General features: G+C 39.0%; 1 protein-coding gene, 1 long non-coding RNA gene and 1 other non-coding gene across 12 annotated transcripts; 1 reads left to right on the forward strand and 2 right to left on the reverse strand.

Moving 5' to 3' along the window:
- Window positions 1-18,710: 18,710 nt before the first annotated feature.
- LOC141424234 (uncharacterized) lies at window positions 18,711-21,488 on the reverse strand. Its single transcript, XR_012449246.1, has 2 exons — window positions 21,209-21,488; window positions 18,711-18,916 (listed from the first exon to the last, which is right to left on the reverse strand). It is a non-coding gene; the product is annotated as an uncharacterized lncRNA (long non-coding RNA).
- Window positions 19,002-19,071, reverse strand: LOC141424557 (small nucleolar RNA SNORD123). Its single transcript, XR_012449457.1, has one exon. It is a non-coding gene; the product is annotated as a small nucleolar RNA SNORD123 (small nucleolar RNA).
- Window positions 21,489-21,722: 234 nt separating the features above from the next.
- Sema5a (semaphorin 5A) lies at window positions 21,723-457,709 on the forward strand. 10 transcript variants are annotated; one of them, XM_074077743.1, is made up of 25 exons: window positions 21,723-22,168; window positions 123,159-123,256; window positions 147,734-147,790; window positions 174,223-174,424; window positions 216,273-216,372; window positions 236,535-236,580; window positions 295,843-295,905; window positions 304,318-304,416; window positions 306,026-306,239; window positions 321,544-321,829; window positions 326,260-326,395; window positions 332,102-332,306; window positions 363,591-363,798; window positions 374,592-374,709; window positions 383,795-383,976; window positions 387,020-387,163; window positions 394,391-394,408; window positions 394,635-394,782; window positions 427,265-427,490; window positions 431,169-431,387; window positions 438,644-438,814; window positions 440,455-440,610; window positions 442,362-442,409; window positions 447,644-447,855; window positions 450,640-457,709. In XM_074077743.1, the coding sequence occupies exons 4-25, from the start codon at window positions 174,301-174,303 to the stop codon at window positions 450,757-450,759; spliced, it is 3,243 nt and encodes a 1,080-aa protein (XP_073933844.1). In that variant the 5' UTR covers window positions 21,723-22,168; window positions 123,159-123,256; window positions 147,734-147,790; window positions 174,223-174,300; the 3' UTR covers window positions 450,760-457,709. The 10 variants fall into 10 exon arrangements, with proteins under 10 accessions (XP_073933844.1, XP_073933840.1, XP_073933848.1 ...); XM_074077746.1 differs by lacking the exon at window positions 21,723-22,168 and adding an exon at window positions 22,190-22,505; XM_074077744.1 differs by lacking the exon at window positions 21,723-22,168 and adding an exon at window positions 22,190-22,432.
- Window positions 457,710-576,716: the final 119,007 nt, after the last annotated feature.

Here is a 576,716-nt window from a genome sequence, read left to right on the forward strand (position 1 = left end):
GCACTATTAATGGTATTGATTTCAGTCTCCTCTTGAACATGCATGTTCTCTCTCTCATTTAAAAAATTTTTTTATTATCACATTGTTGTTGTATTGGGGGTACATTGTGACATTTACAAAAGTGCTTACAATATATCTTAGTTAAATTTACCCCTTCCATCATTCTCCTTTATCCCTCCTTTCCCTATTCTTAGAATAGTTTCAATAGTCTCATTTTTCCATTTTTATGTGTATTTCCACCAAATTCAATCTCCTACATCTTTCCTTACATCCCCCCCTTCCACTGATACCAACCTCATAAAGAACCTATTTTACCTTCTTGAAGTTTGTTTTTTTTTTTAAAGAAATTTTTGTTTATTTAAGATATCTATACAGAGAGTTTCACTGTGATATTTCCATGGAGATATGTATTATATCCCAAATTGGTTCATTCTCTCCTGAGTGTGTTCTCTTGAATTTCAGGCTGACACAATTCCTCAGCTTCCTGCATGAGGAATACTTTACACAATAACATTCACAATAAGGCTGTTATTTCCTAAACCAAGGCAGGATAACTAGAGTAAAATAACAGGGAAATTAGAAAATATATAAAAAATTAAGCCAAGTTCAGGAGCTGAGAAATAACCAGGAAATAAGACTGAAAAATCACTAGAACAGGAAGAAAATGAATATACAGACTTGTATTCCTTCCATCACCTTTCCTTCTATTGTAGATGATAAATGAGATACACTGCCCCTCGAGGGGCAATTGGGTCCAGGAATTCAAAAATGCCCAGCTTTTGCAATGCTGTGACTGGGAAGAATACCTTAAAAAGGATTATAAAGAACAGACTCCCTTATTCCTAGACACTTTGTCTCCAGACTTGAGTGATAGTATCAAAACAGGATAATTGGGAAGTCACTAGGTAACCATACATCCAGAACTGGGTGACCATGTCTAAACTGGAAACCCCCATCTCTTAGAGGACATAAATACCCCTGGTCTAAGACTACCCTTTGAGTTCTGCTCCCTCCATCTGAAAGCTGGTGAAAAGGTGTGGCTAGCTTATTCTCCCTTTCCTTAGACCCTGCTTTGTCTTCTTCCGCTAAATGAATCTTTGCTGCCCTGCCACCTGGCATGGCCCCTTTGTGGATTTCTTCAAAATTCATTTCATCATTAATCCAAGATGAGGTGGGTGGGGAATGTGGTGGGCTTAGAAAATTGAGTAGAGACTTCCTTTCTTCTATCATAGAAATATTTTCTTTTCCCAGTATTCTTCCAGAGACAGAACCAAGCTTAAAAGCAACAAATTTTATCAGGAGGAGGATAAACACATTAAATAGTAATTACCTAACCCATTTGCTAATTATTGCCCAAGAACTGCTAAAAGCTTCCTGCTTTTGTTTCCAGATTAATTTTTTTCCCTTGTACTTTGAGAACTCCAGGAAAAATTGAGAAGCATAGTTGTTCCAATCCAACATGAAATATGCATGTCAAAATTGGATTTTGCATTTCTACATGATTTCTAGTCATCTATAGCTTTTGACATTTTAAATCCAATTATATTTGAAAATATTTCAGAACTCAATCAATTTATTAAATTTTGTGAAAGTTTTTTTTTTATCCCTTTTCATTCTCACTATTTTAAATTGAAGTCAGGAGAAAATTGTGTGTGTATAATTTTATATATATGTATAAGTAATATTAATGTCAGTATTTCAACCTGACCCCTCTAAGCTGATGGCTTAGATTGATTGCCGCAAAAGTATTATTCTATTTAAAAAGATCAATCAATTTATGTTCACAAGGAATCATTGCTCAGGGTTGATGTAGCTCTTACCCAGCACCACTGCCAGCATAGGGCAGCAAGGTAACTGTAGTTTTTAATGAATCAGGAAAAAGAATTTTCTGTTTAGATGGGGTAACTCAAGAACAATGAAACAGGCTTAAACCAGATGAAAGTATTTTGTACAGAAGTAAAGCAAATGTTAGATATTAGCAGTCTGATCTGGTTTAACCTAGTATGGATAAGATGTTCAGTAGAAGGAGTGATGAAGTAGCTATCCAGCAGAACACCCTGGGGAGATATTCTAGACAAAGGACAAAGTCAAACAGGAGAAATAGAAAAGAATGAGAAATGCAAGAGTCCTCACTAAAGGGAACAACTGAAGGAATGCCACAACTATTAGTGAGGTTCCTCCAGGCCTAAAGCTAACTCAGTCAGTCTCTGAGAGTCCTCTTCAGCAGTGACCATGAGGGACCAGCCTTAGTTAGGGGAGCACAGAGTGGGAAGAGGAAGGCTTCCATCCCTTGAACATCAGAGATAATGGGAGTAAAACTCTTAGGTAACAGAAACGCAGTTGGTTATAACCATAACAAGGCAGGTATTGTTCTTTCTGCTCAGCACAAAGTTAGCACATACTCAATGTGAAGAATTTGAAAATAGAGAAACAATTAACGTTATCATCACTCTCTATATACACAGAGTTGTCTTCCAGTGCACAATTTCATTTATATGTAACTATTCATATATATAAAATTAGGATTGAATGCTTTATACATTGTTTTGTCACATGTGGTATTCACCTGTGTTGTCACATAATATCTTATAAGTATTTTTTACAATTTTGTCATGAACAGTTTTCCATGTGTTGAAGTAGGCAGGGAGAAGAGATTAAGATTTAAGTGGTTCCATTATAGTGGTAAGTGAAACTTCTCTTATGAGATGTTTATGTTACTTCAATGTTTTTTTTTTTTTTTTTTTTTTTACTGTGAATGAAGGCATCACAGTGTCTCTGTCCCTAATTTTTGGAAACCTCTATCATTATTTCTTTAAATTGACTTTGGCTAAAATGGCATGTACATTTTAAAAGCTCATGCTAGCTATTTCTCTTCATCACATTTGCCCACTGGTCAGACAAATAGAAGGCAAAACTGTGTATTTGATGATCTTTGTCAATTTGGTAGGTGAAAATATTGCATGGTTGTTTTTTTCTAAGCAAAGTTAAGTTATATGTTTGACATCTATTTCATTTCTTCATGAGGTGTCCTTCATTCATCTCTTATTTGGGATTTTCTTTCTTTTCAGCACTCCGTATGTTTAGCATGGTCCACGTGGTCCATATCTTGGCACTGTGAAGTATAATTATGGGAACTCAGTGGCCCAAAGATCAATTGCTGGGAATTAACTCACTACAAAGCATCCTCTCTACGTTGCTTCTGGGAGTCCCCAAAGGAGTTCTTCACACAGTTAGTGAGCTGCCCTGCCCCTACTGCCTGGCTTCCTCTGTCTATCTTTGTCTAGCTCCCACTTGCCCATATCTGCTGTCAGGACACAATACTGGGAAGCTACATTGCTGCCACCAGGGACAAGAAATACTCTGACAGAGTCACTTGTTTTTGCTTGGTCAAGAAAACAGTGGTACTCATCCCATAAACTCTACAAGGCATACCCTTAAGTATAAGAATTTTCCAGACTTCCTGGAAAGGGAATGTGCTCTTTTCTATAATTTCCCATCCTCTGTGACTCCTTAGACTTAGAATCACCAATCTTAGTATTCATAAGTCTCATGAAGTCTATCGTGAACAGTCCTTCAACCTTCTGATCTCTTGTCTAAAACACAACAGCACAAATTTAGCCTTCTTTCTCTGGCCTATGTGCTATACATGCTCCCAATTCATTTCATATTCACTGGATACAAGTGTATCAGAGGGTAAAAATTCATTACTGAGATTAGCATGAAAGAGTGAGCAACTCAGGAAAGGGAGGTCTATAGACTTACTTACCATGCTAGTATCATTTTGGATATAAGAAAATGCAGATGAGACATAATTCAGTATGGATGCCCATTGGAAGATGTGGAACAATCAATGACAGTATAAGATTGCCCTAAAAGTTAAGGTACTAAGCTTCCTAGGAATTTATTTTTGGCAATTTCACTAATATTCTAGATAAGGTTGTTTATAATTATGTAGCATAATTTGGTACCTGGAAGCAAAATGTTGCATGTTGTGTGCGGAGAATTCAACTGGCCACATTGATGTCATTGGTTTAGATGAAGCATTTGGACAGTGGGCAGCAAAGGCACAGATTAAGGTGTGTAGAAAGCAGGTGGTCCTTGTTATAGAGAGACAAAGCATTTGATGGCATTATTATTGGAATTCCCAAAGGAACTCCAGTAATAACACGTGCCATGACCAACATCAGGGGAAATGATCACAACACTGAGAATGTTGGTGTGTTCTGGCTCATATTTGATGCTTTGAGAAAAGTTCTTATAGGAAGGCAGGTTAAATCAGAGTCAGACAGAAATCAAGAAAGAAATGGAAAGGAGAAGATCTCTGTTAGGTTAGGTTCTCTCTGAATGAACTTAAGGGACATTCAGTTAGTTTGAGCTAATGGGGAGTCTTTTGGGACTTTGCAACTTTAATAAAATCAAACCCTAACTTGAACATAAACAATGGTAAGAGGGGATGTAGAGAAAACCATGAGGACAGGGGAGAAGCTCCCACTTTTCAAATGACATTTTGTAAAGACAACCAATAATTTGAGACAAGAGTTACTGATCACAGAATAGAATGCACTATAAAAATTTGCTAAATAAACTTAACAAACATACATATATATGATTAATTTTAGACCATATTCTATTTGGTTCCATGACCATGGGTGAAACGTTTGAGCAGATTTGGCTATGGAAATAATTTCTTACCTGGTCCACTTTGGATTTTCCTATACCTTCACATTCAATGAAATGTCATCAATGTGTCTCTGATTCCAAATCTAGGTTCTTGTCTAGTTCGTTGATTTACACAAAATCATTGTATCAGCATTTTTAACTAATTGCAAATTCATATTTCTTATTTCTTATCTTCTAAAATCCTTGTTTTCCTGTTTCTCTAGCTTTGTAGATGACAGATTGTGAGTTTTAGCCTCATAATCATGTTAGCCAATTCTTGTAATAAATCTAAATGCCTACATACAAAGACACAGACACAGACACACACACACGCACACACACACCTCATTTCTTTGGAGAAATTTGATTAATGCATATTGTAAAGTAGTTGGTGAAAATAAGTAAGTTAATTGGTGTAGGGAAATATCACAATGAAATGTTATAATTAATATACACTAATAAAAAAGAAAATATGAATAAAAATAAGTAACCATATCATTGTTTCTAAGGGTAGTTTAGATATGCCATTCACTGGAAAGTCTCTTCTATCTAATACGCTTTGTTGTATGTAGCCTTTAGTATATTGAGGTATGATCCTTATATTCCTAGGTTATTCAGAGCTTTTGTCATGAAGGGATATTGCATTTTGTGAAAGGCTTTTTCTATATCTATTGAAATGATCCTGCAGTTTTGTTCTTGACTCTTTTTATATGCTACATTATGTTTATTGAGTTGCATATGTTAAACCATCCTTGCATTTCTGGAATGAAACCACCTTCACCATAGCATGACCTTTTTAGTGCATTGTTAATTTGGTTTCAAGTGAATAGGTTGATAATTTTCTTTTATTTGTTGTCTCCTTATCTATTTTTGATATCAGGTCAATATTGGCTTTGTAGAATCAGCTTGGTAGCACTCTTTACCTTTCTATTTTATGGAATAGTTGGAGGCGCATCGTTAGTTCTTTTCTAAAGGTCTGGTAGAATTCAGCAGGGAATATGTCAAGTCGAGAGTTTTCTTTGTTACTACCTATTCATCTGATAGGGGATTAATATCCAGAATGAGAGTATTTCTTTCCTTCCAAGACAACTATTCGTTACACTTCTCAAGAGAGTTTCCACTAACTCAAGAGGACTTTTAGCAATGGACAGAGAACAGAAACAAAAACAGACAAAAACCAAACCCAGTCAAAACAAAATAATAACAACCACACCAATGATTCACTGGGCTTTCAGGTTTAAATAGCAGTTGCATGCTATGTTTTTGAGGACACTGTGTTGCCAAAGAAGCTGCATGGAAAGCCTGCAGGAGTATTTGGTTGCTGACTTCTGCAGTGAGGAGTGTGGTAAAGCCACACATGTCCAGATGGAACTAAAAAAATAATGGACCAATGGGCCACCCCCTTGGTCCATGGGAGACCATGGAAATCAGTTGACAAGGATCTCCTTCTAGAGAGCTTTGCCAGGGGCTTCCTGACTGAGGGAGAAAGTTGCTGACTCTGCCCTGGGATGGGACCCCTCAGAAGGATTTATCACCAGTATACCATAGCTGTTTGTCCTCCCCTGGGAGAGTTTTTTTTTTTTTTTAATTGCTGTGCTAGGGATTTAACCCAGGTCCTTGCATATGGTAGGCAAGCACCCTATCACTTGAGTCATGCCTCCACCCTGCCCCCCTTGGTAATTGAAGTTTCTATTGCTACTCTACATTTGCTTTGATGGTAGACTTCTTACACCTGGTAGAGAACACTGTGTGTCATGTGGAGACCATGAGCCTGATGGTGAAAGCATTAGCCACGTGACATATGGGACTCATCTTCCTTGGGCAGGATGGATTAGTTCTTTATGTGAGAGAAAATGTTGGCACAGATATTGAGATGGTCAGAAGGTCAACGAAGCCTGAAATCTCTAGCTGGCCAAAGGATCACTGATTCTTCCAAGGTATTGAATGGAATATAAGATATTTAGTGGGGTACATGAATACCCAGAATCTAAGTCTGACCATATAACTTACATTTTGGCTAAGGAAATATGTGTACAATTTCTAGAGAGCATCTGTAAGGGTAAGAATATGTACTTCCTTTCTCCTTTCTCCTTTCCCTTCCATCCTGGCTGGAATTCTCTAGTTAATCATGTTGGTCTATGAAGATGAGGAAACCCACAAGAAGTGACAAAGCCACAGATGGAATTTGAGAATAATTCTTAAATGACAACATCTTTGGCTTTCTATCTGTCTGCCTCTCTCTTTCTCTGTCTCCTGCCACCATCCCCACTTCCACATTGGAAGGTAAAACAGTGCGAGATAAATTAGAGCCCCTTGGGGAAGGCATGGGTGAGGTTAGTGGACAATGCAGTGGGAAGACTAGTTTATGTGCCAAGAGACTTGGTATCAGATGTAGCTGTGATCCAACTGGCTCTGTAAACTCAGGAAGGACACACAGTCACCCCAGCCTCAGTGTCCTCATTTGTATGATGAGGTTGAGGATCAAAAATCTTCAGAATCCTTCTAGCTCTCAAATCCTATCTTAACATTAACAAAATAATATTAATTTTTCAGTTTCATAATCTGCAATTATACATTCTCGTCTCCAACTCCATCTGCTTGCTGAACTCAGGAATGTAAGCCATTAAACTTGGAATAAAAGCACTCAGAAGTTAAGTTTGCTTTTTTTTTATGAAATAAAATTAAAGCGCCAGGAGTGTTTTGTCAGTTCAAATTAACATTTGGACACAGGAAAGCCCTGATGTGTGTGCAGGGGCAGGCAGCAAGAGGTCTTTTCACTCTACTGCTGGGCTCACTTTTTTCTCAGAATTAGGAAAAAAGGAAAGTCATGCTTTGAAACAAATGAGATTTTCTTTTTCTAGTCCAAAATTGTTTGGAGAATATTTTAATTTCCCACCCATTTTTCTAAATAAAGTGAACCACAGGTGTCTGCTGCCCCTATGGTTCTGTCATGGCACTGAGATTTTCAAGTAGCCAGTTCTGGGCTGGCTGTTTACTTGGAGGAGGAATCAGCTCAAGCAGGGGTTCTCTGATCGAGTTATTTCTAGATGTATCCAGGCTTCTAATTCCAACCATGTAACTTTAAGATCTGTGTTTTCCTGGGCTGGCAATGTCTTCTGTGAAATCCTATAACATCTCTATGGAACAATATCTTGATGGGCAAGGGTTTCTTTCATAAAATCATAACTCAGGGTAGGCTACATTTAATGTGACTTGAAAAAAACCTCAGGGTTGTCTTACAATGTAGATTTTCCTTAGATGTGTGAACTGGGAAAGATGAGTTGCTTGTATAATGCAAATGAGTTCCCTACACTGGGTAATGTCATCCTCTAAGTTAGAGCAATTTACCCAAATCCTTAGTTTTTTTTGTCACATTTTAAAACAGTTGGAAACAATCTAACAGCAATATAGTCATTCATTTTGTTTTCATTCTACAAGCAAACCTTTCACTAGATAATGAGTTAAGAATATTAACAAAACCAAATAAGGACTGGCGGAGTGGCTCAAGTGTAGAGGACCTGCCTAGCAAGCATGAGGCCCTGACTTCAAACCCCAGTGCTGCCAAAAATATAAAATAAATAAATAAATAAAAATAAAAAACAATAAATCATTGTTAAAAAAAAAAACCCAAAACAATAACAAAAACCAAATGAGGTCTCTGTCCATTTGGGCACTGATTTTCCCCAAAGCCAAATTCCCGTGCCTGACCATGAAGACTGTAAGGGCAAGGAGGAGACAGTGATTCAGGCAGAGGAATGGCAAGACTTTCCATTACTGCTTCCTGTCTTTTCAGAGATAATATACAGGCTGCATAGGGTAATGTCTGTGGGTCATGGTCCTCCAAAAGTGGTCCCTGGACCTGCAGCACCAGCATTTTCTGGAGACAGAAGGTTTTGGATAAAGACAGAAAATTTGGGGTCCCACACTCAGCCCATCAACTCAGAAACACCCATCTGATTCTCACAAGCCCTCCCCATGACTTTAAAGTGTGCTCTAGTTTGAGTTTGAGACCCACTGGTCTAGAGTTAGGATTGGCACGCTATGACCTGGAGCAAAATCTGCAGTTTTCACAAATAAATTGTGATTGGAACACAATTCATTTACATATTGTATAGAGTTGCAACAGAGACCATCTGATTCACAATGCCTGAAGTATTTGCTCTCTGGCCTTGACGGGAAACAACTGACAGCCCTGACCTCATGCAGAGGAGGAGGAGGTGAGAAGCCAGCCTCTGAATGCTGCAGTGCTCCAGTGTATGCCACCTAGGTGTGTAATCATGGGGGAATTACTCAGCCTGTCAGTGTTGCCATGTATTCATCCACAGTGTGACAACAAAACTTCTGATCACAGTCAGTGAACGTGAGAGGTCAACAGGTTAAGATAGTAAAACTTTTATAAACAGAGCCTGGCATGGGAAGTACTCCATGCATTAGATGTCAGTATATGAAAGACACTTTGAGCCAGGAAAGGTGGCACACACCTGTAACCCCAGCACTTGGGAGGTAGAGGCAGCTTGAGTCCAAGCCTAGCCTGGGCTACATAGTAAGACCTTGTTTTAAGAATAAAACAGAACAAAATGACACTTTTTAAGACACTCAACTGGGATGGCCACGGGCCTCCTGTCTCTATAACTTCATTGGTGCTGTCACCTGCCATATGTGGATGAATCTTACATTGTAACCCCACACCCCAGGAGGCTCTAGGGAAGGAAGTGGAGGACAATCTGGCTCACTCAGAAATTACAGTGATGTTCAATGTGGTAGAGGATGGATGTAAAGCAGAATTTTCTGGGAGCAAAGAACCTATAAGCCATTTCCTCGTCTGTTCAACGTCCTGACAGAATTCTGTGGGGTAAGTGGAATGACAGCATTTCCTAGTGACTGGTGAAGCTGAACTAAATATTACTTTAGTTCTTAAGCTGGCACGGTCAGCTGGAGGAACTGGGGACTTGGGATATGTGAAGTTTGAACAATAGCATGCTTTGGTGCTGCTCAGTGGGCCTCTCACTCATAACCCATAGAAGGTCCTTTGGCCCTCCCACAAAGCTGTGAAAGATTATCCCAGCAGAGAAAAACAGAGGTGTGTGGGGGGAGAAGGGGGAATGGAGAACTGTTATAAATAGAGTCCCTAAAGAAATAAATTTGACGATAAACTTTTGCAGAGGATATTACTGATAAGCAAAATACTTATCAATAGAAGTTGATAAAAGTTGATAGTTTAGGCTGGAGGCATGACTGAAGTGGTAGAGCACCTGCCTAGTAAGTTTGAGACCTTGAGTTCAAATCCCAGTACCACCAAAAAAAAAAGTTGATAGTTTAGTGAATCTTTGAGCAAGATAAGAAAATAGTAAGAATTTCTTGTGATTATGTAAGGCTTTTAACAGACTGCATGTCTCTCAGCACTGCCTGGCTGAGATGAGTTGCTGTACAGGACCCTGAGAACAAGAATTCCAAAAACTTAGCAAGAGAGAAGGAAATACTGTTGGGCTCTGTTGGGTTAGTTCTTCCTTAGGACTATGCACACTTTAGAGACGGAAGATTCTGTACCGACAATCAGAAGTTAGTCGTTGCTTACAACCTGTGTGTCAGACCCTCCTTGGAGCTTCTGTGACATCAGAGGTCCAGCCCCAATGTTCTGGAGACTCTGGTTCACTAGGTGCAGGGCAGCCTTGGCTTGTGTTTGTTGAAAAATTTCCCAGATATTTCTGATCAGTCATTCTGGTTAATGTTTATCACCATTTCCTCTGACTGGAGATTAACACGGAATTCCATGCAAGCTTATTAAAGTTTGCTATGCTGAAACTTGTACAGAAAGTTTGGCACAATGGAAAGAGTATGGAGTTAGGAGTTGGAACCTAACTACTTCTGAGTTCCTCTGGCTATAAGTTTCTGATTGACTTGACAGAGGTCTGTTCTCTTTGAACCACATGTTCAAATTCTAAAATGGTTTTGCTCATGGCTGTTGGCTGTTGACATTACTGCATCACTTTGTCTCTTGGAGACTTCAACACTGATACACAGCTAAGATGCTGGCCTATGTTCTGAGACTCATTTGTCCTTACCTTTAAAATCATCAACTCTTCCTTTTCGCTCCCATTGCCATGGACCCAACTGGGGCATGAGGCTCCCATTGCAACAATTCCTACATCTCATCTAGTCCTCCAATCCACTGACACCATCATCAATTCATCTAGTCCTCGAATCTATTGACACCATCATCAATTTTGTTCCTGTGCCCTCCTGAGTTAGCTCATGTTGCATGACCATCTCTAAAGTCACTTGCTGGGCTGGGAATGATGGTGAATACCTGTAATCCCAGCTGAAGGTGGAGGTAGGAAGATCTTAGTCCAAGGCTCACCCTATGCAGAAGTGTGAGGCTTGGCCTGAAAACTTGAACTGAAGAAAAGGAGCTAGTTATATGGATGAAGTAGCAGTGTGCTTGCTGATGGCCTAGCAAGTGCAAAGGCCTGAGTAGTTCAAATCCCACTACCACCACCAAAAATAAATTATTTCCTGCAAACTTCTTCAGCATTCCTGCTCCTCTGTTATCTCTGGGTTGGGTTCCATCATCTGCTTTATCTGCTTAGGCTGTTGAAAGGTGCTGGAGAAAATCCCACAAGGATGTGAATGGGGTTCAGTTTGAGCTGATGTCCAGAAGCCTTGCTGACCATTCAGTGTAGCATACAGATTCTAGAGTGCCTCCTCAGTCAGCTTATTTTCCTGATTTCCAATATATTGGTTGTATAGTTTCTCTTTTAACAGTCATACCCACTCCCTGCTCCCCAAGCAAACCAGGCCTCCATCTGTACCAACAAAGAGTCCATTCCTGTCTGTGCCTGGTCTCCCTCTGTTCCTTTCTTTTATGACAATTCTAGGAGGGCCCTGCTCTCTCCAGACACAAACCCAGTGCCTCTTATCTTTCCAAGGCCTTTGTGCTGGGATTATCTTATTTCTCTGCAACACAGAGAATCTCACCCTGTCCGTGGAGGTCTTTCAATCAACACACAAACACGCTTCAAATGACCCACTTTTAAAAATAGTCCTCTGTGTTCATGTCCCTCCAGCTGCTCCCAGTTTCTTTGTTTCTTTTGAGGACAAAACTACTTTAATGAGCTTCCTTTGCTTACTGTCTGCATTTTCTTATTTCCCATTAACTCCCTTTATTGAATTATGAAATCTTTTGAGCATACAGAAAAGGATAATAATCTAATGAGCACCCACCACCTCTGTTTGATCTTTATTTTTCAATATTTGCTTCGTATCTTATTTCTTTTTTTAGTGGGAAAAACAGGATCGCAGATAAAGTGTATCTCTCCACAATCTGCCTTCTGCCCTCCTTCCCCAGAGATGAAACCATGAATCTATATTCATTTTATATTTATCATTTCTGGGCTATTTGACTATTGTGTATGTATCTATAAATTATATGAATAGGGTATTTTGGTTTAAATATTTTCTATAAACTGGCAATAGTGCCTACTGGATGTATTATGGAATGTGCCTTTAGGACACTGCAAGAGTAACCAAAAGTGCCTTCCTAAAGTGATTGCAAGTTATACCTTCAAAGTTCCTCTTGCCAATATTTAATAATAGTTCCTATTGCCAACTTTTCCATTGTTGCCAATCTGATTGATATGAAGCAGTGCCTCCTTGTTCAGTCAAATTTTCATGGTATTAGGAGAGTTGAGTGAAGCTTATGCTTGTTGGCCATTGAGCTTCTTGGTACATTTGAGCATTTTTCTTTTGTTTCTTTCTTTTCCAATGGATTGGTAGGAGTATGAGAATACACTCTGCCCAGCTACTATCTTTTGTTATTTGTATGCACTGAAAATTTCCCTGGGCCATGGCCTGCTTTTAAGCTGTATGTCGTTATATGGAAGTTCTAAACTCTAATGTGTTTTGGTGTATTGATTTTTTTCTTTTATGGCTGGTCTTTGTATCTTATTTTAAGAACTTCTTTCCTACAGAGGTCATATACGTGTTTTCCTAAGTGTTTTAATGTCCTGTTTCTCACTTTTGCTTTAATCTACTTTGAAGGTACTTCTATGAATAGTTTGGGGGAAGTATCCGATTCAACGTTTGTACATTTGGATAGTCGATGGTCTTAGAACCACTATTGAGTCCCTCCTGTCCTCAGCGAGTCACACGTCAGCTCTGTTACATGTCTATGTGTGTCTGCTCATGGGCTGTCTGTTATTTTGTTCTCTTTGTCTATTCCTGAACCAGTATCTCAAAGTCTTACTTCCTATAGCTTTATACAGAATATTGATATGGCTTCTACTTCTTTAACCATTCATGGAATTTTGTTCTGACTTTGTTTACAAATTTTAGTATCTTCTTAAGTTCTATAAAAAGGTGGCTGAGATTTTGATTGGCTCTGTACTGCATTAAAGAATAAACTTGGGGAGCACTTGAGGTTCTCTATACTGAATTATTCTGTACAACAATTTATTTAGGCTGTACTTGGGATCTTTAAATTTAGTTTTGTAAGTTGTCATGAAAAAGAACTTTCAGAACTTTTTTTTGTTCTGAACGTGGATCTGTTGATTTTCCTAAGTATTTTTATTGAAGATCGTTATGTTACTTTTATGAAATAAAAGTTCATTTTCTCTTTTCAATCACAGCTTCAGTGTTGAAAGAGAAGTATCCACAGGAGAGATGGGTGTCTCAATCTTCTCTTTGAATCGAATGCTTCCAAGTTTTCACCATAAGTGTCAAGTTATTGTTGATTTTTTTGTAGTCTATCAAATTAGGTAAATTCCCTTCTGTTACCAGTCAGTTAAGAGATACTTTAAATGATAAATGTATGTTTAATTTTAACAAAGCATATTCTGTGGCTGTTGAATGATGTTTTTCTTCTTTAATCTCTTGATTAGGTGATGTACATTAGCATATGTTTTTAAATTATAAAACATACTTGAACTTTTGAGTCTTGCCTAAGATTTTTTTATTCACTGAACATCTTTCATAAAATAAGCACTAATTATTCATTAACTATTTCTGAGAAGACCATATATGCCTGCTTCTTTCCCTGTTGTACTTGGCACTTACGGGTCAGTTCTTTCACAGTTGCACATTTATTTGGTTCTCATACTTCTTCAGTTTTCTAAAGCTAATTTTTTTCTAGGAAGTTACATATATTGCCAGAAGTTTTTCTGTTTTACTGATACAGCTTTGGTATTGTTGATTCTTTCTGTTGTATCCTTAGAGTATGTATCATTAATATGTGATATTAACTACAGTACTTCCTTTGCTCTGTTCTGACTTGAGTTGGACATTTGGCTTGGTACTGCAGTTATTTCTCAATGTAAGTACATCAGGCTAAATTTCTCTATGAACATTTCTTTCGCTGCAATACGTAGGGTTTACACATGGTATTCTCAACTGATCAGGATGTTGGAAGAAACTGGAGTAAAAGCTGTCCTCATTCCAAAGTAGCAAAGAACTGACTGAATTGTATCTGTGTCCTAGTGCTTTGTGGAAGACCAAATTTAAGGACAACAAAGTAGGATATTTGGCAGAAGAAATCTCTAAACAAATTGCTCGGGGTGCTATATTGCTTTTCTTGATGGTTTATGGTAAAATGCGAGAAGAGAGAAAAATTAAAGATGGAATTTATAATTCAAAGGGAAGCAGAACTTAAAGATTTAGAAATTCCACAGACAGGCCAGGCTGTAAAGAATAAAAAGACCTGTTTAAGAGAAATGCTAAGACTGTGGCCTAGAGAATTTTGATAAGGAGATTAGTATGGCTAAGAGGAAGCCAGACATTGTTTGTCAAGAGAAGAGAATGACTCCGAAGGTATTTCAGAGATTTTTGCAGCTGCTCCACCCGTAACAGAATCAGAGTGCCAGGACCTTGGGGGCAGAGGAAGTCAAGGGACAAGACCAGAGCATCATGGGACCAGAGAGCTGCTTGCTCCAGTCTTCCTGTCTGCATTTCAGCACAGTACTCCTTGGCTGCCCCAGTTGTGGCTCAGGTAGATCCTGATGCAGCTTGGGATGCAATAAGTGATAAACCTTGGCAGCATTTCTGAACTGCCAGTTCAGCAGGTGCACAGAGAACATGGACTGTAGTGGCCTGGTGACCTCCATCCAGATTTCCAAGCAGGTGCTCTACCACTTGAGCCACACTTCTAGTCCTTCATCTACATTTCAAAGGATGCCTCAGAGAGCCTTGGGCCCAGGCAGAGAATTGCCATAGGCAAAGAACTACTGCAGATCCATCAGGGCAAAGCTCAGTGGAGCTGTGGGGCAGGGTGACCCCCTAAGACTCCAAACTAGCCTGGGAGAGCTGTAGACCGTGCGCTGCAACTCTGAGCAATGCAGTGTTGACTGTGCCCAGCTAAACTATGGAGTAACACTGCCAAGAGCCTCAGGGACCTGACCCCTGCCCCAGTGTGTATGGAAGTCAGATTACTTTCAAGCCTCAGGACCTAACTTTGTTTGCCTTTCTGGGTTTTGTCCTGTCACCCCTTTCTTCTGGTTTATTTGGAATGAGAATCTTTATTTTACACCTGTACCACCTTTGTCTTTTGGAACCATAAAACTTTTTTGACTTCACAGGTTCACAGTCAGAGGGAGAATTTGCCTCATGATGACTTGCCCTTGAGTCTCACCTACACCTGATGTAGTTGATACTTAGGTGAGATTTTTGACTTAGACTTTAAGGTTGACTGTGGGACAAGTTAAGACTTTGGGCACAACCAGGATGGAACTAATGTATTTTGTGAGTGAGAAGATTATGGATTTTGAGAGACTGAGGCAGACAGCTATAGTTTGAATGTTTGTGTCCCATCTAAAATTTCTGTTGAAACTTAATCTTTAGTAGAACAATATTAAGAGGAATGGCTGTAGGTGAGAAGACCATGAAGGCTCTGTCCTTATGGGTTATAGCAACATGAAATGGACTAAGATGGTAATTTTTACTATTTTTTGTAATTACTTTTACTACCCTTGATATTTTATTTGGAATTAAAGTCCAAAGTTAGTCAGTAGAAATGCTCTACTCTCTTCTCATCTCCCCACCTTTCTTCTTGGTTTCTCTTCATCCTTCAACTGTCAGTTCAAATGCCCCAATAATGACTCTCCTGACTCCCAGAAGTCACTGTACTTACCAGGGCTTGGCCATTGTCTGTCATTGTACTTACAAGGGCTTATAATTATGGAGCTATGGGACCCATATTGGATACCCACCTTCCGTGGTAGACCGTAACTTTGAAAAGGGAGGGATTGCTGCTGTTGTTCTTTTAATATGCAGCAATTCAGGGTTCAGATAGGGGCTTGTATTAGTCAGCTTTTGTTGTCACTGTGACCATACCCGAGGAAGGATTTATTTTGGCCACAGTTTCAAGGGTTTCAATCCATCATAGTGAGGAGGACACAGTGGAGGAGCAGCTCACATCATGGCAGCCAGGAAGCAGAGAGAATGCCTGCACTTGTAAGCTTCTTTCTTCTTTCCCTTTTATTCTACAAGCCTAATGTATGATGCTGCACACATTCAGGGCAGGTGTTCCTCTCTTAAATAATCCTCTCTGGAAATTTCCTAACAGAAACACCAAGCAAGAAGTGTGCTGTATACTTCTCAATCCAATCAAACTGACAAGATTAACCACCACAGGGCTTCCAGTCATCAACATTTTGGTTCCTTTTTCACTAATATCCTTGGCTCCTGGCTTAAATCCTCAAGGTAACCTAAGAGTATAAGATGGCTCCTGGAATTTCAGTTATCACATCAATTTCCAGGCAGAAATCCAGATACAGGAGATAAGGGCAAGAATGATCATGTGTTGTATTAAATCTTTTAATGGAATCCCACTCATTTTACAACTTTTTAGCCATAACTAGATTTCCTGGCCTCATCTAGCTGAAGAAAGTGTTGTTTTTTGTTTTTGTTTTGAAGCCAAGTAGTTTGCAATTCAAATAAAATCAGGTCTGTGTTATAAAGGATGATGTGTGTGTTGGTGGTTGGGGGGAAGATGAGGCCCTTTCAGGAATAATCACTGGAGACAAAGAGACCTGCTAGAGGATGTGTTAGTATTTTGGGTGAGAGCAGCTGACATGCTGAATTAAGGCAGCAATAATGGGAGATTTGACACAGGGGCTATAGGGCCCTTGACAGTCCTTCTTCCTACTGATTTGCTTGAGAAGACATTTTTACCTATTGGTTTAATTTCATAAATATTCTTTTCATTAAATTCAAGATCATTATGAGTAAATTTCCCCATTAAATGATGAAATGAACTAAGCTAGAGTTACCAGAGCTTCTAAATATAAGCAGGCTCTGTATTATTTTTAAAAATATATTTCAAAAGGTACTTATTTTCCTTCAAAGTTCTGTTTTCAAAGACAGAGGCATATAGAGGATATTGATTAATAAGTATAAGGTACATCTTCTAAAAATAAGTGCATTCTTTGCTTATAGATACTCAAGATATACACGAGTCTCCATGTCAGAAAATCACACTCTGGAAACCATACGGGTGCTTCATCTCCATGCCACAAACCATCTGCATTTCCTGTAGGCATTCCAAAAATCTTTTAAACTTAGCATATTTTTTCCTCTCTTCATACCATACTTATAAAAGACAACTGGAGCTGTTTTGAGGACACCAATTTTATCTTAGAGAATTTGGGTTGCTAGAAAATATATCTAGAAATCTAACAAAAAGATAAGAAAAACACTTTTACATTTCTAGAGTATTTTGAATTTCTGGATTATAGAGCTTGAAGTAAAATATAATGCCCCACTGAAAGTTTGAAGAATCACTATAGAAAATAATTACTGTCCCCCTCCGATTCCAGAGTGGGCCTGTCTTGCTGAATTCATACTCTGGTTGTGGATTCCTTGAGTGACTTATTTCTGTGGCCCATGGACTTAACCAGGCTGCTTGCATCTGGCTGTGAGGTAGAAGAATTTTGTTCGCACCTTTGAGGAAAGAATTTGAGAGAGGTTACAGATGAGAACTCATCTGGAATGGGTGAAGGCATGTCACTGTGTCAACCTACACAGAACGATCAGTGACAAAACACACCAGCATGTTCCTCTGACTAACCCTGAGAAGCATGACAATGCAGAGAGGGGACAATGATGGAGTTTCCAGTGTACAACTGGGCAGAGTGGAATAGTCTGGACCTTAAGGACCAGGAACTGAGTCTTTTTTTTTTTTTTAATATATCTTTTTTGCTTTTATTGTTTTGTTTAAAATAACATTCTAAACAAAACACATAGTATTCCAGGAAAAACAAAACAGAATAACCTAAAAGAGGCAAAGAACAATGAGGAACTGAGTCATGTATCCTGGCCATGCGTGCCCATTCTCCCATGGTGCCATGACTACTCTCTTTCTGAGTCCCTGGGCTACTCTTTTTAAAATAATGCTGGTCTTCAGGCCAGGCATGCATGCTGCATCAAGATGATAATACCAGGTACTTGGGAGGTGAAGGGAGGAGGATTGCCAACTGAGGTCAGTCCTGGGCAAAAGCATGAGAACTCTCTGAAAAAATAGCTAAAGCAAAAAGAAATGGAAGTGTTGCTCAAGTGTGAGGCCCTGAGTTAAAAAAAACTCCAGTACTGCCAAAAAAAAAAGAGAAAATCTAGGAGTTCATAATTCTGCCAAGGGCGTGGTCTCTACAGAAGGAAGAGTGAGGGTTTCTTGGGGATAAATCTCACAAGACTGGAGTAGGGGCTGAAAGTTCCCTGAAATCTCCCCACTTCAAGATTTTTCACCAGCCAACACTTTGGGGAACATCATAGCATCACCCATGACCAGAGTCATGGGTCTTCCAAATAATTTAAAGTGCACGAATGAAAACCAGCTCTGGACAATCTTACTAAGACATCAAACCACTTCTTTGTGCCAGTAAGTAACAGTGTTAAACAACTGATGGGACCCAATATGACAATATAGCAGATTTTTTTTCTTCATTGCCACGGATCTGAAAGAAGGAAACTAGGGGTGAAAAGAGAAAGCTCATGGATGAGAGGAGCAATGCCTGTCTAGCTTATTTGTAGGAAAATCCAGTTAAGGTGTAAATGGCAAGAGGCTGATGTTTGGTCTAAGGGTTTTTATGGTTTTAGTACAATCTTATTACATCTTAAGGACTACAGGTATCAGGCTTCCTTGAAGGTCCCCTGTGGCAAGGTCCCCCCTGGCACACAGAAGCATCTTCACCTGTCCCAGGTAATGCTGTCTTCAGCCCCTCCCTGCTCCTCTTCTCTTGGATGGTGGTTCAGCCACGTAGCTGAAATTCAAGCACTAAGTAGGGAAGTAAAGACAAGACAAAATCAGTTAATTAGTTCAGAGACACAGCAAGTGCTTAATATTTCCGAATATAAATTTAGGTGAATCAGGAAATGGATGGCGTTTTTCAAGTCACATGAATCAGCGCCCCAAAATTCATCATTTCCACCACGTGTTTCATCTGTTCTCTCATTCCTGTACATTGTATGCATGGCTCACCTGAAGCACTTTCAGGAGAACAATATTTTTATTTGAAGAGGACCAAACATTTTTGTTTAAAAATGATCACCAGTGGCTTAATGTAGGTAGCTTTTTAGTGAGCAAGACTTTTGTAAGGGGAGAAAAACAAGAAATTTCAGTAGTAAAAGGAATTACCTCTGAATACTTTAAAAGAAATTTTACTTGCTCAGTAAACTTTCTCCAGGTCACAGGCAAAATTATCCTTGATTTAGGGTCATTTCACTTTAAACAAAGAATGCACTCTAAATGGTAATTTGGTTTCTTTCCTCACTTATTAGCAACTTGTTTGTAATTCATTTTATATATATATTAAACAGATATATATATGTGTGTGTGTGTGTTTAACAATTGTTCAGTGCAGACAACAGCAAAATTGAACTCTAGCTCCCTTCCTCAGATACAGAGACTTACAGAGTTAAATGTTATGTTATGAGCTGCCTGGATTATGGTGTAGAAAGCCTTTTCTTACCTCGACATGCCAAGTGGCTTTTTAAAAAAATATTTTTATTAAAATGTTTTTAAGTGTTAACTGCTTTCAACTGTACCATTCTCAGGCAAAGACCAGGAGTAGCTAAATACATCTGAGTCCTAATTTCTGTCTTTTTTTTTTTTTTTTTTTTTCACTCTGTGTATCTCTACAGGTCCATCTGAGGGCTGCAGAGTTCAACTGTAACGCAGAGGTCCTTCCTGCTGCTTCCACCCGGCAGTCAGGCAAGAGGGTGGCCAGCCTCCTTCTCATGAGAGGCTCTTCAGGCTTCTGTGCCACGTAGGCAAGGCAAGAAAAGCAGAATGTCTGGAGTAGAGCCAGTCCCTCACCCTGCCCAAGCACAGGAGGAAGAAGTGTTAAACTTTTCATTCAAGTCCCAGAAGCCAGCAGCTGTCACACACGTGGTTAGAAGCCCACCCATAAGTGGGGAGGAATACTTTCTAAGGGCTACTGCAAGCTACAACACTTCCTCCGGATGTCTTAAAGGAAATCCGAATGAGGCCTCAAGTGCCCTAGGTAGCCTCATCACCAGTTTCAGAAACTGGGACTTTTGGGGGTACAATGGGATTCTTCCATGGGCGCCTTTAGAATAGTTTCACTTAATTTTTTTATTTAAAAACCGACAGGACATTAAGATGAATGGATGGCAGTATGTATTTCTGTTGTCCTACTCTTGGATTTCCGTCATCATCTGTGAGCTGTGACATCCTCTAGATGGTAATCAGTCCTTGTGTGTGGGTGGGCTCCATGGAACCATTGTGGACTCTGAGGACCACCTACAACGTGCCAAGACCGCGGAAACCTTTGTATAAACGCGGGCCATAGAGGCATCCTTATGGCCCTGCGGTTAACAGGGAGCATTCCAGCACTGCCTCAAGCAAAGTCACCTTAAAGCCACCCTGGGAGGCGCAGGTGGAGAAAGAAAGCACAGACAGTGTCCCTCATCCCCACCAGGACAGAAAGGGTCATATGTGGCCATTCAGGGCCGGAACCCCAAGGTTTACAGCTCTTTTATGTGAATGGCTATAACTTTACCGTTCGCCCTTCTCAGTTTTGAACCCAGTGAAGCTAACAACCCCCAACCCCGTTAGAAGCAGCGCAGTTGTAACAACGTTATCAAACCACAGGAGTCTTCAAAAAGTACTTTACTTGCTTTCCTATTATAAACTTTTTGCCCAAATGCTTACTCAGTAAGGCCCCAAAATCCTGCAAAAGTGCGACATGAAATATTTGCCCAGGACGGACGACTTGACTTTGTTCATATGGGCCTAAGTCTCCTAATGCCCAGAGTGGCTACTTGGGGACCTTTTGATGGGCTTCCCTGGTTTGGCAAATGACTGCATTTTCCTTCTGACTTAATCCCCCTGAAACCGGCCTGAACTAGCTGGAAGCCTCTTTCCCCCAAATCACTTCTCTAAGAACCCGCCGGAACTCTCCCAGTCCTCTTTGAGGAGTTTACTGCTCAGCACGCGTGAGGATGTCACAGAAGAACAAAATCACTGACTCCGAGTCCGGGAGGACCCGACTGCCCCTGCCCACCCGCTCTACAGGCCGGATCCGGCCAAAGGACGCGCACGTACCTGGAGCCTAGGCCTGCAGGGCGGCCGCGCCACGTCTCGGGTCTCGGCCTGCGCAGCCTCCGGCCCTTTATACTGCCCACCCCCCAATGTAGCCACGTCTGAGCAGCCGGACCGGGGGCGGGGGAGCTACAGAAGGTCTACACGAAGCGCGGGAGGGAGTCCCCGAAAAGTCAACGCTCGGGCGAACTTGCACTTGGGAGGCAGGAGTGGGGCTCCTGGGGTGCAGTGGGGCGCCCCTGGCCCGGAGGGACGGGGGAGGCGGGGGGGCTCCCATCCCGGGAAGGGGCGGAGCCAGAGGAGGGGTCTGGGGAGGTCAGGCGCGGGGTGGGGCTCTCGGGTTTCACTCCGGGAGGGAGGGGGGAGGAGGCGCGGCGGGGGCGGGGCGGGGCGGGGGCGGGGCGAGTCGGCCCCGCGCTCCCCTCCCGGCGCTCCCGGCCCGCGCACCCAGCGCGGCTCTACTCGCTGGGAAGGCGGCGCCGGCGGTGGCTGCTCTAGCCGCGCCTGCTCCCGCGCGCTGCCCTCTCGCCCCGGGTGGGCTCCGCAGCCCCTCGCCGGCCGCGGTCCTTGCAGCGCGGCGGCCCCAGCTCCCACGTCCCTCGGGGGCGCCCGGCACGTGCGGCCCATCTTGGGGCGCCCCCTTCTCCCACCCTGCGCTCCTCCACGGAGCAAGTACAGGCACCCAAGTTTGCCATCTCTTCCGTAACCCCTGCTGGGTGCGAGCCTGCCCACGCGCCCCCTCCCTCCTACCCCCCGGCCGCCCGCCCTGGGGACTCAGCGCGTCTGGCGACCGAGCGATTCCCCAGCTGGGTGCGCAGCGAGTAGGGGGCGGCTCTGGGGAAGTGACAGGAGGCAGTGGTGGCTGCTGCCTCGATTTCCCTCGCCAGGCACTGAAGACGACTCTCGGAGCCGCTGGGCCCCCGGGCGCTGCATGACTGGCACAAGGAGCGCGCCCCGCACCTGGTGAGCTAGCTTCCCGCCCGGTCCCCTTGTGGCCTTGGTTTGAGACTGTTTGCGCGTCTGGCCCGGAAGGCGGGGCGGCAGAGATCGGCTAGTGCGTGGTGTAGCTCTAGGGTAGGGTCGATCTGTAGGCACCTGGGCGGAGACAGCCTGGTAGCTGCGCGTGCGGGAATAGGACCACCATCAGTGCGGGGGCGTCCACACTTGAGCTAGTGCACGGGCTGGAAGTTTGTGTCCTCGCCTTTGCCGAGATCCGAGCGAGCAGAGGTAAGGAGCGGGAGTGTCCGGTGGGCGACCGGGCCGTGGCCGAGACTGGACCCCTGCTCAGTACCCCTGAAAGGTACGCAGTGGAGGACTGTGCGCGCACACGGCGCGCAGCTAGTCTCGCATTGTTGGGAGTCGGGGGCTGCGCGGCCGGGGCACCGCAGTCCCGGAGCCGCTACCTCAAGGCCCCGCAGACTTGGGCAGGTTTTCCTGCGGTGCGCGCGAGAAACCGGGAGACAGTGGGACTTGGGTTCAACTCCGCCGAGCTCTTTGATTAATGATGGAGACTAAGTGGGAGACGAAAGTGGGGAATGAGCCTGCCAAGCCCCTTTCCTCTGGTGGATTTCACATACCCTGGCTTAGGGTTTCGGAGCTGAAGGTAGATACAGGTTCCGGAGGGAACTGGTCCTTCAAAGATGTTCAGGGCCAAAGATGAACTGTGGCCGAGAAGTGATCCCCCGGGATCGCCCCTCCTACTCCTCGTGGTGCCCAGTGCATGGCCTAACACAATCAGATCCGGATTCCCGGGGCTTTGGCGGGAAGCGCGTTCACCTCATTTTTTTTTTTTTTTAATTTTTTGTCGCTTTGTACCTGGATGAGGTTGCCCAGAGTTGGGATTTAACTTTCCTGCGTCTACGGCGTCCCGGGGATACCCGGTAGGGGGCGCTGAGAGCGAGCTCTCCAAGCCGGCCAGAAGATGCTACATACAGCCAGTTGTTTTGCTTTGACCTGGGTGAGTGGGTGGGGGTCCCAGGCAGCAAACAGCAGGACCAGGCAGGTCTTGCAGTAATTTCATAGCAAGGGAGGAGGGAAGAGGGAGTCGAACTGTTTTACCGTAGCGAACTTGCAATCTTGGTAGGAGAAGGCACAGAAACTGAATACAAGTCGTTTAACTAGAAAGAGCTCTTTCAGAGACAAATGTATTCTTCCAGCCCACACACACATCTGTCTTTCTTCTTGTGACTATTGTATTTATCCAGAAAGAAATCAAAATTGGTTGAAGATAGTTACATTAATACAGACGCGAAATTCTGCTTTTTAAGAGCACGTTAGAGCACTAGGAGTTACAAATGTTTGTTACAAACGTTTGTTGCAGCTAACTGTTAAGAAAACAATTGTATGTTCCATCTTACCCAGAAAATCCCTATCATAATGACTAAGTTTGGGAACAGCATATGTGTTATTAATTATAGAGAGAGTCTTTCATAAGGAGACAGAAAGACAAAACCAGCCTTTAAAAGGAAAGAGTGTTCGATACGTAATTAGAATTGTTGAATTAATTGCTAATTAATGCCATTTTCATTACTTAAGAGATGGTGAAGTTTATTAGGCACTGAGCAACCAGTTCAGAACTTTAGTTAAAGCAGTTAATACCTTAAGTTAACTGTGTAACTGAAGTAACTTTTATCCATGCCTGTTTCCTTCCCCCAAAAAACCCATGAGTTTATTCCCTCCTTCCCCCCTCAAATTCCTTGATGCATGTTTATTTTACACGGAACAGCAGTACAAAATGTAATTGTTTGGTTCACTTGGAGCACAGATTTCTGCTTCCTTGAGTTTCTTTCTTGTAAAAACTTTGGACATAGAGGCCCATCCTGGGTGCTGCCTACTGTCACTCTTTTTCTACTCATGGAACTGAGGAGTTGATGAACTGGTATCTACTTTTATATGCTTTTAGCAAACGCATACTTTTCTTAACTGGGAGAAGATGGATGGTGCTAATCATTTTATGCCTTTTAAGAATTGCACTAACTTATTTAGTTGTTTTAATGGCTAACAGCTGCAAGATCCTTGCTGAGAGCAGGCTTTGGTCTCCTGGGTGGGAAAGCTGTGTCTGTCCAAAGGAAGTTTTTGAGATGTTCAGAATCTGGAAAGAAAGAAACCTGAGTCCTTCACTGCTGTTTCCCTTTCAAATGATTTCTTCATCGTGTCTGGAGAGAATGAAATAGACAGAGCAGAAGCCTTTAAAACTTGTTGAAGATGAGTCTAAAATGAACATAAGCACATTCTTGCAAGTTTTGCATATCTTTAGAGGGCTTCATGGACCATCTGAAGTACCGCCCATAGATTTGCTGTAGGAAATTTTGCTCCAGGTCCACTTCAGCCTCTTGCTGGAGGAAAACATTAAAACCAACAAACTTTTCTCTGTGTTGAGTGATTATTGCTCAAAATAGATGCCAGTTCCTTGGAGACTGTGTCAGATGCTCCTGTGTCAGAGAGCTAGCCCTCTGAACCTTTTTGTAGTTTTAGTTCAGTTAGTGATTATTTTTAAGATTCTAGATGTCAGTGTTATCACAAAATCATTGAAACTGAGGCTTTGTCTCTAATACACATACAGGAAGATGGAGGAGGGGAGAGCAGACCTTTGCTAATGTCTAGCCAAAGACATAAAGGCATTCCATTGGGTAACCAAGTCATCATGACCTCCAGAGTTCACAAAGATTGGAAACTAATCCCAAGGAAGAGGTTTGGATTACAAATCATATGCTGTGCAAGACAGAACTAATTAATTAGTTTATAATAAATTCCAGGCAAGTAATCCATTTCTGCAGTAGTAGATGTACAACTGTTGAGAAAAGCATTACTATAATCAATATGAAATCCTCTATAATTCTTGATTCTAAAATTATGCCAGATTTATATGGTAAAATGCTTCTGAAATTGTTGCTATAGTTACCCAAATTGCTTGTATAATTATCATACCAAGATGACAACCTGTTTTATTTAGTGTTCAATAACATTTAAAATATAAATTACAGTGTCTAATAAACTGAGTTACAACCAAGTTCAAATTGTGTACTGCCCAATCTTTTCGCAGATTTACATAGAGAAGTGGAACTGTTTTTGTGAATCCTCAGGGGAGTGCATGTAGTGCTGTGTAAGTTGTTTATACTGTTTTGACAACATAGTCCTGTTGATGACAACATAGACATTTTCACATGTGCACCCAGGAACCTTTCTAAATTGAGATGCAGAAGTCTGGTTGAAAATTACTGGTTTTTATAACTCTGCTGCCTTGCAAAAATGTGCTGGTGTAGTCAGGGGCCAATCTACTGTTCTGCAAATTGGTAGCATCATGGAGACCAGTGCAACAGGTGAGGGAGTTTGAAGAAGCAGCTGTTGGTATGTTTGGGAAATATATTTCACTTATTCTTTTGATGAATTTTTCAGGTACTGACCATCTAGATACAAAATCAATTTCTGATAGTGAAGAAAGGAGAAAAATAATTACTGCAAACTAGAATGCATATAAAATTTTCACTTTCTACGAGCCTACCCCAAACTTACTTGATTCAGAATTTAAGGCAAACAGAGCAAAGCAAAGGAAAAACTTGAAGATACTAGATAATAAGTAATTTATTTTAACATACTGATGCTGACATAATTAATCTTTACCTTCTGAAAGATCTTAGAACTCAGGAAACCTGGCTCTCCATTTCATGGGGTATTTTGAAATCAGGCAACATCAAAGACAAGTTGTACTTCACCTGGGGCAAGACATTTAAAATAGGGTTAATGCAGCAGCAGTGGGCTCAAACAACCAAACACTCTCCCAAGTGAATGACTGTCATCTTTTTTCTCTTTCTTCTGTTTTGTACAAGATTAATGGTTTGACAATAGCAAAGATTACTTGTTGCCACTTTTGATACTTTATTTCTCTTTTCTAACTTTTAAAGCATACTGCCCTATATTTACCATTGCGTGTGCTTTTTTCCACATGTACTAAATTGGTTTCCTGATTATCATTGAGTTTAAAAATCTTTTAAAATAATAGGTTTTGTATTTAGAGGATGAGTTTCTTTCACCTTTGATCACAAACCCATGAATCTTTTATCTTCCAATCCTTTATTCATATTTGCTACTGTTTTTCTGTGGAATTGGCTGACCTAGAGCTCATGCCCAAAGATGAGGAAGTGTACAGTGGAACAATTTTATTTTATGTTGCATTTTTATGTACATTTGAGAGTAAACCTCATTACTGTAATAAGTAATTCAATTACAGATATGTATGATAAATAACCAGGCAGAAGATGCTATCAGAAGCCAAGTCTATTGGAGAAATAATACTGGGTTTGCTGAAATGTGAGATACATAAGTTATAGGCAGGTGACAACTAGGATTGCACAAGGACAACTTGTTCACAGGCAGTAGAGCTTTTTTCATTCAGTTCAAGTTCACCCAACATTTGGCAGGGAAATTCAATGTACCCATGGAAAGAAAAACAAAGAAAATAAAAGTAATTTTACTAAGCATCTTCCTGTGATTTGTCTGCAAAATCAGAAGATGGCTAGTGCTCCACTAAAACTTCTCAGTCACAGGAGAGATGTGTTCCTCACAAATTGATTCTAAATACAGTTCCACATAAAGAACTTCCCTTTCTGTAAAAACAAACAAACAAACAAAAAAATGAAAAAACTGGAGCTCCAGTCATATTTGGGAGAGGGCTCCTCAAACTGTTCTCAGCCACCAAGGTTGCAGAAAATGCATTGGAGACTAGGGACATTAATGGTTGGTCATACTGAAATCAAAGGGATTTAGAAACACACTGGTTTCTGTAATTACTTTTACAGAACTAAGATTTAGATTTTTGGTGAAACTTTACCAATTGTAAAGCTGAGAACATTGTAACTGGTGGCACAAAGAAAAAAAAATTCTGTGGATGTTAAACTTTTTTTGTTCAGCAGATATAATTAAGCCATTGTTCATGCTTGTTGACATATAAGTGCAAACTAAATAAGGATTTATTTCTAAGGTGCCTTGTCATTTAAATCCTGTGAGTTCCAGCTGTATATTTGACTTTGTAAGTTAGGATTATAAGAAAGCTGGATGGAAGAATTACCAGAAGCCCTTGGTTTGGTAGAAATGCTTCCCAGCCTTGAATTAGGGGCAGTGGAAAGGCCCCCAGCCTTGAATTAGGGGCTCATTGGTAACAGGGGTCCTGAAAGAATGGCTCACCACTGGGCTGGAGAGATGAGATGGATTCATGGCCAGAGAGGCTGGCAGCTGGAAATGGATGTCGTGGATGGAAGTAGGGACAGCAGTGTCATTTTCCCTGTGTGACAAGTAAAAGCTCTGTCAGTGAAGACCCTTCATGAAGTGGCTGGACCATCAGAAGGACTTGAAAGTGGCCAAGATCCATTAGTGGTTTTCAAGTCTTGCACAACCTGCCCTTAAGATCATGGCAGTTGGAGGCCACATGGGAAGTGAGGGAGGACTTCCCTGCAACAGTGGCCAAGAGTTAGCTTCCCAAGCAGGGCCTGAGACAGGACAATGCAAAACATTATTAGGACAAGGTTATGATATGGAAAACTGGATGAGGAATGGCAAGAGGTCCATGGATTTGGAGTATGCATGATTGGTTGCTTGCCCAGCATAGGTCTATCACTTGACTCATTTCTGCTGCTTATGTTCAGGGTGAGACCTGCAGCCTGGGATCTGCAGTGGAGATGGAGGTGGGGGAAGAATGTGCTCATAAGGCTGGAAATAGGGAGAGTCATGTATGATCATCTCTGGCTACTGTTCCTCTTTTCCAGACACCTGGATTTGGCATATTCTCTCCTTCTACTTGGAATATTTTCCCTCCATTTTTCTGGATGGCTCACTGCCTCCTGGTCTGCCTGCCTTGAGGTCTTTACTCATCAGAAAGTTGATATCAAATAGCACAGTGTAAAACAGCATCCCCTCCCCAACTTTCCTCTTCTCTTACTCTTTTTTTTTTCTTACATTACATCTTGCACCATCCCACTTGTATTTATTTCTTGAAGTCTTTCATCAACACAGAGCGTAGACTTAGGAAACAGATGAGGCAGTGTTGTTCACAGCTGTGACCCCAACGTACTATGGCAGTGCCTGGCACACATGAGGTTCTCAGGCTGCCTTTAAATACTATATATGTATATACATGTATATGTACACACACACACACACACACACACACACACACACACACAAACCAGACACATACAGACTGCGCTAGAGTGTCCTCCATACAACAAGACTCTTTCTGGCTTAAACAAGACTTTGCAGCCAAGCATGGATGCGGAGCACCATTTGTATTCATGTGGAGAAAAGTGTTTCAAATACCTGCATACTGATTTATTAGCAGTCTTGAAACACAAATGCATTTGAAAGCTGGGGGAAGGGGTCTATGTACTTCATATATTCTAATGCAGGCCTATTTGCACAACATGTAGATGCTTGGTAAATGAATTGATGACCTTGCTTGACTTGGAAATTAGCATAAACCATTTGTATTAAAACAAATAAAAATTCGAAATATAGGGATGTTGTTTATGTATTTCAAACAGCTTCCTGCGCACACATAAAAATTCCAGGGAACAAATTGTATCCTCATTACATGTTTTCATACATTGCAGATTTTATCTAGTCTGGAATATTTTAGAAATATGGCAGTCCTTCTTATTTCATTTCTGAGATCAGGTCAATAACCCTTGTCACTGAGTTGGATTTATAGATTTAATAAACTGAACAGGTAAATGGATAAACAAAACATGGTGTTGCCATATAATACTGTTCAGCAGTAAAATGAATGAGTTCTTGATGAATGCTGTACATCCAGAAGTGTGAACCTCAAAACATGATGCTAAGAAAAAGAAGCCAGCTACAAAAGACCATGCATTGTATGAGTCCACTCATAGAGATGTCCGGGAAAAGGCAAATCCATGAAGATGGAAAGCAGATAAGTGGTTGCCTGGGGCTAGCAGTGGGAACTGGAAGTGAGGCAAATGAACAGGCCTGATCTTTTGGGGAAGATGGGAACATCTAAAATTAGATTGTGGAGGTGGTCTCATGACTGTAAATTTAGTAAACATCCCTGAATTGTACACTTACAGTGAGTAAATTTTATGGCATATAGCTTATATTGCAATAAAGCTGTTGAAAACAAGGGAAATCTGGGACATAATCTCTAAACTTACAGTAAATTAAACCGCCAGTGGTCTAAATGCAAATCCTGCTACATCTACTAGGACTTCTGTTCTGTGTTTCCATTATTTTTACAAAGCTGATACCAAGTCGAGTAGTCGTTCTTTGATGTGAGGCACTTCCTTCCTGGGAAGTCAGTCAGAGCTGTGGTCTGTGTTACCAACACAAGCAAACTCAGGTTGTTTCCGGATGAGACCACAGAACCACATTAAATCCATCAATTAAAGTAATCAGCCATCCTGGCTATACAGGATTGGTAGGTCCTGACTCCCACTCTTGTTAGTATATACTTTTTTCCTGCCAGTTCTGTGGTTTATAGGTATAGCTCAGGGTGTGTGTGTGTGTATCTTTGACAACACAAACTAATTCAAGATCTGCAACTCCCAGGGTAAAGCTGTTTTCCTCCCATGGGGGTTGCAAATTAGCACAAAACATTTGTATTAAAAGAAAAAGAAATTGAAATTTAGGGATGTTGTTTATTTCAAACAACTTCCCACGTGCACATTTGGGGTCAAATTCACAACACTTACTTCTGCACCCTTTCTTGGCAGGGCATTTGCTTCAGCTGATCAGGCAGTAACTTCTAACAGACAGACCCCAGTGGCAGAATGCAAGATTTTACCCTTTCCTTCCTTCCCTCCCCTCCTTCCTTTTCTCTCTCTCTTTTACTTTTTTTGGGGGGACTTTGTTGCCCAGGCTGGTCTCAAGATCTTTTTGTCTCATCCTTCTGAGTAACTGTGACTGCAGGTGAAACACCACCACGCTGGCTACAATTGCAGGTTTTAGCACCCCTCTTTAGAAAGAGAAAAATTATAAAATCATTTCTAGCTCTTTGTGTTCTGTTTTGGCACATTTTGCAGTTAAAGTGTAAAGCTAAAAATAGGTTGTGGGTAGAGACACATAGGAATTGCCTGTAATTTCCTTGATCTTCGGTTGTCATCTCTCAGTGGAAATGAGTGAAATGAGTGTCTTTAGCTCCCCTCTCTTGTTTATTGCAACTTCCATCTGTTTACTGCCCTAAAATCCTCTCTGCCTCCTGCCATGGGCTTGCTCAGCTCTCCTGTGGGCACCTTGCTTTCCCCACACCAGTTGGCTTCCACATGGTGACTTTCTGTGGGAGTGTTTACTTTGGCACCAACAGCCCCGGCTCCAGAAACTCTTCATGGCTGTGGGGATCTGGCCAAGGCCAGCTGGCCTTCTGAGCTCACAGGCTCACTCTATTAGTAAGAAAGTATTTTGATCCAGCTCTGTAATGTTACTGGCAAGCATCTTCACAACACCTCGTTTCTTCAGTCCTTGTAGTTGTAGGGAAAATATTGAGATTGACAGTTTCAAATCCTTGAGCAATAGTTTCATTGACTTCTTAGAGTACAATTTCTGAGTGGCTCATTCTGAATTTGCCTCCTCCCAAACAAGCAACCTCACTTCGAAGCAAATTAAGAGTAACATTAATAAAATGACCATGTTTTTCTACCACTAATCCTAAATTACTGCTGTGGTGACTGGTAGGGAGTTATTTATGAGATTGCGTTAATATTTGCTTCTACTTATTAGATGGAAAAGGACTGGTGACATTTTAATCTTTTTTCCTGTTTTTGATGATTTCAGTTGGCCAATAAGATACTGTTGTCATTAGCTCCCATTTTTCTTCTTTGGTTTTGTTTTCTTTCATTTCCAATGAGCTAATGTTCTCCAGATTCTCAAAGGTAACTGGTTAGACATTCTGTTACGCAGACTGACCGGTGACATGATTAGAGAGAATTCCATGTCACCGGGACAGATGCTTAATTTTGAAGTAGAAACAATAAGAAAATTTGTATTTTTCTCTTGTTTTAAAATGTCTAGAGTCATTGTTGATCTGTGTTGGGTCTGATAGCTTGAGTCGATGATAATTAACAAACACTGGAATTACGTACAGAATAATGTGCTAGACCATTACTTTTGATGATTTTTTATGTTTTTTTTAGCAATTTGCTTTTCTGAAAAGCATCCAAATGTTCACATCAAGTATTGATTTTGGACACTCTAAGATGTACAGGATCTTAACTTTATTCTGGCAGGCTAGAACATAGGGAAAGACCTTGGATGTCATTTCACAGCCTGAATGTGTTCATTCCCTTTTATCTGTGGGGACCTCCTTTCCTCCTGCCCTTGTTCTGAAGTTTAAAATTGGAGTATATTTACTGATGTGTCAGTAAAGGAAAAAGTTTTAAGTTTGAACTAAAAGTTAAAGGTAAACTATTCATTTAAGTTTAACATTTCCAGGCTGTAAATATAAAAGAAGAGTCACCATGTTTTCCAGAGCAGGGGTTCAGTTCCCACATGATAATTTGTGTACAAGTCAAGGTGACCACATGTCTGAAATGAAAAGATTTCTAGATGCTCTTTTTCTTGTCCTTTTTAACAGGGCTGTGCCCCAAATATCCTTTAATGACTTTTTCCCACCAAAAAGGTTTATTCCAAGCTATCTTCCTTGTCCACGTGTAAAGGGGTTGCCAGGGTTTATGCCCTGTGTCAGACCTTGACTGGCATTTGTATTATCTGGTTCCTTTGTTGTTGGTCTGTCAGGGAGCAGGATTGACATGTTTCTTTGCTGATAATCTCGTCTTGGGCTGCATTGTGTTGGCTCAGGTACCAGAATTCATCTGAGTCAGTTATGAGTATGGCAGGAATGCAATGGCCACTCAGTCACATTTGTGTCGTGCTTGCTGTGAGCTTGAGCTGGGAAGGGCATGCATCTGTTTGTGGGTGGATCTCTCCTCACTTCCACAGTGTGGTGGAGACTCTCCCCATTCTTCAGTCCTGTGTTCTGGTGGAAGAGAGCTGAGCCACAGGGCTGTGCTTCATCCTCCTCTCCTCCTTGAGTCACTCTCACTTCCTTTGCCCCAGTCACATCTCAGAGGCGGTGGACAGGTGAAAGGCCTTGAACCCAGATGATTGAGTTCAAAGTACTTCCTACTCCTCCTGTCTACCTCATTTCTTTCTTTCTTCTTCTTTTTCAATGCACACATTAAACCAGTGTTTTGTTAACACTTACTACACCCAAGAGTGCCAGTGTGCATGTAAATTGTGCAGTGGTCATTGGGGTGGGCTGGGGAGTGGAGGTGCAGAGGTCTGTGGGGAGGAAGCTAAATAGAACCAGGCAATTCTAGGCAGTGTATTTTGGTTGTTGCAGTTTCCGAGCTGACTCCAAAGTTAGGACTGGTGCCAAATTTACTTTCCGTTTGCCAGCAGTGATGGAATTTCTAGGTTCCATCACCAGCTTGTGAAAAGAAATCATTCAGGAAGCTGCAAGCTAGCAATAAGAATCGCAAAGATTCATTCACTTGAAAATTTATGTCTGCAAATGTTATTTAACTTTGAGCCATTTCTCCAGCCCACCTGCTGAGTTTCCATCTTCTGAAGGTTTGTTTTGGTACAGAGGAAAGCCAGTAAAGGGATTACAGTGTGGATCTTACGGGACACATGTGAGAGGTGGGGACAGTAGAAAGGCTTTTCCAGGTTCCATATCTCACTTGGATCTCACTGATCCATGTGCAGACAGGACCCTTTCTAGAACTTTGCCAAGTAAATGTGTATTGGCACATTTTCTATTACTGTAATGAAATACTCAAGGCTGGGTAACTTTAGAAAGAAAAGTTCACTTAGTTCATGGTTCTGGAGGTTAAAAGGCATGGTACTGGCATAACTTGACTCTGGTGAGGCTCTCTTGGTGGATGGCAACCCAATGGCTAGAGTGATGTCCTGGTGAGACAGGAAGCTAGTTATAACTTTGCACAAGGCTCCATGTCTTGAGGGTTCCATCACCTCAACACCACCACTCTGAGGGCCAAGCTTCCAGCATCAACCTTTCAGGGACAAACTATATACAAATCATAGCAAAACACAAGTGCTTGGACTTCACTGTGTCTGGCATATTGGGAGGGTGTTTGGGGTTAGCATGAGAGAGAGGCATGGGAAGGAAAAGGTCTCCCCAAAATAGACATGGCCACACTAAACTCCAGAGAGCCTTGGTTCCATTTAGTCTTGATTTGTTTCCAGGCTGAAGTCCAGGTTGACCTCTCTGTCTTCCTCTTGCTTCTGAGGCAGCAGCCATTTTTGCAAAAGTGACCCCCCAGCCCTGATCCTTTTCATCCTTGTCCTTTCTGATCCTGGGGTCTACTGAAAGCCAGGAAGCAGTACTATCCAATTTGACACTGAGGTGTGGAATGTTGGTGACTTCCTCTCAGAATGGGCTCCATTGTGGCCCTTACGCTGAGGTTACAAGTTCACCCCCAATCTGTAATCAAGAGTCCCTTTTAATTAGTGCTGGTAATATATGCACTTTAAAGCAGTTTTAGATTTGCTAGTAAGTGCCTTTCAATGGCCTTTTAATTTTTTTTTCTAATTAAAAGTATATATTTTAGAATTGGCTTTTGGACACAAACTTCCTGCCTTGAGGTTGTTGAAGAAGGCCCTAAGTGGGAAGAATAAAGGTCAGGATTGGAGGCATGGCAGAAACATCATTAAGACACACACAAAGGCCACAATTAGTGAAGTGCTCCTGTTGGGGACTCATGGGAGGTCCTCAGGGCCAAGTGGCCTTTGTGGATTCTTCTTTAATTGGACTTTTGAATGAATGCAGAGTTGGCTACTGGGTTTAATTAAGCCTGCAGGGCTAAATTTAGGAAAACAAATCAAAAGCATGTTAGGGAAGGCTGCTCTCCAAACGTCTACAGGAGTGCTATGTTTGTCTTTGTTTCTCTTCAGTGTGGGTCTGTGTGTCTCTTCAGCACAACCATTGGGACTGATCCACGGTTTTGTCAGCCATTTGACCTGATAATTACAATATAACTCAAATATGTTATAGTTTATGTCACATATTTAAAAAAAAATCCAGTATGAAGGGGGCATCAGTGTCAGCAAAATCTACCTTTTGTGTCTTTCTGATACATGGGAAGAAAAAATGTAGATGAGTCCATATAAAAGAATTTAGCGTATTCTTAAGAACTGAAAGAAAGCTAAAGAAGTTTATATAGAGACATAATTAGAAGCACACATGAAACTTATAAAATATACGTGTTTGAAATGCTTTGCTCTTCTGAGCAATTGGGAGTTGGTTAGCTGTTTCCTTTGCCCATATTAACTTCCAAATGATTAATTAGATTTATTTAATTGAATGCTTCACATTTCAGTGTTGGAAACCCAAAAAGTATTATGAAATAGTATGAATTGTTTCACAGTTAATATTTTAGAAGGCTGTCTTATCTAAAATATACAATATGGCCTGCTTATAATTAGAGATAAGACATTAAATCCTCTATTTATAATTTACTATTTAACCTTTAGTCCTAAAGTGAAAAAAAAATTTAAAAAAACCTTATGGACAACCTTAGAAATTCCACATTACAAAATTCCACTCCTTTCCTGCATTCCAGAGGAGCAAGCCAGTTCTGTAACTAGAAGCACGACTCTGTTGATGTAGTACGTTGACATGTTCAGAAGGACAGCTGTGCTATTTTTATTGTGTTCAAATGTGTCCTGTGGTGGATGAGTTCCAATGATCCAAAATTAGTGATAGTATTTTGGACACCAAGGTATCAAGGACTCCACAAATCAGTATGCTTAGCATCTTTGAACTGTCAACCTAAATCCAACACTAGGATTGATGGCTGTGGTCAAATAATACATTACTCTCTGGAGAAAACAAAAGGTTAATCTCTAATTGTGAATAAAGATCCCAGAAGCTTTGGAAGTAGGAGCCGGCCACAGTAAGCACTGCATAAGACTGGGAGCATGTTTAAGCTACAAGAAGATGCAAGTCTGTTGGTGTGAGGTCTATTAAATACCCAACAAGGACATCTTATTGTATTAGTAGGGAGCATAAAGAACAGCTGAGATCTGTTTTCCTCTTCTTTTTTGTTTATGTGAAAAAAAGGTCAAAGGAGAAGGGTGCTGGACCTCCAGTGAAGAAAGGGCTTGGTTGTCACAGTGGCCTTTCATCTGTGGGAGAACAAGGGGGAATACAGTTACCCTCCATGAAAAGGTCTGTGATTCCACATGCTGCCCTTAATTGTCTCAGAGACAAATGACCATTTCTCTTTGAAAGCATCATGGTTACATGTCCAGAGAAATGCATCATCACCTTATACACACACAGGTGCCCTCTGCAATGTCCATTCATTCCTGTTTTTCCCCTAAGGGTTTTTTGTTTGCCTGTAAAGTAATCCATAGCTTACAAAAGGATGGGCTAATTTAATAGCTTTATTCTGACAAATGCTTTGTGTTAATTTAAATTGGCATGGCAGACAGGGTAGATTTGAATCAAAGGAAGGGAAATGCATTTGATTGAGTTTTGTGTCTGATTTATTGGGTGATATCTGATTTCCTAGTTGATATAACCATTCCTTGGAATCCCAGAGTCTAGAGGACACTATTGAGGCTGTCCACTTCTCTTTGCATCCAGACAGGCCTTTTCTAAACCTTCAGAGGTGATCTATTGAGTTCTTAAAGAGATGCTTATTTTGGGGTGCCATTATCACTAGGACAATTGACTTGCTTTTATTGTAATATAGCTCTAGTGAAGGCACCAAGGAAACAGGGCAATTGTTCTAACAGGAAGTGCTTACCAGGTACTTGCTCTGGATCCATCCCAATGCCCGGCTCTGGAATGACAGAGCAGAGGCCTGAGATGGTTTTTACTCTCTCCATACCCATTTCCTAGCTGGTGTCTGTGGTTCTGGCATGGATTCTGCTTTCCCCTGGTGTTCTTCAAGAATCTGAACTGATACTCCAGTTCCCTAGGAATCTCAGGCCAGGGTTATGGTGATAGAAAGAGGGAGAAGGAATTGGGCATGGGAACAGGGAAGGACAAAAGTCTTCAACAACTTCATGCTTGGTGGAGCTCCCTTACTGCTGAGGCTAAAGGGAGCTCCAGAAGTTTGGAGGGACCCCAGCTGGCAGACACACAGAGGTGGTACCTGCCCAGGCCTCCTGGGAGGACCTTCCAGTTCAGGGTCTCTGAAATAGTCTTTGGCATTTTGTTAGCATCCATGTTAGAGAGCAAAAGTAGTCAGGATATGGTGTCTGTAGACGTAGTTCACCAGCAGAGGTGGCCTAGAACCAGAAATGGCTTCAAGGTTAATAAATAAATCTTGATAGGATTTGTTTTTGGGATCACAGAGAAGTTTGGAGCCTGTCACCTCTCTGTGACATTGCTCTTTGGGGAGAGGGAGAGGGCATGGGGCCCCTTTTTGGTCAGAGTGCTGGGTCTCAAAGGGCCCCAAATGTGCATTTTGTTTCCTGTGGCTTTCTGGGGACAGGCCCATTTAATTTACTTTTGATGCAGAATGTTCTTTTGCAGTGTCTAATTCACTTTGCAGTCAAGATTAGGGCGAGGAAGATGGCCTTTCCAGAAATGGAAGAGCCTCAGGATATAAAAATGAAAATAGATGCTGGAGCAGTGTGAGACAACTAAGCTGCTTAAAACTCACTTCTGCGGACACTCCTGCTGAGGACAGCCCACCCATGCCCTCACTTCATGTCCAGCTCTTTAGCATGGAGTCTGGGTTTACTAGACTGTTCCTCTTCAAAGTGAGTCCAGTGTGTTGGTCAAGATTCCCTACTTGCACTCTGCACTTTGGAGAAGGATCATTTCTGTCTTTTCCAAGCCTTCCTTATGTGTATCCCACATGCTGCTTCTGAGTTTATGATCAGTGGGACGCATGACATTAGAATGCCTTGGAGCATTTCAGCTCAAGTTGTGGGCAAAGGCAGTGGAACCGCCATTTCTCAAAAGAATGAGCGGACTCCCACTGGTTTTCCCTTTTACGAAAACCTGAAAGAGAAACACTTATTTGGAATAAATTTTGGAAATTACTTTTACAATAAAGAAGGAGGTATTACAAAGGAATAGTGTGTGTGTGTGTGTGTGTGTGTGTGCGCACGCGCAGGTCAGATTGTTGTTTTAGACTTGAGTTTATCAATTATGTATGTTTTTCTTTTGGGTTGTTTAGTTTGGATACACATATTTTTGTTGTAATTATCCATCAAATTATGTGCAGTCATCAAGACTCTACGTGTAAAGATATGCATGTCTAAATGGGAATATCTGAACTCTCATCATCACCAGCAGCCGTGTGTGAACCTTATGTTTTCTTTTTAACACGTGATCTCTCCCTTTGAAGTATAATTCGACACACCAAAGGATTACTGCCTTTGCTTGTGATACACATCTCTGGAAATGGTCAGATCTAAGAAGGCTTGAGAAGACAAAGATCAAGAACAGCAAGGGGAATTAGGAACAAGTGCCTTGTCCTAACAAAAGCCCTGTGTACCTCTCCATGGCTTCCCAGCTCTCTCTTGTGCTTTGCTCTGTCTTCAGAGGTGGTGCTAACTCTGAGCCTTGTTAGATACGAGCTATTGAGTATATCTGGGTGTGATGCTTTCTGGATTTTATGGTGCTTAGATTTCAGATGACCATTCAGAAGGCTACTCTTAGTCCATTTTCTGTTGCTATAGCAGAGCCCCTGCAACTGGATTATTCATAGATGGAAGAGGTTTATTCTGGCTCATCATTCTTAAAGTCCAAGAGCCTGGTGCTGGGATGTGCTATTTCTGCTGAGGCCTCCTTGTGATTCAACGGAAGGTAGAACAAAGAAGGGAGAGAAGGGACATAGGGTACCAGATAGAGCATAACAACCTGTTCTCATGGAGAACAGTAATCCCTCTTAAAAACCTCCATATGCCCTACCACCTTTCACTACGGTTACATTGGCAATTAAATTTTGCCATGAATGTTAGTGTGGGCAAGTCACACCCAAACCATAATACTGCAGTGGTGAATGATGCAAAGGAGACCAAAAGAAAGGAAGGTCTGGATATTCAGTTAGTGAGAAGAGACTTAGTAATCGTTCAGGCTACCAAAAGGATTTTTGTGCTGTAACCCTCTCCTGACCCTTCAACTTCTTGTTGAAGACCTCTAAACAGAATGAATGAGTAGTAGGAAGCTAAGTTCAGACTTAGAAAAGAAAACATAAGGTTCAAATGTAGTCATGGAATTTTATAAGGGTTATGTTCTTAGGAGGAGGGCAGTATTTGAAGGTATATTATATATTATAGTTTATAGGGTGAAAAAAAAATTCTGGGCCTCAGTTCAGTAAATATCTTAGTATTGTTGGCAGAAGCCTAGAGGTCAGTGTCAGAAATATTCCTGGAATAAAGGGTCTCCAAGTTTTATTTTGTTTTAATTGAAATGTGTTAGTAAGTTCGGTTCTGTAGCTCAGTATGAAATCAAGGTCACATTTCATGCCCTGAAGTTGTTGGAGAGGGGCTGTGTGGTACGCAGAGGGTGACTGGATAGGAGTAGGGCGTGCTGGCAACTTTCCAGGAAGGCAGGCTGCCCACCAGGGTGGCCAACTGGGATCCTGACCTCTTAGAAAGGTGTCGACAAGCCTGGAAGCCAGGAAGAAGACTGTGGGGCTTTTGCTCCAGGAATGTAGGATAGAAATGGTGTGAGACAGAGTTGGCAGGCTGAGGTGGGCAGCCATTCACACCCAAGGCCTGGCTACCATCCCTGGAGCACACGGCCATTGTAGACGGTGGTTCCTGAGATCAGGATGTAGCTGACAGCTGGCTGTGTTTTCAAAACTGGAACCAGTGACTTTGGTAATAACCAGAACCATCTGGACAGTGCTACAACAAGCTCAAAACTTGGTGGATTTTCCATAAGCTACAAATCCTGAAACTAAAATGGTCATATCCTAAGAACTATGAAACCCTAAAAGCTCACTAGACCTTGAGAGCTAGATTCTCCCAAAGTCCCCTGTAGACTCCTGCTTTCCAGGTGAAATTGCTTTTCTACTTTGGAACGTATGCAAGTATGTAGTCCCCTTATTTCCAGCTCAGGGCCTTCTTATTTTTTCCACTTTTCTAAAAAAGAAAAAGTGTAATCAATAAACTTGTTTGTTTCAGGGATCTCTTGCTATGCAGAGAATTATCCCATAGCTTAGTGACTTCAAACTCTAATTTGTCAATGTGCCTCACATTGAATAGTCTGGGCTCAACTGGGTGGTTCCTTGGTTCTCCTGCAGCTGCAGTCACATGGTGATGGGGGCTGGAGGCTTCAGGGCCCCTAAGAGCTAGATACATGAGTGACTTCATTCACACATCCCATGCTAAGCTGACCCACTATATGGCCTCTGTCCTCTGCACGAAGACATGGGCTTCAAGACACGGGGAAATGGAAGTTTCCAGTTCCAGGCCATTTAAAGGCCATGCCCAGAAACTGGCACAGGGCCACTTCTGCTGTATTCTGCCGGCCAGGGATATTCTAGGGCTTTCTCACAGTCACAGGGTTGGAGAATTCAAGTGCTCCCTGATTGGGGAGAGGCCAGCAGGCCGGGGGGGAGGGAACACATGGGCAGGGAGGCTATGTGGAGGCCATCTGTGGAAAACACCATCTGCTGCACCATTCCTCACTGTGCTGTTCAGGGTGTAGGAACTGACAAGATAAAAGTGTAATCTCTTGCTTAAGTCAGTCATTGCCTCCTTCATTTCTATGAAGACAGGATTTGGGAGATAACACATGGGCTCTTAAGCATATTCAACATGCAAATTACAAAATGGATGATTCTTTTCATAACGATGGACATTTTACTCCATGAAGAGTAGTTGTAGGATTTTTTTTTTTAAATAACAGGGTCTTGTAGACCTTATTAGTATAATGGTAAGGCAATATAAATATAGTATTTGAGAGAGTGAATTTTGTTGTTGTATTTGTAGCTCAGTTCTGCTACTCACTAGCTATCAGAACTTGAGGAATGTACTCAATCTTGGTATACCTCACTTTCCTCAACTAAAACATGATCCCAGGAGTTCTTAGCTAACAAAAAGGTGTTCATACATGCTCACACATTAGTGTCTTCCACAGGGAGCACGCTATAATGTTAGCAGCTCTGTTGTGATGAGTCAATGAATAAGAATTCTTGTTTCAAATTGATGTGGGGTTTGAAGTTTTTCTGTACTCAAAAGCACTTTGCACAATGCGGTTGGATTGCCTCCTCTGTATGTTGCCTGCACAGGGATACCCACACCGAGAGGTGAAGAAAAGTAGCAAAATTTGCTAAAAATAAAACCAGGGCTGGGAAGTGGTGCCCCACTTAACATAAGAACAAATTTTTCTTTGTGTTAGAGAAAGGGCAGGTTATGGTTTCTTATCTCTTTCTGCTGAGTGTCTTCTGCTTGCCCTGCAAGATCCTCTAAAGCCTTCCCAGGTGCTGGAGTAAATCCAAGACTTGTTACCCTCTGCTTCTGGTTGACTTCCTCTCCTGGGAGCTGTAGAGAGAATGAGAGGGAGTAGTGCCCTGAGGGGAGCCTCCAAAAGCCAGCCGAATCCTTCTTTCTAAGGCCTCAGCTCCCTCAGGACCTGGTAAATGTTTCCTCTTCTAGCTTGGTCAGGTCTTCAGATGGCAGCTGAACCCTCTGTCACCAGCCCTGACTCTCTCCTATTCCCTGGGCTTCCCACCACTTATCAACACTACTGGGATTACATTTTTCTCACCCAACCACCTGCAGTGTGCCATCTTTCCCCGATGGACCCTGACAGAAACTGCATTCCCAGATGACTATTGTTAACATTAGTGCTCCATGGGTTTCATGAAAGTCCATCCTGCGAGCAAAAAGGAAGAATGAGAGAAGTTAAAAACTCCAGTGTCTTTTACTAATGTGTGTCAGGAGGTGGAGGCGCCATCCTTCAGTCACTGACAACCTACCTTAATAGGTAGCTGTCTCAGGTGTTAAGTTGTCATCCAGAGCATAGGAGAGGGAAAAGCAGATGAGGCTGTGAGTGCAGAAGCCAGGACCGAAATCTTGGCCTCTGACTGCTCCTTGCACAGAGGAGGGCTGGCCTCAAGTAAGGAAGGAACCAAGGACCAGAACCTCCGGTGTGAAACCACGTCACCCCAGGGCTTCTTGGGACCTTCAGCCCATGATGGTTCTCAAGTTCACTGCTGAGAAGACCACAGGAAGAAACTGCAGGGTAACAAGGGCCAACAATATTTTCATAAGAGAATTGGGAGCAATTGTGTTGCTTCCTAACCAGGATAATTCTAATTTTGCAAGCTGAGGTCTTTATCAGGCCCTGGTTAGCTAGGTTATATAATCAAAGGTACTTGTGAATTAGTTTTGATAAAATCAGTAAACTCTATTGCCTGGGGCAGCCGTCACAAATGTGGTCTAAGATAGATTTAATCTCACATATATAAACATGCAAATGTCTATTTAGATACTGGTTTGTACATTCATATCCAACTTGGCTTTCTGGTTAATCCTAAACTTAGATATTTATTGCCCCTTTTTAATATGCTTTTGGATAATTGAAGTGATGGATAATTTGGTCCCCTTTTATCCATTTGGACTCAGGCAAATTCTTTTCTACCTTTCAGCTTTTATTCCTGGGAAGCATTTGGTAGCAGAACTTTCCTGCTTAATGTGTAACACAAGCTTTATACCAGGTCGTGTTTCAAATGGGATGTGTGGCTCATTAATGAAGGACAAAAGGCTTTTTTGATTACTTTTTTGTTTGAATCTAACCTAAAGAGGTTCCAGATTTGTCCATATTTCTTTAAAATATAAGTATTGCAATCATTAGTTATTCTTCACGTTACAACCCTGCAAAAGGCCACAAGCATAGAGATTCCAAATAAAACAAGTTTTGCTCTAGACTGAGTTACTTCAAATCTATCAGAAATTAATCTTCCTAATAGACCACGTCAATCCTGCTGCTGTCCATCCCTCTACTGATTCATGCTTAAAGAAGAAAAGAGGCCATACCTGTCTATTGCCAAGGAATTCTGAGCTTTCTGAAATTTCCTCAGACTTTTCTGGTTCATGCAAGGATCTCAGGAGGGAGAGGGCCTGGAATACCAGGAACTCCTGACACTTGGAGCAGAGGAGGCATGCATAACCATTGTCAATCTTTGCCATCCACTGAAACCTCCTTGTGTCTTCTGGATTCAGCATGACCTGTTGCTTTGCATCACATCCTGCCCTCTTTCTCAAGTCCCAGATCAACTTTGAGCTCTCAGAGGTGACTAACAACTCGATTTACACCAGCCTCACTCCTCCTAAATTTCTGTTGTCTTAGTATTGCTGCCAGGCATTTGATATAAATATTAGGTTAAACCAGGAATGTTGTAGGCTTCAAGGGTCATATGATCTCTGTCATGACCACTCAGTTCTGTTCTTGTACCATGAAAGCAGCCATTGGCAGTATGCAGATGTGTGGGTGTGGCTGTGTTCCAATAAAATTTTATTCACACATATAGGCCAAGGGCCATCTCTGGCTCACTGGCCATAGTTTTCCACTATGACAAAGTTGTTTTTGTAGCTCAAAATGGTCAACTATTGGGAATTTCATATAAATCACACTAATACTTTGTTACCTTGTTTTACATCTCATTACTGCTAGAAATGTATGCCATGTCTACCTCTGACACATCTCAGTCTTCCTGCTCCCTTTCTGTTTTGTTAGCTTGTCTTTAGCCTCCCATGGTGCGTAAGTCAAAGTGTCTAATGATTTGGGCATCTATAACATGTATGTTTATAGCTCATGGCTGACATGTAAAACCCTGAACTCAAATCCCTCCACAGGAAGAAAACTTTCAGTTCATTAAGTATTTGCTAAGTTACACAAGAAGGCATTCATGTATATTTATTTGTAATTACATTAGTAATAATTGAGAATTTGCTAAGTTCTTATACTCTAACTAAGTTTATTTTCACTCTTTTGTTACGGTCATTATTATTGTCTATGTTTTTCCCCTAAAGCTACCATAACAAATTGTCACACAATTGGTGCTTTTAAGCATCTGAGATTGATTCTCTCTTAGTTTTGGAGCCCAGAAGTCCAAAATCAAGGTACTGACAAGTTGGTTCCTTCTGGAAAAAGCCTCTGATAGCTCTCTTCCTGGGCTCTCTCTGGGCTTCTGCTGTTGTCAGCAGTCCTTGGTGTTCCCTGGCTTGTAGAAGCATCACTGCGAGGTCTGTCTCAGTGGTCACAGGGAGTTCTCTCTTTTTGTGGCTTATGTCTTCACATGGCCCTGTAAGGACACCAGCAATTGGATTAAGTCCCATCTCAATCCACTGTGACATCAATGACCTCATCTTAATTTAACTAATTACAGCTGCCAAACTCCTGTTTCCAAATAGCGTAATATTCTGAGGATCTGAGTGGACATGAACTGCTGGGGACATCATTCCAGTCCATATTCCGTCTAAGGCAGTGAATCACAGTGCCTGCAGCTGAAGGAGGCACATACTGGCATTTTGATGCAAGCTGCAATAGGTAAACAGAGTCACTTAACTTGGATTGCATTTGTTTTGATTTTTGAGATTTTGTAAATAATTTTACACAATGTAGAATAGTTTTTATGACCTGAAAAACACTACAAAGATTTTTCACTTTAAATGTTACAGTGTTTACAAGGCTCATGAGTGTCATTAAGTCTATCATTTAAGATACTGAAACCACCCCTTCTAAGAAAGATGATACTGCTAAGATAGTACTGGAGCTTGTATCTCTCATGGGACTGTGACAAGATTCTGGAAATGAAGGAGATATGTAATCATTTGAAAAAGGCAACTGTAACCAATGTGCTTTCTGTTCAGTTTTTTCTGGAGCCACCTGGTTCTCTTTGGGGACCCAGTTTGGTCATTACTCAGCTTTCCATTTCTTGATTTCATTTTTTCTTGATTGGACACATTAGTGCCCATTTTATTTAAATAATGGTGGATCTCTTCAGCTGATATTAAACTCTTATTAGCTATGTAAGTCAAATCACTTACTAATTGGTTTATCTTATTTTAAAAACCTCAAAATATGCATGTGCACAGTTTGGAAAAGGAAATTGGTCCCCAAGAAAGTGTTTAAATAATATTACATGTGACTCAACGAAAGAAAGCTGCATCTGTCATGTCAGTATGTAAAAGGCTGTGTGGATTTAATTTCAGTTGAAAGCCAACTTGGTTAAGAATGGACATGAGTTTCAACAGTTAAAGTACAAAGGGGAGACACAAAAGCCTAAGGCTTTTGTGCAAGAACAAATTCGGGAAATTTCAGCTTCCATTAAATATTATTAATTCCATAATTAACATTGACCTCACAGTCTTGGTTGAACTTTTAAGTTTAAAATTATTCATTTTAGATGGTGTGGAATTAGAAATATTCAGGAGCCTTTATTTGTCCTTGCTGTCTTTGTCCTCTCTCATTTTCTCTTTGGCACAGCCTGGCTGTTCCAGTGATATGAGATCACTTATTACATTAGCCCATCTTGTCTTTCCCCATGGAAGTTGTCAGCTTCCTTTTCTGAATAATCTCTGAGTGTTGATGGTTTGGGTTGCAGAGTGGCAAAGGAGGGAAGAAGTGAAGTCTGTTAAGAAGGTTCTTACCATCCAGATGAAGGCATCCTCCACAGACAGCTGCCTGGGACTCTGTTCTCGATACTAGGTTAATCTTGGTCCTTAGGAAACAGGAAGAGCCCCTTGAGGTACCTGGACCCACAGAGACCATTGATGAGGAGCCTGGGGACAAGCATGGCAGTGGCTGGCACTCTGACCTTGTCTTCTCCTCAGATCTGTGACCTGGGTGGACACCAAGCACCCTCCCTGGCACAATCTGTCTCCCTGGAGACAGGAGGGCGTTGTGTACACTCTAGACATGACACATTATAGGTGAAGGGAGTCTCACCAAAAAGGAAAGGAAGTAGTTTAGTCAAAGAGGTCTCTCCGGCCGGAGTAAAAGGCTGTTGATGGGAAAGGAAATTTCCCTTGTAATTTGTGTCCCTAGGGGAAAAAGCTAGGATCAATGGGGGAAAACATAATGATTTAGAGCCCTAAGGAAATGGAATGGCTGGCTTTGAAGGCTCAAGTAGAATTGACAAACCACTTAGCAGGAATACCCTGACTGGCATTAAATCCTGAATAATTAATCTGTACAATTGTTTCACATTCATGTTTTTTGTTTTTCAAATATGATTTTGCTCTAGAATTATTATTTCTAGTCAGAGGAACTTTTTAACAAAATAAACTTTCAAAAACATTTTGTTGTAATTTTAGATGCATAGCTACGTGGCCTGTCCACCATGTTCTCACGTCCCCTGGGTAAAACCTTATGTTAGTATGGTTCATTTGTCACAACTAATGAGAAAACACTAATGCTTTATTATTAATGAAATCAATACTTTATTCAACATCCTCAGTTTTTGTCTGATATACTTTTTCTGTTCTAGGACCTCATCTAAGACAACATGTATCATTTAGTCATTATGTGTTCATAGGTTCCTCTTAGCTATGACAGTTTCTCAGACTAACCTTGTTTTTCATGATCTTGACAATTTTGAGGACTGGCCAGGGGCTTGCAGCATATTCCACAGATGGGTTTTTCTGAGGCTTTTCTCATGGCTAGATTGGACTTACAGTTTTAAGAGGTAAACAGAAGTAAAATGGCCTCGTTATCACATATCAAGGGTCCTTGCTATCTGTCAACATGGCTTTTCACTGATACTGTTGAATTTGAACACCTGGCTTAGGTAGGCATTACATATACCTCTGCTCTCAGCCCCTGCCCCTCCTTCTCTATCCTTTGCTTCCCAATCCTTTTTGGCTCCAGTGTTGGACTTGCTCCAGTGTTGTTCTCCTTTGGTGTCCTTTCTCAGCTACCTCCTTCTACTTTGTCTTCTCACCCCTTTGTGCTGCTGATTTCTGGCTTCTTGAATAATTCATCTATTTGGTGGTTGTTTCCTCTGGAGCCTGGGTCCTAGGAAGACAGAGACTTTGCTCTGTTCTCTGTATGCTCAGTCCCTACAACAATGCCTGGTATGTGGTAGGTACTCAAAAGACGTCAAACGAATGACTTTTGGGAAAGAAGGTGGCTCATTTAGAGCATGGTTTTCTTCCTCTGAGGCTATAATGTGTGTGTGGGGAGAGGGTATCTAAGGCTGATGCTAGGCTCTTCTGAGGGGCTTTCCTGAGGAGCTATAGAGGAACCTGCATCACACAGCTCTTTTGGCCATCTTTCCTCACAGACACACATGTAGAATTGTGTGGGGTCTAGTGACAGTCTGCTTTTCCTCTAGCACCTTTCTTCAGAAAGGTCAAAACTTGTAGTTATGTTAAGTATCATGATGCTATTTGCAGAAGCACATTGTCTACGAGAATTAAAATGGGTATCATTTAGGAAAATGCATCAGAGCCAATGGGAAACTGTTACAGCAAAAGAAAGAGGGTGACCAAGGGTAGAAAGAATGGACTAAAGTGCAAGCTGATTGACACGCCTCAGAAAGCAGTCTGAGCTGGCCAGAGCACGGTCTTAGTTGTCTTGGCTTGTGCTGCGTTTAGCACTTAACTGTGTGGATGTTGTAATAGTTTACAGTGCTTGGTTTCATGTTTTTGGCTTCCGTACATGCATGGTGATTGGAAACATATCTGAGGAATTTTTCCTTCTACTCAGACAGTGTGCTCAGTGGCAGGCCCATAAAAGACTTCCTTCAGCATTAATTACATGGTTAGAGAAAATAAATGAGCAAATTAGAGAATTAGCAGCAAATTAAAATAAAGCTGGAATGGACATGGCACTAGCTCAGATTATTTTTTGCATTTTGGTAATGCAATGCTTCTTTTTGCTCTGTGAGCCCAGAGATGGATAATGAAAAGCTTAGCAACCTTCTCTTTTAACACTACACAAGAGAACAGTATTAAACTTAATATTAAAAAGTTAATATCTATAGATATTACTTTGGTCAGTCCTTTAACAGTACACTGTGTGTAATGCCAACATTTAATTTTAGAAAGGTTTTTAGGATTCTATTTAGATTTTTATTGAAAGTGGGATACTCACTGTACAAAAAGTCACCACTAGAAAGTGACTTCATGTAACATAGGCTCTTATTTCCACACTCTATCAGTACACAGTGACTCAGTGATATTAATGGTGGTGACATGTTTTACAGAGAATGAAAGAAACCCCATGCAAACATGCAAAATAAGAGAAAAAAACAGATATGCCAGGAAGAGAGGAGCTCAAGATCATATTTAAGGCTTTATATGCCCGAGTTCTTAATTTAGCCCTGATAGTGGTAGTTCAAGTAGCAGATATCCCCAAATGAGCCTTCATTTATTAAATTTTAAAAACATTTTCTGTCCTAATGTGAAATGAAAATAAAACAGACAAAAAAGCATGTCATTTTGACTAAAGCAGTATCATTGAGACTCAAATTTTAAATAATTTTTTTACTCCATTTTCTTGTGATTCAGTATCTTCCCTGTTTTCTTTTTTTAAATAAAATAGTCATTTTCTCCCTTTGAGCTTCTAGTAAACATCAAGCAGTGCCTGAGCTTGTGTGAAAAAGAGTAACAAGTGATCTGAGAGCAAGGGAGAGGCAGCATAGACAGGGAGGAAGGGTATGGGGAGAATCTACACAGGTTCCTGGGGGAATTGGCTTATGCAGTGGAGATGGATGGAAACCTGGCAGTGAGTAGCTCGGCCTCATCACTAGAAGTCTTCCTGCTTTATTTTCTCTGCAAATAACCTGCAAATTTATATTGATCATTACACAGGAAATCTAGAGGACAAGCTGAGTAAACATAATTGCTAGAATCCAAGAGGTCATTCTTCTTCCCTAGGTATAAACTAAATAGTTTGAAAATTACATCAGTTCACTTCAAAAGAACATGCCTTTCACCTGAGAGGTTACCTAACTCAAAGAAGCCCCCAACTTTATCTTTTGCGTATGTGAAAATATAGGTGGAGATTGAGTCACAGCTAAATAACTGAATTATAAAAACATAATTGAACAATGCCACAGCAAATTATATGGTCCTTGATGTGCCTAGATAACCCGTTTCTGGGACTATTTTCTGCAGACTTAGCTACTCCTGGGAAATGATTTGCCCATGGTTAGTTGTTTTTCAAGTGAAATAGAATTATCCAGCCCTTTGTATATGGCAAGTCGTTGTTGAAGTTTTATCTGGTTTCCACGGTTCCTGCTGCTTTTTCTTGGAAGGGACAGCAAATGGTTCTTTTCACATATGATGCAAATCATTGCTTCTTTTGGCCTTTCTCACCTGTTGGTACCAGAAACCATGAGCAGAAGGGGAAAAATCCTTTAGGTTAGTGTGCTGCTTTTTGGGGTTCTAAATCTGGAAAATAAGTTGCTTTGGAAACAGATAACCAGATTGGAGGGAGTCGGCTCATGGCTTAGATTCTTTGATGACATTTCACGATGTCAAATAACTGCATGCAGAAATGAGCAAATGATTTAGTAAGAGAAAAGAGTCCCATCACCAGTTCATCTGTAAAGCACCCTGGGTGCAACTGATGCAGAAGTGATGTTTTCTGGGGGTCCCTACCTCTGTACCAAGGAGCATGACTGAATTTCTAGCATATTGTTTGGGGGAAAATAAGGAATAACAATCACACAATTCAGGGAATTTCAGATTTTAAACCAACACTGAACCATTTCTTCTTCCTGACTTTCATGTCAGTTGCTCTTCAGGAGCAACATCTGAGCACTGGCAGCATCTTCTGGGTGGCTGCTACCCAGGTACTGTTGGAGAGCTGAGCTGCAGCACCCTTGGGACCAGCCGGGCTGTGCCACTGCTTATCTGTCCTTGTCAGCAGCTGTAAGCTCTTCTGTTTGTGCAGTTCTTAGACAATCTGGGTTAAATTGAAATCACAGCACACTCTCCTAGGTTGTCTGCTAAACTCTCTGTTGCCTTAGCCATATTAGACATGCATTTTTTGTGTTTGTTTCGTGGAACTCAATCAGAGCTTCCACACACTCTAAATGTCATGTAAGCTGACCTCTAGCAACGTCTTCCTGCATTCCTAACTTTCAGTTGTGTGATGGACAAGTGGGTTTTGGAGGTCAGAGGTCCCACAGCACATGAGTCTGTGTATCCCACATGATTAAAACTTACTTAGGTGTCTTCCTCCCTTTAGAAGTAGGGGACAGAAAGGAGGCTGATACAGGTGAGGAGGGACTCCATTTTGAGGGGTCCACGGGAGAAGGGATGCTTCCAGCTTCATAGCTGCCATGCTGGGACTTTAAGGATAAACCCATATTAGTGAGGGATAGATGTGTGTGTGTGGGTGTGTGTGTCATATAAAATAAAAAATTGGCTTATCATAGGGGCCAGGAAGGCCTATATATAGCTGTTTGCAGCCTAGAGAACCAGGCAAGTGGGTTGTGCAATTCATCTGGAGTCTGAAAGTCCAAGAACCAGAAGAGCCCAGGTCCAAGGGCAGGAGAAGATGGTTACTCCAACTCAGCAGAGAGAATTCCTCCTTTTTGTTTTATCTGGGCCCTCAGCAGATTGGATGATGGGTAGTTCTGTTTAACTTAGTCTCCCGTGTCAAATGGTAATCTTTTCCATAAATACTCATCCAGTAATTAACCAATTACTTGTAAATATAGGCTGATGTTTAATTAGCAAACCTTTGTGTTTTCAACAGGCTCTAAGGAAACATGCTCTACTTGGAACCAATTTCTATTTAGAGTTTGGCTACTGTTATAAATGTGTATTTGAAATTGGAAGAAAAACATTTTTAATCTTTCTATATCTTTGCATAATGGAGTCAGAGGATTCCATCCCATAATTTATTATCCAGAAGTTTCACGATCCTTGAGGATAAGTTTGAGTAGACTCTGTACTAACCAAAAATTTAAAAAAATTGGTCTGTTTGAAGGACTCTTAGAAAGCCTAATTTCCTTTGCAAAGGTGATTAGGAAACAATTCTAGAAACTGATATTAAGATAAACTTGTGCTAGCTGTGGAGCAGTATAGTGGCCTTCAAAGATACCCTAATTCCCGGAATCTGAGAATGCTACCTTATGTGGCAAGAGGAATTCTGCAGACCTGATTAAGTTAGGAGGATTGAGGTAGGAGAATATCCTGGATTATTCTATTGGCTCTAAATGTAATCACAGGACTCTTTGTAAGTGGGAGGTGGACAAAGACTTGCCAGAGGAGAAGGCAGGGTGAAGAAGGAGCAGAAAGAGTTTTGAAGATGCTCTGCTCCTGGCCTTGAGGATGGGAGGAAAGACAAGAGCCAAGGGACCCAAAGATGCAGTTCTGGATGTTGAAAAGACAAGCAAGCAGATTCCGCTCTTGCCCTGAGGAGGGAGTGTGGCCCTGCCAAAGTCTTACTTTCATCCTGAGAAAAAACATTTCAGATTTATGACCTCTATAAGTGTAAGAGAATAAATCTGATTTGTTTTAAACCACCAAATTTATGCTAATATGTCACAGTGTTAATTTGTTACGTAGAAAACTAATGTACCACTGCACTATACAACTAGTAAGCTTTTGGCCTATGGGTGTTGAGTTTTTGGAAATTAATATTCAAATGTATAATGAGTCTGTGTGAAACTGTAATAGCTACAATGTCGAATAAGGGGAGAGCTAAAATGCAAAAAACATTCTGCAGTTGACTTTGGAGTATAGATTGTTTGGAAAAGCTTCAGAGGTCCAGAGTATCAGTCTTACTTCAGTTTCTTGGGATTTGACGACACAGCTCTGTATTGTACCATCTGCTTTGTGCAAGGAACTGCTACGGCCAATATCGGACAATCAATGATCGTAAATTTTTCTGAGGCTGTTATGGTCTTCCCCTTCCAGGCCTCCTCATCTTCCCTCTTTCTTCTTTCTAAACACGAATGTTTCCAGTTGGCTACAGTTTCTTAAAGACTACTCTATAGGTTGTACATATTTTCTGATTTAATGAAAACTTATATGACATTCTGGAAAGAAGTAAAGAATGTTTGTCTTTTTAAGATATTTGATGCATTCTGGGGAGTTGAAGCCTTTTTGGATGCAATGTAATGACAGAATTCTCTGGACAATTATTTCTCACTCTAAGGATACAAAAGTCTTCCAGCATAATAATGTTACAAGAGTGAATTGTTTAAACCCTTTAGAGTTACCAGGGCACACTGCAACCCACATGACTATGTGAACTTAAAAAAAAAATTCTTGACATGGGAGATTTACTTGTCCTAACACATTTTTGTAGAAGAATTCACATCAACAGCATTGAACTTATTTTAATCCTCACTTGGAATATTTTTCCTTCTCTTTTCCACGAAATAAGGCAGAGCATTTTTACTCCTTGAATTTGGCTTCATTTTTTTCTTCGTTTTCATTAATGCTTTTCTTGCTTTGGCACACACCACTGTTTGGTGCAAAACATTCTAGGAAAAAAATGCTTAATTACTGGAAAACTTTGACTGGAATTCAGGAAGAACATTCATTGAACATATTTGTTCAGGTTAAGTTTATATGACTTTTTTAAATTAGATAAAATAATTTGCAGCTCAACCAAATTGGTGCTTTCATTGAAAGGATTTGGCTGTCAGAGGGAGAGAGATGCTGTCTAAGGCTTCCTTTAATTTAAAATGCCTTAAAAGGAAAAGCAGGAGCACAACAGAGCTTCTGATGGCATGGGACCAGGTTCTTCTTGAGATCTTTCCAGAATATTCCACACAGTGCGGCAGAATCGAACCTGAACGTGGACTTTTAAAACCATTCTATGTGCATAAAGAGATAGCTCATCTATGAAAAACACCTAATTAAAAAACAGGAAACGAGAGAAGAATAATACTGGATTATGAATTAGAAGAGCAGGATTTTTGCTCTTGTATTCATCATTTTCTTCCAACATTGTTTCAATCAAGTCCCTCCCATGGCCTGGGCTTCAATTTCTTCGTTGCTTCCCACTCAGAGGAGGATCTAAAGATTAGGAATATGGAAACACTTAGTAAAAAATGTTATGAAAAGGAAGTACTTTATTATGCAGTCATACTGATCATTGCTGAAGTTACAGAATGGCATATTTGCTGCTTCTTGCTTACTCTTTGTGCAGGGTGAAGAAGAATAAGTTCTGTGGAAAAAAGGAGAAGATCTGGGGCTCGTTCAACTCCTTTCTGTTCCAGAAGCCGCAATTGTGACTTATTTTAACTTACGATGCCAGACCCCTATGACTAATGGATCCCTTTTGACTTCATTCATCACCAAACTGTGAAGGAGGTGTCCAAGATTCTTTTTTAAACTGATTAAGAGAGAACAAGACGTATGTGCAAATTGGACCTGAATGGAGGGGAAACCACACTTTGCCACAATGGTACTGTTTGCATTGGTGTTGCATAGCTATTATTTTTCATCATTTCCCCTCAATCCATTTGCCTCCTGGTTATTAATGGTGATTTAGGGTTGTTGGTAGTTTTACTAAGGACAAGACACTGAGCAGATCAGACTGGAAGGATTTTTAACTATTTTCTGTAAATAAAACAAAGTTAACAATTTTTCCCATAGCTCAGACATGAGACTCTTTTTCTAACTAAAAATGCTAACTCCTTGTAAAGATAAATAAATACATATATACATACACATATATATTTGTATATGTATAAATATGTATATATGAAGGAGCACAGTTACAAAGGACTTGAAAATTCATGCATCTAAAGAGTTTTACTTACTTTCCCATAGTTTATATTTACTAGTCCAGAAATAAAACATTATCTGTGAATCATATGAGATTGCTCTTTTTAGGTCAATACCTGTTAACAAGATTTTAATGTTTGAACTCACATGAACTATCTCAATTAAGCAACGAACATTTCTGTTATTGTACTGTTCTGTCTACTGCAGGGCCTTGTTCTTCTATAATCCTTAGTGACCCTTTAGGAAGGAATGAATGGCTTAGTAAGCAAACAGAAGATTGAATGAGTGAGACTTCTGGGCCAAGCATTGTGCTGGATGCCCTGGGTGCCCTAATGGCATGATCTTTTTCTTTTAGTGCTCTTTCCTGTCATCGAGCCCTTAGGATCTTACATCATCATTGTCCTCCCCTGGTCATGCTGACTGAGATACCCTATTGCTGTCCTCACACAAAGGCTGTGGCTTATTCCTTTGCATTGAGTTCCTTCCTCCCTCTTATCACTATTTGAAATAATGTGCTTTCTTGTTACTGTTATTTTTTTCTGTCTCCCCCAGCAATATTCATGGTCAAAGGCGTGCTGTTTTGCTCAGTAATGTCAAACCAGTTTCTAGAAGAGTGAGTAGTAGATGCTAGATGTCATAGTTTGGATCTTATATGTCTCCCCAGATTTCATGTGTTTAATGCTTGTGCTCTTGAAGGGGATTTTGGGGTCCTGTCTCCTTTTTCTCTCCCTTTGCTTCCTGGCCACCATAAGGTCAGTTGCTTTCTCTGTCATGTGCTCCTTCCATGACGTATTTTGCTGCCATAGATCCAGGGACATGAGGCTAGCAAACATGGACTTTGATACCTCTGAAACCATCAGCCAAAAGAAACCTTTCCTCCTTACAAGTTGATCATCTTAGGTGTTTTGTTACAGTATCTGGGAGATGACCAAAATATGAGGTTCTGAATCTATATCTATATATTTATCTAAATCTATCTGTATATCTTACAGGTAGTACTAGAATTTGAACTCAGGGCCTTGCACTTGCTAGGCAGGCACTCTACCACTTAAGCCATGCCCCCAATACTTTTTGCTTCTTAGGTATTTTTTAAATAGGGTCTTATGTTTATGCCTTAACTGGCTTGAACCACTATCCTATTTTTGCTTCCTGAGGAGTTAGAATGACAGACGCACACCACCAGACCCAGTTTTACTGGGTGAAAGGGGATTTCATGAACTTTTCTGCTGAGGCTGGCTTCAAACTGCCATCTTCCTGATCTCCACCTGATGAGTAACTAGGATTACAGGCATGAGCCATGGCATCTCGCTTTGAATAAATATTTCTTGAATGAATGAATCATTCAAAGAGAAATGACCTAGAGAGAAATAAGCAGGTTTGCCTCTGATCTTATCCATAAATTAAACTTTAAAATTTTGAAGGTTTCTGTAGGATTTATAATGTTGGAATGATAAAACTTTGGCTCTATGTGAATAGGTTAGTACCATAGAATAGCAGAGATCCTGGAGCATTTGAACCCAGGATTCATTATTTTACAGTTTTATGTTGACTATCTACTAAGTGGTAGGCAAGGGGTACCTAGTATAATGTAGGAGCAATGGGAAAGTGGGCTTGGGGATCCCACTTTCCCATCCTGTAGCTCATGTCCTCAGCCCCAGTGGTTGCCTGCTTTACCCCCACTCTGCCCTCAAAGTAGTACCAGGCTCTGCCTTTTATCCACCCCTACTTATACACTCTGCTTGCTCAGAATTGGTTAATGGTTGTAGGTTACTTGGCCTCTCTTTTCATTCTGGACACTGATTTGTCAAACACTCAGTTTTAACTGTTAGACCTGAAACCCTCTGATAAGCATTTCCAGTGTTGCCACACTATAAGTCTCTTCCTCATTTCAAATTCACTCTTCATTCATCATATATGTTTTCCCATTTACTATGTAATAGGCATGAAGTGAGAGACAAGACAGACATGGCAGAAAACCTCATGGATCTTCCATTGTGCCTGAGAAGACGGGTCATTGACAAGTTACTTCAGTGAATTGGGAGGAGGCTTGTGGAAGGGAAAATAGACACGGCTGCAGAGCACCTGGAAGAGGGAGGTGGCATTCAGGGGCATCCAGGGAAGTTTGAACAAATAAGGGCCATTTTTGGACATCTGAGAAGGGAGAAGGTTTAGAAGGCTGCTCCTGGTGGAGGGAGGTGCTTACTGTAAAGTGGGAGACTCGAGGGTACTCAGAGCAGGATTGGGGAACATTTTGTCTGACTGGTGTCCATCCCATAGTGAATGGCATCCATCAGTGTCAATCTTCCCAACCACTCTTTCTACATCTTGGAAAATGAATTGGCAAAAGGCAAGATCAGATGCAGGGAGAGTGATTGAGGAGCCTCTTCTCTGTTTATCCCTGCTGCAATGACTGGTGCTTATTAGAGTGGTGGTAGGGTCAGGAAAGGGAAAGAGGTCCATTTTGTAGGCTCAATGTGTAGGATCTGGTGACTTCTGGATGTGGTGGGGGATGAGGCTTCATGATGAAGAGTGAGTTGATGCTCATTGGTCTTTAACTTGATCCTTAGAGGAATGGGCACTGTGGTCTCCAAGGTGAGAACAGTGGGGAAGTATATTAGTGGCTGGAGGTCACGAGGCGATGAATTCAGACCTCTTAAGACTCAGTGACTCATCTTTCTCAAGTTGCTCTGAGCCTTATAATCATGTTCTAGAAACTCCACCTTGTGCTCTATTCCTGAAGTTTCTATTTGTGCTAGGAGAGCCATCCCTAGTGGATAGTTTTCGGGTGGAATATGAGTTTTGTCTGGGTCCACTTGGCATTTGTAGATTTCTTCCCTACTGGACTGCCTGAGAAGTTTCCCAAAGATTTTATAGGAGATTGCATTATATATGGAATCCTAGAAATAGCGAAAGACTTCAGAGAATATCCTCTAAAGAGTAATAAGCATTTAGAGCCACACTGTGTAAAGACATGGAAAACCAAGTTTGGCAAGAGAGTGGATTTACTCTCACAGAAGGTGATTAAGGCCTTTGTGGGAAAAGCAAGATTTGGCATTCAGAAAAACTAAACAGGGAGTCTTACCATGCCAGATGTCATTTTTTTCTAAGACTGTAACATCCTCTCTCTGAGGAACTTGTTAACATGGAAATCTGCACCAAATATTCTGGGATGGCTAACCTGAAATCGACTTGAAGATAATGAAGGCAGAAACCTGTAACTTTTGGGCAAAGGTGAGAATGCAGTTTCTGCCTTCATGTGAACTCAAGTACTCCTTTATTACATCAATAAAACACGATTAAACCTAACTGTGATGGTACTGACCCATGTAATTAACTGAAATTATTTTATTCCTAGTTAAATAGCAAGTAGGTTACCTTCCTAATTTCATTTTTTTTCTGTGAAGAATAAATACTGTTCTATGATGAACTGGCATCCATTCAATTTTATTATTGGTTATAGCAAACGTAAGCTTTCAACAAGTACTCAATAATTATTTAATTTTAAAAGTAACTTTGGTACAAGCTTATGCTTGTGGGTATCTTTGAGAGAGTCACTGTGGTCCTAGGATGGCAGCTGGAAGGGGTCATGACTTCAGTCAGCATGAACATGACCTCATGGAAATTGATCATGATTGTATTTCAGGACCTAATAACTGGGGTGTCCCATTCTGGAAGTTCACCCTTGGCTTTGACTTTTAAAAGACATTGTTTAGATTGATTCCATCACCTCTTCTCACATGTTCATTTGGCACTTTTGTATATAACTATTAGTGGCACAGCAAAGCCACATTGAGCTTCCCACCATTGTCATCCTCTTACTCCTTGTTTCGATGTTGCGAGAGAGTCAGGATCTTTCTTTCTGACCCTATCCCAGAGGTTTACACTAAGTTTCACATTAAATATGACTTCCTCTTGGAATGAGATCTCTTGGCAGCAGTCTTTCTAACAACTGAACTGTTTAAGACTTTATCATTATTTGCCATCCAAACTAAAAGGTTTCAAAAAGTACCCATTTTATTAACAATTTGTTTAAATAATTTGGAAGTCATGCTGAACATTAGAGCTGTTTAAGAGCCTGTTGGAAGCTTAAGTATACATTAAGACATTTTATAGTAGCTAAATGTAGATATGAACAAAGCAAGAGATTAGGTAATTTTAGTAGCTCCTCTCCAGTGGTTTGAAGTTAAAACAATATGTGTGATCTTCTTAATAGTGTGTCCCCATTATAGCTAAGGTCGAATTAAACTTCTACAACTAAATTGGCCCTTGTCTAAAGCTCAATCAATCTTCAAATGATCCTAAGCCTGAATTGTCTGGTTCCTTCTGTTACTTTATCTGTCTGCAGCCACTGTGTAAATTATTCTGGTTCCATGTGTTAGTTTAATTATGTTTGAACGTTTCACATGAGGTTGAAGATGGTAGTCCAGGGCACATCTTTCCTCAGTCTTTCTGGGTTTATTTTGGGCACATTTCACCAGACTTTGTTTTTGGTGAATATGGGCAATAGCTGCTTGAGTGACAGTACATCTTCCAGGGCAAATTCCTATTGCTCACTTTGAGACTGTTCTTAATATTGATCACTGAAATTATAAGCCAGGAAGTCACAACAGTGAAGAAGCACCATGCCGCTGCTGGAGATAAATCACTGACTGAGATCAGCAGGCTGGTCTTCCTCTGGGGAAAAGCTGTTGGTAGAGGTGTTTTGGTTGCACGTCTAGGCTCTGCTTCATCAGAGTCCTTAGGTCTCAAGGACTGGGTGATTTGTGGCTGGGCACTGTGACTCTGGCTGCTCTTCATTCTGGAAAAGGGAGATTAAGCATCTCTCCTGTAAGTACTTCAGAGAAGTTAGATGGACTAGAGGAGGTTTAGCAACCTCTATCAAGTAATCACCAAGAGTTCTGATTGACAGTTTGTGAACCTAGCCCCAAGGGACATAAAGGGCTGCAATTTAGCAGATTATTTCTTGTTCCCAAAGCAGTGACGTGGTATCTGAGATCACCCACTGGCAATTAGTAAAAATAACTGATGAAATGTGGGTGTGGGTTGAAAGTTTGAGTCATAGACATGTGAAGCAGGATTTTAAAAAAAAATATACTAAATGGATTTCCTTGTTGGATAAACCAATAGTAAATGTTCTTTCTGTTGAAAGTGAAATGCTCTTGTCTTTTGCCCTCCATCAACTAATAAAAAGTGTGCTAGATCCAGATAGGAAGAGGAAACTGGGCATCACCACCTTAGTCACCTTGATGTGAAGTCTGTTAATCATTATTGTGATGACACTAGATGTTCCCAGCAACTTTTCCTTTCAATTATTGTATCTTCTGCCCAAATGGAAAATAACTAGCATTCAATTCAGGATTCTGGATTTTGTTTCAGTTTTTGGTCAGGAGAATGACTAGGTGAGGAGTTTCTATTTCAGTCAAAAATATGGGTGTGGAACTGTTAGCAATGATTGGACATCTGTTGTGCCGGGAATAGGGTCTATGGAAGCGGGGCAGTGGAAACCTTTGCAGGTGGTGACAGCTTGAAAAATGAGGACATGATAGAAGAGGAACTGAACAAATTGCCTCTCATCATTCAGTTGACATCGTGGTGTGGTCCACTGACATCATCAGAATCAATATGACCACCATGTTCTGGGGCAGAGAGCCACATGACCTGGCCTTGGTTTCTTTGTTGCCCTTGGTCACTGATTTCCTTCCTTGCATCTGTCCTCCAGCCACACCCACAGATGTGATCCTCCTTGAGCTGCCATGACCTTGACACTTAAGCTTCCAGCTGCTGAGTGGCCTCCCTGGAGCCTTCCTTTCTGGAGGGGTTTTTCCTCAACGTTGTTTCCTTTTGAGCATTTGGTCGGCCATTCTGTTCCCTCACCATGCTCTGCCCTCCACAGCACTTAACTTTCACCTGCCCTTACATTACAAAGCTTTGTACTTACTGCTTATTCTCTGCCCCCTCACATGAATGAATGCATTGCTGGAGAGTGAGGACTTCTTCCTGCTCTCTCTTGCTTCCTGGGAGCTGGCAGCAATCAACAGATACTCCTATTTGTTAAATACTTTAATGGAAAGATTTCAGGTTGTACTTTGTGGAAACTACATTTATAAAAATAAACATTTGTGTTTTCTTGATTTTTATAACATTAGATAAGAGGTTATCATTTATAATCTGTAAATAGTGGAAAAATCTTTAATAACCGTGAATGGGAACAGTTAATGCCAGCTGTCACGTATTGAGTCCTTTCTCTGTGCCAAGCATAATTCTGGATACTTAATGTCTTAAATGATGGCTTTTAAGGAAATTCATGACCTTTATGTTTGTCCCATCACAACAGTTTATAGTGTGCCTGGTCTTTGTGGCAATGATCTCTTCTATCCTTAGGGACAAGAGTGATGTCATTTTAAGAGTGGCCCTGCTGGGCTGGCCTTTATACATCACCAGGTGTCCAGTATTCAAAGTGTTCACCTAGAAAATTTTGAACATGCACAATTTTAGGATGATATTAAATACATCTGAATTTCTAACCATCCAAGGTTAGCGCCGGCATCCCGGCCTTCTACTCAGTAGTGTGTACTAGTGGAATGGACTTAGTACTGTAGCCTCAAGCCCCCATCGGTCTCTGACATCCACTTGGTAAGAGACCCTGGGGGCGCTTTTGGCTTCCTGCTAGTGGACCCACTCACTTCTGCCTTTTTCTGATGGTCCATTTTTATGTGGGGGGAAAAAAAAGACTGAAAGTGTTTTCTTGGGGGAGTGGCGATCATAAATGCTATTCTTATACTCACACCATTGGGCAAATGGGTGGGAGGGTTTGCAGTGTGTTTTGAACCCACTCTGTCTTGTTTCTTTTTATTTATGTAAGTACTGAAGAGGTTACAGGCTCTGTGTCCTTTTTCTGATGGCTTCATTCCAATTGTTTGTGTCTTGTCCACACTGTCATTATTACACATGTACTATACACTATGCACAGTGCAAAATTATCAAGTGAATGTCTTCGCCAGAAAAAAATTGTGAGATACTGGTTGTTTCAGGTCTAGGGTTCTAATGTCCATTTGGGGAAGAGCCCAGGAAACCAAAGGACAGAACAAGATCAACTGGCCCTGACATTTCCCAGCTTTGCTTGGCCTCCCTCTCTCCCTCTTTTCTCTGTCTGGATTCCCTCCAGTTAGAACCCTTGAAGAAAGGGTATTTAATATACAGAGTAGCCTCTGTTTTTGATGCAGGCCTCTTGTCTGTTGGATTTCAAAGGCTGGTTGCTTTCCCTGAAGTTTAGGACCGCAATCTGAGGGCCTCCCATCAGAGCTGTGCTCTCTGGTTTCTTTGGATTGGGCCTTGTGCCAAGTGCAGCATGTGTTTTCTTGGGCAGGAGTAGACTGGTGACACTTGAGGAAGCTTATGGAAACTGTAAGCCTGAGACACAGGACGTTTAGAGATACCTACCCTGCCTGAAAATGGCTCTAGGCCAGCTCCATCTCTGGCATGCTGGATATGTCAGTCTTGCTGTGGTATCAGTTACTCCTAATCATATGCACGCAAATCATGGCTGGCAAGGCCAGTCATTCTTACCCTGGCCCAAGTTGAGCCTCTGATGTGCACATATACTAATGGGATGTTTCCTCAAATATAAGGACGGATGGGGCCATGTTGCAAATAGATGGCTGCTTCTTTCTGCTTTTATGTAAATTCCAACTGTGCATGGAAATTATTCCTATCCTGCACTGTAACTGATGTAAAGCAATGAAGTCTACCCTGAAGGAAAAATAATCCCCATTGAATATAGGTATGTGTTGTTTTCTTCAGGTTCACCTTTTGCCTTAATACTGCCCTTTTTATTAAAACTATATTTAGGGACAAATAAAAAGTTGATTCAGCGTGCTCATTATGAGATATTTGTCCATTTCAGTTTCTTTGGTAACTTTGATCATGTTAAATTTTGTCCTTATTCCATGAATAAAAAACATGTATTTATCTCAATTCTATCTTATGTTTTGTAACTATCAAAGAGCAATCTATATATTGAACAAGTTACACTTTTTTTTATGTAGATTACTGGAAGGTTTTATTTCTCATTTTGTAATAGTTGAGAAAATGTTTAGCCGTGTATGCCTGAAAACTCAGATTATGGGGGATTAGCCAAGAAAGACCTGTGCACTTACCATGCAACCAATTGTATGTGCAGAGCCCTTGGGAGGACCTTTTGAACTCAGGTTCCTTTTTGCTGTGTCGTCTTGGTTTGTGGCTTTTGTATTTATGCTTGGCTGTTAGAAGGTGAAAGCCAGGTGCTCCAGTTTCAGACTGTATTCCAGCAGGAAGAGAAGAAGGGAAGCAGACAAGGGAGCATGAAAAGAGGAAGATACTACTTGCATGTAGGAAATCCCTTAGGGAGATCCTCCCTTAGGAAGAAGGGGCACTGAATAGATACTGGCTTCCACTCTGGGCTTCTGAAGTTTCCAAAATTGCTGACTTAGCTTTTGGATGGTTTCCTTTGCGCACTTTGTGTTCTTTTAAAAAAATCTTTGCAAAAGAAAAAACTCAGAATATATGTACGCTTGTATATGTAGACTTAAAATCGTATGTTACACATGCACACATACATATGTGTGTATTTACATACCAGTAGACATAGGTATGTTTTGATATTGTCTTTGGAGTAAAGATAATTTATTGGCAACTTAGATTCTTTTTTTTAGCCTTATACATTTTAAAAACATGTAAACATCCATAGATTTCAGTTTTCTGTGTTGTGTCAAAATTCTAACATGAGGCTAGAGATTAAGTTGTGTTAGCGACTATTTCAACACAGGCAGATGAAACTGCTGATGCAGTTTTGATTCAAATATGTGTTAATTGTTGATTTTTTTTCCCCATGGTTTTATAAAAACTTAACTATCAAGAAAATCATTGTAAGACATTCTAGTCCCATGTTGTGACCATTATTAAATCAGCATCTAGTTTTCTTCTTTTTTTCTTCCCACAAAGGCAGGAATGCTTTCACTAGGGTATTAATTTAGTTTGATCGTCAGTACTTTAGCTTCTGAAGATATTGCTGAAATGTTCTCATGGAATAGAGGCCCAGGTTAGAAGGGATATGTTAACCAGCTCTAGGAAAACTGGGACTGCTCTGGAGGGAGCAAGAGTGCTTGGAACTCCACTGTAAACATTTCCTTCTCCTGAGACAAATGCAGTGTGGACAGGGTCCAGATGCAGACCACAGCCTGAAGCTCTGCCAGCGTCCGCACACTTCTTAGTGTTAGTATGCCGCCTAAATTGCATGGACTACATTTGGCCTAAGAGGTCTTTTGTTGTTTATCTGCAGTGAAGACTGAATTGGAGGTCCTGTGTTTTATCTGGTACCCTTTCCTCTTGGTACCTCAGGGTGGGCCATCTTGTTTTATTGGTGTGGGGCAGCTCAGTGCAGTTCCTGGTAATGGAAAGGAAGGATGCCTGCATCAATTGGGAGAAAATGAGTGTCTTGCTGATATTATAAGGCAGGTTTTGATTATAAATGTGCATGTCAAGAGTTAATGTGTTGAAAACCATTGGAAGGTTTATTTTGCCAGACTGCTCTTCATTGTGTCTTATGAGCAGTTTTCTTGTCAGAGGCCCCATGGGGATGACATCCACCCCAAGTTCATGATCAATATGTGGTGAGTTTACAGACGAGTGAGTCTGAACCATGTGCAGTATTTAATGATGCATTATAATAACATACTATGAACCGAGGATTGATCAAAACTTTATAAACTAGTGCTGAATTGACCTAGGGATTTCCACCAGACTCTGTGTGGTGGGCCTGTTGACAAAAACTCATCCTTCAGAACTGCACTGCCATTTGTTCTAATTGCATATATTGTGCTGTAGGGTGATGCAGAAGTTATTAAAATATGAGTAGCAGATGGATGCTTGCGAATAGAGCTTCCCATGCCATGTATTTCCTTATTATTGTTTTCTGTTCATTTATAATCACTTCTATGAGATAAAACTTTCTTTTAAAGGGCAGTACTGGCTTCACACTGTGTTTTCTTCATTTTCCCCATGGCTTCTTTTCTCTGTACTGCAGTTTCTTCCTGTTACATCACTGTGGAATGGAAGAGTTTCTGTGCCCTGCAATCCACGTGCAGTTTGTTTTTGTTAGGAGAGGCTGGAAGGTAATCATATGCAGCCAGGTTGTTGACACTGAGGGTAATGGAGATGTTTTGTGTTTTGATGACTGTGGTTGCTCTTTATCTGCTGTGACTATCATTTCCTTACCTTTGGTGGTAACAAAAAATAAAATACATGAAAGAACCAAAGAGCCCATTGAGTGATGAAGTTGATTGCCAAGCTTCACTGCTCCTGCATCTGCTTGTTCATGGAGCCCGTTATTTGTAAGCCATTGTTGGAGAAAGGGCATGTTTCTGACTTCAAACAGATTGCAACTTAATGGAGAGGAAGACATATCCAATAGGTAGGTCAGCAAGGTATTCCTCTTGTTCCCTAGGGAGAAAGACTTCTCTGTGCTGTTACCGATAGCCTAATTCCTATGATCTGGAAATGAATTTATCACAAATACACTTAATATTCATATTCATTCCCTACTTTTTCTTGATTGCCTTTTTTTTTTTTTTAGTCAGTTCTGGGGCTTGAATTTGAGGTTTCCTGCATGCTAAGAAGGTGCTCTACTACTTGAGCCCCACCTCTCGCCCTTTTCTCACTGATTACTTTTAAGATAGATTCTTGCTTTTTGCCCAGGTCAGACTGGACTGGGATTCTCCTATTTTATGCTTCCTCCTGTAGCTAGGATGGTAGGAACATATTACCACTTCCCACTTTTTTTCTGTTGAAATGGTGTCTGCAAACTTACTTTGCTCAGGCTGACCTGGAACCACAAACTTCCAGATCTCAGCCACCTATGTAACTGGGATGACAGACATGTTCCCCCACACCCAACCATTGGTTGAGATAAGGTCTCATGACCTTTTTTCTCGAGGCTGACCTCAAACTGATATCCTTCCAATCTCAGCCTCCCAGATAGCTAAGATTATAGGTATGATCCACTGGTGCCTGCTTTGATCGCTTTTTTAATGTGGGAAAATTGACTTAAGGCAAGGGTAGAAAGAAAATAAAGAAAAGACACAAAGTTATTTGATATTTTCCCTTAAAATCATTTTTCAAATGTCCCATAAACGTATATGAAGTTTTAAGAAAATAAAGTATTGGATTCCTGTGGAATTTTGCAGGGCCGTGTCATGTCATTTTAGGACCCAATAATCCCAGCTTCCATGGTCCACCAGTTGGCACCACTAAAGCATTTTCCTCACCCCAGGGATTCACGGCACCTTACCGTGTGGGTATTTATACTTCTGCTTTGAATTGAGTCATTTAGTTGTGGGATTATCATAATTGCAGCATGCATATATTTTCAGTACGTTCCTATTGCTTGCAGTAACCAATATATTTGTTTGATAGAGTGAATCCTATAATTGTTAATTGCATACACAGAGCAAATAAAATAAATACAAATGAAAACACGTGCTAACCATTCCAAACCAAGTCCAGTCCAAACCCTCCTCAAAATGCCTTATTATGTTCGTTGTTCAACTGTGACTCTAAGTATTCAGTCTCAAGTCATAATGGTCACAGGCAAGACAAGGTTAGTGGGTCAGAGTTGGTGACGGAAGTCCTGGTATGACGTACCCATGAGAAACAAGAATCTACTGAGAACATGTGCTGATGAGTTGTGAAATGAGTCTAATTTATCCTTCCACACTGTTTTGCTCCCTGCTGCTGTACTGTGGTTGGGGAAATGGACTCATGGACTCATAATGGCAGATCCTCAGGGGCAAAGCACTCCCAAGTAGAATCAGAATATAGTCTGAATGAGTTGAAAAATATCTACAGCCATACATGATGGTATGTGCCTATAAGTCCTGCACTCATGAGGCTGAGGCAGGAGGATCGAAAGGTCAAGGTCAAGGACAGATCCTTTCTCAAAAAAAAACAATAACACATAAATAAAAAGAACACTTACAACTTTGTATGAGCATCGTAACTTCCAAAATTTGCATGAAAGTTTCTAAAGTGTATTCTTGAACTAAAATATAACTATTGTAAAATTTTGCATAATTTTCTCCAGTGAGCTAGATGGATGGTGAATGTTTTCCTTACAGAGGCATCACTGTGTTTTAGACTTTATGCTCATTTATGATAATGATACTTTTAAATATATTATCATGAATGTTATTCCAGAAACTCTCTTGTACTGTATGTAACAAATGCATGCTTGAGCATGGGCCCAGAATTTGTACTCTGTGGACAGTGATTGCATACAATTTCAGGAATGGTTTCTCAAGACTAGATGAATGGATAAGGTATTTCATCAGGGTTGATTTCATATTCCCAGTTGTTAGATGTGTTGGATGATACAAGGAACTTAGCAAAATTCAAGCCTGTTTTCAGAGCAACTACCAACTACTAGGTTCTGAAAGTAAACAGGAGCCCAGCGCTGAGGCCAAAACCAGGCAAAAGCAGTACCTTCAAACTAGTGAGGCCTTCACCTCTGTCTCATCCCAGCCTCTCCTTCTATCTCTCATCCTCATTCTGCAAGGCAGGAATGCTATTTGCTGAATCAGAGACTTAATCCAAAGCAAGTCAAATTTCTCCTTCACCCAGTTTCCTGCAGATATCTGCCTGAATCTTGACCATGTCCCTTGCTGTTGAGGAAAGGCTAATACATAAGAAAGATCACTCTAGCCTACAAGGAAGACAGAAAGATAGGAGCACAAGGGGGGAGGCAAACCAGCAGCTTACCAACGCACAGGACTTTCTTGACTCAGGGTGGATACAGAGCCCCTTAGGCAGCTACTGGTGTCCACCTTGCTCTAGAGAGAGGGAGTGAGAGTCTGAGATCCTATGTCTCATGGCTAGTGGCCAAGGAGTGCCCTGCAGACTCTTCCCCTACCCCACCTCATCCCCTTGGTGCTCTTAGTCTGTGGAAAAGAAGCAGCTCCCAGGAGCATGGCAAGGCCTTTAGTCACTGGAACACATCTACTTAAAATGCCTTTGAACCTGTGCATTCCTGAGCTGATTAGGAATGGTGGTGGAAGGAAGCCATGCCAGTGTCCACCTGCAGCCCTTGTCTTTCTCTGGCTCCTTCCTCTCCTGTGTGAGGAATTTGGCACAGAGATGTAGGGGAGCCTTTGGCTCCCATACACAAGTCAATGGTATATCTCCTGGGATAGTACAGTACTGAAAACATAGTCCTCCTCAACTGTAGTAGCTATATATCAACTGAAAAAAACATTATCTATAGGAACAATCAATAGAAATAAGTTAAGGACACAACAGTTATTTACAATTATATAACATCTTAAATGAAAACTAATGGCTACTTTCATCTGGGATTTAAACATACTCTGGGGATTTTGTATTCTTTTATGAGATGGCCAGTGAGGTGTGGGAGAGACTCAGGAGACACAGTTGATTATTTTCACAGGTTCTACAAATTGGAGGAATGGCCATCCATTCAGGGTGACAAGGGAAAGAGTCCAGGTGGTCAGGAGGCAGAGGACAGGAGTGAGGAAGATCAGGTTTCCATGGGAACAGGACTTGTGAGTTTGAATAATGTGGCAGGCTGTGGACTATAGGATAGGCACTGGTTGCCTGGTTCTGGGATGATTAAGGCAAAGGAACATCATCTCCTGGAATATGGGACCACCTAGAAGAGGTGAGACTCGGGATTAGTTTGCATATCACACAAGTGCTCCTGCTCTGGACCTTTGTTATTTTAAAGAAATGACTAGCCCAGGGAGGGGCAGTCTCCTTCAGCCAGAAAGGTTTGTAAGATGTCAAAAACATCTGCAAATAAAATATATTTACCAGACACCCAAGGTTAGAAGGATGACAAGGATGACTTCTTGCTGTTTCATATCCCATGTCTGTAAAATGAGGACATCAGGCCGTTTTGAAAGAGGAGCCTTCACCTGTGACATGCTCAGATGCCTAATATCTTAAAGAGCTGCTGCCTGTGTGTTTGCGAGCAGTCTTTGTGGGGCACCCTTTTCCAGAGTGTGCTGGGACACTGAGCATCAAGTCTCAGATATCTGGAGGTGTGCCCAGTTGTTTGAGATGCATAAGAAAACAAGTGCCTGAAGCTCTGGCTAGTTCCCACCATTGCAACCATAGTTATCTCTGTTCCAGCAAGTGTATCTAGACATGGACTCTGTATTTGAAAGTATCATAGGAAGGCAGCAGGCATAAAAAGGACTATGCAGAACTTGTTCTTAGGAAGTAAAAAGATGTGTATAATTTTTGGAGCAACATGAACAATGATGACACTTTCCTTGAGAAGTCATCAATGTTAGATACTTACATATAGTCGGCTACCCTTGTAAGCTCTTCATTCTTCATCAGCCATGGAAGCGGATTGTCTCCATATCATTGTGGCTTCAGTAGCTTCCAAGTGTTTCCATGTTAAGTGTCATGTCCCTGTAAGTATCCAGTGCTGTCAACTAAAGGGTTGACAACAGGCTTTCCTATTTAGTAAGGTGTTGAATTTGGAAGACAATATCAGAATAACCAATTTTAAAAGACAGATTTTGGATTCATATGCAGGTCTATTTTAAGGACTTTTTGTTCATACTAAAACACAGATGAACAGTGATTATCTCAAATGGTCTGTTCTGAGCTTTGAGGCTCTTGGCAGTTAATATCAGATTGTAAGAATCGTTTTATGGTCTTTTACAATATCCCCATAGACTTATCTATAGATTATGGAACATTAAATATAAAAAATCAAAAAACGTGAATAATCAAAGCAGTTCTTACAAAGTGCCAGCCTTCTTTAGGTAATGATTGAGTGTTTCAGGGCCAGTGATTTTTCTTCGCTGAGAAACTGGTAACTACTTAGACACAGCACCAGTTAGATCCCAGCAAGTCTGAATTTCAAATTTCAACCCTGTCGCTTTCTAGCTGGGTTAAATTGGGCATATTTTCTGTCCCCCAAAATGGATGTAGTAGTAATTCTTTCTGCTTCATTCACTGTAGTTCTAATATCAGTGGTAGCTTCTTCTAAATAGTGTTGTGGCTTTTATAGACTGCCTAGGTAGAAGTTTCTAATGCTTCCTTATGAAATAAACTTCTTCTATAGTATATATCCTTAAGCTTCATCTAAAATGCATTTTGTCAGGATATGAAATTATATATTCTTCATTAACTGGCCTTATTCAAATGTTCATTCGTGAAATACTGAGTGCCTACTAAGTACCAGGTGTGACAACTGTCTTTGTCCTCATGAAGCTTACATTGTAGTGTGTGTGGGAAGGAGATTTGATTAGTAATGAGCAGATGAACGGATATTTTGCCTAAGAGGTAGAAACACATTCTAGAAGAAAACTGAGCAGGCCAAGTTAGGACTTCTTCCTCTCCCCTTTCTAAGGCTACCGGTACCCTTTGTTCTAAATTGTCCTTCCATTGAGATGAAAGCTGGCAGAGAGTTGGAAAAAAACATTTAATTAAATAAATTGTGAGTATTTTCAGTAGGACATAGCATTTCCATTGATTAGGTTGAGAGTAATCACATTTTATATTCATCTTTAAAGGATTTATCAGGTTTTAATATTTGGCAAGTTTAGGACCATTAAGGAAGTCTGATCTCATAATTCTCCTTTCTTTTAGATAATGAGTAAAATAATGGTGCTGGTATGGTCTTCATATCCAGTTTACTTTCAACACAATGATATATTTGTTTTTATTAAGTAAAAATAGTTTGGAAATAATCTTACAGATCTTACTTACATATTTTCCCTCTACCAAATTTGGTATGGTTTAAAATCTGGGAAAATTTGCATTCTGACAAGATGTTGATTAGGTGGCATGATTAGGAAGGAAGTGACACGTCTGGGTTGGGGTTAGGCTAGATAGTCCCCACTTTGGGAAAATGCAGCCATCAGAGCCTGTGTGGTGAATGCTTGTGCTGGCCAGGTTCCCAGGCTCCTGAACAGCTGAGCATTAACCAGAGCAACCACCTGCTCTTACCCCTTCATTCTCTTCTAAGGACTCTTATAGGCAGGGCTCTTAGAGGAACTGTGTGGATTAGCATTACTTGGGTGAGCAAGGAAATGCCAGAGATGAAGGCCAAGGACCCTGTCTAATGTTCTCTGTTGAAACTGCTAGAAATTCTTGGAAAGCTCCAACAGCTTTTGAAGACAATCACTTAAAAGACCAGCAAGTCTCATTCTACATCAAAGTTTCTTCCTCTGAACTGGACAGATTCCTCTGGTATTAAAAAAAATTATGCTTCACCCATGTTTATTGCAGCGTTAGTCACAATAGCTAAGCCATGGAAACAGCCAAGATGCCCCACTACGGATGAATGGATTAAGAAAATGTGTTATTTATACACAATGGAATTTTACTCAGCCACAAAGAAGAATGAAATTTTGTCATTTGCAGGTAAATGCATGAAACTGGAGAACATTATCTTAAGTGAAATTAGCCAGGCTCAGAAGGTCAAAAGCTGCATGTTTTCTCCAATATGTGGAATATAAATCTAATACAATTAGAGCAATACTATGAAAAACAGGTCACACTAAGGGAGGTGTCACATAGGAGAGAGGGAGGCTAAAAGAAGGAAGTTAAGGTGAACATGGTTGATGTACTTTCTATACAAGAATGAATATAAAGTTTTTAAACTTGTTGAAGCCACTGTAAGAAGGGGACTAAGGTAGAAAGAAGAAAAATAGAGGAGATGACCCAATTCGGGTTATTATATATATATATATATATATATATATATATATATATATATGGAAATGTCACAAGGAAACTCCTTGTGTAGCTATCTTAAACAAATGAAAATGTAATTTTTTTTTCATTTACAAATATCAGAGAACAGGAAGGTAGAACATGTCCTGTCTTGGGGTTGGGGGATGGGGGGGGTTGGTACCAGTGGGAGGGGGAGGAGGTGGGGAAAAGGAGTGGGAGGATGAATATGGTGCAAATACTTTGTACACATGTATGTAAATGGAAAAATGAGACCTGCTGAAATTATTCCAGGAATGGGGGAAGGAGGGAATAAAGGAGAATGATGGAGGGGGTGAATTCCAGTATGATGTATTTGATACATTGTAAGAACTTTTGTAAATGCCACAATGTACCTCCATCCAGCAAAACAATAAAAAAAGAAAGAAAAAAAATGGCGCTTTTATGTGTAAACTGGCACACTTGTGAAGAATACATCTAAAACTAGTTTTACAGCAGTAGCATTTGGTTTGAAAACCAAGAGTGTTTTTGAAACACCCACGTTATTTCACTTTTAAGTGTCAGTAGGAACGGGTCAAGTTCCAAGTGAACCTCATATAGAATGAAGTCCCCTGTTTTTGTCTACTACTGACTTACCATTTTTAACCATATTTCATCTGTATATGTTTTGCTGTGCCCAGAAGCAAGAAATAATTTTTTGCTCTCAGCAGATCAAATTCCTTATGCATAGAAATAATTCTGTTTTCATCCCCATTTTTAAACTCTTTTAAATAATTTTACATCTCTTAGCAAACATTGAATGTTAAAACTACTGATTTCAGGAAAAAGTACTGCTTCAAGCACGTTAGACACGCAAATATATTTCAGTTTATTTTAGTGGCTGGAGAAATGGTCTGGGTTAGAATGTGCCCGTTAGGGCCACACACGGATGTGAGGCCAGTACACTAGTCTTTTACTTAGTTACTGTGAACAGAATAGCGTGATTAATGAATGCAGTCACTAATTCTGCCAAATAATGAAGGGTTTGAGATGTTACCCCACTTGAAAGCTTATCCATTAGCTTGCCACCAGTTTCATGGATGCTGGCAGAAGACCCAAGATTCTTGGGCCAGCGATAAAAAATTTTATCACTCACAGTACAGCAAAGAGCATGATCTTGATGCTTGCATAGACTCTCATTGTCTCCCACATGCCCAGGGGGACACAGGTGAATAGTGTACATGGACTGGATTTGTGTGATAGTGAAAGGAAGACCCCCAGTCTCAAGAAATCCAAATATTTTACAATGGCTTCAGATAAACTCACCCAATGTCTGCCCCAGACTAAGGCATTATCTTTATTATCTTGATCAGTAAACAAATCTGCCCTTTGCATTGGAGGAGACTCCATATCTGTCTTCTAAAACTATTTGCCTCAAAAATATCTTTGAAAGGACAGGCAAAAGCTGTGGGCTCTGCTTACTGTGGTACACTCTCGGAAAATTCCTACTAATACATCTCTTGGAAGCTTAAAGATTTGTGACTTCATCTCATTTTGCCCCAATCCAACTGATTATTCCAACATAACTTTTACAAGTTGCTTTTTTCTATTCTTTCCACATCATTCACCATTCTCATTTTGTCCAAACACTGCACATATTCAGCGTTTATTTTTTATTCACACCAGTTGATGTATTTGTCTGATTTCCCTATTAGGCCGTACATATCCCAGGGACATTTATGTCGCGTATGTAGCACCTGGTTTACTACTTAGCAGGCTCACATGAATAAATGTTTGTTGAATGAACTGATGAATAAACGTACTCTTGATTTTTATTAGCAAAAAGAAAAAGATGGAGTATCACCATTAATTATATTATTAATTCAATGGATAAAGGAGGAGTATTAGCAGAAACCTATTCTAAAATTCTTGCAAATATATTTCAGTTTTAAATCTTTCTTTGGACCTTGGAAGGTTTAATCCTTTTAAGCTCATCTGATACTCGTTCTGTAAAATGGTTCCACCCGTCCCCTGAGCCTTCTTCCAGTTGGTGGTTGTGGCCAGCAGGAGGCACTGAGTAAGAAGGAGCTGCCATTAGGCAGTTTTTTATAACCATTGAGCTAATCCAACATTGCAAAGGCAAACAGGTTCCATGCCATTTCTGCAGTGGCTTGCATGTCTGTGGTCCCTAGGTGAGCTGGGCCATGACTAAGTGTTTTCTTCTCATTCATGAGTCATTTGCCTCTGTACTTTACATTTCAAATGCATTTCCCCTCCTTTTTCTCTATGAATAAATTCTCAGCTAAAGCCACATGTAAATACTCAGAAACAAGTCCTTGCAATATGAATATATACTGTATAGCTCTTGAACTGGCATGTTGGAAATTTTTATTAAGGAGTAATTACAACATCTCAATTATCAAGCATATCTTCACCCATTCACTGAAGAGCAGAGAGAATATATTCAGAAATTAAAACTAAGACAATTGTATTTAAAGTTTATTTCCTAGTTATTTCCTGGAGGATAGACAGTTCCATTGGGAGGTGGGAATAAACTCAAAAAAGACTAATTGTCCATTACCACCAATCACATTTAATGTAAAAATAAAAAGTTTGCTTTGTTAAGAATTACTTAAAAATTCGTGATTATCTTTATAATATCTGGGCTTGCATGGTCCCCCGGTCCTTTCTTCACCTTCACAAAGATATATCCTGTTGAGTATTCTTGTCTCACTGTGGCAACATGGGTGGGCTGGTGTTTCAGCCATGTAAACTCCCTTGCTGTTTAGTTCAATCTTGTTCCTTCATGTCCAGTGTTTACTCCAGGGCCTGACACTTCGTAGGGATTCAGTTATTCAGGAAATATATATTAATGATAGGATATACAGATTCTATTTCTAGTACTACAGTTTTTACTGCAAAGGATATAGTCTTGTTTTGAGGGTTTGTGAAATTAAAGACAAAAGAGCTGCCTGTAAGAGTCAGCTTCTTCCCCTCAGAGTATTTCTGATTTCAACTCATTTCAGCTTTCCTGTGAGCAGGCTTTGCTTTGCAGGTAGCTCCTTGTGTGATGTCATCCAGAAACTCCTATTCTTGGCCATGCCCACCTGCTGACTCCCAGCATTGGAAATTTAATCCCTAATTATGTCTAACTCATGTAGCTGGGACCTCAGTATGTTCCAAGTATGGCTCAAAGTCTCCTGCCTTAGAAGGTATGCAGATTTTTTATTATACTTAAAATTATGACAACTGCAAAGTAGGAAAAAAAGAATTTAAAATAACCTATGCTTACCGTAGTGAAGTGGATTCACGCACATATTTACCAATATTGTGGTTTTTTTCCCCTGGAATTCTCAGTTTTAACTTCAGAATGGATATTCTAATGTATGTGGTCAGTGTTAAGGAATTTTACAATAAAAATTGCCAAAGGGTACATTTATCTTTTCTTAGAAAGACCCTTGTATATTTTAGCCAGATATTTTGGAAAGCATATATATTTTTTGTATGGGAATCAATGGCACTAATAGATGCTGGTTTATAGGACAAAATACTTGCTAGGGTGCTATCTCTTACCTACTATTAAATTTAATCTGTGGTATTTATTAGTTACTGACTGCGAACTGAAATGTGTTTTCTCGCCTTTCACAAAGACTTGTGTTTTCTCGCCTAAAAATGGCAATAATGATTCTGAACAGAAGTTAAAGTTAGGAAGATCAAGGGCGTCTTCCAAAGTCTAAAGTGCTATACAAACATTAGGTTGATGCAGAAGCCTTCTCTGGGGACTTGCCAAGGTAGATCAGAAGGCTTTCTACCTGCCTCAGGTGAGCAGCCAGGTTGGAGAACCACTTGCCTAGGGTTATTACTGTGTCCTGAACAGATTCTGTGTTCTTCAAGTGTCTAATCTTTGTCAATTCACCTGAAAGCAGAGAGATCATATGCAGAAGTAGAAGCAGATCTTCTTTGTTCAGTATATACCTTGCCAATTTTAGAGTGGATTTGAAATTGCCTCAAAATTCCACTTCTATGATTTTCTTGAGTTTGAGATTAAAATTGGCTTTGTTGTGTCCTTTTTGTCTCTCCTTCCACCCCCCTAAATAAACACCTTGATGTCAGAGTCTACATCCTGAATTTGTGTTACTTACCATTATTCCCATAACAACTGGCTGATTTTGCAAAATAAAAGAGCACTATGGATAGTTGTTGATTTAGCTTCATTTTATTTGAAAGAGATAATTAAGCTCAGTCTTTATGGACAATATTTGAAAGTGCAGACTCAGAAAAGAACATGTTCCATTCTTAAAAAAAGTGTATTTTTAAAAATTAACTACACAGAGGTTTAGTATTTGTCATCTGCTAGAAATAGATTCTGCTTGTAAAGGTTATGGTAACCTTATATCTGTTGCATTGAACCTGGACATTTTAAGAGATGAAATCAAACAGATAATTTGTGCTAGAAAACACTCTTTCAAAAATTTCCATTTCTGTAAAGGTCAGTTCTGAGTGTGTGTCACTTATATAATGTTGGCATCTTGTAGATATTGCATCACAGATCTCATACACTTGGCTTTCTTCATCCACAGGTTCCTTATCCTCATATCCAACCAACTGCAGATAGAAAATTTTGGGAATGAAGTTGCATCTGTGCTAAACAGACACAGTCTGCTTTTTTCTTATCATTGTTCTTCAGACAATATACTGTGGTAACTATTTGTGCAGTATTGATAATTGCATTGCGTATTGTAAGTAATATAAAGGTGATTTAAAGCATAAAGCACATATGTGCAGGTTCTGTGCAAATACCATGCCTTGTTATTTAAAGGACTTAAGCATGTGCAGATTTTGGCATCCAGAGGGGTCTTGGAACCAACCCTTTCCTCCCCCAGATCCCGAAGGACTATTGTATTTGCTTCCTGCGAGTCATGGGCACTACAGTATGGTAAAAGTTACCTTTGGGATGTAGCACACATTTCTAAGGAGAGGAAATACAATGCCAACTTTGCATATTTGCAGTCAGGAGGAAAATAACTTTAATCCCATTATCAAGGGCTGTCAGACCCTAATTAGGTTTTTCTTTTCTTTTTCCCTTGTTCCATGGCTTTCAATTCTGTTTTATAAATAGAAAGTCTGTACTGACATTCTCCCCATAGAAATAATAAGTTAATTATTAATAATTAATGTTACCAGGGCACCGTTCTTGAGGAGTCTTGCAATGATCAAACAGAGTGTGTGGGGGGAAGACAGAGGAAGCCATTTTGAAAAAGATGCAAGTTTACGAGATGCTGTCACTTTGTGAACACACATGAATGTGTGGTGGTGCTAAAAGTATTACCTTTAATGTTATGTATATTTATTGTATATATTTGTCAGTAGGCCTTATTTTTTATAGCAATTTTAGGTCCATAAAACAGTTGAGGAGAAGGTGTAGAAATCTTTCATGTACCCCTTCCTGTAGGTACATCTTCTCTTGTTATCAATGCCCTCCACCCCTCCACAGAGAGGTGCATTTGTTACAATTGATTAACTTTCATGGACGCACAATCGTTATCACCCAGGTCCATGGTTATATTAGGATTCACTTTTTAAAAAAATTAAAAAAAAATTGTTTCCCCCCACCCCTTTCCCCCCTCCCTTCCCCCACTTCCCTTCCCCCTTACCCCCGACTCCCCCTCTAATTTTCATTAGAATATATTCCTTGTATAGGGGGAATCATTGGGACATTTCTGGATAGCCTTATATAATACATTGGCTAGATCTCCCCCAACATTTTCCCATGTAACCCCTCCTCACCCCACTCAAAGCAATTGCAATTCTATTTTGCAATTCTATTTTGTAAATGTATATAAAGTCCACCAACCACATTCCCTCACCTCATCTCCTCCATTCACCCTTCCTCTCCCACAAGTACCTGCCCCCCACATTGTACCTACTTTATGGTCCTGTCTTTCATTATTAATTCCTAAGTTAGTGTTCATTGGTGTTTCTTAGTGTATCCCTGCTGTGAGTCTACTTCACTTTGGTCAGTTCAACCTCTTCCATTTACTCTCCCTTACCCCTTCCCTCCCACATCCATTATTCAACAGCTTTTAGTACATGTTGTTGTATCCATTTATTTTCAAACCCTGTGATTTCACTCTTCCTTATGACTGAATAAAACTCCATTTTGTACACACACACACACACACACACACACACACACACACACACACACAAAACCACATTTTCTTAATTCATTCGTCAGCAGTGGGGCATCTTGGCTGTTTCCATAGCTTGGCTATTGTGAACAGTGCTGCAATGAACATGGGTGTGCAAGTGCCTCTATCATATCCTGACTTAATGTTCCTTCATGTATGTATCCAGGAGCAGTACCACTGGATCATATGGCAGTTCTATTTTTAGCTTTTTGAGGAGTCTCCATACTGCTTTCTATAATGGTTGTACTGATTTACATTCCCACCAGCAGTGTATAAAGTTTCTATTTCACTGTATCCTTGCCAGCATTTATTGTTACTTTTGCTTTTGAAGATAGCCATTCTGACTGGTGAGAGATGAAATCCTAGGTAGTTTTGATCTGCATTTCTTTCAGGATTCACTCTTGGTACTGCACATGCTGTGGTTTTAGAGGAATGTTTAATGACATTTATCCATCATTGTAGTACTATACAGAATAGTTTCACTGCCCTAAAGAATCCTCCGTGCTCCATCTTTTTATCTCTGCTCACCACTCTATGGCTGACAGTCATTAATCATTTTATTGTTTCCATGGTTTTGCCTTTTTCTAGAATGTCATATAGCTGGAATCACATAGTATGCAACCTTTTTAGATTGGCTTCTTTCACCTATGGATATGCACTTAAGGTCATGTCATGTTTTTTCAGATCTTTTTTTTTTGTGTTGAATAATATTCCATTATCTGGATGGAGTACATTTTTTTCCTTTCTATTTCACCTTTATTTTGGTGGTGGCACTTAGTTTATCTGATTGAAACAGAGCATTAAAACGATCATAGAAACTTAAACCTGACTTTAATCAGGGATTTCCTGGTTCTGTTACTACCTTCAGTGTTTCACCTGCATTCACATGTGTTCCAGTCTTCAAATTGTATGTGCAATGGAATTATACAGATGTAAGATAGCTTCAGAGCTATTGATGTGGGCTTTGTAGCTGGTGTGAGTAGAGTTTGGGGGCAGGCTTGGGGTTGAGATACACATGGACTCCAGCTCTCAGGTGAGGTGTTATAGGGGAAACTGAGGCACAGGAACATGTGTGAAACAAGTACAGCTCTTTCTGTGCAGATTGAACCTGAGGCCATTGTGAGTGAAATGCTCGTCATGTCTCATAGATATTTATAAAGGATGACTTGTCACTGTGTGGTGGTGGCTCCTTATTTCTATCCTGTTGAATTGACAGTGGGTTTGGACAACTCTGGCTTATAAACCACTCCATGGGGCTGGAAACGGAGACGAGGCAGAGTCTGTTGTAACCTCTGTATTTATCCAGAAGATGGAGAGGAAAGGCAGGCTGGGGGCACAGTGTAGGCAATATCAACATTGGCTGTAGACCAGCTGCCTCTCAGCAGGTCTGAGACAGAATTTGAGAAAAAGAAGCTGAGTTTAAGGCTTGCATGATGTGCGTGGTTCCTGTCAGGGACACTGTCCTCAGGCCAGGGCCCCTTAGGCCTCTCTGAGTAGATTTGCTCCAAGACACTGCATGGGGAGCGAGGGCAGAGGGCTCGTTGTCAGGGTGAGGTTGGGATCAGGCGTGAGCACAGGAGCTGTGCATACTGGTGATTTTGAGAGTTGCATGTGACCCTCCACACCAGCCCCTGTGAGCACAGTAGCTGGACACTGGCCTAAAAGGGAATGTACACATTATTTATTGTATATGTATATTAACAAGTACCTTCAGTATCTCATGAAACAGAATACTGGTGGTCAAAGCATAATTTTTGTATAAAAATCATTTTAAAAAGTTCTTTTTCTAATACTGAGAAAAATAAATAATGGATCATACAAGAGAAGAAAATGATCTGTTTTTATTTTTTTCACTCTTATTCCTAAAAGTCTGATGCCTTTCATGAATTCAAATTGGGGCCTTTTCAAATGTTCTTAAACTGTAAACATGGCTTTTTTTTTTTTTCTGTAAATGAGCATATGAAAGTGGGCAATCTGATTTGTTAAGTGAATTTATTTTGAAGAAATCTGCTCAGACATTTTATGTACTTTTGATTGCTTTACCTATACACAGTGTCAGCAATGAATTCAATTTGTTTGGGGAGCAGAGGAGCCTCACTTCTATTTCTAGTTATAAATGGCTGATACATTAATTTCAAATAGTCTGTCAGTTGGCCCACTTATATATCTTTTCCAGGATCACATAGCAAAGAAAAAGACATTGCCACCAACAGCCTGGAGCCACAGGTATATGGGGATAAGGGACTACTAATGAAAATTCAACATCGCATAGCTAAAAAGTAGAAATTTTGAGTAGTACTTGAAAACAGTGCACTTAAAGCAAATACTTGGGCAGCCTATTAGATAGAAATTTGCACTTTGAAGGGCAATGTTAGAAATAACATTAGTGTGCAGTTTCTGATAGCCATTCCCATTCTGAGCTGCTCCTAGCCTCTGCGGAGCCCCACTTCAAGAACACTTCCGGTTTTTAAGTGGTAAATGCTTATCAGTTTCTAAAATTCTCTTTAAATCTTTTTGACCATGCTATTTGAAGAGTGATTTTCAACATTTCTGATGCTTGCAGTGAATACTGGATATTTGGAATATCCAAATGTAATTCATAGTGTCTGGCACATAACATCCAAGCATGGCAGAACACACTTGTCACCAATTCTGTGAGCTCCCTGGGCTCTTCCTCACCTTGTGTTTTGAGAGCAGCGTGTGACCCTCCACGCCAGGACGGGTTCCAAAGGTACATGTTTTATGGGATGCTGACAGTTTGTTCTCTTTTGTGCAGTTTTACTTAGAAACTTTTGTACTCCAAGCCTAGCTTAGCATGTTATTTCCTAATCATTCTGAACACAGGTTCAGAATGTACAGTTTGTTCTCTTTTGAATGATTTTGATTAGAACTCAAGAAATCCATGGGTGGCTCAATTCTGCCTTCCATTCTAGCTTCTTCCATTTGGGCCAAAGCTCATGAAAGATGCTGTTTGGATGCAATGACTGTGTGTTACCTGCTTGTACGGATGTCAGCAAAGCATCCCAGAAAATAGCATGTCAGCCTAGCCTGGGTTTTCATGTTGTTTAAATAGACCTGGTAATTGTGAAAATGTTGACCAATTTTCTCTTGGCACAAACCCCAAAGTAAATAACAATCAGAAAGGCAAACCAATCACACCAACAAACCATGGGCCTTTCAAAGATGAAATTGTGAGAACAAGACTCTACCGACTTAAAATAAAAAGAACACAGAAAACAGTTCTTATTAAAATTCAACTCAGAAAGGAACTTGATGGATGTCTAAAATTCTTGTTTCCACAATCCTTTTAAATGTCTTTTTCTTTTCAGAAAAACCCCACATGGGGACTTTTATTTTATTCTAGAACATTTTATTCTAGAACATAATAAGTAAATAATGTTGTAAGTAACTAATTGTGATCCAAGGACACACAAACCCTCTGTTAGTGGACAGACCACATCGATTTAGGAATTGATTAACTTGAAAACAAAGCCTTATAGGTGAGTGGTAGTCATATGCCCCACATAGATACCGATATTCAACAGATATGGGGCTGAAATTAGTCATTGATTTTCCTGACCTGAGGGCAGTAATATGTTCACTGGCAGAAAGTAGAAGAAGATGACATTAGAACACAAAAATGCCAAAATGAGGGTATGGAGTTCTTTCACAGGAAGTGTACCAGCACAAAGCAATATATTTTGCATCTGGAATCATTTTCTAAGTGTTACTTACACATCATGAAAGATGTAAGATGTCCAGTGGTGTGGTCTAGGAGTGGGGTCACTCTGCTTTCATCCCATTTCAAGTGCACATGGACTTACTGACTTGAACAGACTTTGCCTTTCCAAGGAAAGATGAAGCAGTGGGTGACCCAAGGGGAAACTTGAGAAGCCAAAGTGGGGACTGAGCAGCCTTCCAGGAGTGCATTTTGCTATCCTCTGCAGCTCCTGCACCACCTATGATGGCAGAGTATATTGTCCAGCTATGAGAATAGCCTGGGACCACCAAGTTCTTCCCACTGAGAGTGGAAAAGAATCAGGTGGTTCATTCTCTCACTCTGGTTTCATGATGTATTGAAGGTTATAATAATACAGTTTAATAAAAATGAGATAAAATATGTATTTTTTTGCCACCTAAAACATAAGACAATGATTATAGGTATTAGAAGACATGAGTTTAGTACTTTTAATATTCTATTAACCAGTAATAGTTTGTTAATATCTAAAAACATGATGGGATCCCATTCATCATGGCAGTAAAAATACAAAGTAAGAGAATGTGTGGGACCCATATAGAGAAGACATAAAATTCTAGTGTGCCCTACAAATGACAGGAAGTGGAGGTGTGTCCCATGGGTTTCAGCAGTTGCATACCTTGTCTTAAACTCAGTGTGACATACACTGGACTTTATTCTCTTTATCCACATGTGGAATTATTATCTAATTCTCCTTGTCAACCAGAAAAGAACCCTTCTGTCCCCCACATTGTACTTTCCCATGGCCTTCCACCTTCTGGCTTATTGACCTCCAAGGTCAGTGGCTGTGTGACCCTGTGGAAGCAGAATTCCATGCGTGGTGTGGTGCCCAAGCCCATCCTCACCTAATTCTGTCAACTTGGCCATGGTTTTCTTTCCCTGGACTTCAATTTCCCAATCTGTGAAATGAAAAATAGTAAATACTTTTTAGAGTAATTGTGAAGATTGGGTTTGCAAACACAGAGAAAGTTTAGACCTACACCTGCTGCAAGTAGTACCCTAATAAATGTTAGCTTGTTTCCTCCAGGGGGTTAAATTCCAGATTTTCACTAATTGTTTGATTTCTAGTTAACAGTTTCTTAGGCTCAAATAAAAGTTTTATTGGCTTATGTGTTTACCAGTGTGTGTTATATACTCTCCCTCCCACTTCTTGCTATTGTCTTGTTTTGCTTATATATGTTCTCCAGTAGTTTTTTCAGACACAATCTATGGTTTGCAAACTCTAGGAATTCTTGTGTATCTGAAAATTGAGTTGAGCACTAGATTGTGGAATAAAGTGTTCTAGATTCAGACTCAATATAACTTTTCCTTTGAAATTTTGGAAAGATGACTCCTATCTTTTAGCATCCCGTATCACCAATAAAACGTGTGATGAGCATTACTGTTCTTTGAAGGTTATGTTTTCTTGCTTTCTTTCTCCACCCTTTTAGATAGTGTTTTAGATTTTTTCATCACCTTGCTATAGAATTTTGTCACTATGTGTAGGTTGATTCAGGCATTCTTCCTATCCTGTTGTGCTCCAAATTCTAGTTTTTCTGTTTTTTCTTTGTGTATTTCCTCCCATCCATTATCTTTGTTTTTCCTCTCTGACCATTTGTCTAGTAGATTTACACATCCCTCCTGGCTTCTTGTCTTCCATCTTTCACTTAGTCAGCTTGACATTTGTGTTCATTATGTAATTTAACCCATAGAGTTATATTTCTATTTAATTGGTAATAATGTTATTTTGTGGTTCAATCCATATTTTTCTCCATTGCAATCTGTTCTCTTTCCTTTATACAACACGGTGCCTTAAATCTCTAAAGATGTTAAGTCCACTGCTTTTAGAATCCAATAGTTTATGCTTGAACTCTTTTCCCTCAAATGTTAGCTCTTTGGTGTTATTGTACTTTGATGTTGACTTTCCTGCAATTCATGACATTGACATCATCTGGAGAGTCTGTGTTCTACCTGTGGTACAGTTTTGCTATCCCTAGAGTTGGAGTTCATTGACTGAGAATGATGGAGTAGGTTCTTGTTTCCTCCTGAGTGTCAGTAGTCACTTTGGGCCCCTCCCTGCCTTTTTAGCCCAAGTGCTCACACAGGTGGCTCCATCCAGGTAGACGTGCTCCTGCTGCTGGATATAAGGTGGGCGTGGCAGGCATCCTTGTCAGTGGCCTTGAATTGGTTCTTTCATGAATCTCCACAGTGACATTGGTCTGGCTCATTGCTTCTGCTGCCTCTGAACTTGCAGCATTCTGGAGGCACTACGACATTTGCCAGCAGCCCTTTTCATTCCTGTCTGAGACTAGAGTTTTTCTGCTAATGTGAGCTGGTCTCTGTCTGTCTTTCAAGGATTCCTCAAGATTCCTGACACACCTGGCCCTTTCTCTTAGTTTTCTAGGACGTCCACAAATCCTTTTTTTTTCAACACACCTGTCCTTCCTCCTTTCCAGGGCCTGTGAATAAAAAAGCAGGTCACGTGTTTAGATAATCTTTGTGGTTGCTCCCTGGAGCAGATATCAGTACTAGCAAAGCATCCACACAGGTACCCCCTTGCCAGACAAATTACAGCATCATCGGTTAAATTTATAATTCTAATAAACAATAAATAATTGTATTAGTATAAATCTGATTTGTATTTATGCTAAAAAACCCTTTTCTCTGAATTTATGTTTAACCTAAAAAACCTGTTCATCTAAAACTCATTCATTTGCAAGTCCTGCATTTCTATTTGCTATAAATCTTGTAGCTGTTCCCAGGGCCATCTGTGAAACAGGTACTACATTGACTCCAGACGCCTTTGTGTGGCGGTTCTCCAAGGCATCCATTGGTGTCATGCACCTGAGAACTAGATCAAATGGAATTATAGTTCAACAGATACTGTTGAACTGTATCAGTCAGTCTCTTCCTAGTAGTGCAGCTTCAAAGTTGACCATATGAACAGCCTAAATAATATTGAACTATGAATGAATTTTTAATGATAAATGTACTGATATGTCATGATAAATAAACTTCAAATATGCTGCTCCCATAAAGTTTACTGAGTTATTTCTGGTACTTTGCTTGAAATGTAAAATAATTCTCCCATAGCATTATTAAAACATGTTCCTTAATTGCACTTGTAGCATTTCCACTTAGTGTCATTAACTTCAAAGATGTTGAATATTGCCTGTGATAGCTATGGCACTATTTGCTTACCGCCTCTTGGTGCCATGCTAAATAAGAACCAGCATGTTAAAATAAAGAGAGCACATAGGAGTTTTTATATTGTTCTGACTGTGGGAGGACGGTGAAGTAACGGTAGCAGCTAGTTATTGTTGTTCTGTTTGTCAAAGGATTGATTGTAAGAACTATAAACACAGCTTTTGCTTTTCTTTAACTGAGGAAGAAGGAACATACCCTTTGCCTTAGTTTTTGAGAAGTTCTTTAAAGGTTGCTTACCTTTTCAAGGTTTCATGTTGGAAATCTACTCCTTTTTATTTCACAAAATCTCTGGTTATAATGATTCCTTTTGTCCTTTCTTGGTTATTGTCAGATGGTAGGGTCTCATTTGGTGCTTCCTGAGGTCCTTGCCTTAGAGGATTTGATTCTGTAAATAAGGAATTATCTCCCAGGAGTTGTCAGGTTTGGAGTTATAATACTTCCTTTTGTTTAAGCAGTTTGGAGACGCTGTCTGTATCAGGCAAAAAAGAAGCAATTGACCTTTATATTATCTATATTGTTAATTGATTTAAAATGAGGCATGGTGATTGCACCCGTGTATGGGGTACAGGATAATTCGATACGTGTGTAATGTGTCATGATCAAATCAGGGCAAGTAGCATTTCCAAATCCATCAGTGTTTACCATTGACTTGGGAACACTCAGATTCCTCTTCTAGTTCTCTGTAACATTTACAATACACCATAGGGACTATGCTTACCACGCTGAGCTGTAGAACTTATTCCTTCTAACTGTATTTTGGTGCCTGTTAATGGACCTCCCTTTACACTCTACCCCCCCACCATACTCTTCCTAGCCACTAGTGAGCACTTTTCTAGCCTCTACTTCTGTGACACTAACTTTTTTAGCTTCCATGTGTGAATGAGCTCATATGGAACTTGACGTTCTGTGCCTGGCTTGTTTCACTTAACAGAAGATCCTCCAGGTCCATTGCTGCAAATGACTGGATTTTCATCTTATTTATGGCTGAATGATATTCCATTGCATATGTGTACCACATTTTCTTAATCCAATTATCAGTTGATGGACAACTCAGTTGATTCCATATCTTGGCTATTGTGAATAGTGCTGCAATAAGCATGAGCTTTCTGGTATCTTTTTGGTATGTTGATTACATTTCCTGTGAGCATGTACTCACAAGTGGGAGAGCTGGATCATAAGGTAGTAGTTTACTAATTCTTTGTCTACTCCCTTCAAAAAATGCTATATTTTTCCTCATCTCAAGGCCTTGCAGTTTTTTTATACTGCACTCATATTTTAAGGTATTTCAATTTTTTGATTTTATTTACTTTTCTCAGTAAGTTAGAATGTGTAATTCAAGGGCGTGGCTGGCACATACCAGGGCAAGGGATAATCAGAAAATAAAAGAGAAGTAGAATTCAGAATTTGCATTGCAGTTTTCAGCTAACTTTAAATGATTTGTCACTCATTCCTGGTGTCTGTACATTGTTTTTGTCATGTTTCACTTGTTTTTGATATATAATATCACATCTTTATGGGCAATGCAGAGCTTTTTATGTGCTCAGAGCTGGTGAAGGCTTTTGCTATGAGTGGTATTTTTCTGTGCTTGGGTTCATTTGTCTCTTCCTGGTAGCTCTACAATTTGATATGTCATTCTTTTACTCTTAAACATGATTGGAATGTTATTGGAGTTACTAGGTGTTTTAGGAGGATAGATCTAGAAATGTTCCTCTAACTGTGCAATTAACAGAGAAAGAGGAAGGGGAAAGAGAGTGAGAGGTAGAGAGAGAGAAGAAAGAGAGTGACTCAGACTAGGAAAAAGAGCTGAAGAGATGTGGAGAACTCAGAAAAGAGTGAGAACACAGTGGGAAAGAAAAGGAAAAGATAGAATTGCTTCTTATCCTTTGAACTAAGATCAAGTGTAGTAAAGGAAATAGAGAGAGGAAGGGCAAAGGGAGAGTAGAGAGAGTTTGAGAAGAGGTTGACGATCCTGTCGATAAATGGCTTTTCATCATATTCAAATGCTTCTGCATCTGACTTAATGACATGATAATTCCATATAGTATTTATCATAATAAGGTCACAACAGTGGGAAAATTGAGCAATCCTTTGGGGTTTGGATTTAAATTTCCGTAGGCTTTTTATGAATTTTTTTATTGCTAAAAATTTCATAAAGACCAGGAGATTTATGAAATGAGCTCCATTCAGTTCCCTAGAATAGATGATCAGAAAAGCCTGCTGTATCAAAATGAAATCCTCTTATAGAGCAGCCCCCTGACACAGGGAGGGGTCCCCGGGTCCCCACTCATTCCTTTTCCATCCCACTTCCTTTGTTAGAAGTACTTTATGGTTGAATGTTTTCTCCTCTGTGGTGGGAGCTCAGTTGTACACATCTCTTCCTAGTTCCACATTCACCTACATCCCTCTGGGAGCTTGAAGAAAGCCATGTGGGAATATTTACACCACAGAACTTGGCAGGCTACAAGTCAGGGCTCTCTCTCTTCATTCCCAGAGATCTGATTACTGAGCTTTAACTAGCACGTCCCAGATTGCCCCTTACCCACTTTCCATGACCTGTGTCCACAAGTTACAGATGCTCATAAGAGGCTGTCCTTGTTGACCTCTAGGGATACCCACTCTAGGGAATGTCTTGTGGTTTTGTTTGTTTTTTCTCTCCTCAATCAACATTTTAAATGAATTTTTAAATTTTTAAAAATTGTGCTGGGGGTACACTGTGACATTTATGAAAGTTCTTACAATATATCACAGTTGAACTCACCCCCTCCATCACTCTCCTTTATCCTCCCTCTCCCCATTCCTGGAATAGTTTAAACAGGTCTCATTTTTCCATATACATACATGTGTATACAGTATTTGCACTTTATTCACCCTCCTACACCCTCTTTCCACATCTTTCCCCCTCCCACTGGTATCCACCCCCCAAAACAGGACCTGTTCTGCCTTCCTGTTCTCCGTTTTTGTGGAAAACAAAAAAGAAATTTTGTTTGTTTAAGATAGCTATACAGGAAATTTTCTTGTGGCATTTCCATGTAATATGTATTATAACCTAATTGGTTCATCCCATCTATTTTTCTCCTTTCCACCTTAGTCCCCTTCTTATGATTTCAACAGATTTAAAAATTCTATTTTCATTATTGTATAGGAAGTACATTAACCATATTCACCTCCTTCACTTCCTTCTTTTACCCTCCCCCTCTCATTAGTGATCTCCCTGTAGTGTGACATGTTTTTCATTATATTGCTATATTTGTATTGGGTCTATATTCCACATATGAGAGAATGTGGACTTTGGCTCTCTGAACCTGGTTAATTTCACTTAAGATCATGTTCTCCAGTTCTATCCATTTACCTGCAAATGACAAAATTTCATTCTTCCTTGTGGCTGAGTAAAATTCCATTGTGTATAGATATCACATTTTCTTAATCCATTCGTCAGTAGTGGGGCATCTTGGCTGTTTCCATAGCTTGGCTATTGTGAATAGTGCTGCAATAAACATAGGTGTGCAGGTGCCTTTATTGTAACCTGACCTACATTCATTCAGTATATCCCTAGGAGTGGGATTGCTGAGTCATATGGCAGTTCTATTTTTAGTTTTTGAGGAGCCTCAGTATTTGTTTTTCTTTGTTCAGTCAACATTTATTTGCCCCAAATTCCTGTAATCTTCTGCTTTGCCTTATGAGATCCTCAATTCCCCTGATTAAAGACCACATTATTTTGCTGAATTCCTAAAACACCTGTGTGTCACAGGTATTCTGGCTCTTCTGGAGTTTTTGGAGTAGAATAAAACCATAATTTAAATGGACAGAATGTCAGGCATTGTTTAGTGCTGTTTGCAGCAGGTTAATCAGAATCCTGCTCTGTACTCTACTAGCTTTGTCGAACAATTAAAAGTAGTAAAAGGGCTGGGGGTATAGCTCAGGGATAGAGCACACGCCTGGCAGGCATGAAGCCCAGTGAGAGAGAGAGAGAGAGAGAGAGAGAGGAGAGAGGAGAGAGGAGAAGGGGGAGGAATAGGAGGAAGAAGAAGAAGAGAAGAGGAGGGGGATGGGAGGGAGTAGGTTTGGAAACAATTTTAGGGTTCAGTGAAATATCGTGGGGACCTGATAGTCTATGTTTTCTTTACAGAACCAGCCATTTAATTTCAGTGAAACAAACATCATTTGGAGAAGTGATTTCCATGTTATGCTCCATCAAGGGTATGTGTCTGATCCAGGTCTCCAGTAGATATGTATGTGGATTAGACTTCTTTCTTCCTGTGGTAGATCTGTGCCCCGGGTTTAAATGATGGGAACAAATGACTGACACAGTCCGTCTCATTGGATGTTTGCCCATGGTCTTTCACTGAGCTCCAGGTTTCTAGGTGTCTGGCTGTTTTTAGCCTTAGAGCTTACAGGCACCTCTTCCAACTATTATAAAATTTGGCCTCTCAACAAATGAGTGGAACCCAAAAAAAGAAGGAGAAAAAGAAAAGGAGAAGTGAAATACAGTCTAGAAATGGAAGAGCTAAGGCTCTAAGTGATTCAGAAAAAAAAAATCTCTATTAGCTTAGGCAGCAATTCCTAAAATCTTTTTTGTGGTACCCTTCCACCCCTCCAGTTTAGCCATCACAGTCTATAGGGCTCCCTGTTGACAACCAGAGGGTGACAGGGATGCATTCCATCAAAATAAACACCAAGTGGGTTCAAGTCAGGGATCTACAGAAATTTCCAAACTCTAACTTGTGAGCAAAGTCTAAAGGGAATACTCTTGCATTTGCTACCAGATGTGTGTTGTGTATGTCATCACCCAGCTGTTGTTGGTTGTGAGAGGGTTGTTCATCGATGGCAGTAGTACACTGTGCTTGTTCATGTGTCAGTGGCTCTAAATTTTAACTGGTCTGGGCCTGGGTCAAGGAGAGAAGATGAAAAAGGAGAGAAGCTGTGAAGACCACTGCCTAAGGTCTAATTTACAGGCCTCTCCACACATCCATCTGCTCCAGGCCGGGCCTATGAGTTATGAGATTGCTGCTCTCACAAGCCCGTTTTTCCCACCTCCACAGGCTTGAGGACCACTTGTTCTGCACATCTTACAGCTGAAGGCAATAAGAACAGATTTGCGATGTACTGTTTTTCTGATTAATTGAAGAATACACATGGCTTATTCATACTCCCCAAAGCACGGTTGCCACCAAAAACGAATCTAATTGGCTAAATAAATAACTCTAAGGTTTTGTGCCTGCAAGCCTTTCCTTTATTGAATTATTAATGCTGTGCCCCCTGCAGATCAGCAGTGGCTAATGACTGGTTTTCCTCAGGCGGTTAATATTCTCCAATCAGTTGTAAATTGTCCGGATGACTTACTTCTTCACTAACTTATAGCTTGTATTATTGGCTTGGCTTTTAAAACACATCTTTGGATTCAAAACCATCATAAATATTAAGTTATTTCTGGCATTGTATTTTTTTTTTTACACCAGACATAAAATATATTTGGCTGTCTTCCAATAGTCTAAACTAGTGGTTGTTAACTGTGGGTCATTTTGCCCAAGGGACATTTGGTAATGTCAAGAGACAGTTTTGTCACAACTTGTGGGTGGGTTTGCTATGGGTCACTAAGGATCAGGGATGCTTATAAGTATCCTATAGTGTAAAGGATAATCCTCTAAAACAGAATTGTCTGGTTCCAAATGTCAGTAATGCTGTGGCTGAGAACCCTGGTTTAGACAGATTCTAAAGGAGAGAGAACAATGATACTCATCAGAGAGCTCCTTGGGTGAGCATTTCTTTCAATCTTTCATTCCAGCAGCATTTCTGAGTGCCTGTTATGCACTGTGCTGGTGGCAAATGTAACAGTGTGCGTGATCACCAACATCTTCATCCCCGGGCATCTCTTGGGGCACCATCTGGTGAGGTGGCACTAGTGAGGAAGTAGCCATCCCCAGGTGCCTTCCAATCAAGTGCTGCTCAAGGCAAATAGAGGCCATGGAAGTGTTTTGAATTTGACATAATGACATTATTTTGGGAATGGGACCCTGTGTAAACATGCAGTTCACATACATTCATATATACCTTAAAAACATAGCTTGAAGGTAATTTTTTTTGTCATGAAGTCTTTATTTTCTAATTTTTAAAACATTTTTATTAGCATATGATAGTTACTGGGAGTTTCATTGTGACATTTCCATATTCATCCATATTCATCCTCCTCTACCCTCTCCATTTACCCTCTCTCTCCCGCTACTACCTTTCTCTTAGCATGACCTATTTCACATTCCCGTTGAAGGTAATCTCATACATACATATATATATATACACACACATATATATGTATGTACAGATACACATATGTATACATATACATGTGATATATATGTGTGTGTATATGTATAGCTATATATACACATACACCTAGGTTTTGACTGACACATTAGGTCCAGTCCATGTGGAGTGTTTCCATGTGTGGCATCATGCTGTTGCTCAAAAAGTTCTGTAGCATTGTGGATTTTTGGGTTATGGATACTCATCCTATACCTTGAGAGGGATTTTATACCATACCGTGAATGAACCATCACATACTGCCACCAATAACCAGCTCCATTTTTGATTTGTGTTAATGTGCAGGACAATTGACAAAGGTTTTTCTAACCACAAAACATACTTAGAGTGTTGATGTTATACATAAAGAGACCGAGACTCAGAAATGGTAAGTCATGTTTCTGTTCCATTGTCCATGGCCCAGGTGTGTCCTCTATTCCTGATTGCAGGAGCTATGCTTTTTCTAACGATAATGGGTATTTTTATTGGGCCTTATTAAAAGTTATGGCAGAGAATGATGGAGAAGTTTATCAACTGAAGTGATATATATGCATTTAAAAATAACAAGGCATATTTTGCAGAAGTTGGGTAATGTTAGTGATGAGTTGGGCCAATTTGGCTGGAGAGGTAGAAGCTGGGTGATCTGGGCTCTGTGTGAGTGGGAGGAGTCCTGATCCCAAAAAGCCTTCTGCTCAGATGGAGACTTCCCTCCCCTCTTGATGCCTGGCACAGCATCACTCTCCATTAGCTTTTATCAAGAAGTACAAAAGGCAGCTAACAGTAGGAAAAGTCATTCAGCCTTACTCATAGTTATAGAAATGTAAGCTATGGATTGTTTTTTACCTGTCAGATTGGCAAAGATTAAAAATTTTTAGAAAAGATATAATTGCTAGTGTGGGGAAGGGTTGATGTCTTATAACAGCCATTTTGTGGTTCAGGAAGTCTCTATCAAATTAATTGACCTGGTGATTTACTTCTAGGATTTGTTCTGTACTTTTGTACACCTAATTATGCAATGGTAGATGTTCATTTCCTTAAAAAAATTTAATAGTGGAAAAATCCTAAATGTCCACAAGTAGGGATATGGTTAGATAAAGTGAAGAATAGCACATGGCCTTTACAAAGAATGGGTTCTTTATTTTTGCAAACATGGAAACATATTGATGATATATTGAATAAATGAAGTGTGTTAGAGAACAGTGTCTGTGGTGTAACATCTCCTTTTGTGTGCATTTTGGCTATAAATACATGGGGATGTCTAAGAGAGCATATACTAGTCTATTCTGATTGATTACCTCTGGCAAGTGAGTTGGATTGGGGTGACAGAACAAAATTGTATTAGTGAGTTTGTCTAAGGGGCTGAGGAGGCTATAGGAGCTGGGAGAGAAAAAGAAAGTGTTAGAGAATGAAAAATAGTGAAACAACCTATCTATATATGAATAGAATATAATGCACTGTGCAGTAAACTGATGAATATTAGGGGGGCATGGTGACAGAGAATGAGTAAGTAATGGAGGGGGGTAATTTGATAAAAGCATGATATATACACATCTGAAGTATCATGGAAAAACTCCCTTAGATTATTAATATATTCTTATTTTAAAAAATGAAGGGCAGGAAGGAAAAAATAAATCTTTTCTGGGGATGGGTACCAGTGGGAGGGTTGGGCACAAGAATGGGGTAATGAGGATGTATATGCTGGATGTATTTTGTATCCATGTATGAAAATAAAAAAAATGAAGCCTGTGGAAATTGTTATAGAAGAGGGGAATGGGGGAAGAGGAGAGTGATTGCGGGGGTAAATCCAACTAAGATATATTTTAAACACTTACACAAATATCACAATATACAACTATGTCATAAAGTAGACCCAAATTATTATATTATAAAATCATCAAGTAGGCCCAAATTATTATATTATAAAATCATCAAGTAGGCCCAATGGCGCATGAGTGTCTTGAGCAAGGAGTTTAAGGGAGGAGCAGCAGGCATGGGCCAGGAGGCAGGCTGCCATGGGAGTTGTGGAAAGTCTTACTGCATTACCTCCATTGCAGAGTGGAAGGAGCAATTCCTACCCTAGTGATGGAAGCAGTTCCAGGATGGTGTGCAAAATCTAACTGATTTTGTTGAGGTGGAAGAAGATGAATTCTGTAGCACCTTGCACACAGTTGGTATTCCTTGCCTTATTTCTTAGTAACTGGATAAATCTTTGAAGGCTGTTTCTGGTGAAACACTAGATTTCCTAAAAATTGAAAAGAAATGTGCTTCTCGGGTGTGCGCATTTACTCCTTGTTTTTTCTTCAAGCCAGATTCCTGTTTCCTGGTGGGAAGGTTATGTCCTTCTTTTTAATTCTTGTCTGTCACAGCTGGTGTCCCCAAGTGAATGTCTGGTTCCTCCCCTGGAACCTTGCTAACCTAACAGATGTTTTGATGTATCCTTGGCTTCAGACTTAGCCCAACTCTTCAGGCTGTGTGCAAACTTGGCCTTAGCCAGGGATGCAGGGCAGCCTTTCTTGGGTTGCTCTGAGGTCTTTTCCACTCATTGACTTGTTTGGTCTTTGTGATTCAACCCTGAGGGAACAAGTCCTTCTCCTTGGGGAAATCTTCTTTCTCTTAGCATCCACAGTGTTGATCAGTGCGTCCTTCTCCAAAGTCCCTACCATGCTTCTAATCTTAAAATTCTTCGGCATTGTTTTTTTTGAGGACAAGTGTCTATGATATGTATCTTTCATGCTCTGTAACAAAGCATGGCCAATTGTGGGCAATAACCATTTAATTTCTGCTTGTTGAATGACCTTGCTTTTCACTAGCACTTTGGACTCTGTGTGTCACTAAGGAGCTTCTCACCCTGGTGATCCTGTCTTTCGATTGCTGATTCTTAGCTGTGCTCTTCCAGCTTCTAGCACCTGGAGTCTTACACTGCTAATCTGCCCTCTTTCCCAACTCACTAGAGCGCATCGATCCTTAGTACTCGATTTCCCAGTTCCCTTGCGCTGAGGCTGGCATGTTCCTTCCCTGCCAGCTTCCAGGTTGGGCTTTTACCAGCTCCTCAGGCCCCAAGCTTGTCTCCCTGGGTTGTGTCTTTCTTCCTTGAATCCTCTTCTCAATTCCCTCCCTCTCCTTATCCTCTGCTTCTCCTTCCTCTTCCTCTCTACTCTTCTTCCTAGTTAATATTCTGAGTCCTTGCTTTGACCGCAATTTCAGGTACAATTTTTAAATCCTGCCTGCTTTCTTTCTTGGACTGGACTTTGTCTTGGCAGGCCTGTCCGTCCCCTATTAACTGCCTCTGGAGAGACAACCCAGAGACACAGTACCAGCTATTTTTCTGGGCTTCACTGGGCTTATTGTTTTTTATGTAGCCCCCATTTTTGCTACTGATTTCCATATTCAGCCAATAGGTTGCATTAAATTAAATCCATGTAATTAACCAGTGAAACTATCACTTGCAAACCCCTTTACGTCCTTTTTTATTGTTATTTTAAATAAGTTACATGACTAGATGCTCTGGTGACTCCTTTCCTTGTTGACTTTTATCATTGTTTGGTATTTCAGAAATAGACAAAAGACAAGAAGAAAAGAGAATAACTTAAAAGAGAGAGCAAAGAAGTAGCCACCAATTAAGACATGATGAAATGAATAATGCTGTTTAACTAACATGAATATTATAGTCATTAAAAATCCTGCTTTTACAGGAGTTCCCATTACATGCTTGGAACTATATCCTATAGAAATCAAACATCTATTCCATATGATTTTCTGTAATATATATATTTATACACATATATCTCTAAAAATAATTATGAATTCATTAGGTAAGGGAGAAATACACCAAAATGATAATGATGATTATGTCTTGGTGGTGGAGTATGAATGATTTCTTTCCTTTTTTAATAGTCTTCTAAACTTTATACTTGCATATAAGCAGTTTACACAGTGAAGGAAAGTGAACCTACAAATGCATCGAGGAAATATCTGGGTGTCAACAAAAACTGTTATGCAGCTCTCCTGGACTGCTTCCCCATGCCTTTCCACCCTATTAACCCCTAGGGAGTGGCTGTTTAATCTCTTTGACTGTTGTCCCCAACTGAGCTGAGGATTTGTTTGTGACTGTGTTGCTCTACCCTGCCATGTCCTTTAGCACAAGGCAGGAAGTTTTCATTGCATACCTTATTCTCACAACTCAATTGATTTCCAGAGCTCCCAACACTTAAGGAGTGCCATAAAAGAACAAAAATCAAAACAGAAGGTCTTCCAGAGCACTAGATGAAGTGCTTTCTATGCTCCAAAGTGTCAAGAGGTGGAAAGAAGAAAAACAGAAGCAAAAATAAAACCAGGCGCTGCCAAGCTTTTACAGAAAAAGTGGAGAAAAATTTCCTATAGGGTGGATGCCTTTAGAAAACACGGGGCTGGCTGTGTGTATTTTGAGAGACAAATATGTAAGGTAAAAATTAAACAATGCATAGTCTTGTTCTTCATTATTAGCATTGTAACTGACATTTTAAAGGGCATTCAGTCATTTTATTAACAGGTGCATATCGTTTCTTTTTGTCTACTTTTCTGAATTCTTCCAGCAAAATTGAAAATAAAAACATACCTGAAAGCAGTTAATTTTGAGTAAATGAGTTTGCTTGAGATGGTATCAGTCAGTCAGTTATTTAATGAATCATGTTAAAGCAGTTACATTTATACTTACTGGTTGAGAAGACCACTAATAACAGCAGCTATTTAACATAATAAACATCAGCTTAGTTTATGATGCCTGTTTTGGATATTTAAAAAAGCCTCTCTTGCTAATCAAAGCAATGACTAGCTACTTTGGCAACCATCTTTTTGAATTTTCCAGAGGAAATGAAAGAATCCTGGTGTCATATTGGTATGCAAGGATTTCTAGTCTTTCTGGGACTCTGGATAGGTGGGAAGTAGCCACAGCGCTCTTTCCCTAGTTGTCTAAGTCAGTGATGGAGCCCCAGGAAGGTGAGGTGAGGCTGCCAGGCAGGGGAAAGTGTGCTCTGCAGCTGCCCCTGGCTGGTTTCTGTCCAGGTGCTCAGCTGGGCAATACTGCAGGGAGACCCATAGGCAGGGTCCTGCAGCAACCAAGAAACCAGGCTCGTCCTTTCAGAGCTCACCGCTTGCTCTTCTCAAGGCACTCATATGAACCTTCCCGTGGACTCACATGTGGTGTTAGGGGCCCTTTGGGAACTCGGGGCCCCTGATCCCTAAGTCGGAGTCAGCGCATTGAGCCCCAGCTTTATCCAAGAAGAAAGCACAGTCAGGTTCAACAGTTTTCCTGTCAGTTTTCCAGTGTCTTTCTCCTTGTCCACCTACTGTAATCAAGAATGTCCTCATCCTAATGTAATTACTGTTTAGATTAAAAAGAAAACAAACAAACAAACAAAACTGAGGATCTTTTTTTCCTATTCTGCTGAACTAGATCACTTCAGTCCTGATGGGGTAACAACCAACCTCTAAATCGTCGTAGTTTCAAACTACAGATGTCTACATTTAGGTTGCATTTGGGGTTGCCAGAGGCACTGCTTGGGGAGAGGGTCCTTACTCTGGTGGCAGGCTGATTTCTTGGATCACTGTCACTTGGAGTTTCTTGGAAGATGTCAAGAGTCTAGTGCATTTCTACTTGCGTATCATTGTGCACAGACAACCCTCAGCCAAGGCCACGTTCAAAGAGGTGAGAAGCAAGGAAGAAGAGTGAACAGAGCATGTGATGATCTTAGTAACTGTAACTTTGTGTGTGTGTGTGCGCACACCTTGTGTGACCTGCAGTGTTGGCCTTTCCTTTGCATATGCAACTTTGTCTCCTTTGCTTCTCACATCAGGGAGGGACTACCTGGGATGACCCTGGTTTTACACAACCCACTCACAAAGGTTTGAAAGTGCTCAAGCTGCACAATAGCACTGAGAGTTATATGTGGAATCTAGTTTTGTCTGTTTTCCTAGAGTCAAAGCTCTAGACCATTGCTGGATGTTGCTGCATGATTCTCTTATGGCAGACATTGTAAGGACAGGGCTTTGCCACTCCTCAAACTTCTGTCATCATGTGTGTGGGTGATGCAGCCGGGGGAGATGTCCTAGCCTCACAGGGATAGGTTACTGGGTGTGGAAGCTAGATTACATTTTACTTCCCTCTGAGTCAAATACCTATGCTACATCCTTATTTCCTTGTTTGAAATAGTGGTGGTTCTCGAACACGCCTATCTGCAGAGCTGTCAGGTAATGAGGATTCACTACACTCAGACATTGGCAACCCCTGAGTACACACTGTCTCCTTTAACTCACTCACCTCCAGGTCACAAAGGAGGACTGGTGGCTGCTCAGAGTCACGTACTTGGTAAATAAGTTGCAGAGTCAGGACTAAACGCCATATTTGTCTGGCTCAAAGCTCGCCCTCTCAACCATCTGTGCCTCAGGATTTAAATTAAAGTACTACACATACTCCAGGTCCTTACCAAGTGCTTTTAGTGCAGGCCTGTGAGAGTTTGCTGCAGAATGAATTCTGCTTTAGATCTTGCATTTGAAGACTTGTCTTCCTTTGAAAATATAGAGAGGATGAAGAGTTCCCGAACAAAAGAAGCTATGTTCTCCCTGCTCAGAGTTCCCAGCACTTTGAGATTGCCGTTTAGATTGCAGTGGGATGGAGCAGACACCATAGCCCTGGTGTCCTGGCCCCGGCCAACTCCATGAACCATGATCTCAAGTAACTGAGAAGGTCTTTCTGAGCCTCATTTTTCTCAAATGTGAAGTGAAGGCACCTTCCTTGCAAGGTGTTTTACATGAGTTGTTCTTAGTAATTGCTGCCATGGGTTGAATGTGGGTGGTGTCCCCCAAAGACCCATGTGCTGGAGGCTTGATCCCCAGGGTGACACTATTGAGAGGTGCTGTGGACCTTTGGGAGATGGGGCCTAGTGGTCATTGAGAGCATACAATTGAAAATGATTCTGTCTAACTAATATTGATGCTTCTCTCCCTAAATTTCTTCAAGCATTTTGTTATAGTAATATGAATCAGACTAACATAATTGCTAATGGATGACCTTTTTTACGGAAAATGTTAGCTTTTTATATTTTCTGGAAGGCCTCGACTACCCTCCCAAAGTAAATGATCAATCTAACTAAAGTTTATGCTTCTTTTAAACACTGCTTTCTAACCAATTGCTACTCTTAAGCCCCATCAGTTTAGAAAATTTGAAGGGAATAGAAAATTTTCTTCTTAAAGCACGTGAAAGTAGAAATTGATAGAATATTCTGAAAAACAATGTGATGTATGTATGAAAAACTTTAAATATGCATGAATCCATTGATTCAGTGATTCATCTTCTATGAAATTGTCCTAAGGAAATAGGATGATTTATGAGAGAGGATGTCTGTCTGGTATGACATCCACCAAACTATCCAGTCGCTTGAGGTTGGCTAGGTACATACATACCACCATTGGACGGATTTATTATGCTGCCATTTAAACTAGATTTTTGAATGCTATTCAAGGATTTGGTACAAATGGAGTAACTCAAATCTTATATAGTAGAAATATCTCCACATTCTTAAAAACCTACAGGTAGGTCATGCTTCCAGGTGTAACTGAAATCACTCACAATTCTTTATGAAGTAATGGTTTTCTTCTATTTTCTTTTTACTTTGTTGTATAATTCCCCAGTTTTTGTAACATAAAGATTCAGAAAATATTGCAATTTACCTAAAGGAGCATTATACACACACACAGACACACAGACACACAGACACACACACACACACACACACACACACACACACACACACACACACAGGAGTGATTACCTAAACTTTCAGGTGGCTTTGAGAAGGTGTAGAAGGTAGGAGAAGCCATCAGGGAGGTGCCCTGGTGAGGCTGGTCCATCTGAGATTTGTCAGAATCAAAATAGGTAGAAGGGGATTATCTACCTGTTTGTTTACCTGACTGGCTGGGGTAAGGATTAGACTTTGCTAGTCAAAGGGCTTTGAAGTTATTAATGCTTTGGATGGTGTTATTACTAATAAACTTGTAAAACTTTCATCTGCAGCGTTCCCCTATTTGTAGCTCTTAGTAATTCCTCCGGAGGGACCAGCCACCAGCAGGCAGGATGCCAGACCCAGGCTCTGCCAGGACAGGCTGAGGCCCGCCTAGACCCCGCCACCCACCTAAGCTCCCACCTCCAGGCACAGGGCTGCTGCTGCCTGCCCCAGCATGACTCTGACTGAGTGGTTCCTGGGCTTATTTACCATATTCTGTCAAGACGGAAAGCCACCCATGCTTACTGCTCTCTTGTCCATGCCAGGAAACACACTTTTTCCAGGTAGGCCCACTTGGCTGGCTGCGGAGTTCCTCAGTGTGGCATAGTGAAGCAGAACCTTGAAGTTTTTGGCATCTGGATCCTTTTGCTTCTGAGATACGAAGAACTAAAACTTTGTCTCTGGGGGAAGAAAATTGATTTGACAATCATTCATGAGGATTCCTTTTTCTCTTCTCCTTAGGTCCTCACTAAGAGTAATGAAAGCCATCTCTGCATTGTTATTTCCAGACTCATTGTCCCTTCCCTCATGTCTGCCCACGCCCGTGACAAATAGAGACACATTCATCTCAAAATGCAGTCTCCCCCTTGGCCATAACTTTGAAGAGTATCTTAGAAAAGATGTTTTGGGAGTGGAAGCCAATTATTTAATGCTGAATAGGAAGAGGAAGAATAAGAAAAATCAACCAACTGTGCATATGAAACCTACCCTAGATCATTAGCTCTGAAATATTTATGATCATCATTGAAAATAATAACTGAACAGTAATATAAGAGTAAATTGTATTTATTTAATGACTCTTTGGTAATTGAATTTCCTTATCTTTGTCTACAAACATACTACCTAGTTTCCCAAGCTAGAAATTTGAAAATCATTTTTGATCTCTACTCCTTCTCTAAGTTAGCTGCCAAATTCTACTTCATAGGTATCCCCACCTTCTTTTGCATCCTTTTCAAGCACATTGACAGTGTGAGACTATGTCCCCCAGCCTGGTAGCCTGTTGGATCCTGTTACTTAAAGGAGGATGGGCTTAGCTCTGTTTCCCCATGATGTCCCCACTGGTTCCCAGATACTCAGATCCTTGTACCCTCAATTTCTGACCTTGAGTTAAAGTAAGAAAGAGACTTCTATTTTGAACAGTCCTTCAGTAGAATCAAAGAAAAATGATACCAAGTGTGTCAAAGAGGTGTGTGGAAGACTTTATTCAAGACTATTGCAATAGGGAAGAGAGACCAGCTTTAGCTGTGTGGGAACAAAATGCAGGAGGGCTTGTAGGCATTGACAAGGGCTATTGGAAAAGGATTGGAGGATGCTAGGGTGGGGATTGGTCAATGTGATTAGAACATCTGGGTTTGCTAATTGATGATTATCAAAGGTCTTCTCCTGTGCCTTCCACTGAGACTGGAGACAGGGGCCACGGTAGCTTCTTTGAGGATGAAATTTCACACAGGTGTCACACAGGTCTTTGAAGATGATAGAAGTGGGTTGTAAAACTGGTAAGAGATTATTGGGATTTATGTCTTAAAGGGGCAGAGGATAAGTTTTCTCAAGTAAATGCTCAAAGAAAAGTTAAGGATCCTTGCATCAGGAAGACACCTATCAAAATTTCAGTTAAGCTGAGAGAAATGTTAAGGCTATCTTTTTCATCACCTAGCATCAATTTAACTTGCAGTATTTCTCTGAATTTTCTGCTAGGGTCCTGTGTATTTGAGCCTCCTCAGCTTCTCACTGATGTTCTGTTATAGCTCTCTCACTTCAAGGCTGGGCACATTTCTCTACTTTGCTTTGAGAACCTGTTCAGATGTCATCTTGTCACTTGAGGGGGTGCCTAATTCATTTACCCTAGGAAGCAAAACGATGTAATGTAATGACATGACTGTGTGGCTGCAAGCCGTGGACAGCCACTGAGCTTATTAACTATATTATATCTTGGCATATTGTGGGTACTCAAAAACACTTAAAAAAAAAGAAGTGAACGTATTTCTCTCAACTGTTTCAAGATTAATCCATGGAGTCGCTTTTGGAGAAACAGAGGTCTTGGGAGAATCATTCTATTTTCTATAAGGCTCTGATTTTAACCTGAAAATTAAAGTAATTTACATGTCATGTAAATCACCTGGTGGTTATAACTTTTAATACCAAGATTCTGAGGCTCATTCCTGTAGATCCTGATTTGGCAGGTCTAGGATGGGCCAGCAATTCTGCATGTTGGCACTGTCTTAATAGTTCTGATGGAAGCCAGTAATCAGAACTAATAGACCTTGTGTCATCCAGCTTTATAGCTTTTTCTGGATTACTGGAACTGGAGCTTCTGAAACTGGACATGTCTAGGAATTCCTGGCAAACACACACAAACATCAACCTGGACAAAAACAGATGGTCACACAGGACAGATGCTGCCACCACCCATCATGGAGGGATGCAGACTGAGGGGTGGGATCTGCCGCTAGCATCAACTTTAAAGGAGACTTGGAGTCTGGAAAGACTAATAGTCTTGATCCAGGGCCAGGTGAGCACAGAGCTGGTGCTTACCTGTGAGTACTGAGAGCATTTTCTCAACTGTTCTCCTGGCTTTCATTCAAAGCAGGCAGTGGTGCTTCAGCACCAGGCCTAAGCTTCTGCAGCTGAACTGCACCCAAGCCTTTGAACCTTGCTCCCCTGATTGAGGCTTCAGAGCTTCAGATGCACTGGTGCACTCCATTTTAACTCTATTTTACTAGAAGTGCAAGAGAAGACGCTTAGAGCTTTAAAAATATAATTAATTTGGCTTTTTAAAATGTGAAAATGTTATTAAAAGCATTTTTTAAATGATTGAAAAGGAGTATGCAAGAATAGCAAGCAATCCAGAGTAGAAAAGTGTAAATACTGAGTCTTCTCTAGAGTGAGACACTATTAACAGTGCCTTTTGTTACTTTGCAGAAATTTCCAAAGCAGGTGGGATCCTGCACCGAGAGGGAGCACAGACGCTGCTCGGGCTCCTGCTCTTTTCATATAGCCGCTTCCCAGGGTCTGAGTTTTCAAGGTGTTCTATTATGTGTGCCTAGCACAGTAGCTTTTAGGCAGGGCAGTTTTGCCTCCTGACGACATTTGGCAATGTTACCATGATTCAGGGTGGGGAGGATGCTATTGGCTTGTAGAGGATAGCCTCCAGGGGTGTCGCCAAAAATAAACATCCTGTAATGCACAGGATGGCCCCAAACAGAAAATTTCCTGGGCCTGAATAATCGGAGTTGTGCTGAGGTTGAGAAAACTTGGTACAGCGTCATGGATTTTAAAAGACTCCGGTGGATTTTGTCTTTAGAGTGTAGCTTACCAGCCAGCAAGAACAACAATATGGCATTCTGCTAATGCCACACAGGGATGGGGAACACTCCTTTCCAGCCAGGGCAGGGTGAGGAACACGGTGCAGTCAAGGTTAGACTTTGCCTCCTGTAGGCTTAGGAGCGCTTCTGTGGTCTCATCACCTGCTGGTAGAATGGCAAGTACACGTCCCGTTTCCACTGACAGCTTCCTTGGAAAAGGGAGTGAGTTGCCCTGGGGTGGAGCAGAGCTGCGTTGGCAGTGGTGGCCTTGGTGGCTCGGGGCACCTGCTGAGCCTATAATTTTGCAGCAAAATAAGAGTATCCATTTTTAGCTCCAGAGGGTTTTTTGTTTTATTTTGTTTTTATGGTTTGCATTCTTTCTGCTTCATTTTTGTACCAACTCCACTATGTTTACTTCAGGCCCAGGCTAAAAGATCCTTTCTTTATACATTGATTGCAGCTAAGTTTAGAGAAACCAAGAATGAACTCTCTAGGAAAATAAAACTCTTAGTTATTAATATTATTCCAGCTCCTGCCCTATTGACTCCTTTTAGTAGTTAGGTGCTACCATGAACAATACATCGGGTTTTCTTTCTTGATCTAGAGCTACTTTTAAACGCTGTTTATCCCAGAGCCCTGCCTCCCTCCTTTAGGTTGTGTCAGTGGACTTTAGTGGTAGTTCTTTACTTCACACTTGAGAATCCCTTCTTGGATTTATTTGACTACGTCTGTCTCAAAGAAAAGTTTCTAGCTCAGAATAATTGAGTTTTGCCACAGCACCAGCCTTCTTGAGCACTGAGATGTGGATGCTTACTTATTTTTAAGTGATTGTGGGATAAACTCACAGAACGTCTCATCCAGGTTTACAGGAGTGCCCAGCTAGAGGCTAGGAGAAAGCCTGTGGGTGGAAGCTGCCATTTCAGCCTTCTTTCCTTAAGCCAACATTGTAGTAACAGAGCACCCATCATAACCATGGCAATGTACAGGGCAAAAATAAAGACATTGCATTGTCATCTTTTGTCCCTGCCTTTCTGGATAGGGAGGCTAACTTAAAGATTATAGGACAGAGTGGAAGTTCCTTCCTAGGTACACATAATGGTAACTGTACTAAATCTTCCGTGTGTGCTTTCTCCATCACTTCTGCGCTGGAAATCTCTGTGCTAAATGATGTGTGTGACAAGTCTCTGGCAAGGGAAACACAACATTTCCATGAGTGATGCAAGTTACGTTGAGACTATCTGTAACCGAATTTCTTTGCCTTTTGGGGTTAAGTCCAGAGAGAAGTCATAGGATACCTGCTAAGCAAGATTTAGGTAAATTTAAGACAGCAAAGTCAGGGAAAATTTGGCAGTTTGTTCTTTATAAAAACAGCAAAAGAGATAATAGATTAGCCAAATTTAAATCTCAAAGTGCCAAGCAAGTTGAAATATTTCAAAACATAATGATAAAGGATATAGTTTCTTCTTTGTAAGGAAGTACGTAACTTTTATGTATGCATTTTCATTTGAGTTTATTGTACACTACTATTAACCAAAGAAGAGTGTATTTTATAAGACATAGAGTACTTAATGTAAACTTGAAATATTTAGTTTAGTTTCCAATTGATAAACAAATCAAAATGAGAAAAAATTTTTTTTCTCTCTTTCCTACCTCCCAAAAAGTGAAGATGTACTCAATAGCATTTCGCTTTTAGTGTAGAGGAACATTTCCATACTTGGGCATTTTGGGATATTGTTATTTGATATCTAAAATAGAATCCTTAATAATCACATTGAAACAATGTATTTAAAAATATCATTTGCATCAAAATTAACTCATTAGTGTACTTTTCCTTTAAGATATTTAATTGTCACGTGGTAATTATACATACTTATGCAGGAGCATATGATATTTTAATGCATATATCCAATGTACAATAACCAGATCATGGTAATTGACATATTTATCACTTCAAACATTTATCTTTCCATTGTATTGGAACATTCAAAACCTGCTCTACTAGTTACATAGACATGCTTTTAATAAATACTATAACATTTACATAGACTGTTTCAGGTTTTGGGAGCACCATATATTTGTGCTGAAGTAGACTGTTACATCTTTGTTTAATATATTGTGTTTTGTTAAAAGTATTTAGTTCTGTGTAAAAATTTAAAGTCTACATTCATGGTAACACTAACACGTGCACCTGGGAATTCATTGACAGTTTTTCTAACCCTGAGCTGCTAACATTCCACACTTAGCAATACCTTGTTCACACCTGGCCAAACAACCAGATTCTTCATTTATATTATTGATAAAATCAAGTTAAGTCTCGGGTAGTTTATATGAACTATTGGAATTTTGAGGGTAAAGTTTGACAATAACAATGTTGCACTGTATAATCATTACAAAGTGAACTCTCTGGCTAGGAAGTAGTAATCCAATGCTCATGTTTTTATCTTTGCTTTGCTTACTTTATTAAGACTTTGCTATCCTTAGAACCTCTGAAGAGTCATGAATAGCTAGCTATCTGCAATGCTTGATTTTGTGTTGTAAATTAGAAATGATCTTTTTAAATTGGGCATTAAAAGTGCATTTTGTAGTTTACAATAAAAGAGTTCAGTTGAATAAACTATTATATAGACTTATTTTCAATGAAATTACCTGTTTTACCCTATACTTAACAGTTTGAGATTTAATTATCTGTTTCAGATAGCTATTAATATATAACAATATTACAACAAATATAATGGCTTAAATGAATACATACTCATCTCACCATTTCTGTGAGCTGGACATCTGGACATGGCTTTCCTTCATTCCCTAGAAGCTGCCATAGTTCCGTGTCATGTGGATCTCCAATGTTAGAATCTAGTCAAGGAGAGAAAGACGTGGGCAAGGACATATGTAATCTTCTGTGATCACACATGCATTCCATCTTTATGGTGTCCTATTGGTAGAAGCAGTCGCAGGTATAAACTGCTTCCCAGAGGGATTGTGCAAGGGCATGAACACAAGGAGGGAGGTGTAGTGGGAGTCCCCTTCAATTCTGTCTGAACCACGATAGGTCATCAAAGCCTTTCCAGGAGACATTTCTAATTCTGAAAGCAAACAATATGATTATAGGCAGATTAAGAAAAAAAAAGTAAAATTGGATATTAACTAATAACCTTGTTTGCTATCTGTATCATATAATATACACAATTGCCCCTGTCATTAATAAAATTCTTTCTGTTCTGCATATTCTTGTGAAAATGGGTCAGATTCACAGATGAACCTTCTAAGACTACTTCAATCTGATTTCCTCCAACATAGCTCACTTCTCACTGAAGTGGAAAGTCTTCTGTATGGCTTTGGAGAGTGTCATCCTTAATACATATCTGATTGAAAAATGAGTACATCTTTGAGACTTTCTGCCCAGGAGCCTCTCAGCTTCCGACGTTTGCCCCCTAGTTGTCATTAGGTCTCCCTAATGTTGACACTTACACCTACTCTGGAGTTCGCACTGTCATTCACAGCTTCCCATGATACTTATCACAGCAAACTGTCTTGAAAGACTGAAACGCAGCTTCAGCAGTCTTTTCTCACCCTCCCTTGGCACTGCAGGCTGTGGATTCTTCATGCGTTCCAGAGCAGTTTGTAAAGCCTCCTGTGGCTTGATGTGCAGCTTTCATGTAAGCTGCGTGTACATGCTAGACCACGTGTGCCTGCCATGTACCTCTCATTAACGAGTTTATTACTGATGTGCCTTCATTGTAGAGCTGCTAAAGATGTGAGGAAAAGGTGTTGTTAGTAAGTGGCTTAGTTTCAGATTTATTCTTTCTACATGTCCTGAAATCTTGAGAAGATCACAAGAATGGTCAGAAGTTCACAGACTTGGAGATTCCGAACAAAAGTGCAATCACTAAGGAAAAATGAGCTCCTCTGTCATCAGGTTCTTTGTGCCTTTACGCTTTCTGACACATAACTGCTCTGCTCTATCCTCAAATAAAAGAAGTGCTGATTTTTAGAGAATTAATTTTCTTTCCTTTTGTGCTTCACTTTATTCTGTGTTTCTTTTAAAACATGTGACCCGAAAAGGCATTAAGTTGATGTTTTTAATTTTTTTTTCTAGAGAAGTTGCCAAGAGATTAAAAAAAAAATGACCCTAATAGGTATAGAATGAGTCTTTGCAGTTGCAAAATACAGAAGAAATAAAAAACTCCCAGATAACTCGATTTTCTAGAGCTGAAATGGGCATGAAAGACATTAGCTTGGTTGCCCCCCTGTGGTGCTATTGAAAGACAGTGAAACCTTAAGAGGTGGGGCCTAATGGGAGGAAGTTAGGTATGGGAAGCATGCTACTGTAGGGGATTTTGTGACCCTGGACCCTTCATGTCTTTCTTTCATTGCTTGTCAGCTGACATGAGGTGAATGGGCCCCCTTATTTATGTGCATCTCCTATAATGTACTATGCTAACACAGTCCTAAAGGCAATGGGCCAAATGGTCATGAAATCACCATGAGTCAAAATAAATCTGTTCTCCTTACGAACTGTTGATCTCAGGTATCTATCACAGTAACAGAAAGCTGGCTAACACACTAACCATCTCATTTTTTCATATTAAGCAATTATGCTCAGAGAGCTGGATATGGGCACCAGCTCATAGAGTGGTTTCCTCCAACTGTCTTGGCCCTCACCTCTGAGTGTCAAAAACGGTTCTGTTAGGATGACAATAATATTAAAGTCTTATTGAACCCAAACTTTGAGGCAGAATTTTGAGACTTGAATATTTACCTGGTTGCTGTTATTCTTTTTCTACAAAAGAAGAAACTCAAAAAAGTTAACAAGTAAAGCAAAACATGTCTGTACTGCATAGGTAGACCATGCAATAGCTTTTGAACTCAGGTCATGGTGCCATTTTGACTTTTTTGTGGTGTTTTTGAGAGGTCTTCCTTGATAGGAGGGAGTGCATTGTAGCTTGACTCCCTCAGAGCTATTATGGATGGATGGCATGTTCCTTTTTAAGAATCTTGGGAAATTCTGGGCCATAGTTTGTACATTTTAGCAATTGAATTTGGAAGCAATATGTTTTTAGCACAAACAGAGAGACCAGTTATTTCCCCAAAGCTCTGAGATAGGTACATATTTAGGCTAGGGTAGATTTATAACATTTGGGAATATTAAAAATCTAGAAGCCTTCAGTATCCTGGGGGCTTTGAGGAAGGAAGTATTCATGGGGAGATGAAAGGCAGTTTAGTTCCTTTGTAGAACAGTCTGAGCAGGGCAGGGTCTTGCTGAAGAGCTCTGTTTGATGCTGTTCTCTTTAGGTAAGGGAGGCCCTCGTGTTGTCATTTAAACACCTCTCTTAGTAGCACTTTCCAGTGGTTTTTAAAAATGAAGTCTGATGAGATCCAGTACTTCTTGAAGTTTCCCCAGTGCGGGGTGCCCTGCCTACTGGCCTTGAATTACAGTGTTTATTTTTAAAAGCTTTTGTGGTTTGAGCCGTCTGCCTTTGTTATTGCAGCTGACAGACTGACTCAGACCTCCCTTTTCTCCTCCAGCTCCTTTGTGGTTTTGGGGTCCAGTGTGGCTGTGTGAGGAGTGGGCTGAAAGGACCACAGACACATCTGGTTTCTGTTAGCTCCAAAGTCACAGGTGTCCTTCATTTTGCTATGTCTACTCAATAAGAAACATCCATTCCACTCTCCCCCATGTCTGCCTGCCCCTCCTTGAATTTTCTTGGAGGTTAAGGTTTTTGGTTTTCTTGTGGTGCTGTTTTGTTCTCTGCTTCTAAGTGACCTTTCCACTTCTTTCACTAAACCCTGATTCTCACCTGCGGCCAGAGCTGGATGCATGTCTGTTCAGAGCAATTATTGGCAGCCAGTTTTGGAAGAGACATTAAGCTTCCTAAGAAGGCAGTGTATGACTGCCACACAGTCATTCCCTCCCTGACTGGACGAGGGATAAAACAGCTCTTTGTCCAGCTACATAGCAAGGGGCTCCTGCCCGCTGAAAGATGAAGCTGGTGACTGGAGGTTCTGCAGGAAACACAGAAGGAATATTCTCATTAGGATTAGGTCCCATCTAAGTCCTGAAGCCACGGACCTGTCCCTGCTGGCACCAGCGCAGACTCAAGTCTGTGTAAGTGCCTCCTCCACACTGTCCACACCCTTCTGATTGCTTTCTCCTGTGTGTGCCTGGTGCATTTGAGGAACTCAGACAATGTGGCTCCTGCTGACCCAGTCTTGCCTTCTGGAAGGAAGGGCCCTTTATAAGTTTTAGTCAGATTATCAGCTATTTCTCTGCTTTTTCAGTACAACATTTCAGTGGGCTCAGCTTCCTTCCCTATTGGTATGGATCTGTTTAAAGCTTTTGGTTAACTTACATATGCACACATCTGGTGTTTGTAGAGATCAAGTGATTTTTAGAGCCAGGTTTGGCTGAAAACCCAAATGGAATACTCATTTAAAAATCACAATTTCTTATTACAGGGTTACTTGGTCCTACTTTGAAACCCCTTTCCACTTCCATCTTGTGCATAATAGCACACTGCCTCCCAGTTTTTTTAAGAAATGAGTAGTGATATGAAAACTACCTGGAAACTCCCAAAGAAGTGCCTTTAGTTTGCAGTAATCACAGCTTGGGGACTGGGCCCATCTCATGCTGGATGGATGAAAATGCTGGTGTCTGATTCCTCTCCATAACATTTGAGTTTGATTTATCATTTATAAATTTACTTGAGGCTACTAAGGTTTATTTTTTGTGATCATAATAGAAACCACTCTTCTTGAATCTGGAGAGTGACACGCACATTCCTCTGCTAGCGTGTTTTCTTTTTCTGAAGACACGTGTGAACTCTTTCTCTTACTTTGGCTCAGTTTCTTTGACTATTGGAAATGTGAAACAGTTGACAAGTGGAGAAGTTGTTCAAGGCTTTTGTCATGAAGGGAGGAGAGTTGTTTAAAAAGAAGTCAGTTCCGTCCTAGCAGGTAGTGGTTATAGCTCCTACGATTATAGCACAGGGGAGACGTGGCTGGAGAAGAGCTTGAGGCAACCAGGAAGCAATAAAGCAAGGGCTTGGATCTTTCTACTCTTTGACATTTATGAATTACTTTGCTGTTTGTTTTCTTTTGCCTTTTTAATGTTAAATATCTCAGTGTACTAAAGTGGTTCAATTAAATTAAGATATGACATTCCTGGGCTGGAAGAAAACAGCACTCACTGTTCTGTATTGGTTTCCTATTTTCTGCTTTCTGCATTGCGTGTCGAGAACACCTTTCTGATTTAATACATAACAGATGGGGCCATGAAAGACCTGTGTTGGTGTTTGGAGGTTCAAGTTACTACTAGCCTCGATCATCAGGAATATATTATCACCAGTATAAATGAGACCTAGTCAGTTCTTTGGTTAAAATCATCCTTTTAAATCCAGAGAACAAAAATCCTTCATTATCTGATGAAAATGTGAGGATCTGGTTCCCGTGATGGAACGAGAGCAGTTGGGATCCCTGTGTGCTAATGCTGGGGACTCTAATTTACTGATGACTGGCTAGCAGACATGCCTGATGCCTGTTAATTTTCTAGATTTTGGTTTCTGAGGGGCCTCATTTTCACTCCAGGATTACTTCAGAAATGTCTGTGTCCACGATGGTTTGTGCTAGACAGTTAAGCACAGGGGCTCCCCCAGCTCACACTTAGCTAGATGAGTTTTGGGGTCCTCTGAAGCAAGGGGCTACAGTTTGGTCTCTGGAATGTGTCAGTAGCTGTGTCTTTTGAGTTTCTGTTGCTGATCCTTGATGTCTCTCTGGCCAGTCTTCTGTGTGATCTCCCTCTACTGGCATGGGCCTGGAGTCCTCCTTCATCAAGCTTCTGATGCTCTGCACGGAGGTGAGGAACAGTTGTGATTCTTCATCTGTTGCTCAGGCCCTTTTGCACGTACAGTCCTTCCTTGTTATCTCATAAAGTCACTGCAAATACTGAGTTAGCAGATACTGATCTTTTGCTTCTAGCTGGAATACATGGTTAGGTTGGTCCCAAAATTTTTATCAGTTGATCATTAAATAACCTTATTTTACAGATGTCCTTATTAAAAGACACTTTACTTAACATATAGTATTGCTTCATGAACATTGAACTTCTGGCCAATATAATTGATATCTGAACAAAGCTTATCTAACACATGGCTTTTCTCAGTAACGTAAGGAACGTCATAGCCTTAGGTACACCAGACAGCATGTCAGCACTATGCTTGGAGTCTTTTTAAACAGAAGAATCACAAGAAAAAGGACAAAAGGGCAACAAAGTGGCACTAAGTAGATTTCATGGCACTGGTTTGTTGTATGAGAGCTGAGACAGGAGGCAGATGGACCACAGCTGGGATGTGTGTGTCCAAAGACCCAAAGCTTTCACCAGTCAGTACTTGTCCATGAATCACTGGGAAGTGCTTCAAGCAATATTGATTTTGAGGTTATAAATAAATGTCATGTAGCAGGTGAATTTGTAATTATGGAATATGTGAATAAGGAATAACTGTGTTTTCCTTTCCTTAATGATAGTCTAGAATTATGAGAATTCATTTTTGTGGTACCAGGATTTGAACTCAGAGCCTTGCACTTGCTCAGCGGGCACTCTACTACTTGAGCTGTGTCCTCAACCTTTTTCACTTTAGTTATTTTTTTGAATACGGGCTCGTGTTTTTGCATAAGCTGGTCTGTATTATGACCCTCATATTTACACCACCTGTGTAGCTGGGATGAGAAACACACATCACAACATCAAAGTTATTGTTTGAGCGGGATTCTTGCTAATGTTTTGCCCAGGATGGCCTTAAATTGTGATACTCCCAAGCTCCGCTTCCCTAGTAGCTGGGATTATAAAAGCCACTGTGCCAAGTCTCATGGGACTCCTTTTCTACTCTGAATCCCTGAGATGTGCAGTAAGTGTTTCGCCTTAAGCTAACCACTACAGTTTTCTGTCCGTAACAGCACCCTGGGTGATCACAGTAACTCTGGTGGAAGATCATTGACTCATTTGACTGACTTCTCTCTGAAACAGTTCTCAGGATTTTCGTTCTCTCTGGATAATGAATTAACCCCCTTCTCAGCTTTAACAAGAGCTTTCCTGCCTCTTCTGTGGTGTCATTGTACTTTCTGACCTGGAGGAGAGCAGCAATTTTTATAGCTTCTGAAATAAGTAACACCTTCAATAGCAGGCTGAGTGAGGAAACCAGAGTCACTCTTACTTTGCAGTTTAACACTGCACCTCCAGTGTCTCTTTCAAAATTTTTGCTTAGAGGGAGTGCAGCTAGAAGAAAGCGAAGTTAAAAGAATGCTGAAAGAAAGTTTTGTTTGGTCTGGGTTAAAGGATGCAGCCTGATTTTTGGAAACTCAGCATGACTTTTATTTTAGATTGGCCTTGAAACTTCCTTCCAAAGCAGGTGCCAGCCTCCCTGCTCTGGTGGGAGCAATCAGGGGTCTGGGTCACATGATCTGAGATGAGTTTTGCTTGGAGGGAGTATATTTTCAAGTGCAATGGAAGGCCGTCTGTGATTGGACAGCAGCTTTCCCAGCCATGACTTCTGTAGGTGAGCAAGGACAGCCTTGGAATTCCAGTGCAGGACCCAGCTCTGGGAAGCCAGTGTTCCTTGACCAACCCATGTCTGTCAAAGCAAATTGGAACAGAGGAGAAGGGGACTCCCTCTGGTGATTTCAGCTAGAATGAAGATGTCTTCAGAGTAGTGACAGTTTCCAGAGTGATTGTCCTTGGGGGAACAAAGCATTGTCTTGTGACTTCTCTGTCCTTGCTTTCTTTAAAGGTCTGTCATAGCTGTAGGAGACATGCAGTCCAATCCTGAGCTAAAACTGACAAGTGGCAAAATGCCGATGGAGAAGGCAAAGGAAGCGGGTGAAAGAAGAGTCTGTCTATTCACAGAGTTTATCATGTGATGGATGAGAGGCAGGGTTAACCCATTTCCTTCCTTATTAGTCTTTTCCTCCTCTTCTACTGGATGGTTCAGGTAGCGCCATCTTCATTACTTGCTGTTCACACCATGCTGTACAGATGTGCCTTGTCTGCTCAGGAACACGAATGGTATGCTACCTCTGGCCAAGCAAGGAAAGACAGAAAGGAGATCGACATTGCCCCAGGTTCTCAGCAGAGGGGACTCAGGAACCCTGGGCCATGTCTGACACTATCCGCTGAGTTTTAGGGTGGCTATGTTTAATTGCATTCTTTTCAGCTGCTGGTGAAAGACCCTGATACAGTCCATATTTGAAGGAGTAGGAGGTAGTCTATCTGTAAATGGCAAAATACAGTATTATTGCATTAACTTAGGGTTTGGTAGTTTACCTTAGGAGTCTTTGAGATAAGCAGTTGTCACCAAAATTTTATGCCACTTTTCTGACATATCTCTTTTACAATACTTAAAAATGGGGCATGACTTAACTAACTGTCAGTCAATAATGAAACATACCCCTTCTTCACAGAGCAGTGGAGAGCAAGACTTTTTGTTACGTGGGTAGATGTGCCATCTGCCTCCCCTCCACAACGCTCTTGACTTTCCATCTGAATGAGGGGTTTTGTTTATTGTGTAATTTCCCCAGTGTTTGCAGCTAGGATGGTCCATGATTAGATAGTTTCTCTCCTGGGATGTGTGAGGAGAGATAGACAGATTTTATATTAGCACTCTGCTGAGTCGCTGGGTATCTGCTGGTTGGAGAGAGATGGATGAGAAACAGAACATGACAAAAGCGTTGTAGTTTAACACTTGAGTTTATATGGCTTGAAAAAAAATCCCAAAGCAAGGACAGGTCCTTGAACCGCTATAGTTGACTTTTCCTTGCATGTCAGTGTTTTACCCTCTTCCCCAGAGTGATTCCAGTCTCTCTTTAAAGCTTTAGCTTCCATTATTAAGCTCATTACACATGAGGAGTACTATTACTTTTGTAAAGTTGTAAAAAAAATGGTTGAGATGAGAATTAGAAGTGTGAACCAACCAAGAAGAAAACAGTAAAGTCAAGATTAAGATACACATTTGAAGTCAAGCACGAAATGGCGCCAAGATTACATTATGTCTTGGTGCTTAAAATGCTTGTAAGTTTTTCTTTCTTTCTTTTGGTTTGACAAATCATAAACTTTGTATCCCTTGTAGTCAGAACACATAAGCATTTTCTAAAACTGTGTGTAAAGTTGAAAAACAGACAGTGAGATGGGACTTCCTTTGAGATTTTTTTTTTTTTTTTGTGGCTGACTGGTATAAAGTGTGGGACACAGAGCCAGCAAGGGTTGGCTGCATTCAGGACAGTGTGTGACAGTGTCTGAAAACCATGATTATAGACAGAATGAGGTTTTTCTTCATCAGTGAACACTATACAACACTCCTGTGTCACTGAATGTTCTTTATTCAGAAACTGGAATAATTTTTATTCAATAGCCAGCTTGTTATCTATGAAAAATGGACTTGCTGAGGGAATTACCAGTATAGGCAAGAGGATTTTCAAAGATAATGTTTATGTTACTAGAGAAGTATATTTTTCTGCTGGTCTGGCCACTAGGTCACCCTTGTTCTCACGGTGGGCAGTGTCCACACGGGAACCCTCTGTCCCTGGAGATACTTCTGTCAGAGAATGGCTCTCAAGAGCCATGGAGGCAGCCCCAAGGGAACCTGGAGAAGGACCCCTTTAACTGCCGATCAGCTTAGTGGATGAGAAGAAGCAGGATATTAGTGTGTGTGGAGTTGGAATTTCACTCTGGTGTGAACAGAAAGAACAGCCCAACATATAAAGAAAGGGGGTCTGGACCTGATAAAAAGCACAGATTGTCTTTGATGCTGGAAAGTCTTCTAAGGAGGGGTGACAAGGGGTTTTTCTTTTGGGAAAAGATAGGATCAAGGCAAACTCAGAGCCTCAAGGTCAGTAGGTGCAACTTTTTCACCTGTAAGAAGGTTGATGGTGCCTGGCATATGTCCAGCTTTTACCCGAACTCCTACCTGTGCTGGAATGTTCTGGACATGCATGAGGATTGGACAAACTCTCAAATCCCCCAGATTACTTTGATCTGTGTTTCTGGATGATTTTGACTAATGGAAGAAGGTCAGGGTTAGGATCAGATAATAGGAAGCCAAAGTGGAAAAAGAGATCTAGAGGTACCTTTAAGGGGTGTCCTGGTCTGTGAGTATTTACACATACCATGAGATGAACATGTGGCATTCTTATCACACCATGATTGAAAATGCTTACTTACTTATGCCTGGCCTCATGGATCCAAAGGTGACCAAAGCAAGGTGCCTGTCCTTGACAGGGAGGCAGAAAGGGAGCCCTGGAGTGTGAAATGAGCTAACAGACAAGCAGACACTGGTGCCACTGCAATTGCCTCACACAGAGATGCAGTGGACATGTGAGCAGGAAGGGCTGGTAGCTCAAGCTCTAAGATAAGGACAAGAAAGGCAGAGTTCTGGAGTGAGATTCATAAATGAACATCACAGGTACCATAGGAAAGGGGTTGCTCTCTCAGTGGGCTATCAAATAAAGGAGCTAACACCTTCTTGTTAAACCTGTGGGCAGGTTTAACTTTCTATCCTCAGGAGAAGGGAGGAGTTCCTTCTGGACAGCTTAGAAAGCGGCAACACACCTCACCCTGCTGACGGGATGGGAGAAGGTGAGGGGTCACTCTCATGAGCAGTCTGCCTCATGTCAGGCGACCTCCCGAGCACTGTCAGTGGAAAACCTTAAACATGGCTCTGTGAAACATGGTTTGTGCTTCCAGCTGGCCTTGTTTCCTTCCCATTTAGTTCACTGGAGTGGGCTTTATTTGAATGTGCACATTAGGGATTACCTGTGTCTCCTCTGGTAGTTGGTAAATTTAGCAATTTACTGGGATTATTTATGGTTCCACTTCCAAGTTGGGTTCACAGTATAGCTCAACCAGGTTGGGCAAAGGGATGAAGGAGAAGGAGACATTGTTAAATAAAGCTCTTGGGATTATTTTTTTAAATAGACCTATAGCGATTGTACATATTTATGGGGTATGATGTTGTATGTCCACGTATGTATGCAATAAGTAATGGTCAAATCAGGGTAGCTAGCATATGCGATGCACCATTTCTCTGTGTTGAGAAGATTTAAAATCCTCTCTTCTAGCTGCTTTGAAATGTACAATAAATGCCTGTTAACTATAACTACCTACTCTGCTATGAAACACTAGAGGTTAAATTGTCCTATTTAAGTGCATGTTGGTCCCTGGCAACCAGTTAGTTTCTATCCTGCACTCCTTCCCAGCCTTTGGTAACTGCTATTCTATACTTTGCTTCCACAAGATCTGATTTTATTGCATCCACATATGAGAATAACTGATATTTGTCTTTCTTATTTCACTTAAAATAATGTCCTCCAGTTACATCCATGTTGCCAAAAATGACAGGTGCTCACTCTTTTTTATGGTTGAATAATGTTCCAGGCTATATGTACTCCATTTATTTATCTATTGATCAGCTGATACACGCTGAAGTTGTTTCTGTTTCTTAGCTATTGTGAAAAGTGCTTCAATGGATGTGGGCGTGTAGATGTCTCTTCAACATACTGATTTCCTTCCTTCTGGATATATATTCCAGCACTGAGACTGCTGTATTATGTGGTGTTTCTAGTTTTAGTTTTTTGAGGAACCTCCATACTGTTTTCTATGATGGTTGTACCTGGGCTGAATTTTTAATGCCACGGTTTACAAATAAAACCAGAAGAAATATCTTGACTCACATAAAGGAACATCCTGTGCTGGTAAGTTTTCATTGAGACCCACAGCCTTCTGGTTTCATTCAGGGTGTGTGCTTTGCTCAGAAGCTCCAGGACAGAGGCTCCACGATGGGCAGAGTAGCATCCTGCCCTGATCGAAGGCCGCTGACACCATTGCTTCAGCGAAGCTCTGCTGCCTCTTCATTTGGGAGGACAGTACAATTCATGCAGAAATGGATGACATGACTCATTGTCAAATGTAAAGAAAAAATCAGACCAATCTTTTTATTCCCCGCATGTACAAGCACTCTAAACCCAGAAGCATTTATGGGAAGGTAAGGTACCACTGGCCCATTGCATGGTAGCCTAGTTCTTATTTTTATCACTAGTTTATATTGAGAGATGACAAACAGACCAGAAATGGATTTTTGGTTATGTAAGACACCCAGGGATTCATGTAGTGTTAAGTCCTCCGTAGAACATGAAGCAAATGTTTAGGTGGAGTGACTCATGTCCCCGGGCATCTTGTCTGCATGCTATAATGAGAAAATGAGATACATTTTCGTTCCTCAGGCCTTGGTGCCCACCTTTGATGAGGAATGATCTAACAGATCATTGGGACTGATGAGAAGGATTTAAAAGTCTTATTTACCATGTCTGTGGAGAGAGGAATATTCTTAAGGGACTTCATAGCATTAGCAGGCTTAAGCCAGAAAGTAACACCATAGTTTGTCTTGTAAGGCATAGCACAATTTGCTTGGCTCAGATCAACATATTCCGTGTTAAACAGTAGCATCTGGGTTTATACATAGGAAATAAATGAAGTTGCGGATAACCTACAGTGGACTCAGGCCAATACAGAGTCTGAATTTCCTTGTGTGGGTTTATACTGTCTTTAATTTACTGAGTTTTCATTTCTTTTTACTGATTTTGGAGCAAGAACCTTCTAAAAAACTGCTACTTGTTCTTTTTTTAGGAAAATGTTTTTCTAAATGATTTATCTGGTTGCTATTTTACTCACAGTTCATTGGGAATTTCACAGCCAGCCAACTTTCCAGGGATAAATAAACCCCGCTCCTCCTTCATACTCTAGCAGCAGACTTCTGTCTGCCTTAGCCCAACTTTGTTCTGAGACTTTGGTGCCATTTGTGGGTCTACTCTGTGGCAGAGGTCTCCTTTACTCTATACCATAACCAGTGGGCAGATAAGAAGGTAGGCCTAGGCCCTTGCTTTCTGCTTCAACAGAGGTAGTTAAGTCACAATATTGGTTAAGTTTTTTTCAGAGTTAAATCTTGAAGTTAGAATTATACCATAAGCTTAGATTGATAGTTAAATATTGAATTTCCTTTGTGTAGGCAAGCCACTGCTCACAGGATGATTCTGGTTGAATGTGTTGTTCTGAATCAGTAGAAATCCAGAGATGACAGTTTAAAAGGGCATCCACCACCCTTCTCTTTCTGGGTACTGAGATGCTAGTTCACAAAGGATGGATCAATTTAGCTGTCAAAAGGAAAGCTAAGAGGCCAATTGCCCATGCAAATTAACCACTTGCGGCGGGGGTGGGGGGGGGGTGCTACATGAAAAGGAAGCTTGTGCTTTGAAAGTTTGAAAGTTTGGTACCTGGTGACTGAAATAAGAAATGTTTACTGTTCTGAAAACTTGATGTCCTCTGAAAGCTGAGTTTGACATTTTCTGATTTTGAGCAGTTAGTTGCTCAGTTATTGGCAACTTGTTTGCACTATTAAAGAAGTCATATTTGCTCCCTGTTCCCCCGACCCGCACTGTGCTCCCATGTCTCTTTGCAGCTCAGAATCCATACATTGTTCCATTGGGAGCAGTGAAATAGGAAGCGTTTTTCCCCAGCTTTATTACAGTAGTGTGTCTGTTCCAGGGTCAGCAATTGCTACCAGCTCTGAGTACTTGCCAAAGGATAATGTGCACAAAGACTAAATGGAAAACAATTGGATTTCTTTCTTCTTAAATGTTGTTAAGATTAGTCAGTGCCCCAAGAAATGAAATCTCCAGTTCTGTCCTGTGGGTTGTCAGCTGTGTTTGTTTCTGAACTTCTGCATGTCACAGTGAATCCTATCCAGTGGAGAGGGAGGTCTCAAGCTGGACGTAGGAGTGAGGGCCCCAGGAATGAATCCTATCTCTCTTCCCTATGCATCTTACTGTAGGAATACAGAAGGGCCCTGATTTACCTCTGCTGATCTCAGGGCCAGATGGTTGCATCACTACACTTAATGACACCTTGGCATGGTGGCTTGTGTCCTTACATGGGACACATGAGATATAGGACAATGAGGTGTGTTTTGAGCTATGAAGAGGCATTGGAATGGAGGGAACGGGGTGCGGGGGGGGGGGCAGAGGAGCGAACATGACTTCTTTATTAAACCACACAAATTGCCAAAAAACCAAGCAACTGCTCAAACCAGAGATTTACAAAATCAGCTCTCTGAGATTTCAGGAGGCCTCAGACATCTTTGGCCTTCAGGCGCTCCTGGCTCTGCTCTAAGACATCCCAGAGAATCAATGCTGGGACATCTCAATGTCAGATGCCTGTTTTAAAGGCAAGTGAGCAAATGCTAGGCAGATTTTAAAAAATTAAGTGTTCTTGATCAATACCTGAAGTTATTTCTAGAGATCACAATTAGCCGGCTACTATTGAGGTCATTTCTGATTTTGGGGAAAGTTCTTTCAGAGGATGACTGCCTTGAGGGCAGAGACCTTTCATATACTCTGGTGCTCTGTATGTCCTTGACCTCATCCTGTGCTGGGGTGGGATGCAGGGAAGTGTCTGATTGCACGTGTACACCGATGTGGACAGTAAGGCAAAACATTTACTTGCTTTTTGGGATATAATATCCTCATATTGTTACAACTCTCAGGACTTAACATTTTTTAACCCTGCACATTTGTTGTTCACACATTTTTGTGTACAATTTCTGGCTTCCTAAAGCCTCTGCTGTTTGTACTGATGTATTTTATGGGAACATTCTATCATTCAGATGATAGTTGTGAGTTCAGAGCTTGGCTGGGGAGCTGCACAGATGTGGTGTGCTGGCCAGTATAGGCAAGCTAGGGGCAGAGCCTTTAGGAAACCCATAAAAGATGGACCCACTCCATTAAGTCCTTTGTAACTGCTTTTCACAATGTCAAATAATATCCAACATGTAGATGGTGATATTGAACGGATCAAGGGACCTATCTTTACAAAAAAATACTCTCTCATCTGAATCCTGACCCGTCTTGAGTGCTAAAGTGGTTAGCAGTCTTGTAATTGGGAGACCAAAATGAACACACTGTATGGACCAGCCTCTGACCCCAGCTGGCATTGACACGCAGGGAGGGTTGGCCATTCCTCAGAACACATTTGGGATAGCATAGTCCAGCTGCCACATTTACTGAATAATTTCTTTATCACTTCAAGCTTTATGTGCATTTGGCTTTTGATTTTCAACTTTTTCTCTTGAATGTTGTAATATTGCTTGGGAATGGGGGCAGCAGGCAGCAAATGTTGTGCCTAAGAGAGGGAGAGGCAAAGAGGTAGCCTTCTGCCCTCTTGCTGGAGCCCAGCTTGCCTGCATTTGTTTACTTGTGTTGTTAAAAGAGAGCTAATACATATCTTGAGGACTATGGTTAATAAAATTGGATGAAATTTGGGATTTTTGTCAAACCTATAAATTTTAGCTGCTCTTGTCAGTAAAAAAAGGTGAGATGATAAATTTACCCTCCTAGAGCAACCATTTCACCATTTCTTTGTATTGCATTATGCCATATTGTAAACTTCAGATATGCACAATGAAATTTATTTTACAAAGTAAGCAATGAAAGTATGTGATATTAAAGAGAAAAGGCCATGTCATTTCTGATCATCTGATTTTCTCTGTCTGCTGCTTCTGATCCATGTGTCTTTCCTGTACTTCCTCTCCTCCCATGTTTCTGCCATTTTGCTCTCTCCACCCCTCTGTCATTTTTGCTTCAAAACCTCTTTTTTGGTTCCTGTTGCCAGTACTTACCTTTACTTTCTTGAAAGGCTGATGACAGCATAATTCTTTTTTTTTTCTTTCTATGTTTTTATTGTTGTGCTGGGGGTACATTTACAAAAATTCTTACAATATATCAAATACACCCTTTTTACCATAAGCACCCATTGTTGGTTTCTCCATGTGCTGTCTGGTGGGACACACCTGTTTGAAGAGAAGTGTTGACCTCCTGCAGGCCTGGACAGTGACAGGAAGGGGAGCAGTACATACTTTTCTTCATAGCGTGCCTACCTCTGGCTGCTGCATTCTTCAGATTGTTGCTATTATACCAGTGTCAATAGACTCATACGCCACCAGAAGTATTGTCCTTTACTCACTTTGTGTTTTAATTCTAGGGAGAAAAAGAGGATCCTCATTATTTACATTGCTGTAAAACTCAAGGACATTCATTTCTGACTTAGTACATGCTGAATTTCCAGCCTGATGTTTCTATACAGATAATGTTTTGCAAAAATGGACTGTGATTTTTAGTCTTTAATTGACAGTATTTAACAAAATCTATTTCAGATAGTTAATGCATACCCAGGAAGGTGGAATATTTTCTCTGTGAATAATTCCAAAGTGAGATGCCATTTGTGGTTCCTGGGCCTCAGATGTTGAGTTTCAGACCCCAAACAGCATTCTGAACCATGGGGGGCCTCCTGGCTGTTTTCAGTAAAGCCTGTACTGACCCCTCTAAATATTGCCTGTGTTCTCCACGACATTTAGACACTTAGCTTGAGCTTCAACTCTTCCTTTCTTCCATGTATTCTTCATTTCTATCCAGTCGTGGAATCCCAGCCATCCTTTTACATGTGATATCTTTGATCTTTCCTTTTCTGGCACATTCCTGCACTGGCTCACAGCATCCTGGAAAACAAACTCATCAGGTAGGATATTCCAGGTGTTTACAGTTTACCTCTCAGGAGCTGGTTAAGGACAGACCTTCCTGTGGGTTGTGAAAGGTATATCCTTTCATGGACATTTCACAGTGCACTTACTCCAGTGGCAGTTTCTGGCCCTATTTCTCTCCCTTCTTGCCTATTCTGTCCTCTGCAGAGCTGCCATATTGACTCTTTTAATCTCCACTCTCATCCTGATGTTTCCTTGAACCCCAGTGACTCTGCCTTCCTTTGGATGAAGTCCCATCTCTTTCTCCTGTTGATATTCTCCCAATCTGTGTGTCTTCTCCTTTCTGCATCTATTGCCTAGAGTGGCTTTTTTGAGCCTTCCATCCATTTGGCCACAGGTGGCTTCTTGGTAGACACTGGTACACATGCCCCTGCTTGGCATTGCTCTGCTGTCTGTGCACACCTGAGGCCACCCACAGCTTGATCTTTAGCTTCTCTCTAGGAATCTCTTCTCTCATTTACTTCCTTGTTTTCCTCTGCAGATTTGAGCAGGAGGACAGCTTTCTGTCTGTGGTTCTCACGTCTCTGTAGTTCCACCTTAGGAGAGTTGCTTTGTTTCACCTGTCCCCATTCATTCTGCATTCCTAAAACCTTCTAACTCAAGTGGCCCCATGGAGGGGTTTCCATCAGTTCACCCATCCCCAGTGGTTGGTACCAGACACTCATACTCAAACTCAGTATGCTGCAGCCAAAATGGCTCTTCATTGTGTCTGATGATGACTTTCCAGTGTTCCTGCCTAATCTGCCATTTGTGTCACCTGTAATGCACCCACTCAAGCATACTTCATCACATCTTTTGATACATTATCTCCTGTCTCCCACTCATCCATGAAAGCCCACATCACATATAACTTTTGTTGAGAAGTTTTCCTTTACTCTTCTACTTGAAAGTAACTTCTCTTCCCACTGGTTTCATAGTGCTTACTGTATTATGTAGCAGAAATCCATACAGTGTCTTGTATGATTTCTTGAGAGCATAATTGGTTCATGCTTTATAGTCTAACAATACACCAGGCATGGCCGTGAGGGTATTCTGTGCATGGTGGTTAACTGACTAATGATGGTATCTGTAGATTAAAATTCACAGTCACTAGCAAACTTCTTGCAAGTTAGAAAACTCTGTCCCAGCAGCTTACAGGCTTCCTGAGCTAGTATCTGTTGGGGTTTCTTTACTCCACTAGACTTTATGAGACCAGGTGGTCTGTCCATTTTCATTTGATTCCAGCGTAATTTTTACTGTTGAAACATTGCTAAGTTAAGATATTTCTTGGCCTGAAATCTTAATTTATTTCATGCATCTGCAGAGTAAAGGTTGCTGTTCAATTGACCTTTGGTTTCCACAAGGGTATTTAAATCTACATCTTACCTCATTCTGAATAGGGTGGCCAGGTTCGAGAAGACTGAATATTTTAGCAGAAAGACATTTGCTGATGGGAACTTAATAGATTATAATTGATGTTTAAATTTTATTTAGGCATTTCTATTCAGACACTTTTTAAGAGCCCATGTAGGTGGTTATGGGGGTAAAACTTCTGGGAAACTTTGATTATTTACAAATTAAAAATGTGTTCTGGTGATAGTTCTGTGTGTTTATTTGTGGTGGCAGGTTTTTTGATTTTTTTCCCCCAAACCAGAACACTAATTGAGAATTATGATATTGAGGATTTGGAGGATGTTTGAACCATGAAGATATTATGGAAGTGAGTCAAATAGGAAAACATAGATGTTAATAAAACTTACGGTGGGCCTCTGAGACTTTGTAGCTTCTTTCCCTTAGACTTCCTTCTGAGTTTTCTAGACAGTCTGTCAGTGCTCTGATTTATGCATCTATGTGTTTATGACCTCACTGCGCACAAGCTCAGAGGCAGGCTGGGCTTCTGGGTCAGAGGAACTGTCATCTGTTCTTTTAGCTCGGCTCCTGTTCAACTCCTCTGCCTTGCTATTGTGGTTTCTGCACCTGAGTCCATCATCCATAGTGGTCATGGCTGTGCCATTGAACAGTGTATTTCCTTCAATGTGCAGGACCTGCTCAAAAGCATGCTGACACTCAGGAGTAGAAGGTCCTGATGCTTCTTGCATGGTGTCGTGCACAGGCTGGCTAACATCCTTTTTACTTTTGGAGTAAACATGAATACAGTTAGAACACTTTAGGATTGTGCCTGAAACCTGCTGCGAGATGGACTTCCCTTTCAGACTTCAGGTTCTGAAGGGAATTGCCTTTTCCCCAAGTCAGGCAAATTCTGTCCCTTGACTGTGGGCTTTTCCCAAGGTATGGACTGGGGTTTGAAGTCTGAAGTCAATCTGGCTGTCTAGGTTATGACTGTTCCCCCATGATACACAGGGATGTTCTCTTCCTAGAGTGTCTGCTCTCTGCTGCTGTCACTGATTCTGAATTCTCAAAGTTTGTTTGTATTTTTGGACCTTGTCTCCAAAAATTGCCTATTCTGCAGGCATTCAGATGTCCTGCATGGGTCCAATCAGCTGATCTCTGGCTTCACTAGGATCCATTAGCCCTGTTTATAATTTAATTCTGAAATGTGGTGGCCTAACAGACTTTACCAGGTATCCATGGTAGAAACAAGCGAATCTGCCCAAGTTTATTACTAAAATTTCAATTATGATCTAGACAAACACAAGGAAATTTTGATTGTAATTGTTGTAAAACAGATTTTAAGACTCGAGAGACAATTCATGTATTCAAACATACTGTCTAATAAGACAATTCTAATTAACATTTTTTGTTGCCACACCCAAAGGAGATTTATTGGCCTTGTGAAAAACAAAATTGGTCACTCTGAGGAATTTTTCCCAGACTGAGTATGCCTCCTTACCTTGGGGAGAGCTTGCTGACTCTGGTCTTGGCCATAAAGGTTTGCATCTGTACTTTGTCCTTTCCAAAGGATGATGTCACAGGCTTTTGAAGACTCAACTGAGACCTTAGGATTCATGATGTTGTATAGCATTGAGTGCATCTGGCTGCCAGGGTGTCTTATCTTTGTGATGGGCACTTTCAAATGAGCTGCCTTGGCTCATCCCCCCTCCTTCCCCAAAACCTCACCATAGGCACTTTCTGGAAGTCAGCAACCTCATAGAGAGGCCATGTCACTTTGTCATAGTTCTCTGGCTTCTGAACCTGAGGGCCTTCACAATGGCATTTCAACAGATATAACATTTTATAATTTCCAGCTGCAGTAATTCTGGTTATTTTCTGGAGGTCGATGGCCTTTCAATCATTACTCAAGTGTACCACATGGAACTCATTGCCTGCAGGAATAGCCAGAATGTTCTGGGAAGGTCTCCCCTTTTTCTCTTCATCATTCTCAGCTGCTCCCTGAATGTGTAGGAGAAGGTGGATGAAATGAGTGTGCTTCACATGTATGGCAGCCAGAGCTGCTGACTAGGAAGAGTAGAAAGAAAGAAACTAGATGAACAAGGGGAATAGAAAAACCATGAGCCCAGATGTGCAGTGTTGGAGGTAGCCGGCATCCTTCAGAGATTACAGATGTGTTCCCTGCATGGATAAGAGGTGTAGAGTCAGCCATCTCTTCATGTCCTGGCATATATGTGGGCACCATAGTCTTTGCATCCATTACAAAATCACATTTTCCTGATTTTATAAATTAAATTAGATGAGAAGATCAAACAGGTTTTCTGGATTTTGGTGAAGTGAATTATTTTGTGATTTAAAATTGCATTTCTTATAAGCTCTCATAATTGTGCACCAAACAAATTAATGTATAGATAAAAATATTAACACAAATTTGGGTATCAGTCTAAAATACTGTCTTTGTCTTCTTTTTGAAATACATTACTTTAGGCACCGTATGTTTAAAAAATGGGATGATAAGCCATTATAAAATGGGAACATTTTTATTCAGACTGCTTAAAGTAATTGCAATGAGTTTGAAATAATTGTCTTTTTGGATGTTTTGTGGGATTTCTTTGGGTGTTTTGTTGAATAGCATTAAATTTTTATTTATCCTTTTCTAAAGAAAGAGACCCATTGCTGTACATGCTCTTAATTTAAGGGTTGCATATTGATGATCACCAAGCTGTCCTGTGTCACTTGGCTATATGTCTGACATTGCTGAAGTGGTGTGTGATGGCTGTGTGAGGCATTAACTTTCTAGAATTGATAATCAATGACTGTAAAAATAAAGTAACAGGTTTCTCTCTCTTTCTCTCTCTTCTTGAAGGATTGGTGTGTGCAAATTTGACTTGAGTGTCCATGTGGCTGAAGAGTTTAGTGTGATTCATGATTGAGGGCACAAAACCTCTGCCCTATCTCTCCTTGGTAAGTAAGATCAAGTTAAAAACAGGAAGTTATGAAAACAAAAATGCCATAGGTTTAGATGTCACTGTGATTAAAAATGGCAATGAGTGAGTGTGTAAGCTTTCAGAAAGAGAATTCTTTAAGGCAGAATTATTTGTGGCTGACCCGTCTGTGAAGTCACTGGGGAACCTCAAAGAGTAAAAAGGGCAATGGTCACTCATGGCACATCCTGGCTGCAGTGAGATTGGGTGCTGGGTTTCAGTTTTGTCTCCCCTGCAGTTACTTCTGTGCTCCAACCTGGGTTATTTTGTGGTGCGTACCACTGTCTTCTCACTTTTCTGTCCTAGAAACTTCTGTGGTGCCATGTACATTCTTGGAAAGGTCCGAAGTCCTCAGTGATCCTCAGGCCACAACTCCTCATATTGTCCTGATTCTTCTGGCCCTTGAGAATTAACTGATTTTTCTCGTTAAGTAAATTACCACCTCACTACGGATAGGATTTAAATGCTTTCCAACTCACACAGTGTCTTGGTAATGACAGGTGATCCCAAGATATGCTCTGTGCAGTTAATGGCCATCCAAGCTTGGACCGTGTTCTTCTACTCTGAAGGTGACTAGTGGATTTTAGTGTTGGGCTGGCGACCTGTCTATGTGCTTGGCTGAGACTGGACGTGCTGTCCAGTCAATATGTTTCATGGGACAAATTGATGATCTACATTTTATTTTCTTCAGCCCACATAGGTTCAGTCTCACATGGTGTCTGAACTCTGACTTATCTTAGCATCAGGGCTTGGGAGGGTCAGGGAAATTTTAGTCTGTTCTGTAAGCAGAACTTGAGAGCTGGGAGGAGTGATAGAGACCACATGGAGCCTGTGTTGGCTTGTTTTGGATGTGCAGTGTCCACAACATGACAAACTATTAGCTACTGTAGGTTTTTACGGTGTACCAGTCCTTGTGCAGTTATGTGTGTTCGATCCTCATACCAACCTTTTGATTAGGTGCTATTATGATCCCTATTGTAAAGATGAGGAAACTGAGGCCCGGAGAATTCAAGTAATCTCCCCAGTAGTCAGAAACAGATCTGAGATCCTAATCTAGGCTCTTAACCCTAACTGCCTCCCAGGATTGGGCATGCCTGCTTAGAATAAAGACAGATGTGTCCTATTTTTATTGAAAGAAAAGTGTACGATAAAATTTGAGAAATCAGTTTTTAAGCAGCAATCAAAATCAGGAATTGCCAAACCTTTTCTGAAAAGGGTGAAGTAACTATTTTAGAATCTTTCAGGTATAGAGTTTTTGGCACATCAATTCAGCACTGCCATTGTAGCATAAGAGCGACCACAGACAATAGGTAAATGAATGCGTGTGGCTGTTTTCCAATAAAACTCTATTTGCAGAGACAGCTGTCACAATGCATTTGGGCCACTTGCTGTGGTTTGCTGAGGCTCATTCTGTAAGATTCTTGCAGTGCTCAAACATGTCATCATCATGTAGAAGGTGACAGTGTACCAATGACCAGTGAGGTTGTTAACAAAATTTAGCTTTGCTGCATGGAATTGAATCATAAAGGAAGTTTAATGAAGTCTACTGAAACTGCAGAAACCACCTTTAGGAATAACTGCATTAGGCTCCATTGCTTCACATACTCTCTGTGTCCCAAGTTAGTGTAAGTCCTACTTTGCTCAAAGCAGAACCTGACAAACTATCCTCTTGGTGCATTTTGTTACACCCAGAATGTATAACTTATTATGACATAAGTTCATCTAGCATTTCCTACTTTGGTCTTCATATAGTTTCTAAATGGGACATTTTTATTGTGTACTTTTTGCATACTTCTACTTACACACGTGGGCAAACATACAGTTCTCTTGTGTTGTCTGATGTATGTTAAACAAAAAATTTCTGGTATTAAATATACCTCTTTTTATGAGAGCAATGACAGGTGTTTACAGGAGTCCAGTTTGAACAGGTGTGGCATATTTATACAATGCAATAACATATGTGTGAGGTGTGTGTTTTTCATTATGTATTTTAGGTTTTTTTTTACATTTAAAAGGGTGCTGCTCTAACATCCCAGGCTATATTTCACTCTCTGTCCTATATTTGTTATCACCTAGCAAAGATGGGCAAAGAAAATTGAAAGGCCAATTAGTTTGTGTTTCTTTGGGGAGTTTAAGCAGGGAACTATGCTATTTATTCATTCATTCATTTATTTATGGAAATAAATAACTGAAACAAGCCCATAAGCCTGAACTGATGGAGAACACTTAGAGCCCATGCCTTTGTCAAGGAGTCACTTGTTCCTTAACACGTGTTCCATGCACAACAGAAACATTCTTCACTTAAATACCATGGTATAAACATACAATCCTCACTATAAAAGTAGGGAAAGCCAGCTATGGTATCTTATTAAGTGGGAAAAGTAAACTGAAGAATAGTGTGTTTAACAGAGTCCTTTTCATCTTAAAAATATATTCAATTACATAGAATCATTACATACAAATGTACTGCATAATGTTCCCAAGAATATATAGTACTATATACAGAATTGTAAATGGATTATCTCTGGAATTGAGGGGGTTTGTGTTTTACTAGTCACATGTTTAATAACTAACATTTTTGGGATAATTACCTGTTTTCCCTATGTGTATAAGTAGGACTATGTATAAAAATGCAAAATAAAAAATGTCCCATTTAGAAATTATATGAACATCAATGTAGGAAATGTCATCTAAACTTATTTTAAAAGTGAGTTGCACATTGTAGGTTATTTATTTATTTTTACAATTAGAAAAATGAAAAAATGGTTTAATATGTGTAGTGAATGCTCAGTGTGCAAAAGTAGGAGAAAATTCACCAATAATGGCCACACCAGAGGTACTTTTACTGGTGTTTAAAGTGGTCTTCTATAGTATGTTCTTGATAAGCAATTTATATAAGCAAAATAATTAGACATAAATTTTTGATTTCCACTCTTCACTTGTTACAGTATCCATGCTTCTTTATATTGTAGCAAATTGTTCCTAAACGTCATTTTAACACATGCATAATGTTCCATCGTGTAAGGGCATCATTTTGTAATTTACTGCTCCTCTTTTGCCAGACATGTGTTATTTCCAGTTAACAAAATTCATAGCTCTTGTTGGAATGGCATAAAAAGTAGAGTTGGTATTTACCTCCCACAGCTGGACCCAGTCCTTCTTTCTAGCTTTTTAGCTTTTCCTTTGTGAAAAGGACAGTTGGTGCATAAAGTCATGCATCATAAACAATAGCAATAATTATCATAATGCTTTCTTTTAATTAAGGGTTATTTCATTAGGACAGAATGACTGCGATTGGTTTGCTATTTCAAACCGTAATGCCAATTAGCTTTGTAAAAGTGTTCTCCATATTTATACCTCATGAATAATGTTAGAGCGATTGTTTTGGTGCAACCTGACTCTCGTCATTAATTTTTTTGTCAATGTGATTATATTCATTCCTTTTTCTATATTTCTTTGTTTACTCATCGTGTTATTTCATTGAAAATTTTAGGGGATAATTAGGCACTACTCCAAGAATGGGGTGTAGAACAAATGTGAGTAGGATTATTTTATACTGTTTAGTTATTGAGACTCAACATTTTTTAAAACAGATTTTAGGACTTGATTTACACAGCTACTAACTTTTTTATTGTTCAATTCATTCTTTTTTATTATTTATATTTTTATTATCATACATTAAATGTTTTTTATACTGCTTTTGTTCATTAACTTTGTCCTCTTAGTGAAATTTATTTTAGTTATGCTAAATTTTTCCCTTATAATTTCATCAGTCAGTGCTCAGAAATTTAATAGAAATTTTCCTTTATTTTCAGATTTTAATTTAAGGAAGTGTTATTTTAAAAATATATATTGCCTTTCTGATTGGTATAATTTTCTCTCTTCTTCCTCACTAACAAAAATCAACCCTCAATTTTAGTTTAATGAGGATGTTTAGACAATCAAAATACTTGTGTGAATGAGATCCAAGCTACACATTCTTCATCCAACATTAGAGACCTCATTTACTGCTGGACAACTGAAATCGTTCATTCTTACAATGCCTCTTGGCTAGGGAAAAGGCAACTTCTGTCCTTTGAGATGTTCTAAGGCCCTCACCTATACTTTTACAAGCATATCTTACTGGGTTTTATTTAGTAGAACTTTAACTATTAAGCAGAACATCATTAAGCTGTTGTAATAGTTCTGTGCTTCTTGTGTCATTTTTATTTCTAAATTTTGGTGTTTACTCTTAATGTTTATGTGATAATTAGGAACAACCAAGGTGAGCCTGATCATTATCAGATGTATCAATCAGTATCCTTGTTTTTTGATTTTTGAGCACTCATCCTGTAATGGTAATTTGTGATATATTGGGAATAATGGTTTGATAAGTTTATAATTTGTGAAAGAGTGGATCTAGAACTCTCTTTCTGAGTTGCACATAAACCTGGCTGTGGACCAAAGCACTCAGTCTTTACTTTCCTTGGTATTTACATTTCTTGGCAATAAAATAAGAAAGTGAAGTAGATAAAGTGAAATAAGTAATGTGATAGAGACTTGGGAGTCATAAAATAGATAATGATGCATTTAAATCAAACTGAATTTTTGGACAAATAGATTAACTATGAAAAATAAAGTGTTTACTGAATTGCTGACACTATTTCTTTGGTGTGATTACCCCAGTAGGAATTTTCTTTTGTTATATTCGAAATACAGTTCTGTGTGTATTACCGGCACAAGGTACATTACTTGCTTACACAGCTGAGTGGTTGTATTTTAGGGCAAAGATTTAACCTGTCACTGTTAATAATGTACTTCTCATTATTCCTGTCCCTTTGTGAGCTGATCTAGAAGGGCCCATGCAGGCCTGATCTGTTTTGTCATGTTCATTGCATTCTGTAACCAAAGTTCACTGACAGGAGAATTGTCTGCTTCTATTGTCTATGGCAGAATGCATAGGAATTCCCATTATGGAACTCGGGGAAGCCTGCTTCCCCCTCTGTTCTTTTCTGTTGGGATTTTGGCCCTTTTCCTCCTTTGTTTAGGTGACTGTCTGCCAAGTGAGCTGTCGTCCTGGAGGTCATCAGCTTTATGGCTTTTATAAATATTTGTGAATCACAGATGTGTAGCAGAGTACACAATCCATTTTCCTGCCTGATTCCCTGCTCAAGTCAGGCTGGGAGTGGCGTGCCTGTGCCATTCTCAGACACCCATTAGAGGGGCACATGTGTGTGGGGTGTGTTGCTGGGATTTGAAGATTTACATGTGCATGCAGGGACACTGCCTTCTTGATTAAACCGTGTGTAGGATCCTTTGGCAGAACTTCCTTGAAGGCATAAAAAGTGACCCTGTGTTTGGATGTTTGCATTTCACAGGCCTTGGGGGTTTTCCTGCATCATCTCCACATCACAGTCTTGGACAGGCCTCTCAGCTGCAGGGTTATAGACCTAAACAGATCATGCTTATCTAGTGCTTTCATGTGAACATTTCATGTGGCTTTCCTGTGTGTTTGTGTCTCTTTTGGCTTCCCAGGGCACAAAAGGATCAGTCATCTTACTTCATTTGCTTTTGTTTAAAGACTATACAGTGACCACTATTGGTTAAACCAAAGCCAGAAAAGCAAAGGTTGGAAAGATGGTTGGGAGATTCTGGGAAGTAGATACCACTGTATTTTCATATAACTGTGTCCAGGAATAGTGAACGGCTCTTGTATTCCAGTGTTGAGCAATAACCTCTAAGGCCTTTGCCATGGCTCAGATTTTCTTTTTAAATGCATCCGTTGGGGTGACTTCCCTACTCACAGCCCTGAGGCTCCATATCTGTTGAGAACTGTTTCTTCCCCTTCCATTGCAAGACATTTCCTTGATACAGGCATGGTGTGAAGATGAGTCACCTCGGTCTGGTGACCACACTGATTAATTCTGTCTGGGGCCTATGACCCAAGCCTGGTCAAGCTGTATCTGTATCTTTGCTCTTGTAGTTCTTAAGCACTACTTTCCTTCACTTCCTGTGTCAACAGTTTTCGTTTTTCCCTCTGTGTGGTATTGGTCTAGTGAGAATGGAGACATCCTCCATCCTAAGAAAAAATTGACCTGTGAATCCTAATTTCCCATATATCTACAACCTACTTCTCTCTTTTTCTTTGTTAAAAAAAAGCTCCTTAAACACACTTCCCTGTGTGTGCTGTCCTCAATTCCTGTCTCTTTACTTCCAGGGAGCCCATTGTCATCACTCTGCACTCTGCACACCTTGATCAAGGTCACTGATTCCTGCCCTGTTGCTAAAACTGGCAATTGATGCTTGCTTAATCAACAGAGTATTTAACATCTATCCTTCTGTCCTCTGTAGAGCCCCCCATTTCATCAAAGGCAAGTCCATTTTCTCCAGTTGCTAAGAACCACACAGTTGGGATAAACTTGGTTCTTCTTTTTCTGTATCATACCACATCTAAGCCACCAACAAATCTTGTTTCCTATTTTTTTAGGCTGTATCCTAAATCTTGCCACTTCTCTGCACCCTCCCTGCTGCCTCCCTAGTCTAAGCTCCCAGCAAATTGGTCTCAGTGACTTAGTCATCTTTTGCTCTCCTTGCCTCTGCCTTTGTGCCTCCCAGTGACAAGAGTGACTGCTCAGAATCACCCAGTAGCTTCCTTCTTATTCAGATGGAAGGCCAGCATCCTTACAGGCTATGTAAGGCACCTGCTCCTTCTTCATCCTCCTCATCTTTTTTCCCAATCACTGCCACCAACTACATTGGAACCAGTTTATCTATCTCCAGTGTGGAATCAACTACATTGATTCCTTCCTGTAGTTGTAGCGCTCAGTGCCTGTATATCCCTGAGGATTACTTCTCCTGGTTCACATTTACACAGCTTCTCAGAGGACATTCCTGAGAAAGCAATTAATATTGAACCCCTGTAATATTTTGCATTTTCCTTCTCTGCTTTATTATTTTTTCTCAAAGCACTTAGCCATATCTGACAGATTAGATATATTCTGCTCTCCCTCCAGTGTAAGTGCCTCTGCAGCAGGACTTTTTTCATATTTTGATTGCTCACTGCTCCATCCCTAGGTGTAGAGAAGTAACTACCTAAGACATAATAGGTTGGCCATAATTATTTGTTTAGTGGATGGATTGATAAAGTTACAAATAAATGATAGGCAAATCTTTTGAGATTTTCCAAGCAGGGTGGGTAAAGCCCTATTTTCCACTTGGTCACACAGCTGTTATCTTGGGTACAACACTTTGGGACATTTTCCCCAATATTTGCTTGCTCTCTAACTATTAGTCACATGTCTCCTCCTCCATGGAACTTTCTCATCTTAGTCCAAGACCAGATGGATTAAGTTGTACCTCGTGTCACTGACCTCATTGCAAATTCATGCAGTGGGAATTTAAAGTTATATTCATTGTAGCATTTGGTGTATACATGTATTCCTTCTTCCTCAGACTGCAAGATCTGAAGTTCAACTTTCAACATTCGTCACTCTGACATATACTCTTTGTGTGTGTGTATGTTATTTCATGAAGTGATTCAGAATGAAACCTTGTAAAGTACAGCTTCTCTAATTGTCAACAGAGTGTGGTGGATTGTGTTCCTTCTGTTTGTGCTACATCTGAGTTAAGATGTTTGTCACATGATTTTATAATAATAATTAAATAATTAGATTTTCTGTAGACATTATAGACTTTCTTCATATTGTCCAGCTGGGGCCATTCTCTTTACTGCTTTTCCAAATACTCTTTTCTGTTTCCCAGCACAAATGACCACCATCCACATTCACATCAAAGACAGAAAAGCGTGTGTGATTGTCTGAGGTTTTGTGTAGTCCAGTCGGCAACCCTTCTCCCTCAGCCTCCCAGTTGCTGGGATTATGGGCATGTACAAAATACCCAGCTTGTCTCTGAAGTTTGCAGAAGGTGAGGTATAAAATATGCATACACCAAAAGTAACATTCCTAGCACTTAATATTTCCTAAATTAAGTGCTTGGACTACTGTCAGTGTCACAGTAGAACACCATCAGTACATCTCCAAGGAGTGCATCTTATAAATGTAACAGTAGCACAGCATGGCATGACTTTCACCATGGGATAAGCCAAGCTCAGAACTCTGAAATTATATTTTCTGTAACATGGATCTGAGTACTCATGACCCAGAGCAGCACTGATAGGTAACACACACAGGGAGCATGTTCTGGTCACTAGGATAGGTGACACAGTTGAAAATACATACATACTTGTATATATATATATATATATATATATATATGTATGTATGTATTATAGAGTTGATATAGTCAAATACACACACATATATAGATTCATTTTCTCAACAGCCATACTGAGCTAATCTTAATATTTTATCCCCAATTTATAGATGAATGAACCAGAGACACTCCCAGGTTACCTGGACAGCTGAGCCCAGTAGATATTATTAAACTTCACTAATCTTTTAAGTTTTCAAAGACACCCCCCTCCAAGAGAACTCCATTGGGAGAATATTATGGGAAAATTACAAGCTATTAAAGTCCATTTATTTTAAATATTATTGCAAAATGAACCAGATATAGACTTCTACAAATAGAATCTTGGTTTCATTTCATTGAGTTAGCAAATATTTTGAGGGCTGGAACTCACCCTTACTGTGTAATTTTCTTGCGGAAAACTCAAGATTGGTGGTTTATGTCAAACAAAATCCCTCACAGACAAACATCTGTGTAAACAAATGGTGCCTCTGACCCATCTCTTCCTGGATATGGGGAGTCACCAAGAACGAACAGGCATCCCAATTAATGTCTGATTCAAAATCATGTTTCTATTACTGGTTAAACCACTAACTACTTCTCTTGAAAATTCACAATAAGAAATAATCTGCGTTCTCCTCCCTCTCTAATCAGATGTTTGAGCACACAATGTAAGTGAGAGTGCTTTAGGCAAAGGGGATCTACTAGTAAACAGTACTCACAGGCTCTACTCTCTCACAGAGCATATATTTTTGGCAGGATTAGACCATAAACAATAATTACATTCACAATAAATAGGTAAAGCATCTTACCTTAGTAAGTATGAGCAAAGAATTCACATGGTCTTGCATGATGGTGAATAGGAGGCAACTCTGGATCAGCTTGTGAAGGAGGCAATGGCTTGAATTGACATGAAAGAGGGAAGAAGAGTTAGAGGGTGGTGGGCTTTGTAAGCCAGGACATGAAAGTTTTCATGTTTACTTTGGGATTTGAGAATTCTTAAGAGAAGCAGTAGTGGGATCTTTTCAGGGTTAGCTGACACATTCAGTTTGTTATTTCAGTTTTCATGGTCATTGTTGGGAGAATGTATTTCAGAGTAGCAAGAGGGGAAGCAGGCAGACCAGTTAGAGGGCTATTGCAGGTGACTGAGAAAGGCATGATAATAGTGTTGTTGGAGATGGAGGGAAGTCTGTGGCTTTGAAATTTTTGGTACTCTGATGGATTGGGCATTGTGGGTGTGGTAAATTGACTTCAATTAATACATGGTGGACCATTTGCTGAGTCAGACAGAGAAGCCTAGGAAAGGTAGAGATTTTAGAAGGAAAAAATAAAGATTCTCCTAGGGCCCATGGTAGTTTTTGGTTTGAATCTTTCATTTCTCATTCAGGTAGAGACACTAGGCAGTTTGAGTCTGGGCAATTGGGGAAGGATGGACACTAGAGATAGATATGTGGGGAGCAGTTTCCCTCACCTAGGAGAGACTGTAGAGAGGACAAGGGACCTTACACAGAACTGTAGGCATCTACAATTGATTAGGGTACTGGCATCTGCTGGAATATTTTATTTGACAAAGTAGTGCTCTGATACATCAGAAGTGATCTTAAGAGTGACAGAAAATTCCCAAAGGTAATTCTTCTCTTGAGAGATTTCATTCAACATCTTAGCAACAAAATTCTCCACTGTTATGAAATGCCATTCTGGTTACAGAGAATAAGGTCAGACTCTTACAATGAAGTATTGATGTGAGTTCCTTTCAGCATTTATTTTGCTTTTTTCTCTAATCAGCAGTTCATGCTCCTGTTGTTCTCAAAAGCAGACTCATCCCAATCGAGTCTTGGGAAGGTACTGGGCATGCTAAGACATGAGATTTCATGATATTTCTAGTTTTCCTTGTTATCAGATTGCTACTCTCTGACATTAAAAATTTGCCCTACTGTTTCCTCATGGTGCACCGCCCTTTTAATTGTAATAATCATGTTTTTTCAAGGGATGTTGGTGTGCTGAAATTTCAGTGTTTGAGAGGCCTGCTGATTATTGATGTCAGTATGGGTATGTTCTCAGAATCACTCTGGAAGCATGCATACTTATGAATTTTTATGAAGATTTGTGATGAGATGTACCAGAGGCTGAGACATGATGTCTCTAGAATGCAGGCCAGAGAGCTACTTGATGTTTGACTCTTCGCAAGGACTTCAGTTAACGCCAGTTGCATTGTTAACACCTTTTATAAGAATATCAATCCTGGGAAGCTGTGTTGCCAGAGTTTTATCAGCAGCATAGAACTTTGATTTTCTATCAAACAGAAATGCATTTATCCCATTAATGTAAATTTGTAGGCTCACGTTTCTCCTAGTTAGTGAAAAGAAGGTGTGGTGCTGTCCACTGAGTTTCCCCGAGGCAGATCTATTTTACCATGAACCAGGGATTGGGCTGTATGTTGAGGAATAATGGGATGGCAACTTCCAGAATCCACAATAAGGACATTAGGGAAGGGCTGAACGTAATTTGTAAGGTACAGTGATCAATATAGTCTCTTTCACAAATGGTGCTGATATGCAGAAACATGAAACTAGACCCTATTTCTCACTATTTACAAAAATAAAGAACTAAATGCAAGATATGAAATGGTGAAACTACTAGAAGAAAATCAATAGTGGATATTGGTGTAGGCAATGATTTATTTTGGATAAGACCCCAAAAGTAAAGACAACTGAAGGAAAAATAGACAAATGAGATTATATCAAAGCAAGAGGCTTTTGCACAGCAAAGGAAACAGTTGACAACATGGAGAAACACCTAGAGAATAAGATAAAATACTTGCAAAGTATTCATTTGACAAAAGATTAATATTCAGAATATATAAGGGACTCATAAAACACAACAACAGCAACAAAAATCAAACAATCTGATTTAAAAATGGGCAAATGATCTGAATAGAAATTTCTTAAAAAATGGTATGTAGATGGCAAAGAGGTATATGAAAAATGCTCAACACCCCTAATAATATCTTAAAGTTGTAATAAGGTGCCATCTTACCCCAGTCAAATAGCATTGTCATGGGAGCAAAAATAATAAGTGCTGGTGAGGATATGGAGAAAAATGAGGTCTATATCCTGTTAGTGGGAATGTAAATTTGAACAGCCACTAGGGAGTCTAGAATGTTTGTTCTTCAAACAACTAAAAATAGAACCAACATATCATGCAGCAATCCCACTCTTAATTTGTAGCCAATAGAAATGTGATCAGTTTATCAAAAAGATACCTGTAGATCATGTTTATTGCAACACTGTTTTTAATTGCCAAGATATGGAATCATTTGAGGTGTCCAGTGGCAGATGGATGTATTAAGAAACTGTGGTGTAAAATAAAAGTCACATTATTCAGCTATCAAGAGAATAAAAACCTGTTATTTGTGACAAAATTTGTGACGCATAAGGCATTGTGTTAAATTAAATAAGCCAAGCTCAGAAATACAAACACGGTTCTCATTCACGTGTAGAATCCAAGAAACTCGATCCAGAAAAAGAGAGTAGAATAGCGATTACAAGCTAGGGAAGGTAGGGGGAAAGGAGATAAGGAGAGGTCAGATAACATTCCAAAATACTGTTAGGTAGCAGCAACACCTTCTAGTGTTCTACTGCATGCAGGGGGATTCATGTTTACAGACTTACATATTTTCTAAAGAACAAGAAAAGAGGAGTTTGAGACTCTAGATACATACTAAAATGATAAATGTGTGAGAAGATGAAAATACTGATCATTCTGATTTGATCATTATACATTGCATGCATAAATTGAATTTTAGCACAGTAACCCATAATGTGTATAATTACTCTGTGTCAGCTAAAAAGAATTAATCAAATAGATGAAAAAATGATAGACGAACTGAGGAATAAAATGGATGGTGAAGGAATGTTATTTTGTTCAGAGGAACATTTTGTTGTTAAATGCCACTACAGAACATAGTTTATAAGTAATCTGAGAGATCTCATTTTAAAAGTTCTTGTTCTTTTTACACATTGAGAGTCACCTCAGGATGAAAGCAGATGAGTGGTGTTCCACCTGCATTTCCAAAGTATATGTTTTTTCTTCACTGCCTCTACTTAGATCTCAGATAATGCGTTCTTAAGTGAAAGATGTGAAGTTCACTGAGGGCAGTACAAGATAAAGATGCAGGCTGCCACACCTGACCAGGGTTGTGAGTAATAGCTTGCATGCTGTCTGTGAGACCCAGACAATGAATCACCAGTGCTACAGCTTTGTACTATGACTTTACAGTTGATTCATGCTCCAGAATGGGTCAGGGAGGGAAAAGGGGAATCTAGTTATACTTTCCAAGATTAATTTTATTCTACTATCTTTGGATTAGGTACTCCTTAGAACAGCTTCTTCACTGTTAATACCAATAATAGTTTGATAAAAATTGAACAAGATAAAAATAGCAACAGTAACAACGCAGAAAGATACTGAGGCGGATCAAATAAAATGATAAATGCATTTCTTTTTCCACCTAACTGAAAGCCTCAGAGTTTATCACTTGCAAAATCCTGGGAGATGGCAGTGCTGAATAATGTAATGAAAATGTAAGAGGCTGGTTGTCTGGTAGATTACATCCCATCATTAGCCTTTAAGTTAGTGACCTCTAAAGTGGAGAGAGCCACATAACATTTTTAAAGAAAAATATCAGTTCTTATATTTGGCTACAGTCAAATATATATACTCTAGTATATATGCTCCTTTTTCAAGATTCCTGACTCTCCTGAGGCTGGAGATAATTTCTGAGTTAAAAATACCATACAGGGTCTATTTTTATGTTCTGGTCAAAGAATTCATCCTGTAGAGAGCACAGAGACGTGTTTGTAACTGAAAACTCCTAATCCAAATGGTTTGCGCAGATTGAAGGATTAAAGAGAGCAACACATCAATAACACCTACATCAAAGGATGAGAACAGCTATGAGCTAGGGAGGGCTGAGACAGCATTGGGGCTAGTGTGAAGCATTCATTCTTCTGCATGTCCTTTTATTTGTACTAGATTTTTTTCCAAGTTTATGTTGCATTGGAGCTTTAAAAATCTTTAGTTTTAGCAGTTGCAGAATGGGAAAAAAATTTTTTTTGGTTGATTCTCCCACATTTTTGGCATCCTAGAAGTTAGAATGTGATTTCATTGTCACTAACAACAGCGACAACAACAAAAAGAATACTACAGAAAAAGTTAATAGTTTCACAAATCCAGTGGGCATCAGATAGAGGTCATATTTTTAATGTATATGGTAGACATAATATTAATATTTCTAATATACAAGTGATTAAAATGTCAAAGAGCTCATAAATTAATGGGAATAGATAGGAATAGAAAATTCACGTAAGAGTAAACTCTGATGTCCAATAAGTTGATGAAATCATGGTTTGTTCCCCACTGTTTGGACAAAACAAATGAGATATTCTTCCAACAACCTCCCCTCTCCCCTAAAAGAAAGGATGCATTGACTGCTGGGAAGAATGTTACCATAGTGACCCACCCATAACTGGTGGTTATTTGAATTGCTTAGTTTTGGAAGTTTGACCAGCCTTATTCAAATGTATAGACTCTCCCACCTGGGAGTAAAATAATATTGGGCATGTAGATTATACAAATAAAAATACTGGTATGTAGCATGTGAGAGAATATTGATCAGAAAACTATAAACACCAGTACACATGTGTAAGGGAATTAGCCTACATTGAAGTTTATAGAGCATTGTTTTCAGTACTTCTTCCTTCCACCCACCCAATCTACCACATGCATAAAATGCATATCAAGAAATTATAGATTTATATCAAGGAGATTTTAAGAATGTCTCACGTGTGATGTAACCACTTAAAGATTATTTTAAACCACTCCTCACTTGGGGAGATTTTCATCATATTATGTGAAAGGTAGATCCTATTTTATAGTGCTCAAAGATGTCATTCCCCAAGTCTATAAGCCATGTTTATATGTGATTACTTGAACTTGGATAAAGATGTAGAAGGGTGTTCACTAAACTGAAACACTGGTCTCATGGGTAGGGGGAGAAATAAGTTGAAAGAAATGACTGTGAAATAGGTTGTGAGCCTGCAAATGCATGAAGATTGGGAAACCCGGGGCCATGGTTTCTAACCTTGTTGTTTGGACAGAGCAGAAGCCTGTTACAACTGAAGTTATCAGAGAGCCTTTCTGTTCCTTTCAAGGGCTTGAAATACTTCTACAAGGGATTTGGATTCTCCTCCAGCCCCTAACTGTTGTGCCTTACATCACGAATTATATTTCTAACAACACTCATTCTCCCTTGAAAGTTCCTTCGCAGACCAGCAGTCACCAGTGGGGGATTAGAACCCCTTAGGCATGGTCTTTGGTATTTGATATAAGATATTAAATAGTCCCCTTCTCTCCAGCACAGGAGCAACCCTAGACAAGTCAGGAATGCTTCCTGTGTCATATTTTCTTCTTCTGTGAGTACAGCTATTAGAACTCTCTTGTGCATTATGGTGGTGACAAATACTATAATTAAGGTAAATTGTAATGGTGAATGCCTAACTTTTTACTCAAGGGTGTTGTAAACAGAAAGATTGAATATAACACAGCCCCCAGCACTCCTTTGTTGGCAGGTGCTACTGCTATCAGTTACAAAGTGGAGGTTCCCAAGTTTTTGTAGATTTTCTGGCATAGTTTTTGAGATTCTCCTGTGATTTGCTCATGGCTCATGGTGAAGCACTACATGTGAACATGTCCCAGAAAGTAATACAAGGGAGGACTCTGGGTTGGCCCTACAAAAAGGACCCTTACATGATTTGAGGTGTTCCTGGAACCAAAATTGCCACCAGGTACCCAATAGAGCAGATGCTAAAGCTGGTGGTTGGGCTGCAGATGCACCAACAGGGCTTTTGGGATGCATATTAATGAATGTCCACTCCAGGCATAACTTTTGTCTCTGTGACATCATGGACAAACTACAGTTGTTCTTAGTTTGCCCTTCTTTTACCTGAACAGTCTTTGCCAGTTATGTGTTAATTTAGTTGATCTTTACCATATCTTGTCATACACTGATTCCTGAGAAAAAATTGAAATGCTTTGTAGATGAATAAACAGAAGTAATTCAGGTGTTATTCATAAAATTATTAAATCCTCTGTGCACTGTGTAAGCATTCAGGGCTCTGGAAAAAAGGCAAAACCTCCTATTCTGTCTCTGCTGTGAGCACTTGCCAAGGTCTTCCATGATTCCTTAGGGTACCGGTGTGATTGCACTGTGACAGAGCACTCTCTGTGTGTGCATGTTGAAAATCTGCACTTATGAGATGCTATAGCTGAGTAGTCAGCATACAGTGATTGTCCTCGACTTGTCCTCTCGGAACCTGAGGTTAGAAATAGTTTTCCCTTACTGAGCATGACTGTTGAACATGACTGGACACATTTCCTCTGCCTCTGACCTTCCTTCTGAACTGAGGCACACACCCTGACCAAGACATGCTCTGTTTGTCTTCCCTTTGTCCTAAATGCTCACAGCGCTCCTTTCTTGTCTAAGCCCTTCTTAGCACTGACAGTTGTCTCTGGGAACTTTCTACATGCTTTTCCTTTTTGCCCTTTACCATTGGAGAACACAAGTTGAAGATGGTCATCCTCAAACCAGGAGTGGGTCCTCACCGGCAGGAACCTGCCTCTGTCTTGAATTTAGACATTCCATGTTCCAGAATTGTAAGAAATGAATTTGTTGTTTCATCATTCAATCTATGGTAATTTGTCACTTACTGTGACAAGAGGGATCTAATAAGTGTTATTGTGAAATTGTCAGACAGAATGGCTGATAGGCAAGGGATGTGCAAACCCCAAGATCTGTGGTGATAAAGACAAGGCAAAGCACAGACGTGAAGGGGAAAGTGTCTTTAGAGAAAAGAAAGTATGGGAATCAGGTGAAGTGAAACTTCTTTATCATTCTTGTTCCCTGTAGTTTTGCAAACTACCAGAAGTAATGGTTGGTTCCGTCTTTGCAAATTGCAGGTTGAGCTAGGGAATAACTGGAAACTAGTCCATTTCCAATCAAATAATGTGGGTAGGTGAAAGATGCACAAACTGGGATCTATTTAAGGCCGAAAAATGTAGGTTTATGTAAGAATTTTGTAAAAACGTATTAGCAAAGTAGATGATGTGACTAAGTAGAAATGGTAAGTCTGTTCTGCATATAAAATCCAGTGGGATCACATTTAATTACAAGTTATGACATATAATGTTAAAGATACTCTTTGAAAAATAATTGCCCAAGAGCTATATCCACCATTTTATATTTATTCTAGTGAAACTTATGGGTAAAATGTAAAAGCAGCAGAATCTTAAAATAATACAGTAGAGGATTCAAATGCTTGCTATAAATTGCCCCTCTTATTTTGTTCAGAGCAGAATAAAGAAAGTATATTATAGGATATAAAGATGGTTAGAAAGCTGTTCAGTGACTGTATCAGGCTTCTTATTTTACTAGCTATGAAAAGTTTCAGTGCTAAGAGATTCTGGTATTACTAATTCTTTTTCTCCATGTAGGGCATAATGCTATTTAAATTGCTCTTTTTTAGTGTAGAGTTTCTAATCTTGCAATATTGACATTTTGGATTAGATCATCTCTTGGGGGGTGGGTTTTCTGTGCATTATACTTTCTCCATCAGCATTCCTGTACTCACTAGAAACTGGTAGCAGCCCCAGGTGTGACAGCCAAGATTGTCGCCAGGCATTGTGAAATATTCCTGGGGAAAGGTTGTAAAATCACCTCTTGTTTTGAACTACTAGTCTAAATGTACCTTACTAAATTAAAAGTATGTGGAAATATAAGCCATGAAGACATCGAGTGTACTTGAATAGCCATAAATCTGTGAAGGCTAGGTCTCGGACTTGACGTACTGCAATTCTGATGTTGCCTTTGGCAGTATTCTTGTCCCTACCTGGATAGCTTGCACGCAGGGCACGGATCAGAGCGCTGTGGTTGAAGTGACAGAAGTGGGTCCCAGCTCTCCCTTCTTTGGAGCCTCATCTCCCCTGGAGCTCTCTTCTGGGAAGTGTGTGGCCTGCCTGTTGCTGAGTGATAACTTTGAGGTCCCTCTATAGTTGTCAGTGGTCAGAAAAGGATTAGCAAGGATATAGGGCAAAGGACACTTAGATCCTTTTGGTGTGACTAAAAATTGTGTAGCCACTATGGAAATCAGTATGGAGGTTACTCAAAAAACTAAAAATACCATATGATCCTGCTATATTACCCCTGGGCAAGACCCAAAGGAGTTTAAGTCTTCATACAATATAGATGCCTGCACACCCCTGTTTATTGCAGCACTATTCACAATAGCCAAGCTATGAAATAAGCTGAGCTGCCCATCAGCTGATGAATGGATAAACACAATGGGGTGTTATTCAACCATAAAGAACATGAAGTCATATTGTTTGCAGGTAAATGGATGGAGCTGGAGATCATCATGGTAAGTGAAATAAGCCAAACTGAGAAAAACAAACATCACATATTCTCTTTTACACAAGGAATCTAGACCAAAAAAAAATGACATGAGTGTCAAATGAGATCTGTTTGTGGAGGGGAGCCAATTAAAGGAAGATGTAAAAGAACAGGGAGATGGGGGGGGGTGATTACGTACCAAGTACTTTATGTGTATGTATGAGAAGAGAATAATGAAACCTGTTAAAATTGATTTAAAAAGTGTATTGGAGGTGCAGGGTAGGCAGCCTGCCTCATGCCTGCAATCCCAGCAAATTGGTAGGTAGAGATTAGGAGGATTACTGTTTGAGTAGAGCCCAGGCAAAATGTTAGCCTCATCTCAAAAGCAAGTTGGGTGTGGTGGTGCACATTTGTAATTCTAACTAAGCAGGGCAGATTTAGGTACACTACTGTGAGGCCATCTCCAAGCAAAATATGTAAGAATCTACCTGCAAAATAAATGAAAACCAAAAATTATGGGGACATGGCTCAAGGGTAGAATTCCTGTCAAGCAAACTCAGGGCCCTGAGTTGAAACCCAGGACCACCAGAAAATGGAGTGGGGCAAGAAAGAGCAATGGAGAGGATGACTTTGATCAAAGTACACTGGATGCATGTGTGGAAATGGCACAATGAAACCCCTTTGTACTGTTAATATATGCTAATAAAAAAAAGAAAGATGTTAGTCTGGAGTGTGCACTGCCCCCACTAACCTCTGTCTTTCTGAGCCCCCCCATTCCCAACACTTTCCTCTCATTTATGTACTAATAGGTTTCAGAATGAGAGGAACAAGTGAAATCCAGTCCCTTAATAAAATTGGACAGATTAGAGAGCATCTCTAGAACAGCTTGTAAAGTAAATTTATGACCTGATAGCCCACTAACTTCATTTCACTTGCCTCCCTTATTTTTCCTAATGTCTTTCCCAAAGCATGAGATGGAATGCAAAGTGTGTAGTTGAAACAATAGCGCAAAAGGGCTTTTTGATGTTACTTCTGAAACCCATGGCATTTATTGAGTTGAGTAAGTGCAACTTCAAGCTGCCTTTGTTTGTATTTTTTTATAATTTTCATTATTCATATGTGCATACAATGCTTGGGTCATTTGTCCCCCCTGCCCCCACCCCCTCTCTTACCACCCACTCTGCCCCCTCCCTCTCCCCCCCACCCCCTCAATACCCAGCAGAAACTATTTTGCCCTTATCTCTAATTTTGTTGAAGAGAGAGTATAAGCAATAATAGGAAGGAACCAGGGTTTTTGCTGGTTGAGATAAGGATAGCTATACAGGGCATTGACTCACATTGATTTCCTGTGCGTGTGTGTTACCTTCTGGGTTAATTCTTTTTGATCTAACCTTTTCTGTAGTTCCTGGTCCCCTTTTCCTATTGGCCTCAGTTGCTTTTAAGGTATCTGTTCAAGCTGCCTTTGAAAGGACACTTTTTTTATTTCCTCCTCAGTGGTTTCAACTATGTCCCAAAGAGCAAAGGTGCCCAACAATGGAGATTTTCACAGTCTGAATCTTCTAGCTAAATCAGAGACCTGGTGCCAGTGTTAACACTGCAGAACATTCTGTGACCTTGGGAAACTCTTTGAAACACAGCGAGGCGATAAGGGAGTGAGTGAGTTATGATATGCAGGCAGTCATCATTTTGCCTTGATAGGTGTTCAGCAGGTCTTCTATTGCATATATTTTCTGTTTTATTTAAAGGAAAATTCCACTCAATTTGCCTAGACTAACCATCTGGAAATACTTTTCCTTTTTATTGCCTTTTGACGCTTTGCCAGCTGAAAGGAAAAAAAAGGTAGAGGAAAGAAAATTATAAAAGCAACAATTAAAGGAGAGTACAAATTTTCAACTATTTGTCCTCTGGTATTTGACAAAGTGTTGGACTCCTGTCATTCCTCTGGCTATTCATTTTACATCTTTGAAGTCCAACACATCTTACACATGTCTGTGTTTGGTGAGCACAGTTGCTTTATTAGGTAGGAGAACTCTTTCTTCCAACTGAGGAGCCTCAGTTGCTGAGCAGTTGAATTGCTGAGGATTGCACAAAGCTTCTATATTGGCCAAAGCTTTCTTACTGCCTGACATTGAACTTTGCTTAAAAATGCTGTCTCTGGCAGAAATTTTTGATAAGAGGTGTCTTATCATTTGATACATACAACTCTTTGATTAATTTGAGTTGAATGTCTATCCAACCTGTCTCATGGTGGTCAGATCTTTCTTTTCCTTTGTATCAGTAGACTGAACTTTGGGAGTTAGTGGGTCACACAAAAACTTTGTGCTATCCATGAAATGGTGTAGCATTTGTAGAGCAGCTTCTATAAAAGGTGTAATATTTATAGCATATGTGCTTCTTGCATACCCCATCCACCCAGCTTTTCACGTGTCATTTCCGTCAGTCACATGGGGTAGAGGACTCTGGGTCCCGTCTAGTAGGTACAGCTGAAATACAGGAGTTTCCTCATTTTCTCAAGGGAGACTCATGATGTGGGAATTCCTTGCCCTGTCTGCTGACTCCAAAGCCCAAACTGCGATACTGGGGAAAACAGCAAATGCTTTTTTTTGTCTCTTGGTTGTGTGATACCTATGGTTGATTTTTTTTTTTCTTAATTTGTAGATCTGATAGGTTTTGCTAAGGTTTTGGATGAGCTTCTTGTATTTGTGAGATTTCTGCTGAAGAACATTGCCAGTGTTTAAATGTTGTGATTGGCAGAAAGCAGAATCATCAATCCAGCCAGTGTCTCCTAAACATTTGAAAACGGATATACTTCCATCTGGTAATATTTATGCAGAATCCCTGATAGTTAGAGCACTGAATATAGATCTCTGTCATCAAATCTAATCAAATGGACACCCCTTTCATTTTATGTTCATTTAGTGAAACTGAATTGAATAGGCATCAGGATAAAGAGCCAGAGAAAAACTGTCATCACAGATGAAAGCAATTTTTTTCTTACATATAGTTGAATTGCTAGATCTCAAATGCAGCCTAGTAGTTTTCCATATCTTATGGTTCATTTATTGGAAATAAAATTAGTTTTGTTCAGTGGTATCCTTTCAAGTCTCAAGTATTATTAAAGTGAAATATGATGATTACAATAGTGTCTATTTAAGCATTTAATATGCGTCTTCCTAAACTAATTACGTAATAAATTTTCATTTCACAGTGACGAAAGATTTGGGTATTCTTTTAGCTCTCACCCTTTTAAGCAAGAAAGACAGTAGATAAGAAGATAGATCAGATCCTCTGGGTTAAAAAGAGCTTAGGGAACTTTCTCAAATTTTCTGATGAGTTTTGTTGATCTTATGGAGGTTTTACACACCTACTTTGCTATATACTTACATTCAGTGGAATTCACTTAAAAAGAGAAGAGATAAACTTTGTGAATGCTAGGCTGCTGGGGAATCTCAGAATACAGGAAAATTTCAGAAACATGGAACTGTTATTATTAGTATTATTGCTGTGAAATCTGACTTTTCTTCAGCTATGGAGGTCTTGTGTTTCCCTATGTAATGAAACACTGTGAAATAATATCTGCTGTCCTTTGTCCTCCGTGTCCTGTCACTGTGGACACTCAGGAGGATAAACATACATAGTAATTTAATTTTTGCAATTTGTGCAGTGACTTCAAGCATTCATTCTCATCCTGTCTTCTATCCTGTCCTCTTCTGCCCACTTCAGCCACATACACTTGCAGGCCTTAACACTCTTCCCATTTCAAACTATTTTAAGAGCTACGTGCCTTCTCTTATGAATTCCCAGGGTAGTGTACCAGAAGGCTTTGCTCCTGTATGTCAGTGGATTCCAGCCTCCATGTGAGTCCTTGCTCCGCCCTGCACAATTTTGCTAAAGCACTGAAAATCTTGCCTAAGTCTGAAGAATCTGTATTTCCTTCTTATTGTTCTCATCCTAACTTCCTTATGGCCAGTTAACCTCATATATATCTAGTGTTGACTTTTGAGTTTTCCATCATAGGTAATACATGTCTAAGTAATTCCCTTCCTACTTCTCCAGAACATCCTCTGACAATTTCAAAAAGTTTTTGCTCACTGTCCTGACACTGGAAACTTATTTCCCATTTCCTTGGAGACCCGTCCAAAGTTCCCAAAGTCTCCTTCACTCTCAATTTCTAAGAGCCCAAAACCAGGTCATGTGATCTTGAATCCCATTGCTGGGATTGCAGATTTTGCTTCACCTCTAGCCAACAGTCATTCTGCATGCATTTCATGAAGTGGGTTATCTGAAATGGTGGAGGAGAGACACCAGAGACTGGTGATGGATGGAAATAGGAGTGTTTTGCTATGGAAATGTGGTCTCTTTCTAGGAGAAAGTAATAAAAATGGGGACTGTTTGGTGTAGAAAAAATAATATAAAGGAATATAAAGTAAAGGAATCACAGTAAAAGCAATTCATACTGTTTTATTTGTATGTATCTCCTGATCTGAAATTCTGAAGAATATTATGTTAATCAACGTAGCCATTCCAAGGATCTTTGTGTGTAGCCTTGCAAGGAAGGGTAGGATAATCTAGGAAGTGGCAGGTTTATATTTTGTTTTCATAGAAGTAGTTTTATTTGCTTAATTAGAACAAGCAGAAGAAGGCAGGGGTGAAGGATACGGGCACTTGAAATTCTCGCAGTGTTGGTTTTCTGCCCATTGTTTACTGGGATATCTCTTAGAGGAGACAGAATCTTTCATTTCATGGAACGCTTTCATGGATTTAATGAAAGTTCTTGTACTGATTGTCACAATATTTTTTGGCCTTAGCTATACTCAGTTTGTCTTCATGTAATTTATAAGTGGTGATATTTTCTAATCACCAGCTTGCTTAATGTGAATTTTTCTTCCCTCCTTCTTCCATCCCTTGCTTTTGGTAACTCACCAATGCCGTTTAATTCATTGGACTGGGGTTGAACCATCTTCTTGTCGGTGAGTGGGTTGTGGTAGAGCTGTTATGTGACTGTTAGTCTATGGGTGACGTGAGAGAAGCACTCAGCCTATGCTGTAAGGTACTGTGTGAATCTCAGGTGTGAAGCTAGGGACCTGCTTTTGCTTCTATTTCAGATATCTCAAAGTTACTAGGATAGGGGCTGAATGTATTACCCTTGCAGTGGCTGAATGCAGAGGACAACCATAGTACGAAGTATAGAGTACTTACACAAAAACATGCCACATTTTGTCTGTGTTAGCACCATGGCTGAGCAATGTTGTCCAATTAAGAAGAGTTATTAAACCTTGAGCCCCTCATGATAATCTGCAGAACAGCAGAGAACATGCTAAAGGCATGTCATTTGCTTTCTGCTTTTCCACTGAGCTGCCATCTGACCCTATTTCTTTTACTGGAGCTGAAATAACTGGCTTAGTATGCATGGAGGTTGAGAGTAATTTTTGGAGTAGCGCTGTAAGCTATTTTATTTATGGTTTCACAGTGTACATAGTTTTTCAAATTATCACAGGATGAAATGAGAAATGCCTTTATGAAAAAAAGTCCAGATGGAAATTGTCATTTGCTATAACTCAAGAATAAATCTAGTGAGTTGGTAGAGAACACTCTGTAGTGGAAATTCAGGCATCTTGTATGTCTTTTTTCTTTACTTGTAGATTGTTTTATTAACTTATTTATAATCTGCAAAAAGGGTAGGCTGGATCCTTTGTAAGATTACAGACAAATGAAATGAAAATTTCGATCCTGGGGAGATTGACTGCTGAATGCCCAGGGAAATCAGGCAGTACAGTGGCCCTGGGAACACATTACAAAATGCTTTGCAAAGGCAAATAAAGGAAGCACTTGTATCTTAGTTCCTGTGCAGCACAAAAGAAAATTTATTAGTTATATTACTTTTCAAAAAAATAAAATCTGAGTATATTATTGTTACTATTAATTTTTGCTTTCTTAATAGATAGACCCACAAAGGTCATATGGTTTCTTTTAATTATCATAGTGATAGGTGTATGCTTATATGTTATTTACCCACTTTTATTTAATAATAATAAAGATTCTGGATAAAAAAACTTCTGGCATTAACTTTTAATTTACAGTTTCTAAAAAGAGAAATTCTCATGGTAAAACTAAAACTAAAAGGGATATTTCTTTTCCAGCCATTTTTACAGGCATTTTAATAGGAAGATATGCAACATTTTGTAGTAGAATTATATGGTGCCTGTGTGAAGAAAAAAAAAAAAAACCCTAAAAAGGACAGAGTAGCATATTTAATCCTAATTTGAAAACAGAGAATAATAGGTGTCTTACTTTTGAAAACCATAGAGTTTTCTGACATTTTTTTTCTACCTGGAGGTTTGGGATTGGGTAGCTGAAAAGGCGCCATCTTGGTAATGACACTGTTCCCATCTAATGCCTAGTGGTGCTCTGTGGCCAGGTACACTCAGTGATCTCCCAATTCTTTTCAGGGAGAGAAGTATGCTTTTCTACAGGTAAAAACTTAGTCATGGAGAAGTTTAAGATATGAGGGACTCAAAGTCATCCGGCAAACCAATGACAAAGTGGCCACTGAGAAGCCTCCTCCACATGCTGGTGATAGTCCCTTCACAGGTGTGGGTGGGAGGGCGAGCCAGGGGGATGCGAGACTGAAGACTCCCATCCTCTTTCCTCAAGTGACTGATATACAGGGTATTTTCCATCCAGAGTTAGCAATCATGTGGCCGGATGCTGTGTCACTTAAGTGGCTTAGCAGAGAAGATGTAGGAAATGGGAACTGAAGCTGTCTTTCCCTTTATTCTTCACTAGTGACCCCTCTGTTTCTCATCACTGACCCTTGTGAAGGCCATATCCTCTCTTCTACAGGTAAGTGCTTGATCAGTAATTCTGTGGCCATATGCAAAGAGAATCAAAAGCAGCTGTTCAGATTTTTAAAATGGGTCAGATGGAGATTTCCTTTGTAAAGATCTATAGTCTTCATTTCACTTACCAAACTGCACTTCTTGTCACTGTGGTAACAGAAGCACATTTATCTGGTTCCCAGTCTCTAACTGGTCCGTGGCACCCATGTTTCATTGTGTGAAATCGTGTGTTGTTGTGATTCAGGATACAGTTTTGTTTAGGATATGCAGTATTTTCTATGAGATCATATTAGCATAGTAAGTAGAGAAGAAAAGTGAACTGTGCAAAATGGGGTCAGAATATTCCCTTTTATGTTTCGTCTACTTGCAATGTCTTTCTTCTTATTTTTGAATTGTAACTTTGTATTCAACAGTGGTTCTCAGCAGGAAGGAAGCCAATTTTGTTCCCTCACACACTGTAGATATTTGTTAAGGTCTGGAAATATCATTTTGATTATTAGAACTGTCGTCGTGTGCTATGGACACCTCATGAGTGGAAGCAAGCACTATGCTTAAGTATCTTCAAAGGCAAAGGACAGCCCCCAAACAAAAATCGCAGTCGTGCAGATGTTAGGAAACTCTGGTTATGGCATTAGTTCTATGATAAATTTGATAGAATATTTTCCTTGTTCTAGAACTCTTCCTTTCCATTTTAATATTCCATGACATCACCTGTCAACATTACTAGTTGTACTTGACTAACTTCTCTGAACATCTTTTCTGTATGCTTTTCTTACCCAAACATTGCCAATTTACATATTCACCCTACTCATATGTTGTGATTTTCAACATGAATTTTACCAGTTCTTACAAGTCAACCATTATGTTTCTTCTCCCTTTGATGGTAAGCTTCTTAACACTTTTTTTTTAATGTTAATTTTACTTCATTTATTCCTTCTCCAAAACCATTCCTTTCCTTACATAGATCTGAGTATCCTTCTCACCAAAGAATTTTTTCTTTTTTGTTGTTGTTGTGTCGGGTGGGGGTACATTGTGGCATTTACAAAAGTTCTTATAATGTATCAAATGTGTCACACTTGAATTCACCCCTCCACATTCTCCTTTACAGAGATCTTCCTTTAACATGTCTGCCAGAGCCAGTGCTGGCTACTGGTGCTCGCTGGTGTTTTGTTCGTCTGAGACATTCTTTATTCCCCTTCACTTTATTTTATTTATTTATTTTTTTATTATTCATATGTGCATACAAGGCTTGGGTCATTAACAGGTGTTGGCGAGGATGCAGGGAAAAAAGAACCCTCTTACACTGCTGGTGGGAATGTAAACTAGTACAACCACTCTGGAAAAAAATTTGGAGGCTACTTAAAAAGCTAAACATTGATCTACCATTTGATCCAGCAATACCACTCTTGGGGATATACCCAAAAGACTGTGACACAGGTTACTCCAGAGGCACCTGCACACCCATGTTTATTCCGGCACTATTCACAATAGCCAAGTTATGGAAACATCCAAGATGCCCCACCACTGACGAGTGGATTAAGAAAATGTGGTATTTATACACAATGGAATTCTATGCAGCCATGAAGAAGAAAGAAATGTTATCATTCACTGGTAAATGGATGGAATTGGAGAACATCATTCTGAGTGAGGTTAGCCTGGCCCAAAAGACCAAAAATCATATGTTCTACCTCATATGTGGACATTAGATCAAGGGCAAACACAACAATGGGATTGGACTTTGAGCACATGATAAATGCGAGAGCACACAAGGGAGGGGTGAGGATAGGTAAGACACCTAAAAAATTAGTTAGCATTTGTTGCCCTTAACGCAGAGGAACTAAAGCAGATACCTTAAAAGCAACTGAGGCCAATAGGAAAAGGGGAACAGGTACCAGAGAAAAGGTTAGATCAAAAAGAATTAACCTAGAAGGTAACACCCACGCACAGGAAATCAATGTGAGTCAATGCCCTGTATAGCTATCCTTATCTCAACCAGCAAAACCCCTTGTTCCTTCCTATTATTGCTTATACTCTCTCTACAACAAAATTAGAAATAAGGGCAAAATAGTTTCTGCTGGGTATTGAGGGGGGGGAGAGGGAGGAGGGGAGTGGGTGGTAAGGGAGGGGGTGGGGGTAGGGGGGAGAAATGACCCAACACTTTGCAAAATTACTTTAACTTATTTTAAAAATGTAATGTAGTGATATACATAGTTTACATATCCAATTAATAGCTTATGCATCAATTTGGTACTTGTTATCAGTATACACCAAAATTATTTCCTTGATAACCACAATTCTTTTCAATAAAGAGAAAAATTAGTGTGCTTTTTCTTCTTTTTTTTTTTTTTTGCCAAAGCAGAATTACATCAAGTTTCACCGAATTTGATTATGGACATGTTTGATTACAAACATGTGTTTCATGTTTGAGAAAATAATTCTACCTTTTTTTTCTTTAATTTTTGTATTTATTTTGAAATGAATCTAGGATTGGATCTTTATGAGACTATTCCCACTAGCCAATCTTGGAAAGGACTGTGTTGTCTTTATTTAACATGCTATAAATTAATATTGATGCTTTTGCCTTACTTAGCAGTGAGTAAGCAGTTGTCATTAGGAAAATATTTACATTTGGACAAATACTCCTCTTATGGATGCACAGTGCTTTGAGACAGAACTAATTTGGTTGTGTGACTCTAACCATGTTCTGTTTATTTCTTCAAGTTCTTTCTTATTTCTCTTGTCATATAAGGCAGAAGACATGTAATAGCATCATAGCTTCTGACCAGGAAGCCAAAAGTCCTTTTATTCCTTTGTTGGTAAAAAGTGGTCCTGATATTCACGAATTTTGCTAACCTCTGCTGGCCTGTCTCTGTCTGGCCTTTCCTATACACATTTAAGACTTACATGGCTGAGCTTGCTGACTGTGGCCATATTCCATGTGGCTGATTTAATAGTAAGGAGTTGTAATTGATATAGAAAAGAATCAAGCATGTTTGAGCTCCTGTCTTTAAAGGAGCATGGAAACGAATTCATAATTGTTGACAGTAAGCTGTGTACCCTGGGTATCCTTTGAACATTCTCTCCTTCTAACCATCTAGTAAGGTTGGTAAAGCATCTTAATTTTATTCACAGAGACATGGCATCTCACAGAGCTACAGTTACTTGGTCAAGGTTTTCCTTTTGTATTTGACTCAGTTCTGTTTAACATCTGTCTAGCCTTGTCATCACTTTGCCTTTTCAGAATCTGAGTCATTCCATTCATTGAGGATGAATTAAGGTGGCTTAGGCCAATGGAAATGCTGTCCTGGACCTTCTGAAAACTGAACTTTAAATATTGCTTAAAGCCAAGAAAGGTGTTGCCTGATGAGTGGAATGTTTGGAAATTCCCGAGTTAGACAGAATTCATGGCAAGTGGATGTTAGGCACAGTTTTTATAAGAGTGTCTGGATGGTCCAAAGAATGGGATTCCTGTGGACTTTTAGGTCTCTGTAGTCTGTGTTTCATGAAGCCATTTCTGTGTGTTTTTCATATTCTCAGAAAGGACAGAAATGCTGTAACAAGCACGGTGTTTTGCACACCCTGTTTTGTTTCCTGACATGTACAAACACAGTCTCTTAGAACATTCCAGGAGTTGGTTGCTTGGGCCTGTTGTTTCATGGTGGGATATAATAATGGCTATCTTGCTTAACATTCTGTAACTCTAGAAGTTGCTTCCAAACCGCATCACTCCTCATTAAAGTGGGTGAGAGATCATGTTCTGGGGAGCTGGTTACCTTATATTTGCCCTTTCTTTGGGTGGCTGGATAATCTTTTCTGGAATCTAGTACCTATTCAGAGATGGCATAATGACTCATCACTTGTTGGTTTATGGGCATAACACACTATCTTCTTTACATAAGTTCACTTTTGGGGGTCACCTGAGATGATCCATCTGGAATGTCTTAGTGTTTACTCATTCATTAGTCACTACTCTATTTCTGTTATCTCAAGAAATAGTTATGAGAAGTTAGTGTAATCATGGTTTCTGTACCTGCAGAGAGGAAATCATCTGTAAATGGTCCTTTACCAGTGGATCCTTCTAGTCACTCAATGCAGATACGTGTTTACAAATAGCTCTATTAAATAAGGAATCTGGTGAAACACCATTAGAGAGTTGATCTGCGTTACTAAGTCCATAAGTGGGTTAGTCTTGGCAAAAAGATTTATTGCTTGTGTAAGAAGGTTGTTGGCACCAAAGCTATAATTCAGACTCTATTTTTCCCTTGTATTTGAGAGAGAGAGCAAGGAAGAGAGGGAGAGAGGACAAGGTAGCATAAACGGGCTTTTGACTTTCCAGCAGAATCCCACAGGCTCTGCTTCTGAATTATCCAGTTTACTGAGGATGGATTAAGGTGTCTCCAGAAAACAGAAATGTTGTCCTGGCCATTTTGAAAACTGGACTTTAAATATTGCTTAAAACCAAGAAGGTGTTGCCTGTTGACTGAAATATCTTATATATATAGTAGAGAATGCTATTTTCAACCGCTTTGACTTCATGACTTAGATTAGAAAAAAATCATTGGAGTATTCTGTTTAGTTTAATTTCATGCCAGGCAGCTAATGAAAATACCGTAGTTCAGGAGCACATGACAGCTTTAGATTTCATAGATGGGAAAATGAGCACAGAACTCACATGTGCTCCTTCTAGAGATGATGTGTAGTAGAACTGGTATGTAAAGACCATCAGTTTTTTTTTAAATTTATTTTTTCTTTTATTCATATGTGCATACAATGATTGGGTCATTTCTTTCCTCTCCCCCCAACCCCCACCCCTTCCCTCTCCCCCCCTACCCCCTTGCTATCAGGCAGAAACTATTTTGCCCTTATCTCTAATTTTGTTGAAGAGAGAGTATAAGCAATAATAGGAAGGAACAAGTGTTTTTGCTGGTTGAGATAAGGATAGCTATACAGGGAGTTGACTCGCATTGCTTTCCTGTGCATGTGTGTTACCTTCTGAATTAATTCTTCTTGAACTAACCTTTTCTCTAGTTCCTAGACCATGGGGTTTTATACATAGACCCATGACATGCTTCTGATGAGCTCCAGGACAAGCCATCTGTGTGTGTGTATAGTTTTGCTTCATTTTTCTTTCACTTTCTTATTTTATTTCATTAACTTGTTTGTTGCTAAGGTTTAAGCCTCTGAGCACTTACCAGGAGTATTCAGCAAAGGGGACTGGCCCGTTATTCACAGAGTTTGAGATGGCTTAAAGTTAAGGGTTCCAATCTTCATGTTAATGTGATAGAAGGTATGGGGTAGTCATTGTGTGTTAGTCACTGCAAGATGATGGGTGTAAAGAATTCAATAGCATAATCTCCACAGCAACCCACGGGGAGTACAACAATATCTTACTTTCAGAATCAGGCAGCGAGCCTTAAAAAAGGGAATTAACTTGTCTAAATCTGCGTCAGCCAGGAGCAGCGCAAAAACTCAAATTCAAGATGCCTGATGGCAGAGCTGGGCGTCTCAATCTCTCTTTGCCTTATAAACATTGGCTGTACCCCAGTTATGTTTAAGACATATCATTTATGCCTTATTGTGATAAAAAGGTATACTAATCAGAGTATCTTTACCAATGGACTTATGCTGTGCTGGGAGAATTAATTTGATAATTATATCACTGTAAGTGGGATAGTATAGTGTGTATAAAATGTTTTTTGAATTCAAGGTAGAAAGACTATTAATTCTTAGGGGTGATGAGAGTGATAAATAACAGCTTTTGTGGATGCATTGGAGGTAAGCTTTTACAAAACAAGACAAAGTGAGAAACGGTCATTCAGAGGTGCATTCAGACCATAAAGACAAAGGACATATAGGAGTGAAAGTGCTGGTGACTCAAGGAAGCTGAGTCTTGTATACACAGAAGATGGTGATGAAGAGGATGTGGAGTGCATCTTGCATGGTTGCAGGGTCTAGTGCAGCTGTCTGGCAGTGGTTTATACGCCACGTGGCAGACAGACGGGAGAAAAAAGAGAATTGAGACAGAGAGGATTTGATGAGAACACTGCCAGCGTAGGGCTAGAAAGGTAATCCACAGGCACCATGGGTTAGTGGCCATTTACTGTAGGGCTTAATGTGTGTTGAGAACATTAAAGGGATGAGTGCATTTGGTTCTCACCAAAATGTTGACAGATACTGGTTTTTCTTGATGAGGGAGAGGATTGGAAAAAGTTTTATAAAAAGTAACTCTTCCAAAGTCAAAAACAGAAGGTAAGGTAAGTTTCAAACTCACATCTGTCTGGTTCCAGAAGTAGCTTGAAGGACCTATGCAATCATTATATTTGCATGGCAGAGTCGTATAGTCATACATTACTTCTAAAAAACAGCAAAATCTTGATGAACAAGTTAAGGTTTCTAGGTCAGTCCCTCCAGCTCTGTTGTTGCAGTGGAACTAATTCTAGTTAGTCCTTGCTATGACCTGTGTCATCTTATTCATGGTAGGGTACCATGATCACGATCTAGGTTTCATGGGTCTTCCTGTATGGCTTGTCACTGAGAAAAATGAGTTGACCAAAAGAGTATGATTCTGACATGTGAATCACCTGTGTGTGTGTGTGCAGGGGTGGGGTTGTGTGTAGACACATTGTAAGTTTGTGTCATAGACCACTGGAGACAACTCTCCGTTGTGGTTTTTTGTATGTGAGTGGGGCTGATTCCATGGAGATGGGCTTGCATTTGAGTTATCAGAGCACGCTGAGGACAGTGTGCTGGCCTGCCCAGAGATGCTGGTATGGGGCAAATGGTGACAGTCAGGAGAAGAGGCTGCTGTTGTTAATGACTGTGTTGTGCTTAGTTAGCAACACTGGACAATTCTCATCCTTGAAATTCCTTAGGAAAACTCCCATGGAATGAGAATTTTTCTCAGAAAATTTCCATGAGGACAAAAATCTTGCCTCGTGGTCAAGGGATTAATTTGCAAAGAGATGCTGACTGAAGATTTATAGAATTGTGATTGAGGGAATGTGTAAGAATTTCGTGATTGATAGTATTACTTTGGTCTCTGTGGGATCATGCTGTGGGAACAGTGGATGGAGAGGTGGTTCTGACATGGAAGAACTGAGCACAGCGCCCTTTGAGGCTTCCAGTCCTAGTTACTTCATAGGTGTTCCATGATTGAAGCTTCAATTAGGAGGCAGAACATGTGGTCCCTCAGAGCAGTTCTGAGATTCCAGAAGAACGTGTTTTATAATTAAGGGTAGACACAGTGGGATACATTCTCACTGCCTGACATGTGGCACTGTGTACTCTGCACAATAAAATACCAGATCAGCACTTGTGGTTAATACATGGCGAAGTAATATTCTAAATATTACTTGTGCACAGCTTTTACAGATGCAGCCCATCCACCTTTATAATCTCTTGATTCTCCCTCTTGCTCTTCTGTATAATGACCAGAACTAGGAAAAAGTTCACATCACTTATTTCAAGTACATTAGAGATAGTGAGGAAGTGTGTACGTAGTCACTAGGGATTGTCATTAGGGATTGTCTAAGGGTACACACGGAATGCATTTTGGAGATGAAAATGCGTTCTTCAGGCTTGGAGTCAAGTCTCCACCAACATAATTAGAAAGCAAATAATAAAAATAGTAACACAAAATATGAAGTAATTTTTAAGGCTGGAAATATAAATTACAAAATAATTGACAAATTTGAATAATATAAGGTATTTAAACTAATTGTAGGATCAGTTTTTTCATGAACATGTATATGACATCACACTGTCTAAATAGCTGAAACATTTCAGTCAAGAATGATTTGGACTAAAACTATTGAATAATAGTGTCAGTTTTACATTGCTTTTTATATGGCTCTTCTGCTATTTTATATACCAGTAACTGTTATAAACACTCTTACAAGTTTTTCCTTGTGCGTGTTTTTATTTCTCATAGGTATGTACATAGGGGTGGAATTGCTGGGTCATTGGAATTCGTTTTTACAGAGAGAAAAATATTTTAGTGCTAGCTTGCTTTTGAAATGTAGTATGCATTTTACAAAATTTTAAAATGCTGTGTCTTCTCCAGTGGTAATGATATAACATTTTTGCAGCATTATCAGGCTACCTAAAGCAATCAGTTTTTATAACATTGTGGACATCTGATTGCACAGTGATTTTTCAGTCAGACATATGTGAGTTCAAGCCTTCACACTGTCATTTTCTAAAGGGCTGATAACCTGGGACTAGAAGGTTGATTTCTCTGAATCTGTTTCTTGTACAGATTTAACTCAGGTCTGGCGTTCCCAAACTTTCATAGTATTTTCTGAGGCTTTTCATGTTATTGCCTGTAGAAAATGGTAATATTTGTGAGGAGGCCTGAAGGGCTCAAAGACTGAAACCATGGCACAGATGGATTGCAGTTCTGTGATATCCTAAACTGTGTGGAGCTCTTCTCCACTCCCCTTGCCTCTTGTGTCTTAGGAAATTGCTTACTCGATGTGTGTGTGGTCTTGACTCTTTCTATAACCTTTTTTCCTCTAATCAGTGAGAATCACCATTAACATCGGAGAAAAATACTGGACAATAAACTGTGCTTTCTAAGGGTTATGAACTCACTATATTTTATCTTCAGAATGATATGTGGGGGAAACTCACAAGATAAATGGAGGTGCTGGCTATGGTATTTTTGAACCTGTTAGCTCTGACTTGCACTATAGAACATTATGGATGGTCACTACCAATGCACTTAATTTGATGCCACATTGGTGTTATATTTTCTTTCGGCTTTTGAGCATCTTTGTGTTTTTCTTGATTTGTGTTTTTCTGCTTTCAGTTCAGTGAGTGGGTCTTTGGTCAATGTCTTCTTAAGTAAAAAAAAAAAAATCTAATTTAAATTCCACTTTCCTACTGTGAGTAAAATCTTAGATCCCATGGGAATTCTTGAGAAAAGTTGGGTATAGCAAGTGGTTCAATTTTAGTTTTGTCTGTTGTGGATGGATTAGCTCTCTCTCTCAGAACAGAGCCACACAGATGCCAAGCTGTAGGGAGCATGGTAGAAGTATGGTGGGTCTTTTGGGTGGTGATTTAGCTCTGACAGGGTATAAATATTCTGATTCTTTAAAAAATAGAAGTGTTGTGAATGGTGTCTTCAAGAATGCCCATGAGTAGCAGATTTACAGCTTCAGACTTAGTAGAGCTGCTTCGGGTTCCCATGGTATGTGTTAGAAAGGGTGCTTAAGTTCCCACTTCTGGATTCTTCTCTTCAGCATTTTCTTAGCAAATGAGTACTCAACATGCTTTAGTTATAATTACCATACCTGGTCATTTTCAGTAAACTTGCAAAAACGACCCCCAGAAGTATAAAAATTACATGTGTCTCAGAACATCCTGAAAATCATGTGTATTTCTAGCCAGATATTAATTCTAATAGATATACATTGTCACATCTAACAATTATTATAGACTTGCAGTGAGCCCTCCATTGTTCTAAGTGCTTTACATTGATTCATTAATTACATCCTTTCTACCTTATGTGAAAGGCACAAAGATTATCCCCTCTTGAAGGTTGAAATAGAAGATGAACAAATGGTGAGTGGACAAACTGGAAGTTGCTCCTCAGCTGTCATGATCTGAGCCCAAAGTTCTAATTCTTGTAGGCTTACATGTATTTCAATATGAGAATGTTTGTGCCTGCATATAAGCACATAATTGTGGTACATATGTGTATATGTGTTACTTTTGTTTACAACTAAATGTTGTACACAGCATTTAGTTTCCTGCCTAAATACAACATATGTCCTTAAAATCTCTCTTAAAAACAGCACCATGTTTTCCTTATATACTTATTACACAGATGCTTCTCTACTTACAGGGAGGAGTAAATCCATTGGTCCTAGTACATTTATTGCAAGTTGAAAATTCATGAGTCAAGCATGTATTCAATACATCCCCAATTACAGAACACCTATGTTATAGAATACCATAACTTAGCAACTCACCCATTGTAGAGAGCCCTGGTTGTTTTCTTTGGTAATCTTGGAGCTGACTGGTGGCTGTGGGTTGATGCCACTACTCATCTTATGAGAGGACTAAATATTTCTAGACCCAGTTTCAAAATTTAACTGTTTGTTTCTACTGAGTACTCATCTCTTTTGTAGATGTTTCCAAATCATGCTTGTAACACATAATAATTGGACTAGGGTGACTATTTCTCAATGTAACCTTTGCTTGCTTCTGCAGTAGAATTATACCTGGGCTTTGTTTTAATCAGGTGTAGTAAGACAGCAGATAGGAAATGAATGTTGTAAAGGAAGAGGTTACAGAAGCAGGAGGCACACCACTTGTACAGAAGAGAAGGGTCTCGTACAGAAGAAGGGAGGGGAGAGAGGTTCTAAGCCTTCATCTGTCTCTTGGGGGAGGCAAGTAAACCCCTGGGATTAGTTACTAAACTGGATGGATCTGTCTGTGCAAGGTGCCTTCAAACAATGAAACTTGTGCTTAGAAAACATATGACCCGCCAAAATAAAGTATTTGCTCTGAAGACCGCCCATCACTTCCTGTTTCATCCTTGAGGTTAATGGGCTCCTCCTTGCGTGACTGTGGTCATGATCAGAGGGAAATGCAGGAATTTCCCTGATTGGCAAGATCACGCATAACATTTTGCCTTCTATGTGTGATGCCGCAGAAGGTACCTCACTTTCATCTACCCAACTTAACTAGAAACAGAGTCTGTTGCTTAGAGAAAAAAATAAACATGTGTGTTTCCTTTCCTGTAATGAATCCACAGGTGTGTGCTCTTTATATTCTAAAGGGGCAACATGGAGGATCACAATACTGTATGCCCACATCAGAATGCTGGTACTTGTCTTGCCTGTGTGCATGAGCTATTCCTCTTCATATAAGCTGAGAGCTTTGCATAATACCAGCTTATCTGTCAAGGCTGATAAAACCAATTTCATTTCGTCCAGCGAGACTGAAGGTTTTCCCCAGGTAAAATGAATCTTATGAGTAAGAGAAAGAGGTTCTGGTTTGGAAATGTCTATCATTACTCACAGTTTCACCTGTACAGCATTTGGTCTTAGAAAGATCCTCTACTTCAAAGAGAATAATGGGAATTTCCTGTTCTGTTTGGAGAACACTATGAAAAGTCGCCTTCTGCTGTATCAGAGGTTGTACCTGCAGGGCATTCTTTCTTCAAACCTGTTCTGCCTTTTCTTCTTCCTATTACTTTTGATTCTGCACACCTAGGAAGTTAAGCCTGAACTAAGGCAGATTAGGTACATTTAAGTCATCTCATTAGTTAAACTATAACACTAATTTCTCCTCACCTATTTTTTACTAGTAAATATTTTACTTACCTTAAATCACAAAATCAATTAATGCTTGTTAAAAATTCAAGCAGTACAGAGAATATTTTAGGAAATCATCTTGCTATCTAGGAGTAACCATGGTTTTCTTTGACACCTACAAACATAAAATAGAAATAATTTATTTGATTTATTTCAGTCAAAACTTGGATTTTTCTATCTTTATGGATAAATAAATGTACACACTTTGTTTTTAATCAACATCATTGGATTTATATTTCAGAATATAGAGTTTTGCTTCATAATCCATACAATATTTATTACTATGGACATACCATAATAAGGTATTTGATCTTATTACTGTAACTATGGTCTTTTCATTTCAAATAATCAAATGTGTTTGCTGTTCCCCTTCCTGAGACTTTATTGCATTATTTCTGCATTTGCAGAAGTGTGCTTTTTTTTCTTTATTTCTACTCCATTGATAGGATTCCCACACAGTGCCCAAGTTTGCCAGTTCCACAACCTCCTCCCACAGTAGTCAGCCACTTTTCTCTGCTATTTGATTTTGGTTGGTTGGTTGGTTGATCCTTTCAGAATATTAGGTACTGTCTGCGTCCAAGGACTAGTAGTGGGCAGCTGGGGCCACAGCAATGGGTGGAGCACAGGCTCTGGTTTCCCCAACTGTAGGTCACAAACCAGTAGAAGCAGGCTGCCCTGCAGATCCTACTGGGTCACGAATTTATTGTGTATCCTTAGCAGGTTCTGGCAAGGCCTCTTCGCCTCTCACTGGGGAAATGGTCACCTCTAATGGTGGAGCTGGTGCTTTTTCATATGGACACCAGAGGACAGACAAGTTCTAAAATAGAAGAGATATATCAAAGTAGAAGCAAGAGCCAGGGGCCTGAGAAAGGTTAGTAGGCATTCTTGCTCCATCAGAGAAGCTTGCTCGTGTGACTACCTCTTCTGTTCATGCAACATTCATTCATTTTAACATTAACAACCCTGTGAATTCTGTTTCCATGCCTTTTTAATATCGTTTTTCATGCAAAATATTTAGTTTTGCTTACTTTTTATTTGCAATGAATATTGATTTGCTACACTGTATTTTATTCATATAATTTTAAGCTATAGTTTTTATTGTAAGCTGTGGTATTACACAGGATGGAAACTGAAGGTATAAAGGATAATGGCAGAGCTAGGTGTTGCTTCTAAGCTATATGGATCCAGAGTCTATATTCTTACCATCTGTGTGGTGTTGTGTCTTTCGTTCCAGCCTGGGTAGTCAGGGAAGATCACTGGGGCTCTGCAGGCTGAGGAACACCTTGGATGATGATTCTTAACCTTTTGACAGCAAAATCAGGCTGTTGGCCACCGTACAGCAGTGTTTAACCTCTTCATTGTTTAGAGACTGCTTACAAAATTGATGCAATTTGTCATTCCTTTTCCTGAATTTATATTTTAGAATTGCTCTGTTCTGTATTTTCATTAACCTACACACCTTGCATTGCCTTTAATATTTTGAAATATAGAAATGACAACACTTGGGAATTACTTTTCAGTCTTGATAACTTTTATTGTAATGTCCTTAGTGACCTTTCCACATTCCAGGATAATGAGGTGAAGAATTGTCTGCCTCATGTTCCCAGCATGTGTGCGTGTCATGGCACTGTGTTATGTGCTAATCATTAGATCTTTTTTGTGTGGTTAATTTAAGGTCTTTATGGACTGTTCTTCCACAGTCTTGTCTATTAGGCTCACTGTGAGCTATCTTGTCATTTACCATAGAAACTTAAAGCAAGTTTCACAAAAGTGGCCATGGTTCTTTGCCTTTATCTGGAAGAAAGCACCTAGGCATCACCAAGAGTTTATCCACCATTTGGACAAAGATTATCTTGATTTCTATTCACTTGAACACCTAGTCATTCAGTCCTAATACTGTCATGGATAATACTCTGTCAGGTTCTGAGGATAGTCAGAGAACAAAACGTTTTCTCTGCCCTCCAGTTGTTTACAGTTTAGTGGGTTACATTAGACACAAGCAAACACAGCAATTGAGTATCATAACCTCAATTCTGTAGCTCTTCCCATTGATGTGATAACTGAAGACAAAGGCCTTGGGAGTTGTTTTGTGTCCTTGACCAGCCAGAACATTTTATTTTCATCATTGAGGTTTCCCAGGCTCATTTGCTTTCTTGGAAGGTACTGAAACTGAACACTTCTACCCATTCGTCTATGAGATACTTTAATATATTTATTGTGTATCTGAGGTGGACAGCATAATGTTTTGATTAAGCAGAGAAGTTGATATACATGGATATTAAACACCTTTTATGACCCCTTCTTTTAATAAATCTCATATGAGACACTATAGAAATAACCTTAAAACCCACAAATAAATAAAGCCAGCTATTTTAAATAGGTTTAAGTGATATGAAGATGAAGAAATGATAGTAGAATTTGGTAGAAGTAAAAGGCCCATACTTTAGCTGGCCTACGTTAGGAAGCTTTTTTGGGCAGGTGACATTTAAATGAGGCCTGAACAATAGGAAGGAGACACCTTAAATGGACCAGGAAAAAGATCTAACACCTAAGGACCAGCCAATGCTGTCTTCAAGGTGGTGAGCTCCATGTGTATGGAGACTGCAAGGGCAGTCCTGGGTGTGGGGAGAGAGGAGGAGAGAGAGAGAGAGAGAGAGAGAGAGAGAGAGAGAGAGAGAGAGAGAGAGAGAAAGAGAGAGAAAGAGAATGTATGTGTGTGTATGTGTGTATATGTGTGTGTGTGGTCAGCACAGGAGAAAGGGAGGGCTGGAAAAGGTATAGAAATAGAAATGGGCAGGCTGGCCACCTAGGAAGGTTTTGTGGTGGGGTCAGGGATTTAAATTTTTGGAAGGTTGCCAGGGGAGCTGTGTTTTAAGCAGCTTAAAATCCTTTCATCGGATTCACTCCTTACAAAGTTTACTCTGGTTGCAGCACAGAAATTGAACTTTTTGGGGGTGAAGAGAAGAAAGTACCTAGGCCAACTAGGGAAGATTGTGTAAGCTCAGGTGAGAGAGGAAGAGGGGAGGGCAGCAGCGGGGGTGATCTAAGGGGCAAGTAAAGACAGGGTTTACTGATGGTTTAGAGTATTGTGTGGGTATGTTAGAGAAACAAAAAATGACTGTAGCTGTGATTCAGAAGAGTCAGGCAGGAAACATGGAAAAGGGGAACATTAGAGATTTGTTTGACTCATGTTAGCTTGGAGGTAATTCTTTGTCTCAAGTACAGGTAAAGAAGTGGATGGAAGCAGAAATTTCAGGTATAGGTTGGGCCGAAATAAAAATTTATATTTGCCAGTCCAGATATTATTCAACATCATGGAAGTGAGAAAGCACCCCACAAAGGGTGTGTAGAAGGCAGATGTAGAAGAGAACACTGTACTGCGATGGTCATTGGGAGCTCTTCAAGGGATGGTATTTTTGCAGGCTTTGCTAGTTTAAACCTTGGTCAATGAGATCTCTGGTTCTAGGATGGGCAGTTGCTGCTGCGCCTATGCCCTTTGTGAAAGTTCCATCCCCATGGAAAAACATAATCAGTATAGAAATGAGGTAAGTCTCTCCAGGAAAACAAGGTGGCCCTGGCTTTGGCATGAGAGATCTACCTGCTTAAAAAATTTAGCTCGTCCATTTAACTGTGGAACATTTGTTCGTGGGTCTCGTCACAATATCTGCACAAAAGAAAAAAAAGAAAAAGGATGATAGTAAGTATGCTGTAAATTTATTTCCAGATATTAGAGGAATAAATACCATATATAATTCATTTTGCAATATCTTGTAAATTTCATTATTTTCTAGTTAGTTCAATCTTTGATTTTGATGTCTCAGTAAGTTTTACTTTATGATGAATTTCTTATTCTTGTTGTAGCACACTCAACAAAAATCATTAGTGCTTTTGGCATCTGATTTTGTTTTGCAAGACCAAAGATTGTAAGACAGCTTAAATGAACAAATTTGTATCAACTTTGCCATGAATGGTACATTGAATCTAAAAGGTATCATCAGACAGACACAGTGTCCTTCTCAGCTAAAATCTGAACACACCAAATCAGCTAAAATCTTTTCACCAAATAGTCTGATTTTTCTAAGTGAGTTTGCAGTGTGATTAGTAAATTTATCTGATATTATTTCAAGGTATACTCCTAGCTTGGAGTAATTAATTTAGTATTTTTTCTCTGCTATAGATTGTAATGCCTCCTTTCTTGTCCCTTGTTGAGTGTCGTTCCAGTGAATGCTGTGTGCTGGAATAACTTATGTGGACCCTTCAGGGCTCCAACGTTTGGTCACATCTCCTGTCTGCTTCCATGGTTCCAGGCCCTGGAGACCTCTTCTTTTTAGCCTGTCTGCCTGTAGTAATCCCTGCATCCCTTTGACCATTAATTGGAAAATTATGACATTTAGAAAGGACATTTCTCAAATCCATGGGAATTCATGTATTTGGACCAGATGTTAAGAGAATTTTAATAGAGGGATGAAACATCTGTGACAATGAGTGACAGAGCCATGGGAGAGAAAAAAACGTGAGTAGCATTTAAATGGAAGCATATGTATGCATCATATGGGAAGTGAGGAGGTATGTGTGAATTTGCATTCTTTTGGGCATTTACTCAGCTCTCAGTTAGAGATTGTTTAACCAAGCTATGTCCAGTATAGTCCAGAGATTGGGATTTTGCAGCCTCGCTTTAGAATGAGGCAGACGGACAGGTCATTTTAGTTCAGGGTAATGAAGGCTATAATAGAATGAGTATGAACACAGACCAGTGCCAGAATTTGAAAAATCAGAGAAGGCTACTCAGAGGTGATGCATTAAGGGTTGAGACTAGAGGCAATGTACCTCATAAAAATGGGTGAAATTGCAGAGGTGAGAAATAGAGGGCTTGGCCAGGGTAGAAAAGAGGCCATGCACTAGCATGTAGGGGAAGAATTGCCAGCACAAGAGCACATCATGAGAGGTGAGTTTGGGGAAAATGAAGGAGGAGGACATAGTGAGTGAATCTTTGGGTTGTGAGTTGAGGTAGTAGGCATGATGGACACAATTGGTGAAGACAGTTCATGAGGTCCCCAGTAGAACAGGTGCCTCTGGCTTATTTGTTTGAAGATGCCTATTTTTACTTATAAGTGTAGATTATGCACAGTGGTCTTGGAGAAGTTTCTCGATTTGGGAGTCATCACTTTTTAGAAAATATATGAAGTCATATGAGTTTGAAGAGACAGGTCACAAAAAATGTGTTGATTGAGGGAAGAAAATGAAAGTACAGAAGAGATTGAAGTGTACCTCCATTTAGGGGTAGGCTGAGAAATAAGAATTTCAGATGTGGTAGAAATGCAGGGATATTTCAGTGTTATGGAAACCACAGAAGGGAAGATTTCAGGTGGCATTAAAGAGAAAAGTTCAGTAGTCACCATGACATGCAGATGTCCAGTTGTATAAGCTTATCTGCTTTGGCAGTTAGGAGGTAACCAGTGATGTTGACCAGAGTAATAACCATAGAAAGGTTTTTTCTTTTCTCCCTGACATGGTATCCTTCTCTTACTTGTTGGCCTGGACATGATACGTTATAATTGACAAGAGAGAAAATGGTGTTCCCAGTACTGTCCATCTCAAAACAAATGAGTGCTGTGATTAGCAATTTCACACCATGGGAGTCATTTACAACTTGAGTATTTCATTGTGCCCACACGAGTTTCCTGCTTTGGGAAATGCCTCCATGTAAATCCTTTAGAAATTGCTCATGTTCTTATGTTTCCTACAAGCCTCATTATATAAGTATTTTTTTTCTTTTTTCTTAGAAAGGGCTCTTGTTGGTTTAGCTAATGTAGAAGTAGATTGCATGAACTTTCACTTACTTTTAAAACCTGCTGACAGATAAAATTGATACTGCCTTTGTGTAAATAATAATTTTATCTAATGGACTTCATTTATTTTTATCGTTCCTCCAGGCAATCTGGAGCTAAACAAGGGGAAGATGCCAAAAGTGTAATTACAATTCCCTTTGAAGACAGATATAAAATAAGGTCACTGGAGCTGAACCATTATTGAAATGTATAAAATAGTTTAATGTTTGCTTTTTCCCATTTTCTACCATGAGGTCATTTAATATAGTCATAAAACTCCATCTCATCTGAGTTCATATATGATGAAAATCTCTGGGCACAAAAGCCAACTTTTTATTCAGTTACCTGAATGTGCAGCCAGCTGAGTTTCTGCACTTGAGGGTGATCAGTGTTTTCATTAATGTATCGCTAAAAATGTTTCACTGATTCACTTATGATTAACTTCTTTTGGCTAAAATTTGGTAGTTAAGATACATGGGTTAAAATAATATAAGAAGGACCTAATTTTTACAAAATGTAGAGAAAAATTGAAGATGCAGTTTGTTTAGTAAGTATCTTTATTCCCCACACAGGGTAGATAAAATTATAAGAAAGCTTTAATTTCACTGTATTCCCCTAAAAATAAAATGCTCAGTTGTTTCTGAAAAAGTTTGGAGGAGTCTGCCTGAACACCATGCATTAACTTAGAGTTACAGTTTTATTGAATCTTCATTTAGTCTGATACCACTGCTAGGAACAACTATGGACTCATTGGATACATTTCTCCTTTCCTTGAACATACCATGGTCTTGATTTTCCTGGATTGTTTAGTACTGTTTTCTTGAGTGCTTTACTTTGATTTCTTTAGAAAACCATGACTTCTGTCATTCCCATGCATTCAGAGGAATTTCTTCTTCTCAGAAACTTTGTTTCTATTTATCAAAGTATGTATGACTAAAATATGCTAAAAAGATTCATATGAAATGTAAAAGAAGGATTTTCACTTGTTTGACAGTTATAAAGTGGGAATGGGAGCACCCGAGACTATTGTTTTCTATATCCTGGTCCCTGTTTGGCATGCTATGCCCACAGATGGCATCATTTACTATGGCCAGCTAGGTTAATGACACCCTGGAGGCACCACTCATTTCTGTGCCCAGGGTTTATCCCTGGATATTTACTCTGGAGACAAGACTAAGTTTCTGGAGGTGACTCAGTCCATCTTATCTTTTGGTTGTAAGTATGTGGTTTTGCAAGCCTGAGCAGACAGGCCAAGCTGTGCAATACAAACAATAGAAAGAGCTGGGGGGAAGAAGGACCCATTTGATGTAGCTTGCCAGTCACACCTTTTTTCTTCCTTCCTTCCTTCCTTCCTTCCTTCCTTCCTTCCTTCCTTCCTTCCTTCCTTCCTTCCTTCCTTCCTTCCTTCCTTCCTTCCTTCCTTCCTTCCTTTCCCTTCCTTTCCCTTCCTTCCTTCTCAGCTCACATGCTTGATCTTACATAGGCCACTTAATCTGTCTGAGCCTTAGCTTTCTTGGCTACAAATTGAGAGAGGGACCCAATGATTTTCATCTTTCCTTTTACTTCCCAAATTTGGGAGTTACTAACTCATTTCTTGTCTCATATGTACCAGTGGACTAAGCCATCTCACAATGGGGTTTGTACAGTGACGAGATGAGTGAATTATAAATGCTAACTGAAACTGCGCTATTATTTCAGATTCTCCACGTGGCTATTCAACATGTTGGAGCACATAAACTTGTCAGTAGAACTACATGTTTGACACAGTTGGTTGTGATAAAAACGAGAAGTCAAAACTTAGAACTATGAACATTATATGATTATCCAGAGCACGCTTTGATGACAAAGTGGTGAAATGTCAGTTGTAACTGTGGGGTTTTGGGAAGGAGTTGCCATTCTGGGCTGGGGTGGGCAGCTGCTGTGCATGGAGATGGAAGACAGTCTGAACCTTGAGTCCTGGATGACTTGGGTAGGTGTGGGTACTGTGGAATAGCACTAGCCAACGTGAATGAGGGTACAGACCAGAGTGAGGGTCAGAGGGAGTGAGGGGAAGGCGTTGCTGGTGGAGAGATAATTAGGAGGAGCTGTGATATTGGTGAAAAGCCATAGCTTTTTTTTTTTTTTTTTGGAAAGCATGAGAGGAATCCTGAGGTTTTCTGAATAGGGCAAGCCATTCATCTGGTAGTAACTGATGGTTTTGCAACAAGTCCCATGTCTGGTGCCAGGGTGTATAAGGAATGAATCAGGAAACCTGTTTGAGCCATGGAGTGATTCTTCAGTTCTTTTGCAACTATCAGGAGGGGTGAGGGCTTAGCCTGGGGTGTGTAACTCATCTGATCTCCTGAAATAAGGCCAAGAAATGTAAAAGTCAAATGCAAATACAGACATTTCAGAAACGCTGTCGCTCCCCTTCTGCAAACTCTGGGTGCTGTGTTTCTAACTATCAGTAAACTAACTTCATGCAGTTCAGAGGCACATGTATGGTCATCACCTCCCTCATTGACTCAACATTGGTGCTCAGGACTGTTTTGCTGTGGGCATGCATGGTATATGGCCTCCTGAGTCTTTGCCAAAGCCTCCTGGCTGGGTTAGCTCACTCACCTGACTTCTTTGTCCTCACACCAAGGAAGTTTTAGAAGTTGTTGGGTATGGGATGGACCAAAGTGGGCTTTTTGTCTCTTTGAACTGTGCCAGCAGATCTGGTCACATCTAATTTTACAATATGGCTCAGCCTGCTCTGAAAAGAAGTGCATTAAGCTTATGTTGGATTTGTTTTTATTAATAACTGGTTAGATTCTGTTCCCTGAGAAAAGCTCCTTGCTTAAGCTTTCATTCTTTTGATTTCTTTTTTTATCTGACAGCATTTTTATTTTCTAAAAGGAACAGTTATTTTCTATCCCTAAGTCCTATTCAGTGGTGGTGTGGGTGTGAATAGGAAATGTTATTTATTGCACAAACACATATACAGAGTTGTGCTTATTTAGATCCAGCTTAGGGAGCCTCCCACATCAGGAAGTTGAAAGGAAAGCTTCAGGGATTTTGAAGTAGATGTTACAAAATGCTTAGATTTTATAGTCCAAATTGGCCTTCTGTAACATTTTTGCTTCATGCCAGAAAAATCATTTGTATTAACTCACTTAATATATTTTTAATTTTCCAGAGGTGGTGAAATGACACTAGAAAAACTTTTAGTGACATTGCTCCTTTGAAAATTTCTTCATAATACAGTTCTCAAATGTAGCAAATCGTTATAATTAAGATGATTTCTGTTTTACTGAAGTTTTGCTGAAATGACTTAATACAAATTCAGTTGGGTGATTTATATAAGTGTATTTTGAAGAAGCTTTAAAAGTGATGATAGCTTAACTTCTAAAGAGGGAGAGAAATTTTGATACACATAATCCAGAGGTTCTCAACAAAGGGTAATTTGACAGTATCTAGAGGGATTTCTTAGTTGGCAAAAAAATAGGGAGTGTACTGGTAAGTATGTACAGAATTATCTTGCTGGAATATCAGCAGTGCTGACATTGAGCACAAAAAGCCTTTGTAAAAAATGTCCAGTGTCCCCAACACTGAGATGTGAGAATGCTGTGATTCAGATGGAATTGCAGAGGTGAGGATGGAGGACCTGTTTTTTTAGAACTGAGCCTATTCAGAGTAAAAGCCCCTCCTAGAATTGGCCTTACATGGTAGATGCTCAGAAAAGTTCAAGTCTCTACATGAAGGCTGTGAATGCTCTTCCCTGTTACCCTGCCCCGAGGACAATTTATGTATCACCTTTATTTTAAGGAAAAAGATAACATATGGTAGTCTGAAAATTATAAACCTCTAAAATTACCTGTTCTCATTAAATGTGCTTCCTTCAGTTTCACATGGATAACATGTAATTTCAATGTCCCCGAAGGCCCATGTGTTGAAAGCTTGGTCCTCAGCCCATGGCACTAGTGAGAATTGGTGAAACACTTAGGTGATAGCACCTAGTGGGAGGAAGTCAGCTTACTGGGGGCATTCCTTTGAAGGGAGTATTGATACCCTTTTCCCTTCCTATCTCTTTCTGTTTCCTGGCTGCCATGAGGTGAATGGCCTTCCTATGATTCATACTCACACAGTGATATTCCATGCCTTCACAGGCCAAAACAATAGGATTAAGCAAATGTGAACCAAAACCAAAATTGTGAGCCCAAAGAAATCTTTCTTCTTTTTATGTTGATTAACACACAGTCATAGAAAACTGACTAACATAATAGTTAACAGCCTGGTATTCTCTTTTGGCTTGGACCTGGCACATAGAACAACTATGTATAAGGGAATAATTTTCTCTCAGCCTCTAATTGATTTGAGCTCAATCTTGGAGGTCAAGGCAGGGCAGTGCTCGGATCTCTGTGAAATGCAGCTCAGTGAGAGGCCATGCATTTGTGATCCAGCTTTGTGTGCCAGTCATGGCTATAAGCATTAGTCTTGTATCTGCCACAGAGCTAACACTGTGAGGGTTTGTTATTGCTCTTATCTTTTCTTGTTTTAGCATTATCGTTGTTGGCTTTGGTTTCTTTGATATTGGAGTATAATAATCTACTATAGCCTTTCCAGAGTGACTGGAGTGGGTGCCCCAAAGCTCCTTGGTCTTAACAAACCTAAATGACATCTCAAGTACATCTACTTTAAGATATGTCATTTGATGAAGTTCCATGTCTTAATTCTCAGGTCAAGAGGGTAAGGAAAAAATGGGCCTCTGATTGCACTTCTAGAGTGACCTCCACTTTTGCAAACTGTAACCAATTTTCCAAGAGTGACAACCATATTTTAACTTAATAAATCAGGCAAATTTAGCACTGGTGTGTCCATTGTCCATTACAGTCCTCTGTGACTGAGGGATTATGGACTGTTGGACAGACATGGCTCTGGATCCCAGGTTTTCCTCTCCCTTCTTTCCTACCTTCATTTGCAGTTTCTCTTCCTCCCACACAAGCCATAGTCTTTTTGCTTTGGTTTGCAGTCCTTCTTTTTGCTTCTCTGCTCAACCGAAACATGTAAATCAATGGGAGCATTCGAGAAACTCTTATATTCTTTTTCCCCTTCATTTTTATTAGGATATATTTGTTGTACTGGTGAGATTCATTGTGATAATTCTGAATAGGCTTACATTGTACATTGGTTAGATCGCCCCCACCATCTGCTCTCTTTGGCCCCGTTCCTGCCCCACTTAAAGAAATTTCAAGAGGTTTCATTATTCTATTTTGTATGTGTGTATGAATCTCACCAACCACGTTGTCTTACCTTCATATTCTTCACTCACCCTCCCACAAGTACCCCTGCCCCCCGCCCTCCACACTGTACCTATTTTATGGTCCTGTCTTTCTATTAATCCAAAGTCAGTGTTCAAAAGTGGCTTCTCAATGTATCTCTGCTACGAGTATACTTTAATTCATTAGTTTGACCCCTTCAGTTACTCTCCTTACTCCTTCCCTCCCAACATCTGTAATTCAACACCTTTTAATACATCGCTTTATAGTCTCTACCTGCACAGGTGTGATGTATTTCAGTATTGCTGATGCTCCATCATTCGTTTTTTCTGTCTCTTCTCCCCTGAGTTCCACTATTACAAAAATGTTCTACATGTAAGTTTGTATACGATCGTATCTGTTTCTGTGTGTATGTTTATCTTTTGCATCTATCTTCCACATATGAGAGAAAACATGTGGTCTTTGTCTTTCTGAGCTTGGCTTACTTCACTTAACATGATATCCTATAATTGCATTCATTTGACTTTAAAGCACAGTAGGACCTCTTACATTCTGCCTGTTCTGGGGCTCCTAGTCTTGGTGAGTGCCATCTATCCTTTCTTATATCTACTCTGTAATTGCTGTTTACTGATGCAGTAAGGCCCAAGCTGATGCTCATCGGCTCCTTTACAAACTCATACCTTCAAAGAGAGCTAGGCGTGCATTTGGCCATGCATGCATGCAGAATGAAGGAAAGGCTATTAAGTCTGCTGGACTCTTAGATCTTATTAGGTTTGTTGATAGTGAGCAACTATGAAATTCATCAAAGCATTTTCTGCTCTTTAAAACAATCCCATCGTCACTTGCTTATCCTCCAGAAGGCCTTTTCATTTGCTTGACTCAAAATGTAGAGTGATCTACTTGATGCACCCTCAACTGTGTTTTTCTCTCTCTCAAAGTCTTACCAGACATTCAAGTGACTACTGATTTTAAAGATGAGGCCTTTTTCCTCCCTTTCATAACTAATTTCTGTACTGAAACTCTAATAAAATCCTATCCTAAGTTTTACTGGCTCTTCTTTCATATGATATCTCCTCTCCCTCTTAAATTTACAATCTCTAATTCACACTGCTTTGCAGGGAAGCATCTACTTTTAATTATCCATGTCTTAGTCTATTTTCTCTTGCTATATTATAGTACCACAGAGTGGGTAATTTCTAAAGAAAAAAACTATTTCTCATAATGATGAAGGCTGATTAGTCCAAGATTACGGTCTGGTGAGGGTCTCCTTCTTACCTTGTCACATGGTAGAGGGCATTGTATGCTAAGAGGTGTGCATGGTAGCAAGAGGTGGAAACAAGAGAGAGCTGGAGAAGTTGAACTCATTTCTGCAACAACCCACTCTCTTGATAACCAGTCCACTCCCATGATATCAGCCTCAATGCAACACCTTTTCAAACCCCACTCTCTGTGGGAATTAGCAATTAAATTTCAGCATGAGTTTTGGAGGGAATGTTCAAACCATAGCAAACTTATTTTTTTCTATCCTAAATTTTTCTAGACGTCGATCTAAAAGATAAAAGTGCTTATCTTTTTACTGCATTTTCTTTGGTCACCCAGCATGACAGGGGACCACACATATTCTTTACCACACCCTCCACTCATTACCTTCGTGGTCCTTTGCTGTATGGATCTGTCTTCTATTCTGCAGAAACCGTTCCCTACAAGTTGACCCCTGACCACCCCTTGATCGAAGCCAGTGCTCTTTACTTTGCCTCACCAGGATTCAGGTGACTCATCCTATGCTTTAAATGTTTTTTATTTTTTTTTTATTTTGGTGCTTCTGGGGCTTGAACTCAGGGCCTTGTTTTTGCTAGGCAGGTGCTTTACTGCTTGAGCCACTCTGCTGTGACCCTAAATGTTTTACTTGTACCCTCTATCCTAACCTGACCTTCCTTTTGCACCATCATGTTCTGGTCTCTGTTTTTTTCTCTCCTCTTTTTGCAGTTTCTTCTTTGATTACTATCTTTCAACAAACAGCTGTCTTTAGCATTGGTTTATCCATGCTTCCCCCAGCTGAATATCAACTACGTTTATGATTTCAACCACCCCAAGCTTTATATGCTATCTTTGATTTTTTTCCTAAGCATCCAACCTGGATTTTCAACTGTTTACTGCATTTCCCTAATATCCACTCAGCATGTTAAAGGTGGCATGCACACGACTGAACGATCCTATTCTCACCTAGACCCAGTCCTTCTGTTATCATATTTAAATGAATAGCATCCCCATCCTCAAAGTCATGTACATCACCTTGAGTCTGCCTGCGCCTCTTTTTTGTGTGTTTCTAAAATCTAGCAGATTAGAACAACAACCATCTTATCACATTTTACAATTTGGAGGTCTGAAATTAAGGTAGGGTTCTGGATGCTCTGTGATACTTACTAAAGACACTTAGTGGAGTGTCAGTCATATATTCACTGTCTTGGCAGGGATGGCTGGGTTTCCAGCTAGGCTGAGGGGATCATGTCCACCGATCACTTAATTGAGGTCTCTCTAGTGTGGCAGTCACAGGTAGTTGGACTTGTAATCCAGTGTCTCAATTCCCCAAAGAATGCGTTCTAAGAGGTAGGAAGTAGAATCTGTTAGTCCCGTGGGTCCTGAGTGTGGAAACTGGTGCCCATCACACTTCTTCATTTGATTACTGTGCAATGCAGCAGCAGAGCAGCCCACACTCAGTGGAGGAACCTACACCTGTTTCCAAGTGCGAGCAAAGTCAAAATTTGTGGCCCAACTTAACTCATTCTACCTGCCTTTACCTGTCATATTTATGGGCTGCTCTTTGCCTCTACTTTTTACTCAGGCTGACAAAACCTGGAATCACAGCTTTATTTATTTTCTGAGAAATGGCAGTAGCTTCATATTAACTTCTCCAACCCTCCCATCCCTGTACTCTTCTTCATGCAATTTTCTATGTACTTCTGTTGTGAGAACAATTTTATTAATACAACTTCTTACAGGAATATGCTATAGTGGCTTGTTTTCTAAAATTAAAGGGCTTGACACCTTACTGTAGTTTGCCTTCCAAATCCTAATCTGCTTTCTAAGCTCTTCCTTGCTCCCTAATGTCTTCTCTGGGGTCTACATTCCTGAGTACACTGTGTACTTCTTCCTCTTGCCCTCCACTGTACCTTTTCATTTTCTCTTCTTTGTATCTAATAGCCTTCTAAAAATCTCTGTCAAATCCTTTCAATCCATCAATATTAAACTCAAATATGAACTCTTCCTTGGACCTTTCCTTGATTCCTCTAAATGGCAGGGACGCCTCCCTCAATTCTCACAGCACTCTTGCTTCTTCCTAAGATTTTCTAAGGCTTCACATTTTAGTTATTTTTATAAGACTGACTTACTGTAAAGCTTGTTAAACTTTCAAATTTTTTATAATCTTGAAAGTCTCCCTGGTTCCAACACAGCACTGTCATTTCATCCAGAAGATCCACAATTTAGATTCTATTTGATTCATACCTGGTCTCTAGTCAGAAATTTTGCAATTAGATCATCTTTAAATTTTAAATGATGTGTTTACCACATATGGACAATTTATAAGAGCTGGTGATGTAATAATAATCAGGTTATTGGTAAAGGGCAATGGTTGTGATCTTATCAAATAGGGTCTCCTGGATGTTAACTGTCATGGTTAGGGATTTATTAGGTTTCCATATACAGATCTGTATGTTGTTCATGGGGGTGATGACATACTTCTGAGGCAGAACCAGTCAGTGATCACAATGATTGATTGTGCATCCTTAGGTGTAGTGGTGACTCAGGAGGGCTTCAACTTGTGTTATTTCAGAATTACAGAGAGAGAGAGAGAGAGAGAGAGAGAGGGAGAGAGAAAGAGAGAGAGGTCTGTATTCACACACACACACAAGAAGATATGTGTCTGTGCTTTTTAAGGTCTTTACCTCTTCAAATGATAGTGAGTTAGTGATGGTACTTTTTGATGCACCACTCACCAGAAAACTTGACCTTGTGTTCACTGTATTGTTCTCTTGTGTGGTTCAGGTACTTTTCACACATGAGGAGAAGACGAGCTTCATAGAAGACCAGTAAGTGTCCAGAGTCAGAGACTCCTTGCCCACCATGAAGGGAGCCTGTGTCATTGCATGGCTGTTCTCAAGCCTGGGGATGTGGAGACTCACCCAGCTAGAGGCCCAGGACACTGCCCAGTGCCAGAGAGCTGAGCACCCGATTATTTCCTACAAAGGTGAGGAGTATGCATGTTCTGATTACAAGGTTTGACTCAAAACAGAGACTGTTAATCTTGATGCACCCCCAACTTTATGTTTGTTTTGTTTTCGAAATCTCATGTTATATTCATGTTTCCACTGATTTGTAAAGATGAGGTCTCTGTCCTCCCTTTGATAACTGATTTCCTTACTGGAATCCTGAGCACATTCCATCCCAGGTTCTTCTGGGTCATTTTTCATATACCGTATTTACTGACACAATAGCATAGTAGCTATTGCTCTGTTGTTCTGTGACTCTTGATTTGGAAACTGTTTCAAATAAAGGCAAAAATAAAAAAATCTTCCACTGTAAGAATTTTATATCCAGAATGTGATCACTACATTTAATCTTATCATTGTCTCTACCACCCCCAAATGGAATGACCATGAGCCGAAAATCTCATTACTTGAAGCCATGCTCATTCAGCAGGTATTGGGGGCCTCCTTAAGTATTTCAGCCCAAGGATCAAAATGTAACCCACACTTAATAACAAAAAAAAGTAAAAGAAAAAAAAATCTTCACTTTGGCGTTGTCTAACAAGGTTATGCCCTTATTGCAAGACTCACCTTTGTCTTTTTCTACCACTGAAGAAAGGCAGAATTGCCAAAAGATCTCAAATATTTCCAGGGAAATGTAGGATTCATTAATTATACTATGTATCCACTTATTTATCTTTATATTCATCAAAGTCTATTTAGGATCTTTGTGTTCTGAATTCTTTTAGAATTTAGGATGAAAAAAATTAATGGATTTGTCTGCATCAGGCTCTTATATTATCAGCCCAAATAAGACATTACATTTTATTAGTTCATGACGCAAACTACTTTATATTTTGTTAGTTTTAAAACTTTGTATCACAAATTTCACATATATACAAAAATAGGAAGAATACTTCAAGGAACACCCAGCCCTACACTTATCAATTTAGAAGCCATTGTTTTTCATTTAAATCCTTACTCATGCTTCATCACACACCTACCTACTAAATCATTTTGAGGCAAATTCATGAAACCTTATAATTTCATCTGTCATATTCACTTTGTAACTCTTAAAGATAAGGAGTTTACAACACTATCATTACAACACAGAAAAATCCCAAAACAAAACATTTCATAAAATCATCAAACAGATAGTGTGTATTGAGAGATCCTGGATGGTCTCATGGAGACACATGTTCTTTCATTACAAGTTGGATCAAGAGGATCTACATGAAGTCCACACATTGCAATACCTTCTGTATTTGAGAATCCTCCAGTCTGGCTTCTGTTATTGCATCCTGTTTGTGTGACTCATATATTCTTCTGTCCCAGATATCTCTGTAAGTTTGCTGTGATAGTAAGAGACATGATTAGAGTTAGGCTTGAACTTTTTATTCTAGCCATTGGTGTGTGTAGTCTTATCACAAGGCAGAGGATGTCCAGTTGGGAGATGAGCAGATATTCAAAATCACTATCTAAATCTTCTGATGCATTCATGGATACAAAACTGAGTGTTTCTGATTTTATTATTCTTTCTTCATCTAATAGTTAGAATGAACTAACTTTCCTTCATCAACTTTTTTTTTATTGTTGTGTGGGGTAGGAATACATTGTGGCATTTGCAAAAGTTCTTACAATATATGAAATATATTATACTTGCATTCACCCTCTCCATCATTCTTCTATATTTCCCCTCCCCTCTTTCAGCAACTATTTGGATATCCTAAAATTGAAGCTCATTTAAGAAAGACAGAATAACTTCTTCCCCTACCACCACCAGTTTTTTCATTTCTTGGATATCAGTAAGTTAGTTCTTCTATATTCAATTGGTCATCCATTGCTCATTCCAAGGGGATTTGTAGAATGTTATGTTTACTGTGTTATTCTGATGATTTGCATTATATTAACACATGGATTTTAACTCATCTGATGTTTTATGATGACTTTATGGCTCTGCAAGGCTAGGGTAGCTTCCAGCCCAGGTGTCAGTTCTTCTGACATCACCCAAGTCATCTTTGATAGCTTATTACCCTCTGAGGTCAAGGATATTCCTATTCCTTTTACTTATTTCCTTTCTCAGCTCTGAGAATCACTCATTTCTGGCTTCTTGGCACATTAATGGTGCTTTTTAGTGAACAGTGCTAAGGAAAAACATTCAAAAATTAAATATAACATAAGCACCTGATACTTTCAACTCATATCCAGGACTCCTGGGTCTTTCTTAACTTCTGTTAACTTTGATTCTATCTTTTTCTCTCTTACACAGAATCCTGAGTTTTTGCAGGCCAATATAATTATTCGCCTGCTGTTTCTTGTATTCACTACTCCTTCATTTTAAGAATAACAGCTCCATGTAACCTAGTTTTCTGTGATTATTGGAAACCTGTTAAGATTTATTTTTGGTCCTCAGGATATGGAGTTTATTGAGAAATTCAAGCCAAATAGTGCTACAAAAGTCACTGGAAATAATTTCCTTCTGTCTGGTTGTGCTACCAACCCATAATTCAGTTAATTTCAGTTGCTTAATTTTGCTTCTGATTTTTACTGTTTCAAAGTGAAATTGATAAAATGTGAGGTGTTCAGGGGGATTTATCTTTGCTCTGTTTTCTTCATCCTTTTTCTTCATTTACCTAACCTTTGCTTACATCTTATGGTTTATGTTTCTTTTGTAATTACAAGTAAAACTGTTTAACACAGATCCATACAAATATATTCATAGTCTCTTAGATAAAAGGTGAGAGATATGTGACTTGGCTCTAAAGGGCTACTCCCTGGCTGGAGATTCATACTGGCCACGTGGCTCTCCACCATGATGGGTTCTTCTCTACAAATCTCCATCGAGAGATACGAGGTTATGTTTTGTCTTTTGTGACAACAGATAGTGTTGCAATGAGTAATACCTTCTGCAAACCCATTCAATATTTTGGCAAGGTGCCACTGGGAGAGATTCCCAGGATTGAGATTTCTGGGTTAGAAGGTAACTGCATGGGCTTGGCTACATGTTCTAGATTGCCCTTTGTGAGGGTAGCTCATTGCCTCTGTGTCTGTTTCACTGCAGTTATTCCAGCCATGTACATCATTAGGCTTTGGGATGTGGCCTAAACCTATCATTAGTAAGTGACATCTCAATGTATTTTTAATTTTCATATTTTTAATTTTGCGTGAAACCTCAACAAATATATAATGGGAATGTATTATGAATAGGACTTTGCTAAATGTTGAGGTAATAGAGGAAGAAGGCTCAGTCTCTGCAAAAGGAGTTCTTACTGTTTTTAGGACTATGAACAAACAGTCTCATACATGTTTGTGTGTCAGGTGCTAGGAATATAGAAACAAGACAGCTCAGGCTATAGGAAATAGTTAAGGAAAGTCTCTTGTCAGAATAGAGTCCCAGAGAATTGCTGAGAAGTGTTTATTAAACTCATCAATGAGTAGGTGTTCCAGGGAGAGGGAAAGAGCAAATGCTAATATCTAAAGTGAGGGTTGGAGCATCACAGATCCTGGCAAGTAACCTGTACTGTAAGCCATGACATCTGTGTTTGGAAGAAGAGGTAAAATGGATGAGGGTCATGTGGTTAGTGAAGACTCAGCAGTGCATGGAATTCATTGACAGGCATCTGAAGAAGTTCGTCCTCTGTTTGGAACATAGCAATATGGTAGCAGGAGGCTGATGCCTTAAGCTTGTGATCAAAGGCAGCAGGGATGAGGAACTGAGGTTAGTCAGTAGCAGAAATGTAGGAAGACAAGAAATGGAGGGTGGATTCTAGAAATTTGAGAGAGGGTTTACTGATGATTTAATGGATGGAGGGCAGGAGGGAGGAGGAAGCTGAGACAATAACCACATTCTTGGATTTGGATTCCAAGAAGAAACAAGAAGGGAAGCAGATGTAAAGGATGTGAAGATTTTGGATTGAAAGCCTGGATTCCAATGATCCACCAGAAGGAATTATCTAGGTGATTGTAAGCACATTGATACCAAGAAAGGGGAGCTGTTCAAGAGGGAGGTGGCCATCAGAGTCCAATGGTGCAGTGTTCAAGGCAGATGTGGGCTAGAAGGTGAGGCACAAATTTTTCCTGACTTGCCTGAAAACCAGGATGCTGGTTTATCTTTTATTACTGAATATTGTATATGCTTAAGTCTGAGTTGATCACCATTCCAGTAATGCTGTACGTTAGCTTCCTAAGTCTTTTATAACAAATTATCACAAACTAGATGACTTTAAATTAAGAGCAGTTTTGGAGGCCAGCAGTCACAAAATCAAGGTGCCAGCAAGTCTATGTTGTATCTGAAGGCTGTAGGAGAGAATCCATATTTGCTTCTTCTTTGCTCTTGTGGTTGTCAGTAATGCTTGTGGTTCCTTGGTTTGTAGACTCATCATCCAATTTCAGTCCATGGTCTCATGGTATTCTGCTTGTGCACCTATCTTTCTGTCTTCTCTTATGAGGTCAGTGGTCACATTGGATTTTGGGCTAACCTTAATCCAGTATGACATCATTCCAATTCATCAGTAAAGGCACTATTTCCAAACAATGCTACATGCACAGGTGCCTATGTTTAGGACTGCAGTTCAACCCATACCATGTGGTACTAATCAAAGAAGACTCAGTGCAGTGTTGGTGGAAGATAACTAGTTTATAATAGGGGGAGGATAAATGTGAAGTAGAAAGCTAGATATAAAGGGAGAGAAGTACTAGCTAGGCAGGGACATGAAAACAGGTAACAGCTTTTAAAAGAGCGTTATTGCATCATCCTTAATGGTGATGTGAAGGGGCCAGGTGGAAAAGAGGCTGAAGAGAGAAGAGAGGGGGGAAGAGAAATGATTAGGCAAAGTCTCTGGGCTGTAGGAGGGGTGAGATCCTGGGAACAGGTGAGGGTTTAGCTCATAGGAAGCAGACTCCACCTCCAGTGTGCCAGAGGGAAGGAAAGGAGGCCAAGGCACCCAGGATGCAATTAGTGGGTGGAGGAGGGAAGAGGCAAGAGTTCCTGAACACCTCCACCTTAATTAGGAAGGAGGAGGCAGGCCATGCACCAAGAGTCTGGGTGATCTAGGAAGAAAACGCTTCTCTGAAGAAGAGATAAGATTGCTTGTAAAACACACACACACACACACACACACACCCACACACACACACACACACACACCCACACACACACACACACACACACACCCCTCTGTGGATGTTAGGAACCTAGTAGGTTCTTGGAATGACTCATACTACAGCTGAGCATGTGGCTCCTGCTTTGCTACATGAACACCTTTTTGTAAGGCAGGCCTCTGCATGAAAGTTTGAAACAGTTTCTGAAACACTGATAAGGAAGAAATTAAAGAATTGGATAATCTTGACTTTCAAAATCTCGATTTCCATGTGCACTTAAAATGCATGATTTATCGTTATGCATTGGAGGCATTCTTCAGGAGAGGTTACTAAGCAAGTATACTGGGTTTGACAGCAACATCTTAATGCCACCACTTGGCACATGTTTGTCATCATCTCGATGTGACTTACCTGGTCAGACACAAGACACTGGGAGGATCTTTTTTTCACAGCCATTGTAAAATATTTGCCTCCAGGGGCTCCTCTTGTCTAGCAGAGTTCATTGCTCAACACGCTCTAACAGCTTCCTGTGTTTGCTTGTTGTGGGATATTTATCCCTGATTGTGCAGTGGCTGCTAAAACACCCTGACCCATTACTGATACACCATTCACACTGATGTCCTTGTCATTTGCCTAAATGTCTGTTCCAATAAAAAGGAGGAAAAAACAATGACCCTTCAAGCAGCATGTATCTTGGCATGCTCCCTGAGTCTCATGACCATCTCTGAAATTAATTTTAAATGTTTAATGTCTACTTAAGGCAATAGTGCCATGTTCTGCTTTTGTTTATTTATTGATTAGAGTTTACTCAGCATGCTGGCTATTTACAGATTGTGCTCCTGTGATTGGAATTGTTTTGTGGGGAGCAATTTCACATTATGCCCAGAAAAAGACCACTGTGGGGTGAGTCACGTCATACTCAGGCTGCCTTTGCCTTGGAGCCTTATAATCGTGACTAATTTTGAGGCCTTTTTTAGTGTCTTTGCTGGAAGCATTGAGCACTAATTCTCCGCATTACTCCTGCTTGCAGAATTGGACAAGGCACTATTGACTTTCAGCCCCAAGTCCCTGAGATCTTTATTTTTAACTCCTTGGTGTTATTCTAGAGTTTCTTCCTAGTTACAGGTCCATTGATTGACCTGAGAATGGTTTCAGAATTTATGGAACGTCTGTGAGCACTCTTATTTTTTTAAAGATTGTATGGAGTGATTTATTAGGAAAGTGGAGTTATACCCCAAGAGGTGAGGTAGAGACAGGACAGGTAAAGACTGATTGTCCAAACATGGACTTTACACTTCCAGGGGTGCGATGGGAGATTGCATACAGGTAGGTGAGGTAGAGACAGGACAGGTAAAGACTGATTGTCCAAACATGGACTTTACACTTCCAGGGGTGCGATGGGAGATTGCATACAGGTCAAAACATCTGCATGGATTCTTCCTAGAAGATGGCCCCAAGAGCTTGGATGAAGTTGAACTGTCTCCAGCAGCCTTGGCCGTCAATGGGACTGGGCTGGGAGTTGCACTTGGCTGTGCTGCTCTCACACAGACATGGTTTAAGCAGCTGTTTTTATCTGCACACATGGTCCTAGGTGATTGAAAGGATTTTAAGCTTGGATTTTATTCCTGTGCCATAACATGGATGATCATTTTTCATTGATCCTATATATTTTTTCGAATCATGTAATAATATTGCTTTATGTTTATGCATATGTTAGAAGCATTGCTTTATTAAATGCAGACAGGAAAAGTATAGGATATGTTTTCTAACTCTGTGTTGGTTCTTCATCTTGTTCATTTTCCGGGAACCTCAGACCCTCTTTAGCTCTGAGAGATGCTGTTTGTCGTTCTCTTAGATGCACATATGCATTTCCTCCTGTGCTGATAACTGCCATTCTGCCCATGCTCTCTCCTCTCACCACTGTTCCCTTGAAACCAGCACAGTTCCTGGGCCCACGGACATTGCTTGGCCTTATAACTCTCTCCTTTGGGCTGGAGAATATGTATCCTATTTAGCCTTAGTTGCCCTTGAGGGACCAGCAAACTGGAACCTGTTAGGAAACAAGAGTTGGGTTGCTGGAAGGGCATGACAGTCATTTCTGTGCTAGGTTCCCTGATTCCATGTGTTTCTCATGGATCTAGCTCCATTTGTGTCCCCTTCCCATGGCTCATGTATGTTTCATGGCCCCATGGCTCCTTGAGAGTTCCATGAGTCCATGTGTGTCCCATGTCTCCATGTGTGTCCCATGGCTCAGTGTGTCCCGTAGTTCTATGTGTGTTCCACGGTTCTTTTCTCTTATTCTTTAAAACATTCCTTCTAAAGTCTTTCTTTAAAACCTTGCTTCTTTTCTATTCTTTAAAGTCTCTTTACTTAGACTCACTCTGTCCCATGTTTTCTTTAATCTCTTTTAAAGTCTTAGTCCTCAGACTTGCACTGTCCCATGTTTCCTCTACTCTCTAGCATAATTCAGCAGCAGAAGTGCCATTCTGCGGCAGTCCCCTCACAAGCTGCCAACCAATCAATCCATCCCCCATCAAAAAACTTCACATCCTCCTTCAGCGAGTCTTTTATATATCCAGTCATAAACAAGGAGGTGGAGCAGTGGTCTTGGGGACGGGCTGACATTGTAACAAGAGAAACCTGCATTCCTACTTCTCTAATTGTAAACAACTTAGGAAAAGCCTCCTGCTCTCTTCTGAGGCTGGGGCTGTGCCAAACTCAGCCTGTCTCATAATCTCCTTCCACAAAGTAGTCCACTGTGATCAAATTAAAGTGTGAATAACACTTTATTAAGTTATTGTCAGGATTCTGACTTTAAACCATGACTCCATTTGGCCTTAGTTCATTAATGAATTTTTAAAATCGTTAAATATATCATAGTCTTTCAAAGTATTAAATGGGTACTTCATCTATTTCTCACTATAAGAGTAGATAACATCTTATTTTGATTTTATGTATGAAGGGAGAGTTGGAGATTAATGAGACAGTGTTTTCCCTGGGTTACATCCTCTTCTTGTCTTGTAATATTAGAGCAAGGTAAGCAACCATGGTTACATTTGAGAGACAAAGCTTTATGGCAGCTCTTGCACACAGCAGTGCTGGAACTTCTTTTACCAATAGGACAAGGAAAAGTCTACATTGAATGTTTTAAATTTTACTTAGTGTGTTTTAATTTAATCAACATTTAAAATTTTTGTTGTCCTGAATCTTCCTTAGTGTTGCACAAAGAAGGGAAACGAAGTAGAGTCTGGTTTCTCTTCTGTCGTAGGTCCCTCATGGAACAGGGGGTGGGCTGGGTTGCAGAGGCTCAATCACATGCCTTGCAAGAGGCAAGAAGCATCTTATTCATAACCAAGAGCGTTGCTGAGCTCCTAATGGTACGCAGAGTGATGCTGAGTGCTGAAGCACTAAAATGAATGGGCTTCGTCACTCCCAGGCATACGAAAGTTGTGACCACTCCATTTGACCATTTCCACCTTGAAAGTACATGCAGACAGCATGCTCTGTAGACTTCAAGCCCTGTTAACTAAAATCAATGAAGCGAGACCCTAACACCAGCAGTGGCTGAGCAGAGTGCTCCTGGTAGCTCTCAGAAGGTGATTAACGATTGTCATTCTCATTTGTAATTTTGATTTTTGTGCCACTCGACTCTCTGGCTTCAGCATGCAGAACATTTTAGCTTCTGCTTGCTTGAAGATGAAAGCAGAGACCCAATTCATTAATAATTCAGTCAATATTTATTGAGTGCCTATAATGTTCTAGAAATTGTTTTAGTCACTGTAGTCACCCCAGGAAGCAGAACGGAGATAATTCCTCACCCTCATTGAGTTCACATTCTGTTCCTTCTTCCTTGGCAGTCACAAGGAGGTACAGAGTGGCTTCCATGCTGGTAAGGACTGAGGAAAGCATTGAAGGGTTAAGGAAAGGAGGGGCTTGCAGTTGTCACCAGGGTAACTAGGTGTGCCCTAAGTTTACCTGTTGCTTCTTAGCCTATGTTTTCCCTTTTCTTTCTTTCTTTTTTTAAAATTGACACATATTTATGGGTACAGAGTAATAATTCAATAAATAGATATGATATGTAATGACCAACTCAAGGTAATGAGCATTTCTCTCACCTTAAACATTTATCAGTTCTTTTTCTTGGGAATCTTTGAACTTACCTCTTCTAGTTCTTATAAAATACATACTAAATTAACGTGCTATGCCTTTGTCATTTTGCCTGGAGAGTTAGAGAGTCAGCCACCTGACTCAGTCTCTGTCCAGCAGGCTCCTGTTGGGTTGTGTGAATGAAGAAAACCAACAGAAAGTGAGGTGGCTGGAGGAACAGAGCGGGTCCCCTGTGTACATGCTGCAGTGTGCTGGTCCAGGACTCCTGTAGCTCAGGTGCAAGCAGTGTTTGTCAGCTCCCGCCCAAGTCTCAGCTGCTGAGAAAGACCACCTCAGCAGGGTCAGCTTGCGGGGTCAGTCCTGATCTTTAGCAGATCTCATCTCTGTGTGTCACTCATTCTTCCTTTCACCTCTCCCAGGTCTTTTATTCTTCTGCTTTTGCAATTTTAAAAGCATTTTTACAGCCACTTTCTACACCTACATTAAATTTTCTGTGCTCAAACTACCCTGTGTGATTTCTGCTTCCCTAATGAGATCATAAATTATAAAGACAGATCCCCTGAGCTGGTGTTGGTATAAATGCCTTTAATCCCAGCTAGTTGGGAAGCAGAGTCAGGAGGATTAGGATTGTGAGGCCCATCCAGGCAAAATTAACAAGACCCTATCTCAAAAATAAACAAACAAAACCCTAAGAGGGCTAGAGGTATCAATTGGAAGAGTACCCTGAATTTAGTTCCAGTACTACAAAAAAGGAAGAAGGACAAGAAGAAGGAAAAGAAGGAAAGATCCACTGTGTCTGTACTTAAATTTTGTGTGAGGGGCCATGTCACATGAAACTGGGAAAAGAGTCTTCCTTGTAGGGGAAGGGCAAGTACAAAGGCCCTGAGATGGGACAGAACTCTGAAAGTCTGAGAAACAGCGGAGAAGCCAGGTCAAACAGAATGAAGTGAGCTCCAGGGGAGGACAATCGGCATGGATGCAGAGGATTAACAGTGGCCTTGTCTCATAGGGCCACTAGGATTTGGGGTTTTGTTGTTAGTGAGATTGGAAATGACTGGACATTTTTGGATAGAGGGATAATGTGATCTGATATGATTTAACAGGATCACTTTGGTTTCTGTGCTGAAGATAGAATGTATTGAAGGCAGGTGGGTGAGGTACAGGGCAGGAGAACCGTGGAAGGTGGGTGAGTAATTGCCTTGGGATGGGGCTGGTTTGCATGAGGACAGTAGCAGCAGACAGAAGGAGTAGTAGTCATATTCTCATTTAGCTTATTTTGGAAATAGAATCAAAAGTATCTCCTTTCACTTCATAATTGGGCTGTGAGAGAAAGAGAAGGGCAAGGATGACACTGAGCTTTTTGTTTGAACAAGGGTAGAGTAGAGGTATGATTTGTTGGGATGAAGAAGAGCTTAAGACAGGCACTGGAGGGGTTTCAGGAGCTCAACTTTGGACATGTGAAGTTTGAGATGGTGTAGACAAGTCTGGGTTTCTGTGGAACAATCTTACCTGGGGATCGATATTTTGCAGAAGTAGCATATTGGTGCCATTTAAAGTCGTAAGATTGGATGAAAACTCAAGGCATAAGAATACACAGAAATGAGAAGAGGTACAATGAGTAAGCCCCAGGCCAACTTCCTGTAAGAGGGGGGAGAGATGAGACAAAAAATAAGGGTACAAGGGTAATCAGAGATATCCTGGAAGCCAAGTGAAGTAAGGGTATTTTTCCACAGTGCTGAAAGCTGGAGACTTGGCTCAGAACACCAGAAAACAGAAGGACAATATCAATTTACTAAAAGGAGAAGAATGCCAAGATTCCTGGGGGTCCTGCAGTCTCCAAGCCTGACCTGCAGTCCACCTAAGCAGTAGAACCATTGGTAGATGAATATGTTTCAAGTAATTCAGATCACCACGACCCAGGCCATTTATCTTGCCTATGAATGTCCCTTAAATAGCAGCTAAAGAAAGATTTGCCCTAGTGATTTTTAAGGAACAATATTGTAATGAAGTTGCGCTATGTGTAAGAGACATCCCAGAAGTTGGTCTGGCCCCTTAATTGAGGTCTTCTTTAGCCAACTGTGGCGTAGAAAGAACAGGAGATAGGATGCTGTGTACCACAGCATAGGGTCAGTGTGAGTTTGTGCAAGTCATGTTAGAATTCTCACTGAAACAAATAAGGATGGTAACATTACATGTGTAGGATTATCTAGTAGGCAAATTGAGAGTTTGTATGTCTGGGAAAGTATGAGAAAGATTTATGGATATCCTATATCCAACATTAAAAATAGCTAGCTTTAAGCCTTAATATCATCATATAACACTCCTAAGTATTAGCAATGTTTGAGACACAGTAATTTGAGAAGCAAACACAAAGAAGAGAAATCTCAGCATTTAGTTTTTATTCATGAAATATTTTCTATGTTTTAGCATTAATCACTCTATAATGCAAAGGAATGTCAAGAAATTTTCATTTAGCAGCTAAAAGGAAAATACAAAACCATTGCTTTCAAGCCTGACTTAAATATGTTTCTGAATTTTTAAAATAGAGGGCTAAATAATATAAGCATAATTTCTTCAAATTTCAAATTTATTTGAATTCATCAATTTCTTAATTCAAAAAGGTCAGTCCTCTTGTAACAGCCTATTTACAAAGCTAAAGTGTTGAAATCATTAGCCCTCCATTCCATGGTGGGGAAGCAAAATCGTAGACAGTAAATCCACGGATCAAGGCTTAAATCCAAAACCCAAATTAACTAACTTGGGGAGTACAAATATGAAAGTGTGAATTACTTTTTTATGATATATTTTAAACTCTAATATTATTGTGGAAGTTTTAGATTGACTATCAGAGATTTTCTATCATTACTTGTCTATTGTTTGTTTAAGATCTGATAAAACAGCTGATTTTTCATTTTAAGTTGAAAATGGAGTAAGGAACATTACTATCTGACTGTGATGGAAAAAGGAACTGGATTTACCCTCCAGCTTTAAGCAACAAGAAAACCAGACAAAATATTACAAATTAAAAGTTTCAGAAGTTAATGAGGCATGTGATCACTTAAGAGAAGGGCAATAAAAACGGTGAGCTGTGTGAATGTCTCAGATGGCTAGAAGGAGTTGTCAGGGCGTAGCACAGTGACAGGGAACTGAAACTGGGTTGGAATCATGCCAGTGTTGGCTAGGAGCACATTAGAACCAGTAGCAAAATGGTATACGAAAATTGTGCCAGAAAGTTAAGTAGTAAAATTCCAAATAACACATGGCATAAAACCTCTCAAGACAAAAATCTAAAATAATGTCATCTGGACAATAACAAAAGCATCATGTATCCAAATTTGTATTATGTAGCTAAAGCAGAACTTTGAGGACATTTTTTGTACTTTATCCTTATATCAGGAATGGAGAATAGTCAATGATTTTGCATCTTTCTTAGGTAAATATGAAACAAAAGGCAAATTACAGTAAGTTGAAAGAAGCAAAAAGGAAGATAAAAGTATATATCACTTAGGTGGAAATATTGTAAGGAAGATCTGAAGCTAAACCCCATTATTTATCAATAAAAGTCAATAAGCCTGTACCCAAGTTGATTAGTAAAAAGAAAGGAAACATAATTGGCCATTAGAGGGACAACTGAGGAGACAGCACTACAGACCCATGAAGGAGAATAATGGAACACAATGAGCAATGTCACGCCATGTTTTACAACACATCAGGCCACTGTACGATCAATCTATTAGATTTCACCTTAAGAGACAGGCGACTTCAGGCCTGGTGTTATGCCTGTGGTCACAGCTACTCAAGAGCTTGAGGGAGGAGGAGCACTTGCCTCACTTGGGGTTTGAGGCCAGCCTGGGCAACAGAGTAAGACCCCATGTCAAACAAACAAATAGACAAACAAACAATATAACAAGGAAACAAGTGAACTGGACTTACTGTGTTTATTAAAGGAGTTACACTTACAGTTGAAAATGTCCAAAGAATACTTTAAAACCAGGTGACTTCAATTGTGATTTTACCAGGTATTTAAGGAAAAAAAAAACTGATATCAATGCTACATGCATTTCCAGGTAGCAGAAAAGGACAGAACACTTTCCATTAATCTGTGATTGCAGCATTAACCTGGTATCAAAGCCAAATAAGACAGCACCAAATATAAAACTATAGATCTAAATCTCTCATAAAATAATTATTTTAAAAATCATCTCAAGGGCTAAAAAAATGATAAAGTTCACCACATGTTAAAAATAAAAACTAGGAATTTTGATAAAAACATCTAAATGATATCTAATATGATACATAATGAAGGGCTTACTACTTTTCCCAGCAGGGAGCTCACTGTTTCCTCTTTTATTGCTTTTAAATACCATTATACTTGCTAAAAGATAATAATAAATAGATAATAAGATACAAATGACAAGTACAAATAGAATGGAAAGCAAAAAAATAAAGCTACCTTTTGTTTAGGAAGTTCATCTTAATTGGAACATCCTAATTAACATATTTTTAAAAACCGTTGAACCAATAACTAGGATTGCCATAATTTCAGGGTACAGAGTGAATATGCAGAATTCATTTGCATTGCTATATTGCCATTAAATACTAATTGGAAATTGACATAAAATGTATCATCTGCAGTAGCATCAGATACGGGAAATAAGGATGCACTTAACAAAATATGTGCAGGAGCTACACACTGACAAAACTAGAAAGCCCTAAATACATGAGGAGAAATACTTCCAATTCAGAAGATGTATTTTAAGTTAGCAATTAATCCCATGTGCATTGCAACTGTATATTGTTTGCATTGTAATGTACAGATTCAGTCAATCAAAGCAACATTTCTCTCATACTTTTACTGTAGAAATTGAAAAAAATGCAATGCCAAAACTTATATAGAAATGTAAAAAAAATGTAAAATAGAATAGCCAAAATAAAATTGAGAGAAAAGAGCAGTGTTGGAAGGTTTATACTACTTGAACTCAAGCCAATGTGATAAATTCCACAAGGAAAACTGTCCGGCAGAAAGTAGAGACAAGAAATAGAATAGAGTCTCACTTATGTTGGCAATTTATTTTCAGCCAAAAGCTGTGGTACCTCAATGAGGAAATACAAGGTAACAAATGCTATCCATGCCAAAAGTGAACCACCAATGTAAATTTATACAATATAAAAAATCAACTGATGGAGACTGTATATTTAAGGAACTGAATTATAAAATTACTTGGAGAAAATTTTCCCAAAGCTTGATTAGGAAAAGATATCTTTACTAGGATTAAAACAAAGCACATAAAAGCAGATTTGTTAAATTGGGCTTCATCAAAATTAAAAATATTTGCTCTTCAAGTATGCTATTAAAAAATGGGCAAGGAAGCCAGACACCGTCTGAGAAGATTTGCAAAACACATACTTATTAAATGCCTTGTGTTGAAGATATGTGAAGGAATGCCAACTGAATAATAGGAAAACAATTCAATGAAAATACAAAATAGAAATTTAGATCAACAGGTTGCCAAATGTTAATGTCAAAGCACAGTGAACACTTTTACACACCCGGAAGACTGTCTAAAATAGGAGGACTGATAGATGCCAGGTGTGAGTGATGCAATTGGATGTTTTACATTTTTTTGTTCACAATGCAATTTGGTGCACCATCTTTAAACACCTTTTCTTTAAAAGTTGTATTTAGTGTGAGTTCCAGAAAATCCCACTCCTAGGTATTTGCCCCAGCATAAGAAACTTTGAATAATGTCTACAGAAAGTTTTGTACCCAATAACTCATGCCTTCAAACTGGAAACAAGCAAAATGTTCAATGGGAATGGAAAATCAATTATGTAAAACAGAGTGCTACCGAACTATAAAAGTAAGCAAACTGCTTATATAGACAACAAAGTAGATAAATCTCAAATGCTTTATGCTGCGTGAAAGATTGTAGCTACAAAAGAGTGCGTGTGTTATGTTATTCGTTATGTGGGACTATAGCAGACACTGCAGTAAGAGGACACCTATTGATGGTTGCCTGGGCACAAGGTGTGGAACGCACCTGACTGCAGAGGTACAGGAGAGGACATTTGAGTTAATGACAATATTTTATGTCCTAGTGAGGTCACAGGGACAGGGTATACACACTTGCTGAATGTTATTGAATTTTGCATTTAAATGAGCAAATACTAGTCTATCTAAATTCTATCTCAGTGGAACTAATTTAGAAAATCATGTAAGTTACAACTTTAATTGAGAAGCATAGACTTGTCATGAATGTTGAATCCAATAATCAAATTACTTAAGAAGTATTCTGAGTCTGTCGAAACACAATGCCAAGTTTTGTTGCCACTAAGTCCAGTATTAAAAGCGAAGTTTTCAATGAGAAAGATAATTGTAAGCAGTGTGTGATGTACTATAGTAGAATGTGTGTATGAGTGGACTCATAGAGCTGCTTGAAATCTGAGACACTCAGTCCTTCACAGAAACTCACAACATTGACTGTTTCTTAAGTACATTTGCTCATAAAGTTATTTTAAGGGCTAAGAACTCTACATTTCATGGTAACTTGGATGAGAGAGGTAATAAAAGGAAATAAGACAGCTCAATTCCTAAAAACTGTCCCTACCAAAGGGTAGTGTTCGGAGGAAAATATTTCCACTCTTGTGTTTTGAGAAATTTTCATCACATCTGAGAATTGCTGATTTGCATGTGAGTGATAATAATACTTCCTATAATTAGTAGGTTTTAGAACTGTAGAGAGGAAATGAGGGAGAGAGATATTTTGCTGCAGTACTTGAGTCGTGGTGCATGCAATTTTTCCTTCTCCTTTTAAGGGCAAATTTTCAAAGGTGGTTCTTCCATCTTCCTATTTCTACAGTTTGAAGGACTCATTGTTTCAGTACAGGGTGCTCCAACAGAATTTTCTGAGATGATGGGATTGCTCATATGCTATGGTGACAAATACGGTAACCATGAGCCATACTCAGCCAATGAGGACTGCAGTGTTGCTACAGAAATAATGCATTCTTAACTTTACCTAATTTCAATTTAATTAGTTATATTAAAATACAGTTATCAGTTGCTGCCTACCATATTGAATAGTACAGGTCTGGACTTTTGTCTACCATTACTATTTAATAAATAGTCAACTAGGTTCCTTTTCTTTGTATGTCTCTGCAGAGAGTTTTGTATCTTGACATCCTTTCTGAGAAAGCCTTTTGGAATGTGTCATGATTGATGTTTAAAAAATACTGGGCTAGGAACAGCTGTATAATTATTATGCATCTGCCATTACCTACTTTTCTGATGTAAAGGAAATCTCATATTACCTTGTCTTTTGGTTTCAATTTCTGTGGGGGAAAATTACTATGTTCATCTATTATATTTAAAGGATCAACTATATTGATAATTCTACAGCTCTCAAAAATAGGAAAATAAAGTAGTTCAAGGGATATTTGATACATTCTTTGTTTCTTCCATAGAACTCCTTGGTCTACTGATCTTTTAACACTAACACAGTAAGATTCTGTATTATAATAGCAAAACAAATTTAAATTTCTTTTGACATCGTTGACACATTTTTATCACAAATGTTTAGTAGAAAATGTTAATATTTTTTATATGAAGGATGGTTTGATCTTTCATGTTCAACCATGAATTTCCAGAATTAATTACCATATAAAGAGATTATAGTCATATTCCACTTTAGACTTTGCGCATTTTTGCTACATAGAATCAAACAACTTAGAGATGAAATACTATCATATATATATATTTTAAGTCATCAATGCAAAGAAGTTTAGAATCTATTGCTCTTAGCTGTCTTACATCTGAGCTACTGTTATCAGTTAGACATATTTTGGCTGCAGGTAATATGTAACTGACCTAATGGCAATTTCAATCATATAGATACAGGTATTGTTCCCTAGCTGGATGTAAAGTAGGGTATCCAGGTTTTCATTAAAAGCTCAATGGTGTCAGCAAGGACCCAGGCTCCATCCTTTTGCTCAATGTTCTTCCTGGACTTGTTCTTCCTTCTTATTGTTATCAGTTAGGCTGCATTTGAAGACGCTGGTGGCGGTTGTAGCATCAAAGACTTTTTTGCTCTTCTCTGTTTCACATCAGAAGCAACAACAAAAGCAGAAGCTTTCATAGAAGCATGTGCAGAATTGTGTATTTATAAATTGTGTATTTATAAGTGGCAGAGCTATGATGCAGGACTGCTTCCAGGTGTAAGTGGAAAGAAGTGTCTGGGAAGAGTGAGTGGGAGAAACCATTTCTTAGTTCCTTAATCCAGCAGGCTTAGAGCTAGGGCGAGGCAGGAGAGGATGTACCCTCAAGACCAATTGCTCTAGCCCTGGAGCAATTAACAAAATTGGGCTCTATTAACAAAAAAAGTCTTCCAGGGCCACTAGGTTTGTCTCCGAGTTGTGTACTTGGTTCTGTACATTTTTGGTATATATACTCCATGAAAGATCATACTGTGTGTCTTATTTATGCCTCATTAAGTAAACTGTATATGTAGACTTTATAATTTATTTATGTTCTAAAACCCTGATGGATTGATGCAATGCGTACCCTACTTTACCCTTCTTTTGAGATGCTTTCTGAATAGTAGGTACTCAATGCATTTTTTAGTCAATAACTGACCAGGCACTCTCTTGACATGAAACAGAAAGCAACCCTTTCAGATTATTTGCAGCTGAATGTTAGGCAACAGGAAGAAGGACAATAATAATTTTTTGTTCTTGTATTTTCCCATATTTAAAAAGAAATACTGCTGAATGACTTGAGAGTCCAAGGGTGATGCATGAACACTTTGGGGCAATAGAAGGATATGTGGGTGCTTTATAATGCTATGGGAGATGGATCATGGGAATTTGGCTCTCAATGAGAATGGCTAACTTTGTTCTCAAAGATCTTATGGCATAAAATGGTTGAAGTTACAATTAAACAACATGAAAGCTGGTACAAAATAATTTATCCTTCCCACAATTTAAATCTCACTACATCTTTGATCTGATTAAATACTATTTGATGTTGATAAGCTGTTTATTTAAACCTCTTAAGCTTTTTGCCTCTCCAGGGGCATGATAAAAGCAAGCCATCTCTCATTGGGAAAGCTTTAAAATTCTATTAGGATGTACCTTGTGGATATGAGTGATTCTCCTGCAACAAAAATTTTGTATGAAAAAATTTTATCTAGACCTGTGAAGTCTGACTAATATAGATATGTAGCAGGAATTACACATAGGGCTATGAAATAAGTTTGTATTAAGGGCCAAACGCATTATTCACACCATTTATAAGATATAAGTTCCTCACTCCAAAGGTATCTACACAAAATTGTTCAGTGTCTTCTCTGATTTAATTCTGCTTTTGAAAGCTCTTGAGGGCAATGTTTGTAATTTAGGAGAAAAGAGAATAGCATATGGAAATAATAAATTTATATCGCTGGTTGTTAAAGATGCCTGCTATGAAAAAAATTAACTTACATAGCAGCAAAAGAAAGAGTGGGAAGATTATAGTGAACTTTGCATGTGTTTATCATTACTGTTCTTATTTAAGACTTACCCTTCTTCCTGAGCCAAACTTGGACATCCCAGGGTTTTTTTTAGTGACTTTTTTTAAGGCAACCAACAAAATACTCTGTTTCTTCCAGCTACATCCTGCCTCCTTCCATATGCCCCATTTTTTTCTGGCCACTTGAGATGCCTTTTTAATTTTTTTTTGATTCAACCACCCATTGCATGGCTTAAAAATAGTTTTGGCTGTAACTGAGCAACTGACCCTTTGCACTTCCATATCTCTTGGCCAAGACCATGTAACTGTTGCCTGGGACTGGGGGGTAGAGTTGGAAAATATGCAGTGTAACTTTTTTTGTAATTCTCAAAGTCTCCAGTTTCCTCTGCCTCCATTCCTTTGTGAAGCTCTAGTTGGTATGAGCAGGAATTTCACACTCCATGTGAGGGAAGGATATTTCCCAAAGGCTATGTCATTCTGTTATGCGGAAGTAGCTTTTTCTGTGACTTTAAGCCAAGTGAAAACATTTGCTAGTTCTGGAGCTATTTTTCAACCCATTCCACCATGTGACCTTTTAGGACTTCTCTTATCCTGGCAATTTGTTTCTGACCTTTTCCTGCTCGCCCATATAATTGCAATCCCCCCTTCCAACTGCGGTAGGTGGTATAACAGTTGTTAACTGCATTCAAGTGTAAGTCCAGCTCATAATCACATCTGCCTCCCTGCTATATTAGTTTTTATCATTTGTTGAACATTAACCATGGATCTGACGAGACCATCTTCAGATAGAGTGAAAAAGAAAAGGTTTTATCAGCACTTGCCGTGATTTCCTGTGTGCTATATTTGTTCATGTGTAGATTAGAAGGACTTCTGCCTTTTATAGTGTGAGACCAAGATCCCTGGCCATATAACCACACAATGTAATGTCCTAAAAAATAAGACCTCAGGAAAAATTCTGCTCTTATGAAATGTACTTTAGAGAAATGGAATTTGTATGTGTGTGTGTGTGTGTGTGTGTGTGTCTAGTTCTGATGTATGGACTCAGGGCTTTGAGTCCATACATTCCTAGGCAGTAGCTCTGCCACTCGAGCCATGCCCAGCCCTTTTTGCTTTAGTTGTTTGGGGTCCCAGATTTATGCTGAGGCTGGTCTGTGCAGCAAATCTCCCAATCTCTGAATCCCAAGTGTTTGGGATTACAGATGTGAGCTGCCATGCCTGGCAAGTGATAAAATATTTAATATTTCTGGGATTTTCTATCCATATTAAAAACTAAAAACTAAAAAATGTGATGCCTGTATAAATATCATGCTGAGGTGGTGAGACAGTCACCAGGAAATCATGAGGAGTGCCTCCTAAGGGCAGGTAAAATTATTGGATGGTTTCCAGGCAGCATGGCATTTCTCATCTGAGCATTCACAGGTACTATTGCGTATAAAAATTAAGCATTCATGGAGATTGAAGAGTAGCTTTAAACTCAGCTATACACCACATAAATCATTTCACATTTTATACTTATCTAGCATGGGAACATGCTTTACAGGTTATGACGTGCACAGGTTGGATCCCAAACCGTCAGGCAAGTTGATTAACTTTGTGCTCACTTGAGTTTTTAAGTTCTCTCTTTTGGCAATACTGAACTGTTAAATGAGTAGTTTAAATCCTATTTTTAAAAGAAGTGAGTAAAAAATAGAAAATAGAAACTTTAAACTACATATCTACCTTAAGATTTAAAATGCTAACATTTATCAACATGAAAATATTGGAATAGCATTCAAACTAATTATCTCTGCCTATTAGGGGTTGTGTTCTTAGCTACTCTGCAATTGATGTGAAAACATAAGGAAGAGACTTCTCATGTAGAACTTCTAGTTAATCAGTGGACTAAGTTGATGGGCTAAATCCTTCACGCTGATATCATAGCTTTTAAAATAGAGTTTCCCCAAAAACATGAAGGGTAAAGTTTCACGGGTTGGAAATAAAGAGGAATCACGCCTAGATACTTCATAGGAACAGAAGTCCAAGAGCCTTAGGTGCTGGTGCTTTCAAACACGCTTAGGGATGAGATAAGTGTGGTGGCATTGGGGTCTGATGGACACCAAGAGCAAAAACCCAAACTCCTGTATAAAGCTACAACCTGTTCTTCCCATGAACTGATACCATAGAAGAACTGCATATCAGCAACACAGGAAGAGGAGAGTTAGATGGCTGTGGTGGACACCATCGTGAAGGAGAAACTGGAACACCAATCCTGTTCTACAGGCCCCCATGAGATATCAAAACAAAGAGGACCAAACCATGAAATTAAAGATTGCTGATGAACACCAGATGTTAGAACTGAAACATGCTGTCTGGTGTTTTTCCCATGGTAATGCTTTGCAGTTCCTGGATCTGAGGGCTCTGTGGACATAGTTCTTGGTCGAGATGGACTCAGGGTCAAAGCATGCACATCAATGAAAAAATGAGTAGCTTTCTGAGAAGATCAGCAGACACGTCAGTGACAGAACTTGTCCCTGAGAGCTACCCGATAGACTAGCCACAAATAGGTTTTAAAGCATGAAAGAAATAAGCAGGTAGACTCAGTGAGCCAGGGATCATGGCATAGATGAGACAGAGAACTGATGTAATGAACAATAGTATCATAAGTTGAAAGAAAGTTCTGAGAAAATCTCTAAGCATATAGTACATAGAGAAGAACAGATTAACCCGTATTTGAATCTAGAGTAAGGAGTAAGTGTTTGTCTAGAACTCATAACTTGTAAAAATAAATGAGTCATTCCTCCATCACAGGAAAAAAGTGGAAGGCAATGTATTTTAGTTTAAGTCATTTTCGCTCCCTTCTCTATAACAGAGCCGCATACTGCCGTTTTGAAGAAGGGAAGTATGTGCTGAAACATAGGTTTGAATTTTTAAAGGCCGATTGCTACCTGACCTGTTGCTGTGCTCAGAACAAGTACTTTGTAGACATTGGTACAGGGAATGTCTATATGGTTAATTCACTTCTGTGAAAGAATGTACTCCTCTGCCCAGTAGAATGAGAAAATAGAAAATCAGGCCTTGAAAAGATAATCAAGCTATAAAGAAAATTATCAAATGAAAAGCAAGTGTTTATCTTTTCTATTTCTTGTTCCTCTTTGCCTTTTATCTCTTAAATTTCTAGTCTTCTTGCAACAATAATGTAAGTATAATATATGGTTTCAGGTCCTTCTCACAGATTCAGGAATGAACACACATAAAGGACCCACTTTGTTGCTTACCTTGGTGCTCAGACTGTCGTACATACCCAGTGTGCACTATCACTACTGCTGGCATATGCATTGTGCTTTTATTATTTTCACCATCATCTGAAATGACTCTTAAGAGTATATACTATACCTTCTGGAAGCTATTGTCTTGTTATCAGCAAGGTACTGGACTTAATAAAAATTAATTTGTCTTGGGCGACACTATTGCGAATAGTACTTTTTGTTTGGGTCTCTACCCTTTAATCTACCATCTTTTTAGAGTGGATTTTATTTTCTGAATTATGTGTATTTCAAAAAATGTTTCTACTTACTTTGAGAATATTAAAATGTATGTTCTTCAGTAAATATTGAGACTGCCAAATCCCTGAAGATGCTGCCTGCTGTATTCTATCAGTGTCTATGGATAATGCCCTGTGTGTTAACTCCAAATGCACATGCGTACTTGATGCTAACATTTGATTATTACAGAACAGCACAAATGAGATAGGATGACTCACCATGGAGGTGAGTGATGGCTTATTTCATTGAAATACACTAAGGACTCAAAGGCCATTGCTGAGAGATGAAGTCACAGTTGAATTTCTTGTTTATTTTGAATTTAAAATGAAATAGAATCAATCTCTCTCTTCCTATAAAACAAAGCTAACACAAATCCTAAAATCTCTTAGCCCAACCTTAGGAAAATTAACCACTATGATTGTGAAAGGAGTAATTTTCAATGATCATTGCAGTCTTCATTCAATCATTTGGCCTCTTTTGCACATGGTCCTTAATCTTGAAGTTGGGTAGACTTTTTCCTCTCAGTGCGTAATTTCTTTCCATGTCTTTTTTTGCTGGTGTTTAGTTTGTTTTCCCCCTTGCCCTCATGAAAATAATTATTCAAGAGCTCTGCTAAAGCTGAAGCTTCCCTGCCTGACATCACAACGTAGTGTGGTGTGAAATATAAGGACACAATAAGTTGGATTGTTTAGGTTTGAATTTGTTAAAGGAGTAGGAAGAATTGGACATAGAGGAAAAACTGTTATATCCTGACCTCCAGGAGAACTCCCTCACTTCAGAATCCATAGACGTCAACCTTATCATCAAACAGCTTCAGTCTGGCTGCTGTTTCACAGGGGAATCTGTAGGAGGAAAACAAGGCCTAGCCATGCCAGCAATCTCAAGTTCCAGCAGTGCCTCACAATGTAAAAAGACAACCCGGCAAGAAATATTCACGAATACTTTCCTATGTTTTTTCTCCTAGCCTTTACAGTAGTTGTCAGAGTGGCTGTTTCCCGCCTTTACGTATGGAGCTGAGGGAGGAAGTGTTAAGCAACTTGCTATGAGCCCACGGTGCATACGAAATAGGTCATGGAGCACAGTGCTAGTCTGCCAGATGGCTAAAGCCACGCTCTCAAATTCTGCAGCCTTTAGCTGTGGCAGGCAGGAGCTGCCATTGCAGTGTTTTGCCTTGTGTGTGTCTGTCTATGTTGCATGTGCGGAGGGATTGGGTGCTGGTGTTGGGGGGGTGCCTACATCAGATGAAAAGTGTGCTGAAGTTTAATCAACATAGACATGCTTGCCTTGCACATAAACAGGACTTCCCTTCATACTGTGGGCTGCCATGTTTATAAGAGGGCTCTGAACCAGTGCTTTGCTCCTCAAATCAAATAATTTTGAGGCAAAACCATTTCATCATATAATTCAGGGTCCAGAATAAGAGCCTCTTTTTGTAGATTCTAGGTGTATTGATGGAATGACCAAAGAAAAGTGCACCTCAAACCTAGTTTAAAGAATTATAGTGCCACATCCTAGTCACCCTTGGTGACTAATATTTACTTACTCATCCATGTGTGCAGCATTGGCTCATATTGCTATTCATTAAGCCAGCACCCATTCACTCATTAAGTACATTTATATTGGCTAGGTGCCTGCTTTGTGGCAGTTTTGCCTTAGGCACTGGGTATGGGGGACATAGCAGTGCACCTGCCCTTTAGTGGGAAAGGCAGATGTGTAAATAGGAAAATGGAATGCTGTGTCACCAGGCCTTTTAGGGAAAAGGACAGGCACTGCATGAGTGTAGGAGGGCCTTTCTCTTATCCTGGGGGACCCACACAGGTTTTATGTAGTAGATGTCATCCCAGATGGAGTCTGAACCATAGTTTACAGAGCAACAGGTGAGGGAAAGGAGGAAGAGGAAGCTCTAGATGGTCCCTAGAGCAAAGTACTTGATATAATTGAACCCAAAGTGCACCATGGATGGCAGTGAGGAAGAGGCTGGAGAGAAGAAGCCAGACTGGTAGGTTTTTATTTAAAGCATAATATTAGAAATTCTGATGGGTTTCATAGGCAACGGGTACTGGATGAAATAAGGTATTAAGGAAGAGACCCTTTGCACAGCCAGTGTGGGCTGAGAAATTTAGGTGGCCTGAGCCAAGATCACAGAAATACGATGGAGGTAAGCATATTGAAGAAGTTGAGTAGCAAGTCTAGAAGCATGTGTTGGGGAGCATATCACTATGATACATTCCTGGGTGAGCCACTGTCTTTTAAGTCTAGTTTGATTAAAACCCTTCTGGAAATATTGCTGCTCTGAGTTCTGGTCCAAATAATGTGTTTAAAACTTTAGTTTACAAAGTGGCATTAGAGTGTTTTCTGTAAATATCCGTCAATACTATAGTATTTGACATGTGGAACTAAATAATTTTTTGCTTGTGTATTTTTAAACATGGAAGGTGACCTCTTAATCATTGCACTGAGCATTGCAGTGCACCCCTGTTGTCCACCCTAGGCACCTATGGGAAGTGCCTCCCTTGGGACTTTTCATCTTGATGTTGACAATTTAATGTTGACCTCTTTAGGTAACAGTTCTCCTACTCTCTCTTAATATCCTGATCCTTTTAACAAACTCAACATTTGAGGAGAGGCTTATCTTTATTCCCAGTGTGTATAGAATATAGTCGGGATCTCCCATCCCTGGGCATCGTTAATGGACTAATGTTTATGTTGTGGAAAGGATGAAAATAGAAATGTTTATAACTAGTAGGGAAAAAAAGAATGAATGCAAGCTGGAGTCATCAGCTTTGTTAGACCTGTTTGTGAAAACAATTCCTGCTAATTATAGCCCTTCTTAGACAGCTGTATTATTACACTGACCCTATGTAATTAACTGAAAATTTCTTTACATTTGAAGGCAGAATAACACTGCAGTTTTACCCTATCATACTCCTGCAAGGACTACTTGGCCTTCCATGGACATGGTCCGGAATTCATCTTTTCTTCAGGAGCTCTAAAATCTCTGTATGGTATTAAATTTAATAGGACTAGTATATCAAAAATAGAATTATAATTATGGAAAGTCAGTTAAAAGGAGGGTGAATGGTAAAATGAAATGAGATTTTTAATGGCTTGCCGAGAGTTATAATTAATGAGATGGAGATTTGGCCATGCATGTGACCTTCAGGTAGGGAGCAGACAAGGCTGCATGTTAGTAGGTTCAGGAGAATGATTTTACAGAAGAAAGGAATGTCTGTATTTTGCTAGCTGCTTCTTCCCCATCTTTCAGTGCTTTTTCTTGAATCTTGGATTCTTGCAGGTCCTGTCAGGTACCTAAGGGCATCATTAGAAGAGACAGAGCAAGTGACATGTTGGAAACCTTGGAAGAAAGTAGTTCTTTATTTTATAGGCCACTTGTAATCATGCTTGTAACACAAAGCTGCTTTTCGTGACAATGTTGCTTTGTGAGTCCAAGCTACTTCAGTATCTATTTTGCACAGTGCATTTCTTTGAACACCAGTTTCCAACAAAGGAAAAATGCTTGTCAGTTTGAATGCCAATGCCATCCTGCTGTGCAGCTTCCTTGCATACCATGTGGGCTCCTGAGGCTATAAAAATTGTTTTTGTCTGATTAAACACAAGTCCCTTTGAACTCTGTGGGGGGTTCTTCTCCACTTGCACTTTTTTGTAACTGTTTGTAGAGATTTTTTTTTTGGGGGGGTTTCATTTGGAATCTAAAGTGTCTACAAGTCAGTCCACACCACCTCCTTCATACTTTTCTTAAAGTATAAAAAAAAGTGTTACTGTAACATCTGCTATATTCCATACTGTGAGGCCCAGACATAAACACTCACACATCACACACACACACACACACACACACACACACAGACTCACTCTCCCTTTTTAACCTCTCATGTATAGGAAATTGGTTGACTAGGAGACAGAAACAAAGGAGAACAAATATCCAGCTTCTGGTTCACAAAGGGTTACCTATCCAATTACCACCAACAGATCCCCTGTCTTCTAAGGCAGCCCACAAAGAAGAAATGCATTTTCAGAGAGACTGGGACTTAGCTAGGGTTGCAAGTTGTCATTTCTGGGGAAAGAAACAGGGTCAGGGAGCAGCTCAGAGTTCATATTTATTTCTTTGGAAACTATCTCATTTGGAGGCACCTAAAAGCATGTAATAAGATAAATGGCGTTCTGGTCTCAGGTATGGGGTTAAATAATAAAATTAATTCTAAGATCAGTATCGCAATGGTTATTCCCTATGAAATTCTGTGGTGGATTTTCACTGAAGGAGCTGTGGATAATTAGGAAAGGATAAAGTGTCCCTACTAATGAAGAATGTGGAGCTTATGCATTCATTCCTGTATGTGTTCATTTCTTCCTTTGTTCAACATTGCACAAGTCTTTTTTCTGACTTTCATTTAGGAGCCTTTTTTCTCATTCTGTCCTATCGCTTTTGACATCCAATGGAGGACCTTATTAAATATCATGTATGTATTGATCTCATGTCAAAGCACTTTGCAGTTCCAGAACTACCCTGCAACTACCTTACTCATTGCTCCAGTGGATTTCTAGAGGGGAACTCTGCTTAAACATATAGGAGGCTGTATTTGGTTTTGTTTGGTTTTGGTGGCACTGGGGTTTGAACTCAGGACTTCATGCTTTCTAGGCAGTTGTTCAACCACTTGAGCCACACTCCCAGGCCCAGGAGGTAGTATTTGGATTGCTCCCTAAATCTATCTTTCCTACATTTCTCTCATTTCAGAAATGGTCCCATAGATTGAGGAGCTCTAGTGGAAAGTTTGGGTACCATCTGTAACTCCTCACATTTGCTTATTTCCTCAATCAGTTATTCCAGAAGACCTCCTGGGTCAGTACTCCCCCACCCCGTTATTCCTACTTCCCAGACTCCTTAGGCTGAACTGTTTGTTGCATTCTTGGATCCCTGTGCTCCTACAAAACAGCCATTAGAGTTTAAAATATTACCACAGAGTTCATGCCTCCCCTCCCCCTCTCATAGGCACATGTTGGTTTCCCATTTTCTTGAACAAGAGTTGGGTGGGAAAAAAATACAGCCATAGGCTAGATCTGGCCCATTGCTTATTATTGTGAATCTTGTCTTGATCTCTGCCACACCCACTTGGGTTTACCTATGCAGGCAATAGCAGAGGTCAGTAGTTATGGCAGTAATCACATCCCTGCAAGCCTAAGATTCTATCTGGCCCTTTACCTGCAAGAGCTTATATCCTTCTCTTCTCCTTTTTACCTTGACTAATAATGCCTGGACTTGCCTTACCTCTCTCTGGGCTCTCCTCTTTGTGTCTCACTACACTCCTGCCCTTTTTCAGTTACCCTTGGATCAGCCTCACCTTGTCTCCACTCCTGGAATGTCCTACTCACAGACCTCATCATGGCCTTTCCTTGTCATTCTGTTCTCAGTTTTAAATGTCTTCTCCATAGACTGGAGGCCCCATTCTCACTCTAAAAAGGCATCCTGTTGTAGTGATATCATGACTCTTATTATTTCATTGATTCTCTATTTCTCTCTCACTAGGATGCACTTGCAGTGAGAGGTACAATGTCCTCTGCTCTTCTACTTAATTTCCTGTTGTGTATCTAGATTTAGAACAGGGACATGCAGCTGGTCACACAAAGGGTTGAAGGAACAGACAGCTATCGTTTGCTTGTTAGGAGATGATCTAGTGAACAAAAGTTAATGGGATCAAGCAAACGATTCAAGTCAACTATAACAAATGCCATGTACACTGGACTCAGAGAGCAGAAGGTCTCCAATGTCCTTTGGGACACATTAAGAGTATGTGAACGTGTCAATATATAGTAAACACAAGATTAGAAAGGTACTATGATGCTGATTTCATAGCTCTCTCTAAGGAGCTCAGGGAGACCATAAATACAGCCTCTAGTTTGTCCGCACAATGGTTTTGTGGCCTGCTGGGAGGCAGAAGTGGCTGTTATACAACCAGACTTATAGATTGTGTCAGGTTAGTACCTCAGAATGAAAATAACCATATACTCACCAAAATAACCCAAAAGGGCAGAGCAGAAGCAAAATTTCATTTATTTTCCACATCTGTTTGTGGACCTGTCTTTGCAGAGGTCAGTGATTTGAAGGTATGGGGCACAGAGCTTTCTTATGGGTGCTGGGGAATGGCAGAAATCCTCCTCTATTGCAAATAAAAGTGGTGAAGCTATAAATGTCGGTCATTGTTTTGTGTTTAAAACATTTTTTTTTTGAAAGTCTAATATCTTGGGTTTTTGGCTTGGAGTTGCTCATACTAAACTAGCCTGAAAGTGAGGCATATAACTTATGGGGCTGTGGATACCATTAGCCGGTCTGGAGATCCCAGAAATTTTGCTGTTTTCTCTCAGAGGAAATGGAAGGATAATAATTTACCTGAGTCTTCAAGATGTGAAAGTGTAGAAAACTCTCTACTTTCATTCATGAAAATGTTAATCACTTTCTCTGTCTTTCTCATTTTTGATGAAATATATTCAACACCATCTAAGGCCAGTGGCATAGAACACTGTGAAAATGCTCCTGCTTTTTGATGCCCCATGCTATGCAATCATTCATGTAAGGCAGGTGCTCAGGACTCTTTCTAAACCAGTTCAGAGGTTTAGAAAACTAAGTCCTTATCTTCTTTTGGACTCTTAATTAAGGGTTTTGAGAAGATGTACCCAAAAGTGGTTATTTTTTTTTTTTTTTTGGTTTTTGCAACTAAAAATTCTACTTGATATGTTTAGTTACCTCTGATACATATTAATTGAGCTTTTGACTCTATGATCATCTATGACAAGGGTTGGTATACCTTTTTAAATGTATATGGTAAGATAGAAAATGTTTTAGGCCTGGCATTTCTGAGTACATTGACACTGTAGTACGAATGCACCCAAAGAATCTCTGCAAATGTATGGACATGCTATGTTTCAATAAAACTTTATTTACAGTGGGCACCAGTGGTTCATGTCTGTAATTAGCTACTTGGGCACCTGAGATTGGGAGGATCATGATTTGAGGTCAGCCGTGGTAGGGAGTTCTCCCATCTCAAACAGTAGCTGGGCTTGGAGGCACACACCTGTCATCCTGTGCAGGAAGCTGAGATTGGAAGATTTTAGTTCTAAGCCAGCCCAGGCAAAAATGTTTGTAAGACCCCATCTCAACAGAAAAAAACCTAGGCATGGTGGGGCATGCCTGATATCAGAGATGGTGAGAAGCTTGAAATAGAAGGATCTTGTTCAGGCTGGCCTATCTCCAAAATAACCAGAGCCAAAAGGCTGGATACATGGCTCAACTGGTAGAGCACCTACACAGCAAGCACGAAGCCCTGAGTTCCAATCCCTGTAGTACAAAATACTTTATTTACAAATCTAGTGATGGGCTGGATTTGGCTCTTGGGCCATAGTTTGATGATGACTGTTCTGGAGCCAACGCATCAAACTTCTAAGTGACTTCTTTGAATAAATTTACAATATTATGTGGATATAAATAATTCCATGTAAGATGATTAGAAGGAAGATAAGATATAGGCTATAAAGCCCACTTGAACAAATACACAAGTCAAGGCATATCTGGTGAACTTGGAGGAGGAGAGAACGGTTAGTGAGGGGTGTTTAGAAGGATCCAGGTAGTGTAGCATCTGTAACCACATTGCTGCTGACATGTGTCAATACTTTCAGCACACTTCGAGTTCACTCCTGTTGTAACCTGTGAGAACACAGATGTTAATAGACTTGCATCACACTCCTAAGTGGTACCCACACTGCTCCTGTCTCAGAAATCGAATAAATAGGGAATAAGAAGAATGGAGTCATAAAAACAAAGTAGGAAGTTGGCAGGATTCGGACAGTCTCTTTCGGTGAACAGTGGGAGAGAAGGGAAAAGCAGGTGAGTTTGAGAGGTACCAAATGCCTTCGTCTGTAGAATTTAGCAGACATATTCAGAGTGGGCACAGTGGAACTTTGCTCCTTGAGGTTGGCTTGGGTTGAGTGAGTCCTTATTTCGGAGACTAAGAGTGTGTCTTTCTTGGTGTGTGTCTGTATTCCATTATGGACCTGGACACCCATGACGATCTAACTGTGTTTCTTTCCAATTCTGCCAAAAGATTTATCTAAAGCAGATGGCGTTTTTACTTTCTCCATTTAATATCAGTGTGAATTACTCCATAGATTAATGAATAATGGAATGGAGTACCGTCTAATTTTTGAAATCTGTTGGTAAATTCTACAGGAGAGTCCTAAATAAAAGGAAGTAAGATAGATATTCCTTATTTTTTTTTTTTTTGAGCGAAGGTGTAAAATACATTATGGGAGATAGCAATGAAATGCACTAATTGTATAATGAACAGAATTATCTTGTTTCCAGTCATGTACTCATTACAACTCATATAAAGAAGTTGGCAAATTTGATCCTTCAAAACAATTGGACATTTGGGAAATCTATAGAATGCCCACATAAGACATTCTGATACTATCTAGGGGAAAATAGTCCTCTTTCTTTATTAGCAGGTGAAATTATCTCCTAAGTGAGTAAGTGATGCTTATGTATTTCTGGATCATCTAAACTGATATGTCTATATTTGAGTAACTTCCATGGATATATCTCTGTCTCTGTCTCTATCTCTATGTCTTTCTCTCTGTCTATCTATAAACCTGTATCTGTCTATCTTTTATTATTTACTGTGATTATCACCATGTGAGGGGATAACCTCTGAATTAGGAGAACCAAGACCAGCCTCAGGTTTGATACTTCACTAAGTCTCACAGTATCCAGAAAAGCTATTATTCTTATACCTATGATTTTTTTAGAAAAAGTGTTTGAATGTGGTTAAAATTGTTAAACATTTAAGGCATTTGGGACAAAGTCCAGGTGAGGCCATGGATAAGTGTGTATTTGTTCCCTCCAAGAGGCATCATATAGAGTCTACTAAATTCTCCCAGAAACAACGTGTAACAAAATATGTAGAATACTGGCAGCCAGAGAAGCACACCTATGCCATGGTGACCAGGGTTTTCATTGAAGATTAGTCTCCTAGGCATGGAAACCTGACTGGCAGAACTTAGATACCCAGTTTCTAGCCCCTCCAGGGGTCAGACTGATACAGCATGAGCAAAGGTCCCTAAGTGTGTTGGTCAGACCTTTCATCACTGTGTCAGTTACCTGAGAGAACAACTTAAAGGGAGGAAAGATTGATTTTCCTCCTGGTATCAGTCCATGGTCAGCTGGCTCCATTGTTTCTGAGCCGTGGTGAAGCAAAATATCATAAGGGCATGGTGAAGGAGAATCGCTCGTATCATGGTAGCCAGGAAGCAGAGACAGAGTTAGGTGCCAAGGACAAGATATGTCATTTTGGGACATATCTCCAGTGACCTCAAAATAGGCTGTCCCTCCAAATAGTATTTCTATCTTTCACTTAATTTGAACTGACCACATTTCAATGGGTTAGTATCCAAATGCTGCTTGTAGCTACCCTATTGAGCAATTGATTAATCCAATCCCATAGGTAACAAATTCTGCACTTGACACTCAAATCCAAGTCCAAGGAACCATGTCATTTTCATTAGTAGGTTTGAAAGTAGAGGCTAGTAACAGTTTGACTCAGCAGGTCTAGGGTTTTCAAACTAAGTTCCAAAGAAAAGGTAGCCTTTGTCTCCTGGGAGACAATCTATAAGCCCTTGGAATGCCCTGCCTAGTGACAATGTGTTTCTTTACATAAGAACCTTGAACCATGCTAGATGGTTTGCTAGTAATATGTTTACATGATGCTGTGGAGTGTCCCCCAAAAGGCTTATGTGTTGAAAGGTTGGTCCCAAGCTGGTGGTGCTCTTGAGAGGTGATTGGGTTCTGAGGGGGTTGTCCTAATCATTGGATTAATCACTTGATGAGTTGCTAACACAGCAATATTTACAGTCAGTAACTACAGACATTTCTTTTATGTAGTGGTTTCATAAACACTCTCTGGAAAAATAAATGAGTAACTGGGCTGCCCCAGCATTGTTGGTGCATATCTCTTAATGCAAAGAAGTAGCTGAGTCTGCCTTGGAAAATGTCTTCTGGTTCTGATGTGTAGACAGAATCTCTGCTTCTTCAGAGAGGCTACCTTGGGACTTACTAGACTTTTCTTCAAGCAAGGAGACTTCTTGCACAACTGTGGCTTGTCTCTTGAGGTCTTTTAGCAGCTTCTCCTGAATCTTGAAGCGGCCTGGAGAGGTAGTGGGTTACATTAGGACGTGCCATTTTCCAGTATCAAGCAGAAAAAGAGAACAGAGCATGAATTGTGAGAATGGGACAGAGGAGATTGAAGTTTAAGCAAATGATTGATCCATTTTCTTAAAGCTGAGGTCTGGCAATTCTTGAATATGTGGCAGATGGAAATTTCTGGATATTTTATAATCAAGCACCCAAGTACACTAAGAAATCTTTGACAGTATTTTCTGCCATCCCTATAGTTACCTGGTATGAATGGTTTGTGTAATGGTCAGACTTTCTTACACAGCAGCCCATTTGACCCCTCCAGAAAATCTTTGTGCCCATTGTATAGAAATTAGTCATTTTTATAATTTTAGTCCTAGTAACATCATTTGTAATTCTAAAGCTATAAGTCTAAAGGAAATTACTTTTTAATGTCTTCTGGCACAGCACTAAGATTTTGCAATTAGATTTTATAGCCTACAGTCATATGCTACAGGTCCTAAGACAAGATGAAGACCCTTCTACTGGAGGTAAGTACCTGTAGGCGATGCATGTTACTTATAAAGCCAGGTGGAGGACTGGCAGAGTGACTCAAGTGGTAGAGTGCTTGCCTAGCAGGGTTGAGGTCCCAAGTTCAAACCCCAGTACTGTACCCTAGTATATATATGCATATATATGTGTGTGTAGTCATGCTCCAGCCCTCAGAAATTCCTTCTTATGTGAGCAATGCAAATCAGCTGCTGATCACACTGGTTCTTATCCTAATTAATTGCTCCCAATAGTTTAGTGAAGTAGCAAATTACCAAGGTCAGACTAGTTATAAACAAAAGAACAAAAGCAACTCACACCTGCATGACAGCTTCTGAATCCAGCTTCCTGATAACTTTCCAATACAGTCTTTTCACCCCTTGCCAAGCATGGCTGAGGGAACTTTGAATGACTCACAAGTACCCTGGCCAGAGCAGCCTGGAACTCATCTAACCTTGACATTCAGATTCTGATATGTAGCGAGTATTCGTGGTAGAGCTGAAAAATCTCGAAAATAAATGAAAACTTGGAGTAACAGTGGAATTCATGAATCACAGCCTTGTTTCAGAAAGATAGTTCACTTCAGCTTGTTAAGAGAGGATAGTTGGTTAAATGTTTCCTATGATTTCTCTTAAAATGCATATCCAGGAAAATAGCCAACCCGATAATTTAGTTGTTTTGTATAATCCTGTGATAATCTCAGTTTAAGAAATGTTATTATATCTGAAAGTCACACAGGAATCCCCTCCAGGCAGAAAACCCACCCTTAGCTTGCTGTGGGGGCAGTGTTTATCTATCAGCCACCTCCCCTTACTCCTGCCCTTCCTGCACAGGGCTTTAAGTCATTGATTCCAGACTGAAAAAAAAATACAAAATGAACCTCAGTGTTGGCAAGTGGTATTAGAATGGAGAAGACTCAGATCAGGAACTCTTCAATTAAAGATGAGCTATCTCATCTTCTTGATTTCTAAGAAATCTCCCAGATAGGGTGCCCAAGATGAAGCAGTGAACTTTGCAAGAACCCAGTTCTAGAGTATGTGCTTTTTTTCCCCAAAATTACACTTTTAGGATGTTTCTTACAGAGAACATGTGAAATGTATCATTGGTCAAGTAAGTGAAACAGTGATTTGATAGTTACCTTCTCATTTCAGGCAAATACATAAGCAAAGAAAAAAGAATATGGATGTGCAGTATTTGCATTTTTAAAATAGTGTGTTTTATGTGTTGTTTTTTTTGCAAATATAAATGTGAAAAATACTTCCTACTTTCTTGCCATGTTGAGACCTTTTTATTAATATAAAATGTTTCAATTTCTCAGTGTTTATTATTAAATAGCTTTAACTTGAAAGAAAAAAATCAGATAAATGGGGCATTTGATCATTTCCTGTAGTAATTTTTGACATTTTTTTGAAAGTGTTTTGTGACCCTCTTTTAGTCTTTAATGTGTATTATATATATTTAACATATTTTCGTATACACTTATGCAAATACAGGTATATACACACACATGTACATATGTATGAATGATTGTACTGATGTCTCATTTACACATCTGTGTGTATAGTTGTGTGCATATATGTACATATGTGAATGAATATATTGATAGCTATACCTAGAAACAGAATTTTGGCCCTTTAAGATGTTGATATTTAAGAACTTTCATATGTTCAGATAAGCCTGGTGGAGGCTCCTGGTATCCTACTTGGCTTGTCTTCTGGTGCTGGGATGGGGAAGAAGATAATTGGTAGAGGAGTTGTAGGATGTGTGATTTTCCACCTCTCTGCTGTCCTATCAGTGTATGACCTTGGACCCATGGAACTTCTCTGCCACAGTTCGGTCAACTCTAAAATTGCAGGTTCCTGCGATACCCTACCCAAGTTCTACTTAAGTTGGAAAATAATTGAGGTCTTTTCATTTGGGAAAAAGAGTGACCTCATACTTTCTGGCCTTTCTACAGAGCTAATGTAGGGTCTGGAATATCTGTGTATTTTTTCTTAGCTGATATAACCAGGACTTGTCTTAGACCAAACAAATTATGATGGAGATAAATTTCCTACTGTTGAGATGTTCTTCACCGGGGTAACTTGCTGCCTGTGGTGGACTCTGGTTTCTTTTTGGTTTTCTCTGGGCTCTTCTCATTCTAGTTGTGTCCTGCCTCATGCAATCTGGGCTGGGATATTCCTGTCCCTCATCTGAAAGGACCATCTTCCCTTCTTTCGAATTTTGCTTCCCTGTGGTATGTTTCAGATACTTTAATTCATCCTCACATATTATTAGGAACTAAGATTCATGTACTTTATATATCTCTTGGTAAATTGATTTTTAATTGGGACTATTTGGAAAGGTTTTACCATAGTCTTATTTGGGGTTTAAGTTCCATAGTAGCCACTTACACTTATCTTGTGTTGGAAGATGCTTAACTTGTAAAATCTCAGGATTTAAAAAAAATATACAACAAATATTGCAGCTCTAATTTTACATTGTGGTAAACATTTTATGAAAAATTAGTTAACATGTAAAAATATCTAATATTGTTCTTGAAACCAAGTAAGTACTGAATAATAGACCACAAAAAGTGTGAGTAAGAGGTACTGGTTATTGTGATATTTTTTTCCACAGGCACATTTTGCTTGTCTGTTAATGTATTTGCCCTTCCCTGATGTTGTGGTTTGCATTAACTTGCTGCCAGGCAGAGAATGGAGTTTTAGGTCTGAAATCTATTATAATCACTTAAAGAATTTCCAAAGGAGACCAGGCAGCTGAAGACCTGGTGAATTTTATTTTAGGTGTCAAGCTTGGCATGAGGTGTTGTTGACTTACTGCCCAAAGTGGGTTTGACTGTCTGTGGTTGTTGGAGAAATAGACCTGGAGAAGCAGACTGGCAAGGAAAGGGGAGAAAACACAGTGGGGTCACCAGTACAGACATGCTGTGCTATTCTTCCTGGTATGGCTTTTAAAAATTCCGCTCCCTTATTTGTTGATCATAGTTTAGATCAGATTGCATTGATAGGATGGTTTATAAGGCATTGAAGTAAAAAATGGAGTCCTCAGAAGGGAAATGCAAGCTAGCTTTAAAGAGTCCTGGGGGTAAGATGGTTCTTTTTACAATTTAGAAAAAGAACTTCCAGATTGTTGTGTGGACAGTCCACCCTTCACAGTCTTTTCTGCCTGCCAACAGAAGTGACCTTCTGGAGGAGCGAGGCCCAGCTCTTGCACTTTTGGGATAACATCTGTTCTTTCCCTTGATATCATAGCCTCCTAGTTTGATTGCCTAGGAACCCAGTGGCTCCATTTTGCTTGTAACCATACCTATCTTTTCATTCTGGAATGTTCTTCACTCTGATAAAGCAGAGCAGCACTCGGTTGTCATTTTGTTTCTCTATATTGACAAAAGACACTTAAGTCCTACCTAAAACTTAACTAGCAAAACTGATGAATACTTTTTTTTGTAGTCCTAACCGGTATGTAGATTATCATTATTAACAATAGCAAAAGCAACAGCTAAAGTGTGCTTAGTTTGAAGAAGGGGCTGGCTTTGGGAGACCAGTTTTCTGCTAATGAATTTTACTTTTCTGTAGTCCGTGGTAGAAAACTACAGTTTTTAATTAACAATATATAAATAGGAGTAAATTTACTTTAAAAATGAAGGGGTTTCTGATTTTCATTCTTATTGCTTTCCACCTGTGCCACTGTTGCATAGGAAATGAAATCTTACGTTTATTGAAGGTTTGTAATGTGACATAGTGGTTAAAAACACCCAAACCAGGCTGGTTGAGTTTGTATTTCACTAGCTATTGATCCTCATAAGACTTAACTTTCTTGTGCCTCAGACTTCTTATAATGGAGCAAGTGTGAGAAATACAGGAATAAACATATGTAAAGTGCATGAATGCTTCCAGTGTAAGTGATACGCTGTTTAAATATTATTCATTTTGAACTGCTTTACTGAGAATCATATCATTAGCGTTATTATCATTCTCATGTATGGTATTAGAGGCAAATTCAACTAATTATGTAAGTTCTTTTGAGTTAGGAGAGGGGCGAGATTTGAACTTCTGGTACTTCTGCAATCCTTATGTTGCCCACTCAGCCTACCCTGTGATCAGTCCCAGTGTTGGTTTCGAGTCCTCATCGAAGTTGTCAAATTGATGGACATGTAAAGGAGTAAGGGATGAAACTGGGGCCCCCCCGGGCCATCCCTTATCCTCCCTGGGAGGTTCAACTGCTCCTCCTTTGCCAGGGTCAAGTTGATCTGCAGTCTTTCTTCAGGCTTGGCCTGCCCGTCCAGTTTCTGGAATGATGGTCCTGGTTTAGGCGAGTGCTGCTCTTCAACAGAAGAATCTCCTAGTGGTCCTTATTTGTCAGGTGTCAAAATTTTCTCTTGGTTTACAAACCTCATTACCTAGGCTGTCATTAAAGTGTTAGTTTTTCTTTTTTCTTTTTTTTTTTTTAAATAGTAACACTCACTTCTAGTTTTCATTTTTTCTTTTTTTCAGGGGTGGGAGGCATTAATTTACATTCGTTTAGGTAGGCTAGAGTTAAATTTGCCAATTACTTTGGACTGAATTTATTACTATTGACTCATCCTCATAAAATTATTTTCTTTGAAGATGGAAGTTTGGGTTCGTTTAAATGTGGAATCTTTATACTTTGATAAAATATTGACAAAACAATCATGTAGGCGCTTATGTTGTAGCAAGAGAAGGAAAACATGAATCAGTGCACATGATTTTGTGGTAGAAAATCATTACCACATTACTTCAGTGATCACGTTTGTGTAAAGATTGGGTCATCTAGGATGGTTATTAAATATTATGGATGAGCTATAAATTGTTCAATTAGGATTTACAGGTTTCAGATCGCCAAACTTCCAAGCAATGTTGATAATGGCTGTTTTACTTAAATTCCGTCATATGGTTGTTTCAAGAGTGTCAGAAGAGAGGAAGAGAAAGAAAGGGGCAAGTTCATTATTTGTGGTACAGCAAGCATTTTAATGTTACTGAAATTTGTTTCACCCCTACTCTTTGTGTGCTTGCATTTAGGGTGCTTCTTTGCCACCAAAAGCCATGTGTTTAGACTCTCTCCTATTTCGCCTTACTTGACCTTGAACTGTCTAGCTCAGCTGTTTCTATAACTGTTCATTTTCTATTTTTTAGAAAGCAATACCAATAATTTCTTACTACTATTATTTTTTGGTTTTTGAGATTGTATCTTCCTATGTAGCCCATGCTATTCTCAAATTCAGTCTCTGAGGGAAGGACGACAAACGTGTCACTGCGCCCCAGCTTCTTCTACTGCTACAGTCAGCATGTGTTATGATAGTGGTCTGTACTGATAGATTTTCTGTACTTGTTGTGTTTCTGGGATAAACTCAATTCCACATACGCACGTGTGCGCACGCGTGTGTGTGTGTGTGTGTGTGTGTGTGCGTATGTGGAGTGGGGGGGGGGGGAGAGAGAGAGAGAGAGAGAGAGAGAGAGAGAGAGAGAGAGAGAGGAGAAACTTGTGCATCTGTGTATTTCTTTAGGAATGTTTTGTCCTGTGTACAGAAATCTGGTTGGCCTGTGAGTTTCCTTTCTCAGAGTACCATTGATCCAATATACTCTCAAGATTATCAAGATAATAATGACCTCAAGCTGAGTTGGGAAGTTTTACCTCTATGTTCTGAAATAAAGTATGTAATGTTGTATTTTATATTCCTTAAGGATCTGTTAAAACTTGCATGTAAAACTGGGCCCAATAGGTTTTTGGCATACTATACTTGGGAGTTTATTATGCAATCTGTTTGGGTATTTTTAATAACATTGAGTGTAAAAAAAATTTGAAAACATTTTTAAATGGGAGAGAGATCCATATAGTTCCAGGGAGTGGGGAAGGTCTTGGGAGTAATAGAGAGATTACAGGGAAAAAGAGGTAATTTAGGGGAAAGACTAAAGAAGACAGAAGAGATGGGATTGGAGCAGAATTAAATGGACTGCTCCTCTGGGAGAGGACAGTGCTCTGTGACTCTGACCAACAAGGAGCACTGAGTGGATGGGGTTCCTACAGGTACAATTTGTAGACATGATCTGGTGCTGGCACTTTCTCCCAAGGTTCCTATGGGATTCAGTAAGATAGAAGGTGTATGTATACCAAGTTAAGACAGCTGACATTCTGAAGGAATTCACCAGAAAATCAAAAAGGATTTTGATGAGTGATGACAATAAATATATATAGTTTTATTAAGAAAGTACATTAGAATTTTAAATAAGGAAATTGAACAGTATTGACAAAACTAGGCTGTAAATTCATTTTTCTCTCCATTCCTGACTCTTATTTCTTGAGGATGTTTTCAGAAGTAGTATAATTATCTTCTTGCATAGGATAGGAACCAAAACCTGAAATGTATCTCTTAATCTGGTTCCTACTAGCCACCCCTTTCCATTTCTCCTAATAAAAGGAAAGATGAACTCATGAGGAACAAGCTCACCTGTTATTTTCTGAAGTCTTTTCAGTCTGATCTCCCTGCACTTGGCTCATCTTCCCCTCCCTTGGCAGTAGGCCCAGCTCTCATGCATTTTGAAGAGTACCTGAATTCTCAGTTTTGGAGGCTGAGAGTTGTGGATGGGTGAGATGAGCTCGCAGAGCTTCTTGTTTGTGGGTTTCCCATCTGAATGACGAAACCTCTTGAACGTGAGCATGTGGATTCTTCTAGGTCTTAATAATGTTTCTGAGGCCAAGTTGCCATTGGAAACATTTTGAGGGTGACATTCTCATAGTTACACCTGAATCTCTTATCTTTACCCAAATCCAGCTTCACTTCCTGATGTCTGTGTCTAAGTCAACCCTGTCTTCTTCATGTAATCCTCGAATTATTTTGTTCCCTTTATTTGTTCCTTTTGAGTTTATCTCCAGTCAGGAGCCTCAGAAATCAGATCCTCTCAGCACATCTTCCTTTTCCATTTTATAGCTGGTGCTTAAATTCTATGGTTTTGAGTGTTTTTTAGAGTCTAACATTCTTGCCTTTATTCTCTCTCATTCCACACCGTCAATGGCTCATTTGAATTCCCAGGATACTTGATTCAGGGGATCAAGTCCTTAAAACTTTTCAACGTTTTGCTGTTGTCACATCCGAGATCAAGTCCAAATCCTAACCTACATGAGAATTGTTCTGTAGTTTATATTTAAGTACATTTTTCAATTTCCTTTGTTGACAGGTTCTTAAGCTGCTTTTATGTTTTCTTTTCTCTTTCCTGCCTCTTTCATATACTTTTTAATTCTCCCATTCTTGAATCTATTCACTCATGTATACTCTTTCAGTTCTCACATGTTGTTTTCAGTCACATTCAAGATACTGGTTCTGTGCTTCAGGTACCACGGTAAGCCACACAGACACCATAGCCTCCATCTCATCTAGACATTCTGGTGGAATTTGGAGGATATCTAGCCTGTGTTTCTGTCACATTTTCCCTTTTGTTTTACCTAAGATTCCACACATCTTTCTCTTTTATGAATAATTCCTATATATCTTTAAACACCTATATATACCTTGTATTTATAGAATCCATGTTTAAAGAAAATACAAGTACTGTTTGTCTATTGATAAACACTTGGAAAGATCATTCATTAATAATTCATTATAGTTCCAGTACCTTATACATGCTTTGTTATAATTGTAAAAATTGTAAAAATGAAGAAATTTATATAAAAGAGTAAAAACATCAAGATTTTGTACACATTAAAATTTTAAGAACCAAATACCTATTTCTCTATTAGTTAGCCCCGGTTTTCTTTCTTTAAGTGGAAAGTAACTTTCAGTTGATAACATTTTTCCTTCAATAAATGATAATGGAGAGAAGGCATATTGGCTGTTCAGAGCTATTCCTTAAGCATCTACAATGCTATTCCTGCCGACACGATGTGGACATAGGTATATTTCCATAATAGATATGTTTTTAGCATCAGAGTTTGTTAAAAGATTATTTTCTTTGCTCAGACCACTTTATTGATTCAACAGTTGTCACATGTCTGCTTATTTTGTGTGATTTCATTCAGAATACTAAATCCAAGGGAAAAAAAAAGACCATCAGATAACATGGTTGATTGCCAAGGATACCGATATCTCAAAACTGGCAGTAAACTTACTGAATATTTTTTCAGTGCCAGAAATGAGCTACTGAAAGCTGCAAAAATGGTTCATGAAGCAGCATTTGGTCTGTCTTCACATACTGTCATTTTATAATAACCAAACTCTGGGCTGTAGGCCTTCTAATAGGAGTTAACAGTGCTTGTAAAAAACCTGTCTCTATAGAGTGGCTATTTCCTGATTTCCCTTAGAAAAAATGCAAATGAGGCCTAGAAGTAACTGTGGGTTTCTCATCTAGAAAGGACTGAATGTGTTTAACAAGTCTAATCATGGGACAAAAATAGAAACCCAAAGGACAGGGAAATGGAATGTCTAATTTGAAGAGGCAAGTGGTGCCCTGTGCTTTGTCCTTGCTCCTAAGTAAGGCTTTTGTGATTTTGCTAAGTCTTTAGCCCTTTCCAGTCAAGTTGCAGAGGAAATGGTATTGTTTGCTTTCAGTTTTCGCCAGATGAATCATGGGAATGCTGTGTTATTTTCTGCCCAGCCCAGAGCCCAAAGAAAAATGCTCATCTGGTTTTTAAACACAACCAAGCCCTGATGCCTGGTCTGCTCTTGATTGAGTGACTTCCCAGCATGTTTTATGTGTTCTGTGTGGATTATGTGGCACCCTAATGAAAACCTCCAATGGTCCCTAAATGATTACATTGGGGACCTCCATACTGTCCCTTAAATGTAATGCTTGCTACCCGATGTGCCCTTTCCAGAGGAAAACTCATTCATTTTTATCTTTTTATTTATTTATTATTATTATTTTTTTTCTATTTAGAAATTGGTCCCTGGTTACGGGAGTTCAGAGTGAAGAATGCTGTGGATTTCTCGCGGTTAACATTTGACCCAGGACAGAAAGAACTTGTGGTAGGAGCAAGGTGAGAGATTATGTTTTGCCGCCACAGGTATTTTCTGACTTCATTTACATCTGTGCAGTTACACGGGAGCTTCTCTGCTGAAAGTGAAGAAGGCTGAATAGCGTAATTTCATCAGAGGATGAGATGCAATACATGTGACATAGGTATGCTGCTAGGTAGAGGATGAGTGTGCCCCTCATGGCAAGCATTGATAGGACCTTCACTGCACGCAGGAACACCCCAAACCTGAGTCAACACAGGCTGGTTAGCTCCCATCGAACCCAAGGTTGGATTCTGTCAATTTCCCAATTTCAGGAATGAGGAAACTAAGGCAAAAATTAGATAAATCTGTTGACCAGAGGACATGCCTGATGAAAGATGGACCTGGTTTCAGACTTCTAGAAAACACTCCATTTCTCAGCACAAGTCTAGAGGCAAAGAGGCCTTCATGTGTACCCCAAGGGGCATCATTACCTTTCTTGATGACTTTCACTAGTCCTTTACCAGTAATTGGGAATTACCATTTTCTGTGTCTCTTAAGAGTGCATATGTTCCAGTGTCCAGGCCAACACCTGCTTGCAGTTAGGCATTGAGGCCACTGGAGCACATTACATGGATTTTGAGTTATTCCCTCTTAACCTGCTATTACCTCCTTAGGAAAAAATGAGACCTGTTGCAACTTTTCCAGGGATGGGGAGGAAGAGGGATAAAGGAGAATGATGGAGGAGGTGAATTCAACCATGATATGTTGTAAGAACTTTTGTAAATGTCACAATGTGCCCCAAGTAAAACAACAATAAAAAAGAAAATGTGCAGTCCCTACTTTCAACTTATCTATCTTGTCAGTATCTTTTAAAGGTGATATGTATGGCACCTCACATCCTTCACTTAGGAAAATTGACAATGAAGTTGAATGAGGAAACCATAGATAGATTTGGAGTCTTCTGGCATCTAAGGAAAGTACATTAAATGGTGGAGTGCTCATGTCAGTTTCAGACAAGTTTTCTAGGTTATAAAACATACCTTTTATAGCTACAGAGGTTGTACAATTCTCACACTTTAGACCTGAGTGAAGCTAAGCCCAGCTTATGCTTTGGGTACTCTGGGTAAGCATGGAGCATTTTCTAGAATCATTGTTTTTGCTCTCAGATATCATGCCCTCAACACAGATGAACAGAAGCTTTTTAGTTTTATGAGGTCCCATTTATCTATGCTATCTCTCAGTTGCTGTGCTGCTGGGGTTTCGTTGAGAAAGTTCTTGCCTATACCTACTAACTCCAGAGTATTTCCTACTCTTTCTTGTATCAACTTAAGAGTTTGGGGTCTGATATTAAGATCCTTGATCCATTTTGAGTTAATCTTGGTATAGGGTGATATACATGGATCTAGTTTCAGTTTTTTGCAGACTGCTAACCAGTTTTCCCAGCAATTTTTGTTGAAGAGGCTGTCTTTTCTCCATCGTATATTTTTAGCTCCTTTGTCAAAGACCAGTTGGTTATAGTTGTGTGGCTTCATACCTGGGTCCTCTATTCTGTTTCACTGGTCTTCATGTCTGTTTTTGTGCCAGTACCATGCTGTTTTTATTGTTATTGCTTTGTAATATAGTTTGAAGTCAGGTATTGTGATACCTCCTGCATTGTTCTTTTGACTGAGTATTGCCTTGGCTATTCGTGGCCTCTTGTGTTTCCATACAAATTTAACAGTAGATTTTTCAATCTCTTTAATGAATGTCACTGAAATTTTGATGGGAATTGCATTAAACATGTAGATTACTTTTGGAAGTATAGACATTTTTACCATGTTGATTCTACCAATCCATGAGCATGGGAGATCTCTCCACTTTCTATAGTCTTCCTCAATCTCTTTCTTCAGAAGTGTATAATTTTCCTTGTAGAGGTCTTTCACATCTTTTGTTAGGTTTACACCTAGGTATTTGATTTTTTTTGAGGCTATTGTAAATGGAATTGTTTTCATACATTCTTTTTCAGTTTGCTCATTGTTAGTGTATAGAAATGCTAATGATTTTTCTGTGTTGATTTTATATCCTGCTACCTTGCTGTAGCTATTGATGATGTCTAGAAGCTTCTGAGTTGAGTTTTTTGGGTCTTTAAGGTATAGGATCATGTCGTCTGCAAAAAGGGATATTTTGACAGTTTCTTTACCTATTTGTATTCCTTTTATTCCTTCTTCTTGCCTAATTGCTCTGGCTAGGAATTCCAGTACTACGTTGAATAGGAGTGGAGATAGTCGGCATCCTTGTCTGGTTCCTGATTTTAGAGGGAATGGTTTCAGTTTTTCTCCATTAAGTATAATGCTGGCTGTAGGTTTGTCATATATAGCTTTTATAATGTTGAGGTACTTTCCTTCTATTCCTAGTTTTCTTAGAGCTTTTATCATGAAATGGTGTTGGATCTTATCAAAGGCTTTTTCTGCATCTATTGAGATGATCAAGTGTTTTTTGTCTTTACTTCTGTTAATGTGATTTATTACGTTTATTGATTTTTGTATGTTGAACCACCCCTGCATCCCTGGGATGAAGCCTACTTGGTCGTGGTGAATAATCTTTTTGATGTGTTGTTGAATTTGGTTTGCCATTATTTTGTTGAGGATTTTTGCATCAATGTTCATTAAGGAGATTGGCCTATAGTTCTCCTTTTTGGAGGTGTCTTTGCCGGGTTTTGGGATAAGTGTAATACTGGCTTCATAAAATGTGTTTGGCAGTTTTCCTTCCCTTTCTATTTTGTGGAACAGTTTAAGGAGGGTTGGTATCAGTTCTTCTTTAAAGGTCTGATAGAATTCAGCAGAGAATCCATCAGGTCCTGGACTTTTCTTTTTGGGGAGACTCTTGATTGCTGCTTCAATTTCATTTTGTGTTATAGGTCTATTCAGGTGATTAATTTCCTCTTGGTTCAGTTTTGGATGATCATATGTATCTAGAAATCTGTCCATTTCTTTAGGATTTTCAAATTTAATTGAGTATAGGTTCTCGAAGTAGTCTCTGATGATTTCCTGGAATTCCATGGTGTTTGTTGTTATCTCCCCTTTTGTATTCCTGATTCTACTAATTTGGGTTTTTTCTCTCTTCATTTTAGTCAGGTCTGCCAGGGGTCTATCGATCTTGTTTATTTTTTCAAAGAACCAACTATTTGTTTCATTAATTCTTTGTACTTTTTTTTTGTTTGTTTCTATTTTGTTGATTTCAGCTCTTATTTTTATTATTTCTCTCCTTCTATTTGTTTTGGGATTTGCTTGTTCTTGTTTTGCTAGGAGTTTGAGATGTATCATTATGTCATTGATTTGGGATCTTTCAGTCTTTTTAATATATGCACTCATGGCTATAAACTTTCCTCTCAGGACTGCCTTAGCTGTGTCCCATAGGTTCCGGTAGATTGTTTTCAATTTCATTGATTTCCAGGAAGTTTTTAATTTCCTCTTTTATTTCATCAATGACCCATTGTTCATTAAGTAATGAGTTATTTAGTTTCCAGCTGTTTGCATGTTTTTTGTCTTTATTTTTGTTGTTGAGTTCTACTTTTACTGCATTGTGATCAGATAGTATGCACGGTATAATTTCTATTTTCTTATATTTGCTGAGGCTTGCTTTGTGCCCTAGGATATGATCTATTTTGGAGAAGGTTCCATGGGCTGCTGAGAAGAATGTATATTGTGTAGAAGTTGGATGAAATGTTCTGTAGACATCTACTAGGTCCACTTGATCTATTGCATATTTTAGATGTTGGATTTCTTTATTGATTTTTTGTTTGGATGACCTATCTATTGATGATAATGGGGTGTTAAAGTTTCCCACAACCACTGTGTTGGAGTTAATATATGCTTTTAGGTCTTTCAGGGTATGTTTGATGAAATTGGGTGTGTTGACATTGGGTGCATAAAGGTTGATGATTATTATTTCCTTTTGGTCTATTTCCCCTTTTATTAGTATGGAATGTCCTTCTTTATCTCGTTTGATCAATGTCGGTTTGAAGTCTACTTTGCCAGAGATAAGTATTGCTACTCCTGCCTGTGTTCGGGGGCCAAGGGCTTGGTTAATCTTCTTCCAGCCTTTCATCCTAAGCCTATGCTTATTTCTGTCGGTGAGATGGGTCTCCTGTAAGCAACAAATTGTTGGACCTTTCTTTTAATCCATTTCGTCAATTGATGCCTTTTGATGGGTGAATTAAGTCCATTAACATTAAGTGTTAGTACTGATAGGTGTGTGGTGATTCCTGTCATTTAGTTGTCTTAGTTGTTTTTGAAGGTTTGGTTGTGTGTACCTAAGTTGATGTTACTCTCTACTGTCTTGCTTTTTCTTTTCCTGTGGTTTGGTGCTGCCTGTCTTTTCATGGTTAAGTTGGGTTTCACTTTCTGTGTGCAGAATCCCTTGAAGAATCCTTTGTAGTGGTGGCTTTGTGGTCACATATTGTTTTAGTTTCTGCTTATCATGGAAGACTTTTATTCATCATGGAAGACATCTATTTTGAATGATAGTTTTGCTGGGTAGAGTATCCTGGGGTTGAAGTTATTTTCATTCAGTGCCTGGAAGATCTCACCCAACACTCTTCTTACTTTTAATGTTTCTGTTGAGAAGTTTGCTGTGATTTTGATGGGTTTACCTTTTTATGTTATTTGTTTTTTCTCTCTTACAGCCTTCAATATTCTTTTCCTAGTTTCTGAACTTGTTGTTTTAATGATGATATGTCATGGGGTAGTTCTATTTTGATCTGGTCTGTTTGGTGTCCTGGAGGCCTCTTATATCTGTATAGGAATATCTTTCTCTAGATTTGGGAAATTTTCTGTTATTATTTTGTTGAATATATTATGCATTCCCTTCACTTGCACCTCTTCTTCTTCTTTGATGCCCATGATTCTCAAGTTTGGTCTTTGATGGAGTCGGTGAGTTCTTGCATTTTCTTTTCACAGGTCTTGAGTTGTTTAATTAGTAGTTCTTCGGTTTTTCCTTTAATTACCATTTCATCTTCAAGTTCTGACATTCTGTCTTCAACAGCAGGCTGACAGCAGCAGGCAGGCAAGCCACAGCTGCAGATACCATTCTCAGAACTGTCTCCAGACTCTTTTTTTTTTTCTCTTTTTCTCCCTACCTTTGATGAGAGAACAACTGAATTACACCTGCATGCTGATAAACTTACTGAAACTGTATTGCATTTGAACTTGGGACACTTTGTGGGGTTTTTTTTTTGTGTGTGTTTGTAGTTTTGTTCTACTTTATGCGTCTCCTTTGATGAGACAACTACAGAAGAACCTCTGAGGCACCATCTCCAGGATTGGAGACTGAGACGGACACCCAAATTATTAAGACTGAAACTTCATTGTATTTGAACTTGGAGGTTTTTTGGTTTTTTGTTTTTTGTTTTTTAATTTTCTATTTTTCATTTTATTTTATTTTATTTTTATGTATATGTATATTTCTTTCATTTACTTTTTAAAAATTTTTATTGTTATCTTTATTTTTTTTAGTTTTTATTTTCAATCCTCTCTCTGTCTCTCTAGTGTCTGTTCAGCTTACTGTCAATAGTACACTAATGCTCCCTGTTTATACCGTCGAAACTTTCTCGTCTGATTCCTTGTTCTGTTTTCTCCTTCTTGTCTGTTTATTTGTTTTTCCCTTTTCTTTAACTTCTTGGTGTCCATCTCCGCTCACCCTTCCATTCTAAATGTTACCATTGTTATTATTACAAGCTAGAAAATACTTAATTACACACAGTACAGGGACAGTAACAACACCAAAGACAATGACAGGAAGACAGAAAAAACAGGGAAAACAGTTTCCCCACAGCAAAAAATTAGTACCAGAAACAGAAGGGAATGAAGAAAACAGAAACTCAGATCCAGACTCCAACAAAGTGAAGATAAACTATGCCAAAGAACCCAATGAAGCCCACAAGAATAATCTAAAAGAAGACATACTACAGGTACTCAATGAGAATTTTATAGAGATGATACTGGATAGGGTCAGCCAAAATGTAATGGAGACACTCAAGAAATTCCAAGACAACAAAAATAGAGAATTTGAAAAAGCAAAAGAAGAAATAAAGGAAACCATAGAAGCACTGCATAAACACCAAAGTGAAACAGAGAACATGATTAATAAAGAGATAAATGAACTCAGGACAAAAATAGACAACATTAAAGAGGAAACCACCCAGGATATGGAAAACTGCAGAAAAAAGAATGAAACAGAGCTGCAAAACAAAACAGAAGGCCAATCCAGCAGAATAGAACCCACCAATTTTTCTGATTGAGAGAACACTACTCATAGTAAGGACATTGTTCAAGATCTGCCTTGGTCCTGAACGACTGACATATTCCCTACCTCCAGGTTGTGTTAACACATCAGGCATGTACTTCATCCGTGTACTTATTGCATGTATTATTATTTCTTTTTGGTCATACTGGGGTTTGAACTAAGGGCCTCATGCTTCCTCAGCAGATGCTTTACTACTTTACCCATTCCCCACCCTCTATATTATTATTTTTTTTTTTTGATACATGTCCTCCACTACCAGATGATAGGGCATGTGTCAGGCCTGTCTTTATTTCTCTAGAATGTAAAATAGTTTCTTCTTCCTTATAGAAACCCAAAGAAATTGGGTTTATTTGCACAATTTGATTTATTTATGTTTCTGCATCTCAGTGGCATGTTGGGGAAAAGGGATTAGGATTGTAGCAGATTTATACCAGATATCAACATTTGAGCAATGGCTTGAGAATTTAACAGGACCTATACTCCAAAACTCACCTTTGCAGAAAATGAACTCTCCCCTTGAGCCAAGAGGAAGAGGCCCCCGACCTGGGTACCCACCTAGTATCACTGAGTCTTGTATGCCTCACTCATCTTTAAAAACCATTGGAAGAGGCTTTCTAGTTAGCTTGGCTCAAAAGTCTCTCCACTATCTGTAGAGTTCCTCATGTGAACAAGGCAGCACCTCATACATTTCTCAGCTAAACAGCAGAAGCTTCTCTTAAGGGATGTGAGAAGCCACTGAATAAATTGGTGTTTGTGAAAGGCCATCTTACGTGCAGTAGTGACTGTGGACTATTCTCAAGGGAACCTTGACTCTGGAGGTCTCTAACCCGGGGTCCCTGCAATTGTCTTTCCCAATGTTCCTACTCAAGTGCCTGTTCAGGATTCCAGCTGATCTAATCATGTAGGCAGCCCAGACGTGCTGGGAGAGATTGACCCGCCTCTGGCCTCTGAGCCAAGAGGGTGACTTGCAGTAAGTTGTGGTGGTCAGGAGCATGTGGGATGAGCAGAATTGCCAGAATAAGCCACAAAATGCAGGATGCCCAGCTATATTTGAATTCCAGATAAGCAGCATGTAATTCTTTTGTTTTCATCATGAGTATGCCTTAGTCCAGCAACCACACTTTCTATTCTGGAAAGGTATGTGACATATTGTAAATACTTTATCAAGTACAAATGACGGAAAGAAGGCTGTACTGAACTTGCCTATTTGAGTGACACACAGCCTGTTTCAGAGCCTAATTTTCTCATCTTTGAAGTTGATAAAATAATTTCCACCCCTTTCACCTGTTGTGAGGATTAAGTGAAATAATCCATGACAAATGATTGTATACAGGATCAGGCTCATAGAACAGCAAGCTGTGTCAGGGAGACTCAGTTACTCACATGTGTCTGTATTCAGGTATGTAGGCATTTTGGCAGATAACACTGAAGGAAGAGAATAGGAATTTCACCTAGGAAATGTGGAATTAGGTTCAGAAAGTTTGAGAGGGAGTCAAAACAGTTATAAAACTTTAAATATAACCCAGCCTCAGTTCCTGTTTGGGAAATGAATTCGTTTCCTACCAAAAGAAGTTTAGATAACAGGTATGTATTTCAGAAATCAGTAATGGTTTAAAAATATAAGCTGTGGAAAGAAGATAGTGATACTCTTTTTATTTTTTCATAGTTAGCACTAGACATTGACGTCTAGTGAGGTTGATTTCACTTTATACCTGTGGTACTTTATGTTCCCGAAATTGGATTGAGTTAAAGATTCTTAGCACTCATTGATAAAAGTTCATTGTGCCACAGAAGGTGCTTTGTGGTTATGTAGCACCAGAAGGTGGTAGAATTGGAATCCATGCAATTTCTAGAGTGCTTCATGCTGTTACCATTTCCGAGGTGCACATTGTCCTTTATGTTATCTTATATTCATTGGTATTCATATCCTGTTTTATTCTGGCCTCTTTGAAAACTTATAGCATTTGTATTTTCAATGATTAAACTGATGTGTCTTCATTTTAGGAAATGTGGAAAATACAGTAAGGCATAAAGAAAATAAAACCAGTTACAGAGCTAATCATAGTTAACTTTTTTAGTTATTTCCTGGCAATTTTTTTATTTCTTTTGATTTCTGTTCTTGGGATGATTTTTTTGTACTTCTTTGTGAAAAAAAACCTACTAAAATCAGTTTCTATGATATAAAAAAAAGAAGAAAAATTAAAATGAGAGGATACGTTAGAACTTAGAGTTTTGGTATAATTAGGAAAGTAATGGTGTTGATAATATTCTACAAACTTGAGGCAAGTCTAAGTTTTGCTGTGGATGCAATTGTAGCAACAGACGTATGACAGTGTGATAGCATTTTATTCTGCAAATGAGTTACTCTTGTGTTTAAGATTTGTTCTAAGGATAGCAAGTAATTTCATCTCAAATCACTCAGATACTAGATTACAGCTGAATTCAAATGCTCTTCCAAATGGCAGCTAACTTCGTTCACATACAATGTAGTATTTTGTGCCAGGGCATTTACAAGTTAGCCACAGTTAATAATGGAAAAAGCTGTGCAGTGTAATGAAAAAGAGTGTAATATCAAAACATCTGTAGCATGTCTTTGCCACAGAAATCTAGTGAAGTGGCACTCTTTAGGATAATTTAGATACATCTCTTCAAATTGTGACTTTCTTTTTTTTTTTTTGTTACAGGTTGACTTATAATGCTTTTTTTTCTTTTTTTTATTGTTTTATTATTCATATGTGCATACAAGGCTTGGGTCATTTCTCCCCCCTGCCCCCACCCCCTCCCTTACCACCCACTCCACCCCCTCCCTCTCCCCCCCACCCCCTCAATACCCAGCAGATACTATTTTGCCCTTATTTCTAACTTTGTTGTAGAGAGAGTATAAGCTATAATAGGAAGGAACAAGGGTTTTTGCTGGTTGAGATAAGGATAGCTATACAGGGCATTGACTCACATTGATTTCCTGTGCGTGGGTGTTACCTTCTAGGTTAATTCTTTTGGATCTAACCTTTTCTCTAGTTCCTGGTCCCCTTTTCCTATCGGCCTCAGTTGCTTTTAAGGTATCTGCTTTAGTTTCTCTGCGTTAAGGGCAACAAATGCTAGCTAATTTTTTAGGTGTCTTACCTATCCTCACCCCTCCCTTGTGTGCACTCGCTTTTATCATGTGCTCAAAGTCCAATCCCATTGTTGTGTTTGCCCTTGATCTAATGTCCACATATGAGGGAGAACATACGATTTTTGGTCTTTTGGGCCAGGCTAACCTCACTCAGAATGACGTTCTCCAATTCCATCCATTTACCAGCAAATGATAACATTTCATTCTTCTTCATGGCTGCATAAAATTCCATTGTGTATGGATACCAAATTTTCTTGATCCATTCGTCAGTGGTGGGGCATCTTGGCTGTTTCCATAACTTGGCTATTGTGAATAGTGCCACAATAAACATAAATTGTGACTTTCTTAATGCAAGCAAATTTTAACATATATCTCGTTTTTGCAATGAATTTCCCTTCAGTTTCATTTGTTTGTTGCACCTTCAGTTATTTACTTCTGTTAGCTTGATTTCTCATCACCTTATTATTTTCAAACAGTCTTAGTGTAATGTAAACATGTCTAGGGTCGACTCTCCGAGTCCACATGACCCAACCATATGCATAAGTAAGGTGGTGGGATCGAGGCCTACTGACCCAGTACGAGTCAGGTAATGATCATAACTGCTGACAAATGTAATGATTTATGTCCTTGGAAATGTTTCATTTTAATTCTATCAGAAGTACAGCACAGCCGGGTACCAGTGGCTCACGCCTGTAATTCTAGCTGCTTGGGAGGCAGAGATCAGGGAGATCACAGTTTGGAGCAGCCTGGACAAATAGTTTGTGATGCCTTATCTTGAAAAAATTTCTCACACAAAAGGGCTGGTGGAGTAGCTCATGAAGTAGGCCCTGAGTTCAAGCCCCAATATCACAAGAAAAAAAAGATGGTGGGGCGATTTTACCAATGTACAGTGTAAGCTTATTTGGAATTGTCACAATGAATCCCCCCATACAACAAACATATCCTAATAGAAAATTTAAAATATAAAATTATAACTAAGTAACTATTTAGTTAAATAATGATTTCAATAATTAGCACTTTGTTATGAATTATAAAATGATTAAATGATAATCATTTTATAATTATTAATATGAATTGAATGATAATTATTTAGTTATTTGAATAACTCTTTAAATGAGGGTTTAAATATTTAAATAACTAAAGAGCTAAATACTGTCTGCCCTTTCCACAAATTCCAAGAATGAGCCAACAACTAGGCATGCCAATGATTAATCAGCTTACGTGCTCCGTGTGCGTGGCTCGTTTTGAGTGCTGAGCTAGTTGTGTCCTAGCCAGTTCTGCATGGAAACTGTGAGAACTCCTCACTCCATGCACTCATTATTTTAGGACTCTTCTTTTTTTTTTTTCATTTTTCTTTTATTATTCATATGTGCATACAAGGCTTGGTTTATTTCTCCCCCAGGACTCTTCATTCGCTAAGTATTCACTGAGCCTGCTTTATGCTGGGAAGTATCTTAGATACTGGCGAAACAAAGATCAAGCATCAGGATGATAAAGCTGATGAAGGCTATGGCCTAGTGTGAGAGCTGACAAGCTATGGCCCCAGCCTTGGCTTTCTGTTTTTGTAGATAAGGTTTTACTGGAACATGGTCACATCTATTCATTTGCATATTATCTGTGGCTGTTTTGAGCTAGAACTGTGGAGTTGAGTATGTGGGGACACAGCCAGCACTGCCCTTTATTATTGCTGACTCCTGTGACTAGTGAGTATGATAGGGACACAAGCAATTAAGTTAATCAAGGGAGGCCTAAGCACAGGGCCTGGAGACTTGTGGAGTACGGGGCTGTGATGGTACTTGGGGTTGGGAAGGCTGCACTGAGATGGCCTCTACCGGGTTGGCTTGGAGATGCCCTATGTACAGGCAGGTTCGAGAGATTCTCAGATCTCAGTGAGGATGGAATGAGCTCGGCAGTGGGGACCTGTTGATGACTCAGAAGAAAAGCACTTGTAGATGAGGCTTCTGACCTTAGGTTTTGGGGAACATGGAGCTCAGACTCTGTCTTCTAGAGCAGCAGTTGTAGTGCTGACAGATGTGAAACTCACCTGAGAACCTTTCAAGTGAGCAAAGGCCTCTCCTTAGATCAGCTAAGTTAGTCTATCTGGAAGTAATGCCAGAGTTTGGTAATCTAGCTCCTGACCATCTTCTGCAAAGTAAATACTGAGAACCCCTGCTAAGGGCAATGAGAATGCCAGGAGGTTCCAGGTTTACATTTGGAGATGCTCCCACCATATTGTGTGCCAGAGCTTAGAGAATTTGGAAGTAGAGGCAGTAGTGGGGACTCGTGGGTCAGGTAAGAGTAGAAGGAACTTAAAACTTAGCCAGTCACAGTGGACATGGAGACGAGAAACCAGATTAAATACATGTTTAGAGGAAGGTTCAAGAGTGACTGATCACTAAGAGAGTGGCGTGGCCTCCTTAAGATTTCAGAGCATGAAGTATCATGGTGACATTAGCTGCCAGGAGCATCCAGGAAAGTGATCTTCAATCTTGATTATTTAAAGGTGTTTGAGGAAAAAAATTTAACATTTTGCTAACTCTGAAGATAACTCAGAGAAAATAATTGTACATCGAGGTAAAGAGATGGGTAAATAGTCCTGATAAATCACAGGTTAAAGTAATCACAGAAACAGCATTTTTTTCAAGTGAAAAGTATCTCTATTAACTGAGAACTAGAAAAGAACAAATCACATACCCAATGGACCCATAAAAGCAGAAATCATGTGTTCATTCATAATCCTTAAAGCACTTAGAGATTTGCAAGTAATGTTTAAAGCATGTTAACTTAGACCATCAGTGTGATTATTAAAAATATTGATGAGTAACTTTTGTTCAAATGCACAATCGGGATCAGGTTTTTCTGATTTTACATCTCTGATGTTAAACCATTTGCTAACAGCATTGGTTTGCTTATTGCATGCTATTAAAATATATGTTTGTTCTTTTATTTTTCTTGCTAAATAAGAGGTTATCTTTCTATTTCTGAGCCTTTTAATCTTAGCATTTAAACCTATAGGAGTGCTATTAAAACAAGTTGGATGAAAGTTTCCATAAGTTTCTTTGAAACTTACATTAAGACAGTTAAGGGACTTAGAATACCCTTTTTAAGAAAGGTTATGAAATGAGTCAGTTTGATTCTGGGAGAGTCAACTGGGCACGTAAATTGGCAAAAAAAATAAAGTCAGAATTATTGAAAACATTTTAGCCCCAAGAACATACATTTACTATTCTTTTGAGGAAGGTAGAAAAATTCTGACTGAAATTCTGACCAAATTATGTCTTTGTTACCATATTTTTAAATATATTAGACAAAACCCTCCAGAATTCATAAGCTGTGACTTAGATGTTATTTATTGAACTATAGTACTAGTATATTTGGGAACATATTTTTAATTTAAAAATCTAACCTTTTAAGAACTGTTGCACAAGGTAGAGTACTTAGGTAACATGCTTTAGGCCCTGGGTGCAATGCTCAACACAAAAGAGCAAAAGAAAGATAAAGGGAAAGAAAAAAGAAAAATCTGTGTAAAAGTACACGGAGGAGACATTTTTATAATGGTTAAACCAGAAAAGTGAAAAATGTTTGAAACTACCTTTCGGACAACAATTATAATGAAGTATTAGAAGTAGCAATTGTAGATATGTTGTTAAGTAAAAAGGCAGGTCACATGATTAAGTCTTCATATTTGTTAAAGTTATTAATAAACTTGAAATATTAAATATATAGTCAATTAAATACTTATGTAAATCATTTTTATAAGTTACAGTTACTCTTTTCCATAGTTTCAAGGTGACACACAATTTTTAATCTTTAAATTTATGAATGCAATTCAAATTTGGGCATCTTATGAGATGCCACTGTTTCAAGCTCTGTATCCCTTGGATTTTAATGACTGTTAGGATGGAAACTTGGAGTGAAGAAAGCATAGAGAGGATGACATTGGCACAGGAAGAGAGGAAAAGAAAGTCTACAGTAGTTGTTACCTCTCACACTTACAAACATTGTGATAGTTTATGTGAAGTGTCTGTTTTGTCTTCAAGTTGTTCCATGACCACCTTTTATTGGTCTCAACTTTTATTCAATGGCCACAAGTAATTTATACTACTTGTGTTAAAATACTGGGGACTTTTTGTCTTCATTTTCTCTTTGCGTAAAATACAGGTCTACTTACCTTAGTTATTCTGTCTTTTCCTCCATCCTAAGCAAGTCTCTGACTTACATGTTAAATAAGAACTTCAATTTTTTTCTTTGATTTTACAGTCATATTCATCAGAGAGCGATTGAGTTATTCTAAGTGAATGTCATTTTAAAACACCTGTGTCATTCATAATTAATGGAGGTCAGAGTTAAGTTTTATGGTGTCTCTAGATAAAATGAGTCATTCAGTTAATATGCTCATGGTGGCTCAACCTTTCTTTAATGCTAGCTGAATTTTATTACTTTACATGAAGACACAATTGAACTTCACTGTTAGGGCCCACACTGCTCCCTGAGAGGATATATTGTTGTGTTTAACGGTTTATTGCTAATGTGCCTCTAGGGGATTAGATGGGACCCAAAAATGAGCTCTCCAATGCTAGAGTCAATAAGAAATAAACTTCACCGAAGAGGGAGGAAGCCCATCTCATGTCTGATGGGGAAAGGATGAATGGGCTTTAATATTGTCATTTCCAACTGCCAAATTTAATGACTTTAAGATTTGAATTATTCAGTCTACTGGATCTCTGTATTCCTCACATATCATTACTCCTAAAAGGAATGTGTTTTATTGCATTTGAATGTGCAGTGTCTAATTTTATTCCAAGACATTTGAAAAAAAGTAAATTCATACCATGGAGAGACAAACTCATATTTTATTTACTGTAGCCATAAAACCAAGCCAAATTTGCCACTTGGCAAACTCTTGCTTTACGCTTCTGTGATGAGAAGAGAAAAACAGAAACATGGAACAGCTCCCTTAAGGTGTATACCCGAGACTCTGTAAGAATCAAATTTCCTCACCTTTTGTAACAATGCCTTTCTCGCCAAAAGAATGTCAATATCCTTATTACTACCTCTTTACACTTAAAGGTGTTACAAAGATTAATGAGACCACTTAAATACTTTGAGTTGCTTGGAGCATTGCCCTATTCGGGAAACTGATGCTAAGGACAACATTTGGTTAGCATCTCCACTTGGCTCGGAGCCAGAAACATTACTCCTTTATGTTGGAAGGGTTGGTGGCCTTTCTCGTGAACCTCACATACGTTGTTTTCCTATCTCTGAGCTCTCACAATTGCAAGATAAAGTGATTTTCTCTTCTGCAGTGCCCTGGAGAGCAGCCATTTGCAGGGTACATAGATCTTACTTTACAGTGTTAGTGGCCCAACATCTGGGAATATCAATTTTTTATTCACTTTAGAAGATTTTCTTTCTTTTTGTAACCTTTAACTTCATAGGTCATTGACCTAAACTGTGATGGATAAAGCTGTCTTGAGAGATTTCAGGTCCCTCATGTTGCTTTGCTGTATTGGAATGTTTCTTATGGGAAAAATGGTTTTGGAGTTATACTTGGAATCTGATAGTTTGAAGAAAGGGGTTTGAGTTCAGTAGAATCCATACTGTGTTTTGCCAGAATCTTTGGTTCCAGAGAGGTAATTAGGGAACTTCATAAGTGTTTCATTGGTGATTCATCTTTTAAAATGTCTTGTAGACTTTGAAATTATAATATATAACATGAATACTAAAATGTGCAACATTACATATTTCTAATATGGAAAGATCCAGCAAGGCATTTAAATGACTAGTTCACTTTTCTGGAGACCAGTGCTGCTTATTAAGCAAACAATTAAAAGCAATACCAACTCATTGCTTTAAAAATCAAATGATTAAAAAAAAATCCTACAAAAATGTAACTAACTGACATGAAAATAGACATTAAGTAGATGTTGAAACTATACAAGACAATAAGACAATAGCCAGCTCTGGTGACTCCAGTTTCAAACTGTAAGCATTAACAGGGTTTATTGTTCAGCGTAGATTATTGTGAGAATGTATTAAATGAATTTATACAAATAAAGAATTTTTTTACCAGTTTTATGTGGTGAGCTTATATTCATATCTGATAAGATTATCCTTAAATGTTAGTTCAGAAAAATAATATTTGCAAAGTAGCTGCCAGGTACTTTTATTGAAATTTGTCATGATAAAAAGGAATTTTGCTAAATGACTTTCTTTGTTACATTTCCATTACTATAACAAAATCAACTTATTAAGAAATTATTCATTTTAGCTAACAATTATCAGAGGTTTTGTCTTTGGTTGCTTAGACTTGTGGGTTTGGGCCTGTGGCAGCATAGTACATCATGGTGACAGTGTTTAGTGTAGGAGCCTGCTCACTTCATGGCAACCAGAAAGTAAAGAGAGAAGTAGACATGGGCCAGGGTGCCAATAGTGCCTTGAAAGACATACCTCCAGGGACCTAACTTTTTTCCATCAGGCACCACCTCCTAAAGTCCTACCACTGTACAATAGCACCACTTCCTGAGGTCCAGGCCTTCAGTTCCTGGGCTGAAGGGAATTGGGAAACATTTCATTTCCATACTATAGCAACAGCCATGTAGTCATTCCACTCTATAGGGAATTTTATTTACCTAAAAATGGTCACCTTTTTCTTTAAAGAACTGTGTGTTATTTAAATATATTGATAGTTTGTATAGCTTAGCTTTCTCATTTTGTAAATGAAGAAACTTGTCCAGTAGCAAATGAAGTATAGGCGGGCAGTTTGGGGAATAATTCAAGCAAATAATGAAGAAGGGAGGCTCTGTGTAATCAGCCAGACCAGTAGGATCAACCTGTTCTCTTAATGGGGAGACGTATATCACAGTCAGGTCATATTCCCAGAGGTGAGGATTGATGGCCTGGAAACAAAAGCTTGTTATTTGCAACACTAAGACTTGATTGTCTTACAATGATTTATAAATGCTCCTGTTATTAAGCAATGAAGAAGATATGAAGTGATTGTACTGCACACACTACATGTGTGTCTGTGTCCATGTTTAGTGCAGGTGAAACTAGAAAGGGAACATTGGATGACTAATTGGTGAGATCACGAGACACAACAGGATAGGGCACAAAGATACAAGTCTTATTTATAATCCTAGGTCTTTCTCTGAATCCCTATAATTTTGGCCAAGTCACACTGCCTCTCTTAAATTCTAGCAGTTTTCTTATCTACAAATTGAAGGCACGTATTCCTTAATGACAGCTTAGTTCTAGAATTCCTGGATTCTAGGATTCTTCTTTAGATCAAAATATCAAAAATGAGTTTCAAAAAAGCAATTTGCATCTTGTAACCTAGAAAACACTACCAACAGACAAGTTCACATCCTCCTTGCTACTTCTCTTCAGGGTGGTGTTGGGCCTGGTGGTGGTGGTGGTGGAGGTGATGGATTCTCACCACAACTGTGAGACTTTTCATAGAACTCACAGCTTCCCTATCTGCACCTTCCTTTAACTTATTAAGTGCGTGCCTCTGTCATATTGACTTGTTAGTACTGATGAGATGGTTGGAAGGGAACCATAGTTTTCAGGTGCTTGGGAGAAGGAAGATGTCGATACTCACTGGTGGGAAGGGGTAACTGTAATTACTGATAGCCAGCATTGCAGACAATGATCTCTACACCTTCTTCAATCCCCTCCCCAAATAGAAAAGGCCTTTGAACTTTTCTGACCAGTTCTCCTGCAAAGAACTCTTCAGAATATCCTGGATGCTAGCATCTTCCTTTCTTCAGTGGCCCAAGGGCACTTCCGTTTCTTCCTTTGTATATTGGGCTGCTTCTCCAGAAAGTTCCCTGAGATAATATGTAGTGTAAACATGCCTGTGCCCAAACACCTGTGTGTTTTTGTGTGTATCAGAGAGACAGAGAGAGAGAGAAGGAGAGAGAGAGAATTGATTGACTAAAGATCTGAAGGTCTTATTTTATTGGAAATATTCACAAAAAAGTCTTCCTTAAAATAGCCAGGAGATTAGAAAAGAGTGGGCTGTTTGGGTCTCAGAACTAGTGACATGAAAAGTAATGTTGTTTACTTTTCTCAAAATCTAGTAGCAGCAGTACCATCCCTGCCAGCAACAACCCAACAGAGGAATGGGCTGGAATCATTGTGCTTACCTATTCCTGTAACCTGTCATTGTGAAAAGGCAAATACACTCTTCCTTTCCTTGTGTAATGGAGAATATGCTGAGACCTTTAATGTGTCTTCTTATTTTAGGATTTTTCACAAATTAATTAGAAGTTGCTACTATTAATTGAGTGCTTACAGTGGGTCAGATGCCATTCTATTGGTTTTCCTTGGATTTAAACCTCTTGATAATACTAGGCAGGTTGTTGGTGTGGTTATCAGCTCCACTTTACAAATGAGACACCTGAGACATACAGCATTTTAGCTTGCTTCACAAGGTTGTCTGGTGGCAGAGCCTTAGTTTTTGCATAGAAATTCTCAACCACTAGATAAAACTACCTCCCAATGTAAAGGGACGATCTCCCACAGCCAGAAAGCTAGTGAGAAATGGTCTAAGGGCAGAGAGCCTATGAGTTTAGGAAGGTGATGGGTATGTTGTGACTGGAAATTATCTCTGGTGCAATCTGTAAGCCCCTCACCTGAAAGATTTGTCTGTGTGTGTAGACTTCCATCTTCCCTGGTAGGAGGCTTGCTATGTCACAGCAGATGAATACATGCAGGAATTTTATGAGTTTTGAAAGGCTATCCAGCCTTCGGTGGCATTTTCTTTGGTGGTTTGACTTCCTGCTTCATACCAGTATTGGGTTTACCTCCATTCTTCTTCAGGTGCCATTTCTGTTGCAAACCTGGTCTCTTTATGGTATTCAACTAAAGAAGAATAGAGGTTCCTGCAGCATTCCCCTCCTCAAAAGCATCTTGGGTCTGGTCCTGACTCAGTTGTAGTAAGAGACCAGGGGAGTGTTCCCCAAACACCCTTGTGGTAGAGATGGCATATACCGGCCAATGCTTCTGGAAGTTTCTTTGGCAGTATGTCGAAGGACAGATTAAGGAGACAAAAAGAGTGTGGTGAAGAATCTTTTATGATGATTTGGGGGAGACTATTTTCATGTAGTACAGGAATGTAATACTCTATATCAGGGACAAAAGTGTGGGTGCTGCCTGGGTCTTGTGACTCTAGCCCCAATCCCTGTTCTCCTCCAGCAGGGTTAATACCTGTGCTACTGTATATCAGCTTCCTCCTTTCAGTGTCTTCCCCATCTCTACACAGCCATAGGGAATGTTTCTTGGTTTTCTCAAAGTTACACTATTGGCATGGCTTGGCTGTCATTCGTCACTTCTACTGGGGAAGTATTTCCAGTTCTTATATCTATGAATACCAACCCCAAAGACAGTGAACATGAGAGTAATCCATATTTGTTTCTTCCTGGTGAAGGGAATTTCTTCTGTTAGTGCCATAGAAGTAACACTGGACCAACGCACTTCAGCAACACCTTCTGCTCTCTGAGATCTCCTGCCCAGGCTCATTTACATTGAAGTTCTTCATACCAGATTTGCCATATTTTCCTGCCATTAACATTTATGTCTGGACTGAATCCCTCCTCTTTTCATCCCTGTAGTGCTGCTCCACTTTCTCCTCCACATGGTGCTAGGGAAGAACTTGTGATTTCAGCTGGAGGGAAAGCATCAAATGATGGTGGAAGACAATTGGTTCTTTCCCAAAGCTACAATAACATAGTCCAGAGTCTAATGTACCTACTTTTATGTTTTCCTTTGCCTGTACTCTGCTGGTCTCTATTGCATATTCCTTGTTGAAAATTAGTTGTTTTCATTTCTATGATTTCCTATATCACATGTGGGCTGCAAAGCTGGCATAAAGCCTTGATAGCACCAGTTCCCTTGTGCAGACTGACAGCTCCATGTCTCTAAATTGAATCCATCCAGCAAGAGAATACTCAGATCACAAACTGAATTCAAAACTGAAAAGAAGAAAATTGGTGGTGGTGGTTCAGGGAAGTTTGAATTCCGGGGATCATTTGTTAAGCTGGTGTTCTCCAGTTGAAATACACCCCCAGCCCTGTTTGTTCTAGTGTGTTTTTCTCAGAGGGTCTTGTACTTTTGTGCCTCTGACTGTAATCTTGCTTCCACCTCCCGAATAACCAGAACACAGGTGTGCACCACCATGCCCAGATTGTTTTCTTGAGATAGTCTTGTTGACTTTTTAGCCTAGACTGGCCTTGACCTGTGATCTTCTATGTCCATCTCCATTTTCCAAGGAGCTCAGATTACAGACTTGCACCATGATGTCCAGCTGAATTAAAAATCCTGAGTATAAAATGTGGTGAATGCAAGGTGAGGTGTAAGAATGAAGGCTTGAACGAGGATTTGTGAGGAATAGTTGAATAACATCTTACTTGTTAAATTCAGTTTCAGAATTGAATGCCCTTGTGTTTTTTTTTCTAATCACTATAGAGGAAGAGAGTGAATAGTAACTTATATTTCTTCACTGATCCCACACAAACACACTGTGCTGGTTTGTGAGCTGTCTTGCCAATCTCAATTGAGTGTCTGTTGATAGATGGAATACACCTGTGTTGTCTGGTTCAAGGAGCGCTGTGCTAACCATAGTTAAGGAGGGTGTTCTTGAAGTCAAAATCATTTGGTATTTTTGCTCCTCATTTTCTTAATGTGTATGGAGGGTAACCTTTTGGATTAACTTCTCTCTGTAATGCCAGTATTGTGAAAATTCGGTATTCCTTTTGGAATTTATTAAAAAATAAACTTGCTCTCTTTTTTATCTTTTAGAAACTACCTCTTCAGATTACAGCTGGAGGATCTGTCTCTTATCCAGGTAGGTGCAACTTATTTTTGTTAAAATTTCATTTCGATCCCAATTAGCTCACTCTTGGAGGGAATAAAGACAGATGCCTATGAAGGTGTTAGCCCTGGTGGAGTCGGTTTCATTTCCTCAGCAGGCCAGGCTGCAAGCCTCTTAGCTGCCTGAGCTGGTGAGAGTCATCACTTTCTTTAATTCCCAGTTAGCTTTTTCCTCTGCCATGTGGTCTTTTTGTTTTCTAGGTATCATCCTGATATATTCCTCAACACAGCATAGAAAACCCACATCCCTTCCTTAAATTCTGAAGGCATCCATTTTTCACAGTCATTGGTTGTTTAGTTTAATGCATTTAGTCATATTCCTATGAAACATTTTTGTTTTCTCTTTTTGTTGATTATAACATCATGTGCAACTGTGGGGTAATAATGCATAGAGCAAAGGATAAATAATAATAGATAAGGCACAATTTATTTATTTCTGTTATTGCATTTTGGAGAATGAGCTGAAGATCCTCATGCTAGAATTTTTACTTGCGGGGAAGATCCGAATCATCAAAATCCCTTATCATAGGAAAGTGTGATGATTAGTGTCTTCTGGTAAATGAGAGGCTTAAGACACAGGTTTCTCCTTCACCAAGATTCTGGAGCCTCGTAGACTGCACCTGGTCTGGAAAAAAAATTTGATCAATTTTTATATCACTGTCATGTCCCAGGCTCTAAGAAGTGATTAGAGAGTAGTTTATATTATATGACACTCTCTGTAATGGCAGTATTGTGAACATTCAGGAAACATTAGCGCTAGGTTTTAGCATTAGATCTATGTTTTACTCACCAAGGTCTTAAAATAAGACAATCCCATAATCAAAGAAAATATTGGTAAAAAAGCAAGGGCTTTGAAGACCCTTATACCTGAATTTATGATCTAGTTCCATGTTTGTTAGTAATTATTGGTTTCCTTATTGGCAAAATGGCCACAAATCACTACCAACCCTATGACATCATGAGGAAAATGAAAGAAGACATACAAAGGAGATAGAGATCAGCAACTTCTCAACAAATGTATATTGCTTTCATTTTTTAAATGATCGTAATAAAAATCATAATAGTTTCATCACCCTTGGCAATGAATTTTCTCTTCAGTACAGTTTATTGTGTATCTTTAGTATATCAATGAGTTGGTTGTTGTTAGAATTTTGAATTTATTAAAAAGTGATTATATGATCTGCAGTTTGAATTAGTATGTTAACTGAAATAAGCCAGGAATAAGCAAATACTTCTGATTCCATTTGTATGTAGAATCTAAAAATGGCAAATTCATAGAGGCTGAGTAAAATGGTGGTATGTACTTGGGAGATAAGGCAAAGACTGGATAGATGTTGCTTAAAGGATACGAAATTCCAGTTTGATGGAGTAAATTCAAGAGACCCATTATATAGCATTGTGAATATACTTGAAAATTGTTGAAAGTAGATTTTAAGCATTCTCTCTACAAAAATATGGTAAGTGGGTTGGGTAATTCACATGTTTATTAGCTTGATTTTGTCATTCTATATTGTACACATGTATATAACACAATGATGTATATCATGAATATATAATTTAATTTTTCTTTGTCAATTTAAAAAGACTAACCAAACCATTCAGAGTCTGATAAGTTTGGCCAAGCGGAGTGGATGCTAGCTAGACCTATGCATTGTAGGATGCTTAAAACCCATCTCTGATTTCAACCCAATATGTGCTAGAAGCAGTCTCTCCTTTCAGTGAGTTGTGACCATTAAAAGTATCCCTACACATTGTCAAATATCTCCAGGGGGTAAAAATGCCCACAGTTGAGAAAAATTGGTCTAAACACTGACACAAGTTAAAATTGACATTCCCTAATCCCAGGTAAACAGGAACAGTTTTCATCAACTTTACCTTTTGAATGAGTTCTCTACCAATAGCGATCATACAGTCAGAGAGGTTGAACAATTTTCAATTTGAAAGTCACAGGGAGGCAGGTGGAAAATTGGAAAACAGATTTCAGTTTTTCTGCTTATTCTGGCATTTGTGAGAAACAGACAGCAAATCCCTTTACATTAGTAATGAAACAATATGAAAGTGGATTTTGCACTATTTCCCAAAACAATGTTAGGAAGATAGTGAGGTTAAAAGAAGTGAGGTTCTTCATGTTATTCAGACTCTGTTCAAAGAGATTCTACCTCACACCACCATGCTACAATCCGAGGAGAGCAAATGGGGCTAATTAGTCTTGAGGCCAGCTCCATTTTCAATTTTTTCAAAAAGCTTTGTCCTTGTAAAATAACTGCCATGATTGAGGCAGTAACAAAAGTGATGCTGAAGATTGGAATCCGTTATTATGACATGCAGTAGGGAAGATGAACAACAGTAAACTGTCACTATGCCTGAAAATGACTGGGTTTCAAAGGGCCATAGGTAAATCTCAGCATATGGTGAGCTGCAAGAAAATGCATCACAGCCTCTGAAGAGAAAGGCAATCATAATGTTATCACATTAATATTTGATTCTCTAGCCGGTGATGAAAAACAGCTTTTATTTCCTTAAATTAAAACCAACTCTTGTTTTTTTCCCCTGAAAATATTAAAGTGTGCCTGTTTGAAATTCATAGCAGATATTCCAAATGCAGCCATTTTACTTCATGGTATATTTATGCTATTATTCTTGTCGGGTTGCCAAGAAATTTGCCTCAAACAGGTCATGTTCACTCTGGCTAAGAGATTAATTGTATCATAATCCCTGCTCCAATCTTTTTGCTGCTTAACGGCTTTACTACTGAGGACTCTGTTGACTATGGAGACAAGATTCTCTTGGGTAGAAGCAAAGGAAAGAGACCTCTGATTTGGAGTTCTATTCACTCCACCCAGGAAATCTGACCTCACAGTGAAGTTTCTCAATTTGGACCCATCCCACAAAATCCTTGATCATCAAGTGTGACTCCACAAAGCTGAGCCACCAAGCTTGCCAATGTTTGATAGACAATATAAATTTGCAGCCACCTTGCCCCATTGAACGAGGAGCGGACAGGATGCACTTTAGAGTGGTCCCATGCTCTGCCTACAGCCAGGAAGTGTGCTGGCTGATCAACATAAAGTAGCAGGTTGAACCCCAGCACACCTGACTAAGACGGGCTCACTGGGATCTCTAGAGTACTGTGAAGATCATGAAGCAGAAGAAAAGAAAAACATTGTTCAACATGTGCTTGTTACTCAGTGATGCCAAACCACTTAAAGACTGGAGAAGAATTTGAAGCGAAGGAAGAGTTTGGGAATGCAGGAGTAGGGGGTTGGTATATGAGTATATCAGAGTAAGGAATTGTCTATATGTCCCAGAATCTTCCTTTGGGTCGAAAGTGTGCACACAGGTATGTTTTCCAAGCTCTCACTGAGCAAACGTTTCATATTGCCCTATTCTCTGGGTTATATTACTTTCCTTCTCTTGAATTTAGGAACAAAAATATGAAGTTTACACCACACCCTAGAAACATTAAGTTAAATATCAGGAATGAAAATATTGACAAGAATTAATTTTGAATATATAATGACCAGATAAGCTAATCTAATAAATGACTATAATCCAACACTGAGGATTCAAGGCTAAAAAAAAAAACACACACTCCATCTAACACATAGTGAATTTCAATATGAAGCAACAAGTACTCAGCAAGAAAGGCTACAAGACTGTGAATTCCTGAGTAATTGAATCCCTCAGGTAATTGAATTCCTGAGGTGAGCCAGCCAACCATCTTCATGATGAGTTACCAAGTGGTAATGACTGAAGGGACACTGAAGGATCTGTAATTTTTTCTAGATATAGAAGGTGGAATACAAATGTTTAATGGAGAGGAGACACCAGAGGAAAGTGCTAAAGTTAGGAAATAGCAAACAGTTTTGGAACAATTAAGTAGCCTGACATTAAAGGTGATGGGGAGAGACGTGTGAAATGAGGTGCCATGGACTGGACCCCACCATCCCGCACAGAGGGCAAAATCAAACCAAATTCTGTCTAACGATGAATAAAGTCCACTGCTAAGAATTTTTCTCCGACTTAAATCTCATTTCCTTGATTTTTGTCCAAATTAGATATCTTCTTTGGTCTGAGTATTCTCACTGTTTCACATTTAAGCAATAACTTTCTATCTTCAGACATGGAAAGAGAAAATAATTAGTTTGAAATATATAAGTCAATTCAGATGATCTCTAGTAGAAAGCAATATTTTGTAAAATAACAGATAGCCTACAAGTCATAAATGCTCTGTTCTCTTTATCTACTCCAACAAACACCTCTAGCCACAATGAACACTTGAATTTGGTTAGCTTTAATCCAAATGTGTTAGGAGATTGCTACTTCAGATGCCATGATATTGACTTGATTAAATCTGTAAGATCTTTGCTCTGCTAGGCAATTTCTCTTTAGATTTTTTCATATATATATTACCCAGATGTGGATGAATCCTGAGTGGCCATTTTTAAAGAACCCCCCGCTCGGATAATTAAGTTTAAATTACTTCCTTTTATTAATATGAAATTAAATCTACAAATGAATTGAGTCAATTTATAATACCCTTTCTTATGGGTCATAATGCTATACATAACTACCCTTTGTTGGAAAACTTCTGTGTATTTTTAAGAATGTTGTACTAATTAATAATTTAGAATAACTTTTTCAATTAAATATTCACATTGATTAATTCAAAAAAGTTAATATTTTGTGTTTATTGGGCCAAGAGAGACTGGTTTCCTCTATAGCCCTCAACAAACATGATTAAAAACTTTCCTTCTTTTTCCTTTCTTTATCAGACATTCTTCAAATCTTAGTGTCATAAGAGGAAGTGTTTTAAAGATTATCTTTGTTGAAACCTTTATAGGGTCAACAAAGAAGAGCATGTAGATCATAGTTGAACTTTTTTGGGGCCTGAAGCTACGCCCATCCATTTTCATACTGTTAGCATGCATTGATGATTGATAAAGTGTTATTGGAACACAAATCCATTCCTGATGAGTGATCACATCATTCATCCAACAGAGCTAAAATTATTTATGGTCTGATCCTTTAAACAAAGATATGTTACCTAGTATGGTACCAAGTACACAGTAACTTCTCAGTGAAAATTTCTAAATGGGTGACTGAATATAATGTTATGTCCAGTGCTTTTTTTGTTAGTTTTACTTTGTCAACCAGTATTTGGTTGAGCTTCTTTTCACTCCTTGCACGAGGAGGTTCCATGAAGACCTTGACCAATGGGTTGGAACCTGAGTGTAAACCTTCCTCTCCACTTCCTATGGTCTTTAACATCTTGCTTCCTGGTCAACATTCCAATCAAGAGCTGTTTCACATACCAATTTTCAAAAAAAAATTTTATTTCCCCTTTTTCATAAGTTCTTAGAATTACAGTTGCTTATGTATACTTTATTTACTGAGAGTATATGAATCTACTTGAGTTATCTTCCATTAAGAGACAACCCATACTTCCTGTAGCTAAACAATGACAACAAAAGATGTATTACTCCTGTGTGTGACAGTTCAGGGCAGCGTCTCTGGGGCTCTGATCTATGCTGCCATTGATGAACCCAGGGTGATCTATTTTATGCTATCCCTGTCCTCACCCTGCCCTCCAGGGGCAGTATGGGGGAGAGAGTGGAGGATCATACAGAGGAGATCTCTGTGGGTCATGCCACAAGTGACACATCCCTCTGCTCAAATTTTGTTGGTCATAACTTAGTCCCATGGCTTCAACTGACTACAGGGCAGGCCAGGGAATGTTGCTGCTCTGCATATCCAGGGAGAGTAGAAAATGGGCTTTCAGACATTGGCAGTTAGGATCATTTTCTTCTGAACAGTGCTAAGGAAGACAAGACAAGTCCTTAAGAATGTACTTAACTGTTCCTTATTCCCCCTTTCCTACCCCCACAGTTCTAAGTTTTTACTGTACAGAGATTTATTTAACATTCTACCACTTCTGTAAATAAGCAGGGATACCCTGAACAAACCACTTAACCTTTGTGGACCTCAATTTTCTCCACAGTACATTTTGTAGAGGAGATTTAGGAAGAAGTATAGACTGGATTATCCCTAAAATTCATGTCAGCATTAAAATTTTAGTGTGTATCATCCTTCCACTTATTCTTACTCTGTCATTCTTTAAATGGTGCCTGGGTTCTCTTTTCTTTCAGAAATTTTCTCCCTATTAATTTGAAATTTGGCAATATGCTCTTTTGATGTAACTTGAATGACCTAATTTGTGATGAAATGATGTTGCCATAATTATCAGCCATCATTTATGATGCTATTACTCCATACTTGGCTCCTTACAAGCATCATTTAACTGAGCTATCCCAGCAGCAGTAAAGTATAGGTACTATTGTCAATATTTTATAGAGGACTTGAGGCTCAGAGAGCTTCTGTGAGTAATCAAGATCACCCAGTTGATAGATGGTCAGGTTAGGTTTAGAACCTGAGTGTCACGAGCCTCAGAGGATGATTCTTGCTTAATCAGTGACCAATAAGCTACTTTATTATACAAATTTGTACTGGTCCATCCATCAGTAAATACTGATTTATAGTGACAGGAGCTGTTAAATTGTTATTGTAATTCACATATAGCTACATTCACGGATACACCGTCTGAGAGGGATTCAGGAGCATGTGGTCTACTGAAGGCAAGGTTGGGAGGAGGGGGTAACACACAGAAATGGTAGAGGAATGGAATTTTTAGAGTAGTAGTACAGTCTCAGTCTGAGTCCACAGGGAGCGTGGATGGATCCACACTCCATGCAGTTGAGTTAAGGGGAATGGTGATTTATACCCAACTGCCCTTTGTCCTTCAGTCACCAGTTATATCCTGCCATGTTTTTTTTTGGGGGGAGCACAGCATGGTGACATAACCATCTGATGAATTGACACATCAACTAAGAGTAATTCTCCAGGGAAGGGGGCAGCTCTGAGCCAATATCAGGCAATGCCGAGATCAGCCAAGGATAGAGTGCGTTGTTCTTCAAACAGAGCTGTGTGTGGTGACAACATCACTCACTATGGGACAGTGCTCAGTCTTTTTAGAAATTTTATTTAGCTTGTCTTGATATTCTAATCCCTGCCTGCACAGACAATGGTCTTTGTTGCCAAAGAAATGAAGTGTTTTTATGTTTTTGACAAAAACGTAGTAGGTATTTTTATTGAAGAATGCATTCTGTTGTGCTCTATATACCTTAGTTTTAATAATTGCTTCTATCCCTTTCTGCATTTCTGTATCATTTGCGGCCTCAAAAACTAAATTCAGGCTACATGAATATTTTTCTTAGCTGTGTGTATCATTATCTTCATGGAATGAGACCAGGGAATTTCTATAAGCTAATAGCAAATACTGTGTGACAAGTTAGATAAATGGAGGGATTCATTTCATTTATCTAAAATGCATTTCTACTTTCATTTCAAAAACAGACTTAGTACCTGACATAACTGCTGAATGATAGGCAGGCTCTGAATCTTCTTTCCAGCTTTCATGTTCTTTACTTGTGTGCCCCTTCCCGAATTCTGGCACTGATAGGTAAACTGACACACCAGAAAACACCTTTGTTTCAAAGTTAAGTAATAGGCTTCTTATTTGGGTAAGAGTTTATATATTTTGTTTTGTTGATATTTAAATAATTAATCTTATTTTGTTTTTGTTATCATATTATTGTATTGGGGATATATTGTGACATTTACAAATGGGCTTCCAATATATCTTAGTTAAATTCACCCCTGTCCATCATTCTGCTTTATCCTCCTTCCCCTTATTCTTAGAATAGTTTCAACAGGTCTCATTTTTTGTATATAATATTTCATATGTAATATTTCCACCATATTCACGGTCTTTTACCTTTTCTTTATATCCCAATCCACTCCCACTGGTACCATCTCCTAGATAGGACCTGTTTTAACTTCCTGGACTATGTTTTTGAAAAAAGACATTTTTACTTGTTTAAAACATCTTCTCCCCCCTAAAATTGGTGATCCAATAAAGAAATGGGCAACTGAATTGAACAGAACTTTTCAAAGGAAGAAATCCAAATGACTAAAAAACACATGAAAAAAATGCTCACCACCGCTGGCCATAAAGGAAACGCAAATCAAAACCACACTAAGATTCCACTTCATTCCTGTTAGAATAGCTGACATCAAGACCACCACCACCACCAAATGTTGGTGAGGATGCAGGGAACAAGGAACCCTCATACACTGCTGGCGAGAATGCAAGCTAGTACAGCCAGTATGGAAAACAATATGGAGACTCCTTAAAAGGCTAAAAATAGATCTGCTATATGATCCAGCAATTCCACTCCTATGGATATATCCAAAGAAATATGAGTCTGGTTACTACAAAGGCAGCTGCACACCCATGTTTATTATAGCACTATTCATAATAGCTAAACTATGGAAACAACCAAGATGCCCCACTAATGAGAATGGGTTAAGAAATGTGGTATTTATACACAATGGAATTTTAATCAGCCCACAAAGAAAAGTGAAATTTTGCCTTTCACAGGCAAACGGATAGAAGTGGAGAACATCATCTTAAGTGGAGTTAGCCAGCCTCAGAAGGCCAAAAGCCGCATGCTCTCACTCATAAGTGGACTTTAGACCTGAAACAAAGGCAGCAATATCATGGGACATGGGTCACACTAAGGGGAGGCCACACGTGGATCGAATAGGACAAGGGAAAGAAACCAAAAACTTGAATGTGGTTGATGTGCTCACTGTACATGAATGAATATAGAAATCTTAAACTGGCTGGGGCCACCATGGGCAGTGCACGAAGAAGGAGTTAAGAGGACTGGTAGAGATGAACCAGTTGGGGTTGTAATATATGTATATATATATATATATATATATATATATATATATATATATATATGCATGGAAAAACACAAGGAAGCTCCCTGTGTAACTATAGTCATCTCAAAATAGCAAAAACTCCCTGTTTCTTTTTTTTATCTTTTACATTTTTTCTTCTATAAAATTGGAGAACAGAAAAGGTTCTGCAGTGGAGGGGGGGCAGGGACACTGGTGAGAGAGGGGAGGTGGCTAAGAAAGCTGTAGGAGGATGAATACAGTGTAAATAATGTATAAATATGTACGCAAATGCAAAAATGATACCTGTTGAAACTGATCCAAGAACCAGGAGATGGGTGATGAAAGAGAGCAGTGGAGGGGTAGATTTCAACTATGATATATTTGATGCATTGTAAGAACTTTTGTAAATACTGCAATGTACACCCACCCAGCACAACAATAAAAAAAAAGAAAATATCTCTATAGGGAGTTTCATTATGGCATTTTCGTGTATATATGTATTGTATCCTGAATTGGTTCATCCCGAAGCTGAAGACTCCCAATCACCTGTAGGCCTAGTAAAAATAAAAAGCAAGCAAGAAGTATAAATGCCAAAAAAAATTAGTCACAATGACCGCCCATTTTCTGGGATGAGTTGACAAACACTCTTGACCTAGTAACATGTGAGTCATTTTTCATCCTGAATTTATCATAAGCATGATGAAGTTGGATAGAGTAACTGTGGGTACATCTGGGATGACCTTTGCCCTTTTTAACATTTGTCTGTCAAATATGTCTTCTGCCTGGCTCTAGTAGACAAAGTTGCGTATTACTTCTATAGTAGATCACAATATTTTATTTGTTTGCATCAAGTCTCACTGGCCTGGAGACTAGTCAGCCTTTTGTAAATAATACCTCAGATCCCTCTAATGATTTTATATAGGTTGATTTAGCAGCTTAACTTTTTGAAATTCAACTTTATTTTCAATTTTGGGAGATACTCAGTTTTTATTAAAATGTATTTTAGATCACACAGAGTCAAGTTGTTCATGCTGAAGTTCCGTGTTAAAAGTAGCCTATTTCATTAGAAAATGGTTATGGTGATGTATGGAATTATGTTAATATTTGACATCCAAAGTGCATTGCCAATAATCTGTCAATCATCCTTTGCATAAATGAGCATTGGAATAAAAGGCAATTTTAAAATATGGCCATTAGTTTCTGGCTAAAGAAAGTTTAGCGGACCCAGATACTAATCTTACATTCACTGCAAACAAGACTCGCACATGACAGTAACGTTATGTAAAAGGGAAAATTTCTAGGAACATAATAAAGGGAGGCATATCTATATTTATTTCTATAAATATATTTGTATGAGTATAGAGGATCCTTGGTATCCTGGGGTACATGGTTCCAAGCAGACCACCAGTGAGGACAAACCAAGAATGCTCAGCATACATAGAAATCAGTGTTGATGCTTGATTCATTGCTTCCTAACACTGCCCAGCTTCTGTAGACGTACCATCTTCAACAAATCTAAATTTTTCAATTATCACTTAAATTATGCACATTAACTTTTACCTTGCTTTTGGGGGCACCATTTGTTTTGGGGGAGGCATAATTTCATAAGATTGAAGGAAAGAAAACACTGAACAGATCACACGATGATTTTAAACTCAGCTGCATAATGTGTGACAGAAGCTGGTGAGCTGCAGCTGAGCCATCTGAAGCACCAGTGAGAAGGAACAATTTTTGTTTTTGAAATTTATTTTTATTTTTTTTTATTCATTATTTTTGACCATGCTTGGTGAAAATTTCATGTGAAAATCTGAAAATAAGGTGGACTTAATGTAGGTATGTGGACATATAAAGAATATTCACATATTTTATATATATATATATATATATATATATATATATATATATATATATATACACACACATAGAGAGAGGCCTCCCCATACATATATAACATATATGATAAATGTATGAATATACTCAAAATTAGTATATATTATGTATGTGTATATATGTATATGTGTATATATACATATAACTTTTTGAAGAATAGAAAATTTGAAGACTTTCTGAAGAATAAAAAGGAAACCTAGAAAGATGCAAGTACAGAAAAAAAGTCACTATCTAAAATATTTTTTAAAATTCAGATAACAAGCAGACTTACTACCGTAGATAAAATAGTCCAAGGAATATAAAATGGGATTGAGTAAATTAATGTACTGTGTTGAATGGAATTCTGAAAAGTCTTTTAGGCATTCAGTAAAAAATAAATTGAGCATTCTTACACACTTCAGCTCTCATCTGATTCATTGTTTTGAGGACAGAATATAGTTTTTAAATCATAAGCCCATAAGAGCAAGTGTCAAAGGAAAGAAGAGAAAGCTATTTTTAGTTTACCTAGAAGGTAAGCATCCAGTTGTCTTCTGCTACCAAAAAAGAGAAGCCAGCAGAGAGGCTGGTTTTGTAGTAAGGTATAGTCCCAACAGTGTCTTGATGGGCTTTAAACACATTGCCAGTCTTCCCCTGCAGGTGCTGCCCAAGCTAAGAAATTGTGTGGGTCATGCAGCTAAATTCCTAGGCTAAAAGTGTTGAAAAGTTTCCCACATTCTTATAATTCTGAGGACATAAATGAACCCATGGGTAGTACTGAATGCTACCTGTACTGAAAGGCAGAATGTTTGCAGTGTATCATGAATACCCATTTTCCAGGAAACAGAGGCTCCAACAGAGGAGAAAGGGGAAGAGGGTGCACAGGGTGAGGACAAAGAGAAGTATGTGGGAACTCTGCACGGGAGGCTCGGGGAGCCACAAGCCCGACTTTTTCCAAATGATAGAGTAGAAGAAGCTGTCCTTCTGGGAAGATAATCAATAATGCAATACCTGACACATTTGTATGTTTTTATTGAAAATGGAGACTCAAAATTGAGTATTGGGTGATAAATTAGTAATAATTACATCAAAAGGAAGCAAACAAGAGATGATTACTAACTCTTGAAAGGAAAATTCTTCTTTTAAAACAGTATAGTCATATCTTATTTCACGGCCCATCTGGCAATAGAATCTCCATATTATAAATATGTAAACACTGCATATCCAAGCAGAATTATGATAAGTCAATTTGCAGAATATTGTGGAAACGAAAATGTGTATGGGTAAAAGAGATAGATTTAAATGAGTCAGTAAATACTACTTCTAACTGAAAAAAATTAGAAACAGGGTAGGAAGAACCCTATTGTCTAGAGACTTGGAAAAAATACTAACATAAGCTAATCAAAGAACAAAAGTTCTTACTTTGAACAAACAGTATATGTTCTACAATTGACAGGGCTCACTTTATTTGCTTGAAGTTCAGCAGATTTCTTTATAAATTGAGTGTAGGGTTAACAATAGTATAATTATATAGTATAATAATATAAAATGAGATTATAACAAAAAGACATTGAAAAGCTGACAAAAAAGACGAATTCATATGAAATGAAAACTTGATGTCTCACGTACAATTCATCAAAAATTATAAAAAGGAAATTAAAGGATTCCATAAAATAGCTTTATGAAGAAATCACACAAATCACAAGGTTCACAACTGGAAAGTGCTTAGTTATATGAACTTTATCTTTTTTTTCTTTTTTTATTCATTTATTCACATCTGCATACATTGCTTGGGCCACTTCTACCCCCTGCTCCCCCACCTCCTTCTTCCCCCCACCCCCCTAGCTTCCAGGCAGAACCTGTTCTGTCATTTTCTCTAATTTTGTTGAAAAGAAGTTTTAAGCATAATAAGGAAGCCAAAGTGTTTTTGCTAGCTGAGCTAAGGATAGCTATACAGAGAGATTCCTAGCAATGCTTCCATGTACAAATGTGTTACAAACCCAGATTGATTCATCAGTAACTGACCTTTTCACTAGTTCCTGATCCCCTTCTTATATTGACCTCTGTGGCTTTAAGGTTTCTGTATTAGCTCCTCTGCAGTGGGGACATTAAACACTTTCTTGTTTTGGGTTTCCTACCTATCCCCATACCTCCTATATGTGCTCTCCCCTTAGCGTGTGACCCAAGTCCTACAACATTGCTGTATTTGCCCTAGATCTAAAGTCCACATATGAGGGAGAACATATGATTTTTGGTCTTCTGAGCCTGGCTAACCTCACTAAGAATGATGTTCTCCAGTTCCATCCATTTACTTGAGAATGATAAGATTTCATTTTTCTTCATGGCTGAGTAAAACTCCATGGTGTATAAGTACTACATTTTCTTAATCCATTCATCAGTACTGGGGCATCTTGGTTGTTTCCATAACTTGGCTATTGTGAAGAGTGCTACAATAAACATGGGTGTGCAGGTGTTTCTGGAGTTACCTGTGTCACATTCCTTTGGGTATATCCCTAGGAGTGGAATTGCTGGATCGTATGGCAGGTCTATGTTTAGATTTTTAAGAAGCCTCCATATTGTTTTCCAGAGTGGTTGCACTAGCTTATATTCCCACCAGCAGTGTATGAGGGTACCTATTTCCCCACATCCTCACCAACACCTGTTTTTGATGATGGCTATTCTAACTTGGGTGAGGTAGAATCTTAGTGTGGTTTTGATTTGCTTTTTCTTTATGGCCAGAGATGGTGAGTATATTTTCATGCCATTTGAATTTCTTTTGAGAAAGTTCTGTTTAGTTCAGTTGCCTATTTCTTTATTGGTTCATTGATTTTTGGGGGAGTTTAGTCTTTTGAACTCCCTGTATATTCTGGTTATCAGTCCTTTGTTTGATGTGTAGTTGGCAAATGTTTTCTCCCACTCTGCGGGTGGTCTCTTCAGTTTAGAGATCATTCCTTTTGTTGTGCAGAAGGTTTTTAATTTTGTGAAGTCCCATTTGTCCATCCTTTCTCTTAGTTGCTGAGCTGCTGGGGTTCTATTGAGGAAGTCCTTGCCTATACCTATTACTTCCCGAGTATTCGCTGCTCTTTCCTGCACTAACTTCAGAGTTTTGGGTCTGATATTAAAGTCCTTGATCCATTTTGAGTTGATACTACTATAGGGTGATAAACATGGATCTAATTTCAGTTTTTTGCAGACAGATAACCACTTTTCCCAGCAACATTTTTTGATGAGGCTGTCTATTCTCCATTGTATGCTTTTGGCATCTTTGTCAAAAATAAGATGGGCATAGCTGTGTGAATTCATCTGTTTGGTGTCCTGGAGGCTTCTTGTACCTGAGTGGGCATAGTTTTCTCTAGATTTGGGATATTCACTGTTTTTATTTTGTTGAATATATTACGAATTCCTTTTGCTTGCACCTCTTTGTATGGGCTGAGGGTTCAGGGTGTTGAACTTTTGATTGTTCTTGGTGCTTTTTTTCTGCAAGTGTGGCTCCAGTGTCTCAGCAAGATTTTTGATATACAGAACTCATGCTCTCTGCTTCTGCACTCTACCTGCCATCTTGGATCGCCCATGAACATTATCTTTATGAGTAAGAAGCATGGAAATGCAGCGAGAAATTCTACTGGGAAAGCAAAGATGAATAAGCAAATGGAAAAAAGTAGAAAATAAAACCCACAGGGGATGATTTTGAGCAATTGCTTTAGTACAAGCAATGAGAACAACAAATTAGATGGCATATAAAGACTCCAGTATTTATTTGGATGTAATTTCTTAGGCTCTCTTATATTTCATGAGACAGTCAATTTTCCATGATATCTATTTTATTTTTCCCCAACAAGTGATTTGTCTCTTATAAATAGGATATTTTGCTTGAGAAGTGCTTATCTTTTGCTTTCTGTACCTCTTTTAGAATCATACTAACAGCAAGCTTACATTTCAAAATTTGCCCTTTTTCAAAATGTATTATATAAGATTTGTTAAGCATTGGAGTAGTCAAAGATTTCTTTTTGCTTCCTGTGATCATGATTTAATGTGTGGTCCAATTTTGCTATTAGAACTGTAAATACAAAGGGACATGATTAAAATAGAATCCTTAATGACTTAATGCTCCACCTGTTTCAACCTTTTTTCTTGTAATTTTGTGATGTCTCTGGGAATTTTTTAGTTGGTATGTAGGATAAAGAAATATTCATTTCAACATACTATCAATTTGACCTCACATTCTTTTTCATTTTTGTATTTGAGCTTATTATTTGAAATAATTAAGTTAGTAGGTGGTCATAGCCTTGAGGTAGAAAATACTTTTCATTTCATACTTCACTGTAATTTCCCAAATTGTCTGCCATCTCTATACCTTGGTATATATGCACTCATATGCGGACTTTGAAGAATGCTATGAAAAAACATGCAAAACTCTAACACCTGGTTTTAAACCTTCTTTCTGCATTATAATTAGAGTTTGTCCAAGGTCTCTTTTCCTTTCTTCTTGATCTATGAGTCAGGGAAAAAGACTGAGTAAATGAGTGTCTTTTCTTCTACTCTCCTGACACAGTCCCTTGCTATATTGCCTTGTGATCTTTGAGTTCTCAAATTTGTCACATCTGCTTCTGTGTCTGGCTTTTCCCAGATTTGTGCAGAACCAGTATCATTGCAGTTTTAATGCATCAGCTCTGAGACCACAGCTTGATGGTTGTTGGCTTCTATACTGGGAAATGGCCATGGGCAAGCCAGGTTCCTGAGCGTAATGAGCACAGGCACAGAGCCGAGTCTGAGATGAAGCATGCCTTTTCTATCACTATCTGCTTCTTGGCCCCACCATAAAGGGAAAGCAAGTGTCAGATTCAGTTTGGCTCATGTAATGATTCAAATCTTTAAGAGTGTCATCCTGCTTAGAAAACAGTAACAGGGTTAACTGAGAGGCAGTGTGTGCTTGACCCAGTGTGGAGCATCTGCCACTGCCATGGTGGTCTCTTTCTTTCTGTGCTTTTGCCATGTGACCAGTGATGTGATGTGGCAGGCTGGAAAATGGCCTTCTAACAGATGTCCATGTCCTAGTATCTGTAACCGATCAATGTGACCTTCTGTGTCATTGACCAAGTTGAGTATGTTAAGGTGGGAGTATTATCCTGGACTATCTGAGTGGTTCCTAAATACAACCTAATGTCTTTATGAGGAATCAATGTAAAAAGAAATTATACACTGACAGAGAGAAAGCCACTGAAGGCAGAGTGATTTGAAGAGAGTGGCCATAAAGATTGGAGTCATGTGGCCTCAGCTAAGGAACCATGGTAGCCACTAGAAGCTTCAGAGGCTAGGAATGGATTCTCCCCTAGAGATCTGGAAGTAATTTGACTCTACTTACAGCTTGAGATTTACCCAGTGGTCCTAATTTCTGACTTCTTCCTTCTAGAATTATGAGAGAATAAATTATATTGACTTAATCCACTAAGTTTATGGCAATTTATTATAGCATTCAGTAAATTAATACACATGCCTTCTTTTTTCTCATATCTTTCAGGTAGGCAGGTAACCCTGAAAGCTAACCAAGATCCTCTTGTTCTTGGGTACTACAAATGACCCAGGGGCACGTAATTAGTGGCCTTTAGTGACAATACAGTGTGCACTAAGAGAAACAGGCCCAATCTCTGCAATCCTGAGCTCAAAGGTTTATGTCAGCTGTAGACTACTTGCAGCCGCCTTGTCACCATGTGGTGTCTGTTCAAAAATGAGGCTCAAGAGAGGCCATTGTATCTAGGAATTGGCACTATAGGATCCATGTGTCCTACTTCAGATTCTGTGGGTTTGTTAGGCTTAAGCCTTTTTTCCTCTGGTTGTGCATTTCAGTTATACAGGATTAAAAAACTTTCATTTTCAGTTATACAGGATTTAAAAACTTTCATTTTTAGCTTATGTTAGCTGAAGTTGAGCTTTTAATCACTTGCCAGCATCTTAATAGCTTTGATAATGTGATTTTACTTTTCCTGATGCTTACATCCAAACTTCTCAAGACATTTTTGTGGTACTGTACACTTACTTGGAAACTACTCATACTTATGAGTTTGCCACCTAAACTTCGTCAACCCTGAGAGAAGATTCTGTCTCTATAGTGTTGGGTCTGACACACATACCAAATGTGCTTTCTTTGTTAAAGATAAACTTTACCATTGGTTGAATGAGTCACTTAGCTCAGAGACACACAGCATATACCATGCTCAAAATAATCATTTTGGAAATCATACTTAAAGCAGGCAGCTCTAGCCACTAGAAAGATTACTACTATCTATTAGTTAACATGTTTGTTGCTAAGGGATGCCCTAAAAAATAAATACTTAATGGTTTAAACATCAGAGATCTGTTTTCTCGCAGTTCTGGGTGCTAGAGGTCTAAAACTGAGATATTGGCTAGGCCACATTCCTTTTGAAGGCTATGGTGAGAATCCTTTACTGGCTTTTCCAGTTCCTGGAGGCTCCAGGTGTTGCTTGGATTTTGGTTCCATAGCTTCCAGTCTCTCTCTTCTTCCTCACATGGACTTTGATCTGTGTCTAAGTGTCTCAAATCTCCCTGGTGTTTTCTTTATATGGACACTTGTAATTTGATTTAGGTTCTGCCAGACTAATGCAAGATGATCTTATCTCAAGATCTTTAATATAGTTAGTTACACATACAAAGGACTTTTTTCAACAAGGTCACATTTACATGTTCCAAGGGGATTCATCTTGGAAGGCATCATTCAACCCAGTGCAAATGGTACTAAGGTGACCTGTCAAAGGAGATCTTCCTGGGTTTGAGCATCTTTGTTTGGAAGACATCCTAACTACTTGTGTTAACATGACTCTTCTCTTGGCCTTATGGCTAAGATCTTTTTCTGGAATGATTATTCCCCTTTTTCTCTGTCTCAAGATTTCTTACATCACCACTGTATACTTGGATTTAGAGAATTCTGTGCTCTGGGGGGCTCTTCTGTGCACTATAGGCCGTAGGATAGAGGAGGCAGCCTCTCTGACCCCATTGTGACACCAAAGATGTCTTTAGACATTGCCAAAGTCCCCTGAAGAGAAAAAGTTATGTAATATGTGGGTTACATCCCCACATATTATATAACTTTGGTGATAAATGTTTTCTGGCAGAAAGACAAAGAGATAGGAGAATGAGGGAATTAGAAAACACAGAAGAAATATAAATTGTGCCTTTCCCATACATGAAGTTTGAGGGGCGTTTCTAGAAAAACAGATGAACTGTGAAGTGTGAATGGAACTGTGACCCACCCTGGACCTTGTCTTCCAGGGTACATATCCCAGGCTTTCTATGGGTTGATGATGTCTGAAGACAGGTATATCCCATTGTCTATCACAGATATAGCCTGGAACATAACACTCTGAAGGGCTTCTCAAGGTGACTATGGCTGGACTCACTTTGCTACAAAACAGGAGCTACACAATGTGCCCAAGGCAAGGCTACACAATGTGCATGAGTCAAGCTGAGGGGTGCAGCACTGTGAACTGCCTAGGAATGAGGGGGGAGGATTTCAGTTTTCTTTCCTTCCATACTTTGACTGTCACTCCCATACTGTTTCCAGGTGGCAGCATTGGGAACTTCCAGTTTTCATCAAAGCTGGGCCCCTGGAGGGCCTCAAGAACTCTTCTGTGATAATTCAGCTGCAGTTAGACATTCATGGCCCACCTTCATAGGGAAGAAGCTTTGGAGTGTTGGTGCTGTCTGTGTTGCTCATGGGAATCATTGCCAAGTTTTTCCCGTGAATATGCTTTGACTTGTTATGTTTCAGTTGAGAGGGCAGAGAAAATTTTTACACATTTATGGTCTCCTTCCCAGAACCTGTTCAAATGACAGGTGTTTGCAAATATTGAAATTCTGCCTAAGGCTATGCTTGAAGTTGACTTTGGAGCCCACCCCTGCCAGGGTTGACTTGGGATTCTGCTGGAACTCTTCTGCCAACTCCTTCTCTCTTACTGACCCTCCTCACTTCACTGGTCAGCATCCACTAAGACAGGAAAATGATGAAAATGCTACCTTATCTCTGAGGATGTCCTTGGGCTAACATAGGCATTCGTTATTCATTCCCAAACATGCCTACCTCCTGGGTATTTGTCTGATGTCCTGCAACTAAATTTAAACCTCCCATCCATGTCTACACTTGCTCTTTTCTTCTGATCGAACTCCACTGACTTTGACCTATATCAATAATGACTACTGATTGATGCCTCAATGCCAGATCATTTTTTCATCAACTCTCCTGCCTGCTTTTTTAACCCCAACAAGATTAAGAAAGATGGATGTATGATCTCAAGGGAACTTTGACTCTAAAATGTTGAGAGCTACATGTCCAGTTCCTATGAATGCTCCCCTCTTCCACACAGTTAAGCTCAGTTTCAATGTTTAATTAATATTAAGGGTGCTACAAATCTTAACTCCCTGTGCTGTTTATAGATGGCTGACTGTGGGCATGGTTTATCGTGTCTGTCCAACATACTCATTGATGGATTCCTCACCTCCAACAGCTCCAGAACAGAGGAATGTACTTAGGCCTATGGCTTCCTTTCAACTGTGGGCAGAGTTGAAGTCTGTGAGATTTCTTTACTTAAATATTATGATAATGATGTTTGAAGTCATACAACAGTGGAGTCATTTTAAAGTGTTTGAATGTTATCAGCCTCCTCAGCTTCAGTCGGTTGGGGCAATGCTTGTCATGCTTGGGTTAGAGATCACCCTGTGTGTCTTCATTTCATCTTTCACAGAGTCCACATTTCCTGTTCTCATAAAGACACCAATTAAATTGACCTCATTTTTAACTTGATTACTTCCATAAAGTTTGTTTCCAAATGAGATCACATCTGGAAACAATCACTGGGAAATAGGACTGCAACAGATCCTTTGGGCGGGGAATGCGATTCAGCCCTTATCACACTGTGTCTTGTAGCCCTGGAGCACAGAAGAGAATCATACATAATCATAAATTGAAGAATTGAAGAATATATAATTACAAATCACATGTAACAATGAATGTGAGTAGAAGAGTTTTACCTTGATACATATCTTGATTACTTGCTCTCTAACACTTGATCTATGTCCACAGTCCTTTTTGTTTTAATTTATTTTTGAAACTTCCTCCCTCTCCTGTTAGTGACCTCCCCTTAGTGTGACCTGTTTTTCATACTATTGCTTGTATTTTCATTGGGTTTATACTCCACATATGAGAGAACATGTGGCCTTTGGCTGTCTGAACCTGGCTAACTTCACTTAAGATGATGTTCATCCACTTACCTGAAAATGACAAAATTTCATTCTTCCTTATGGCTGAATAAAATTTCATTGTAAACAAATATGACATTTTCTTAATCCATTCACCTATTTCTGTATAGTTGCTCTTCTAATACAATCAGTGTTAAAATGGAAGTGAAGAAAACTGGTTTATTCACTGCTTTTTGAACATGGTGGTTCTGGAGTCTGTGCATCATCAGAACCACTAGAACAAATGTTTAGGAATGGTAACTTCCAGACCCTTTCCAGAATTTGGGGTAATGGGATAGCTTTTCTCAACACAGTTTCCTGGAAACCAAGGCACTAAATCTGGTATCAGTGGTTCTTTGTGGGATGGACCCTTGTAGTAGCTGTGAAAGTTGTGAACCCAGCTACAGAAGCACTGTAGTTAAGCAGGGAGGATGGGCTTCCAGAGACTGGATATTTGGACCAGTTGGATGGTTGTGGAGGACGAGAAGTTATGCTTTGCTCTAGTGGCCTCGAAGGTAAAGCCACCCAGCTGACCTGTCTGGAGATTTGAAAAGGTAGTTTAGAATCCTGGGAGGGAAGTGGGAAGGAATACGAAAATAGAGTGAGGGAAAAATCTGAGTGAGAAAAATGACAGCTGAATGAATTGCAGAACCAGGTAGATCTGGGAATAGGTCCCGATCATTGGCTAGCTCAGAAACCACTTCTGCACTGGACCTCCCAAGGAAGAAAAGAGTGGGGCATCTGTTTTGTGGGTGTTTGGGAGTCTGGCATCCCTGGACAAAGCAGGTGGTAGATGTGGCATTTGCAATTCTGAGGTGAAGCAAGCACAGGGTTCGGGGATCTGTGGACTGATTTTTGTCACAGTATTAGAAGAGCATTGGGTATTCTGACATTCTAAGTGGGAAACTTGACCTACTAGGTACTGACATGAAGGAGGCTAACATCAACCATTGTGTGAGAGATTGGTCAAGAGGAATCCAGAAAGAAACAGTATTTGTGTGCATCTCCTGGTATCCAGTAGAACACAGACTTTTTGCATCCAGCTTGAAGGACATGTGCCTTTATTTAGGAAGCCTTGTTGCTGTGGAAGGAGAGTGTGTGAGAGCGTGTCAAACTCCATGCTGATTCAGGTTGCAATGGTTTGGGTTTATGATCCAGGCACAGTGCCTGGGAGGAGTCATGACCTTTCTCCATTTCAAGCCATGATTCGGTAGTGATTGTTTGTAAAGGTCGCCTGCATTGCAGATGAATGGCAGAAAGCCTAAGTGTTGTCTGGCCACATTTCAGAGACAAATCGACAAGATCTGGAGATCACCCATTGCTCTATGTGAGCTTAGCTTTTGTTCCCATTTCATTTTCATGTCTCTTCACTCTCTAGGATTTTATGATTAATTAAAATCCAATGTGGTTTCAACCCACTTTATACCACTGTTGGCAGAGGTATTAACCTGTAATAAGACACAGACGTCGACTATATAGACTGTGATTGTGATGTTGCAAATAAAGAAACCAATTACTCTTCTTTACTTGTACAGCTAACCTAGTCACCAATAACAATAATCCTGTTATTTACTTATTTATAGAGTTTTGCAAAAAAAAAAAAAATAAACCCTATATCCCTTCCAGCTAAAACTTGAATGTCATTTCTAGTTTGACTTAAGTTTCTCAAGTCAAAATCCTGGGTGTAGGGCTAAACTGTACAGATCAACAGTTAATCTATACAAGTATCAATTTTGCAGGAGAAGAAAAAAGGCTGAAAAGAAGATATTAAATAACCAAATAGCACAAGAGGCAGACATGAAAAATATAGAAATATATATTGTGATAAATACATCAAAAACCACGTAGACCTTAATAACATGCATTAGATTTATTACTGTTGATAAAAGTTTGCACTTTCTGATTTTCCACACAGTGAATATGAAACCTGAAATGTTCACAATGACTTGTTCAAAAGTTCAAGTCTGTGATTGTCCTGTGATAACTTTCCCTTGCAATTTAAAATGAGAGAAAATTTGTCTTTCATATGTCACTGGAGGAAAAGATGGAATAGATGACTTCTTAGATCTTTAAGAAATTAAAGAAATCTAACGAAGACATTTTCTCAGAAGAAAGCAATTACCTGGATTGCTTCGCATCTTTCATTTCATTTCAACTACTCAAGAAGTTAGAAATTGTAAAGTAAGTCATGTTGACAAATAGATAGCAGGCTCTTACTACTCATACTGCATTTTGCCAAGAGAGAGAAGAGACCTGAGAGCTCACTGGATACTCCTGTTCTAGTTGACACAGTAAGATTTATGCACCTAGAAAATTAATAATGGTAGCTGGCAGTGCTGGCACTTTATGATTAATTACTGGTGTGTGATATAAAACAGTTCCACAGGATCTCAGAGCAGTGAGCAAAAATGACCACAGGCAGGGATGTTCAGAGTGACAGAGCACAGCTCAGTCACATTCTACAACCTGGGCACCCAGGCACCATTGGTATTTTTGGCCAGATAATTCTTTGCCCTGGGGGATGTCCCATGCATTATAGAATATTTAGCTGCAACTGTCCATACACACTCAATACCAATAGCAAGCCTACATACACTTATGACAACATACAAAGATGTCTTTAGACATTCCTATACATGGGGGACAGCTGTAAATTCACCTGTTGATGAGGACCACTAATCTGCACCAACTCATATAATTCAAATACTGATTAGTTTTTGCATTATTTAGAAATTGAATGTATATTTTCAAACAAATATTATCTTCCATGCCAACTTTGCTTAAGAAAGTACCTGACAACTTATTGTTCATTCTCAGAAAGAATCTTAGAATAGTTAATATTTTTATGAATTCCCTTGGTTTCTGGAAATTCAGCAAAGTTAACTAATCTGCTATTCTGTCTACAAATTCTGTATTAAGAAGTAGCGAGCGTACAGAAGAAAGCTTGAAAACTTATTCTCTGAGCTCCCACTCCCTCCACATATCAGGTGTTCGTCTTAGGAAGTTACTTAAACTCGGCACATCTCAATTTCCTCTTTGGAATAATACTAATGCTTTCCTTAACGTTTTACCACGAGTTCATTGTTGTTGTATTTGTGAATCTGAAATCAAGTATCAGTATAGCTGTGTTTGGAATCACCTGAGGTATCAAAAGTGGACTTGTAAATGTGGTAGGCTGACATTCACTAAGGGGCCAGGGGGTGTATACAACTTTAAAACACCATTGTTTTAACATCTGGCATCTTCTGTATGCCACCACTCCCCCTGCTTCCATTTTGGTCCTGTTCAGATGGACAGATGGAGCCTGGGTGGAGGAGCAACCACAGCTTCAAAAAGTTTCTTCCTTCATATTGAAAATGGTAGTCAGGTGTGACATAATAACATTCTATTTCATGGTGCTGTGGTTTTGAACTCAGGGTGTGTGCTTGCTAGACTCTACCACTTGAGCCACACCCTCAGCTTTTTGTGCTTTATTTTTTGGCTAGAGTCTCACTTTTGCCCAAGCTGGCCTCGAACCACTATCCTTTCATTTCTGCCTCCATATAGATGAGACTATATGTACACTATTATACCCAGCCCATGGTAATTAAATTCTTGTCTATACTTTTGATTTAGAAAAGTTTAGACAATTATTTTATCAAAACCAGGTTTAAAAAACTTCTGAATGGAGATGTCAGTGTGGTTTAAGCTCACTTTAAAATTTTCTGATAAGTTTTGAAGCAGAAGATTTTTATGTCAGTGAGGATTAAAATAGGTTTGACAAATTTATAAAATAATATGTAATTGATAGATTACATTGAAAAGGTAGTTTTTAATAATATAACCAGAACAGCCATTGGTGCAATTGGGTTTATAGACCTGTTTGATGCACCAGGTAACAACAGTTTTTAAACTAAAAACTGAAATACATTGTCAGCAAAAACAGAAAGGCTAAGCATCATTTTAAATCACTTTATAATTATATAATAAGTTTTAGCAGATTTTAAAAGGCTTGTGTTCAATTAGAATATAGAATATCATTTATATTACAATACCTTACATTTTGTCTTTATGTCATTCTTTTCAAATAGATGAATTGTAATTAAAATGTGCATGCATACATGCGCTGTTGTATATGTATAATATATTAATAAATAACATACAACATACAGTGCTTGAGAGCAAATGCCAAGACTCATGGTTGAGGGCGTAAAGCAAAGCATTTTGGCAACCACCAAAGGAGTCATATTAAAGATGTATTGTGAGCCCCATCAACTTGTCTTCAGTTTCAACAGTTGATGAAAATGTCACCTGGCTAGGATTCATTTTCCAGCAAAAAGACATTTAATTTAAAAAGAGTTTTCAGAGAAAAGCTATTTTTCCTGTGTTTAGAAAATGAGATTAAAATGCTTGAATCTTTTCATTTGTTTTGTCTCCTCATTTCTACTGTTTTACAAGTATCTTGTGTTGCAGCTCAGAACCAGTTTTTAACTTGTATATTACCTTTTGCCAAGTTCATATCATCAAGTCTAATTCGGGTCTCCGACTCTTCCTTATGTAACTGGTTTTGGTAAATTTGCTTAATTTTCTAAATTTATTTTAGTATCAGGAAAAAGAATCACCCATAGCCTTGTCCAAATTGTAAAAAATGAACTTCATTGAGGAGTCTGTACAAGCTTGGAAATAGAAACACCATTGAAATTTTCTTTTGTTTCCTCATCTTTGAAGGAAAAAGTATCCCTTTTTGGTATCTTCATTGTCCTTCCTCGTACCCTTTTCTCCTCAGCTGGGAAGCCTGCATGGCTACTGCCATGCTCTTACCTCAGTCAGGTGGTTGAATGGGGACAAAATCCAAGGTCATTGAAATGTTGTGCCTTTGAGCATTAGGATTTCCCTCACCTGACCCCATAGACTCACCTTGGACTAACAGTTGACGAAAGGTCACCTACTCACAGGGTTCAGGTACAGCTTGCTCTGCTTCTGGAGCTCCCCATGACCCCAGACTTCTCCAACTTTCCTTTTGACCCTCTGGTAGCTCCCAGAGACACTCATTTTTTTTTCAACACTGACTGTATCTTTGTTTATAGTTTTCTTGCTAACTCATCTTTGAATTATTCTACATGATAGTGTTGTACATTTCCTTCAGGTCCTTTTATTAATAGAGCACTTTATAAATATATTTTAAGATTTTCTACAGTTTTTAGAACTGTTTCTAATTTTCTTTTAGATAAAATATGTTTTAGATAGCATATAGGTCACATGTTTCTTTTAAATTTGTTTTATATCACTTGACAATTCTCCATGAAATAGCTTTGAAGAGTACCAGAGATATTCAGAAATTATTTTTATTGAGTTTGGTCGAATATGATGGGATGAAGTTTTAATATTAGGATTGAAGAAAAAAGGATTTTCAAAGTACTTTGCCATATTCAGCTACAGCAAAGGTTGACAAACTTTGTAAAGGATGAGGTAGTAAATACTATAGAGATCTGTAAGCCATTTGATCTCTGATGTAACTAAATTCTGCTCCTGTTGTGCAAAACCACCCACAGATAGTATAAAAATGTGTGGATATGGCTGATACCAATATAACTTTATTTGTAATCATAGGTGGCAGGCCGGATTTGACCTGGTTGTGGTTTACCAACTCCTGGATGACAGTAAGATGACATCAGAAAATAGATAAAATTCTTTCCAAAATATGGAATTTTCGAAAGTATATAAATTATAAATCTCTACAATGTATGAAATTATAAAACCTTCAACACTTAAGCTATTGCAATCATAGTTATGAAATACTTCTAGTTATTTTCTTCTAAAAATAGTTACAGTACACAAAGAGAGACTATGCTGTAAGAATTACCTGTATCTAAGAGAACTTAAGCAAATTCTTCTTCTTAAATATTAGCATATCACCTGACACGTAAAATATGATTTCATACTGTTGCTGACACGGACAACACTTGAAAGGTGATTAACCTTAGCAAGTGTTGATGCAGAAAGCATTTTGCAAAGTATGCTCATGCTTAGATTAATGCAGAAATGAAGCCTGCAGCCCTCTCAATGGGTGTGCACATGGTTGGTGCATGCAAGCACATTGTCTGAATGTTTGTATGCAGTGCAGGTCAATGCAAGGTGCGGACATGCATTTCTTCTTGGTCTTCCTCACTGTGGCCCAGCAGGAATTGTGTGCCCTATCCCTCCATGGGTAGGGGACATTGAGACACAAAACAAGCAGAAAGAATCAATTGTGATTGTTTTGGCTGCAACAATCTCTTAAAACAGCCAAGAATTCAAAGCCAGTAACTAGGCTTGGTTTCACAAAAGTTCTGGTCCAAGACGGGGAATCTCAGGCAACTGGCACTGATGCCAATCACTATTTGTCATTTGCTGCTGACTGCCCTTACTTTCAGTATGTGCTGAGATGAATTTACTGTTTTCTGTCTTCATATTCCCAAGGGTGTAAGGGAGGGAGAACTTAGGAAGCAAATGAATCAATGAATCAAAATGAACGATAAATATCTTACTTGGACTGGAGGTGTGAGTTCACTGTGTACTACTTGTCCAGTCAGCTCTCAGCAGGGAAGGTGATTGTAGTTAGAGTGAGTTCTTTGGGTCTTTCCCTCAAAGGGGTACTGCTTTGGCTGTGAGCTTTGTGAGCTCTAGAAAGGACCCCAACTGTCTCTTCTCTTGGCCAAGGCAGCACATGGGAAGTCAAATCCAGGCAGCAAGGAAATGTTTCTGAATATGATTATCTATGCATGGAGACAGAGGAAAGGTGGGGGAAGGAACCAGATTCTGTAGAAACTAAGCCTTCAGTAAATGTTGAGAATTAAAGAAAAATAAATATTCTACCAAGTGTGAAATTAAAAAATCACTTCTTTAAGATTATAACAATTAGATAAGTTATTTTTATCAGGTTAAGGTAACCAATCTCCTATAATAATACACCAGGTGTATTATCAGATTCCAGCACATGAAAACTCTCTTTTGGCATTTCTTTTTTGTACATTATTCGTGGTAGGATTACAGCACTTTATCTTAGGATCTGTATTTGGTTAAAGTGCTGGAGCAAATTCCTGTGTTCTTCTCCCCACCACATCCCAGTACTGATGAGTGAATCTAGGACTTGTGCTTGCTAGGCAAGTGCTCTACCACTTGGAGTATGCCCCTAGTCCTTTAGTTTTCTTTGTTTTTTTTTTTTTTTTGATATGGTATCTTGCTAGCCTGAGCTGGACTTCAACTAGCAATCCTCCTTCCTCCATTTTCCTAGTAGCTGGGATTACAGTTGTGTATCACTGATACACACTGTTTCACTCTGAATGTTCTTGGAAGCATCATATAAAAGGTTAAATATGATTGACTACAGCTCTTAATGTAGGTTTGCCTCAAGGCTTGTACCTCCTGCCTCAGTTTCCCTTTTCAAATTTGTATTTTTGGACAGTGTTATTTCTATCCTCTGTGCTGCAGTGCCCAGTGGGGCAGTTGGGTAAAAATTCTTTATAAAAGGCTACGGGCATGATTTGAGAAACTCTCCCTCCCTTCCTCTCTCCAAAAGATCTCTTCTGCTTGTGCTGCTGAGATCTGCCCTTGAACCTTCAAATGGTCCCACTACCTGTTTGTGGCCAGTGGCTGATAAGGCACCCAGGTACCACAGGAATGTGCCTGCTGGTGTTTCAGTCTGGCTTATTTAAAGAACATGTCTGGCTGGTTTGAGGTCTGGGTTTAGCAAGAAAACTATGATTTGTGTTGAATGATGTGTTTAATTTACACACTAATATGTTGAGAGTCTAAAGAGTTTCTTCTCAATGCCATACTAGGTGGGAGAAAGAGCACGAGGCACTTTGGCATTTCAAACTGACTTACCGAGGCCACTGAATGTCTGGTTTGCAGGCCAGTGACTGGAGCCTGAGATCTCAAGCCAGGAAAGGGTTGGATTGCAGAATCCTGTGCTACACCCCGGAATGAGATCAGTTGCATCAGGACAGGCAGGCATTTTGTGGGCAGTAATATTTTCTAACAAGAAAGCATAGGAGTCCGTTTTGGAGCAGAAGGTACTCTCAACAGTAGTTGGGAGGAAAAGGAGACAGTGAAATCAAATCTAAATGCTTCTAATTAAAGGGAAGGGACTTGAAGGGTGTTGTAGGCGTGAGGAATTTAACACACAACTGCAGATGTTTCTTCCTCCCTTCCTCTGCTTTGGTGTTATCATTAGAAGAGAAGGATGTGAGAGAAGTCCTCCTGGCGCTCTGCCCCAGACTGGCAGAGTGTATCTGGCTGGCTAGAGGGGTGCCCCCTTCCTGTGCCATCATCCAATTTCCTGAGTAGGGGCCTGACTGTGAGAGCTGATCCTTCTCTCCCCAGTACTAGAATAGAGCTGTAATTGAAGCAGTGTGTGGAGTACTGGCACAAGGAGAGCCATTTATCTAAGTTTATCCTTTTTGTACTGATATGCTTCTTCCAGCTGAAATCTGCAAAAACAAATAAGGAAGCTTTTCTTTGTTTTCCATAAAAGCATTCTGGTTCAAGCCAGCCCATGATTGGGTAGACTCTTGAATTTGTGATTTCCTCAAGATCTTACCCCAAGAAAGAGTTCTTGAGTTGGAAAATAGAGGTAAAAAATTGGTCACTGGTGATTGTTAAAAAATAATTGATAAATGGCCCAGACTTTGAATCAGCTCAATCTGAAATAAGAAAAGGGATGGAAGTAATTATTGTCTCGTCTTTCCTTTCTTACTAGCTCATTGTTAACTCCCAAATGGTGGCTTTCTCTACATAATTCATTCAGGATGCATCTATGTCGATACTGTTCAGGCAAGCAGATCTGGTTTTGAGTTCACATTAGGAAAATGAAGGTCTTTTGCTTTCCCCTTGTCACTGTTAGTTTCTTTCATGATTATATATTAGTTACTGTTTTAGAGTCTATTGAAAATTACTACTGTGCTAGTCATTACAATGTACCTGACATCAGATTTGAAATATTCAACCAGGGGAATAAATTAGGACAGATAAAATAGTTATACATACATTTTGTGTGTGTGTGTGTGTGCAAACTGGATCATGTGTGCTGAGGTCCACAATAAGCAATTCCATGTATCCCAGGTTCCCTGTTATGTACTGTGACTATGAAAAGGAGGTGACGTTTGACTACCCTTTGAGACTGGTACGAGGCAACCAGAATAACTAGAGAATGGTAGGTTTGCATTTGCATATGTTCGGTCTAACACTGACTGTTTTCAGGGCAAAGCATAAGCTCATTGACTTGCCTGTATTGGAGGATTTGATTAAAGTTGAGTAGGCAGATCATACCTATCAAAACACCTCATTTACCTAGCCAAGGAGTTCTAAGTTGAGCCAGGACTGTGCCCCTGGAATGTGCAAAGGACAAGTGAATATACCCTATATCACCCCCCATGATTATATTACCATGCAGGATATATAAAAAGGAATTTGCAAATGTAATTAAGAACTCCAATTAGTTGAGAATAGGTTACTCCAAAATGAGACTTTTCTGGGTGGATTTTCCCTAACTAGGTGAGTCTCAGAAGGGTTGTGGCATGTACTCTTTCTGACCTTGAAGAAGCGAACTTCCTTCCCACACATGGCAAGGAATAGTGAGCATCCTCTAATAGCAACAAGCTCTGCCATACAATACAAGAAACTTAAATTTTCCAACAACTAGTGACTTTAGAAGAAGATCCTGAACCTCAGTAAAGATCACAATCACAGTTTCAAGCTGGGGAGATACTAAACAGAAGAACCAGTTAAGCTATGAATGGGCTCCTCATCTATGAGAAGTGTGACTTAGTTTATTGACTAATAGGTGTTGGGTTAGGTGTCTAAGATTAGGGCGGTTTGTTAGAAAGCAATAGGAAATTGGAGCAAAGAGTGTATAAGTTTCTTATTGCTGTGACAAATTACTTGATACATAGTGGCTTAAAACCATGCAAACTTATTATCTTATCACTTTGTACAACAGAAGATCAAAATTGCTTCTACTTATGCTAAAATCAAGATATCAACAGGGAAGGCTGATTCCCTAAAGACTTGAGAAGAGAATGTGTTTGTTCCCCTTTTCCAGCTTTTAGAGCTCACCTGAACTCCAGTTGGGTCTTTTTCTCCACCTGGTAAGCAATGACATAGAAAGTAGGTAACACCTTGGTGCCCCATGGCACCTGAGACTTTAATACTTTTTCTTATTTGCCAGAAAGGGTATGAAGCATATTAGCTACATATAGGTTATGTAGTGCTGATCGTGTTTGATGTCCATTTCATGGAGAGAGGAGTGTGTCATTTTCTGTGTGCATCAGTTTTACAGATGATTTGGGGAATGGAGCAGTTTGCATCAGGGATCACTCCCCCCTTCCTGGAAAGGACCAGAGAGTTGATATTTTAGGCCTTACAGACAAAAAAAAAAAAATCAAAGGAATCCCCTTATGTGGTAAAAGAGAAAACAAATATCCACCAAGTTTTGCTCCAATTTAGAAATGCAAGATTCTTCTGGCTGGTGTGTCATCCCAAAATGGGCAATTAATTGGATTTGGTGTTCATTGATGAAGACTGCCCTTTAAATCTCAATTGCATGATGGCTTGCATTTTATTTATTTTTTTCATTTCTAGTGAGAGGTTCCAGATAAAGGAATAGGCTAGTCCTGGAGAAAGCTCCTTTCATGAGACTGGGATGAGGCAGTCTGTTGCTCCTTAGCTGCATTTAGAAAGTAGGTCTCAGGTAAGATGGGACTGTTCTCCAGAAGCGAACTCTGCATTTCTGCACAGTGTTGAGCCATCGGTACCAGTCATGCATTTTTCTCCAGCCAAGAACTAGATCGAGCTGTTATTGTTTCAGGCAAAATTAATGGTTCTTTCTGCTCAAGTTTTAGGCTATCTATCTATTTCTGAAGACTTTCTCCTCCTTGTAGATTTGTAATATTTTTGTATTGGAGGTATCAAAATCTACCTGCAGGTTCCATGGTTCTCTATGATCTCTCAAGGGCTTAGTATGTAATCACATTACTGGCTGTGATTTGTACAAGGAAGGATAAGAAGCAAAGTCACCAAAGAGAAAGGAAAGAATATGGAGGAAACTAACTAGGAGTTTCCATATTTTATCCTGGAGTGACAGATGCTCTTCATACCTCCAAAAACAAAGTGGACAACACATGCAGAATGTAGTCTGACAGGGATGCTAGTGCCCTGAATTTTTACTGGGGACTGTTCACATAGGTACTTCTGTCTGGAAGGTATACAGCAGGAGTATGGCTGTTCAAAACCATGATGTTTGCATTTCAGACATAGTGAACCATCCTTATTGGAGGAGGTTGAACCATCCTGGAATCCAAACTCCATATGCCAACTTGGCAGCAACTCTACAAGCAGACCATCCAATCCAATTCTTATTTCTTCCCTAGCAGACTTATCAGATTTTAATACCTTATGTATAGAAGGGCAGCATATAAGTAGACAAAGCTCATAGAAACCTTAAGATCACTGAAGACAAATTTTCACATTCTATATTTATGCTTCTTTTGTTACTACTACTAGAAGAGTTATAACCACAGTGTTTCTGTTCTATTTTGTTTTTAAGAATATTTTCAAGAACATTATGTACTTTGAATTCTACATCACCACTTTTTTTTGTAATTAGGACATTTTCTAGTTTTCATCATATTTTAAGGTGAGAAAGCTAACTCAGACAAGTTAGACAATTTGGCAAAGGTTGCACAGCTAATTAAAGAAAAGCCAGAACACAAACACTGTTCTTCTATTTCTTGAACTCCATAGCCATCTCCAGAGTCTTCTGAGTCAGATAGAAGTCTTGCCTCCAACACAGTTGGTTGGCTTTGTTATTATTTTGTTTTCTTTTTGTAGTACTAGGGATTGAACCTAGCACCTTGGGAATGCTATGAGCTCTGGCCCCTCAATCTGTTGTTTTAAACATTAAGATGTATTTTCATTGCTTCTGTGTCTACAAGAGATAGTGTAGTCAGCCCTCCATATATGTGAGCCCTGCATTTTTAGAGTGAACAGCTTTGAAAGTTTGGAAGTATAATTGTATCTGTATTCAACAAGTATATATTTTCTTCTCATTTTTCTCTAACCAATACAGTACAATTACTATCTACATAGTATTTATATTACATTAGTGATTCACGCAGCTTTGAGATAATATAATGTATAAAGGGGATGTGTATGGGTTACGTGTTTACTGTGCCATTTTATGTAAGAGACCTGAACATCCTTGGATTTTGGTTTCCAAGGGATCCTGGAACCAATCTCCTGCAGATACTGAAGGACAACTGTGTAAAACTTTTCCAAATGCGTTATCTACCTGGCTTTCTCCTCTCTCTGCATGGTACCAAGGTGTCTCTGATGGAGCTGGGGTGGGGGGAAGGGGAGTTCTATTCACTATGATTTGTTGCAAATGAGGTCTTTGAACAATTTCGTGTAATAACAAATTAGAGACATAAGGCTCTCCATCTCCATCCCATAGCTTTCGTCTCAATGCCTTCTTTCTATTTAAGCTACATTTCTGATGATTCCTTTAGTCTAAAGATCTTACAACCTGAAGAAAAAATGGTTTTGCTTAGCATCTCAGAAGAAGTTTGGGTAATGTGAATGTGTGCCTTGCTAGCTCCCCGATCTTGAAGTTGTCACCACTTGTAAAATAAATTGAAATATACCTATTTCAAAAATAAATTACTATGTTTAAAGCAGATATAAATAAAATCTATCCCCAGATTATTAAGTAATTACAAATCAAGCAGTTGTTGCTGATTTGTTACCTATATACAAGTTAGCACTTTATGATAAATTGTTGGAATGTGTTAGAGTGCTGAAGGTGATTATTATGAAGAATGATATAAATAAAATTTGCCACAGTGGAAGGAAAGTAATTTCTTTATTAACATTCAATTATCTTTCTCTCATTTCTGGATTCAATATGCCTTACCTTTTCATCAACTCTTACTGTCAGGGACAATAATATTTGTTAAGATGGCATTTTTAGTTTCATCATAATTAAGCTTTATTGAAATTCCAGATCAGTATTATCACATTACCATTTCCTAATAAGTTCTGAAGTCTGTTTCAACAAAAAAGATTAAAAAATAAGTTTTATATTTCTTTGCCATTTGCTGTGTTTTCCTCAAAGAATAGGTGATCATTTGTTCAATCTTCTGTCCTTCCAGGCTGAATGGCAAATTGCCTACATCCTCTACAAACAGAAAATATTTTGAAAGTTTGCTTTCTATGTTTCTAACCTTAGCTTGACTCAGTATTTTTATCAAAATATCCCAAAAATATGTGTGGACCATCCCTGTGAATCAGCTGATTAACAGCTTTAGAACCGATCATTTCTGAGCAGGTATGATCTGCTAATCTGCTAATATATTTTCAAGGGCAAATAATAATTGGGGCCAAATCTATCACCATCAAACACAACATGAACCAACTACATTATCTAGAATGGGAAATAACACAGACGTTTCAAGAAGCACCATTCACTAGTTTTAAGTAGCTTGAAAAACTTAATCATATTTTTATTAATCCACATATAATACGGTAATGTGGAATGGGATGTCTTTGTTCTCTGTAATGGATCCTGTTGTGACTGAGTTATGCATGTTTTTGAATAATACATTTAAAAAACTTCCATTGTGGGAATGTTCTACTGTTGATGAAGGAAAAGGCAAAAGTATAATCATATCCTGTGTACCCAGCAGCCATTTGAAAAGTGTGGCAAAATATTTTGCAAATCTTGTCTCATTTATTTCCATGCCCATCTCTAGCCCCAAATCACTCTACCACAAATTGTGGGTAACATACCATTCCTGCTTTAAGTGTTTAGTTGAATTCTGTACTTTAGAGGTATAAGCAATTGGAAGGGAGAGACAGAAAGGGTAGTGGGACAAGGACAGGAATCAGGTGCCCTGATTGAGACGGAACTGAGGTGCAATTGTCTGGAGAGAGAAAGACCCAGGAGGAAATTTAGTCTATAAACAAGAAAAGAACACAGATGTGGACACAGGTAAGAATTTATTTCTGTGTCTCCAAGACAACAAAACAGAACTAATAAGTAAAAGCTATGCAGTGATTGATGTTAACTCAGTTTAATGAAGAACTTCCAGATGTCAGTGGGCCAAAGATTCATGGGACAGTCACAAGGAGCTGTTTTCAACTAACTGGTGTTTTTCAGTGGACAGGACATCAACTGGCCAGTCTGATGTTGAGGAACATGTAGGGGACTTAGGTGAGAGTTGATCCCATGTGGCCCTTTCCCAACCTAAGAACCTACAGGGTCACTGGATTCTCAGCTCAACCTGTTAATCTTTCATGAAGCAAGAATCTAATGTCTTCTGAATATGAAAGCCAGATAAGAGCCTCAATGTTTACGATGTGTACACAGAGGGCTGCATAAAAATCTTAGCATTTGAGCCAGCAACTTTGAGATTTACCGTGATCTGTCATGTACTAGCGGGGCAGAAGTCAGTGAGGTGTGATCCCTCAATGAAAACTGAGTTTTCTCATCGGTAAGTGATATTTTTAGGTAGCTTCTGAGGATTACATTGAGGCTCGTAATGAAGTCTCTCTTCATGTTGCCTGCAGGTGGATGCTTGTTTCTTGGTGTCCTCCCAAATTTACCATATTAACATTGATTTCACATAATTGAATTTGCATCAATCAGTTCTGTAGTCTAAGCTTAGGGTGCAATGAGGAGTTCCTCAGGATCTGCCCAGAAGTTGGCTAGAATTTTGTGGGCATCCTAGTCTGATCAAACTCACTTCATAATTGTGGGAGAAATAACTTAACCATGCCCATTCCCTCCTATCAGAATTGTAATTATTATTTTGTTTCTTTAATCTTCCTCTAGTCTTTCTTACAGAGTAGGAAGAATTAGCTTAAAAGTTAAAATATTGTTTTCTAGTACTTCCTTAAGGGACCTGATAAAAGTTTACATTTAATCAAAAATTACACTAACCAACAATGACTAATTCCATCAATTATTACATTATTAGAAGGATAGAAACTTAAAATGTGTTATTTTCAGTTCTTTTTGGAGTCAGAGCCCACTAACGATCATCGCAAATAATACAGTACCTGACAAAATCATTTTCCTCTTTATTAATAGGACTTAAGGGCAGAGGTTTGCAAATAGATTCTGTTTATGGGATACTTAGAAAGCACTGAAAGTCTCTTATACTTCAAAATGTGCCCTGGCTAGCTGTCATATCTCATGTTATCTGAAACATCAGAGCAGACACAGAACTATGGACAACAGTGCTTGTTTTCTCCTTTGGAATCATCAACCTGTATTCAGAGGCCTGTGCTATCCTGAAATACCCTCAGTGCAGCTGTAGTGCCAGCAATATTTGGATTCAAACAGTGGGTCATTGAGTACTGATGCCTTTTGTTCCCAAATAAATTGGGAAATGTGAGTTAAATGGATTTTTTTTTTTTTTGTGGTGGTGGGAGGAAATGTGGGAGAGGTTTGGAAGCACGAGTGCTGTAGGGCAAGGAATGTTAAAACTTAGAAATTCCTCTTTGGTCTTCCTCCACAAAAATACTGCTCTTCTCCTTCCAGCATTTCTGAGATGCCAAGCTCTCAAAATGAAAACATGATGCTCCAGTCAAACACTTGACACTCCCACCGAGCACATGGTGGACTGCCCTGCAGTACTTACTGGAGCCTGTGTCTGGACTCCAGATGCACATGGTGGGTAGAAGGCAGTCCTGCAAGACCTAAAAGAAGCTGAGTGGGCAGCTCACTTGAACTTTGTGTAGCACAACCCAGGACATGATGCCCTCGATTCACCCCGTCCTTGAGGGAAGGCCTACCTGCCATAGCTGGATTGTAGGGATGGTTGAAAACAGGACTTCTATCACTTGACAGATGAGATGGACAAAGTTTATGAATCACACATACTCATGCCCCAGAGGAGGAGGAGAAAGTTGCGCACCAAGCAAGGCAACATCGGAGTGACACTCAACAGTACAGTTATTAGCCAGGGGCTATAGGAGAAAGATCCACAGTATCAAGTTGGTAAGCTGTTCCTGGATCTCACAGGAGGATGTTCCATGAGTGGCGAGGAACTGCAGTTGTCCATGGGTAAACAGGGAATGCACCTTGTCCTTTTGACAAGGATTGTTGTTTGGTCAGGGGAACTTCCCAGGCCAGCAATGTTAGGAAAATAACATGTAGTTAGGCCAAGTTTCTCCCAGGTGCTGAGGTAGCACACAACAGTGAACTTCAATCTTAGGCTCTCAGCACAAAGCCTGGGTAGAAAGTACACTTATATCCACTCACATAGTACACTCACAGCTTCACTCCTTCAGGTCCCATATGAATACTTTCCAGTAACTTTCTTTTCCTAAATATTAAAGTGCATATGGAGCACAAAGAAGAATCCCAAGAACAAGATTAGAAGGAATTTTAGGCAAAGACAATCTTTACTCACCTCTTTGAACTCAAAATCAGGGATAACTTACTTAGTGGGTGATGGTATTTGATTCTCGGCCACACTTCATATCCCCTAATACACCTTTGTTCCTTTAGCCCAAGGCAGCAAATCTCAGGAACATGTTAGTGATGGGTGGTTGTATCATTCTGGTGGAAGATAGTTTTCTTTTCCCCAAATATGACAGATAAGAGATGTGCTTTCTGCTTTGTGTTTCCACTCATGGTCTCCATGGAGGACACACTGAGCATTACCCGGGGGAGCATTTCAGGTAGGAGGTGTCAGTATGAAGGTGCCATAGTCTACCACCAGATCCTCAAAGCTGAGAACTCTGAAGTGTTTTGCTCAAGATGTTAATTTGACTTCAGTGCTGACTCTATTTTTTCATGAAATTGTTCCATGGATGCATGACCATATTTTAATTGTAAGTGCTTGGTACACTATTCTAGAATTTGCCTTGGTCATTACAGAAGTAAACTGTTACTCACTTGTGAGTGAGGTGTTTTAATGGATTCCCACTCCCCTCCCTTTGCCCTCCTCATTCCTTCTATTGTGCCCATTTCTCCTGTGCCTCCTGCCCTCTTCTTTCCCTTCCTTGCTCTTGTTTCTTTCTATTGTTCTTTCTCAGCATTCTATAAGTCAGATTCTTCAAAAATGTGGCAAATGTAAAATGTTCTTAAGTATGAAATAATAGACCTAGCCTAAAACTAATGTGATCATTTTATTGCTATGATACATTCTCTTTGTATCTTGCAACATGACTCTCCAAGATAGATTTGAGTTTGGATTCATTTGTATCTGTCATTACAAGTCCGTATTTCCTAGGCAGGAAATAGGCACATAGCCACCACCATCTGAGCTTCTAATCCTAAAATTAGCTTAAAGGCCACAAGAAAAATAGATTTACCAGCTAAATTCACTTCCTGTCAATCTTTACAGGGGAGACAGGGTGAGATGGAAGAAGTGTCTTTTTGTGAAAGGAGAAATCATCCCAGCACTTTGTATTTGCTTTCTAAAAAGGAGCGTGTATGGAGAAATAGCCATGAGTAAAAGGGAAAACACAGGCCATGAAGGTCCTCTTCTTCTGAGCAGCTAGATCCATTGACATTTGAAGTGTGTGTAAGACAACTTTTTGAGAATAACTTGATCTCTCCGTGTAATCACATGAAGTGCTAGCCTAGATCAGGTCATTACAGACCAGTTCTCTGTTGTTTTGCAAGAATCTAAATTCAAGTCACATGTAAAGGCTGAAAGGTAGAACACAATGTGCTAATGACTTTGATGAACCTGGGGGACACAGTGAAAAAGTCAGTGGTCAGTTTTCTTGCTTTCATTCATTACAAAGTTTCAAAAATTCTTAATGCTTACATTATTCTAAGTGTTTTCAAGTAGTGCAATAAGCAACTTAATATTCCGAACAGATTTTTCATTGGCAGACATCTGTATCTTTTTTTTTTTCCTCTCCTACTGACTGAATGGATTTATCTTTTCAAATCATTTGGAATCCCAAAGGCGTTTATTTGAAATTTTATTTTTAAATCTCCCTCAAAGCAAAGAACAATTTCTGGGGAACACATGTGGAAATATTTGTTACTATGGACCTTTTCAGAATATTAAAAGCAAATTTTGCTTGATACCAGTTTGCATTTCTCCCTTCCATTGTAGCTGTTTCCAAGTTAAGACATAACAGGGTGGGTTAGAATGGGATTAAAATGGCCTTTTCTTTAAATAATTAATGCAATTATATGGTTAACAGCTTTGCAAGCTTACTATGTGCAGACACTATACAAAATACAATTAATAAATTCTCCTTAATGCTCACCAAGAACCCTTGTTATTATTTGTTATTTATTATGTCCAGTAAGCAATGAGTCAAAATGAGAGAATAAACCTGGACCAAACATCCTTTCTTAACAGCACACCTGTTTGGCTATCAGTCTTCATAAGGTAACATAAAACCAGTCCTGAGATTGAGAAAGTTTGATCAATACATTTTTAACTCAGTAGTTAGGATTTTTATGGCATAGTAAGGTTTTGGTTCCCAGAGCCTTTTAATTTAAGAACTTATGTAAAAATGCATTTATGCCTCAAACCAGCAGTTTCAGAACCTATTCAAAGTGAAGATGGTAAGTCTTATAACTTCTTTCCTTGACATTCTTTCCAAATCAATGGTAGCACTTCTATCTTACTGCAGCCACATGACATGACATTCGATAGCTCTTCTCCCCAGTGTTCTGTTCTAGCTTATTGTTAGTGCTCACTCCAAATGAGTATTCTGTAGGTCAGAGACTAAGTCTTTCATTTCTGCTGCCCTGTTATCCCCTGTAGCCTCTGAGAGAGGACCCAAACTTCTTACCCCATTCTGATCTTGGGCTGGGCTCCTCTCTGCCTCTGAGACCTCAGTTGTTCATGCTAAGTTGTCTAGGGGTTGCCTTACCTGCTCACTCACAAATTGTGTAACTTGTTCCTAAAACTTGCAGAAATGTTCCTTGGATGCCCCTTGACACTGCCGTTATGAAATGTCTGGAAGCCATGCCCAGCAAACACCAAGACAGATTGCTGGGTGGCTGTAATGCTGGGATTGTGAATTGCCGATGGTGCCTTTGACCAAAGTGGGGAGGGGAAGGGGTGACAGATTTCATTTATTTTACACATTATTTACTGACTTCATCTGTCCCAAGGAGACACAATAGTTGGTTGCTTAGATCTATGCAGAATCTCCATCCCTATGTGTTTGGAAGGATGTTTGTGAATATGACACAGATGCTTGTGTTTCATTTGATCTATTTTCAAAGAAATTTAATGCAGAGTGAAGAAGAAGACTATATAAGTAATATAAATCATTTGTTTTGCCAGTGTGCAATGCTTTAATTTTCCCCGTTGTAATATTCCATGTACAATATATTCTATAGAAAGCAAAATATGAGGTGGCTTTTGTCACCAGAACACTTTGAATGTCTTGAATACGTATTGCTTTTAGGCGCTTAACAGAGATGATAACTGAAGGTTTATCTCTGTATTTATTACCGTGCAAAAAGCATTCTGTAAACTATTGACAGATGTAAAACTCCTCAAGGCTAGGTGGTAATTTCACCACCCCTTCAAGTTGAGCTACATGCACTTAATGAACCAACCAATCTTTTGGAGGTGACAATGAGCTTTCCAATTACTGAAGAAGATGGAATTTTGAAGTTACAACTACTACTTATGTCACCCTAGAATGCTTCCATATCCATGTCACTGAATCTCACAACAGTCTTATTAACCAAGAAGGAAAGGGATTAACTGCTCTCACTGTACAGACATGCAAAATGAGGTAAGAAATGTTTTGCCTAATCTTCACAGTAATTTTGTGGATCTAAAAATAAGGTACATCAATTAAGAACTGTGATGAGGCTCTCACATTGAAATCCTCTTGTTCTATCATAAGTCTCTAAAGTTAGATTCATTGTATCCTTTCCCAATTAATCCTTTCTTTAACAAGTGATTTTGTTTTTGAATTACCATATATTAACAATATGAGGGCATTTTATTGTGATAATTCCATATGCTTGTACAGTTTACCTTGAACTTGGTCACCCTCTCCATTGTATTTCCATCCCCCCTTTCCATTGTTTCAAATAGTATTTGGTGGATTTCAATATGCTATCTTCATATGTATGTATGTTGTGTATTAGCACACATTTAATTAGAATTCACTATGGAATAGGCAGAGTTCTAAGTGCAACAAATACACTGTTAAACCAAAGAAAAGAACTCTTTTCTCCTAGAAGTTGTATTATAGTTGGAGGAGATGAATATTTAATCCATTAATAGTTAAGAAAAGTATTGAAAAGAGGTAAGTGTGCTGCCAGAATTCAAATGCTGTGAGAATGTTGTGAGTCTTTTTTGATAGGGTTGTCAGGAAAGGCCACTCTTAGGGTTTAGGATTTGAGTTAATGTCAGTAATGAGGAGTCAGGCAGAGGTGAGGTTAAAGAAACTTCTGTGAAGAGAAATCAGTGAATACAAAGGTACTGGAAAGGGAATGAGCTTGGTGGGCTAAAGCATCTCGAGAATTTTAAGTTGTTGCTTTACAGTGCTAGAAGAGAGGAGGGATGCTCACCCATGTGATTTTAGACATGGGCACAGCCTCATCAAAGCTTTGTGAACCAGGCAAAGGACTCTGTTTTTCATTTCAAAAGTAATAGCAAGCTACTGTGAAGTGTTAAACACCATCTAATTTGTATATTCAAAAGGTACATTTGGGAAGGGTATAAAGAAAATGGTTATAATGTGCAAGATTTGAGGAAGGACACCAGTATCACTATTTAGGCAAGAGATACTGATAAAGAAAAGGGTGAATTAGAGGTGTGTGTGTGTGTTCCATTTGTTGTAGTCAATGGGATTTGCAGTGGATTGAATGTCACCAGTGAGGCAACAAGAGTAAAAAGGATGGCGTATACATTTGATCAGAACTGTGGAGAGGTCATCTAAGCAACTCTATGCAAACAGGAAGTCAAGAGGCAGAGAGGGGAACCATGTATAGTGATTTGGATATGTCATGTTTGAGATGTCTTTGTCTATCCCAAAGAATGTGTTCAGGAGAGGGTTAGGAGAACTGATCATTCAGACCAGATGATACTCACAGGGAGGAAGAATGGGGCAAGAAGAAAGATCCTGGACAGATGCCAGAGGCATCCAGAGGAAACACAGCAGAGGAACATTTGGAAAAAGAGACTGATTAGAAGACTCTAGTAAGGTGGAAGAAACCTGGTCAGCATGGTTGACAGCATGGGAAGAGGTGGCTCTAAAAGCAAAAAGGCTCAACTTTTTCAAACGTTATGGGTCAATCTGTAAAGAAAATTACTTAGATTATCAAATGTTAGTGTGGGTATTTTGCTCTGTTCTCCAGTCTTTGAATATGCAAAGATAGTGATGATAAAACATAATGGGGCCAGAGAGATAGTTTTCAAAAACAGAAATCATTTCAGGCTTAAAAAGCAATTAAATATTTTATAATTGCTATTTGAGTTTATGTATATATAGGTTCATTTTCCCAGGTACAATAATTCTGAGAGAATAATTAAAACACATAATTATCTATCATCCTAATTCATTAAATCAATTACTCTTGAGTGAGAGCACATATAGAAGAATATGGATGAAAGCTACCATATTTGTAAAAAAGGAGAAAAAAGTAGATCTTAACTATTCAGCTTGATCAGACTTATTGAACTTAGGAAATGAGGCATACATCTGTCAAAATTACTTATTTCAGAGCTTTTAGAGAACCTTTAGGGTATGATTTTCCCCCCAAAATCCTAATGTAAAAAGCAGCCCTTACCCAGCATGTGTATAATAGCTTGGGGATGGATGTTCAGCTCCCTGTTAATTGTTGTGTGATTATTGACTCTAAGACCCTTGAGGGAGACTCTAATTGACTGGCTACTCCTGTATGAGGACAGTGGGAGGATGGTGAAATGGTTGGGGGAAAGAGTGAGGCTCTGTAGAGCTCCTGCCCCACACAAGTGGTAGAACCCAGGGCCATACCAGGTCCCATGTCTCCTCATTCTTGTCTCTTCAATAGCTTTCATGCCTTCCCAGTGTATCCCTGCTCTGTGCTGTGGGAGAAAGGGGCTGGCCTCCATAATCCATGAGGGATGTCAGGACCCATTTCTCACCTCAAAGAATAAATCTGGAACTTCAAGGACTCTGCCTGTCTGACCATCTCCAGAGCACAGTGACTCCATGAACCTTGGTGTTTGTCAGCTTCTGTGATGGCTCTGTAGGATAGCTTTTCCACAATCCCTGTAGTACAACATATAAACTCGGCCTGGGAACATAATCCAGCACAAATTTTCTGTCTATACTTTAATAATCTTTGCCCAAATGTGTTGTGTTATGGGATGAGACTACATCCCCATCCCATAATACATACACATGTACATATGCATATGTGCTCTTTGGTCCTGTGATTTTATTTCAAGTAGATTTGGATAAGTATACAGAATTAGAGTGACAAAACAACTGCAATTAAGTTTACTTTGTGCTTTCCTGTGGGTTGCAAAGTTCAGATGTGGAAGAAAATGTAGTCAAAATTTTCAAATGGTTGTCGGTGGAATCAATATTGAGATCAGAATGATTTTGTCAAAATCTCAGTAATGAACATATCAAGAGGTTTATATCTTTCTAGCACTTTCACCAGTCAGGGTCTTTCCCCGTTTCACTAGAAAGAGAAAGCAACACATTTTGCTTCTGACAAAAGTTCAAAGCAGGCAAACACAATCATTCAGTAGGTCTGATGAGAACCTAGACCTATTCCTAATTCCTAGCTGGAATTAGGGAGCAACTCATTCACTAAAATTAAAAGGCTTTTAGCCTTGACAGACCTGGAGGTCTGCTGGTTTGAGTTCAAATCCCTGGACATCCATGTAAGAGCCAGGCAACTGATGACACGTTTTCACTTGTATATGTATATGTCATATAAATGTAGTACTGGTGTAGTTGTCACAGGTCTCTGGAGGACAGAGTGAGCAGCGATGGGCAGAAAGATACTGGCATTACCTCCAGGAGAACTGACCTGTTGTCTGGGCATGTATGTATTCTTCTGGTCCAATGCCCCAATTTATCTTGCTGGCAGCCTTTGTAGCATGTTTTCCCATTGCACATTCATATCTGTATTCTGTTGTTGCTTTGCTTCTCCAAGTACCAGTTACACTTGGAGCACTTTGTCAACTCCAGCTGGAGTGATAGCTTTCCGGGGTACGTGTTTATATATTGAGTTTGATTAAATGCATAATTTTGTTGTGAAGGTTGGTAGTGGTGAGCCATGTTCAAAGTCAAAACTTGAGAAATCAGGGTCATACCTGAAGTTATCCGTAAAGGTAGCATTGATTGGACTTCTGCTATTGATATAAGAGTTATAATTGGGACACAGTGTAGCTGAAATTCTACTGCGAATTCCAAAGATGGTTGATTAAGGAAGGTGTCCTTCTTGTTGAGATCAAAGGCAGATAAATATTAGTTCTTCATAGCTTTTCCCTTTTCAGGATTTTCTTCATATATGAAAATCTAAGAAAAATGCAATGCTCAGAGAGGATCAACTTAATATTCTATTTTATTCTTCTTATTTTTCCACTTATAAATTTCAAATTCTTTAACTTTGCTACATATCCTAGAAGGCAAGAGTTGCAAGTTTCCTCTCATTTTTCATTTCTGTTTGTGTCGTACTTTTTTATATCATCTCGTTTGCTTTAATCAGGACATAGAATTCCAAGCAAATAAATCATTATGATATGACTTTGAAAAAGAAGTTTGTGTTGTGAACTACTTTGAATTCCTATGATGTTAGAAGTACCTTTCATGTGATTAATATAGTTTTGCTTGTTGGGTTGTTTTTTCATTTGTTTTGAAAGCCAGAATTTATTACGAATGAAGTAAGATATGTTTGATTCAAAAGTATGATCAAAGCACTATGAATTTGGTCTTTTTTCTATCAACTGTTTTGCTACTTTGGAAGTAGATTGACTATTATATTATGTTGATTTTTCAAATAAGATTGTAAAGTAGCTTTATTTTTCTATGACTAGAGCCATTTATTGGGTAGAAAGAGGATAGTGGAGCATTGAGCATGTGGTCAGGCCAAATCCAGCACCTTAAGGGGGTGCCAATGTTGTATAGATTGGAAGGACTTGAGTTCCACTCTCTACCCACATTTATAGCTTTTCAACAGATAGTGCCTTTCCCACTCCACAGCAGGTGGTTAACCATGGTTTATTCTACGTTTTTATTGTCCTGCCTATTTCAGGTTCAGTGCCTGCTGGGTGCCTGTAGTGGTCTTCACATTACTCTCCTACTGCTCACTTCTTTTTTTTTTTTTTTTTTTTCATTTTTCTTTTATTATTCATATGTGCATACAAGGCTTGGTTCATTTCTCCCCCCTGCCCCCACCCCCTCCCTTACCACCCACTCCACCCCCTCCCACTCCCCCCCTCAATACCCAGCAGAAACTATTTTGCCCTTATCTCTAATTTTGTTGTAGAGAGAGTATAAGCAATAATAGGAAGGAACAAGGGTTTTTGCTGGTTGAGATAAGGATAGCTATACAGGGCATTGACTCACATTGATTTCCTGTGTGTGGGTGTTACCTTCTAGGTTAATTCTTTTTGATCTAACCTTTTCTCTAGTTCCTGGTCCCCTTTTCCTATTGGCCTCAGTTGCTTTAGGGTATCTGCTTTAGTTTCTCTGCGTTAAGGGCAACAAATGCTAGCTAGTTTTTTAGGTGTCTTACCTATCCTCACCCCTCCCTTGTGTGCTCTCGCTTTTATCATGTGCTCATAGTCCAATCCCCTTGTTGTGTTTGCCCTTGATCTAATGTCCACATATGAGGGAGAACATACGATTTTTGGTCTTTTGAGCCAGGCTAACCTCACTCAGAATGATGTTCTCCAATTCCATCCATTTACCAGCGAATGATAACATTTCGTTCTTCTTCATGGCTGCATAAAATTCCATTGTGTATAGATACCACATTTTCTTAATCCATTCGTCAGTGCTGGGGCATCTTGGCTGTTTCCATAACTTGGCTATTGTGAATAGTGCCGCAATAAACATGGATGTGCAGGTGCCTCTGGAGTAACAGTCTTTTGGGTATATCCCCAAGAGTGGTATTGCTGGATCAAATGGTAGATCGATGTCCATCTTTTTAAGTAGCCTCCAAATTTTTTTCCAGAGTGGTTGTACTAGTCTACATTCCCACCAACAGTGTAAAAGGGTTCCTTTTTCCCCGCATCCTCGCCAACACCTGTTGTTGGTGGTGTTGCTGATGATGGCTATTCTAACAGGGGTGAGGTGGAATCTTAGTGTGGTTTTAATTTGCATTTCCTTTATTGCTAGAGATGGTGAGCATTTTTTCATGTGTTTTCTGGCCATTTGAATTTCTTCTTTTGAGAAAGTTCTGTTTAGTTCACATGCCCATTTCTTTATTGGTTCATTAGTTTTGGGAGAATTTAGTTTTTTAAGTTCCCTGTATATTCTGGTTATCAGTCCTTTGTCTGATGTATAATTGGCAAATATTTTCTCCCACTCTGTGGTTGTTCTCTTCAGTTTAGAGACCATTTCTTTTGATGAACAGAAGCTTTTTAGTTTTATGAGGTCCCATTTATCTATGCTATCTCTTAGTTGCTGTGCTGCTGGGGTTTCATTGAGAAAGTTCTTACCTATACCTACTAATTCCAGAGTATTTCCTACTCTTTCTTGTATCAACTTAAGAGTTTGGGGTCTGATATTAAGATCCTTGATCCATTTTGAGTTAATCTTGGTATGGGGTGATATACATGGATCTAGTTTCAGTTTTTTGCAGACTGCTAACCAGTTTTCCCAGCAGTTTTTGTTGAAGAGGCTGCTATTTCTCCATCGTATATTTTTAGCTCCTTTGTCAAAGATAAGTTGCTCATAGTTGTGTGGCTTCATATCTGGATCCTCTATTCTGTTCCACTGGTCTTCATGTCTGTTTTTGTGCCAGTACCATGCTGTTTTTATTGTTATTGCTTTGTAATATAGTTTGAAGTCAGGTATTGTGATACCTCCTGCATTGTTCTTTTGACTGAGTATTGCCTTGGCTATTCGTGGCCTCTTGTGTTTCCATATAAATTTCACAGTAGATTTTTCAATCTCTTTAATGAATGTCATTGGAATTTTGATGGGAATTGCATTAAACATGTAGATTACTTTGGGGAGTATCCTACTGCTCACTTCTATCCCATTCTGCATTCTGGGCCTTCTCATACTCCCCCAGAGGCATCTTTCTCATTTACTAATCACACTGTTCCAATGCCTTGCTGAAAATCTTGTCCATGGCTTCTCTTCAACACACACACAAACACACAAACACACACACACACACACACACACACACACACACTCTCTCTCACACACACACACACACACACACACCTGACCTTATGGCCGGGTGTTCAGTTGTCTGTCCTGAGCTCAAAGCCACACTGTCTTCTAATCCCAAAGACTTTCATTTTCTCACTTCAATGTGCTGTTTTTCATTCTGACCCTTCACACTGGTTAAATATTTTGCCATCTTTGAATGCCCACCCTTCTACTCACTCACTTGTCAGTTCCTGCCACACCCAACCAATCCTTGGTTGCTGTAGGAATACCCTTGATCCATTTCTTACATCACTACATCTCCACATCAGTACTCCAGGGTCACAGCATCCCTTCCCCTAGGAGCTCTTTGATATCAGTGACTTTCACATTATGGTATTGGGGAAGAGCCATAAAGGCTTGTTCTATTCTGCTGAATTCTTGGCTGGGCCCCCTATAATAAAAAACAGATAAGTGAAAAGCAACAGAAATCTATTAACATGTATAGCTCATATATAAGTGGGAAATACTCAGAAAGATGAATAAATTTCAAGAAATTTCAATCTTCAGTACTATCTTCCACTAAATACAAGAAAAAGAGCTGTAAAGAAGGATAGTTATGTGAAGATGACCAGATAAAAACAGGTAAAAAGAGTAAGTTTTGATACACAGACTGAAGTTAGTGTCTTCTCCACTGACAAGATGCTCTTCCTCCAACAGACTATGATCTTCATCTATGATGCTCTTCTGAGCGAAAGACAGAAAAACAGAAAGAGAAACAGAGATTGAGGACAACAAATTTTATACATGGAGATTTTCTTTATAAGTATAAATTCCCTTACCAAAAAAAATTCTGCTATGTTCCTTCTATGTTTGCTATTTCTCAAAAACATTTAGCTCAAAATAATCCTTATGCCAACAAGGCATATTTTGAGACATATTTTGTTTTCTCCTATAGTGGGGGCAACTCCAAAGTTTGGCAGAAATAAAAAGATGAAAACATCTACTCTATGACTGAAAAAGTCCTTTGCCCATAAGTGTAATCCATGTATATTCATCTGTATGAGTTTCATAGTGATGCTCTAACAAAATACCACACACTTAGTGGCTTAATGGCACCTCAACAAGAGTCTAAAATGATTCTATGGGACTGAATTCAAAATATCAGCTGGGTCCTTATCCCTCTGGAGACTGTGGAGGAGAATTTTTTCTTTGTATCTTCTAGCTTCAGATGGCATGTTTGCAGGCCTCCCTGAACTTATGGCTGCATCACTCCCGGGTCTGCCTCTGTGGTCACAGTGGTCACACTGCCTTGTTCCCTGTGTGTCACATTTCTGGTGGCCTCCCATCATTTAAGGACACATTTGATAATTTGTAGGTCTCACCTGAAAAATTTCTCCATCTCAAAATCCTTAATTTAATCATGTCTGCAAGGTCTTCTTTTTGCCATAAAAGTAGCATTCACAGGATCCAGGGCTTATTATGGTGTGCTTGAGGGAAGTCATTATTTAGCTTACCACATGTCCCACCCTCAGAACTACGCAAATTGGTGTCTAGACTCCACGCAGGGCCATAACGCACTCTTAATTGCTGAGGGCAATTAATTTACTTCAAAATCGAATTCCTGTCACAGGAAATTGGGTGAAGTTGCAATATTTGACAATTAATTGTCAACCCTGCCTGAACACCTAACAAAAGAGCTACTGAAAGTAGATAGAAAGGGGGAGTGCATGATGTCCACATCAATTTATTGCAGAATTACAGCAAAACATTTTCACTCCCAATCAAAATATAACAGACATCACGGATACCAAAAAAATCGTCAACTTATATTTCACACTTGAAACACTTTGGACCTTCAAATTTTTAAAATCTTTTACAAAGAGCTTTTTCTTTTCTTTTCTTAAAAAATCTTTATTTGCTGAACTGGGCAGACTTTATGACATTTTAAAAAGTACTATGATGTATCTTCATCAAAATTACCTCCTTCACCATTCTTCCTTATCCTCTCTTCCATCCTTCTTAGAACAGTTTCAACATCTTATATATTTTCACACATGAGTATATGGTATTTCCACCATATTTACCCTCCTTTACCCCTTCCCTCTATCCTACCCCCTCCTACTGGTACCAACCCCCAGACAGGACCCATTTCATCTTACTGTCCTTCATTTTTGAGAAAAAGGCATTTCTGTTTGCTTACAAGGAATTTCATTATGACATTTCCATGTATATATGTATTATATTCTGAGTTGGTTCATTGTCCTTCATTTTTCTCTTTTATTCCTTAGTCCCACTCTTACGGTGATTTTGGCAAGTTTAAATGTTCTATATTCAGAGTTCTCTCTTAACAAATATTTTAGTATTATTAATATTTTAGGCTTCCCTGGTACATAACATATTTTACGATAGCTAAGAGAAGAATATTTGAAAAAGTTGAATGGCAAGAATCATACAATTTTAGTGGCAAATCATTTAGATTTAATAAATTCAAGCATATACTCATAAAATTGTGAGTGCTAAATATTAACTGGGAAATGAATATATCAGTAATGTTCATTAAGTTCTCACTTAATATTTTGATACTGTTTTAAATAATGTTTTTCTTGAATAGAAGTATATCATTGTTATGCATTTTCAAAAATAAAAGTAAAATATGACTGCCCAAATGTAAACCAGAAAACACATTGCAATTGTCATTTCTCTGAGCTAAGGATAAATCTTTATAGAAATTGTGCTGAATTAGGCTCATGAAAAGGGTTTTCCACATATCTTGAGATCTGGGAAATAGACCAATATGTTTTCAAGCTGGAAATCAAGTCATTCTTTGCAGTGATAGGATACATCTCAAGAAGCAAGTGTTTATAACTTGAATGGTAAACAAATTCTGAGTGGTTCAGTGAGCATAAAATAATTCCTCAGGAACCATCTGTAATTTGGATTGTCTAAACACTCCAGCAGGTCAAGAGCTCACATTCTATGCTGGATTTGTGAAGAAGAGTTAATCAGATACAAAGTGCTTTTTGTTTTCATGAAGCTAGTGCCAGAAGAATCAGAAAAACAGAAAAGACTCATGGGGAAACTGAAAAGAAAACCCGTGTATTTACATGTATTATTGACTATTGAGCTGAGAGTTCATGTAGGATTTCTTCAGTATGACTTAGCTGGAATATACAATAATAATAAAACCCAAACCAGTGACCCAGATATGGGTAACTTTACGTTTCATGTGAAAAAAATGTCACACAAAATCACAAGTTGACTATTCCTCCTATAAACATAAAAAATTTACTAACATCGATGAAATAAAATTGGAAGCCAAAAAGCCAAAGCCTTACAGGGTCTCTGCCTCTCCACTTACACTCGTGTTATGCTTGCTGGCATCATTTTCTACATCTGTATCATGTTGCCTCAAGATAACAACCCTGGTCCTTCACATTACTTGTTGGATGCAGTCCCTTTGGGGCTCTTCAGCCATACTGAAATCTCATTATATGGCTAGGAAAATCATTCTGGTAGTAGAGCCAGGCTGCTTTTGCTTCACGTTACTTAATAGTGATAGACTATGATTGCAGTAGTCAACAGGTGTGTGCAAGAAAGTGTTGGTCAAAGTCCCACCTCCAACTTATTTATCTTGTTACAAACACTCCCAAGACAGGCCTTATTGTGCTGAGTTGTTTTTCCCTAAAAAGCATATCATACTACCAATATATTTCTTCTTGTGATTTTTAAGTTATGTTTTCTAAAATCCCATTTTAGTGCTCCGTAAAGTAATGAAATAGTCCTAATAACTTCACTTTTCTTGGATTTTTTTCACAAGTACCTAAAATCAACTTATTCCTTTTGGGGTACCTCTTTGCCTGTTCAGAATAAATATTACCCAACATAAAATGTCTAGTTTTCATTTGTGATGTATCTATTTACTTTCTAGCAAAAAGCAAAATTACAGATATGTTGGTGTTTTGATTGCATTGTCTGTATAACATAGGACACAATTAAATGTTTTAAAAGCAAAAATAAAGCATGAGAAATGATAGTTTTCCAGCCAAATGCATTTGGGAAATATTAAATTAGGCAATATAGTCCTATGGAAGTCAATCCACTCTGATGTCAACACTTTTTTCCCCATGCTTGATTGACTTTGAATTGGGTTTCTTATATATTAATACTTTTAGGAAATTAATGTATAAAAATAGTTATTGCTATAGTAATTGGATTTTTCACTAAATTTAGTCTTACAAATTGGACTAGGTGCCATTTTTCAAGGCAATCCTACTTGGATCCATGAAAATAATGTCTTTGAAAGTCTAGAGCCAAGAATATCTTTTTGAAACTACAGCCAAGAGAAGCTTCTCTGTCTAGCCTTACCTTAAAGTGTGATTTTTATTAATAGTAACACTTTTGAAGTGCAAGAGTTGTGTGATTGGCACCTCTATGTTTGACTACCATGATGTTAGGTTTTAAAACACATAGTATAATGTCCTTTGACATTGGCTGCTTTCCAATGCACTTCTTTCACAATGCCAATGTCATCCCAGTGGGGTCATCCACATTCAGCAGTGGGGCCATTGGAAATCCTTGTCCATCACTCTGATATTTTGTCCCCAGGTCCAGTGCAATCACTCTAAGTAATTAGCAGGGGCATTTGGTTCCTTGAAGCACTGACTTGCTAATCTGTCTCCTTGTATCCTGATATTCTAGAGATTCTTCAGAGGTTTTAGATATTACATATGTTTTACTTTTAATATTTGAGAATCATTAACACCAGCATATATCAAAATTTTAAGGCTTTGGAATCTCTCCATAAAGTAAGTCATATTACCAAAATCTTATGTTTTGTTGTACAGCATGGTCTGCAGGGCCTGCTGTAATTTCAGATTACACTCCCAAAGAACTGAGACCTAAAGATGCTCTTATTTTATGATGCTTTGATTTGTATAAAATTATGTGTTTTCAGAAATGGCCAACTGAAATAAAACCTGTAAGTAATTGAATATTGAGAATGCTGTAACTTAGTAATGCTTGAACTTCAGATTTTCCTAATGGCATTTTGTACTTATAACATGACTTTAATATACTACTGCTGTCATCTCCTTGTCTGTGAATCATGCTTATGAAGTTATTTAGATAAATGTGGGCACTGCTGGAAAAACATGAGAATCCCTGCTCTAGCCTTTCTCTTGAACTTCTTACAGAGCAACTACCTTCATGTTCCTTCTTACCTTGTCAGGGGGAACTGAACTGCTGAAAGGAGAAACCATTGAGAGTGTCTGCCATAGAAGTGTACCATGGGCTGGGCTTGCCCAGCCAGCACTGAGGCTCCAAATCCTTACGCACCAGTTCTCCATGGAGGCCTCGGTGGAACATCCTGGATCCATTTGATCCTGTGTATAGGGCATTCTATGTCCATTCTTTTGTCCAGCATCTATATATTGAGTGATAATTTTGTGCAATTGGTTGTTCTAGGTACAAGGGATACATAAGAGAAGCAAGGAGCCTGCATACCTGCCCATGTATAGTTTGCTTCTTGTTGGGACAGGAGAGGCAGATAAAAATGTTAGTGTTTTGTTGTTAGTTGTGGTATTTTTTTTCTTTGTGGGTGTGTGTGTGTTTGTGTTTTGTTATTTGGTTGGTTGGTGTGGTTTGGGTTTTTCCATGTTGGAGGATCAAATCCAGGGCCCTGTACATGCTAGGCAAGTGCTCCAGCACTGAACTCTACCTCTAACCCCACACTGATGTTTTTCATATGTGGTTATAGACACTTGAGTAAAGGTTCTCCAGGAGACATGGGCATTTGTTAAGTGGGTTTTTGGAAGAAAAAGATTATAGGAAGAGGAGTCAATTGGTCCAAAGGCCACTTGCCAGTTCATACATAAAATGTTGCATTGTTCAATGGTCAGATCAAAGAACTCATGTCACCTAGAAGCAAGTGGGATAGGGACATTAGGAAGCATGGTGGAATGCTCCATCTAGATTTTTTATTCCAGGTGGAAAGAGGTTCCCCAGAGAACTTAGAAGTTTAGTGATGGGACCTCAACACCTATCATGAAAGTAGGTCTCTGCTAGTATGTCAAGAACAGAGTGTGGTTCTGTATTCAAGATGTTTAATTTCATAAACCAACCCAAGGTTTTTAGATCATACCCATTCCATACCATTATTGACAGTGGAGTTTCACTTAGATGAATCATGTGCTATTTTATTTTATTTTATTTATTTATTTTTTTCTTTTATTATTCATATGTGCATACAAGGCTTGGTTCATTTCTCCCCCCTGCCCCCACCCCCTCCCTTACCACCCGCTCCGCCCCCTCCCGCTCCCCCCCCTCAATACCCAGCAGAAACTATTTTGCCCTTATCTCTAATTTTGTTGTAGAGAGAGTATAAGCAATAATAGGAAGGAACAAGGGGTTTTGCTGGTTGAGATAAGGATAGCTATACAGGGCATTGACTCACATTGATTTCCTGTGCGTGGGTGTTACCTTCTAGGTTAATTCTTTTTGATCTAACCTTTTCTCTAGTTCCTGGTCCCCTTTTCCTATTGGCCTCAGTTGCTTTTAAGGTATCTGCTTTAGTTTCTCTGCATTAAGGGCAACAAATGCTAGCTAGTTTTTTAGGTGTCTTACCTATCCTCACTCCTCCCTTGTGTGCTCTCGCTTTTATCATGTGCTCATAGTCCAATCCCCTTGTTGTGTTTGCCCTTGATCTAATGTCCACATATGAGGGAGATCATGTGCTATTTTAAATCTATCCTTGGGCTGTGTATGGGTCCAGAGGTTTTAAAAATGAATACATTTCCTGACAAGGGAATTGATGGCTTTTATGATTAATATTTACTGAATTCCAACAGCTCTAAATGTAAATGTGCACAGATTGTTGTGCTTTAGGTATATATTTTTCAGAATTATGAGAAAGAGAAACAAAGAAACCATGAGAAGTGGATAACTGGAGGGCACTTAACTTGACAATTTCAGTAACAGGAGAGGCCAGGCTCAAATCCAAGTCATAAAGTCACAGTCTTGGTGTGCCGCTTAATATCTTTGGGTCTTTGAAAAGTTATTTAGCCAATACCCTCATCCAAATTTTATAGTAATGGTATGTATTAAATAAAGTTAGAGATACCTAAATGGCTAGCATATCACAAGTTTGATAAATTACTATCATTTTATATTAGAGTTTGAAACTAATTTGTCCTAAAGCAACAATGGTAATTTGTGCATCAATGGTAGTGTAAAACTCTTACTTTTGTGTCCCAGTGTTTGTACTGGGCTAAATAATACCTCCCCTCCCCCATTCAAATTTACCTGTAATCTCAGATCTTATTGGAAAATAGGATCTCCACAGATATAATTAGTTAAGATATGGTCATTACTGGACTATCATGAGTCCTAATCTAAAAGTCAGTGTTCTTACAAGAGAATAATTGGGCAAAAAGAGAAAAACAGAGAAAAGACTGATTCTTCTGCAATTTCCAGAAGGAATTACCTGTCAACACCTTGATTTCAGATTTATAGTCTCCAGAGCTATAAGACTACATTTTTGTCATTAAAGCCACTCAGTTTGTGATACTTTGTCTTCACCAATTAAAAAAGAAAATGCCCAATGAACAATCAACAAGTTAGGAACCACTCTGTATTTGATCAAAGTAAGTTTGGTTTGATTATAAGTGAGCGAGTATCATGGGTCTTAATATAGGAGTTTAAAAATATTGTAACACACCTTGATGGGAATCTCAAAGATTAAGCTATTTCCCCTAATTTGGGGTTGATGTCAGTGAAATAAGAATGAGAAAGACAACAAAATACAAAATATAACAAAAAATGTAGCTACATGATAGGACTGAAGTTACCTTCCATCTCTTGGTTTAGTGGTTTATGGTAGAAAAGAATTGGACTTGCCTATATTTGACATGAGCAGCAATGCAAATATCCATATTAGTATGAAAATGAAAAAATACACTTAATACCCACTAAGAAGTAAAGGCAGAGAGGAATATTGGAAAATACTTATAAATGAGTAAAATATTTATTTCTTTGTGACTGCAAATGCACACAGTGAGTTTCAACTCAAGTGTGACTAGTTTTGAAACTGGCGTGCATGGCCACTAACAGTAACGGGGAAGATGTCTGTTCTCAGGATTACTAGGGTGACATTTTACTCAAGTCACATATACATCACAATTGTTTCAAGTTCCAACTCATTTGAGTTTTGTTTGATTTGAACAAAGAAGTAGTCTCACATTCCCTGACAATTTGTTTATAATTGACATGACAATGTCATATTCTCTAGTGTGTCACAGAAATACATAAGAATATGAATACAAACATATGAAAAAGCCCTCAGGTGATTGTTAATTTTTGGTGCTGTGTAATTAAACTAGTTTTTTTAAATGTTATCTTTTGCCAGTACCTAATTAACGGAGCCATCTGCTGAAAGAGCAGTGGCCCATCTGCCTAGAATGTTGTTCTCTTCACTTCTGTGAAAAGTGTCTGCCATTGCTAGTCCCTGTCTAATTAGCTTCTCTTGTAGTGAAATCTGATAATATGCAGCTTTGTTTATATATTCTGAGAACTGTGGATTTATATGTATATAAAGTACATAAGAAGAGCCAATCTCTTTTTTTCTTTCCAACACCTGATTTACTACTGAGATCACAGCCCTATAGACCATAACTGGAGCATGTCCTTTTGCAGAATGAGTTACTCTGTGTTGTCTAGTGAGACAATTGGAGTTTCCTTACATTATCAATGTTTCTGCAGTCCTAAATGAGGTTTTCTATAAGTGTCTTGTGCTTCTATATAGATCTGATTGTAGCATTGTCACTTCCTAAAATTTGGTGATGTTGTAAATCCAGCTGTATCACTGGATCCCAGATGAGATAGCATGTGGCCACTACAAACCTGAAAATGAGGGCTGTTGAATCCCTGGGTTTCACATGTTGTTGTATAGGTTGATGAAATAAGCTTACATTTTATTGTAAATTAATGTCTGATGTGTACAAATGTCATCTATATGCCTGTTTTTCTTCCATAAATCATTCTCAACCAGAGTGTCTTGTACGTGGTAGATACTTAATGGTTATGATGAGATGAAAGAGATATGGAAGCATGGGGGTAAAGCAAAGCTTCTACAAACTGTGCGGCAGCACAGATTTTCTTTTCATGTCCTTACAGGAAGAAAATGAGCTACAAACAGAAGTATCTTGCTTTTCAAATATAGATGTTTCATTGCTTCATTGAATATCCAATTATCCACCATATTACTGGTGTATGTCTGCAGCTGAAATGTAAAAGGAACACTCAGTGTAGAATAGAATGGAGAATTAGTGTTCCTTTTGTATTCTGGGCTTTAATGCTATAGGAAAAGACAACAGATGATAAAAATTGAAGATTTTAAAAAAGAAGAGATAAGAAATGAGACTGAATTGTATTGAAATCTGAAATGTAGAGTGCCTTAGCATTTGTTTTGACTGCTGTAAAGATAGGTTTGGGTGGGTAGACAAGTGGCTGAAATGAATTTGAAGACAAACATGAAGATAGCTTCTCAAATCAATACTAGATTTTGTCTCAAAATAATGCTGTATGTAATAATAACAAGTTTCACTAAAACTAGTAAAAGAAGGCTTCTTTAAAAGGTCTCTCGTTGACTTGAATAGATGCACTACAGTAATGGAAGTTAGGACCAGATTTAAAAGAAGCTAAGCTCAAAAGGATGAATAACTTTGAGAAATAAGATCTAATGCAACAAACTTGTGTTGATATCTGCATTTGTCTCTTAAGGAAGCATTATTTTTTTCCCATTGCTGTCAAGTCATCCAGAAAAGACAAACACTATGTGGAACTCTCAAGTCTAATGTACTTTGGAAAGGTCACCAACTCTCACTTCATTCCCCTTACTGTTCCATAGTATCTAATAATATGTGTCCTCTCTTGTTACTACCTTCCATAGGTAAAGTTCCATTCTTAATATAAAATTTCCCTTTATCTTGTCTTTTATTTGGGTAGAAATCAAACTTACAGAAAACTTATATAACCATGGTCTTTGATTAATTCTGGATTTGAATATTATTGGCATAGTAGCAATACCATAATGAAAATGCTTTATAAAATGAACTTCTCTACTTTTAATAACTGTCTTCAGAAAAATTTATAAGATTTGTCCTATTTTCTATTGGTCTAATAAACTTGTGAGAGCAGTTGCTATTTCTCTGTACTCTGGATAAAGTAATGAAATATTTATGAAAATTCTCACATTCCTTTTTCTATTACTTTGCTCTCCCACCCCTTGGCTAATATTTATCCTCAAAATGCAAAGGCCACTTGAGCACGAGGTAGAATTAGGAAGCTGTTTGTTTGCCATGCAGCAGCAGGAGCTAATCAATTTTGATGACATTTGATAAATATTCTTCTCCCTTAATCCTGGGACTAACCCTGCTCCTCAAAACTCTTATGTTTACTGAAGAGACTATTAATATTCAACTTTTAACAAAATCACAGAACAATGAGGCCATGTGAATGCTTCTTTATTTTTAAAATAAGTTTATATTCACTGTACAGGGGGATCCATTGTGATAATTCTTGAATGCTTCTCTAAAGTATTTGACAATATAGTTTCACTCATAATTATACAAAACTATTTCCTTGTTATGATATATAACACTAGACCCTCTGGTAATATAAAATAAAGTTATAATGAGGTCCACTCTGCTGATAGAACTTTTCATAGTGTATCAATCCTGTTTTAAGTTTAAATGAAGGCAAAGTTCTGGATGTCTTTAAATAAAAACAAGAGTGAGCTTTTATAAAGAGATCTAAGAAAGGAATATATTAGAGATCAAATCAGATTACCACAAAGTTTGTTTCATTAACTTTATTTGTGTGTTGTTCCTGGGGATATGTAGGCACCACACTGTATGTGAAGCACCCGCCTCTATCTTCAATTTTTATGGAATTTCATCCTGGATGGAATTCAAGGCTGCTGTTTGCATCAGAGGTTGATAAGTTATAACTTCACTGTTACCATCGGCACTAAGCACAGGAAAACATCACAGAAAAGATTGAGAAATTCTCTTATCAGCTGTTGATGCTTTCAAAAATCTCTAAGTCTGCACAAGGGAAAACAGTTACAGTCTTGTTTTTATTTTAAAGACACTGAAGTGGTTCACTCTGGAATACTTATCTTATCCCTCATGTTTGCCAAGGAAGATAAGTTACCCAAGATGCAGTGTGTTATGAGTCAATCTCTGTTATATAACATTCTTTGGAGACAGCAGATAGGACATATGGTGTTAGCCTAACTTTATTATTCTCCCAAGTTTTGGGGAATTAGAAAAAAAATCTTACTGCCAATAAGGGTAAAACAAGTGTTTTCTATTACAGTTTGAATGGGTTTCATAATAGCATCTTCATAGACGAATGGGGGTCATATTCACCCCACCACCCTTTCTGTTTACTCCCTCTTCACCGGTTTGTCCCAAACAATTCCTCTCTCGTGTTCATGTCCCTTCCTTTTTTTAGATGCAGATTCCACATATGAGATAAAACATGAATGTTTCTCTGAGTGGCTTATTTTGCTTAATGTGATGGTCTAGAATTCTATCCATTTTCCTGCAAATGACACAATTTCCTATTTCTTTATGAATAGATAATACTCCATGGTATATATAAACCACATTGTACATATAAACCACATTCATGTATTAATGGGCACATATACTGATTCCATAGCTTGGCTATTGTGAATTTTGTCACAATAAATATGCATGTGTAGATATCTCTGTTATGTGCTCAGTTGCATCTCTTTGGGTCTATGCCTAGGAGTGGTATAGTTCTATTTTGGGTTTCTTGAGTTACCCCCATACTGACTTCCATCAGTATCTTTGCACTAGTTTACATTCCCACCAACAGTGTATAAGGGTTCCTTTGTCCACTTTGTCCTCACCAGGATTTGTTTATTTCTTGATAAAAGCCATTTTGATTAAAGACAGTATTTTTCTCCATATAACTTGACATTAGTTTATATTTGGTTTAGTTCAGTTTATTATTTGACAAACTAGTGAACTGCCACTCACTGAGATGTTTTCTGATAATGACTTAACTGGAGCACACCTGAGATTCTGCAGAAATTCATTTTTAAGAGTATGACTGAAAATAATTGCAATAGCAGATGAGGAAAAATTACCCTGTACATTTCACACACCATACAATAATAGAAAAAGAAAACAACTCAGATGCTTAAAGTTGGTCAAAATTATTAATCTTAGTAGATTAGCATGTGAATAACCTTTCTTCCTGGAAAGCAAGTGCCATCTGTTATCTCAACTAAGTATGCATTCCTTTTGTGATTGCAGATGTGAAAATACATATATTAAATTGGTCGACATGAGTTAGTCTTGGAAGGTCTGAGAAAAATTAATCAAAAGGCCTAGCTCTAAATATTTAGTCAAGGCTAATAAGAGGAAGAAAATTGCTGGTATTGGGAGGAAATAGTAGTTGTATTTTCGCATGAGCTATTTGTTTATTGACTGTCCTGTATTGCCATATTTGGTAATTAGGATATGCAGAGCCATTCTCACTTGTTTCTGTGCATATTGAAGAATGTCATACTGTTACAATAACTGCTACAGGCTTGAATGAACATTCAGATCATTTTTATCTGTGGTCTCTTCTTTCAGCCTCTGTTGGTTCTGTCCCATGACTTTCCTGAAGTAATCCTTTGTGAACAGTGCTGGTGCTCACTGTACCTGACTTTCTAACAGTGACTAAATATACATGCCCCATTATTAGCATTAAGAAGGAAATACTCAGAGTTTGAATCCTATAAATGCCTTGGTTTTAAAGCCAAATGTAAGTCTATGACTGGACTTCTGTATTCGGTGTAAATTCTGTGTCTGTATGACAGTGTTGGTGCCAGGGTGTACCCATCAGGCCTGATCTAGTTATCAGTGCCTTCTTTGTCTCTCTTTTTTTTTTTCCTTTTTCTCAGTCAAAACCATAATAGTTTCTGTTGCTTTGGTGTTTTCTGCAGGCTGTGGAGTGGGAGTGTGATGAAGCTACCAAGAAGGCTTGTTACAGCAAGGGCAAATCAGAGGTAAGAGGGATACAACCATGCATAGACACCCCACCCTGTGTTGATTACTGACCATATGATGCCCTGTTCAGTACAAAAAAAAACAAAAAAGAAAAGAAAACAAGCATACAGAAATGATCACGTTTTTAACACTAAATGAAAGTAACCAGAACAACCAATCATTTTCACAGAAGAAAAGAATGTAAGATCAGATCTCATTTGCATTTTTAGTCATTAGAATAAATTATGGAATTAATTATGACATTGTCTGAAACAAAATGGATACGAATTTTAAAAATAATATTTTAGAGCTGGAGGTAAAGCTCAAGTGCTAGAGCTCCTGTCTTGCAATCATGAAGCATTAGGTTCAAACTCTACAACTGCCAAAATAATAACAATAAATATTTTAATTTCTTTCTTTCATATATTTAGGTAATTCCAGAAAGAGTTAGATTACAAACATATATTTTTGTGATCCTGAGGATTGAGATCTTGTACATGCTAGGCAAATAGTCTACACTGAGACAGATCACCAGCCCAATAAAATTGCAACATCAAAAATAATTTGTGATCATGTTTTATGATTTACCCTTGAAATAAACACTTCCCATGGGAAGAGCACTGTTTGGCTGAGGGTGAAAATTCATTGTTGACATTCTTATAGGCCTACTTTCTTTCATGCAACTGTTGGGCCCACTAATAGACAGGAGTCTGGTTTTCAAAGAAGTCTATGTGACTTTGGGTCAATCGCCTTTGAGTCTCTAGAAGAAATTCCCCTACAACCAGTGTGCAGGCTGATTAAGCCTTGTTCTGTTAGTGACCTTACTTTCCTGACTGTGGGCCTTTTCAGTGGTGACTTGCATTTTGGTTTACAGAAGGTAGCAGGTACATACAGAGTAGCACAAGGGCTTGCTGCCCAGTGTTGGCCCATGTAAGAATTGTTAGCAAATCTTCCTCCTACTTTGTTTGTTTACAGAAGAATGTGATGTACTTTACTTTACTCAGTTCCACTGCCTGCTTCCTTGACCTTTAACTGAACAATTTTGAGGATTAGATATTTAGACAGGTCTTAGCAACCTTAATCACTGAATTTCCCAAAACTCATTTAAAGCAGTAGGAAGTGAGTTTTATAAATCATGTAGAAAAGCTTGAGTGATGTACTTTTTAACTGGCATTTGTCACAACACTCATATCTCCCCTCACCAGTTGTGGCATGGGGAACAGGTGCTGTTCTTTCCACAAGGAAAACTATACCCTTGATTCACTGAAGGGACCAACCAGCACTATGCTTTATGGAGTTTTCCTACAACAAGGAAGGAAGTCGAATATAACAAATGTTGTCAAATATCATCACTTTACATTTCATATAATTTTGATTTAATGGGTTAAGAGAAAAGGAAAATCTTGGTAATTATAAATTGATTCAAACTATGTGGGTTGGATTTTCTTAAGACTAACATGGCAAGACAAATTAAAATTAATTTTTAGCACCATATACTCTGAGAAAGATAAATCACATTTTCTTCTAGGTTGCATTAAGTATATTGATATTCACCTAAAGTTCTAAATAGCCTCTGTTCCATTGAAATAGAATTTGGTTTACAAAGAGCTGGGTGTGGTGGCTCATCCATAGGACCCCATGGATGAGCAGGAGAATTGCTGGAGTCCAGCAACGTAATGATATCCCATTTCTATTCAATGGGAATTCACATGAACAAAATGAGCTGGTAGCTTCTAAAACATCCTGGAGTAGAAAGCCCTGCAGCCTGGTCCATGGTGGGTGAGAGAGGCTCTTCATCCTTCTTGGCAACTCATCTTTTCTTATTTCACTTCTTTGCTTTCTTAAAATGGTCACTGCATCAGTGACTGCAAAGATAGAGAAAGGAAGGAAATAAGGCAGCCCTGGAAAAGGAGAAAGTACACAAATCTCAGCCAGTTGAATGGCTGGAATTTAGAATTCAAACAATATAAACTTCCCTTTTTTGAAGATTCTAAAGAGCAAAATCAGATAACATTTTCAGTCGATTTGACTGGAATGCAATATCTTTTTGAAGGTTTGGATTTGGAACCTTTCTTTGTGGTGATGAGTTTAAAAGGAGAATTTAAGCATTTTGTATTTTTGCTTGTATTCTAGTATTTTGATAACATACACAGAATTATAAAGGTTCCCTTCTCCCCGAAATAAAAAGAATAATTCAAAATGTGACATCTCAAAAATTCGAAAAATCCCAGCCATTTAAACTGAACTCATTGCATTCCTGCCCACCAAGAAGCAATCTGTGCTATACTACATAATGCATTCTACTGAGGAACAGTAAGAAAACAATGCGTGGGGGAAGGTGGCCAGGACTGCAGGAGGGACGCGGACCGTGCCCACGTACATCTTGGATGAGAACATTCCTCAAATGACTGTAGAGCTCTGGGCAATAAAGATGACAACTCTCATCCTGGTAGCTGGTGTTCCTGGGCTAGTAGTCATCATTTCATGGGGAATGTGTGAAATTTACGATATAGGGACTTAGGGTCAAGAAAACTGATCAAATCTTTTTTGATTTAGGAAGAGCTTGAAAAGAAGGTAGCTACCAAGACTGCCATTTCTGTATGAGTTTGAGTTCTAATTGGCTTATAAAATGTTCCAACTCACTGTGTCTCCAGTGGCTTAAACATGACATGTTACAGGGGAAAAGGATCTGTTTCTATGGATGCAAATCTTATTATAATAAGATCTTTTGCATTTAGTTCTTTTTGGAATAGCATTATAGAAATCAAACTCTAGAACTATTTGAATGTATTTCACACAAATATTATTTTAGACACAAACAGTCAATTGTCTCACCAGCTAACAAGAGTTGCTTGTCTGTTTCTGGTTCTTACATCTGGAACAAAGTTCCTCCTACCACGGCATTTAGAAACTTTACAAAGGAAACACAACTGATTATTAAGTGAATGAAAGACTTGCTTTGTGCTTTTATAACACTTTATAATTTTCAAAAGGCTCTTATTCATGATCTCATTTCAGGAGTTTTGATACAAAGTTCTTAGAATTATTTTACCAGTTAGTGGGGGAGTTCCAATTAGAATCCGGAGTTCTATGTATTGTCTCCCTGCTATATCCTGTGGTCCTACTTCCCAAGTTGCCAAATTATGCTAGTGAAGTTGCAAACTCCTTGTGGCTAACAAAAGAAATGACAGGACATCTCCTTGCCTGGGATCTTGGGGATGGAGAGCTGAATCTTGACACTTTTACCTCAAGTGTCAAATTTTTTTAAAGCTATGAGTTAATCGGAGTATGTAACACACTATAGATCTGCTGTATTCTATATAATTGCTTTAAAAGTTGAGGACATTTTAGTTTAGATACTAAATTCTTGTTCAAATTGTGCATACCAAATTTGTTCTTTTAAATCGATGTGCTCAAACACATTTTCTATGGACTTAGCTCAGTTGAAGATAGTCACAGAATATACATATATAGTATATTTTAATGTACACACTCACCATACATTACACAGCCCATGAAATACAATTTTATATATGTGTGTGTATATTTATCTCCATTTCCAAATTTGCACACAGTCAGCCTTTCACATCCATGGGTTCCTCATTTCCAATTCAATCAACTGTGGATGGTATTCAGTGTGGTTATGCTTATGATGTTTGCCTCTGTCCTGAACATGTACAGACGTATTTTTTCTTGTCATCCTTCCGTCAACAACACAGCAACTATTTACATAGTGTTTACCTTGTATTATGTATTAAAACAATCTAATGATGATTCATAGAAGACATGTATGGAGTAGAGTCATTCTATATCATTTTATATGAGGGTGGTATGCACTGGGTGATCTTGGTATCCACTGGGTGATCTTAGTGTCCACTGGGTGTCTCAGGACCTATCCCCATGAACACTTAGAGACAATCTTTTACTGCATCTGTAATATCTATATACCTAAACACATATTTAAGACACACCTGATAGAATATGGTTTTTTGAGGGTCACCTGGTAATCATGAGTTTGGTTGATGTGCAACCAACTTTGAAAGGTCACATGCAATTACAAATTCCTTCCCTTCAGCACTTTAAATGCTCACAGAGGTAATAGATCATTAAGAGAAAGACTCATTGTTTTCACCAGGAGCATTGGGGTTATCATAAAACTGTCAGCTTCCAGGTCTTTTCCCTCCTCCTTAAATTGATGGATGAGTGATTGGCTAGGTGTTATTGAGGAGATAACCAAGGGTTACACCCTGTTTGCAGGTCACCTTTGTTCATAGCTATGTAATCTTTGTAAGCAGAACAGACCTGTTTTTAAAAAAGCATAAAAGTAAAAACAAAAACAAAAGCACAATATGAAATGCTATAAGGCAAGCTATTATATTCATTAAGAAAACAGCCCTACAACATGCACTTGTTTTCTGTCATGGTACTGGGACCTTGTCTTTCAGACTAAGTGGGCCTTGGCTGGCCCCCATCATAAAGACCTTTCTGTAGGTCACGGACCATGTGCCTCTTCTATCAATTCAAATAAGAATTGTCTGGAAGTCAAGGACAAATTGACCTGTCTGTAGATCACAGGCACACACGGGTTGTTTTAATGTTCAAGTGGTATTGTCGAAATGTGGATGGATGACTCTCATTATAAGTATAGAAGCCATGTGGCAGTAGGCTGCTAGTGGCCTTAGAGATGCACACATGACGTTTTGGAAAATCAGAACTCATCAGATGCTTTTAACCTATTTTCAAGGTATAGAAGTAGAACAAAAGAAAAATTCTTAGATGACAAAAGGAAAACCATAGACATTTCAGTATGCTGATTTATAAGTGAAACCTTTAAAAGAATTCCTAATGGGGCTTCTGCATACACTAAGCCCATATTTTGAAGTGGTTATTCCAAGCAGTATTTCAAGGAAGTTCAGACAACCCAAGAAGACTGAGTTCATAGCCAGGGTTAACAAAGCAATTTGCCAGTGAACCTTCCATTGGAGAATTCAAGTCTTGGAATCACCATAGGTGCAAATTAATAATTACATAGCCTTGCACTGGGCCACTTCCATTCCTTCTTAATCTTCACTCTCCAGTTCCTAAATTTTTCTTGTGCTCAAAAGCTAAGTACCTCCATTTTCTTCCTTTTCTGTCTTTCTGTTTTGTTTTGCTTGAACTTGCCCCAATCTCTAAAATAAGATACTATTTTAAATATATTAATATTTCAATTGACATCCAAACTGCTGTTAGGATCAGATGAGGGAGTTTGTGAATTACACATGAGGGAACTTGTAAGAGAGTGCAGCAGTAAGGTCATGAGCTGAGCTGAGCTACCCACCTGGGGGAGCTCATCTCTTGATGGAGAAAAGACACAGGGTTGCCACCTGACTCCACAGGTTGCTCTTGAAGGACCCATGGATGGTACACCTTGGCTGGCTTCACTGGTGACAGCTCATCTGTCCTCCTCACTCTCCTGCACCTTGTAAAATCAGAACTTCATTTAATACTGGGTTCTGTATTGCCCTCATTAGGGTCCATCCATTGTAGGCTCTTCTGGGTTCCACAGGGCTGAGTCCATCATCCACCCTTTTAAAAAAATTCTGCACCAGCCTCCTTGTCTGGCTGTCCTGATTTCCAACATGTTTTCCTTCCTTCCTTCCTGACACTCAGCTATGGGAAGCTATCTGTACAGCAGCTGAGTGTATTCTCACATGACATTGATTATCAGAACATACTCTCTTATTCATGGCACCAGATGAAATAATTCTGTATCCTCCGTCATTTCCTTTTGCTTTGATTTTCCAACTACCACATACATTTGCCCTGCCTCTCACTGGCATACACACTTCTGCATCCTGATTATCCCACAACCCAACCAGCTTTCTGGGTCTCCATCAGGTTATTGTTGTGTCTTCAGGAATGTTGTAACCTACAATCTCATTTACACATTGTTCTTCTCTTGAGAGATTAAGATAAACATTCCCATCTGCTGTCTTGATTGTTCCCCTTCCATAATTGACTAGATCACTTTTATACTCTTTACCAGGTCTGTAGAATTCAGCCATGAGATCATGTCTTTTTAATAGAGATGATTTTCTGGAATAATTTTCCCCTGACCATGTTGTTCATGATTGTTTAACTGTCTCTAGAGTACTTATACCTTGTGGCAGTCTCTTTTACATCTTGCCTTGTTCTTGAAAGAGTTCTAAAAGCAACAGCAAAAATTGGACAAAATCCTCCCCTCTGCACTGTTTGTAATTTCCCAGCCCAGTCTTTACTATGGGGCCATTGTCATATTTGTGTTATCCATTATGGCCTTCAAGAGCTTTCAGCCCTGTGTTCTGGAAGGTGTCATTATGGAGGCTCTTCCTACAGGCAGGCATAAGGTTCCTGTTTCCATCCTCTCACAAACTCCGGGATCTCTGTTCTTTTAGGTGGAAATTTCTGCCCTGTTCTCAACCTGGGAAGGGCTTCCTATGTGGTCCTTTGAAATCCTTTGTTTTCCATTTTGGAACTTTCCTACCCTTTTCCCAGTTACAGAAACACTAGAAAACAAAACAAAGTGCCTTCCCCTGACTTGGAATCCATTCTCAATTACCCAGTTTACTACTGACTCTTTATACTTATTTCTGAAGTCTTCTGCTAGCTAACTTATATGTTTATGCTTTTTTTCTTCCTCAGTTTAGCAGCTAATATAACTTGTTGCTATTATTGTTAGCATTGGTTTTAGGATAATTACAAACCCTTGATATTTCACTTCATATTTAGAAGGCAAATTCAAATGTGTGAGCACTTTTCATTGTCAGAGCCAGGCTGTGCAGCAGCCTGAGTTGTGCAAATCTGCACTGTCACTGAGACTGGGGCTCCAGGTGGTGGAAGTGCAGGTTGGTATACCTCTGAATCCACACTGTTGGGATTCTGAACACCATATGATTTCAAGCATCCTAGCACCGTGGGAAATCATATGCATCCAATCACCACATCCTGTCTATTTGCTAAATTCTAGCTTTGTTCTTTCACACCAGCCACCTTGGTCTAGACAAAAGGTGACAAGCTACAGAATCATGGAATTGGCTTTGCTGCTTGCCTCTCTGACTTCAGTCTCCCCATGTCAGTTCATCTCCACACTGATCCTGCCTGAGTGGTCCTTCATGACAGACTTGCGATTCATTCCAAACTTTATGCAGTAAAAACATTTAATGGGCCCTTCCTTCACTTCCAGAGTTAAATGCACACCCACCAGTGTGGCCTAAAGAGCCTGGGTCTGGCTTCCCAGCTTATGCATTGCCTTTTCTATATATAGCTAAAGCACTGTGCTTTTAATTGGTCCATGCCCATGGACAGTCCATTACCCAGGCCTGGCAGTTCTTTCTCCTCTTCTTCCCTCCTTTGCTCAATAAAGCCCCATAAGCACCCACTCTAGGAAGCCTCACCAATTCCTACACTTGCCTTGAAATTTATCAGAGGTTTCGGCTCCTCCAGAAAGCCTTCTGTACCTCTTTCCTTCCCTTCTACCTTGGAGTTGGGTGCTAATCATCCTCCCATGCTTCCTCATTGTAGCATGTGAACAAATCTATAGTAAATTTTATAGCTCTCTATTTTAATATTTCTTCCTAAATAGTGACTTCTAGTACTGTGCTATCCAGTGGCTAGGTGATTAGTAAGTGCTTGCTGACTGAATGATGAGTCTTCTAGCGACATCTTCATCAATGTCAGGTCATACCTTGGATTTCCTATGATGGCTTTGCAACTATGAAGACACTCTCCTCCAGTTTATCACTGAACATAGGGTACTGTCCCAACGCTATGAACCACCTGTCCTTACTAATTAGCATTTTCTTGTCAAAGATTAAAAGTGTCTATGGATTTTTTCTATGCATTTAATGCAGTTTTTAGTATATATCAATTGTACAGCATAACCTGTTTCATTATGACATTCTTCTTTGCATGTATATAATTGTTCCTTTTGAGCCCATAAAGAAAAACTTGTTCTAATTTGTAACAGTTTCACACTTGGCCTTCTTAGTGGAGAAGCATTGCAACATTTTTATGAAGTCCTGGATAAGATCTCCAAGGCACCTTTTCTATATCTTCCTAATGTGTGCTCAAGAAAATTTAGAGTGTGTACGGCAATTGAAAATGATCTCATGTTTGTCAAAAGTGGACACATACTTGATGAGAATTAAATTGAACATACATTTATCTTTATAAGTACTCTATTGAACAAGAGTGTAGACCTGGAAAATCAGATTAACAGCTTTGCTGCTACCTTTGGTCAGTATCTGAGATATGTATAGACACACATATATATCTGTATCTGTATATGTATATATACAGATATATATGTATGTGTGTGTATGTTTTTTAATTACCCAACAAAATGCATTCATACTCACTAGTCCTTTTGTGTTCAGACATTGCTAATAGGTTTCTTGTGATTTTTTTTCCAGGAAGAATGTCAAAACTATATCCGGGTTCTCTTGGTGGGTGGAGACCGGTTATTCACCTGTGGCACCAATGCTTTCACACCTGTCTGCACCAACCGCTCGGTATGGCTCCACTTTGAGCATCAATGGAACTGACACCAGGAGAAGCCAAACATTGCACTAAGACTAGTTTTAAATGCATTTCTATACACCAAAGAATTGCTCTTCAATTTAAAGATACCTTTTGCAAAATTGAGTAAATGCTTGATTTGTCTATTTCTAATCAGGAATGTAAATTATATAAAGAACCAGAAATAATTATATCTTTATATAATTAAATGTAAATGTTTCTAAACTATTTCAATCAGCATTTACCTACCAGCAACCATAAACATTAATCATGTACATATCCTTGCTTTTCTTGGTCTGCTTTATGATAGAGATACTGTTAAATATTAAAATGGTCTAAAGTCACAATCCAAAGAAAGAAAATATAATCCACAGATTGGATAAGAAACATTTCAAAAATAAAATGAAATATGTAAACAAAGGTGAAGTGAAGTTATAACTGATTCTTTATTTCCTCTTTAACCTGTTTTTATAGACACAAGAATTTTCAGCCTGCCATATCAGAAGCATAGTGGGGTCATCAGGCATGCATGTTATCTTCCTAATTCAGAACATTAATTTAATCCTCCTTGGAAAATATAAGGAGGAAACACCATTATGTTAATTTCCTGGTAGTACAAATTCTCTCCAAACCTTAATTCTCTCCTCATCTGTTTTTACTGGTCATTATTTTAAAGTTAATGTTCAGTTATTGAACACAAAGGGAAGAAGAAGAGGGTGATATGAGCTGATGCTCTCAGAAAGCTCCTGGTTTTCATCCCCTGCTCTGAGCGCTTCACATCAGTGTAATTATTGACTGTGATCTTCAGTATCTACCCTATGAGTCCTGTATGATAAAGGAAGAACCCAAAACATAAAGTGTATAGGCAACTTTTTCAGAGCTACATATCCTACTGTAGATCCAGCACTGTATCTGCCTCCTTCTACTTGAAAGTGTTGAACTATTAATTCATTCAGTTGAGAGTCAAAAACCAAATTGATTCATGTCAGGATTTTCCCCATTCCCAAACAAGTTTGCTTGTTCAATGATTGGTTGGGAACCAACATTTGGGAAGTCAGATTTATACAAGGTGACTTCTGGTTACCAAGATGGTTTTCTCAAGACTGAAGGAAATAAAAAATATGGGAAATGTGTATACATCATGCTGAATATACCCATATCCTTATCCCTAAGCAGTACTTAGGTCTATTCATAATCTTTTGATTCACTTATGTTCATAAAATTGTACGTAATTCTTTGTTGTGATTTATGTATCTATGAATATTGAAGTTGGGTTCTTTATTAAAGTGAATGAGAGCCAGTACTCATGCATTATAAATCAGAGCCATAGGTACAATAATATTACTTCACATTTTATGAGTATCAATAGTATAAGGTTCCATAACTCTGAAGGATGAGGAAAACAGAGCGATTGATAGATTTTCTATCTATCACAGCAGGCTGATTTCATAAAGTCAGAGTATAAAAGTTTGTCATCTTTCTTCAGTCCCAGAGTGCTTGCTGCCCACATGTCACTTGCAGATATGGACAATGTAATCCATTAGCACCATTAAAGGGGTTTTCTTGGGGGATAATTGGTTTTCTTTTTCTCTTTGCCAACAGCTGAGTAACCTGACTGAGATCCATGATCAGATCAGTGGCATGGCCCGCTGCCCGTACAGTCCCCAGCACAATTCCACAGCTCTGCTTACAGCCAGTGGGGAGCTCTACGCTGCGACAGCCATGGATTTCCCAGGCCGTGATCCTGCCATTTACCGAAGTCTTGGCACTTTGCCCCCTCTGCGTACTGCACAGTACAACTCCAAATGGCTAAATGGTAAGCCTTCGCATGCCATGGCTTCGTGACACCTGATCGTTCGGTGCTTGAAAACAAACTGATGCACTGTCTAAAGGAAACACGAGCTTCAATTTTCTAAGAAATTCAAAGTACAACCTGCTTAGTCCTGAAGACTGCAAGAGCAGTGATATTCCAACTCTGCCTACCATGACGATGGTCTATCGCTGATGCTGCTGTTCTTCAGTATTAAGCTATTTTTCTATATTACTGCTTGAAGTCTACAAAATTTGATGTCAACAGTACATATGTGTCGACTCATGTGTTTTCTTTTTTTTTTTTTATTATTTCCTTCTCTTTGTTTCTTTCTTTTTTGATAGTACTGGGCTTTGAACTTGGCCTCATGCTTGCTAGGTGCTTGATCCCTTGAACCACACCCCCTGCTTAACTTCTCTATAATATATTTTGAAACATGGTAATTACTACTATTTCATGTTATTCTCAGACAGTGTAAAAGAATGCATTTGACCACAGGTAGCTGTTTGTGGTAGGTATCTTCAGAGTTTAATTCAATGCCTTAGGAGTTAATAGGGACCCAAGTTGTGTCACTTCTGCCTCTGACATCCACAGTCTGGCAGCATATGCCCTGTCCCAAGTTAGCTGTACACAGCTCATGGATGTAAAATCACTGTGCCAGTTTTAGGTTTTGTATCTAGATGTGCCAGTCTCCTCTGGCAGAAGTGCCATACTACTTGTGTCATTTTTCTTTTAACAAATTAGAAACTCTAGGAGGGAGCGCTTCAGTTCTGAGTCAGAGCTTCATTATCTGCTCATTGTGCAACCAAAAGATGGTGCCATCCAAAGAAGCTGAGGTTGACTGTGTACAAAATCTCGATGTGCACTAGCTGGAGTTCAAGCCTGTGTCTGTGCGTACATTCATTGTCGAGTGTGGCCACACACACCCACAATTCACATCTGGGCTCCAGGTGTAATTCATTGCCTCAGGGTTTACTTGATACTTTGCACAAAGATGTAATCTTTAGTTTGCCATTGTGAAATCTAGTGTTTTGGTTTTTATGGATGTACAGATTTGTGGCCTTTTGCCCAGTGCAAGTGTGTTATGTGGATCAGGGTTTCTTACCCTCAGCAGTTCTGATCTGGGAGCTACATAATTCTTTGTTATAAGGAAGACATTGCCTTTATTGGAGGATGTTTAGTGTCATCCTGACCTATACCCATTAGAAGCTAATAATATCCCTGCTCCAATCTGCTGTGAGAACAAAAAAATCTCCAGGAATTTCCAAATATTCCCCAGAAAAAATTGCTCTGAATTGATAACTCTTAGTTTTGGCCTATCAATCATTCACATTTACCTTTTTTGTGATTTTATATACAAATATGTGTACAAGTATTTTGCCAAATAATAGAATCAACCAAAGTCCTCATTTATCTTTAAAAAAAAAAACCTATAAAGAAAAGGATGTCATCACTCAGTTCCTCAAGTAAGTTGAATGACTGTTGCTTACAAAGGGCAAGAAAACAAGAGTGTTTTCCCAAGCTGAGGCATTCATTGGATTTCTGGCTTTAACATTGTCTCTCTTGAGCTGGTTTTATCTGAATCCATCAAGGCTCTGCGGACTCCTCTTTTGGCCTTGAAGCTTTTATCTATGTAGCCTTTCTATTCATTATCAATTTTTACTGTCCAAGCAAAGTACCCAGCTGAAACCTCCTACCAAAGGTTTTTTTTTTTGATGGAACTGGGGTTTGAACTCAGGGCTATGTGCTTTCAAAGCAGGCACTTTACTGCTTGAGCCACATTTCCTGTCCACTTGCTGTGGTTATTTTGGAGGTGGGGGTCTCATCACCATTTTCATGAACTGGCCTCAAAATGCAATCTCAGCCTTCATCCAAGTAGCGAGGATTATAGTTACGAGTCACCACACAGGATTATAGACATGGTAATTAGAGTTGCCCAAAACCAAAGTAAAGCACAATCATTTCCATCATCGCTTTCTTATCCCAAGAGTGAAACCTTAAGAGTATCCTCAGGAAACAGTTCAGGCCATGGGGTGAGCCAGAACTGGCTGTTGCCTTATGTGTGTCTCAGAGACCTCTGGCTGGCCAGGTGTGGAGATTGCATTAAACCTCTGTTGGAACTCTTTCCATTTGGGAACAAGGTGATGTCATGTGTGCAGGAGAAGAGCCAACTTATTGTTTAGCACGGTCCTGATAGGCATGGCATTGTTGTTTACTGTACAAAGAAATTAATGTTTTAGATCACTAGTAAGAGTCAATGTTGATATATGCCATCTGATCACTGCACAGAATGAAAGTAATTTGAAGGTAAATCACTATCCATTACGTCACTCCAACATGTGTGACATTGCATTTCTGCACTGCTCTGGAGAATACCCCTACTCCACCTTCCCTTTTACACACTGGAAGAGCCTCACAACCAGAGCAGATAGCAGAGAGCCTGGCCTGGGTGCTCTGAGGTTTTGCATGTGAAGTCATCTTGATTCTCTCTCCAAAGTTTTGATGGGGTCACATTCTTCTTCAATGGAACCTATGACAACATTTCTATGCTGGTTGCCCTGGTTTCTTTTCTGTTTGTTCCTGCATTAAAGATGGATTCTAGTGGAGGTGGCAAAATTGTTCAATGTACACCGTACACATATGTGGATTGTCACAATGAAATCCTCTCCTGTTATTGATGTTTGATAAGTCAAAATTAAAATTTAAAATATTTTTAAAAACAAATAAGTAAAATGAATTCCATTCTACCCAACTCCCTAATAAAAGATCCATTCTTGACTCTGCTGTGTCACTGTTCCTGTTTCCCACTGGGCCTGGATACAAGTGATATTTACTGTCACTGAATGAATTTAATTGACTTGTTGCATCCCGGCTTGTCTTACCACATCCTTCCTTGTTCCACTCCCATTTGCCCTCACAGGCCCCCCACAAATACATCTGAAGGCTCTCATCCCTTAAGCTCCACATCTCTAGTCACTCTGCTCCAGAAAGAGTGGCATGGCACAGTGGCTACCAGCAATGGCCCTTGGGGTAGGTCTGTAGTTCCCATTCTCTCCTCTTACAGCTTCCCCTCTCAGGCCTCTCCCTGTACCTGTGATTGTCAGAGGTGTCTCTCGCTTCCTACTGCACAGAGAAATGAGTCTCAGCGATTTCCTCTTTGTATCTTCTCAAACCTGCCTTTTCTTGTCACTTTTGCCCATAGATACTCTTTCTGTTGTGTCTTTGAGTATTTTTTTTCCTTTTTCCTCACTCAAAATTGTCTCCTTATACTTTCTTTCCTTTTTTGTCATAACCTTACATTTCTTCTTCTCCAATTATGATTCATTATTCTAAAAAAATGCTCAGATTTCTTTCATTTTAAATAAGACTGAAACAAATAAAAAACCCCAAACTATAAATACCCTCAGTTCTACAGTGTGCAAAAGTACTCCTATTTCTTGTTGTGATTTTATAGGCCATTAAATGACATGCTTAAGTTCTTCCCCTGAGTTTTTAGAAAATTCACTGGAACCTAGCTGTTCTAGTTTTAACCACCCCACCCTCACCATACTCCAGCCACCAAATGGCCTTTTTCAAGTGGGGTCTTATCATTGACCTGGACTAGATTTCAATTGTCTCTGTCAACAGGGTGCTTTGTTAGGGCTCAGCCTGACATTCCTGCCAATAACTTCATTTTCCCAACTTGGGTATGGACTGTGTGCTAGTTTGCTCAGGCTACCATCACAAAGTGTCAGCTAACATCACCTCTCAAGCAATGTGTCATCAACTTATTGGTTATTTATTCTCTCTAGAATGCTAGCTTACACCAAATTATGTGATCTCATCCATTCCTGGGTATTCACAAAAACAAATGAATGGATGATCTCCCGACCTACCCCTGCAAATTTTCTGTGTGTGAGCAGAAGAATTTTTCTAAATATTATCATCTGATCCTGTCTTTTTTTCTCATTGGTGTTGGTTCTCCAACACCAAAGGTTAACAAACTTTTCCTTTAAAGGGCTGCAGTGCAAATACTTTGTGCTTTGTACTCACTCCATATGGCCTCAGTTGTAACTTTTTAATTCTGCCATTTCGTTGTGAAAGCAGCCATGGCTAATGCATAACTGAATGAGTGTTGCTGTGTACTAATAAAAACTTTATTTACAAAATGGACAGCAGGTAGATTTGGCCCATGAGCTGGAGTTTGTCAGCCTCTGCTCTATCTGGAAATCTCTTTTTTCCAGGAAATCCACCTGATCAAATGCCTCCACTCTTGAATCAGTGCTCACTTGTTTTCTTCTCCATTGTATCTTACCCTAGCCAAGTAATTTAAAATCACATCGTCCTCCTCTCTAGACCTCAGGACCCCTTAATGTGCTTAATTTTTCACCTGAGTTTTTACAACCTCTTAGCACACTGTCTTCAGAATTAGTGTTACCCCAAATAAATAAATAAATAAATACGAGCAGAAATATGAATGATATTTAAAAAAATAAATGAAAATACTTAGTTGTAACCCAGAATTACAAATCAAGCAATCTTTCCCAAAATTTGTGTGCTTAAAATTGACTCTGGTCCAAACATTTGAAAATCTTCTTTTTAAACCTTATCTCAACTAGAACCCCCTTCTCAGCCATTATTCATTCAATTATCAAAGTCAGTACAATTCACTGGGCAACATTTGGAGGTACCTAGAACATTAAGTTATGTGTTTGGTAATGAATATAAGTTTCAAAATTAGATTTTTTTCTCCATGCCAAAATTGCTCTTAAAACAAATTTTATGTGCTTAGAAAAATTTCTTAACAGCTTTAATGCATTAAAATATTAATTGTTAATAACCCTTATTAAATGATTACTGTAAGGCAGGATAACAAATGTTTAGTGGCTGGCTGATGCTTAAAACAGAGGAGCTATAAAACTTGCCTTCAAGAAACTGGCATTCAAAATGGGGAAACATAAACCCATGAACAGGAGACAAACATGGTGTGTCCAAAACAATTTTGTACAGATTGCATTTGTGAGTTCTGAGGGAAGCATGAGTTTGTCCATAACATAAAACCTCAGCTGGAAGTTGGAAAACTAACTCTTACAACTTCAACATGACCATCCCCATGAACATAAGTGTGTTAACACTTAGGGACCTGCTTGTTTTCCTTCTCTAAGTTGACTCAGAAAATTCTCAGCAACCTGCACTCTCTTTCCACAGCCTGGGTCAGCCAGGCTGGGGTGACGTAGAGTCCACACAGAGAAGTGACCCAAAGGCGTAAATCTCTGTGACTGTCTAGGCTAGCAACATTTATTACTACTGGAAATTCACAAATGTTAGTGGAAGGCAGAGAACAAGCCAGATGAAGACAAGTGAGGACTGGGGACGAGGTAGACTTGGATGTGAAAGCCTAAGTACTTGTTTAGGGAAAGAGGTTCTGTAAAATCAGAACAGAGATCAAGGTTTCATAGTCAAGCTGGGTGGTGGCTCATGCTGTACTTCCAGCTATTTGGGAGGCAGAGATAAGAGAATTACAGTCTGAGGCTAACTCAGACCCCACAAAACATAGTTAATGAGATCCCATCTCCACAAATGAGCTGGGCACATGGTGTTTACCTGAAATCTGAGCTAAGAAGGGGTTATATGTAGGAGGGTTGCTATCAGAGGTTAGTCTAGGCAAAAAGTTCAAGACCCTATCTGAAAAATATCTAAACCAAAAAAGGATTGTGGCATGGCTCAAATGGTAGAGAATTGACCTATCAAGCATAAGGCCCCGAATTCAAACACTAGTACTACCATAAAAAAAAGTAGATTTCCTTGTCAGCTGTGTGGTTGATATTTTGCCAAGGTAGACACCTGTGGAGGTACCTTCTTAGTTTTCTTCAGTCACCTGACTCCAGAAGGTTAAACTGGGTAGAGTAACGATAGAGGAGCTCCAGAGGCTGAGTTTCATGTCACACAGCACGATGAACCACGCTTTCTAATTTTAGGCCCAATGAAGTCTATCAGAAGGCCGTGGGCAGAGTAGACTGGGTAGAACTGACATAATTTTGAAATTCTGTTGCAAACCCCATTTCATTATCTTCATAGGGTCAGAAATTATTAAAAATAGACAATCTCTTTGTATTATCACCTATGAAAATATTGTTCCATGTCCCATGCAGAAAGCAAGGGGGAGCACATGAAGAGTCCCCTCACAAATTAGCAGCATTAATCCATTGATGAGGGCAGGACATTCATAGCGTAATCTCCCCCATAAAGGTCCAACCTTTTTTAAATGTGTTTCTGGAAATAGGGTCTCACTATGTTGTCCCGACTGGCCTCTAACTCACAGTCCTACAGCCTGGGAGCCTGAGTAGATGGGACTAGAGGTACATGCCAGTTATTTTTTCAGCTGCCAGGAGTGTCCCCAATGACTATTTATGGCATGCAAGGCAGACAGGAGATTCCCAACACGTGTCATTTGCAGGGTTCCACCCAGCACTCCAAGGGAGATTCAGGGTTCTTGTTCCACAGGGGGCACTTGGACTCAGATGGACTCACCACCTGAACAAAGACATACCTGCTGGGAACCTGAGCGTGGAGTTTAAAACAGATCCCATTTCAGAGCCTGCATCCTCCACTTTCCCATGCTGCCAGTCTCCCTGTATTTAGTTGATGTATTTGGAAACACCAACATCACACTCAACCTTCCTTGCCTTCATGCACAAGCTGTCATGGAAGAGGGAAATAGGGACTTTGGAAAAGGTTGAATCTTTTATTGATTCTTAAGGCATTGCATAATGGATGTGAGGAACTGAATTTTTTAAACCAAACAAGATGAGCCTGTGTGGTGATTTAACACAGACCTTTATCAGTACAAACTTTGGTAACTGATAGGAAGAACTCAATTTTATGGTGCTCTTTGGAAATAGTGAAATATTCGTTGTATACTGAGTGTCTGAAAGCTGGGAGGCAGAGAACACTTTCAAGTCTCAGGTGGGGTTTCAGTACCTACCAGGAAGCTATCTATAGCCTTTGCTCTTTAATTTGCTCCTTTCAAAAGAGAATGGATGAAGGAGCCCTTGCTTCTCCCACCAGGATAGTTTGGAGTAAAGGCATGAGCTATATACAAGGTGTTACAAGGTAATCCATGTCAAAACACGCACATACACACACACACACACACACACACACACACACACACAGAAGGTATGCCTCACTGTAGCGAAAATAATATGTGTGTAGACATTTACTCATACTGATGTAAACCATCAGGAAAAAACAGTTCAGTGTTTATTGTCCGGCTACCACAGTGGTTTCCTAGTGACAGACAGTCTTACATTGTTATGCATATCCAGCCTTGGTTATTAATATTGCTTCTTTTCCCTTTTAAAACTGCCGCAGTTTAGACCTTCCTCTTGGTCTAAACCATATTGTCATCCTGTTTATAAGTTTATGAGTTTATATGTTTATGAGTTTCAGCAAACTGTGTCCACATTATTCGATTAAGGGGTTTGTTTTCCTCAAGTTTTTGGTCTCTCACTGTTGTTCACTCACCACTACTTATTGTTAGTTGACTTTCAGTGTTTCCACACATGCGCACACATTTTCTCTGAACCAAATCAACTTAGATGTAGACAGTGGGCTTAAGTATTCTGTTGTAGCTTTTGGGGAGGAAATTTGATAAAAGCTAAATAATGTTGTAGCTCAATATATTCTTTCACATAAATCATACATTTTTTTATATTTAAAACTACATTATAGGCATTAAGACATTTTTCATATCTTTGAATTCATGTTAATATCCCAATTAAAAAAAGTCATAGGGATTGATTCTGCAGATTGAATTATTGTTAAAAGAAGTGAATTTATCACTTTAAAAGCTATCAGGAAAAATGAAAATGGCAGATGTAAATTTTCTGCTTTAAAAATGTTCAGAAATGTTTGGGAAGAAGGTGAGCCCAGGAATGTATGATTTGGTAGAATCTTGCAAGGAGGACAGCAAGGCGGTCAGAAGCTCCATGCATGGGAAGGAGAGAGACAGAAGAGGGGACTTCCTCATCTTTGACGGATGGAAGGTTTCAACGAGTATTAGATTAATGAGAATCCTGCCATCACAATGAGGTGGAGGAATCTGGCTGGAAGGTTTGGCTTTGAAGGACACATGCTATAGAGGGATGGGAATTCTTTACGTGGTAGGCAGCACTTAGTATAAGTTGTTTCTTCTTGAATCAGCAAATGCACGTAAATAATGCACTTTCAATAGGTCATTCTCCCCTCAAAGAAGGAAGGAGGAAAATAATAGCTGGGAATCAGGTTTCTAGTCCTTCTGTTAGTATTCCAGTGTTGGCTTTCTTTCTGTCAGGTGGTCCACTGAGTGGAGCACCTAAGGACACCAGGCTCACATGGCTATATAGACAACAATTAAGGATGGGCAGGCTCTATATTCCTATTACCCCTGCCCCTCAACAGGAACCCGAATCTTCCCAGTGATCTTCAAAATCTGGAATCCTTGTAGATTCCCAGCCTGGCCTTTGACCTCCTGTTATGGGAATCCTTTCTTGTCACTGGCTCATCCCTTTCTCCGCCACCCTTCTGTCCTGTGGGGATGTTTCTTCTCTGGGGTTGCCTTACCCTGCTCTTGGCTGGTAGTTTTTTCTAACCTCGCACCCTACCTTTCCCCTGAACTCCCCTTATAATTCTCAAACTCGTCTTGCTACACTGGGCCTCAGGGCCCTGGTTATTGGGTCTCTCTCTCTCTCTCTCACTCTTTCCCTCCTTTTTGGAGTTTTAGTGATTGAACCCCGGTCCTCACATTTTACAGGCAAGTCTTCTACCACTTGAGCCATTTCCCCAGCTCTTTTTTTTTCAGGTGGAGTCTCACCTTTTCTTTTTTTTTGCCTTGGACCACTGTCTTCCTATCTCCACTCTATATAGCTGGGATTATAGGCATAGGCCACCATGTCCAGCTTGTTTCACTAACTTTTTGCATTTACAGGGGGAGGGCTGGTTGCCTTCAAACTGCAACCCTCCCCTCTCTGCCTCCTGCATATCTGAAATTAAAGACATGTCACTGCACCAGGAAAGATCTATCATATTTGTCTTTCACACTCTCTTTCAGAGAATTGGCTGTGTCCATCAGTATATCAGAGGTTACCCAGTGCCCAGGACAGCTTCCCTGCAGATAATCAGTAAACCTCTGGTGACTGCTGACAGAGGCGTGCTCTGGCTGGCATTCAGTCTGTAGTAGGGTCTCTTCTACCATATTTGTCCCCAGCTGTCTGAAAGGAATAAAGGGCCCTAATTGGATATAGAAAATGTGTAATTGTTGAGTTACCTTGCTAAGTGAGTATGGATGATTGACTTGCTAATGTGTGTGTTTATATTAATTTATAGAGTAAGACAGTTATACATAAATAGCATCTGTAGTTTGTGATTACCAGACAAGTGCTAGATTCCTGGCATGCACTGTCTTTGATCGCCACAATAATACCCTATATGGAGGATTGTCATTGCTATTCTAAAACCACCAAGGAAACAGGAAATATGATGTCAAATAACTTGAAGAAGTTCATACATCCAGTAGGTGGAAGCATTGAGCTATATATATGTGCCCTTCAAGACTGCACATATGTGACACAGGAGCACCTGCACAGACACACAAACATGCTTATCTTTTCATGTGTATTTATTGACTATCATCTGTCTGTCTGTCTATCTATCTGTCTATCTCTATCTATCTGTCTATCCATCTATCTCTATCTGCCTATCTCTGTATCTATTGAAATTTAAGGGAAAGACCTTTAGTCTACCAATGGATTTTTAAACCATATTTAATCTAATTTTAGATAAATGATAGAAATACATAAGTGAACGTAGGTAGTCTTAATAAATACCCAAATGAAATGAGATTTACTTCAGAAATAATGTAATCAGTAAGAGGATTTTGGTCTGCAATCTACAAATGGGTATGGAATGGTTTTATATTTATTCACCAATAAATTAGCAGAAAACCTTTTGCTTGCCGTGTATCATATATAAAGATTGTTTTCATCAACTCATTTTCTTTTTTGTGAAACAGCTTTATGTTTTAAAAGCTCAGCATGGCTGTATTTATGCTGTGCAAATTGCAATTAACTTTAAGCTTCATGTATGTATGTTTGTTTGATCATTCATTATTATTTTTTTTTCTCTCTTTGAGTGTTAGGTCTTTTTTTATTATTCATATGTGCATACAATGCTTGGGTCATTTCTCCCCCTTGCCCCCACCCCCTCCCTTACCACTCACCCCGCCCCATTCCTCTCATCCCCACACCCTTGACACCTGGCAGAAACTATTTTGCCCTTATCTCTAATTTTGTTGAAGAGAGAGTATAAGCAATAATAGGAAGGAACAAGGGTTTTTGCTAGTTGAGATAGCTATACAGGGAGTTGACTCACATTAATTTCCTGTGCATGTGTGTTACCTTTTAGGTTAATTCTTTTTGATCTAACCTTTTCTCTAGTTCCTGGTCCCCTTCTCCTATTGGCCTCAGCTGCTTTTAAGGTTTCTGCTTTAGCTTCTCTGCGTTGAGGGCAATGAATGCTATCTAGCTTTTTAGGTGTCTTACCTATCCTCACCCCTCCCTTGTGTGCTTTCGCTTTATCATGTGATCAAAGTTCAATCCCCTTGTTGTGTTTGCCCTTGATCTAATGTCCGCATATGATGGAGAACATATGATTTTTGGTCTTTTGGGCCAGGCTAACCTCACTCAGAATGATATTCTCCAATTCCATCCATTTACCAGCGGATCAATCATTATTATTATCATGTGCGTTCTATTCAAAGGAACATCAAGAATAAATCATAAAAAAGTAACAACAGCCACCATTCACTGTGATCTTATTAAGTACCAGTCCCTTTGATCCTTACAGTCTTGTAAAGTAGGTCTTTAGTGCTCTCATTTGTCACATGGAATGACAGAGTGTGTCAGATGTCAATAGTCCAGTCCAAGGCAGAGCTGCAGGCTGCATGTGCTCCATTCCCAGTCACTTCCAGCCTACTTTTTGCAAACAGACTGCAAGATCACCTTTCCAGTACAGTTTTTTCATTGATTTGGGGTATAGTAAGATTTTTGTAGAACTGGAAATTTGGATTCTTTCATTTCCTCAAATATCCATTCTCGATGATTTAGATGAATACTTACATATCAAGAGCCTAATTATAGTGTGGTCATTTCTTACACTGAGCTATTTGGGACATTGAATACTCTGTGTTGGTGTTCTCTTCACTAGAATGGAAAGAGTAGAATGGAAGGCTTCGTTTGCATACTCAGCGTTTTGTTTCACACGCTCAAAATGTCAAAAATCTTTGCTTTTCTTTTTCTCATCACTCATGTTTATTTATATTGTGAGTTTGCCCTCACCACTGCCATCTGCACAGTCATTGTTATGTATGTAAAGATGTAAAAATCACAATTCCTATGTCACGATGCATAATTTTTATTTTCCTGACATTTTTTATAGAACAATTTATAACTCAACATGTTTTACAAACATGAGAAAATAGCCCTCTTCATTCATGTATTTGCATACAAGCTGACATAAACTTATGTCTGCTTTTTCTGAATTAGGGAGCAGCACTCTTCTATTCATTTGGAGCTCTAATGATAACAATATATAAAGAATTGTTGGATCCCTTTTTCGTACACTCAGATCGTAGTAGGCAGGAAGGCAATGCCAGATTTATGGCTTGTTCCATTTATTCAGAAGTGACAGGTATTTGTTTCTAATGAATTGCATTTTAACAAGACACAGAACTTAAATAATAGAAGGAAAATAATATGCATCTCATTATGTTGCCTGGTGAGATTCAAATGTCCCCTGTACCAGATTTATATCTATGAATGTTAGACATATGTGACTATCTGTTGAACAATTGTTTCTGCTTTTTTACTGTCTTTGGAAAAGGAACAGGATGCCACCTGAATTTCAAGAGACTTTGCTTTCCAGGAAATGGAGCTTCCCAACTTAACAGCAGGTCACACAGGGACCCATGATCATCCTGAAGGATCACTGTGAGATAGCGGGTGTGTTTCTAAGTGTGGTGTAGCTCCCTGACCAACGTGACCTGTGCTGCATGGTGAATTACAGAACAATATATACTACACACTTAACACAGAGTCTTCTCTTGTTTTCTTACACAAGAAGAAAAAAATGTATTTGAGCATTTCTATCTGAAATGCACAGTGTCACCTTGGAAAATGGGTTGAGGCATTTGGAGAGCTTTTGGAGGCTCTCTGAGGAAGGAGGAAGCTCTGCCATAATCCATTTAGCACTCTTTACTATTCCTCTTCTCTGAGAAATCTGCACAAGGTGACGTTCTGCAGAGTGGACAGTGGACACGAATAGTCCACTAAGAGTCACTCATCAGCCCACTGCGGCAATAGGGAAGCTATTTGAAACACTAGCTCTGGCGCTGGCCGAACACTTAACAATATTTTTGATTGTTAAGTCCTAGAATAGTTGACCTCTTCTTTCTGCCTCTTCTTGCAGTTTCATTCTTAGATGTGGGTCATAGTTTTATCTGATCATTGATCTTCTCTCTCTACTTGGTTCTAAATCTCCTTAGCTGGTACTTAAGTAAAGCTACCTACCACTCTCAGTGAAATGCATGCTGTGACCTCCATCCAAGAGTATTACACAGAAATTCAATCCTATTTCTAAGTATTGGTAACATAGTGGGACTGGTTTTTTAGCATAGTGTAATGGTAAATGCATAGTGTCTGAAGTCAGAAGGTCTGACTACCTCCACCTTTCCCACCTCACACCCCCATTGCTAGTTGTGAAATTTGGATGAGTTATTAAACCTCAGAGTTTTAATTGTCCTTATCTATGAAATGGGAATGATAGCACCACGCTTACCTCTCTGGTTCTTGTGAGTTTAGTGAGAATATAAATGTAAAGCACCGAGCCTGACTTGGAACAATAAGGTTAGTGTTATTTATTATAGAGCCTGCGTTATTATAATACAATATGCTGTTTTTGTTACAGTACCAGCTGGAAGAATCTTTTTACCCTTGTGTGATGTGCAACAGAACTTTTTACCTTGATAGTTATTTATTTTCCTGCTCAAGACTTATTAGTTACTAGAGATATTTAGCCTGTGATTTTCTTGCTATTTGTACCCATATTAACAGCAGTGGAGAGTGCTAGAGATTATTTGCTAGAATGCCCCATACCTCGTGGATATGGACTGGTGTCTGAAGTCCCAGACACTTCCTGTCCCCATGCCTGCTTTACTGTCTTCATCTGCAGAGAGTTTGCTGAGCTGTTGATGGTGACGATGGCTTTTGTTTTTTTGGTATAAGGCTCACCAAACTATAATCTTGTTACATAAGCCTCAAGCCTCAGTACAGGACCCATTCTAAGAATTGTTCCATATCTTTATGTTAGGAGTCCGTTTCTGCAAGTAATTCTGCTTTGGAGATTCATAATCGCATAGATTTTTAAATACCCTAATATTTTCTTATGTTCTAAACACATGTCACCTATTGTGCTGTGAATCTCTCTGAAGGATTCTAAGGCATGCAGGCACATTAAATATATCCAGGATCCTCTCAGACATTTTAATACAATTCGGTTTTTTTTTTCTTTTTTGTAGTGCTGGGAATTGAACCCAAGTCCTCACACATGCTAAGCTCTACACTGCAGCAATTTTGTTTGTATTTTGTATTTGAGATAAGGTCCCCTCACCTCAAACTGGCCTCAACCTCAAGATCTTCCTTCTGTCTCTGTCTCCTGAGTAGCTTGGATTACAGGCATGCACCACCACACTTAGAATGGGGATACATTTAAACACCATTTCAGGTCAAAGCCAGAGTAATAAAAGAATATATTTGACAGTTTATAAATTAAAATCAGTTTATATCAAAATCTTTTGATGTTATTAAGAGACTAAGAACAATACAATGATGAGCAAAGTACAATGTACAACTTAGGATATGTGTTGAACTGTTTGAAAGTAAAATTGTGTTAAAACATTTCGTGATGATAGTGATACAGAGAGAGACATAGACATTGAAAATTGGCAACAATAGAGGAGTAGTCAATGCCAATCCCCACCTTGTCAGTGTCTAAATTCACTGTTTGTGTTTCAGGCTTAGATGAGCCTGTTTGTGTCTTTTTTTTTCTTTTTTTAACATAAATGGTTTATCTTTCAGTCAAACTTATTTTTAATTATCCTGCCAATAGCATGCTCATTGGCAAATTCAGTTAGATGTAACAAAGTAAAGGGCCAAAGAATTGCCCCAAGAAAATAATTGTCCCTGAAAATGTGTCCTGTGGATATAGCTATTGGCTGTGTCTTTCCGTTAATTTTGAACATCAAAGGTTAGTTCCATAATTACCCTAATCGCACCATGAAATTCAGAGGTTTGCTGGATGAGTAGAGTGCTCTTAGAAACAGACAAAGGAGTGAGAATGAAACAGCTTTCTGAGGGTTTTTAGAGGTAGACATTAGGATATATCAGTGTCTGAAAGGGTACTGCCTCTATTGTCAGTGGGCTCAAACAGGAACTTAGGAAGATGACACTTAAAATACTAGGTGTAAAATTTAGTTCTTAATCTGTATGTCGTAAGTTCCTAATGAGTTTGATGATTAAATGAAGACTTTGCCATAATTTTGTCATTTCTAAGTTCCTATACTTAGCTAACTATGAGACCAGAAAACTTGACAATGACTCCTTCTCAATATCTTTCTTCTTTTCAGTATATTCTCCTGGCGACCCAGAAATAAGAAAATAAGGCTTGATTCTCATCATTGCATGGTCACCATAGTAACAGGAAATACTCAAGTTAATGCAGGGCACTAACCTCACAGTGTGAGTTCTTGATTCAGTTTTCCCCAATGAAAAACATTTTTAAAGTTCTTACCAAAAGCATCAATTGATGTTGAAGTCACAGGCACGCATATAAAACACCACTGCAACTCCTGTGCTCGGAAACACGTTTCATCTTTTTTTATATTATTTTCTCCCTTTGTTTCTGGAGTTTATGTAAGAGTTTTCAAATAAAGTATTATGTACTGCTCTACTTTGCTCTGCAAGCTTTGGGTGGTATTAATGTCATGTTAATTACCTACTGATTTAAGTCAGGATGCTTGAGTGTGGAACCACGCTGTTGGATTTCCTATTACTTAGAACTTGTGTGTGACCCTGAGCTGCCAAGCAGCATAGGTCAGGGCCTCTCATTTGCCCTACAAGAACCAGGTGCCGTCTAAAGAAAACCATGTCTCTTTGGAAGGAATACTAAGCAAACAAGATAAAGATAAAGGAGAATAGCACATGGATCTTGAGAAATTCTCCTTTCCTATTCTTTTCAGAACCAAACTTTGTGTCTTCTTACGACATTGGAAATTTCACCTACTTCTTTTTCCGAGAAAATGCTGTGGAACATGACTGTGGGAAAACAGTGTTCTCCAGAGCTGCCCGGGTCTGCAAGAATGACATTGGGGGACGGTTCCTGCTGGAAGACACCTGGACCACATTCATGAAGGCTCGCCTGAACTGCTCCCGCCCTGGGGAGGTGCCTTTCTACTACAACGAACTGCAGAGCACTTTCTTCCTGCCCGAGCTGGATCTGCTCTATGGCATCTTCACCACCAATGTGTATGTAACCTGAAACAATGTCTTTCTCTTCTCTTTTACTCATTCTGAATGAGCCTTTTGTTCTTTGCCCTCTGAAGGTTTAAAGTAGCTTTAGAGGAACTCTATCTTATTTTACTGGGCTAGCAGCCAAACACTAACAAAAACAGTCTTTTCGGTATGAATTAAATATTAGGCAAAGATATGTGTTTTGTGAAAGTGCATTTAGAAAATAAAGCTAATCCAAAAAGTTTTGATTCATCTTTAGGTAATAGCAATATCAAATTATTCTATTTTTAATTGCCTCTTCTTGAATTATGTGTTCTGTGTACTTTCATACTGGTACATATTAAATCTATTGTTTTCTATTCACAAGTCATGCATTTGTGCACGGTATAAGCAACACTGTCTAGAAAGTCTGATCTTTGAGATAGCATAATTCTTACTTCAACCTCTGCTTATATGTGAAAAGCATTCTCACTTTTCCATAAATGCACTTTAAACTATTGTTCTGGAAGATAGCTAACTTGGGCACATATTTCTTAAACAACAATTTTATTTATAAAGTCTTCCTGAAAACATTATAATTTTTTTTTCTTTTGGGAAAATACTCTTAACATCAGAACAGATATTGTTTGTACTGGGTAAAGCCTAGAATGTTTCCTGAGGTCTAGTAGAGTCTCCATGACCCTGCAGTGATTTCCTATCCTTAGCTGGTGTGCTGTGATAAGACTCAATGAGAGAACACTGACTCCAGGAATTCAGTAGATGTGCAATGTGCTCCCCTCAGCATCAGCAATGCCACTTAACAATCCTACAATACAGGTTCTGGCTTTAATCACATTTAGAATCTCTAGTTTGGAGACTTAATGATTTAAAAAAAAAATCAAGCAATTGTGTCCAAAGTGAAGGATCCAAATCTGAACGAGTGAAATATGCTGATAGTGGTGTGGGTAGCCAATAGCCCTGGCTTGTCTGGGATTTCCCCAGGTCCTAGGAAACCTTAGTCCTGGTGAACCCAACAGTAAGCTACCCTATGATGCTTGTTCTCCCCACACATTTTTCATTGACTTTTTCATCCCTTTGGCTTCAAAAGCCTGCCTAAGAGCTGCAGTACTACAGTCACTTACCGTTGCCTTCTTCCTGTGGCACTTTCCAGTGCTGAAGAGTGTTCACAGCCATGGGCTTCTTCCTGAGACAATAGAAAGGCATTTAGTATGCATGGCCCCACCCCCAGCCCACTCAATCATGGCCATTCTTGTTGTCCTAAATCTGCTTTTCAACCCCAGAGGTCATTTTCCCTCTTTGAGTTTCTTTTTTAAAAAAAAAAATCAATTTATGGTTTCTGAAGTTTTTTTACTTTCCAAAACCTTGTTTAAGAAAAAGTGTGGTCTGCACAAGATAAAAGTTCAGTTTCTCAGTTGACATCAATTTTACACACAATGGGAGCTTGGCTTACTTAGTTGTCCGTTCCCCTGGCTGTGAGCAAAAATAACAACAACAAAAACACCAATTTTGAAAGTTCTATAAATGCCATGTCTGAATCATTCCAAGAGGGTGAATAGTCCATTTAGGGGGTGACAAAAGTGGCTTGGACTATTTCAGACTATTTGTTTAGGGTTGCAAGTGTTCACCATATCAGAAGTCACCCAATGTGTGCCTTCTCTACTGACAGAGATGGAATCACCCTTCTCTCCTTTCACTTGAATACTTATTCTGAATAGGTCTGGGAACACATTTCTGACACAGCCCTCTCTAATTCCACAGTATATCCCATCTCTCCTCTCATATTTAGCCTTTTACCTTCTTAAGAAATGACTGCATTCTCAAGAAAAATTGGTTCAAACTGAAAGAAATTGAAATTAAAGAAGCCAGTAGTTGCCTGTCTCTAAATTAGAGGCAGTAACTTTTTGGTTTAAAGTTTTAGTTTGCCTCTGTATTCAGTCAAGGCTTCTTACCACTAGTAGAATGGGGTAGGAGAGGTACCTATTCTGATTCATTCTGTTCTTGGTCTGTGTGATTTTCCTTAGCCACCTCGCAAGGATTGGGCTGCAAAAAAGGGGTTGCTACTTCAGTGGAGTTTCTTCAGGTTTTTCCTTTTTTTCTGGGTATCTAGAAATAGTGGCTGATCTTCTAGATATCAGACAGAGTATATGACAGACATATTATAGCTTAGTGTATGGAGAGTAAAGTAGGGTCAGGTGTTAGGGAAGAAGTTTGGATTGCTCTTCCATTTTAAGAGGTAGAAGGGTTACATTTTTTTTAGAAGTTTCTAATGGTGGCTTCCCCTGTTGCTGAGTTCACCAAGTGGGTCCCTAGTGTGGTTGTGGGTTGTGAACAAGGTTAAATGAGACCAGGTTAGTTGAGGCCAGGTTGGAACACACAGCTGTGTGTCTGTTAGGCAGATGGACTTACTAATACTGATCTCAGCTTTAAGCAGACTTTTTCAGAAGGTGAAGGTAGTCTAGACCTAGGCTGGCTTTACCTGCCTATATGGGAGACCTTACAAGAGAAGGTAGACATGTACTTCCTGCAGAAATGTCCACACCAGGAAGAGGAGGAAGGACATACGAATCATATATGCCCTTCTTCCCCCACCCCTCTTAGAGCAAGAAAAGAATGAGGGAGCAAGGACAGAGGGTGGATACTGCACCAATGCTTGTTCCCAAGCAGGAGTTGGAAAGAAGTGTCCCCTGACACCAGTGAGAGGAGCTCAGACCAGCACCTACTGGAATGTCCAGGGGAGTCTCTGGACTGATACTTGAGTCCAGACCACCCCCATTCGGAGTCAAATAAAGAGGATAAGGGTCTGCTTTTACGAGAATGCAACATGTCAACATAGTTAAGGGTGTGAATTCTGAGACCTATACAAAGCCAGTGCAAATCCTGCTTTATCTACTGTAGCCTGTGACCTCAGCCAAGTAATCTCTCGTTGCTGATGTTTGCCCATCTGGGAAGTCAGGATCTTCTTAGGATCTGTAGCATCTGTAAGAAACTAGAATGTGTCTATCTAGTGCTTAACAGAAGGCTCAGGGTGTTAGTATTGTAGTTGACCCTACACATACCCGCCACTGTGCCTGGCCTAAGGATGACCTCTGGCCAGTGGGTCTGGCAGTTCTTAATCCAACTTAGTTGGTGTCTTCTTGGTACTGAAGACCAGTCACACGTTCAAGGGCTATTTCCTCCCTGAACTTGTCATGTTCTCTTCCAAGGATAATGAAAAGAAGGGTAAAAACAGCTATATGAGTAGTTTGTGTTTAGCACTCACTCCCACACAGGAGGCCCATGTGCTCCTTGTAGGACCCTGTTCTTGGTGCTGGAAGAAACTCATACCTGCCTTCTAGGCCCTTACCTGGAGATGTTCTTTAATGCCGTCTACTTCTCACAGAAATCTCACGAAGAGTTACAATTTTGGTTTTTGGAACCAAAGTACCCAGGACTCAAGGGATGCTTCCCAGACTGTTAGCCAGGTGTCTTGTCCTCACTGAGCCTGACTTATTTTCCCTACCTGTGAGTTTTTCTTACCTTAGAAGATTATGTGGATTGGGATAGGAAAGTTTGTAGGATTACAACTTGTGCCAATTTATTGTTTGTCAGAGGAACAAATACAGGTAGGTATTTTGGTTCTAGAGTTTCTCAACGTCCTTCTGATAAAGGAAAAACAACTGCTGCAAGTAGACATAACATTGGCTGGATCATTATTATGGAAAATACTTGTTCCTCCTTTTATCCAGTTTTCCCTTTGAGAACCACAACTGAGCTTAAAATGCAAATTTAATTCCGAACATTTTGCCTGTAATTTCCATACTAAGTCAAAGGGCACTGACCTTCTGAAACCTCTCATTTATGACTTTTTCTGCAGAGCTTGGATTCTAAATTAAGACTTCAAAATTTTATATGTCAGTGCTAATGTCAAAGTTTTTCTCTCTGATCCTTCAGATTTACAGATCTTCTTAAATTAAAACAATATGAAGGATCCGACAAGCATTCTTTGCAAAATACTCTGAGTTGATAATTTTTAAGGAATGACAAATAAACACAAATATCTGGAGATTTGGAAGAAAAAAGCTTGACTACTGCCAACAAAAGTAGCCAGATGAATGGGCAAGTCAGGGAACCATGCAAGACTGATGGGAGGCTCTGTCTATTCAAGAAAGTCTATACCTCCCAGAATTTGTCAGGCAAAATAAAGAGGTTGTGATCCAGTTGTGGCTGAGTGAATTAATCCCAGGATTAACCAGTGTCATATCTGCTAACTATTCTTGTTTCAATACCTAAACACTTGTTTCTTTACAAAGAAATCACAGGAAGCCCCATGCACTGCTCTCACTTTACCCTCTTGTGATGTTTAAGAGCCTCTGGGCATGAGGCATCTAGAAGTTGCTTCCTGTGGAGGTCATCAGTCACTGCAGGGCTCTCTAACCTGCCCCCACTTTCTTCTTTCTTGCTTCTAGGAACAGCATTGCTGCCTCCGCTGTGTGTGTTTTCAACCTGAGTGCCATCTCTCAGGCCTTCAATGGGCCCTTCAAGTACCAGGAAAATTCTCGCTCTGCCTGGCTGCCTTACCCCAACCCCAACCCCAACTTCCAGGTAATCCCAGGGGTGGAGGGAACTCTGGGCTTCCCTTGTGAAGAAGGCAGAAACTCTTATAGAGAGACTGGGACCATTAAACCATATATTGGGTGCATGTATAGTGCAACTGTGATTTCCCTGTCCACTAGAGGACGGCTCAATACTCAGGTTGGCTAATGTTAATAAGCAGAGTCTTTGTCAGCTATGGTGCCTAGAGCAAAACAAGGCCATTTGTGAGCTGTCATGTCCAACGACGAACTGAAAAAGTCCAGCCTTCTGGTGTGGGTTAGCAAACTGGGCTTCAGTTAATACTAATGATTATGGACTCTGTCCCCAGAATCTCTGACCCATGATGAATGACATTCCAATGAATAGGGCCTAGAGCACAGAGAGGTGGAGACACACAAACAGAATTAAAGCTCTAATTGGCAAATGTGGCAAGGCTCCCTGTTGGGTATGGTGGAGTCATAGTGAAAGCTGGGGACAAAGAAGCAGAGCTGAAATTCATTCATCTCCCAGTCATGCACAGAATTCTAGTGTTCAAGCTGTTAAGGGCTTTATGAGTTATCCTGTCTCCCAGTGTTCAAAAGAAGCTGAGACCCAGAGATGAAGCCACTGTGTCTGGCCAGTCACACACTGTGTATCAGTCTGTTTGGACTGGTGTAACAAACTACCATATATTGGGTGTCTTAAAGAACAGTCATTTATTTCTCACAATTCTCGGGAGTAGATGTTCAAGATGCATGAGTAGGGTCAATTTTCTGACAAGGACTGTCTTCTTGGGTTTCATATGGCCATCTTGTCATTGTATCCTCCTATGGAAGAAAAAGACATCTCTGGCCTCTTTTCTCCTTTTATAAGGTCACCAGTTCCATGGGGTCAGCCATCACCCATATGACCTCATTTAACATTAATTACTTCCTAGAGGTCCTATAGACAAATACAGCCATACTGAGAGATAGGGCTTCAGCACACGAATGTCAGTGTGCATTCACTGAAAGAGCAGCCTTACTTAGCATACCACTTTACTGTCAACAGCCCTTGTATTACAATCATTATGCGTGTAATTTTTAGCACCATGAAATTCTGGTCACTCTCCTAGACACTTAGAGTCGTCATCTTGTAGGCTGGCAGCACTGCCACATAGGTAAGTAAGACTGCTGCACTTGCAGTGAAGGACACTGAGACTCAAGGCAGAAAATCCAGCATGGCCACAGTTGATTAGTGCTTGAGCTGGGATTCCAACCTCCACCCTCAGAAACAAACATCCCATCTATTCCAGCTTAACAACTGTTTAGTACCCCTCACTAATTAGCATAGAAATAGATCCTTTAAACTCTGTTGTGTTCATCATCCCAAAGGGTAAAATCTGTGACTTCTGTGAAAGCTGGGCATTTGGAAAGGTTCAACTTTTCACACATAGATTTTGGCAAATGCTGTTTGGTTGTAACTGCTTTGAGTTTTTCATTGTTTTGTTGTTTTAAAATTTTTTGAAAGATTTGGGATTGAGAATAAAATGACTGATGTACATGTTACCTTTACCTTTTGCTGCTCTCCTTGGGAAAAATATTTAGCTTCTTCTCACTCTTATTTTCATCAATAAAGTGGAGAAGAGGGATACAGATGTATAGGGATATTTTTGGAATAAACTTTGGTAATGTCAATCAGTGTGCATTACTTGTGTGTGTGTGTGTGTGTGTGTGTGTGTGTGTGTGTGTGTGTGTGTGTGTTGGATATTTTTGAGATAGGGTCTTGCGAACTATTTGCCCATGCTGGCCTTGATCTCTGCCTCCTGAGTCCAGGATTACAGGCATGAGAGGTGGACGCCTAGCTTTTACATGGTAATGTGTTGATAAAAATGACTCTTAGAGACCATCTGTTTGGTCCTTTCTGGGTACCACATTTTGGGTAAATGTGTACTTTGACTTGTCCCTCCTCTTACATGGATAATAAAACATATCTTTCTTTCCTTTTAAGTAAGTCCTTTGTAAAATCATGATGGTTAAAAAAATTAACAAAGTTGCTTATTTACAGTGCACTTTTCATGCATAATTCTATTCTATTTCAGGTCTTCACAGTGAATAAAGTGACTTAATTACTTTGTGATCCCTTACCACCTCCAGGCAATGGATAACGTTTAGCCCATTCATCTGGATATATTTGTAGCACACAACAAATCCCCTCATTTCCTAGGGCTACCAGTGTCTGGTTTGATAATGCCAGTGTCACACTGAAGGACTTCCTTGCATCTATGAGATGGAACTATGTCTGTGCTGCATAAGGAATAAAACAAGCAGAGAGCCGGGAAACTTGCTTACCTGAGCTTGTCTTTTGGGGTTAGATTTAAAACTTGCAGAGAACTAAAATTATAAATCATTGTGATTATTTTGTAACTCTTTCTACAAACGTGTGGTTTCTTTTTGTATATTGTATTTAAATCTGCAACAGTATAGGTATCCTGACTGACATTCATGAAGTCATCTAGACTGTTGTAGATTGCAAATTCATTTTCACTGCAGATCCCTCAACCAGAAATGTACAGAAACCATTATGTTTGCAATGATCAGTGGTGAAAAGTTGTTAGATTTTTTTAAGTCTTGATTTTCCTTTTGACATTTAGGATTTTATGCCACACTTATATAGTAGAAGTAGCTAATTAATAGAGAGGCAAGGTCAGGAAGATGAATGAGTTTAGAAAGGACAGTATGTAACATGTCTAAATTTAGTGTGAAAATCTCAATTGAAAACAATGACAAATGTTACCGTTAGCAGTTGCAATCTAGAAGCCAACATCAGTGGTGTTTGAGTATCTGTCCATTAGAGGTTTCAGTCCCAAAGTCATCCAAACACTGTGCCTCATAGAAACTCAGCAGCCACTGAAACAAAACCCGGCAGCACAGCAATTGTGACAGACTACACAATCTTCTACATGTTTTTGATTGATGCTGATCAGAACTGATGCAGCCAAAGTGGGAAAATTGAACATTTGAAAGCTGTCAAATAAGGAGACAGCAGAAGTTTCTGCATCCTTCAGGATCCTTTAATACACAGTGCATATTGGCAACGAGATGGGAGGGAGCAAGGAAGCCAGTGGATGAAGGTACCATGGAAACCAGGAGGTCTTAGGATGATGTTAGATGATTATTGGCTTGATCAGGAAGCACTAGTGTGTTAGGACAAGGATGGATTTGTTGTCTTTGAAACAAATAAAACTTCAAGTATTTATTGTTGACTTATAATTAAGGGAATTACTGACCTTCTTATTTGAAAAGGTGTTGTCATGATAACCCTCTGGGTCGTTAGCCAGAAGCTTACTAAGGCAGAGACTGTGCCTTTTCTATTTATATTGCTTTTCTCTTTCACAGTGTCCCAGGGTATCACTAAGTGCCTAATACAGAAACTGGGGGAAATCTGTGTATGAGGCACAGATGGAGACTATAGTTCTTAGCTAGGCAAGTTGCTTATAATCCAATAAATGTACCCTATAAACTTGAATAGATTTCAAAATACTGGAAACAGAATCCTTGTGTGGTGTATTTATTGTAGGATGGCAACAGATACAACGAAACAATGAAGAATACTTCAAACACAGTTCTTGACAATACAGTCAGGTGACTTCAAGGAGGCATGGGCTCTAAGAATAAAGCCAACTAGGCATGGCAAGTGGTCCTGCTAGCAATATCAGGCCACTGAGCCTCTCTCCAGCTCTCCTAATCTCCTCAAACACAGTGGAAGGTTTTTACTTCTAGACTATGCTTTCTGCTTTTAAGTATGGTAATTTTTTTAAAAAACTCCATGCATATAAACCAATAGTTGTATGCAAAATTCACCCAGAAGACACATGGCTAGTTGTCACCTGTACTTGAAGTATTGCCATGAATTTCTGGAATAAGCAGCACAACACAAAGTCACCCTAAAAGCTGGAGCTCACTTTGGACCAACACCAGTGGATGGAGTCCTTTTCAGTTTTTCAAAACCCTTGTTGATAGGCAACATCCCCAAGTTTCAAGTGTTCCTATCAAATGCTATAGTTATATAAAATCTCTTGGTTCAGCCTCTTTCTGTCCCACAAAGCAGTTGCTTCTGTATTCATGTGTTGATTACTTTTATTACTCCCATTTCCCTCTGTGCACTGTAGATTTGGATTTGCTGTACTGCTTTAGAACAAATGCATTTATCACATACTATTGGTTGAGTGGTTTCTCTTGCCAGGCACATTGTCTTGTTCTTTGACATTTACAGGAACTTTAATTTACAAATTTTTTCCACTGATTATCTCAGTTGATATAGCATTAGCCCCGAGAAATAAGCATGCATTTTCCTAACCACTTCACAGGTGAGGAAACAAGAGGCAGAGATCCAGGCCTCTCCTGAGTCTCCATGACTCTGAAGTTCTAAGACATCTGAAACCAGTTTGGTCATCCATTGCTGGTCTGAGCCTTTTCCTGAACTTATGCTGCCCCTTCATTGATGCCCATGTGCCCTTCAAGGATATGATATTAAATTAAGCATTGGACTCAATGCACGAAACCCATTTACCTCCAAGTTTCTCTATGTCTTCTATTGACGTATGATTTTATGGCATGAGGGTATTTTATTAAATGCTACAAAAACATCATTTACTTTTAAAAAGTAATTTCTATCTCACACCCACGATCTTTTAGCCTGTTTTAAGACCAAGTACTAAAAATGAATGTTATAAATGATAATTTCAGGGAGCTTATATCTCCAAATGAATTTCCACCAAACCTACTTATATAAAGTTCTGCTCAGGAGAGGTAACTATTTGTACCAGGATTTAAAGTTTATATAAGAAATGAGAAAGGCTGATGGTAATTTTCTCATTCTGTGCTGTGTTCCAGGAATGCTGTGCTTTCTTTCCTACCCCTTTTCTTACCTTGTCCTTGCTAGAAACTGTCATTTGTAACACCTGCTGACCTCTCCCAGCTCTGTTCTGAGTTTAATTCTCAGCAATTTTCAGGCCTGATTTTCCCCTGTATATTCCAGATTCAGCTTCACGATATTTTCTCTACCTGTAAATTGTTCCCTCTTCCCTTCTCCTTTCTTCCTTTCACTCTCTTCTTTTTTCTCCCCTCTCCTTCCTTACTTCTCCTCATCTTCTCCTGTTGCAGACTTACCATATACTACTTCAGATTCCTGGACTCTAAACATTTTTTATTTTCTTCTAGCCTAGAATATTAGCACCCATGCAGACCAGCATCATATTTTTTAGCCCAAATGAAAGATACTACATAGTCTACAAATGAAATATCATAATGAAATATCATAATATCATACAAATGAAAATGTGTGCTTATAAACCCATGCTATGATAGGAAAACTAATGAATGATGCTCTTGATTGCTGTGTTTTTAATGTGGGTACTACCTTATCAGACAGATGTAAGAGTATGATCCAGGCAGTTCTAAAGAGACTAACAGGTAACAAAAAGGTTCTGTGCCTTTGCTGTTAAAGACAGCAACAACTCCCACTCTGTGTTTTTAAACTTCTGATCATCTCTTTTTAATGGAGTTGAGAGATTTCCCCAAATATGATGTGTTCACCACTATAGTGGGAGGTCATGAGGGTTGCGGAGTTCATGGAAGATGGAGTTATGCATTCTGCCTTACTCATGTAGCAAGTTACCCTCCAGCTGTGGTGGCCATATCGGCTGTGGGTGTCCACGTGACTGGTTCTGGTAACATGCATGGTCTTCCATTGCAGTGTGGCACCATGGACCAGGGTCTGTATGTGAACTTGACAGAAAGAAACCTGCAAGACGCTCAGAAGTTCATTCTAATGCATGAGGTGGTACAGCCAGTGACCACAGTGCCCTCCTTCATGGAAGACAACAGCCGCTTCTCCCACGTGGCTGTGGACGTTGTGCAGGGAAGAGATTCTCTTGTCCACATCATCTATCTGGCCACAGGTAGGAACTCTGCCTTGCTCTAGCATTTTTCCCTCACCTCATTTTATGTTTTAAATTCCAAACATTCAATTAACTCAGCTTTCAGTTAGCCTTGTCTTGAATCCAGCAAAATTATTATTATTGCTTGTCATTATCATCTTTGGTGTATCTGTTTGGAAATCTTAATTTCACTATCTTTTAAAACTATGTTACTCATAATTTCAATCTGAAAGAGAATGCCTCCTTTCTTACCTATTGTTCCTCAGCTATTCATGGAAAAACTCTTTTTTTTGGCAAGACCATCTTAATTGAGATAGTCGAAGACAATACAATGCTTTGTTAGAGGATATTGCTGAGTAAAATATTATCCTGTGATTGTCGTGGTGATTTCTGATGAGTTCAAAAGCAGTGCTCACAGCAAACTATTCCTGTGGACCATACGTGGAAGCTTTTGAAGAATATGTTTTGGAGCATAGTATTTTACCACCACTATAGGCAGCAGTGTTTACCAAGTTGTGAATAACCACTAGACCCTTCAGATTCGGAAGTGAGTAGAACGTGAAAGTATTCTCCTTTTCGGTCTATTACCCAGAAAACTCAAGGACTATGTCAGGCTCTTCCTTCATGTCTGCCAGACTGAGCAAACTCAATGGAATCTGTCCTTCCCTGCTCTTTGTCCAGTGGTCTGTATAATTGTCACTTTCTCACAAAGCACAATTACCTTCCTTGCTACTGTTGTGAATAGTATCTTTTCTTGCTAGAACTTCTTAATTCATATGTATATATTCATCAGCTTTCTTTATTCGTGAAGTTGCTATGATTGGTGGAATTTTCACTGTCAAGTTCACTAGAAGCATTGGGAGTACAATGGTGGACTGACTGGCACCATCTTGTTTTCTTGGGCTTATACTCTAAGGAAACAGGCAGGTAACCAAACAATAAGTAAAATGCATCAGTAATAAGGTGATGATGAGCTGATGTGATAGATGCAAATAGAGGGATGTGTGAGCACCAAGGAGGCTCCTGTGCTTGGCTAGCCAGGGTCCACCCCTGCCAGGAGGTGGCAGTTAAGCTGAACACTGGCTTAGGAAGAGGAGCCAGCCCTGCACTCCAGAGGAAAATCGTGATTGTTGAGAAAGATGTAGGACTGATCAGCAGTGGGGAAGTGCCACCATATGGTCCAGTAAGATGAGGACAGGTGTGATCACTGGATGGTTGGATCTGGGCCATTGCTGCCTCTGAAGACCAGTGGGGAGAAGGAGAGGGAGCATGGGGACAGGCAGGTGAAGCAGCTGCTACAAGTAGTTCTTTGCGGAAGCAACTCAGTGAAGGGGAGAAAGGACTGAGCAGGTATCTGAAAAGGAGGGGAGATGGAAGGGAACTTTTTATGCACCGTGTTTGTTTCAGAAGAAGAAAAGGGATAACCATTGTACTGTCATCCTTGCTCAGCAGTCCCGAGGCAGAATTTTTCAGTTGTTTTTGTCCCTCATGCTCCACAGGGTGCATGACATGTGGTAAGTTTGTATAGTGAACAAACTGGACCTTTCCAAAACTGTGTCAAGTTTTTCATCATAAATGTTCAGGTCACAGGGAATAAGGTCATCTTCTTGGAAATCAGGAGACAGTTGCTATCCTCTCAACACCTGTGTGTGTGGATGCTGACGGAGATGGGGCTGGGCCCTAGCATTCCTTGGTAGGTCTGCCCAAAAAAGCCTGTGGCTTCTGCCCCAACCTTCAGTCCTGTTCCCTCCTCTGCCCACAAGGAGATGTGTAGGTAATGTTTGTTTCCTTTATATTTATAGTGGTCTGCAGTGAGCTTTGATGATTCATAGTTAAAACCATCCTTCTATTTTAATTTTGATGAGTTCTTTCTTCAGTTCTTTAATTACAACAGAATACCATAGACAAGGTAGCTTAAATGACGGTAATTTATCTTTCATGGTTCTGGAGTCTGAGTTCAGCATTAAGGTGCTAGCTGAGTTTTTTTCCTGGTGAGTGCCCTCTTCCTGGCTTGGGCACTCACTTCTTGCTGTGTCCACACAGGTAGGGAGAGATTCTCTGCTCTCTTCTTTTAAGACGTTTCACCATCAAAACCTCATTAATTCCAAAGGCCTCACTTCCCCTAACACTGTTCCTTTAGCGATCGGGCATTCACCATATGAATTGAAGTGAGGGCACTGACAGCATGTTCCAAACATGCTCATAGGGTTAAATATTTGAAGGTGTTTATTGTAAACAATATGTTTGGACAGAATCAAGTCAAAACAGACAAACTTAGATAAATTCCAGATCTGACATGAACTTATTGTCAGGATCAGTGGCTTTTTAGACAGTATAGCTTCTAGGAACTTGCTTGTAGAGGACTACTTTGAATGACCACATGGCCAGGCTGCTCCCCATCCCCTCACCCCTGCACCACAGGGCTCATTTTACTGTGATTCACTTTATTATGCCCTACAGGTATGGCAGTTTTTACAAATTGAAGGATTGTGGCAATCCTGCTTGAACAAGTCTACTGGTATCATTTTTTCAACACCTGAGAAGATTGTTAGCATTTTTTATCAACAAAGTACCTCAGTTAAGCTATGTGCACTGTTTTGCAAGAGACATATGCTATTGTACACCTGATAAATATGTTCAATATAAACATACTTTTCTATATACTGGAAACCAAAAAAATGTCCTGTGAATGGCTTTATTTGTGCAGTGATCTGGACATGAACCCCAAATAGCTCAAGGTATACTGTTAATCAAGAGCATTAGCTGAGGCTTAGGACTGCAGGCTGTCTGACCCTCTCTCTGAGTTTAGAGATATGATTGTGATCACCTTATTGTTCCACTGACAATTTTTTGCTTTTGTTTTAATCTAGTGCCCAACTAAAGTTGAGTCTTGGTATACATATGTAAAGATAGTTCCAATCATAGGATGGGCTGATGGGTAAAGATGCCATATACATGGCTCTTCTGTGCTCTCTATTTTTCACTGGTCAGGATGCCTTACTCAAGGAGAGGAGGAGTTTACAGTGGGTAAAGCTACCTTCTGGCAGGGAACAAACCAGGAAAACTGGGGTCCCACAGAGAGCCTTGCTCTAAATCATATGAATCAGCCAGGCAGGACCATTGACAGCTGTCCTGTAAGCTGGAATCCCATTTAAGTTTGTTTAGACTAGCTTGACAATTTTAGCTTTAGAATCTCTATAAATTACAAACCTCATGTTCCACTAATTTGTAGATATGTCCATTTAACTCCTACAGTCCTATCTAATGTACTTTGAAGGAAGTATCTTCCTTTCCAAAATTTGATTCACAATTTTTTTTTGGCATTACAGGGGTTTGAACTAAGGGCCTCATACTTGCTAGGTAGGTACTTTACCACTAGAGCCACCCCATCAGCCCCAAATTTGGTTTTAACAGATATTGGTTTGTTATGATGTAGCATACCATCTTCTTTATTTCCAAGGTAATAAAATGAATTAGCAGAAAGAATACCCCAAAACTACTACTCTCTTTTCACCTAATGAGAGTTGCTTTATACTTGACACTTTGAATAAAAAAAAAAATGAAAGGTTTTAACTTTCAGTATTCACAAGGCTGCTATTTATCTGGTCTCTTATTTATATCTTACCCCACCAGAGTTACATTAAGGCAGACCAAGGGCACTCATCTCCTTGGATAGGAACGCTGGTATCAAGCCCAGGCTGGAGTCCCCATGGTGTCATTTACTTGCTGCCCCTTGACCAGGATTAATAAATACTCAACTGATTGTGTATGAGCAAGGCCCTTACTGATAGTAAAGGGGAGACCAAGGCACTCCTCACAGAAACAGCTTGCTATCAGCTTTCAGAATCCAGGGTTGGTGACAAGCATGTATTCACTTAACATGGGGAAACATCTGTCAGTTGCAATTTGAGAAACTCGTTACTGTTACTTGTGTTTGTCACTATTAAGGATCTAAGTGAGATACACCCCTGGTGCTTGTGAAGTGCGGTGCATTGATGGTCCATGTTTTCTGCTTGCTGCCACTACCTTTCCCAGGTTCATCCTGGACCTGTTTCTCATAGCATTCATGTCTTTCTCAAATTTCTGGTTGAACATACAGCCAGAGTGAGGCCTATTTCCTTGGCCCTGACTGGGCTGATGGGTTGTAAGTCATTCTTTGAAAACTTTCTCAGTTAGAACAGGAGGTAAAATGGCAAGTGGTAACTCTATTAGAAGATTTATGACTGGAGTTTTCTAAGTAACTGAATCCCAAGTACAAGAAGCTACTGAGTTCTCTGCAAAGTTAGTCATGTTGACATTCATGTGTCTGGGGATCCTCTCCTCACTTTGCTGCAATGCACCATCCCCTCTGGCTCTCCTCTTTCCTCTCTGATGGTCCCTTGCTGGCCTTACCTTTCTCCTCCATCTTGTGTGGCTCTGGTTCTGGCTCTGCATCTGGACTCTACAATGGGCCACAGTTGTTTTCATTCCACATTTCTTCCATGAAATTCCATTCAGTCTCATGATTTTTCCTTTTCCTTCTGTGTTTGGATATAGCTCTTTTACTTCTCTTTACTTCAATTCTGGTGTGTACAAAATTATTCTAACCTTAAATTGTATCTAATCCTAAAATGTTCTAACACTAGTTGCATAAGCAAGAATACTATATAAATCAATTAGTGAATTTTATGGCATGCAAATCATGTCCTAATAAAGATATTTTTTATACATGCTATCCCTCCTTTTGGATTTTGCTAGTTTTTTTCCTTAAATCAAATATTTGTATTAGAGAGTTATTTGTAAACAGTTACATAAAAACACCAGAAGTTAAAGAAAAGGAGGAAGGCACGCACACAAATTTTTAAAAATCATTGTTTTTCAGTTTGAACTTCTGAAATTTGCTTAGATTCAGGGTAAGCTGGATACTTCTATAATCCTAACTTATTGCTAGGTGGAAGCAGGAGAATTGAGAGTTCAAGGACAGCCTGGGCAAAAAGGTAGTGAGATCCTTTCTCAAAAAAAAAATGATGTTTTTATTAGTATGTAGGAGTTGCACAAGGGTTTTTTGCCATGTATTCATGTAGTGTATCCCGGTTTGCTTCATCCCCTCCACTAGTCCCCCTTTTCTCTCTCCCCCTTCTTAAAATGACTTCAACAGGCTTCAAAGTTCCATAGTCATACATGTGTAGAAACTACATCAACCATATTCACCCTCCTGTTCCTTCTTCATTTACCCTCTACTTCCTGCTCGTACCGTCTCCTTAACATGGCCTGTTTTGCATTCCTGTCCTTTTTTAAGTGTCAGTTCAGTCTTCAGTGGGGCTTTTGCCTTAGTATTTTACCTGTAAATGTATTGTATTTTAATCAATACAACCCCCTCTGTTCCTCTTCCTTACTCTTTCCCTACCCTGTATTGTTCAACACTTCTTCATGTGTTTTTTTCAGTTGTGGCCTACACAGATGGATGTTTTCCAGTATTATTCACTCTATCATTCTCTTCTTCTTTCCTTCCTTCCCTGGTCTCCTCTAACAGTCCCCACTCTCTGTCTTTCTCTCCCTCTCTCTTTTTATATATTATATATAATACTTACATTTTATATAAAATATGTATCAGAAAAAAACATGTGACCTTTGTCTTTCTGAACCTACCTTACTTCATTTAACATGATGTTCTTCAGTTCCATCCATTTACCAGCAAACAACAAACTTTCCTTCTTTTTTATGAATGAATGATTTCCATTGTATATAAATATATTCCACATTTTCTTAATCCATCAATTGTAGGACATCTGGGTTGTTTCTGTGGCATGGCTATTGGGAATAATGCTGCCACAAACATGGGTGTGCAGGTGCCTTTATTGTAACCTGACTCACATTTGGTGGTGGTCGGGGGTGGGGGGCATAGCGAAGTGGTAGTATGCCTCACTAGCATGAAGGAGGCCTTCAGTTCAATCCCCAGTATTCACTCCCCTCCAAAAAAAATAAATCAGAGCAAATCATTGATCAACATGAGGGGGATTATGTCTATACACAGACTGAGGTGCTTTTAGCTGACTGACCACAAGCTTGTGCCAAGTTTGTCAATTCCATGACTCTCTCTTCCCCATCCCCATTTAGATTATACCTTGGAGTGAAATAAAATAGCTCTGACAATCTTAGAAAATATTGTAAGCTGAGGACTTTCAACAAAGAAAGAACCTGAGTTCTTCAGACTACAAAAAAATACATTGAATAAAATATGTTTTGGAAGGAGCAAAACATACTTTCATCACAAATTTACTTTCTTTAAAATAGGAGAATGCAAATAAGTACTCAAGGTTGAAATGATGAAAGACATGAAAGGAGAGGAACAGGAAGCTCACAGATAAGTGAATAAATAGAAGTTCAAAACAATTTTCTGTTCTGTTCCAAAGGTAATAATTAAATTAGGAAATTCATTGGAACAGAAGCAGAACTAAAGACTAACAGAGTAAATGTTTGCAATGGTTATAAAGTTAAAAAATACTCAATTGGAATGGCCCACAAAGATAAGGCAACATAAAATTGGTATCTTTGAAACAGAGAACCCAACACAGATAATAAATTGTCCCACAAACATCATTAATGAAAATTTCCCTGAAATGCATAAGTTGAGTCTTTTGATATCAAAACATACCTCATTTGAGCAATATTGATTATGCTACAATGTACCCGCACCCAGCACAACAATAAAAATATAAAATAAAATATTTTAAAGAACTAGATTGCCAAGGTAAAGAAAGAATTAGGTAGGCATTTAGAGGGAAAATGCCTACAAATAGAAAAATGTCTGGCAGCATCAGAGTACCCTGTAGCTACCTAAGGCTGTGAAACAGCCAAAGATTCAGAGCAAGAGAAAATGTGATGCAAGTATCTTATATTCACCCAAGAAAAAATAAAATCAGCAGATATTTGACAAATGAAAATCTCAAGCAATAGAAAATATTGGATTTCTCTTCAAAACATGAACCAAGACTAGAGGATAAATTCAGGAAAATTTAAGAAAGAAAGGTAAAACAAAACAGAGGAACACTGAATTCCATATGTCAAGTGGAGCAAATGTTTAAAAATAGAGGAAAATTAAATATACCCTAGTTTTTTTCTAGGTTAATCTTTCCTTCAAAAATAAAGAGACATTGAGAATATAGGAATGCAGTGTCTGGGATACCTACTTTTAAAGCCAGGAAACCTTTACGTCCAGACAAAGAAGAAAATCAGAAGCAAAACCTTAGTGAAGTCATGGAAAGAAAATGGGTGGTGAACTGAGAATTCATTTTAATATCTGATAAGGAAAAATCAAGCTGTGTGTTAGCACATGATGATAAGCAAGGGCTCTGAAGTTTGATGAAGATAGGAACAGACATCTTATGGGGCAAGCCATAAAAACCTCCTCAGATTTTCTCCACATCTTTTATTCTGAACTCTCAGCTATGTGTTCTGTCTCAGCTGCTACCTGGGCAGCACCATGCTGTTCCTCCAATCAGGGATGTCCAGCTGTTGGCCAGCTGCCATGTCTGTGATTGAATGAGACGCCACATCAGTGGGTATGAGATCTGGCCTCTCAAGTAGGTCCTTAAGAGCTGGCAGATGGAAGTCAGAACTGTAGGGCAGGTGATGTACTTTCTGTAAGGCGAGTTTCATCCAGTGAGAGGCAGAATAAGAGTAGGAACCACTTGGCACATTGCTGTTTCCCTTTTTCTTTTCAATGAACTTTCCAAGGCAAGATTTCTCATGTACTTGAGCAGATACTTGATTGTAAAGTGTAACCCCATGGTAACCAATCATTACTCCCATCCTCACCTGATTCACTTCTCTTTTCCCTCACTCACACTCTCAGTCCTGAGATTGTACCTCTAATAATGGCACTACCACTTAATCCTCGCTTCATGCTCTGTGTTCCAGACAGTATGAATAAAGGATCCAACAATTGCTAGAATTCACTCAATCCTGTGAAAGTGACATGGCTATAAATGTAAGTAGGAGCAGACAACATGTACTTCATAGTCATGATCCAAACATAATAATAACTGAAAATTTTGTAAGGAAAAATACCAACATGATTAGATTTGTGGAAAGGCCACATTACAGGAAAAATGAATCAAGCTTCCACATTTTGGATTTGACCTCTGTGCATCCTGGCTGTTCATTGTTTTTCCTTTGGAACCTTAAGTCCATAGATAACGATGAGTTTACTGCATGTAGTGAGGAAGGAATGGGTACAATCAATAGTGACTCAAGTGCTGAAGCACCTGCTTAGCAAGTATGAGACCTGGATTTCAAAGCCCAGTTTCAGGTGTTGACACCTGAAACTTGGTGGAAACTTTTTCTGAAAAGGGGAAATATGGTGTTTTACTGTAAAAATGCGTCATAGAGAATTCGATCCTGAACAGAACAGATGGACTCACTGCCTTCAGGAGGCTTATGTTTTTGAGGGAAAGTTAAGCAACAAAGCAAAGAGCTACACTGATGTTGGGGATCAAATAAAAGCAGGAAGATGAAACAGGGAGGTAGTGGACTTCAGTGGCTGGAACTCACTTATGGCAACCTTGGGAACATATTTTCCATGAATTGGCCATGGTGTAGACAAGAGAGATTAGTTAAGATGTCAGGACATGACGACTTGCCTGGATAGCTCCTAAGAGACATGAATTCTGCAACTAGGAGGAAGCAGGGAGCAGAGTGGGGGAAAATGTAGAGTTAGCAAAGACACTTTACTTGAGGAACATCATCAGGTGCATGTACACCTGTCACAGAGAAGCATATCTGTGAATATTTCTTTCTTCTACATTTTCTCCAGTTCTACCTCTGCCTCCTCCATGTTGCATCCCTTCTCATTGGAGAACCTTATGTCTCCATCAGTACCATTCCTAGAATTGTAAGAAGCAGACCTAGATCCTGAGAAGAGAGGCCAAGGGAAAAGGGAGAACTTGGCTGAAAAGCTAAGTCAGTCCAGAGAATGAAACACCTGAGAGGGTGCGAGTTAGGAAGGGGGGGGCGTGTTTGGCAAAATTCAGGGAGCTGTCATTATGAGAAAATACAACCACTGGAGAAGTTAGAAAAGCAATGAGAGAGGAGTCTTTACAGGCAACAGCTGAGATTGAGCATGCCTAATGGTTTTCAAGAGGTGTGAGGTAAAGATGGAATTCTACTTTTAAGGATGTAGGTTTTGGGGAATGTTAGTTTTGACTGTTTTTAGTAGAAATTAGAGTCCATGAGTCTGACTATACTAAAATTTACAACTATAGTTGGGCATCATCTCACTGAGTAGGAAAAATGAGGGGGTGAGTGAGAGGTGTGCCCAAATGACTGAGGTTCTGAGGGGCTTCGGGTCTGAGTTGGGGCAAACTGAGGAAAGAGATAAGAGGTGCCTGGGTGCAGATAGAGCATGGATTCACCCAGAGTCTTCAACTTGGCTTTGCTGTGAGTGTCTGGAGGGAATAGAACCAGTGAACATTCCCTACCTTCCCTGGCCAAATATATTTTAAATATAGAACATGGTGTTTTTCTAGTTACTAATCATTACTGAAGTCAGGACACCAGTATGACTTCCAAAATAAACTTGTAGATTTAAAGCAAAGGATGTTCTAGGTATCATAGAAATTTCCTGTGCAAGAGAGACATTTGCAAACAAGTTCAACAGATGTTGACATCCCATCCCTGATCTTACCTCTCTGTGCATTGTTTCTTCCAGCATCTATTGTGAAGTCTTGAGCTTCTTTTCTAAAGAAAACAAAGTGAAGGTGCTAGGTGAGAGAGGATTGACCTTCTTTATCATGTCTTAAGACTTGAGAGACCCCAAGGAGGGGGATCCTTTTGGGTACCAGAAATTAAACTACTCATGTACTATTGCTATCACTTCTGAGAAATCTGTCAATATTTATAAACAATTTGCAATTATTTCGGGGTCAGGAACAAGTATTAACATGTGAGACATTCCCATATTGAAAAGAAAATTTACAGTCAATGCAAATTCTGTCCTTCTCATTAGAGATTATAGTCTAAGCCTAATTCATGTTTCTTTACATGTGCTTATCCATGTAAGAGGTTCCTAGAGGCTGAAAGGGATGCAGTTTGAATTCTTACATAATGAAGGTTATGAACATAATTGAGAGAATAATTGCAGCAAATAATAGGAATGTAGGAATGTCATTTACTTGTGTCCCCTCCAAAGATACATTGAAATTTCTAAGCCTCAGGATGTGACCTTACTTGGAATTAGAGCTTTTGGAAATGTGGTTAGTTGAGTCAAGATACGAGAGTAGAGTACACCCCTAACCAATATGACTGGAGTCCTTATATCAAGATTAAGGTATAAGGACCCTGACGGAGGCCTGTGACAACTGAGGCAGATCCTGGAGTGGTGTTGTTGCAAGCCAAGGACCACCGGAAAGTGACAGCAACCCATAGCACTAGGATGAGTCAAGAAAAGGTTCTACCCAGAGCTTCAAGGGTGCACGGCCCTGTGGATCCTTCATTTCTGTCTCTCAGCATCCAGAACTACGAGAGAGGAAATCCCTGTTGTGTTGACCTCCTCCATGAGATGCTATGTTATCATACACCAGCTCCAGGACCCTAAAATACCTGCCTGTACTTTTTCACTTTGGATCTGGTCTTACAGGTAAATTTAAAGTGTATTGTGCCTTTCTCTTGTACCCCAGCATTTCTCAGATCCTCAACTCAATGAACAAAATTAGCTCTTTAGTATGACTTTTTGTCAAGCCCAATTAAAGTGTAAATTCTCTTGTTGAACATAGTGTAGTGTATGCTAAGCCACTTAAAATGCTATACAAACAGCTAATTGTTTTGTTTGATTAAATATAGGAACATTAGTTCTTGTATTTTAATGTGCTTTGCCTTTAAGCATGCTTTCTGAATAATTTTAGTAACTTAAAGCTTGGCTTCCTAACCACAAAATAATGTGAAGTTATAACTATGAACTGGTAATTATTCCAATTTATTCCATACAGGATGCAGTCAGTTTCCATCTTTATGAGATAGCTGATTTACTGTTTTCTTCCAGTCTGCTTTCTCCCTCTCTATTTTAGACACACATAAGGTGAGAAGCCTTTATTTTTCATGTTTCACATGGTCAATATTGATTGAAAGTTGCCTCAGGTAGTAAAGATTATGGTCTTTGAAAAGTAGATCAAAAGTACAAATAATTTCTCTTTACCTCTTTTCATATAGATTCTGCCTGATACAGATTTTTATATACCTCCTTCAGGCATAGTGGAAGTTGATGGAGTTAAACACAATAGATTCCTTTCCTAAGCCTGCTGTCCTCTGGCTTATACGAAAATTTAGTTAGTATGTTATTGCTTCTGTGTGATGATGATGTCATAACTCTAAGGAGGTTTTAATGGCATTTCAGTGCCCCAGATTTTCTTGTTTGGCTGAGAACAAGATTCTCCTTCTACAGAGAATCATTCAAACCCCTTTCTATATGACAACTTCGTGAAACATCTCTAATGGGGAGCACAGTTATTGGAGTCCATAATTTAGGAACATGCTTAAGAATTTCTAGCAGATTTTTTTTATTCTGAGTAAATAAGCTGTGAGAAGACCCAGTAGATCACTAATTTGGTGAGAAATCTAAGAAGTGTTATGAAATGGTTATTGTTTTTGTCTTTCAAAACATAGGTCTCTATAGGCAATGAAGACTGAATGGCTTCTCCATCATCATCATGCCATTTGTCCTGGTTAGACAGATCAGAGAGTTACTACCAGCACTTGGTAACTATCCCTTTCCATGCGAAGTGTTAGTGTGAATTAAAAGACAGTTTAAACATATTTTTTTTCCACTTTGGGGTAACTATGATTAGGTCTCAGTGTACAAATTGAATGTAACTGAAGGTGTCTTTTGTGTTCACAATAGTTTGATTTTTATTTTTGAAATAAAAATTCAACACAAGAGATTTTGTCACTGTTTAAACTTAAATTATTAGGTTTTTAGTGGATTTATTTGTCCTACTTTTTTCCATAATGAACAATTATCAACTTAAAAATAGAAATAGTGTTCAAAGGCATCAGTGTGTGTTCTGTCACTATGAGATGGTTAATTTTGTTAGTTTTGAATGAGGCTAGCTATAAGTTCCAATTCATTTAATTTACCTTATACAAATACAGATTAAATATGTATTCTCCTGGCATGTTTATGGCTACCACAATATTTAAAACTTTAATGTTTATAAACCTAACACATCCCATCTGCTGGAGAACTAGACATGACTTCTGGCTCTCTGTGGCCCTTTTCATTGTCCTCATGCTCAGTTTTTAGGTTCTAAAAGGGTAAGTGGGCAAGGTAATGAAATGACAATCCAAGTATCTCTTTATAATCCATGAGACAGAGGGGGCCTTTTAGGAGAACACCTAGAAGGCCCAGGCCTGCTTCTGCTAGAAAACTCAGTATTCCAGTATACACACAGAGGGGTGGCAAACTGAAAATGAGCTGGAAGCTCCTCAAGAGCTCCACTCTCTGTGTCACTATTGGTATTACTGTAATGATCAGCAAAGGAGAGCACATCAGTCATCAGTGAGGGCAGAGTTAAGATACCAATTTCAGAAAATGTGTACTAACATAAAATGGAAGTATGATTTCCCCATATGGAAGCCCTGCAAACATTCACGCAGGTGTCAGGAACACCAGTGTTCAGGCAAGTTAGGATGTGGTGAGTTGTCACTGTGTCCCACCGTTTTGTCTTACAGCTATAAGTAGGAGAGCATCTTCAATGACTTAGTCATTTAAATGACTCATCTTGCCCTTGTTCTTGTTCTCACCTTTATTTTCTGGAGCCTGCACCCTGAACTCTTCTCTGTGGAATAATGAGGTTCCAAAGAGAAATGAGTCACCTGGAACTGCCCTGGTTTTATAGCTTCTACGTGACTGTGTATTTGTTTGGATTGGGAAGAATTAAATACTGTTACTCCAATTAATAGACCCCAACAATCACTGCCCTGGCTCCTTGGTGATGAGGAAACCTTGGGTACATCAAGTGATAAGCACATTCTCTTCTACGTTTCCTGGTCACTTTCTGGAGAAGAGTCTCACCTGTCTGCCAGGTCATCATTTTTCTGGTATGCAGTGTACTCCAGGCCAGCTACCTCAAAGACTGATAGCAACCTGACCACATTTAGGTCCAGGATCCACCTCTGACATCCTCAACTGTGGGAGAATAGGAGCCCATTCTTTAATAGGAGCTGGGAAGCAAACCTTAGAGGGAAGCCTGGAGAGAACTCAGAGTGAAACAAAGAGCTTAAGTTGGATATTCAAAAGGTGTGTTACTTTCATATTGTAGTGAAATAGACTGTCATAACCTTGGCAATTTGCAGCAGCACACTTTATTATCTTGAAGTCTCCATAGGTCAGGACCCTGGACACAGATCAGCTGGGTCCGTCCTCAAAGTATCATCAAGCTGCAGTGAAGATGCCAGTTAAGATTTCATCCACATTGACAGGCTTGGCTGAGGCAGAATCTGCTTCCAGACTCCATCATTTAGCTAACAGAATCCATTCCCTGGTGGTACATGAAAGATGATTTTAGGTGTTGCTTATGATTGGTGGGGTCCTCTGTCTTGCCCTATAGGGTGCCTACCCTCATTCTGATATAGGAAAATCTTTAGGAGCCCAGAAATGAGCTCATCAGAAGAGGTCTCTTAGGTACTTCCATCCTTACAGATAGCATACTGGAAAAATCTTCCAAATACAAGCTTCAATTTTGAAAGTTTGAAATTTAATGTATAATGTTTTACAATGGCTACTGCAATTATTAGAGCTCTTCATATGTAAAGGGAGAGACTTCTGATTTCAGCTGTACAAGTAATTGCTCAATGTGTAGTTTCCCAGATCTGGCTAAAGTGCTTGTGGCAAATGAAGTTATTGTCCATGTTTGCCTAAGCTCCTGAGCAAATGTCTGTAGTAAAAAATATTGTGGATATACAAGAGAAGTGTAAAGGGAAAATGTCATGTATGTCATAGCATGTAATGAATAATTCTCCCAATAACTAAAATGAGTATCTCTCCCTTTCAGCATTAAAACTGCAAGAGTCATCATCACCTCTGTTTGTATACCTTCAGCTGCCTCTATCTCTCTTCCTTTTCTTTCTTTCTACTATGACCAGGATGTGTGTTCTTTTCCTGCCTGGAGGTATTAAGAAAAAAAAAAAGCTTACCTGTTAGGTGAAACTTTCTGATAGATAGTTTGTGAGATTACTCCCCAAGGAGGTGCTACCTGTGACATATGTTTATTCCAGGACCACTGAAGTCCTGAGAGGTATTAAAAATTCCTTTAGGAAGAAAACTGTCTACTGATGGGTTTAATATGAACCTCCAAGAATCCATATGATCTGGATGAGGCTTGCGGTTCCTTAGGGAATGCAAGGAACAGAATCTTAGGACTCTGCTGCACTTCCACTTGCTGGAGAACTTTAGTGATGTGAAATTGCTATCAACTGGCTAACCACAATGTCTAAGCTCTTAAATAAGAAAATAGATTCTTAGTACTGCAAAATCTGGAATAGTTTAATTCTGTTGTGATATATTAACAAATTGGATCTTCATTCACGGAAAACTCTGATTACATTCTCAGATCACCACAGAGCTGTAGTCCCTCATGCTTTGAAAGGGATGTTGCCTGCAGTGTAGATCTTCCTAAAATGATTTAATGTACCACATTGGACATTGTAACAGGGGCTGTCCAATCGAGTGAGGTTTCTTGGACTCTATTCCTTGGCGCAAAGTGGATTCACTCTGCAGTCAGATTACCTGTTGGATATTTTATGCCTTGGTTGTGAAGGTATGCTGTTTATGATTTTACACACATCCTGTCATCCTTAACTGATACATATTACCCCTGCCCGGCAATGATGACCAACCTTTACTAAGCATATTTAGGCCTTGGCCTCTACATTATTGAATTCTAAAGCAGACAGTAGTGTACTCAGAAAGACTTGGAAGGAGGAAAGGACAGGAGATACTACAATTAAGAAGAGTGTTGTCCATAGTGGTCGTTCTAATTTACATTCCCACCGACAGTGTATGAGGGTTCCTTTTTTCCTACATCTTCACCAACTTTTGTTGTTGTTTGTGTTATTGATGTTAGCCATTCTACCATCAAGTGAGGTGGAAACTTATCATGGTTTTGATTTGCATTTCCTTCATGGCCAGAGATGTTGAGCATTTCTTCATGTGTTTTTGGCCATTTGAACTTTTTCCTTTGAAAAGACTGTTCAGTTCCTCATTTCTTCATTGGGTCATTGATTTGGAGGGGAGTTTAGTTTTTGGAGCTCCCTGGGTTGCATGTTTTCTCTCATATGTAGAATATAGACCCAATACAAATACAAGCAATATTATGAAAAACAGGGCCCACTAAGGGGGATCATACATGAGAGAGGGAGGATAAAAGAAGGAAGTTAAAAAGGTGAATGTGCTTGATGTACTTCATATACAAGAGTGAATATAGAATTTTTAAATCTGTTGTAATCAATGAGAAGGAGACTAAGGTAGAAAGGTGAAAAATAGAGAAGATGAACCAATTTGGTTTACAATACATATATACATGGAAATGTCATAAGGAATCCAATGCATAGTTATCTTATACAAACAAAAATGTCATTTTTTTTTTTTTACAAAAGCAGAGAACAGGAGGGCAGAACGGGTCCTGTCTGCAAGTTTATATCAGTGGTCATGAAGTCTAGGGCTTCACCCAGTAGGATTTTAATCATGGGTGTCTTTGAAAATGGTGGCTTACATATGGCACACAGGAGCCCAGAAAATTATCTGCTATCACAGGGACCAGATCAACAGGGCAAAGTACATACCCTACTCCACAGGTGCATAAAATCTCTTTTTGGGAATACAGTTGTTAATTGCTTAATGACAGGAGCACATTCTGAAAACTGTGTCCTTAAGCTATTTTGTCATTGTTTGAACGTTTTAGACTGCATGTCCATATGCCTAGGGGATCTAGCTTACTACACGATAGGCTTTCTAGCACAGCCTGTTGCTCCTAGATTAAAGTACATCCCTGTACCAAATAGTACAGTGTGTATATGTACTGTACTACATATGCTGTGTATGTATAGATATAACTTACAACACATACACAGTTCTGTAGGTAGTAGCAACACAAAGCTAAATATCCAAAGCATAGAGAGGAACAGGCAAAGTAAAAGGCACCAGAAAACTTTCACTTCATTATATTCTTATTGAATTGATATTTATATGTTGTCCATTGCTGATCAAAGTATTATTACAGAACACATGACTGTATTTGTAACCTACTCCTGGCCAGAGACTGTGAAGCTGGTTTGACTGAATCCTTGGGTCCTAGAATCTGCAATTCTGCTACTCTATTCCAAAATTTGCCCACAGTGTCTTGCAGAGCTCAGCATTTTACCATACCTGACTCAAATGTGATACTGCATGAACACATGTCAGCTGACTTACTTCTCAGGCTGCAGCTCAGTGCACTTCCCTTCTAAGGAGCATTGAATCTTACAAGTGCACCAGCCATAGCCCTTAATCTTCCTTGTTCATTTCACACTCTCTCCCTCCCATGCACTCATTACCTTTCTCTGCCTGGCAAATGTCTGCTCCTTTTCCAAGGTCTGTTTGAAAGATGAAGGTTTCTCTCCGCATCCTCTCCCAAGAACTGTTTCAGTATTTCTTCTCTTGTTCAGAAGTCCAGATTCCACACAGTCTTCCTTAAGTTACTCATCCCCTACCTGATACATCCCACTACTCCCCCTGGTTTCCCCACTTCTGCCAGACTGGAGGTGAGGGGCTGGACACTGAAGCATTTGAAACGTCTCAGTGTGACCAGATTGTGTTCATACATGGGCTAGAAAAAGGTGGACCTTGTGATTCATGACTTATAACTAGATAGACATTGTTTACTATGGTTCATTCCTCCCAGAAAAATCAAGAGCAGGTGAAATGGAGTTCTCCCAGGTAGTGCCTTCCCTCAGGTCCAGAAAATCAGGTGATAGAGAGTTCAGGGTTCACACATCAGAAAAACTTTGGAAGCTGATATTTTTGTAGCAAAAGCTACACTAGAAAATGACCTGTGTAAATTCTCCCAAAAGAACAAATGAAACAATGAGTATTTGTGTTGAAGGCAAACTATTGACAGTTTTGAGTCAAGAGTTAACAAAAGACTGTATCATCCCTGAGGTTCATCTACAGATCCAAGAAGTTCACAGGCTCTCCTGGTCATATGACATCTCTGTCCCTTGTGGGTAGGGAAACTAGAAGATAGACAGGAGTCATAATCAGAGATAGTGCCAAAGCCATTCTGCTTTGCTGAGAGGATTTCTACTGCCAGGTGGAAGCGAAGGTTGGAGAGCTTCTAACCGTGTCTGCGTGTCATGTGTTCAGTGTCACACAAAAATCAAGACAAGAACAATGTCAGATGAGCATTGACACTGCCTGGCCAGGGGTGTCACATCTCATGCACTAGAGGGAAAACCCAGGTAATAAATACTAAACAGAAGAATGCTGCTCTGTGAATTCAACAAGTTATTAATTACTTAATAACAATATTAAGCTTTTGCCTTAATGTAATATCTATTAAAATAGTGATTATTATTGCTATTAACAAACAAGCCAGGTCAATAAACAAGGATAGGTTGGGGGTACATTATTTATTATAGTTTAGGAGATACAAGAATAAAGGTTAACCTTACAAGTTGTCTTCCAAAATACTATATATATTGAGCTGGAGGTCTGGCTTGTCTAACATGTGTGAGGAGGTGGATTTGACCCCTCCACTGCCAGTGTAAATTATGTATATTTCAGATGTACCATTTGATTTGACACACATGTACATTGTGAAGTGATCACACAAGCAAACAAATTAGCATACTCATTAATCTAATTATAATCTTCCTTCCTTCCTTCTATCCTTCCTTTCTTCCTTCCATCCTTCCTTCCTTTCTTCCTTCTCTCCTTCCTCCCTTCCTTCCTTGCCTTATTTCTTTTTTGTTTTGGAGGAAGATAATGTTGAAGATAAAATCTACCCTCTTACCAGATTTCAAGTATTACTATATATTATTGTTAACTATTGTCACTATGTTATACATTAGAACTACAAGCCTTTTCCATTTGTTATAACTGAAACACTTTGTCCTTAGCTTTAAGGAATTTGCAATTTGGGCAGAGTTATTGAGGAATATGCAGGAAGTCATTAAGGAAGGAGGCAAATTTATGTTAAATAGAATTCTTAAGAAGTTGACTAATGCACTAAAAGTTCATAACAAGGATGAAATTAATATGAAGTGAAGTAAGTAGAAAAGAATTGAACATCACAGCCTAAAGGAATATTGAAACACCCTTTCCAAGTATATGTGAGTCACATATTTCCCACATAATGTCAGAAAATGATGTAACCTTGTGAGTCTCCATATTTGCATCTGTCAAAAATAAGAATCACACTATCTATTGCACAAAGTTGAATTAAAAGAAGAGACATATCCAGACCCTGTCATTCACAAGTAGTTTTTCACACCCTGCCAGATGGCTTTTCCTGTTCATACAGGAGATTTAATATACAATGAAAAATAACCTCTGGAATGGAGGGAGGGCTTTTGGCTGTGGTACCCTCTTACTCTTATGACTATAACTAAGGCATAGAGAGTGCTTTCATTATGCAAGAATGGAGCCAAGTGCTTTCCATAAAATATGCCTTGGGGCTTAAAGAAGTTTAAGAAATATTATCACTCAAAGCCCATCTACCACTGACCTCACTGCTGCCATAATTGATGTGGACTGAAATCTGCAGCCCATAATTGTTAATCACCTGATCACATAGAGTCACCTTAAGTTCTTCTCAATAATATTGGTCCCCAGCCACACTGCAACCCTCTGCGATCCCAGGCCTGGGGCTGGACTTGGAGTGTCCACTTCATCAACATCCCTGCATCCCTGCGTAAGTTCTATACTCATAAAATTTGGGAAAGAATCTGCAGGGGTTAGAGCTCTCTTCTTGCCATAGCTTCCCTTCAGCACCCCACCCCTCAACCATATCAGGTCTACATCTATCTTCATGTCTTGTGGGACTTGAGTTGAATAGAAATTTAGGCTTAATTTATCTACCTAAGCTCTTAAAATAAGTGATAGAATTTTTAATGTGACTATTTTTCTGCTATTCATTAATAATCAGAAAAATTGAATAAGAAAAGTTAAAAACTGAATTTAATAGAACAGTCCTCCAGGACAGAAATTTGAAATCATGAAAATTTCATTTATTCATTCATGAAACCCTGATTGACACCTGATTATGGGTTCAAGCAGGTAAAGTATCATGGATGAGAATGACCTCAGCACTTGATGGCAATGAAAGCTCACATCATACATGAAAATACAGATGCTGCATGATTGACCCAACACATTTCCTTACCCAAAGGCATGATAACCTTCTATGAGCACACAGATTTGGTGCACACTGATCTGGCTTGGGAGGTCATAAATAGCCCCAGCGCAGAGGCATGGGTACTGGTTCTTCCAGATGGGGAGGTGCTGTCTGGTGGAGACGGAAGGAGAGCTTTCCTCAGAGAAAATGCAGAATGTACAAAACATGCAGATAGAGAAAGACACAGGTGTTCTGGAAAAGCTAGAGTTGTAGATGGAAAGACAAGATGAAGCTCGATGGTGGAATGGAACAGTCTAAATATTTTATCCTCACAATGAATTCAGGATTCCAGGTGCATGGGAAGCTTGGGTTCAAAGTGGAGACAGATCTGTTTGGGATGCCCTGAGTTCCTCTTGCAAGTAGAGATCGGACAGTGTTTTAGAAATCCTTCTTTGAAGCATGAGAAAGGTTTGGTTCACTAATAGAGATCTCATTGTCTTTGAAGCGGTAGGAACAGATATGATCGCAAGGAAAGCTCACAAAGTTCAAACTACCAAATAACTTGGATATCAGGCACTAGTTCATAACGGTATAATGTAGCAACTCAGAAAAATGACAAAATAATTTCCTTATTATAATGAATAAAGAGTTCTCATTCCCCTTTCAAATTAATGCTGCCAAAGTGTAAAAGTGCTTAGCATAGATTTTTCTCAACCATCTTAGTCGACAACTAATGAGACCAGACACAGTACAAATCTTACCGCTGGGGGCTAAGACCGTAATTTAGACTCTATTCCTGCCTGGTGAGTATCAGACAGGGGCTGCCAACCATGCCAACTGCATGGTTGTTTTGTGATTTAGGTACAATAAATCTAAGGCAAGTAATTTTCTTTTAGAAACTTGAATTGCTTCCTTAACAGAATGATTGGGGTTAGATGAGAGCTTTTGAAGGATACACACAGGGCTCTATTAATTGCACTCTTGGTTTAAATGTAATATGCTTTTTATTCATAGGAAACTCCAGTGGTAAATTTCCTATTAGGCCTGGCTTATGATTTAGTGTACTGAAAGAGCTGTTGAGGTTTTGTTTTGCAAAGCAGTCAAAGCTCCTGTAATGGAGGTATCATTTCCCCCATTGTACTGATAGGGACAGGGAGCCAAGTGAGTAGGACTTTTCATCTGTAGTCCAAGCAGCAGCAAAAAATAATAATAGAGCATTCTTGCAGAGCATCATCTATAAACTCAGTTAGAGCCCCAGTGCTATGACCTGGGCGTCAGGGTAAAGGGGTCACACAGAAGGTAGTAACCTATTCTTGGCCACACAGCCTATAACTGTTGGATCCAGGAGTGTCACCAAGGCCATTGTGTCCTAGTGGTGCACTCAGTGACCATGAACAGTGCTTGAGCACCTACTGTGTATCAAACGTTCTGGAAACCAGTGACATTACAGTGAACAAGATAGGCTGTGGCTTTGGTGTCTGACCCTGGAACTTATATGCCAAGGGTGGGCATAGAGGAATGTGGTTAAAACAATTCTTTAGGATTAAATAATGTTGCATTTAATTATGGCTGGGGATGTTTAAACTGGCTAACATGTTCTTTTTTGGAAAAAATAAGCCATTAGGTGAATCTGATAACCAAGTTAATTTGACTCTCCTTTTCAGACATGTATTAGCAAGAACGTCCTGCTTTTTTTCTCAGAATTCCCCTTTGCTATATAAGTAAAACGCTGAGCTCCCGGTGCCTGACCAATTTAATTCATTTGCTCAATTACAAGTTAAGAGAAAGAACTTTTGTAATGTATTAGATGTCTGCTGCTTTGGGATAACGACCAGCTGAATTGATGAACTTTATATAATGATCTGTTGCTATGGCGACGAGCTGCCCAGTGAGTGGAAGAGGGTATTTCATCTTTACCGCACTGATAATGCTTGGAATCATAGCAGATCCGAATACAGAAGGTTTTCTTTTCCTCTGCTGTAATTGGGTTGATGAGACAAACACTAAAAATGTCTCTCAGATACCATGGCACAGAATCAAATTGAATCAAATGCACAATTGGAAATAAAGCAATTTAACTTCTGTGGTTAGTAGTCTTGTTGTTCACATGAATCTCCAGTCTTGTCACAGATGGCCTTTGTCAATGTTGCCACTTGTCTCTTTCACAGGTTTAATTTCTACACTAAATTCAGCCCACGGAACGTTGAATGACAAAAGTTAGAGATGTAGGCAAAAAAACAAAAAAAGCTGGGTATACATAATAGGTTCCACTGCCCAATGCCTGGTGACCATCCCTTCATCTTTATATCATATTTTCCTGAATAAATTCCCCTTCATTCTTTGACAAAGAATTTCTTTCTTTTCTTATAAAGCAAACATTTCTGTTCATATGAAATATGTTACAACCCCATTCTGTACATTTTTTATTGCATTTTAGAGGGAACATATATTTTGGAATTGTGTTGGAGTGCTGTTCTTAAGACAAATTGATTTCTCTGAGCCTCTCTTGGCATTGCTCAGGGTTCTCAGGTGTGTAAGAGTTTAGTCATTATACACATAAGACATAATGACTATAATGTAAGTATTGTTTAAGCATCAATTTGTCATTGTTAAGCTTTAAAGAATTGCAGAAGTGTATCTCATCACATACAGGAATGAAAAATCAAACATCATTTTACCCTCAGTGATAACAAGTGTTACATTATGTTGACTGTGTTTCTTTTCTCTCACTCTCTCCATCCTTTCCTTCCTTCTTGGTGAAGGTTTGTTTTCACAATGTTTGAAATGCTGATGGAGCTAAAATTCTAGGCATTTTCTGATAAGATGTTAATTATAATCATAGACCTTTTCCTCAGATACTTGAAAGTTCATTCTTGAGTATCCTCTAAGTTTTACTCTTTAATTTTCCCCAAAGCTCACTAGAGGCAACAGTGTAAAGGTTTTGAGAAATAGCACCATCCACTTTAATTACCATATAATGTTTATCAAAATGCACCAGTTTTTCAAATTCTACCTGTTCTGTATCACCCTCTCCTTCTTTCCTTAATTAGATCCATACACATCGGGGCTAAGTGAAACATATGATAATATTTGAAAATAATAGGTTAATAATATGAGTTTTATGATTATACAAGGGCAAAACACTTATATGTAACATATAATTTATAAGGTCTTTATAATTCAAGTGCTAATATTTTAAGAGAAAATAGAATTTTTGGTCTAGTTTTGAAATTGGTCTGAACAAATTAATCTGGTTTACCAAATCTGTTGGTTGTTTCCTGTTTTGAGCCTGGAGTTCTTATATAAGTCTTCTTTGATCACCAAACTTCAGTGCTATAGATTTAGTGGTTTAATGGCAGAAATTCTCATAGTTCTGTGGGCTGCGAGTCTAAGGTCAAAATGTTGGCAGGTTTTATTCTTCTTCAGGTATGTCTCTTTGACTTGCAGATGGTGACATGACCTTCCCCACCCCAAGCTTGGTCCTATCTATCTCACAGTCTGTTATTCGTATAAGGAAGAGGTCATATTGGACAAGGGTCCACCTTGACCTCTTCTAACTTATCATTTCAAATACTTACATTTAAATACAGTCACATTCTGAGACATTAGGCAGTGGGACTTTAACAAATGAATTTTGGGGGGGACACAATTTAGTTCTTATCAGTTTCCATCTTATTTTATGCCATACTTGAATACAAAATGAGAAGTTATTGTACATGAATTTGGTTAAATAAACCATTACATTACTGTCAAGATGAAGAATGGAATCTTGTTGAAACCATTAAATCCACAGTAGCTACTTGAATGTTGAAAATTAGAAAATACCAGCTATATTCCCCCAATGCCAAAAATATAATGTTCAACCACTAATAATTGAATTGTGTACATTGGAGATTACATAGCAGAGCAAGTGTTATTCATGGGTTCCATTTTTTATGCAAACTTCACTGATTAAGCATATTTTATATCCCTTTAATGGTTTTTTAAAAAATGAAACTCAAATTGGAGGGTTGGTTTTTTCATCAGTTTATTGTCTTACTTGTTTCTTGAGCTCATAGAGATGAGAGCCTAAAGCCTGATAGAAGATTCAGATATGTCCTGTGCTAGTTCATGTCGTGGAAACTGTGATAAAATCAGGACTTGACTGTAAAGTATAGATAGGTTCACCTTTATCTGTGTCACAATTACTATTTAATATACTCTTCTGTCAGCTCAGCAGATCTTTTAAGAATCATCAGCCATACTCTTTCTTATTGAGTACTGTAGGGATTGGGGACAATGTTTTTATACTCTTAAAACAAAATACCTTTTAAGATTCTGAAACAAGGATTCAATAGTTTGACCTGTGGAATTCATGGAACCTTCCTGGTTCTTGATTCCTTGACTGCAAAATTCAGCTTCTAACTCCGATCTCCTGGTTCAAGTTAGAAAGCAGAAGGATGGAAGATGATTTGCATTTAGAGATGGGCACAGCCAGGCAGTCACTCATATTCTCCTTCAAAAGTTGATTTTGTTGGATTAAGAAAATTGATCTCCTTTTATTCGTTAGGGAGAAACGAATTATATTCCTCTGACTTTCTGTTTATAGAACATGTTATACTCCTGTATTTCTCTTTCCTTCTTAGGTTAGTTTAGGGATGAACATATCATGGTTTTCTTTCTTTGATTTGCATTTAGATTAACAGTTTTTGTTAGTCAGCCTTTGGGGGGACATTTAAGATTCAAACTATGATATATGTGAATTACTCAGGCTGTCAGCCACACTGTTTTTGTTTGGGAAGTTGGTCAGTGTCATTCAGAAAAGTTATACAGAAACCACATTCTGAAGAAAAGTGGGGAATAGCTTGACCTCTAGGTGAATGGAAAACTGTAGAATGTTCACAAAGGGCAGAAAGAACCTTTTGGTTATGATTTCCTTGTGCCAAAGTGTCAGATTCTAAACTGACCTGGCAATAATTGCATTTATTCTCACAGGGTATCTGACATCTGCTTTTGGGCACATTGTGAGCAAGCGATGCCAGGTTCCCAGGTACGGATTTAGAGTTCAGGTTCCGTGTCATGGCCACACTCACTTGAGTGGGTATCATGTGCACTGTTACTTAACTATCCTGATCCTCCAACACCTTACCTAAGATTGGTGGCAATAGGTCAAGTTAAACATTTGTAGATGGTAAGTCTTTTATTCAAAGGAAATAATTCAGCAATCTCCAATATGTGAGAAGCAAAAAGGTGACTCTTGTCATGCTGTAGGTTAGGAATTGTCTCCTTTTTGCACAGAGGGAGAGCAAGGAGCCTGGCTTTCTGGGGCAGCACCAGTATACCTGCATGCGTGGTAGCCATGTACACAGCCACAGCCTAAAATGGCCAATACCACAGTGACAGCCTCCTAAAATATGGCTAGTCTAAATTAAATGCATATAAGGTATTTCTGGATTTCAAAGACCTAGTATAACAATGAAAAAATCTCAATAATTTTACACTGATTATATGCTGGATTATCACCTACATATATAACATTTTGGATACATTGGGTTAAATAAAATATATGATTAAAATTAATTTATCAATTTCTTTTTCTCCCTCTTTATAAATGAGAGTACAACTAGAAAAAGTCAAAATTATTTTTGTGGATTATAATATGTCTCTGTTAGACTTTCCTTGTCTAGATAAATTGTCTAAGTCCCCTCCTCCTGACACCAGTACAGGAAGGTTTTGTGGGGTTTCCATTGTTATTGTGGCTTCCCCAGGTCCCATGTGCCGTTCATTCCTATGAAATGTGTTAGGACTTTGTCCTGGAAGCTTATGACCACACTCTGCTCTAAGAATATCATTTCATTTAAACCCAATTTTTCTTTTATTTCCTGCTGCAAACCACATTTTTCTTTTCAGTTATTCTTCCAGCAGTGTGCTTAGTAACTCATTTGTCCCTAGTCATGAACCTATTTTTCTATAGATAGAGGTTGGAGAAACAAGCCTTGGTATTTCATGGATTATTTCTTGTGGCTGGAATTCCTTGGGGGAATTTCCTCTTGTTCTTCTCAAGTTATATTCAGTCTCTTAATATGTGTTGTACAAATATTTCTTCCCCAGCAGTCAAGTTGAAAAGTTGAATGTTCACTGTTTCTTATGACAGTGTTCAAAGTTTGTCTTTGTAAACCATTTTAATTTATGACTTTTTCTTTCTCCTTTGGTTTAATTCCTAATGGTGTAAATTGTTGAGGTTGAAATTCCTGTGCATCTTTATGAAAATTCAGATTTACCAATGTTGTTTGTACCCACCGTCAGATTTATGTGTAGTCTTCCTTGACTTCATTGGTCACCATCAAACACCACTATTAGGAATGTTTAGACCACTTGTGCAGTGGTCGGTGCTGAAACAGTTCTGCCACTATCATCAATAAGCACATCAAGGAGCCCCTCTACTTTCTTGAAGGCTGGTCTGGTCATCATATAGTCTTTATTTCTTTATGCCATTCTTTTCCTTATGCCTAGAAATATTCATTTCTGAGTGTAATAACCGCTTGCACTCATCCACAGTTATTTGAATATCTTTTTGCATGTCTCATTGAAACTAAAGAAGATACTTTAAAGGAACTGAGGCCAATAGGAGAAGGGGACCAGGAACTAGAGAAAAGGGTAGTTCGAGAAGATTAAATTAGAAGGTAACACACACGCACAGGAAATCAATGCGAGTCAACTCCCTGTATAGCTATCCTTATCTCAACCAGCAAAAACCCTTGTTCCTTCCTATTATTGCTTATACTCTCTCTACAACAAAATTAGAGATAAGGGCTGAATAGTTTCTGCCTGGTAGTGAGGGGTTGGAGGGGAAGGGAGGGAGCAGGGAGGGGAATGGGGGAGAAATGACCCAAACATTATATGCACATATGTATATAATAAAAAAAGAAAAAAAATGAAGATAGTATAAGGGAACAGGAATGCCATCACTGTGTTGCCTGGGATTATCTGCATCAGTGCTGAGTCTGAGGAGGGAGTATGGTCCTTGTAACCAGAGGAACGTCATGCATTTTTGAGCAAAGGCCACCTCTGCTTGGCCCGCAGATGGGCAGTAGATTGCACTTATCTTGTCACAATGTTGACTTCATTCTTCTTAATCCAAAATTGGCTTAGTTTTATGACTGCTACAAGAGTTCATATGAAAAAAAGAGGGAGTGCCAATGGTTTAAATACAACTCCCTCTTCCTCCACACCACATTGTACTGCTTCCTCAGCCATAAGTGTTTAATTATTGTTTACTTTGAATTTGTCATTATTTTCTTTTACTTTCACGATGAGAATTGACGTGAAAAATCCTCTCATCTCTGAACATATACTCCACAGGAAATATGTATCATTTCTACTCTCTGGACTCAGTTTCTTCATGTATAATGTGAAAATACTCAAACATGTATTCATCTCATCATCACTAGCTTTGCTGAGAGGGCCAAATTAGATGTGAAATAATAGGTCTCTAGGAGAACAAACAAAAATATGAATGCTCACTTATAATTAAATTTCACATAAACCCTGAATAATGTTAAATGGAACATACTACTACTAAAACATTATTCAGGGATTATGTGAAATCCAAATTTAACTGGGCGTCGTGCATTCAATCTGGCAGCCCTAGGACATGAACATGCCTGCTGTTTGGCCCATATGAGGCAACTAGTTATTTGCTATAATGTGTAATAATCCTTTTGTGTAGTAAAAATTGTTGCCGACATTCAAATCACAACTTTGCTCTCAGCAACTATACTATCACGATTTATGAGTCTTGCAGTGGCTATGTCATGAAAGAGGCATAGTTTTCAATTTGAGAGTTAGCCAATCAAATTTGTGTCCACAAGACGCTTAGTCGCTGATATTGTCATGGAAAGACAAATGTCCTGAGTGCTTGAGCCAAAGCAGCATCCATGCTGTGTGCCCTGTGGTCAGCTCCAGTTCTGTGGCTCCCCCTCACATTCCAGTCCTCTCTGTTGGAGGGGTGAGCTGCAATTGACAAGGAAGTGACACTTTTTCTCTACTTGCTGATCTCAGAGTTACAGAATGATTAAGAACATTTGAAGTCATTTTGGGAGTCTAAATTTCCTCAAAGGACTTTGATTTAAAATATTGAATTTGAGATGTGTAGAAGATATACATATTCCCCCCCATGGCAAATTTTCAGAGTGAATATTTTATCAGATGAAAAAATTTCAATGATTTACTTCATTCATATTTAGTATGTGACACTTTGAGGTTGAAATCCATCCATACTGGGAAAAATATGTTTTCTTATTCATCTTCAAACTGACCAAAATAAAAATAACTCTTACTGAAGGTCAGAATGATGAAGTGTCAATCAAAACTCTAGCAAATATAGGAGTAATAATCACATCTTCACTCCAGTTTTCCTTCCTTCTGTCCTTCCTTCCTTCCTTCCCTCATTTGTTCATTCTTTCACCCAGCAGACATTACAAGGCACCAAATCTCTTCTGCACACAATGATAGCCATTATGAAACAGTCAGTGGACAAAAAATAACATAATCCCTACACTTTTAGAGTTTATGGCTTATGGTGAAGTATAGAAACCACAAAACAAGTCAATGTGAACTAAATCTGTGATATGTATTGTAAAGACAGCAACTAACTTCAAAGAACTCCGAGGGATAGTCTTGCTATTGTGTTCTCTCATAGCAAATAGATGTTTGACTTTTTTGGGGGGGGTCTTTTTTTAATCTGGGCCCCATCCTTTTGCCACTGAAAGAAGATGGCATTGTCATTTGTCAACTTAGGCAGAGGAATCAAACAGACAGAGTGGGGTTTATCACAGCTCTCGGCGCTATATATATTCCTTGGAAGCCGGTTGCCCAAGCACAGAGAAGTGGAGGTGAGGACAGAGCCTGAGGTGAGGAGGGGTTGGGTCCGTCATGGCCTATGGATGATCTGTGCCATGCTGTGATCTTCTGCAAAAGGGTTGAGGCAGGCAAGTGGAGTCATAAATTGTGTGCCCAATACTGACTCTAGATGTCACGTGTAGGGTAGAACAAACACTGTTGAGAAACCCAGGTAAGAATGGGGTTCTTACTCAGGTAATGGAAATCAGGGGTAGCAAGGTGTGGATAGATGAGTACCAGGTGAACTCCAGTGAAAGGAAGGAGGACCTGGGGCTTAGTCCTTAGTATTGGGGTTACTCGCACTGCTGTCCCTAATATGGTACTACAGGAGTTAGGACAATCTGACAGTGACATGGACAGTCACTATTAGGCCCATGGAGTTGTTCGTGTCTGTACACTACCCCCACACACATAATATTCAGCTGCAAATTCAGGGCCAACATTTGGCAGTGAGATCTGGTCCAGGAAGACTGAGGTGGTTGTAACTGTCCTGAGGATCATCACAGGAGAATACAAAGACCATGAAGGAGGGTACATGAGCACAAAGCAAGAGTGAGGCACAAGCAGAGTAAGAGAAGGCTGCAAGGAGACAAGAAGAAGCTCCTGCAATCCACTGAGGTCCCAGTGTGCTGATCCTGATGCTGAGGGACAGGGGGACTTCAGAGGGGACTCACTGTGCAACCAGGTGACCAGAGATAAGGAAGACACAACAAAGTCCCAGGTTGTAGACTAGCAATGAAGCCATGCTGAAGTGCTGAGCTCTATAGTTTTATTGGATGCTGTCTGCTGGAAAATGAAGTACAAGGTGCTCAGAGATATGTGGAGATGGTTTTTGATCAATGATGAGTAATTTAAGTAAGCATTTAAACTCATTTTAAAATTTGGTCCTTTTTGCAGTTGTTTTCGATTTTGAAATGCATATGATATTGATATTGGGGCTATTATTAATTTGGGCATGTTTTTCATAATAATAATCCATCAACAAAATAAATAACAGACAGCCAGGGGTTCTTTTGTTGAATAGCTTATAACCCATGTTTGCCATGCCATACTAGGTTGGTGACTGTCATAAAGTGGTGATTCTCTAATTGGGTTCCCACTGCTATACCCTCCACCCCAACTTGGAATTACTATAAAAAGTTCTGCCTCACTCCAGGGGGTAGTCAGCTGCTTCTGCTCCTCACCTTCAGCTTGGCTGACAGGTCTCCTGTTGCACGGATGTTCCAAAGGGTTACTGGAGGGTGTGCCTGTCATTGCTCCCTGGGAAGCTGACACCTGCATCTGCTAGTGCCTTCTGGAGACTTCCTGTCAGGGTCCTGTCTGTGCTGATGTCACCTTCCTAGAGTTTTCCTCTTGTCCTGTCACTGCTTCGCTTCTGTGTAAGTTTATTGCTGTTTAGCCCCATCCTTGCAGGAAGATCTCAAGTCTCTGACATTAATTTTTCCTATAAGCTCATGAACTCTGATCAACAAACAAGTCAAAATGAAGTTGCATTGTAGAATAATGAAATGAAAATTTTCTTAAATGTTTATATTTGTGATCTGTGAATTTGCTAAAATATTTGCTGTTGGTTCTCTCTCTCTCTCTCTCTCTCTCTCTCTCTCTCTCTCTCTCTCTCTCTCTCTCGTTCTCCAGTGCACACAGGTACACACTCATCCATCAAAGACTGGATGAGGTGCTGTGTTGTTAATCTTCCAGGCATAAAGCAGGTTTCAGTACATGCTTGACCTTTTTGAAAAGTAACATATTTAACCAGCTACTTTGAAATAAAATTATGCAATTGTTACTGATACTGTGTACAAGATTATACATACCGTTTAGTATATGTTCAGGGAGGTGTTTCATATATTCATTGTACCTAAATTCAGACTTGTAAATATATGCATATGTATTTTCTTTTTAATCATAAATCACCTCTGTCTCTAAGGATTTTAATGGAGACAGGAAAAATGTATTTCTGCCCAACGTGTTTTAAGCTTAATTAATTGGAGTCTCCTCAAGCCATAGGTTCTTGATTATTTTTTCTGGTTTTAGGATAAATTCTTCTGTGTTTATAATGTAAGACTTGTGGTGATTTGAAACTTGGGATCATGATGGGTTTTGTTTAGTTTGTGAACTCAGGATAACTCCAGGTACTTCATCATGGATTTTTCAGATGCTTCTACATATTGGGACTTGAGTCACTGGCTTTGCAGAATAGCAGCACTGGGCACCACACCACAGGTTTGTCTTCAAGCCTGTGCCCCCCTGACATGAGTGCTGGCCTTACTGTGCCCCTCACTGGAAAGCTGAAAAGACACTTCCCTTCACAGCCCATCTGCAGAGTCTGCATGGTTCAGCGGACCCTCACCCTCCAGCAGCATTCATAGCCAAACTCATAAAGAAATGCACATGCACACCAGTGAGCAAAAAACCTGAGGCCAGGAGCGTTTGTATTAGGTCAGAAATGGATCAGTTTCAGAAGCACAGAAAAGGACCAAGAACATGGAGATCAATAAAAGTATCCCAAAGAAGCAGAGATAGAGAGGAAGAGAAGGAACTGATGAAGACAGAGGAGGAAGAGAGATGGAAAAGGATGCATTTCCCCATGCATGAAGGAGGCATTTACATCACGTTTGTCCTGTATATCTGCACTTGTCAATTACTTTGTGTCTTCCCTGCCTGGGCAGCAAAGTAAGCACTTCTGACACCAGAAATCCATTACTGTCCTTTGAGGACTTCTCTCTCCTGATAGTCTCCACAGAATAGCATAAAACTTGCAACTTTGAGCCACAGCAAGGTTTAATTTGCAATCAGTTCCTGGATTTGCAATCACAGAGGCAAATGGTAGATAAGCAGTTTTCATCCCTGGCTCTGCATTAGCATCCCTCCAGAGTTTCAAAGAATACTGGTGCCTGGGCCCCACATTCAGGGGGGCCAAATGAGTAGGTCTTTCATGAAGGCCTGGCATTTGCAGTTCTGAAAAATGCTCAGATGATTTTTCTGACTGGAGAACCATGCTGTGTGCTCTGTGTACTCTGCTTAGCTGACAAGTGGTTTGGGAGACCCATTAACTTCATTTCCTTCCCTGTTGCCTTCACAGATTACGGCACCATTAAGAAAGTGCGGGCACCCCTGAATCAGACCTCGGGCAGCTGTTTGCTGGAGGAGATTGAGCTCTTCCCAGAGAGGAGACGGGAACCCATCAGGAGCCTGCAGATCCTCCACAGCCAGAGTGTACTGTTTGTGGGGTTGCAGGAGCACATGGTCAAGATCCCACTGAAGAGGTGCCAGTTCCATCGTACACGCAGGTAGAGTGTTCCTGGGGGCTGGTAAGTAAGAAAGAACCACAAAGAGAGAGGGCAAAGGACCCAGGAAGGCTGTCAAATGCCCCGAGGTGGATTGGCCCCAGGACCTTGATGTCTATCTGCATGCACACCCCAGGAGGCAGGGTCTTTCCAGCAAACAGATTTCCTGTGTTGACAATTAATCCTGTAGTTGTCTTCCCAGGAGAAATCATGTTAGTAACATCTGTTTGTAGTCATGAGAGTGACAATTAATTAAGTGCGTCATGACACTTAACAAAAATATAAATATTTATATTATAATAAATACTACTTTTATATAACATTATGAATAGTATAACACATGATCTAAATATCAGTGATAGTATGATATTTGGTATTCCAACATTATATATATATATATATTTTATTTGAACACACATACACACACACACAATCCAGACGTGCGTGTACAACATTACAGAATGTTGTAAAGTGTGTGTGTCCCCCTAGGTCAAGTCTCTTCTTCTGATAAAGTCCCTGGGAAGGGTCAATGCTGAACTGTGGCATCTTCTTTGTGGGACACCCACAGGATGTAGTACTGGACACCAGTTCTATTGGTTGCTGCCTCAGTCCTGAGGCTCTAGCGTCATGCAGGCAGGCTACAGAGAATGAGGGAAGGAAGGCCGGGAGGCACAGGAAGACCTCCGTGCCATTGCTCCTCCCCACTCCTCTCTGGCCCCTATGCTTTTATTTTCCATCAGTGTCCATCATTGACTATAGTGACCTTTGAAGTTTAAGTGAGAAGCATGCAAGTCTAGGTGCTTAGGAAAGAGAAAGGGGTTGTATACATAATAAATGTGACTATAACTTTGATGTTGGAAATTGCATAAATACTCTGACCCTGACAAAAGTTTTCCCTGGAGGAAACCACAGTCTGAATGGTTCTTAAGAAGGATTCTTGTGTAAAAGGAAGGTCTTCATATGTACTCATCTCAGTTTTCCCTCAAGGAGATTCTAGGAAATTAAATCCATCTATAACATCTGCTCTGGTATTTGAGAGAAGTAAAAGAATACCAGGATCTGCCACTTGAGTGATAATGCTATTGTGAACATTAATAAGAAATAGTGATATTTATTTAAAGCCAACTTTATGTATGCCTGCTTCCAAAATTTAACCAATGACTGTTTGCACTTTGTTCTGGTTCATGCCTCCTACAAGGCTAGTCTAGAATAGGAATTATGCCTCTCCATTTGCTGCTGGTTCCATGGATGACAGAGAGAATTGGGATAGCTGATGGGCAGGTCATAAGCTGAATGCAGCTTGAAGGGCATCAGTCTTCTAGCTCTAGCTCAGTGAGCTCAGAGTTGTAGTGGTGACTTTTGAGGGAGGTGTGACACAGGGTAGTCACAGGAAGACACAGGCCTGAGCCATCTGTAGGATGAAGTTTCTATTGCCAGAGTAGGGATGGGTATCTTGGCAAAACATGGGACAATTTGTCCTTTTCATGTCACTTTGCTTCACTGAGTGTGAGTTACACCAGACTGTGAAGCTCAGGAAAGAGTCCTGTGTCAGATCATGAAGAAGGCATGGTATCTTGTTCTTCCATGCAGCTGAACTTCAGGCCCATTGTGAATCCACAGGAGCTGGTACCCCTGGCTCAGAGGCCAGGAGGAGCATTGGTGATATAGTGGTGAGCACAGCTGCCTTCCAGAAGCCAGAAGGAGTCCATAGTCCTCCTTTTCTTTCAAGGAGAATGAGGCACTTGTCTGTCTTCATTAGCCTCCTGGGAGGAGGAGAGTTTCACAGTTCTATGGGGAGCAGAGTCCCCCTGCCATTTTCTTGTTCACCAGCTCAGAGCACAGCAGCAAGAGATGAAAACTCCATTGTAAAGCCAGAGTCTGCTCTCAAGTGTGTAGGCTTGTGTTTGACCCTTCATGTTCCATTTGAGAAACAAAATCTAAATATTGTGACTTAGACATCCCTCTGAATTCCTTCCAATGTGGTTCCTCATCATAGTCCTCCAGTAGAAAGACAGATGCCCATAGTTAACACTCACTTGAGAACAGAACCTGTATTTCTAAACTGTCTGTATGACCAGATTTTTATAAGCATTACAAGAAAAAGTGGTAAGGTTTTTTGACAAAAAGCAATTTTAATTTTCCAGAAATCTGCCTAACAAAATACACTTAATAGGAATATGATAAAAATTGGGTATGTTGTAGTAATTTCTTTGTCAAGTGTACTTCCCGTGGTAGAATAACAATAATTTCCTTTAGCGTTGGAAAAATCAATTTTGTAAATGAATTTTCAAAATACTTAAAAAGAGAAACTGAGTTTAACTAAATGATCTTCCAGCTCTAGCTCAGTGAGCTCAGAGTTGTAGTGGTGACTTTTGAGGGAGGTGTGACACAGGGTAGTCACAGGAAGACACAGGCCTGAGCCATCTGTAGGATGAAGTTTCTATTGCCAGAGTAGGGATGGGTATCTTGGCAAAACATGGGGCAGTTTGTCCACCTTGAATATAAGTGCGGTCCTTGGTTTTGTTTTGTTTTGTTTTGGTGAGACCAGGGTTTGAACTCAGGGCTTACAAAGCAAGTAACTCCTTGAACCACGCCTTCAGTCCATTTTCCTCTGATTATTTTGGAGATGGGGTGGCATTACCTATTGGCCCAGCCCATCCTTGAACAGTGACCCTCCTGATCTCTGCCTCCCAAGTAGCTAGGATTACAGGTGTGAGCCTCAGACACCTGGCAAATACGATACTTGAATGATCAAGTGAGCCTTCAGAATCTTACTTACCTTTTTCATTTTCTCAAATATCTGTTTTTCAAAGACAATTCACAATGACATCTATTAAAACTTACAAGTGATAATAATTCCTATGATTTCACAAATTTCTTCCATGGATATGTCGCAGTGCCATTTTCCTTGATGCTTCATGATGCTGACCCTGAGAGTAACACATCATTCCTATCATTTGGAAAAGACAGTGGAAGCTCAGATTTTGGTGTCCTGGCCAGAGTGACAAAGCTTCTGCAACATGAGACCAATGTCAGAGCTGGACTTTCTACCCTCAGGGCCCATACTGTATTTTTGGTTTTCTCTGTGTCTCTGGCACAATGAGGATATCACATTCATGACCAGATCTCATGGAGGAGTTACTCCAGTGCACTTTCAGGTGGGCGCTGTTGAGCTAGCTAGTACCAGGAAAGCCAGAACTATAAAGTCAAGGTGTCCTTCCACTAGACTCTTCTCTATCCTTGAGATGAGGCAGATCAGACACAGAAATTTCAATATCCTACTTTTCTAAAGTATTCCAAAGTGAGTCTCCATTGGGAGCTATTCTTGGGGTAGTCTTCTCTCCTTGGGGGTCATTACCTTTGGGACAATGTACAAGGGAAACTTACTATCCATGCATATCCTTTTTTATATTAGGACTGACTGACCAGATATACATATACATTTCATAAAGCGAATTAGTACTTACTAATTTTTGAGCCAATTGGGATCTGGCATTCCAGATCTGGTTCAGTGTTTGACAGTGGACAGTAGGGAAGCTGATGCCTACTGAGGGTCACTTTATGAGCACCTCGCTCAGGGGGAAGGCTCTGTGATACAGTCTGTGACCATTAAAGTGGGTAAAGGCAACTCCATAGGGGGACACAGGAAATCAGTCACTAACTTAATCTCCACCTGCTACTTACAGGAAAGATAGACTCTAGCAAAGACCTCACTGATCATTTCACTGCCTCAGTAAACAAAGAATGACCACAGGACTTGGGCTGTGACAGTCATGCCTAGAAATCAGGTTGTTATTTCTTTGACACACCAGGAAGCCTTCCAAGTGGTAGGATAATTGAAGCTCCAAGTCTAAGCAAAAGAATGTTTGGACCAGTGACAGGAGGACTTCTGGCTCAGACTTTTAAAACCATTGTAAGGACTTTGCACTGACTGAAACTGTGGCTCAGCAAACTTTCTCTGCAAAGGGAAAGAAAATATTTTAGGCCTCCCAGGTATAAGGTCTCTGCTGCAAGAACTCAGCTCTGTTCTGATGCATGACCATAGTGACTGGGCAAGGCTATGGGTCAAGCAAAGATGAGAGAGTCCACAGGCAAGGAAGCAATGTGCTATTTTTTGATTCACACAGTTCATAGCTTACCTAGGAGGCCGAGTAAGAGCAGACAGGTAGGACAGTGTCATACCAGAAGACACTGTTGATGGAGCCATGTGACAATGCAATAGAATACTCAGGTCACTGGGCTGCCCCAGAGTGATTCCATTAACAACAGAGCAATTTGAGAGCCTGCAGCTGTGGCCTAGTTGAGGGCAGATCAGAAAGCCTGTACTACATCAGAACCTGAATACTGTGTCAGATTTCTTCACAACAGCCTCCCTGAACACAGAGAGGTGGAAGGCAGGTGCAGAAAGGCTTTGTAGCAGCTCCTGGTAATCTTCCCATGTCTTAGGATTGGGGAGGATCACGGAGAGTACTGCAGGTAGCTGTAATTAAGTCTTTCCCTGTGACTTCTGTGCAATCATGAACAGTCACCAAAGTGCTGGAGTAAAGCTTTGCCCTACATTCTCTTTCAGTAAAACTTGAGGCAGCATCCTAGATATGGTCCAGGGGCTAGGGTTCACTCACTCATGCAATACATCATTATCACATAGCTTTTTAATGAAGGAATTGCCATTAAGTATATGTCAATTAATGAAAATAGATATTTAACTTACTATAAATTCATTAGAGAATTATATAGATTTACTCTGTACCCTAATATTCTCCAAATATCATAGTTTTCAACATTCATAAGTCACATATCTATCCATCCATCTATCCATCTATCTCACACCCACTACAATTTATGAGATAAGTTAGTTAAGCCTGTCAGATTGCAGAGACTACATTTTATAGATGAGGTGTCCATCTGAATCAGAAAGAGAATGGAAACTAGGATTCCATGCACTGTGTGAATGAAGCCAATTCAGGCTCCATGTTGGCTGTAGGAACATCAGTCCCAAACGCTGAGTTTGGTATGGTTCTCCACATTCCCCTTGGTCTCTAGCGTGGCATTCAGCTTAATACAGACTCAGAAATATTTGTTGAATTAAATGAACTCTTTGCCTTTCCCTCTCTGTTATTTTACTGAAATACTGAAAAGAAAACCTACATTCTTGTGAAAAGTGAAACTCCCTTTATGGAAATGTGATACAAATAGCAAAAGAATTGAAATCCCTTGGGTGTCTGTTTTGTTTCATGAACTAATAGAGGAAAGAAGAAAAGCTGGGAACTTAGAAGAATCATAGCCCATGCATAAAACAGGAGAGTCACACTTTCTAAAATATGCTTTATAAAACTAGAAGGAAAGATGCAAATATTAAGAAAACAACTTTCTTTGTCTCCACTGGAGTTAGCTGGTATATTGTCACTTGTAATTAGGTTAGTCTATAATAGCATCATTTAGTTAAAGAAATTTGCACCACATTAAGAAAATTGGTATGGAAATTAGGTTACTGCAGGACATTCATTGCTTTAAAGGACAAGTCTTAAAAGGTGAAGTTAATAGGCTGGCATCTTTCCTAATTAAACACTCTCCAAAGACAGCATCTGCAGAGTGGGCAAAACACACAACGTGCAGAGGGAAATTTGAGGATCCCCACATGGTTCTCAGCCAGACAATTTCAGACATCCAGTTATGAATCACATAAACACTCAGCAAGACATTTTGATGTGTACTTACTTTACAAAGTCAACATTCGCCCTTCAAAATGAATTTATTATTTTCCAAATCCCAATGTCTTAAATTTTTGCCTGCCTTGGCTTTCATCTTGCCTCTGAAGACTGTGGATTCTCCTTGGTTAGTTCATTCATTGTGTATTTATTGAATTTAATGCATGCCAGACTCCAAACTAGGTCCTGAGTGTATGATGACAGATGAGGCATTCCCTGACCCTTCCCTTCTGGGGCTCAGTCTAATGGGAAATTCTGCTACAAATAAAATCATTTAAATATCTGTCAAGCCCAATGGGTTTGGGGTTACTTACACTTTGTTCCAAGATGTATTTATATAAGAAATAAGAAGATAAGACAATTACTAGTATGACAGAAACAAGTCAGATAAAGTCACCAATACATAGGTAATCAAAAATGCACAACTATCATACTCAATGAGAGTCCAACTTCCATAAATCACAGTGAAATTTTTAATGACTATGTCTTTTTATTCTATTATTCAAATTAACAAAGAACATAACTGCAAATTTAAAAATGTACAGAAAAATGTAGATATATGTTTTTGTTGCTGTCATGCTAAAAGGAAAGTAGAAGTTTAATATGATGAACTTCCAGAACCAAATAGCAAAACAACAATGCAATTAAAAATGAGCAGCATATCTAAATAGAAATTTCCCCAAAAAGGACATACAAATGGCTGACAGGTACATGAAAAAACTACACAGCATCAGGGAAATTCAAATCAAAACCACAACGGGGTGGCACATCACCCCAGAAAGAGTGATTGCTGTCAAAAAGACCAAAAAAGGAAGTGTTTGTGAGGAGATGAAGAAAAGGACTGTTTTGCACACTGTAGGAATGTGGGAATTAAATTAATATAGCCATGATGGAAAACAGTATGGAGATTCCTTCAAAAATTACCAATAGAACTATCATATGATACAACCATTTCATTTCTGGGTTACATAGCCAAAAGAAGTGAAGTCAGTAAATTGGAGAGCTACCTGTACTCCCATGTTTATGGCATCACTATTCACAATAGCCAAGAAATGGGAAGAATCTACATGTTTATCAACTGATGGATGGATAGAGAAAGGCACCCATGTGCAATGGAACATGTTCTACCATGTTAAAAGAATGAAATCCTGTTATTTGTAAGAACATTGATGAAACCAGAGATCATATGTAAGTGAAATAATTCAGGTACAGAAAGACACATGGTCTCATTCATACGAAATGCAAAAATGTCGATCTCATAGAAGTTGGGAGTTGGATGGTGGTTACCAGAGGCTGGGGAGATTAGCAGGGAGGGAAGCAGAAATGTTGATCAATGGAGTGTAAGTTACAGTTATGCAGGAGAAAGGAGTTCTGATGTGCTGCTGCAAAGCAGAGTGACTATAGATAACAGTAATGAACTGTACATTGGAGAGCTTGAATAAAGAATTTTGACAGGTTTTACCATAAGCAAATGATGAATGTAGGAGTATACAGATAGGTCTAAACTGATTTGAACAGAATATCATGCATGATTGTTTAGAAACATTGCAGATGTAATCCCATCAAGATGTACAATTCTGACATAGGGCCACCTTAACTTTGCCTGGGCTGGTCTCAAATTCATGATCCTCCTACCTCCTCCTCCTGTGCAGCTGGCATTGTAGATGTGCATAACCCACCCACCCAATTTTCATGTTTTTATATATATCAGTTAAAATAAGTTTTAAATTCAATTAAAAAGTCATATTCTTGTATTTAAAGTCTGCCTCCAAATATATTTATTTCTAAAACCTACTTTCAGCAAATGTGTTTTCAGAATTAGACCTTTGGATTCTGACCATGATTATTCTCTGAATTCAGATACTTTGAAATACCTGGGCAACATATGAAATTATAATAATTTATAATACTGTAAATTTATTACCATGTTAAGGAAAATATTGACTATTGATAAATTGTAAATTTTTACAAGGTACAAAATGGTGCTATATTATAAAGATACAATAGGAAATGACCAAATCAAGTTAAAATTTTATTAAAAATATTCATTTTTCAAGAAAAAAACATTTCCAAAGTGGAATAAAGAGAAGTCACTTTTATAATGGTCACATTAATTGGAAACTCGTGATTTGCCTTATGGTCTTTTAAAGAGAACCAACTTCCAAAAATAATAACTCATCACGACTGGTTTTTCTTAAAGTATAATTTTGGAATAAGGGTAGAACTCATCAGAATTTTTCCCATGATGTAAAGTATCTAACATAAGGAAATTGTATATGCGCAGTGTTTTTATTCAATGGGAATTTACGTTTGGATAGAGGTTGTAATATTTAAGGGATAAGTGGGTGCTAAGAATATGCAGAGCTATCAGCACTGTAGAACAAAGACGCTGTTGTTCAGGCAGATTTTCACCTGCTACCACTTGCCATCCTTCCCTCTGACGCAGAGCACAGTGGCCTATTTCAGGACCCAGGGAGGCTCTGGAGCCTGAAGGAGGCTTGGAGCAGAGGGAGATTGTCCATGGAATTATCCCCTTTTGCAAGCTTAATTTTACCTAGTGGTCATGTTGCTTTAATAAAAATATGAAAAAGAATTTGGCACTTTGGGACAATTCTCTAAGTGTAGCTTTACAGTGCTTACCCACTAGTGTGAAAAATGGGATATTGATTGGGGCAAATCCCAAGGTGAGATGCATGTGGTGTCACTCTGTCAATAAGGAATTACTTTGGGTTCATCTTCACAGCTGCAAGCATAAATGTGTTGCTTTGGGCTAGTTTGATACTGGAACACTCTGACGTTCAATCTCACTGTCATGTCCAGGTGAGGGCAAAGCAGGAAGCAGGTCTCTTGTCCATCCCAAGTCCCCGTCCCGCTCAGGTCTCGGCCACACTTGATGGGTCTTCAGTTTTTCAAGCTTCAAGGTGTTTTGTATAATAGCAATACACATCAAATTCTACTGAATGAAAATTATCATTGAGATTTTATTTCAGTTATTATGAATTAAATCACATCCCTCATTCTTACACCTGACACCTGGATTTGTTCATGTTGGTGGGAGGTTTGAGAAGTTCATATTTTTAAAAATATGTATACATGTTTTTGTTTATTTTGTTTTTGAGGAGGGAAAGAAAGGACCACTACAAAAATATATAATATATGGAACAAAAATAGGCAAATGAAATGATATAACAGAAAATCAAAAGGAATTGGGATATATTTTCTTGAAGTGGGGAATAACTTTGTAAACATGGCATAAGACATTTAGATGCTATGAAAAAAATACTCACAAATATTATTGCATAAGTTTCATATTATTCTTACCTCGAGAAAAACATTTAATGACAAACAGGAAAAGATTATGCCATCTGGTTGAATTTTAATACAATAACCATGTAAAAAAACCAAAGACCTATGAAGGACACCAAGCAGGAGCTGGATGTGGAAAGAAGTTTACACACAGGAAAAACTGATCAGTGTACACACTCATACCAACTAAGCCCTACCCTAACTCACCACTTAAGGAACAAAACAGACCATAGGGAAATTCTGGATTTTTTCATCTACCATGAAGGGATAAATTAAACAATGTCCAGTGTGGAACAGAGTGGGGAGAAGAAAACACCTACATATTGATTGTTGGTGCAAAATTAATTATACCCCAGACTTTTAACTCTTCAGTTCCTCTTACAGGATTTTATCCCATACAAAACTTGTACCAAAATCAGCATTGCATCCTTGCTTTTAGAGGAGAAACTTAAATTAAGGTTGGCTTAAATGGATACTATATAGCTAATAAAAGGAATAAGGTAGAACTATGTTTATTGGCAAAAAGAGTGTGGTGTTTTTAGGTATAAACAGCAAAACATGAAATGTGTATACTCACATTTCTACACACTACAGATTGTTTATTATCTAGTATGACATAAATCATATCGTTATATGTAAGGGTAACAAAATGTAGTATATGTAAATACATAATGTATATATGTAAATTTATATATATGTATAATTTATATATGTAAAACTGCATGCAGGCAGTTTTATAATACAAATGTGTGGAGAAAATATTTACAGAATACTTAAGCTAGTATCACCATCCCTACTCCTGAGAAAGAAAGACTTCTATCTTGCTCTTTACAACTGTTTTGGTTGAATTTTTACATGGAGGTCATGTATCAAAGTGTTCTGAGGTTATATTGACAAGAAATTGTTTAGCACCCTGTTGTACCCCTACCTAACTCTGTTTCTGCCTAGGCTTTTAAAGCCATTCCTATTTAACTTTTTAGGTAGCTGATAGATAATTATTCTATAATAACTTAATGAATAATGGCTTTGAGCCATTATCTCTGGTATTTATAATGAGGTGGCATAAATTCTCATCTAATGAAGTTCATGTTATATTTAGATATCCCCCACCTATAACTTCTTATCTAATAGATTGGATATTATAGAATTAACTATATGAAACCACTTATAAATTGAAATCTTTTAATACCTTAAAACTATAGTGCCCAAAAGGAAGACACCCCTACTGTATTAAATTAGCACTAGCCACATGCAGTGTTTTAGAAATACCTGCTTGTCCTTGGGGGCATTTCTAAATTTTTTGCCTCAGTTTTCTCATACCCAGAGAGGTGTGGTGCTGCTGCTGATTATGGTGATGGCAAAGGTAAGGTGAAAATCTTAACATCTGGCTATCATGGTTGAGTGTCTCAATGATGTAATAGTTTGTATTGTAGTTAATATCAACAGATGGCCCTATTATTAAGCAGATGATAATGGTGATCAGAGTGATGGAGGTGATGGAGAAAATAACTATTATTATTTTTGGACATTGGAAAACTCTGACTTTAGCCCAGTTATGTCTTCAAAATGCTCCTATGTGCATATACACTCAACTCTCTTGTATTTTAGATAAGATGTAGATGTTTCAACCAAAAGAAGCAGTTTAATGTTAATCAGATACCAGGATAGCTACACTCTTCATTGTGCAGACTGCATAAGTACCATCAGTGCTTCTCCCATCCCCTCTCCTGCATTAGCCTGGTCAGGCTTCCTCTCCACTGACCCTTTGCTGTGTGTTTGCAGCACATGCATTGGGGCTCAGGATCCTTACTGTGGATGGGACATGGTGATGAAGAAATGCACGAGCCTGGAGGAGAGCCTGAGCATGACGCAGTGGGAACAGAGCATCTCTACCTGTCCGGTAGGTGCCCACATGCTCTGGCTTCTGAAAATACCGCTCACGGGAGAAGGGGAGGGAGTTCACCCTCCTGACAATTCTATGCACGCACCTTGGGTGCCTGCAGTTTTCCACACTGGAGCAATTCCTGCAAACCTAGTCTGCTTTCTACATGCTTTCCATTCGTACCTTGCAGTAGGGCCACACAAGATCTCCCATGCTTTTTGTCTATTTGAAATGTCTTAACCAAAAACAGTGCTGGTTTGCACTGTTTTCTGCTTGATTCTTGGAAAGTTTTTTCCCTGCAGAGTTTGGTGTTGACTCTTTTGTCTCTGGTTGCTCTAATAAAATGGGAATTTCCATACTCATGCATTTCCCTTGGGGAATATAATTCCTGAAGTTGACAAAGGCAAAGATTTGAAAAGAGTAAACTAGAGGATATTATTTTGACCCCATGTGTGGCTGACTCATCGACCCTGCTCGGGTCACAGGAAGGCCTGGGAGAAGCAGCCTAATGTTGGTTCCCACACTGAACCCTCAGAAATGAGGAGAAACAACTGCATTTAGAGGTAGACCCTGAATCCAAGAAAAGCACATCCCACAATCTCCTCTGCTCATTTGTGTGTTTGGGTCTTCACTTGCAATACTTTTTTTCCTTTAGAACTCTTCATCCAGCAATTTCAAATTCTTCTGTTCTCTTAGCACATAAGCAACAACTGCTAATGTCCACAAATTTGAAACATTGCTAAGTCACTTTCCATAATGTAGCTGCCTTTCTGTTCTGGCACAGCTCTGCAAGGTAGCTGGGTGGAAAGAAAAGCTGCACAATTTGTGGGGAGAAGTCCTGACTTTTTTTTTTTTTGATGCAGTAGAATGGCCTAAGGTATCTGGATAGTCAGTCTATTTGCTTCCTATCGAGGATGCTGCTCTTTCCATGAGCTAAACCATGTGCATATGAAGCCTGTCTTTCATGAGCAGGCAGACTGGAGGGAGAAGACCAGGGCTATGGAACCAGTGTCCTTTGCCAGATGTCATGGTGGGATGGAACAAAGGCACCTGTGTGAATGCATCATCTCATCCAGACTCTGAAAGTTTACAAATGGGATTAGTTTAGCACCTTTAGTTTTGGGACTCCAGGATTTTAGAAGAAAAGAAGGAACATTTTCTTTCTTGTCTTCTCATTAGTAGTTAGAAAATGCGAGCATTTGTGCTAAGTCTCTCCTCATTTCCGAACAACACGTTAAGAGCACAAAGGTGATCACCTTAAATTCTTTGCAGGAGATAAAAACATAATGTATACTATCTGAAATGTAACTCCAAAGTACAGACATGTCCTTTAGAAAAATAAGTGCATCTTTCTGCAAATCTTTGACCTTGCATCTTTACTGGTTAAAAAAATTCCGAAATAATTGCAGTTCTTCCAAAACAATAAGAACATTGATCCTACTTGTTTGTTGTTTGAGTAAATAGCTGAGATATGTTGTTTCTATCATAGGAATTTCACTCTCATGCACTTGGTTTATAATAAATATATGTCTTGTGTATTTCTACAGTAAAAAAGAAAAATGAAGGAATCTAATATTTAAGAAGTGATCAAAGAGTTGTGACTAAGGTTGTTTCCTGCTAATGACAGGACAGTTTCTGTTGCAGTTGTAAGGCAACATGGATTTGTCCTCATGCTTTAAAAATAGAGTTGATCTCTAACTCAATGTTACTTGTAACAGGTCTGTTTCTTTGGATATGAGGTGATTCCATTATTCAAAACTATATCCCTATTGTCCTCCCTAATGGATTTTCTCACAGAATAATATGAACTTTTGATAAGTTAAGAATGTACAAAGAAGCCAACAGTAATGTAGAGAAACCTTCACTTACTTTTCCTGAAAATCATTGAAAAAAGTATTTGGTTTCATGTTACTTTACTTTATTCTATTGAAATGCAAGAGTTAATTTATTGGTTAGACCTCTCATATCCACATTTCATCATTTCTGACATTGGCTGTGAAGTATACCATCATTTATATATGTTGCAATCTTTTAATTTTTAAATTAGTTCCTTTATTTTTTGGGTTTTTTTGGTACTAAAGATTGAACCCAGGGCCTAATGTATGCTAGGAAACACTCCACCACTAAGCTATATCTCCAGCCCTTATATGTTGCCGTCTTTCATGGATTGCAAAATGTCAGCTAATTTTAGAAATGTTAAAATACAACAAAAAAATTCCTGTGATCAATTAATACTTTTCTTACCTTATCTACATGTACATACCTAAATATGTATCAAGAAATAAAACTTTATATCTAAAGGTTTTTGGATGAGAACAACATGTAAAAGTCTAAGTTGAATGAAAGAGAAGAGATCCTGTTACATCTAGCTCAATAAGAGAGATATGTTGATAGAATCTACCAAGTAAGTCTTCACAAACACTGGATCAATGACATAGCACCACTGAGTTCCCCAAAGTAGGTCTTTCAGTCAAACCTCACACAGTGCCTATGATTTATGGCTGTCTCGGTCTGTTTGTGCTACTATAAAAGAGTACCTGAGACTGGATAATTTATAAGGCATAGAAACTCATTTCTCACAGCCTGAAGGCCGGAAAGTCCAACATCAAGACATTTTGCCTGGTGAGGGCTTCCTGCTGTGTGTTCAGAAGGGTTAGGTGGGAGGGCAAGAAAAAGCCAGCTTCCTCTGTCAAGCTAATTAGATCTTACTCAAGTGCTTCAAATCCTCTAAACTGAGAGTAATATTCTCAGTCACAATTTTATAAGCAAACAGAATATCCTTAAGTATGCCAGTAAACTATTGCCCTGTCTTCTGGACCACAAAAATACCTACAAATAGGGCTCCTTTTGTGAGAAGTCATCATCTTTAAATCCCTACACCCTGGGAAAATTTTATTGGGGGTCTCCTCTCCCACTCAAACTCCTAGGGGAGCTGGGCAATCTCTAATCTGCACAATAATGCCATTCCCAGCTTTTAGTATCTCACCAAAGCTATGGCTGGCAAGTGGGCCAGTGATCCAGCTGTCACTCTGCACTCTGTGCTGAGAAAGCAGGCATGGCATTAGTTTTGCATTTTGCAAGGCAATCTACTGTAAGACAAGGAAAAAGTAAGTGAAGTTAAATTGTGTGTCTACAACATGTGCTCTGTGACACATTCAGCAAATTTCAGTGGATTATCTCATTTAATGCTTATGGTGACAGGATAGACATTATTGTATTCATTATATTGATGAAAGAATTGGACTCAGAGGCATTAAATAAAAGCTGACCCTATTCTTCAGTTCTAGCTGAGGCCATCAGGCCAGCTTAGTTCTCTTCAAAGGTCAATCTTTCCTTGTATCGCATTTGTAGAGATAGGCTTAGGGATGATATTAAATTGATGTCAGAACGCACGACCTATTCCTAAAGAGTATATCCAATATCCAATTTCATTGAAATCTCTGGCAGAAGGAACATGAAACTTTGAAAATAAAGGAAGATCTGTGTATTCTTAAAAATGTCTGAATAGAAAATGTCTGACTTCAATTTAACCATATGAGAATAATGACTGGAGCACAGCAACCATGAGCTGTAGGGACCTCTGAACTCACCAAATCCATCTAGACCATTGGCCAGTTGAGAATTAATGAATTGAACATGAATGAATCAAATATACTATTATGCATTATGCTCATTAAAAAAAAATTGGACCTTTCTTAGCTAGCATTGCCATTTCATTAGGTCCTAAGAGAAGTTAAATTAACTATTACACATGGGGATAAGGTTATATGAGTTTTATTCTTTTGCAACTCTAACCAAAGAAGACTATAAGAATCACATTACAGAATAATCAACTGAGATCACAGTTTCTGAACCCAGCTTGTTTGGACTGGTACTGGGTTTGTTTTTTGCTTTTTTTTTTTTTAAATAACCACAGTGACTTTGAGAAAATTTCTCCTCCTAACTAAGCCTCAGTTTTCTGTAAATACTTAGGATGTGGTGAACAGTCAAGGAGTTGATACACTTGGCATAGGCTACTGGTGCACAGTGCATGTTGTGCTGTAGTTTAATATTTTATTAGAAATCCCTAACAGAAATTCACCTGGGGAAGGTGGCGAGATGGTGGGTTGTTGGCATTCCTTTAAACTAGCTCGCAACCAACTCTCCCAAAAAAGGAAATAAGAGGAACCCAGAAGACACCCACAGTGTCCCCTAACCAGCAAGAAGCAAAACCCTCTCCAAATTTGAAAATAGAGACAATCTAACCACAGGAAGAATAAGAAGAATGACCTGCAGGTCAACACTCCAGACCTCCCCCCTCTGAAATTGCACGCAGCTCCAGGACTTACTCAGTGGTAAGTCCTGCTGCCCAGCACACACAAGAACTCTGAGCTCCATGCTCCCCCATAACACGACCTGCTAACTTCACCCTGAAATGCCAGGGAAACCAATGCCCCTGTATAAGCAGGTCCCAAGGCTCCCACTGCTTCATAGGTAATAAAAGGTGCAAGCTAGCAAGCTCGGTTCCCCTGGCAACAGTACCACAGAACTGAGCTCCCTGAAGCCTGTGTGAGAGATTGGGTCCAGAACTCTGGCAGCATAGAGGCTTTGTTCTCCTAAGCCAATGGCAGTGCCAGAGGACTGTGCTTCCAGAAGCCCATGCAGGAAATTGGGCCCCAAAACCCCCACCACCTACTGGCTCAGTTCTTCTGAGTGGACAGCAGTCCCACAGAACTGTGCATCCTGAGGCCTGTGCAGGAAATCAGTTCCTGGAAATCTTGTTGCCCTCAGGCTCTGTTCTTCTAAACTGGCAGCAGCTGCTCTGTCTCCTAGAAGCCCATGCCCCAGTGCAAGTAGACTCCAGGGCCTCCACTGCATGGTGGGCCCCAGATGATTCCAATCTGCCAAACTTGCTGCCCCATGGTTCCCATTAACTTGCTACATGGTGCCGGCATTCTGCCACCACACATCCCAGTGAACCCTAGGCTCTAGGCCTTGCTAATCTGTTGCCAGGAGCTACAGAGCACAAAGGGCCAGCACTCCCCCCTGGCCCTGAGAGCAAGAGGGCCCTTGCTCACCAATCAAAGAGGAAGAATGACAAAATGCCCCCTGAGGGCACCAGAAGCCCAGCGCTTCACTCCACCTCCCTGCAATCACATCTCTCTTGTCCAAGAGCTGGACTCCCAGGTCCTCCACCAAGTGGCAATGCACCATCCTGCTGGTGCTAGAAGGCCTACCCCGACAATGCACAGAGACCCAGCTTCACCGCAACTGGAGGAGGGCCTCTGCATCCCCATAAAGACCAGGACCTCCAGCCCCCTGACTGAGGGGAGAAAAGAGGCAATTGCCACCACAACAAGAAACCTGCAAGGGTAACATACCCAACATACTCCTCTCTGAGGAACACTGCCTGAGCTCCAGGAGGAAAAAAACTTAAAACACCAACTACAGGGGCACAAGAGATTAAAACCATAACCAAAACCAACTCCAGATGCGTAAATCTCAACGCAGAATGAAACAGCAAGACAATTGATCTCCATCAAAAGCCAATTTCACCACTAAGTATCTAAAGCTGAATCAACTTAGAATGTAACATATTTATACATGGAAGCAATGCTAGGAATCTGCCTGTATAGCTATCCTATCTCAACTAGCAAAAATGCTTTGTCTTTCTTATTATTGTTTATACTCTCTCTCTTCAACAAAATTAGAGATAAGGGCAGAACCGATTCTGCCTGAAAGTGAGGGGGGGATCGAGGGGGAGAGGGAGGGGGCAGAGGTTAGGGGAGAAGTGGCCCAAACAATGTATGCACATATGAATAAACAAGAAAAAAAAAGATATGGAAACTCTGAAAAATAATCAATCTGAAATAAAGAAGTCAATATCCCAAATAAATATCACATGGCAAACAGAGTGGAGCAAGCTGAAAGTGGAGTATCAGGAACTGAAGACAGAGTAGAGGAATTAGAACAAATGGCAAAAGATCATGAAAAAATTGCTAAGAAAATATGAATTAAATATGCAGGATATCTGGGACACCATGAAAAGACCAAACCTATGAATCACAGATGAAGAAGAAGGAGAGGAGATACAAACTAAAGGCATTGACAATATATTCAGCAGAATAATAGCAGAAAACTTTCCTAACCTCCAGAAAGAGAGTCACCCAGATTCAGGAAACTTACAGAACACCAAACCATAAGGACCAAAAGAGGAACACCCCCAGACACACCATAATCAAAGCACTGAGCACACAGAACAAAGAAAGAATTCTGAAACCTGCAAAAGAGAAAAGACTGGTCACACACAAAGCCAAACCCATTTGAATAACAGCAGATTTCTCAACTCAAACTCTAAATGCAAGAAGGTCATAGAAAGATATAATCCAGGCCCTGAAAGAAAATAACTGACAACCCAGACTAGTCTACCCAGCAAAACTATCCTTCCTAATTGAAGGAGAGATTAAAACTTTCCACAGCAAGGAAAAACTAAAGGAATTTGCAACCACCAAGCCAGAAGATACCTAAGGGACTTTTACATATAAAAGAAGAAACTAGAGTGAGACAGGTAGACTCAAGAAAGAATAAACCCTTTTGAGCAAGCAGACCAGTAAACAAGGAATAGGTGAAACCAAACAATAGGGGAATGAAAATGTCTGGAAACAACAGGCATCTCTCAATACTAACAGTGAATATAAATGGCCTCAATGCCAAATCAAGAGATATAGAATAACAAATTGAGTTAAAAAGCAAGACCCAACCATATGATGCTTACAAGAGACTCATCTTACTGAAAAAAATAAACACTGGATTAAAGGCAAAGGATGGAAAAAAGTTCTTCAAGCAAATGTACCCCATAAACAAGCAGGAGTAGGTATACTCACATCTGACAAAGTAGACTTCAAACTAAAATCAATCAGAAGAGACAATGAAGGGCACTCATATTAATTAAAGTAACAATTCAAGAGGAAATATCAACCCTTAACATATATGCACAAAACACAGGGGCACCTGTATACATTTTAAAAAACTCTAATAGCCCTGAGAACACAAATAGATGCTAACACAGTGATAGTGGGAGACCTGAATACCACACTATCACCAATAGATAGATGATGCAGATAAAAAATAAAGAACTTTCAGAGCTACTACACACATTAGAACAAATAGACACGGTTGACATCTACAGAGTATTTCACCCCACAACTAGGTAATATACATTCTTTTCTGCTGCTTGTGTAACTTTCTCCAAAATAGATCATATTTTAGGACACAAAGCAAGTCTCAACAAATTCAAGAAAATTGAAATAACTCCCTGCATCATATCAGATCACAACAGAATAAAGCTAGACCTCAACAACAGAAGAATGCCCAGAAAATACTCAAACACATGGAAACTGAACAACAAATACATGCAACACAGGAGGGGATAAGAGAAGCAAAAAGAGTTTTCTCTTCTTATCTGGAGAAAAATAATTTCCAGAAGCTAATTTCATTCTCCTATTGAGTCTCATTGACCAAATGGAGTACATATCCATTCCTAGACCCACTACTGGCCCAAGTTAGGAGGTTGCCATGTATGTTTTCAGCTTTCCATTGCTGGCAGAAGTGTGATGGAATAAAGCTGCTTACCTTGTGATAGCCAGAAAACAGAGAGCCAAGGACCTGGACAAGATATACCTTTACAGGTACCTCCCTCCCTCAGTGACCTACTTCCTTCAACTAGGTCCTGCCTCCTCATAGCCCAGTCAGCTATGAACTCAACAATGAACTAATCCGTTCATCATATTTTTGCTTTCATGGTCCAATCACCTTTCAATAGTATCAAAGCTGGGAATCACGCCTTCCACACATGAGCCTTTAGGGACATTTTGTATCAAGCCATGACTGCCTTATACTAATTGGGATTCCCCCAGGTCTTGGACAATTCTTCCTCTATTCTGACAATGCTGGGGAATAATTCCTGTTTTGAGCCCCAACGCCCTTTCCTTTAGATGTTTCCTTATTAAAAAAAACTATTCACCCTGCAGGCTTTCCTGCATCAAGCTCTTTGGGTTGCAAGCATTTTGAAACTCAGTTTCCCTTCAGGAAAACTAGAGCTGTGAGCCCCTGAATCAGTGTTTCCTCCTGGTTTCTATGCTGTCTTGAGTTTGAGATTTCCTCGGAATCTCTTATAGGTACAGAATTCCAAGTTAGGTTCTTTTTCATTACTTTTGCATTTTAGAGGAGGAAATAAGGAGCAAGGGACTTGGAGAGAATATTCCTTGCCCCAGATCTTACCTTTCTCCAATTTGCTCTCTCAAAAGTTTCTGGTCAATATTGGGGCAACTCATAAACCCTCAAAAACTTACAAATGCATCCAGAATCCTGCTGGCTCTTTTACCTGGCCCATTCTTTATCCTAAGACTCAACACAGCAACTTGTTCTTCTCAGACCCCTTGATATTGTTGATTGTTCCCTATTTAGTTAGCAACCATAGCCCTGGTCATAAACCTCATCAGCCTTTACACAGAGAAGTGACTATGTGACCACTGACCTATAAACTTCTAGAAGGTGGTCCCAGCGTAGCTTTGACAGAAATATGCCTGACATCTAGTAGAGCTCTAGTTGCTCAGTAGGTTTTCAGATGTTTTGAACTAAATCAAAATGCCATGTTGAGGTGAAATTTTGAAACTGATCTTCTATTTGTTTGAATGTATATAAATGTGCAATGGATTTGTACATGTGTGATTTTTCTTTCCAATTCTTCTGTTCTTTGAATTTCCCACATTAGTGGATAATTCTTCTAAAACCTGATCTCCAAGTCACCAGCATCCTTCATTCCTTCACTTCTTGCTCCTCCTTGCTCTTCCTTTTTCCTTTTTTCTTCCTCCTTTTCCTCTGGTCCTCATTCTCGGTCTCTTCCTTTTCTCTCCCTCCCTCCTTCTCTCCTTTCCTCTCCATTTATATCAGTGACCTCTGCTACTTCACTGTCACAGACTCTCTCTCAATCATCCCATGCTAACTGTAATTTAAAAAACATCCTGTAGGGGTTCTAACTGCCTCGTGAGTGGTATTTCAGTTTTACTCCATTTTGTTTACAGCTTTGCACTTTCTGACACCTTTACTTGTATCTGCCTCTTAGACCAGGAATCTCACCGTAGATGGGAACTTTGGCCCGTGGTCTCAGTGGACACCCTGCACGCACACAGATGGTGCTGCCATGGGATCCTGTCTCTGTCGGTCCCGCTCCTGTGACAGCCCAGCCCCACAGTGTGGTGGCTGGCAGTGTGAGGGCCCCAGCATGGAGATCGCCAACTGCTCCAGGTGGGTCCCTCAGAAAATGCTCATATACAGTCATGTTTGAACTCTAGTGGTTAAGGAGGTGAGAGGCAGAAAGACAGGGACACACACAACTGAAATAATACCTGATTTACAGACAGAAATTGCAAAGTGTAAATCTAAATTTGTCCATATTTCCATCATCAAGTTAAGAAAGTATTATTAATGTATTGAATACGATTTGAGGGAAATCTCCATGTTACTTAGGAATCTCTTTGCAGAATATATGGACTAGTCATGCTTAGTCAATGTATGGATTGAATACCCAGGATACATGAGTCGGAAGATAGAAGAAGCAAAGTCCTGGATCGAAAACCAAAGTTGTCCTCCACAACCAGAGGAACGATTTAGACATCATGATCCATTAAATAGGTTCTGCTTCCTCTGTCATGGGGTTGTTTGATTTTTTTTTTTTTTTACAACTCTACTCAATTTATTTCCCCTTTCTCTGCACTTGGAGCACCATGACCATCAGAATTGGGAAAGTCTTTAAAGTCAGTTCCATTTCCCTCCTCACTTGCTCATTAATTTACATTATTAAAAAAAAGTATTGCTTTTTATGAGCCCACCTAAAATTCAGAAACCACTGGAATAGTTAACTGTGAAGTAACTGACAGTGAATCTCAGGTTGGGTGATTAAAAGTGTGTGGCAGCAGGAAATCCCAACGTGCCCAAGAAGAGGGGTCAGACCCGTAAGGTGCAAGTGGGAAAGGTAAGCCTTGCCCTCTGCTGGCATTTTTCATAGGGCAGGCTAGATCACCCCAATGAGTTGAAAGGAGCCAGTTAGCCACAGAAATGTGATTATTTCATATGACAGAAGGCACAGGCGTATCAACACCGTATCATTCACTGAGTAATTTCTACAAAGCTAAATGGTTTTCATGGATTCCTAGTAGAAACCTTATAAAAGCAACCAAATTGTTATTGTTTGAAGATTACAGTAGTAACTTACTTTTTTTTTTTTACTTTTTATATCATTTAACTACAAAGGGAGTATCACGTGCATTGTGGTGACTTGTTTATTGATAATTCTTCTGTTCCTGTGCTGGTTGGAAAGTGATTCTGTAAACAAACTTCAGTATAAATCAGTGCTCATTTTAAGATTAAAACCGAGTAACTGAACAGGTTTCAGTGACACCGTAAATGTACAAATGGATTGCTTTGTGGGAACTGACTTAATCCTCACAATGTTCCATTATCTGATAAATGATTACTTTATGCTACTTTTTCAAGTTACCTGCACTGTGTCTGCAAGTCGTTCAATAATTCAGTGCATTATTTTGGTAATCTGTAAGGTTGTCGGTAGAAGGGTATAAGAAAAGAAAATAGCTAATTACTTTCATGAGAAATATGGGGCAATCTCTTCTGTGAGCAAATTACTGTATCGCAAATTTATTATAATATGTATAAAGCTATCAATATATATTTTATTTCTATCACTGTTAAGTGTCAGTGAATATAGTGGGGACATGTGAAGTATACTAAGCATTTTCTTAGAAGGACTGTTATTTTAACTCGTTTTACGGTTACACATTCGACTTACTGCTTATACTTGTGTCTTCCGTGGTGTAGTTGCAGACTTTCAGGTTTCTACAGGAGTGTGTAAGTAAACTGTGAGTTAATGTAGCTGATGTCCTTCAGAGCAAATGCAAACCCTTTGAAAAGGAGACCCCATTGTCAGGGAACTCCTCATGTGATTACAGAGCAGAAAACATTCCACAACACTCATCCATGGACATGGGAGAGGAGACTCTGCATTCAAATAGATATTTTAAGACCTACAATACTAAAATATTTATAATTATTTTTAATAGCAGAAAAACTGCTAAGGAGATATTGAAATTATAAACAGTTTAAATACAAGCATTCTAAGGAAAAATATAATACTGAAAAATGCCATCAGCTATTCATAGTGGTTTATTTTATAAATCACTGTTATAAAATTGGTTCACTTTATTTTTATTTTATACTTTTATATACTTGTATTATTAGATGTGTACAATACAGTAAATGAATATAGATTTTTCAATTAGCCCTTCTTCTTTTTGTTCTTCATATCTTTGTCAGTTTTTATAAAATAGCCAGAATCTGAATTTAAATAGTCTTCCTTCAGTTTTAATAGTTTGCTTTATAGGAAAAGGGGACCAGGAACTAGAGAAAAGGTGAGATCAAAAAGAATTAACCTAGAAGGTAACACACACGCACAGGAAATTAATGTGAGTCAACTCGTGTATAGCTATCCTTATCTCAACCAGCAAAAACCCTTGGTCCTTCCTATTATTGCTTATACTCTCTCTACAACAAAATTAGAAATAAGGGCAAAATAGTTTCTGCCAGGTACTGAGGGGGTGGGGGGGAGAGGGAGGGGGTGGAGTGGGTGGTAAGGAATGGGGTAGGGGCAGGGGGGAGAAATGACCCAAGCCTTGTGTGCACATATGAATAATAAAATAATAATAATAATAATAAAAGAAAACATAGGAAGCTTAACAAAAAGAAAAAAAAATAATAGTTTGCTTTAAAGCCTGAACAAGGTAGCCCTCTTTACCAAGATGATGCTGTCAGAGTTGCTGATTTCCACTGATGTTAACAGACTTAAAGAAACCACTATGCATAATTTTAGATGATTGCTTTGTTCAGAAGTGTACACTTCATAGATTATAATGGATGTAGTACAAGTCAAATAAAATTGTGAATTCTAGAACTTTAGGATTTCATTTCTAATAATTTTCAGTGAAATGCTGTTATTCTATTAGTTTCACATTTTCCTGACTAAAATTTCTAAAGAGTTTTTAATATAGTGCACTTTAAATTGTATTCTCAAATGGCTTGTCCTGACTGTTAAATCAGATGCCAGGTATAAGAAGACTCACAGGATTTGATGATCCATGGCCCAATGTGTTCCCTTTTCCCAGCACCCCACAATCACCAGATGGTTCACTCCAGGACACAGACATTTGCAATGAGTGCAGGCAAGGTCTGAAATCTGAGCTGATTTAACAGAGTGATCACATTGCTTCCTTTCCCTCAGGAACGGAGGTTGGACTCCCTGGACCTCGTGGTCACCCTGCAGCACCACCTGTGGGATTGGCTTCCAGGTGCGGCAGCGGTCCTGCAGCAACCCCACGCCCCGGCATGGGGGCCGGGTGTGTGTGGGACAGAATCGCGAGGAAAGGTATGTGCCACTCTGCTCCCAGCATCTCCGTCCTCATGCTTTCTCCCATCCCAGCGTGGTCAGTTTTAGTTTTGGATCTAGCTTAACTTATCTGTGGCATCCCTTTTGGTTCTGTTGAGTTGTCTTCTTATTTTTTGACATCCTTTAATTTTGACTAAAGTCTCCTACTAAGAGCATCTCTCTTTGTGCCTACATGGTGGGGCTGGCTCAGTAGAGCAACTTAACTCCCAAGCCACTGGGGACTCAGGCACCTCTGTGCTGAGCTCCTGGAGACAGAGAAAGAGAGGCTGTGGAAAATGGCTGTTCTTGAGACATTTAAACTAGACCTGTCTCAGAAGCTACAATTCCCAGGAGGCCCCAGAAAAGGTCAGATCCAGGTGATGCTGGGCAGGTAAGGCAAAGTTTCCATCAGAAGTAAATGAAGTGGCTGGGGTTCAGGAGATAGCATACTCAGGGATCGGTTACAGTTGGAGCTACATACTAGTCTCTTAAACGCTCTCAAATACCACAAGGATCCTTTCTTTTTTTCAGCATATACTGGTGACATTTCCACTTAGTTTTGGATCTAATAGTGTGTTTCTTTGTGTAGAATTAATCGTTTGGTTTTTCCCCAAAAATTGACAGTTGTGTTGTTGAATCTTTCTTGCCATTTAATGTGTATTCCAGTTTGTCACTACTGGCAGAGATTCCAAATGCGTGAATTTCACAGTACTTTTAGGATTCTTATTCTGCTCTACTGACAACAAGTTATTGAATGGTTTTCAGTGCCTTTTAACAAGAAGTAATAAACTTGTATTTGGTGACATGAGTTCAGTGGAGTCTCACAAAAACCTGTATACAGTTGTGTACAGCTAGGTACTCTATATAGTTATATATACAAAACAAACTGGCTTACTATACAGGTAGTTACTAGTAAGTATTTATTACTTGAGATCAACCGGGGAGTATATTTTCTTTTACTCTTCAATGTGTTCCTCAACTACCAATCAAGATTTCCTCCTTTTTGACTGATAGGAAAAGGAAGGTAACTTTTATATCCAGGGTTTGTCATTTTTGAGTAGTCCTGAGTCAGCCTTGTACAGATCTGTCATTTTCCATCTAACACCTATTGATAGGTGGGAAAGCTGTTTATTGAAGAACTGTCTACCTGATATTTCCAAGCCTTGTAAGATTTAAAACTGGTTGGAAGTACTTAAATGCTATGAGTTTTCACATTGCTGAGCCCATTCAGGCAAAGCCACTCTCATCTGGGCAAAGGCTTCCCTGAAGTCTGATAAGTGGCCTCATCTTCTGAGCACAGACGGAGGAAGATGCTGCATATTGCTGTGGTTAAAATTCATCCCTATATCCACACATAAGTGGTCATGATGCTGTGCTTTCAGGAAAAGGTCAGGGAAAAGATGGCTTGTGTCTGGGGCAATGACATGTAAAATGTTCTTGTGCACAGAGGACGTGTTCACTGGGGAAAGATAAGAATGTGCTCAATTGAGGAAGTTTTAATTTGAGTAATAAAGAGATGATGGATGGATGGCAAGAACATGGACTCTATAAGATTTTTACAAAATTAATTTTTCTCTGTGGTATAGCATTTCTAGAGGGCTACCAGGAAGTTTTTTAAATCTAGAAAAACCAAATACCTGATAGCCCTTGTCTTTTGTAGGCAAAAATGTCTCAAATTTCTTTGCCATGCTACATGAGGTCTCTCCACCTAAGGAGTATTAAAAAACAAAACAAAACAAGCAAACAACAACAAAAAAATCCTACCCTTATTTAGTAATAGAGATATTTGAGAATTAGATTAAAGGAGCTCATGACCTCCATGGGAAGGTACAAAATTCTAAGGGGTCAGCATATGAATTAATAAAATTATGCTTCTTTAAATACCATCAAACCTAAAGAAGTCCCAGATGGCTACAAGTGGATAAATTGATTCTCCCCCACATTCCCTAAGTTAATGCCAGGATTGTAGATAATGGTTTCATCTGTGACAAAACCTCCTTTATATGCAATAATTCAGCAGGAAATTAGGTTGCAACAAAATCTCTCAGAAATTTTTTCACATTATGTTTTATTCCTCCAAAATAACATATAAAGAAGGTATCTCACTTAATTTTTTTAATGTGCTATTAACTGTGTGGACATTTTTTTCTGTTCTAAAATTTCCTTTGAAAGAATATTGTTGAGTAGCATGAATGTGTTGAAGTACCATTCCCAACGAGACCAGCAAGGAGGCAGAAGAAACAGAAGTTGGTGCAAATATCATCAAAATGCAAATATGATTGGTTATCTGTGTCCTACTGTACACACTTGTTCCACAAACACCTTTAGTACCTCACAGTCTCAATGGGTCGGGTATTCCTGTGTGACTATCTGGATCCTCTGCTCAGGCCTCAGCAGTACTTGGAAGCTATTTCTAAATTTTAGATCTTTTGCCATCAGGAGGGGCTGATTTCCGAAAATGATTCAGCCTTTGTTCCTTCTGCTTATTAGTTCACCCTTCAATTTTTCTCTCTCCTCCTGCACTATCAGTAAGCAATGAAACGTCAAGCAGCACTTTCAACACTTTGCTTGGTCATTTCCTTAACTATGTAATGCACATTCGCAACTTCCACTTCTCACATCACTGTAGGCAGTAATTTGGGATGCTTTTTTATCATTATAACCAAGTTCTCCCTCCTAGTTTATGCTTATGTTTCCTTTTTAGTTTTTATTATGGTAAAATATAGGTAAATTTGCTACTTAACTATGTTTTAGTTACTTGAGAACTTACTTGGATACATAAACACATTTTGTTTATCTGAATTGATGTTAAATTTGGAGTCAGCTTGCCTTGGCCCATCAGAGTGTGCTGGAAAGGACATTCAGAATTAATCTGCACTCACAGAACAGCTCGGGCACCATCAAGTGAAGAGAACTCCCTTTATATTGTCTGATGAGAGACCGATGGAGTTGTCCACACCAGAGCCTTTTCTCTCTTGTTTGCTTTCTTTTCTTTTTATTGGCGGTATTAAATTGTACATAGGTAAAGGTACTATGAGGTTCCCACACATGCATGTGATATGTTTTGAGCATATTCACTGCATCTGTGACTCTATTTTCTCTTTCTGCTGTTCTTTTTCCCTCTTACCTCTCTGTCAGTCCCCCTTTTACATTCATGACCTTGGTTTTAGTTTCTTTTGTCTTGTTTTAAATGTTTAATTCATGTAAGTGGAATCCTACAATATTTGCATTTTTCTGACTCACTTGTTTCATGTAGCCATCAAGATTCATCAACATTGCAGCTTATGTCATAATTTCAACCCGTTCTTAAATGTTATTAATATACAGTTGTATGTCCATAAAAGCATTTTACTTATCCATTTACCCATCAGTAGATAAAGGTTATTTCTTCTTTGTGTCTATTGTGAATAATGCTAGAGTGGACATTGATTGGCATTCAAGTTTATATTCCAAGTCTTTTGTGCACACATCTATGAGTGTAATTGCTAGGTCATACATTAATTTCTGAGAAGCTGCTTTCCATTGTGGCTTTGCCATTGTATATTCACACCACCAATGCACAAGTGTTCCAATCTCTCCACATTCTTGCCAACTCTTAGTTCTTTTCTACTGTTTCCATTGTTGCCATTCTAACTTATAGTTATAACACCAAAGATAAAATTAAACTTGTAATGTTGACTTGAATTTCCCCAATAACTAAATGAGATTGAGCACTTCCTTGTGTGCTTAATTATGTGTTTTATTTGAAGAAATATATTCAGGTCCTTTTCCCATTTTTGAATTGTGTTGAATTTTTTGTTCAGTTGAGAACTTTATCCTATTTCCTTCTAAACCGTCACTGTCATCATCCAAAAGTCTAAAATTTTAGTAATAGTTTATACAAAATGATTCAAGTTTTCTCTACCAAGTTCCACAAAGTTCTTGCTTCTGTGCATCCCTGGTCACAAAGCCACTTTCACATGTTTAGATATTTCTTACATTAGCACCATGCTTCAAAGTACTACAATCTGTTTTATTAGTCTTTACGTAACAATATTACCACAGTTGTGACTGTTTAAAAACCACATCTTTGTGTGCTTACAGTTTCTGTGCATTCAGTTGGGACACAGCTCTCCTGGGTCCTTGGCTCCAGGTTGTCACAAGGCTGCAAATAAGTCATAGGCTATGGCTGTGTTCTCATCTGATGTTCACCTGGGGAAAGATTCCCTTAGTTGTTGACAGCTTGAGATCCTTGTGAGCTGTCAGGCTGAGGGCCTCAGGTTCTTGCTAGCAGTTAACTGAGGGTCACCCTCCAGCTGGGCCTTTTCCACCTTACTTACTGTTTGCTTCCTCAAACCCAGCAAGGAAAGTTTTCTTGAAATAAGGACATGTTGATCTTATATGACACAATCACATAAGTGTCATCCTGTCATCTTTGAAATATTCTGCTGGTTAGAAGCAAATGACAAATCTTACCCATACTGAGTAGGAAGGAGTTTACATAAGGTGTGAATTTCCGCAGGTGGAATGAGGGAGGCCCATTAGCGTGTATCCAATAGATTATCACACTTAAGGGTCTTAGGAGCCATTGGGAATTTATTGCAGGATTATTTTTTTGTCTTTATGGACATGTTTGCTTTATCCTATGATAAGCAAAAGTGATCTTCTCTGGTAGTTATAATCTCCTCTAGTGTGTTATCTTAAAAATTATGGTGGATTTGATGTATAGACCAGTTTTCCTGGTGCCATAAAATGTTTAATTATTCCAGAATGGCCTATTAAAGGAATGATCACTTCTCTCACCAAGGAGAAAGCAATTCTTTAAATGTCCCTGAATGGGTCAGGATGACAGAGGTTGCTGTGAGAAGCCAGCATAGAGCCAACCAGAACAGTACACAGTTAATAACATGAAGAACTATGAGGAGAAAGTTGCACAGTGTTGTTACCATCTGACCTACATGGGATTATGAAAGATCTTTTTTTTCCACAGAGAGTAGGTTTATGGAAAATTGGAAAATTGATGGGGAAATCATGCTGGGTCAGCTTTTAAATGTGAAATAAAATAACCAGTCATGGGCAAAATAAAATCTTAATTTTTAAATGCATCATAAAATGCACCTATTGCTTTAAGATAGTAGAGACCCAAGAGAATCTATGAAATTTCAAAACTATTTAATTTGTTATTTGGTAAAAGGTAGCAGCATGTTGGGGACTGGAGAAATGAGGAGACAAATGTTGGTCCGTTTTATTCATAAATTAATAAAAATCATTAGATGCTAAGGTAACTGTCTTCCCCTCTTCATGGTTGCTCTGCAATTTGGTAAGAGGGACTGCCCTCAAGGGTGCAGGTTAGGCGAAGGGGCATCAGAAGGACCAATTGCAGAGCAACCATGGGTAGAGACTGAGAAGGATTTGCCTCTGAGTAGCCAATTCCAGGTTGGATTCCTGAGTGAAAAATGCAAACACAAAGGACGAGATCACCTGGAAATTTCTATTGCCCTCTTCCCTTCCTTGGTAGAGATCTTGGAGTTCCAGAAAGTAACACTTCAAGAGGCCCCAGAGTGCCTTGTAGGACACAGGACAGCTCTGTAGAGTGAGAAAGATGGAAATAAGGGAAGGCAAGTCACTGACAACTTTAAAACACATCCCAGGAGATAATTTACTAACACCAGTGAAAGTGCAGGGCTACATGCACAGGTTACCCTGCAGGAGATTTTTAACTGTTATAACATGCTGCGTGCTTTCAGAGGTGACCTGCTGTAGGGAAAAACAAAAACGTATTTATGCACAATGACTTATTTTGCTCTGGGGAAATAAGCTTAGTTGCTGTGCTTTTTTTCAAAAGTCAAGGGTTTTATAAGCATTTTCAATAAGATTTTCCTTTGCTCTCTGTGTCTATATGGTTTTGTATGTGTGTGTACTTAAAAACTGAAATCAGGGACAAGAAGTCTAAGAAGTTCACACATTTTAAATATCATTGAATCAGTTTAAAAGTGAGAGCTTAAAGAATAACCCTTTTATTTCTCACTCCCCCCTCTCCAGAATGAGCTGAATGTGAATATTTACAGATAAGTGTGGAGTGTCCTGTTATTCTGAGTTTTCCTGACTTCCTCAAAATCTGTTCTCAAAACAAATGGCAGTGTCTTCCTGGAACCCTCCAAGCTCTAACACATGAACTAACATGTATTTATTGCAGTTCTACATATTTGCACAGACTTCCTAAGTACAAATTCCAAGTGCATATTAGTTCCTCACTTTTCTCTTGGCTCTCTGTTCTGCCTGGAGGTTACACACTCCTATTTAAAAGGTCCCTCTCCTCTCTCTGTGGCACACAATAGTGTCCAGTGGCCCTGACCTTGAGAAAGCAGGTATGAAGAGACCAGGCTGTTACCTTAAGAAGGCAACTTAATGCCCCTGTAATCTTAAACACTGAGAATATGAAGGGTAAGAACTAGCCAGAACATCAGCTACTCTGATGTTTGAATGTTTAGAAGAACTAAAGTATGGATGGTCCTTGACTCTAGAGGGTCTGTCGGCCATAGCCACTGAGTCTCCCTGGAAGTGACAGTGTCTCTAACCTTCAGCTGAGAGGCTGGGTTTGAACCAAATGTACCCCATTATGTTTGGTGATATTCAAAGTAACTTCTTCCTCTCTATGTGCTGTAACCTACAGAATGCCAAGCTCATTCCTTCTTGTTTTTCATTTGTTTATTTTTCTCACTTCACTTCATTTCACTTGTAGTGTTAAAGACCATAGAAAAATGTGACTCATCAGAGGATTAAAGAGGCTTAGGGTATTTGGCAAAAAAATTGGCAATATGTATGTATATAGAAGTCTAGTATTTAATGACTGTAAAATAATATTTATAAAATTGTGTAGTATGTCAATTTTTGAATAACCAGTGGTCTTTTAATTTCAAGGCATTTGATATCATTCTGAGAACCTAATAATAAATTTACAAATACTATAACCTAAGCAGTAAATGGTATGGGCCTTTATGCCAAACTCATGCTTTAGCTTTTTTCCAACTTATCCTAAGAAGATTGTGAGATTTATCTGGTTTACGAATGAAAAATGAATTCCAAATAAAGCTATGCTGACTTTGCATTTGTAATCTACTTTTGTCTCTCGATGTTTATGTTTTGAAGATAAATGCCCTATCTACATATTTTCTACATGCTCCTATTTTTGGGTGTCTATTTGAAGGGTTTTGTTTTGTCTTGTTTCCCCTTTAATTGGCTGCACAGGAAGATCCATCCTGCATTGTGAGTTCAGCATTTTCTTCATTGTCTGCCATGCATCCCATTGTGCACACACAGCATGGCCACCACCACATCTGCCTCCTGTATGGTGAAACCACTCCAAATACAACAAGCCCCACCATGCAGAGCATGCCCATATATCCAACATCTGGCCAGGGATGGAGAGTGGAAAGGCCTATGGCCTCACGTGACACTAAAATTTTCTTTCCTCTTGGTTTCCTCATTACAGATATTGCAATGAGCACCTGCTCTGCCCACCACACATGTTCTGGACAGGATGGGGGCCTTGGGAACGCTGCACAGCCCAGTGTGGGGGTGGCATTCAAGCTCGCCGCAGGACTTGTGAGAATGGGCCTGACTGTGCAGGCTGCAGTGTGGTGAGTAGGCTTCTCCTCAATCCAGATATGAGTTCCAAACTGAACACCCATTGAATGCTGTGCACACACTAGGTGCTCTACACACACTCTGTACACTGCAAGCACTGAATGTTGTGCACACAGCAGGTACTGTACACACACTGGACCCCTTTCAACACTAGATGCTTCACACACACTAAGAGTTCTGCAGTTTTTATGCTCTGCAGGTGGTATATGTTTTGTGAATATGGCATGTCCAGACGTGGTATATCTGCAGGCACATGATACTCACAGACTAAATCTTCAAATCAACTCTCGGCAGACACTATATGTTGTGCAAATATGAAATGCTCTATGAGCACAAGACCTGGTTTTTATCCAGCCACCAGATGCTCTGCACACATTAGAAGGTGTGAATCATGCAAGTTTCTCTGGTTAATGGGAATGTCTGTAGGAAATACTGGAAATTCAGAGTATTTGAATTAAGTGTTCACATATGGGATAAACTGCCCCAGGAGTTTCCCAGTTCCAATTTCTGAGCTATGTTCAGTCTGCTTAACTCTGGTCACTCTATTTGGTTTGGGAATTGCGATAATGTCCCCATGCTGGCCTCACACCAAGGCACAGAATGTAGAATGAACCCAACATACTCTGGGGACAGAGAAACTGTGGAGCCATTGTCAGAGCAAGTTGGTACCACTTCAGAGGAATAAAAGACAACTTATGGTTTTGTTTTCCTTCTGCCTTAGCAAGTCATATTTCTTTTAAGACTAAACTGTCAAATAAAATTCTGCTTTGTGAGCTCTTTTGAAAAGGCCCATTGTTGCTCACCCTGCTTCTCTGTAAGGATGACAAAGCATTGACAGCTGCTGGGTGGCCACCTCAGTCTCCTTCCCAGGTGCTGGCCACAGCATGACTGAGAGACAGTGGTGAAAGCTTGGTGGAGAAGCAGAACACAGGAAAGCCTGACTTGACATCCCTCCTCGTAGATCTTTGCAGTTGGTCTTTGTGACTCACCAACCCGTCATTTTGTGAGGCTGACCAGTGTCTTTGTGTAAACCTGACAAAACCTATGCATCCTAGATAATCTTGGAGACTTCAGAGAAAGGAAGAAGATTCTGAGATGCTGTGTCAGATCTTCTCCCAGACCCAAGGAGACTTTTCTTTTTAAGATTTGCAATTAATTTCCTCTCCATCACACTAGCATAGATATGGTAGTGGCTCTACTCAAATCTGTTACTTATCATAGAGGCAGTTTTCACCAGATCAGCCTGAACTAACTTTGAACCATGAAAAATTTACAGACAGACAGAGATAGAGAAATATCAGATGCTGAAATTCACAATTACTTATTAAAATGTAAAGGGTAAGCCTGTGGACACCTGCATGTTCGAAGAAAACCACTTGAATATGGAGTGTTTATTCTTGCTGCATTATTTCATCTGCCCTGCTGTCTTGGTGTACAAAAGCAGAGCTACACTTCCACATCAAAGTTTGTCTCACCTGCAAGAAACCTTGGGAAGAGATGACCTAAGTTGATCTTGCACCTTACATTCTAAATACTTAGCTGTGCAAAGAGTTCAGAAAACAATGCACACATTCACTTTTTACCCATGAATCAACTTCAGTAAGCACCTTCAAAATAGATTAATGAAAGAAAAAAATTTATATTAAGGGAAGAGTGTAGCAAATCTCTTAGTGAGTTACTGGAATATATGTAAGCATGTGTATGCATGGTGCATCCGATTATGAGTGTGAAAATTGAAGGTCTACAATATAGCAACTGTACTTGTTGCTTTGTTATAATATTGTGGTTTATAGATTGCTGGCTCAATGTGTATTTCTTTGTGAAGGATGTCTTTTATCAAGGTAGTAGCAGTTAGTATAGGTAATTTGTTGGTTTTATAATTGTGAAGTGATTGTGTTTTTGCCAATATCTAGTTGGATGACAAGTGAGGCATTTTGTTGTTGTTGTTTTTGGAAGTACTGGTATTTGAACTCAGGGCTTCACACTTGCAAAGCAAACCCAAGTCTCCAGGCCTTTTACTCTGGTTATTTTGAAACTAAGTCTCACTTTTTGTCTAGACTTGGCTGGACCGCGATCCTCCTATTTTAAGTTCCTCACCATCACTGGGACGAAAGGCATGTACCACTATACACAGTTTTTCCCTTGAAATGGAGTCTCCCAAACATTTTTGCCCAGGCTGCTCTGGAATAGCGATCTACCACATCTCAGCCTCCCACACAGCTTGAGATGATGACAGATGGATACCACTGCACCCAGATATTGGTTGAGATGTGATGCCACAAACTTTTTCCTGGGCTAGCCTCGAAACACTGTCCTCCTGATCTCAAGCAGCTAGAATTATAGGCATGAGCCACCAGCAGTCAGCCAAGTGATGCCATTTCTGAGTCTCAGTCTCCCTCTTTGAGGTGACTCCCTCACACCCCCAGCCACTGTAATTAGAGGTGGTGATGCAGGCTGGGTTCTAGAAGATGTTGAACATTTGACTTTTCCTCCCCACTCTCACTTCTTTGTCATCCCTGGGTAATAGCTGCTTCTCTAGGCTCCAGCTTATTAAAATGGTAGTCTACTAATGAAATGTTACGTGATCAGTAAAGGTCATGTTTGTGGAAAGTGTAAGAACCAAAATGTCCTCAGCATCACAGTGCCTTATAGAAAGAGTTGGTGTTTCCTATTCAAGTATGAACAGGTGTAAAAGACTCACGAATCTAACCTTGATCTAGCATTTTAAAGCTGAAATTTTCACTGTGAAATTTCAGTTTCACTTGTGAAATTTGTATGTCCTTGTCTTTGAATAAATCACTTTGCCTTTGTTAAACCTCAGTAAAGGGAAATTAGTTCAGAACTTTTTTAAAGGATGCTTGTGAGAGCTGTTGGTTCTTTCCTAGAAACTCTGCTCACAACGATTCTATTGTTTAAGGAGAGAGGACCTGAATTCTTGGGGTGGTTTGGGGAACAGATCATCAGGCACAGAGGGAAGGAAGGCCTAAGTCTTACACTGCCTCTTACCTGTGAGAATCTGTGTCCTGCTCACTGCCCTCAGGTCTGCATCCCTCCATCCCTGGTGGCTGAGCTCTGATGAGCTTGCAATAAGATGTACCAGGAGATTTACAGCACAGACACTTATTCCCCACTGCTCCTCTGGTCTCTGCAAGCCTGTGTCCTCTCAGAGCTGAAGGATTTAGGTCTGAGAGGCCCTTCCCACTTCCTGCTCTGCCTGAGAGTCACAGGAGAGCTTACTGCTCTTCCACCTCTGCAGAAAGGCATCTTCAGTTGAAATGTGGAGCTCTAACACTGACCAACAGAGCTCTTTGGAAGATCACATATAATACTTGACACTTACATATATTCTGTCCAGTGTAGAATCAAACACGAGCATTCATCACATAGAAATTACTATCATCAACCTTACTTTCATAAACTCAGCTTCAGGAAAAAATGTTCTATCCTTTAATAATAAATAATAACAATAGAAGGTATTTTATATTTTATTATATTTCAAATTATTTTATGTTGACATACAAATATTATTTCATATTAATATTTTGTTAATATGTAAATATTACTAACATTTATATTGATTATCTTTGGTATATTTGTGTTTAACTTCTTACCTGTTTTGGTAAGTGAGTATACTCATAATAATATTTGTGAGATTAAATCTTGCAAGTCCCAACTGACTGTGTGATATCAAATCAAATATTGAAATAAATTATAACTACATGTTTTAAATTATAACCTTGAACACTAGAATTATTATTTGGGCATGTCATGATAGCCTGAAATCCTGTGCTGCATATTAAAATAAATAATTTTAATTGAGCACCCGTTCCATGGCATGTTCTGTACTAAGGGTAGTGAAAATGTGTTGACATTCTGGAGAGGCAGTTTTCATTATTACCTCCCGCTCTAAATGGGAACAATCAACTTGAGAAAGATTAGTGAACTTTCCCCGTAGCATGTTTGGCACAAATAAAAATTGTAAAGCTATGACTCCATTTGCATAATTTACTTAGAAAGAAGCCTTACTGTTCTTCATTGCTATTGAGTATGAAGCATGTCTTAAAAGAAAGAAGAGTTTTTAGACAACCATGACTCTTCTCTTGTTCATTGGCACCCTTGATCTTCATATTATTGCGATCGTTCTCCTGCTGCCACACATGAGCGTGCCATCAGATTGTCTTGTCCACGGAAATTAATTGAAGATAAACCCACAGCACAAATTTTTGTCCTGTGTTCTGGCTGAAGATTACAACACGTGAAAAGAATGAAAACATAAAATGTTATGCTGTATGTTGCTTCTTAAATTAATGTAACCCAAAAATCCCTCGAGGGATAACAGATGTTTAAAAGTACAACTAAAGATAGTGTCACACACAGCAAAGATAATTTTAAAAGAGAAACACTTAGTACTGCATGCACTATATTTCTCACTGAAATATCATGCAAAGCATAAAGCAGCTGACCAAAAGCTATGATTTAAAATACCAACAGAGACCAAAGGGCAGAGATTTAGTTCCTAGATACAAAACATCTGGACCACAGAAGGGTCAGAAAGGTCAAGAAAAATAACATTACAATCAATACCAATACGTAATGTCAGAGGGACTCTGTGAAAATTAGTGAGAGTTGATGTAACATGCTCAAAATTGTGTCACATAACGGCCCTGTGGATAAACTTAGGAGCAAACAAAACCTGGGAAAAGGAAATTTAAGTAGATTGTGTTGTATGAAAATAATGACATTGTTACATAAAGTTTTATGTAGCACATTAAGGTTTTCAGAGTGCTTTAGGGAATGTTATCTCATGTATTCCTGCATTTCTAAGTGAGAAAATCAAGACCCACAGAAAACTAGTGGGGTACCTGAACCCTGCATTTGAAAGCAATACCTCAATCCAGGTCTTTTAACCCTGTGATCCTGAAGAACTCTAGGAGGCTGTGGACCTGCAGAAAACACAGAAGCAAAAACAGTGAGATGAAGAGGGGAGACTCATACTACACACCCATGATACCAGACCCAATAGCAGGCCTAAGCAGGTACACTTTGTATTTGTGTTAGCTCTAGTTTTATTTATTTCTAAAAACTGTAAGTTGATTTTGTCTTGGGCCAGTAATCTCTGAGCTGATTCAATTTTAAAGGACCTCACTAGTGGAACAAAAATTATTTTAGGTTGTATAATATTCATTTTTTTAAGACTGAGCTGCGTAATCTTCCTGCTCTAATTCAGAGTTTATAATTCAGAATCAAAGTTTGGGATTTGCTACAAGTCACCTCCTTTTCTTTAGCATTTTCAAAAATAGAATAATTATATTCATAATTTGGCAAAATATTAAATGACATTATGGACAATTTTTGTAGTTTTATTGCAAAAATGTTTTTATCTCAACTTCTGACAGTGCTAATGTCTAGATAAATATAATGGTGTAAATATATGTATGTGTATCTATATATAATGTGTTTTATCAAATATTTTCCAAAGATCTCAGTTATATAAATTATTAGACTCTGATAGAATTTTTATCTATGGACAATGCTATTTATTACTGAATTCCCTACTGTGCCTGTATCAGGTGAGCAACATTTACAGTGCTTTGCGGACAATTCACACCTGTAGTTTTAAGACCATTTCCTTTCTTCCTGAATTGCTAAAATGATCCCCAGCTCCCCATTTAATTTTTAATACTAAAATGCCATAAAGTTACAACAACCCCTTGTAATGGTATCTACTTTTATTCAAATGGGACACTGGCACTACCTTGTGTCATAAAGCAGGGAGGGAGGGAACCTGGGAGAGGATGAACTTTTACAGTTGAACAGATTATCTTGCTTCCTGGTTCATAATGGTCAGTGCTATAGCTTGGAGCTTAAATGTTCCTCCAAGACACATGTATTAAAGGCTTGTTCCCAGCCCCCAGTGCTGTTCTGAGATAGTAGAAGCTTTAAGTGGTGGGGCCTACGGGAGGAAGCTCTATCATCCCCTGAAGGGGATATTGGGAACCCAGCCCCGCCTGTTCCTCTCTCATTTGCATCCTGACCATGAGCTGAGCAGTTTGCTACACCATGTGCTCCCTCCCATGATGTGCTGCCTCACCACAGGTCTAAAAGTAACAGTGCCAACCAATTGCGAACTGAAATTTCTAAAACTATGGGCCAAAATAAACCTTTTCTCTTTACACATTGATTATCTCAGCAACAGAAGCTGAATAACTCAGTTAATTTGCATTGTATCATATTTGGTGTCTCCTCACTTCAACAGAGATTTTCTAGATATCTATAGTCCTCCCTTGGAGAACAGATATATTTTTATGACATAACACAGGGAGTTTTCTCCTTGTACAGTTGTTTTGTTTGCGTTGGTCACATTTGTTGGGTGTGATGCAAACATATGCTCGATCACAGGTACTCGTCTATTGTCAGTCTGTTTAAGCTTATGTCTCGGTTAAAGTACTGTCATAATGCTTTGCGCCTAGATTCATTTCCAAATTTTAATTTGCTGCCTTTGACAAAACATCCCATCTCACTCACTGAGATGACACCTCCTCCTCAGGAGCGATGTATGGATGTGTCTGCAAGATTTCCTTGTTTTATAAGCTAATTGGCATTTCTGGATTACATACAATTTTTTATCTATTGTTTATGAAAGTACAGTTTTATAATCCCAGAAAGACAATTTTCTTCAATAAAACTTTATAAATACAACCAGGTAATTAATTTTAATTTTATTGAAAACATACAAAAATTTTATAGATGAAAACACTATCATCATCTGTCATCACAGCTGCTGTGTGCTAGGCGTTGCTTGAAGCACCTCTTAGGGAATTTGTTATTTGTTTCAGTGTGTCAAGCGATGTGCCATTGTTATCACAGTAATTGTCATATGGGTCTAGAAGACTCAGCTCATGCTTTGTGAATCCAGGCTCAAGACCATGCATTCATACTGAAGTCTACATGTTTCCCTGCTACCCTTTGTGATCTCATGTAGTCTTTGAAAAATAATCTTAAAAAAAGGTAAAGACTGCCAGTTTCCTGTTTTTAAAATATACTCCAATGTACTTACAGAAATTAGTTTTACCCAGCTGACTACGATCCGCATCAATTTGAAAAAACAAAGAATTTTAATTAACATCTAAAAAAAATTGCTTATTGAGAATGGCAGCCTCTCCTGGTGGCTTCAGAATATGCACATAACCGATGGTTCAGAGACTTGAGAGGATTCTTGGGAAAATCCCCACATAACCAGATGCACCACAGAAGAGATGCTCACTCCAGTCTTTTTGCTCCAAAGCCACTGAATACAGTCAGGAATGTCATGTACTACGTAAATCCTAGGAAGTACTATACATAATATGGATATGAATAGCACCTTTGTAGATGGACTGTGCACCCTGGGTGCTGCCCCAGCCCTGGTCTGAGTACATAAAAGTCAGCGAGTTCTTCAAAGCCTCAGAAACATGTAGGGTCCTACCCTTCATTTTGGAATGCATTCTGTATGGTGGAATTGATGCTGAGAGGGGCAACCCTCATGTCTTAGCTTGAGCTGTGTTTAAATTAGAGATTTTTCACAGTGAGAGTTTAGTGTAGGTAGATCTTGGAGAGCTGAATCTATAGCAGTGGAGGAATATTGGAAGAGGAGAGGAGGAAAGAGAGAAAGCCTCTTTAGTGTTCCTAACAGACAATGCTGTGGGCAGCAGGACTGATTCCCTCCTATGTCTAAGAAGTCTGAAGATGCCTCTAAAGATTGTTTGACCCTCATGGCTCCCCTCCAATTATGGATGCTCCCAGGCTGCACCCTTACATACCTGCAGTGTCCTGGGGGCTGCAGAAATGACCTCAACATGAAAAGATAGCTGTGTCCCAAGAAGATGCTACTATTGGAGAACACCCCACTTCCCTGCTATAGCTAAGACTAAGAGGGAAGCAGGTCTGTTAGTCCCAAATAACTTGCTACACCTGCTTTCAAGGAAGCACATCCTGACTACACTAGAACTGATAAATTAATCAGAGCAGCATTTCTGAAACTTCAGTGCAGTGGCTGGAATTAAATGTTGCTGGGGTCTATCCAGCCTTCAGGGTCCCACAGACCAGTGAAAACTTCCCAGAAATCAAAGAGCTTGGAGTACTTAACACTGGGGCAGAAGATACTTCATTTTTGTCAGGCATTTTTATTCAACATCATGATTCTCGATTACCTGGACCAGTTCTTGCCTTGGATACGTGAAAGAAAAGTTGCTGAATTTCCCAGGGAAGGTCTCTATGCTCCCTAGAAAGAGACACAAGGAGGAATACTCTTTCTTTGGAAACTGGTATTAGGAAGGCAAACATGCTGCTGCCCACTTGCTGGTAGCCTGAGGGGATCTCCAGGTCAGCAGGAAGGCTGGGTAGGAAGCAGAGATGTGGACTCCAAGAGGCTCCTATCCCTCCCAAGGATTCACCATTGCTGATGATGGGCTGATGTGTGAGATCCAAAGATTTCTTTGGCTTTACCTTCTTTGAGTCAAAATTTTTTAACTCTTTCTCCTTCCCTTTCCCTTTAGGGAAGAACCCTTAAAATATCATGTAATAACTGATATGGAAGGCATGTTCTTCCTTACCAATTGTTGTAGTTGACTGAGATGATCTACAGGTTTCACATGAGATGTTGTAGATGCTTTTGACATTGACGTTTGAGAAGGAGGTCATGGGATGAACTGTTCCATTGCACTATGGTTGTAAAACGCACTCACTTATATTTGCAAATATTCTTCTCCAAGGGAAATGATTGATCTCCCTGGCTGAAACTTGATATTACATCGTCATAATCATGGGAATGAAAAATTTGTTTTCTTTTCTTTTGAAATGGCTCAGTGAAGAGCTTGCAAATATGAAAGTTCAGCAGAGTAAAACTGCCACATTTTCTTAAAAGAATCTTGAGTATTTTGAAAAAGTTAATATCCATACACAAAATTGAGTAGTATGGAAGATGGCCACAAAAGTATAAGTTGTCTAAAATTTAGCATTCAAAGTTTGGCAATCAAGTTTAAGAATGATGCATGACGCAGATGGAGAGAAAAGAAAAATGATGGATTATAGGAATTAATCCATCAAAAAATCTGCCTCTAAGACATATAAATAATCATCCACGAGCTTTGGAAATTGCAATTGGTATAGAGAGCTGGAATATTTCACGAAAATGTTTTATTTATAGAGTTGGAAGAGTCTGTTGCCCAGATTTCTTTGACTTTACCAAAAAAATGAGTTTTTTCTTCCTACACTAATTCAAATGCAGTGATTGAAAAACTAATTGAAAGGATAGATTTTCATGAAAATCAACTTTCTGCTGTAAAAGTGACTAAAGTCACCTACCTATACACACTCACACACATACACACACACACACTTCTGCTACAGTTTACCAATCAATTCCATGATAAAAAGTTCTCTGACAGCTAATATTAAAATACCTAAAATGTATTCAGGAAGCATGATAATGGTATTTCTATCAAATGGCCACGAGTTTACAAGTCTTTCATAGGTCCAGTGAGTACACAGTACATGAAGAACAAATAGATTCTTTTAAATGCATAGCAAGTACAATGCTCAGCTAAAGGAAATCTCTTTTTAAAAGTCTGGCTTTAAAATATTAAAAATAAGTCATTATCTATGGACTCCTAAATTTAAATCCTTAATAGAAATTCCTTTCAAAATAACCCAAGAATTCTTTTTCTATGTGGATGTTCAGTCTTCACAGCCCTGTTGACAGTTTTAGACTAATCAAGGATGGTTCACACAGAACACCTCTTGCACCTTATAGTTGATTCAATGCTCTCTCCAAATTGTGCACTTATTTTTGGTTAGATTTTGTAGCTTACCTTGTCCACTTCCAGTTGTACAGATCCTTGTCACTGAAATTAAGAGATTGCACTTGGAGTAGTGTTTCTTGTTCACATTTGTAAAAAAGACATTAAAGTTGACCTCCAAGTGATGTTCTCTGATGTTTTCCCACTGGCCTACAACTGTGGACAGACTTCCTGCCCTGGTGTGCCGTTTGTAGTGTCAAGGACAGTCTCTTGCATTCATTTAGAGCAAACTACATCTTTGGTGGTTCATTCTCCCTTTCACCTTTTAAAAACCCTATTTTAGTCCAGTCAAGTATATCCATTGGGGCCATGGTTCCAGAAGGCATTTTTACACCTATAGCAACCTGGATTGTGATTGCAAGAGAACAGCATAATCCCATCCCACTCTCCCAACCTGACATCTGTGGCTTCATATGGATATTAGCTCTGCTCACCATCATACAGAAAATATGTAGACAAGGTGACTTAGAACCTATTTTAGACTGTATAACTTAAAGGCCACCATATTGATCAGCACGCTCATTCTTAAAACCCTTTCTAAAATCAAGTGTCACCAAACACAACCCTGCACTGACATCCCTCTGATCTAAAGATTTTGCCATCCCCTAGGAGACTACGATGTGTCTGCTATGGTCTTCATTTGGTTTATTCAGGTTGGAAGACCTGTATAACTTATGGTCTTGGGAGATGTTTGTCTAAACTCATACTTCTGTATTTAGAATCTAAGCATCTTGATTTTGGTCCTATTTTTCATTCTATCATTTATGTAATAAATATTAAGGTTTTTGCCCTGTGGTTGGCTCTAGGGATGCCAAGGTGAATAAGAGAAACACGGTCTGCTTAAAACCGAGGAAGAGGCACCCAGTTGTAGTCTGGGTACCAGTTGGCTTGTGATGATATGCTTATGTGCGGTGCAGCTGTTCACAGCACACATTTAATACTGACTTTTAACTAGGCAGGATGGGGGTTTGCTGTAGAAATAGTTCATGTGTGTGCAAACACAGCCAGAGGATTTTAAAATAAGTTTTTATCTTCTTATCCTGGTTGGGTTTTTTGAGGGGACGGAGGTTGACTCATGGCAGAGTGTACTTCCTTTGTAGAAGTAACTTAAATCTTTAATTATATCAACAGTACATTTTAATTTGTGTTTTGCTTAAGATTTGCCTTTTCCATTTTTTTATTATTTCATCTGAGGGCCTCCAGTGGTATTGAACATATATAATTTCAGTTGTTAAAATAATTCACATACATAATAATTTTCAAAGCAACTAATAATTAACTAAAGAAGAAAGCAACAGATGTTGGAGGATGAAAGATAATTTGCTCTAAAGCACTGAATATTTTTCACAGATGTTGTGGTTTCTTCCTTTCCAAGTGCTTAGTTTAATAGTAGTAAGACTTTCTAAGAATCAGAGCCTAGCACTGAACAGTTCTGTGTGACTCCAGGAAAGACTACATGCAGCTATTGCTATATTTAGATTTTTCAGTAATATGTTCAAATGGAATGCAGGGTTGCACTTAGAAGCTTTCAACATTTCTCTGTTAAAATCAAAATGCTTAACTGCTTTTCTCTGTGGTCTGATAGTGAACCACAATAACTGATGTTCTAAGAACAGTTTGTCTCCTCATTTCATCCCACAGAATAGTTTTTCTAGATCTATTTGACCAGCAAAATTTCATGAGGTTCTGCTTTGAAAGACTCAGTTGCAAGAAAGACCTTGGTGGTAGATTTACTCATGCCATGTCACATGCTTGCATCATTGTATAAGCCATGCTGTGTGAGAAAGGAGTATCACAGAGTATCGTTTGGCATCCTGTTTCTGTTTATAAGGTGAGACATATTCAACATCTGTTCCAGTCCTAATCCCATGGAATTATGGAATTACCCAGTTTGGAACTATTAGAAGGTAGTCATCAAAGGAACTCTAGTGTCATCATGTGGGAGAAAGAAATGGCAGTGACCAAAGGAAAGAAGCTCTGGAATCTGCGTAAAAAATCATTAAGGTTTTGAAACCAGAAGCACAAGTATAGCCTCTCACATGAGAGAAAGAGAAAGAGAGAGAGAGAGAGAGAGAGAGAGAGAGAGAGACCAAGCACATGGAATCCAGACAAGAAAAGGTGTCCTCTGATATTCATGAAAAGGAGTCCTCTGATACCAGGTAGTTTTCATTAGGAAGCTTATTTAATGGATTTCCTTCTCTTATCTTCTTAAAACTGTTAACAGATTTTACCGATAAGGCCTTGACTTCTGTTAATGAAGAGGAGAAAAGGAACTATCTGTTACACACACCTTTTTTGAGAATTAATTTCTCTGATCTTGGTGTGATCTTACATGATAACTATTCATTAACTGTGGAAGAAAATGAAATTCTCAGTGACTTCAGAGACTGATTTATTCTGTTGTCCTGTGCTTTGCAGAATTTCCAGTATCTCATCTGTATGTTTTGCCAACTGAAAATTTTGAATACGTACTAGATATAAAGAATTGATACTATGGAAGCTATGGGGAAAAAATGATACAACAAAATCCTTACCCTTAAGGAGCCTATTTTCCAGCTTAGCAGAAAACTAAATCATTCATGTGATTAGAAAATAAAGGATAAATCATGAATACAGAGAGAACCAGTACTACACCAGTGTTCAGAGGAAGGGTTTACTTCTGGCTGGAGAGGCAAAAGCCAGGCAGGTATGGTCAGAATTTGCTCATGCTGAGATGGGTAGTAACCCTCCCCAGGCCTGCAAAGGACAGAGGGGAGACCACAGAATGAGGGGTGCATATCAGGAGCTGTAAGAACCATCACTTGTGTGGCTTGAAGATGAGTAAAGGAACATGACAAGACAGATTTGGAAATTAAGTCATTGTTCACAAAAAGACTTGAATACCAGGCTGAAGGTCATCCATACCCCCACCCCAAACTTGCTCTTGCAGTTACATAGTTGTAGCTACCTGCCTTTCTTGCGTTAATATTTCACCAATATAAGTCCGTTAATGATTACAAAAAACATAAGCTACATCACATCGCAAGTTATTTGCCCTTAATAGGGAGAAAATCATGTTGATTTTGCTATCTAGAAGAAAAAACTTTCCAACTATATGTACATATGCATTGCTGTGAAGCAAATGTGTGTGAGTGTACACACATGAGGGCAGACAATTCTTTCCCAGTCATGGCTTGAACATAATTGCAACTTCTGTCTTTATCACTGTTTACCTCGGTTGGTGCTCTTAAACTTGAAAAACTCAATTTAATGTTAATGTTTACCCAAAATATGTTACGTGTGCTCAAACTTAGTCCTCTTTCAAAGAGGAAGGTTTCATGGCACCTGTACAAGACAAACTACTTTGTTCCTACACTTTCTAATAGTAATAAGAAGACATTTTACGATCTTAAAATCAGGAAATATTCTATTCACTATTGTTTTCTCAATACCTAGGAGAGTATAGGAGGGGGAATAAGCAAACATTATATTAAGTTTTTATAACTTAATTATATAAGTTTTTATAACTTAGTTATTAAACTTATGTATGAATTTTTAGAGACAATGGCAATTTGGGAAAATATTGTCACTCTTTGAATTATGGCTATGATGCATGGTGGTGTTCTTGTCTGTGTTTTGTTCCTTCTTACAGTCTCACACAATGGCATATACTTTGTGGTCTGTGCCCCCTCAGACAGTTCACACCCAGATGGAGTTGACTTCACTTCACATTTAATTTTCCTTCCACTGCTATTTGCCTATGAATGTTTTGTTTCTTGTTCATATTCTTAAATTATTTCAAATTCTTTTTAATTAGCTTCACAAGACTACACCATACTATACAAATTTAGCACTGAAACCAGTATGCCTGCAGTAATGGTGGGCAGAGTTCATTAAAATTGATTTTTGTAATAGATTGTAATTGACAGTGACCTTCCAAGGCCTTATCAGGCCCCCATCAGCAAAACTTGAGTACATATTACTAATGCAGAGCACCTAATTAAAAAAGAACATCTGAATTTAGTATTTTACAGTGGCACAAATTCCAACACTTGAGCAACTCTTTATAAATAAAAAGTTAAATATACTAGCCCTGAGACCATTTTGGACATCACAGAGACTTCATCAAATATTGTCTTATTTCTCGTGGTGCACGGCTTGGACATCAATCTAAGTGGAGTCCTGCTCAATTCTCTCAGCAAACAAATCTTAAATATCTCTGCCTTTGAGCTGTGGTGCAAGATAAATGACTAGGTGGAATATGAGTCTACTTGAGTTGCTATGCTTAATCCAAGGAGACCTCACTGTGGGAGGAGAAAGAATACCAAAGACCAAATAATACAAGATGCTGGTAAAAAGGGTCACACACATACAGATGCTGTCAAGCCCCTTGTACACAGGTGAGCTTCTCTAAGATAGCCCCATGCCATCACTGGGTGTTTAAGTGGTTGTGGAGATTTCAAGGGACTCACTGGGACTTTGCATGCAAATGGTGTTGCCCAGTCACTTGCCACAACTAAGGGAGCTGGCATTCAAGTTCAGTGAAGCCTTGGTGTTTCACTAGGAGCAAATGTAGGGGTGTCTCTCCTCTGCCTCTGAGGGCTATGAGAGTTGCTTCTCTGTCCATTGAAGAACCTTCCTGGTTTCCTCTACAGCAAAGGTGTTTGCCTGTGAGTCTCTAGAACCTTGGTTTGTTTTCCAATGCATTGAGAATCTCATTGAAAGAAACAGGCTTTAAACTCAAAATCTACATACTTTTGGCCCATTGGGACTGATATTAAATTTTTAAACTACAATTCACTGGGCTGTCAAGGAGATGTAATACCATGTGTGTGTTCTCTCAAGGGATTTGGCCATCTTTTTCCTTGGGTGCACAGCTCTTATGCAGTCTTCGCAGGACCTTTCTTGCTCTCAGTTGTCTTCTCTGTCATCCTTAGCTGTCATGGAGTCATTGCTCTTTCTGAGCACTATGGGCCACAACACAGCAAGAGCAATATGGACAAGGGAAATCTTGTTTTATCCTGACACAAACTGTTAATTTGTAAAATTCTGGCAACTGCCTACTACTTTCTACCTGATTTTTGCCCCTCTCAAAGTTACCAATGGACAGTACAACTGTTTTCTGAGTAGACACTGTTCCTATTCCTTAGCAGATTTGCAGTCAGTCTCCCTTTTGTTGCTATGACACTACTATTTGGAAAGAAGCCTCTGAGTAAGAGAGTGTGAGTTTGCTGTGGAAACACTGATTTTCGTCTCCTTGGTTTAGAGACAAATTCTAGCCTAAGTACTTAAGGTAAATAAGATAAGCTTTCCACACAGCTACTTACAGCAGTACTAGAATTACTACAAAAGTAAGCTTAACAGGAGTTAAGAAGCCTGGCTCTTAGAGGCATGGTATTTATATCTCAGTAAAGGATAGGTGTTTAGTTGGCACAGTTCTAAGTGATGAATCATATCCTATGTATCAGGATCAAGCCACTGGTGAACATGAAGTTAGAGAAAACTGAGGAGGCCAGGACTTTCGTGTGCTTTCCTCCACCATAACTGTGGTGATATGTGATGGTAAACACCCTGACAGCACAAGGTTCTTATGTTCTGGCATGGAAGAATCCAAGAAGAACACATGGACTTCGTAAGGGAAATAACAAAGTTTATTATAGGTGAAGGGGGAAGTGAGTGGCAGGTATGGTCTCTGCCAGGCGGAATGGAGGGGCCATGAGCAGAAGAATAGCAATTTATGTTTTAAGATGTTTTTATTACCATCCTTATCTTGGAAATGGGGAAAACCTATTTCCAAGCCATTTCTAGTCTACAGTAGCCTTTGAGCTGGAGCAATGGGGAATTTGGGGAGAATCATGCATATACTTATGCTAATTTTCAGGTACTCTAAGTCCATGCAGGAGGAAATTTCCACAATTCCCTCTTTCTAACTCTGCAGCTAACAAAAGATTTGCAATTGAAAAGGAGCCCTCCCTCAGGTTCAGAGTGGGGGTGTGAGAGAAGGGTTTAACCTGAGATGCTCTAAATTAAGCTATACAGAGATGTAAGAGCCCTGATCTTTCCCTGATTTCTATCTGCCTCACTAGGAGCACTGACCACTTGTGAGTTGCTTTTGTGTGGGTTAGAACATATTTCAACAGGCTTAGGACATAGAAGCAGTCAGCATGTTCTCATGTAAAGAATGGCACCCCTTCTTCTGGGTACAGACACCCTTGTCAAAGCTCTTGGCTGAGGAGGTGATGCCTGCTGAATTTCTCCCCCCTACATCCCCACAAAGGATCTCCTTTTATGTGGTGCATAGACTGTAGACTCTTCTTGAAGCAAATTTGTCACACACATATATATTTACATTTCAAGTAAACTCATGCATTCATGGTCACTGCATATTTATGATGACCAGGTGGAGAATATTGTAAAGTACATAATTTATAGTAATAAGACTAACAGGGAAATAATGGTGCAGTCATTTTGGGAAATATAGAATAAAGATTTGATAAAATTCAACACTCATTCATAATAGGTTAAAACAATAAAGAGTAAATGGATCTCCCTTAATGTCATGAAGGAGGTCTATTAAACTCTTACAGTAAGCTTCCTCATATTTGGTGGTGAAACATTAGAAGGCTTTCCATCAAAGCCAAGGAAAAGTCAGATTCTGCCAGTTCTCGCTAGCATTCTGTATTGTGCTGGAGATCACAGGCCACTCAATATAGCAAGGCAAAGAAACAAGAGTGAGAAAGGTGGGAGTGATTAATCCCAATGGTTCCTTCCAGCTCTTTCACCTGTGCCTCAAAGGTCAGAGATTATTAGTTAAGGACTGCTCATTAAATATCTTGTAGCATTTGACATTGTAGTCTTTGGCAAAAAAGACTAAGGTGAGCTTCTGTAGTACCCGTGGTGGGGAGTTCTTAACTTGGAGGTCCCCTGGACCCTTCCCCACTTGAACCATAGAAACTTGGTCTTTATCTCTTCTTACTGTTTACTGACTGAAGAGTTGCTCAGTATTTTCCAAGATTTTGGACACCAAGGAGCAGATGTTACCACACATTACCCAAGAGATGGTGGTTTGTTTTCTGATGCATGAACCACATTAGAGCCATGTTTTACTGCAGAAGTGTTGTGAGGGCTGGTGCTTTCCAAGCATTGCCTGCTGTGTAATAAATAGGAGGTGTCCAGTGCTTGGCTAGAAATAGAGGAATGAGAAGTAGATTGTCACTTCCTTCATGAATCTCACAGTTTATACGGGAGATTCTTACACCAACCACTCAGTGAGCATTGCATCCTTCACCAGATCTAGGGGACAATGGTAGCATAAGGAGGAAGTAATATTTGCAGAGAAGGCAGCAGTTTTGGCAAAGTCACCAAGGCCTGTAGCCACAGCATATGTTTTTAGATCATGAAGGTAGTACCACATGGCTAGTGTGCTGGTGAGGGGGCTGAGAAGAATGGAGACCATGTAGTTGGTCAGACATTTCTAAATATCTAGAAAGCTAAGTACTTTGGGTTTTACTTTGCTTGTAATGTGGAGCCACAGAAAAGTAACTAATACTAATTAATTTGCCCAGTGTTGAAACTGGCACCATGACCTACCATTCAAAATCTCTAGAGCCGCCACTTGTGCTATTTTGGCTATGAGTCTATGGGTTGTGTGCGTGTCTGTGTGTGTGTGTGTGTGTGTGTGTGTGTGTGTGTGTATTTAGGCTTCCAATTACTGGTGTCATTGTGCTTGCCCATATAAATTCTCATTTGAACAAACCTAGCATCACCATCCCCTGACATTTCTTTAATGCCCTCATGGAATATAGATTCGAATAGCTCATGGTGTAATAAAATCAAATGAACTCTAATCCTAAGAAACATTCTAAAAGACAAAATACATTTTTTTCTTATTATAGTACAAGAGAAATCTTAGATGTCTGTAGTCATGCTAACATGTCGCTTTTTCTTTCTATATACATACATTTGTAGTAAAAATTAAGTCATCTTCTAGGAGGGCAGATATTTTTATGCAGTTCTCACATGTAATTTTCTATCTAGATGAGTAGGAATTGAAACAAAAGCAGTCAATACTGCACCACTTTGTGGTGTTTCTTAGAAGAGAAAGTAAATCAAAAAGTCATCCAAAGTACAGAATCCTAAGTATTTCAACTGGGGCATTTTCTATGAACCTGAAGGATGACTTTGAATAATAAACACTCCTACATTTTTAAAGAAGCAATATTCTGGAACAGAACTGATGGTGCACTTGCTGATTTTGATAATCTTATCTATGAATTTCACAATAAGTGACCCCATTAAATTTTTTTATGTTTTAGTATATGAAAGTGTGTGTGTGTGTGTATAGTGAAGATAAGGAAAAAGGCTTATACAGCTAAAAATTAGGATTATCTATACAGCAAACAGGGTAAAGAAATATCTGTGATGAAAAATATAGATTTGGAAGCAGTTTATTTGATTATTTAATCACCATTTTATGTTTTCGGTATGTATAGCCGAATGATTTACAAATCATATTTAAGCAGATAAAAATCCCTAACATGCAATAGTCTTCAATCATTAATTTGGATAATTATTTATTTTATAGGAAACTCCCAGATCAAGAAATGGTTTTCTATCATTTCCATAAATTCAGTATTTGAAAGTGTAGACTTTTCTAACATGTAAATTTGATCTGAACATTGTTGGTATGTTAAGTGCAGTGCAGTGCAGTCCTCATTTATGTGAAAGCACCCATCAGTGATGGCAGGAGGCATCGGGGTCAGGTGGAAGAAGCAGGTAGAGACCAGGATTTTGCTAACCCACACCAGGAAAAACTGCAATGTCATCATATCTGACTGCATTTGACTTTCTCTTTGAATCTTGCTCCCATAAGCTTATTATATCACATAGGCAGAAGTAGAGGGAAGTCCATGAGAAGTGAGCATACAGAAAGCAGCAGAATTATTTCTTGACAACCTACAACTGTAAAAAATATGAACAGATGCATGGAATGTGCAATGGTAAAAATCAAAGACAAATCTAAATCATCAGAACTGTTTTAGTAAAGTCAGCGCTCTGTATCTGACAGGGATGGGTTCCAGGACCCTCCTCAGATACCAAAATCCATGGATGCTCAAAACTCTTAAACAAAAATGCCACAGTATTTGCATATGACCTGTGTACATCCCGCATATACTTTAACTCATCTGTAGATTTTTATGATACCTACTACTGTGTTAACATCATGTAAATCATTGTTCTATTCTTTAGAGAATAATGACAAGCAAAACTGTCCATACATGTTCACTATAGATGCAACTTGTTTTTTAAAATATGTTTGATCTGCACTTGATTGAATCTGTGGTTACAGAACCTATGGATACAGATTACCATCTATAATCAGTAAGCAGTTAGAACCTTAATAAGCAATTAAGTTGTGAGAGAACAAGTTATGAATCTTACAAATAAGTCTATCAACAGTGATCCTATATTGTTGTGTTATGACATTGTCACTTATTTAGATAGAATACTTGCTTTTGTGAGAAAAAACACATCTCTTTTGCTGGAGCTTAGAGAGGAAAGCCAATTGTATTTTGATAGATAGCAGGATCATCCATCCCCCTGCCACTGCCACCCAACAAACACACGCAGTGGGAATCAATCTTGGCTATCAGTAATAATTGTGTGTTCTGGGAAGGCCACCTACATATTTCACTCTTTCCATCTGGACTGCTCCAGAACACTACGCATACATCCCGAACACTTATAAAATTAGAGCCTAAAGTCTTTTAACCCTGATTAAGAAAAAATAGTTAGACCTAACTATTTTGACAAGGTGCTCTTTTATTACTGACTTTTATTTTCTGAGATGAAAGCTTAACGTTTCTTAAGCTTAATATTGCAGGAGAATTTTCCTTTTATTTTCTATTAGCAATGATACTGCACTCTTACAACATGGATGATTTAGTCAAAATTTGTTACTCAAGTCAATAAAAATACTCAATGTGTCCCACCTCTGGCACTGTGACCAAGGAGAACAGTGTCACCTTTGTATGAAATATGTCTGTCAGAAAACTGTCCCATGGGATTGGTCAGTTTTATGGCCTTGTGTTATTTAATATCATATCCCTCTTACATCTTAAACCTTGTGTTTGTGGAACTCACCACATGCTCCCTTGAACTTAATTTCACCAGTTAATATCCAAAGCCCCTTAGGATGTAGCTTAGCATTTTGCACATGGTATAGATGCTCCAACAATGATTATGAAAGATGGATGGATAGATGGATGAACAGAGGGATGGAAAAACTGCAACTTCAATTTTCATAAGTGTGTTTTGAATTGAAAGTGTGTTTAGGCAATGTTATATGGCTTTTTTGTGTTGAAAAACATGAGTGTTTTAAGATATTCAGGTCATTTCCTGTAAGTCCTGGCAGGAAAAATTCATGGGCAAATAGAAACCTAAATAATCTGAGTTACATAAAGCAAATCATTTAAGTATTCTCATTTAATAGAAATTTCCCATAGTAAATTTTCCAAAAGAAGAACAAAAATGCAATTCCACGGTATTTTTCTAGAAAGAAGTTGATAAAACATACATGTTTTCATCTTTAAGATTCATTAAATAGCATAAAGAGCCAAAGTGCCCAAGACTTCCAAATATTTCCAAACAACGAACTGAAATCTCACAAAGACTTTGACCTTTGCTATGTGTGCTCCAAATACATCATTCATGATACAAGGATCCTAGATTAAGTAAATATTCTTGCTAATATCTTTTAGGGTATGAAATCTTTATTTAAGCTATTAACTGATAAGAAGACAGCTTGTGTAAACTCAGATAAGAGCAAGTTTAGAAGATAATTTTTTACTAGATGGTCCCATTGCAGAGGAAATGAAATGATGCACAGAGGAACACGGATGCAGTTTAATCTTAAACTTATTTTACCAGTTAGATAATACGTTCAGCTGTATGTAGCTCAGGAAGGAAGATGAAGTGTTGTTATTGTGATCATCCTATTTTCTTAGGAAAGAGAATCATTTCCTCCAGCTATTATTTTTGGAGACTGTCTCATACTTTCATGTTCCACATCCTGTGTTTGTTGCCAGACCTCTGTGCCACAGATACCAGATGTTCTGTTAATCACTGCAAACTCACCTTTTTAACACCAACAAGTCATCATCACGATGTGTATCTTTTCAATTCCATTTTACAGATAAGAAAGCTGAGGCACTAGGCTAAGGGGTTGAAAGTGAATACAGCCCCCCTGGACAGAACCTGCTGAGCTCTACTGGTTATCATAGATAGCCATGAACTTGTGAACACAGAAATGGACAGTAAGGACCAACCGATTCACTTTGGAATGAACACAGAAGAGAAAATAATTTGCAGAATAACAAGACTAGTGAAGAGCAAACTCCCTGTATATTATGCATTCACTGGGGAGTCTTGAAGGAGGGGAATATTTTTGACATCTTTCCCCACTCAAACATGGAGTCCGTGGGCTAAGGATTTAATCAATAGAACACTTCCAAATTCTTGAGCATTTACACCCACACAACCTCAGATCTGTAGGGATGCACCCATATTTTCAGTTGAATCAGTGAAGTCAACTGTGGAATCAGTGGTAGAAGAATAACATTGTTCTCACCTTTTGAGAACTTGTTTGGCTCCAAGTAGCATCCTCTGTAGCTTCATTTACTCATTTGCTCTACACTCAGTTCTAGTACCACGAGAATCACTGAGACCAAAGAGCTTCCAGTTCAGCTTTGTAAATTTTCATTTCAAGAAACCCACTTAACTTTGTTTAACCCAGGCCTTCTCATTCTGACTACAGATGTTTCTCTTGTGGCATCCATTAATATCCCACAGAGACTCACTTAAGGACAAAACTTTTCTGTGGAATGAGTAGAACAACATTTTAAAGCTAGTTGCACCCTTAAAATAAAAGATATTTACTGAATACACTTCAGTCAAACATAGTGAACACAGCTTTGAAGAAACTACTGAAGTTGAAGTACAAATTAGCAGTCAATAATTTGACTCTATTCTATAAAGTTAAATTGAAAAACATTAATTGTGACTAGTAACGGGTACCGTAATAACACATGAATTGTAACAACTAACTTCAGCTTGCTAGGTGATCTCCAGGACTCTCATCAACACCTGGAATTTCCTATGTATTATAATAACAAGTAATGATATTTCTCTTTTTTAAGTTGAAACTAAAACCTTTTCATAGTTGAGAATTGGAGGAGAGTAATGAATGAGTTTTCCATGATGGAAACTTTTGCCTCTTGGAGATCAGATCTCTGAAGCAAAGGAGGACTAGTAGTAAGAAAGCCCAACTTCTTTCAGTCATTGGATATGTTGAGTCCTTTGTATATTGGAAGAAAAGCAGGACTGTAGATTTTCTTTCATACATACAAATGAATAAATATGCATTAACATGGGTATGTATTTGTTTTCTATTGCTGTGTAACAAATTAGCACCAATCTAGTGGTTTAATACAACGTACATTTTTTATCTCACAGTTCCATGAGTCAGAAGTCTGGGTAGAATTTTGTTCCCCTGCCTAGTGCCTTACAGTCTAACCAGGTGTAGGCTGGAGCTATAATTTTTTTAAGGCTCAGGGACCTCTTTCAAACTCATTAGGTGTTTGCAAATACAGTTCTGTGGTTTAGGGACTGAAATTTCTGGTTTCTGGCATTTGTTTTTGAAAGAAAAAAAGGGACTGGTGGCCATTCTCAGCAAAGAGGACTGCCCTTAGTCCTAGCCACATGGCCACTTGGTGCCTCAAAGCCAACAGAAAGCTCTCTGTCTGGTCTGCTAGAAGGAAGTCACAGATCACATGATCTGATCAAGAGATCAACTATCCCATCACCTTCACAGAACCCACCAACAATCCAGGGAAAGAATCATACAGGGTATAGCACCTAATTTAGGGGAGCTTAGGGGTCTTTTGGAATCCTGCTTCCCATGGCATATGAGTGGGCGCTTACTGTGAAAAGTATCCTTAAGATCAGAGTTGTGCACCATGATTAAGGAGTCAGGGTTCAGGTTACAGATGGGAAGTAGAACAGCAGCTCCAAAACTCCAAGTAGGGCCACCCAACCTATTGTCCATCAGGACACACAGCCCTACGTCTCTGAAGAAACTTGGAGGAGAACTGAATGGGGCATACTAAGCCTAGCACTTTATGAAATATCTTTAGGAATTTTACCAATTAAGTAAGCCAGTAGACAAAGATGCTACAACTCTGTTTTGTTCTAAATTCCTTTAGTCACAAAAAACATAGATTTTTTAAAAAAATAAATTATCTAGAAGAGAAAAATAGTATTTTTTAATTCTTTGCAATCAATGAACACGTAAATCCAAGTTGGCATATATTTGTGAACACCATGTGACTCACATTTCTTCTTGGAATATTTTTCAAAGGCTCAAATCTTAAAAATTTTAAAAACAAATGTATTTATAAATGTGAACTCATCCAACATAGAATAATCACCAAGTGCTTGCAAAATATTTACTGTTAGAGACCTATGCTGCTAAGTAATAGCTTTTAGTTCAATATTTTTTTCAATAAGATGTCAAGGCCTTAAGAGTGTCATTTCAGCCTATGTTTTCTTGACTGAATCTTCCATACTACTCAATTATCATGACATTATTTTACATTTTCTTGCCAAAAAGTGTAACTGCTTTAGCCACACAAGTATGAATTGTGATTATAACCATCACATCCAAATTCAATAATTATAAGGAATATTTTTTATATTTTGCTTCTGAAATATTGTTTTTCTTATGTTTATAAATGTATGGAGGTATACACATCCAACACAGTTCTAGAAACAATGCAGGTATTTGTTGCTTTTGTTGTCTTTAATAAGGCCTGGGTAACTGCCCCAGGCATTCTTTAAAAGTAAACTCAGTGAGCAGTCCTGTCAAACCCTTAATCTTAACAGTGCAATCTCACTTTAGTTGAATTTATTTATTCAAGCTCTTCAAAATTAATAACACTTAAAATCTGCACAAAGCATTACAAGTTTATATATTATATGTAAACATTTTCCCTAAAAAATGAAGGAATAGAAAAAGGGGAGAGCATCTTTGCTCAAGGTTACCCCTTTTATTTAATTCCCCTAAGGACAAGTACTTACCTCTACCTAAAATACTTTCTCCTCTTATTGCAAGATATTTTCCAGAAAAAGATGCCTGATTCTTTTACTTCCACTTTTAGAGTAAGAATTTAAAGCCATTATAGTTGAGGGAATAAAATAAATAGATGGTTCTTCTCATTTGAGATGTAAGTTTGTAGAGGCAAAAGTGTCTACAAATCACAGCCTCAGTAATAAAGGAGATTTCCAGGAATGCACTGATTTTCTTATTCTCTTGATCTATCTACAGTATTGTAAAAAGAAATACCTAAAATAATGTGAAAATAGAAAAGCCAGCTCCATTTTTTATTTCTACACATATATAATGTAATGCACACACAAATACACAACTCACATCTTTTTTTATTGAGAAAGTGAAGGGGTATTTGTTTGCTTTTCTGCACTTAAAAAAATCCACACTGGCTGTTGGTCCAAAGTGAATGCATAAGTTTGGAAGCCCCTGAGATGCTAAGCTCACTAGCTGCCCTCTCCCCACAGCAGTCATGGTACCCATCCCCCAGCAGAAACAAGAAGTTGCTTTACTCCCAGGTTTTGCTTTGAGAAGCTCAGAGACCCCTGTGCAAATGAGTGGCACAATGAGGTAGGTAGCTACTCAGAAGATAACTACTGAAATGCAATTACTGCATAGAATAATGAAATTGTTCGTGATTTTCTGTTTAAAGACATTTATTTTGTTACAGTATTGTTTTTGTGGGTATTTTCAAAATATTTCTATTGCAGTTTTATAAGTAGTATTAATAGTGGCAAGACTAGTCTTTAAAATCTCTGAGTCATCAACCTCTCTTCAGAGTGACTGGAGTAAGCTCAGTTTGTTGTGTGCCATTTTCAGTATCTCTTCACTGTCTCTGAACCTCATTTAAATACATGTGTTGAATACATATTTGGGACAGTTGACTAAATCTGAAGCAAGACTATGGGTTGCAGATGCTTTTTGGTGTTAGAAGACCACCTTGCCTAACTCCTCACATGGCATAGGTTGAGATGTGTTGAAATAATTACTCGTGGTTTGATGAGGGTTAGACAGTAAGTACAAACTGTCACTGTGTGACTTGTCAACTTCTCCAAATACTGTGGAAGGTGAGTGTCCCCTCCCCATGTTCAAAGACCTGAAATAGCATGAAAATTCACTGCAACCAATAAAACTGATTATGAGAAAAATTAGTGAGTATAAAAATATGAGGAGCTTACACAATACACACCCACAAACATAGACACACAGTTGCTATACTGGTTGTCTCTGATGGAAAATAACATCATTTTCAGGCATATAAAATGATAATTAGAGTTGATGGTGTACATTTTGCATTTATGAAGCATTTACCTACAAATATCAAGTGGTTATATGCAGTCCCAAATATCCAAACGTTAATGTCATGCAAATCTTGCTATAATATTAATTGGTGCAGGTATGCATTTGGGTTTGACTTGTCAAAGTCTTGTTAAGAATCTTAGCTTGGATGTTCATGAGGATACTCACTTAAAGTTTTCTGCCTTTCTAAAGTCTTTGCCTGGCTCTGAGATCAGATTAAAGTTGGCCTTATAAAATGATCTGGGATTGCTCTCTCCTTTGCAATTATCTGCAAATGTTGGATACAGTTGGGTTGTTACTGTTATTTCTTCCTTATATCCTCTAGGTCTTTACTTAGTATGTTCAGTTTTTCTTCTAGCTCCTTGAACATATGGAGCACAATTATAGCAAATCTCTTTAATGTTCCTGACTATAGATTTTGTCATCTGTGTCAGTTCTGCTTCAGTTTCAATGGACTGATTTTTTTCCTCATAGTAGATTATAGTCTTTGACCTAGTCACTCTCCTGGTAATTGTATATTAGATGCATCCTACTCTAAGTTTTCCCTGCTTATGTGCTGAACACTTTTGTTGTCTTAAAAAATGTACTTGAGTTCTTTTCTGGAGTGTAAGCCACACTCATTCAAGCCAGTTTGATGATTTGGATTCTTGCTTTTAGTTTTTGTTAGTTGAGATCACAGCAGCATTAAGTCTCTGGTAGTTTCTCTCCATTACAGAGCTAAGACCTTTCTTATACCTAACTAATGGCCTCAGAATTCAGGGCTTTTCCACTCTTGCTCTTGGAAACCAGAACTATTCCTTGCCCTGTGCTTCTGATCTTTTCAGGTACATCTTTCCCTCACCACAGTGTAGTTTCTTCACATGAGTTTGCTGATTTTTACTAAATTGAATACTTGAAGGGTGACCTCCTCTAATCTCTGGAGTTTTTGTCATCTATCTCATTTGTGAACTGCAACCATTTTGGAATCTCCAGCTCCCATCTCTGTCTCCTCCAACTCTTACTTAATCTTGAGCCTGTATTTCCATTCCTGGTGCCAGCACCTGGGACCTTTCTCAGGGCTGGGGACTGTGACCCTCATGGGGCTCCTTCATTTGTTTCTGTCACTCAGTGACCGCTGGCTTCCATTGCCTAAGTCTAGTGTCTTAAGAACTATTATTTCATGTAACTTTTACATATTTTCGGTGGAGGTTAATACTATTTCTGTTGCTGAACGGAAGTGAGAGGAAGAAGTCATTCTATGTGCATGTAACTGTGAATCTGCTACCTTCCTTTACCTGTCTCTCTTTCTGGTTGCCAAAAAATCAGAAACCAGAAACTTCCTCTCAATCTTTGCTTTGTTCATCGTAAGTGTCTGAGATCCTAGATTTGCATGCCTCTGCCTACTGTAGTCCTTTGGCTCTGTGCAAGCAAAATTGAATTACTCTGTTATTTCATTTACACAGATTGGCTTTCCATCTAGTATGCCAAGCTTAGTTACTGAAAGAGAACTTGATATGTACATATGGAAACAATAAGTATCCCACACGAGAATAAATTTGGTTTATACATTCAGCTATTGATGAAATGACTTTATGGATAATTTTCATGCTTTGGGCTGAGTACATTCTGCTTGGATTGTTGCCATTTCTCTATTTTACATTTAATCTACAAAAATATAAAATATTTTAGATTTTTCAAAGGAAAAATAAACAGCAAGGCAGGAGGCTCCCCTAGCTATCTAAATTTTCTCCCCATGGTTATGTGGATTCTACTTGAGTAGAGTTATCTGTAACTTGATTGGTGTGATATATCCATTCACTGAGTAAATGCAGCTAGGCTCAGGATTGGTGATATAAAAGAAATATGACAAAGTGCTTGCTTTTCACAAACTTGTTGACTATTAGTGGAGGCAGAATTATAAGCAGACAATTAAGCTTCACTGAAATACATGCTTTAACTCTGTAAAACAGACCTGTGGTGATGGTGTCCTGAATGAGAAGAGAGATAATTAAGATGGGGTGGAGGGAGTGAACACAAGAGTTCACACCTGTAGGACCTAGCATAGGAGGAAGGGAGAACCAGCCGAGTGCCTCATGGGTTTGTGGATTAAATTTTTAATGGATGGTTTATCATTTTTGACTGACATAGAGAATCTATGGGAGATACATGAGGAGGAATTTTTAATTGTTTTAGTAACCATTATTATGTAATAATTTCCTACAGAATATTAAGAATCCTATGTAATAGGATTCTGCTAATAGTGTTATAGTAATAATAGCCCCCTAAAAATTGTTTTATGAGGTCATTTTTCCTTTGGTGTTAAGTGCAGTGCTAGACAATCCCTTTCACATGTGAGTACTTAAAACAGCAGTAAAGTGGCATACAGATTCCTTAAGCTACCTCAGTGATCACGACTGAATTGAATCACTTCATGACTTTGGTCATTACTACAAAGCAGATTGGCCTTGCCATTTCTCAGCCTCTCATAAATTAATTCTCTAAGCAAGTGCATCATGAGCCAACCTCAAAGGAAGTTAAAAAGAAGTCCTAAAGCTCTGTTCAACTTTGCATGATTTGGTTTTCATCTGTTTTTTTGTTTTTGGTGGTACTGCAGTTTTAACTTCGGGCCTCACACTTGCTAGTCAGGCACTCTACACATGCTCATCCTTGTACTTGAAGAGACAGAAACTTGAGAACGGATGTAGTTAACATTAGGCTTAAGTCTAATGTGCTTGAATTATCTTTATCTGTCATGGGCAGACATGTGAACCTCTGTCCCATTGTCACCAGCACAGAGATGCCAACCCAGAATCTGAGTCAGCTTTCAAATACATTTTCTAGTCTTTTTTCTTTAAAAAGATTTCATCTTCATAGAAAAGAAGAAATGTGAATTGGGGATGTGGGTCAGTGGTAGACCACTTGCTTATCATGCACAAAGTCCTGGATTTAGCCCCTCAAAAAAATGAAATTTCTGTTGTGAAGCAGCTAAGGACTGTTGTGAGTGTTCTCTATTTATATGAAGGATTTTACTATTTTATAGGTAGTATTGAACTTGTTACTGACTAAAGTGTTCACATTTTTCATATAAGTCCATAAATAGTATATGTTTTGAGTCCATTTCAGAAAGGAGCTCCTGGACACTTGTCCAGCCTTCTTGGCATGGAGTGAAGGAGACCAGAATAGTGAAGTGTGGCATTTTCAATCCAGAGGGAAGAAAACCCTTTTCGCATTCTTGTCCTGTGGCTTCCCTACCAAGTGAAAGAGAGAGCCTACTTAAGTTGTAGATAACTTTTCACGTGCTTGGTTTATGGCATTCTCTGGAGATATTTTTCCATTTAGAAGCAGCATCCAAAAGATGGTATAATAAAGCATGCTGCCCACAAAGGAAAATGAAACCATCTATCTTTCTAGATTTGGCGAGCAAGGAGAAATGGCTAGAGGGTATTAAACCAGAGAAGCAGCCATTACTGCTTTACATATTTTCAGTTAAATTCCTATTATGTTACGAACATAAAAGTGAAGTCCTGTGTATTCCCCATTTTAGAAAATAAAATAGACGGGGTTTAATCTCCAGTATCATGATAGCTAGATAGAAGATAGATAGATAGATAGATAGACAGATAAAGTGAGAATAACTAGCACAGTGGTGAAATGAAGATTCTGTTAGGCTTCTAGGTTAATCTGGTGAAGCAGACACATGTGGATGGCTATCTTTTTCCATGTTGGAAACTTCACTAATTGGGAATTGCTTTATCAATAAATAAACCCACAAAGATAAAGAGAGAGAGAAAGAGAGAGAGAGAGAGAAGGGAATAACCAGATTTTATTTTTTAACGTGGAATTTGGAAACATATCCAAGATAAATGAATCCAAGACTGATAGAGAGGAACTATACAGAAACAAGATAAACTAACCTGCTTACAAGGTTGGCTTTTGGCTGACATCTGGAAATTTGGATTTCATGAAGATTTCCACTATTTTCAGATTAATAAGAGTGGCGCACTCATTATGGCCTAACTTTTTGCACAATGTGCTGAGTTTGCCTTCCTTCGATGAGGTAGAACCTTTGGTGCATGACCGGCAGGAGCACGTATATGTCTGACTCCAGTAAAAACACTGAGTACTAAGTCTCCAGTGGTCTTACCTGGTAGACCGCATTTCACCTGTGTCCTCACAACTAGCTTCTGAGGAATAACCATGACCTGAGAGATTCATGGTGGTGCCTGGTTTTATGGGTTCTTCTTCCATGTGCATTGATTATGCTTTGTATCCTTGCACTCTAATTTATTAGAGAGTTATGCAGAATCCTGTGAGTGCTGCAATTTGGCTATAGAAGCCAGAAGTGGTCTTGGGGACCCCCAGCTCATAGCTGATAAAAATCATCCCAACTCACTTATTCACAAAGCTCAGGAAACCACAGTCCCACTTTCTTTGTTAAGCAAAATTAAGTTTATGTGGTTTCTGTTTAAGAAGTTGTTAGACATATAGACCTACCTCTACCTCACCAACAGTCGGAGACCTGTTCTGTTCTATAAACACTGGGAAGTTTAGTCTCTGGACAGGAAAACAGAGTTTTTGGATACCTAGGCACTAGACTCAGTTGGACAGGTTTTGCAACTGGAAAAGACTGATTAAGAAAATGACTGTCAATTGGATTCCAAGAGACAAGTCCTCTTCCTCCACTTGTCTCCCTGACTCCTGGAAGCTCAGCCTCTGCCATCCAGGCAATGCAGGACACTGAATAATTCTTATCAAGGGTTCCAAGGTGTCCAGAAGGAGACGTCTAAGATTTGGACAGCTTTCCTCATCTAAACAACCAAACCAGTTCACACCAATCCAAAAAACAAACAAACGAAAATCTCATCTTTATTTTCAGATCTCCCTATTAAGCTTTGTACCCCTCAACTCTGCATATAAGCAGGAAACAAAAAGAGCCCACACATCAGAAAGAATACTCTAATGTGAAAGTCAGAGATTCATACAAGCAAAAAGAGACTGGTGCGATTACAGAATACCAAAGCTCTTCAGAAAGAATAAAATCTCAAAAAAATCAATATCATTGTGCTCCAATTGGAGAAAGTGTGAGAAGGAAAATAAGAATAGCAGATGGTAACAGGAAAAGTCAGGAACTGAAAGAGGTAACAAAGGGCTTTTTGAAAATTTACAGTATGATAGAAGAGATGAAAATTCCAATAACACTTTTGGAAGGTAATGATAAGGAAATTTAGGAAATAAAGCAAAAAGATGCAGAGATGAAAAATAGATAAAATGAGAAATTCATTGTTGCATGCAGGAGTTTATACCTAAACAACAGAAGTTCCACCAAGAAAGAAGAGGGAAAATGGAGAAGATATGACAAAGTTATCAAGAACATTTCTAAAACCAAACACATCTGTTTATGGATTAAAATGGTTTTCCAAAATGGCCCAAACCTGAGTACATAATCATGCCATTTCAGAATGCGAGGAAAAAGAGAACATCCTACATGCTGTGGATAGGTTTTTTTAAAGTCACAAATAAAGGATGATTAATCAAACTAACTTTACATTCCTCAACAGCAACACTGGGAGATGGAGCACATGAAGCATTGAACTCAAGTCTGAATGGAAATTATTCCCAACCTAAAATTTCTGCCAAACTTAGGGGTAGTATAAATATGGTCTATGAGAATAACAAAGCACCAGGAATTTGCCCTGCAAGCACCCTTCTTTAGAATGGCACTGCAGCAAAAGAAGTTCAACCAAGAAAGATCAAGACTTGTAATGCAAGAAACAAAAGACTGAACAAAGGGAAAAAGAGAAAGAAGCCCAGCATGCAGGTGCAGGGCTACACAGAAAAACAATCTTTGCCACACTCAGGAAACAGCTAAGCCAGTTTGGAGGAGGTAAGCTAGTTCTCAGAGAGATTTCTTTAGTCTAAGCAATAGGTACGGTCCTTTCTATGTCTGAAAACTTGATGGAAGGCCAATTAATGGCAAGTTCCTAGACACTAAACAACCTGTTCCCAGAAAACAAGAGAATCATTGACTTGAACTGGAACAATCAGTTGACCACATTACTCTGGTGAAGATAGTGCTCACCTTGTGATAAGTAAAATCACTGAATTTTGATTTGACCAAAATTGCAATGTAACTATCCTAAGATAATGAGAGATGGGATGGCTGCAATAGTGTGGTAGGATACAGAGAGAAGCAGGGAGTAAAGGGTTAAATCCTCATTTCCCATGGTGCCCAGTTAATGAACAATGACTCCTACTTGAAAACTCAAGTGGTTAGCTCTATGGAGATAAGCATCAGAATTAAGGAAATGATGGAGCAGTGATCTTATTTTATATTAAAATTAGAAAGTGCTTTAACTCCTAGTTCATGGATATATAATGCTGATGAAAACATGTCAAAATTTGGGCCAAAGTGAATGATTTTTCTCTATAGCGAAACATCCTTTATTATCAAATGAAGAAATTGTGATACACAACTGCATCAAAGACCATCCCCTCTATTCTGTAGCCACAGCGTTTAGAATTGTCAAACACATGACTAAATCCTAAGTTCCAACACCAGTCAAACACACAGAGTGTTTCACTTGCCAGACCTTCAAATCCACACACTGCTTAGCTCCCCAGGTCCCTCCCACTTGTGGTTATTAGGAAGTCAGGGGATGGAGGAGAAACTAAGAAATGCCCTTGATGTCTTAAGAGGGGAAATAATGGGAAAACTTCTCCCAGACTAAAAGGCATCATGTATTGTGTTCTGTGGGGGCTTGGCCACAGAACCAATATACCAGTGCTTTGAAGTTGTGCTTGCCAGTCTTACTTGTTAATCTCAAACTAAGTATTATAGTACCTAAGAATCATATTCTGGTTCCATCACTTTTAAAGAAAATGCATAAACTTATCATCTGAATAATCGCCTTTTGGGTAACTTATTAATTGAAACGGTGATGTTTTATGGTGTCATGGTTTTTTTTTTCCATGTAATTTTGTTTATCGTGTCATTATCGTTTTTGCTCAGGAGAAACTGCTTCTGGAGATGACTTGGGTACTGAGTCTTCTGTAAAATGCTTAGTTTAATATAAATGTGATTTAATTTTGTAGTGTAGCCTTGAGTATTTCAGGATATGAAGGTTTAGAAAACCTTATCTTTCCCTAAAGGAAGGACGCGCTCCTGCGATGGCTCTGTTTACACCATAAGGTGAGACATCTGTGTGTTTTCTCTCCCAGGAGTATCAGTCTTGTAACACCAATGCGTGTCCTGAGCTGAAGAAGACCACACCCTGGACTCCCTGGACTCCTGTCAACATCTCGGACAACGGGGGCCACTATGAGCAGCGATTCCGATACACGTGCAAAGCCCGCCTGCCCGATCCAAATTTGCTGGAAGTGGGGAGGCAGAGGATCGAAATGCGCTACTGCTCTAGTGATGGGACCAGCGGCTGCTCCACGGATGGTGAGAGAGGTGCCATGGGGACCTACACATCCATGAGAGGGCCTCGCCCCCATCACTAAGGTCAAAGAGGAGCAAGGGGATTCTTTCTTTGTGATCATCTATGGCTTAGCAATCTTTATCACAGTGATCCCTGCAGAGAAAAACTGACTTTGTAGCAAATTGAAGGGAAAGCCCCTTACTATAAGAATTAGGTGTACACAGTAGCTCCCTTATCCATGGGGATACTTTCTAAGAACTCCGGGGAATCCATGAAATTGTGGATAGTACCCAGTGCTACATATGATTGCGGTTTTTTAGACACACAAGCCTATGATAAAGTTTAACTTATAAAATAGGCACAATAAGAAAGTAACAATAAGGAATAAAATAGTATAATTATAAAAATATGCCATCCTAAATATTATGTGAATATGATTCCTTCCTTGAAAGAAGACAAATACCAGTATTTTTAGATTGTAATGAACCACAGGTGACTAAAACTGTGGAGAATGAATCCATGATAAGCAAGGAATTCTGTATCAAGGTAGTTTTACGAATTCAGCACCCCAAATAACAATGAGCTTATGATAGATGCAGAATAGTTGCGTGAGGTTTGTTTAGTATGAGAGAATATACAGAGGAAGGATCAGGAACCTTCACAGATCTTCTGGCACTAACATGCAAGCTACAAATAAGATTTTACTTTTTTTTAATCCCCAAAGTGGGAAAAGACAGTGGAAGTGCATTTCTTTATTTGTACCTACAAGAGGATCTTTCTGCTAAAATGTACAATGTGTGAGAACACAGTCATATTCCTGAAGGTGCTTTGCATGGATGATTGTGTGGATCCCTTGAATGCCATATTAATAGTGTGGAAAAAGGCCTAAGAAGAGATCCAGACCTGTCCTCCATCTGGCCCTGCCATTTCCTTGTCGTCGCTTCTCTGGAGGTCACCTGTCCTCCCTGGGCTCAGTTGTCTCTGCTGCAGAGAAGGAAGTTGGCCCTTTTGGTCCTGAAGAGCTTCATTCTTTGCCGTTTATACTATTTCCTAATTGGACAAATTATCTTCCGCTTATGGATGGCAATAGATTCTCATAGATGAGTCGTCAGAGCATGGTTTGAAGAGAACAGTGATGGTTACTCATGCTCATACTAGAGCACTCAAACATTCCTCAGCATTCTGTGTTCAGGAATCTACTTCATTTTCCTAACATGAATGTGACAGAGAGTGGACTGACACCATTGTCATTTTTAGAGAAGGGCTTTTAAGACCCTCTGAAGAGTTGGACTGACATGGATGGGATAAATTCATGGAGGTACAGTCAATCTCTTCTGTGTTGTTGCCAGGAAAGCTCTGAGTGAAGGCCTCTAGCTGTTCTTGTGTCCCCATGCCTTTGCTTGGGAGCCAGTGGGTAGCCTGAATGCTTGGAAGCTGACAGTTCTTGTCAAGCAGTTTTGCTTTAAAATTACACTTCCTCATCCTAGTCCTACCATTTTTAGACATTTTTCTTACCTCAAACTATGCACCCTAAGATTCAGTGATTACACACATTTATTATTTTTTTTAAAGTCTGCTTTTATAAAGGGTTTCATGTAAATAAATGTACAACTTAAATAAAAGCAACACTACCCATCTAGAAAAATGAGCAACAAAGTCATAGTTACTCTTGTAAAATCCTATTGTCATTAGAAGAATGGATATCTGTTGAAATTCTATGATAAAGACAACTGAAGATCCAATGTAAAAATCAGCTTTCTATATGGGATGAGCTTATAACCAGCAATTAAATTTGTAAGATAAAACATGTCAAATATTAATTTTAATTTCCAGAATGTTTTCTAGTGTGTGTCTCTCCCATTATTTTTTTCAGGACAGGTATGTCCTATGTAACTGTTTAAATGGATTGGCCCTTTTGCTAGGGCTGTAATCCCAGCTCCTTGGAAGGTAAAGGAAGGAAGATCACTACCCAAAACCAGTCAGGCAAAAGATCAAAATCCTATCTGAAAAACAGACTAAAAGCAAAGGGACTGGAGACATGACTGAAGTGCTAGAGTACTTACCTAGCAAGAGTGAGGCCCTGCTTTCAATCCCCAGCACCACCAAATAAATAAACAAACAAACAAAGAAGATTAGGGCCCATGCAGTTGTTTAAAAGTATAGCTGGAACATACTTATCCTAAAATAATTATTTGTTGTTCATCTATAATTCATATTTAACTGATAGCTGATCTTCCTTTGCTCCATTTGCTAAATCTGGAAGCCATATGTCTGATTCACTTACCCCTATATTTTAAAACAGACTGTGAACTAGCTTATTTCTTGTGACATCAAAGTAGAAACCGAAGACAAACTTTATTCTCCTTCCTGGACTTACACTTTCTTGTTCTTCCATTCTCGGATACAAAGAAAACAAAAGTTAACATTCATTTTAAATGTTTACAAACTAAAGAGAAATTTATGTACATTTATTAAAAACGTCCAGAATGTTCTCCAAAAGCATACCAGGGTAGGGCTTAAAAGGAACTTCATTCTTCTTTGCCGTAATGGCTGCTTTATGCTCTAATAATCATCTTCACGTTTCACTATTGATGTCTTGAAAACACATAATCGGTCTTGTTTGCCTCTGAGTACACAAAATGAGGCTTAACTGTACATTTTTGTTCCTCATTGATTACCCACAAACTACTGATTCATCACAGAAAACACTGCTGATGCATTCTCCTGAAGAGGTAGAATTTGTAATCAGCCACAGAGTTGCTCAGCACAGTATGGAGCTGAAGGCATGTCTGGTTTCTCATGTGCACGAATCCCCAGAACTTCTACACAGTTTCAAAGGTGCTTGCTGAAACACTTTGCCTTCATTTGAGAAACTGAATACATTTTAATATTGTAAGTGGGAAAGCATTTTCATTAAAGCAAGCACAAATTAAATGACTTAAAAGACTCAGTGCAGACCTGACACACAGTAAGTCTTCAAAGGCTGTTTGCTGTGAGTCCTGTACCAGGCAGCTCTAGCCACCCACCCCAGCACCCCAACTGCTGCTGTTGCTGCTGCTCCCTTGGCTCCTGGGAAAACACATTTTGTTAGTAAGTGTGCTGGGAACATTACAGATGCATCTGACATGTGGCTAGGTCACTCATGGATGTGCTGGGTCCTGGGCATGAGTTCACTAGAGCAGACCATGTGTCCCCATGGACTATGATTCCAGATCTATTAACTCAGGGCCTTTCACAGCACCAGTTCACACTTGAACAGCTGACAGGTAAAGGGATGATGTAAGGAACGTCTGATCATGCTTTCATTTTTCCAGATGGATGTCCTCATAGTAAACATGACTATCGAGTGTGAGGGCAGTTTCCCAAAGAGAAATTAGAAAGATGTATTGTCTTTAGACGTATCAAAAAGTAAATGAACTACAAATATGAGACAACTAACTATGGAAGGGTTCTGCCACATGCAAATGGACCATTTGTATGCACCCTTATATTAAACAGCAACTGTAGGAAAGATGTTCAGTTTAGGCGGTTGTAAATCACCTACAATATATTTGAACTTACTTTTGAAGTGTGAAAAGGGTTTGATTGAATTTGAGAGGGATTTCTAGATATAAGGCATACAACCAAGAAAGAGAAAAGTTAGCATGGGCCATGGTGGCTCTGAGAACTCCTGTAGAATCAAATTTTGGTTCCCTTGGCAGGGCTTTCTGGTGACTTCCTGCGTGCGGGGAGATACTCGGCTCACACGGTCAACGGTGCCTGGTCAGCTTGGACATCCTGGTCACAGTGCAGCCGTGACTGCAGCAGGGGCATTCGGAACCGGAAACGTGTGTGCAACAACCCAGAACCGAAGTATGGGGGCATGCCTTGCCTGGGTCCATCCCTGGAATATCAGGAATGCAACATTTTACCCTGCCCAGGTAAGCAGATTACCTAGTGTGGAAAAGTTCTGAAAAGCCAAGCACCTAAGGCCTTTTAATGGCCCTCGTCTTGTGTTTGGGATATTTGTTTAAAGAAATGCTTTTGGTGATAATAGCAGCAGAGAGAGAGAGAGAGAGAGAGCGCCTTAAGGGACGCCAAATCCCAAACATTCCTGTCAGTGTTAAACCTCCCTCAGCCTCTCTGGCCAGCATGTAGCTTCAGTTCTCTACATGAAAATGACCTGACGATTGTAACTTCCATGGGCCCTTGCAAGGGCTCCTCCCTCCATGTTGCATTGGTATGAAGGCAGATATAATCTGGGCTGGATTGCATTCTTTTTTTCTTCTTATTTTAAAGAAATGAAAAGACATTTAAAACATTCTTGTGAACCACGTTGGGCCTGTGACCTATGGAGATATTGGTTCTGTGACAAGGTTTACAGGAATGTGTGGTGTTCTGAAGTAAATGCTGGCCACCTTCTGGACCTGGAGAACCTGTCCCAGCTTGAGCTGGCCTCCATCCACTACAAAACCCCATCCAGATTCACAGGTGACAGGAGACACTTCACTAGGGCCACAGGACAGTTCTCAGTCCCGTTGTTCCTTCTAAGAGGAGCCCACATCACTAATCAAAGCCTCTCAAGGAACATGCTTCTCTCCAGGAGGTGGACAGAGATGTGTGTCTGGGCCTTCTCCCTGAAACTTGGCTTTTCATGTCACTCAATTTCTCAAGCAAGCACAGGAACAATGAAATTGGGTAGATGAGTCCAGATCTTTTGTTCTGACACTGTCCCGGAGGATCTGCTCTTATTTCCCCTCAGTATTCTTGACTTGTCTCTTCCTTCTTCTGCCTCCACTCTGGGTGGGACCTGTCACCTTCATCACTTCCACCTGACCTTCCCATTGTCACAGGCTCTTTAACCTGATGTCTCATAGCCACCCCAGGATAGGTTTGCCACTTTTGTTTTTTCTCTAAGTGAAAGCCCCAGATGTGTGGACTGCTGCAATGGTCTCATTCACTGTACTATCCTTGACTTGCAGCACAGACTGACATGCCTAGAAATATCTACCAGCAATTGTTTGTTGAATGATGAGGCAACAGAGAGCTGCTTATGTAACTTCATTCATTTGCTCATTCACTTTCTCAGAAAATGGTTTGTTTGTTTGTTTTTTATCCACTGTGTGCTTTTCACAGGATATGCAAAGACACAGTGCTATGGTCCAAGTCAGAAAGGAAAAGTTCAGTGAGGAGGCCTGTAAATGTCAAACCATATGGTCACCAGGTACTAAGTTGGAGACAAGATGCAGTGGTTACATCATCCAGGGAACACCAGTGACAGGTGCATCAACCAGGCTTCTCCTGAGCTGAGTCCTGAGGAGCAGACAGGCGATAGTCACATTGACAGGAAGGAATGAGAAGCAGTGTGTGTGCAGGTCATTCTAAACATTGGGTAGAACATTTTTAAAGGCATAAAACTTTAGCATCTTTTCCAGCAAGTACACTCATCTTTTTGAGTTCTGTGAGCAAGAATCTGGCTTGTTGTAAGTACTTAACAAGCATTCATCAGATGGGTTGATGGATGGATGGATGGATAATGGATGGGTAAACATGTATATAAAACTGAAAGCACAATTCCCAGTTTTGGAGCAAAGGTTTTCAGTGATGCTGGTAATCTTAAGCTGCACACTGCTTCTGAAGCATGTCTGCCTGAATTTCTCCAGCCTCAGGAGACCCCTCCTCTCACTACCCAGCTTTCCCAGCCAAGTTGCTGCTGAAAGGCTGGGAAAGGTCACAGAGCTGTTCTTTCCCACAGCCCCAGTGGAAGAATTACTCCCTTGGGTGCTGGAAGGGAGCCGTGGGTGATATCACAGATCTGAGTCAGTGCTGTGGACTGGAGCAAGGGAGGGGGTATGAGCCCGCAGAGTTCCCTCCATCGCCACCTCCCCAGACTCCGGACTCAGGGGGTGGAACTTGCAGATTCCACCAGGTATTTAGAGGCTGCCGCTGTTCCTGACTGCAAAGGATCCCTGTCCGTCTCACATACGCTCTGATCACATATCTGTGGGTTGTTTTATTTTAGGTGACTTTCTGGTCAAGTCTAGACTGTGTATATGTAACCAGTATCTGAAGTAGCTCTGTTCTCACTTTTCTTTAAAAGCCAAGATTCCATAGAGTGTTGTAGAATTATTCAGAATGGCCTGTTACTTTCCATTAGGGAATGGGCATATCCAGGGCTAAACGGTGCAAATGTCAACTCTCTCTCCCACATCCTAAGAAATGCCTAAAAGTACATCAGCTTGCAACTCAGCAAGGTGCAGTGGGAAGCCCCAGAGCTATGCATGCTAGGCTGCACAACCAGTGGAAGGCCAATTGTAAGGCTGTTTACCTCATTTAGATCATTCTTTCTCCATAAATTAACTACTGTTTAAGTTTATTTGGTTCCTTGTGAATAACTTTGCATGAATACTGTATTTTATTGTAAAGTTTCTCTTTTTAATTTAAAATGAAAATAAATCTAAGCAAACTAGGATAATGTAAAATAACTTTTCAGTTAATCAATGAAAAAGTCACCTCCAATCTAATGTGTGTATGTCATGAACTATAATAAGGTTTTAAAATCAAGCCCATGCTGAAGTGATCGTTTTTTCACCTCTGTGGGTTTATCTAGCTAGTACTTCTCATAATTTCTCTATATCATTGATAAATAGGTGATTACCCTTCACTTCTTTTCTTTATGCCATGATTAATTTACCACTAAAGAATGTCAAATCTTGACCAACAAATTTAAAGACAATGGATGACTCCTTGTTGCTGTGAGATATTCAAATAAGATAAAAGCAACTTCAAAGTTTTACTTAAGCCCTATATAACCCAGCACAGTGAGCCTCAATCCTTTTCATCAGATTAAGTACAATGGCTTTGTATTTGTCTTTATTTGGTAAACAAAAGAGGTGAGGGAAAAGGAACACTGAGAATCTGGTGAAATACAGACTCCGAGTCAAATCAAAGAACTCTGGTAGGTGTGTGTCCTCTGGGTAATGTCCACTAGACACTTTTGGTGTGCTGAGGAACTCTGTGCCTCTCCAACTGCAGAATCCTTTAGTCCTGTCTTCATGGGGGCCAGGTGAGCAGTGCAGAAAACTTCTGCTTAGAGATCCTTCGACAAGCAGACAGGCGAGCTGTCCTTGAGTGCAAAACTGTGTGTTCTATACCTCACCACGCTGAGGAATCAATCCCACATGTGCCCACATCCTGAGGGATGGTAAATATTCAGCTTTATAGCTCTGACCTCACACTGCATGCCTGATACTCAGAGGTTAATTATTTAGTTTTATTTTGCTCTCTTTAATCACTGGTAAGAGCGTATTCTTTGTTTTCCTTTAGCTGCAATGGTGGGGTATTTAGTTAGAATTCTTAGAACAAGAATTTTATCCTCTTGTTATTTAATCTATGACTATCACTTGATCAAAATTAATTCCCTATAACTAATTGCTTTGATTCCTTGAACAGTGAATCTGAGCTTGAGTATGTTTCTCTGATCTTCCGATGAACCTCTTTCGTACGCTAATGTAGATGGTGACTCAAGCCACGGGGAGAGTCGTACGGTATTTTTTGGCATAAAAATGGCAGAGTAATATGAACCCCAAAACGTGGTAATGGGCCCGGTTCTGCGCTCAGTCTGCCAGTGTCTGATTCTGACTCCACGCTCACTTGCTCCATGGCTTGGGTCACTCATTTCTAGAACATTCCCCAAGGTAATTTCATTGCTATTATTAGCATTATTATTACTACCACTGCCACTACTTCAGGCCTCATTCTATCCTTGGGGTGCTCCTCCCTGTTCAACGGCTCGCATTTTTTTGTTTTCTCGGTTCCTCAGGTCCTTACTTCCCCACACTGAATTTTACATGCTCCCTCACACTGAAGACTGTTTAATTAAGCTTTGTAGTCTGTGATTTCTACCTTAGAGATCTGTTGGCCTTCCTGGTGTAAAGTGATAATACAATATTCGGTATTCTTCTCCAACCAGTACCAACCACCTCCACCCTAAATCTGCAGTCACTGCTCTAAGACTTAGGTTGAAGCCGAAAGCCTAAGTACACTACTGAGAAGAAAGACAGTGAATGCTGGTTTAGAATTGGTCTGAGGGCATAGGACACTTACAGACCAGCAAACAGGCTCAGAAAGTGAAGTGGTTGACATTCTTGTCAGGTTCCCTTTGAACTAGAAGCATCCATTTCCCTGTACTTACAATATATCCCTGAGAAGAATGAGATTAAGATTGTTAAAACTACAGTGTGTTCTAGTGGTTGAACTCCCAAGTGTAACTTCTGCTGCATGTGCTCCCTCAAACTGCTCAAACTTCAAACAAGGACTGTTTTCTCTGTGGAAACGATAAACCATCCTGAGCCAAGGGACTTTGTCATGAAAACAGGATAGTCAGTGGGTGAGGGAGTATTAGACTAGATCAGATGTGAATTGGTCTAAGGTTTAGTAGAAATCTGGGTAGGATTAAATACTGTTCAAAATATCACAGGATTGATTGTGCATATCTCACCTTCCTCACATGGGATCATTAAAATTTATGTGATCATGGAAAGACTTGAATAAGCACATTGTTTGGATTTTTGCTGAGAGACATTGTGTCATTTGCAAGAGAATGGACAGAACTGGAGATCATCATGTTAAGCAAAATAAGCAAGACTGAGACAGAAAAAAATTGCATGTCCTCTGTCATTTGTGGGATTGAAACATGCCCCCCCACACACGGAAATGAATGGCATGAGTATGAAACAAGGACTGTTTTGAGGTGAGAATCAGCAGGAGGATGAATGGGGGGCTGAATATGATCAAAGTACTTCTTACACATGTATAAAAATAGAATAATGAAACTCATTAAAATTTCTTGAAAAGGGAAGAAGAAGGGATCAGAAAGAGTATGAGAGAATGAATTTGACCAAAGTACATGAGCTGCATGGATGGAGACGTCATAATGAATCCATTTTGTACAATTAATATTCACTAATTAAAAAAGAACACAACATAAGATCTACTCTCAAATTTTTAAGTACACAACACAGTACTGCTTAATTACAGACCCAATATTGTATGGCAGATCTCTAGACATTATTCATCTTGAAAACTGAAACTTTATACCAGCCAAACAGCAACTTCCCAATAATCTGTCACCCCTACCCTTGGAAACCACCATTTTGCTCTCTGTCTTTGTGAGTTTGACATTTTAGATACCACATATAAGTGACATGTGAGGTCCATACTTCTCTGTGTCTGGCTTATTTAACTCAGTGTAGTGTTCTCCTCCAGGTTCATCCACATTGTTACACATGACAAGATCTCCTTTTATAAAGGTCAAATGATATTCCATCGTATCTATATGCCATATTTTCTTTATCCATTCATATTGAAATTTCAGTTGTTTCCATATCTTAGATATTGTACATAGTGCTGTAATGAACACAGGAATGCTAATATGTTTTGGAGATCCTAATTTCAATTTTTGGATATGTACCCAGAAATGAGACTACAGTCATTGTGTTTTTAATCTTTTGGAGAACTTCCATAGTGTTTTCCATATGTGCTGTACTATGCAACCCCTCCCACCAACTGCATACATGGGCTGCAGTTTCTCCACATTCTTGTTAACAGTTTTTGTCACAGCTCTCCTAACAGGTAAGAGGTAGTATCTCATTGTGGGTTTAATTTGCATTTCCCTGCTGATTACTGACACTGATTGTCTTTTCATAAACCTGCTAATCCTTCATCTGCTAGTTTATCATTTGTTGCAAAAGCCAGGGATTTTCAGAACGTGGGGTTGGTTGTAAGTCAGGCCTGGCTCATCTAGAAGACATGTGCAACCCTCTGAACCCTGGGCTTCCGTATGCACACAGACAGCAAAACTTTGCTGCACCTTGCTTTATAATGAACTAATACTTATCTTTGCCTTAAGAGTATAGGCTGTGCAAGCATAGCCATTACAGACCAGACCAACTCAGGTCATAGATGGAAAACACTTGCCAGGAAGTAGGAATGAAAACAAATGTGAGAGAGGATGTTGAACACTTAAAAAAAGATCTAGACAAACGCACATCTGCCTTGATGCTACTATTACAGTGTCAGATATTTGATTAACTCCTCCTGACTTTCTGATATACATTATTAACTATTAGGAAATGTTAAATTCCATAAGTTTTTGTAAGCCATTACATCACAAATTTTCTGATTAGATACCAAAATCATTTAAATTGTGTTCAAGTATATTTGTTTTGCTTTTGCCTACTGAACCATTGTCATAAAGATGATATTTTGTTCATGCTTCTCAAAAATGCTTTCTTTTTACCTGTGCTGAAGAGAAATATTACTCCATCAAGATGTATTACATGTGTCATGGTGCATGTAAGAAAATACAATGTAGGTTATTCTAGCCAAAACATCCTTGTGTCCTGAATAATTTTGGTATCCCCAGCTGTGATTGCTTCTATTTATTTAGGAAAATGAGAAAATAAAATATGGCACTCTGTACATATAGTAATACTGAATCTCCCATCGGCCTTGTAATTTGCCTTGCCATGGTTGTGAGTAATTTTGCATTCTGACTAGAATCAAATGCTGTCTTTGACAAGTGGCGTGTTTAATATCCAACCCAAAGACTGACTGCAGATATTCAGATCCCTCCCTTTAGTCAGTTTAGTGTCCCCTCATGTCTTGGTGGTTGTACTTGATTTGGTTGCTTACTGCTTGAGCTTCTGAGGCATCCTTCACAGCTACCTTCTTAATGGGACTGCTGACTGTTCCCTATGTCCAGGAGCAAACCATAAACCAATTAGCAAGGAAGCCTGTGACTTGAAATAGTGATCTTTGGCTTTAAGTTTGTCTCATCAGTTTTGCAGGTGAGAAATAACAAGGTGCTTCATGTTAATTAGTGCAGCAAGTGGTTCAAGATCTTGCTCAGAGACTAGAAACTTAGAAGCACATGCACTGTACTTCTCTGTCATCTTCATGCTTCTGTAGTAGTTCAAATATCTTCTGAAAGAACAAACAAGTGAAACAAAAGAGGGTAGGGAAGGATGTGCAAAACTGGACTCATCACCAAGAAGAGAACTTCATATTCCTACTGCCATGAATTGTCAGTACCCTTGTTTCCGTGTGCACCAAAGTGTTCTGTAAAGCATTCTGTAACTTCATTTGATCGGTCAGGTTTGGATTCCAGCGTGTGTGACTTTGTGTCTCTTCCCAGTGGATGGCATGTGGTCTTGCTGGTCATCCTGGTCAAAATGCTCAGCCACATGTGGTGGTGGGCACTACATGAGGACCCGCTCATGCACGAATCCTGCCCCAGCTTATGGAGGGGACATCTGCCTGGGGCTGCACACGGAAGAGGCACTCTGCAGCACACAGCCCTGCCCAGGTAAGCAGTGTCATGATTACCACGTGACTGCGACAAACTCACCTCCTTCCTTGATTTATAAATGAAGTTTATACCCCACTGGAGGGGAATACAAATCAACCCCACATAATTATTCTTAACGAGATTTCCTAACACATTGCTCTGTAACCAAATTGTTTTCATTTCCTGGTATCCAAAGCCTTTATCACATCTGAGGGAAGGTGCATGCATGTTACCATAACACCCAAGCTACCCAATTAGGAAATATAGCCCAATTTGCCTTAATCTTGCTAATTAACACTAATGACTCAGGCAGCACCTTGCTGTGTTGAGTTGGAGGAAAGAGATGGAAAGGAAAGAAGCATTTGTAGAGTTCCCACCTGAGTGTAGAGTTCTGAGTAGGGAGAACCTCCTGCAGCTCCTGTGTCACAGCCAGTCCAGGCCCAGCACAGTGACTGCTGATAACCCCAGCATTAAAAGAAGTTCTAAAATGTTTCAGGGGGACAGCAGGCACTCTGAGAGGACACCGCACCCAAGGTCAATGGGCTAGATTCAGGAGGGAGTGCAGTTAGAGAAAACATAAAACAAGAATGAAGCAAACTCCATAAGCAGAGGATCAAAGCAAAGCACACAACAAAGACTGGTTATAGCAAAACATTCCTAAAATGTGTTACCTGATAATAGGACCTGAGATTTAATTGTTGAAAGTTAGGGTGGGGAACAGGGAGAGTCCTGTAGGAGCTCCAGGACCCATGGCTGACCTAGGATGTGCACTGCAGCAGCAACACTCCCGTCCTGACATACAGGGACCACTGTAATGAAAACAAGCCACTCTTTTCTAGGTCTAACTTTGACATTGAGACACTCAATGGAAACTTTGGAAAGTTCCAAACTTTCACTCTACACTGCATAGAAAGAATGTCCTTTTTATTGGTTAATAGTCCATAAATAATATTTAGAGCTCATTTTTAACTTTCTTACAAATATTTGAGTTAAGTTATAACTCTTTTTACACATCTGTGTATCTGGGTGGAGTGAACAAATCCCACAAATCTTCCACTTCAGAATGAGTACCCTTTCGTTGCTGATCTTGTGATGAAGCCTTGACCCAATGCTTCAGAGTTGACCTTAAGCTCTTTAGTTGGATAAAATGAATTCTACCTCAAAACATATTATCTTCATAATAAAAGAGAAAGTGCTTTCAACTCCTATTCAGAACCAGAAACTTCTCTTTCCTGATCACAGAGTCCTGTGGGTAACGTTCAGGAACTTTTCAGAAAAGCATTTGAAGGCCACACTTTTCAGAGGAGCACTGCCCTACAGAAAATAGTGTCAGCATTGATGATTTCTGTCCCCTTCTGCTCATGGTTTATACACATCTGTGTGTCACACATTAGCTTATTAAGTGTCTAAATATAATTACAGATAGCATTAAAATAATGTAAGAATTAGAAAATTTACTTTAAGTACATTATATCTCATTAAAAACATACTAGTACTTTTATTTATCCTAATGCATATTTTAATGACTCATATTTCTACACAGAATTATTTAAAATGTAGATGAAAACCTAAAACAATGTATACAACTTGACTGTGCTTATGTGTTGATTGATCCAAGCAGATAATCTTTCTCTATGTCCCTCTTCTGGTCACTGCAGAGAGCTGGTCAGAGTGGTCAGACTGGTCTATGTGTGACACATCCGGCATCCAGATCCGAGCCCGCCACTGCATTCTTCTGTTCCCTGTGGGCAGCCAGTGTTCTGGAAACACCACAGAGAGCCGGCCATGTGTTTTCGACTCTAATTTCATCCCAGGTAATGGCAGAGATGTTCACCAGTATGAACAAAATCATTCCAACATTAAAGAGAAAATGATTCTTAGGCCAAGTTTTCTCTGTTCTTTCAGGCTGTGTTTGGTGAAATAGAACTGAATCCATCAACTTTTGAGGCTTCACTGTGACTAAGTATAGTTTATAGATAACTGCAGATGTAGACATAAATTCAGTTCATGAGTTTAATATTTCTGTGCAATCAATGTGTTCTATCATTTATTGACTCTAATATGGCTAGAGGACTTTGCTCAAAAATGAAATTAGAGTGTTCAGTTATTTCGATATTTGGTTAAGTGATTTAGCAATACTGTGTGTGGTGTGTGGTGTGTGTGTGTGTGTGTGCACGCATGCCTGAATAGAAAAAATGGTCGTTCAATTTAGGTAATCTTCAGTGTATTTGAGAAAGTAGGTACCCGTCATTATTCTCACCATGGAGAAGAGGTTGGTTGACCCTCTTGCTACAGGCTTGTCAGTGTAAAATTATTGTTCAGTTTTAGGGAGCTGGTCATCTGTTGAGCTCTCTCTGTAGGCACAGTGCTTTTCATGTGTATAAACCATTTAATATAGCCAACATGCACCTTAGGTCTGTGATGTGGACCGAACAAAGACCAAACTGTTGCAAGAAATGATAGGGCTTAATTCTATGCACCAAATTTTCCTCTGCTTATGGAAAAGATAGTAATATCTTAGAGAAAATTATTAACTTTACCCATATAAGATACCTCAACCATGTATAGCATAGAGCTATAAGACTGTTGTTTTTCTGTTTAATCATAGACATAATGTACATTTTTATTGTCTAATGAATAATCAATCCAGGAGATAATGGCATTTTTAGACTCCTGAAACAATATTTTTCTCAGGGGTTAAAACACTCTGAAGACCAGTCCTCTCATTGGCATCTTTTTTTTTTATTATTCTTTTATTCACATGTGTGTACATTGTTTGGGTCATTTCTCCTCCCTGCCCCCCTCCCCCACTCTCTTTCCCCTTCCCTGTTCAGTTCCAGGCAGGTCCTGTTCTGCCTTTATCACTAGTTTTGTTGCAGAGAAGAGACAAGCTTAATAAGGAAGACAAAGTGTTTTTGCTAGTTGAGTTGAGGATAGCTATCCAGAAATATTCCTAGTATTGCTTTCGTGTACACGTGTTATGACCCATGTTGATTCATCTCTAACTGATCTTTACCCTGGTTACTGATCCCCTTCTCATGATAACTTCTGTTGCTTTAAGGTTTCTGTATTAGCTCCTCTGGAGTGGGGACATAAAACGCTTCCATGTATGGCATGATAAAGGGTATGAATGGGCTCCTGAGCAGTGACTTCATTTATTGCAATATCTTAAGAGCATGGCGACTTGGTCCCCCCTCTGCAGGGAAGGTGACAACACCAGCCTTAATGAAAAAACAATATTCACAGGAGAACATCGTATGGTTTCCATAGGCAGTAGTATTCCTTGTATCAGAAGATCAGCACACGCTGTGAGTTCAGCCTAAGGGGCCATATGTAGAATTTCTTTCTGCAATAATGAATCCCACCCCTTCTAGTCAAGGTGACATAACCAAACCCATCTTGGTTTGATTATAACAAAAATTTATATTTTTTATAATTAATCGATATTTGAAACTTAGACTCCTGATAGATTCAAAATCACTAGACACTTTATAATAAGAAGCATTGATAGAAACTTCCTTTCCAACACTCTGCACGGATTGTGATTGGACTTTTGTTTTTCCAGAAGTGTCCGTGGCAAGATCCAGCAGCATAGAAGAGAAGCGGTGTGGAGGTAAGTTCTTCCTTTTAACTAATTTCTTATTGAAATTCTGATCTATCGAAACTAATTTTCATCCCCACATATTTTCTGTGTCTCTGCTGTTGGACAAGAATGACACACTGAGGAAATTCAGAACCCAAACATCTAACACCTTGTTATAAACCCATATTTGAAATATGGACTAGTAGATTTCAAAGTGGGGTCCATAGACCAGCATCATTAGCATCCCTTGAGAACCTGATGGAAATCAGATTCTCAGGCTGTATCTCTCACTTTAGAACCAGAACCAGTCTGACTGTGGCCCAGCAGTCTATGGTTTAGTAAGCTCTGCAGCTGAGTCTCATGGAGGCTAAGCTTTTGAATCTGCCACCTTGATGTGAGCTAAAGGTAGATTTAAAATTAAAGCCTCCAGCCCACTAGAATTACTGCACTATAATGGGGCATAAGATTATATCTCTATCATCAGAGGAATTTTTTCAAACTCTTTACAACCTTGAATGGTTAAAAAAAAAAAAGGCATATACTTTGGCTCAAGGCTATGATAAACTTGGATTTTGCAATGTGGGCCTTCTGTATACCTAAACAACACTTGTCTGCCTTGTGACAATGCCTGGATGAAAGGATAGGCTATCTCATGACCAAAATACAACCCATGTCCACCTTTGGTAATCTGAGCCAATATCTATACCAAGACCTTCATCTTCACATATGTGGCTGATGATATGCAGATACTCACATAATCTATTCCACCAGGGTCATCCAGAGAGCTCAGTCTGACAAATTTTTACCTCTGCTTATGTTAATCATTGACTCTCGGGCTTTGTGGACATATTATTGTTAGGATACAGGGAGATTCAGAGTGACAATTCTAATTCGACTTATATTGTACATTATTTACATTGCTCCCATCTCTCTCCCCCCAACCCCCTCCCTGCCCCACTTAAAGCAACTGCAAGAGGTTTCTTAGTGCTGCTTCATATAGATATATGAAATCCATCTACCATTCACCATCACCTTAATTGCCTTCCTTCACCCTCCCCCTCCCACTAACCACCCCCACACACACTGTACCTATTTTACAGTCCTGGTTTTTATTACTAATATTTAAGTCAGTGTTCAAAGGCGTATCTCAATGGATGCCAACTGCTTTACTTTGGTCATTTCAACCCCTTCCATTACTCTCCCTTATCTCTTTACCTCCCACCTCCCATTTTTCAATGGCTTTCAGTACACATCCTTACATCCTCTATCTTCACATCTTATGTTATTGTGTAAAAGCTTAGACACAGACAAGGGCTTTGGCACGCAGCATTTTCAGATTCCAGAAGGGTGATTTGGGGATCATGCTATGTATTATAACACACAGATAGTCTGGAGCTGTACTAAAACAAGCCTTTCTAATGCTGCTGCCACAAGAGTTGGGTAAATAGATGCAAGGGCAGTAAAATCAGTCAGGTCAGGACACACCTTGCTTCAAGATGAGTGATGAAAAAACAGTTCTTGAGGATTTTGCATTTGAAATTGTAGAAACAGAATAGTAAACTTGTGTTTTATATGCATTTCATAGGTAGTCACTGTGAGGCTCATAAGAAGGGAGGGAGGTCAGTGGTCCACACAGGTCATATGTATGGACAACAGGAATGAGATCCTGGCAGTGAGATAAAACAGCAGTTTTAAACCCAAAGCACCACAAGAAATGATTTGGGTAGTCAGTCTCTGGGAGGACTGTGTCTAGGGGCCTCCAGCCACAGAATGCCTGGCTGTGTAAAACTCTGAGTCAACACCAGGGTCCAGGGCTATCTGCCTAATCCCTTCAGGGGACTGCAGGTCAGGAGTGAAGCTGTTCATAAAGTGTGTTCCCTACTTTTTGGAAGCCAAGACAAACTTGAGGGTCATACAGCTGGTGCCTAAGTCAAGTCAACTGGCTTCCATGCTTGCTATTAGAAGCAGTGATCCTCTTCCCCTGGCCAGACCTCCCTGGATTGCTATGAGCAAGTCCTTCAAGGAACTTGAGCACTCAGGAGACACCATGCAAAGCCCATCCCCATCCTAGGATGCTGCTTCTGGTGTCAGAACCAGTTGTGCCAAGTGGCTGCACAAGCCAGAGTTAACCCTGGGCATGCTATTGGCTAAATCATAGAAGCTTTAATTGCTCTGCAATATTCTGAACTGATTGTTTTAGATTTCTAAGCTGCCGATGTTGACATTCCAGCAGAAGCAGATAAGAGATGAGATGGGGCTGAGTGTACAGCTAATAGGTAAAAACAAACAGCTACCTAGCAAGGATATTGGAAATGTTTAAGGAGACAGCATAGATTTGTTTTCTAGGCTTGTTGAAAAATCAATCAAAATTTGCAGAGAAAAGCATCCAGTAGAACCAATTCTATTTCTGCTTTATTGATCAAAAAATGGCAGCAAAGAACAAAAAGCATATTCAAAGAAAAAAGTCACAATAAAGCAGATTCAAAAGAGATTTAATAAGCACTATTTTTCCTTCTGCAGAAAATGTGCTCCTATTGAGATTTTTCAACTTAGCTATTTTTAGTTGCATGAGACACAAAGACTATGTACTTGTCATAAAGATGTCAACTTGCCTCAACTTGTCAACTGGCCTCAGCCTCCCCAGGTACCTGCAGGAATGATTCATTTAACTAATGACAGAACGTCAACATATGGAGACCATAATACATCTTCCATATGTTATAGTGAAATATCATTGCAGCAGAAAGTATTTTTTATCAGTGTGTGGCATGGACCCTGGAGAGTCCTAACAGCTAAAGTATAAAGAAAGGAGAATTTGTGTGAAATCAGTGCTTGCTTATCATAAAGTACAGTTTCAGTATTACAGTAAAAATAAAAAGTGCTAGTGGTTGTTGGTAGAACTGCTCCAGGATGCTTTATCCAATTGTCAAAGGCTAGGAGCCCTTCAGCTCCAGTGGTTCCATGACAAAAGCAGGAATGGCCCGTGATTTGTAAAGTCCTTCCATGGTCTTATGCCATTGACTAAATGAAATAAAAGTGAAGAATTGATTGGTTGTCAGGGAGTGGAGGATCTTGTGGGATGTTCTAGTGATGCCCCCTAGGTTATCTGGTCATTAGCACTGAGCTCTTTGGACCTATGTGTTAGAATGTAAGCTATCTGTTTGGAATTCTAATGCATATAAGAGTCTGTTGTTGGTCATGGCTGGCAGTAAATTCAAGAGAAGGTGACCACGGTTCACTTCATCACCTCAGAAGGCAGGTTCATTTCTCAGGACCTTCAGTTACTGGAACATGGTGTCCAGGAACAGAAAGGAAAACAGAGAAAAGTCTTAACACATATCACAGTTGAGGCCCTGACAGCATCTTCTGCTCTCTGAGACTTAGCTTTCCTTAGAATCCAAGGTTCATGGGGAACAGGAAGGATTCAGATATTCAGATATAGCCCAGGGTTTTAACATTTATTGAGTCTTTGGTGAATAGTAGCTGAGTGATCTTTTGACACCAACTGTCAGAGCTGGGCTGGTGTTTGTAGCACAGTTCTTTCCGAGAAGTGAGTGTCAGGAGTGGGCACGAGAATCATGGAGCACAAGGAATAAAACTCTGTTAACCCCTGAGGAGGAAACTGCGATGGTTAAGGTGCAAACACTCCAGGCCCTGGGTGTGGGAGACAGACCTATATTGTCTCTTCTCACCCTGAGAGTCCTGCAAGCTTTGCTCCATGACCAGGGAGGAAACTGCGATGGTTAAGGTGCAAACACTCCAGGCCCTGGGTGTGGGAGACAGACCTATATTGTCTCTTCTCACCCTGAGAGTCCTGCAGGCTTTGCTCCATGACCAGGGAGGCTCATCCTGCATCTGCAATGAGGCCTAGCAGTCATCTCCATAGGTCCACTTGGTCCAGGGTTGATAGATCACATATGGTCATCCAGTGACATGGCACCCCTAGTGATTCCCAGTAGGGGGACCTGGGGGAAATCTGGGTGTTTTTGGTTGTTCTCTGAGCAGTGAGGACCTGAGACCAGTAACACAGAAGTAGACTGTACCCAGTGCCATTGCAGTGTAGAAGTGAGGTCGTGTTCTGCTTTACATGGCTTTCACTAAGCTCAGCTCTGAGCCCAATTACTGCCTTTGTTCCCAGAAAGTCTCAATACTGTAATAGTAGTGTTTTCCCAGTGCACGAGGAATCCCTGCACCTTTTTCACTATAGTTTCTCAAGCATTACATAGGTCTTGGGTTGTTGTCTTGATGTAATTGAAGCCACTCCTATTTTGGAGATGTAAGTCCAAGGTAACTCACATTTTGGATATTTTATATTCAAAGAAAGTAACTTAAATGAAGAGAATATAAGCCCATTAGGTAGAAAAACAATAGGTCAAAAGAGAATCATTTCATGGCCACTTAAAGATCATATTTTATTCCTTTAGCAGGAATCCTTTATCTTTGGAGTAAATCATTTTCTTGATAAGATCATCAAAATGCAAATGAAATAAAGTGGTTCACAGGATAATATTTACAAATACATACACCACACACAAATACACACACACAGAGAGGGAGAGAGAGAGAAAAGAGAGATCATGTAAGTCTTCAGATTATCTCTAGAAAGATACAGTAGAAACTAATTTCAAGAGTTACCTTGGTAAAGAAAGGAGACTTATTTTTTCCTTTAGAACCTTTGGAAGTTTCTAGTATTATACAATATTCATATTAACAAATATAATAGATAGCATCAGAATCCATGTAAGTGGGAAACATTTAAAAATAAATTGAAGTAATGAAGGAGCGAGGAGTGAGTTAATAAGGGAGAGCCTGCTGGCTTGCAAGTGTGTAGGAATTGACAAGGGTAAGGTCATTCATTCTGTGACCTTGGACCATGGCCATACTATGCAGCCCAGTCCCCTAAGGGACATGAATGCACTGTTCTGTAGAAACCCCATAGACCCACCAGAGGTTATCATGCTCTTGAAACAGAAGAACAGTGTTATGTTGGTCTTCAGATTTAAAAAAAAAAAGTGCTTCTGTTAATGATGTTCAAGATGTGTCAGAAAACATTAATAATCTGTAAAATTTATAATGTTCCATGCTCACTGTGGCAAGGTTTCTTTGTGTCCATGACATTTCCATGGAAAGACTTGCTATGATTTCTTTAGTTTAGGAAGAGGTATGGGGCTGTCACTTTGTCATTCTCTTTTCATCTAAGTGCTTTGCACCATTGGGTAGCGTGTTCTTTCCCAGTGTGGCCTCACTCTGTTCCTGTCCTCCAGAGTTCAACATGTTCCACCTGATTGCCGTGGGGCTCAGCAGCTCCATCCTAGGCTGCCTCCTCACCCTGCTGGTCTACACCTACTGCCAGCGGTACCAGCAGCAGTCCCACGATGCAACAGTCATCCACCCTGTCTCCCCTGCCCCTCTCAACACCAGCATAACAAACCACATCAACAAGTTGGACAAGTATGATTCGGTAGAGGCCATCAAGGTAAGGAATCAACAGTGACAGCCGCAGACAGATGGGCAAAGAAGGCGGTTGGACCCTGGGGCTGCTGGCAAGGCTCGTTGGTGGTGGTTGTAGTGATGGAGTTGGGAACAGGCGAAGGGGACTCCCTCTCTGATGAGCTGCCTTTTTAGCTTTGCTTTGCCTGTGAATATATAATATCTCCTATTGGGAAAGAAAGGGAAATGTAAACAGCAACAAATGAGATGCTGAAATCTACTAGGTCTTTTGCCAGTCTCCAACTCTGCCACTCTGCCTGTTTTGTGTTTTCTGAATCTAGAGAAGTCTGTCAATAAAGAGGAGCTCCCAGCCAAGGCTCTATACACAGTCAATCAGTAATAATGAGGCCACAATATAGAAATCAGATATCCAGGTCTTCTTCAGGAATAGACCTGAACTTTGAAACTCGTATCGTTAAAATGGGCATAACTATACATATTCACATATTGTTGCTGTGAGATTTCAATGACCTAACAAACGTGATACCTAGCACCCAGCAAATAGTAGCTGCTGGTCTTACTCTATCTCTACAACAGGTCAGTGGTGCATCTGGACAGACATCAAGGGCTCTTATCTACAGCACCACCCTGTCTTATTACCCACTAGATGAATTCTCCTGAGTGATGTCTAACTAAATTTTGATATTCCTATTAATTTGGCAGTTTTCCATAACATTTTGATGGCCTCTCTCTGCCATCATATTTTCCTGTGAATCCACATTTTCTTCCTCTGTGAGAATGCAAAGTGTCTTCAGCTTTTACAGCTTCAGGTAGTCAGGAGAGTTTATGTCCCAGGAGCATCAGTGTCCTCACTTGTCTCCTCCCTGCCATGCAACCTCCATTCTCTACCACTTGGACAGAGACCAAGTCAGTGGAATTTTTCCTGTGGACTCTACTTCACCAAGGATTCAGAGTCCATCAGCATCATCCACCAGTCATAGACCTAAAGGGTATAGCATCAGAAATTAATGCTAGGGCCTCATAGTCTCTGAGCAAAGAACTAGAGTGTGGGGGGGAGCATAAGCTCCTTCCATGACTAAGGTCCTTCCAAACAAAACTCCAGAACTCAAGAACAGGTTAGGGCTTCTAGAAGCATGATTCCAGATCACTGGCTTCTCTGTGCTCTTATTTTAGGTGGCAGAAGGCAATGTAGCTGGTCTATGTTCCCACTTAAGATTCAGTAGCCACTTTTAAGACAATCAGAAATGTTGCTTCAATGGAGGCATTGATGGCTGCCCAGTTTTAATGAGTCCTTCCAGAGCTTTCTATTATTGCTCTTATCCATGTATTTAGTCATTCACCTTTCCTCATTCAACAAATATTTATCAGTCAGAGCTTCCTAACAGGAATATAATGTGAACCATATATATGTAATTTCCAATTTCCTAGGAAGTTCTAATGTGAAATTCACCAATAATGAGTAAAACAAAAAGAAATAGGTAATATTAAGGATATTTAATCATTAGATTAATAATTATAATTAATAATTAATATATTTCAAAAAATTTCAACATGTAATCGGTATAAAAATATTGAGGAATTTATTTTAATATATGCAGTCTTTAAAATCAAGTATATATTTTGTACCATCAGTGCATCTCAGTTTAAATTTGCCACATGTTTAGTACTCAATTACTGCTTAGTGCTGGTGCCTCCCACATTAGTAGGTTCCAGATATGATATTAGGTATCAGGGATATGATGTCTACATAATAGGCATAGGCCCTGTTCTAACTGAGCATGCAATCTACTCACAAGTAGCTGTGAGTCAGGTACAGAAAGAATGCTCTGGTGAGAGAATCAACATGTGCTGAAGTCCACAGGTGAAAAACCAAGGTGAACTTTGGAATGGAATAAACTATCATATATAAAAAGGTAGGGTAAGCAAACTGAAAGAAGAGACCCTGGGAGTAAAGGGGACATCAGATAATAATAGCTCTTTAAGAATTTAGATTTGATCTTGAAATCAATTAGGAGTATTGGAGGGTTTTAAGGAAATAAATAACTTAATCATATTTGCAGTTATGACACATGCTCCTGCCTGTGTTTTGTAAGAATTGTTTAGGTTAAGGTCAAAGGCGTGGATATCGTTTGGTAGACAGCTGTGGTAAAATTGGTAAGTTTGGTCAGGTCTAGTTGAAGAGAAGTGAAGAATATGAGAAGTCTTAGGTGCACAGGATTTGAGGATCTATCACATGCACTACTCATCCGAGGGAAAGGAGTCATCCATGACTCCTACCTAACATGATTGAACTCTGTGAAGTTGCAGGTGACTTTAATGACAGTTAATGAGGTAGGCCATCTGTGTCACAGATGGCCACAGCAGTCTCCTTCTAATGAGTGCAGAGTAAAAAGAAATTTAGACAATTGAATGAGATACATTAATTAAGTAAGGTCTGTAAAGATCTCTGATAAATGCACCTATGCATGAAAATCTGAAAATTATGTCAGTTTATGCTTAGATCTGTATGATAACATTCATAGTGTCTGTTAACTTGAAAGCATTTGAGTTTTAAGTTTTAAGAGATTTAGATTTAGGTGTTCTGCTTCTCTCAGTTACTTCCTTAATAAAGTCCAAGAATAAATCAGATATTAAGGACAGCCGCCCTCACTCTAGTTATTAGGCAAATAATCTGGGGATCCAGTAAGTGAGAAAATACTTTTAAAAGTAATAGAGCCTAAAGAGAGCTCAAATTCAACAACAGTCTCCTAATTATAATCTTTTGAAAGACTACTAAGTATTCTTAAATCCTTTTAAATATATTTTACAGGCATTTAACAAAAACAACTTGATCCTAGAGGAAAGAAACAAATACTTCAACCCTCATCTCACTGGGAAGACCTATTCCAACGCCTACCTTACAGATCTCAATAATTACGATGAGTATTAATAGCTCCTATATTTTTGGCTTCTTATAACCCTTCGTTCCTCAAAGCCTGAGCTCCATGACTGCCCATGTTTCTGAGGCTTCAGATATGAAGTGCATTTCAAGCCAAGACTGTCCCATTGCTACCAAAAATACACATCTTACAAACAACAAAAAATTGAAATATGACATTATGAAAATATGATCTACAACAAATACTCACTCATTGTTGAATGAGTCATGTGTGAAGATTTTTACTGTGTCCATCCCATTTCTCCAACAGATTTATTGTTTCATGAGCTTGATTTTATAAATGTGCCACCCACATTGGAAGGAATCTTTAGAGAAATACAAATGTCTTGCTTGTGAGTCAAAATCTTCATGATGCTTTAATTTGAGAAAACAGGCACTTTATCTGAAGCCCCTATCTCTCCACAAGGTCCATAGCATTCCATATAATGAGTAAAATGAATATGGCCAAACAAGTACTCACCGTAGATCTCCTGACTTCCCTCAATCTGGATAACACTGTGGAATCTCAAAAATAACTTGGTTGTACGTGGAATGATTCTTGCCCAGGGAAGCCCAAGGGTTCCACCTGATCTGCACCCACCAAGATAATGGCCTACTGAGACCCTCCGCCACCATTTGAAGACAGTGACTACATCATCACTGTGGAGTGAGCATATGGAGCAGAGGACAGACACAGGGAGGCGTGACAGTCTCCTGCAGCTTGCTGCGAATCTAGCCTTATTCTGACTTTTGGATTTCATGGCATTCCAGGAGGATCCCTGCCCCATTGCTAGCCTGGAAGCCAACCTGTCTGGTCCATACTAACGTGCTGAGGAGACAGACTGTAGAATGACCACTGGGTTAGTATTTGAATGCACTCTGTGCCTCTTCATTCCATGCACAGAAAAAACTTGAACGTTTATAGTGCCAATTAGAGAAAGAATTGAAAGGACTGAACTATAATTGAAAACAATTGTTTATTTTCTGTTATGCCAAGTGTCGAAAGAACTTGACATTTAATGAATAGCATCTTTTTGTTCTTCCAGTCCCTGATGTAACTAATGTAAGCCAGTTGGCCTCACCAAGAGCATAAATGATGTGGAAAGCTCCCATCCCAATCTACACTGAAGTTGCCCCCAGCATCTCCCTCTCATTTGCTGCCCCAGGCCACAGGAGTTGGAGATGTTCCACTCTGGTGCCTTCTCTTTATCTCAGTGCTTCCTCCCATCCACCCAGCCACTGCCAGTTCCACTTCTCCCTGCTTGGAGGCAATGGTGGTTCAAGGTTCTCTTTGAGTAATCAGGGCCTGGTAGTAAGGGTTCAAATGATCCTTGTAGTCTCAGCCGTTACCATTGATTAGCATTTCAGAGTGTTAAAAAGATAAAGGTGGAAAAAAGATAAAATACCTGCAAAAGACTGCATATTGCAGTTAGTTAAATAAGTATTAAAAGTCAGGATAAAATTAAAAACGTTCCTCTGCTACCTCTGGACATTATTGTAAAAGCCTGGATAGGTGTTAATACATGTCTTCACTGAAGAATGACACTTGAGATCTTTGAAAATGTATGATATGAGCAGTGTGGAACACAGAGTTTTATTCGCATATATGTTTTTACCTTAACCAGTTTAAAGAAGCAGTCTCAGACAGTATTGAAAAAAATCCTATGACTAACAATGTACGTTCTTGATTGAATATTCAAAATATCCTCAAATAACCAAATTTTTAGAAATGACTCAGTATTAAATATAAACAGCAGGTAGGCTGTGGGAGATCCATGGGATTGCCAATGAATGACCAACAGGATTTTCCCAGTGAGATTTCTTGTGGTATTTTCATGCATTCCTTGCATGCAGTGTAAGAGTCTTCTGCCGTCTTATATACACAAAATTCACACTCAGTAGATGAAATTTAGCAGATGGCTTCCTAATTGTTTCTAGGGTGGATTTTCATTGGACACTTCAACTCATCTCATCTCTTGGCTTTAAGAGGAAAACATCCTCACTATGTAGTACATTTTAGTTTTTGTTTTTTAAGCTCCCTCTCCTGAATATTTCCTTAACTTAAAAGGTCATTTTGCTTCTCCTGGGAAGAAGGAGACTCAAATTTCAAGAACCTGTCACTGGACTAGATGAGAAATGCTTTCTAAATGGCATCAAAGCTCGTTTTTAATGAATCTTATTTAATGAGTGGGGAAAAACATCCTCCCTCCCATGTCATGAATAATATAAGCCTCTGAGATTCATTTTGTAAAAAAAAAAACCCTTCATTTTTTGTTCCTTGACACTCTATTCAAGGGAAATTGTTTCTCTCACCCTCTACCGACCTTCCTTCTTATTAACAGAATAGCAATTGAAATGGAAAAATTTGAACTACGGTCTTAGTATTTTGACCATCTGTAGAACAACTTGTTTTCTCATCACTGTTCTGCTGTTGCTGGTGAGTGTAGGCTTTACACTCCAGACCTCACCTTAGCAGGTGAACCCTCAGTGGTGGCTCATGCAGCATCTGCCATCTGTGCTGAATCCTCCCTCATGGAACAGTTCTTTTTTAGCCAGGAAGTTTGGAATTCCTACTAAAACCTTATGGATCACATTTAAAATTCCTGACATTTTCATATTCTCTTTGTTTTTTCCTTCTTCCCTCCCTCCCTCTCCAGCCCTGTCTCTCTCCTTCCTTTCTTCCTTCCTTTTTTTCCCTTTTTTTCTTGGCACAACAATGTAAATAGAGACTAATACTTTTGTGCTGGACCTGTGTGAACCTGCTGTCAAATGGCATTAATCATAGTTTAACTTCTGAGATATTTCTGGACATACTTAGTTTGGCTGGTTTTCATTAAGAAACTGGTTTTAGTCACATATTTAAATTCTTTGAAGGCAGGTTGCTTAGGGTCCTTTCTCTAGACCAGACTAATTGCTATTGATCCTGCAATGCACTGATATTCTACAAAATCAAAAAGAGAATTCCAGCCCACTGTCCAGCAGGAGATTTTCCCAAATTTCTCTGGGCACTTTGATAAAATTAAGGGCTTTGTCTTCCCTGAAGGACACAGACTTACAGACTTTGTGAGTTCTAGCAAACTCTGGAGATATTAGATCAAACTCTGCTACGTAGCAGAGCCACAGTCACCTGACTCCTGGGCTTTTCCTTCAAAACTTCCCATTTTACTCTAAGCAAATTTCTCTCTCTCTGCTCCTTAAAATTTACCTAAGGTGTCTAAACTTCTCTGCTCCTGTAGGATGTTTCACTAAGCCTGTGCAAGTAGAGTCTCACTGGAATTAGTGTTAACATTAGAGGAAAGAACCAGGGTTTCTTCTGTGCATGGAGGGGTGGGCAAAGATTCTAAAGGAATTGAAGAAGAATCACAAACACCAAATGGGCATTAGGGCATCCCTGCCATGGAGACAGCTTTGTCCCTAGGAAGGGTCAGTCTACATGATTTGAAGTGGATGAGAGGCAGAACCCAATTGGGTCACAGGTGATAGAAAAGAAACAAATGGAGGACAGCATCAGGTCATAGCTGACAGGGAAAAGTGATGGATTGGTCACTCCTTAGTGAGTGTTATGGACCATCCCTGCTCCACAAGTACAGTTCTGTCGGTTTGATCCTTGGACTCTTCCAGGATCAACTGCCCAGAATGTCATTGTTTATCCACAAAAAAGATGAAAATCATGGGTGTCACAACCGGTTTCAGTGAATGTTTCAAGTCAAGTCCTTGATAGAATTAGTTAGCATTGCCTTCAAAATTATAGATAAAGTATCAGCAAAGAGGACTCCACACCCCAAGATACAAGCTGAACATTAGAGTGTAATTGGATATCATAAGAAATTCCATTCTGAAATTATATCATGTCTGAACTCAGCTGTATTTTGTCTAAACACAACCTTAGTGGCACTTGAATTTTAAATATCCTTATGTTTATTTACTATGTGTTCTTGCTTTTAGAATAAGCTGCAAGTATTTCCTCAGTGCTATCAAGACACTTTCCTCATCAGTTTTGCCCCAAGGCCATCAAACCTGTTTAGCTTTGAGGTGTCCTTACATTTTAGAACACTTTCTCATTTCCAGTGGGGTTTGGGATAAATGTCTTATGTTCAGTACTTCTGTCTCAAAGAGCATCTGGGGTACTTAGTGAGAGACAACAGCTACCAGTGAATTGCATCAGCATTAGAGCACCTATTTTTCATGTGACGTAAGCCCACTGTTCAAATAATGTAATCAATTTCCATGGAGGTATCAAATTAAAATAATAACCAAAATCAGCTCATAAGCAAACTCTCTACCATTCTCTTCAGTGTGGTGTAAACCGGAATGCACACACTGGCTATGCCCCCACATCCACTCACCCTAACGCCTGCGGTACTTGGAAATTAATGTTGACGCACTTGCCAATATTTGATTACCTTTTCTTATCCATTTTTACCTGACATTATGGGTATTCAGCATACCCTGCTTCTAAATGTGAAAACTTAAATTCTCATTTTGACCTAAGAAGTACACTAAAGGGAACACCAGGCACACTATATTGCCATGTAAGATAAAATACTTCAGAGTCCAGGAGCCATTTCAAATTTATTTGTGTTGCTCTCTGCTGTTGTGGTTGTTAATTAGAGTTGATTTAAAGATGTTTCACTACTTTCTAAATACTGAGCCAAGGCTTTTATTTTGCCTATTTTGATAACGTAATAAAACCAAGGAAATGTTGGTTTTATCCTTTCTCCATTTCTTTTATGGAAATTGAAGTAATTCACAAGATGTAATGTTGGACTATTGATAAGAATTTTGAAAACTGATCAAAGATTTTTTTATTCACTTGTTACATGCTACATTACCAGGAATTTAGTACATATTACAAAAGCATCAGGAATGAAGACCTGGTCTCTTTTAAAATATAGTTCACACTACAAAGTACGTAGAGGCTCATCAAAAGCAAATTCAGAGTCTGGAACAAATGTGTGCAGTTCCTAGTGGAAGCCCTCACTCCGAGCAAGCTCTTTTTGAAAGATCGTGTTAGTTCTGTGATTAAACACATTCAAACTTAACTACCCACAAACAGATATGTTTTCCTGTGTGGACATGGAGGATGAAAACAGTCAATGACCCTTTCGGTCCTGGAAGGAGAAAAGCAGAGATGTGAAAATCACACATTTCTGAAACTCGCGTAAGTCAGGCAAGAAAATCTTCCCCATCTCTTCACATTTAGTCAGAAATCTCTGATCTTCTTTGTCACTTTTTGACAATTCAATGCCAAATGGTGCAGATATTAGATAAACACAAGCAGAGAGAAAAATTTGGACTGGAAATGGAAGTTGTTTTTCTCTGACAATACTTAAATGAGCACTGTTAGCTGCTTCTCTGTAAATACAGATAACTTATTTCCTTGTAAAATGTTGCGAGTGCCTTGTTTAAAGAGATGACATCATTATACCTGGATGTTATTGGTTCCGATTAGAAACAGTGGATTGATTGGATATACTTCAAAGAAAATCTCGCACGCCTCTCTGAACTCAGGACTAGAAATGATCGAGTAGCTCTTCGTCTTCAGATATGGTTTGGCGCTCACTGGGCTGTGACTCAGAACAGGGCAGAGGTGTCTTCAGAGTTAAGGTCAATGCATTCTCAGCCTCCCCAAATCTGACATCACAACAATTTTTACATCTTCCAGAAAACACTTTTGTATCTGTTCTGCAATAGGAATGTCAGTGTGGTGCCTGTAGAAGGTTTGTTTCTGTTGCTCTTCCGAGTCTAAAGGTACAGGAAACCAGATGCAGGCTGCTAACAGCTGGGAAGATACAGTGAGTGTGGAATGAGAACCACAAAGATGATTGCCTGGTTTAATTTATTTTGTTTTGTAAATCCAGTGTCAAAACTGCTTCATAAGTTTACAAAAAGTTGTTATTCTTAATTTGGTTTAAAACTTTAAGTGTTTTCTCTGCAAAAGTTGATTGCTTTTCTCTTATATTGTGACTGTGGACTAAAATCAAACTTGATCTTCTGCACTTTGAAAGAAAGCACAGTAGAAATCTTCAGCCCAGGCACAGAATCACCACGGAAGCCAATATCATCTGTGGAGAAAATGCACAAGCTTCGGCCAATGTCGGATTCATCAAAAGTATATCACAAGATTTGTGTGTTACACCACTGGATTTGAGCTTAAACATGTTATGCCTTATTTCATGTTCATTTGCTACTGCCTGTTTTGTGATATGAAATAAACTTTTTTGAGATTGTTTCTTTTTTATTAAAACTTCTTCAAAGCCAACTTCAACCACTGGTAAACTTGCAGTTACTGATCTTAAAATTAAATTTTAAAAGGAAGCACATAATAATCATTACAGAGCGTTTTCCAAGAATGTATAGTTTTATATTTCTCCTTCATATGAAGGAGAAAATGGAATGGTTGCTCTGTTGGATTGTTCATGGATTGCTGGGTATTTCCTCGAGGGTCAGTGAGCACATCCCATTTTTTTCCCCAGTTCTTTCATTTGGTCATCAAGATTTCCTTTGAATTCTTCTTGTTAGACTTGTGCAATTGCAGTTTCCAGCACTATCATTTTTGTGGGGGTTTTTTTTGTACATCAATTCACTGGTCTTAAATTATCCCTGAGAGCTGTTCAAACTATTTCTTAACGTAGGCAACATTAATTGTAATTTGACAGATTCATTGTTTTCAAATATCAGTTTAAGGCTAATTGTGATAACCAAGGCAAAGAGCTCATTCTGCCATGCATTGGATCAATTGTAGAAAATGAGGAAAGGGGTAAGCCGGGGTGTTCCCCAGCCCATCAGCAGCTCACATGTGCCCCACGTGCTATCAGCCAAAATTGGGGTGGAGAATACAAGAATCCTAATTATGTACAGTATAGATTGTATTGTATTTTTTGTACCTATGCTTTATGTAAATAGTTTGTCTCATGCAATTGTATGTGAGTATTGAATAAACCCTACCATTTAGGAAACAACTTTGTAGCATTTTTTTTTTTTTTTGCATAGCCTCAAAGTACACATGCCTTGAGATGTGCTAAGTCTACTTGAAAGACCAATTTTCATCAGCATAAGATGGTGGATGCCTGTGGGTGAACTCCACAACACACTATTATTTGATCTTCAGGTCCTCAGGAGCCTTGAGTGTTGACCAGGAATGAACCACACAAATTCATGGTGGTCTTTTGGAGATATTTTCTTGGTCATTAGGAACTGTGTGACAAGGAAACCCTACCAGATTTCCTGCTTACAATTTGTGGATTCACCTATTCATCTTTAGGTCTTATAGGTGAGGGGTGTATTGAGTGGTGTCAAAGTCTCCCCTCCAGGACATCATCTTCCATTCTTCTTTGCTTAAGACAAGATTTCTCGAGTGGTTTGCTGACAGCATGAACACAGCTAGAAAATACCTGGCCCAGGAATAGCACTCTGTTGAGTAAGAGCCACATTTCAATATCCATGACCTCATTTAAAAAGAAAAAAATTTATTTGTATGCATATGTATTTATATATCTAATATGTACCCACATATGTATACAGAAACATAACTGAGTATAATTATATATATACATATATAGTATATATTTAATATATACATATAATTATAATACATTTATATATAATTATAATACATTTATATATAATTTTATATATATATATATATATATATATATATACATCAATTGTCCAAAGAGATGAAAAATTCACTTTAGAGGCCAATAATTACCATAATAAAGTAAAACTATGCCAACTTAATGAAACAAGTTATAAAGATTAAACTATTTACCCCCAAGTATTGAAATATTAAAAAATTACAGTATTCCATGAAGAACATGTGTTTGAGTATTAGTTTGAGGGTTAGTTTAGGAAGTAAGTAGAATAAGCATATGCTCTACTATAATTTTTTTGCAAGCTCTTCTGAACTCTTGCAATTATAGTAATATATTTTAATATTTAGATGGTGCCACAAGGTGCTTATATACCCAAGTTCTCTTAGAATTTTTTATTTTACTTTTAAGAAATAAAGTTGAAATATGATTTGAAGTATCTTTCTGGTTCTGTGTAAAGAATGGCAGAAACTATTGAAATCTTTGACTACACAACTGTAGATATTTAATTTAAAGGAAAACTGTCCTTAAGGTGTCTGGAGCAGTATTGTTTTTTATGAAATTATTCCCACTTTTAAAGTAGATATGACTTTATTTATAAAATCAAGCAGAAATATGTCCAAAATTGCTTTTCTCACATTTATCTCCTGGGTGTTCTTTTCCCTTGGATGTACACAATCCTAGGAGGAATAGGACTAAGTTCAATAAGGTCACGTTTGGCCAACAAACTTTGGGATGTTGCGGGGAAATTAAGACTGAAATTACTAAATGGATGAGAAAGTGAAGCTTGATGATTACCCTTTATAAAATTATTGCTCTCCCCATATAATACTCAGGAATTGTGAGTTTTTTCACTAGTTTAAAGAAAGGCTATTAATGTTTTGGAAACAAGTCCCCCCATATAACAGAGAGGAGACTAATTACTTCAAATTTTCTAACTCTTTATGTGGGCTTGATTATGTGTCAGTTAGTTGAAATAACAGTTATAGGTATCAATTAGTTGAAATAACATCCTGTATTCTTTCAGACCACAATGGAACAAAACCAAAACTCCACAATAAAAGAAACTACAGAAACTACTCAAGTATATACAGACCAAACAATACCTTGCTAAATGACCAGTGGGTCATTGAAGAAATAAGAGGGAAATGGAAAAGTTTCTAGAATCTAATGAAAATGAAAACACAACCTCCCACCATCTATGGGATATAATAAAAGCCATGGTAAGCTATGAGTGCCTACACTAAAAAAAGACAAAAAGAGAGAGTGATCAAATAACTTAATGATGCACCTCAAGCTCCTAGAAAAACAAGAACAAGCCAAACACAAAATCAGCAGATAGAAAGAAATAATAAAATGATCCCTGAAATTAATGAAATGGAGATTACAAACTGTACAAACAAATGTTGGTTCTTTGAGAAGATAAATAAGATTGGTAAATTCTTAGCTATTATGACCAGAAAGAGGAGGGAAAAGATGAACATTAATAAAATTAGAGATGTAAAAGGGAGAATCACAACAAACACCAATGAAATCCAGAGGATCGTGAGGGGATACTTTCAAAACCAATATTAAAATAAACTGGAAAAACTAGAAGCCATGAATAAATTCCTAGATGCACTTGGCCAACCAAAATTGAACCAAAAGGTTATAAACAGTGTACCTAGATCTACATTGATTGATCTCCAGATCAATCAATGATATTGAGGTAGTAATAGACTCTCCCACAAAGAAAAGCCCAGGACTCAAAGAATTCACTGCTGAATCCACCAGACCTTTAGAAAAGAACGAACACTAATACTCCTCAAACTTTTCCATGAAATACAAAGGGAAGGAACACTACCAAACTCATTCTATGAAGCCAGTATATCACTCGTTCCAAAACCAGACAAGGACACAATAGAAAAAGAGAATTGTAAGCCAATCTCTTTAATAAACCTAGATGCAAAATTTCTCAATGAAATATTGGCAAATCAAATTCAAAAACACATCAAGAAGACCATACACCATGATGAAGTTGGTTTCATTCCAGGGATGCAAGGATGGTTCAACATACACGAACCAATAAATTAAATACAGCATATAAACAATATCTAGGATAAAAATCACATAATCATCCCAATAGATGAGGAAGTCTGTTACAAATTCAACATCCTTTCATAATAAATAAAAGCTCTGAAGAAACTAGGAATAGAAGGAATATTCCTTAACATAATAAAGGTTATATATGACAAACCTATAGCCAGCCTCATACTAAATCAGGAAAAACTGAAACCATTTCCTCTAAAGTCAAAGGTGTCCATTCTCCCTACTCTTATTCAATATAGTATTGAAGTTCCTAGTCATTGATGAAAGAAAGAAAAGGTATTCAAATAGGGAAGGAAGAAGTTGATTATCTGTATTTGCAAATGATATGATGTAATACTTAAAATACTCTGAAAAGTCCACCTAAAAACCTTAAACAACATAAATACTTTCAGCAAAGTAGCAGGATACAAAATCAATACACAAAAATCAATAGCTTTTCTATATACCAACAATGAAGAGACTGAAAAAGAATTCAGGAAAATAATCTCACTTATAATAGCCTCAAAAAAATTAAATACCTAGGAATAAATTTTATAAAAGAGGTAAAAGACCTCTACAATAAAAACTATAAATCACTAAAGAAAGAACTCTAAGAAAACATCAAAAATGAAATGATTTCACATGCTCAAAGACCAACTGAATCAAACTGTGAAAGTAGCTATTGTACCAAAAGCAATGTACATGTTGCATTCAATCCTCATCAAAATTCCAATGAAATTCTACAAAGACAGAAAAATTAGTCCTAGAGTTCACATGGAAGCACAATAGACCTCAAATTGCTACCTGGTTGGTTGAACTGACAATTTGGTTAAACTAATAACAAAGTCAAAACTATTTTTTTCTGATCAAAAGTTATTGTTTTTTTCTTTCATTAGTCTAATAGCTATAAAGACAGTGGAAGATAATTTTTTATAAACTTTTATGCATTTTTGCCAATATTCTAAGGAAGCAAAATGAATGTCCAATAAAACATAAATTATGACTCATGGTTCACAAACTCACATAAATAAAAAATTTATTATTAATCTTTTTTAATTAATTGAAATTATTCCTTAGATAATGGAAAATTGAACCTATTTTCCTTGGGGTTTTCTCCCTAGTCCCTAGTCCCTAGTCCCAGGATGACTCAGATTCCCACATGTGAAGAGACAAGGTCCCGAGGAAATGGAGCCCTGTTGGCATCACTCATTGAATGACACTGATTTCCACCAAGACTCTCAACCCCAAGGGTCCAAGGGCCAGCAGATTACTTTAGGAAATGGGATGTATTTGGTGAGGCTGAGGTCCTCTGAGCTGTTAGTATCATTCTAAGGAGAACAAAGGGCCACACCCAAAAGCCTGCTGCCTTCTGAGTACCATGAACACAAAGTGGTTCATGACTGTCTCATGAGCATCCTGACACACAGGATTGATCCCAGTCAAAACATCTCTTTAAATTTTATTTTTAATAATTTGTTATTTCTGTAGATGAGCATGGTGCACACACACATCTGTCATCGCAACACTCAGAGGCTTAGGCAGGAAGATAAACTCAAGGCTAGACTAGGGACATAGTGACACTCTATCTCAAAAACAAACAAAAAGGCAAATATTAAAAATAAATAAACTCATGATTTCTTGTGTATAAGTCAACTGCCCTTTATATAATATATTTATAAGATTGTTCATCCATCACCAGAATCTAACTCTATTTTCATCAAAACATAGAAAAAAATTCATCTCTCCTCCCCTCAACCTCTGGCAACTACAGATCAGCTGTAGGTCTATGTGGATTTTCCTGAACTTCTCATTTCTTGTAAGTTGAAGCATTCCACCAGTGGCTTCTTGCAGCACTCTTCACTTGGTAGGTTTTCAAAGGTTACTCATGTTCAAAATATTACTTGATTCCTTTTTAATGACTGAGTTTTATTCTGTTATGTGGATATGCCACGTTCCTTTTACCTGTTCATTGGTTGATGGAAATTTGGGTTGTTCTACCTTTTAGTTATTATAAATAATGGTACTATGAACATTTGTTTACAAATTTCTGTAATATATTTACAAATATGTTAGAAATATTTTTTGAATTATTCTGAGTGTATGTGTAGGAATAGGGTTGCTAGATTTTATGGCCTCTCTCTGTTTTATGTTCCAAAGAACTACCATAATCTTTTCTTCATTTTTTATTAGTGTATATCAAAGAGTTTCATTATGACATTTCCATACATGCATATAATGTACTTTGATCATACTCATCTCCTCTATTACTCTTCCTTATCTCCCTTCCTCTTTCCTCCTTCCACATCCCAAGAAGTTCCCCTTTTACTTTTATGTCTTTCTTTGCTGTTGGTAAAAGTGGATGTCCACATGTAGAAGAGTGAAACTAGATCCCCCTCTCTCACCTTGTACAAAAAGTCAACTCAAAGTGAATCAAAGACCTTAATGTACAACCTGAAACTTTGAATTTCCTAGATGAAAACTTAAGGGAAACACTTCAAGATCTAAGGAAAGACAATGACTTCCTGAACAGGGCTCCAACAGCTCAGAAAATAGGAGCAAGAATTGACAAATGGGATAGCATCAAACTAAAAAGTTTCTGCACAGCAAAAGAAACAATCAGAAGAATAAAGAAACAGTCTACACAATGGGAGAAAATGCCTGCCAAACCGCTATCTAAATTCACTGCTACCAGCAGTCTACAGCAACTTAATTTCCCCATATCCTCAGCAAAATGTTTATTTATTATGACCATCTTAGTGGGAAACTAGCGTGGATTTGTGTTACATTTCCCTACTGAGTAATGATGTCTATTATCTTTTCATGTGCTTTCTTCTCATTGGTTTATGCTCTTTTTAGAAAGATCTATTGAAACTATTTACCCACTTTAACATTCTGTTACTTACCTTTATTATGGAATGGTGAGATATCTTTATATATTCTGGATACCAGACTATTGAGAGATGCATAATTTAAAAATACTTTCTTCAATTATGTAGATTGTGGCTTTTCTACTTTCTTTGAAATTTTCCTTTGAACCAATGAGGTTTTTAATTTTGTTGAAGTTCAGTTTGCTTATATTTTTCTTTGGCTGTTTTGTTTTGTCATATCTGAGAAACCACTGCCTAATGCATGGTCATAAAGTTTTATACCTATGTTTTTTTCCCAAGAGTTTTATAATTTTAGCTCTTACATTTGAGATGTGAGTTTAAAATATGTGAGTTCATTTTTATATCTGGTGTGAGCTGGTATCCAACTTCATTCTATTGTAAGTGAACGTCTATTTTTTCCAGGGTCATTTTTTGGAAAGACTATTCTTTCTCTGCTGAACTGTCTTGACACCCTTGGTGAAAATGAACTGACCGTCAACATGAGGGTATATTTTTGAACTCCAAATTCTATTAATTTATGTGTCTGTATGTTTACCCTTATGTCAGTAGGACACTATTTTAACTACTAAAGCTTTTTACTAAGTTTTGAAATTGAGAAGTATGAGTCCTTCAACTTTGCTCTCTTTTTTCAAAATTGATTTGGCTCTTCTGGTTTCTGACTTTTCTGACCAGCTCATCACTTTCTAGACAAGTATTGCTTGGATTTTGTAGGAATTACATTGAATGTGTAAACCAGCTGTGAAAGTAATTCCATCTTAATAACATTCATTCCTGGGGGAACATGCTTGATGGAGGATTCACTTTTTCATTCAGGTATTGAGACCTGTGTCCAAATGCCATCAATTCAGATTATGTGCTGCCATGGTCCACTCTGATTGGTCACAGACCTAAGCCTGTCCTCCTGAGCCTTCAGTCATGGCAGCAGTTCCTTCTAGAGAACTAGCAGATATGGTCTAATCAGCTGTGATAGCACAGTGAAGACGGACAGCAAGTGAGGGATGGCACTCCATCACCCCCAGCCCAGCTGTTATGGGAGCAGCTCCATGTAGTGATTACTGCCTGCTGGAGATGTCCGTATTGGTACGTAGGCTAGAGGCAAGGTAATATGAGCTTTTCTCAGATTTGATGGATATTTCATAATTTAATAGCTCACAGTAATTAAGTTTCCTTAAGAACTTGTTTTTAGGGGTAAGAAATTTAATTGAACTTGTCTTTTTGATCCTAGGACAGGCCTTTGTCATTCTAGAAGTGATCAGGTTTAAGAGCAGGGGTGTGAGATCCAGAGCTGTGTGCTGGTGAGACCAGATGCCCAACTAAAGTACAGGTGTTCTTTTGCAAATAAGCTCTAGAAACCAACATAGATGTCCTGTTATTTGTTCATCTTTGGATGAAAGCCATCCAAAGATGTCACTGACTGGTTTTACATGAGAACTACAAATTCAGTGAAGAATGGAATGCTTTAAAAAAAAAAAAAGAGTCCGAGTCCAGTTGACATGATTTGTCTCGACTTCTAACTTCAGGATGAACAAGAAAAACTAAGAAAGGAAGGAAGGAAGGAATGAGGAGAGAGAAAGAAAGAAAGAGAAAGAAAGAAAGAAAGAAAGAAAGAGAGAGAGAGAGAGAGAGAGAGAGAGAAAGAAAGAAAGAAAGAAAGAAAGAAAGAAAGAAAGAAAGAAAGAAAGAAAGAAAAAGAAAAGGAAGGAGGAGGAGAGGAAGGGAGGAAGGGAGGAAGGGAGGAAGGGAGGGAGGGAGGAAGGAAGGAAGGAAAGATAGAAAGAAAGAAACCCAATTGACTCCTTAGCCAGTAGAGATTTAATAAAAACAAAAATATAGAGTTCTGGTTTTCATAAAATTTACATATCGTGAATATTTGGAATTGATATAATAATGGCTAAAGGAAGCTCATGAGACTGTTTAGACATGCGGCATTTTCTAGGTTTGAAAAGCTGTTGTTAATATTTTGCCCCCTCTCAGAAATCTTTCATTTCCTTGAGCATTTTTCTGTGTGATGCTGTGGTCCATGCCTTTCTTCTGTGCCATGAAACCCAGGAGGTCAGGGGTAGCCTCCTCCTTTTTCTCCTTTCCAAGCCCGTGATGTATCTCCAGAAGATGAATGCATGACAGGAAGGAGACAGTAACTGTACTTGTACACACGCTGGCAAGCAGAGCTCACATTTTCTCAGAGAACGAGGGCATGCGTACTCATAAGTGAGTGCGATAGATGGAGGGTCTCTGATCCTGTAAAATTCATTTGCTGAAATCTTCACCCTGAGGTGGTGAGTCAGGAAGTTAGGCCCTGGGGAGATGATGAAGTCATGGGGCCAGGAAGTGAGCCATTGCCAGTACCAAAACCCTGGACTCTCAGTGTCTAGAACTGTGAGAGATAAATGTTTAAGCCATTATTTGCTGTTTGAGCCTATAGTATTTGTTATAGCTGCCTGAACTGACTAATACAAATCCACTCTGAATTTGCAGATAAAAATATCATTATGTTTTTCTACTCAGTTTTGACTGAAATCACGGATGCCTGCACATTTTTTAGCTCATAGTCAGGGGTAGGTCCCATATTTAAAGATTATGAAGTTTTTTCTAATTCAGTCTTATGAAAGGTAAAATACATTAAGACTAAAAGTAAAATACAAATGTATATATTTTTATTTACTTTTTGAAATCACTACAAACATGAAATTTAAAAATCTGATACAAAATATATGTGTAATAAATTCAAGGAAACAGAGCATTTGCACAGATAACACAACTGTCTGTAATGTTACTCTTCCACATTTCTTCTTAGCTTATGCTTTGACTCAGTATTTGATGATGTTGTGGTAATTCTCTGCTTCAAGCATAGAAAAATGATTGTTAAGTGAGATTGCTTTATTGGATCAATAGCATCTATGTGTAATACTATGTATGTGTTTAGTATTTTTGTCAAATTTTGGAGCACTTCTTCCAGTGTCTATTGTATATGAGCTAAGAGATTAGGCAGACTGACACGCAGATCAAGTCCACTACTCACACACTGTGGGGCCCTGTACTGCCGAGCAGCTCCTCTGACCCTGCATCGTCAGGACAGCACATGGATGTCCTGGCACGGAGGAAGGCTAAGTGCCCTCATTCTGAAGGATAACTGAACTGGACTGCAGGTGCAGGCGACTGCAAGCCATGTGAATATATTTCTCTAAGTCCAAGCTAAATGCATCTCCTCTTAGAACCTCCCAAAATGCCCACAGCAACTCCAAGTCCACCTGACTCAAGAGGATATGTGATAGAGAGAGGAGGTAGAATGAGAAGAGAAAGGAGTCTTACCTGCTGTTGCATTTCCCTGGTCATATTTTAGAAAACCTCATGACCTTCTGCAAGTGAGGGGCCCTGATGCTTACAAACACGTAATTCTGCACCCCAAGATGTAAGGTTTGGCTCAATAATAGTACATGAATGTGTTGACAGAGACACCCAGCCATGTGGGGAGTAGTTCTGAAAGCACTTTTATAAGACCCAGGGCCACTTGGAAATGATTGGACTGATGAGGACCAGTGTGGCAGACATCAAGGGCGTTTTAGTAAGCTAAAGGAATGCCTCTGACAGGATGTGACTGTCTTTCACTAAGGAGTGCCCAAGCTGAGTTCTCTCTTTTCTTCCTCCTCTTCTCCTTCATCTATAGCTTCTCTTCACCAAGTGCAGCCACTTGTCCAATTCGGTCAGCTGATAGCATGCACATGTCTCACTGCTGGTGAGGGACTGGGGCTACTCAGAGAAATGTAACCACAAAACCGAACCCTTTCACAGCAGCTGACTGAGATGGATCTGCATACTCCTTTGGCATGGGCAAACTCATAGAGAGGTTCTTTCCTCAAAGTTCAACTCTTCATCTAAAATCACGTGGAAAGTAAGAATTTTCACATCTTAAACAAGTTTATTAATGACTGCTGATCAGTCCCACCCTGTGCAGAGTGTGCTCAGGTTGCAGGATGAGGTGTGGCATCTCATGAGGGAAGAGCTGTCTTTTTGTACCGCTCTGGGGGACAGTCCTGCAGCAGTGTCCATGTGGCTCTGCTGTGCAGTTGCTGTGGGGTCGTGACAGACCCAGGAGATGGGAACCATTGGCCTCTCTCCAGCAAAGGCCGGAATTGAGCATGTCCTGAAGGGCAGATGTCCTCAATCAATAATCACACGTGTCAGGGAAGTATCAGTCAGTGACAGGAAGAGGGATGCTGGTGGCATTTGCAGGGAGTCTCTAAAGAGAAGCCTAGCTTTTCTGTAGAAAGCAGTCAGAGAAGACAGCTTAGAAAGGTGAGGAAGAGTCCAGGAGGAGGGCTTGGGACTGATGTCACAAAATAAAGAAACTCTGACCCCTGTATGTCTTATGTTTGTTTTCAGAGACAGGGTCTTGTAGCCCAAGCTGGCCTCATAGTTGTGATCCATCTGCTTCTGCTTCACAAATGCTAGAATTATAGGTGTGTACCACCACACCCAGCTTCCTTAACTCCTTTTTACTTTGAAAGTTCATTGGAACACAATTTTATAGAACAGTTAGCAGCAGAGCTGTTATGGTCACAGTGGGCCACAGGCTTTTCCTGAGCTATTCCCTGGGCCCAGGGTTGCCTGTACCAACCTACCATCCAGGCACATCTCTGCTTCAGAGGAATCAGTGTCCTGGAAGACACCACTGGGAAGAGGTCATCCACTCATAGACCTGGAAGTGGTCCCTGCAACACAACAAGGGGAAACGGGTTACATTTATAGAGTGTGGGAAAGAAGGAGAGAGGAGACGTGCGCTAAGAATGAAAGCCCCTTTTCAGGGGCTTGGGGTTTTTGTTCAGGATGGCCTCTGTTGTTAGCGTTAGCAAATATCACCATTATAAGTCTGGAGAATAAGATAGAGGGGAGTGCTCAGGGTTTAGGAAAGAGTTGACTATTTTATATACAGGGAATCTAATACAGATCAAACATTTCTTTTAAAAATTTAGCATCCAAATGAGATATAGTTAAAGAAAAATGTATACCAGATTTTCAAACCTTAATGTGAAAAAAGAACGCAAACTTTTCATTAATTTTTTATATTGAGTACATCTTGAAATGACAATATTTTGTACATACCGTATGAAATAAAGTATGCTTTACTAAAAACAAAACCCATCAGTGTTAACTTCACAATTTAGTCAGGTTATTTTCTGGAAGCTTTCCAAAGAACAGATTTCAACAGTGTAATAAAATTAAAATGGGATCAAGGTAACAATAAACCTTATTGCTGAAACATATAATAATGTTTTCAGGCTCGTGAAGGTCATCCTTTGTGACACAATGAAATTTTACCCAACTCTAGAGGAAATGCACTTTTGGTTTGTTTCTTGTACCCTGAGGGGTGACAACTCCCCTGCCTTGCCAAGAAAAGGATTAGCTGTACAGAAACAATGGAGAGGAAGGGATTTAAGGGGAAATCCAGGGCGTGATTCAGTCCTTAAGTCATACTACTAAACATGGGCATTATCATTTCTGAAATTTTGACAGCCTAAAACAAAAAGCAAGTTAACACATGTGACTCACAAATGGAATAGTTAGAGTGAATATTGACAATTTTTGTTCTCTTTGGGACAAAGGTTACCATATCTGCTCTATTGCATTGGATTTTCCACTTAATGATTAGATGTGTTTCGAGGAGTGAAACTGTTCTCCTGGGAACCTGGCCTGTGTTGCTCTCATGCTTCTTGTAATACGTCATGGCCAGTGCGTTCTGGAAGTGCATCTCTGTGCCCTGGCCATGCATGCTGCTTACTCAAAGCAAGCTCTGATGAAATGCATTTGCAGAAAAGGTGTGCTATCTAAATTGTTACCATCCAGAAACTCCACAGATCTGCCCAATGTCCCTTAAAGTAAATATTTTATTAGAACAGAAGGTGGTCATATTAGAATTGAGATTATGGAAACGTCTGTGGGAAGTGGAGGGCACAACTGGAATCAAGGAAGGCCTCCTTTCCACTCGGGGAACTGCACTGAGTTTCTTTCCTCCACACAATCAAGAGGTGCAAAGTGTACCATTCATCCCAGAAGATGAACAACCTGTGCTCTCTACTTAGGATCCCATGCTTATGTAGAAACTCTAGTTATGAGTTCTGATTAACAAGTATAGCCTACTGGAAAAAGAAACCATAGCACGTATGACATGGAAGAATGTAGAATGTAAATACAAGTTGCCCTAAAAAAGCACAACTCTTGAAATGGAAAAGATCACCTAAAGATACATAATCAATCTACAGAGCAAATTATGACATTCTACACAGGAATAGAATCAAATTTGATATTATATGGCATAAATGTGTGATCGTTAGCATCCATTCACAAAATACTAACACTCAGTAAGCAATAAATCATGACTGATAGCAAGGAGAATAATAAACTAGGAAAAATATGGTCTGGAAATGATAGGCATGGGTAATGAATCCCACAAACAGGGAAAATAAAACAGTAACAATAAATGTGCCTTTAATGGCCAAGAATATGAAGGAAAACATGAACATGAAAGAAAAACAATAAAAGATATAAAACGAGAATGAAACACTAAAGAAGAAAAACACAATAACGGAAATAAAAAGGCACCATAGAATAAATCAGTGAAGGACAGGCTGTGGTGTACATGTCTGTAATCCCAGCTCAATGCAGACAGAAGGATCACAGTCCAAGGCCAACTGGGCAAAAGCACAAGACCCTATTTGCTAAGTAAACTAGAACAAAAAAGGTTGGGGGCATGGCTCAAGTTCAAACACCAGTACCACAAAATAAATAAATGCACATATACATAATGAAAAGACTAGATTATTCAAATTAAAGACAATAATTTTAATACACAAAATGGGACAAAGAGAGAAAAAGGACTGGAAAAACAAATAGTATCAGTGACCTGTGCAATAATACCCAACTTTAATACATGTATACACATATAACATATTTATTTGGAGTCTCAAAAAATAGAAGGAAAAAGAGGGGAAGAAAAACATTTGAAGAAATAGTGGCTACAATTTTATAGGTTTAATAAAAATTATAAACATTGACACCCAAGAGAGTCTACAAACCTGTTCAAGAAAAACACAAAGAAGAGTTAAAGGAGAGATCCCCTCCACACATTATAACCAAATTTCTAAGGGCCAAACATTTTCAAAAGTTCTCTAAAGCACCTGGAAAAAGGTGATACACTTCACAGAGAAACAAAAATGACAGGACAGCAATTTCCTCACATAAACTATAGATACAAGGGATATGAAATGACATATATAAAGTACTGAAAACAATACAGTCAACTTAAATTTCCATATTTAGTGAAAATACCTTTTTAAAATAAGGAGAAGATAAAGACTTTTTCATGCAAACAAAAGATGAAGACATTCACCGCCAATGACCTTCTCTACAGTAGGAAGTATTAAAGTTCTGCATGGAGAAAGCAAAATAAAAGATACTGGAAGGATAAAATTGTTCTTAATAAAGGAATATTGAGTGCTGGATGTTGTAAATGGGTAGGTAAATATAAAACATTTTCCTCCTCATTTATCTCCTTGAAATATAAATAGCTGTTTAAATATATTGTGTGGTTATCACATGCATACAATTAATATTAGTATATTGGTAAGTAGAATAATGGAAGAAAGGTGGCTTATATTGATCTAGAAATTGATCCATATATTCAAGATTATATAGGACAGAATGTTTCCAAATTAATTCAATGGGGAAGGGACAGTATTTTCAAGAATGATTATAGAAGAACTGGATATATTACAATAAATATGCTACATTTTATATATAAATTAACTCAGAATTGATTATACCTAAAGGCAAAAACTAAAACTATAAAGATTCCAGACTGAAATCTTTTGTGACCTTGGGTTACGTAAAGATGTATTAGGACACAAAAGTCACTACACATGAAAGAAAAATATGAATTACACTTGCTGTGGTTTGAAACTGAAGTGTCCCATGAAGGTCGGTACTGAAAGCTTGTGGTGGGAACATTAGAAGGTGGCACTGAGCAGGAGGAAGCAGGTCATTGGAGGGCATGCCTTTGGATGTTATACCTGGTCCCTTCCCCTCGCTCTGATTTCTGTCTGCCGTGAGGTAAACAGCTTTCTCCTCCACAAACTCCTGCTAACATGATGTTCTGCCTCACAATGAGCCAGAAACGTGGAACCGTGTGACCATGGACTGAACTTTCTGAAATCATGAGCTTAAAACAAAGCCTTCCTCCCTTAACTTGCTTTTCTCAGGTATTTGGTCACAGCAATGAAAAGTCTGATCAACACAGAAAGAAAATGTGTTTAATCAAAATTAAACATATTTGCTATATGAAAGGCATTATTAATGAAATGAAAAAACCACCCATGTTCTGGGAGAAAGTATTTATAGCATAAATCTAATAAATAATTCATATCCAAGTAAGACACCAAACAAGATACAAGATTTGAACATCGTTTTACCAATGAAGAGATACAAATGAAAATAAGTACAGGATGCCCAACTCCAAAGTGAGGTCTCTCCCAAAGTTGTTTCTGTGTGAGGCAGAGAAAGTCACACTCTGAATACATTTCATGTCTCAGGAATTCACATTCCAGGTTCAGGAATTTTATTCCAGAGTGCTTTGGTGTACCACATCCATGGTTCTGAGGGCAGAGAAGGCTTGGTGCATCCCTGGAGGCCAGCAAAGCATGCTCCTGGGAAGAGCCAGGCATCCCCTTGTGATCAGCCCATAGTGTCACAGAAGGAGGTCTTCTAACTCCATATCTATCTTCGCATAGGAAAGGAAAAGAAGGACTCTAAACCCAGACATCTTGGAATAAAAGAAAGAGATGGTTTGTTTTGGAACATGGTTGGGGTGTCGGGGAGGGAATGTGGGCTGAGCATAGGCTGTATTCAAAAAGAGCACTTAAATTTTTCTTCCAAATGACCCAGGGCTGTTCCATCTGAGAGATGGAAGGGTAACATTGCCTTAAAACAGAAATATGCAGGCATTGGCTATTTTTGGCAAATGATTGTGTCTTCACTCCCAAAGCAGTTCTCCTTTAATGGCAGGGTGCAGTCCTTCAGCCAGGGTCCTGGCCTGGGAAATGGGACCTGGGCACCCTTGGCCAGACCTTCCCAAATCATCTGGGCCTTACATGCATCTCATTAAAGGGTGGGGGGAAATCTATGAATCTCAGGCTTGGTCCCAGTGAGGTCTCATCAGATTTCTGTCTCATCATGAAGAGAGGGATGCCTTCTAGGTGCAGAATGTCTTCCCAGCCCAGGTCGATTTCAGGGCCTTTTGTTGTGTGGCTTATGGCCATACTTGCTGGTTCAGTGCAACTGAGGAGCCCCATAGAGTCCTAGAAATAATAGTGAAAAGTCAAATCTGTATTTTGGGGCTGACTTCTCAACTCTAGCTGGCCACAGAGGCAGAGATCTCAAAATGAAGGGTATCCAGTGAAGGGAGTGCCCCCTTCAAATAAAAAGTCTAAAAGTGACTCTGGACTCAGCCATTGGGGACTGAATGTTAACTCATGGCCAGAACAAGAAAGCCCCTCTTTGTGTCAGCCATATTAGGGGAATGGTGGCTTTCTCCTCCCCAAATATTCACTGAATCCTACAGCCATACAGAAAAGCAGATGGACACGGTGCTTTCCACAAAGGGCCCTGGGGTCCTCTTCTGATGGGTGCTATGTAGCAGCAGGCAGTGATGCCATTGGTGGTCATGTGGTCCTGCAGGTGCCCTACCTGCATCCTGTTGCACCCCCCGATCCATGGAACTTGAGGTGCACTTCCATCTTACCCCATCCTTGACTTTATTCTGAGGCCGGTGTCGTTGGGGCAGGTGCAGGATTCACCATGGTGAAGCCTCCAAGTGCAAACACCTGCACCCTGGTGAGCCCAGCCCTTGCCATGCCTTGGGCAATGGCTCAAACCAGCGAAGGGTTGGGATGGTTGCAGAGGCCTGCTGGCCTTCTGGGGTCCTAAGTGAAGGGTGACAGAACTGGGGTTTCTGTTCAGGACTTCTGTCTCCCAGCCCAGTGTATCAAGAAGACCCCTTCCTCTTTCCCAGAACAGGTGCCAAGGTCGGCTGCACAGGGTCATGGCATGTCCTAGGGACTTCATCCAGGATTTCCACCAAGCAGGGCTGACACCCAATAGGAAGACAGGAACTGAGCAATAGCATGCCCTCATTTTTTGGCTCCTGGTTGTGGTTTGTTTACAATGCTACATGATTATGTTGACATTTGGCAGGTGTCACTGATTTTTTTTTTAACACCCATTTTAAGAAGGTCATTCATTCAACTTCAGTGATGAACAGTTTGATGTGTTGTCCACATGACGATCAGTAAGAAGTGCTTTGTAGGTCACCCACATCTTTTACTATCCAAAGTCTGCATATGGGATTCCTGGTGACCACACCTCTCAAAGCTAAAATCCACATGTGAGCTGACGGGGTTTGAAATGAGGATGGCCCCAGGAAGAGCTGGGTCCTATGACTAATTTTCCTGATTTGGAGGCTGCGAAGGTTTGTCCTGGATACATTCCACAGAGTTTTGTACCTGAACTTGGATGCATGATCCAGCTTACTACTGATATATGCCTGGACACCGTTGCAGGAGACCTTTCCTCCTGCAGGCTGGTCTTGCCTTCCTCAGCCCAAAGTGTGGAAATGGGCAGGAGATGGGGGCCCCTGTGTCCATGAGGGAAGAAGGCTGTACTTGACCTGAAGCTGCCTGGCCCTGCTCAGCCTCTCCCTTCTCATACAGCTTTAAAAACTACTACTCTTATTTTAAAACAGGATGGGAATGCCTTGTACATTCCAGAGTGGGAGGTGGGGCCGGGACAGGAAGTCCTGGGGGAGCAGGCTGCTCCAGCTTTCTCCCTGGGCTCAGGCATCCCGTTCTCCCCCGTGTCTGCCTAGAGGACCTGGTGACAGGCTGTCACGCACGCTCACTTGAGAGCCAGGCATGTGAGCTGAATGCTGTGAGGAGGCACCTTGTGCCAGGTTGTCCCTCCCACTCAGCCCAAGATCTCTTCCCAGTGGGACTCAGACGCCTCATGGTCTGTTACTGAGTCAGGGGCCAGCCTCTGGGTGTGCGAGCCTTTGTTCCTCAGCCTCAGCCTGCAGAGGCTTGGGATGCCCAGTACAGGGGACCCGCATTAATGTTAACGCGAGGTTCTCTGTTGAACAACTATGCATGGCTGGGTCAGGCACCCTGCAGCTCTTTGGTGACCAGGAAATGCTTGTGTGACTGTGTTGGGTCTGCCCAGATGACCTTTTCCCATCCAAAACCATTGTGGAGCCTCCCTGGAATCATTTGCCAAAACCCCAAGACAGAATCCAAGGATCCAAGACCATTTCCACTGCAATCACAGTTTTCCTTTCCTGTAGGAAGTTTTTTTTTTTTTTTTAAACCAGCTCCCTACCATACTTTCGAAGGCCACATTTTCATCTTTCCTGGATCACCACAGTGGAGTATTACAGTGGTACAGTTCCCAATCTAGCCTTGTCTTGCTCAAATAAAACTTTGTACGCATTTTGTAAGGCATAGATTCTATACTGTAATCATGTCTTATTCAAAAAGAAAAAAAATGAAATTATAAATTTTATTGTTTTAACATGTATGCATGTTTAGTGACGCTTACATTTTGAAATAAAATTTATGATTCATTAAAAAAAAGAAAAGCACAGGAAAACTGGCTGGCATCATTAGTCACTAGAGGAGTATAAATTACAACTATCCCACTGCAATTGTTAAAATTAAAAACATTGACAATCCTCTATATTAGTGAGGATTCAGAGTGAAGAGAACTCCTACATGTGACTGGTTTTAATACAAAATGAAATAGTCACATTGGAAAATATTTGGTGTATAGAAAGGCTACTGATTTTTGTAAATAGATTTTTTTACCCTGCTATTTGCTAAAGTTGGTTATGGTGTCTACGAGTTTTTTGGTAGAATTTTTTGGGTCTTTTAGGTATAAGATTCTGTCATTTGCAGACAGGGACAGTTTGACAACTTCCTTTCCAATTTGTATTCCTTTTATTTCTTCTTCCTGTCTTATTGCTCCAGCTAGGAATTCCAAGACTATGTTGAATAAGAGTGGAGAGAGTGATCACCCTTGTCTCCTTCCTGATTTTAGAGGAAATGGTTTCAGTTTTTCCCTATTTAGTATGATGTTGGCTATAGGTTTGTCATATAGAGCCTTTATTATGTTGAGGTACATTCCTTCTATTCCTAGTTTCATTAGAGCTTTTATCATGAAGGGATGTTTAATTTTGTTGACAGCTTTTTCTGCATCAGTTGAGATGTTCATGTGTTTTTTTTCTTTGCTTCTGTTAATATGCTGTATTAAATTTAATGATTTGTGTATGTTGAACCATCCCTGGTCACTGAAACAAAACTGACTTGATCATGGTGTATGTTTTTTTTTTGATATGCTGTTGAATTCGGTTTGCCAATGTTTTATTGAGGATTTTTTCCATCTATTTTATCAAAGAGATTGGCTTATAATTCTCTTTTTCTGTTATGTCCCTGTCCTGCTGCTCCATGTGCAGGCAAAGTTGTTCCTGGGAGGCAGCTACAAGAAAGGGACATATTTTTCCTATCTGAGAGCCTGTAGGTGGAGGCAGATAACTGATTCTGGGCCGTGAGCAATGGGATTTTATACCTGCCACCTCAGCTGTGAGCCTTCCAGCTTCTGTGCTGGCTAGAGGTGTGCAGCAAGTCGTAAGAAGCCACGTGTTAACTGAGGCATTGGCACTGCAGACCAGAAGTCCCCCAAAGACTTACTGGGAATGAGTTAGGCAGTGTTCCTTCCCTTTCTATTTTGTGGAAATGACTCAGGAGTATTGACATTATTTCTTCTGTAAAGGTCTGGTAGAATTCAGTAGTGAATTGGTCAGGTCCTGGACTTTTCTTTCTTGGGAGATTCTATTGCTGCTTCAATGCTTTTTATAGAATTGTTTTGGTGATGAATATCCTCTTGGTCCAATTTTGGATGGTATATGTGTCTAGAAATTTGTTCATTTCTTCAGTTTTTATAAAGTTAAGCATATGCTTATTATGTAGCCCAGAAATCCTTTCTATACATATATTCAAACATAAATGAGCTTTGTAGGCAAAATTCATAGGACAAAATTCATAACATTTAAAGAGTGAAAAGAATCCAAATGTCTAGCAACAAGATAATCAGTAAGCAGAGTATGGTATACCCATAAAATGGAGTATGGTTTAGCAATAAGAAGGAATGAACTTCCAGGACACACACCAACAGAAATGGGCCCAAGACCATTACTCTAAGTAAAACAAGCCAGAAACACTCGAAAGTACACGTTGTATCATTCCATTTATATGAAACTTTGGAAAAGACAAAATCATAGTGACAAGAAAGGAGAGTTGGGTTTGCCTGGTCCTGGGGAAGGGAGGGAAACACATTAACTACAAAATTTTATGGGTGATAGTATGAGTGATATATGTATATACACATCTGTCAAATTTATAGAAATTAAAATTATAACTTAGAAGAGTTTTACCTTTAAACTTTATCTTCTGCTATTTACATATTTCAGAAATGCTAATGGGAAAAACTTCAAGCTGAGTGTGGTGGTACATTCCTGTAATCCCAGTACTTGAGAGGCAGAGGCAGGAAGTTCATGACTTTGGAGAGAACTTGAGTCCTACATAGTAAGACTCTGGCTCAAAAAAATAAACTCTAGAACTGACTAAATACTGTGGCTGAAGCAAAGGCCAATTTTAAACTTCTTCACTAACAGTTTCCACCAAAAGGGGCAAATAGTCTCTTCTTTAAACAGTCTTCACAAGATAAGGAAAGAATATAAGCACAAAAAAGACCATTGCTCTTTGAGAGAGATTCAGAAACATACAGTCAATGATCATTTGGGTGATATTTTATTTGGGACTATTTATAAATTTTTGAGAAAAAATATATATTACTGTATTTGTATACTGTATAACTACAATGAAATACTTGAGATGCCTAAGTTATAAAAAGTAAAGGTTTATTTAGCTTATAATTTTGGAGGCTCTAAGTCCAAGATTGGGCAGCTCCACTAGTTTGTCCCCTGAAAAAAGTGGCATGTGGTCTCACATGGCAGGAGCACACGTAGCACACGTTTTCACGACTTGAGCAGGAGCAGGGAGAAAGGGTGTAGGCAGAGCTGGGCTTGCTGTTTTTATGTTGCAAGAGGTTGCACGTGAACTACCTCAGCCCCTCAGTGATTTATGGACCTTCCAATAGGTGCAACCTCCCAAAAGTTCAACCACTTTCCAACAGTTCCAGCCTGGGACCAAACTTTTAATCAAAGTGGTTCATTGGAAGCCACAAACCATATTAAAATCAAGCAGTGAATATGGTTGACATGTTCAAAATGGTAAGACAAAAGGTAGAATCTAGAAGACAAGAAAAGAAGTGTAGAAATAGAGAAATTCAGAGAAACCATGAAATCCTGGAATGACTGCAATCATTAAAAAAGATCTCAGTAAGAGTTAAAGAGAAATTTGGATATTATGGACAGAAAACAGAAATTAGAAGATACAACTGAGGAAAGAAGGCCAAATGCTTCTTTCCAGACATGAAATATAAAATAGAAGATGTGTTATGAGATATGGAATGAGAGTTTTCAATATACACCCCACGCTGCAAATGAGACCAGAGAAATATGAAAGGCAAATTTGAAAGCTCTGTGGATTGCATCTTATACTCTGCTGCATAGATTTAATTCTGTCAACGGAAACAAAAGAATTAGACACAGGAAAAATACAGAGAAAATGTAGGACATGTCTCAGTGTATGCTATAAATCAATAAACAAATGACAAAGTCTTTGAGCAATAATTTTTGCAAGATAGTTCATAGTCCACCAAAACTTGCTGCTCCATGTGCAGGCAAAGTTTTTCCTGGGAGGCAGCTACAAGAAAGGGACGTATTTTTCCTATCTGAGAGCCTGTAGGTGGAGGCAGGTGACTGATTCTGGGCCGTGAGCAATGGGATTTTATACCTGCCACCTCGGCTGTGAGCCCTCCATCTTCTGTGCTGGCTAGAGGTGTGCAGCAAGTCATAAGAAGCCACGTGTTAACTGAGGCATTGGCACTGCAGACCAGAAGTCCCCCAAAGTCTTACTGTAATCATCTGGGAATTCATTTGTGTTGTTTCTGTCTCACTAGCTCATTTCTCTGTCACTGACTTGGCAGGATATGTGAGGACAACAGCCAAACTTTCGTGGTGTTTGAGCCACTGTGAAATTTTGGGTCATTTTTGTTAAGTTGGGTAGCTTATCTTAACCAACCAAAATATCATTTTTATTTCTATAAATGTATAGTAACAAGCTTCCATTACTGAGAATGTAGACCTTTTGATGTTTTTTAAAATAACCATTGTATCTTTGTAAATAAGTTGGTCCTGCTGCATCTTGAGGAACAAAACAGGTTAAAAATGGTTTCTATTCATAAGAAGACTTTGAACCTACACAATGTGTTTTCCCAAATACTCGAATAACTTTACTAGAAAATGGATGTTATTTTCTTGAAGAGAGAGATTCTACGTTATGTTTCTGAGCTTCTCAAGGTTACAGAGTCTATGAAGAATTCCAGGACCTGAAATGTCAAACCCCTGTAAATCACTGCCGGTTTTTAAAACTTATGCATTTGTGAGAAATGAAAAACAAGTTTTAGGCATTCCCTAAAAAGATACAAAATTTTAACTATCTTCAAGGGAAAATTTTGAAATATCAAAGTCATTATTTGATATTTGAGAAATTTTAACTACCAACCAACACTTACTACAGCTAATTAATTTCTTCATTTTTTCACCCACTGGTGGCTATGGAGCCATCATTGTGTGTATTCCTCAGCCTCATTGCATTCTTCCTGCTTTTACAAAAGTAAAATGATAGTATGCCACAGTTTAATGGGAGGAGAATGTTCTGAAATCTCTACTGGAAAATATACTAAAATCATAACAAATGTTAAGAAAGTCACTTTATGATGTTCCTTCAGTCTACTCACAATAAAATCTTGAATTAAAGCAAACATGAAAATGTTGAAAAGTAAATTTGGGAGAGAGAACTCCTGAGGAAAGATTTTTGGACTAGAAATGGACAGGTCCAACTCCATCTCTTGATTGACTATTGTGAAATGTGAAATGTAAAAATTGCCATGGAGAACAATTCAGCATTTTTTGATAAATTGTACGTGTATTTTCCATATAATCCATTGATTTCATTTCTAGAGGAATGAAATTTTATAGTCACACAAGTACTTGCATACAAATGTTGATAGTGACTCTATTAAAGATTTCTTCAAACTGGAAAAATACAAATTGCCATAATGTTGAATGAATAAACCAATGTGGTACATGCACATAGTAGAGTGGGGTTAGTAATAAGAAAAAAACAAGTTATAATACACACATGCTAAAATGGAGATGAATCTCAGCATAATTATCCTGGGTGAAAAGAGCCAGTTTCAAAAGGTTCCGTGTTGAATGATTCCATTCATGTGACATTTGAGGAATGGGCAATTTAGAGACAAAGTAGACAAGTGGCTGCCGACCACAAGTTGGAGAGGATACTTTCACTACAAAGAGGTAACTTCAAGGGGTTTGGAGGATGAAACTTTTGAATCTTTGATGGTTGGGCTGGTTATACACTTGTCAAACCTTGAAGTACATCAAAGAAATGTTTATCTTACATAAATTAACAATGAAAATGTTAAATGTAGAAAAGTGGGCAAGATCAGATAAAACAAATGTGAACTAGAGCTGTTACTACATTTTCACGAATATCAGTATTGTTGAAGTGATTGATTTGTACATTAAAATTACAGGGTTTTTTGCTGAGTTAAACTTCTAAATGAAAATTATTGCAAATATAGCTGTCTAAAATATCTCAATCAGTTTCTTGGAGTCCTGGGGAGATGTGAAGTGTCCTCTAAATGTGTTTATCATCCCATATGTCACCAGTGAGGCACATCTTTATGATCACTGAGCTGTCTTCTTAATGCTGAGGTCCTAACATGCCTGGTGGCGCTCTAGTTTCTTGCATTTGATTGTCTTATCTTAAGAGATTTGAAGCCTGAGATGGCCCTGTCTTATTCTGGCAGAAAGTCCAGCAGAAGATTAAGTGAACACACACATACACACACACACACACACACACACAGGATCTCCAACTTCAGTGTGTCAGAGACAGAGCCAAACCCTAGGCATCATGAAGGACTCTGTACCCCACCCACAGGAAGTACTTTGGGTGGCTGCATTGAATTGGCGTGTCCCTTGTTTGCTAGAATGCAAACGGGGGGGGGTGGACACCACATAGGTCAGCCTTCTGAAGGTAGCAGGCCATGGTGTTTACTCTGATGGAACATGTGCCAGGATGACTGGAAATATCAAAAAAAGAAATGAACTGATTAAGCCTGAAGGGAGGCCACCTTTGTAGAGAAAAGAAACCCTTAGGAACCCAATACTAAGAAAATATGTGTGACAGTGCAGTTGGCCAAGGGTACAGAAAGCTAAGTGGTATTCTTTTTTCTTTTGTAATATGAGAAAAAATGTTTTCCAGATTTTTTAGATATAATTGTGCAATGTTTCCTAAATAACATTTCTTTCCCAGAAAAAAAGCAGTCAAACAATTTGAAAGGGTGACATCATTGCTTCCCAAACCATTGACAGATTAATCACTTGGAAATAGCAAGTATGATCAATATGCTAATAGAAATACCTGCTTTTATATCCTGCCCACTATACTCTGGAGGAACAAAGAGGTGCTTAAAAGTTAAACTGAATTTATCAAAGTGCTATTAGGTAAACAACCCCTTCAAAATATACTTTTTGCAGGGAATATTGAAGGCCTTTTCGTATCACATTTGGCCCCTGATTCTGACAAATACTTTAGGAAATGAAGATGTGACAATGTAGAATATGAGAAGAGGGCAACAAGAGAGTGACGTGATTATAACTGTGATGGAAGGGACACAGGAGGGGTCATTCTGCACCTGAGAGCGTGGTCCAGCTCCGGAATCAGTGTAGAGTGGGATGGTAGATGGAAAGGGTCTTCTGGATGGAGGTCAATTCTGGTGAGATGGGGTTCAAAGGAGACACCTGGGTCCCCATGTGTGCCACTGTGAGAACTGTTGGTCGTGCTTTGACAAACAAACTGGACTCAGAGAATATATAAACAAATCAAAGAAGTTGAGAAGTCAAACTGAAGTAAGGCCTCACTGGGAGAGTGTTTAATCAGGATCATTTATTTTACTGGGAAGGGGAAAAGATGGAAATCTAAGACTGGAATTAGGAAAGCCAGACCTGGCCATTCCCTATGGGAGCCCACTAATCATCTCAGGGGATCGCCCAGACACATTCTCGTGTTGCTTATGTGTTTAAAAATATTTTACTATAGTCACACAATTATGAAGTGATTTAAAAATTGATTATTTTTGCTTGTTTATGTTTTGGAATTAACCAAAGGCTTGTTTGTAGGAATAATGTTAGGAATAATAAGTCATCCCTGAATTTCAAGGGAAGCATGGATTAAAGTCACAAGTTTGGGGTCTCCTGAAAGAAGCTGAAAGCTGGCATTCGAGGGCCAAACCAGAAGATCACTAAGCTTTTCAATCCTCTGACTCTGCTCTGCTTAGCAAGTGATCTTTCCTTTTCTGCTGTTTTCCACGGCGAGGAAAGTGTGATCTTGCAGTGTTTCTTCCTACTGGGACCATCGATAGAATTTCTCCAAAAGTGGTGACAAGGAGTTGTCAAGTGGAAGGGTGACAGAGTGAGTTAGGGTTCCAAAGAAAGAAGTACTAACCACCAGGGTGAATAGTGCAAAGCATTTGTGAGGAAACTTGCTTACAGAGTGCTGCATCAGACCTTCCTGACATTCTCTACCTTGTTACCCCCTCAGCAACGGGGCAGGGTGTGACATCTACATGAGGTTTAATTAAGATTTGGTCCAGAGTCAGGGCCAATTTCTTTCAGTACTTTAGGAAACCTAGGAACCTTTTCAGTGTCAGGGCATGATCAAGGCCCTGGACTCAAGCCAGCTTGGGAAAGCCAGCAGCTGGCAGGGTAATCTGTGATTTTTTAATCAGACAGAACCAAGATAGAAAGGGTGGAGAGATGTGGGAAACATTACAACAAGCAACAAATGTGTCCTAAGACCTGGAAGTGGATTTCTGCACTGTATCATTTGGTTAAACCCCTAGGCTCAAATGAGACAGAGAACTGCAGTTCTTTATCTGGGTATACTGCAATTCCAAACAAAGGAAACATTCAGGAAGAAGGGCAGAGTGGAGAAGATGTATGAACCTGTCATCCAGAGATGATTGCTAACTTTTGATGTTTGTTTGATTAGAAACACAAATATTTTTCTCACAAGGAATTCTCGTTTTTCCTCTCTTAATACTACATATGACTATCTCCCACAAAATAAGCTGCAAAGGAATTTTTTGTCATCTCGTTAAATGTCTCTGCTGTATCCATGCCATGAATGTAAAACCCCTGTTTAGGGGAAGTTAGGTGGTTTCCCAGTGTCGTTATTACAAAGAAGGCTATGCTGAATATACTTGTAAGTCTGTCTTAGGATAGTTCCTATAAACCAAGTCACTAGATCCAGGATATGGACATATGTGAATCTTTGACTTTTAAATTTTCCATTGGAAATTTTAAATTATCCCAATTTAAATGAATTATCCCAATTCATTTTCTCCAAGTGTGCTCACTGAACCTGGGGGAATTATCTTTATATATACAAATATATCTTTTAAATCGTTGTTGAAACTCTCCTAGAACGAGAGGGGTACTAAGGAGAGGTAGATAATTAGGAGAAGGTGTGGCCTGTTTGCGCAAATGGCATAAGCCATCTCAACAGTGAAATGACCAGACCTGCTCATGGAAGCTTGTGGATTGCACAGCCAGAGATTCAACCATCTGTGAATTTAATCACCGTTTCTATAGACAGAAAATATTCGAAAAAGTGCATCTGTCCTGAACACTTATAGACCTTCTTTTTCCTAATAATTATTCCTTTAACAATCCATTAGCATTGCATGGTATGAAGGATTACAAGTAATCTAGAGATTGTTTAGAGTATATGGAAGGTTATATGTAAGTTAATGCAAATACCACGCCATTTCATAAGAGATTTGACTGGACACAGATTTTGGCATTTTCAGGGATTCTGGGCCCAATGTCTGGTGAATACTGAGAGATGAATGCAGTCGGTACAGCCTCGTGGTGAGTCCCTGACTTTGTGATGGAGCACAAGTACTTCCTTCTAGAGGAACTCCCATCAACCCTGATGATTTTCAGAAATTCTGAGAGGGAACTCCATGTGATCCCACAAATAAGTCTAACCTCTCATCTTTCTCTAGGATGAAGTTATCACTGGACTCAGAGTTCTGCTGCATGTTCTTGGAGAACACTTCCAGTCAACTTGTGAAAAACCTGAAGACTCCAGGTAGGTATGAGGCTGGTGCCGAGTAGAGTCCAACAGAGACAAACAAGGGACTTCCCCTGATAGGGGCTTTACTTTGTGTGACTCTGGACACAAGTTTACTCCTTAGAAGCACAGTGACCAAATTCTTCAGGCAGGCCATGGACCCCAGAGAATCTGACTCCATGTTTTGTCTGTAGGCTTAAACCAGCACAGAAAAGCCCAGAGTGAGCAGGATCCACTTTACTCTTACAGTTCTTATCTTCCCATCTTTGTTCCTCATTCTCTAAATTTCCACTTTCCCTTTCCCTTTCAAAAAATTGAACACTATGAATCTGACTGTAAGCAAAAGGATTCATTGGAAGGCTCAGTAAGGCATTGAGTATACCAACAGTGAATTGCTCTCTTGTGCCTATTTGCTAAGAGTGCCTAAACCTTAGTCAACATGTGCCTTCCAAGGACTTGCTGGGCATCTTTGGCCCACAAAGAAACAAAGGCTGGACAGCTCGCAGAGGTGACAGGCTTCACTTTCTATTGCTCACAGCTCACTGCTCTTACCTTGTTTTCTAGTATTTGAAGTTTCTGCTCCTGCAGAACTGTCAGATTCTTTTTTTCTTGTTTTTGTTTATTTTTTTGTTCATTTATTCTTTTCTTCAACAAGATCAGTGACAAGGGCAGAATGGGACCTGCCTGAAACTGAGGGAGGGAGGGTGGGAAAGGTGGGTAGGGGAGCAGGGTGGAGAAATGACCCAAACAATGTATGCACATGTCAGATTGTTTTTCTCTTTTTTTATTTCTAATTTGGTCTTGCGGTCTTTCTGATGAAAATACATAAAAACTCTAGCCCTGCCTTGACAGGACTGTAGAGGGCTTGGTGTTGGGTGTGTATGATCTGCCTTTCATGGTATACTTTATCCTGGTAGATGATATAGTGCATAAGTGTCTGACTTGTGACCAGGTCCTTTCTCACAGGAAAATTGTGTGTGCTGACAGATGCCCTAGTGCCATCTGACCCATGTCTAGTTTATTCCTACTAGGTTAGCAACTCTATAATATAGCCCTGAGCAGAAAAAAAGTTAGCTTTGATTGTGCTGGCCAGGTGAGACTTAGGAGGAAGCGCAACAGAACACATAACATAACAGCAGCAGTACGTTACTTACAGATGCCAGACAGATGACAGCAGCACACCTCACAGGGCCAATGGGAAGTAGGGAGTTATCCAACAGGAACTCAACTAACTACTGGAGAGCAGGGAAAGACAAGTGAAAGACCTGTGGGATGATGCCTTCACTGGGGTCCAGGTAACCCCAGCAGGCTTCTCATGGGTGGATTTGGAGCAAGCAGACACAAGTTCCAGGGGTCACACTGTGACTAAGAGGCTCACTGGGTCACGTCAGCATGGTTCAGACAGGTGTGGGGGTCAGTGGGCGTCATGGATCTCTATCTAGCACATAGACAGGTGGTCATATTTTCATGAGGCAGACAGCTGATCAACTACCTTCAGGAACTGGGACACAAAACTAGAACCTGTGTCCAGGGTGATTAAGCTTGAATTCTAGTAAGAAAAATCCAACCTATATTCAAGACAGGGTGCCAAGGCAACACACAGAATTCACTATATTTCTTATTAAAATAGGAATAGTTCCTACTTTCTGGTTTGTAAGCGTGTGAAAGAAGGCCTCATCTAAGAAGAGCATTGGCAGTTTTAAGCTTGTCTGTATTCTGTAACCCACTTCACCCTGACCATCTGTTGCCAGGCTGCTGAAGACCTTTATTTTCAAGTTTTGGCTCTCCGTGGGGAACATTATAGGCTCTTAATGTGTGAAAGTTAGGGAAACTTTCTTATCAGCTTGAAGCTGTATTTCTACTTTAGCATTTAACACATGGAGATGACAACGTTTGGGAATTGCAGTGTACCAGGATATAAGTTTGCCATATTAACCTCCTTGAGCTAATTTAATTTTCATACTACACTTACTGAGGCAGATTTCCATTGTTATTCTGACTTTAGGATGAGGAAATGGAGGTTCAAGAGTTTAGAAATCTATCCCCTTCCTTAGTTAGCAAATAATGACAGTAAGGGTCTGCACCCTGCAGGCTGGCTCCATAGCCAGGGTTCCTGACCACTGAGCTCTGATGCTTACAGATTATAAGGTTCTATTTATTCCTTAGTACTAGCCATGCTCCTCCAGTACCCATTATGCATGATTTCTCATGAACACTCAACTGAAATGGTCTTGAATTGGACTAAGAGAACAAGATCATCCTCTTTCTCAGGCTGGGCCAAGCGTTATGACTGTTTGTAAGGGCAGAAGGTAGTTGTTTAAATTTAGTTATATATATTCTAAAATTATAAGAGCTTTAAGTGTCTCCATTGTATAGAGGTGTTTATAATAACTGAGTTAGTTGAGAAAGAGAATTCACTTTATATATATATACTTATTTCTTATCATTTGTTGAAAATTACAAGCATTGAGTTCTTTGTTGTGTTGAATTTGCTTGAAAGAAATGTTGCGATTTAAAAAAAAATTCTTTTCAAGTAGTGAAGTCATGAGGAGGACTCCCAAGATGTGCTGAGGTAAGAGAACAGGTAAAGGAGTGAGGGATTTGATGTTTTCTGGAAGAAATATGGAAAGAAACATGCCAGGGAAGATAAATAAGGTTAAAAGAATATCAGGCAGCTAGAAAAACTGCAAGAATTGCAGATGAGGAGAATGGACTTGTTTGCATTTACTAGTTCATTTAGGCAATTTAACTTAAAAACCTACCCAACCTGAATCTTAGTCTGATTTAGAGACAATGTCTGAGAGGAGATTTGGTGGCCAAATGGATTTCTCCATGTTTGCAGATGAGTCAGGGCCACAAGACCAGACCAGGATCAGAGGACAAACAGAGCAGATGACAGGAGCTAGGGGAATGGAATACATGGGGATCCCCCATCATTGAATCAATTTCTCTTTAGGATGTCATTTCTGATGGAGGAGAAGTCACAAAAGGAAATTCAGGATCCTGAAAGCTCTGTGGAAGCAATCTCGGGAAAAAAAAAATGAGATTGTTGCCTGAAATAAACACAATGCCAGAGGTACCTATGTAACAAATATGTCTTAGCACATTTTTCTTCTCCAATTGACAAAAGTCCTTTCATAACATTATACCAATAAGTTTTGCACTTATTCAGTGAAGAAGTGTGTCCAGTGTACCCTTAATGGCAAGTGTCCTTTCCAGTGCTAGAGAGATGGGGACTAATGAGATAGTGTCTCTATTCCTGGTGAAGTCACATGTATCAGGTTTCCAAGAGAGAACCCACACTCTGCAGTCAGTGTACAGGGCTGGGACAGCCTCAGTAGAAAGGTGTTGCTCTTCTTGCCCTTTGAAGCATCCCTCTGCAAAAAGAGCAGCAGCACAGCAAGTGTGCTGGGTATGCTCCATCTGCTCCCCCAGCTCTGCGCTGCTTCCTCCTTCACTGTGCATGGCTTCCCAGGCTAATTCTTATGGGCTGCATCTTTTGGCTTCACTGGTTATGAACTTCCAATTGAACTTGGTAATGGGAGGTAAATAAGGTTTGAGTCCTTCTTCCTAGACTCCCCCGCCTCCTGGCCATGGGTTGGCAGTGGCTGTGATCCATCAATGAAAGTCACTGCTTCTTCTAACTGTCTTTTCCTACTTGTGTCTTTGGATGCATACAGATTACCCCCTTGGCATATACCTATGGTAGGAGAAAGATCTTTGCCAGGGCACCTTCTCTTGGAACACCCTCCAACTCTGTGGGCTATACTCCCCCACTTTACAATTTTCTATCTATCACGATAAGCTCTCTTGCTTTACTCACAAACAAAAATTAAAAAGGCCTTTGCCACTGCTAAACTCAGGAGATTGAAACATCTCTCTTGGGTTTATCTTAACCTAGCACACATCAGTAAAACATCCCATCTGAATGTGCCATCTAATTCTTTTGGGTCACTGGCTTATACAGCAAGTACACGTCATGTCTCTAAGATTTATGACTTACAAATGGACACAATTTGTTGATTTCCTCTTTCAGGTGTATTCTCTGATTACAGCATTTGTACAGGTAAAGGAACTCAGTTTCGTAGTGAATATCAATCCAGATCTAAGGTCTTAAGGAAGGTAAACCTGAAATAAATTAAGAATCAAATGGTATTTTGTTTCTTTTACTCAAATTCTATTTTTCTCTATTTTTCCTATAGGGTTAGAAATAACCATCCTCTATTTGTGGATAAGTAAACTGCTAAGATTGACAATTTGAAGGAAAGATTGTATTTCAGCATATTCTCTAAGGATTTAATGCCATTTAAAAGCAGGTCATCATATGAACAGAAGCAAAGACAAAACCACATGATCATCTCGATAGATGCAGAAAAAGCCTTCGATGATAACATTCAACACAATTTCATGGTAAAAGCTCTGAGGAAACTAGGAATAAAAGGAATGTACTTCAACATTATAAAGGCCATACATGACAGACATATAGCCAACATCATACTCAATGGGGAAAAACTGAAACTATTTCCCCAAAAGCCAGGAATGAGACAAAGGTACCCACTCTCCCCACTTTTATTCAACATAGTCCTGGAATTCCTAGCCAAAGAAATAAGGCAAGAAGAAGAAATAAAAGGAATACAAATAGTTAAGTAGTGAAACTATCTCTATTCACAGATTACATGATCTTATACCTTAAAGACCTGAAAAGCCCCACCCAAAAACTCCAAGACACTGTAAACAGTGTCTTTACACTTTAGCAAAATAGCAGGATACAAAATCAACTTACAAAAATCAGTAGCCTTTCTATACACCAAAAATGAACAAGTTGAAAAAGAATATAGGAAAACAATTCCATTTATAATAACCTCAAAAAAAAAAACCTAGGAATAAACTTAACAAAGGATGTAGAGTTCTATTCTACAAGGAGAACTATAAGCCACTGAAGAAAGAGATCGAGGAAGACTACAGAAGGTGGAAAGCTCTCCCATGCTCATGGATTGGCAGAATAAACATAGTAAAATGGCTATACTACCAAAAGCATGTTTGATTCCTATCAAAATCCCAATGACATTCATCACAGAGATTGAAAAAAATCTACCTGAAAGTTCATTGGGAAACTCAAGAGACTGAATAGCCAAGGCAATACTCAGCAAAAAGAGCAATGCTGGAGGTATCACAATACCCGACTTCAAACTATACTTCAGAGCCATAGGAATAAAAACAGCATGGCAATGGCACAAAAACAGCTATCTTTATCTCAAACTAGCAAAAATGCTATGTTTTAATTATTATATTTTATGTTTTTTTCTTTGATAAAATCAGAGAACAGGAGGGCAGAACAGATTCTGCCTGGAGGCAGGGGAGGAGGGTGACAGCAGGGGGAGGGAAGAGGCGGTGGGGAAAGGGGTAGGAGGATGAATATGGTGCAAACAATGTACACGCATGTATGTAAATGCAAAAATGATGCTATCTAACCTTCCAGGGAGGAGGGGTGAAAGAGAGCAGCGGAGGTAGTGAATTAAAGTATGATATACTTGATATATTGTAAGAACTTCTGCATATACCACAATGTACCCCCACCCAATACAACAATAATTTAAAAATATATATGTATATGTATATATATGAAACATTGCATTAATTCAAAATTTATGCTTTATTTGAACTTAACCTTACATGTGATATAATATATACATATATAATGCTCAATGTAAATAAAGTTTTGAACATAAAAAAATAAAAGCAGCTCATTAGGAAAAGGGTGTTAATTAGGATATTAAAGAAACATTTCAAATTATTAAGCACATTCACTCTGTCAAATTATGCCAATATAAAGAGCTGATTCAGTGGTTCTTACAAGTCATTTAAAGATCAGGGAAAAGTGGTCCCTATTAAAATTGAAATTAAATTTGAGTAACATTTAGTAAATGTTTTACATTTGTGACCGTATTATTTCTACTTACAAGGGTGAGCAAGTGAATCTTAGTTTATGTCTTATCTGGATGACTCCCAATTTTCTCACCACCAGGGGGGAAATCAAATTTTATGAACATTCTAATATGAGATAACTTCTCTTGCTTTTGACCTTTCCACATTCTAGAGAAGCAGCTTTGAGTCTGCAAATAAAGAATGGGTTTAGGTCAGAGTGTATAAACCAAATTATTAGGTGATCTTCCGTTGACCATTTGTTCCTTTTCCTTTAAAAGGCTAAATGCCATGGTGGTTTTTCTTTTCTGCAAGTGGTTTGATGAGTTATGCAATGAAACAGAGAGGGGATGGCTAATTTTGTGTGTTCTCATCAATTCTAAAAGGAGGTGGTTGTTCTACGGAGAATGGCCTATAACATAGGGTACCATATGTTGTACAATTGTCAAATTCTATATGTAGAGTCTACTATTCACTTTTCTCTTGTATAAAATCAGACAGGGTTGTAAAAGAAGTTAAATAAATTCTAAGTCCGCAAAGATTACGTAGGTGTAGAAAGCACAGTAAGACAAGATATCAAATAAGACTCATAGCCGGCAGCACTTGAACTGGGTATTAAAGGGAGAACAGTGTAGAGAAACATCTGCTTCCCAGTTTCTCTTAAGACAAAGTGACTCAAGTGCTTCTACATCTCCTGTGATAAAATTGTTATCTATTTGTTTATTTTTAGAGTACTGAAGCTTTCCTTTGGTGAAACTCAGATTTGATGGCGTGTCCACAGTTTGTAGGCATGTTCTCTGCATTGTTTTTCTTCATATTTAAAGAGAGAAAGCAATGTCGTCATTATTAAATGCTAAATTAATTATTGGAATCTTTTATTAGATTGTAAAAGGAGGCCACCTTTAAATACATTTTTATATAAAGTTGAACATACATGGTGACTTAGTCTGAGAACTACACTTGCTCCTGCAAACTCTCTCCAGCAAAGCAGAGATTTATGCAGGATACTGAGAAGGTTGTAGTTAAGACACTGGTGGGCTTTGTGAGGTGAAGCTGTTTAGGGTTGGCTGTTGGTAACTAAGCAGTCATCACCACCGCTCTGTGCATGGTGCTTACTTACTCCGTGCAGGACAGTTCCTATGTTTATGCTGCCATTGGTGGACTTTCAGAAGTGTGGCCGGTCATAGGTTGACCAGCTTTAAAAAGTGACCTCAGCGAAATGAGCTGCCATTCTTTAGATAAAATTAAATGGATCCTGGTTGCTGTTTACTATGACTATAGGACCACCCATCTTTTCCCAAGAGTAAAGTTATTCTTATTCAGACTCTCTCCTTTGGATTATCCCTCATCTTAAGTTGCAGCCAAAAATGTTGACTCTTCTCAGTGTTGACGTTCCATTTACAGTGTGGCTTATAGTTTGAGTGTCAATATTTCATTATGTGTTTGTCTTTCAATCTTTTTTGGGTGATTTGGTATAGCATTTCTTTAATTCATTTCTTTTTATCAGACTGAGCATTTTGAACTTTCATTTTATAACAATCTTCTTTCAAATTTTTTATACTTTTTTGAGGATTTATAGTATTATTACAAAAGCAATACCACACACAACCATACAAGAGAAAGTGAGGGTAGGAATAAATCAAATCACATGAACAGTTGAGTTATGGTTGTTTCATAATAAAGTTGTCGTCACACTGTCTTTAATGTTTATCATTTTACTATTTGCTAAAGATAAGTAGTGATTAGAATATTCTTGATAAAACATCTTATAATAGCATTAATTGGTGTTGTGGCCATTATTTTTGCATTTTCCTAATTGGCAAGAGGCAATATGCTATGGCAGTTACTAAAAATGTTTGTACTTATAATAGCTTGCTAAATCTAAATTATAAAGTAAGAGTGGTGATTGTCTGAAGGAAAACAGGGACTTAGGCAAGTTGTTGTTATGTAGAAAATCACAATGAATTAAAAGAGAATTGTATAATACCAACTGTTAAAATATTTGACCAAAAGAACATATGAAGGAGAACCTCCCAGACCTCTAAGAAGGTCTTGGACAGAAGTTACTTCATGCAGTTGTCTGCTTGTTCTGAAGACCTTATACCATTACTGATTTCCAGTGACCATTTTTTTTCCAGAATTCCTTGGAGAACTCCAGTATAAATATCCATTTACTGCAATTTTCCTGAGGTTGTTTGAGAGTGAGTGATGTTGTTTTAAATGGAAAACATGCACTGAAGTTCAGTTCCTGCCATTTAAACACCATTCTGTTGACCATGAGCACCGGCTGAGTCCTCACCAGTAAGGTGGTAAGACAGCCTGTTTGGTGTCTTTTTCAGAACGTCACATCATATAGCTTTAGGCCAGTTAGGGAATAATTAGATGGTTTCTGAGGAAACATTCATGGTCAGTCTGAACATACGAGCATTTGGGCTAGTCATCTGCAGTGTGCAGGGATTGAGTGATCTCTGTATGTATCTATTCAATATAACTATGGAGATATGTATAATCTCTCTCTATATATACATATACATACATGTGTATGTGTGTGTATAAGTCTTGTTTGATGATAGAGAGAGAGAGAGAATAAGAGAGAGAGAGAAAGAGAGACTGATTTTTTTTTTTATGATCAAGGCCAGCCAATGACCAGTTCTAAAGGAAAATACACATAAGTCCCAAAGTTTCTGAGGAAGGAATATGCCTATATGCCTAGACATGAAATCTAGGGGTAATATTTTAGGACATTGGATTTAAAAGGTGTCTGATGGTTTATATAATTTTCATTTCTATATTTTACTTACTCATTTGTCTTTCAAGAGAATAGGGAATTTTGTGCTTGAGAGAGAAAAGTTTAAGTAAATTACAAATAAGTTTCATGCTAATATATTTTCCTCTTCACTCTGAGACAAATTGAAAGTTTCTAACTAGGGTACACAAAATATTATTATTTTAAAGCACTTTGAATGCTAAGGTTTTTTTTCAAGCAAGACATTCCTTTAAAACAAGTATTGGACTGGGGCCAGGCATGGTGGTCAGGAGGCTGAGATCAGGAGGATCATGATTTGAGGACAGTCTGGTAAAAAAGTTAGTGAGACTTCCAAGAAATAAGCCATTCATGGTGGTATACGTCTGTAATCTCAGATACAAAGGAGGTATAGTCAAGAGGATCGTGGTTTGAGGAAAGCCCAGGCAATAAAAGCCTGAGATTCATGGCTGAGGGAATGGTAAAGTACTTGTCTAGCAAGTGTGAGGCCTTAAGTTTGAGCCCCAGAACTACCAAAAGAAATAAAATGAAGACTGAAACCCTTTCTGAAAAATAAAGAAAAAAATGGGCTGAGGGCATGCCTTAAATGGCAGAGTACCTGCTTAGCAAGCATGAAGCCCTGAGGTCAAATCCCAGTGCAGTAAAAAACTAATACAGAAATGAACGTACTATGATTAGTCAATATCTGTAAGACACCGAAGACGGCAATTATTTAAAATCCACGTGGAAATGCTGAAATAATTCATTAAGGCACCACAGCCTAAACTTGGATTCTGATCAGTGCCTTATCTTTCTATTTTGTTCATGAATATATCTTTCTGCTCTATTATAAGGTCAGTTAGCCAGAGGAGGTTGTTTAGCAGCAAAGTTTACAAAATTATTTCCTCTCTGGACATCAGCATTTAGAATATTTATGATAATGATTTTGTGTATCACCTACACCTCAAGTAATATTTGCTCCAACATTTTCTTAGGAATGCCTCAGGAAGAAAACTCCGTTTCCATAGTATTTTAAGTCTTGATTACTCCCCAAAGAATATCAACTCTAACTGGAAGTTCTTAATTTTTAGGAATTTATATGCCCTTGAGGAGGCCATAAATTGAGCCATTTGAAATGATTTTCCATCTGTAAGAGACTGGTTCTACAAAGAAATGTGGAGTCTTACCATAGAACAAGCCTGACACTGTATTTTCCATTTTTCTCTCTTTTATTTTAAAGATAAATCCAATAAATAAATAACAGTTGTTGTAATTTGTGTGAAATTGTCTAACACATTGATTATGGGAGCGGATGCATCTCGCATTAAGTGATGCCCTTGCTAAGCTGCTCTACCTGGGCACGATGAGACTTTCATGTGTTGCACTCAGCCATTATAATGACCCAGGAACACTCATTCTGATGTTTTAACAACTCTTCTTCAATTCAAGAGTCACTCTGTAGTCCACTTTATTGGTACTTCCTTTTGTAGAAGGTGTGACTCAGAGAGTTCTGTGTTCTGATAACAGTTCAACACACCAGTTTCAGTTTGTGTCATGAAGAAAAATTTAGAATTGTTAGAAATTTCCACTACTTGAGTGACTTCAGAGTTCCAAGGGATCTGATCAGCCTTATTGGATTTTAACCTATTTTATATTTATGATTTTTGTCATCCTTGGGGTCCTTTCTGGATGGGGACTTTCCCTTCTTGAGGCAAGTTAATTTCTAGAGACGATAAACATCATATAGAAGATTTCGAATACAAACCAATCAATCCCAATCTCATGTACATACCACTACCCAGCTCCTTTATTTGACTGTCACACACCAAATCAATAGTGCTCTTGCCTTAATGATAATATTTCCCATGGTGAAACCTCCCCCTGTCAAAGGAAGTGACTACTATACAAAATTTAATATGTGTAACTGAGTTTCTTATTTGCTTAAGCAAGAAGACAAATACATTTAAATTCATTCTCTCCTACTGGGACTGGCAGGCTTTAAAGCCAAGAGTAGTTTGGGACTGGGTTGTATCTAGCTGTAAAAGGGGCATTATGTGGAGTTCCCTAGGAAGGATTAAATGAACTTAACATCAGTTCAGGTGGTGCTTGCTATTTGTACCCTGACTGGGTGTAGCAATGAAGATGAAGCATAGCAGAGCACTGCCTGATCCTGGTAGATACTAAGTGAGTAATATACAAGATTTTGTTGATTTATATGCTTAGTATTTGGGGCTGGTTTTTTGTTTCCACATGTCTTAGTTTAAGGGTCAGGGGATAACATTGGACAACCTGATTTTCCTTCCTCAGTGATTAGTGACATAGTTTCAGGAGATGCTTCCTCAGGGACAGAAACTGATAATTGGGGAGAGAATATACCTCCCTTTCTGAGATGCTCAGCTGTACACATCATAAACTCAGGTTTTCAGTGTCTTCTTGTCTATGTCATGGAAAATGTGTGTCTGAAAAAGAAGCCCATACAGAGGAAAGCACAACTGGGAAACAAAGGGGGGAAGGAACAATTTATGGCAAAGAAGCGTTAATGCTTGTACTCAAAGTCAGCACATCTCAACTTTCTAGTTTTGTGCATCACTAACCTCTCTTTTATACTTAAATAATCTTAGTTGAGTTTTTTACACTCAGTTCTCCAGTGAACCCCACTTCTTTCTTGCACCCTCTATCTTCTGCACCATCCCTAACCTAATTCTTCAAGATAAGTCTGCCAGACTCTCCCAAGTTACCTATTTGAAATATCACTGTCTCACTTGAATGTTGCCAATGACTCAATTTTCATAGAACAAATTGCTGAATTTAAGAAGAACCATTACACTTTCCCTTCCTTTCCACCTCCCCCTGCCCTGTTCCTCTGTGGGACTTCACATATTCATCATGGTGTGTTGTGTTATAAGCAACTTGAGAATCCCTTACACTTAGTCACACCCTTCCTTTTCCTAGGTGCTTTCCCTCATCTGAAATGCTCAACACATTCAGCTCAATGAAGATAATTCACATGTGTGCTTTTTGACTCAAATATAAAACCTCCTGATTACTAATCATGGCAGGTGTGCACAATGGCTCTGCCCACTCCTAAATTGTGAGTCTATCTTGGTGAATTGGGAGAAAATAAAAACCTACATTTCTTGGTTCTTGACTGTGTCTGGGTAATTTGAGTTTATATCTTCACCGGTAAATTAAGAACAGTATCATCCATGCCTTTCCCTTCCACAGATTTGTGGAGAGGATCCACAAAGTTAATGTGTCAGAATGAACCATGGAGACTGGGAAGCACCATTAAATGTATTTATGTCTCCCTGTGTTGTTTTGCAGTTATCAGCCTGTGCATTATCTCTCATAGGTCATAAATACTCGAAGAAAAGACAAAGATACCATGAATCCTTAAACTACTACATTTTTTGGATACAAAGTACATTGTTACAATCTTCTATATCAGTAATAGAAATGAGAAAATTTTAAAAATATGATGTGTCCTATATACAATAGCACCAATAGATGCTGTTAATAGGATTTAGAAATTCATATATTTAAAGAAATCTTAATTCTGCATCCTGGTTTACAAAGTTGTCACCTCATTATTAAGAAAAAAATCTGTAGTAAACTCAGTGGAAGCTGCAAACATTTCATTTCAACCTGTACAGTGTAACCCATTTCTATAATTCAAGTGTGATCATTGTACCTGTACAAATTGGTACACCCTTAAAGTCATACACTTTCAGTTATCTGGTAGATTTCAAGACAACCTATGTTTGCTTCTGACCTTTTGAGTGAACAAGATACCAAAATTAAACTTGCACTTAGGGAAACTGAGGTAAGAGAGACAAAGTGACTTTCCAGGTTGTAGATATTTGGGGGGTCAGAGTCAGAGCTGGCATCCTCATCTTATTTTCAGCCAAATTCCCATTTTTATCTTGCATAAAGTACCGGGGTGAAACCTCCTGAGTGTGCATTTGTCCTAACACACATCATAGCAGCTTGTATGTGTGTGTATGTGTAAGTGTGTATGCTCTCCTACCAGTGTGACTTAGGTTCCTAAGTTCTCCCTCATATTGACCAAGCAAAGGTAATGAAGTATCCCAAGTCACATGAAATTACAGAAGTCCATTTGACATGACCTCTCCTTGCTTGATATTGTCTTCATTCTTACACCTATGACCTACAGGCAAGACTTCTTTCTGTCAGTATTATGGAAAGATATCAACTTTCCTGTCTCCTGATCATGCAAGTTTATGTATATATGCATATATATACATATACACACATATGTAATGTATGTGCTACGTATGAGACATATATCTTTATATAGAGAGATAAAGAGAGCTATGTCATATATATATATTTAGAGAGAGAGAGAGAGAGGGAGAAGAGAGAAAGACAGAAACAGAGTGCTGAAATAAAGAAATGCTGTCAATAGAAGCCAAATAAAAGATTGAACTGAGTGTATTTTATCAACAGATCTGCCATGTGTAACTGTTTTGACAAGTAAAAATAACAGCTTTTCTTCATGTCTCAGAAAATTTTATCTCTTAAATATAAGAGAAAGTTCATGGGCTTCTATTAATCTTGCTGAGGATGGGGTGATGATTAAAACATCCCTGAGAATTCTGGAGCCAATTCTTTCAAATCCAGAAGCCACTATGAGGATCTACCTTCAACAAAAGTATTCACCCATGATCATAGATAAAGTTTTTCACAATTTCATAACTCACTATGCATTTTGTAAAAATGCAAGGGAGACATTTGATAATTCCATGAGTAGTAGTGGCACTAGTGATTCACACCTATAATCCTAGCTACTTGAGAGGCTGAGATAGGTAGGATCATAGTTTGAAGCCAACTGAGCAAAAAATTCATGAGACTCCCATCTCCAAAAATAACCAGAGCAAAATGGACTGGAGGCATGACTCAAGCTGTAGAGTGCCTGCTTTATAATCATGAAGTCCTGATTTCAAACTCTGGTCCTACCAAAAGAAAAAGGATAACAAAATTCAGAAGGGAGGAAGCTATCTTTTCAGAGGGAGTGTAAAAGGAGAGACGTAAACAAAGAAAACCTTTCTTCACAGCTTTTGAATTCAGCAAAGTGATGTGAGTGGCTTATTGAAAGTAAACAAATCCCCACTGGGTGCTTTCTGTAAACTCAAAAAGTAGAAGAAAATTTCATTTTTTATTCCAATCCCAAAGATGATATCATCAAATTTCTGAAAAATCATGACTTCACTTACATGTGGTTGATCCTCATCTGAAAATCAATATCTCACTGGAAGTCTTGTATGTGACTTTGAATTAGAGTTCATTAAAGTTTATTAACTTTAAAGTGAATAACATTGATTTTTAAAATTAAGGAGTATATTTAAGTAGGTTTAGGAAGTTTTGAAGTTTTTACGATTTTTAAAGTTTAGTTGGATTTTAAAACAGTAGGCTTTCCTTGGCACCTTGACTCTTTATTATATTTTCATTTCTGCCATAGGTAATGTGATCTGGAGTATAGCTCAGGTCTTCTCTGAAAGCTAGATTCAAAGTAAAAGAGTGAATACAATTTAATAGGGATGTTTTCATGCTTCTTATTTTTTATAGTCAATACTGTGATATGTGGAAGTATAAGATCTCTTCACTCCATGTAACTTGAACTGTGTACATCACGCTGGTGGGTAGTTAAAATGCTTAACACAACACACTGCAGAGGCACAGGGCTTGAACAGTCAGTCAGTGGTATAGCTAAGTGGGAGTGTCCTACCTTTTAATAAATAAGAACACACAGTCATATTTTAAGTATGTAGATCTTTAATTGAAGATAAAACAAAATGAAAGAAGAAAGAAGATATAAAAGTACAGAAGGTTGGAGAAAAGGTGAGCTCATTTGTGAAGAGGTTGGAAGTACATGACAATGAGAAAGTAATATTTGGGAAGAATGCATGCATTTCCTCTGCTGAAAATAGTAGAATTATTCACAAAAGGAAGGAAGGAAAACTTTTTATCACACAGTTTGGGGAATTAAATGTCCAGACTTCCTTAACACCAAGACCATCTCTACTCTACCTTCATCAACTTGATTTGGCATCCTACATGTTCAACCAGGTCTTATTCTATATCACTTTCTAATATTGTGATGCACAGAATTTAAATTTGCCTTAGCAGAATCTGTAGGAACTGTAATTTGAGCAAAGCACTTAAATTTACCTCCTGAAGCTTATTTTGAAGGCAGCTTTGCATCAGTTGTCATTTATGAAAATGCACACTTGACAGGGCAAGTAAAAAAATCAGATCTCCCTGATAGGTGAAGTCAGTGAGTGAGAGAGAAAACTGGGTCTAATGGAAATCAGGAGAAGATGTAGTCACAAGCAACAGCCATGGAGATTGCACTTTGTGTTGCATTTAGATGTCTTCTTTTGTAATATTGACTTCAGGAAAAAAAGGCATAATGACAAAAATGCTAAATTACTCCAATACTAATTTGTTCATGGAAATAAAACTAGCCCAAAACAGCCTACAATTAGTCTTTACATGACTGTAGAATTTATGTAAAAGCTTACTTTCAAATAACTTAAATTTTAGAAATGTATTTATGTATACAGACTGGGGTTCACTTTCCCCATGCCTCCTAATTTCTAGTTGATAAGGAGAGCACTTGGGCTTTTCATAGGTGCTCACTTATTTTCAAGGAAAGAGCTTCTGTGAAGGTGGTGGTGGAGCATCGTTGCTGTGAGGACACTCCAATGCAGGAGCTGCTAACTGGGACGGAGATGCTAATTAAACCACAGGCTAGAGGAGAATGTGGAAACGGATGTGGGAAGAAAACTGTCCCCATCTCACTGCACCTAATGGGTACAATGAATCTGAATGAAAAATTATTCTGAGAAAACCGGGATATGAAAAATGCCTACAAGGTTTTTTTTTTTTTAACATAAAGTTAAATAGCAAATATATTTTGACAAAAGACACCAAAGTAAAGGTCAGTAGAACATTATTCCCTAATGAAAAGAAAATGTTGAGAGAAAACAATAAATCATATTATTTTCCCAAACCCCAGAGGCCAAGATATTCAATACTGGATCAATTATGAAGAGATAAATTGTGGATGGTTATTTATATGGTGTAGCAAATACCCTAAAACTTAGCAGTGTAAATAAACATTTATGATGATTATTTATGATGATCATGGAATCTGAGACAGGGAATTCAAAGGGGCAGATCAGGGACAACTGGTCTCTATCTCACAGTGTCTAGGTCTTCATATGGAAGGCCCAAAGACTGCAGTCCATCTGATCACTCATTCATTCAATATCTAGGTCCTCATATGGAAGGCCCAAAGGCTAGAACACTCATTCACTCAGCTCTTGGTGGCTGATGCTGGTTAGCAGCTGGGGTTTGTAAGTCTACTGAAAGGCAAGCAAATGAATGAGAGAGAGAGAGTGACAGAGAGCAGAGAGAGAAAGAGAGAGAGAATGAATTATGACCTAGTCTTGCACCTTACACAATATTTGTGTACGCTTTATTGTCTGTAGCACACAGGAGTCCTTACCTGCTGTCTCATTGGAGCAGTGTCAGTAACACTGTAAAGACAGCATTTAGGAGAGGAGATATTGGTCCGGTCATCTTGGAAAATGAAATCTGTCTCAGTTACCAAAGAAGAAATTGTAGCTAGGCAAAAGTCCCAGGAAACATGGGGGTAGGGGAAGAAATGGAAGAGAATAAGTATACTCCTATGTTGAAAATGGACCTGCATTGAAAAATCTGTGTAAAGAACCATAAACTCATGAACGTTTAGGGTATCTAAAGAGTCATAATATTTTTTTTCATTGTTGTTGCTCTGTTTTAAAATTCCCATATCCTTTGTAATGATTTCAAGTAAAGTGATAGAGCTGCAAGAAAATTGTCTCGTGAAGATACTGTTGAATTTACAAAACTAAGAAAGATCTGTCCACAAGAAACAGATATACATAAAAATAATTATACAAAACACAAGCATATTTGAAATTGCCACTTAATAAGAACCTGAATCAAACTGTTTACCACTTAGTACCACTGTAAACCTGTCCCCATGCAAGGAAAACAGTGATTAAAAAAGTTAGAGAAATGTTAGTCTTTTATAATTTATGTATAATAGAGGTTAAATTATCTGCCAATGTTATGAAATGCATTAATACTATTAAATACTATTAAAAGGACATTCATAAAAAAATGAAAACATGCCTCCCTTATGAAACTGCTATACCACTTTTGGGCATATATTCGAAAGAGTGTAAGTTAACATACAAGAGAAATGTTTATAGCAGCATTTTGCTCTCAGTAGTCAAGCTATGTAATCAGCCTAGATATCCAACAACCAAAGAATGGATAAAAAAAATGTCACACACACAAAGAAGAATGGAATTATGACATTTGTAGGAAAATGGATGGAACTGTAGATAAAAAGCCAAATATTGCATGTTTTCATTTATATGGGATCTCTAGATATTTTATCATTGTCAAATGACATAACAACAATACAACGGGATATGAACATAAGAGGGGGGAGAGTGGAAGGTGAAAGGAGAGGGTAGTGTGGGGTGAACATGACTGAAGAGCATTACATATCTACCTATATATCTATGTAGAAGTATAGAAGATACACAAGGCAGCCTAATGAACACAATAAATACTTCTTGAAAAAGAGGGAGGAGAGAAGAGGGTTAAAGGAATATAATGAAAGGAGTGAATTTGACAAAAGTACAGCGTATGCATCTATGGAAATATTGAGATAAAACCCCTTTATGCAACTAATGCACGATAATAAAAAAGTGTGTATTTGAAATGGAGCCTGAGTATATTTTCTCATTAATAAGTTATCATAATACATTTATGAGCAATTTGTGATTTTCATATTGAATTTTTACTAGACTTCTGTCTACTAGTTTATTATTGTAGTTATCATGGATCTGTTTTGACTTACACATTTTTCTTTCATGTGCTGAACACGTGGTATTGCTTATTAAAAATAGTAACTCACTTTTGAGATGCAAGGACCCAGAAAAGAATGGCTTTTGAAGACAACCTGAAAAATATCCTCAGGGTTAGACCAGCTAAGAAACTTTTGCTTCCATTGTCATATGAATACATGTTAGTGGACAAGACTACCAGTAAATAAACTGAGGAGAGGTATACTGAATAGATATTTAAATTTTCGGCCTGCCAATTCTTAATTTTGAACCTTGGATATTAAATAGCACAATAGTACAAGTTTAAATTTATACTCCTTTGCCAAAAGTACATACAAATTAATCACAGCCTAGTGTATCATCAATGGTGATCGACATGTTAACTACCAATCTTATGTGATACCAATGATAAAATATGATATATTATTTATTTTCTATAAACTATGATCAATTATGATACACCCACATAAAACACCTTTCCCATGTATACACCTCATGCTCATATGCTCATTCACCTCAGATCATGACAGATAACCACAGGATTTTAGTGACTGCATTGTGCCTACAATTTAGCTGGATTCAACTTTAATAATTTTAGTATAAAGAGTGAAGTCTAAATGTTATAATTCAATTTCAAAAATGACCAGTGATCAAGGAAAGCAACAAGGGGCTATGTGAATCTACAAAAAGTTTCCTTTAAGTTTTGAAAAATTAATTTCTACTAGCTCATAATGAATTTTATCAGAAGAAATAAGAAATGAGTAATGGCCTCTGTTTTCCTATTTCCTTTGTTCTCTGCAATGCACAAAGCAACAGCATGCTAAGAACAAGTAAAAGATGTTTGAATGATTCTTGAGAATAAATGTTTCTTGATGTAACTTGCATCACTTTAATTTGGCTTCAGTGGGTCTGTTGTTGTCACATGGATGAAGGACTGATGGATGCATCATAGAAGAAGGAGAATAAAAGTTGGAAGCAAGCCTGCTTATTGCCAGAGTAAGCAGATGTTCTTCGTCTTTTGAAATGTGTAGTTAATTTAAGCTCTTATTGATAAACAAGAACAGGAATATGACAAGTTAGGAAAAGCAGTGAGTGGAACTCCTTTATAGGAAGTAAAAAATATAATAATGTATATATCAGTTGATTAAAATACCAAGTCTGGAAACATATAGCTTCCAAGGGAGAACAGCAAGTATCAATTGAGGGCAGGGTCTTTGTCAATCATACTCACTAACATATTTCTGTACCCCAAGACAATTCTTAGCAGCCGGTGGCCATGAAATTGGAACTGAACTTAATAAGTTAACAAAGAAATTGGTTGGTAGAAAGATGCAGAAGTGCAAAGAACAGGGTGGTGGGGATGACCGTGTGGTAGAGTAGGTGCTTAACTTTGTGTATGGGTTGAGTATTTGGGCTAATTCTTACGAGATGGGGATGAATTAGATGAGATCCTCACGCCTTTTCAGTTTTTATGGAACCAAATTAATGAAATAACAGGAAATAGGTCCTAGATGGGAATAGAGGCATTGTATGATCTTGTCACTCCATGACTGTCTGTGTGCAGGTTAGATGCTCTACATGAACTAAGTAGAACTCAGATTCTGCCTCTGTAAGATCAGACATGTGATGTCATCATTTCTGGCAAGGATTACCTGAGAAGACACGTGTAAATGGCACGAAGTAGTGTTTTTTCAGGATTATTGACAATAATAACAAACATATTGAATTGCTTGATAAATTGTAAGATGAATGAAGATGACTTAGTAATTAGGGGCTAAGAAGGCAGTGTACTATTTGTGTTACAGTGAACCTCATTTATATTTTCTGTTTTTTGTGCTTTCATTGTGATTATGATACACAGCCTCTTCTTTTTTTTTTTTATTATTCGTATGTGCATACAAGGCTTGGGTCCTTTCTCCCCCCTGCCCCCACCCCCTCCCTTACCACCCACTCTGCCCCCTCCCTCTCCCACCCCACCCCCTCAATACCCAGCAGAAACTATTTTGCCCTTATTTCTAATTTTGTTGTAGAGAGAGTATAAGCAATAATATGAAGGAACAAGGGTTTTTGCTGGTTGAGATAAGGATAGCTATACAGGGCATTGACTCACATTGATTTCCTGTGCGTGTGTGTTTACCTTCTATGTTAATTCTTTTTGATCTAATCTTTTCTCTAGTTCCTGGTCCCCTTCTCCTATTGGCCTCAGTTGTTTTTAAGGTATCTGCTTTAGTTTCTCTGCGTTAAGGGCAACAAATGCTAGCTAATTTTTTAGGTGTCTTACCTATCCTCACCCCTCCCTTGTGTGCTCTCGCTTTTAGCATGTGCTCAAAGTGCAATCCCATTGTTGTGTTTGCCCTTGATCTAATGTCCACATATGAGGGAGAACATACGATTTTTGGTCTTTTGGGCCAGGCTAACCTCACTCAGAATGATGTTCTCCAATTCCATCCATTTACCAGCGAATGATAACATTTCGTTCTTCTTCATGGCTGCATAAAATTCCATTGTGTATAGATACCACATTTTCTTAATCCATTCGTCAGTGCTGGGGCATCTTGGCTGTTTCATAACTTGGCTATTGTGAATACTGCCACAATAAACATGGGTGTGCAGGTGCCTCTGGAGTAACCTGTGTCACAGTCTTTTGGGTATATCCCCAAGAGTGGTATTGCTGGATCAAATGGTAGATCAATGTCTAGCTTTTTAAGTAGCCTCCAAAGTTTTTCCAGAGTGGTTGTACTAGTCTACATTCCCACCAACAGTGTAAGAGGGTTCCTTTTTCCCCAAATCCTTGCCAACACCTGTTGTTGGTGGTGTTGCTGATGATGGCTGTTCTAACAGGGGTGAGGTGGAATCTTAGCGTGGTTTTAATTTGCATTTACTTTATTGCTAGAGATGGTGAGCATTTTTTCATGTGTTTTCTGGCCATTTGAATTTCTTCTTTTGAGAAAGTTCTGTTTAGTTCACTTGCTCATTTCTTTATTGGTTCATTAGTTTTGGGAGAATTTAGTTTTTTAAGTTCCCTATATATTTTGGTTATCAGTCCTTTGTCTGATGTATAGCTGGCAAATATTTTCTCCCACTCTGTGGGTGGTCTCTTCAGTTTAGAGACCATTTCTTTTGATGAGCAGAAGCTTTTTAGTTTTATGAAATCCCATTTATCTATGCTATCTCTTAGTTGTTGTGCTTCTGGGGTTTTGTTGGGAAAGTTCTTACCTATACCTACTAACTCCAGAGTATTTCCTACTCTTTCCTATATCAACTGTAGAGTTTGTGGTCTGATATTAACATCATTGATCCATTTTGAGTTAATCTTGGTATAGGGTGATATACATGGATCTAGTTTCAGTTTTTTGCAGACTGCTAACCAGTTTTCCCAGCAGTTTTTGTTGAAGAGACTGCTATTTCTCCATCGCATATTTTTAGCTCCTTTGTCAAAGACAAGTTGGTTATAGTTGTGTGGCTTCATATCTGGGTCCTCTATTCTGTTCCACTGGTCTTCATGTCTGTTTTTGTGCCAGTACCATGCTGTTTTTATTGTTATTGCTTTGTAATATAGTTTGAAGTCAGGTATTGTGATACTTTCTGCATTGTTCTTTTGACTGAGTATTGCCTTGGCTATTCGTGGCCTCTTGTGTTTCCATATAAATTTCACGGTAGATTTTTCAATCTCTTTAATGAATGTCATTGGAATTTTGATGGGAATTGCATTAAACATGTAGATTACTTTTGCGAGTATTGACATTTTTACTATGTTGATTCTACCAATCCATGAGCATGGGAGATCTCTCCACTTTCTATAGTCTTCCTCAATCTCTTTCTTCAGAAGTGTATAGTTTTCCTTGTAGAGGTCATTCACATCTTTTGTTAGGTTTACACCTAGGTATTTGATTTTTTTTGAGGCTATTGTAAATGGAATTGTTTTCATACATTCTTTTTCCGTTTGCTCATTGTTAGTGTATAGAAATGCTAATGATTTTTCTATGTTGATTTTATATCCTGCTACCTTTCTATAGCTATTGATGATGTCTAGAAGCTTCTGAGTAGAGTTTTTTGGGTCTTTAAGGTATAGGATCATGTCATCTGCAAATAGGGATATTTTGACAGTTTCTTTACCTATTTGTATTCCTTTTATTACTTCTTCTTGCCTAATTGCTCTGGTTAGGAGTTCCAGTACTATGTTGAATAGGAGTGGAGATAGTGGGCATCCTTGTCTGGTTCCTGATTTTAGAGGGAATGGTTTTAGTTTTTCTCCATTAAGTATAATGCTGGCTGTAGGTTTGTCACATACAGCTTTTATAATGTTGAGGTACTTTCGTTCTATTCCTAGTTTTCTTAGAGCTTTTATCATGAAATGGTGTTGGATCTTATCAAAGGCTTTTTCTGCATCTATTGAGATGATCAAGTGTTTTTTGTCTTTACTTCTGTTAATGTGATTTATTACATTTATTGATTTTCATATGTTGAACCACCCCTGCATCCCTGGGATGAAGCCTACTTGGTCGTGGTGAATAATCTTTTTGATGTGTTGTTGAATTCGGTTTGCCATTATTTTGTTGAGGATTTTTGCATCAATGTTCATTAAAGAGATTGGCCTGGAGGCCTCTTGCATCTGTATGGGAATATCTTTCTCTAGATTTGGGAAATTTTCCATTATTATTTTGTTGAATATATTACGCATTCCCTTCGCTTGCACCTCTTCTCCTTCTTCAATTCCGATGATTCTCAAGTTTGGTCTTTTGATGGAGTTGGTGAGTTCTTGCATTTTCTTTTCACAGGTCTTGAGTTGTTTAATTACTAGTTCTTCAGTTTTTCCTTTAATTACCATTTCATCTTCAAGTTTGAGATTCTGTCTTCTGTTTGTTCTATTCTGCTGGATTGGCCTTCCGTTTTGTTTTGCAGTTCTGTTTCGTTCTTTTGTCTGAGGTTTTCCATATCCAGGCTCTTTTCCTCTTTAATATTGTCTATTTTTGCCCTGAGTTCATTTATTCATTTATTCATTGTGTTCTCTCTTTCACTTTGGTGTTTATACAGTGCTTCTATGGTTTCCTTTATTTCTTCTTTTGCTTTTTCAAATTCTCTATTTTTGTTGTCTTGGAATTTCTTGAGTGGCTCCTGTACATTTTGGTTGACCCTATCCAGTATCATTCCTATAAAATTCTCATTGAGTACTTGTATACATTTTCTTTTAAATAATTCTTGTGGGCTTCATTGGGTCCTTTGGCATAGTTTATCTTCATTTTTTTGGAGTCTGGATCTGAGTTTCTGTTTTCTTCATTCCCCTCTGGTTCCTGTACTAATTTTTTGCTGTGGGGAAACTGGTTTCCCTGTTTTTTCTGTCTTCCTGTCATTGTCTTTGCTGTTGTTACTGTCCCTGTACTGTGTGCAATTAAGTATTTTCTAGCTTGTAATAATAACAATGGTAATATGTACAATGGAAGGGTGAGCTGAGATGGAAAGCAAGAAGTTAAAGAAAAGGGAAAACAAATACACAGACAAGAGGTAGAAAGCAGAACAAGGTTTCAGACAAGAAAGTTTCAAAGGTATAAACAGGGAGCATTAGTGTACTAATTGACAATAAGCTGAACAGACATTAGAGGGATAGAAATAGGATTGAAAATCAAAAATAAAAAAAAATTAAGATAGGAATAAGAATAAAAAACAAGTAAATGAAAGAAATATCTATATATTAAAAATGAATTAAAATAAAATGGAAAATAGAAAATTAAAACAAAAAACAAAAAACCGTCCAAGTTCAAATGCAATGAAGTTTCCATCTTAATAATTTGTGTGTCCATCTCAGTCTCCAATCCTGGAGATGGTGCCTCAGATGTTGTTCTGTAGTTGTCTCATCAAAGGGGATGCATAAAGTAGAACAAAACTACACACACACACACAGAATGCACCTAGTGTCCCAAGTTCAAATGCAATACAGTTTCAGTAACTTTTTCCACTTGCTGGTGTAATTTGGTTGTTCTCTCATCAAAGGTAGGGAGAAAAAGAAAAAAAAAAGAGTCTGGAGACAGTTCTGAGAATGGTATCTGCAGCTGTGACTTGCCTGCCCGCTGCTATCAGCCTGCTGTTGCTGGAGGCATTATTTATGCAGATTTCTGGGGTGAGCTTAGCACTCACCTGGCCCCGCAGTCTTTGTTCAGATTTCTCCTGTGTGGGAGCCTCTGCTACAGGCTTTCCGCTTTCCAAGCACTGGGAAAGGTGACACTGCACCCGTGTTGTCAGGCCTGCGTGTTTATTTACAGTTCATGTGGGAGGTGGGTCTTCCCCCCTCTCCTGTGAAGTTTTCCTCCCACTGCCACTTTTACAAGCTTTCCTGCTCCTGATTACTGGGCAGTGCTGCTGCTCCTGCCAGCTGCCATGTTTGTTTACAGTTCACATGGGAAGTGGGTCTTCCCTCCTCTCCTGTGGAGTTTTCCTCCCTCCACCACTCTCACAAGCTTTCCTGCTCCTGGTTGCTGGGCACACGCTCCGCCCCCACTCCCACCAGAGCCTCTCTGGCCCGCCCGGCTTATTTATTTACAGTCCTGGGAAGGGTTCCCTTCCCCCAATCTTAAGTGCTCAGGGCCCCCTACCCTCTTTCCAGCGTGTCTTTATTGCTCTTATTGCTTATTACTCAGTTTCTCTTTTTTCCCCGGGTGGAGGTCAGTCTGTCCAGGGGGTTATGCTGCTCTGGCCCAGGCTTGTCTGTGGGAGTACCATGGTACCATGAAGCTCAACTGCTCCACGTCTTCCCAAGCCGTCTGGGCACCGTCAATTGGCAGCCCAAGCTGTCTGGGCACCGGTGATTGGCGGCCCGGGGGCCCTCCTTGTTTCTCCGTTTAACGTGAAGTGGAGATTCTCTGTGCCGGCTACACAGCCTCTTCTTAAATTCAGTTTATTTTGTCCAGTTTTGATTTTCTTATATTGATAGGAATTTTGTTCTGTTTGTGTTACCAATTTATTAGCTTACAGTGACAGTTACTTTACAATTAGTCTTTCTCTTCTAAGAAGCAAGGGCCAAACGTTTGAACTTGGTCTCTGAGAAAACACGGGATGGGAGAGTAGCTTTCAGGACAGATGGGTCCTCTCTGTGGCTTTCCCTGCTCTATCATGCTTTTCACAAGACGTGGAAGAAATTGGTTTGGGTTTTTATATAGTGTCCTCATATAGTCTTGTAGATTACTTTGTCAACTTCCTTGTGATTGTGGAAGTGCATACGCATTATTTTGGAATTCATTTCAGCATTATGAAATGAATTTGACTATGTATGCCTAGATTAAAAAAAAGACTTCTAGACATTTTTTCTCTTAGGAAAATAGGCACATTTTCTATGCTTTAGGACTATTGTGCAGCCTACCTGCTTTTTCAAAGATAATTACTGGAGAACTCAGAATATTTATAACTACAATTCTTGGCAGACTCACTAATAAGTGTTCCCTTGGGGCTCAGCGAGATTTCTTATATCATGTAGATGGAAACCAGATGCACACAGTCCACACAATGCATTAAGTATGGCCCTTCACACCTCACTATGGCTGCCTACAATTATTTTGAATGGATCTCCCAGTTCAAAACTAGTCTATATGACCAGACTTCTGATGCCCAACTAGTTCTGTGACATCCCTTCACCACCATTCACAAATGGGAAAGAAGATCAAGCAATGTTTTGGTTATCATTTTATTCAGGATTTTTTTCTTCTCCTTGAAGGTCCAAATGAAAGCAAGAAAAAGACAAACAAATCCTTGAATATAATATATTAACTCATTCTACTAAAGTCAATTTAATGTCAACAACTAACTATAGTAAAGTAGTTAACTGGTTCTTAGCATTCTGGCTGCAGAGCTAGTTAGACTTGGATTTTTATGGTGTGGCCTGTAAATCAGCTTCTGAATTTGGACTCGAGATGTGCTGTAGGGATGGGATCTTTTCAGGAGCAGAGTGGTCACTAGGAGACGCTGTAACATGCTTGTGATATGACAAGTGAAATTTTAGCTTTGTGTTTCTTTCAATGTTAAGTGAAAGGTGGGTCATTTCATCAAATTTATAGTTCTGAGATGTGAGAAAAATAGCATGTGAATTAGTCAAGGAATAAAAGACCTCTACATCTATTTCCAGGTATACAAACACACTTGCTCACTATTTGTGCTATTAAATTACCTTCTGAAGAGTAAGACTGCTATTTCTGTACGGAATATAGTCTATGCATATAAACAGTGATTTTCTTGTCAACATGAAACATGATCAGTGAGTCCTAGAAGTTATCAGGGTTTCTAAAGGGATATTTTAGAGAGAGAATAAATGGGTTGTATTTTAAAGTGACTGCCTGAAAGGACATAGTGAGAAAGCTGAGTTCATTCTCCTGTGAGACAGAAAAGAGAGAGGGGGCTTCCCGGTGAGCTAAACACAGGCAATGGAGCTTCCTGTATCATGTCACACCAATAGCAGCCCTGGGATGGGATACATGTGTGACCTGACCTGCTCACATCAGAGATGCTGTGCAAAAAAAAAAAAAAGTAATATGTGTTGTTTTAGGTTCAAAATTGGTTTATTTTCTTGAGGCAAAACACTTTACAGGATCAGAGGCTGTCATCTGTCCTTCTAAGAATCTTAATTCATTTCATACTGAAAAAGGGCACCCACATATGATGCAATGAAAAGTGAGCAAATTTGCATATAAATATGTATATGAGAGAAAGCTGCAATTTGTTTTACTGACAGCCTTCTGATTTAGATGTTAACATCACATTCTAATAAGACATCTAAACAACACCTTCATAGGTACATCTAGATTGAGTGAAAACTGGTCACAGTAGTCCAGCCAAGCTGACACATAAAATTTACCACTGCCAGCGTGGAGATAGCAATACTAAAGAAGATGTCCATCCAGAAATCAGGAGAAGGAGAGATGGAGACACAGAGCTACCCAACGACAATGTGGAGATCCTGGATCCAACTGTGCCTGGGAGCTATTAAATTAAGCTCCCAGTTAGTTTGATTTGGCTTTCCACCTTGGGCAAACTCCTTTCACTACATTCAAAAAGATTGTCTTGTCCATGTTTCCTTCGATGAGTTCTCTCTTTAATGTACTTTGGCCACCCCCAGTCTGAAGAAAAAGGAACAGGTAAAGTGTAAATGCAACTGAAAACAAAATGTGCACAAATAATATCAAAACAAAGGTTATACTTGCCAAAGGACTATCCCTGAGATGGTCTGTATAGTTGGGTTTGAACTCATGATTTAGAAACATGGTTTGTACTTTTTTGGGTGCAAAACAAATTTTCTCACTTTATTTTCAGTTTCTCATTTGGGTGTTCTTTGCAATGGAAAACAAACGTGACCACAGTGCTTCTTGAAAAACTACACATCTTTAATTAAATTCTCCTCACTGCTTGATCCTTTCCACACAACACACTACACACACCATACTCACACCACATACACACATCACACCACACCATACACACCCACACTACACACACCACACACACCACACACACACACCACACACAAACACACTACACACACACTACACACACCATACTCACACCACATACAACACACTACACACACCATACACACACCACATACATACACCACACCACACCACACACACCCACACTACACACACCACACACACCACACACACACACCACACACAAACACACTACACACACACTACACACACCATACTCACACCACATACACACACCACACCACACCACACACACCATACACACCCACACCACACACATCACACACAAACACACTACACACACACTACACACACCATACACACACCACATACATACAACACACCACACCACACCACACACCATACACACCATACACACCCACACCACATACACACTACACACACCATACTCACACCACATACATACAACACACCACACCATACACACCACACACACCCACACTACACACATCACACACACACATCACACAACACACTACACACACCATACTCACACCACATACATACAACACACCACACCACACCACACACACCATACACACCCACACTACACACATCACACACACCACACACAAACACACTACACACACACTACACACACCATACTCACACCACATACACACACCACACCACACACACCACACTACACACACACCACATACACACACCACACACCACACACACCATACACACCCACACCACACACATCACACACAAACACACTACACACACACTACACACACCATACTCACACCACATACACACAACACACCACACCATACACACCACACACACCCACACTACACACACATACCACACACACACACCATACACACCACACACACCCACACTACACACACATACCACACACACATCACACACACCACACACAAACACACTACACACACCATACACACACCACATACATACACCACACCACACCACACACACCATACACACCCACACTACACACACATACCACACATCACACACACCACACACAAACACACTACACACACACTACACACACCATACTCACACCACATACATACACCACACCACACCACACACACCATACACACCCACACCACACACATCACACACACCACACACCACACACATACCACATATCACACACACACACCACACACATCACACACACCACACACACCACACACATACCACATATCACACACACCACACACCACACCACATCACACCACACACAAACACACTACACACACACTACACACACCATACACACACCACATACATACACCACACCACACCATACACACCCACACTACACACACATACCACACACACACACCACACACAAACACACTACACACACCATACACACACCAAATACATACACCGCACACACCACACACACCACACACACCACACACCACACACATACCACACATCACACACACCACACACAAACACACTACACACACACTACACACACCATACACACACCACATACATACACCACACCACACCACACACATCACACACAAACACACTACACACACACTACACACACCATACACACACCACATACTTACATCACACCACACCACACACATCACACACAAACACACCACACACACATACCACACACACACACCACACACAAACACACTACACACACACTACACACACACTACACACACCACATACATACACCACACCACACCACACACACCACACACACCCACACCACACACATCACACACACCACACACACCACACACCACACACATACCACATATCACACACACCACACACCACACCACATCACACCATACCACACACACCACACACATACCACATATCACACACACATCACACATCATGACAAATATTTCTATTATTTCTCTTGGTAGAGTAGCAGTCTTAATATATTTTATTGGTTATTATGATTATGAGGTTTATAAAAAAGAAAAATAGATGCTAGAAGAAAATGTTAACCTTTCTATTTTTGGTGAATCAATGAACAATCTAAACTTCTTTAAGAAAATTTACATTTATGCCAAAATTAAAGAACCTTCATTCTTAGATTATCAAATGGCTAGATTAAATGATTTTCTGTTTTGCTCTCATAGAAAAATTGCAAGGATTAGTGAACATTGGTAATTAAGGCATGAAGTGGAGGTCATTTTTACCTGAATTATGCATTTTGGCAATTGTCATCTTTGACAGTATTCATGTGATTAAACATTTCTTCCTTAATTTGATACAGGTAAATCAACCTTCATGAGAAGTCAATGTGAATCCATTCGCATGAATGCAAATCACATAGGAATAATAAGAATGGTTTTTGTATTCAAATGAGTTAGGCAAGTGCTACCATTCTGAAAACCACATGATTCAGATGGGAATAAATGTTGCCATTTCCTGTATCTCCATCTCTCCCCCTTTTCCGAGAATTATATCTGAAGGTCAAGGAGGCAGAATTTGGTACAATGAGGGAGACTTTTATTCCCTGGAATGTAAAACCCAAATCATGTTCACAAGAAAGACATGGAAAATTAGGAAATTAAGGGTTACAGAAGCAAACTGTTACTCAACAATAGAAATGAAATATGTCTTATTTTGGAAATCTTATATTTTTTGGAGTGTCTAATGGGAATGTAATTGACTAAATATAAGTCTTGGGTATTTGCCAAATTATCTGACATAAACACAAAAAATGCAAAGGATACTACACTATTCATATTTTAGAAAAAGGATCATAGAAATATAAAATTTCACAGTAACATTAGCTCTGTTTCTTTCTAATTAAGTACAGAAGTAAGCCCACTCTGGTAGTCACTACCTGTAGCCTGCCTGATGTTTACTACTTCATTTTGTCTTATTGATAGAAATCTCTTTTCTTGAGGGGTAGGCAACACGTTCCAATCTGAAATATTCTGCTATCTCGCTGGTATGGATTTGCATGATTAGGGAGTCATGCCCAAATAGAGCCACAAGGTCTATGGGAGGAAAACTCTTCTCTCATCGCCCTGTCACTCTCCAGGAATGTGGACCACCGGCCCTGCTGCGACTGTAGCCACCTATTGGAGGAGAGTTGAAAGACTTGGGTCCCTAACACCTGTACTACACCCTTGGATTTCTTGTTGTCTGAGGAATGGTATGAATTCCAAGCTGTCTGGGTCAAGGAGAAGGGGATTTGGAGCTAGTACTAGTGATATTCCCCCTGGAGCAACCCCTACCCAGAAATTGGAAGTAATATTTTTCTCACCAAAATAAAGTCATTGTGAGCCCTTCATAATTCCAAATAAAAGTGCAGAGATCCCAGGTGCTCTAATTGTTCTTTATCTGCATTGCCTCATAGAAGGACTCTTGAAATGATTCTCCTGGGATTTCTACTTCTCAGTGCTGCTTCCTTTCTCCTTTCTTTCTTCCCAGGGCAGGCAGGTGGGAACCTTCTCTTTAATTGCAGTCTTGGAAACCCTGTGGATGGTCTCCTACCTCAGGGGTAAATGATGGAGAAGTCCACATTTTCTTACCACTTGGAAACAGGAGAGCCTCCCTAGCTATGTTATCACCAGAGAAAGATGAGCCTTGCTCATCTCATGAACACACGTGGGGCCTGTGGGAATCCAGGTAGACTGGAGCAGGTTTAGGCCCTGTCAGCACGAGGTCCATGTGAGTAGAGTCTGCAGCTCCTGGATGTTCAGCATGTGGTCTATTGGACTGGGAATTGGGAGGCCCAATTTAGATCTGTGGTGATTATAAATGCCAGAGAGCCCAAGGAGAAAGGTGACACAGATTAAGAGGATCCAACCTCCCTAGGTGTTTGGCTGGGAATTAAGCTTTGTTAGATAAAGTTCATCGAGAAGAATGTTAATTTCACAGTAGATCTTTATTGCCAGCACCGTTTAATGTTTTTTTCAAATGACTGAAGTTGTCAGTCAGGAGCACTTTGGGCTGCTTGATTCATAGCTGCCACATTCTTTTGTAGGCCAGGAAGCAGCAGAACCCTTCAGTTGTCTTAGTGAGACAAGGACGGGGTCAGAACTGCTATGTTGTCTCCGAGGCTGGCGGAGACCTGTGAGGCTGTGAACAGTATTGCTGCTGATCCTGAAGGTGGGTTGCAAAACACACAACTTCAGCTCTGCCATGTTCATGGAGACTGTGGGAGTTGTCAGTCAGGTGGTCCCTTCTCCCGTGATTCTTCCAGCTGTCGTGACAGCAGTTCCATTTTAAACATCTCATGGCTGCTTAGGGACACTATGATCCAACTGCAGACCCTGTGGGGAGACTTCACTTCCAGCTGTGAACAGCTGGAGGACACTTCATAAATACCCATGGCTGCTGCTCATGATTTGTGCCTCCATAGGCTTTGCTTCAGACTGCCTCTCCAGATGACCTGCAAAGGCTCTGAAGTCCTCCTTTCTGTCATAACAGCATTGGAAGACCTCAGATGACCCCCCCAGCACACACACATACAGCCCCTTCCAATGCCCCAGCCCACCTTGCAGCTGTCCTCACTCGGGTCAGAGACGAGCACCTCCCCTTGCTATGCCAACTAAGTCAGAAAAGCCCAGTGCACCCTGCGTGCCTCACTAAGCGAGAGATTGTGGTCAGCAGAGGGAGGGTTGTGCACATGTGTGGCTGGCTATGTAAGCAGCTGTCCTTTTACCCTTCTTGAACCAAGCAGTCAGGGAAATCTCCCTCCTGTGGACAATCCCCCTTCCACTGCTACCTCTGCTTTGCCCCCAATAAAGCCTCATCTGGGTTTTATTGCTTACTTGTGGTCTTTATCACTGGTGGAGAGATCTGAGCTGGTAACATAAAGTGCAGACAACTCCCAGGGCTTCCAGCCCCAGGCACATGCAGCAGCAGCTAGAAGCTTGTGGAAGAGCTCCAGAAAGTTATGAGAGCAAAGACTGCAGACAGCTGAGGGTACGAAGGACTGCAGAAGTGCTGAGAAGGCAAGAGATGGCAGAAAATTGGGGTTCTGGAGGGCAAAGGGCTGCAAAGAGTCAGGACCATGGAGAGCCGCAAGCTCAGGTTGCTGGAAGAGTTCCAGAAAGCGGCCCAGTTAGTCACTCCAGCTGCTGAGGAGCTGTAACACCAAGATCAGAGGGCCCTGATATCCTTGCAGCTGTTGTGCTGCTGGGCCACTGAACTTAGTGTCTAGACCAGTAGAATTTCTAGGCTCGGACTGGCTGACACTAAGGGAGCTGCATTTTGCCTATTTACAATTTCCATCTTAGCAGAGCAAAAGAACCCCCAGCTGATTGGTGACAAATGATGGAGGTGGCAGAGGACTTCCCCTGGCAATTAAATACTAAAACAGAGAAACACAGGTTATGTTGTCACATGTGCAGTCCCCAGATTTTGAAGAGTATTAATTAAGTACACTCAATACTGCCACAGAGTCCAGTGGGATTGGACTCTCACATTTCCTACCTTGACTTGGCCATCTATGTTCCCTGGGGACAACTGGGCCAGAGAAGAAACCCTCTGTGAGATGCAGGATGAAGGATAAATAGGGATTTCCCAGCTTGAGCTGCAGGAAGGAGTCCAGTGAGCAGCCAGAAGAAGGGTAAAGCTGTACAAAGCACCTGAGATTATGGGAGTTGGGATTGAAGGCATAGAGCAGAGAACATGTCTGCAGAAGGGAGAAGTGGCAGTAAGTCTGGAGTGTAGGCTTTCATCTGTGTGCTAAGTTACTTGACCCCATCTGTAATGCTAGGATGCATCAAATTTGTGCTATCTTTAAAAGTTCGTAGAAGGTGCTGATACTCATCCTGTAACAATTGTCATGCACTGAATAAACTACCCAACATCTATTCTTATTCTTTAGAGATGCAGCGATAATGATGGAGCCACAGTAAAGGTTTAGGAAACTTGTCAGGTGACTGCATAACTGGGGCTGGAAGGAAGCTGAAGGTAGGGAGGCTGGGGACTTGGAGGAGAATGAGGGTGAGAGATGGGTTTCATCTGCAAGGCAGGTTCGTGGAGAAGGCCATCCAGGAAACTTCTCCGAGTCCATCTGATGACAGTTGACAATCTCATCTTCAGACCAGATTGCTATATATAGATATCTCTTTCTAGCACTTAGCTATATAGTTGTAAAGAAAGAGTATAAGCTGCATTATTATGGACACTAGGATTGAAGAGAAGCCCTGTTGTTCATTTCCAATCAAGTACTGTCCTTACTGAGCCCAGAAGGAGCAGTGGGGACCCAACACAGTGACAGACCCACCCAAAGGGGAGGAATTAGAAGCACCTCCTAGTTCACACTAAAATAAGACAACAATCTTATTGCCTTGAAGATAAACTAAGCCCAGTACATCTAAGCTATAATGAGAAGGAAAATAGTTTCTGTGGTAGAATGAGCACTCAATGTTTTTCTTCGGTCTAAACAGGGTCATATTTCATTGGTTGGGTCTGCAATGATGTTGAAATGTTATTAATGATAATTTTGCAATTTTATCCCATACCCTGAGTTATTTTTAGTTGACATATTTTATATATATATGTTGGTACTAATGTTCACATTGGCCATATTTCATTAATAAAAAACACTTTTTAAAAGAGTTTTTATTAATTTTAAATTGTTTACCGATAAGAGGTTAACATCATAGAGAAATGGACCAGTAGTAAAATGAAATCCCAAGATAAGCAAAGAGTCAATACTTATATGGGGAAAAGAATCAAATGTTATTGGCATTTAAAAATGCAAACAAACCACTTCTCAGTCACTAGGTTGGCAAAGGCAAAAGAGAAAACAATTAATTCCAGTGTTCTATCCAATCCTTTTGTGTACCTGCAGTGCAATTACAGATAAGCATAGAGTCTCAGGGTAAATTGGCACAATGTTTAGAAGCCTTAAAATGTCATTGACATTTACACCAACTGTACGTAATAGAATTCCATAAGCAGTGGGTGGTGAAACGGGAAGGCAATACTTCCACCCATTTGAATATCATCCTTCCTTGGTTTCTGATTCCAACAGTAGAATTAGACTTGGTGCCACTGCAAAAGAAAGACCAAGCATAGGGCAAAAACAAACCAAACCCTCTGCAAGGAGGAGCCAAAATGAACCTTTCTTCATAAGTTGATTTTCTCAGGCATTTTACCACAGAAATGAAGATCTCACTAACATAAACTCACAAAGAATCACAGGTGCCTCACAGCAGTTTGGACTTTGGATTGGGTGCAAAGAGAGGCAAGTGAGGTGGGGAGGAGTGGTGAGGAAATGACAACAAATGTCATCAGGGAACTGGAAAATGTATACAATAATGTACAGATAATGGCAAAGTGACTTAGTTATAGTTTAGAGGCTCAATTTATTAGAAGGAAATAAATTCTTAGTTTATTCTGGGATGTCATTTTAATCTAAACTGATCTTTCCTGCTCATTTACTATTTTTGCTATAAAAGAAGATTTTTTAAACTCACAGTTTTACTAATAATTTTGACAAAGATAGAAATTCTCCCCTGAATATGGATAGCTCCCATGACTACTGGTTATATTTTTCCTATTTACCATTTCTTTAAGTGTCTGGTACAGCTTGATTTCTCTCTGATTCATAAGCCTAGGGGTTTCAAAAAACAAATACACATGGAACACAAACTGAACGAATGAGCAAAGGAAGAATAAAAAGAGTTCAATTCCCTAGCTTTAATTTGGAGGGAAAAATTTTTTAGACACATGAAAACTCATTCCAGTTCTTCTGACAGATTACCCAGAAGAAATCTTACAGGTCAGGAAGAAGTAGGGTGACACTTTCATAGCAAAGGTATCCTTTGAAATGGCAGCATGAGAAAGACAATCCCAGACTGAGAGAATTTATCACTACTGGAGAGCTCCTTCTAGATATTCTAAAGGAAGTTCTTCAAACTAAAGGAGATACTGGTGAGTAAAAATAAAACACTGAAAGATTTAAGATTGGCTGGTAGTGTGAGTATGCTGATATATCCAGAGTGTTCTAGTAGTGTGAAAAATTATATATGTCACTCATATTTTTAGTGTGAAGGATAAACATGAAACATTTAAAAATAAAAATAACTACATTACTATATTATGACATAAAAATGTAATATGTGATTTCAAAAACTCAGAACAAGTGGAGGGATGGGGTACATAGTACAAGAGAGAGCGTTTTTCTCATTTAATTTGTAAATGGCCCATAAAAATTGTCCATATTTATGCAACACTGTGTGATGTTTTCATGCACGTGTGTGCTACGTAATGTCCAAACCTGGGTGATCATGTTACCTTCTCAGACATTTCCCATTTTGTTTATGTGGCTGTACTGGGAGTTAAACTCAGGGTCTTGTGCTTGCTAAGCACTTGTTTTACCACCAATCCCTTACTGCTTTTTTTTTCTTTTAGTTGTTTTTCAGGCAAGGTATCATGTTTTTGACTGGGACCAGCCTTCAACTATTTTTTTCTTACCTAAGCCTCCTTCATAGCTGGGATCACAGGCATGTGGCACTACAGACGGTTTATTGATTGAGATGGGGGTCTTGCTGACTTTTTGCCCTTGTTGGCCTAGACCACAATCCTCTTGTTCTCTACCTCCCAAGCAGTTAGTGTTATAGGTATAAGCCACCATGCCTGGTTATCATTTTTTCTGTGTGATGAAAACATCAAAAGCACAGAAAACTGTTGAACAATACAGGGTGTGGGGAAAAAGATAAAGAAGCGTAATATAGGATTTTTGACTGACTAAAGTACAATATATTTACAGTAAAAATACCAAGGCAAAACCCCATGGAACAATAAACAGACACTAAAACAATGAAGGACAGGAATGTAAAACACCTTATGTGAAGGAAAGGGCACTATGGGAGGGGAGGGTGAATGAAGAGGGTAAAGGTGGATGAATGTGGGTGAAGTGTTTTCTCTACATGTATGACTATCACACTAATAAAAACAAAACCTGTGATCTCTCTTTTTCTGTTTCTTTCCTATCTTTTTAATCAATGTTAAGTTGCTGTTATTTCAAAATGGCTTCTTCACCAATGTGTAGCTATCTTAAACAAAGAAAAATGTCAAGTTTTCACAAAAATGGAGAACAGGAGAGCAGAACAGGTCCTAACTGGGATTTGGTACCAATTGGAGTGGGAGGATGTGGGGAGAGGGTGTAGGAGGGTGAATATGATGCAAATACTGTGTACACATGCATGTAAATGGAAAATGAGACTTGTTGAAACTATTCTAGGAATGGGAGAAGAGGGATAAAGGAGAATGATGGAGGGGGTGAATTCAACTATGATATAATGTAAAAACTTTTGTAAATTTCACAATGTACCTTCAGCACAGCAACAATAAAAATAAAAAAGAAAAAGAAAGTCAAAAAATCAAAATAGCTTCTTATAATCAAAAGTTTTTGCAAGCCTCATGGTAACCAAAAAAGCAAAAATTTTATGACAGACAAATCAAAGATAGTAAATAAGGAATAAAAACAGACTGCCAAAGAAAAATCACTTAACCATAAAGGAAGACTGAAAGAGAAAGAGAAGGAATAGAGCTAGAAAAAGTAGAAGACAAATAACAAAAAGGAGTACTAAACCTAAGCTATGATAATGACCTTAAATATAAATGAAGTAAATTCTCCAAGCAGAAGACACATAGGAACTGATTGTTTTTAAAATATAAGATACCCACCTATGTACTACAGAATATTAACCTCACATATGAGGATATAGACTGAAAATGAAAAGATGGAACAAAACATTTCATGTAGATGGAATCCAGAAGAAATCTGGAATAGGCATACTTATATCAGATAAAACAGACTTTAAATTTAAAAAGTAGACATATGCAATGAGTGTCATTATGTAATGATTAAAGGAGTGGATTCAGCAAGAGAAAAATAACAATTACATCTATGTCTCCAATATGGGACTACCTAATTATACAAAGCATATATTAATGGGATGAACTCCAATACACAAACTGTAGAGGGCTTTTTGTGGCAGCGGAGTTTGAACTCAGAGCCTCATACATGCTGGGGCAGTGCTCTTATCACTTGAGCCTGTAGTTCTTATTTTAGCCATTCTGACATGTGTATAGAGTTATCTCACTGCAATTGTGGTTTATAGTTCCCTAATAGCTAAGGAAGATGTCAAGTGCTTGTTTAGTGTATGTATATTCTGTGTTAAACCCCTGATGACTTTTGCTCATTTTCTAATTGTATTTTTACTTAAAGCTAAGCTTTGAAATTTCCTTACATAATCTAGACACAGATAGATGTTCTGCCATATTACCCTCACACCTGTATCTTGTTTTTTGATTCCCTTACCAGAGTCATTTGCACAGCAAAAATGTTTTAATTTTGAAATCTAATTTATTATTTCAGATATGGTCTTGCTAACTTTTGTCTGGGATGACCTCAAACTATGCTCCCGCTGCCTCTCACAGAGCTGGGGTGACAGATGTATGCCACGATGTCCAGTCCTGTAGGGACTTTAACATTCAACTTTCAGCAATACATAAATAATTCAGATAGAAATTAAATAAAAACAGGGAAGTTTAAATTGTGTTCCAGATCAAACTAACCTGACAGATATCTATATAACATTCACAACAAAAGCTGTAGACAATGTATTCCTCACGATAGCAAATGGAAGATTTTCATGATAGATCAAAAGGTATGCCACAAAACAAGTCTTAAAAATTCAAATAATATAGAGCATCATTCACAAATGAAACAGTAAAAGTAGAAATAATTAAGAAGAAAGTGTTAGAAACTGGGCAAATACATGAAAATAGACAACATGCTCCTTATCAGCCAATAGATTGATGAAGGCATCGAGATAGAAATGTAAAGATTTCTTGAAATAGATGAAAACAGAAGCACAATATAAAAAAATCTATGGATAAAACAAATCTGTACTAGCAAGGAGGTACATAGTTTCCTCAGTCCTACATGACAAAACAAAAGCTCATAAACAAGCAATCTCAAGGAACTAGAAAAATAAGAACAAATGACACCTGAAGTTAATAGAAATAAAGATGTAATAGGAAATTTAACACAGAACAGAACTTCTATAAACAACACAGAGATTAAAATATACAAAAATGAGCAAAACAAGGAGTTGATTTTGAAAAACTAAAGAAAAGTGAATTCTTAGCTAGACTAAAAAAAAAGAGCTATGTCTCAGAATCAGAGACAAAAAAGGAGATATTACAACTGATACCACAGAAATACCAAGGATGAGTTAAGACTATTAGGAGCAACTATGTTCCAAGAAATTTGATAACTGACAACAAATGGACAAATTCCTGGACACCTACACACTACCAAGAGTGAATCATGATGAAATAAAAATCCCAAAGAGAAGACAGTGAGTATTTGGTCAGTAATTAAGTCTCCTATCAAAGAAAGACTGAGGACCAGTTGTCTTCACTGCTAAATTCTATCAAACACTTAAAAATACCAATTCTTAAATCACTCCAATAAATTAAAAAGGGAGGAATTCTTTCACACTCATCCTATGAGGCCAATACTACCTTAATATCCAAACCAAACAAGGGCAGACCAAGAAAAGAAAGTTCTATGCCAATATCACTGAAGAACATAGGTGCAAAAATCCTTAACAAAATGCTAGCAAACTGAACCAAATAGCACATTAAACGATTATGTATCATGATTGAATGGGATTTGCATCCCAGGCAGGGATGCAAGGATGGCTCAAAATACACAAATCAATAAATGCAAAACAATACAACACATCAATAAAAGGAAGGATAAAAACCACATGGTCATTCAATAGATACAGAAAAAGCACTTGATAGAATTCAACATCCATTCATAACAAAAATAAACCTCAACATAACAAGGTCTCTATAGCAACCTCACATCTAACATCATACTGAATAGGGAAAAGCTGAATTTTTTCTCTAAAGTCTAGAAAAAGGCAAGAATACCCATTTTCACCACTTCTCTTCCACATAGTACTGAAAGTTTTGCCAGGGAAATCAGGCAAGAGAAATAAATAAGGGGTATCCACATTGTAAAGGAGGAAGAGAAATGTTTACTATTTGCCCATGACATAATCCTATATGCAGAAAATTCCAAAGGCTCCACCAAAAAAGCTGTTAGAATTAGTAAAGGAATTAGCAAAATTACAGGATGTAAAATCATTGTGCAGACACCAGTAACATTTCTATCTGCCGATAGTAAGTTATCTGAAAAGGAAATCAAGAGAGTAATTCTATTTACAATAGTTACAAAGCTTATTTGGAGCTTGTATAGAACCACACAAACCCAAATAGCCAAAGCAATTTTGAATTAAGAAGAACAAAGTTAGAGACATCATATAACCAGATGAAGTTGCAGTAATAAAATAATTGGTCAGTAGCATAGTTACAGATACAAAGATCAGAACTGCGATCCTAGAAGGAGCCCACCTATACGTCCTGTGATTTTTCACAGGGCTATTAATAAGCACAGTCTCTTCAGTAACTGGTGCTTGGAAAATTGAATATCCTCATATAGAAAAGTGAAATTAAAGCCTGTCTCTCACCATATAAAATAAATTCACAGTGGAGTGAAGCTTGAATATAGCATCTGAAATTGTGAATCAACTAAAAGAAAACAGAGGCAATTATTCAGAACTGTGGAATGGGCAAGGATTTTTTTGAATATGATCCCAAAAGTACAGGAAACAAAAACAAAAATAACAAATAGATTACCTCAAACTAAAAAGCTTCTGCTCAGCAAAGGAAACAATCAACTGAGTGAAAATGCAATCCACAAAATAGAGGAAAGTATTTGTAAATTATAATATGATAAAGGGTTAGTATCCAGAATATATAAGGAGCTAAAAATGGGCAATTGATATTTTTCAAAGGAAAACATGCAAATGGATAGCAGGTAGATGAAAAATTGTTCGACATCAGTAATCACCAAGGAAATGCAAATCAAAATCATTATGAGGTATCACTTCGCTGCAATTAGAATGCTTATTATCCAAAAAACAAAGATAACAAGGGCCGGTGAGGATGGAGGAAAGAGAACACTTACTCCTTGTTAGGAGACATGTAATTATTCTGGCCATTGTGAAAAACAGTTCAGAGGTTCCTCAAAAAATTAAAAATAGAACTAAAATTGAATTCCATAGTCTCTCTAACTGGTATATAACCAAAGGAAATGAAATTGGTAGGTTCATGAACACATGTTTATTGCAGCAGTATTCACAATAGTCAAGAAGCAGAAACAATCTACCCGTTCGCTACAGATAAAATCTTGTCACTTGTGACAACATTGGTGGTAGTTGAGGTCACTGTGTAGGTGAAATAAGCCAAGCACACAAAGACAAATACCAAGTGACCTCACTAATTTAAGGAGTCTAAAAAATTGACCTCATGGAAATTCAGAATAGATTAATGGTTACTAATATCTTGGGTTAGAATTGGGTAAGAAGTTCTATAGAAATGTCAGACAATGTGTACTAAGTTATAGTTAGGAGAAATAAATTCTTCTGTTCTGTAGCACAGTACAATGGTTATAGTAACACTGTACTGCATATTTCAGTAATCTTGAAGAAGGGATTTTAATGTTTCACCAAGAAATGGTAAATATTTGAGGAAGTAGATATGCTTACCCTAACTTGAATATTACTTATTGTATACTTGCATTGAGACATCTTGTTACTTCATAAATGTGCACATATTATTCATAAATTTTAAAAAGAAAAATATCTCTTAGATGATGTTCCAAAGGCAGTGAATTTAAAAGAATATATACTGATAGTGTCACATATGTGAATGATGCTATTCTAATTTATAAATTTAATTCTGAGGCATTTTGCTTACCAATACCAGATCTAATCTAATTTAACTGATTTATAAATGGAGCTCCAGACCATGAAGCAGGAAGTGTCCTCTACAGAAGCCACACTGTGCAATCCCACACAGAACCTGGTGAGAATATAACATCTGTACCTTCTCTCTTCCTCTCTCTACAACCCCAGTAAAATGAAAAACACCAGTATCAGGAATGCACAGGAAACCTGCCAGCCTGAATTTAGCAAAAGCAATGTTTCCAGCAAAGGGTCAGCAGAGTTTCCAGTGCTGTGGTAACCCTGATGTTTTTGGAAAAGGGTGTCAGGTTTTCCTCTGGGAATCAGGGGCCACAGATTTTCATTACTTTTTAGTTTTCAAAGAAATATTTTCTTTCTCTCTTATTGTGTATTCCACATGTACAGAAAAGTGAAGACATCTCACATGTTCTACTTGATGAACCCTCATGAGTGGACACACCCATGTAAACGTCACTCATACCGAGAAACAGAGCTTTCTTTGCACACTTGAGGTCCCCTCCACCTTCTTCTACTGCTATTTTCTCTTCCCTGAACTGGAAAACACTATCTGCATTTCATATACCTTAGCTCTGCTATGACTGTTTGTGAGAATTTTGTAAGGAAAATCATGAAGTATGCACTGTATATAATGTCTTCTTGTATGTGCTGTGTATTCTTATTACTCCATAGTAGTATGTGAAGGAATAACAACTACTTTATTGAGACTCTCTGATCTTGATGACCCATTTTGGTTATTTCAATTGTTTTATCAATTACAAATAGTGTTCTTACAAAATTCTCATATATGTCCTTCTAACATTCTATTGGCAATAAGCTTGCCAGGGGATAGTATATGCATTTATACGCTCAGATTTCTTCTCAAATCAATCTGTAGTGGATACTCTATAAGGCAGAGTTTCTCAACTTCAACCCCATAGACATTTTAGGCTAAGAAATTATTTATTGGAAGCCGGCCTCTACCCAAACCATGCCACTAGAAAATTCTGTGCCCCCAGTTGTCATAACCATAGGTATTTCAGAAGTCCACATTCTCTTGGAGGCTAACTCATTGCTCCCCTGCTCTGGAGTTTACAACATGAATTCATGGTTTCTACTTTTACCATGTCAAGGAGCTTAGAAATATTAAAATCTCTGTTTCTTTCATATTTTGTGCTATTATTGCCATATATTTTAATATTCCCTGATTTAAAACTAAATAAACAACTTACAATTGTTTCAGAAAATTACCATTCATTAGCTTTTCTCACATAATTATTCTTCCTTTTGAGAAAGTTCTGTTTAGTTCACATGCCCATTTCTTTATTGGTTCATTAGTTTTGGGAGAATTTAGTTTTTTAAGTTCCCTGTATATTCTGGTTATCAGTCCTTTGTCTGATGTATAATTGGCAAATATTTTCTCCCACTCTGTGGGTGTTCTCTTCAGTTTAGAGACCATTTCTTTTGATGAACAGAAGCTTTTTAGTTTTATGAGGTCCCATTTATCTATGCTATCTCTTATTTGCTGTGCTGCTGGGGTTTCATTGAGAAAGTTCTTACCTATACCTACTAACTCCAGAGTATTTCCTACTCTTTCTTGTATCAACTTAAGAGTTTGGGGTCTGATATTAAGATCCTTGATCCATTTTGAGTTAATCTTGGTATAGGGTGATATACATGGATCTAGTTTCAGTTTTTTGCAGACTGCTAACCAGTTTTCCCAACAGTTTTTATTGAAGAGGCTGCTATTTCTCCATCGTATATTTTTAGCTCCTTTGTCAAAGATAAGTTGCTCATAGTTGTGTGGCTTCATATCTGGATCCTCTATTCTGTTCCACTGGTCTTCATGTCTGTTTTTGTGCCAGTACCATGCTGTTTTTATTGTTATTGCTTTGTAATATAGTTTGAAGTCAGGTATTGTGATACCTCCTGCATTGTTCTTTTGACTGAGTATTGCCTTGGCTATTCGTGGCCTCTTGTGTTTCCATATAAATTTAACAGTAGATTTTTCAATCTCAAAAGAAGAAATTCAAATGGCCAGAAAACACATGAAAAAATGCTCACCATCTCTAGCAATAAAGGAAATGCAAATTAAAACCACACTAAGATTCCACCTCACCCCTGTTAGAATAGCCATCATCAGCAACACCACCAACAACAGGTGTTGGCGAGGATGCGGGGAAAAAGGAACCCTCTTACACTGTTGGTGGGAATGTAGACTAGTACAACCACTCTGGAAAAAAATTTGGAGGCTACTTAAAAAGCTGGACATCGATCTACCATTTGATCCAGCAATACCACTCTTGGGGATATACCCAAAAGACTGTTACTCCAGAGGCACCTGCACATCCATGTTTATTGCGGCACTATTCACAATAGCCAAGTTATGGAAACAGCCAAGATGCCCCAGCACAGACGAATGGATTAAGAAAATGTGGTATCTATACACAATGGAATTTTATGCAGCCATGAAGAAGAACGAAATGTTATCATTCGCTGGTAAATGGATGGAATTGGAGAACATCATTCTGAGTGAGGTTAGCCTGGCCCAAAAGACCAAAAATCGTATGTTCTCCCTCATATGTGGACATTAGATCAAGGACAAACACAACAAGGGGATTGGACAATGAGCACATGATAAAAGCTAGAGCACACAAGGGAGGGGTGAGGATAGGTAAGACACCTAAAAAACTAGCTAGCATTTGTTGCCCTTAATGCAGAGAAACTAAAGCAGATACCTTAAAGCAACTGAGGCCAATAGGAAAAGGGGACCAGGAACTAGAGAAAAGGTTAGATCAAAAAGAATTAACCTAGAAGGTAACACCCACGCACAGGAAATCAATGTGAGTCAATGCCCTGTATAGCTATCCTTATCTCAACCAGCAAAACCCCTTGTTCCTTCCTATTATTGCTTATACTCTCTCTACAACAAAATTAGAGATAAGGGCAAAATAGTTTCTGCTGGGTATTGAGGGGGGGAGTGGGAGGGGGTGGAGTGGGTGGTAAGGGAGGGGGTGGGGGCAGGGGGAGAAATAAACCAAGCCTTGTATGCACATATGAATAATAAAAAAAAAATAAAAAAAAAAATAATTATTCTTCCTGTCACTCTAATTCATCTTTTTATCTCTGTATTTTTCTGCAAAGTTTAATTTAGTATGGAGGCTAAAAATTGCAGCATTGTTTGCTTGAAACATTTCTTTATTTTACCATTTTAAAATGAATTATATTTTGATGAACATAGAATTCTAGATCAGCATTTAGTTTTCTAAATGTTTAAGATTTATTACCATAGATTTTGGTTTGCTTGGTTTTTTGGCGGGGGGACAGGAAATTAAGAAGTCTTGTGTGAAACTTTTCTTTCTCTTTAAAGGTTTATGTATTTTTTCCTTTGAAAGCTTTTATGGTTTTGTTTGTGCCTTAAATCTTATCCTGGTGGGTATGTTTGTTTTCATGACTGTTTTTTTAGTATCTACTTTACGTTGTTGGTGTATGGCTTGATGTTGCTCAGAGTGATTGAAAATTCGAGGCACTTATTTCTTCCTGCGTTTTCTCTTCTGGCATACTTCTTCCTTCCTTTCTCTCCATTCTTTTTTCTCTCCTACTTCTTGCACTCCTGTCATATCCATGTTAGAACTTTTTCATTATGTATCTTTTATTCTTTAATTGTTTCTTCACCAACCTGTTTTACTTTGTGCTGTCTTCCTGCTTAACATTTCTCTTCAGCTCTCAGTATTATGTTGTCAAACTAATTAATCTATTGTGCTCTTAATGACTCTTATGCAATTTTATGTTTTCCATATGATTTGTATGTATGGATTCAATTTTCCTGTTGATATTTCTATCTTATCTAACCTATTGGTCAAGTTGATACGTGAATATACATAATTTAAAGTTTGTATGTCATAATTTCAATGTCTCTGGATTTCACATAGGCCTATGTATATTTGTTTTGTTTTTTTCCTATCATTTGATCTTATCTTCTGGTGTATAGTGCTATACATTTTTTAAAAGTTGTGAAGAGAAGACTGGAGATGTGGCTCGAATGGTAGAGTACCTGCTTTGCAAACGTGAAGTCCTGTGTTCAAACCCCAGTCCCCACCCCAAAAAAAAGTTGTGAAGAGAATTATCATCCTAAGACAAGATATATTTTGAGTTTTTCCAAGGGGCTATTTCATCAAGAAGCACTGTTTTCTCCTTGGGATCTGTGTGAGTTAAAAATTCTGATGATGGTGATTACTGGTACATTTACTCCTCCATTCTTCCTTTCTCTCTGGGATTTTGGCTTCTATGGACTGGGTGATTGTGGGGAACTTTCAAACAGATATTTCTAGTTGCCTTTGGTGGGAGATTAATTCACATAACCCCTGCCTCGAAGCACTGTGGGCCAGTGGGCAGTCAGGAGCAGCAAGGAGGCTCATGCCACTGTGGCAGGAGACCAGAACTGAGAGTCAGAACCTGACTCTGCCACTTCCACACTTCAAGACATTTAGGAAATCACGTAAATTCTTCTGTCTGATCCTTTTCATTTGTGTAAGTCAGCCCATATCTATTCTCCTTTCTTCACAAGATTAGTGTGTATATTAAGTAAAAATGAGAGACTAGATGAGGCTTTTATCAACTTTCCATGATTACATAAAGAGCATTTTAAACTCTAATGTGTATCTTTAATAGATTTATGCATTCAAATAAGGCAAAATATACCCAATTTCTTCTTATAATTGTGTTGTTCAGCAGAGAGAAAAGAAAGAACTATAAATAATAGAAAATTACCTGGAAAATGATTATTTCCTGGGTAATTTTGTATTATCTACAGAACCAAGGCTATTTAAAATTCTCCAGACATATCCCTAGTATTTGAAGTTACATGGATTTTTAAGGCTCAGAAGAAAGATAGATGCAGTTAGCAGCATGACTTATAAGCATGGTGACTTCAGGCTCAGTGGGTACTAAGCAATAAGAGAATCAAAGAGAAGCCAAAATAATTTTTACTTTGGTTCTTTATTCACCAAGAGGATCCCTTGGGATGGCTTACTGTCCCCAAAAGTCATGGACTGAAGTTCTTGGGAATTTGGATCTTTCTTTTTGTTTTCCTTCATAAATTTCCTAGTAAGTAGGAAATCATTAATCACTGTGGAGTTTCATGAGTCTTAATGTTTCTCTACTTTGGCTATATTTCAAGATTTTCAAGCACATGAAATTGATATAAAACCTTATAAGGTATGTTGTTACTCTCAGTATCTTTTCAAGAGGTTCCTTTTCCTTTTCTTTCTATTTTTTAAAAATTATTGTTGTGCTGGGGGTACATTGTGAACAAAAATTCTTACAGTATATCATAGTTGCAGTCTCCTCTCCATCATTCTTCAGGAGTTTTAAGATGTACAGTATTTCAAGGACTAACCCAAAACAATAGTGAGGCTTCTGCTAGTGATGTCATGAAGCCAACTGTAAGACTTTGTTATGTGTGCCCTGGTGAGTGAAAGATGCATTACAGGCAGGATCAGTCACTCACTAAGTTGAAATGGAAGGAATATATGAAACACTTATTGTGGGGAAGTCACTGAGAGAATGAGGAATTACAGACAGCTTAAGTATCACATGTGAGAGGACATGCATCCTCGCCTGCTCTGTGCCCACTGCCCCAGAAGGGAATATCATGAGGACACCAATATTGGGAGGAGAGATCACTCAGTGCTTATTGGTAATGAAGATTTAAACTTGTTTAAATATGGTGGTGATGGACATCTGAGGACATTGCATTTACATGCTGCTGGCTAGTTGTCTTATTGTGAAGTTCTTCATAATTTTATGGAAGTATCTGTAGGAAAATGATCTCCTTCCTTGGTAAACAAGTCACAGTACTCTTTTTAGTATATTAAAGTTGCATACGAATATTCTGAGTTTTTAAATAGTTATGAGACTTTACCATTTCTTATCCTTCCCATAAAAACAAATAAAAGAGGATGAAAATGTGGGATTAGTGCACTTCCAGCATGGAGAGTGCTTTCAGGAGTCCTTTTGCTGAGGGTACATTTGCTAGCTGGGCGGGTTGCAAGCTGCGACTTTAGTTCAGGTTCCAGTTGATGTTAAAGGGAGCCAAGTCACGAGCCCTGTGGCCCCTGTCCTCAGGTGCATGATGGTCTTGAGACCTTGCGAGTTACACGAATTCTCTGAGGGTCCCTTATAGCTGTGGAGGGAAGTTTGGATTCAAGATTTTTGATACAGCTGGCACCTACTTGGGGTTGGAACCCGTGTTTGTTTCTTGAAGAAAAGCACAGGAAGTACCCATATGGAAATGTAAATCTACTGGAAGACAGAAAGAACTTCTGAAGTGGCAAATACTTGGAATATACTCATTGGGCTTTTCCAAGATGGCGGTTAGAGGGAGGAAGCAGAAAGTGTGTCTCCTAAAGTGAAATCTTGGAGAGATGCTGGAGACAACCTGGCAGGCAAGGCCACCGAGAAGAGGCAAAATTTTGACCCCTCCACATATCCAGCCTGCTCAGAGAATCTCCACTTCATGTTGAACGGAGAAACCAGGAGGGCTCCCGGGCCGCCAGTCACCCGCACCCAGATGGCTTGGGAAGACGAGGACAAGGTAAGCTAAGCAGTACATGGTACTCCCACAGACAACCCTGGGCCAGAGAAGCATAGCCCCCTGGACAGACTGACCTCCAGCCGGGGAAATACGAGAAACTGAGTAATAAGCAATAAGAACAATAAAGACACATAGCAAAGAGGGTGGGGCACCCTGAGTGCCAAAGAGCGGGGGAGGGGAATCTCTCCTGGAACTGTAAGTAAACAAGGGCAGGAGCGCCCAACAACCAGGAGCAGGAAAGCTTGTGAGAGTGGCAGAGGGAGGAAAACCCTACAGGAGAGGGGGAAGACCCACCTCCCACATGAGCTGTAAACAAGCATGCAGGCCTGAGAAAGCGGGTGCATTGTCACCACCCCCAGTGTGCTTGGAAAGGGGAAAGCTTGTAGCAGTGGCTTGCACCCAGGAGAACTCTGACTAAACAAAGCCTGTGGGGCCAGGTAAGTGCTAAGCTCACCCCTGAGATCTGCATAAATAAAGCCTCCAGCAACAGCAGGCTGACAGCAGCGGACAGGCAAGCCACAGCCGCAGATAGACATTCTCAGGACTGTCTCCAAACTCTTATTTTCCTCTCTCCCTACCTTTGATGAGAAAACAACTGAACTGCACCTGCATGCTGAAAAACTTACTGAAACTGTATTGCATTTGAACTTGGGACATTTCATGGGTTTTTTTTTTCTTATGTTACCCCTTTGATGAGACAACTACAGAACAACATCTGAGGCACCATTGGAGGCTGAGGGACGAACATCAAAAATATTAACACTGAAACTTCATTGCATTTGAACTTGGAGATTTTTATTTTTAATTTTATTTTTTATATATATTTTTTCTTTCATTTACTTATTTTTTATTTTTATTCTTATTTTTTTTTATTTTTATTTTCAATCCTCTCTCTGTCTCTCTAATGCCTTTTCAGCTTACAGTTGATTAGTACACTGTTTCTCCCTGTTTATGTCTTTGAAACTTTTTTTGTTTGTTTCTTTGTTTTGTTTTATGGGTTTTTTTCTACTTGATTATTTGTTTTTCCCTTTTCCTTTAACTTCTTTGCTTTCCATCCCCTCTCACACTTCCTTTCTAAATATCACTAGTGCTATTATTACAGCCAGAAAAAACTTAATTGCACACAGTACAGGGACAGTAACAACACCAAGGGCAATGACGGGAAGACAGAAAAAACAGGGAAACCAGTTTCCCCACAGCAAAAAATTAGTACAGGAACCAGAGGGAAATGAAGAAAACAGATACTCAGATCCAGACTCCAACAAAATGAAGACAAACTATGCCAAAGAACCCAATGAAACCCACAGAATAATTTAAAAGAAGACATACTATAGGTACTCAATGAGAATTTTACAGAGATCATACTGGATAGGGTCTACCAAAATGTACAGGAGACACTCAAGAAATTCCAAGACAACAAAAATAGAGAATTTGAAGGAGCAAAAGAAGAAATAAAGGAAACCATAGAAGCACTGTATAAACACCAAAGTGAAACAGAGAACATGATTAATAAAGAGATAAATGAACTCAGGACAAAAATAGACAACATTAAAGAGGAAATGAACCAGTATATGGAAAATCTCAGAAAAAAGAATGAAACAGAATTGCAAAACAAAACAGAAGGCCTATCCAGCAGAATAGAACAAACAGAAGACAGAATCTCAGAACTCAAAGATGAAATGGTAATTAAAGGAAAAACTGAAGAAGTATTAATTAAACAACTCAAGATCTGTGAAAAGAAAATGCAAGAACTCACCAACTCCTTCAAAAAACCAAACTTGAGAATCATGGGCATTGAAGAAGGAGAAGAAGTGAAAGGAATGCGTAATATATTCAACAAATAATAACAGAAAATTTCCCAAATCTAGAAAAAGATATTCCCATACAGATGCAAGAGGCCTCCAGGACACCAAACAGACCAGATCAAAATAGAACTACCCCACAACATATCATCATTAAAACAACAAGTTCAGAAACTAAGGAAAGAATATTGAAGGTGTAAGAGAGAAAAAACAAGTAACATACAAAGGTAAACCCATCAAAATCACAGCAGACTTCTTAACAGAAACATTAAAAGCAAGAAGAGCGTGGGGTGAGATCTTCCGGGCACTGAATGAAAATAACTTCAACCCCAGGATACTCTACCCAGCAAAACTATCATTCAAAATAGATGGAGCAACAAAAATCTTCCATGATAAGCAGAAACTAAAACAATATGTGCCGACAAAGCCACCACTACAAAAAATTCTTCAAGGGATTCTGCAAACAGAAAGTGAAACCCAGCATAACCATGAAAGGATAGGCAGCACCAAACCACAGGAAAAGAAAATGCAAGACAGTAGAGAGTAACATCAACTTAGGTACAAACAACTAAGATAACTAAATGACAGGAATCACCACATACCTATCAGTACTAACACTTAATGTTAATGGACTTAATTCACCCATCAAAAGGCACCGCTTGACAAAAGGGATTAAAAAGGAAGATCCAACAATTTGTTGCGTACAGGAGACCCATCTCACCGACAGAAATAAGCATAGGCTTAGGATGAAAGGCTGGAAGAAGACTTACCAAGCCAATGGCCCCCAAAAACAGGCCGGAGTAGCAATACTTATCTCTGACAAAGTAGACTTCAAAGCTACATTGATCACACGAGATAAAGAAGGACATTCCATACTAATAAAAGGGGAAATAGATCAAAAGGAAATAATAATTATCAACCTTTATGCACCCAATGTCAATGCACCCAATTTCATGAAGCATACCCTAAAAGACCTAAAAGCATATATTAACTCCAACACAGTGGTTGTGGGAGACTTTAACATCCCATTATCATCAATAGATAGGTCATCCAAACAAAAAATCAATAAAGAAATCCAAGATCTGAAATATACAATAGATCAAATGGACCTAGTGGATGTCCACAGAATATTTCATCCAACTTCTACACAATATACATTCTTCTCAGCAGCCCATGGAACCTTCTCCAAAATAGATCATATCCTAGGGCACAAAGCAAGCCTCAGCAAATATAAGAAAATAGATAGTATCCCATGCATTCTATCTGATCACAATACAATTAAACTAGAACTCAACAACAAAAGTAAAGACAAAAAACATGCATACAGCTGGAAACTGAATAACTCATTACTTAATGAACAGTGGGTCATTGACGAAATAAAAGAGGAAATTAAAAAGTTCCTGGAAGTCAATGAAAATGTAAACACAACCTACCAGAACCTATGGGACACAACAAAGCAACAAAGGCAGTCCTGAGAGGAAAGTTTATAGCCATGAGTGCATATATTAAAAAGACTGAAAGATGCCAAATTAATGACCTAATGATACGTCTCAAAGTCCTAGAAAAACAAAAACAAGCAAATCCCAAAACAAATGGAAGGAGAGAAATAATAAAAATAAGAGCTGAAATCAAAGAAATGGAAACTAAAAAACCATACAAAGAATTAATGAAACAAAAAGTTGGTTCTTTGAAAAAATAAACAAGATAGACCCCTGGAAAACCTGACTAAAATGAGGAGAGAAAAAACCCAAATTAGTAGAATCAGGAATGCAAAAGGGGAGATAACAACAAACACCATGGAAGTCCAGGAAATCATCAGAGACTACTTTGAGAACCTATATTCAAATAAATTTGAAAATCTAAAAGAAATGGACAGATTTCTAGATACATATGATCATCCAATACTGAATCAAGAGGAAATTAATTACCTGAATAGATCTATAACACAAAATGAAATAGAAGCAGCAATCAAGAGTCTCCCCAAAAAGGAAAGTCCTGATGGACCTGATGGATTCTCTGCTGAATTCTATCAGACCTTTAAAGAAGAACTGATACCATCCCTCCTTAAACTGTTCCACGAAATAGAAAGGGAAGGAAAACTGCCAAACACATTTTATGAAGCCAGTATTACACTTATCCCAAAACCAGGCAAAGACACCTCCAAAGAGGAGAACTATAGGCCAATCTCCTTAATGAACATTGACGCAAAAATCCTCAACAAAATAATGGCAAACCGAATTCAGCAACACATCAAAAAGATTATTCACCACAACCAAGCAGGCTTCATCCAAGGAATGCAGGGGTGGTTCAACATATGAAAATCAATAAACGTAATAAATCACATTAACAGAAGCAAAGACAAAAACCACTTGATTATCTCAATAGATGCAGAAAAAGCCTTTGATAAGATCCAACATCATTTCATGATAAAAGCTCTAAGAAAACTAGGAATAGAAGGAAAGTTCCTCAACATTATAAAAGCTATATATGACAAACCTACAGCCAGCATTATACTTAACGGAGGAAAACTGAAACCATTCCCTCTAAAATCAGGAACCAGACAAGGATGCCCACTATCTCCTCTCCTATTCAACATAGTACTGGAATTCCTAGCCAGAGCAATTAGGCAAGAAGAAGGAATAAAAGGAATACAAATAGGTAAAGAAACTGTCAAAATATCCCTATTTGCAGATGACATGATCCTATACCTTAAAGACCCAAAAAACTCTACTCAGAAGCTTCTAGACACCATCAATAGCTACAGCAAGGTAGCAGGATATAAAATCAACATAGAAAAATCATTAGCATTTCTATACACTAACAATGAGCAAACGGAAAAAGAATGTATGAAAACAATTCCATTTACAATAGCCTCAAACAAAATCAAATACCTAGGTGTAAACCTAACAAAAGATGTGAAAGACCTCTACAAAGAAAACTATACACTTCTGAAGAAAGAGATTGAGGAAGACTATAGAAAGTGGAGAGATCTCACATGCTCATGGATTGGTAGAATCAACATAGTAAAAATGTCGATACTCCCAAAAGTAATCTACATGTTTAATGCAATTCCCATCAAAATTCCAATGACATTCATTAAAGAGATTGAAAAATCTACCGTGAAACTTATATGGAAACACAAGAGGCCACAAATAGCCAAGGCAATACTCAGTCAAAACAACAATGCTGGAGGCATCACGATACCTGACTTCAAACTATATTACAAAGCAATAATGATAAAAACAGCATGGTACTGGCACAAAAACAGACATGAAGACCAGTGGAACAGAATAGAGGACCCAGATATGAAGCCACACAGCTATAACCAACTTGTCTTTGACAAAGGAGCTAAAAATATGCGATGGATAAAAAGCAGCCTCTTCAACAAAAACTGCTGGGAAAACTGGTTAGCAGTCTGCAAAAAACTGAAACTAGATCCATGTATATCATCCTATACCAATATTAACTCAAAATGGATCAAGGATCTTAATATCAGACCACAAACTCTAAAGTTGATACAGGAAAGAGTAGGAAGTACTCTGGAGTTAGTAGGTATAGGTAAGAACTTTCTCAACGGAACCCCAGCAGCACAACAACTAAGAGATAGCATAGATAAATGCGACCTCATAAAGCTAAAAAGCTTCTGCACAACAAAAGAAATAGTCTCTAAACTGAATAGAACACCCACAGAGTAGGAGAAAATATTTGCCAGCTATACATCAGACAAAGGACTGATAACCAAAATATATAGGGAACTTAAAAACTAAATTCTCCCAAAACTAATGAACCAATAAAGAAATGAAGTGAACTAAACAGTGAACTAAACAGAACTTTCTCAAAAGAAGAAATTCAAATGGCTAAACACACATGAAAAAATGCTCACCATCTCTAGCAATAAAGGAAATGCAAATTAAAACCACACTAAGATTCCACCTCACCCCTGTTAGAATAGCCATCATCAGCAACACCACCACCAACAGGTGTTGGCGAGGATGGGGGGAAAAGGAATCCTCTTACACTGTTGATGGGAATGTAAACAGTACAACCACTCTGGAAAAACATTTGGAGGCTACTTAAGAAGCTAGACATTGATCTACCATTTGATCCAGCAATACTACTCTTGGGGATATACCCAAAAGACTGTGACACAGGTTACTCCAGAGGCACCTGCACACCCATGTTTATTGCGGTACTATTCACAATAGCGGAATCAGACAAGATGCCCCACCACTGACAAATGGATTAAGAAAATGTGGTATCTATACACAGTGGAATTTTATGCAGCCATGAAGAAGAATGAAGTGTTATCATTCGCTGGTAAATGGATGGAATTGGAGAACATCATTCTGAGTGAGGTTAGCCTGGCCCAAAACACCAAAATTCATATGTTCTCCTTCATATGTGGACATTAGATCAAGGGCAAACACAACAAGGGGATTGGACTTTGAGCACATGATAAAAGCGAGAGCACAGAAGGGAGATATGAGGATAGGTAAGACACCTAAAAAACTAGCTAGCATTTGTTGCCCTCAAAGCAGAGAAACTAAAGCAGATACCTTAAAAGCAACTGAGGCCAATAGGAGAAGGGGACCAGGAACTAGAGAAAAGGTGAGATCAAAAAGAATTAACCTAGAAGGTAACACCCACGCACAGGAAATCAATGAGAGTCAATGCCTTGTATAGCTATCCTTATCTCAACCAGCAAAAACCCGTGTTCCTATTATGGCTTATACTCTCTGTACAACAAAATTAGAAATAAGGGCAAAATAGTTTCTGCTGGGTATTGAGGGGGTAGGTGGGAGATGGAGGGGGCGGAGTGGGTGGTAAGGGAGGGGGTGGGGGCAGGGGGAGAAAGGACCCAAGCATTGTATGCACATATTAATAATAAAAAAATAAAAATTAAAAAAAAGATGAAAATGTAAGCAGAGGTCCGGTAGTATAATTATAAAATAGTCAATACATTAAACATATTAGCATATGAATACCTCTATAAAAAGCAAATATAGGTAAATTTTAGAAAAGTGGAGGTGTTCATGCTTATTATGGCACTTTTACAGAAGCCAAGTTATGGGAACAGCTTAGGTGCCCATCAATGTCTGAATGGATAAAGAAAATGTGTATATATACACAATGGAGCATTACTCAGCTATAAAAAAGAATGAAATTATGACATCTGCAGGAAAATGCCTGAAACTGGAGGTCATTATGTTTAGGAAAATAAACCAGACTCACAAAGATGAATGTTGCATGTTTTCTCTTATATGTGGAATTTAGTCGGGGAAGGACATGACCATAAAGAGGAGGGAGCTGTTAGGGATGTGCAAGGGGAAACAGGAAGAGTGGGAGGGATAAGGGAGGGTAACAGAGGGGTTAAATATGATCAAAGTATGTCATTCATATCATGAAAATGCTATAATAAACCCATTACTTTGTACAATTAATATAGGCTAAGAAAAAGTTTTAAAAAGTGGATGTGCTGGGTAAAAATGTATGATATTGCTGCTGACGTATAAATCTTTATACTAAAAAAGTCATCACAGAATTATGAGTAAATAGAAGTGAAATCTTTGCATAAATAAAATGGTAACAAAGCAATACTAATGGTGTTAGTGTCTCTTAGCATCACAGAATAACTTGCTTTTATTTATTAATTTGTAAGAAATTGCTAGAATTTTGTTACTTTTTCTTATGAGAAAATGGAAGAATTATCTAAACGTTTGAAACCATATTTGCAAATAATTTTCAAAAGTCATTAGTCTAGAGTGTTAGATACCTTTGTATCACATTAATAAAATAATTGACATAAATAATTAGAGAGGAAATATTTAATTTGGCTCATGGTTTCTGATGTTCAGCCCATGGTTGCTTGGTTCCATGCTCGTGGACAGAAAGCATCATCACAGTGGAGCAAACATTTGCCAGAGGAGGTTCTTTACCTAATGGTGGACAGGAGAGAGAGAGACAGAGACAGAGACAGAGACAGAGAGAGAGAATCCTTCTAAGTATCTCCCTGCTCCAGTGGTGACTTATTTGCTACAGTTAGGTCTCACCACTAGCTAGGAACCACACATTCAACACATGAGCCTTTGGGGAACAGTTCATTCTGTAACCATAATATCCATTTTTTAAGGATACATATTATTTTCTACACTTTCTGCCATATCTTTCTCCACACAGAGTGATGATACTGCTGCCTGACTACTTTCATTTAAGCAAACTCACCAGGCTATTCCATGTACAAAATACATCCTGATTTCACCTGCCTCCTCTCTTCCCTCCAGGTAAAGTCATCTACCCTTACATGCAGATGGGGGATGCTTGCCCTTCCCCGCTCCCAGAGGTGAGATGCTGTGTTCCCGCTTCATGCTGGCAGTCAGGAGGCTTCCCTGGGTGATCCACCTGCTCTCCTGCATACTCTGTGCAGAGCAGTCAGAGTGACCTTTCCATGCAGTCCTTGGATCCTGCCATTTACCAGTTCAACCCCCCTCATAGTTCCATTTTATGAATAAACAGTCTCTTCTGTGCCATTTGCGGTCCTGCATGACCAGGGGCCAATCCTCTTTGGCCTCAACTTCTGACACCCCTCCACCCTGCTACCTAATATTCAGCCACAGTGGCCCCTTTTTTCACCTGAGGATGTTGCTGGTACTGCTTTTCTCCCAAGCTCCCTCTCTCTCCCTCTGCCCCTGTCAGCATTACAACACCTTGGAGAGCAGTATGCCTGTCCTCACTCAAAATCAGATCCTGCCCCAGCTGTTCTCTTTAATAGTTGCCTATCATTTTCATTTATATAACTTATTACATCTTAGAATTGAAATTCCCTTGGTATCATGTCTGGTTAATGCCTGTCTTTTCTCAAGGCACAGCAATGTTCATTTTATTTATAAAGTAGACATCCTACTTGTCACAGACTCCAAAATAGTTTGCTAAATACTTTTTTTGAAAGACTCTATAATCTGAAGTACTTAAAACTGTCTTCTACCCTCCTCAAGAGAATGCAGCGACACTAATGAAACATTTTATATTAGGTTGTCATAGTTTTCCTTTGTGTGAAAACCTGATTTCTCTAATTCTCAGAATAAAATAAATGCCTTTTGAGTGTGAGTTGCATGGGTATTTGTTTGCATGTATGTCAATGTGCTTTCATTTATTGCATTTGAATCTCATACAGCAGAAAGGGATGATGATGATGCTGGCTTTGCAGTGGTCTAACGTCATATTTTATGTACCTGGGTTCAGTAATTTTCTTTAAAGCAATGACCTGTTTTTTATTAAATGCTGGTCATTGTTTAATTCATCCTTTGCCTCTCACACAAATGCAGTATAATAAATACCAAAGTGAGTTAGTTATGCTGCCTCTACAATGAGAAATATGGAGACCCTGGTAGTCTATGACATTCTAAAACCAGTAGAACAATGATTCCTCTGCCAGCATTCTGTGCATGCACTACGTTCTTTCCTCCGAGCAATACACATAGGTAGGAATGTCCTTTTCTCTGTGTAGGTGAGAAAATCTGAGGCTAGGAAAAATAAAGAAATTACCTATAGCCATGAAAATGATATATGTAAGGGTTGGAATTTGAAGTGAACTATCCGTAAACTCGTCCCAAGCTCAAATGTGTTTAATAAGCATGATGATAGTGTTAGCCCTGCTCTTGTAACCTTCCATGTTCCCACGTCACTCAGTCTGAAGAAATGTATTTTCCAGTGAATTAAAGAGCACTCCATTTCCATATGCACTATGCCACGAGATTTTTTAGCAGTGCCTACTAGTTTCTGCATGTAAATGTGAAGGAAATAATGTTTTTCTTGAGAGGATGATTCATTCTGACAAAATACAAAATGAACTTAAAATAGGAAAGCGGACAGTGCTTCCATGTGTTTTTCTCTCTCTTTAGGTATAAAAATTGGCCTCCAGATGACAGCCCATGATACCAGGCCTGGACATGATACAATAGTTTTATATATTACTTTGCTTATTTAGAAAATTCTTTCTGAAAGTTTACAGAAATATAAAAATGTATTACTTATTTACAGAGTACATTTCTTATTGATCTTTCATAGTGAATTTGCATCAAGAATGGCATGACTTTGTTCAAATATTTTCCCAAATTAATTAAATACTATGTGCAGATTCTTAAATTATCTTAATCATGTTTAGTATGGCACTTTTAAATATCAAGGAAACCCATCACAGGAAGATTATCTTGCCTCTACTTTATGATAATATGTCACCATATTGAGAAAACATTTCCCAACTGAATTCAACACATAGTTCTTAGAACATAATCTGTGTGTCAAGCACTATGTTGGGCACATTCAAATGTAAAAGAGATACATTAAAACTTGTTGACACACATTATAATAACTAATTCTACAGTGCTAACCACAGGGAGATTATGGATCTGCAAGCGGGGACACTGATTCTGGTGGTGAAGGAAGGTTCTTGAGGGAGGGAACATGGCTATCTTACTTCTTTGTTGTTTATTTTATAATTTGTTCGTTTATTTTTTTATTTGAAGTGTTTAATTGGCAAATAAAGATTGAGTACACTCACGGTATGCAATGTGATGACTTGATATACATATAAATTATGTAATGATTATCACAATCAAATTAGTTAAGATGTTTTTCACCCACCTGCTGTGCATTAGTGCTCCAGAACTTGTCCAGGTTATGACTCAAAGTTTGCATCTTTTGCCAACATTTCCCCATTTTCCCCCTCCCCCACAGTTTAGAATATCAATTATTAAAAAGATGAGAGGTAAGAAGTGTTGGCAAGGATGCAGAGAAAAGGAATGCTTACTTTTGGTTGGGATGTAAATTAGTATAGCCATTGTAAAAAATAGTATAGACATTCCTCCAAAACTTAAAAATAGAACTATCACATGATCCATCTATCCCATTTATGGGTAAATATGCAAAGAAAATGAAGTGTGCATGTTTGCGTGAAGTGGAAGCAATCCAAGTTTCCATCGATGGAGAAATAACTAAAGAAAATGAAAAATATATGTATATATACATATATATATTTGAATATTATTATTCAGCCACAGAAATATTATTTGAATATTATTCAGCCATCGAAAAGGAAGAAATCCTGTTATTGGTAACAAGATAGATGAACCTGGAGGAAATAACACTAAGTGAAATAAGTCAGGTACAGAAAGTCTCTTCCGTTTGGCTGATGGATCAAGGGAATGAAAGGCATGAGCCTAGAAATGGGAACAGTTGGGAATAGAATCTACCAAGATCCCAGTCTAATCGTACAATTGTAGGAACTAAGGGTGGAAGAAGAGGTAGGTCCAGATTGTTGAGGCTCTGGGGTGTCCTGCTAAGTGTTCTAAACACATTCAAGTTGAAGAGGCACTGCTGCTGGGAAGATGGCTCCTGTTTTTTTCCCCACTGGGCACCCAGATCCTGCTGGCAGAGAGCACTTGTTAAGCTTAACCTTACATTGAGCATTCTTCTTGGGACGTCACACGCATTTGTGGTTGCATCGCCTTGCATTGTCTTAACAGTCCTACACTTTCAGTATCATTATTATTTCAACATTAAACTAGCAGATTAAGAATTTGTCACTTGCTACAACTTGTCCCGAACCTCCAAGAGAGGACTCAAAGTAGGTGTCTCTTTTTCTACTCTCAGGGATACCCACGTCCCTGGTCATGTAGGTCCCTCAGGCCAGACTAAGCCCAGAGCATGGCAGTTTTGTGTCTTTTTCAAGCATAGTTTGCAATGCACTGATTCAATTGTATTCATATTAAAATTGCACATAATAAAAATGGCATTTGTTATGATAAAGATTTCTATTCCTCCTCACTGAAGTGCTGGTGACAAAATGTTAGCAGAATTTAAGTAACAGTATTATCTCGCTTCTTATTGGTATGAATAGAATTTATCTTTCACTTCTGAGTCGACTGTTCCAAAACAGTGTACTACTCAAGTTTTTCTTACTTTTTTTTTTTTGGTTTCAGGTCCATTTTTACTCTAAAACAATAATGAGTCTTACAAAAGAGCTTTTGTTTAAAAGTATTATATCTGCTGATATATGCCATATTATAGATACAACACTTACAAAACAATTACATTTGTTAATATGACCTCCAGTTTCATGAGAATAGTGCAGTGAAAGATGCAAGTTTTCCATAGTTCTCACTTCCACTTTAAAGCTTAGGTTTTCTCATCTAAAGCATAGAAATAACAGAAAACAAATATCGCTAGCTATTTCTCTTGATACCAGTGGATCACTGTATTTATTTTTAAGAAAATCTTTGTCACATATCTGTGCTTGAATAGTCATAGCCTGTCTGCCCTTCTTTCAGAAATGAAGGAAAGTGCTGGTACAATGTGCAAATAATTGCACAAGTGATTGATCTTGAGATAATCACTACATTTCTCATCTTAACACAAAATACCTTAAAATGCATCGGTACTAAGAGGTGGAGATTTAATGATTTTTGATGCTTTGTCAAAGGCATGCTTAAGTATGACCTTTTAATTTGTTTTGCTTAATGGAAATGTATGGCTGTTACCATGGATCCTTGCTCTGACTTGATTAGTAGCAAGCATTGCTTTTGTGTCACCAGTGAAAATGTCAACACAATTATTCTAGGATAAACCACACGATTCAAAGCAGTTATTCAATACTTTGAATATTTAAGCATCGCTTGACTTTTTTATCTTAAGTATTCATATGCTAAGAAAAATTTCCCGGTATTTATTTAGTGCTCGTTTTGAACTAGTGCAAGTGAAATAGCAAATGCTGTCACGTGCATAGATGAAGCCATTTGTAAACAGAGAGAACTATATTGATGAGTTGCTAACCTCACACTTCGGGTTGCTACCATTGTTTTTTTTTTTTGCAGTCAGTGCTGGGGTTTGAACTCAGACCTCATGTTTGGCAGGCTGGTGCTCTACCACTTGAGCCACTCCACCAGCTCTGCACCGCTTTTAAAAAAAAAATCAGGAGTCACCCTACGGTAATGTGGCACTGGTTCTTTTGCTGTGTTTTCATGCAGCAGGTTCATCAGGTACTCAGCAGCGTGTGCCTCATCTGTCCTGTGTGGTCCTCCAGCCACCTCAGAAGATGTGGCTTGGCCTTTTCATTCATTTCCGATGTGGAATTCTGCAACAAATGATCTATGGATCTTTTTTCTCTTTTGGGGGGTGGGCATTTGAACTCAGAGCTTCACACTTATGAAGCAGAGACTCTACTGCTTGAGCCACACCTCCTGTCCCTTTGCTCTGGTTACCTTGGAGATGGGGGTCTCAGGAACTATTTGTTTGGCCTCGAGCCATGATCCTCCCTATGTCAGCCTCCCAAGTATCTAGGATTACAGGTGTGAGCCACCAGCATCCGGCCATTTGTGATCATAAAGAACACTTTGCATTTCTGTTTAACATGTTCAATTCCCTTTCTTAAAATATTTGAACGACAGACTCACTGTGATTCTGCGACTTGCCTGTCATTGTGGTACTAGTCGCAGTATTCTGTTGCATAATTAACACCTATGAAGCTAGCACAGAGACTTCTCACTATAACTTAATCTACACATACATTTTACCCATTTTTAGATTGTCTTCCCATCCGTGAGTCAGAGAACTATGATAGGCCAGCTTCATCTTTTTTGGCATCTTTAGATATGGAAAAAGAGCAAGAAACAAATTCAGACACTGGTGCTGACTTTTGTTTTATGATCCAGTTCTGTTTAATACTCCTTCTCCTGATTGCATTTGTTCCGTTTATTCATAATTCTTACATTATACTAATTTAAATCTTAACCAGAAAAATTAAAACTGTTCGACAAGCCTACTCCATCAAGAAACTCTTCCCGTACTAGAGATACACCTCTGTGGTAGAGCACTTTGCTAACATGTGTGAGGCCCTGAGTTCATGAAAAGAAAGAAAGAAAGAGAAAGAGAGAGAGAGTGAGAGAGAAGAAAGAAAGGAAGAAGGAAGGAAGGAATGAAGAAAGGAGAGGAAGGAGAAGGAGAGGAGAAGAAGAAACTCTTGCTTCACAGAAAATTCTTGGTGGATGGCAGAGAGGATGTTTGCCAATTATAACTTGGTGATTTGAGGTACCACCTCAACAAGCCATGCCTCTTGCCCCTCTCCTCCCTGGTGCTGCCTTTCTTTCCTTGAGAAAGCCTGAAGAGCAAATGAGCCAGTCATACAGTCATATACTCATAGAAAGTCCTCAGCGCAGTGCCTGGCAGATGCTAGCCCTCAATGTTTGTACCCCATCGCTGCGTCCTTTCCGTGAAAATGCAAATGTGAGCACTCTTGTCCCCCCACACAGTCAGTATGATTTCTGCATGACTTCTATAAATAAGGTTTTATGTTTTCCGGTCATTACTTTGCCCTGGAAATATCTTTTTCTACTTTCCTGTTGTCTGGCTCCCACACCATATCTTAATATGTAAGTGTGTAGATTCCAGTGTAACACATCTGAGATTCTGAATTCATCATTTAGATTAAGCCATAAAAGCCACTTTTTTGAAATCACAGTATTCCAAAAACATATTAAAACATTTATTTTATAATATGCAAATTGTGTAGTATTTACTTTTTCTCAGTTATGAGAAATATTCCTCAATGCAATAACTTAAATGCATTTAAATAAAGAACTTAATTATAAATATTTAATAGCAATTTAGAGATGAAATTTTGAGATACAACATCTACTAGGAACCCAGACTTTGATTGCACATTATTAAACCAGGACTTCTGAACTTGGCCCAGTTATAAATCATTATACTTTCGGTTCAAAAGACTTCCATTGTTGCCAAAAAATGCATGCTTTACACTAGAAACTACAATTATCCTTGACAGCATGACTTTATGACACTCAGAGTAAGTTGAGTTGATTTACAGTGAATGTTGAAGTGAATATCATTAAATTGCCCACTTTTCTGTCTCATTTTATAGTTTCAAATTCACTAAATGGATATTCCTTTTGTTACTTTCCAACAGTGAAAAACAATCTCTATAGGAAAGTCACACCCTAGTTTTGACTGAGAAATGTTTTGACCAATAATGAATGACGATGGCACATGGTGGAGATGCCAGGTGAATGGCTTATCTGCGAGACCGCTGCATCAAAACTCTCCCCTCCAATTGGCCACCTGTCAGGTAATTCTGACCCACAAAAACTGGGTGTCCTCCAGCCAGTTCCTCTGTTAGGTGTAAGTTTCTGATCAGCAAAATATTGAAGATCTTAACAGGAAAAGAAAAGAAGGATATAAGGAAATGGTATAGGAGTGTGAATATGGGAAATTTTGTGTAGTCATGTATGAAAATAGAAAAAGGGGACCTGTTGAAACTTTTCTAAGAAGGGGGAAAGAGGGGATAAAGGAGAATGATGGAGGGGGTGAATTCAACTATGATACATTATAAGAACATTTTTAAATGTCACAGTGTACCCCCAATACCATGGTAATCATAATCATAATCATAATAAAAATTTAAAAAAGAAAAAGAAGCCCCCCCTCTGCATATTCCAATAATGGAGGTAATCTCTTGTGTTAGATAATTTTTATTCAAAATAACAAAATACCTGAGGCAGCTACCTTAATAAAGAAAAATATTTATTTGGCATACACTTTTGGGTTCTGAAAGTCCAAATAACATGGCACAGGCTCTGATTAGGCCTCCTTGAAGAACGGCAGGAACTTGTGGGAGAGTGAGTGATTGTGTCTCCAAACAGAAAGTCAGAGAACAATTGAGTCACCTTCAGGCTTTTGTGACAACTCCCTTTTTGAGTACATGCTTTGGGGCAGTGCCTCAATGACTTAAGGACCTCCACTAGGTCTAACCTTTTAAAGGTTTCACCATCTCCCATTACTGTCACCCTGGGGACCAAGACCTCAACACATGAATCTTTAGGTGAAGCTCCCTTAAACCATACAAAACTGTGGCATCTCCCAAGCACATACTCTGATCCCATGCCACAAAGATGGCTTCGTGCCTCTAGGTGAGCTGGTTCCCACCTCAGCCAGGAGGATTCAGGGTCTTCAGAGAATGCTGTCTGAGCCTAGCCAACAATGAATAGTGTGTACTCTCTGTGTGTTCTGGAAAGCCTGCTATCCCTCACCTTTCCTTCCTTATTAGGAATAACAGGATCTCAGGAATAACAGGATCTCATGTCAGATTGCTGTAGGAGTTTGTCCAGAACATGGCAATTGCATTTATCTGAGTGCCTTCCCTGGTTATCTTCTGTACTCTCCAATGCTTCCAGTGGAAAAGGATGAACCTCTCCACATTGCTCATTCTGGACCAACCTCAGGAAAACCCCTCTGCCTTGAGCCTTAAGAATCCTCAACGGAAACATAGACCTAGACTGTCAGCTTTCTAACATCGGCTGAACCTCTTGCTGCTCCTCTCAGCACAGGGCGTCCTTCACAGTCCCGCTATCTCTAGTCAGGTGTCAGTGCCCAGGAAGATGCAGAGGGAAGAGAAGCCAGGGGATTCCAATCACAATGAGTTAAGCTTCATCCTTACTTCTTTCTGCATTGGGAAAAATTGGTTTCATCATCCCATTTCATAGATGAGGAAATAGAAGCCTTGAGTTAAACAGCTTCTTACCTCCCCAGAAGAGAATTACCTCCAAGACTGCACATGAGCAACAGGAAGAACCAGCACTGTTGAGCTCTCCCTATCCCTTGCTTTGCGGTTGTAGTGGTCACAGCAGGTAAATGGTACAGAAACCACAACTGAGACACTCCTGTTGTTATAGCTCCATGAAGGAGTGTCTATATAGCTACGTGGCCCCAAAAGCATGAAGAAGAGTCAATGATGTGGGGCCACGTGTGTACCTGTTGCCATTTAGACAATTGTTGAGTCATAGCTTTCCAGCAGAAGTAAACATCTTTTATTTATGGTTTATCTAAAATGCATAGACATTAATATATATGGCTGCGTACTTTATTCCCACACAAACACTTACATCAATATTGATTCATTAATATTAAAGGAGAGATAAAATGTCCACATTTCATCCGACCATCCAGTTTGGCTTAAATGTGATTTCCAAAAAGCCAGTATCATAACTAAAGTAAAATTCTCTTGCTGTTTGGACACTTTGGACAGTTGAAACATGGCATACTTTGTCAACACATTTTAAACTTAACTTAAGGTTGTAAATTCAGCTTCCTGACAAAACTTTGTGCTTCTACAGTGGCTTAAAGTTCCTGCACATCTTTCTCATAAATTATTTCAATCTATACTTTCAATAAATACATTAAATAATGAAGGCAGGTGTTTGATTTGTATTGTCTTCAATACAGACAATGATGTTTTCGGAGGGAAATGAATTATTCTAAGGTTATGTGCCAGTAATTTTTCACACAGAATCAAGTCCAGGTTAATTTTTTCCAGTATAATGCATAGATGAGGTGATATAATGAAAATTAAGAGGATTTCATTTTGCTTTTAAATTAGTTACCAGTTTCATTCTCTGAAGAATGGCACAGGTGTGCTTACCAGTGAAGGCAGATCCGGAGGGACATTCTTGAAGAAGCCAGGGTCTCAGGAAGATGAAAGGAAGGGAAATTCTGCCAGGGAGGGAGATTAGTGACGACAAGAGTACAGACCACATAGTGACTGGAAGATGGCACAGAGATGGTTCTAGAGAGAAAGAGGACTTATTAGGTGCAAAGTTCAAGGTGATGTGAAAGGTCAAATGAGAGCCAAGGTGAGAAGAACGTTGATTTCTAGACTGAGTGGATGATATATATTTTTTAAAGTTTGGAACTAGATGTAGAGGAAAACACAACTACCAATTGCATGCTTACTATGAGGTAGTCATGGTACAGTGTATTGTAAGTATAGCCTTATTTAACTTCCCCACATCTTCAAATAGATAAGTTCATGCAGATTTAACAGAAAGGAAATCCGGGCTTAAAGATGAAATTAACTTTCCCCTGTCCCTCACCAGTTAGTAAGAGCATACATTTTGAGCTCCACTGTCGAATTTTTGCACTGTTGGAAGTTTAGCAATTTCACGTGTGATGTTATAAAGATTTATGTTAGTTCAAGTTCCTTGGAGATGTGGCCACACATGCATCAGCAGAACTGGAAGTTGAATTTTAAACACATTTTCAAGGAATGTTGCTGATTTACTATTTGAAAGAAGCCTATGAAAATGCTAAATTATTTCACTTCCTCTTTCTTCTGTGGGGGCGTTCCTCTGGCAGTCTTCCAAATCGAATGCATTTTGAGTCACAGCCACAGGCTGACTGTTAATAGTGCTTTCAGGAAGGAACTACAGGCCAAATCATATTCCGGAATTAATTCGAAGTTATATAAAAACTTACCTTTCCATAATGAATGATACCAAGCTGGAAGCATGATAAATTTAATTATAATTGACTTTGCATGAGTATTGCTAGTTATTTGCATATTCACCAAGTCCCAAGGAATAATTTACTTTTTATATGAATGTTAAGCCTGAGGGAGGGCCAAAGAATAGAAAGGGGAATTGATGAATTTGCCTGTAATTAAAAGGCAAGCCGCTTTGGGGGAACAGGTCTCTTATTTTGAGTAAACTTCCCAGACTTATTCCACTGGGAGATTCTTTTTCTCAATGTATATTGTCCACATAATTAGAAACAACCTGGTTCCCTCAGGTTGGAGGGCTTACAAAATGTGGGGTGGAAGATGCAACCCAGACTTAATGGTTCAACAAGGAAGTAAGCAAGCCCAGGGTCACACCTGAAGATGTTACTGGCTTTGGTGCTGATAAGATATGTTGGTTTTTTGGGTCATGGGGAACCTAGTTTTCTGTTTCCTCTGGTTCATAGTCCAGTCTACCCCCCAGTGCTGGCTTCCAAAGAGGGAGTTACCAGAACTTGGCCTCACAGCTTCGTTGTCAGTACCTGAGGGAAGAGATCTGCTCCTGGGCTTTTCCCCAGGAAAGCAGCAGGAACTTCCTCTGGAGTCAATGACAGACCTCTTTCTCCCCTCTATTGGCCAGGCAGTGCCACATGTCCATCCACTTTACCCAAACACTGGAAATGAGGTTGGACTGAACCTGATAGATTTGTATTATTTGAGGGGCACCCATGCAAATGTATTTGAACAAATATGCAAAAATAAGTGGAACAAAGTAAAGGCTGTGTAAAGGGTGGCTAAAGGAGAAATGATACATGGATGAATGGGTAGAATGAGATTCTTAAAAGTCACCTGAATATAATGTCCACAAGAATAGAATTAGCATTCTTCTAAGAGGAATAGTTGCTGGCTGTGCAATAAATTAAATGTATACACACATAGGTGTCTGTCGCTGTATGCATGTGAAAGAATGAATTATAAAGGCAAAATAAACTAACATGATATTTATTCAACTGCTTTTGGCTATGGAGAGAGCTAGAATTTCACCAGGAGAGAATAATAAAGCAGCACCATTCCTGCTTTCTCCTTTGTGATTCAATGGTTTCCTTTTGGGTTTCGAAAGTCTGAATTTTGGAAGGCAAGTGGCAGGACCAGGGAATAGTTTTTGTGGTTCTGTCCCATGGACGGCCATTATCCTGTGATGTTTAGAACTTCTGAGATGAGTGCTTCTAGTTGAGATAGCAGAAGTGGACTTGATTCAGTATGGTAAAACTAACTGTACCTAAACTTAGGACATGAGATGGCTGGTGGATTCTGAGTCCTGAGATCTTCTGAGTAGACAGGCACCATAATGGAGTGGACACAATGGAGAGGCTTCATGCTAAGGATTATTACAAACCCCATGAATGCCACAGAGGAGCAAAACTCTTGGTTTAGCTAAGATCCTTTGCCAAGCCTGGCTTTATAACAGCTCAAACTCAAATTTCCCAGTTACAAGACAAAGGAGGATCCAAGCATATTTAGCTGAAGTGAAATAGAGAAATACAGCTTCATCTGCCAGCCCATGTGTTGTGAGACAAAACACATGTAAAACTGTTTTATTCTTGGTCCAGTAGTCACATGGAAATGAAGATGATCCGTGGTTAGTTGGATGCACCTCAATATTGTCTTGTGACCACCAAATTAAGAGTGATGGCACCATATTTTAACAAAGAACTTTATTTCCAAAGTTGTACATCATCTTATTCCATTGTCAAAGCAAGCTTTAAGGAGAAGTAAGGTATAGAACATGGTAGCTACTTTAATGTCCAAATAAAACATGGCTGCTCAGAATTTTGTTAATTTTTGCACTTGTTTTAAAGACAAGAAAACAATATACATGTATAATATTTTTCAAAACTAGTGAAGTCAGAAAGCACAAAGAAAATTTAAGGGAATGTTACCTGAGAGAAGGTAGCAACCATTAAATGTTACATGGTATCCTGAATTGTGGAAAAGATGAGGACATCAGATAAAAAAAGGAAATCCAGGCAATTAGGGATTTGGTTTATAGTAAAACCTAATTAATTAATCAAATGTAGTTAATTCTTAAATGTGCTATACTAACACAAGTTATTTTAATACTTATTATTGTGTTTACAGCTGGATGGAAGGATGTATGTGGGAAATGTCTTTTTTATGTACCATAACTTTATAGGTTTTATTGGATGAATTTTTCTTTGTTGTTTGTCTTTAATACAATACCTAGACTTTTAAAATGCTGCTTCCCTTTTATCTTTTTTAGTATCATATTATTGTTGTACTTAGGGGTACATTGCGATATTTACAAAAGTTCTTACAATATACCATAGTTGAATTTACCCTGGAAAATTTCTCATTTTTCTCTAAATACAAAATTGCCACAAAAGTACAGTTTATAAATAAAATTAATTTAATCATTTTAAAAATGGAAAAGATACTTGAAGAAACATTTCTCCAAAGAAGACATAAAGCAGGATCCTGAGAAGATACTCAGCATCATTATTCATTGGGGTAGTGCAAATTAAGAGCTGTAATGAGATACCAGCTCACATCTGCTGCACTATGGTCACTTTTAAGTAGAATATGGGAAGCTTTGGGTACAGACGTGGAGAAATTAGAATGTTCGCACTTTGTCGGTGGGAATGTAAATGTTACCGTGTCTGGGGAACAAATTTTGTAGTTTCTCAAGAATGCAAGCATAATTACCCATGACCCAGCAAATGACTTTTGAGATATATACCCAAGCAGACTGAAAATATACGTTCGTAAAAATACTTATGTGTTCAAAACAAAAATAGTGTAAGTGAAAAAAAAATTCAAATTTCTATTAACTACATAGCAAGAATTTTTGAACATGTATTCTTCCATACGATGTAATATTATTTACCCATAAAAATGAGTAAAGTACTGACACCTTCAACAAAAAGAATGCACCCTGAAGAATATTATGTTTAAAGAAATAAGTCGTATACAGAAGGCCTCAAATTCTATGATTCTATTTATGTGAAGTGACCTGAAGAGGAAAATTCATAGAGGTGTGAGGGGGGTAGATTCGTGGCTGCCATCAGGTGAGGGGAGGGGAAAGGAGGGAGTAACTGCTATCATGCGCGGCTTTTGGGGGAAGAGGGTGACATAATTGTTCTGGAAATACAGTGTGGTGATGGTTGTGAATTTAATAAAATCATTGCTATTTATATTTTACAATGTTAAACTTACGGTCTGTGAATTTTATTTCTGTTTTTAAAATCTTTTAAAAAGAGGACATTACTTACTAAAAACTCTTATGTTAGTTTAAGGAGGAAACCAGCAGCTCCACTGGAGGTTAACTTAGACTAGACCATAAAAAGGCTTTAAGTGTCCCATTGAACTGAATGTTTACCGAGAGAAACACTGTAAACAGGAGTGTAGAATGATAAGGACTGAGTTTTCGATTCTCATTGCACAGGGTGGTGTACTGGAGAACGAGACTAGAAGCAGATATATGGATTGAGACCTGTTAGGGTTTGAGTAAGAAGTGTTCCCCACAGACTTGTGTACTGGGGCCTTGGTCGCCAGCTGATGGGTTTTTAAGAAGTGACTGGATCATGACGGATCTGACTTCATGAATGAATTAATACACCGATGGGTTCAAAATTTGATGCTATTATTGGGAGGTGATGGAAAATCAAGGGGTGAAGAAGAAGGTCACTGGGATCGTGTCTTTGAAGGATGCATTTTGCGCTCCCACCCCTTTGTCTCCATCTGCCCCTGCCCTGCTTCCTAGCCAACACGAGGAAGCAACCTTAAAGCAACAGATCCAGCTGACCATGGACTGAAACTCTGAAATCATGAGTCAAATCTTTAGTTCTTTCTTAGGTATTTGTCACAGAAATGAAGAATTGAATTAGCAGTGGTTTGTTGCAGTTTTCCAACTGGGAAATAATGAGAGTGTGACTTAAGAAAGGCAAGGAATAATGCCAATGAAACAAGAGGCCAAAAGATCATGGAAATTAGGATTTGCCATGATGTCCTTGGCATGTCTGCTGAGAAATATGAAGAATCAAAGATCCCTAAATAATCCCTAAAATGCTTGGAAGACGGAAGATGTGGTGAATGGAGTTGTCCTCGCCATGGAGGGCTTGTAGAGGAAGAATTATGTGTGTGGGGAAGAAGGGAGACACAATTTGAGCATATTGAGACTGAGGTGCTGACAGAGCATCTGGGTAAAAATATCCAGTAGTTGGATATTTCTGACTATCTTTTTTCAATAAAGCTATCTAAACTGGATATGATTTTATAACTATAATTATATAATTATAATTTTATATCTCTAATCTGTAACATGGTTTTATACCTGTAACTATAATTGATAATTAAAACCTCCAGAGTCCTTCAACTCACCAAGTTATTCAATTTGGGAAAAGCTATATGAGTTCTAAATGCAATAATATGCACTAACTGCAGAAAAATGTCAGGGAATTGGAAAAATAAACACTAGTATTGAGAACCAGGACAGGAGAACATAGGAGCTGAGGCCGACCCTTCAAGTCCCCAAATCTGTTGCTTATTTCTATTCTATTCTATTACTTCTTCACATAATCTACAAAGAGTGCATAGTATCTACACTGGTGCATGGTAAACAACAGCAATTTTAAAGTATTTTCTTGTCCCATCAGCAAGTTGTCATAATAGGTATCTTTGACATTTCCTATACATTCTGATGAGTGTTCAAAACCATGATTACTTTAGGACAATGTGTAATAATCTCCCATAGCAAACTGAGCCTTACAACAATATTGTTTCTTGTTTTGTTCTCCTGTGGAGGTTGAATTCCCTCTGTCCTCAAATACTAAAATCACCTTTTCACCTGTCCATGTCCACAGGGTGAACAGCTTCCTATATATTTGTGTGTGTTGGGCCAGGAGAATTGCTTTATCTTGTGCTACTCAATTTGTCTCTTCATTTACCTTGGGTATACTTATGTAAATTATTATACATTCCTATTACAGGCTACTGGAGGATGAATTATCATAGAATGAAAATTTATAAAAAGTATTTTTCCATTCTAATTACATGTAAGAGAGTAAATTACCTCTATCTAGTGAAAATATGGCAAAATATATTCCAGGCAAAAACTATTCCCAAGCAACTTAGACTTACCCTAATAAATCTAAAAAAATTAAGATAATATTGCATTTAGGAAAAGAATCTAGTACTTTATACTATAAAAAGATGGATCACTCATTGAAATAAATATAACTGAGGTAAATATAATAAGTACATAGAAGGCTAAAAAGTAGTGAGTAAAATATCCAGTTTACATGGAAGGAAAGATCACTTGTTCTTTCTTCCAAGCATTATATGTGACACACTTGTTTTTTTAATCAACAATAAATAGAAATTTTTTAGTTAGAGGTTAGAAATGGCACATCCATGGAGTCATAAGTAGGTAGCAAGGTCAGTCATTATAGTTATACAAGAAATAAAATGAGTCTTCCAATTTTATTGCTGTAAATTTATTGCTTTATGTTAGAATCAGAAAAAAAAAAGCTTAGAGTGAAACATGTCAGTGAGAAAAGATCAATAAACTTGATGTTCAATAACCTGAGCTCAAATCTCTGCCAATGGAAGCTATCACTCAAGAAGAGTCTCAGTGGAGTCATGTTTCACTTTCCTTGGTGTGCAAGGTATACATAATTTATTTAAAATTCTGCATCAGAAATTTGTGTCTTCTCCGAGTTTATTAATTTGGAATGTGGTTGGACAACACATCTCTTTTCTTATTCTGTTTATGGTTTCAATTCTGGTAACACTGGCTTTTGAAAGAGGTAAAAATGTTCCTTCTATTGTTCTAAGAATTTTATGAGGAATTGGTGATAATTCTCTTACATGTTTGATAGAACTTAGCAGTAAGTCATCTGGTCATGTGCTTTTCTTTGTGGGAGTATTTTTTTAGTTAGTCCAATCTCTTTATTTATTATAAGTATATCCAGATTTTGTATTTCTTCATGGGTCACTTTTGATAGCTTTTGTCCTTATATGAATTTATCTGTTCCATTTAGGTTATCTGACATGTCAGCATACAGTCATTTATAGTAGTCACTTGCCATTGCCATAGATTTTATAGCAGTAAGTAACAGCTTATCTTTCATTCCTGATTTGTGTAATTTGAATATTTCTGTTCCTTGGTTGGTCAAGCAAAAGGTTTTTTTTTTTTTTCTTAATTTCTTTCAAAGAACAAGACAAACTTGGTTTTATAATTTTTTTTTTCATTCTTTTGCTTAATTTCTGCTGTAACTTTTAGTATTTTCTCCTTTCTTCATACTTTTGGATTCATTTGCTCATCTTTTCCTAGTTTATACATGTGAAAAATTAAGTTGTTGACCTAATGTTCTTTTTTAACATAGTTATTTACAGCTGTACGTTTCCATTTTGCTGAACAACTTAAATCACTCAATTTTTTCACATTTTCATTCATCACAGTATTTTCTACTTTCAGTAGTGGGAAGGGTAGTCTCTTCAATAAGTCGCATTGAGAAAACTGGATGGCCACATGCAGAAGAATAGAGTCCTACCATTTTCTCACACAGTACACACACACACTAGCTGAAAATTGGTTAAAACATTAAACATATGTTGTGATTTCTTCTTTGAATCACTGATTAAGAGCACCTTGTCTAATTTTCATGTATGTATAGTAGGTCCTTGAAATCCATAGGTATATGGTTCCAAAAAGACTGCTGTTGAGGAGAAACGAGGACTGCTCAGGACGCACATTTCGGTACTCTAAAATTACTCAAATTTACCTGTGCCATACATGCAGCAGGTCTAAGCATCCATAACTTGAAACTACAGGGAGCAGGCTATGTTACAGTCACAAAATTACATGTTGATACTGCTCAGCAAAAGCCAGATATTATTTCATGCTTTTTATCTCAAATATTGTGGATGCTTGATTCAGTTTTCCCATGTCACCCAACTTCTCCTAAAGACACACTGCCTTTTAATGGATCTAAAATTGTTATTTTATTACTTAAATTAAGTGCATCACATGCTGCTTTTGACTTGGGAGAAGTACCATAGCTCTTACCTTGCTTTTTGGGAAACATAATTTCACAAAATCAAGGGTAAAGGAACATTCAGCAGATTAAACAACAATTTACACATCACTGACAATAATGTGAGATGGACTGAGAACTTCTTCATACACTGGGCTGCAGAATGCACCCATGGGGATTTAAATGTTTGTTATGGAAAATTCTTTTGATTTTTAAAAATTTATTAATCTTTTGACCATGCTTGGTCAAACACAGATGTAATAAATCTGTGACACAGTAGGGTTACTGTACTGTATATATTTCCAAAACTTCCTTCTGTTATTGAATTTCAATTCAATATCATCAGAAAACTCAGTACATTTCAATCTTTTGGTGTATAATTTTGGTCTTTTAAAATTTATTCAGTCTTGTTTTACACATAACATAACCTGTTCTCTAGAATATTTTATACATTTTTTCCTACTTTTGTTGGGTGGAGTGTTATGTACATTTTTATTAGATCTAGTTGGCTATATTTCTATTTAAATCTCTTATTTCCTTGATCATCTATCTAGGTGTTCTATGATAACTGAAAGTGGAGTACTGAAGACGAAGGTAAAATTTCTAAGGGAGGAACTAACTAGCAACAGTTTATCCACCCAATCTGCAAAGCTGAGATTCGAGCCTTGTGGATAAAAATATATTTGTGGCTCAGTACCAAGTCTGACAAAACACATAGCCAGAGCAGCAACCCACTACCCATACTACAGCTCATTGATGACCAATAGCAGATCCCATCCCTGGGGTTCATGTGAGATACTTCGGGGGTTGTGCTTTACTGTCAGCTGGTTGTTTCCTCTTGTAGTTACCTTACAGTGTCATCAAGCTGAGTGGTAATATAATGTTTCAAGGTACAGTCTCTGATTTTAAAAAATGCATCCTGTAAGATGGGATGTCATTCTTTTGGAATATTGTACTCAAACTGGTACCATAACTGATTCTCCTCTGTTCATTTGGGCTGTCTGCTTTCAGGTGATTTAATATGTGCTGCTGTTGGTTCTTTCACAGCAGCTCACCCTGTTCTTACTGCTGTGAAGTGAGTCCCCAGTCAGAAGTGATGCTGGGCAGAATACCATGAGGATTGACAAGACTTCTGTGATTCTGCAAATGGTGGGGCCTGCAAGGTAAGCCAACGTCCAAGTTGTGTCTATTTGAGTAAACACGTTTGTATTATTAGGCCTATATACATATTTTTATAAATACGGAGTTGAGTACTCTTTAGCTCGTTTTCCTGCTTTAACACTGTACATGACTATATTTGATGAGATAAGCATTTTGTATTTTTCATTTAAGTGCCTCTACATACTTTTTGTGTGGGGAACGTACAATCTTTGCTTGAGGAAATTTAGGTGATTTCCAAATGTTAATACAAACAAGGCTGTTATCACTGTCTTCGTAAGTTTGTCTTAAGACATTTCCTGTAAATGAAGTTAGTTGGGTCAAAGCTTTGAATTAATTGCTAAATTACCCTTCAAAAAGGTTAGCTTGGTTTATATTTCCATCCCATTTCCAACTACCTTCATTAGTGCTGGGGGGCATTGCATGTTTTCCTGTTTTTTAGAATTTGTTAGTTTTAAAGGAATTGTGAGGAATTTTAAGAAACTGTGTTTATTTAGCAAGAAGAAGGTGACTTCCCCTCTATGAGTGGGTGTGAACCATTTGCAACAGTTCACAGCAGCTGCTCATGGGACAGTGGCTAGTTGTGCACCATAGGATGTAGTCAGTAGCATTGATAAATCTCCTCTGCGTTAGTCATGGGAAATCTGTTCTTACACCAAGGGCCAGTTAATTATGGAAGTCCTTAGACAGTGACTTTTGTGTCCCTACAAGCATACAAAGCACTTCTTCCTTCTCTCTAGGTGCATTCTCACTGTCCCATGAGCTCTGCCTGTAATTCCCTGGAGGACCCTCCCACTGCTCCAGCCTCAGGAGGACACTAAGGAAACACAGCAGGTCTTAGAGCATCCAGGCCTTTAGGTCATAGGCTGGTGCTGTACAGAGACTAAGAGGGAAAAGGGGCCTCCCTTAAGTCTCAGAGGTGACTTGCAACACAATGATGAGGGAAAATCCTTCAAGTGAACCTGCAGTGCTCTAGCCATCGAATTTCAAATGTTACCCACATTCCACTCACATTCACTTGTAAACCAGGTTGAGCCTTTGCTTTTTGAGGAGTGGGAGCAATACTGTGGGCTTAACTCAGAGCCTCACATTTGTTAGGCTGGCGCTCCACCAGTTGAATAACTTTCCCAGCTCTAGTCTTCACATTTTGAGTCAGTTTCTCATAAAGGAACCCCACAAATGTCCTAGGAATGAACTGAGGGAAAGGAAGCAATTCAACAGAGTCAGCTATGGTGTATTTTGAGCTACTTGCTCAGGGGACAAAACTATTGTAAGGGTGTGTTATGATAATCATGATTCTCATTAAAGAAAATTATGTAGAATCCTCTGCAATCTAAAAAATGAACAAAAAGATTTTGAGGTCAATTTATAAAATTAAGTTATAGTAATCCACACACAACCAGTCCTTCTCTGAAATTAATTACCTAAATAAATCTAGTCATGGAATAGAAAAAATATTAGACATTCCTCATTAATCTAAGTCTAGATGAGTCATGTAAAAAATGAAACATTACTTATGTTGAATAAAAGGCTCGTTAAGTTAAAAGCCTATCCTGAATTGCTAAACTGACAAAAGAAAGAACTTGAGAAAAAAAAGAAACACACACCTCTTCTCATCTGTGGATTTTTCCTTTTGTGCTTCCTGTGGTTGCTGACAACACTGTGACCTGGGGACTTTAGGGGAAAGCCTGGTTCTGCTGTAGGAGGGGACAAGGACTGCTGCAAATTAACAGACTGCGTGCAGGGCCAATGAAGACACACACCTTCCTCATTTCATAGATTCCAGGACAAGACATGGTTTAGCACCAGGTCACAGGAGGTGGACTATGTAGATACCCACTTAACTTAGAAATTCATTGTAATAACAACAATCATTCTGGAAGTCAGAAATATACAAGCCCTGTACTAAGAAGGAAATATTACTGTATTTGAAATTGGAATAGAAAAAAGAAATGAAGAGAAAAGAAAAATAAGTATAGATTTTCTCACATGGAAAATTTTTCTGTTTTTTCTTTTCGTATGCTCATAGTTTTGTTGGAGAAACAGGGTGAACAGATGAAGCTCTGTCCTTTCGAATGCAAAGATTGGAATAAGTTTCCTATCTCTGGTTCAAGGTGTCCTTGACAGAATTACAGTTTTGTGTGTACATGAAACAGGTAAACACTGATGGTTTCAGACAAGGAAGTCCATATCCCCTTGGGTGCTTTTTCAAGGATTAAGTCTTGAGATTCATTTAATTTCTTTGCCCTTTTTATGGTTGGCATAGAAACTGAATCTCATCTCTCTTGTGTTAAGAGTTTCTGGTTTTGTAGATATCCTAAGGATGAATTCTATTATTGATGTTCCTGGAAATTCATTACATAATCTCTAAATTTTTTTATTACTCTTGGCCAAAATATACATCTGGTCATCTCAGGAGACTGATTTAATGAGGCATTGTATTTTGTTTTGTTTTCTTCCTTATTGCTGCCTAGTGTTGATAGTCATTATATTTGTGATGCTTCTTTCATTTTGGATTAAGATGATATCTAAAGACTTAAAGTACACAAAATTGTATTTAAGATTGATATTACCAATGTTGTTTTTCTGTAGGTTGAGTTATTAAGATTTTAAAGCAATTAACTTGACTTAAATCCTCAACTTCAAATACTGGATATATGCCATTAATGTGTCATTCATCTTGTTGCATGGTGGAAAGTAATTTGTGTACTAAATCTCACTCAAGGTCTATTAGCTACAAGTTGATGGCTGTCAGGCACGCTGTGCTGAGCACTACCTTTACAGTCTCTGTAAGAACAAGAGGGCCTGAGAAAAACAATAATGCAAATACAAGCATTTTCTCAAAGTGAACAATGAGATCATTATAATCCAAAATAATATAATATTTTTGGTTTTTTTTTATAGTGTCCAAAATTCCAATACAAAAGTATAGCATACAATATAATTTAAGTGCCCATGAAGCATAAAACTGGAAGCTTATAAAGAATTCATGTCTTAGACTCTATGCTAGGCCCTGGGAAGGTGATGGTGAGTGTCTTAGTTTGGGCTTCCATAAAAACATATCACAGATTTGGTGCTTCAACAACAGAAATTTATTTTTCACAGTTTGGAGTCTGGAAGTTCAAGATCAAGGTGCTGACATGGTTGGTTCTTGAAGAAGGAGGTGTGTATTTCTGGCTTACAGGTGAAGCTGCTTCATGGTATTTTCACATCATGGAAAGAGTGAGCTCTGGTATGTCTTTCTTTTTTATAATGGCACTAATCCCGTCATTGCCTAAACTCATGACATCATCTAACCTTAATTATCCCCAAAGCTCTTCTTAGGGGACAGGGCTTGAACACATGAATCTCTGGAGGATACAATTCAGTCCACAGCACCCTTGCTTCCCAGTAAGGAGAATCATGGTAGCTGCTCAGGTCGCTCTGAGCAGGTTCCCCAGATGTTCATAGAAGTATGTGGGATGTGCCAGGCAGAGAACACAGGCTGAAAGAAGCCTTCAGGCCAAGTACATGGTGATGTGTTGTAGGAAGTTCCTGAGCACAGCAATGTCACAGGGTGAGGTTAGTGGTTTTGCATGGAAATGTCATAGTGGGGTGGCTGAGGAAAGTGTCAGACATGATGCTGAAGAGTACTTATGTATCATAGAGAGACTTACGCATTTGCAATTTCTGTAGAACTTAAGGACCATCAAAAAGATTTGGGGTTTGGAAAGATTGTTAAGATTATCATTATAGAAAAAAATAATTCTGACAAAAAAATTCAAAAGTAAAAATATAGAGAAGGGCTAGGTGAGAGATAAAAAAGACTCAGATGATGCAATTGGTGTGATTCATCAGAGAAAGGGATCAGTACAGGGACTATTTGGGAGGAAGAGTCTGTTAAAATGGTAAGGTGGATAACTCTGGTGGTGGGCTCTGGTGGCTTGAGGTGGACTTTCAGGTCATGGACTCAATAAAATAGAATAGATTTGGGGATGGGAGAGAAGAATGGACTCAATTCTAGACCTGCCCTGCTGACGATCCTGTGAAAGCTACAGAGATGCCAAGGGACCTGGGGCACATGTACTAGTTAAGGTGACTCTAGCTGCTGTTGCTAACAAAATGAACATGTTTGAATAACTCAAACAAAGCAAAAAAAAAGTCTGTGTGATATCTCAAATATAAGTACAGAGCCATGTTCATAGATATCCCAGAGTTGGTGCTTCTGAATGGCAGGTGGTTCTTTGTAAGCAGTGACTCGGGAGTCTGTCTCCTTTCTTGTGCCTCTATTATCTTAAACACGTGACTTCCATGATTCCTGTGTATGGTGATAGAGAGGAAAGAACAGGGGATATCAAGTTAGAGAGGCTTGTTTGGATCATCTCTGAAAGTCTCAGACACTACATGGTCTAACATGCGATGGAAATTCTATTTATCCAGCCCCGTATCTCAGGGCCTGATGTGTATTGTCTGTGCAATAAACATAGGCTGAGTAGAATGTGTGAGGATTCCAACAGAAGTTGGATTGAAACTGCTGGAGAAAGAGAAGGCGATGCCTGAACTTCTGGAAACTATTAGTTTCAGAAGTAGTTATGAGATACTATTCAGCAAGAAAATGTACACACTTCTGCCACATTCAACAGCATAAATGAATCTGACAAAGGCAATATTGGGAAATGATTTTTGATAAAAATGTACACACTATATGACCACTTCAGCATTCACAATCAGATGAAATAGGCCGAGACACTAGCAGCCAAGACAAATTTAACTTTGTTTGGGAGTGTGATTAGTGGCACTCATCATTTGCTTTTCATTGACCAGAGTGGTGGTTTCACATCTGTGTTCATTTTTGTAAAAATTCATTGAAGTGAACCCTTACAACTTACGCAAATCTTTATACTGCATTTCAATAAAAGGTTACTTCAAAATAAATTTCAAATGTTTTACAATTTTCACGCACATATTCTAATAGACAAATTAATCATAACTTGATTAAGAAATATTGATTTGAACATGTGTGATGCACGCCTATAATTCCACCACTTGAGAGGCAGAAGCAGGAAGATTGAGTATGAGGCCAGCCTGGGATATACAAGAAGACCTTGTCTCAAGAAACAAAACAAAAAAAGAAATATTGATATTAACTCATTTTCTGAACATGTATGCACACACATATACACTCAGATCCTGTTAAATATTCCTTCTGATCTTCCCTTAATGTGGGAGTTATTTTATTCCAAAGGCAAACCTTCATAGCAATTTAGTTTTGGATAATTGAAGCCAATTATCTGGGGTGTTTTGATGTCCAAGACAAGCATTTGCTAGTTAGGACTCTTGGAAGTAACTACTGCATGAATGGTTTAAAAAAAATCTTTGGCGTCTTGAGATGGCTCATGAGCAACCAAAGATTCACGCACCCCTTCCACAGTACAGGTATTTTGCTGGCTACATTTTACATAGATGTGGCCATGTGATTGACTGCTAGCCATTTGGACATGGGCAGATGTCATTTTTGCTGCTTCCAAGCCTGGCCCTCTACCGTGTCTCTGCTCACTAGCCGGGAAGTGACCAGGTTATGGGTGACCTATAGACACAGTGTTGCACATGACTGACTTTCTTATGGCATGGGTCCCCAGATAACCACATGAAGCTGATCACATGTACTTTAGAGGAGCAAGAAATATTTTTCTGTTATGTTGACTCACTCAGATTTCAGGTTCTTCTGTTCTTCTAACCATGGTCTTTTTTGCAATTCTTGAAATTGCTCGCTCAGAATCTTGAGCCCTTTCTTCTTGCAAGGCCTCACAGTATACACAGCCCAGGACTTCAGTCCTGTACAACATACCAACTATTCCCAGTTATCCTCATTAAAATCTACAAAAGCATTATCATCTGCCCACTTAGTTAAACATCCTTCATTATTTTGCGGTGTAGAACAAAGAAACTCACCTGTATGGACAGAACCTGGCAGGAGTTGGGAGTTTAGTTTCTCTTAATTTATTACTGCTTTGCATTTTTCCTTTGACTTGAGCATCAGATAAAAGTGAAGGACTGATGGATAACCAATTCTCAGAAAGGGAATTTGTCTTCAGGTCATTCCATGACCCATGTGGTCTTGCTAATTAAAAGTCTGCCGGCACATGTGTCCTCCTTGTGGGAAGCGTGTGTAAGGAGGTGTCTTCTGCCTTGAGATGGTGTGTATCTGTCATAAATGAAGACAGATGCAGCATGCTCTCAGCACATTGCATGAAGGTTCAACAGGAGGTCACCACCCCTTTCAGCAGGGCCCCCGGCCTGGGGCGGGGACTTTCGTTGATGGGAAATAGTTTTTTGTCCTTTCTCATTAAATTGGTTCCCACATGACCCCTGAGCTCTGTGATTAAGCAATGCCTGTTTGCTCCTTATCCCAGTTTGTTTTACATCTGCTTAAAACAAGGAAAAATTCTTGAAAAAAATTAAGTATTTCTAACGTTATTTTTGGATTCTCTTGTTCAGCATATCGAATAAAATAAATCCTCCCAAACTTTGCCTTATTCTCTTTGATTGAGAGAAAGTGGAGCTCAGAAAAATTTTATTTTTAAAAATTATCCTTCTTAATGCTTTGGTTTTTTTTAAAAAAATAGGCTTACAAGTTTCATTGTTCTCATGTATCTCCTTTATATAGATGATATTTTTCCAAAACAGAGTTATTTCATGTAATTACATCACAATTTAAAGTGTGCTAGCAGTTGTGTGGAATATAGTCTTTAAATGGTTTATCAAATCACCAAAGTATAAGCAAGTTCTGGGGGTAGAACCTGAAACATGACTACCTAATCCTCACTCAATGCTTTTGCAAAAACATCTTTAGGGTCCTGTGCTTACTGAGATGGTTGGCGTGCATAGTGAGAGTAATTATACCTGGAACATTTTCAGTTGCATCTGTTGATTTCACGGAAGCAAAATATGGAAAGCAGCAAGTGCTTGTTTGGGTGTCAAATAAAAGTAATAGGCAGGGTCCCCATGGAGTTGGTCTACTTGTTTTAAGTTTGATAGCTCTCACAGGAAAGCGCTGTGGAACTGGCCATTTTCTGGCTAATCTTCATTGAGTAAGTGAGGAGAGCTGTGGTCATTATGTACAATGGGTTGAGGAGGGTGGTTTTGTGGAATGTCAGCACTGGCCCTGAGAATAGGGTGGTGCAGATATGGCATCAAGGGTTGCACCTATGTGAGAAAGGTCAGGTTCCAAGCACATACCTTTCTTGTTATTCTTTTGAATTTACAGAAGCTCACAAAATTGGATTTATTACTGTTATTCCTCTAATGATGAGGGAAGCCATGAGCAGCAGATACCATCCTTGCAGGACTAGGCCATATACAAACAATATAAGGGAATACCTATTTTAAAAAGTGGATTCCCTAATAATCTTCATTTCTATTCCCCAGACCAAAAATCAATGTCACCTTATCCTAACTTAGTATTTTTACGTTTAAAAGAGATTTTTTCAAAATATTAGTTGACGGATAATATTGTGTGATTTTTCTGATGTACAACAAGGTGTTTTGAAGTACATGTGCATTGTGTAATGGTTTAATCTTGCTAACTAACAAATGTGCTACATCATACAGTTATCATTTAACATCCACCTCATTTACATTTTTTAAGAATACTGTAGATCACCATTAACTATAGACACCTTGATGAATAATAGATTTCTTAAAACTTATGTTTCCTCTATCACTAGTTACTAATTTTTACCAATATCATCCCATCTCCTCTTCTGCTCTAACCACTCCACATCTGGTAACACCATGGTACTCACTTCTTCTATGAGGCCATTTGTTTTAGATCCCATATATGAATGTGTGGTTCTGTGGTATTTGTCTTTCTGTGTCTGACTCATTTCACTTAACATAATGTCCTGTAGGCTCATCCACATTGTTGCAAATGGAAGAATTTCATCCTTTTTATGGGTGATAAAATTATGTTGAGTGTGTATCGTATTTTCTGTATCTATTCTCTCTTGAAGGACTTTTAGGTTGATTCTATGTCTTGACTACTGTGAGTATTGGTGCAATAAACCTGAGCATGAAAATACCATTTTGACATATTGATTATGTTTCTTGAGGTATTTGTATTCAGTGGTGGATTTGCTGCTTTTCTACTTTTAATATTCTGAGAAATCTACCTAGTGCTTTACACAATGGCTGTATTAACTTACATTCCGGCCAGCAGTTTATAAGTCTTCCCATATCTTCACATCTCAACCAACAATTATCTTTTTTGTCTTTTTGATAATAGCCATTCTGACTGTCACAAGGTTATACTTCATTGGTTTAGAGCAAACAGACAAGAGAAATAAGTATATTCTCACCCAAGTTACAAACGGATACATTACATTGTTTCTGCTTACAGATGGTGTGCTGTTATAAAGAGAAAACCCTAAGGACATCACCAAAAATCTTAGACTTATAAATGAAATCAATAAAGTTGCATGACACAAAATCAACAATAAAAAGTCAGTAGCATTTATCTACACTAACAATGAACTCTTCAGAACAGAAAATTTAAAAATCTGATTTATTATAGCTAAGAAAATTAAAATGCCTAACAAATTTAACCCTAGAAGTGAAATATCACTACAATGAAACAGAAACATTGTTGAAGGAAACTGAAAAAAACAAAAATAAATGGAAGGATATTTCGTGTTTGTGCATTGAAAGAATTAGCATTGTTAAAACTTCCATATTGCTCAAAATGATTTACAGATTAAGTACAGTGCAGTTCCTTTCAAATACCAATGGTATTCTTCACAGAAATAGACAAACTTCCTATAATTCATATGGGGCTACAAAAGACCTTGAATAGTTGAGGCAATCTTGAGCAAAAGACATCATAGTACCTGACTTTTAAGTGTCCTACACAATTAGCAAGGTATTAGAATTAAAACACACATATACCAATAGGTCAGAATAGAAATCCCAGAAATAAATCTACATGTTTACAAGGAACTTATTTTCAGCAAAGATACTGCAAGGTCACATTGATGAAAAGACAGTATCTTTAATAACTGGTGTTGGTAAAACTGGATATCCACATTCAGAGTTAAATGAGACCCTCATCTCTTACCATATACTAAAATCAACCCCAAATGGACCAGACACTTAAATGCAAGACCTAAAACTAGGGAAGTACTAGGAGAAAGGGTAAGGAGAATGTTTCATAGCATTGGTACAGAAAAGGATTTTTGGAAGTAAGATCCAAAAAGCACAAGAGAAAAACCAAAAAGAGACAAATAGGATTACATCAAACTATAAGGCTTCTAAGCACTGAAATCAACAAAGGAAGAGACAACAGATGGAAATTGTGTGAAACCTATACATCTTACAATGATTAATTTGCAAAATATACAAGAAACTCAAATAAAAGTGAAATTTCAAATAACCAAAAAATTTAAAAAATGGACAAAAGATCTGTGTAGACATTTCTCAAAAGAAAACATACAAATGGCCATTTGAGCCTTGGAACTTTTGTCAGCTTCTGTAAAAAGTGTCATTAGCAACTTGATAGGAATTGTGATGAATCAATAAATCATTTCGGGTGATATGGCATTTTAATATTATTAGTTGCTCCAATCCATTAACATGAGATATATTTTCATTTATAGGTATATATAACCCATAACAATAAATTCTTGGAAGCTTTCAATATTTTTATGACTACAAAGATACTGAGACAAAAATATTTGAGAACTGATTCTGTAAACTGTTAGCACCTTTAAAATAAATTAAAAATATCTGCTTAGTTGCTTACATATTTATCATTTATAGGTCTTCACATTCCTTTATGCATGTACACATTTCTTCAACCTGAAGAAATTTTTTTAATATATCTTAATGGGAAGATACTTTCCCTCTTTCTCTCATCACACACACACACACACACACACACACACACACACACACACAAATTTTGTGTTTTTGTTTGACTAAATGCATGTTCATTTCACCTTCATGATGGAAATTGACCTGGACTTAAGTAGGCATTTTCTCCAGAATTTTGTGAGATTTGTGATATCATACTTCCTGGCCTTCATCCAACTACTGATAATGGTTGATGGGGAAGGTCAAAGTGAGCTTCATGTTAAGAAAAGAAGGCAGTTCGAGTGAAAAGACAGATAAAAAGTACTAACTCCACCTTTAATTGAATGTGAAAATCTGCCCTTTTTAACCAATTCATGGTGTATAGACAGAAGCTAGACTATTGCAAGCTGGATTGTATTGTTTATAATCCTCAGATCATTAAAACCTTTGTTCAACAGTGCATAGGAATTTTTAGACTAACTAAAACTCTTAGCTCACGTTGATGGAATTTTATATTTTTGAAGAAAAAGGACATGAGGAAGCAGTTGAATGACCTTTCTAATTTTTCCTGATATTTATTCTGCTTAAAGTGACATCAGAAAGCTTTAGAAGAAAGTAACAATTCTTCACAGAATGTCACATTGCTATTATATAGTTTGCTTGGCATTTGAGCACAGGTATTTTCTTAGAAATTTCATAGAACCATGATCTTTTTTCCACTGATGCTGACAACTTGGAACCCATTTTAGCAACAAATGCAAACCACAGAGCTTTCACAAGTGGAAAACACAAATCCATGAGCTGGAGAGAAGTAAGACCTTATGCCATCAAATGTCAAACATAATTATACATCAAAATGAAAACTTTTAAAATTAATGAGTGCTCAGCAAAATGTGTGTGTGTAAAGGAGCTCAAGACCTCCCCTTTGGTGGAGAAAGTCCATAAAAGGGAGATAGAAGTCCACTAAAAGAGAAACAAATATTCTTATGGCATCTATGTTCTAGGATTTTCTATCCACATCTGTCCTATTGAAATGGGCATTCCTCAGAGAGCTGTGGCAGAAGCCAATGCTTGTTTTACTCCATGCCCCCTTCTATATTTGGGATAGTTGTCTACTAAGAACACAAAATCCAAGCCCTGAGGATTTTCTCACTACGCAAGCACATGTACCCTTCCCCAACCCAGGACTTCATCCAATTACCTATTTCTTGCTTCTGTTCAACTTCCACTCAACCTCTTCTCTGCAGTGAGAAAGAACATTGCTTTTATTTATGTTTGACATCACTTGGGTTGGTTGAGTTGTTTGTGCCTCTCCTGAGCTGTGCACAGGGACTACAGTCAGACACTATTAGCATGCACTGCAGATAGAACATGAGGTTCATTGGGAATGATCTTAGCTGCAGAGAAGTAGGAAAGAACACATACCTCTGAGCTCTCACTGTCCCACACCTTAGTCTCCACATCCATGGCCAGCCTGCCAGCATCTCCATCTTCTGATGCTCCATGTATTTATGGGGTCAGGGAGAAGGGAATATGAGTATGACTACTACCAAAGAGGGTTCCCTGGTTTGAGAAGTGACCTTGTTAGTGAAAATGAGCAGGTCTTCTACTGAGCTTACTCTGAAGTGCTGAGCCATCTGTTAGCTCATAAAAGAAAAGAGAACGTCATCCTTGAAAATCAAACACATCTGTATATTTGAGGGAATGCTCACATCCTTTTAAAATTTAGACCCTCTGTTCTAGCACATAGGCACATACAGTAAATACCCTTGATAAGCCGGAAGAACATCAGCAAAGCATCGCTTATACTCTGTTGCTGTGGACAGAAGAGCCTCATGTATAAAACAACATCTTGGCTAATGTTTGACATCTCTAAATATTTTATATTTTAAATATTTTTGATATAAACTGTGAGGATGTTCTGCCAGATTCTCTTTTGTGCTTTCCAAGATATTTTGATTAAATCACTCAATGAGTAAATGGTATTGGGTCATCCAGTAACAGGCTAAACCTTCATTATCAGCTGTCCTGGGGCTGAGAACTGCTCCTAGTATTTCAGCCTTCCATGTCCTGCTGGCCACCCTCATTAGTTTAGTTGTGCTAAGTGTATCACACACTGCTGTCTCCAAATGCATAGGCTTAGTGACTGCTATTTCAATACTTTTTATGTTGTCCTGAATCCCCAAAGCATCCCCGTGAATATCCAAAAGACTTTTCCTTCAATTTTACCATGTACTTTACTTCTATGAAACAAGTACACACAGTGAAGTGTGCTATGAGGAAAGATGTAGTTTAATCATCAGATAACTGACAGGCCTTGCTTTGATTCTGGAAGGTAACAACATTTTAGTATTTTTAGTAGAAGCAAGAAAACAGAGGCAGGATGGATTTGTGGCTGCTGTTACTGTAAAGTTGTAGTACTGATGGGTATTTTCTTTTTTTTTTTTGCTGGCTTTATCTCTTTTGCGCAGGTATAATAGTGTATAATAGAATACCTGAGAGTCAGTAATTTATAAAGAACAGATATTTATTTCTTATAGCTGTGGAGGCTGGGAAGTCCAAGGTAGGCATACCCATGTCTCTTGAGTGCTTTCCTGCTCCATTACCACATAGTAGAAGGCATTACATGTGAGAGACAGATGTATGGGGGAGGAATTAGCCTGAATTTATCCATTTTTCGTTACCTATTCCCATGATATCTAACCCACTTCTGCAAAACAACAATAACCCATTCATGAAGACAGAACTCTTCTGTCCTAATCTCTTCTTAATGGTCCCATCCCTTAACCCATAGCAATCGTGATCAAGGTTCTAACTCACAGACTGGGCACAGTGCCTAATTTATGCACTACCAGTTATTTGGGAGGCAGAGATTAGAAAGATCACAGTTGAAAGCCACACTGTGCAAAAAGTTAGTTTGTTGTTTCAACAAATAAGCCAGGCACAATGGTGTGTACCTGTAGTCCCAGCTACATGGGACATAGGTAAGAGGATTGAGGTCTGAGGCTGATATCAGAAAAAAGCACAAGATCCTCTCCAAAAAATAACAAAAGCAAAAAGGGTTGTGAGTATGGCCTAGCAAGCATGAGGCTCTGAGTTCAAACACCAGTACCACTCCCCCAGGAAAATATTCCAACCCATGACTATTGGGGAAAAACATTCAAACTATAGCTATTGCCATATTTTAGAATGGGTAGACTAAGAACAAAGATTTAAGGAATTTCATTTTACAATGACAGACATACTGGTCAAAGTCCATTGATAATTTCATACACAAATCAGTCCAGGATGGGATTTTCCAGAAGCATGCCTGTATTCTCCCATTATACAACCACAGTAATTTTCACTGCAATGTCTAAGGTTCAGCAGTACCTGATTGACATTTACAGGAATAATTACTCATTTCTCTCTTGTAGCTTAACTATCTTTTCTCTTTGCTGTTGTTGTGCAGCCTTAGGTGGAAGTTCCTGTCACAGGATAAACACCCTCATTAGTAATGTGTCTTCATTAGCACGCAGCTGTGGTAAATGAACCTTACTATTTTAACCTTTGTGTAATTGTGTACTTATGATTTCAGCTGAATGCTATGTACCTAGTTAATTGCCATTAATAAATAAACTAATAATAAATAGTAAATATATAATCTAAAATAACTGCCAAGCATGAGATGTTAAACCCAGCAAAATAGAATCTCAAAGGAGGAAATAAACTTCCCATGAAACTTCTAAAGTCATTGATGTCCAATCACTGACCAATAAATTGCAAAAATAAATTGCATAGCTCCTTAAACCCAAAATCTTTAGAAAATGAATAGCTAATTCTCAATCTCAAAATCAGAAAATCCTGGAACACATTGAGAGCTATAAGTCATATTTCCCAGAAGTTTCCAAATAGTCACTAACATGTTCTATAGTGGTCACAGGTGAACAGTGCTCTCTTTTTGTTATGTCAAATATTTGTTATATCAAATGATTCTATTAGAATCATCTGGTAGTCACCATCACCACCATGTATTATACTAAGTTGCTCGCAAAAGGATACAAAATATTTTCAAAGAAAATGTGGTTTATATACATAATTCCATAAAGGAGAGTGATATTATGTAATTTGCAAAAAAATGGTTGGAACTGGAGGTCATCATGCCAAGTGAAATAAGCCAGAGAGAGAAAGACAAATAACAAATGTTCTCTCTCATATGCAGAATCTAGACCTAAAAAAATAGTGAATGACATGAGTGTAGAGTGAGGACTATTTGGGAGTGGGAACAGATGGGAAAAAAATGAATATGATCAAAGTATTTCATACACATGTATGAAAACAGAATAATGGAACCAGTTAAAACTGTTTGAAAGTGGAGAGATAGGAAAGAGTAATAGAGGGGCTGAGTTTGCTCAAAATACACTATATGCATGTATGGAAATATCACAATGAAGTTCCTTTGCACAGTTAACATACTCTAATAAAATAGAGAAAATGATGTTGTAACCAATTTTAATAAAAATGTAAATCACAAAAAATTTCAAAGTCCTCAGAAGTTGGGATACAGCGCATGAGTCAGAAAATTCTATGATGTGGTCCACTAACGAACAAGCATTTCAGGGTGCAAATAGTTTATGTGGTATGGTTTGGCAAGGATACACTGCACATGATAATTATTCAGTGTTCAGACTAACAGAAGCTTCAACTCTGCATCCTGCATCATGGGAAGGATGAACAATCTCCCTTGGGCCTTTTGTTGTAAGAGAATTAATCTTCTTCATGAAGGCTGTGCCCTCATACCTAGTCATTTCCCGAAGGTTCACCTCTAAGTACCATCACATTGGGGTTAGGATTTCCATAAATGCATTTGTGGTATCAGAAAATGAGCATCAATTTCCTATTTGCTATGAGGAATTTCCTATTTGCTAATATGGAGCTGAAATACATTGAGAATGTACAATAGCTAAAACTAAGAAAAAACAGGGTTCCAGTTGGTAGTGTAATAATAAGAATTACCTGTAAGGAATAGGCAGGCAAACGGTAAATAGGACAAAAGGAAACTTTGTCCCATTCCTAAAAATTCCTCCTCTTGTTTTGCTCTAGGGGAAGGTCTTGGTAGAAGATCGAAAGACCTGAAATGTTAGCCAACCTTTTTGCAGCTGTGTTTTGCAAAATTTTATTAGTTTTCTTCATCACTCACTACTGCTAACAAAGCTTTTGTGTGCTGTCGCTCCAGCTGGAGCAAGACATCCCTCACCTTAGAAGGGTTTAAGTGACGAGTTCCTGCAAGATGATGGGTTGACATTCTGGCTTCACATTGGTTTTGGCTACATATAAATGCAGGGAGTAGTCTGATTCTCTGACTTGTCTAAAATTTGGCTATCATGAGAACACAGCTGTCTTTATGGAGAAGAGGAAAAAAGGCGTGAGTTTCTTTTTGCTTGGGACACACTGGCACCTGCTCCATTCCTTAGTACTTGCTAAAGTAAACATAGACTCTGACTTAAATGCAACATTTTTCTGATGATGACTATATGTCTCTGGCCCACATGGCCATGTCCTGTTGCAGAAACAAGGACACAAGTGGAGACACAGGAGAGGAGGGAATTAGCAAACCTGCACCCTTTCCTTCTCTGTGGATGTGTTGGGCAAGGATTGTTCATGGGAGACATTTGCTTGAGGGAGGGAACTGCTGAGCAGGGAGGTGGTTTCAACAACTCACAAGTCTGCATTTTGTAGGGATGGTGTTTCTGGGACTCCAAACTGTTTGAGAGCTCCTCTAGCATAGGAAGAAAGAAGTGATGGAGGAAGGAAACCATAGAACTCAGAGTGCATAGTTTGTTCAGCTATCAGGTTAAAAAAATAGAGCTAATTTATTACAGAGGATTAATCTATTAGACATTCAAACCTTCTCCAAAGATGTACTAATGAAAGTTCACAGCAGCAGTTATTCCAGGTATAGTGAAGTGGCAAGGTTTTGGGGAATGGAGTCTCCATAGCAGGTGGGAATTCCATTTCCTAAGGCCAATAGCAAAAATCCTAATGAGCAGACCACCATCTGCTGGGCATTAGAAAATGGTCTTATGGGTCCAATACAAATGCAAGCAATATTATATATAAATGCAAATATATGTAAAACATCTACTCAAAGGTGGGACTGGTAGAGGAGATCAAGGGAGGAGGAAAAGAAGAAAAGAAAGATAGTAAATAAAAATGAAATAGATCACATCTGTGTAGGAACAAGACACAAGGAAACACACTGAAAGTGTTAAGCAACACAGAATGGGGGAAAGAGCAAGGAAGTGCAGTGAAAGGAGGGATACATTGACTAAAGCCCAATGTGTGTACAGGTATAATATCCAGACAAAAATCCCACTGACCAATGAACAGACACCTAAACAATGAAGGACAAGGATGAAAAATAGTCCTGCTAAGGGGAGGGTACTAGTGGCAGGAACAGGATGAAAGAAGTAAAGGTGAATATGGGTGATGTACTTTCTATACTAGAATGAATGTAGACTATTTAAACTTGCTGAAATCATCATAAAATAGGATAAAGGCAGAAAAGAGAAAAATGGAGGGGATGCACCAATTTGGGATATAGAAATGTCAGACTGAAACTTCCTGTGTAGCTATCCCAAGCAAACAAAAAAGTTTCTTTTTCAAAAATGAAGGACAAGAAGGTAAAACAGGTCCTGTCTGTGGGTTGGTAGCAGTGGGAGGTGGGGAGGTTATAAGGAAAGAATGAAGGAGGGTGAAATATGCTGGAAATATTATGTACTCATATGAAAATGGAAAGAAGAGATCTGTTGAAACTATTCTAAGAAGGGAGGGAGGGAGGATATGGGAGAATGATGGAGGCAATGAGATTAAGGTATTTTGTAAACACTTTTGTAGAAGTCACAACGAACCTCCGTACAACAATAATATGAAAAGAAAAATAATATAAATTTAAAAAAAGAAGGGAGGTGTGGCGATCAGGTGGGTCAGCTAGGAGAGAGGAAGGGGCAGCTTCAGCCTACATAGGGGAAGAGAGGAGAGGGCGCATTAGGCGGACCATAAAAGGACAGTGAATATTAAGTTTTACCAAGAAAAACAATTAAATATAGTTCCTTTATTTTTAACTTCCTGGTCATTCATGTATATATTATATCAATATATATCATAGAAATATTACATGTTATATATAAATAATATAGTTTATAGAGAATATTATATATTGGTTGATAAATGATGTATCAATGAATTGAAATCAATGTTATATAAAATAGGAATAGTGAAAAATATATATCAAAATATAGAATAAGTCTAAGATAGAATTAAAATTTAGTACTCATTTTGATACAAGAACCTAAAATGGGCTAAGCCCCAGCTGAAGGATTTACCTCGATATTTCTCTGCATCCTTAAAAATGTTTTAAGTGTTTGTCACATTGAACTTTGCAGGTAGAATTTGATCCAGCAATACCACTCTTGGGGATATACCCAAAAGACTGTTACTCCAGAGGCACCTGCACATCCATGTTTATTGCGGCACTATTCACAATAGCCAAGTTATGGAAACAGCCAAGATGCCCCAGCACTGACGAATGGATTAAGAAAATGTGGTATCTATACACAATGGAATTTTATGCAGCCATGAAGAAGAACGAAATGTTATCATTTGCTGGTAAATGGATGGAATTGGAGAACATCATTCTGAGTGAGGTTAGCCTGGCTCAAAAGACCAAAAATCGTATGTTCTCCCTCATATGTGGACATTAGATCAAGGGCAAACACAACAAGGGGATTGGACTATGAGCACATGATAAAAGCTTTAGCACACAAGGGAGGGGTGAGGATAGGTAAGACACCTAAAAAACTAGCTAGCATTTGTTGCCCTTAATGCAGAGAAACTAAAGCAGATACCTTAAAGCAACTGAGGCCAATAGGAAAAGGGGACCAGGAACTAGAGAAAAGGTTAGATTAAAAAGAATTAACCTAGAAGGTAACACCCACGCACAGGAAATCAATGTGAGTCAATGCCCTGTATAGCTATCCTTATCTCAACCAGCAAAATCCCTTGTTCCTTCCTATTATTGCTTATACTCTCTCTACAACAAAATTAGAGATAACGGCAAAATAGTTTCTGCGGGGTATTGAGGGGGGGAGCGGGAGGGGGTGGAGTGGGTGGTAAGGGAGGGGGTGGGGGCAAGGGGGAGAAATGAACCAAGCCTTGTATGCACATATGAATAATAAAAGAAAAATGAAAAAAAAAAATAAAGTAGATGCTGTCACCCTAATAAAAAAAAAAAAAAAGAACTTTGCAGGTAGAGATATTTTTTAAAGGTCAGAAACTAATGTCTGCTGTGGTTTGAATGTTTCCCCCAGTCACAGGTTGGAAACATAATCTTTAAATTGCTCAGTTGATGGTAATGAGGGGAGGAGCCTTTGGGAATTAATTAGAATTAAATGATGTCATGAGGGTACAGACCCCACAATGGCACCAATGACGGCATAGAAAGAGGAAGCCAAGTCTGAGCTGGCAAGCCTGCTTGTGCAATGCCTTCTGGTAGATTATAATACCCTCACCAGATGCCAGCCAGATGCTTTGGACTTCCTATTCTCCAGAACTGTGTGCTTAATAAGCTCTCTTTATAAATTACTTAGTCTGTGTTCTTCATTTATAGGAACAGAAAATAGGCTAAGACAATGACAAAAGCGCTAAAGCCAAGAAATAGGATAAAATTTGGAAAGTAAAAGTGAATTTAAAATAAGATAGAAAAGATTACCTTAAACATATAAAATAAACCACTGATTAATAAAACTTAAAGAACTTTTATGAATTAAATTTGTAATGAGATAATAAAGTTGACAGCTATGTACTTTTCTATGCTAATAGTGTTGGAAAATTTAATACATTACATAATTCTGCAATAAATTTTTTTTTAATATTTAGCTGAAAGAATACAAGATCTTTAAATATCAGCAATCACAAGAGAATTCTTGAAAGTTGCCAAAGAATTAATTATGGAGGTTGGATTGTGGTATAGTGAAATAACACTTGCCCGCCTCACATCACAACATGGGTTTGATTCCAGCACACATGAGCACAAATCAATTCCAAAAGCTTACAGGATCTTCCAACTAGCCCTTAGTAGATAGTGAGAACCTAGCACCCTGTACCATGTGAGAACAAAGTGGATATATCACATAAATCAAACATTTTAAAGATGAAGGAGAGTCCAAAGCCAGTTGTAGTGACTGCCATGCTTGTGATCCCAGCTACTCTGGAGGCTAAGGCAGGAGAATTGCGAGTTTCTTCCAGGACAGTGTGGGCACAGTTAATGAGACCCTGTCTCAAAACAAAATGCTAGTGGAGCATGCTG

The sequence above is a fragment of the Castor canadensis genome, chromosome 6 (genome assembly GCF_047511655.1).
Source record: "Castor canadensis chromosome 6, mCasCan1.hap1v2, whole genome shotgun sequence".
NCBI lineage: Eukaryota > Metazoa > Chordata > Mammalia > Rodentia > Castoridae > Castor > Castor canadensis.

What these genes read in the sequence shown, in the direction of transcription:
- Sema5a (XM_074077743.1), top strand. Translation starts at nt 174,301, where the DNA reads ATGAAGGGAGCCTGTGTCATTGCATGGCTGTTCTCAAGCCTGGGGATG. An exon ending in CATCATCTATCTGGCCACAG is followed by an intron (nt 332,307 to 363,590) that starts GTAGGAACTCTG and finishes TTGCCTTCACAG; the next exon opens with ATTACGGCACCATTAAGAAA. An exon ending in ATTCGGTAGAGGCCATCAAG is followed by an intron (nt 447,856 to 450,639) that starts GTAAGGAATCAA and finishes TATATTTTACAG; the next exon opens with GCATTTAACAAAAACAACTT.